The 487,853-nt window shown below is 53.5% G+C and overlaps 141 protein-coding genes and 1 non-coding gene across 142 annotated transcripts; 76 read left to right on the top strand and 66 right to left on the bottom strand.

Annotated features, from left to right (window-relative positions):
- Positions 1–2,579: 2,579 nt before the first annotated feature.
- On the bottom strand, positions 2,580–3,715 carry B0T26DRAFT_683991 (uncharacterized protein). Its single transcript, XM_060440825.1, has 2 exons — positions 3,313–3,715; positions 2,580–2,960 (listed from the first exon to the last, which is right to left on the bottom strand). Exons 1-2 carry the CDS (start codon positions 3,374–3,376, stop codon positions 2,788–2,790), a joined length of 237 nt encoding a protein of 78 aa, XP_060302263.1. The 5' UTR covers positions 3,377–3,715; the 3' UTR covers positions 2,580–2,787.
- A 2,861-nt stretch (positions 3,716–6,576) lies between these two features.
- B0T26DRAFT_633309 (uncharacterized protein) lies at positions 6,577–9,818 on the top strand (the record flags this gene model as incomplete). Its single annotated transcript, XM_060436534.1, has 3 exons — positions 6,577–7,917; positions 8,002–9,299; positions 9,353–9,818. 3 exons carry the CDS (start codon positions 6,577–6,579, stop codon positions 9,816–9,818), a joined length of 3,105 nt encoding a protein of 1,034 aa, XP_060302262.1.
- Positions 9,819–11,622: 1,804 nt separating this feature from the next.
- Positions 11,623–12,033, top strand: B0T26DRAFT_633159 (uncharacterized protein; the record flags this gene model as incomplete). Its single annotated transcript, XM_060436513.1, has 2 exons — positions 11,623–11,689; positions 11,816–12,033. 2 exons carry the CDS (start codon positions 11,623–11,625, stop codon positions 12,031–12,033), a joined length of 285 nt encoding a protein of 94 aa, XP_060302261.1.
- Positions 12,034–13,853: 1,820 nt separating this feature from the next.
- B0T26DRAFT_632011 (uncharacterized protein) lies at positions 13,854–16,091 on the top strand (the record flags this gene model as incomplete). Its single annotated transcript, XM_060436410.1, has 2 exons — positions 13,854–15,883; positions 15,944–16,091. 2 exons carry the CDS (start codon positions 13,854–13,856, stop codon positions 16,089–16,091), a joined length of 2,178 nt encoding a protein of 725 aa, XP_060302260.1.
- Positions 16,092–18,226: 2,135 nt separating this feature from the next.
- Positions 18,227–21,200, bottom strand: B0T26DRAFT_16155 (uncharacterized protein). Its single transcript, XM_060433504.1, has 3 exons — positions 20,556–21,200; positions 18,648–20,462; positions 18,227–18,575 (listed from the first exon to the last, which is right to left on the bottom strand). Exons 1-2 carry the CDS (start codon positions 20,872–20,874, stop codon positions 18,721–18,723), a joined length of 2,061 nt encoding a protein of 686 aa, XP_060302259.1. The 5' UTR covers positions 20,875–21,200; the 3' UTR covers positions 18,227–18,575; positions 18,648–18,720.
- Positions 21,199–23,830, top strand: B0T26DRAFT_16183 (uncharacterized protein). Its single transcript, XM_060433506.1, has 2 exons — positions 21,199–21,754; positions 21,887–23,830. Exons 1-2 carry the CDS (start codon positions 21,404–21,406, stop codon positions 23,396–23,398), a joined length of 1,863 nt encoding a protein of 620 aa, XP_060302258.1. The 5' UTR covers positions 21,199–21,403; the 3' UTR covers positions 23,399–23,830.
- A 5,239-nt stretch (positions 23,831–29,069) lies between these two features.
- Positions 29,070–29,999, top strand: B0T26DRAFT_634278 (uncharacterized protein; the record flags this gene model as incomplete). The annotated part of the gene is made up of 1 exon (XM_060436612.1): positions 29,070–29,999. The coding sequence occupies one exon, from the start codon at positions 29,070–29,072 to the stop codon at positions 29,997–29,999; it is 930 nt and encodes a 309-aa protein (XP_060302257.1).
- Positions 30,000–31,263: 1,264 nt separating this feature from the next.
- Positions 31,264–32,675, bottom strand: B0T26DRAFT_745420 (Acetokinase family-domain-containing protein; the record flags this gene model as incomplete). The annotated part of the gene is made up of 2 exons (XM_060444560.1): positions 31,264–31,747; positions 31,909–32,675. The coding sequence occupies 2 exons, from the start codon at positions 32,673–32,675 to the stop codon at positions 31,264–31,266; spliced, it is 1,251 nt and encodes a 416-aa protein (XP_060302256.1).
- Positions 32,676–33,610: 935 nt separating this feature from the next.
- B0T26DRAFT_631041 (uncharacterized protein) lies at positions 33,611–35,133 on the bottom strand (the record flags this gene model as incomplete). The annotated part of the gene is made up of 4 exons (XM_060436311.1): positions 33,611–33,816; positions 33,922–34,611; positions 34,710–34,840; positions 34,931–35,133. The coding sequence occupies 4 exons, from the start codon at positions 35,131–35,133 to the stop codon at positions 33,611–33,613; spliced, it is 1,230 nt and encodes a 409-aa protein (XP_060302255.1).
- A 1,641-nt stretch (positions 35,134–36,774) lies between these two features.
- B0T26DRAFT_669789 (uncharacterized protein) lies at positions 36,775–37,563 on the top strand (the record flags this gene model as incomplete). Its single annotated transcript, XM_060439106.1, has 2 exons — positions 36,775–36,987; positions 37,213–37,563. 2 exons carry the CDS (start codon positions 36,775–36,777, stop codon positions 37,561–37,563), a joined length of 564 nt encoding a protein of 187 aa, XP_060302254.1.
- Positions 37,564–38,685: 1,122 nt separating this feature from the next.
- Positions 38,686–41,557, top strand: B0T26DRAFT_15263 (phosphate transporter). The gene is made up of 5 exons (XM_060433470.1): positions 38,686–39,233; positions 39,311–39,470; positions 39,541–39,562; positions 39,639–40,664; positions 40,735–41,557. The coding sequence occupies exons 1-5, from the start codon at positions 39,094–39,096 to the stop codon at positions 41,160–41,162; spliced, it is 1,776 nt and encodes a 591-aa protein (XP_060302253.1). The 5' UTR covers positions 38,686–39,093; the 3' UTR covers positions 41,163–41,557.
- A 65-nt stretch (positions 41,558–41,622) lies between these two features.
- On the bottom strand, positions 41,623–45,186 carry B0T26DRAFT_15059 (fungal-specific transcription factor domain-containing protein). The gene is made up of 7 exons (XM_060433460.1): positions 44,761–45,186; positions 44,350–44,695; positions 44,193–44,270; positions 43,868–44,137; positions 43,130–43,793; positions 42,835–43,077; positions 41,623–42,762 (listed from the first exon to the last, which is right to left on the bottom strand). The coding sequence occupies exons 1-7, from the start codon at positions 45,068–45,070 to the stop codon at positions 41,953–41,955; spliced, it is 2,721 nt and encodes a 906-aa protein (XP_060302252.1). The 5' UTR covers positions 45,071–45,186; the 3' UTR covers positions 41,623–41,952.
- Positions 45,187–47,306: 2,120 nt separating this feature from the next.
- Positions 47,307–48,567, bottom strand: B0T26DRAFT_635109 (WD40-repeat-containing domain protein; the record flags this gene model as incomplete). Its single annotated transcript, XM_060436692.1, has 5 exons — positions 47,307–47,470; positions 47,525–47,569; positions 47,624–47,999; positions 48,067–48,379; positions 48,440–48,567. 5 exons carry the CDS (start codon positions 48,565–48,567, stop codon positions 47,307–47,309), a joined length of 1,026 nt encoding a protein of 341 aa, XP_060302251.1.
- A 771-nt stretch (positions 48,568–49,338) lies between these two features.
- Positions 49,339–53,193, top strand: B0T26DRAFT_14412 (RIC1-domain-containing protein). The gene is made up of 2 exons (XM_060433422.1): positions 49,339–52,011; positions 52,091–53,193. The coding sequence occupies exons 1-2, from the start codon at positions 49,453–49,455 to the stop codon at positions 52,832–52,834; spliced, it is 3,303 nt and encodes a 1,100-aa protein (XP_060302250.1). The 5' UTR covers positions 49,339–49,452; the 3' UTR covers positions 52,835–53,193.
- Positions 53,194–53,552: 359 nt separating this feature from the next.
- On the top strand, positions 53,553–56,093 carry B0T26DRAFT_745414 (uncharacterized protein; the record flags this gene model as incomplete). Its single annotated transcript, XM_060444559.1, has 8 exons — positions 53,553–53,762; positions 53,863–53,954; positions 54,217–54,300; positions 54,385–54,966; positions 55,244–55,445; positions 55,512–55,592; positions 55,751–55,786; positions 55,941–56,093. 8 exons carry the CDS (start codon positions 53,553–53,555, stop codon positions 56,091–56,093), a joined length of 1,440 nt encoding a protein of 479 aa, XP_060302249.1.
- Positions 56,094–56,897: 804 nt separating this feature from the next.
- B0T26DRAFT_631387 (casein kinase II, regulatory subunit) lies at positions 56,898–57,883 on the top strand (the record flags this gene model as incomplete). The annotated part of the gene is made up of 3 exons (XM_060436342.1): positions 56,898–56,954; positions 57,056–57,301; positions 57,377–57,883. The coding sequence occupies 3 exons, from the start codon at positions 56,898–56,900 to the stop codon at positions 57,881–57,883; spliced, it is 810 nt and encodes a 269-aa protein (XP_060302248.1).
- A 1,124-nt stretch (positions 57,884–59,007) lies between these two features.
- Positions 59,008–60,553, bottom strand: B0T26DRAFT_634202 (PAP2 superfamily-domain-containing protein; the record flags this gene model as incomplete). The annotated part of the gene is made up of 3 exons (XM_060436603.1): positions 59,008–59,711; positions 59,783–60,225; positions 60,303–60,553. 3 exons carry the CDS (start codon positions 60,551–60,553, stop codon positions 59,008–59,010), a joined length of 1,398 nt encoding a protein of 465 aa, XP_060302247.1.
- Positions 60,554–61,733: 1,180 nt separating this feature from the next.
- B0T26DRAFT_14695 (translation protein SH3-like domain-containing protein) lies at positions 61,734–63,234 on the bottom strand. Its single transcript, XM_060433444.1, has 2 exons — positions 62,143–63,234; positions 61,734–62,085 (listed from the first exon to the last, which is right to left on the bottom strand). Exons 1-2 carry the CDS (start codon positions 63,116–63,118, stop codon positions 61,952–61,954), a joined length of 1,110 nt encoding a protein of 369 aa, XP_060302246.1. The 5' UTR covers positions 63,119–63,234; the 3' UTR covers positions 61,734–61,951.
- Positions 63,235–64,489: 1,255 nt separating this feature from the next.
- On the top strand, positions 64,490–66,181 carry B0T26DRAFT_669780 (cyclin-like protein; the record flags this gene model as incomplete). The annotated part of the gene is made up of 4 exons (XM_060439105.1): positions 64,490–64,498; positions 64,590–65,828; positions 65,885–66,023; positions 66,093–66,181. The coding sequence occupies 4 exons, from the start codon at positions 64,490–64,492 to the stop codon at positions 66,179–66,181; spliced, it is 1,476 nt and encodes a 491-aa protein (XP_060302245.1).
- Positions 66,039–66,896, top strand: B0T26DRAFT_14397 (uncharacterized protein). Its single transcript, XM_060433421.1, has one exon. The coding sequence runs from the start codon at positions 66,221–66,223 to the stop codon at positions 66,659–66,661; it is 441 nt and encodes a 146-aa protein (XP_060302244.1). The 5' UTR covers positions 66,039–66,220; the 3' UTR covers positions 66,662–66,896.
- A 1,093-nt stretch (positions 66,897–67,989) lies between these two features.
- Positions 67,990–69,288, bottom strand: B0T26DRAFT_14360 (uncharacterized protein). Its single transcript, XM_060433416.1, has 2 exons — positions 68,548–69,288; positions 67,990–68,469 (listed from the first exon to the last, which is right to left on the bottom strand). Exons 1-2 carry the CDS (start codon positions 68,958–68,960, stop codon positions 68,199–68,201), a joined length of 684 nt encoding a protein of 227 aa, XP_060302243.1. The 5' UTR covers positions 68,961–69,288; the 3' UTR covers positions 67,990–68,198.
- Positions 69,289–70,882: 1,594 nt separating this feature from the next.
- B0T26DRAFT_14295 (uncharacterized protein) lies at positions 70,883–71,633 on the bottom strand. The gene is made up of 2 exons (XM_060433411.1): positions 71,569–71,633; positions 70,883–71,449 (listed from the first exon to the last, which is right to left on the bottom strand). Exon 2 carries the CDS (start codon positions 71,190–71,192, stop codon positions 70,929–70,931), a length of 264 nt encoding a protein of 87 aa, XP_060302242.1. The 5' UTR covers positions 71,193–71,449; positions 71,569–71,633; the 3' UTR covers positions 70,883–70,928.
- Positions 71,634–74,173: 2,540 nt separating this feature from the next.
- B0T26DRAFT_745408 (Ion transport protein-domain-containing protein) lies at positions 74,174–80,897 on the bottom strand (the record flags this gene model as incomplete). The annotated part of the gene is made up of 4 exons (XM_060444558.1): positions 74,174–74,825; positions 74,905–76,688; positions 76,756–79,140; positions 79,212–80,897. 4 exons carry the CDS (start codon positions 80,895–80,897, stop codon positions 74,174–74,176), a joined length of 6,507 nt encoding a protein of 2,168 aa, XP_060302241.1.
- A 1,616-nt stretch (positions 80,898–82,513) lies between these two features.
- On the top strand, positions 82,514–85,892 carry B0T26DRAFT_842495 (uncharacterized protein). Its single transcript, XM_060447563.1, has 5 exons — positions 82,514–82,942; positions 83,029–83,123; positions 83,175–83,292; positions 83,368–83,466; positions 83,530–85,892. The coding sequence occupies exons 1-5, from the start codon at positions 82,769–82,771 to the stop codon at positions 85,468–85,470; spliced, it is 2,427 nt and encodes an 808-aa protein (XP_060302240.1). The 5' UTR covers positions 82,514–82,768; the 3' UTR covers positions 85,471–85,892.
- Positions 85,893–86,925: 1,033 nt separating this feature from the next.
- B0T26DRAFT_14202 (uncharacterized protein) lies at positions 86,926–87,921 on the bottom strand. The gene is made up of 2 exons (XM_060433407.1): positions 87,028–87,921; positions 86,926–86,957 (listed from the first exon to the last, which is right to left on the bottom strand). The coding sequence occupies exon 1, from the start codon at positions 87,808–87,810 to the stop codon at positions 87,175–87,177; it is 636 nt and encodes a 211-aa protein (XP_060302239.1). The 5' UTR covers positions 87,811–87,921; the 3' UTR covers positions 86,926–86,957; positions 87,028–87,174.
- A 754-nt stretch (positions 87,922–88,675) lies between these two features.
- On the top strand, positions 88,676–90,507 carry B0T26DRAFT_736306 (uncharacterized protein; the record flags this gene model as incomplete). Its single annotated transcript, XM_060443316.1, has 2 exons — positions 88,676–88,852; positions 89,116–90,507. 2 exons carry the CDS (start codon positions 88,676–88,678, stop codon positions 90,505–90,507), a joined length of 1,569 nt encoding a protein of 522 aa, XP_060302238.1.
- A 758-nt stretch (positions 90,508–91,265) lies between these two features.
- Positions 91,266–91,957, top strand: B0T26DRAFT_683851 (magnesium transporter). Its single transcript, XM_060440824.1, has 2 exons — positions 91,266–91,429; positions 91,490–91,957. Exons 1-2 carry the CDS (start codon positions 91,374–91,376, stop codon positions 91,854–91,856), a joined length of 423 nt encoding a protein of 140 aa, XP_060302237.1. The 5' UTR covers positions 91,266–91,373; the 3' UTR covers positions 91,857–91,957.
- Positions 91,958–92,970: 1,013 nt separating this feature from the next.
- On the top strand, positions 92,971–95,751 carry B0T26DRAFT_808167 (muts domain V-domain-containing protein; the record flags this gene model as incomplete). The annotated part of the gene is made up of 9 exons (XM_060447243.1): positions 92,971–93,220; positions 93,275–93,676; positions 93,707–93,779; positions 93,827–94,146; positions 94,219–94,648; positions 94,700–94,737; positions 94,768–94,826; positions 94,901–95,488; positions 95,649–95,751. The coding sequence occupies exons 1-9, from the start codon at positions 93,092–93,094 to the stop codon at positions 95,749–95,751; spliced, it is 2,142 nt and encodes a 713-aa protein (XP_060302236.1). The 5' UTR covers positions 92,971–93,091.
- A 576-nt stretch (positions 95,752–96,327) lies between these two features.
- On the bottom strand, positions 96,328–97,113 carry B0T26DRAFT_669773 (uncharacterized protein; the record flags this gene model as incomplete). Its single annotated transcript, XM_060439104.1, has 2 exons — positions 96,328–96,660; positions 96,775–97,113. The coding sequence occupies 2 exons, from the start codon at positions 97,111–97,113 to the stop codon at positions 96,328–96,330; spliced, it is 672 nt and encodes a 223-aa protein (XP_060302235.1).
- A 791-nt stretch (positions 97,114–97,904) lies between these two features.
- On the top strand, positions 97,905–99,089 carry B0T26DRAFT_669772 (uncharacterized protein; the record flags this gene model as incomplete). The annotated part of the gene is made up of 1 exon (XM_060439103.1): positions 97,905–99,089. The coding sequence occupies one exon, from the start codon at positions 97,905–97,907 to the stop codon at positions 99,087–99,089; it is 1,185 nt and encodes a 394-aa protein (XP_060302234.1).
- A 200-nt stretch (positions 99,090–99,289) lies between these two features.
- On the bottom strand, positions 99,290–100,064 carry B0T26DRAFT_631536 (ubiquitin-conjugating enzyme/RWD-like protein; the record flags this gene model as incomplete). Its single annotated transcript, XM_060436358.1, has 2 exons — positions 99,290–99,906; positions 99,998–100,064. The coding sequence occupies 2 exons, from the start codon at positions 100,062–100,064 to the stop codon at positions 99,290–99,292; spliced, it is 684 nt and encodes a 227-aa protein (XP_060302233.1).
- A 322-nt stretch (positions 100,065–100,386) lies between these two features.
- Positions 100,387–102,526, top strand: B0T26DRAFT_669770 (armadillo-type protein; the record flags this gene model as incomplete). Its single annotated transcript, XM_060439102.1, has 2 exons — positions 100,387–100,648; positions 100,710–102,526. 2 exons carry the CDS (start codon positions 100,387–100,389, stop codon positions 102,524–102,526), a joined length of 2,079 nt encoding a protein of 692 aa, XP_060302232.1.
- Positions 102,527–103,401: 875 nt separating this feature from the next.
- Positions 103,402–104,437, top strand: B0T26DRAFT_14139 (uncharacterized protein). The gene is made up of 2 exons (XM_060433402.1): positions 103,402–104,020; positions 104,176–104,437. The coding sequence occupies exon 1, from the start codon at positions 103,488–103,490 to the stop codon at positions 104,004–104,006; it is 519 nt and encodes a 172-aa protein (XP_060302231.1). The 5' UTR covers positions 103,402–103,487; the 3' UTR covers positions 104,007–104,020; positions 104,176–104,437.
- Positions 104,438–105,150: 713 nt separating this feature from the next.
- Positions 105,151–106,110, bottom strand: B0T26DRAFT_683839 (HRDC-like protein). Its single transcript, XM_060440823.1, has one exon. The coding sequence runs from the start codon at positions 105,707–105,709 to the stop codon at positions 105,380–105,382; it is 330 nt and encodes a 109-aa protein (XP_060302230.1). The 5' UTR covers positions 105,710–106,110; the 3' UTR covers positions 105,151–105,379.
- A 1,183-nt stretch (positions 106,111–107,293) lies between these two features.
- Positions 107,294–109,207, bottom strand: B0T26DRAFT_669768 (WD40-repeat-containing domain protein; the record flags this gene model as incomplete). Its single annotated transcript, XM_060439101.1, has 6 exons — positions 107,294–107,317; positions 107,396–107,982; positions 108,053–108,704; positions 108,767–108,864; positions 108,970–109,010; positions 109,164–109,207. The coding sequence occupies 6 exons, from the start codon at positions 109,205–109,207 to the stop codon at positions 107,294–107,296; spliced, it is 1,446 nt and encodes a 481-aa protein (XP_060302229.1).
- Positions 109,208–110,708: 1,501 nt separating this feature from the next.
- On the top strand, positions 110,709–112,109 carry B0T26DRAFT_669767 (uncharacterized protein; the record flags this gene model as incomplete). Its single annotated transcript, XM_060439100.1, has 3 exons — positions 110,709–110,747; positions 110,855–110,870; positions 111,295–112,109. 3 exons carry the CDS (start codon positions 110,709–110,711, stop codon positions 112,107–112,109), a joined length of 870 nt encoding a protein of 289 aa, XP_060302228.1.
- An 806-nt stretch (positions 112,110–112,915) lies between these two features.
- Positions 112,916–113,994, top strand: B0T26DRAFT_669766 (uncharacterized protein; the record flags this gene model as incomplete). Its single annotated transcript, XM_060439099.1, has 4 exons — positions 112,916–113,187; positions 113,303–113,383; positions 113,423–113,730; positions 113,807–113,994. 4 exons carry the CDS (start codon positions 112,916–112,918, stop codon positions 113,992–113,994), a joined length of 849 nt encoding a protein of 282 aa, XP_060302227.1.
- Positions 113,995–115,073: 1,079 nt separating this feature from the next.
- B0T26DRAFT_630848 (uncharacterized protein) lies at positions 115,074–118,457 on the bottom strand (the record flags this gene model as incomplete). The annotated part of the gene is made up of 2 exons (XM_060436286.1): positions 115,074–117,810; positions 117,898–118,457. 2 exons carry the CDS (start codon positions 118,455–118,457, stop codon positions 115,074–115,076), a joined length of 3,297 nt encoding a protein of 1,098 aa, XP_060302226.1.
- A 1,231-nt stretch (positions 118,458–119,688) lies between these two features.
- B0T26DRAFT_683819 (uncharacterized protein) lies at positions 119,689–122,269 on the bottom strand. The gene is made up of 2 exons (XM_060440822.1): positions 121,401–122,269; positions 119,689–121,346 (listed from the first exon to the last, which is right to left on the bottom strand). Exons 1-2 carry the CDS (start codon positions 122,097–122,099, stop codon positions 120,081–120,083), a joined length of 1,965 nt encoding a protein of 654 aa, XP_060302225.1. The 5' UTR covers positions 122,100–122,269; the 3' UTR covers positions 119,689–120,080.
- Positions 122,270–123,290: 1,021 nt separating this feature from the next.
- Positions 123,291–124,430, top strand: B0T26DRAFT_683816 (6,7-dimethyl-8-ribityllumazine synthase). Its single transcript, XM_060440821.1, has 3 exons — positions 123,291–123,384; positions 123,507–123,746; positions 123,848–124,430. Exons 2-3 carry the CDS (start codon positions 123,544–123,546, stop codon positions 124,242–124,244), a joined length of 600 nt encoding a protein of 199 aa, XP_060302224.1. The 5' UTR covers positions 123,291–123,384; positions 123,507–123,543; the 3' UTR covers positions 124,245–124,430.
- Positions 124,431–124,705: 275 nt separating this feature from the next.
- Positions 124,706–127,651, bottom strand: B0T26DRAFT_736294 (uncharacterized protein; the record flags this gene model as incomplete). Its single annotated transcript, XM_060443315.1, has 2 exons — positions 124,706–127,271; positions 127,404–127,651. 2 exons carry the CDS (start codon positions 127,649–127,651, stop codon positions 124,706–124,708), a joined length of 2,814 nt encoding a protein of 937 aa, XP_060302223.1.
- Positions 127,652–130,201: 2,550 nt separating this feature from the next.
- Positions 130,202–130,895, bottom strand: B0T26DRAFT_683805 (uncharacterized protein). The gene is made up of 2 exons (XM_060440820.1): positions 130,393–130,895; positions 130,202–130,325 (listed from the first exon to the last, which is right to left on the bottom strand). Exon 1 carries the CDS (start codon positions 130,751–130,753, stop codon positions 130,400–130,402), a length of 354 nt encoding a protein of 117 aa, XP_060302222.1. The 5' UTR covers positions 130,754–130,895; the 3' UTR covers positions 130,202–130,325; positions 130,393–130,399.
- A 593-nt stretch (positions 130,896–131,488) lies between these two features.
- Positions 131,489–134,471, top strand: B0T26DRAFT_13267 (uncharacterized protein). Its single transcript, XM_060433362.1, has 8 exons — positions 131,489–132,162; positions 132,225–133,022; positions 133,171–133,269; positions 133,322–133,449; positions 133,522–133,668; positions 133,723–133,811; positions 133,867–133,919; positions 134,033–134,471. The coding sequence occupies exons 1-8, from the start codon at positions 131,795–131,797 to the stop codon at positions 134,142–134,144; spliced, it is 1,794 nt and encodes a 597-aa protein (XP_060302221.1). The 5' UTR covers positions 131,489–131,794; the 3' UTR covers positions 134,145–134,471.
- A 326-nt stretch (positions 134,472–134,797) lies between these two features.
- On the bottom strand, positions 134,798–140,947 carry B0T26DRAFT_633210 (uncharacterized protein; the record flags this gene model as incomplete). The annotated part of the gene is made up of 5 exons (XM_060436520.1): positions 134,798–135,991; positions 136,064–136,351; positions 136,420–136,626; positions 136,704–140,639; positions 140,735–140,947. The coding sequence occupies 5 exons, from the start codon at positions 140,945–140,947 to the stop codon at positions 134,798–134,800; spliced, it is 5,838 nt and encodes a 1,945-aa protein (XP_060302220.1).
- A 598-nt stretch (positions 140,948–141,545) lies between these two features.
- On the top strand, positions 141,546–142,414 carry B0T26DRAFT_632467 (nucleophile aminohydrolase; the record flags this gene model as incomplete). The annotated part of the gene is made up of 2 exons (XM_060436445.1): positions 141,546–141,652; positions 141,727–142,414. The coding sequence occupies 2 exons, from the start codon at positions 141,546–141,548 to the stop codon at positions 142,412–142,414; spliced, it is 795 nt and encodes a 264-aa protein (XP_060302219.1).
- A 4,717-nt stretch (positions 142,415–147,131) lies between these two features.
- Positions 147,132–149,357, top strand: B0T26DRAFT_745391 (YT521-B-like domain-containing protein; the record flags this gene model as incomplete). Its single annotated transcript, XM_060444557.1, has 4 exons — positions 147,132–147,834; positions 147,921–147,980; positions 148,055–148,599; positions 148,716–149,357. 4 exons carry the CDS (start codon positions 147,132–147,134, stop codon positions 149,355–149,357), a joined length of 1,950 nt encoding a protein of 649 aa, XP_060302218.1.
- A 237-nt stretch (positions 149,358–149,594) lies between these two features.
- On the bottom strand, positions 149,595–150,286 carry B0T26DRAFT_13130 (U6 snRNA-associated Sm-like protein LSm6). The gene is made up of 3 exons (XM_060433357.1): positions 150,039–150,286; positions 149,817–149,930; positions 149,595–149,725 (listed from the first exon to the last, which is right to left on the bottom strand). The coding sequence occupies exons 1-3, from the start codon at positions 150,148–150,150 to the stop codon at positions 149,700–149,702; spliced, it is 252 nt and encodes an 83-aa protein (XP_060302217.1). The 5' UTR covers positions 150,151–150,286; the 3' UTR covers positions 149,595–149,699.
- Positions 150,287–150,758: 472 nt separating this feature from the next.
- On the top strand, positions 150,759–152,808 carry B0T26DRAFT_683762 (uncharacterized protein). Its single transcript, XM_060440819.1, has 2 exons — positions 150,759–151,613; positions 151,710–152,808. Exons 1-2 carry the CDS (start codon positions 151,143–151,145, stop codon positions 152,607–152,609), a joined length of 1,371 nt encoding a protein of 456 aa, XP_060302216.1. The 5' UTR covers positions 150,759–151,142; the 3' UTR covers positions 152,610–152,808.
- Positions 152,809–156,699, bottom strand: B0T26DRAFT_683760 (uncharacterized protein). Its single transcript, XM_060440818.1, has one exon. It carries the CDS (start codon positions 156,324–156,326, stop codon positions 153,042–153,044), a length of 3,285 nt encoding a protein of 1,094 aa, XP_060302215.1. The 5' UTR covers positions 156,327–156,699; the 3' UTR covers positions 152,809–153,041.
- Positions 156,700–156,819: 120 nt separating this feature from the next.
- B0T26DRAFT_12971 (uncharacterized protein) lies at positions 156,820–157,623 on the top strand. The gene is made up of 2 exons (XM_060433353.1): positions 156,820–157,213; positions 157,285–157,623. The coding sequence occupies exons 1-2, from the start codon at positions 157,009–157,011 to the stop codon at positions 157,461–157,463; spliced, it is 384 nt and encodes a 127-aa protein (XP_060302214.1). The 5' UTR covers positions 156,820–157,008; the 3' UTR covers positions 157,464–157,623.
- A 1,093-nt stretch (positions 157,624–158,716) lies between these two features.
- B0T26DRAFT_736286 (autophagy-related protein 11-domain-containing protein) lies at positions 158,717–163,050 on the bottom strand (the record flags this gene model as incomplete). The annotated part of the gene is made up of 9 exons (XM_060443314.1): positions 158,717–159,594; positions 159,772–160,012; positions 160,049–160,662; positions 160,813–161,047; positions 161,078–161,161; positions 161,195–161,524; positions 161,564–162,747; positions 162,812–162,927; positions 162,983–163,050. The coding sequence occupies 9 exons, from the start codon at positions 163,048–163,050 to the stop codon at positions 158,717–158,719; spliced, it is 3,750 nt and encodes a 1,249-aa protein (XP_060302213.1).
- An 890-nt stretch (positions 163,051–163,940) lies between these two features.
- On the top strand, positions 163,941–164,737 carry B0T26DRAFT_635811 (centromere protein H (CENP-H)-domain-containing protein; the record flags this gene model as incomplete). The annotated part of the gene is made up of 3 exons (XM_060436761.1): positions 163,941–164,085; positions 164,159–164,297; positions 164,368–164,737. The coding sequence occupies 3 exons, from the start codon at positions 163,941–163,943 to the stop codon at positions 164,735–164,737; spliced, it is 654 nt and encodes a 217-aa protein (XP_060302212.1).
- Positions 164,738–166,711: 1,974 nt separating this feature from the next.
- On the top strand, positions 166,712–167,259 carry B0T26DRAFT_669753 (high mobility group box domain-containing protein; the record flags this gene model as incomplete). The annotated part of the gene is made up of 3 exons (XM_060439098.1): positions 166,712–166,769; positions 166,957–167,174; positions 167,230–167,259. 3 exons carry the CDS (start codon positions 166,712–166,714, stop codon positions 167,257–167,259), a joined length of 306 nt encoding a protein of 101 aa, XP_060302211.1.
- A 2,040-nt stretch (positions 167,260–169,299) lies between these two features.
- B0T26DRAFT_632503 (uncharacterized protein) lies at positions 169,300–171,536 on the top strand (the record flags this gene model as incomplete). The annotated part of the gene is made up of 10 exons (XM_060436449.1): positions 169,300–169,742; positions 169,800–169,876; positions 169,930–170,000; positions 170,056–170,126; positions 170,189–170,263; positions 170,409–170,635; positions 170,701–170,812; positions 170,940–171,067; positions 171,187–171,348; positions 171,445–171,536. The coding sequence occupies 10 exons, from the start codon at positions 169,300–169,302 to the stop codon at positions 171,534–171,536; spliced, it is 1,458 nt and encodes a 485-aa protein (XP_060302210.1).
- Positions 171,537–172,431: 895 nt separating this feature from the next.
- Positions 172,432–174,865, top strand: B0T26DRAFT_12341 (phosphoglucomutase 2). Its single transcript, XM_060433333.1, has 5 exons — positions 172,432–172,646; positions 172,765–172,862; positions 172,950–173,153; positions 173,217–174,233; positions 174,380–174,865. Exons 1-5 carry the CDS (start codon positions 172,594–172,596, stop codon positions 174,670–174,672), a joined length of 1,665 nt encoding a protein of 554 aa, XP_060302209.1. The 5' UTR covers positions 172,432–172,593; the 3' UTR covers positions 174,673–174,865.
- B0T26DRAFT_12421 (ribonuclease H-like domain-containing protein) lies at positions 174,588–175,838 on the bottom strand. The gene is made up of 4 exons (XM_060433338.1): positions 175,716–175,838; positions 175,533–175,545; positions 175,077–175,483; positions 174,588–174,946 (listed from the first exon to the last, which is right to left on the bottom strand). Exons 3-4 carry the CDS (start codon positions 175,475–175,477, stop codon positions 174,805–174,807), a joined length of 543 nt encoding a protein of 180 aa, XP_060302208.1. The 5' UTR covers positions 175,478–175,483; positions 175,533–175,545; positions 175,716–175,838; the 3' UTR covers positions 174,588–174,804.
- Positions 175,839–176,777: 939 nt separating this feature from the next.
- On the top strand, positions 176,778–178,525 carry B0T26DRAFT_632622 (uncharacterized protein; the record flags this gene model as incomplete). Its single annotated transcript, XM_060436459.1, has 2 exons — positions 176,778–177,419; positions 177,497–178,525. The coding sequence occupies 2 exons, from the start codon at positions 176,778–176,780 to the stop codon at positions 178,523–178,525; spliced, it is 1,671 nt and encodes a 556-aa protein (XP_060302207.1).
- Positions 178,526–179,064: 539 nt separating this feature from the next.
- On the top strand, positions 179,065–181,221 carry B0T26DRAFT_683661 (uncharacterized protein). Its single transcript, XM_060440816.1, has 4 exons — positions 179,065–179,571; positions 179,680–179,849; positions 179,957–180,106; positions 180,162–181,221. Exons 1-4 carry the CDS (start codon positions 179,503–179,505, stop codon positions 181,027–181,029), a joined length of 1,257 nt encoding a protein of 418 aa, XP_060302206.1. The 5' UTR covers positions 179,065–179,502; the 3' UTR covers positions 181,030–181,221.
- A 216-nt stretch (positions 181,222–181,437) lies between these two features.
- B0T26DRAFT_635387 (uncharacterized protein) lies at positions 181,438–183,429 on the bottom strand (the record flags this gene model as incomplete). The annotated part of the gene is made up of 2 exons (XM_060436715.1): positions 181,438–181,708; positions 181,832–183,429. 2 exons carry the CDS (start codon positions 183,427–183,429, stop codon positions 181,438–181,440), a joined length of 1,869 nt encoding a protein of 622 aa, XP_060302205.1.
- Positions 183,430–210,949: 27,520 nt separating this feature from the next.
- B0T26DRAFT_683603 (HotDog domain-containing protein) lies at positions 210,950–211,577 on the bottom strand. Its single transcript, XM_060440815.1, has 2 exons — positions 211,411–211,577; positions 210,950–211,343 (listed from the first exon to the last, which is right to left on the bottom strand). Exons 1-2 carry the CDS (start codon positions 211,482–211,484, stop codon positions 210,956–210,958), a joined length of 462 nt encoding a protein of 153 aa, XP_060302204.1. The 5' UTR covers positions 211,485–211,577; the 3' UTR covers positions 210,950–210,955.
- A 308-nt stretch (positions 211,578–211,885) lies between these two features.
- B0T26DRAFT_736274 (pseudouridine synthase) lies at positions 211,886–213,265 on the top strand (the record flags this gene model as incomplete). Its single annotated transcript, XM_060443313.1, has 1 exon — positions 211,886–213,265. One exon carries the CDS (start codon positions 211,886–211,888, stop codon positions 213,263–213,265), a length of 1,380 nt encoding a protein of 459 aa, XP_060302203.1.
- Positions 213,266–215,455: 2,190 nt separating this feature from the next.
- On the top strand, positions 215,456–216,397 carry B0T26DRAFT_669744 (uncharacterized protein; the record flags this gene model as incomplete). The annotated part of the gene is made up of 3 exons (XM_060439097.1): positions 215,456–215,507; positions 215,572–216,225; positions 216,288–216,397. 3 exons carry the CDS (start codon positions 215,456–215,458, stop codon positions 216,395–216,397), a joined length of 816 nt encoding a protein of 271 aa, XP_060302202.1.
- Positions 216,398–221,012: 4,615 nt separating this feature from the next.
- On the top strand, positions 221,013–224,107 carry B0T26DRAFT_683577 (major facilitator superfamily domain-containing protein). Its single transcript, XM_060440814.1, has 7 exons — positions 221,013–221,884; positions 221,964–222,043; positions 222,176–222,285; positions 222,337–222,442; positions 222,503–222,529; positions 222,586–222,805; positions 222,865–224,107. Exons 1-7 carry the CDS (start codon positions 221,501–221,503, stop codon positions 223,843–223,845), a joined length of 1,908 nt encoding a protein of 635 aa, XP_060302201.1. The 5' UTR covers positions 221,013–221,500; the 3' UTR covers positions 223,846–224,107.
- B0T26DRAFT_797387 (uncharacterized protein) lies at positions 224,094–224,869 on the bottom strand (the record flags this gene model as incomplete). Its single annotated transcript, XM_060446928.1, has 4 exons — positions 224,650–224,869; positions 224,438–224,560; positions 224,358–224,382; positions 224,094–224,289 (listed from the first exon to the last, which is right to left on the bottom strand). Exons 2-4 carry the CDS (start codon positions 224,475–224,477, stop codon positions 224,094–224,096), a joined length of 261 nt encoding a protein of 86 aa, XP_060302200.1. The 5' UTR covers positions 224,478–224,560; positions 224,650–224,869.
- On the bottom strand, positions 224,598–225,625 carry B0T26DRAFT_842399 (uncharacterized protein; the record flags this gene model as incomplete). Its single annotated transcript, XM_060447562.1, has 5 exons — positions 225,438–225,625; positions 225,246–225,354; positions 225,054–225,174; positions 224,938–224,986; positions 224,598–224,871 (listed from the first exon to the last, which is right to left on the bottom strand). Coding segments are annotated over exons 1-5 (714 nt in total), but the record flags the coding sequence as incomplete, so codon positions are not given.
- A 2,397-nt stretch (positions 225,626–228,022) lies between these two features.
- Positions 228,023–230,933, top strand: B0T26DRAFT_736271 (ureidoglycolate hydrolase; the record flags this gene model as incomplete). Its single annotated transcript, XM_060443312.1, has 4 exons — positions 228,023–228,796; positions 229,679–229,759; positions 230,008–230,248; positions 230,317–230,933. 4 exons carry the CDS (start codon positions 228,023–228,025, stop codon positions 230,931–230,933), a joined length of 1,713 nt encoding a protein of 570 aa, XP_060302198.1.
- A 1,503-nt stretch (positions 230,934–232,436) lies between these two features.
- On the top strand, positions 232,437–236,237 carry B0T26DRAFT_634317 (uncharacterized protein; the record flags this gene model as incomplete). Its single annotated transcript, XM_060436618.1, has 1 exon — positions 232,437–236,237. The coding sequence occupies one exon, from the start codon at positions 232,437–232,439 to the stop codon at positions 236,235–236,237; it is 3,801 nt and encodes a 1,266-aa protein (XP_060302197.1).
- Positions 236,238–236,642: 405 nt separating this feature from the next.
- Positions 236,643–238,058, bottom strand: B0T26DRAFT_11183 (cyclophilin-like domain-containing protein). The gene is made up of 2 exons (XM_060433283.1): positions 237,583–238,058; positions 236,643–237,466 (listed from the first exon to the last, which is right to left on the bottom strand). The coding sequence occupies exons 1-2, from the start codon at positions 237,947–237,949 to the stop codon at positions 236,700–236,702; spliced, it is 1,134 nt and encodes a 377-aa protein (XP_060302196.1). The 5' UTR covers positions 237,950–238,058; the 3' UTR covers positions 236,643–236,699.
- Positions 238,059–238,770: 712 nt separating this feature from the next.
- B0T26DRAFT_669738 (D-Tyr tRNAtyr deacylase-like domain-containing protein) lies at positions 238,771–239,415 on the bottom strand (the record flags this gene model as incomplete). Its single annotated transcript, XM_060439096.1, has 4 exons — positions 238,771–238,991; positions 239,048–239,090; positions 239,160–239,338; positions 239,409–239,415. The coding sequence occupies 4 exons, from the start codon at positions 239,413–239,415 to the stop codon at positions 238,771–238,773; spliced, it is 450 nt and encodes a 149-aa protein (XP_060302195.1).
- A 1,016-nt stretch (positions 239,416–240,431) lies between these two features.
- On the top strand, positions 240,432–242,549 carry B0T26DRAFT_631082 (Not1 N-terminal domain, CCR4-Not complex component-domain-containing protein; the record flags this gene model as incomplete). The annotated part of the gene is given in 4 exon segments (XM_060436316.1): positions 240,432–240,686; positions 240,772–241,861; positions 241,875–242,430; positions 242,489–242,549. 4 exon segments carry the CDS (start codon positions 240,432–240,434, stop codon positions 242,547–242,549), a joined length of 1,962 nt encoding a protein of 653 aa, XP_060302194.1.
- A 2,831-nt stretch (positions 242,550–245,380) lies between these two features.
- On the top strand, positions 245,381–246,860 carry B0T26DRAFT_11053 (uncharacterized protein). Its single transcript, XM_060433272.1, has 2 exons — positions 245,381–246,244; positions 246,299–246,860. The coding sequence occupies exons 1-2, from the start codon at positions 245,466–245,468 to the stop codon at positions 246,717–246,719; spliced, it is 1,200 nt and encodes a 399-aa protein (XP_060302193.1). The 5' UTR covers positions 245,381–245,465; the 3' UTR covers positions 246,720–246,860.
- A 1,198-nt stretch (positions 246,861–248,058) lies between these two features.
- Positions 248,059–249,827, top strand: B0T26DRAFT_634139 (uncharacterized protein; the record flags this gene model as incomplete). The annotated part of the gene is made up of 3 exons (XM_060436598.1): positions 248,059–248,470; positions 248,655–249,191; positions 249,403–249,827. The coding sequence occupies 3 exons, from the start codon at positions 248,059–248,061 to the stop codon at positions 249,825–249,827; spliced, it is 1,374 nt and encodes a 457-aa protein (XP_060302192.1).
- A 791-nt stretch (positions 249,828–250,618) lies between these two features.
- On the bottom strand, positions 250,619–251,896 carry B0T26DRAFT_736266 (IEC3 subunit of the Ino80 complex, chromatin re-modelling-domain-containing protein; the record flags this gene model as incomplete). The annotated part of the gene is made up of 2 exons (XM_060443311.1): positions 250,619–251,597; positions 251,676–251,896. 2 exons carry the CDS (start codon positions 251,894–251,896, stop codon positions 250,619–250,621), a joined length of 1,200 nt encoding a protein of 399 aa, XP_060302191.1.
- Positions 251,897–252,694: 798 nt separating this feature from the next.
- B0T26DRAFT_669733 (metal-dependent protein hydrolase) lies at positions 252,695–253,756 on the top strand (the record flags this gene model as incomplete). The annotated part of the gene is made up of 1 exon (XM_060439095.1): positions 252,695–253,756. One exon carries the CDS (start codon positions 252,695–252,697, stop codon positions 253,754–253,756), a length of 1,062 nt encoding a protein of 353 aa, XP_060302190.1.
- A 126-nt stretch (positions 253,757–253,882) lies between these two features.
- On the bottom strand, positions 253,883–255,184 carry B0T26DRAFT_736264 (camp-regulated phosphoprotein/endosulfine conserved region-domain-containing protein; the record flags this gene model as incomplete). Its single annotated transcript, XM_060443310.1, has 3 exons — positions 253,883–253,956; positions 254,652–254,988; positions 255,149–255,184. The coding sequence occupies 3 exons, from the start codon at positions 255,182–255,184 to the stop codon at positions 253,883–253,885; spliced, it is 447 nt and encodes a 148-aa protein (XP_060302189.1).
- A 1,335-nt stretch (positions 255,185–256,519) lies between these two features.
- On the bottom strand, positions 256,520–259,059 carry B0T26DRAFT_745366 (uncharacterized protein; the record flags this gene model as incomplete). Its single annotated transcript, XM_060444556.1, has 7 exons — positions 256,520–256,878; positions 256,967–257,160; positions 257,225–257,977; positions 258,052–258,158; positions 258,226–258,389; positions 258,495–258,790; positions 258,887–259,059. The coding sequence occupies 7 exons, from the start codon at positions 259,057–259,059 to the stop codon at positions 256,520–256,522; spliced, it is 2,046 nt and encodes a 681-aa protein (XP_060302188.1).
- Positions 259,060–262,608: 3,549 nt separating this feature from the next.
- B0T26DRAFT_736262 (Alpha/Beta hydrolase protein) lies at positions 262,609–263,809 on the bottom strand (the record flags this gene model as incomplete). The annotated part of the gene is made up of 4 exons (XM_060443309.1): positions 262,609–262,669; positions 262,765–263,509; positions 263,606–263,694; positions 263,787–263,809. 4 exons carry the CDS (start codon positions 263,807–263,809, stop codon positions 262,609–262,611), a joined length of 918 nt encoding a protein of 305 aa, XP_060302187.1.
- Positions 263,810–264,288: 479 nt separating this feature from the next.
- On the bottom strand, positions 264,289–265,334 carry B0T26DRAFT_10782 (uncharacterized protein). Its single transcript, XM_060433258.1, has one exon. The coding sequence runs from the start codon at positions 265,233–265,235 to the stop codon at positions 264,693–264,695; it is 543 nt and encodes a 180-aa protein (XP_060302186.1). The 5' UTR covers positions 265,236–265,334; the 3' UTR covers positions 264,289–264,692.
- Positions 265,335–265,684: 350 nt separating this feature from the next.
- On the bottom strand, positions 265,685–267,260 carry B0T26DRAFT_759116 (nucleotide-diphospho-sugar transferase; the record flags this gene model as incomplete). The annotated part of the gene is made up of 3 exons (XM_060446374.1): positions 266,674–267,260; positions 266,103–266,584; positions 265,685–266,032 (listed from the first exon to the last, which is right to left on the bottom strand). The coding sequence occupies exons 1-3, from the start codon at positions 267,077–267,079 to the stop codon at positions 265,685–265,687; spliced, it is 1,236 nt and encodes a 411-aa protein (XP_060302185.1). The 5' UTR covers positions 267,080–267,260.
- A 5,106-nt stretch (positions 267,261–272,366) lies between these two features.
- On the top strand, positions 272,367–274,146 carry B0T26DRAFT_10766 (RTA1 like protein-domain-containing protein). The gene is made up of 3 exons (XM_060433257.1): positions 272,367–272,986; positions 273,058–273,232; positions 273,305–274,146. The coding sequence occupies exons 1-3, from the start codon at positions 272,522–272,524 to the stop codon at positions 273,943–273,945; spliced, it is 1,281 nt and encodes a 426-aa protein (XP_060302184.1). The 5' UTR covers positions 272,367–272,521; the 3' UTR covers positions 273,946–274,146.
- Positions 274,147–276,704: 2,558 nt separating this feature from the next.
- Positions 276,705–278,113, top strand: B0T26DRAFT_10704 (uncharacterized protein). Its single transcript, XM_060433255.1, has 2 exons — positions 276,705–276,935; positions 277,022–278,113. The coding sequence occupies exons 1-2, from the start codon at positions 276,809–276,811 to the stop codon at positions 277,714–277,716; spliced, it is 822 nt and encodes a 273-aa protein (XP_060302183.1). The 5' UTR covers positions 276,705–276,808; the 3' UTR covers positions 277,717–278,113.
- Positions 278,114–281,212: 3,099 nt separating this feature from the next.
- Positions 281,213–281,708, top strand: B0T26DRAFT_683470 (uncharacterized protein). Its single transcript, XM_060440812.1, has one exon. It carries the CDS (start codon positions 281,257–281,259, stop codon positions 281,527–281,529), a length of 273 nt encoding a protein of 90 aa, XP_060302182.1. The 5' UTR covers positions 281,213–281,256; the 3' UTR covers positions 281,530–281,708.
- A 385-nt stretch (positions 281,709–282,093) lies between these two features.
- Positions 282,094–284,311, top strand: B0T26DRAFT_683468 (ferric reductase NAD binding domain-containing protein). Its single transcript, XM_060440811.1, has 3 exons — positions 282,094–282,246; positions 282,309–283,186; positions 283,264–284,311. Exons 1-3 carry the CDS (start codon positions 282,191–282,193, stop codon positions 283,827–283,829), a joined length of 1,500 nt encoding a protein of 499 aa, XP_060302181.1. The 5' UTR covers positions 282,094–282,190; the 3' UTR covers positions 283,830–284,311.
- Positions 284,312–285,568: 1,257 nt separating this feature from the next.
- On the top strand, positions 285,569–288,239 carry B0T26DRAFT_634364 (uncharacterized protein; the record flags this gene model as incomplete). Its single annotated transcript, XM_060436623.1, has 4 exons — positions 285,569–285,703; positions 286,446–286,778; positions 287,088–287,891; positions 287,994–288,239. Coding segments are annotated over 4 exons (1,518 nt in total), but the record flags the coding sequence as incomplete, so codon positions are not given.
- A 683-nt stretch (positions 288,240–288,922) lies between these two features.
- Positions 288,923–291,768, top strand: B0T26DRAFT_683459 (uncharacterized protein). Its single transcript, XM_060440810.1, has one exon. The coding sequence runs from the start codon at positions 289,417–289,419 to the stop codon at positions 291,409–291,411; it is 1,995 nt and encodes a 664-aa protein (XP_060302179.1). The 5' UTR covers positions 288,923–289,416; the 3' UTR covers positions 291,412–291,768.
- Positions 291,769–292,568: 800 nt separating this feature from the next.
- On the top strand, positions 292,569–292,766 carry B0T26DRAFT_614436 (uncharacterized protein; the record flags this gene model as incomplete). The annotated part of the gene is made up of 1 exon (XM_060435959.1): positions 292,569–292,766. A coding segment is annotated over one exon (198 nt), but the record flags the coding sequence as incomplete, so codon positions are not given.
- Positions 292,767–293,335: 569 nt separating this feature from the next.
- B0T26DRAFT_745360 (uncharacterized protein) lies at positions 293,336–294,050 on the bottom strand (the record flags this gene model as incomplete). Its single annotated transcript, XM_060444555.1, has 3 exons — positions 293,336–293,637; positions 293,719–293,753; positions 293,854–294,050. 3 exons carry the CDS (start codon positions 294,048–294,050, stop codon positions 293,336–293,338), a joined length of 534 nt encoding a protein of 177 aa, XP_060302177.1.
- Positions 294,051–295,493: 1,443 nt separating this feature from the next.
- B0T26DRAFT_633773 (ion transporter) lies at positions 295,494–296,198 on the bottom strand (the record flags this gene model as incomplete). The annotated part of the gene is made up of 2 exons (XM_060436568.1): positions 295,494–295,779; positions 295,861–296,198. The coding sequence occupies 2 exons, from the start codon at positions 296,196–296,198 to the stop codon at positions 295,494–295,496; spliced, it is 624 nt and encodes a 207-aa protein (XP_060302176.1).
- A 3,101-nt stretch (positions 296,199–299,299) lies between these two features.
- Positions 299,300–303,450, top strand: B0T26DRAFT_683449 (chromatin-remodeling complex ATPase-like protein). The gene is made up of 4 exons (XM_060440809.1): positions 299,300–299,621; positions 299,713–299,880; positions 299,951–302,926; positions 302,990–303,450. The coding sequence occupies exons 1-4, from the start codon at positions 299,532–299,534 to the stop codon at positions 303,125–303,127; spliced, it is 3,372 nt and encodes a 1,123-aa protein (XP_060302175.1). The 5' UTR covers positions 299,300–299,531; the 3' UTR covers positions 303,128–303,450.
- Positions 303,451–305,307, bottom strand: B0T26DRAFT_683444 (WD40-repeat-containing domain protein). Its single transcript, XM_060440808.1, has 3 exons — positions 305,021–305,307; positions 304,311–304,908; positions 303,451–304,199 (listed from the first exon to the last, which is right to left on the bottom strand). Exons 1-3 carry the CDS (start codon positions 305,068–305,070, stop codon positions 303,834–303,836), a joined length of 1,014 nt encoding a protein of 337 aa, XP_060302174.1. The 5' UTR covers positions 305,071–305,307; the 3' UTR covers positions 303,451–303,833.
- A 1,074-nt stretch (positions 305,308–306,381) lies between these two features.
- B0T26DRAFT_683440 (formate--tetrahydrofolate ligase-domain-containing protein) lies at positions 306,382–310,209 on the top strand. Its single transcript, XM_060440807.1, has 4 exons — positions 306,382–306,841; positions 306,937–306,957; positions 307,030–307,067; positions 307,157–310,209. The coding sequence occupies exons 1-4, from the start codon at positions 306,718–306,720 to the stop codon at positions 309,791–309,793; spliced, it is 2,820 nt and encodes a 939-aa protein (XP_060302173.1). The 5' UTR covers positions 306,382–306,717; the 3' UTR covers positions 309,794–310,209.
- An 11,542-nt stretch (positions 310,210–321,751) lies between these two features.
- Positions 321,752–326,682, top strand: B0T26DRAFT_759104 (uncharacterized protein; the record flags this gene model as incomplete). Its single annotated transcript, XM_060446373.1, has 5 exons — positions 321,752–322,426; positions 322,525–322,550; positions 322,666–322,770; positions 322,840–324,166; positions 324,283–326,682. 5 exons carry the CDS (start codon positions 321,752–321,754, stop codon positions 326,188–326,190), a joined length of 4,041 nt encoding a protein of 1,346 aa, XP_060302171.1. The 3' UTR covers positions 326,191–326,682.
- Positions 326,083–326,601, top strand: B0T26DRAFT_683416 (uncharacterized protein). Its single transcript, XM_060440806.1, has 2 exons — positions 326,083–326,394; positions 326,472–326,601. Exons 1-2 carry the CDS (start codon positions 326,204–326,206, stop codon positions 326,548–326,550), a joined length of 270 nt encoding a protein of 89 aa, XP_060302172.1. The 5' UTR covers positions 326,083–326,203; the 3' UTR covers positions 326,551–326,601.
- Positions 326,683–328,190: 1,508 nt separating the features above from the next.
- B0T26DRAFT_669715 (uncharacterized protein) lies at positions 328,191–329,906 on the bottom strand (the record flags this gene model as incomplete). The annotated part of the gene is made up of 4 exons (XM_060439094.1): positions 328,191–328,322; positions 328,402–328,816; positions 328,905–329,255; positions 329,314–329,906. The coding sequence occupies 4 exons, from the start codon at positions 329,904–329,906 to the stop codon at positions 328,191–328,193; spliced, it is 1,491 nt and encodes a 496-aa protein (XP_060302170.1).
- Positions 329,907–331,168: 1,262 nt separating this feature from the next.
- On the bottom strand, positions 331,169–332,029 carry B0T26DRAFT_745352 (uncharacterized protein; the record flags this gene model as incomplete). The annotated part of the gene is made up of 1 exon (XM_060444554.1): positions 331,169–332,029. One exon carries the CDS (start codon positions 332,027–332,029, stop codon positions 331,169–331,171), a length of 861 nt encoding a protein of 286 aa, XP_060302169.1.
- A 2,066-nt stretch (positions 332,030–334,095) lies between these two features.
- Positions 334,096–335,383, bottom strand: B0T26DRAFT_9995 (Tctex-1). Its single transcript, XM_060448197.1, has 4 exons — positions 335,234–335,383; positions 335,136–335,174; positions 334,931–335,005; positions 334,096–334,839 (listed from the first exon to the last, which is right to left on the bottom strand). The coding sequence occupies exons 1-4, from the start codon at positions 335,252–335,254 to the stop codon at positions 334,516–334,518; spliced, it is 459 nt and encodes a 152-aa protein (XP_060302168.1). The 5' UTR covers positions 335,255–335,383; the 3' UTR covers positions 334,096–334,515.
- Positions 335,384–336,183: 800 nt separating this feature from the next.
- Positions 336,184–336,625, top strand: B0T26DRAFT_745350 (uncharacterized protein; the record flags this gene model as incomplete). Its single annotated transcript, XM_060444553.1, has 2 exons — positions 336,184–336,217; positions 336,282–336,625. The coding sequence occupies 2 exons, from the start codon at positions 336,184–336,186 to the stop codon at positions 336,623–336,625; spliced, it is 378 nt and encodes a 125-aa protein (XP_060302167.1).
- A 662-nt stretch (positions 336,626–337,287) lies between these two features.
- On the bottom strand, positions 337,288–338,028 carry B0T26DRAFT_745349 (uncharacterized protein; the record flags this gene model as incomplete). Its single annotated transcript, XM_060444552.1, has 1 exon — positions 337,288–338,028. One exon carries the CDS (start codon positions 338,026–338,028, stop codon positions 337,288–337,290), a length of 741 nt encoding a protein of 246 aa, XP_060302166.1.
- A 2,784-nt stretch (positions 338,029–340,812) lies between these two features.
- Positions 340,813–342,699, top strand: B0T26DRAFT_745348 (uncharacterized protein; the record flags this gene model as incomplete). The annotated part of the gene is made up of 1 exon (XM_060444551.1): positions 340,813–342,699. One exon carries the CDS (start codon positions 340,813–340,815, stop codon positions 342,697–342,699), a length of 1,887 nt encoding a protein of 628 aa, XP_060302165.1.
- Positions 342,700–344,125: 1,426 nt separating this feature from the next.
- On the bottom strand, positions 344,126–346,409 carry B0T26DRAFT_736242 (uncharacterized protein; the record flags this gene model as incomplete). The annotated part of the gene is made up of 4 exons (XM_060443308.1): positions 344,126–344,869; positions 344,931–345,070; positions 345,123–345,859; positions 346,177–346,409. 4 exons carry the CDS (start codon positions 346,407–346,409, stop codon positions 344,126–344,128), a joined length of 1,854 nt encoding a protein of 617 aa, XP_060302164.1.
- A 717-nt stretch (positions 346,410–347,126) lies between these two features.
- On the top strand, positions 347,127–347,973 carry B0T26DRAFT_669708 (ubiquinone biosynthesis protein COQ7-domain-containing protein; the record flags this gene model as incomplete). Its single annotated transcript, XM_060439093.1, has 2 exons — positions 347,127–347,198; positions 347,326–347,973. The coding sequence occupies 2 exons, from the start codon at positions 347,127–347,129 to the stop codon at positions 347,971–347,973; spliced, it is 720 nt and encodes a 239-aa protein (XP_060302163.1).
- Positions 347,974–348,360: 387 nt separating this feature from the next.
- B0T26DRAFT_9902 (uncharacterized protein) lies at positions 348,361–354,169 on the bottom strand. The gene is made up of 2 exons (XM_060448190.1): positions 348,511–354,169; positions 348,361–348,449 (listed from the first exon to the last, which is right to left on the bottom strand). Exons 1-2 carry the CDS (start codon positions 353,982–353,984, stop codon positions 348,443–348,445), a joined length of 5,481 nt encoding a protein of 1,826 aa, XP_060302162.1. The 5' UTR covers positions 353,985–354,169; the 3' UTR covers positions 348,361–348,442.
- A 917-nt stretch (positions 354,170–355,086) lies between these two features.
- On the top strand, positions 355,087–357,399 carry B0T26DRAFT_683380 (Tubulin/FtsZ, GTPase domain-containing protein). Its single transcript, XM_060440805.1, has 6 exons — positions 355,087–355,346; positions 355,410–355,450; positions 355,599–355,765; positions 355,825–356,007; positions 356,057–356,815; positions 356,888–357,399. The coding sequence occupies exons 1-6, from the start codon at positions 355,162–355,164 to the stop codon at positions 357,116–357,118; spliced, it is 1,566 nt and encodes a 521-aa protein (XP_060302161.1). The 5' UTR covers positions 355,087–355,161; the 3' UTR covers positions 357,119–357,399.
- B0T26DRAFT_683377 (uncharacterized protein) lies at positions 357,400–358,806 on the bottom strand. The gene is made up of 3 exons (XM_060440804.1): positions 358,618–358,806; positions 358,336–358,513; positions 357,400–358,249 (listed from the first exon to the last, which is right to left on the bottom strand). Exons 1-3 carry the CDS (start codon positions 358,658–358,660, stop codon positions 357,799–357,801), a joined length of 672 nt encoding a protein of 223 aa, XP_060302160.1. The 5' UTR covers positions 358,661–358,806; the 3' UTR covers positions 357,400–357,798.
- Positions 358,807–359,425: 619 nt separating this feature from the next.
- On the bottom strand, positions 359,426–362,147 carry B0T26DRAFT_669704 (U3 small nucleolar ribonucleoprotein complex, subunit Mpp10; the record flags this gene model as incomplete). The annotated part of the gene is made up of 3 exons (XM_060439092.1): positions 359,426–361,471; positions 361,705–361,716; positions 362,130–362,147. 3 exons carry the CDS (start codon positions 362,145–362,147, stop codon positions 359,426–359,428), a joined length of 2,076 nt encoding a protein of 691 aa, XP_060302159.1.
- Positions 362,148–365,409: 3,262 nt separating this feature from the next.
- On the top strand, positions 365,410–367,061 carry B0T26DRAFT_669703 (uncharacterized protein; the record flags this gene model as incomplete). The annotated part of the gene is made up of 3 exons (XM_060439091.1): positions 365,410–365,461; positions 365,541–365,741; positions 365,824–367,061. 3 exons carry the CDS (start codon positions 365,410–365,412, stop codon positions 367,059–367,061), a joined length of 1,491 nt encoding a protein of 496 aa, XP_060302158.1.
- An 855-nt stretch (positions 367,062–367,916) lies between these two features.
- On the bottom strand, positions 367,917–368,575 carry B0T26DRAFT_635404 (uncharacterized protein; the record flags this gene model as incomplete). The annotated part of the gene is made up of 4 exons (XM_060436717.1): positions 367,917–368,041; positions 368,134–368,187; positions 368,247–368,402; positions 368,482–368,575. The coding sequence occupies 4 exons, from the start codon at positions 368,573–368,575 to the stop codon at positions 367,917–367,919; spliced, it is 429 nt and encodes a 142-aa protein (XP_060302157.1).
- A 691-nt stretch (positions 368,576–369,266) lies between these two features.
- B0T26DRAFT_683358 (FMN-dependent 2-nitropropane dioxygenase) lies at positions 369,267–371,128 on the top strand. Its single transcript, XM_060440803.1, has 7 exons — positions 369,267–369,327; positions 369,390–369,612; positions 369,796–370,332; positions 370,398–370,426; positions 370,504–370,589; positions 370,660–370,836; positions 370,922–371,128. Exons 2-7 carry the CDS (start codon positions 369,435–369,437, stop codon positions 371,037–371,039), a joined length of 1,125 nt encoding a protein of 374 aa, XP_060302156.1. The 5' UTR covers positions 369,267–369,327; positions 369,390–369,434; the 3' UTR covers positions 371,040–371,128.
- Positions 371,129–371,177: 49 nt separating this feature from the next.
- On the bottom strand, positions 371,178–373,233 carry B0T26DRAFT_632792 (amidohydrolase; the record flags this gene model as incomplete). The annotated part of the gene is made up of 4 exons (XM_060436476.1): positions 371,178–372,004; positions 372,074–372,535; positions 372,669–372,897; positions 372,952–373,233. The coding sequence occupies 4 exons, from the start codon at positions 373,231–373,233 to the stop codon at positions 371,178–371,180; spliced, it is 1,800 nt and encodes a 599-aa protein (XP_060302155.1).
- Positions 373,234–374,618: 1,385 nt separating this feature from the next.
- B0T26DRAFT_736232 (uncharacterized protein) lies at positions 374,619–377,477 on the bottom strand (the record flags this gene model as incomplete). Its single annotated transcript, XM_060443307.1, has 7 exons — positions 374,619–374,718; positions 374,777–376,790; positions 376,864–376,997; positions 377,053–377,158; positions 377,235–377,273; positions 377,335–377,363; positions 377,443–377,477. The coding sequence occupies 7 exons, from the start codon at positions 377,475–377,477 to the stop codon at positions 374,619–374,621; spliced, it is 2,457 nt and encodes an 818-aa protein (XP_060302154.1).
- A 3,700-nt stretch (positions 377,478–381,177) lies between these two features.
- On the bottom strand, positions 381,178–382,139 carry B0T26DRAFT_9408 (uncharacterized protein). The gene is made up of 2 exons (XM_060448159.1): positions 381,758–382,139; positions 381,178–381,652 (listed from the first exon to the last, which is right to left on the bottom strand). Exons 1-2 carry the CDS (start codon positions 381,997–381,999, stop codon positions 381,391–381,393), a joined length of 504 nt encoding a protein of 167 aa, XP_060302153.1. The 5' UTR covers positions 382,000–382,139; the 3' UTR covers positions 381,178–381,390.
- Positions 382,140–383,521: 1,382 nt separating this feature from the next.
- B0T26DRAFT_736230 (uncharacterized protein) lies at positions 383,522–384,940 on the top strand (the record flags this gene model as incomplete). The annotated part of the gene is made up of 2 exons (XM_060443306.1): positions 383,522–384,130; positions 384,242–384,940. 2 exons carry the CDS (start codon positions 383,522–383,524, stop codon positions 384,938–384,940), a joined length of 1,308 nt encoding a protein of 435 aa, XP_060302152.1.
- A 435-nt stretch (positions 384,941–385,375) lies between these two features.
- B0T26DRAFT_9143 (WD40-repeat-containing domain protein) lies at positions 385,376–387,948 on the top strand. Its single transcript, XM_060448151.1, has 2 exons — positions 385,376–385,736; positions 385,825–387,948. The coding sequence occupies exons 1-2, from the start codon at positions 385,632–385,634 to the stop codon at positions 387,544–387,546; spliced, it is 1,827 nt and encodes a 608-aa protein (XP_060302151.1). The 5' UTR covers positions 385,376–385,631; the 3' UTR covers positions 387,547–387,948.
- Positions 387,904–388,782, bottom strand: B0T26DRAFT_630964 (glycosyltransferase family 28 C-terminal domain-containing protein; the record flags this gene model as incomplete). Its single annotated transcript, XM_060436301.1, has 3 exons — positions 387,904–388,171; positions 388,282–388,420; positions 388,479–388,782. 3 exons carry the CDS (start codon positions 388,780–388,782, stop codon positions 387,904–387,906), a joined length of 711 nt encoding a protein of 236 aa, XP_060302150.1.
- A 321-nt stretch (positions 388,783–389,103) lies between these two features.
- B0T26DRAFT_683329 (mitochondrial ribosomal subunit protein-domain-containing protein) lies at positions 389,104–390,703 on the top strand. Its single transcript, XM_060440802.1, has 3 exons — positions 389,104–389,797; positions 389,863–390,152; positions 390,212–390,703. Exons 1-3 carry the CDS (start codon positions 389,230–389,232, stop codon positions 390,488–390,490), a joined length of 1,137 nt encoding a protein of 378 aa, XP_060302149.1. The 5' UTR covers positions 389,104–389,229; the 3' UTR covers positions 390,491–390,703.
- A 1,116-nt stretch (positions 390,704–391,819) lies between these two features.
- On the top strand, positions 391,820–393,518 carry B0T26DRAFT_631931 (Aldehyde/histidinol dehydrogenase; the record flags this gene model as incomplete). Its single annotated transcript, XM_060436399.1, has 2 exons — positions 391,820–393,008; positions 393,106–393,518. The coding sequence occupies 2 exons, from the start codon at positions 391,820–391,822 to the stop codon at positions 393,516–393,518; spliced, it is 1,602 nt and encodes a 533-aa protein (XP_060302148.1).
- Positions 393,519–394,276: 758 nt separating this feature from the next.
- On the bottom strand, positions 394,277–395,233 carry B0T26DRAFT_635851 (uncharacterized protein; the record flags this gene model as incomplete). Its single annotated transcript, XM_060436769.1, has 1 exon — positions 394,277–395,233. The coding sequence occupies one exon, from the start codon at positions 395,231–395,233 to the stop codon at positions 394,277–394,279; it is 957 nt and encodes a 318-aa protein (XP_060302147.1).
- A 405-nt stretch (positions 395,234–395,638) lies between these two features.
- B0T26DRAFT_683312 (malonyl CoA-acyl carrier protein transacylase) lies at positions 395,639–397,538 on the top strand. The gene has a single exon (XM_060440801.1). It carries the CDS (start codon positions 396,117–396,119, stop codon positions 397,326–397,328), a length of 1,212 nt encoding a protein of 403 aa, XP_060302146.1. The 5' UTR covers positions 395,639–396,116; the 3' UTR covers positions 397,329–397,538.
- A 257-nt stretch (positions 397,539–397,795) lies between these two features.
- On the top strand, positions 397,796–398,585 carry B0T26DRAFT_634925 (Longin-like domain-containing protein; the record flags this gene model as incomplete). The annotated part of the gene is made up of 3 exons (XM_060436674.1): positions 397,796–397,846; positions 397,946–398,308; positions 398,412–398,585. The coding sequence occupies 3 exons, from the start codon at positions 397,796–397,798 to the stop codon at positions 398,583–398,585; spliced, it is 588 nt and encodes a 195-aa protein (XP_060302145.1).
- A 24-nt stretch (positions 398,586–398,609) lies between these two features.
- On the bottom strand, positions 398,610–400,878 carry B0T26DRAFT_9086 (glycosyl transferase family 90-domain-containing protein). The gene is made up of 4 exons (XM_060448149.1): positions 400,785–400,878; positions 400,382–400,726; positions 400,203–400,256; positions 398,610–400,085 (listed from the first exon to the last, which is right to left on the bottom strand). The coding sequence occupies exons 2-4, from the start codon at positions 400,715–400,717 to the stop codon at positions 399,027–399,029; spliced, it is 1,449 nt and encodes a 482-aa protein (XP_060302144.1). The 5' UTR covers positions 400,718–400,726; positions 400,785–400,878; the 3' UTR covers positions 398,610–399,026.
- A 1,178-nt stretch (positions 400,879–402,056) lies between these two features.
- Positions 402,057–404,099, bottom strand: B0T26DRAFT_632055 (AFG1-like ATPase-domain-containing protein; the record flags this gene model as incomplete). The annotated part of the gene is made up of 2 exons (XM_060436413.1): positions 402,057–402,994; positions 403,031–404,099. The coding sequence occupies 2 exons, from the start codon at positions 404,097–404,099 to the stop codon at positions 402,057–402,059; spliced, it is 2,007 nt and encodes a 668-aa protein (XP_060302143.1).
- A 1,203-nt stretch (positions 404,100–405,302) lies between these two features.
- B0T26DRAFT_9036 (Non-repetitive/WGA-negative nucleoporin C-terminal-domain-containing protein) lies at positions 405,303–410,077 on the top strand. Its single transcript, XM_060448146.1, has 4 exons — positions 405,303–405,897; positions 405,969–406,038; positions 406,107–409,475; positions 409,544–410,077. The coding sequence occupies exons 1-4, from the start codon at positions 405,571–405,573 to the stop codon at positions 409,936–409,938; spliced, it is 4,161 nt and encodes a 1,386-aa protein (XP_060302142.1). The 5' UTR covers positions 405,303–405,570; the 3' UTR covers positions 409,939–410,077.
- Positions 410,078–410,881: 804 nt separating this feature from the next.
- Positions 410,882–411,853, top strand: B0T26DRAFT_669686 (Metallo-dependent phosphatase-like protein; the record flags this gene model as incomplete). Its single annotated transcript, XM_060439090.1, has 2 exons — positions 410,882–411,226; positions 411,323–411,853. 2 exons carry the CDS (start codon positions 410,882–410,884, stop codon positions 411,851–411,853), a joined length of 876 nt encoding a protein of 291 aa, XP_060302141.1.
- A 1,302-nt stretch (positions 411,854–413,155) lies between these two features.
- B0T26DRAFT_t32 lies at positions 413,156–413,282 on the top strand. The gene has a single exon. It is a non-coding gene; the product is annotated as a tRNA-Pro (tRNA).
- A 352-nt stretch (positions 413,283–413,634) lies between these two features.
- B0T26DRAFT_633208 (C3HC zinc finger-like-domain-containing protein) lies at positions 413,635–415,475 on the bottom strand (the record flags this gene model as incomplete). Its single annotated transcript, XM_060436519.1, has 2 exons — positions 413,635–414,647; positions 414,710–415,475. 2 exons carry the CDS (start codon positions 415,473–415,475, stop codon positions 413,635–413,637), a joined length of 1,779 nt encoding a protein of 592 aa, XP_060302140.1.
- A 752-nt stretch (positions 415,476–416,227) lies between these two features.
- On the bottom strand, positions 416,228–420,293 carry B0T26DRAFT_8944 (ATPase, P type cation/copper-transporter). Its single transcript, XM_060448140.1, has one exon. It carries the CDS (start codon positions 420,196–420,198, stop codon positions 416,413–416,415), a length of 3,786 nt encoding a protein of 1,261 aa, XP_060302139.1. The 5' UTR covers positions 420,199–420,293; the 3' UTR covers positions 416,228–416,412.
- Positions 420,294–423,033: 2,740 nt separating this feature from the next.
- B0T26DRAFT_736217 (sulfite reductase [NADPH] flavoprotein component-like protein) lies at positions 423,034–428,553 on the top strand (the record flags this gene model as incomplete). The annotated part of the gene is made up of 7 exons (XM_060443305.1): positions 423,034–423,090; positions 423,142–426,246; positions 426,670–426,804; positions 426,891–426,892; positions 427,015–427,305; positions 427,403–428,040; positions 428,126–428,553. The coding sequence occupies 7 exons, from the start codon at positions 423,034–423,036 to the stop codon at positions 428,551–428,553; spliced, it is 4,656 nt and encodes a 1,551-aa protein (XP_060302138.1).
- Positions 428,554–431,104: 2,551 nt separating this feature from the next.
- B0T26DRAFT_8897 (uncharacterized protein) lies at positions 431,105–431,647 on the bottom strand. Its single transcript, XM_060448135.1, has one exon. The coding sequence runs from the start codon at positions 431,559–431,561 to the stop codon at positions 431,250–431,252; it is 312 nt and encodes a 103-aa protein (XP_060302137.1). The 5' UTR covers positions 431,562–431,647; the 3' UTR covers positions 431,105–431,249.
- A 4,195-nt stretch (positions 431,648–435,842) lies between these two features.
- Positions 435,843–440,262, bottom strand: B0T26DRAFT_745319 (exocyst complex component Sec3-domain-containing protein; the record flags this gene model as incomplete). Its single annotated transcript, XM_060444550.1, has 4 exons — positions 435,843–436,821; positions 436,906–438,029; positions 438,085–440,054; positions 440,157–440,262. 4 exons carry the CDS (start codon positions 440,260–440,262, stop codon positions 435,843–435,845), a joined length of 4,179 nt encoding a protein of 1,392 aa, XP_060302136.1.
- A 697-nt stretch (positions 440,263–440,959) lies between these two features.
- Positions 440,960–441,650, top strand: B0T26DRAFT_669678 (uncharacterized protein; the record flags this gene model as incomplete). Its single annotated transcript, XM_060439089.1, has 3 exons — positions 440,960–441,222; positions 441,298–441,385; positions 441,447–441,650. 3 exons carry the CDS (start codon positions 440,960–440,962, stop codon positions 441,648–441,650), a joined length of 555 nt encoding a protein of 184 aa, XP_060302135.1.
- Positions 441,651–441,704: 54 nt separating this feature from the next.
- Positions 441,705–444,531, bottom strand: B0T26DRAFT_683280 (uncharacterized protein). Its single transcript, XM_060440800.1, has one exon. It carries the CDS (start codon positions 444,457–444,459, stop codon positions 441,832–441,834), a length of 2,628 nt encoding a protein of 875 aa, XP_060302134.1. The 5' UTR covers positions 444,460–444,531; the 3' UTR covers positions 441,705–441,831.
- Positions 444,532–445,245: 714 nt separating this feature from the next.
- On the bottom strand, positions 445,246–450,566 carry B0T26DRAFT_632923 (uncharacterized protein; the record flags this gene model as incomplete). The annotated part of the gene is made up of 3 exons (XM_060436488.1): positions 445,246–445,442; positions 445,504–445,653; positions 445,709–450,566. 3 exons carry the CDS (start codon positions 450,564–450,566, stop codon positions 445,246–445,248), a joined length of 5,205 nt encoding a protein of 1,734 aa, XP_060302133.1.
- A 2,696-nt stretch (positions 450,567–453,262) lies between these two features.
- Positions 453,263–455,193, top strand: B0T26DRAFT_817079 (thiamine diphosphate-binding protein). The gene is made up of 2 exons (XM_060447388.1): positions 453,263–454,160; positions 454,218–455,193. The coding sequence occupies exons 1-2, from the start codon at positions 453,534–453,536 to the stop codon at positions 454,989–454,991; spliced, it is 1,401 nt and encodes a 466-aa protein (XP_060302132.1). The 5' UTR covers positions 453,263–453,533; the 3' UTR covers positions 454,992–455,193.
- Positions 455,194–456,098: 905 nt separating this feature from the next.
- On the top strand, positions 456,099–457,259 carry B0T26DRAFT_736213 (ubiE/COQ5 methyltransferase family-domain-containing protein; the record flags this gene model as incomplete). The annotated part of the gene is made up of 2 exons (XM_060443304.1): positions 456,099–456,421; positions 456,497–457,259. The coding sequence occupies 2 exons, from the start codon at positions 456,099–456,101 to the stop codon at positions 457,257–457,259; spliced, it is 1,086 nt and encodes a 361-aa protein (XP_060302131.1).
- A 1,340-nt stretch (positions 457,260–458,599) lies between these two features.
- B0T26DRAFT_683269 (uncharacterized protein) lies at positions 458,600–461,389 on the bottom strand. Its single transcript, XM_060440799.1, has 4 exons — positions 461,074–461,389; positions 460,687–460,840; positions 460,510–460,621; positions 458,600–460,451 (listed from the first exon to the last, which is right to left on the bottom strand). The coding sequence occupies exons 1-4, from the start codon at positions 461,080–461,082 to the stop codon at positions 458,651–458,653; spliced, it is 2,076 nt and encodes a 691-aa protein (XP_060302130.1). The 5' UTR covers positions 461,083–461,389; the 3' UTR covers positions 458,600–458,650.
- A 1,363-nt stretch (positions 461,390–462,752) lies between these two features.
- Positions 462,753–466,558, bottom strand: B0T26DRAFT_8612 (uncharacterized protein). Its single transcript, XM_060447744.1, has 3 exons — positions 466,285–466,558; positions 463,512–466,088; positions 462,753–463,445 (listed from the first exon to the last, which is right to left on the bottom strand). Exons 1-3 carry the CDS (start codon positions 466,288–466,290, stop codon positions 463,152–463,154), a joined length of 2,877 nt encoding a protein of 958 aa, XP_060302129.1. The 5' UTR covers positions 466,291–466,558; the 3' UTR covers positions 462,753–463,151.
- A 2,296-nt stretch (positions 466,559–468,854) lies between these two features.
- On the bottom strand, positions 468,855–470,875 carry B0T26DRAFT_736210 (amidase signature domain-containing protein; the record flags this gene model as incomplete). Its single annotated transcript, XM_060443303.1, has 3 exons — positions 468,855–470,538; positions 470,628–470,705; positions 470,820–470,875. 3 exons carry the CDS (start codon positions 470,873–470,875, stop codon positions 468,855–468,857), a joined length of 1,818 nt encoding a protein of 605 aa, XP_060302128.1.
- An 861-nt stretch (positions 470,876–471,736) lies between these two features.
- Positions 471,737–473,974, top strand: B0T26DRAFT_683257 (uncharacterized protein). Its single transcript, XM_060440798.1, has 2 exons — positions 471,737–472,179; positions 472,374–473,974. The coding sequence occupies exons 1-2, from the start codon at positions 472,129–472,131 to the stop codon at positions 473,613–473,615; spliced, it is 1,293 nt and encodes a 430-aa protein (XP_060302127.1). The 5' UTR covers positions 471,737–472,128; the 3' UTR covers positions 473,616–473,974.
- Positions 473,975–474,302: 328 nt separating this feature from the next.
- Positions 474,303–478,945, top strand: B0T26DRAFT_683255 (patched family-domain-containing protein). The gene has a single exon (XM_060440797.1). The coding sequence runs from the start codon at positions 474,665–474,667 to the stop codon at positions 478,505–478,507; it is 3,843 nt and encodes a 1,280-aa protein (XP_060302126.1). The 5' UTR covers positions 474,303–474,664; the 3' UTR covers positions 478,508–478,945.
- Positions 478,946–481,724: 2,779 nt separating this feature from the next.
- On the top strand, positions 481,725–483,734 carry B0T26DRAFT_745310 (cytochrome P450-like protein; the record flags this gene model as incomplete). Its single annotated transcript, XM_060444549.1, has 4 exons — positions 481,725–482,030; positions 482,175–482,537; positions 482,668–483,477; positions 483,588–483,734. 4 exons carry the CDS (start codon positions 481,725–481,727, stop codon positions 483,732–483,734), a joined length of 1,626 nt encoding a protein of 541 aa, XP_060302125.1.
- Positions 483,455–484,515, top strand: B0T26DRAFT_683244 (uncharacterized protein; the record flags this gene model as incomplete). The annotated part of the gene is made up of 1 exon (XM_060440796.1): positions 483,455–484,515. A coding segment is annotated over exon 1 (283 nt), but the record flags the coding sequence as incomplete, so codon positions are not given.
- B0T26DRAFT_758992 (FAD binding domain protein) lies at positions 484,232–486,308 on the bottom strand. Its single transcript, XM_060446372.1, has 4 exons — positions 485,691–486,308; positions 485,615–485,619; positions 485,213–485,450; positions 484,232–485,106 (listed from the first exon to the last, which is right to left on the bottom strand). The coding sequence occupies exons 1-4, from the start codon at positions 486,165–486,167 to the stop codon at positions 484,348–484,350; spliced, it is 1,479 nt and encodes a 492-aa protein (XP_060302123.1). The 5' UTR covers positions 486,168–486,308; the 3' UTR covers positions 484,232–484,347.
- Positions 486,309–487,853: the final 1,545 nt, after the last annotated feature.

Here is a 487,853-nt window from a genome sequence, read left to right as displayed (position 1 = left end):
TCGTCCCCCTTTCGCTTTTTTTTTTCTCCTACCGCAGTGTTTGCGCTCCCGTCGTCACGGCTGAAAACGGGGGCCGCCCGGATGAGGTCGGTCCTCTTTGAGCCTTGTAAAGTTTGTAACCTTTCCCAATATTTAGCCGTTAAAGGCCCTTTTGTTGCAGCCCGTGCTGTTTCACTGGGGTTTGGAATCTGGAAATGTTCCAGAACGGCCGTGTTTGTTGGGAGTTAAGACAGAAAGAACAGCACCTGAAAGAGGCAGCACAACCAAGGCTCAGCAAATCTGCGCGACGCGATCAGGAGCAAGCATAGCCATGAACAAATGACGCGACGAGCCGCGAGCCGCACTCGCTGCGCCGCACATAGACCCAGCTCACGGCTGCTAGGTAGCGAGGCTGTAGCTATAAGACCTCTTACTTATTTAGCGGACACAATGGAGCCGTCCATTTGTTTGTTGGCTGTGGGGCAATCCTTTATTAACGCCAGTGGAGGTAGGTGGCGTTCCCTACCACGCTGAAAAAAAGCCCGACAGCGGCAGTCCGGCGGGAGCTGCGGTTGCTCCCGAGCCCCGTCACCCGCGAGGCTGACCATTCCGGCCCTTGCCCAACCAAGCCGTCTTTCTCGGGTGACTTTCGGGTTGTGAACAGCAGCAGTAAAACCAAGAGCGCGAAATACAGTTTGAGTCTAATATGTGGAAAGTACCGATGTATGTATGTATGTACGGATGCTCCGCACAGAGGCGTCCAATAGAAGTGAACAGTGGAGGCCACGGCATTCTCGCCAGACTGATGAACTTACCTCCCTTCGGTACCTAAGGTTGTACCTAGGTCCTACCTTAAGTAACAACCTAGAGACACGGCCCAGGACCGAGCAGAAACGCCAGTCGTGTGACGGGACGGTCCTGACGTTCTGTTTACATGGCAAGCCGCGCACAGGTCGCTATCTTGCGGGAACAATCAAGCGGGGTAGGGGACCGGCAGAGATGGGGAATCCCACGGGCATCACCTCGAAAAACCGTTGATGTTGATCCACTTTTAACGCGAAAGAGCTTGGGCACCTACATACCAACCTGCCTTACTAATATCCTGCAGCTGGACCAGCATGCTGCAGTTAGTTGCCCTTTGCGGACGGGTTGGCAGGAGGACATGGCCTGGATCTCGTTCTGTGGGACTTTTGGTGTTGAAGCGAGTACCGGGGCGGATATGCGAGTGCTTTTGGCCGAAGCGGGGTTGAGTTGATGTAGTCGCTGCGTATCCGTACACGCCAGGAAAATGCAAACAACCTACAGTGCGTCGTAGGGAACAATAGATAACGACACACACGACGGGCGGCAACCTCGTCCTTCTGGAAGCACGGCAAGTGCTTGACGGTTCGTTGCGGCCCAATATTTACCCTGCCCTCATTGGACAAAGGCTGCCGATAGGTAAATAAGGTGTGTATTGTACTAAAAGTGGAAAGTCAAGGTCCTCCTTCCCTCTGGGACGGAGTACTCTGCATGTACAGTACATACGTACCTTTTCTAGGTACCTATCCTGGTCATTGGAATAAGAGACGCCACAGGTCAAACTAGGTGTTCATCCAAACTGGCAGAATGGCAACAAAGCAGAGTGTACGCCTACCGCCCTTCAAAGTTGCCTGTAGGCAGGTGCCATGCCAAGGAAGGTAAGGCACCTAGTGGAACAAGGTGGCCCGCGGGAAGTTCGCTGAACTTCGGAAGTGTCAGCCGCCAGCCCCATCCATTGCTCTCCACTGTGTATGATCCAAGTCAAAGTCCAGGCAACAAGCGGCCCGCGGGGTGGGGAACCTCACACTAATTTAGATACGGTACTGTAGCTTGGTAGGTGCCTCGTCTAACCTGGGAAGCTGCCAGCAGCGACGGACGACAAGTTCTGGCTGGCCGCTCTGCAGTAGCGCAACTGGTATGTATGTACTTTGTGAAATACACAAGTTGGCGATGGTGAACTGGTGGGGCAGATAGAGATGGCTATACAGACGAAATCCGGGCTCGGAAACGGCATAGCGAACAAGCACGGCGAAGTTAGGAAACGCATCATTTCAATGAGTGTAAAGAAGGTACGGCGCAGTGGGTACGAATTATATTCCTTCTCGCATGTTTAACCCTAAGCCGGAACACTCTTGTTGGTTTACGAGAACCCAAAACATGATCTGCATTAAATAATTACTCTTCACCCTGAGCCCATCATATCTCATGTCATCGTGACCTTTGGCTTGTAGAGGGACTAGGTCATCCTCTTACTACGCTGATTGGCCGTCTCGACTACGGGTTTTAGCCGTGCGTAGATCCGCCTCCCAAGCATCAACATCTGAAAAGGCGCCTGTGTGTTGTTGGTGTAGATGAAGGAAATAGCAGAAGACTGATGTGTTATTTTGCCGAATACGAAGTTGTACTGCCCAAGCTGTCCAGTGCATATTTCTTCCGAAGAGTGTTCCCACTCAAGTCGGCATCGACGTACGGATTCTGCTTCCAGAAGAGACTCCAAACTTCCTCTGCATAGATACTCAACGCAGGCAGCACTGGGATGACGAGGGTTTGACGGGAACTTGCTTGTAAGGGCCACTTACCATTAAAGTGCTTTGTCGAAATTCCTAGAAGCTCTCAAAGACGGTCCAGTGGATCACGACTGTCCGAGCATAACCGGCTAGCAGGTCGGCACCGCTTCCATCGCCTGCCGCCTGGGTGCTATCCTCCACCACGTAACGTATTTTGGATCGGTGCGGAGACTGAAGCCTGGCTGGATGGTTTCACGCTGAACAAAACGTCGCACTCCAGTCAGCCCGGCGAGCGCGCCAGAGGACTCATTGCGGTGGGCAACGCCAAACTCGGCCATTCGCCATGGGAGATCGTTGCATGATACATCCTAGTGGGCTCGATGCGACAATGACCGGGGAAATGCACTGGCTCCAGCCCAGATTGCTCCTTCTCAGCCTCGAAGGTGAACATATCTATCATCGACGTAAGCAGTATGACACAATACCAAAATGGTACTTCTTTCAGAGTAGCGGTCCCAGTGAAAGTTTTTCCCGGATTACGCTTCGCGGCTTTGGCCAGAAAAGTCTGATATTCCTCAATCAGCGTCTTGTCGTGGAATGAGGTACCGGTAATACGTTGGGTCGCTCCCTTCTCCTTGTTTTCCCTCTAATAAACAGACACGAGCTGTGATAGTTCGAGTCAGTGTGAACGTAGAGAGACTGCAGCTGAAAAGAAGAATACTAATCTTGAAGAACTTTTCTTGCCCTCAGGAGTTTTAATTCACGACCTAAAAAGACAACAAGACAAAAATTTGAAAATACACACCCCAAGGATAGAAAATGCCCTGGCCGTTCCAGTATGCTGACATGTGGTCCTCGACGAAGGCCATGAGCGAGCCACATCGGTAAACGGTGGCCTTCCAACACCGTGAACGCGCTGGTGGATTAGATATAGCCTAAGCTAGCTACACTCAACATCCCGACCTGACGAAATCGGCCTTGGGACATGACGTGGTGCTCGAACGGCTACCCCTCCACGATGATGAGAGTTGGAGAGCTTGTCGAAGGCAGGCCTATCGGCCTCACAAATGGCGCTATACCGAAGGTCGGCGAATTCCAGTGCCCAAAGACCTCATTTGCTATTATGTATTAATCCGGATCTTCAATATTTGGGAGATTTTCTCAAAAGGGCTGATGAGAACAGACGAATTTCGAGGTGGTCGACTCCGAGAAGCTCTCAGCGGTACATCGGCATCCAAAGGATGTTCAGGGTCCCTACAGCCAAGGTAGCAGCAATGACAATGGTTTCAACCAACGACGGGACTTGGAATCGAGCCGGCGACTGCAGCTAGGGATGTTTCCAATTGTTTTCCACCTATGCCCGGCCATTGACTAGTGATGGAGACCTCGCTCTCCGGCTTTGATGCTATAGCTTCCCCATGCTCGGCGGAGACGCCGTCAAAGAGAGGCAGGCGGTGTTGAATATAGCCCCACTCTGGTTTCTTTTCGCGCCGGAGAGCAGGAATTTATATTAGAAACCGTAGCATTGGGAATACCGGATATGCGTTTTATTGATGGTTATTTCTACTCTGAGGGCCGGCCTCATGGCGCTTTCTTCCGGGCTTTCCCATTCCCCATTCCTAATTCCCAATTCCCAAGACAGGTAGGTGCCTGGTTTGGACCATGCGTGCGAGGGCGGGCCCGGTTTAGCTCCCGAGTCATGTCCCCGGAGCATGATTGTTACTGGTGGATTGGGGATCTATCGCTGGAAGAGAATGGAGGGGGGTAGGCTATAGTGGGGAAATAAGGCGAGTTTGGCTTTTGGGCTTCCCAAGTGACTCACATCAGTTTTCGTGGGCCGAGGGTCTGCAGCCCGTTCGCAGGTGGCGTGCCGTGAGATTCTGGCCGTCTTCGGCTGTGTCGTGTCGAACGGGTTTCGACTTTTATGCTCCGACACCTTGCCCCAAAGTGGGGTATGATCCCATCCTAATTAGTAATTACAGACAGACAGCTAAAATTTGCCGCGGACAACATCGTCAGTCTAACTCGTAACAAGCATTGAAAGTTGGATATAAAATGCGCAAAGAAGGGGAACATTTCCCGAAGATCGCTTAAAGCCAGAATATTTTCTAAATGCCGAGGCACGAATATTCTGTACGGACCAGGAGGCTTCAGCCCATGGGCGGATTCGCAGCACGTCACGTGCTTAACCTGATTAGTTGTATTTAATTTAGAGTGTGGCCCAAGCTCTCGGCTCTCTTACTAGTTTGCTAGTGTCTTAGCCCCATATCTGCTAACGTAAGCCCACCCACCCCGCGCCCACCATCTCTGCACGCCGCGATCCCCGCGGCAAACTTCCTTCTTCCCTTCTTCTACGAATATAGCCGGGTTTTAATTGATTCGCCTACCTTTCATGGGCTCGATTGGGAGCATAATGTTGTTCGCCGCGGATTCTTGTTGGCGCCGGCATTGTGGGCCCGAGTGGGACGTGGCTTGATACAGTCGATCTATCCGTCAATATCCGTATCCGTACTGTCGATATATCAGGGTGCGGTCAAGCTCGACTAGGTTCCCCTCCTCACAACCATCGCCAGAAATTTTTCAAGTGATGAGGGGCCTGGAATGCTGCCCAGGCGGAAATTGGCCAAGCGCTACTATAACATCTACCTTAGGTAATGTATGTATGCACATAAGGTAGATGTACCCACTACGTACCTGACCTCGGAAGGCCCATATCCTAAAGAGGTCCGGATACATGCTGTCTATCTCCCGGAGCGCAAGAACACTTAAAACTTAGCCTGCCTCGGTCTTGACGACGGCAACTGGAATGGTGTAGATAAGGCGGGCAGGCAGCGTGGCTGCTGAATTATAGACAACGCTGGGTTTTGCATGTGTATACGGAGTATGTACAAATCATCATGTGGTGTAGGTGCGATCCTCCTCGGGGAAAAAAAAGAATTTCGAGTCCAGTCACGCTGAAAATTGGTTACAGATGGTAATGGACTGTTACAAATTGGGGCATGAATTTTTCCTCCAACGTTCCCCTCTGCCCCTCCTCCCCAGCGATTCGGCCGGCTCTTTTCCAGGGAGGAAGTCGATTCATATTCGCGCAAACCCCACTGTATCGGGGGCCCTTCACCCCCCAAAACGTTCTTTAGCAGGCAAAAAAATCATAATCGTTTAGGTGTGCATGTACTGTACACGGCCTGGTCTATCTCCACCATTTCAGCAGAGTCTGAGAACCGAGGAAAATTTATTCCCACACACAAATCTCTTTCACCTTCGTTTTTGGCGAAGCACTTCTCTCTGCCTCCTTCGGCACATTTTTCCCTTCTTTCTTTTTTCAACCTTCATCCTCACAAACCGCTTCTAGCCTCGTGCAGCTTAAGGACTCTCACCAGAGGCTTGCCTGTCTTCTGGGCTTCGTCGTCGGCTGTCTGTGGATCCGAGGCCTTGCCACGTTGGGTTCTTCGGAAAATTTGGCTGCCATTGTCCGCCCGCAGTGGTTACATTGCTGTGCCTGTGCCGTCGTCTCTCTCGCTCTTTCCCAGCATTTTTTCTTGGCCACTTCGATAGGTGGCTTTCTCTTCCTCTCCCCCGGGATCATCGATCGAGACCTCGAGAATTTGAGACCTCGACCACCCTGCCCAACCTGCCGAGCGACCGGGAAACAGGCGCTGCAATCACGACTAGTGCGTGTTCGCAGAAGCTTTAATCGACACGAACAGGCGATCTTGCCTCCCTCCCCATTCCGGTATCACCCCAAGAACCTTGAAGAAACCATTCGCCAGTTTTGGAACGTTTAGCCTCACGGTCAACTTTTGCCTTACTCGACCACGACCCATTCTCCGGCGTCCCTTCGAGCAACGGCGTCGTTAACGACTTGTTAGTGCGGAGAGGTGGTTTTGGCCTCTCCGGACATCGCCTAACTGAGGCAGGTTTACCGTGCAGTCTGGGCAGAGGCGAGCCCAGTGCCGTGAACAGAGGTCGATAGTCGCGAGCTTTTTAGTCTCGCGAGGCCAGGTCAATTCCGTTGCCTTCAAGCTACGGACTTGCCAACACAGAGTCTACACCCACAGCTCGCATCAAGATGTCGAGCACAACTTTTTCTTATGCGCAAGCCGCAAAACGCCAGATTGTTTCTCAGCCGAGTCCGCAATTGACGTCGAGTACTGCCCCACCGTCGACCAGCTCGCAGGCCAAAGATGACATTCTGACCGCGAACACGTCCGTCACAGCTTCTTCAGTCACGTCAAACGATGCCGAGGCACCTGACGGGGACAAGACTACGCAACCCGACGTCGATGTGGCGTTATCGAGACAGAACTCGGAGCTAGGCTCTCTCAGAGGATCGGTCCCCCCTACGACAATGGCAGTTGCTGAGCGCTTGACCAAATCAGACATGGCGGTGGAGTCGCTGGACCATGCCGAGGACAAGAGCACCTCGTCAGCAAGCCGGACGTCCCGTACCAACGACAATGTTTACGACAAGAAGGGCCGAAAGACCAAGAAGGGTCGAGGCAGTGACAGAGATTCGCAGAGCGAGCAAGCTCTGGAGGACGAAAAGGAGAAGGAAATCCCCAAACCGGTTCTTTCTGAGGCGCCTTTGCCTGCCGTCAACGTGTGGGCAAGGCGGATAGAGGCCCAGCAAGCAGCAAAAGCCAAGCTCGCACCCGCAGCCGTACCTAGTGTTGGACCCGCCGTCGCTACGAACACTGATACAAAGAAGCGCGACACCGCCGAAGAGGCGGACACTCACAGCAGTGTTTTGAACGGAGCGGTCAATGGAGACAAGATGTCGAGAAAGACGCCCGAGCTGCCCCGGCCCACAGAGCAAGCACAGCGCAGAGCCGCTCCCCGCGGAAGTCGTGCCAACGACAAGGACGAGAGGAGCTCTGTTGCTTTGCCCCCTGTAGCCGATGCATCCTTGTGGCCGGACCCGAAGTCTGCCGCCGCGACGACGGATGAACTGTCTCGCAAGCCGCAAGATAAGCCTGAGACCACTGAGAACCATAGCCAGGATGATGCTGGCCAAGCAAAGAAGAAGACCTGGGTCAACCTCGAGATTATTCCGAATGTCATTTGGCAAACTCCGATGCCGCCGCGCGGGACAAAGCCTCGAGGTGGTGCCCGTGGAGGCCGTGAGCAAGTTTCGGCAAGGCCCAACCAGGGCAGTGTCACCAGTCCCACCAGTGCCTCTACGCCCGGTCCTGTGAACGACAAGTCCACGCCCGCGGGCGTGTCTGTGGTGACCAAAGCTGCAGTGCCCCGCCCAAGGGAGGGAAGCATTCCAGCGCGCGCGGCGTCCCAGGGTGCCCCCCCTCACGCCTCCAAGCGTGCATCGATCGATGGCGCTTCATCGAGAGATCAGCGAAAGATGTCTATTGCAGCGAACACAGAGCAGGCCCGTGAATATGGCACTGATTCTTCTGTTGTAAGTATTCTCTCTCCCCATGCGCCTACCCACTGTACTCCAGGGTCATTCACTGCGCTCAGAGTCTAACCTCCTTTTTAGTTTCCCGTCAAGAAGGGAACTGCATCGCGAGAGAACCGACACGATGTCGGACCCGTGAATTCCGAGCCTGGGCATGGTATATCACGGGCTCTGCATCAAGACCGACCTAATAACTTCCACCCGAGAGGTCTGGAATTTGCCAAAGAGGGACCACAGTCCGCCATTGGTGTTCAACAATACCCGGTGCGCGAGGCTCGCTCTGAACGTGGCGGCCGTGGCGGATACCGCGCCCGCGGTGGCCACAACGGCGCAACCGGACCTCACTCCGCATCCTCAACGTATGGCCCGAATGGCCAGTATTCTGCCCACTCTCCTTACCAGCCACGTCAAACCCCTGCTGCTCACAGCCCTCCGCCATACTCTGGCCAGTTCCCGGTGTCTTTTGTGCCACAAGGTAGAGGAAGGGGCAACAAGTGGGCCACCTCGGGCCAGTCGTCCGGCCGGAATGGCTCAACTGGAGGAGCATTCCCCCCCAAACCTCAAGTCAACGAGTTCCCGGTCACACAATACGCGCCGTACTCCTTTTACCACCCGTATGACCAGACTCTCCTAGTAGCCAAATCGCAGGTCGAGTACTACCTGTCCGTGGAAAATCTCTGCAAAGATTTCTACCTCCGAAAGCGCATGGACGGCCAAGGTTTTGTACCCCTTAGCGTCATCGCCGGATTCAAGAGAATGCAGTCACTGGCGAAGGACAGCTGGGCCGCTCTGGATCTTATCCGCGCCGCGTCCTCGTACTCGGAAGTTCTCGAATATGTCATCGGTGATGATAACATTGAGCGTCTCCGACTTCGCGAGAGATGGAATGCTTTTGTTCTGCCAGAGCATGAGCGAGCTCGGGAAGCTCAAAACAACGGGCCCGCGAATTTTGTGCCGGTCAATAGACAGCAAGCGACGCCCCTGTCGGCGACGTATTCAGGCCCTCTTATGCCTCAGGCATACCCTGCAACCCCGAGTTCTGTGCTGTATTCCGGATACCCCGATGAACAGATGTTCCAGACGCCCGACTACATGAACGGAGCTCAATTCGAGCCTGCCATGAACGGCGGTGACGTCAATGGACACCGATATGTTTCGGAGACTCAGTTGTCTGCAGGTGTCGCGGAATGGTCGCCGCCGACTCTTGAGAGTCTGAGCAATTTTACGGATGCTCAGGTCGAGAAATTGATAATGATCTTGGACTACAACGAGAAGGATGGTTCAGACTTCCCGGAAGCTGCTGGAGTGGCCGGCTATGTCTCGGATGGTCCTCATCACGGGCTGAACGGTGTCTCTGCCAGCACTACGGAAGCTCCAGTGTAGGTCTTCACTTATTTGGTCGCATATTTTGAAGCGAGCTAACGATTCTCAGCCTTAATGGAGGGACACCTAATGGAACTGCGAATGCGCAGTCTTCCGCTCAGTCGACACAGACCGCCTTCGGGGTCGTTTGGATAGATGGACAGCAGGCAGAGAACACCACCAAGAACACAGAGCGTCAACCCTACACACAAATTCGCCAAGCAGCTCTTGATCAGCGCCGCAATGCTGTACCCGGTGAGACGCCGAGGAAGATGCAGAAGCTCTACGAATTTTGGTCTCGGCTCCTACTCAAGGACTTCAATGCGAAGATTTATGAGGAGTTCAAGGACCTCGCTCTCGCCGACGCTTCTGCTCCAGTTCCGACCAAGTACGGTCTGAAGTATCTGATCAAATTTTACGACAACCTCCTCAATGACGATGCCCAAAAGCCTTGGCCTCAAGGCCAGGCTACCCCCGCCATCCTCAAGGTACACTACAACGAGGCCCTGGGACGGGCGCAGGGGATCTTGAATTGATAACCCCCTCTCAACTCTTGGCCATCTGCGATCTTTCAGAGATGGCTGCCACGGTCCCCGTGGATCAACAGATCATTCCTCATCTAGCCCGGTCTGATCATCTTGATATTGCGGCCATTTGACGACGGGTATCAGGCCTTGTTGCCTGCCTCCAGTCTCTGACTCGAATGGAGCTATCTCGTACACCAGACAGCCCTTGGAACAACCGACACCACAGTCAGCACTTGATGCCATTTCCCCAAGCGGAAGCTGGCGCTTAATTCTTCTATATTTGATCGGGTCTGGAGATTTAGCGGGCGGCATCTATACATCAACCACAATGCCGTTCTCGGCCATCCTTATTGGACCTACTTCTCGGAGCTCTCGGAGTAACACTCGATTGGCGAGGAAGTGTCGACGAGCGGAATTAGCCTTTCTCTCACGTGTCTACGCGATGCCGTTGCGACGCTCTCTTGCCGAGCTCAGACGGCCATGCGGGTTTTCATTTTTCGGCCTCTATGAGATTGGCCCGGCCGATACCCCGTCGCCGAGCCGGCAGCGTGGCCAGCCATTGTCTTTTTCTTTCTTTTTCACAATCGGATTTTATAATTAGAGCGAGTGTGGATTCTTGCGTGACCCGGATTGGAACTCTTCCTAAACGCCATTTTCGACCGTTTGGCAGTCATGCTCGAGGGGTCATAATTTTTCTTGGGCATCTGGAATCTGCACAAAATCTTGCGTAACATAAACACGGGAAGGGTACCTCCACTCTGTCATTTTCGGGCGCTTGTCAATTCTCTGGTTTGTTTATCTCGGCTCTTCGCCGCCGGCAAGTGTTTGGGAGGGTTGGCCTGGACCTCGACTATGTGTCGGATGGAACTACCGAGAGGCCAGGCCCAGGCGCCGGCCTAGACAAGTTATGTCGGGGATTGCGCGTTGATTTACGGCGAAAAAAAAGTTTCTTGGCTTTACTCTCTGAGCGGCGCCCGCCATCTTTATGCATTGTCGACTGGCGGGGAGAGGGGATCTTGCATTCAACGGGAAGTGAAAGATGGGGACAGGAAGTTTGGGACTCGACGAGCCATTAGACTCGTCACTGCTCTTCGGAATCTCTGCCAGCTGCACAGCGAACTCTCATTTTCTTTACGGAAGACAAAAGCGGCTGTTCTGGCTCGCACATTGTATGAATAGATAACATCACACCAGCCGCCAAAAAAATGATAAAAATGTAGTAAATACGTATCGTTGTCTGTTGGGGGTGTCGAGATCGGTCTTTGTGTCAGAGGACCGAGGTAAAGGTTTCAGGCAGGGTGCATTATACGTGTATACATTCTTTCGTGTACTTTAAGAGACAGATCTTCTTTCTTGTACATACGTTAGGGGCGACTTCCACAAGTTTCTCTAAATTTATCCCAAAGTGAAATAAATGGGTTATACCCATCACCACGCACACACTAAAATGAACACATTTAGGAGGTTCCTGTTTGGTAGATTTGGTATAGCAGAGGCTGGCTGGCAGCGGGGCTGGATAGATTCGGATTCATGAGAATCGGGTTGCGCAAACCCTTGGTTGGACATTTGACTTGCCGAATCACAGCGTCTTTGACTAAGGGCAGGTAGCTAAAAGGTCGAACAGCCCAGCGGGCAATTTCCAACACACCACGGGAATTTGGCTTAAGCTTTCAACTTGCCGACGAAAATCTACATCAAATCTTAGAACGGGCATGCATTGGTGGCATGTAGTAATGTCAGCACCGGGACTTTGCACGAGCATTTTTATTTTTCAACATACTCGTCTAGCCAGCAGTGGCGCGACGGACGACTCATGTCAGACCAGGACGACAAACCACGCCTTACCGAAGAGGAGAGGAAGGCCAATCACATTGCATCCGGTAAAGAAAACGCCACAGGGTTTTGCTTGAACACTCTTCAGATTCATCTTCATATTATTGTCATTCATATTAGTCTTACTCTGCTGACTGGGTATGCTGCTATCTTTGCCTTCGCTTCTCACTGAGCAGAGCAGAAGCGCCGACAAGCCATTCGCGATGGGTTCGACCGGCTATCGGTCATCGTGCCCGGCATGGTGGGCATGGCACGTTCCGAAGGCGTCGTGCTCCGACACACCATCGGCCTCATCCACGAGCAGCTGAAGGAGAGAGAGGCTCTTATCCGGGAACTCGAGGCGAAAGGCGAGACGGTGGATCCGGCCCTGAAGACGGGATACCAGGAGTAAGTTCAGGGGAATCCTCATCATAAAAAGCTGCTTCCAGAGACCTTGATGCTAACAACCCATACCACGCCCACCAGAGCACTGGCAGCTCTCGAGGAAAGGGCTACCAAGGCCGAACAAAACAGCTCCCAGGCTGAGGTCTAGACTACGGTCTACATTATTGCTTTCCAGTGATTTTTACCCAGCGTCCCGAGACTGCCATTGTTGAGCCTCGAGTTTTGGGATAATTTTACTCGATATACCTAGAGGAGGCAACTGCTCGGCTGCGCCACCCGGGCACTGCGTCATGTCTTCTGACGCTTCATATTCGCGTCGCCGGGCGGGTCCTGTACATACATACTATGTAGAGTAGTGTGAATATCGAGGGAGACAAGTCAGACTCAAGAAATAGGAGATGGCGGCCTCAAATTCTCAAGCAGCAATCGGTGGAGCAATGATGGCATTGTTTTTCTGTTTTCTCTAAGTGTACGGAGTATCCATGTGCAGTATGAATGCGCGGAAACGGGTTAGAGGAAGGGCTGTGGATACTTTCCTGAGAAGGACCTGTTTGGCACTGCTGGGCACTGTAATGCACTGTATGAACTTCCAACTTGACACACCTAAACACCGCCCCCCTCATCGTGGCCCCTGGCCGCCCAGGCTGCCTCCGAATTGTAAATTCACTTGGGTATTCCGTAGTCCTGCCATGGGTGTCATCACTATCCAGCACAATCCAAAATGGTTATTGAACTCATGAATGGATAAGCCTGCCTACCCCCATGTGCCGCTCACTGAAAAGTATTGATTCCATCCTTTTTGCCCGAGCTCATCATGTTTGGTGCCCAGTTCAGCCCAGCCCAGCGCCCAATTTTTTATTTTATTTTAATTATGCGATAGGGTTAGGCGGGAAACAAGGTCTCGGGTAGGCTAGAGGCAACCTTCGAGTTACTCGGGACCTACCCAGCCTGTCAGTTGTTGGTGAAGAGAAAACCGGTAACTCTGTCCGGCTGCCCGCCTCCCTGTGTGTAATGAAGACCCTACCGTGTCTCATCCTCTAGCGTGGTGCCGCCCGGCCTCCCATGCTTTCACACGGCACAGAGCCTTGCAAGCTGCGTGAAGGGTCGGGGAGGGATGCGGTGCGTCTCTGCCCAAGACGAACGGAAGTCTCTCTGGTCGGCGATGGCCAACCAGGAATCGGCCTGACCAAGCACGCACGACCAGGCTCTCCATCTCTCTCATCCTCATCCTCACGCCTCCCACCGCAGCGCATGTTTCCCTCTTTTCTACCTCCTTCTCTCCACCCCGCTCTCTTCCCCCCCGATAGCAATCTTTCATTCGCTCATCACCGGGTTTCGAGCATTCGGGGATCGCTGAGTGCAAATTTCGAGTCTAGGTGTCAATATTGCGATTCACTCGTACCTAACTGATATTCCTCTGGTCCCATCCAAAGCAAGCGGCTTATTAGCGCCCATCTTGTACCGTTCGTGGCGGGGCTCGGCTGGCCGCTGCACCCAAGGGTACCAACCTGGAAGGGCTCGCTCTCAATCACCCCGCTCCGTCACTGTCCTGGGCTACACAGTACGCAGTGGGTGACTCCTTAAAAATAGAGCACCCCGCCGCACCACCCCTCCTTCCACTCCCGGGCGCCTTCCATTCAGTCTCACCCGACCAACCTCGTCTCTGCGCCAGGTTGTATTTCCAACTCTTCTTCCCCCCCTCTTTTTCGACCAAGAGGGCGAAAAGGGGGTCTGCGACCACACCAACCACAACAACTATACCATCGCCTTCATCACCATTTTCCGCTATTTTTGGGCTGATTTCTCTAGTCGGGTGGCCGTCTCGAGATGGCTTCGTACGACCCCTACGAGGTCCCTGCACGCGAGCGCACCAAGCGCTACTATCGCGAGGAGCGGGACGCTCGGGGTACCGAAACCCGTGATACCTATCTAAATGTCACGCCGTCGCGCGACTTGGTCCCACGGCCGCGAGAGGATAGCGACCTCTCCGTCGAGGAAATCCGTCGCGATTTCCCGCCTCCAGGTTACTCTAGCCGAGACGTCCGCCGCGCCCGCTCAGCCGAGCCCGGGTACTACGATGAATACGATCGCTCGTCGCACTACAGCGGCCGCGACCGCGACCGCGACCGCGACTATGACCGAGACTCGGAACGTCGCTCCTCGCACAAGAAGTCCACTGCCTACTACGAGGAGGAGAAGAAGGCCCGCGTCCTCAGCAAGCAGGAGCAGATTATTGCCGCCATCACCGGCGCTGCCATCGCCATCGGCGGCAAGGAGCTCTACGACCGCCGTGAGGCAAACCAGCGTGGTGCCGACGTCCAGCGAAACGTCCTAGCCTCGGCCGCTCTGGGCGCTGCTGGAGCGTTTGCCGGCTACCAAGGAACCGAGCTGTACAACAAGCGCAAGGAAAAGGGCGAGAAGACAACCAAGACGACGACCCAGATCGCCCACCGCGGTCGTGACGGCAGGCTCGAGTACTATTCTGAGGAGGAAGAGACAGCTAAGGAGAAGAAGGGTCACAAGAACTTTTTGGAGAGCGCTCTTGCCGCAGCCGGCCTTGGCGGTGCTGTCAAGGCCCTGACTGGAGGCGGCAAGGACAAAGACGACAAGTCGGACACGAGGAGCCGGCGCGGCAGCAGCCGCTCAACCTCCCGCTCCCGCTCGCCCTCGTCCCGCTCAAAGGGTGGCGAGAAAGGAAGCGGGGCCAACAAGATACAGAAGGCCGCCATGGCGTCGCTGATCGCCGGCGCCACTGAAGCCTTCCGCATCTCTAAAGAGCCCGGCTCCTGGAAGGGCGAGAAGGCGAAGCGCGTTCTTACTGCGGCTGCTGGTGCCGCCACCATTGATGCGGCCCAGAATCCCGACAAGGCCGGTAGCAAGCTCGGCATAGCCGAGGCCGTCATTGGCGGCCTGGTCGGCAATCGCGTCCTCAACGGCTCCAAGAAGAATATCGAAGAGGACGAGAAGACGGGCCGGTCTCGGTCTCGATCTCGCGCCCGCTCCAAGAGTCGCGACGGCAGTAGCGGCGGCGGCGGCGTCAGCGGTCTTGCCGCCCTTGCAACCGCTGGTCTCGGCGCCTTCGGCGCTAAGAAGATTATGGACCACCGCGAGCGGTCGAGATCCCGGCGCCGAAGCGCAGACTCTGGTGACAGCCGGGATAGGTCACCCGATCGGCGCCACCGCAGCCGGAGCCGCAGCGTCGTTGACTCGGCCCGCCGAGGCCTGGCCAAGGTGGGCATCGGCAATGGACCCGACGACGATGATGACCGCCGTGACCGTGACCGCAGTCGTGACCGCAGACGCGATCAAGACGACTACGACTCGGTGCGGGGATCACGTAGACACGGTCGGCACCACAGCTCCGACGATGAAAGCGACCGCGACCACCGACGCGGTGGAGGAAAAGACGACGACGACCGTTCTGCGCGCGGGGGCGGCCGCGATCGCTCACGACAACGCGGTGACCGCTCAAGGCGAGCGTCACTGTCCGAGTCAGACCTGGGCGATTCGGACGAAGACAATAAGCGGCAAAAGAAGATGAGAGGTAAGCAACTTATAACCACAGGCCTGGCGGCCGTGGCAACCATCCATGCAGCCCATAGTGTCTACCAGAGCATGGAGAAACGGAATCTGAGGCGAAAGGCGGTCAGAGAGGGCCGACTGAGCCCCGAGGAGGCCAAGAAGCTCAAGAAGAAGGCGCTATTGCAAGATGCTGCTTCGGTTGGTATCGCTGCCCTCGGCATCAAGGGCGCCATCTCCGAGGTTAAGGAAGCCCGCGAGATGACGCACGAGATGCACGAGTGGAAGATGCGCAAGGCTGAAAGGCACGAGCGGCGTCTTGCAAGGCAGCTGCAGCTGTCTCAGGGACGTGGCGGTGGTGGTGATGGCGATGATGAAGGCGACGGTGGCAATGGCAGCCGCGGCTACAGTAGACGCAGGGCTGACAACTGGTCTCCGGCAGCTCCCCCCAGGGCGGACCGGTCTGACGGCGGACCCCGTTATTACGATGGGAATCCGTACGCCGCACTGCCCGCCCCTCCTGCCGGGCAATCCGACAGGAGGTGAAGCAGATGCCAGCCACCCTCGTCTTCATGTACGGCCTGCCATACATGTCACCGCACCCCACGTCCGTCCACCTTTCTTCCCCTTCCCCCATCCAGGCATAATGCATCCCTTTGCCCATTTACATCCTCTTCCCCCATTCCACTATACATTGGCGCTCCACCATTCTCTGCGCGGAAAGACGAGAGGGAATCCGGGGGAAGCCGAATAAAGCAAGCATCGCGCATCGTATAGAAGTCCTCAGCACTGCCGCTCTTACAACCACTTATTACGACTGTCATACGAAATATTCGTGTTGGAATATGGCCAGAGCGGCGTTTCGGGCTTGCTGGGATTCTCCTCTCTCTCTGTCTCAGTCTCTCCAGGCCATGGTGCCACTCAGACAGTAGACGCGTGGACTGTTCATTCTTGGATTCTAACACTTGCTCTGGTTGTTACATTGGATGGGCCACTTTTTTTCTCCTTCCGTTTTCTTCTTCTGTTTCACGCACACAATTCACTTTCTCGCTATTGACTATTCCTAACGCTGAGAATATGTCCTAATTAATCTTTGTGTGACAGACCGCCGCCACTAAAGCTCAATGCTTCTCCATCCGGCCTCTCCGCCCTCACTTGCCATGGGGAGTGATGGGACAGGGGCCTGATCTGCTATTTGGCGCACGGCCATATCTGCTCGGATATGCGGTGTATTTGTGCGTGTGCGTGTGTGCATGTGTGGAATGGTGACACACATCACCGCACATTTTCACAGTACGTATGCCAAAGATCGCCAGCGGGAAGATATGGCGTGCATTAAACAGAAGTTTGGGCCCTTGTTCCCCATCCCTCCGCCCCGCTCAGCCCCGAGAAGCGGACTGCTTACGACGGTGTGAGGGAAATGCGGGAGGGGGGCCGCGCATTGCTGCAACCCCAAAACAGCGGCGAGGAACGAACGGCACGTGCGGGATAAAACGACAAACGGCCGAAACAGGAACAGGCGACAATTTACACGTGTGCGAAGGAGGGTGAGATTGTGCACGGCACACCCAACTGGATTCCGATACGCCGGGCAGGCTACGTTTCCACCCCTCCCTCCTCCAGCCATCCCCCTTACCCTCCCCCCTCCCTCCCTTCTGCTATACCTTCCTCCGTTTTATTTCCTTATTTCCCTTCATCTACCTGCCATGTCCTTTTTTTTTTTTTCATTTTATTACTGTCTCGATGTCCTTTTATCGTCACATTCGGCCTATATCTTTTATTTTATTCTCATATGTATGGGCTTTAGAATGAGAGGGAGGCAAGACTTGTGAGCGAGCGCTTTTTTTCGGACCCATGTGTTTGCAGTCTGTATCGACGATGGGGTAACAAGAATAGCGGGGTGATGTTTGTTTGTAGGTGGTTCATGATGTTTGTCTCTACTTACGTCTCTCTTTTTTCTCTTCTTCTCTTGCCAACTATTTGTCTTGTTGTGGATTGTGGATGAAGGTGGATATTTTGGAATGAAGAATACGACTGTCATGATGAAAACGGGAGCGCTTGCGCCATATATTTTACGTACTTTGGGTAGCTTTCATTGAATATTGATTTTTTTGGCGATCCTACTGGCATCTTTCCCAAGCTTCGACCAGGCCCGTCCGTCTTCGCCCGCTCCGAACCCATATCCATTCTCTCGAGAACCGACGTGCTCCAGGCTGTGACATCACCTCCCCCGCACCTATCGCTCAACCAACCTATCATCGCCGCCTGCACTTTGAACACAGTTAGTTCATGGCTACCTAGTCACACATATCCGCCTCAATGGCTTCGTAGTGTCTCCTATGCTCGTCTATTTGGCTAGTATTGATTAAATCAACCTGACGAACTTGCCAGCTTAACACCTGCTCGCCACCAAGGACTTTGTAGCCTCACGTTATGAGAAAGGGAAAAAATAGAGAGCGTAACCCGTCGAATTACACAGAACCTGTCTCGCAGGACGTCCAAAGTGCCTTTTCAGCGACTGTTTCAGCGACCTCGTTGCGGCTGATGATCTCCCGTTGCCAAGCAGAAAGCGAAAAGCTTGGCCTGCGAGCCTGCGAGCCTGCGAGTGACACATGTATGTACGGGGGGGATTTTTGCGGCCTAGCCTAGCCAGCCAGCCAACCCAACCAGCCCAACCAGTACAGCCAAGCCAAGCGTCGACTGATTGCTTTTTTTCTCGGCAGTTATTATTATAAGCAGGTCTGGATTTCGGACGAAACGTGCCGTGGTGACAAGAGTAAAAGGGGCGGTGACAAAAGAGGGAATAAAACGGGGGGAGGCCAAGAGATGGGTCAAGACTCATATCATCAGTGGTTCCCTTCTTGACGCTATTTACAAGTGAAAGATTGATGCTTTGACACCGCAGTGCCTTTGGTACTACATACTTTAACACAGACATGCAAAGAGAACAAATGCAAAAGGGCGGCAGGCGAGGATAGCATATATCTAGCCCAAAGCAAGTAGCGCGTCGCATGCCGGAAGCAATGGAATCTCGTGCAGCATCGTTTAGAGGAAATGCCTCGCCGGTCCTTGTCTAAGCTAGCTGACTGCTGCTTACAAAACTCGTGCTGGCGACTGGATGGCATACATGCCCATCTTATTCGAACGCACGCCAACGGGGCTAGCGTGGCGGCCCTTAGTCGCCTCCTCTAGCAATGTTTCCTCCAGTTTGCTTCCACGCGTTAGCCATGGCCAGCAGGTTGGACAGGTTCTTGGTCTGCTGGTCGTCGGCTGGGAAGACATAGTCGATGTACTCCTCCCAGCTGTCGTCCTCCAGCTTGCGCTTCTTCTTTGTCTTGCGGGGCATCTGCTTCTGGATCTTTTCAATGTCCTCGGGAGATCCGTGTGTCTTCTCAAAGGCCAGCCACGCGTTGAGAAGCGACACGCGCTCGGCCTTGAGCTCACGGTCCTTCATGTTCTTGAGCGCCCGCTCAAAGACCTTGCGGGCCCGCGTCTTGGCCTCGTCGCTGACGGGCCGCTCGTCGGCCTCTTCTGCTTCTTCTCCCTCGGCGCCACCGTCCTCCTCGGGTATGTTGATCTCGAATTGCGCGTAGCTGATCCAGACCTTGGGGTGGTCTGCCTTCTCGAGCAGTCGCTCGTACAGGGCGCGCGTCTTCTCGTACTCGCCCTCCTCCTCCTCAAAGTCGATGTATGCCTTCCACACTACCTCGGGCATGTCCAGGACAGGCTGGCTAATGGCAAGCTCGAAGATGCCGCGGGTTCGGTCGAGGTCATCTAGACCCCGCTCCAGCTCTGCCCACTTGATCCACGTCTGGCAGTTGGCGAGGTTGTATAGCACATGTTTTTCGTATAGCGTCCGGCACCTCTCGAACTCGTACAGCTTCTGTTCTAGGTTGATGTACTCCCTGAAGATCTTGTCCTTTGGACACATGCCAATGGCGCGTCCGAGCGTCTTGCGGGCAGTTGCGGGCTCCCCTTGACGGATCTCAAAGTGTGCCTTGGCAACCCAGACTTTGGCAAAGGTAAACTTCTTGTGCGGTATAAGGCCCAGGCACGTTTCGTAGACCTGTCGTGCGCGCTCGATATCCCCAGCCTCTTTCTCTTCCCATATGGCGTAGAAGAGGAAGAGGAAGATGTACCTCCTCCAGTGGCGCTTTTCCTGGGTCGGCGGCACCTGGGCAATGGCCCGCTCATATGTCTCTCGGACACGGTCTGCGTCGCCTCCGCTCTCCTCCAACCGGGCGAAATCAAACCACACATCGTAGTTTTTGGGGTTCTCCTTTACCTGTTTCTCGTAGAGCCGTCTCCTTTTTGTGAGAACGACGTCTTCCACACCCTCTTGGTCGCCAAACTGTTTCTCGAACGTCGTGTATTGGGCGTGAAGGGCCATGGACTTGGAGCGCGGGAGATTGTCGAGGCCAAACTTGTAGATTGCGCGCGCGCGCGCGTACTCTCTTAAGCGCGCCTCATATCTCGCATAGGCGATAAACAACTTCTCGTCGACCGCGTCGTCACCCATCAGGTCGGCAATCGTCTGGATGGCAGTCTGAAACACTTCACGAACCGTGTCGGTGGTCCCATACTCCTCCTCGAACTTGGCCCATTTCAGCCATGTTCTCGGCTCGGGATGAACCACGGTGAATGCCCGGAAGATTTCCCTCGCGCGGTCGAACTCGCCATAACGCTTTTCGAGGCGAATATACGCGCTCCAGGCCTGCTCGTCCGGGTGCCACTTCATCCACCGATCAAACACCTGCCGAGTGCCGGGGATGTCGCCGAGCATCTCCATGACATAGAGATACTGGTACCATAGCGAAGACACACGCGGGAGCCGGGTGACGGCGCGGTCCAAAAGATTGCGGGCATGGTTGATGTTGCGATTCTTGATCTCGGCCTGAATGTACCTGATCCATAGCTCTGTCGCGAAGGCGAAGAGTCAGCGGGTTTCTGGCCTGGGAGGAGGAGCGACCGCAAGCGCAAGCGCATGCACAAGGAGAAAGAGAAACGTACGAGTGTTGTTGGGATGTACATCGAGCGCACGCTCGAAGACGGAGCGCGCCCGCGCAAACTCTTTCTGCTCGAGCTCCCAGGCGGCGTATTGAAGCCAGTTGAAAAGACGCACGCGATTGCGGCGGACATAATCCTCGAACTCGCGGCGCTTCCGGCCCTGGTATTCCTTGAGCTCCTCAAGATCGGCGAAGCGCTGTGTGGGAGTCTGGAGCGCGACTTCCTGGCGGTCGACGGCCTCGCGCAGCAGCTGCTCGGCCGAAATCTGCACTGACGCTGCCGCCTTGTTCTTGACCCTGGGAGGGCCGCGTGAGGACTCCATTGTCAAGGGCTGCCGTCGATGCTGGGCCAGCAAAAGACGCGCCGACAAGGACAGTGGCTGATCGCGCTTTTCGTAGGGTTGTGGCCGGCGTGCCTGGTTTTTGCGTGCGATGGGAGAGGAGAGGGAGCTATCGTTTGAGGCGCCAATACATGCTCGTGTCTACGTTTCCAACTAAGGTACGGATACTGTAGACTTAGACTCGATTCCAGCACCTATTCTAGCGGTGGTTAGATTTACGAATACAGATACTCCATTCGTTCCCAGATTACGCTGTAGGATGGTCCGTGCATGGCGCCCGGATAGAGTTTTTGCGCCACATCACTAAATTAAGCCACTGATCTGAACTCCAGCTCCAGTGTAAAGTCCCAGCAGCCGCTGTAGCCTTGGCAGCCTCATCGTCCAACACCAGTGCAGGCGCCCCAGCGGCCAGAACCCAAACTTTCTTCCTCACTTCTTTACCTTCAACGACCCCCAAATAAAAGTCGCGTCACAACTCGATACGCCGCGCTATTTGACGGCAACCTTCAGAATGTCGACGCTTGCGGACGAGCTACTCCAGGACTTCGAAGACTCCGGCTCTGATGCCGGAGGCGACGACCCCCAAGATGACTTCTTAGACGACGGCGCCCTTTCACTTGGTGCCGATGCAAATGGCGACTCAGCAATGAATGACGACGACGATGAGGCGGCCGATCTAGCAGGCGGGGACGGCGACAGCGATAGCAGCGGCGACATGATGAACGGGGTGGTCGACGACGTAGCTGGCCGCACCGACGACCCCGACGAGGCTAAGGCAAAGATTGAAAAGATGCAGCTGGGCGACGTTCGCGATGTCCGGGCCGTTGCTGGACTCATGAAGACCCTGACGCCAGTCCTCGAGGTTAGCGCAGCCTCTCCTACCTGGTCCCTCCAACCTGTCCCCTCCCCACCCCCATCCCCCACCTACTATGCAGTAAAGTGTTTACATCTTCATGCGAGCAATAGCCCTAACAGTCTGGATCGAACGTGACAGAAAATCGAACATTACCAATCAAAACCCGCCGAGTCGACCGACATAGGCAGTGTCGAGGACCATCCCGAATACCATCTTCTCACACAGTCGAACAGCTTGTCCACATCGATCGACAACGAGATAGTTCTCGTACACAAGTTTATCCGCGACCACTACTCAGTTCGGTTCCCTGAACTCGAAACCCTCATCACCAATCCTCTCGAGTATGCAAAGGTTGTCGCTATCCTGGGCAACGGCCCCATGGACTCAGAAAGCATCAAGGCGCTGCAAGTGTCGACGGACAACCCCCTTGGCGTGACGCTCAAGTCAGTGCTCGACGGACCGTCCTTGATGATTGTCACAGTTGAGGCTACCACGTCCAAGGGCCAGGCTATGCCACAAGACAAGCTCGAGCGCGTGGTACAAGCTTGCGAGATGGTGATAGCGCTCGACAAAGCCAAGAAGACCCTCACCGAATACGTACAGTCGCGTATGAACATATTTGCGCCTAACCTCACAGCACTTATCGGCTCCCTCACAGCGGCGCAGCTGCTCAACCAAGCCGGCGGTCTCACCGGCCTTTCCAAGGCGCCAGCATGCAACCTCCCCGCGTGGGGATCCAAGAAACAGGCTAGCGCAGCCCTTGCGACCAACGTTGGCATACGGCAGCAGGGCTTCATTTTCCAGTCGCCAATCCTCCGAGGTATTTCAAACGATCTCAAAAAGCAGGCCATGAAGATGTTTGCAAACAAGATTGTCATGTGCGCGCGTTGCGACTGCTTCCACCAGTTTCGTGATGGGTCCGAGGGCGAACGGCTAAAGGACGAGTGCCTGGACCGTCTCGACAAGTTACACCAAAAGCCTCTAAACAAAGGCGCCCGCGCCCTCCCAGCGCCGGACGACAAGCCCAGCAGGAAGCGTGGAGGCCGGCGTGCCCGCAAGGCGAAGGAGGCCACGGCGATGACAGACCTCCGCAAGGCGCAGAATCGCATGGCATTTGGCAAAGAGGAGAAGGAGGTGGGCTACGGAGTGGGCGACAGTACAAAGGGCCTCGGCATGATCGGAGCACGGGATGATGGACGTCTTCGTGTTGCGCAGATCGACCAGCGCACGCGCGCCAGGTTGAGTGCCAAGAGCAAGGGGTGGGGCGGCGCAACCTCTCTCGCCAGCGGCAGCGCGTCCTCGCTCAAGGGCTTTGGTGTCGGTGGCATGGGAAAAATCAGCCTGGCGAGCAGCAAGGGTCTGCGTGCCTCAGGTGTGGGTTCCACGGTGGGCTCAATTGCGGGCACGGTTTCCTCGCTCGCCTTTACGCCGATGCAAGGCTTGGAGCTTGTTGATCCCAAAGTCCAAGCAGAGCTCAGTCGCAAGCGCAAGGCAGACGAGGATCGATACTTCAAAGGCGGGACATTCACGCAGATCCAGGGTTCCAGCGCGGCGGGGAGCAACGACGGGTTCAAAAAGCCTGATTTACCTCCGAGAAAAAAGATTGACACTGGCGCGACCAAGTCCTCTGCGCCATCATTTGTACGCTAGATGATGGCATTCTGTCATGACATCGGCTTTTTCTTTTTTACGTACTATGGGGAGGGGCGAGTCAGGGGCGAGTGGGGTTACTCTGCGATCATCGTTTACTGGCGTCTTGGAAGAAGGCCGTCCGTTGCTTGTACTTTTAATTTTTTCCCCATGTCACATTTGGGACGCTATACCCGTGGAAGATCAACTGGGGTCGGAGGTAATCTAAGAGGTACCAACTCAAACGGTTTCTCGTCTACCTTTCAAGGTTAACTTTGCCTGCGGATACCTTAGGACGGTAGGCACATAGCTGGTAGACAGGAATGCTCGTTTTAAGTATCGCCCCTAGGACCTCGGGTGGTATGTCTTATTCGTGGACGCGCGGCTCGCCTTACCTTAGATTTGCGATAACACGTCAGACCCGTAGCTTGCCTGAACGTTGTTAACTTGAATTAGTCCATCGTCGCGCCAAAACAAAGACTGGCAGATGATTTTCCCCGAGCGCTGTGCCACAGCGTCAAGACCTACATCAACTGTCAGGTGTAGTCTAGGTACCAAAGCCCGCAAGGATGACCCGAGGGTCTAGAAGGGGACCCCTAAACCCCACCCCCACCTGTTAGGGCTAAGTTTGTTAAGATGGCATTCTTGGAAATGCCATGTTCCAGAGGAGAAATGCCATAGCGGCCAAAGGAAAGGGGGAAAACCTTGATGTCAGAGGCAATGGGGACACCACGTTCTAGGATTGTACCCTGCGAGTCCTTGATTTTCTCTTTCACCATTGCCCATCTTCCCTACTACTTTGCATCGCACACGCATTTTTACTTATTAAATCGGTCATGATGTGGTTGGGCCAATTGGCAGCCTTCTGATCAACGGGTCATTCTACTCTCCTTTGCCTATCTTGTCCCCTTCGAGGTTAATAACTCTAAGTACGTCCGCCACAATATCCGCACAGACTCAAGATTGGGCCGCGAGAGCCCGCCCCCGCGAGACCAACCATCACACCTCATCATTGCGAATTGGAGGGGGGTACCTACTGCATCCGCATTAGTCCCTTTGGACGTGCTGCGGGCGTTTGACGGCGTTTTCATGCCGCCTTCCTATCACAGGTAATCTCGCAAGACTAAACAGGGCCGTTAAACCTTGATATTGTTTATCGTGGTGGACTCCTGACCGAGCGAGCGAGCCGTGGTGGTGCATGGCAGGACGCCGTCTTAACCGATCACTTGGGTCGTTTCGCCGAGGATTGGGCGGGGGAAGGAGGGGTGGGAGGCACTCCGTAATGCAGTCTTGAGCACCTTATCACACAAAGTTTTGTGTGTGTGGTGTTGGCGTCGTCGGGAATGCGAGTGGGCGGGGGAATAGGGATGCAGCATGACCTTTGGTCGTGCGGGCAGGAGTCTATTCACCACATCTTCCGCCATGGCATCCATCAGAAAAATGCCGTGACCCCGCCTCTCAGAGCTTTGGCTCGGCGTGCGCATCCGATATGTCGGTCGGTCAGATGGGCAAGCTCGACGATTTAGAAGGCCACGACGCTCATCTGCACGACGTTGATGAGCATCGCCATCGTTGACACACCGCCATCGTAGGATATTTTGATCCCTTTCCGATCCCACTGCGGTATAGCTCCATTGCGCAATCATTTGCATTATTGATTCGGATCGTCATTCGATCAAGAACGGGGCTAGCCTGAAATTCTTTTTAATTGAAAAAAAATCACCCGAGGCTGTATCAAGTCCCGATGATGCCGACAGCGAGGCGGGAGTGTTGCCATCGCTTGTGTGACTCCATGTCAGACAAAAGCTCTTTACTGACAGCATCGTGTTACAGGCCTGATAACGCGGCGTACCTTGTCCGCAAGCAAGGAGTTCCAATGTATGGCCCATTGCGCGTTCATGTGGCTCAAGAGTGGATTGTTTCCTGTTTGCACAGGTTAATAATATGCGCAACATACTACTATACGTACATACCTCTTAGTATATACCTCAACTACCAACGAAAGGTGGCCTTGAGGAGTTTTTCTCCTTTTCCACACGCTGACCATGTTGTCCATCATTCTATCCGTTCACTCGGGTCCTCGCAGCGAAACCCCTCCTCACCTACTTGCTTCTAGAAACCTTCTTCAGTGTAACCACAAACAACGGCAATATAGGGTTAGTACGGAGCAAAAGACAAGCCATCTAGACTCCAGAATGCGCTGCAAAGAGTCATTAATACCTGAGTCCCTTAAATCAATGGAGGATGCTTTTGAGGTCAAGTTTTAAGAATCGTTAAGTAGCGGGGGAGTGGGGAATGGTAGGTAACATTGGAGGCACAAGCGAGCCGGAGGAACTTCTCCGGCGTCCCTCCCTTCTCGGGATTGTCAGGCCCATCAAAGCCCATGCCACCCTCAGGGATTGGTTTGAGTGGGGCCACAGACTAAGATTTTCGCAAGTGCAAAATGTCATCATTGTGGTTTTTGAAACTGTGACCTTGCAGCACCCTCAGTCGGACCCTGGACAAACCCTAGCAGGCTCGAAAAGCAGGGTTTTGTGGTACTTATCGGTACAACACTTGTGTCTCGCAGGGAAAAAAGGCCCTGTGGCTCTGTGGTCCCCTAATCGCCAGGCTCCGCGCTGTTGGAAGCGGACTGGGATCTCCACAGGTGGGTTGATAGGGCCGCTCGATCCCATCCCAAAAATCCGATCGGTCGCCAGAATGAACAAGGTCATGTTCGCTCCAAAGCTCGACTTTCCATGCTTCGTCATTTTATGCCGGGTGTCCTTGGCTGAAGGGCTCCATTCTTAGGAAGTCCAGCTCACCAACACGTTTTTGGGGGTTCTTGCCCAGGGAATAGCTGCAAGGCATGCCAGTTTTCCAGCCTGCAATGCACCAAGGCCGAGCGGGCCGGAAACGGGATCGAGGAAGCCGTCCTTGAAAAGCCCCGCCGTCTCTATTTAGCTCGAAGCCGGAGGGGTATGAAAGCGGCTTGGACTTGCTACCGGAGCAATTGACCCTAGATTTACTTGCATTCTCATACCCCACAAGGGTTTCGTTCCGCCCTGAGGCAGCGGTACTTGGAGAACTACGGAGTAAACGGTATTGAAATTTCCTTCTATAGCGGAGTACCGAGTACGTACATTAATTCTGTTGGGGTGAAGCCACCCCAGATATGCTACAACATAAGGCCTTATATATATGATTACCTATTTAAGTCTTCTAATATGATAACGAAGGTTCGGTCGCGCAAATACGTCAGGATAGAGTTTATTGAAGAGGGTTCGTTTCAGAACCAAGCTTGGTTAAGGTAGGGCACTGGTGGATTTGCACTGGCGGTTGTGCTCGCGTGAGTCTTTTGTTGAATATGCTTCTGGGAGTCAAACGGCGCAGGAAGGAACGATGTCGCGTGTTCCGTGCAGTAGGCATGTCCCATCCACGCCGTCCAGTAGAATAACACAGCCGCGAAGGTTTGCAAAGTGAAGCTTGTCACGACGGAATGTTGTCAAGACCCTGGACTACGAAAATTGGCCAGTCCCTAGAAACGGCCTTAGCGAATGCTGTGTGTACTATGCACTACGCGTGCATTACGTACATACCGCCCGCTCGAGTTCCAATGAGGCTCTCGTAGAGATTTTGTATAGAGGGGGCCGATACTCCTAACTCTACACTACATACCGCCCTCGTTCCCCACTTATCCAAGGTCCGCGAAACCCGATGATCATCAGGCCTCTCGATTATTGGTTCGTCCAGCTCGGCTTTTGGACCTGGATCGAGATCTCTTCGAATCGGGAACTCTTTCCCCTCGAATAGCTGTGCGACTTGAGCCGGCCATCCGATCCCCACGACGACGGCAAGTTCCTGTTGGCGGAAATCCCGACAACTTGCGTTGTTCCCTATCTCTAGCTCGAGATATACGAAGTCACACCTTGGTTGCCCTCTCTTGATCGGTTTTCGGTGCAAATGGCTGATTAGCGATCAGACTGCCTGACCTCTGGGTACTTGGGTCTGATCACCGATCACTGATCACAGCAGCGTCCCCCAGGTATCATACGGGAAGTAATTGCTAGGGCAATCGTTCATCGTTACACCTTCCCGAGAGCAAAACCCTGCATAAACTTAGCATAAAAAGACGCCGGAAATGACACTTTTTGAACCCTGAAACACTGACAGCTTGGGATCTGGATGAGCAATACCCCTGCCGCCACTGACGTCATTTTTCCATTTGCTATTTGTGTGTGCACGCGTTACTTTCCTTTTCGCGTTTATGCAGTAAGGGAAAGCGAAGGGAAAAGAGAGGGGTAGAGCGCCGCACAGCTTGGGATCTGAAAGCTACATTACCTACCTAGTGTTAGTGAAAATGCTCGAAACAGAGATTGCCGGATTGTCAAGTGAACTCAACTAGCAGATATGGGTGGAAAGCCAGTAAAACGTCGCCAACGTTGAGCACCAGTGTGAGTGAACGCAAGTGCACAGAGTGGATAATGGTTTATGGTTGGCGAAAGCTACCAAATCCCCGGCTGGAAGAGATTATAGAAAGACATATGTATGACCCAGTATGCCAGATAGCGCTGCGTCCCTGATTTGCTGTAGCTTTCCGAGCTCAATCAAGCTCGCGCCGGAGATCTCTCCACGGGAGCTGACCTGCCGCACCTCACCGTGCTACACGGCACTATAATTCCGCGTATATACACTACTGTGCTGGTTGATTTTGCGCGAAACAGTGTCTGGCCGTGTAAGTGAGGTTCCGGAACGGCGCAGCTGCCATTGACAGAAACGGCCGCGGCCGCAGCTTGCGGCTGTGGAACATTTCGTCATCAGGGTACCCTTTTGCTGTCATATCCTGACAGCCCTAGAGACTCCTCTTGGCGCGGGCCAACAAAAACTGCAGACAGGCCCTTACCCAAAGCTGGGCCAGCTCGGGCCCTTGGGGCCCTTAGCTGGGGTTTAAACTCGAGTATGATAAAAAAGAGGACACATCACTTTGGTGTAGTGTACTTGTGTACAACAGTACGGCCACTATCACAGCACCAGAGTGGAATGGATGGTGGCCGTCCACAACGAGCGGTACTTGGCCGATACTTGCCCTGCCAAGAACAAGGTTGGCACTAAGCAGCGTCTCCACCAACAGGGATGGTCGACTTTGTCGGAGTGAACCCGAGTCTGGCACCCCTAGGTCGTTGTTCTCCGCGATCCCTGTCGACACCCACGCTCGCGGCTGGCGCTGGACTGGACCTGAGCCTGAGTTGCAACCTTGAGCTGCACCGCACAGTTCGAGGGGAAAAAATGAGGATCCGTGGATGATGGGGTTTCATGCAGTCCCAGTCCACTTTCCCATGTCGGGCTGGGAAGCTCATCCTTATTCCCTTATTAACTCCCATCGGTCCCCTCCACGACCGCCCAGCCCAGGCCCCAATCCAATGCTCATATTCACACCCTTCCTGGACCCCTCCTCCCCGCCATCCCCCCTGAGGCTTCTTGATCACACCCCTTGATACATCACCGTCGCCATCGCCTTACCGTTGCCGTCCGCACCAAGAAAGCCCAGCTTTCATCGGATCGTCGACGCGGTTGGGCCTCTTCCTCCTCTCTGGGCCCCCCTTGATCTTTTCTCCCTTTCGCCTCTGGCCGGTTCCTTAGGCAGCTATTGTTGTGCCCTCACCCCCTTGTTTCGACGCTCGACGCCCCTAGTTCCCGGCTAACAACCGCTGTCATGCACGCTCGCGATGCCTCCGGACGTCAAGTTTCGCTCCTAAACGACGACCTAACTTCTCATAGCCGCCACCACCATTCCCAAAGGCAACAGCAACAGTACTCTTATGACAATGCTTATGACAATGCCGCCGCCGCCCCTCCCTCATACTATGTTCCTGCACCTCGGAGCGCCTCGTCGTCACCGAACACGCCAGAACTACTCCGTTCAGATTCGTATGACTCCCAAATGAGCAATGAACCCATGTCACCCCTGACGCCTGCTTTCGACTACAGCCGGGGTTATACGGCTTCCATCACCCTGGCCGACCCCCGGTCCCAGTACGAAGATTACATGGACCCTGCCCAGGCATACCAAGACTTGAAGCACCCCAGCGTATACAACAACAGCCGAGCCGCCTCGTATGACGACGAGGCCGGCGCCAGCCCGACCGCCGGTGACCGCTCGGGGAAGCGATACCCCTGTCGGTATCGTGATAGCCACGGTTGTGAGAAGACGTTTACAACCTCGGGCCACGCATCACGGCACTCCAAGATCCACACTGCTGAGAAAGCCGTCCCTTGCTCATTTCAAGGCTGCTCCAAGAAGTTCACGCGAGCCGACAACATGAAGCAGCACTTGGAAACACACTATAAGGACAAGTCTCGCACTTCGTCGTCCTCGTCCCGGCCGGCGCTGTCTTCGAGCGAGAGGAGATCCTCCTCGTCCGGAAAGTCATCAAGCCGCAGCAAAGCGGCCGCCCATGCTGCAGCAGCGGCCGCTGCCGCCGCCACTCCCGGTACTCCCGGCACCCCTTTACCGTCTTCGGGGGGCGTATGGGACTTGCGCGGACTTGACCTCCCTCTTCTCAGCCGGCCCACCGCCGGGCGTACTCCGAGCAGCGGACTCGATGCTCTTGCAATGGCTGTTGTCTGCCAGGAGGGTGCATAGGAGGCCTAAACCGATGGACAGATTGTAAAGCATCTGTCGACTAGAAACCGGTCCACCTCCTGATGCTTCAAGTGGATAATTTTTACCCTGGTCTTTTAGCCAGTCAAACATTTTTATGCCGACCCTCTCGAACCCCACTTGGAGAGGCAGTAATATTTGTTCATCCATGTTCATCTTCTCTTTTATTTATTCCCTTTTTGTGGGTTACCAACGATATTTCGGCGCATTCCATGTTACCAGGAGGTCGGGAGGCTTTTTGTCGGGTTTCTACTGTTTTTTTAAGACGAGGCGCGTATACACGATCGGGACGCCTTGTATAGGTTATATGGGCACATTTGGCAAACTAAGCGGCATATATGGACGGCGTTTTTGAAGGTAACGATTTACCTATTCCCATTTCATTTTAGTCTCTTTTGCGAAGGAGCTATTGCCGTCTCTCATATTTGACGACAGGACATGTGTGCATGTCCCCGCCCTTTTTTCCTCAGGTTCCTGCTCTTTTAGGTTCGGGGAGTCCCTCATATATACACGATGGTTGAGAGCATATCTCTGGCAAACTGGGCATTTCTTGGGGGGGTTGGGCAGGTATCAGCCTGCGCATGGTTATATGTACGGCCTCTTGAGCCGGTTGGCTTTTGTTTCATTCTTCTTTATAGTCTTTTTTTTGCGAGGGCACAGCGTCTCTTCCTCTCTTCAGACGGCCTTGGTTCTGGATATATTTACGGCGGCGGCCTCATCAAAGACTTGTCTGGCCCGACCAAGGATCAATGCTACTACTTACCGCACCAACGTCTGACACCAAATCCCAATGCGACTTGCTTGCTCATGTGCTGTGTGTCGAGGAAGCGCACGTTACAGAGAGAGAGAGTAGATATAGCAAGCACATAATAGACATGACCCCTTTCACGCAAATACCGTTGTAGGCCAGTGGTTATCGGATGGAGACATTTTCTTATCATTCGTACACAACATGAAACCACGGGCTTCGGGGTGCTAATTAATCAATAAATAAATTAAATTAAATTAGACAATAAATCGAACTTATAGAAGTCGCTCCCATGGTAGATAAAAGAAACATATTCTAATTTCTATTTGTTTGTTTATTCCAGGAGCGACTTCCAGTTTGACTAGACAGGTGAGGAGATAGTGTTGGTGGCTGAAGGTAGAATCAGAAATGGGGGTCTTCAACGGATGCCGCTCGGGACGCCTAAGAATCTACACGTCATTCCCCAGTCATTACTCGGGTATTCATAACATCCATCATTTACAACCAAAGCTCCCTATCCTCGGAGCAGCTCCTGGCCATTTCGAACTGCTCGTCGGTCGAGCACACGAGCACCCGCTGTCTCGCGCCGGCCTTACCAATATCCTGAACGACCTTTTCCATCTTGGCCCCATTTGCCGTCTCGTCAATGTCAAAGCCCAGGCACGCGACTTGGTCGACGACAGCGTGGCGAAGACAGTCACTTTTCTCGCCGATGCCGCCGGCGAAGACGAGGGCGTCGACCTGTCCGTGCAGGGAGACATAGTATGACCCGATGAAGCCGCAGATGCGGTCGACAAAAAGGTCAAAGGCGAGTTTCATTTCCGGCTCGTCCGAGTTGGCGATGATGCCAAAGTTGGTGGTCCCTGTCAGGGCCTTCCATCCAGACTCTTTGTTGAGTATCTCTTCAGCCCGGGAAATGTGCAATTCCTTGGTTGACGAGGGCGAGAGTTTCCCTACATCGCTGGCGTAGTGGAAGACAAGACTAACAAGGAAAATTAGACGCGCAAATGTCAGCGATAAATGGAGAGAATGGTCAAGCCAAAAGAAAGAAGACTCGAGCACAGTCAAATCATGGCGAGAGAAAACATGTCACGAGAAACGAGATGGCGATGACAGGAAATGGGGGGCTTGTCAGTCACTGACCTCGGGTCGACACTCCCGCTCCTGGTCGCTCCGGGCAGACCGGCGAGTGGCGTGAGGCCCATACTCGTGTCCCAGCTCTTGCCGGCCTTGATGGCGCATGCGCTTGCGCCAGATCCGAGGTGCAGGGCAATCAAGTTGACCTTGTCGGGGTCCTTGCCCAGAAACTCGGCTGTCGACCGGGTGATGAAGGCGTAGCTGATGCCGTGGAACCCATATTTGCGGAGGTGGTTTTTGCGGGCGATGTCGCGGTTAATGGGGTATGTCCTAATGTGCTCTGGAATCGAGGCGTGGAACTGGCTGTCGAAGCAGGCCACGTTGCGCGCGGTAGGCAGCTTGAGCAGACAAGCCTTGACGATGGCGAGACTGCTGGCGTTGTGCAGGGGCGCTAGGTCGTTGAGCTTCTCTAGGTGTTCATATGTCTCGTCCGAGATGAGCTGCGACTTGTCGTAGTCGCCGCCGTGGACGATTCGGTGGCAGACAAGATCAATTTCGTCGTCACTGCTGATCTGGGCCAGCTCGTGGTCGGCGACGAGCGTCGAGAGGAGCACGTCAAAGGCATCACGCTGGCTGTGTACCTTGGTGGAGAGCTCCTTGTCCTTCGAGACGGTTTTACCAGCCCGTACGTAGGTGAGAGTGGCAGGCGCAGCCGTCAGCCCGCTCACCGTGGCCTCGGCGACTTGGACTGGACGCTGGCCGACGTCTACGCTGTAGACGGATATCTTCACTGACGAGGACCCCGCATTGATGGAGAGGATGATCTTCTTCATTGTACGTGTTGGTATGTATGTATAGTGTACGCGCGCGAGGGGCGAAGGACGAGAATGGCTTGGAAGCGCAGAGGCTAGCAAATTGAAGCTAACTAGGTAGGTAGGCAGGCAGGAGGTATTAGCGATCGCAAGACTGGTCGTCTGCATGAAGCAACTGGGTATAATCAAGGGAGACTTGCAGAACGGCAGTCAACAACATAGGTCGCCATCCATACCTCGAGCTGGCTGGCTTCTACGACATGGATCCTGCGGAGGGGACGCCGGTCCAGGCCTCGGGAAGAGCCGCCAATGCTTTTAAATTGTCATGTGAGTTGTCTGGATGGCGCTGTATAAGTGTACATATGAGGGGCCGGGGCTTGTCCTTCTTCGAGGTAGCTGGCGGAGAAGAGAACCAGGCTTGGCTCGGCCAAACTTCATCGGCTAGCTCGAGGGTGGTCTGACTGTTTTAAAACGTGTCATAGCTGCATATGACGTCCGTCCCATCTGCGGGCTGCTGACGGTTGGATAGGTTTTAGTGGGGTGACGGGACCACCTGTTTGTGCCAAGCGCCCCACCCGTAGGTATCCGCCCTGTTCACGCCATCCCATCCCATCATGCCGGGAATCCTATCCAATTGCCGTGTTTTTGGGCACTTCGTCCGAACTGCCTGACCTGTCTGCCGCGCCTGCTTTGGCTACAGCTCGACTCCTGGGGAAAGGAGACAAACAAAGAAGGACAACATGTCCCGGGGTTACAGCGTAGCTCGAAAACAGCTGGCTCCAGAAAAAGTCATGTTCAGGCCGACTCATCATTGACAATCTTCAACCGTCTTGCCCAAATCGTTTTCTCTTGGACGCCGGCTGCATTTTTGCTTAAACGGACAAATCCGATGTTTTTGAAGCCCCCACAAGGCAGGCACTCTAAGTAAACCCCCGGGGCCATGCTCTTGTTTTGATTCACGGGGTATCTTCGTCTGGGCTCCTGGCATCGCTTGCGTCGGGTAGCGCAAAGTCTCCTACCCCGTTGACTTGGGCTGAGGCGAGTTCTGGTATCCCGTTTACCTGCGGCGATGGCAGCTCGACGAGGTTCATCGGGTATGGCACAGCAAATGCGCCATCAGAGTCATGGGCGATATTCCATTGGTCCATGAATCTTCGAAAGTCTACAATCCGTCAGCCCTTGTTCCCCTGAATAGCGCCGAAACCGAAGCGGCCCTCTCAACGACAGCAGCCTTCTTTCTATCTGACGCGGATGGTAGATAGCTTACCTTCGCTCCCTGGCTGCATTTGGTTGTTTCTTGAAAACTGAATTGACAAGTAGCGGATATCCAGCACGCTCTGGGATGCCGCTGCTGAAGATGAGCTGGCGCCCGTAAACGAACTAACGAGTCGTGGTCGGAAAATGGACGAGGCCGAAAAGCGTCGGTCACGATTCTGGCCCCCTTGGCTGCTGTTATCCGAGCCACTTCCTCTCCGGCCCCCGCGAGCATCAAGTTGAAGACGGCGGTGCCTGTCGTCACGGCTGCGCGGGTCCCTCTCGAAGTCATTGATTAGATACTCTCTCCAACGCCGCCGGTGGTTGGCATAGAATGTCAGGTAGTGGAAGGTCGAATGCCTGTCTCTCCATAGTTTCATCCTCTGGATCGTCCCCAGGCCCCTCACGCTTCCGTACGCGTCTGTTCTCCGATGGGCATCCGACCAGACCACATCGACGTCAAACCAGTCGACCAAGTCCCTTTGCCTGATGTCGCTCTGCAGCTGGATCGATCCCTCGACCGTGGTGAACTCGTACTTGACCTCGATGAACTCGTCATGCACCACGCCGTCTACTGTGGTGTATCGGATGCGATGGGGCTCTAGGAAGGTGAGATAGAGCTCCATTTCTCGGGGGTCCCCGAAGCGTCGGTGATTAGCATGCAGCGTATAAGGAAAGAGCTCGTCAGGGCTGTCAGACGGCACTAAGTTTGGACGTGGGCGTCAGCAACGGCAGCCAGGGCCAAGGGGAGGTGGCCTGCCGCACCGTCGGGACCGGGATACAAATCGGGGCGGAACATACAGAAATGTTCCAGTACCTCGCCAGCGTAGGAGCATTGCCAGACGACTCGTCGGGGTTCGGTGCCATTGCTGACAAGCTCCCAGGGGCCGAGATAGACGGTTGTTTCGTTCGGCGTGCGTTCATAGAGCTTTCTAGACAGCCGCAATGTCAGACCTGAGTTGTTGCGCGAGGGTCGGCAGTGAGACAAGGAATGGGCAGACGGGTGCCACTTTGGGTATTACATGGTGGCATGGAAACCGGGTGGACCAAGGTCGAGCGGCCCGAGGGGGGTTTGCGGGGCCGAGGACTCGACCGTCTGACCCGAGACGGCCGAGACTGGCGTGAAAGTTGAATTAACCGGGCTGCTGTGCTGCGTGTAGGACGGCGGTACACCTCGAGACGAGTTGAAAGACGACGAGGAGCCAGAGCGTCCTGATGACGCCATAATCTGCGGTCTGCGATAGGGGGGGGCCTGGGGACCACACGAATCTACTCCGCTTTCCGGGGAGTGGTGTCGAGGCTTACGTGCTGCAGTGGCATCGTCCCCAGGGGGGTGGGCAAAAACGGAGTGGCAGTTTCTCTTTGGGAGACGAAGAATCAGGAAAAGGGGCTCAAGCACGCACGACGTTGGAGAGGCTCGGTGCTGAAGATAGGAAAGGCGGCTGTATGCTTACACACTTAACAGTCCACCAGCATCAAGGTATACAAGTGGTGTGTGTAGTAGCCGGTCCTCGCTGCCCTGTAGGCAGGCAGGCTATCTCGCAGGGCGTCTCAACTACGGAATACCGTATCCAGTTATCACGATGGCGACAGCAACGATCCGTTCTTGGGATAATCGCGAAAAAAGAAGTCCAGGCTTGCAGACCCCACCTTTCATCGGGCTGAGAGCAAGCGGGCAGCGAGCAGGCAAATCTTGATGTCTCGGCAAGCGAGGCGGCCTTCTCGCGAGTTGTACTAAAGGAGCTGAATTCGGCAGCTCATCCGTCTAGCAGGCGGCCAGTCGTTGCAGTTCTGGCCCAATGAATCGAATCGGAACTGTACGGCTTACAGGCTGGCGAGCGAGCGAGCAAGCGAGGGGACGGAGACTGGGAGTCTGGTAACTCTTGAGCGCACAGGTAGCCGGCCAAGCCTTCTAATTTGGTGATCTGGTGGGGGACTTGGGGGGCGATGTGGGAGATGTCTAATGTCCTAATGCTCAAACGTGCAGCTCTGCACTCGAGCACATGCACATGCGATATCGTTGGCAGCTGCGGCCTCGGCGGCGCTGTTCTGTCTATGGAAGACTCCAGTCCATAGGAAAGCGGAGACGAGGACAGGGGAGAGAGCAACCGCGGGTGCGGCAGCAGGCATGCTGCCAACATGGAGGTGCATTTCATTTCACGCTGAGCACCATGGCCCAACGGACCGGGCCCGTGGCCTGCAACGGGCGCTGGGATTTGCACGATGAAGCATGCGGCTAAACTCGCGGGGTCTTTCTTGCCTTTCCGCCGCACCGTTACGCCCAATGGCGGTTCGTGTCGGGTGATGAGAAGACGCTGCCCGCCCAAGGGTCCTTACCTACCAAGGCAAGGTCACGATACGGAAGGTACTAGCTAACGTGGTTCAGGTAGCTGCTGCCTTGGCTACCTACCTGAGGTCGAATAAGGTAGGCATGGACGGGGACCCACCTGCCTTGGCTAGGTCCAAATGTCATGAGCCCGGGTTGGACAACTCCTAGGGGCGGTTCATGAAATGTTCAGTGTCGATTGTCTACATAATAGGGTTTCTGGAACTCTTCGGGATTACGTCGACGTCAGCCTTTCCAGGCTGGGAAGGAAACTGAACTTGGACAAGACTACGGGCCACTGAATGCTTTTAGAGACCCTAACCCTTCCGAGCAGCGGGTTCTCCCGCGTGCCCAGCAGTGGACAGCCTCACCCAATGGATAATCGAAGGACAGAGCTTTGGCCAACACCCGACAACGGTCCGGCCATACTTGCCTAGAAGATGCATGCTGGAGGTAACCGAGGAGGTTCAACTTTGGCCGAACAACGGTCTTTTGTTGCCTTGGTATCGGCCGCCAGCCAACTAGCCACCCGGTGCAGAAATGACAGGCAAACGGCTTTCCGACGACCGCCGGCAAATCCTAGCCAAGCTCCTGCAGATCGAGAAGCTCACGAACCACGACATTGCCTTTGTCCTCAACGTGGACGAGAGGACGATCCGGCGACGGAGATATGAGTTTGCAACGACTGGAAGCCTGGCAAAGGCTAGGGACGTTAGCAAAAACGCCGAGAAGCTGAGGGACGAGCATCTCAAGGTGTGTGGGACAGTGCCCCAATGAGGCCACCCGTTTTGCTATTATTTTTGTCGGGTTCCATACTCTGAGCCGTTGCCCATGATGGGTGGAGGCTGGTGGTCACTTGCTAGCAGTTAGCTGCCCCCCTTTTCCCACCCGACCATCTAGCTCGAGGTCTCCTGCACAGGTTAACTGCCTTGGTTGGCTAAATAAATCACAAGGGGCTCACCTATATGCGTATCTTAGAAGCTCCAGGCGTGGTTGAAAGGCCACGACGACGCACTGCTGGAAGATATGCAGCTGTTCTTGAGGGAGCAGTGCGGTCTCGAAGTGAGCATCCCGACCATCAGCAGAAAGCTTAAAAAGGCCTCTGGGGTCTATAGGACTCATGGCCGCCGGCACCGTATGAAGGTTCGGGACTTGCGTGAAGCAGAGGGACGCGCCCTCGACCTTGAACTCCCCGCTAAGGAAGGCGGGGTGGGCGATCAGCAGCCAGCAGCCAGGGCCCCAGACCCGCAGGAGGAGGCGGCTAGGTCGGCTAGGGAATTACCAGTGGCCCCTAAGCCTAGGCCTAGGCCCGAGCCCGCTGTGGAATGAAGTTACGGTCAATAATTCCATGTGTTGCAGCTTCCAACGGTGAAATGACGGGGGCTACTGATACCTACTATGATGGTACAGAGATGGCCAGGAGGTCGGTATTCGGAATCTACGTTGTAGAAGTAACCACAAGGATTAGATGGGGCAAAATGGCGACCTTTCTCAGTCACACCGAGAAGGTGGGTTTCTTTGCCATGTTGAGATTCCCACAGTGAGCTCACTGGCCTGTGCTCAACACTGATGATAGGCTCTACAAAGAGCTTGCCTCAAGTCGGTCACTGTCACTTCCAGGCCGGTCGGTCGAGGTTGCCTTGTTTGTACATGCAAAGCCATTCAATCCGAGTAGCGACGAGTTTGAGGTAGCCCAATCACTTTGGTTGCTTCAAGCTTCATCCTTCTCTCTCTCGCACAGCTCGAAACCCTCCCCAGACCCATGGGCACACCATGCTCGTCAATCCGGTTCTGCCGTCGAGGTCCGGGGACCATGGGATGGGTGTGGTACGTACTACGGAATATTGCCAACACCCCTGTCGACCACGCCCTCGAAACACGCGCTGCGACTGGACGGTGCAGCCCGGCCGTTCGTTCTCTTGGTGCGCCAAGGTGCGCCTCGGGTCTGGGGGACCGGGGAGGGCAGGATCTTGTGGGAGAGGCGAGGATCCCTGAGGTCGCAGACTCCAAGCCTTACAGCAGAAGCCCTGCCTGCTAGCCATGAGTTTTTGTCCATGATTTCCACTTCCGTACCTCTCCCGCTATCAAAAAGGTGCCATAAGCTTCCCGCTGCCACAGCATGTGGGGATTTGGGTATTGCTGCCCTGGTCCTTGATTTTCTTTTCTATTCCTCCGTCATCTGTCGCGGTCTCGCCAACGACAGCTGTCCTGTCGCTCGCATTTCTCCCAGAGAGGCGTGTCAGTCCGCATGCATGTAGAAGTTACAACAACCCCCACAAGCTGAGTTGTCTCATCGAGTCCGATGGCTGCTGCCCAGCAGCTGTACCCCAACCTCGAGCGGAGCAGGAACCGCGGGTTTACTGGCTTTGACAGTTCGGCCCTCTCGCCCCGAGACATCCAGGCAAGCTGCTGTTGCTTCTATTGTCTAATTATCATGTCATGTGCTGGCTGCCGCCGATCTTGGCCAGCTTCAGTCTCGCGTCTTCGTACGCTCTACGTATATTCTTTCAACGCCGACTGACATGCTCCGCCATCGTCTTTATTAGGACCGCCAGCAACTGCGTTACGAGCTAGATCTTAACTCCTGGAACCTGAGAATATGGGGTGTCGCCGCCTCTGGTTTCCTCACCGACTCGTGTGTACATCACTCCCCGCCCTTGATGCCCCCGGATCTGCCCCGGCTCCGGCCCCAGATCCGGCTCCGGCCCCACCATCCCTATCCGTCTCAGTCTTGCATTGTTCCGGTCCCCTGCCCCGCGTGCTACTGAATATGATCCGTCGGTCGTGTAATGGTTGCTAGCTTGTCTTGAATGCACATACGTGTGATGATCCGTACCTACATTATCTAAGTAGTACTGCATGTCCAATGCTGATATCAAAACACCGCCGTCTAGGTATAACCTGTTTGCCACCAATGTCATCCTTGCTACGCTGTCGTTTGTTTACTTTCCAAACGACCGGTGGTGCGGCTTGATCATCAATGTCTTCACGCTGCTCGGGTATGCCCCAACTATCTATCGCTCTGTCCTTTGTTGGTCGTTCAACAAGCCGACTGACCATTGTCGGGTCATACTAGCTCAGTCTGCGGCCAACTTCTCTTCGGATATCTGGCTGACAGGTATGGGAGGACTCGTCTGTATGGAATTGAGCTTGTGCTCGTCATCGTCTCGACTATTGGAGTTGCCACTTCCAGCACCGGCTATGGCGACATGTCATTCCTAGCCTTGTTTACTTGGGTGAGCCTCTTCTCTCGCTTGCTTTTCTTCGTCTTTCGAAACCCTGGCTTACCTGACTTGTCTGGCGAAGTGGCGGTTTGTGATGGGAGTTGGTAAGTTTGCCCCCCAAGGGGCCAGATGGGCCTTGAGTCTGTCTGCTTGTGGTTTCTGATTTCTGACATTCTCAAGGCATCGGAGCCGAATATCCTCTATCGGCAATAATAACGGCCGAATGGTCCAGCACACAGTCGCGGGCGAGCATGTTGTCGTCCGTGTTCTTGATGCAGCCCGTTGGTCAGGCGCTCGCACAGCTGGTCGGTCTCTGGGTTCTCGTTGGCGAAGACAATGCACACAAGCTTCACGAGATGCAATGCGGAATCAACTCCCTCCACGACGAAGAGTGCAAAAAGATTATAGACGGCATATGGCGTATCGTTATAGGCTCCGGTGCTATTCCCGCCCTCCTGGCCATCATATTCCGCTTCTTCCTCTACGACTGTGGCCTGTACACACTCGAGGTTAAGAATAAGCCGGGAATCGCCTTCAGGGACACACAACGCGTCTACGGCGCCCCCCCATCTGCAGATGGTATCGCCATGGGTGCCGGCGGTGGTCCTGGCGGCGGAGGCGGCGTCGTCCGCTCGGGATCTTTAGGGTTAGGGTTAGGAGCACCCATACAGTTCTCGCGCGACGACTTGTACAACTTCTTCGTCAAGGACAAGAACTGGCACTATCTCCTCGGCACTGCCATGACATGGTTCTTTCTCGACGTATCCTTTTACGGCTTTAGCTTGGATAACAGAGGGACTCTAGCCGACCTCTGGGCCACCACTTCCAAAGTGGATATCGATCCCAACCTTTGGTGTTGGAATTCAACCTTCGAGAATGGCACATCACTTGTCAGGGGCTGGGCCAACACTGGCCTGCCCACATGGCAGACAGATGGCACGCAGCCATGCAACACCATTTACGAGATTCTGCTCGAGCAGACGAAGCAGTACCTGCTGACCGTCTCCATCGCGTCCATCGCCGGAAGCATCTGCTTCATCTTCGCCGTCAACCGGATCCCCCGTCGCCAATGGTTGACCACGTCCTTTATGATCCTCACCGTCTTGTTTCTCGTCACGGGTGGCGTCTATTACGGCGTGGCCCAGAAGCAAGGTGCACCGGTGACGGTCGTGTTGGTTGCAATTTGTCACTTTGCCTTCAACTTTGGTATGTGAGCAATGACGTGCCAACTCCCCCATATTGAATGGCTTTTGACAACTCACAACCCAATTTCCAGGCGCAAACACCCTCACATTCATCATCCCGGCAGAGATTTTCCCAACCCCCTACCGATGCACATGCCACGGCATCTCGGCCGCCGCCGGCAAGATTGGCAGCATCGTGGCCGTTCTCGTCGTTTACGGCATCAACCAGGGATACAAGCCCTCGAACCGCCAGGGTCTCGTGTTCCTGTTGTTTGCGACCTTCATGGCTCTCGGCGCCGTCTTTTCGTGGGCATACTTGCCCGACATCCAGCGCGTCCGGGAAGAGAGCCACGCGGACGGCCGGCGCCACCGCTACCTCGAGACGCTAACCCTCGAGGAGCTTGGCAAGGGTCGTGAGAGGGCTCGCCAGGAGGGCGAGCTGATAACGATCCGCGATAAGTTCACTGATATTCGGCGAAGAAGCAAGAGAAGAACCAGTTCCACCACCAATGGGGCGTAAAAGTGCCGCGAGCTATTTGAGTGATGAACCCGCCCTATGATGGCGTCTACAGTTGTGGTCAGTGAGATATAAGTTCGTGTGGTTTTCTTGATCACCTGGAGGGTGGAGAGGTGCCACCAGCCGTCTGACATTATTATGTATAAGCCCGGGCCGTTGAGATGGCTGGAAGCTTCCGTCTTTTATACTTGCTTTCTTATAAAAAAGGGCGGGTCGTCAGAAGGATAATGAATAATAGACGGCGTTTGAATAAATGACCAATGTGCAAAAGCTACTGACAACCCAAATTCCATAGTTCATGCCGTGTATTCATGCTTAGGATGCTACTTGTTTCTGTATCGGGCGCCCTATTGCGCCCAGTCTCAATGTCATTTCGCCATTGTGCCATTCCGTCGTTTGCGTAGTAGAGAGTTGGGTTTTACCATTCCCACCAAAACTCCCCGTAAATTTACAATGTGTACCTTCATGGGCAGACAGACATGACTGCCCATGTGAAGACGATCCATGCTGCTTGGAGAAACAGCTGCCCCTTTCAGCCATAACCGAACGAGAAGAAAAGAAAAAGAAAACAGAATGACTCCAAACGCGGAGGAAACACTTGCGCCAATTTCCCGCCAGCCAGGTTCGTTTCCAAGGAATAAAGAGAAGAGGATACATCGTATGCAAACTTGCTGTCAACTAAATGAGAAGTTGTATCAAAGGAAAACAAAAGAAGAAACGGAAAGGAAATTGGTATCAAGATACAAAAGTCGAGCCAAAAAAAAGAAAAGCCAAAGATTTTGTCCCGAATGCCCTACGTATTTCCATCCCACGCAATATCCATCGACTCCAAAGGCCCCATGGCCAATAAGGACCGCAAGACGCCGTCGGTGCCAGGGGTCATGCCAGGCTGACTTGACATCTCGGGCCAACCAGCAGGCACCGAAAAATCAGGGCCTCCGGGTGTGTCCGGCATGCTATAGCGCTGGTCTGGCGTTAGGCCAGTAGAAACGCCCGGCGGCATGCTAAATGCTGACTGTGTGCTAAAAAAGGCGTCGACGCTGCGCTCAACTTCGCTCTGACTCGTGCCCGCCATGCTCAGGTTTTGGTGTGGCATGACAGGACTAGCCTCAAACGAGTTTCTGCCAGAGCCGTCCATGTGGCCGCCAGGTGCGAGCCCTTGTCGGTGCTCTGACACCGTGCTCGAGTTTGGCGTGAGTCGGTTTGAAAGCCCACCCCCTGGGGAGGTCCCGGACATGTCATTGGTACTTACTGTATCCATGTCCGAGGAGCCGTAGGGCGGGAGTGAGCTGCTCATGGGCATCAGGCCATGGATGGGCACATATGGTGCCCCGTTACTACGTTCACGCGAAGGAAGGCTGGCAGTCTGTTCAGTTGCTGTCCAACCCTGAGAGCCATGCCCGGTTGAACTAGGAGTCTGAGAAACAGGATTCTCGGGCTCCGGATCGACAAGATCGACCCTATTTGCGGCGTCGGCCGTGTCGTCGACAGTTTGCAAGAAGACACATTCGGGACGGTAGGGCTGCCCATTTTTACCCAACGGCTCGGATTCACCTGATGCCGTCATATGCAGATTATGGGGGACCTGTTGTCGAGGGCCGGGCTATAGCCAGTTAATACAACCGGATACGTCGGGAGGAGCGACAGACATGCACATAATGAATAATACACTTACACTGTCACTGCTTCGCGGGAATGCGGCTTTCAGCTTGGGTATGCGCAAGCCCAGCGCCTCCAGGTCCACGTCAAGCTGGACGAGAAAAGACTCGGTGAGAGGGTTTCGTCTCTTCAAAGCGTTCATGGCGGAGAGGATAAACCGAAGAGAATCAGCCGTCTGGCTATCGTCAGGCCGGCTCTTGAGATACTGCACAAACACTCGAGCGGCGACATAAAGACAGAATGATATGAATGGGTTCATCTGGACAACTGATTAGCGATGTCTTTGATATGGCGACGGAGCGCGTGCTTACCCCGGACAGGTCCTGATGGGAGATCATGCGCATGATGCTCGCAATTTCGTTGGCGGCCGTGATGCACCGCACCTTGCTCTCAGAGCTCACCGAGGCCGGCAGCCGATTCTTGTCTGCCTTGAAGATTGCCGCTTGGTGTAAGCAGATGGTGGAGGTATGGATACACATGTTTGTAAACACAATGTTGGGATTGCCCAACCCGATGGGCAGCTTCAAGTGCGACGGCAGGCAGAGAGACGTGTTGAGGAGGATGTTGTCCATATGGCGATGCCGTTTCCAGAACTCGCCATTGAGATCATGATCCCTGTCGTCAACATCTGGGCGGTGAAGGTGAACGAGATTCCGCCCAAAGAGACAGGCCATGAGAACGATTCCGCCATAAGCGGACAACTTGCCGGCGCCAGCAGGGCTCATCGCTTCTGTGAGGGGTTGTGTTTGTTCGGGACGGCTGAGATCGAATGCCTCGTCCGATGAAGGCAGATTAGTCAGGATGTCCTTCTCGTCGATGGTCATCGGCCACCCAGTTCCAATGCTAGCGTAACGGTCCTGACAAAAGGCCATCCAGAATGTCCTCCTCCTCTCTTCACGCTCTGTCCAGTCGCGAGGTGGGGGCAAGCACTGCTTTACGTCGAGACCATTGCCGTCAAGGCGGTGCAGCCCGGCCCTGTGCGGCGTCAGCAAGCCAAGACGGCAAGGGGCGGGTAGGTACCAGGTAGGTACTTCAATGCTCAAACTCACATCTGACACAAGCGCACAGCCGAGCCTGTGCTCATCCAGGCCCGTGGGAAATACATCCACTTGAATTCATAAGACGCAAGCAACACGTGAGTCTGTGCATGGGCCACGGAGATCATGTGCTCTCCGTAGCCTCTGATATAATCGGACTCGACGTATTTCCTAGCCCGCTGGTAGAAGAGGTCTTTCAGGTCCTGGAATTTCTCCGTCACCGAGCACGCCAACGTCCACATGGCGTATCTCAGACAGACCGGGGGTCTCTGGTTAGGGGCTCTATTGATGGTAAGTGGTCACGCCGGACATGCGGTTTCAAAATGGGCTTCCTTACAGATTCATGGCCGCCAGATACCGATATCTATGTATCATGGGCAAGGACGGATGGATCTTCTCGAAATATATCTGATGCCTAAACAGACGCATCGTCAGCACCCGTCTCCGTAATAGCGTAACAGCAACACGGTCTCTTCCATGGCTGAACGGCTTACATCTCATCGATGGTTGCCTGGGGTGGCAATGGCTCTTCCAGGCCCAGGCCTATCATCTCCCAGGTAAAGTTATTGGTGGGATTCGCCAAACCCATACCGCCGAAGTCGAAGCCTGTGTCTATTGCACCACCGGGCGAGTCGCCGGGAAAGTTCCAGCGATCCATATCCCTGCTGCTTGCGATTCCGATCGACGGATCCGTGACATTCATGCCTGCGGCTGCGGCCGCGGTTGCGCGTTGATTCGGCGGCTGCTTTCGCCCAGCGTCGGCCGAGACAGGCATGGCCTTGTTGGCGTCGGGACTCGTTGCCGATGGGTCCTGTGTCTTCAACATCGTCTCTACTTGCTCTACGCACAGCCGTGTTAGCAGGTTCCTGCCGGGAGTGGGGGACCTGGGACCTGGGACTTCGCACTTAGTCGTTCCTCCAATGCCTTAACGTAGCCTCTCTTGGGCCCGCTCTTCCTCCTGACTTCATCGTAGGCGCAAATATGGCCGAGTCGCGAGCAAGTGCTGCAACTAGGCTTGATGCCGTCGCATTTGAGTTTTCTCTTCCTGCAAATCATGCAAGCCAGACGCTTTGGCTTGGGCACGCTGGAGTTGCCGATCGCGGTCGAGTCCAGGGCGCCATGGGGGTCGCTGTCATGGCGTCCGTCAACACCTCCGTCAATTTCCGTGCCAGACACCATGATTGTGTCGGGAGGAGTCTCCGACGAAGACGACATATTTGCTGGCTGCCAGCTAGGCTTCAGAATCCCGGCTCCTTGAGTTCGAGCCTCCGCCAGGTCCAAAGCCCAACCCGATTTCGAGTCCCGATACCGTTCCGGTCCCTGCGTCTAAGCTTGCACGCTTACACGTCTGCGCACAGTACGCGGCCCTTGGGTGATGGCGAGTTCGTCGTAGTTGCCGCCACTGCCGCCGTGCGTGGTGCTGGCTGCTCGGCTAGCCGACGTGTTTCTAGTGCGTGAGCTTCGTAGGATGATGGCCTGCAGTGGTTGACGTCGCCGAGACAGGGGCTTGCTTGATAGAGTCCAGTGTTTTCGGCCTCAGCACCGTTAGCAAGTTACTCGGCAATACGAATAGGGCGCAGAAGCAAGGCGCGCGACAAGACCGAGAGTTTGCCTGGGTGGGCAGGCTTGCGGCCTTGCGACGGAAGCTTGCTGTTGTGCTAGGCGCGAGGCGAGTCCAGGAATGGATGGTTGCGATTTGGAGTGGTGAAGACGGCGACGAGTCAGCACAGCATCCTACAAGATGGACTGGGCACCTTTTCAGCCTCTCGGCCGTGGGCTTCAAGTAATTGGTACGTCGTAGTTTGCCAAACTCCACAGACACGGGGAATACGCTGTCAGATAGAGAGAGAGAGACAGGTTGAAATGCACAACGATGGCAACTGCAGGGAGTGCAGGTGGTCGGGAGTGTCCGCAGAATCACAGGGTGTCGCAGCAACAAAGGCAGTGATACTAAGGCAGTAATCCATCCCATTACCTACGAGGTATTACCACTCACGAGGTAGGTTGGGGCAAGTCCGTAATGCTGGAAGGTGGCCCGGACAGGGCGCCTTGAGGCTAGGCAAGTTACAGAGCAACCTATAAGCGTTAAGCAACGCGATTTGAAGATACACTATCCGTACCAGACGTACAGTACAGTACCCTCCCGTATTGTAGGGAGCACTTGATCTAAATGGCTACGGTATCGTGAATGCACCCGAGCCGTTGTACACTACCTACCTACTAGTCAATAAGGCTCCCTTGCCGACCCGCAAGTGAGAAATCGTTCTCCCACGACTCAAGGGACCAGGCACTCACGCAACGGATGGGCGAGTGGAGGTGCCACCGCTCCTTGCCGACCCCTCCATCGGCCTATTCCCCCCACCCACTCAGTAACTCTCGATTTGAGCCACGGTAGAGGTTAGATTAGGGTGGTGTGTGTACGACGAACCTTACAGTATATACATGCCACAGTCGCCTCAAGTTCAGCGAGTAGGTGATTGGGAAGGCAACGAAGAAAATCACGTTGCTACTGAAAATAACCATCCATTAACTCCACCCGAGGATAGCGGAACGGATTATCAGGAATTTCCAGCTCAATTAAAATGGCATCTACCTACGTGATAGTTACCAGGCTCTTACAAAGGGCACTTTTATGTATTCAGTATTCCGTATTGAATTCCATTTGCAGTACGGTAACATTATCAGTACTTAATCCGTCATCGTGGGAGCGGGACCTTGCCGAAGTTGCACATGCCTGCCACTCGACTGTATTATTAATAGCCCGCCCAGTTCCACACACTTCCATTCGGTTGGGCCGAGTGTGATACCCATCGGTACACAGATCCAACCGTCTCATGGCAGAGCGGGTAGCGGAACACCTTTGTGCGGCGGAGCGCGAAAAGATAAAATAAGGCTCCTTTGTGCTTCTAGGGGGGTATCAGGAAGCAAAACATAATGTAATCCGTATGATTAGGGCCTTCATGTTGTTTCTCTTGTCGACACCCCCGTCCCTCGAGACATGGATATGTTTTCGTTGTGTCGCCGTCCTATCTGGCCGAATTTGGCAATCGGCCGAACCTGCTCATTGGCCTGGTGGTGAGGTGCAGAGGGGCGCAGAAACAACCTCAGTCTGCCCCAGGTTCGGGAACAGCTACACAGCCACATGCATTGCACGTTGATTACCGGCCCGACCTACAAGCACGGCCAGCTTCGATGACACATCGGATCGATGTTGAGCCGTGCTGATGGTCAAAGTTCCTTCGTGCCACACCTACCACCCGAGCCGACATCGTCGGCCCCTTGACGTCGGCGTGCACCTCCCGGTCAAGCAACGGGCCGCCGCCATCCCAGCCGCTCCGAAGGTCAAGCCACTGCCGACCGAGGGGCTCGGCCAAGCAAAACTCTGCCGGGCGAAACGGATTGTGTCCAAAATGATAATAATAACACTCCCGGGTAACCCGCCATTTTAGGCTCATATCCTGTCCGCATCGATTCCAACGATGCGCAGGATACCAAGGTCACTGTAGGCCAGGCAGTATCTCGTAGGGGCCCACGCCACTACTTCACATGGCCCGGCCGTCTTGAATGTGTGGACGAGCTCTCCCGTCTCGGTATGCGTCACATCCAAGCCAGCGCCTAGAGAAGTCAGCATTTTGACACTATCCAATTTCGGAGCAGGAAACTTGGTACCTTCTTCGCAACCACCCACCACGTAGCATCCGTCAAAGGTAAAGCCTACAATCATGTCAGCTAATGACATCGTCGACTCGGGACAAGCTATCACCATACTTATGTTTTTGACTGGTCCTACCATGCTGCTGACGGTGCGCTGGCAGATCCAATCTTTGGTGTCAAAGAGAGCCATGACAGAGTCAGCTCCTCCCGTGGCCAGATATCTTCCCGTCGGTGACAGCTCTGCTGTCACGCACGGGGCTGTATGTCCCTTGAGGAAGAACTCGGTCGACTCCGTCGGGTCGACCTCAAAATTATGGTGGAGCACAGGTTCTAACTCGGGGTACGAGAGAATCCGCACATTTCCTTCTCTTGTTGGGAGGAAGATCTTTTGTCCACTCCAACAAAAAGCCATCTGGCTCGTCTCAACTGGCTGTTGGTGGGTTGAAACCACGCTAGGCTGTGTCGGTGAGATCTGAAAGAGCTCGCCATTCTGTCACCGGGAAAGTTAGCCCACTGCCGCTGGCCCCCTCTCGGCGCGTGGGTTTGGGCGAGCGTACCTTGTTTCCAGCGATTAGAGACATGCCATCAGGGGCCCAGGCTAGAGAGTTAGCGGGGCCTAGCCCCTTCACCTCGTTAACGCAGGCCTTTGTCCGTACATCCCAGAACTTGACGGCGCCGTCGTTACTCAGACTGCAGAGCTCGGCATCCTTGACCGGATTGAATGCCACCTTCTCTATCGGTGCCGAATGGCCTTTCAGCTCAGTCGAGTAGCGGACGGCTGGTTTCTCGGGATTCCAGACTCGGAGAGTCTTGTCGGCAGCTCCCGTCGCAACAAGGCTGCCAAGTGGGTTCCAAGCGATCGAGCGAAGGCTAGAATGGCAATGGCATGAGCAAAGATGTCTGCTCTGCGTGGGCGCAATAATACCATACCTGTGGTGACTACCGCCTCCCCTAGAGGCAGCGCTCGCATCACTATATGGCTGACTCTTCAATGGCACAAAATATGAAGAGAACTTCTCCTTCGCAAGAGTGTACCGGGGGCGGAGTAATGGCGCCATGGCGGTGTGGTGCGAGGAAAAGGTAGACTGAGGCAGGCAGCTGGAGGACGGCGGCGGTTGCCGATATTCAACAACGGCTTACCCAGACGCGCCAAATGGACATGCTCGGGTTTAGGTGGTGCTAGGTTAGTACCTTGGCGTTGTGTGTAATACTGAGACCTAAAGCCAAGCCTCCAGGACGGCCGCTTCCCCAACTCTGTTTCATTAATTGCCTTCTGGCAGCCTCTCCAACAAAGGAAAATGTTACAAACTTGATTGAGTAGTCGATTTTTCTAGGTAGCAAGAATTGTGTGTCTGCATGAAGTGAAACAAAGCAAGACAACGCTGGAGATCGTGTAAAATAACTTTGTCGTTGCTGTAGGTGTATTCTGAAAAGCATGGAATTAAAGAAGTTCCTGGGTATCCGTACCTACTTTCTACGGGGAGGTGGGACGGCCGTTCGGCAAATACCGGTGTGGAGCCTGCACTAACTACGCACTCTTTCAATATCCCTGGCGGGTGTCGACGGCCCCTGGACTACGCCCACCCGCCGATCCATTCCCACTCCAAGGTACCCGACGGATAGGTAAGGTAATAAGGAAGGTGAGAGGTACCTCGACGCCGAATCCCCTGCCTTACATGACAACCACAACACAACAGCTCGTCATCGACACTCATTACAACTTACTGTACTTTACGAACTCATACCCAACGTCGACAGCCCTCTCTCCGATCTCGCCCAACAACTCCCAAAATAGTTGCAGCCATTGCCATCGGACGACGCTGGCTAGAGCGGAGCGGAGTAGGAATTGGAGGCTCCGACATGAATTGATCTGGGGAATCGGGGGAAAACAATCTTGCCCATGCGCATGAGGCCGCCCTAACGGCCACGGGCTTCGAAGAGCCATGTACTGGCCCCTTGGCACCCCACGCATCTATGCGACAAGTGTTGGCCGCCCGTCCGCCTCGCGCCATGGCGTCTCTCGCGATGGCATCGCCTTTCGACGACATGCTGCAGCCTTAGCGCCGCTGGCGAACCGCGACGCATTGGGCCATTTGCCCATACCCATGCCCTCCACACCCCTGACACCCGTCACCCCTCTGACGCCCGACGTCAAGTCGGTCGAGTTTGACGAGCAGGAAGACCAAGAGAGTGAACGGGACGACAAGGGGCCAACCCCGTCGAGCCTTGGGCTCCGCGAGCCCATTCTAGCCCTCCGCGTCGCGCGCTCTGGTCACATATTTGCCGTCATTACCTCGACATCCATGGTAATCTGGCAGACCAAGCCTACCGTCATTCTGGCAGTCGTAGTGCGCTCTGATGACTCGCTCCAGTCCTACGGCACCAACATCGACCTGCTACTACGCCCCGACTCGGCCATATTTGTCGTGCACACGAGCTTGGGATACCTGATTACATACTCCCTCGCCACCGATGCCGACTCAAAGGTCTACAAACCGCACTTTGCTAGCCACACCAACATACAGAGGAGACGGCAAAGTCATGCGGGCGATCCGGGCCACGTTGCCCCCGAGCAGATACTCTGGGGCCCGGGCGAGGGCCCGGGCGTTCGGGATGTCAGTGTACGTTTCCGCATGGTGATTAAGGTCGACGCCGGGATCGAAAGTGTGCTGGCCCTTGACGACGAGCTAGTGGTGGCAACTCGGAAGCCCGCCGCGGTCCAGTGCATCCGCTGGGCCCCCGACAGCTCGGGGAGCCAGACAAGTACCGAGCTGTTGAGCCGCATGAGCTGGCTGGGCAAAAAGATCACCGTCAAGCAGATGACGCACGACAGGCCCATGAACTTGTCCACGTGGATCACGAGCGACGGGAGGGCGTATGCCGTTCAGCGAACGCCGGTGAGCCGGCCGGACGGCGATTCTGGCGAGCCCTCTGACCCAAAGAGGCTGTTCAAGGGTTATTGCTTTCACGTCCCGCAGACCGAATTCGAACATGCAACCCAGTGTGTCATCAACGCACGGTTTTCGCTTATTGCTGTGGGCTGTGCCGATGGCATTGTCCGCGTCTACTCAGCCAAAGATTATTCGGGAAACATCCCGCCGTCCCATGTTCACAGCCTTTCGACGTCTACCGGCGCGTCCGGAGACCTCACGACACTGAGTTACTCCCCCGACGGCTACTGTCTCTTTGCTGGCTTCGAAAAAGGCTGGGCAATATGGAGCGTCTATGGCAAGGCGCTAAGCAATAGCTTCGGCGCAGACCAGTCAATCGCATCCGCCAATGGAGAGGAGTGGCTGTCCGGTGTGATGGATGCTGCCTGGGTTGGAGGTGCCTGTGAAGTGCTGCTGGTTAGCAGAGCCCACGAGGCCATCTGGCTGCTCGAAATGGCGCGAAGCGCAGTAACGGGGTGTTACAGCTCCGCAAACCTCTTCCGCACAGTGCTGCAGAGCACATCTAGTGTCATGATATACAGGGGGTACGACCTCCCCGACTTGACGTCCATCTCGGCCGAACCCTCGCTCTGGCACACTGCTAGGATCCCGGCCATTTACTTATCCAATCAGTGGCCCATCAAGTGCACGACCATCTCCGCCGACGGCCGATATGTCGCCGTGGCCGGGCGCAGGGGACTAGCCCATTACAGTATCAACAGCGGCCGCTGGAAGACGTTTGCCAACGAGGCCGTGGAGAATGATTTTCAAGTCAGAGGCGGAATGTGCTGGTACCAAAACATTCTAGTGGCTGCCGTCGAGGCCAACAAGTCGTTTGAACTCCGGCTGTATTCCCGCGAGGCCGCACTCGACAGCACTACAGTCGTCCACACGCAGCAGATGTCAGCTCCCGTAGTACTAGTCACGCCGTCGGGCGAGGACTCGCTGCTGGTTTATACCTACGACAACCTTTTGCACCACTTTGTGTTCGCCCCCGCCGCAGGCTCAATCAAGCTCATCCAGGTGGGTCACATAGCCTTTCACGGAATCGTAAGGTCACCAGCCAGAGTGAGAGGTCTGAGTTGGATTTTACCAGAGAGCCAGTTGCTAGAAGGAGACCCGTCGCAGGACGTTGCTCACGCTTCCGTCCTGTTTCTCGTGGATGGCAAACTGGTGCTCCTCCGGCCCTCTGTCAGCGAGGGCCATTTGAAATACGACATGCGTGTCATAGTACACAACGTTGAGTACTATGTGAGCATGAGAGATCAGCCGTTCCCGGCTTATTCTTCTTCGGAGGCACGCAGCCTCGAGGCCAGCGGGCCGGCAGAGGAAACACTGAGAAACTCTCTCTGGATTTTTGACGGCAGTGAGCTAAAGGCGTGGGCGGATTTAGAGCCTGTCTTGAAGGCAATATCTGGGGAAGTGGCAAGAGAGCTGCCGCCCATGATTTCCGTCCCGGTCGACTTTTATCCGCTCTCGGCCCTTCTAGGCAAAGCCATCGTGCTCGGCGTCGAGTCAGACCTCGTTCAGCGCCGCGATGTTAACTTTTCCTTTTTCCGCTTTTCCATTAGGGTAAGAACCCCGCCTCTATCTCTCCCTTGGCGCATCGTTTTTTTTTACATTTGCGTGCCAAGCTAAAATATGCTTACAGACACACCTTTTCTTGCCTGACATATTACGCTCGTATTTGGTGGCCAATAAGCCTGTCGAAGCACTGCGTCTCGCCCAGAGATACGAGAATCTTGAGTATTTTGCACACGGTCTGGAGGTGTTACTGCACCATGTGCTGGATGAAGAAGTGGATGCGAATCCCCCCCCAGCCCCGGAGCACGCCATTCTCCCTCGCGTCCTTTCCCTCCTCTCCTCCTTCCGTCAGTATCTGGACATTGTAGTGCAGTGCACTCGCAAGACAGAGGTGCGTTCTTGGCGCACGCTCTTTGCCTATCTACCCCCGCCTCAAGAGCTGTTTGAAGAGAGCCTCCAGCGCGGCAGCCTCAAGACGGCGGGCGGATACCTCCTAATTCTTCATACCTTTGACGAGCTGGCGACGGCAAGCGAGCAAAGCGTGCGCTTGCTAACGCGGGCGATGCGCGAGGAGGACTGGGAACTCTGCAAGGAACTCGCGCGCTTTCTCGCGGCACTGGATGAGACAGGGGACACACTACGTGAAGCGATGGACATGGTAAAAATACGGTCGAAACTTGGGCGGCAGGGCGACGACGGGGGTGGAGTCTATGGGATCGCCGCAAGGCTCGAGATCCCGCCCAGGAGCATCAACGGCTCGCCGTCTGACAGCGGCACGCTGGGGCCAACAGGAAGAAGAAATGGAAGCAGCGACTCGGAGGCTGATGGACAATCACTTAGCGATGGAGGAAGTGTTACCAGCGGCAGTTGATCCGAGAGCAGAGACGACTAAAATGCCGTGGAAAGACGTCGAGGAAAATGCTGGAACAAAACTAGACGGCGACGAAACAGGACCGCAAGGGGTTTCTTGGATAACATGGCCTGTGTGGAGATTCAAGTACGTGTATCGAGACGTATAATAAACGGCAAAGGGGAAATTAGGTGCCTAGTCATGAAGGCAGCATCTCAGGTCGGTTGTTTCTTTCACTAGGTGTATTCGAGCGAGGAGTTAGCTACTGTGACGAAGCTTTTCATTCCGGGCGGACTTGACCTCGTCGAGACGTGCTGCGTACTATACTATTAGCACTTACTTACCTAAGGTACTTTAGTATTAAGGAACACTCTGCGATGTTTGGTGTTTGGCGTAGCCGCAGGAGTAGGGCTGGGAGGGCAGGTGCGGCTGAGTTGCGGGGGACTTTGCATCATTGAAATTCAATCCATCAACGTCTGAGGTTGCTGGACAGGCCTCGAAACCTCCCATGACACCTTGCGAAAGAGGTACCGTATAACAGGAGCTCGGCGCGGGTTGTCAACACGCTCGCTGAGAAATAGACATGAAATCCCCAAGGTAAGGTAGGTAGGTACCTTAGCGTTCAAGACCCGGAAGACGATGGGCGCCGTCTTTCAATCTTGACAACAACCTACTAGGCGCTGCCAAGCAACTGCGCTCCCCTTACACAGCTTCCAATCTATGCGAGTTTAGATGCAGAATGGCGCATTTTGGCATCCAGCAACAGTCCCACTTCCGTCGGAATAACCGCCCATCGGGTGTGCTTGCCGTCCCAGACGTCGCTGTTTTGGCCGGCGCCGGCGGCGGTGACAACAATGATGACGGCAACGAGGCCAGCCAGGACGACGGTGTTTTCCCGGCTGTCTTGCATGACTATCCGGCCCTCTTCAACGGCCCGCTGACCGAGAATGTCGTTCCCGTTGCGCATCGCGCCTTCAACCCCATCGAGCCGGGTTTCCACACTGAGCTGATGCCGGCAGGCTCATTAGCTGCGACGGCCAGGCAGCTAGACCAGCAACAGCTCCATCAAGGACACCAGCGAAAACAGCTCCCCCATCAGCGTCAAGCTCACCCTAAAATCCAACCTCCTGTTCAGCTTCATGTTATAGCCCTTAGCCGAGCTTTAGCTCTAGCGCAGGCTCAAACTCAGGCTCATCATGTCGAAGCCCAACCTCACATCCAGGCTCGGGCTCAGGTCACCCCCCAAGGGGCGGTATCAACAGCTGGCGCGGATTATCTCCCGCTTAGCCAGTACAGTATCTTGAGCCCGACAACTCCTTAGACTGTGAGAAGTTTGCCTCACGATTCCAGCACAGAGCTCACTGACGCAAATGCTGGGATGACTGGGATCCTGCCCAAATCAGATTCGTTGAGAATCCTCCAAACCTTGCCGAGTGGCGCCAGAAACTGTTCGACTTGGACGAGACCGTGTTTCTAAGCCAGCAGGAGTAAGTGACTACCTAACCACCCGTCTCAATGCTGTCTCCGTCGGTAGCTGTACATGCTCACCCAAGATCACTACAACTGTTTAGATATGACATGTACTTCCCTTGGATAGACAAAGTGTATTCGCATCAGTCAACACAGCGGTATAAGCGTAAGTCTTTTGTCTCCCACTACTTCGACTGTCGTATGAAGGGAAGAGCCCCTGGGACACCCAAGTCTGACGACCCGAACAAGAAGAAGCGGAAGCGGAATATACGAGAGTGCAATCTCTGCGATGTCAAGATCAAGATTTCAGAGTATCAGACGGAGACCTCCTCAGCCATGGCGGGCCTCCAGACGGCCGATGTAGCCGGGGTTGACAGCGAAGCGCTGGCAAAAGCCTTTTCTCGCTTCAAAGACCAATCATTTTGGTCCATCCAGCGTGTCAATGGAAACGGCACAAATGGGGTTGGCGACGGCAAACCCTCGAAACACAGACACACTTTGGGAAAGAGTGACGAGATCAAAAAGTGTAGCGTTCAGCGGTGGCTGGCCGCACGCCAGAAACATGCCACAAAGAATCAGAGACCAACGCAGTGGAAGCCAACAGGTAATGCGGCAGCAACGGCGAGGAAGCACACCAAAGACGGCAAGGATGATGAGATCAAGTTCTATGCCGCTTGCTTCTGGTAAGTACCTCAGCGACTTTCTCCGCTTCTATAATCCAAACCCCTATTTGTTTGTCTGTTAGCCGTGGTACCACTCAACGGCTACCTAGCGCTTTTCCCCTCTCCCTAAAACCTTTTTGTATCCCCAAAAGCGTTCTCAAATCAATCAATCCTATTGGATTGAATCATTGTCGCCGGCCCCATCTAAGCAGCGCGATAATAAACCAACAGGTGTTGGACTGTGATTTGTAGACGACCATCACCACAATGTCGCTTGTCGCTGACTGTTTACCCCTAGCCCCTTTTCTCAGCGCGTCTGGATTACACTAGAGGCCAAAGGTCTCGAGTACCAGTACTGTGAGACGGATCCTTTACGGAGGCCTGCCCATCTTCTAGAGGAAGACCCCGTGGGTCTTGTTCCCACAGTCGTCAAGGGTGCACCTAGTCCCAAGCCACCTGCCTTGCGGCCATGCGATGAGAGTTCCATAATCCTGGAATATGTAAGTCCCTCGCCCGGCTTGTTGGGTTTTACACCACGCCATTGTCGCTGAGCACAACTTTCTCAGCTAGAGGAGATTGATAGCACCGTGTTGCTACATCCTACAGACGCCAGGCTCAAGGCCAACTGCCGATTATGGATAGATTTTGTAAGACTTTCCTCAGTTCCCCGAATTGTCCTCGGACTCTTGATAGAGCGCTAACGATCCCGGTTGAGATCAACACCAAACCTGTTTCGTCTTTCTTCTCTCTCTTAGCCATAACAGAAGAGAAGTCGCGAAGCCAGGGAACTGAAAATCTACAACAGGATATCATGACGCTTGTCCACGCCGCAGACGAGAAGGTAAGAGGCCGCAAAAATAGTGAGATATCCTCGAGGACCCGCGAATAACCGCTACCGAGTAGGGACCATATTTTCTCGGGCACCAACTGTGTCTTGTCGACATCCACCTTGCGCCCTTTGCATTGCGGCTCTCGCGGATTCTGCAACGATTTAGGGGCTGGACCCCGTCAAGCCCCGACTCACGATGGCAGGATGGATAGATGCTATTGAGGACAATCCACATGTGCGCAACACGGTGAGCACTGGCAACGTGTATACTGGCACGGTCGATCTTGTTTCTCGGGGGTTTTCATTTCGGGTGGATTAAGCACGCGGAACACGCAGCGCATGGAAGACTTGTTCTGGTGGATACTGACCCGCCATGTGAAGGAGCTTGGCGTGGTATATCTCTGGACTTCTATATGCGTTACAGAGAAGTCTTGCAAATTACAATAGGCATGCACGAACGAACCCGCAACTCGTCAACTTATAGGGCTGGCTGTTGGAAACTCGGAGCTCCGACTTGACCAGTTGCGGGGTTGCCAGTTGCGACGCGGGAGAAAATTAGATGTTTTCCTCCCCTCCTACGTAAGGTAGTTTAAGCAGGTACGTAGTGTAGACGGGTAATAGTAAATTCTGCCGGTGCTTGTTTACACTCCCTTACACTCCCTTCCTTTGGCGGGGTGCTGTTTTGCCCATTTGTGCAGTACTAAAACGCGTAAATGGTGGACTTCGAAGAGCGGGAAACAAGGCGGTGAGGCACGCTCTTCAGCTGTCGCTCTGCGGCCAATGCCTACACTTTCGGTCCCCTCTGCATTCCCGCAGCGCAGCGCAGCAGCGGTCCACGTCCACGTCCACGCCCCCACCCCACTCTTGCTCAAGGCTGCACCAGCCAAAGGCGAAAGGCATCACTTGGGTTCGAGTTCACTTCCGCAGCCCTGCATGACAGCCTAGCTCCCAGCACCCAGCACCAAGCACGCACACCAGACAACCGTCGCCCGCTTCACTACAACTTAACTTACGACAACACCTCGTTGTCTAGCCGCACTTGGCCGTTTGGTCCTGCTGTGGAGCACATCACCCCTCCGTTGGGACCCCCCTATGCGGCCAAGATAAATATCGCTGCGCAACCATGGACGATTTCGTGAGCGAATCCGACAGTGACTATACCAGCTACTGGCGAGACTGGGTAGGCCGTTGCCGTCTCCTCATCTTCATCCTCGCCCTTCTTCTTCTTCTCTTTCCCTTCCTCTAACCTCCTTGCTAATTATAATCATGGCGCCTCCGTAGTTCATCTCGTCACGAGGCAACGAATATTTCTGCGAAATAGATGAGGACTATTTAACGGATCGGTTCAACCTGACGGGCCTGAACACTGAGGTTCAGTACTACCAATATGCCCTCGACCTCGTTACTGATGTCTTCGACCTCGACTGTGACGATGAGATGCGGGAGACGATAGAGAAGTCAGCCAGGCATCTCTACGGCCTTGTGCACGCTCGCTACATTGTCACCACTAGAGGTCTGGCGAAAATGGTTCGTTCTCTTTCCAAGACAATGGTCGACCCAGGCGCACGCCCTGACTGACCATGGTGCTCCCCCACCATCCAGCTTGAGAAGTACAAAAAGGGCGACTTTGGCAAATGCCCGCGCGTCATGTGCCACTCACACCCTCTGCTCCCCATGGGCCTCTCCGATGTCCCCCATCTGAAGCCTGTCAAGCTGTACTGCGGGCGGTGCGAGGATATCTATAATCCCAAGTCGTCCCGCCACGCCGCTATCGACGGCGCCTACTTTGGCACCTCGTTCCACAACATCCTCTTCCAGGTCTACCCGGCCCTCATTCCCGCCAAGAGCGCCGAGCGCTACATCCCTCGCGTCTACGGGTTCAAGGTGCATTCGGCTGCCGCGCTGATCCGGTGGCAAAACAACCAGCGCGACGACATGCGCCGTCGCCTGCGCAAGATGGAGGTGGAGAGCGGCTTTAAGGACGCTGATGACGAAATTGAGGCCGACGAGGACGAGGACGAGGACGAGGACGAAGAGCTAGGTGCAGAGCAGTTTCAGGCAGCCGAGGCCGGTGGCTTGGTCGAGGGGGAAATACGCACTGTCGCGTAGCGACAACAACCCCTTTTTACCGGACTAACGATATAACACACGCCCAAGATATCCCAAGGTATTCAGAGACACACAACCCGCTTATGGTCCCTCCTCCCCTCAGCGATTGATTATTTTAGGCTTGCCGAGACTTGGGGAGCTCGCTCTGAGGCTGGCGCATTTGCTCTTTCGGAGTTTTGAGAGGAAGGAAGGGGGCGGAAGGAAGGAAACGAAAGGAACGGAAAGGGAGGAGACTAATACTAGTACACTGGGCACTCACTGGCGCCGTGTCCTTTCCGGCTTCGAGGGGAGGAAAAGAAGAAATGTAGATACATTGTTTGTCTTCTAATTAGCGGAACATATCATAACAAGCGTGGGCTATTGATTTACACGTGGCTTTATGAAACACCAGAGGCAGGCCAGGCTGCTTTTGTTTGTATATGTTCTTTCTCACTTCTTGCCGTTTTCCTTCCATTTCACCCTCAGTTCACTCAATGTAAAATTCACTATAACCTTGACAAGGCTCATACGGATAATATACTACTGCACCACCTTGTGCGACTTGAATCAACCGCTGTGCCTCAGTGGATCGGCTCAAAGCCTCTCGTTAGGCATTCTCGATATATGAAAGTACGGTGCGTACGCGACTGTGTGGCGAAATATGAAAACATTTCAAAACTAGATGGGCATGCAAATGAAGTTAGTTCTCACTTGCTCTCTGCCTTACTATTCCGAGGTCGTGGACATCCAACCGCCCCCGTATGATCAACGAACGTCTAGACGTACAAGGGAAGCCACTGAAAGGCTACATGTATATGGCAGTTTAAATCGTCGAGATTAAGTCCTCAACTAAGTATGCGCCACTTGTATCCAGAATCTCTCTAGCCCTTTTTATGCTAAAGCAAGAAAGCGCCTACTTAGGATTATACAAAGAATATCCCCCAACGCCGGTAGAAAAAGAAAGTACTAAGCATGAACTTGTGACGGCACAAACTGACGGATCCGAGGCAGCCATCTACCTCCTATTTAAGGTGTGGGTTTTGTCATCCTTTCTCTTTACTCCATCGAAAATAAAACACGAACCTTTCCAGAACCACGCTTCAGACGCCCCCCACACCTAGAAATTATAGTTGTCTTCTCTCCAGTTATATCGCAACACCGCCCATATATGCGCTGTCCCTGTGCTGCTCTCCGAAGCCCTGCGGTTCTAGTTGAGGCTTCCTCGCAGAGGTAGAAGGCGCGCTACCAGCACTTAAGCCGGTGCCGCGGCCATTGCCGTGGCCGTACCGATCAGGGGCGACATGTAGCACCTCTTCTTCGTCACCCGCCCGATATTCAAGGTGCACGCGGTCTGTTGCATAGCTGGAACTGCCAACGCCAGCCCAGAAGGCCTTGTCATGGCTCCGCGGGCCCCACGCCCAACCGGCACCGCTGGAGATTGGTAGATGGTAGTAGTAGAATGCGAAAAAGGCAGTAATTGTGCCAATCATAAAGCCAAACAGGATGTCGAACCCGTGATGTCTAAAGTCAAACCATCGCGAACTGGCAATGAAGACGGCCGCAAAGAAGGGGACGATAGCAGCGATAAGAAGATACAGAGGCGGCGCTGCTGCTTGTCGGCGGGCCGCCGCAATTGACTGGTTGCGGTGTGCTAACTGTAACTTCTGTTCTCCCGAGGAGTTGCTTGCCCCACGGACAGGGAGCTCGTAAGACTCCGGGTGGGAATCGCTAACCCGCATCCTCGAAGGGAAGGCCGAAAACGCGGGTTCGGTGGCGTGGCCGCCCGGGGACAGGTACGGGATCGTGATGGCAAATTTGCTGCATATGAAAAGTGAGAGGTAGATTAGGCCTGCAGCCCGTCATAATCGTTAGCTCAAACTCCATCATGGCAACTTGGCTTCTGCCCAAGCCAGTACGTACCTGCGGCTGAGGAGCTCGAGTGGCCGCTTGGGTAGCTTCTAAATCCATCGTCCAGAGTCGACTTGTCCGGATTTTTGCAGATGTTGGCGTCCACGAGCTGTCCGTTGCTACTCGAATTGGCGATGCCCCCCACAATGTATTGGTTTAGATTCGCGAGGTCAGGTTGGCATCTAGAAAGGAGATCCGGGCGTGGCTTTCCGAACAGGTTCTTCATGCAGTTGGTGATAAGCCATGCCGCCACGATGGACAGAGCCAGCCCCAGTAAGCCCGCGTGAAGTTCCCATAGCTTGCGCCTCCATATCATCGCCTTCGGTGTGCCCTGAGGGACCGTCGATCCGGGAACAAAGACGAGAGAGATGATGGCGACCAGGATAATTGGAGCCAGCACGACGCAGATCAGCAGAAGCCATAGCGGGACCGTTTCGTGAACTGTAAAGGGAAATCTAGAAATAATTAAGCATCTAGACTTGAGCACATGGATAAAGGGGGCGTCGGGGAATTGCCCGAGGAATAGACGTACGAGATATCGGGATCTTCGAGCGAAAAGGGCCTCTTGTTCGGCGTAATGTCGCCCAATATGGCACCAACAGCAGCGGCGACGATCAGGACAGCCCAGTCGAAGACGTAAGATGCGATAACAACCCAACTCAATTTTCCTTTCTTCCCACGACTGCCACCGCCGAGATCCATTGTCGTCTGGCGGGTTGAAGTTCGGTCTTCTGGAAGTATCGAGTGAGGAGAGATTAGGGGTGCGACCGAGTCGTCAGGCATGGGGAACTCCCGAAAGACGGGGAACAATGTGGTGGGAGAGGACGACTGGGGAAGGCACCAGTAAGGCGTAGCTGTGGCGGCGGCGACGCGCAAGGCCCTTTTTGGTTTTGGATCAAAGACAACCGCTTATACCAGCCTGCCAAGCGCCTAGAAGGTTTTCTGTGCCACGGCCGCAATATTTCACTGCGTTGGGTTTGGGAACGACAAAGATTGGTGGGTAGGTTGCGCAAAGGCATGGGCACGCAGCCAGCCGCACTCTTTTCTTTGCTGACTTCCAAGCCTCTCGAGACGACGTGGACAAAATTGGGTCCCAGCGCGAGTAATAATCGGGAATCGCGGTACTGGGCTAATGAACCTAGCGCAGTGCGGACAGCGCCAACCAATCTGAAACGAATCCAGTTAATCTGAAAAGGGCAATAGCTTGTGGTAATCATTCTTGCCAGTAACCATATCGGGCGTTGTTCTGCAATGAATAGTACTCCGTACATATTCAGTACGAAGCACGAAATATCGCTCGCTCCTCGAGACCTTACGTCTAATAATGGTATTCGTATTGCTTCACGAATCACCACTTATTATCTACCCGCGCTACGGAAGGTCGTCTTGTTTCCCAGGGAGATGCCCAGTTATGGAGACGCCTGGTGTGCTGACATGGAAGACTTCTTCACCTGGATAGGGACCCGATGGAAGACCGAATTGTTCTGTGCCGGGTCGGGTGGCCAGGCCAGGCCAGGGCCTAATGAGGCGGAGTGCCAATCGCTCACGTTGTCTCAACCATGAAGGGCAGGGTGAGTTTAATGGCACAGCCCCTTCTTCAGTCTCGCAGCTGCTTCCTCCAACCCTACGAGGACAAAAGCCGTACCGGGCAAAGGTCCCCCAGATATTCGTCATCCCTTCAGCAGACAGCCAATCACCGTCGCCATCCCCACACCCATGCAATCCCCATCTAGCGAATTGAGCCATTTCGGGAAACAACTCACGAGATCCCTCATTTCATAGAATGCTGGCCCTTATTCCTGCCACTAAGTGACTAAAGCAACGTACGGTAAATATCAAGTGTACTTTTTGAACAGATACCTACCGAGTCTTCAGCTCAACTCAAAGGCCGGGGACAATCTATGATGACAGGTCCCTCCTGCTGCAAGTGCGCCTGAGAAATCGATCAGGCACAGGCCCAACTGTTACGGTCAAAGGAATCGGATCGCAACTTTAGTTATTCGTATTTATAATGCACACAATATCACAATACATCTTAATCGGATGCCTGACGCAAGCCCATGGTGAATTAATCACGCCGTCTTTTTCGCCTTGCGTTTGCCCATGTTCCGAATCCTAGGCGTAACCACCCACTTATTGACGTTCGCCTTGATACGTGTCTTGAAACCGCCCTTGGCCTAATTATGTGGTCAGAAAAGTCGGTTCCAAATACAGCGATGCTAGCGACAGGATAAAACGTACCGGTTTGCCCCAAGGACTGACGGGATTCCTGTTGCCCTTGGACTTACCACGGCCACCTCCGTGTGGATGCTCGACTATTCAGGTCAGTCAGCAAGCGGGGACGGAAAGCGTAGGCTGCCGGCGACACTCACAAGCATTCATGGCCAGGCCTCTCACGGTCGGCCGAATATTCAGCCAACGACTTCTTCCAGCCTTGCCCAGTTGCCTGTACTGGTACATGATGTTGCTGGCAACACCAATAGTCGCGCAGGCATCTCTGCTCACCCTTCTGATTTCACCACTCTGCAACCTGACGTTGACCCATTTTCCCGTCAGGACTTTGGTGCCGTCCTCGCGCGTTTCTTCCTCTTTGGAAATGATGGTTGCATACGTTCCGGCGCTGCGGCAAAAGACACCACGGCCCTTGGCGTGCGAGCCGACGTTAAACACGTCCGTCCCGATGGGAATCATGTGTAACGGCAAACAGTTTCCTCTCCAAGCCGTCCTCGCTGCCAGGATACCGGGATCAACAACGCCGCCCATGCTCTCAAGCAGCTCCCGTGGGATGCCAGCCCGGTAGCTCTCGACAACATCGCCGGCTCGCATGCCGTCTGCTGCCACAATGTAGCTTTTCACGCCCGTCGACTGCCGCACCACTAGGGCGATGTGGGCACTCCGACCCGGATCGTACTCAATGCGTTCGACAATATGAGGGCCGGGATCCATGCGCATGAAGTCGACAGTACGGATCCTCCGCTTGTGACCACCGCCGCGATGCCTAACGGTGATTTTCCCCGAGTTGTTCCGGCCACCTTTCGCTTGACCCTTTTTGGGGAACGTCAGCGGGAGGAACGGCCTGCCCTTCCACAGATGGTCATTGATGGGACGCTTGAGATGTCGGAGACCGGGCGTGCGCGGCTTGTACGTTCGCATGCCCGACTGGCTCTCGTACTTGTTGACGGCCGCAGTAGTGCCACCTTCGGGCGTTGTCACAGCCGGAGTTCGCGCCCGCGAAGCAAACCCCCTGGCCACGGTCACAGGTAGGGCACGCTGACAAGAGACAGCCCCTGCAAATGCCGAGACCAAAGGCCGAAGCGGCAGCTGGAGAGAGAGCCTGGGCTGCAACATGGTGACAGATGGATAGCTGATCGTTGGCGGAGATGCTGTTGTCGAGCTCACCAAGTCGAGGGCGGGGGAGCTATAAATCGGCAGTCAGGGCAGTGTCACGGCCGAGGCATCGAGGCCGGGCCGGCGTCTAAAACAGCTTGCAGCGGTACAGTGCAAGCTAATTGGGCCGGTGGGCTGGTTAGGCTCGAGGAAACAGAATGCGCGCCGCCGGGGCTCAACGTCGTGCGATGCGATGTGTGCCGAATTTGCGTTTTTCGGGAAAATTGCCTTGGCCCGAGTTGCTGTGGCTGGCCACCGACCATCCCATTGGAGCACTGCTATTGCAGGACCTGGAAAGATGCATGCTGTGGCTAGTCAACGGCCGTCCCCTCTGAGGCTGACGCACCGCGTGAGCCACAATTGGGCGCGCGAAAAACGCGGCACGTAGTGGTCCGGGCCCCCCAGGGCGTTGCCGACGATTGTGCCAATCAAGAAGGCGTTGCCCCGCCGTTGCCTCTGTTGATGGTGGGTTTTGGCAAGGGAGCGGGACTTGGCTGTGCGTTCCTCCATCGCGTTCCCCTGTTGGCCAGTGGTACCTTTTGCTTGCATCGCAACACTGTTCAACCTCCCGACCTGAACAACCAACACTGTTCTCGCAGCAGTTTTCACCTCCAGTTTGCCTGTTACCGACTCTAATAAATCGCTCTGATCAGTTCTACGGTCAATTGGCATTCTTCCGCAGCTTCTCAGGCGCAATTCCGTGACGTATTGAGCAACAGACGCGCCACTACCAAAGCGCCAACCAAAAACGCCCTTCCGCAACCGCGATCGCGCGCTAGTGGAAGGTACTTGTTCCCAGCCCAGCACATCCACCTCGATACCTGCTTGTCCCACACACGTCCATCGCTCCCATTCTGAGACCCATCACCTCCACCACCACGTCTTAAAAACAAGAAGCTCCCTCTGCACATCGACAACATCCTCTTCCCAGACCACGAAGCCCTCCGCCCTCTGCACCGCGTCGACCTCAGGTTCTCGCCATTTCCAGTGGCAGACCTCTTAATTGTGGTCAATCCGTCTTGATCCTGCTGTAGAGGACGCGTCGCTGATATCGGTTCCTCGACAACCCCAGCCATTATTAGCCGCCAGGACAGACTTCTTGAGGGACGAGCGTAATATTCGACACCATACAACATTCGCACGACATTTCGAGTGTCATTGTCCCTTGATACGGCAGCAGTATTCGGTAAGCAGCTATCATCAGTTTATCCTATCGCGCTCTCTCTCTACTCAACCTACTTGGGGTCTGCTCGTTCTGAGAAACGCGTGCAATCTAACAACCTAGTAGCTTTGACATTTACCTGTCTTTTTTTGAGTGCCTCTGTAACAAAGATGCCTGTTGTAAGTTCTCTCCAGTTTGGCGTGTGCTGTCCCTGGCATCGCGTCTTGGCTATCCAGTCTCGCCAATGTAGATGCTGACCATAACATGCAGAGGACCAGAAACCCGCGTTCAGTGGCGTTGTCGAACGAAAACGACGAGAACAGCACAAATGGCTCGAAACGCCTGACTCGCGCCAAAGCAGCAGCGACCCTCAATGCAGATGAGATTGCCGTGCCCACAAAGGCATTGCAGTCGAAGAAGACTGCTGTCAATGCTAACCCCGCACGGAGGCGCGCCGCCCTCGGCGATGTCAGCAACATGACCAAGGTCGAGGTTGCAGATGGGAAGAAGACGCTCGGCAAGACGGGCCTCGTCTCCAAGGCTTCCCAGCCGAGTGGTGTACAGAAGAAGCCGGCGGCCGGTGGCCGAACTGCCCTCACCAACAAGGTGCCAAACAAGAAGGCCGAGAAGCTTTCAGGCCCCGGCTCCATTGGCGCGAAACGCAAATTCCCTGCTTCGTCTGTTTCGTCTGTCGCTACCACCAGCGCCACAGCCAGGGATGATACTCCAGACGAAGGCGAGCCGGTTCATAAGAAGCCTCATACACTCGACGCCGGCAAGAAAGCAAAGATGCATATCGAGGTTGGAGAAGTTGTTCGCCAGCCAGTCGTGCAAGCACCTGTTATCACTGAGCCTGTCGAGCATGTGTACCCGGAAGGTGTCAAGGATCTTGACAGCGAGGACCTCGAAGATCCTCTAATGGTGGCCGAGTATGCCACCGAAATCTTTGAGTATCTTCGTGATCTCGAGTGCAACTCAGTACCCAACCCTCAGTACATGTCACATCAAGACGACCTCGAGTGGAAGACGCGTGGTATCCTCATTGACTGGCTCATCGAGGTTCACACCCGCTTCCACCTCCTTCCCGAGACTTTGTTCCTGGCGGTCAATATTATCGACCGCTTTCTCTCAGAGAAGGTAGTCCAACTCGACCGTCTCCAGCTAGTCGGCATCACGGCAATGTTCATTGCCTCCAAGTACGAGGAGGTTCTGTCACCTCATATCGCAAACTTCAGCCACGTTGCCGATGACGGCTTCACTGAGTCGGAGATTCTCAGCGCCGAGCGGTTCATTCTCTCCACTCTGAACTACGACCTCAGCTACCCCAACCCTATGAACTTCCTTCGCCGTATCTCAAAGGCAGACAACTACGATATCCAGTCGCGTACTATTGGAAAGTATTTCACCGAGATCAGCCTGCTTGATCATCGCTTTATGGCGTATCGCCCAAGTCACATTGCTGCTGCGGCTATGTACCTGGCACGCCTGATTCTGGATCGCGGTGATTGGGTATGTTATCGTGGCATCTTGGACATGTGTTATAAGTTGCTGACCATTTTGAATAGGATGAGACCATTGAGTACTATGCCGGCTACTCTGAGGAGGAAATTGAGCCCGTCTTCCTGTTAATGGTTGACTACATGGCACGGCCCGTTGTCCACGAGGCCTTTTTCAAGAAATACGCAAGCAAGAAGTTCTTGAAGGGTAAGCGCTTACATTGTTACTCCACCTGGGCCACGCCGTGTAGCAAGTCGTTTTTAACATTTGGTATAGCATCTATCCTGACGCGTCAGTGGGCTAAGAAGAACGCCGAGCACTACAACATCAACGATGCCCACCTCTCTCTGGACGAAATCTCATAGATACCCAGTCATTATCCTGACACATCGTCTCCACCATACATGTCTGAATCTCGTAGCGTCTCAGGATGCACCAGTGTGGTTGGATCAATAGCCTTGGCTCTTCACCCAACTCTGGATCTCACCCTTAGCTTCTTGGAGATATGGCATTGCCCTGTCCTAGCATGTTTATCTCTAATTCATCCATTGTGGGGGTTCGTGGGAAGCATGTTATCCAAGCCGGGTGAAGCCTCGCCTCGGTATCACATAGCCAGGGCGTCTTTTATGGGGCATTTTCGGTTTTCTTTTTCTTTGTTTGTCTGGTTTTTCTATCGTGGCGGCGCCCGGCGTCCCACGGCAGGTGGGAAGGCGTTGGGGCGTTTTTGTTGTCTATTCAGAGTGCTCTTTTTGCTTCGTGGTCTACCTTCGGGTTTTGCGCCGCTGTCGCTGTTGCTATCGCCGTTTTTGCCTCGTCCCTGTGGGACAAACTTTTGTGGCTCTTAGCTCTCTACGTTGCGTAATCTGGATTTGGGGATGGGGACAGAAGGAATTGCAATATGCATGAAAAAGAATGGCGGATCACGACTTGTGGGGGAAGGCTGTTCTTCAGGCATGGAGACAGAAGACCCCTACGAGAAAATATTGTACATACATTACTTTTGTTCGGTCTTGTTAGGTGATGACAGACTCTGGGGCTGGGAAATGAACGCAAATCATTATTAACGAGTATGTGCCAAAGTAAAGACCCCTAGTGAATCGCTTGTCGTGCTTGCTAGAATTGTGCTAAATACCTACCAGGCTTTGATCAATAGGCTGTTATGAAGTATTCAGCTATAAGCGAACTTTGAAAAATATACAGCCCCGGCAAAATCCCTCCAGGTGTCTGTTTTTCATAGGCATAGACTCTGTATTCAATAGTGAAAATCATGATCCGGGTTGCTTCCACTAGCCATAGGTGGCCATTCATTGCCTTCAGGGGATCAGCACTTGCATATACATCATTTTCATATGCCACCGCAGGGGACGATCAAGTTACCGGCACTACTTGGGAGACTCTTATTGTGGTTTATGTTATTATTTTTGACACCGTTGAGGTGCTTACTTCAATCAACGAATCATACATAGTTGGGGTTCAGCTTGTCCAGTAAACACATGGGTTTATTCTTATCTTTTCTTGTCAAAAAGGGAAAAATAACCCGCATTATCGCATTTGAGGTGAAGTTCTTGCTGTATGTTGTTATTTTTATCCTCTTAGGGAGACGTACTCTCAGAGGTAAGCCGTGTTTTGTAGACTCACAAAACTAGCTACTTACAGCGAAGAAAAGAGACCAAGATACCAAACGGGGACACTGTCATATGGCCGGCAAAATATTTACATCCTTCAGTATTTACACAGCCGGGAATTTATACACAATAGCTACGAGTGTGGCCTTCGTGAGCTCCGTATTTTGCAGACGTAAATGTACTTCCTCCTTTCCCTCCCGGGAGCCTATCTATGCGCGGTCTGGTCGTGATATCGCTTTATGTGTTCCCTCCTTCCTCCACTTATCCCTCTATCTCTCTATCTATGTATCTCTACATCCATGTATCCCCATCCAAGTAAGCTGGGGAAAAAAACATTAAGGCCTTGTCTCAGAGATCTTGTGTCGGTAATCCTGCGCTCTGCCATGCTCGCCCCGATACCCGCGTAAGGATGTCCGGCTCTCCGGTGTCGCAACAAACGGGTTTTATAGCGGGTATGCCAGGCCCCCCAATTGCCTTCGGTCAGGCTCGCCGTATTGTCTGGCGGGCCTTTGCTCTGTGTGATGTTGGGCATGGTTGTGCTTCGCTTTTCGTAATAGAGTCGAGGGGTGTTGTCAAGTTGGTAGTGGCATAGTTGATCCGGCATAAAGCAGAACAGAATGAAACTGAGCCGCCGAAAGAAGAAAACATGGGCCGGAAATATGGCGCTGGATATCTCTCGTGAGGTGTTATACAGTACAAATACATTATGTAGAAGGTATTATTCTCTATTTCCCATTTCGTGCATGAGAAAATCTTCTCAACAGACAACCCCGACGGCGATACACTTCGTCGGCCTTGAGCCGGGACCAAGAGCATTCCGCAGGGCGGTACGACATGTGCGTTGAATTTGTGACATTGTCCTCTTCCGGGTTGCCCTGACTCTGGCGGTTGCGACTTGGAGGAAGTGACGACGCTTCATGACGTCGCTGGGGGCGTAGGTTGGGAGTAGAGAGAGATCGCTGGTAATGACGAACCACGAGTTGTCGATGGGCAGGCTAGCTAGGTCTTTTCGACGGCGTCCCTCTTCGCTGCCTGCAGCCGGGTCAGTTGACAGTCTCTGCCGCTTGACTGGGTAGGAGAATGGCAAGGACATCGAGGACATGCACCTGCTAGATAGAGGCCGACGCTTCGCCGTGTTGCCGGACAGCTCCTGTGAGACGGCCACACCGACAGGTGGGAGTGATGCCCGGGCATCCGAGCTGGCGAGCATGAGTTGCTCTTCGTGGTCTGGCGCGAGCATGTCGACTGGGGCGGAGAAGAAGCTTCTAACGATCTGGTCTCGGCCACTAGCCTGGGGTTGACGTATGCGCAGGGATCGCTCAATAGTAACACACTCGCTATCGTCGAATTCCATGTCATTCTCGGGGCTGTCAGTGACGTCAAGAGTGATTTCGGGTTCAGAGTCGATCAGTCTTGTGCGGAATGAAGAAGGGCGATCTCGCCCTAGTGGCCACGCGTCGATGCTGTGCACAGCCGTCGAGTAGGGTGACACGGCTATCGCTGATTTAAATTCTGCCATCTTTTTCTCCTGCAAAATGATACGCTTGAGAATGGTGTTGCTGGTGGCGGCGGAATTTTGTGAATCTCGGAGTGGGAGCAGCCTCGGCAGCGATATGCTTCCTCGCCTCCAGAAAGGATCAAGGATATGAGTACCGGGGGCGGATAGTGGTGGCTTTGTCTCCGAGGCTTGTAACGACAGGATTTAGTGTCGCGAAGTCAAGTCTAGAGCGGAGAAGACGGAGAGGTGAAAGCGGTTCTGAGAATCGAGAACCCAGGCTTGTGAGGCAGGAGCCAGAAGTGAATAAGTCGACCGTTATTTATCGGTGTTCATCCACGCCGGAATGACTGCGTGTGCGACAGAAGCGGGACGACCGTGTGTGACAGCGAAGCAAGTAATGTTAGGTCAGCTTTGTGAGTCTCAAAGAGCCCCGTTTGAGGACGGACTGCGCGCTTGTGTGTGTGCAGCAGATCGAATGGGCTCGAAAGCTGGAGGTCAGGCGAGGCGAGGCGAGGCGAGGCAAGGTGAGGCGGGTTGAGTCAAGTCGACCTTGGTGGGAAGGGCTGCGAGATAGACAGGTTGGGCGGCGAGACTTGAATAGGCCTAGGCAAGGTAGGTAAGGTAGAAAGGTTTGGCTGTAAACAAATTGGTCGGGAGACTTCAAGTTGAGATGGAACATGACATCGTTCGTGGCCCGGGACTTAAATACGTATGAGTTAAGGCTGGTCCCCCACATCACCCCAGAGTTCGATTCCGGTCCTCATGGTTTTCAAGGTTTTCAAACAGCGGCTCCCTTAGGTTAGTTATACTTCACGCCTGGGTTCTCAAAAAAGCAGAAGACAGAGAGGTTGGCACTCAACGTCTTACCCCACCAGCCAGACTGTAAAAACGAGGCAAAGTATGCGCGTGTCCCTTGCTCCTTACATCGCTTATCTGGCATCTGGTGTTTGCAACGGACAGATTGGCCGCTGCTTGGTGCCCGACACGAGGCTTACTTATCCTGAGCCAGCTGTCGGGCGCTGATACGGCAGATGCTGGCCACGCCACACACCGACAACTTAACCTACCTTAGTCTTCGAGAACTAGGCATGCTAGGCTCAGAAGAAAGAAGTAAAGAAAGACACCCCTTCAAGCTTGGACAGACAGCGCATCACATCGCATGCTGTTCTGTGGCGCACTCGTGACGTTGTCCTCTGCGGCCTGTCTGGTCTAAGCCCTGTCGCTGCCGGCCGAACGCCTGAAGACGTTGCCTGCCGTGCCGTGCAGCCCATGCGGGGTCGGCACCTGCATCCCCAGCTACGGTGTATTTGTACCTTGCAGATCCGGTGCCGCTCGCACTTTACCCCCTTGCGACTCACTAGCCCAGACTCTATTTGCTCAGGTTGGGGACGATATTTATATTTTCTTTCGTCAACTCATGGAGTGACTCCCACAGTTACATCTATCACCCATTACCATGCACACACTAAATTGACAATTCAACGGCACTGCTCCGACGTCGGGAACGACATATGTAGGAAGCTTTCAGTTTGAAATGTGTAATTTTGTTTTTTTTTTTTTTTTTAGAAAAAAAAAACGGCAGCTATCCCAAGTATGTGCAGAACTATAACCATACCGACCCCCTTTAACGCCGTTTGCCCCAAATTACTAGTTCTAGTGCCAAACTAATAATACGTGACCCAGTCCTTGACCATCCCTCCCATGTTGTTGCTGATGTGTAGCGGTATTATTTCGTAAAATGTCTTCAGTTGTGTGTTCCAGCACTGGGTCATGTCCCGCCTCAAATCATTGTGTCTCCCCACCCTCCCAAAAAAAGAAACCCCGGCATTCCGCTAGGGACAATAGAAGAATAGAAGAAGAAGAAACGATCAAGAAGCCGTCGGGTGCAGAAGTGTAAACGAATCGCCACCCCAAAAATCCAAAACCTCCAAAAATTCCTGGTTACTTGGGTATACATCTCAATGCCCGGCGCCAGGAAGTGAGGCGCGACTAGAAGCTCGCCATCCGTTCCTCAAGGCTGCAGAAGTGAGCGACTGGTCTTGGCTCCAGGATGTTGAGCTCCTTCAGCTCCTCCTCGGCTGGCTCCATGAATTTATGTCGGAAAACGATGCTGTTGATGGTGCTGACTGGGGAGCTCGCCCGAGAGAGGATCGAGTTCCGGTCCGTACTGGCCTGTGAAGACACGGATGACGAACGACGGGACGACGGCCGGGAGAGGCGCGCCACCATGGCATGGAAACGTGAGTTGTGCATATTGAAGATGTGTTGATGAGTGGTGCTTGGGTCAGTCGAGTTGGACAAGAGGTTGGTTTGGTGTGTTAAACGATTGGTTGTGATGCGTTGGTCAATCAAAAAAAAAACAGGCCCGTGAAAGAAGAGGTCCAGCCCGATGTCGTAAGTGTGTGCAGGTAGAGTCTGTCTGCGGCAGAAGAGAATGATAGAAGCGAAGGCTGTTTTTTTTTGGTTTGGTGTGGTCTTAAAGACGGGACGATCTAGTCAAGGCCTGAGATCTTTAAAAGGGCGAGTATTCTCCGTGGTCGTCGTCGTCGTCAGCAACGCACCGCAAAACAGAGGTTGACGCCTGAGCTTGTGAGCCAAAAAGAAAAGATGACAGGAAGTTGCAGCTCACCCGATTTATAATAAAAGTCTTTGTATCAAGCGATTAGTAGTGTACAGAAAGCCTGGGAACCTGAGCTCTGCTTTCGCCAAGGGGTTCCCCGATATGGGTTCGCGTCCAAACGTGCAGACAAGGGGAGGTGGGGCGCCGCTCGGAAACTAGAAACTGGATCTGGAACTAGGGACGAATGAATGCAGCAAGAAAACAGCGCAGGGGCAGCACAGCCAGCCCGGGCAGGAGGAGAATTGGGAAACTGATAGTGGAAAAGACAGTACCATGTGTTATGTGCCGAGACGCAAGGGAAGGGGACCGTAGCCACTGCGCACGCCGTCCTTCATGCACCCTTTTAAGGTCTAGCGAAGCTCTCAAGGGGCAGCGGCTTTGCTGAGGGCGCATCGTTATGCGATCGCTAGTTTGCCTGACTCTTGCGACTCAGCTGCACATCACGTCGAGAGCCACAGTGGCTCTGCAGCACATCAACCAGCTTATGTGCATCCATCCTATCCCGCGGCTCGCCCGAGTGCTATATGACCCCCGAGCGTTCCTCAATCCAAGCCCGCGCGTGCTCTTGGAAGCACCCGTCATCCACCGGGGATCTAGGAATATCATTCACGGGCCACCATGACCGAAGGAGGCAGCTGTCGGCCGCAGAGACCGGATGCTCACTAGGTGGGTGCTGATTGACGTTTGGGACGCTGCTGCCGAGCGGGGCGTCCTAGATACGGACCCGTCTATGTCATCTGGCTGCAAGTCAGGGCAGTAGTGAAACGAAAAGTCGAGGGCCGAAACAAAGCACTAGTCCCATTATCCCGTTGCTGCTGCTGCTACCCAGGCACCTACCTTGAGCTTTCAGCTAGGAGATCCACCTGCTACTGGAAGGAGGTATCTACATACATACAATACGGAGTATGAGACGCCTTCCCTCCCTACGGGGTAAGGCAAGGAGGGCACTTTCCTTTAGTGTGAGTGTTCCAACCACTACTACTTGTCCCATGATACCTACAGTGGGTAGCAGCAGGAGTAGTAGGAAGGGCTGTCTGCTGCCTGTTCGTTTGATCTCAATCGCATCCACGGACTAATCCATGGGCTGGTGCAACTGCCCAAGCTGCTGGCTATTCTTTCCTTTTTACGGTTGCGGGTACGTAGGTAGTCAGGAAGTTGCGATGCCACCGTGGACCCTTGGGGGCCCGTCCCCACTTAACTGTGTGTATGATCGCCGTCCCGGAGGTGGCTGGCTGCCACTATCAGATTTGCTGCGCGCAGGCGCCTGTCCGTGTTAGTGGCCCGCTAGGACCCTGCGCATCAAGGGGCTTCGCCTGGCCGGGACACCGTTCATGGCTGTTTCATGCCCTTACCTGTACCATTGCCACGCCAATCTATTCTATCACAATACCGTCCTGTGACGAGTTGCAAAGAATTGGGAAAAAAGAATCGCCTGCGCGAACTTCTGGAAGAATCTCCGGGGCCCCTTGGCCGAGAGTCGGCCGCACCGGCTGCTATTATCTGAGAGACAAATACCAATTGGACGCCCGTTGGAGATCATTCGAGTTCCAATGTCCCCCCGGCCGTCATCTCCCTGCCTCCCTGCCTCCCCGCTTGCCTCTTCAATCGAATCCTTTGCATGACCACAACAGTGCCATGCCTTGCACTCGTCCGTGCTTCGCTCCATTGACCGAGTCACACACGATGGCACCACCTGAACCTGACTTCCTGGTCCGTATCCGTACCTTGGTTCGTATGCACCCCGTTGCTAGTGTTCTGCACAGTACTGTACCTGCATCCGCTGCAGGGGTGTCTGGGCTCTCCAACGCTCTCTACGACGGGGCGGTGCGGAGAAGGGACATCGCCATGGATGAGTGAAACACCGTCCTCGCAAATGCTCTCACTCGTCTGGGACAGCGAGTTAGCTAGCTGCCTTGCCCCAGGGAATACGCAGGGAGTAAGGTAGCCGTGCGATAGATTTTGCGCATGATTAGGATCGTCTGTCTGCACATTCCACAGCCTACTTCTTGATGGCCAGTTGGCCTCTTTTCTATTAATTATATCTTGTATTGACAAGGCTTCCAAGCCACGACTGCCCCGAGCGAGGGGGAATCCTCAACCCAGCTATGCAAGAATATTTCGTCTTGTGCTGTATTATAGCAAAAGACTCCATCTGTACGGAGGCCAGAGAGAAATTAATGCCTGCCATCTCTCCATCACGGAAGAATCTAATAGAAACAGAAAACCCAACTAGATACAAACGCCATATCTTGGTCCATCTCCTGCTCTGTTCTGTCAACAAAGGAATTCTTCAGGCCGCCAATACAAGTTCCCTATCAAGCCAAATTGGCCAACTCAGGCATGAACAGGGTGTAAACAATGCAAAATGAATCAAGAGCCTTTCCCCAAAGCGCCTTGTTTTGTACAGTAGACCCCACAAAATATTATCTAGAGCCTAGAGAGACAAGAAAGGGAACGAAAAAGATATAATAGGTTGGAAAGGAGGAAAAAATAAACACACTTCGAAAAAAAGGGGTATGCAGTGTGCTATGTGTCGTCGCTCATAACCATCCCAATCAAACCTGCCAAAAACGCCAGTTTTCATAATCACCTTGCACCCGATCTCCATCATAAATCAAAACTCGCCGGGCCCGCTACCCCCACCCCAGTTGTTGTTCCTCTTTGTTGTTGCGCTTCTCCTGATGCTTGCCATCCAGACGGAATCGTCCAGCATCTCTCTGACCTGGGCAGGGCTGACCGACCCACGACGCCCAGTCCGCGTAGCTGCGTCGCTGCTGTCTCCGCCATCTGGTGCCTCGTGCAGCTCAAAGCTGAAGGCACTAACCTGATTGCGGTGGCTAGGGGACGCCGGGCCAGACGCTCGGGGCCCAGCTAGGGGATGGCCATACGACGTGTCGTATGACGACAGGTCGGCACTGACGCCGGACCAACTGCGCTGATGATGCGTAGGTGAGCGCGCGTCGTCCGCTGAGAGAAACACCCCCCCGCTAGCAGCGTTGGGCCCCAACATGTTCGACTTCGACGTGTCGCCCTCGGTGCCCGCCCTGGCCGCTCCGCCGGCTGCCCGGTCCTCTTCATTGTCTACTAGGATTTCAGGAACATCCAATTGCGGAATTGCCGTCATGCGAGCCGAGTGCTTGAGTTCCATGTGGCGCTTGAACTGCCGCGAGTAGTATAGCATGTCAAAGAACCCCAGCACAATTCGTCGCCTTACTTCTTCTTCGACACGCTGCAGCCGGGCTCGGCGGCGTAAGAACTCTTCCAGTCTAAAACCGGTTGTTAGATATATTGCAAGCATAAACTGATGGCAAGATTCTGGGGTAGGGGAGAGAGAGGAGTGTGTACCGTAAGCTCTTGCTGTCGCTGATAATGTTGTAGTGTGCCAGAATCATCAAGACCGTCGTAAAAGATATGCCTCTCTCGGGGTCGGCCGATACCATGACCTCTTCAAAGAAGATGTTGAACCGGCGCCGCCGTTCTCTCACCTTCACAACGTCGATCTTGGCCAACCGCTGGTTCAACTTCTTCAGGTCGATTCCCGTCTGGGATCCGCCATTGCCGACGATGGAGGCGTGTCGTATACTGGCCGTGTCCCCCCCTTCGTTCCGGACATCCTCAAGAATCTGGCGCACCGAGTCGTCGGCGTCATATATGCGCATCTCAAACACTCCCGACAATTCCCCCAACAATCGGGGGAAGGCCTCCTTACTGATGTACCCAGTACCGGATGGGTCGATGCTGCGCCAGGCTTCCTTGAACCGCCGGATCTCATCGCGGTCAACCACGGCCAAGCCGCTGGTTCGCTGATACACGTAAGAGAAGCTCTCGTAGATGAGCGAAACAAACAAGCTGACAAAGAGATACATGCTGATGATGTTCCACGCAACAAACAAGAACCTGGCCCACCCAGTGCTGCCACAGTCGCTGTCAAAGAATGTGTCCCCTTCCACGCACAGAGGAGGCCTAATCTTGGCAAAGTCTTCCATGACCTCATTCCAGCCCTCTCCGCAGCTGAACCTGAATAAGAGAACTAACGCGTTGGGGACGGTGCGGAGGTTTATGTTGGCGTCTTCTTGGCTCCCGAACCGTGTCAGACTGAACGTCTGGGTCAGCGCTATGGCGAAAACCAAGAAGAACACCAGCCATGTGGCCAGCAAGCTGCCGATTGTCGTGAGACTAGCAGCAGCCGTCTTGAAGAGCTGATCGAGTGCGTCGTTCCGCGGGATGAGCAAAAGCACAAGTGCCACCAGGAAGAACTTATGTAGCTGGATGTACGTGTCTTGCACGGTGTTGGTCAGGAACAAGATAGAAGTGGCGAGAGCTCCAATGACCGCAACCAGGGAAAAGACGTCCCACGAGCTTTTTCGGAACCGACTCCAGCCGAGCCCGACTATTCGCACCACAATGTTGCTGATGTAGATCAGAGTGAAGACAAGAAACAAGCCGTCGCGAGTTCGCGTCCACCAGACCGGTTCCGAGTAGAACTCGGCAAGGAGAAGCACTAGATGGAGAACAAGAACGCTGGTAACAGCTAGATACCACTTGCCGCGCTTCTCGATCGCGCGCTTGTGGCACCACATGACCCACTTCCTTTTGCTCTCGTCGTAGGCGCTTTTGGACGGCGAAATCTGGCGGAGGAGTTTGCGCAACTCTAGCCAGGATCTTTGCTCCGCCGTTAGAAAAGCAACTCCTGTCTGTTCCGTGTAGTTCCTCATGAAGACGGAGATGAAGAGAGTGAGCACGAAGACTGTCGCCATGAGGTTGAAGATGACAAAGAACAAGGCATTTCCTTGGGCGCTGTATGGCGGGCCCCCTTGAGGCTGAAGGCCCTTACCAGTAATTGCCTGGACGGCAAAGGACACATCAACCCATCCTTCCTGGCTGACAATCTGGAAGAGGACAAAAAGGGCCGAGCCGAAGTCGTCAAAGTTGAAGTATGGATTGGACGCAACCCTTGGAGCCAAAAGAGGCCAATCGTTGTTGAAAGGGGTGCTGTTATACTCGCCATAGCAATCAATCAGACTGGTTACGGCGCCTGATCCGTCGTTGCAGGCAACAAGCTTCCCATTGAAGAGATTCACGCCATAAATGGCAAATGGGACCAACAAGGACATGGAGACAAAGGCAGCCTGCAACACGCGGTTAGCAATCGTCGCCACTCAGTGAGAGCGTGGGCGAATAGGGCGAAGGACTCACGCTTAGAATCTTGAATCCGCCGACAACCAAGAGGGAGTGGAAAGTCTCTCTGGCCCTGTCGCTGACGTTGAGCAGACGCAGAGCTCTTAATGCCTTGAAAGCGCCCACAGCCCGAGACACAGCCCCGTCGTTGGTGAAGAGGGTGATGACATTGATCCATAGGGTAATTAGTACGATGGCGTCAATGACACCCCACGTACTGCGGAAATACGCATTGGGTGTCCAGAGGAAGCCATCTGCGATGATTTTGATGATTGCTTCGACTAGGAACACAATCGCGAATGCCATATCAGTCCACACAAACCAGTTGAGGATGCTGAAAGAGTTCCTCATGAAGTACTCCTTTTGATAGAGGGGAGTCGTGAAGCATGCCAGAATCACCATGGCAACGATGGCGGCGTAAATCAGAGCAGAGAACGTATACCATGCGTATTTGTTCGGCATAACGCCGTCAATCCGTTCGGAGCCCCGCCCGGGCCCGACGAGCTGCTGGCAAAGGCGCCGGATAGGGTTCTTGGGCGTGAAGATGAACAAGGCATTGTTGTACTTTGGGTGCCGCATGAGATATTCCCTTTGCGCCTTGCGGCGACTGGCGGTAGCGCTCACAGCCTCGCGAGCCATCTGCCTAGGATCAAGCGTGTCACTGGCCCCGTTGAATCGAACGTTTGAGTAAAAGGGGTTGGGGTCGCTGCCGTTAAATATCGAAACAGCCTTTCCCCATAGAGAGGAAAGAGTCCCAGGTTTGATGCCATTGTTTGTCCCGAGCTGCGGGGGGGATTCGCTCTCGGTTGGCGTTTCTTGAAGAGGGTCGATACTGTCATCAAGAAATTCGCGCACGACAGCTTCCTTGAGCAGCATTTCCATCATGGCGGGGCCGTAATCGAGCGCCTCGTTGTGTTTCTTAGATCGTCCGAATGCGAAGACTTTCGACAGCGCAAGGTTGCTGGATGAGCTGGCTAGCTCTTTGCGTTGGAGGAAAGCTTTCACTTGCTCAAGTCGTTTCATGTCCTCCCCAACGTCGAAGTTCTCTTGAATGACAGCAATAAACATATTGATGAGAATGAAGTAGGAGAGGATAAACCATCCGATCAGGAACACGGCACCGACCCACGCAGTGTCTAGACGGGTGGTGAAGGCCGTGACATTGTACAGGATCTCAGTCCAGTTCTCGCTTGATAATACTTGGTACATGCCGAGAAAGGAGTTGTAGATGGTGTTGAACGGTATCCTAACATAATCCCCGTCTGCGTCTTGGGCGGGAATCTGGCCGCGAAAGAGCTGCGCAGCGAATATCGCCATGAGGAACGTGATCAAGAAGACAAACAGCATCAAGTTGCCGATACCGGCCACGTTGCCCAGTACAAGCTGAATCAGTTTCTTGGTCATCGGAATGACCAAGACCAGGCGATAGACCCGAAGAAGTTGGAACACGGTGAGCCAGTTATAGACTTGGCCTGCATTGCGGATAGGCGGGATAAGAATGACGGTCGTAATCACGGCGAGCACAAGATCAAAGAGATTGCTCATCCGGTGATGAAATCTCCGAAAGTCTGCAACAAGTCTGATGGCGATTTCAATGTCGAGAAAAATAGTCACGATGAGCTCCGAGGTGTTGACGAACGTCTCTCGGCTTGGCGTCATGTTCGCCGTCCGGAAAGCTTGGCACAGGAGTCCGTATGCGATGGTGACAACCCAAATCCAGTGGATTTTGTGGTATATATGCTGTAGTGTCGACCGTCGCCGTGGCGGTCCATCGTTGTGAGCCGAAGGGCCGAGGGCTGGTGGCCCGTCGGCAGCAAATGCACTCGCCTTTGACTCTTCTCTGATGACTTGGAAGGAGGAGGTGATGACCGCAATGAGCAAGTTGGTCATCCAGAGCATCATGATGATGATGCCAGCCCCGAAGAACAACGCTGCCGGGAGGAAGTCCGAACTTATCGTGTAGTACATCAGATCCGAAAACGTGTTGGCGCTCATAATGACGAAAACCAACTCGAGCGAATGCCCGATATCGTCAAAGTTGACCGTCCCATTATACGGGTTGCTCTGCTGCAGACAGATTGATCCTCTGGGGCAAAGAAAGCCCTTTGCATTCTGGGCGCCTCGGCGGAGGGATTCGGGAGCCAGGTCTCCGGTTGGAGAGAAAACCCAGGGTTCCGGGGCACCGGACGTGACGTTGAGGTGTCCTCCGCAGAAAGACATGGGCGGCGTGTATGCTACGCTGAAGTTTGAGGGATTCTCAGGGTTGAGCCAGGTGCATTGGCGGCTGAGGCTCGACTTGAAGCTTTGCACCCCGATAATGGCAAATAGAAGCCAAAAGAAGCCCATCAAGAATGAAACCCTTACGAGAAGTGGCGCTGCCTTCTTGAGACTCCGGAGGATGATCTGTATGCCCGCGGTTAGTTTGACCAAAGATAGCCCTAGCTGACCAGATGAAAGGGAAAAAGACGACTGACCAAGTTGCCCTTTGTAAGAGCTAGGAGACGAACGATACGCAAGCAACTAAGCATACGGAAGACGAAGATATGGCGATCGTGCTCCAGACCAGTAATGCCAAGCACAAAGGACACCCAGAACGAAACAACAGCGACAAAATCCAGTCTGTTGAAGCCGTGCCGTAGAAATGCCCTACGCGCCAGGTGTAGACGCTGCTGGTCTTCCAGCGAACCTATCGCTGCCTGTCCCTGAATCATGGTAAAAGACCTCGCAAAGGCCGTCGGCACAAATTGCTCTTGCCGTGGTTGCCGAACCGATTTGTGGCGTTGGGGTTGGAAGATAGCTCGGTACTGCTCGGCCACTCGCTCTCTCACACGGCGCTTGCTGCTGACTGGAGCGTAGTCGTCGGCGTTGACAACAAAACCGGACACGATGATCCTGGCTACGAGTTCGAGTGTGAAAACGACGAACAGGCCAAATATGGCCCAGTCAATCCTAGTGCTCCCCCAGCGAGGGGGCCGGGCATTCCCCTCGACGAATACGTCCGGAGCCGCCTCGACGGCCAGGAGAACCGCCTGAAGAATGATCAGAACTAGAATGAACGGCTCAGTCCAGGGGTTGACCAGGACATTGCAGAGCCATTTGCGCAGCGCATTTTCGGGCGGGAAGATGCCGAGAGAATTTCCCTTTAGAGGATTCGGCAGGGGAGCACGCGGCCGTGACATGAACGCCGGCTGCTCCTCTGGGTGGACACTTTCCGACCCAGCCCTCTTTTCCGAAGGCATGCGGAAGATCTGAGATGGGTACGAGGTGTCGACAAGCATAGGCGCCGACATATGACTCTGGCGAGGGCCGTCGACACCTGGCGAGCGCGACCTTTCCCGCCGAGGTTGCTGTTCTACAAGATCGCCCTCGCCACTGATCATGACCACGCGCTGGGACATTGCCCTCATAATGGAGCCCGCTCTCGACAGCGCTCCGCTCGTTGACGGAGAGCGTGACCGTCGCCTGTCTTCGGGAGCGAGATTCGCCCCATAGCTGTGGTGCCGATCCGAGGCAAACCCGGGCTCCAAGTCGTAGCCGAGCATCTGGGTATTCCGTGGCCGGGACGGGCTGTTGCCGAGATCAGACACAGTCTGAAAACTATTGCGAGGCGTGGCCTCTGCCTCTGGCCTGTCTAGGTGGGCCATTGGCTGTGCCGCAGGCTTTAGAGGGGCCCTATCCGACTCTAGAGAGTCTGTATCGGCTCGTTCCTCATAATAGGCGTGGGGGGTCTGGTATAGGTTATCGGAGCCGGAGATGTACGGCGGGGCCTCAGAGGGTGACGGCTGCTGTCGTATGTCGGGGGGGAGAGCAAACTGTAGAGCCATATGATCGATCGGCGAACTGCCGGCGCTGATGTCGTCGTGGGCGTACGCATAGGGATGCTCCCAGTAAGTCGAGAGTCCTGGTAAATTGGCCGACATGGCAATTGGCGAGTGATCTCTTCTCCCTCCCCCATGAACCGCTGCTGGCCCGTGTATTGTAGCCCCAACCCCGGCCCCAGGCCCAAGCCCAAGCCCGGACTGCTCGGTCCGAACGCGTCCTCCATGATCAGCGTCGTTGTCACCGGACGACTGGTTGAGATTTTGAAGCGGTATTGACTGGAACACGGGAGCCGCAGGGTTGGGAGGCCGGCGTGGAGAGGTAGGGTCGTTGTCGGCCATGTTGCAGGATCCGACGGGACACCACTGGCCCGATTCTGTTGTTGTTGCCGCTGAAAATCAATAAGTAGGTCTGCGCACGATGCGCTAGCGTTGTCGCAACATATGCTAGCAGGCTAGTGGCGCTGTCATCATATGAGAATAAAACACTTAAACACTGCTTCAAGGGCCGCTGTCATTGAGCAATGGTGAAATGTTTGGTGAGACACGCCTTGACTCGCTCGGTTCGCGACTCGTGTCGACGACGGCCAAGGGGAGTGGAGGGGTGGGCGGGAAACGACGGCTGTGCGGCCCAAACGTGTGCGCGAGCGCCGCAATCTATAAAGTAAGGTAGGTACTGTAGTAGTTTAGTAACGTCTAAACGGCGCAATGGACGGTAGGTAGTTGAGAAGTCGTGGAGAAATGCAGTCAGCAGGATTCGCATTCGACTCGGGCCCTGGGAATGGTCTGGTCCGTCGATTTGGCCAAAAGGATGGAGTCCTAACTGCGCCGCAACTACCTGGACCTTACCTCAGGCAGGCGGATGGGTGATGTTCCCGTATTCCGACTCCAACACCGAGGACAGGAGCTGAAAGTCCAAAGGAACGGCTTACAGTGTGTGGATGCACTGTAAGCACGGGGGCGGAGCTTAATTTAGTAAGCGCGGCGTAGCCTTGCCATGTACGAATACTATTGGCCGTTTGACAGCAAACAGGCAGTGCTGAGGTGGGCTGGAGCAACGGCCAACACTAATGCATTAGTTCCATCCCACGTCGGCCCAGGGGAAATGGAGATGGTGTAGCGTGTGCTCTGTATGTCTTTAAGGTATGTACAGGACGATTCTACGAAGAACATTTCGTAGTGCAGATTGGACTGGAATGGCTAGAGGGTACTGAAGAACAATGCCGTGGAACATCTCAACACTAGATGGCTATCTCGAAAACACGAGATGAACTGAAGGTGATTGGAGAGAAGGCCTTCCAAATCCGACCCGTACTATACCCAAGACAAACAGTGCCAATCCGAAAGGAGTGCACAGTACACAAAGAGGACTCGTACATTGGTCTAACACCTTTCTGAAACGTGTCGAGCTTTCATCATGCCAAGACTGTTGCATTGTCTGCCTGAGGTATCAACCTAGATTTCATCCGTTAGCTCTGTCTCTCTGTTCCTTCGTGATGGATGCATCTCAGCGAGCGTGTTTGGACATTTAATCTCACAATATTCTACAGACAAGACAGAGTAAGTAAGGTATCAACCAAATATTATCAGTCTGTGGGTAAAAACCTAGCAATACCCCTGACAATTAACTAAACCCAGTGTCTTTCCCCAATAGCTTCACAAAGCAAGATAAAGCAAGTACTCACGTCATCGATCAGCTTTAGATGATGTTACATCTTGTGCCGCGTATGTACGAGTACAATTGAAACTTATCACGGTATTCGGCGTCCTTTAACAATGAGACTTGCTTGGTGGCTTCTGACTGCTGAAGATAGTGGGGGAAGTGAGGCGGATTGATTGGCTGAAAGGCACCTAGCGCTGAAAACCCCCCTTTGACTGAAATGCATGACTAAGCCGCCTAAAATTCCAGATCAGGCCCGGTACGTACCCAGTCGCGTCTCCTCGACCGCTCGCCGCCGCGACCTTGCACTTTAGCTGCCAGTGATGCGCGCGAATCCCCAGAGCCACGTCAATTTCCTCTGAGCGACCGCCGCCAACAGAATCAAACCAAACATCGACAATCCCCTTGTTTAGATCAGCATTTTCACTACACTCAATGAGCGACTGCCTAAATATCTCATCAATCCGGACCCTCGGCCAGCTCTGAGCGCGTCGCACCCGCCGCCGCATCGACAGTCACACAAATCCGAACACGAGCACACAAAAACCCCACGATGCCGGCGACGCGAAAGCGAGCGTTGCCCGACGCCGACTCAGAGAATGTTCAACATCCAGAGCCACCGTCCATGCTGCAACGCATCAGGAACATGTGGCAGTTTGCCAATCTCTTCCAGTTTATCTTGCTCTTTGGCAAGGCGCTGAAGCTCGACGACAATCTTGACATCGAGGTGGGTCCCCGCCGAAGTCCTTACCTGCGTTACGATGCGCGCTGAGCCTAGGCCGAAGTAACCTGCTAACTTAGTGAGCCCAATAGGACCTGGAAGCAGAATGCCTCAAGCCGGGATCGATGGCCCTGCAAAACATTGGTCTCGGGTTTCTCAAGTTTCTCTCGTCTTACCGCGGTTTGACGTAGGCCCTTTCCTGTTCCTCTGGTATCATGTTCCAGCTAACATTTTAAAGCCACGAGCTTTTCGACGAGTATACGAGACGGCAGTACATTAGCAAGGCCCCTGAGAAAAACCCATTCGGCACTGAGGAGACGGCGGCTAGATTCGCCGATTTTGATGTTTTCACCAAGGTACGTGAGCGGACTCTCCGGGGGTCCCCCGGGAGCAACTCGATACCAAATTATTGCTGACAAGATGGCATATAGGTTCGGGTGCTGCAACAAATGACGCAGTTCATCATGATGAGCCCGGAACGACTGCGAGAGAAAACGGAGGAGCAAAAGGACATGGATCAGACAAACTGGGTGCGTTTTCTTACAAGCAAGGGAAATATGTTTGCGCATAATGTGATACTGACCTCAGTGTAGAGAATCGAGCCTTACGGGTGGGACCATGAAGACCGCACTTACTTCGTCCTAGATGACAACCGCATATATCGCCAGACAGAAGCGCCGCCGCCTCCTACACCCAAAAAGGGACAAAAAAAGGGCAAGGCGCACAGTCGAGCAAGCAAGAGGCGGCGTGTCTCGGCTGCGGCCGCTGCCGAAGACAACACTGACGAGGACGGCGATGAAACCCCCAAAATCGACACAGCGACCGTGACAGAAGACGACGGTCTCGGAGGCATGAAATGGGAGTGTGTGGCAGTAACCCTAGACGAAGTGCGCGGGTTTCTATCTACGGTTCAGACGACAAGAGACAGCAACGAGAAGGTGCTGCGAGACCAGATTCGTGACCATCTTGTACCGATTTTAGAAAAGCAGGAGGAGTCGCGGAAGAGAAAGCAGATTCAGCGGGAAAAGGAGCTGCTAAACCTGGAGAAGTTGGCACATGCCAAGCGGTCCAGCCGCATCGCTGGCAAAGCCGAGCAACAGAAGTTTGAGGAACAGAGCCGCGAAGAGGAACGGAAGAGACGCGAAGAAGAGGCAGCGAAGCGGAAGGAAGACCTGGCGCGGGCTAAGATGGAGCACGAGAGGGAGAGTCGTTTGATGTCAAGGGCGAAACGACTGAAGGAGCGAGAAGCCCGCCGTTTGCAACACGAAGAGGAGCTCGCCCAACTGTCCGAGGACAGCAGGTCAACGATCACCGGACCCGGGCGCATGTCAGAGCGGCGTCGGCTGGCCGAAATCGAGAAGAACAAGCAGGCACTCAAGGAGATTGAGGAGGAAGAGGACGACTGGATTTTCGACTGCGCTTGCGGTGTATACGGTCAGATCGACGACGGTTCGCATAGCGTTGCTTGCGAAAAGTGCAACGTCTGGCAGCATAGTAAGTGCCTTGGTATCGATGAAGCCGAGGCTGACCAGGATGACTTCCACTTCGTATGCGAATCCTGTCATTGTCGTGGGCAGGCCGAGAAAGAACAGCGACCGAGGATCATAAAGATTAAGGTCAATCGTCCGGGATCGTCGTCGTCGTCACCGCCCCGTTCGCCCGTGCAAGATTCGGTGGAAAAGAGCGCCTCTCCACAACCTGCCCGAGCAAAGCTCTTCGTCGAGCTCGAGCCCAAACCTCCGTCGGGCCAGCCTCGACCAAACGGGACTGAAACCTCTGGCGCTGTCGCCAGCGCTGTCACTCGGGACACTTCGACTGGCCTGGGACCTCAAGTTGGACCGCGCAACATGAACGGCTCTAGTGGGGGTGCTCTCGAGACTGCCCTAGCCAAGTTGCCACCAAACAGATATGATAGTAACGCCTTCTCGTTGCCACACCCGAATCTATCCCCCCCAACACAGTCGGATGATAAGACAAAGGCTTACGACACATTATTCAACCACTCGACCCCGGCTCCCGTCCTTGGGCACAGTAATCAAACTCACGTACGGGACAAGACTCCGCCTAGCCTTACCGGAAACGGCAACAATCCATCACCATCAAAGCAACCACAACACCGATCCGCTGTCGCAACAAAGGAATCTCCGTCTGCCCCCAGAGAGTTCGGGGCAAGATATGTCAATAGCACGCCCTCTGGGCCAATAGTTTTGCCACAACTGACGCCAGTCCAGTCCTTTTCCGAGTCCGAGCGCAGATTGGACGAGCGACCCTCGCCATTGCCACCCTCTCGGGGTGGCTTGTCTCCCACCAAGCAATCCCCAGCTATAGCGCCATCTCAGAGCAACAGCAATAGCAACAGTTTCAGTGCTGCTCGGGCAGCGCCCCATTCTTCGGCTGTTGTTTTCCCTCCTGCGGCGGCGCTATCGCCCTCTCCGCAGCAGCAAATCTTGACACCTCCAGTCAAGGCAGCCTCGCCACAGCAAGACGCGCGAGTCGCCCAACCACAAAATCTAGTTCAGTCTACATCCTCATAAGCGGCACGGCGTTGTCTCAGAGGAAACAGAGCAGGGAAAACACGAGTCTTTCCTAAAGGTATACCCTCTGTTGGTTACTAAGTTGCTCGGCTAGTCAACATTGGCATTGTGCTCCTCGCTTGTTTGTTGTCGGGGAGCTGGATTCAGTTGAGGCGGCCTTTTTCTCTCTGGTCATAGGGGTCCATTGGTAAGGCTAGAGGCGGAATAATGGCTTTATATTTTCCCACAAAGTCATTAAAGGCGTTAATAGGAAACATACACAAATATTATGGCAAACAGGGAGGCTAGATTCCGGTAGATTCATTTATGTATGGATAAGCAGGTTTCCAGGTAGAGAAAATACAGCGTAAGTAGGTATTTCAGCAGCACGCATGTATCCCTACCTACATATCTACACAGGCCAGCTTGATAGTCAATGCCCGCGCATTATGTGACAACTGGGGGACGTTGAGCCGTCATGGATGCAACTTGTATTCCTTTTGACCTTGAACCAGCCCCTTTTAGTTTCTACATACCTAATTAACCCCGAAGTATATGCTTAGTATATCTGTTATTTGGAGCGGCAACAAGAGTAACAGAGGGAGATTGTTTTCAATTCGCCGTCGGCACCTTTTCTAGATAAATGCTCGGCCCATCAAAGTTGCGGTGATTCTCAATCCAGAAACAACAGTGGTCATCTAGAGAATCTGACAAGTGAGGTGTCACAGCACCGGACCTGACAGCTGGTACGAACCGGTGGTCTACGCTTAAGACATGTTTGGCAAGGAAACATGCAGCATGAAGATCTACACGGAACATCGGAAAGGACTGAGATTGGACGTATCCAGCCACGTTATCTAATCCCGATGCCCAAGCAGTGAGTACGTCGTGGCAGTGCAGACCAGTTTCCAGATGCCCCAGCTTGCAACTTCTCGACACTTGGTGCCTTGCAGATTTGCAGCTTCCTAATATTTAGATATGCAATGACCATGGACTGTCGTCTGTGCCTGGCCTTGCTCAGCTGCACGGGCAGCAATAAACTAGTGTCTCCCCTTCAACCCAGGCGGTCCAAGGAGGGCCCCTTACCTCCCCAAGTAGGCAACGAAAGAGGTTCAAACAGTCGCAGGCTAATGCAGCTACCCGAAGCGACCTGCAGGGATACAACACCAACTAGATGTTGTCACGGCGGCCGCGTGCGTGATGCGGCTAAGCAATCTGCCAATGGGGGTGGGCTAGTTAGTGCCTTTCCCCCTTGGCTGCCTGACTACCCCCGACGCCGATGTCAACGACAGCGATAGAGAGAACTTACACACCACACACACACACGCCTAACGCCTGCCGCCCGGATAGCTCCCGCCAGTCTCTCCTACTCGCGTGCGCATCACCCAAAAGTCATGTGGTTAGCACAGGAAGACAAGAAGGGGTGAAGGGGTATGAGAGATACGGTGGTCCGGATTGGGTCCCCGGTCTCGCGGTCATCAAAGGAACGCAAGCCGTCTCCAAGTGAGCTAACCAAGGTAGGGAAGATACTTTTAATAGGCAAGGTGCCTGAGGTGTCCGAGGAAGGTATGTAGGTACCTTGGGTAGTCAGCCAGCACCGGCCGGATGCCAGCTCGCGAGACCGTTTCCGGGACTTGCCGGCCACATTCCAGCCAACACTCGGTGGTACCTTGAATCTGCGACACATTTGCACTTTGGATCCGCCTCTCAATCCAGCCTGTGCCATTATTCGAGAAGACGGGATAGCCGCACAGTTCGGATCTCTGCACGAACAGGTGGAGGAGCACAAGGGGGGGGGTTGGCGGTTGAGGCAGAAAGGTGATGGATGAGGGGATGGGATGGGGACAAGATTGCTCTGGGCTGCATCAGAGTCATGGATGATATATATGCACCATCCATGTCTTTCTCCTGCTGGAGCGCGCCAAAATTGACGCTGCCGCAGCAGCCTCGTTTTTCGTACTGTTCTGTCCCGACAGCTACTGGATGTGCACCCGAGCCAAGATAGGAGGAGCAGGGCGTATCATGGCCTGGGCAACGACCACGGCCCAGGGGCCATGTCGGTCCATGCTCCGGCCCCAGGTTTTTGGTGCTAGCTCCTCGTCCAAATGGCCTTCTGCCCTCAACCAGAGAGCCCATGTTCCATGCCTGCTGCCCAAGGCGTGTTCCCGCCGGACTGGATGTCCTGGGATGCTTCCGAATGCGGCAATCCTCTGGGTGGCAGACAACTTCACAACCACACCGCGGCAGGAGAAGCCGCCCATAAAGAGAGTACAAATACAGGGCCATGCCCCATCCTCTTTCTTTCCCATATCTTATGCCACCAAGAATCTCCACGAGACAAAGGCTGTCCAGCTCCTTCATTCAGGCCGCCAGAGAGCGCAACCTGTCAAGCCGCAGCCCACACTACTGACCCATGCCCTGTCCTGGACCACCCGGACAAAGAAAGGAGAGAGACCGCTATAGCATCGCCATAGGAATGCACGGTACTGTCCACGCGAAGAAAAAAAAGCCCCTGGCTTGAGGCACCCGAGCTAACCACCAGGGAGTCCCAGTGGGAGAGCGTGCCCGTGGACAGAGCCGGCATCAAGTGACTTTGATCCAACGGCCTTGTTGGGACCTCATCGAGACGCAGCGTCCCGCCCAGAACGCATAGAGTGGCATTCCCAAAGAGAGAAGCCCATCAGTCATCGCCCTCTGCACAACCACCGTCGAAGAGAGACAAGCACTTCCCAACACCGCTTTCCGCGCACAGCCCACAGCTTGGTCGGCCATTTGTTTGTGAATGCCGGGCGTTGCTGCTCGCGAAGTTGGCCTCACGGGCCCGTAAGACCAAGAAAGACTGAAGGTCCGCTTCCGCTTGGGAGCCTGCTCGGGTTTGGAAATCCTCAAATTGGGGCTGGGAGTCGCTTCTTTCGTGGCCAGCGCGCTAAATTACTCGCTCGAATGATCAAGGCCAGCAGAAGGACGTCGCTCCACATCATCATATTAGCAAGCCCCTTGGAGTGCTGAGTGGTTCAACACTTGCCCCAAAAGTGGTACGGACGAGGCAGCTTCTATTCAACTTGCCCCGGTAGGAAACACCTGGAAGGTGAACCTGGCGGCACGGTAGAGTCGTTTCAACCTTTGGCAGCTCACGGGCCGAAATAACATTCATCGACGAAGGGCACTGCCTCCAGTCAACGACGACCAGTCAACGACGAGCATACGACCTGCTGAGCATACCAGCATGGACCGCAACACGCCGCGGTCGCCGGCCTCGCCCAGATTAGAGCAGCTGCCGACTGGCTTCAACGAACTGGTAAGACACAATGCCGCCACATCATATCCCCGCGAGGTCCACGGCCTACAAATCAGGCAGAGCCAATCTCAGCCGACGTCGAGATACGGGACGCCAGTGCCTCAAGCGCATCGTCCCCAGGGATATGACGCGGCGATGCAGTATCAACAGCAGCGTGGAGGGGTTGACCAGCTTGTAGGGCACTCACTATCCGTGTTAGGCAAGTGTTGCATCAGCTAATCCGTCAACACAGCAGGGCTACCACCACGCCATGTATACTCATGACAGCAGCCCCTATGGTCCCATCCCGGAAGTGAGTTTTATTGCAAGAACAGCGGGTCACGGGGTGAGAGAAATCACTGACAGAGGCATTTTTGGAGGGCGCTCAGCCATATAGCACCCCGGCAACGTCGCCGCCAACCCCGTCTCGGGGGTCGGACATAATGACGACTCGGAGCAACGTCACAACCGGATCAAAGGTGCTGGCACCCAGGAGCGGTCGCATCGAGAAGTCCGCTCCCAAAAAGAAGGCCAAAAAGGAACGGGCCAAGACGCCCAAGAATGTCCCAAATCTCGACAGACCCATGAGCGAGCTGACCGAGGCATCGCAAATACCAGTCGCCGACATCGAGACGTATGTGCACCGGTCGTCCGAAGTGCGCCAGCAAGAAGTCGACACGGGAAAGAACCCGGGCAGGGTCAAGAGGCCCATGAACGCCTTTATGCTCTACCGCAAGGCATATCAACAGCGCGCCAAGGAATGGGCGTCGCAGCACAACCACCAGGTCGTCTCGCGCGTGTGCGGGCTCAGCTGGCCCCTGGAGCCCGAGAGCGTACGGCAACAGTTCAAGGCGTGGGCCGACCTGGAGCGCGACAACCACCAGAAGGCGCACCCCGACTACAAGTTCACGCCCTCCAAGCCGCAGAAGGCCAAGTATGACGACGGCCATAAAAGCGACAATTCGGACCTCGAAGACTTTGACTGGGTCAACCGGACAGGGCGCGGCCGATCGACAACGAAGACGCCCAACGAAGGCGTGGGTGGCGACTATCTCCGGCCCCAGTCGGGCTACGGCATGGGCCCGTACCACCCGATAGGCGACCACGGCGGCATGGGGCTCTCGCACCACCAAAACAGGTCGGCGTTTGACTTCTCCAACCCGGGCCGATCCATGCCGCCGCCGTACGGCCACCGCGACATGCCGGGGCAGTACTACGAGACGCAGGTCCGCAATCAGCAGCACCGCAGTGGCATACACCACCACGGCTTAGTCGAGGATGTCATGATGCACAAAACGCCATCCCCAAGCCTCGCATTCCAACAGCTGACCCACCCGTCGTCCCAGCTGCACCCGCCGCTGCACGGGCACTACGGCCTCGGCCAGTATCACGGGCACTCGCCGGCTTCGGAGCCGCTGCTGCTGCCGCTTTCGCCGTCGCAGCCGCTGCCGCTGCACCGCTTTGATCACCACCGCATCGACCCTTCCCTGCACGACCCGCCGCTGATGGACTCGCACGCCTTCAATAACCTCCTTTTCGACACCGATCTTGGCACCGTTCCACAGTCGTGGCAGACGGCCCACCTCCCGACGGGCCACGACGACGCCGAGGGGGGCCAGTATTCGGACCCGTTCATGAGCTATGACGAGACGCTGCCCATGGACCAGAACGCGTCGCTGTTGAAGGGCGACTGGGAGATCGAGCCTCTTTCGGACACGGCCCAGTTGGACACGAGCTGGGAAGACCCTCCGCCTCAGAAACGTGAGTCTTCGAATGATTGAAGAAGGAGCCTAACGCACACCGGGCGGGTGCGCGGGTTCCAGGGCGCGCATGTCTCTGGAAGAGCTTAGAGTGAGTGGGAGGGGGGGTAGGTAGTTAGGCCGAAGAGGATTGATATTCCAGAACCAGATATCATGTATTTATCTTACTTATCTATCACGGGCATATACGCAGATGCGCAAGCACATGCGGACACACCACATCTCTTTATTGGAAATCTGGAACATCCTATGAGCTGCCCGACATGACGAGTCTGCTGGCCTCCTTGTTGGATTTAAGAGAAAAACAATGGCGTCGGAGGATCTCTTCTTTCCTATTCATATCCCTTGTTTTGGAGTTTTGGATTTTTGGGGGGGGGGAGGGGAATAGACAAAGAAAGTGAACGAGGAAGCATGAAGACGGCCTAGGGGAAGCTGATGTATGTATATTCGATAGCACCTTCCAGAGAAAGAGTCGTGGCACTTCCCCTGTTGGCTCGCAAGACTCCGTCGCAACCAAGGTAATTACACCTACCTCCTTTACTTTAGATACTAGGTATCTAAAAAAAACATGTAAATAATTTTCTTTCTTGCCTCTTTTGACCCAAGATTGCCTATTGTAATTCCTAAGTCGCGTAGTAAACTCGCGCGGAAACGGTATGTATTTACCCAGTACCTTATTTAGTGTTTAATGACTTTTATATGCATACAATACTATATTAGCGCATAATAATGTCATCGCGGCTCGGCTTGCCCACTTATCCGATTTCCAGGCAACCCACCACCAGCTGTGAGCTCCCTCTAAGTACGACGACGTACCGTATTTCAGCCAACGCAAACCGACCCTCTGCCTATCACATCGCGCCGACCAGTCGCGCCCATTGTGCACCATGACGTGGATATCCAAAGCCATTACCCTGTTTGGCGCCGTTCTCCTTGGCCATGCGTAGGCAACCCAATTCATCGTCCCCTTCCATGGACGGCTCGAGCTAACACTCGATCGTAGCTGCTACTCGGCCCAGGAGCATTCGGCTCTGCAATCGTTCAAGGCTGCCACCGCGACCCTAACCTCGTCGTCGCTGGCTGTCGCATCCCTTCCCGTGGATATTGCAATCGAGACTGTCATCGCCATTACCGTCATTCTCTTCGGGCTGGTTCTCGGGACCCGGCCTTTGCGACCAATCCAGTGGCGTGTTTGGGCGGGCAAGATCGAGCGGGAGGGAGAAGAAGGCTTCATGGACAACGACGGAGAGGTGAACAAGGACTTTGTAGGCAACCCTTTTAAGTTCCTAGAGACAAGGCCTGGCTTTGTGGACATCCGAAAGCAGCGCAAGGAGTTTGCCAGCTGGGTCAAGACCAGCAGCACGCAATAACAGCTGCGGTAGCTCTGTCTGATTATATTATTCCCTAAAACTGGCGGCCACGGGACTTGGCCGTAATAAAACTTAAGAAAACCAGTATTGCTGTGCCAGAATCACGGAATGTTTCATCCGTATCTGTTTGTTTGTCCCTGCCAGGCTTCAGTAGGCGGGCCGTGGTCCCGTCCCGGAAGCTCCTTCCCACTACGAGTAAAAGCTTGAACATGAACCATCTGATCTGTGCCTTCCCAATGCGTTCAGGTCTCCTTGCAAGTCCGATACAGGCAGTACTACCAGTTATCCATAATTTGGCATCTTCTCTAAAGCAGGCTCGGGCAGAAATAGAGCCGCAGAAATAGAGCCTTGCTGAGTACGGCCATTGCAGTCGAGCGGCTGTGTCGATCAAGAGTAGCAGCCTTTGATGGTATCATCTAGTCGTTTACTTCACCTTTACAGATCATTGAACTAGCTTCCAGTATTCCCAGTAACCTAGGGATTCGTTCAACCGGTGCAGCTCGTCTCACGAGGGCCGCCAGCTTGGTCAAACGCCCCCGATGGTGGCCAACGGAAGTGCTCAGAGTGTGTATTCCACCACGTCGCGTCTCCTGTCTCCAACAAGCCTAAGTCCAGCTAAACCATTGTCGAGCTCCCAATACTCTTATGCATCATCATATCTCAACACGGGCTCGCCGTCGGCCTTGCGATCCGATCCGTTTGGAAGCTCCAGTCCCTCTCTGCTACATTCCGAGTACAGTGGCCAATCTGCGGTCTCTTCTCGACCTCAGAGTTCCTCCCACGAGTCCTACTCTGAATCAACTTCCACCTATTCAACTCTGAGCTCGCCCTCGCAAACCCGAAGAGCTCGGGTTCTTGATGAAGGGGCTAGAACCTCCCAGACTCGTTCGTCGTTTCACGCCTTTTCTCGGCCTTTGAATTCCCCTGAGCGCAAACAGATAGACGCTATCTCTTCTCGGCGCTCAAGCAGGTCTTCTAATTCTATTCAATCAACTAACTACTACCCTTGTTCCTCGTCTTCTATCGTTTCATCCACTACACGCGTCCGAACAAGACCAAGGACACTATATCGGACGGCGCCGCATTCAGTCACTCGCCGTTAGCCTTCGAACACGCTACCCTCGCCTACAAGTCTCCGACATGTCAGCCCAGGGCGCGATCATTAGTCAACGCTCATCCACACAGATACCACACAGTCCAGCAATGAAGATCATGATGTTTTCAGTGAGTTTAGTATGGGTATCGACATGAACAAGGACGGCAGAGTCGGCTGCTCTTACTACGTAGCCACCGAAGGAGCCTTGTTTATCGAGGAAGACATATCCATGGGCGGAATCGAGGCTGTCGAGACAATTCTACTTCGCGTCTAACCGACAACCATCCTCGTTCTAGCCTACGCTTCAGGTGTGCTGGTTGAGTTTCTTGAGCGAGGCGCACAGCGGCTTGAAAGTGACGAAGCGTCCGACAATAAGCAAGGGTTACACATTTTGCGACACCTTGGATCTGCGGAATTTGATTATGATGCAGGGAAGGTGATATTGGCAAAAGTAGATCTTGGCCCGAACCTTCCAGATTTCTTAGAGGTAGAATCAACAGCGGAGCACTCGGCAAACTATGTTAGCTCTCCCGATCACAGCAAACTCATGCGTCTAGCGAAGACCATCAACCTCGAGAGTCACCTCTCCATTGGGTGTGCCAGGGCAGTTGTGACCGATCTCAACCGTCGTATGTCCATAGAATCTCTGGATACCGACGCCGAGAGGCCCCTTGCGTTTCAGATAAGGTCGACGAAGATGAGCACGCCTGCAGATACGATGCTCGTGAGTGCGGATGCTTTGATATCGCTGCAGATTATACGATCCGAGCTCCATCCCAACCCACAGATACAATGCTCTAACCGCTCGCAACCAAAACTCAAGGAGTGTCTCTCAGTCTCGGGCCTACTCCAGGGTTTTGCTTGCACAGCACAGGGCAAAGCAAAGCGCGTCAGATGCTTTTTCGGCCGAGTACAGATGTCAAACTCATACATGAGCGGCAGAGGGCTATCGCGACTTTTCTGCGTGTCGAGAACCGTGAAGCTCTGCGGGGCATACGAAAGCATCTGAGAAAGATCGAGAACACCAAAACCCTCCTGCTTCACGTGAGAAAGGGTGTAGACCGAATGAGAGGCCAGTTATCCCTGCAAACAGGAGATTGGAAGATATTACTGCGCTTCGCAATGGCCTCCACTCAGCTCAGAGAATACGTGTCTTCGCTCCTGGGATCATCTGATATCGACTCGATTTCGAAGGTAGGTAACTTTGTATAACTTACACCAATGCGAACCGAGACAGTCTGGAACTGGAGCAGCTGATCGCAGTAGATAAGAAGCAGCATCGACCCTCGAATATTTCTATCCATTGGCGAAACGATTCTGAAAACAATCAATTTCAAGCTATCGATGGAGACAGGCCGCACTGAGATTCTCACAGGTGCAAGTGATAATTTGGACGAGCTGAGGCGAGAATTTGCCCACGTGTGCCAAATCCTTCCTAAAATAAAAGGCGAACTCCTGAGAGACGTTCCCGAGTGGGTAACTGAGCATATCCACCATTGCACCGTCATTCCACAGCTAGGATTTCTCGTCGCAGTAACGTTCAATCCTGAGATCGGGGAAGGCGTGTATAGTGGGCAAGACCTAGCCGGAGATGCCTGGCACATAAGCTTCATTAGTGAAGACCTTGTTTACTACAAGACTTCTACTATGGCCAATCTCGACCTCCAGCACGGAGATCTCTCTGCAAGAATTGCTGGTAAGAGTAACATAACATGTCCTGGGTTCTCTAATAACTGGCATTATATAGACGAAGAAATCCGTGTTGCCATAGAACTTGCGGCAGTAGTTCTGGAACACGAGAACGCCATAGTCTAGGCCTCAGAGCTCTTTGGGGATTTTGATAGTCTGCTCTCTCTTGCTTCCGCCGCGGAGAAGTACGGATGGGTGGCGCCTGAGATGACAACATCGAACATTATCGATATTCTGGATGGGCACCATCCGTTGCAAGAGCTTGTCTCCTCATCGTGCACCTGGCCCATATGGGAAGCTATGTACCTACTACACGAGCTACGATTGGGATAACGGATCGGATTTTGACTCGGATTGCTACCCGAGAGACCGTCGTGGATGATGAAAGTACCTCCTTGGTAGACTTGAAGCAGGCGGCTTTCTCAATGAAATTTGCTACTCGCCGGAGTCTGCTCCTGATTGACGAGTTTGGCAAAGGTACCACTATGGAAGCCGGCGCCGCCCTCTTTGCAGCTTATCTCATCCATTTCCTTGATCTCGACATGGAAAATCTAAAGGTGCTTGTCAGTACCTACTTCCACGAAATATTCGAGCACGGCTTTATAGGGCCCAGGGACGGTGTGGCATTTGCCCACATGGAGGTTCGGCTTAACCCCGAGGCTCAAGATGCAGAGGACCAACTCACGTTTCTGTTTAAGCTCCTCGAGGGTCGAGACGAGCGCAGCCTTGGGGTATTGTGTGCGGCTATTAATGATATTCCGAGCGACGTCATTGAAAGAGCCGATTACATCGTGAGCCTACAGGAGAGCAACGAGGACCTCGTGGAAGCATACGAGAATTCACGAGAGTTTGTGGAGGGAGGCTGGGGGAGTCAGAGCTGGTGGCGAGGCGCTTTTTAACGATCAAAACCCCCAGGACTGGTAGGGGTCGAGGAGATATCAGCCGCATCAGAGCAATGCTGGAAGAAGTTCTATCGATCCATGATAAAGACACCGACATGTATTCAGAGGACAGAGTGCCAACCTAGCTTTGCGAGCTGGTCAGGATGCCATGGGTGGCCTGCATTCGATGGCTAAGATAATCGAGGGAACAAAAGCAGGATGGTTGTGATGTACTATTTTTTTCCCTGCTCGATGAGTGACAAGCCTGCCATCCCTCGGTCTACGGGCCGGTGAAAAGGATAGGCCTACTTATATGATATTCAATAAAAACACTACTAAACCCAACGAACCTATCGGAATAATTGGCGTCACTTTTACTTCTGAAGCATAGTATTGGATATATAAACCGTCTTCATGATGGGTATTGTGAAAATGGACTACCAGGGATGTCCTATAAAGAGATAGAAAATGTAAACTACACAGACATCGCCTCGCCATACTCCGTACCCTAACACGTTTCCATCAAATAGTTCCTACAACGTACCCAGGCTTCATTATGTACTCATCCGCCCCAGGAATATCATTTCCTACACATTAGCAAATACATGATTATGCCAATACTTTAATCCTTCTCCGAAACATGGCTCGGCGTTTAGCTCCCGAGGGGCTCCGTCCTCGAGGCAATAACCAGAGCAGAAAGCGCTGGCAGCCCGTCATAAATCTCGTTTGTTAAGCCATCCGACTGCACCGCGCAACACCGGCCCCGGCTCCGCACAGGCTGTTACGTCCTCCTGTCGCGGCTGGGTCACCTCAGAGTAAAGGCGCCGGCTAATAATAAGGGCAGGCCCATCCCATAGAATAGCATGGCCCCGACTTGAGGCCCAGACGAGTTTGGAAGCGCAAAGGGGCTCGAGTCTGTGAGCACTGGGTTGGGCGCGTCTGCGGCGGAACTTGGAGACTCCGAGCTGGACGGTGTGACCACGACTGGGGGCGGCTGCGACGGAGGCGAAGGCGGCGAGGCGTCTGTTGCTGCCGCGGGCGCGGCTGACGTCTGTTGATCCTGCGCCGAAGCCAAAGTGCTGGAGGGAGCATCCTGGACGGCCGTTGACTGGGTTGATGGTGACTGTGTTGGCTTTGACTGTATTGACGTTGAATGTGTTGAAGTTGTTTTTGGAGTTGCTGCCGCCGGTTTTGGCGTGGTGGTTGGCGTGGCTTTTGTCGTCGTGGAGGGGAGTTTGGACAACACGCTCACGACGCTCTTGGCTGCCTTGAGCGAGGAGTCGGGGATGGGCTTCTTGATGCCCTTGCAGCCGGCAGTCATGATATTCAAGAATTCGCCGTCAACCTTGGGGAAGTCGTCCTTGCAGTTGTAGTATACGCATGTTACCACAGTCTCGAGAAAGTAAGACCTCGCTGTCGTACACATGCACTTTGAATCGTCCGTCTGGCAGCCAGAGTGCCCGGCGCACGTGTCGACGCAAGTTGGGAATTTGAACGACGGCGTCATCGTCGCCGACGCCGCCAGCTCAGCCTGTCCCAATAACGAAAGTAGGCATGGTAGGCCGATGAGGGCGAGGCGGGTAAACCCCATGGCGTCGAGAGTGCTGTCCTATCAAGACGGGCTGGAAATCCCCCTAACTCTATTCGAGGCTATATCGCCTGTAATAAGGCGCCCTTCTCGAGATTATTCAAGACGGCCAAGACAAGGAGACGGCAATGATGAGAGAGCAAAGCTTGTCTCAGGCCCAGGGCAAATGCCCCAGGTAAGCCCGAGGACTGCGTCTACTGCGATTGCGAGCCCTCGCACATTGTTCTGAAATGGGTGGGCAGCTGCCTGCCTTACGCACACCCAGCAAAGCGTCCTGCGGGCGCGCATCTGAAACAAGATCGATTAGGCATTCAGCCGGTTGAGCTTCTTTCCCCCCCAGTCTTCCAGCTCCTTTAATTACCGCCCCCCGTATAAGGTCTTGGCACAGAGTGGGAGTGTGGGGTAGCATGAAGTGAGTCTAAGAACAACTCAATCCAGTCTGGCGGGAGCGAATCTGTGCACTTGTTGTTTCGACACTGCGACTACTTTTGATCGTCAGTGACGGGACTTCCCAAGTCTGTTTGGAGAAGCTTTCAACACTACTTGGAGTAGGCTCTATTATGGGCAAGGCAACTGAGCTCCTTACTAGAGTTAGGTATCAAGCTGCTTATGTCCTCTGTCAGTGACTGAAGTGTAACGGTCAATGGCCCCTGCAATGTGCGGGGCAACTGCCTTATCGATAAGCCTCACGATACACCCAAAAATTCCGACAGCACAAAAAAGTTACAAGTGGATGCACCAGCGTAGCATCTCCTCAATCCTCTCACGACCGCAGCCCAACTGCTCCCGCCAAGATGGCACCCACGAAGCCCAATCCGAGGGCACAGAAAGCAAAGGCGAAAGAACGGGCCCGAGCCAAGAAGGCTGCCGTGAATACAAGAGAACTGCTCGCCAATGCGACGGCCATGCTCGAGGTGGGCGACGCTGAAGGGGCGGCAAAAGCTGCACGCGCCGCCTATGAGCACATTGGCGATGGGGGGCAGCAAGCTGGCGCGGCATTGACTCTCCTCGGCCAAATAAACATCGAGATGGGCGAGATCGACCGCGCTCGCAAGTACCTCATGTCTGCTGCTAAAGTTGACGAGGCCGGCACGCTCCCCGAGGAGCTCGGCGGCGGCCCCGACAAATTCCTGTGGCTGGCGCAGCTCAGCGAAGAGGGAGGCCAAGATAGCGTTTCATGGTATGAGCGGGGAGCCGCCGTTCTGCGCACTCAGATTCAGACGCTGGGCGACGCGCTCGACTCGCTGCCCCTGACACGCCACGAGCAGGAGGCGGTCATCGCCGAAAAGCGGCGCAAGCTTGCAGATACTCTCTGTGCAGTCACCGAGGTCTACATGACAGATCTCAGCTGGGAGGAAGATGCCGAGCAACGGTGCGAGGCCCTTATCACCGAAGCCACTATGCTCGCCCCTGAGCTAGCCGATACATGGCAGACTGTAGCCAATGTGCGCATCTCGCAGTCGCGAACCAAAGAGGCACAGGAAGCTCTAAAAAGGAGTCTTGACTTCTGGATTCACCTTCCGCCTGAGGACCCTGGCGTCCCTGCTTTCCCCACACGCGTTAGCTTGGTCAGGCTCTTGATCGAGGTTGGCATGGAGCAGAGGGCAATCGAAGTCGCCGAGCGTCTAATCAGCGAGGATGATCAAAGTGTAGAGGCTTGGTATCTTGGAGGCTACGGCAGGTATGTGCTGGGCGAGAAGCTGAAGAGCGGAAACCAGGCCTCAGACTCGGACGACTGGGAGGACATTTGGCAATCAGCGCGGAAGCGGCTTGCCCAGTGCCTGCGTATTTTCGACGCTGAAGAGTATGAAGATGAGAGGTTAAGAGAGCATTCGCAGGAGTTACTTGCATCGATCAATAATGAGCTAGGGGATGCCCCTGATCAAGGCGATGATCAAGCGGCGTGGGAAGATACGGAAGACGGAGGCGACGACGACGACGACGACGACGACGACGACGGAGATGCGGAGATGCAATAGAATACCTGCAATTACCCCATGCCTCGCGCGCTCAACATCTGACGTTGGCGGGTTCATATTTGATTCATGGCTGCATATAAAGGAGTCCAGGAAGGAAAAACGCGTTTTGTTGGGGGTTAAGGAGCATATAATTATCAGGAAGCGATTCATGATTAAGCCATGCCTCTTTCTGGCGGACTTGTCGCCATTAAGACTCTTGCTCAGGAATCTTGGACCGTGAGCTTCTGTACATCCTCGGTGGGAATTTCGTCCTCATCACCCTCATCTTGGTTGGTCGCGAGACCACGCTCCCAGAGTTGCCTCCCCGTGAGTTTGGCAGGCTCTTTTATCCTGGCCTTCTTCATCTCGGCGGCTTTCTCTTCTTCCTCCCTTAAACGTGCCTCTTCAATCTCCTGCAAAAATGACTCCCTCCACTTTAAGAATGTCTCGCGATTGACTGGTGTCCCGTCGAATTTTTTGTTCTCTTCGCGCTCGGCTGCTAGGACCTTCTCTTCGTGGGCCCTTATGGCAGCGTTCCTGCGCTCCAGCACCAACTGCTCCGCGGCGTCCTTCAGAGCTGAAACCAAGGTGAAGACCATGGCCATTCCGAGGTTTTCCTCGATAGTTGCTTGCAGGTCCTGAAGCAACTGCGCCTTGTCATCGGCAACATTCAGAAACTGGTGTGGGGATGCATTCTGGGACGCCGCAAGTTCGAGGAATGGGGCCTTGTCTGGGTACTCGTCCGGGTATCGCACCGTCAGAAGCATGACAGGCGGCTCATTTTCGTCATCCGGAATGTCTAGCGGAATTGATATTCTGTACTCGGTCTCGGATATGTCTATATGCAAAGTGTTGGATTAGGCCGGGTCCAACTGCGTGGTAGCCAACCATCTTGAGAAGCTTGAGCCAATCAATCGATGGGTGTGTACCTGTGATCTCGTCCGCAAAAATGGAATCTAGAACCTCGCGTTCTTCGACTTGGTCTTCGCGCCCCATATTGCACTCGTTGTAGGAGATTGTTAGCTAGATTGTACACTGGATCCTGTTGCGCCTTGGCTGGTGACCTTTGAGAGCAAGTTGAGGCCAGGGCGTAAGCGAGGAGGGGCATCTCCTGGCGCTGGCCGGGTTCGCAGCCGGGTTGTAAAGCTTTAATCTTCACCGCCCGGCAGATAACAAGGATGCTAAGACTTGCATCCTAAAAAAAATCAGTCGATACGGATAAACCACTGGAAATCTCATCTGGGCGAAATACTGCTAGCATCGCAACTAAAAAATAATCAAGACTATTTGACCAGCGTGCAACTCACAATACCGCACAATGGCACAAAAAACGACTGCGCCCGCCACAAACACGAAACGAAAAGTCGGTTCGAGCGAAAAGTACAACAGTGGCAGCCGAGCCAAGAAAGCGAGAACCGAACCTTTGAAGAAGAAGGCCAGCTCCGACGACAGCGACTCGTCAGACTCGGTAGACGACGGCGGCGCAGAGGTAGACTCACTGCCGCCGCGCGCCAGGGCGGTCCAGGAAGTAGAAAGGGCCAAGGCGGCTAGCAATGGCTCGGGAAAGACGGCCGAGACAGGTTCGTGTTTTCTTCTTGCATCATGTTCCATGACGGCCTCCTCTAATTCGCTACCCCCTAGGCTTGAGCGCTAAAGAGTCGCACGCAAAGCAGAAGCAACTAGCTCTGGAACGCAGGAATGCGAAGCCACTGGCCGACGAGCTACAGCGGACCAAGAAGCTGTGGGAACGCCTACGCCGGAAGTCCCATGTGCCCAAGGAGGAGCGCCAGCAGCTCGTTGACGAGCTGTACGGCATAATCACAGGGCGCGTCAAGGACTTTGTGTTAAAGCATGACGCCGTGCGTGCCGTACAGACAGCCATCAAGTACTCCACCCCGACCCAGCGGAAGCAGATTGCCAAGGAGCTCCAGGGAACCTATGCGCAGCTTGCTGAGAGCAGGTATGCCAAGTTCCTGATCGGGAAGCTTCTTGTACAGAATGACGCCGAGACCCGGGATATGATCATTCCCGAGTTCTACGGCAAGGTGCGGAAGCTCATCAACCATTCCGAGGCTTCTTGGATCCTCGACGATGTCTACCGCGGCGTCGCCACCAAAGAACAAAAGGCCCATCTGCTGCGCGAGTGGTACGGGCCGGAGTTCGCCCTGTTCAGACAGCCTGACAATACCAACGCCACTGCCGATCTTTCTGAGATTCTTGCCAAGGAGCCCAGCAAGAGGGCGATTGTGCTGAAGTACCTCTGCGACATGACAAACGGCCTGATACAGAAGAAGTTGACGGGCTTCACCATGCTCCACGATGCCATGTTGCAGTACTTCCTGAACCTGAAGCCCGAGAGTGAGGAGCTGAAAGAATTTAGCGAGGTCGTCCGGGGAGATGATAACGGCGACTTGCTCAAAAATATGGCCTTCACCAAGTCGGGTGCCAGGCTGGTGTGCTTGCTGCTGGCGCACGGAGGTGCAAAGGATCGCAAACAGATCCTCAAGACCTTCAAGGATGCGTTCCAATCCATGTGCGGCGATGCTTATGGCCACATGATCATTCTGGCCGCGTACGACCTCATTGACGATACCGTGCTCACGTCCAAGACTATCTTCCCCGAGATTCTGGGCAAGAGCGAGGAGAAGGATACGCACAACATTCCGTTTCTGGCCAATGATCTCAACGCGCGTATAACCATCTGCTACCTATTTGAGGGACAGTCCAAATCCCTGTTCCCATCCAGCCATGCCAGTGACCTGGAGATCCTGAATGAGATCCACGAGATCAGAAAGACGACAAGCAAAAAGGACCCCGAAATTCGGCACAAGGAGCTGGTGGCGGCATTGTCCGCACAATTACTGGCGGCCGTTGCTTCGTCGCCCTCTGACCTGGTGCAGACATCCTTTGGCTGCCAGTTCGTCACTGATGTCTTGTTGTCTGCACAAGGCGATAAGACAAGCGTCTTGGAAGCGATTGCCTCAACTGCGGCTAGTGACTTGACGCCGGTGGTCTCGGAGGATGCCTTAGTCCTACCATTGCCTCACATCTCCCTCACCCCTCATGGTGGCAAGATGTTTAGGACTCTTATTGCTGGCGGTAGATTTGACAAGGAAGCCGGCGCCGTCAAGCGTATTGATCCGCCGCTCAACTTTGCCGACATCCTGTATCCTGTCATCAAAGAACATGTTGTACAGTGGGCGGCTGGGCCTAGTTCGTTCACAGTGTTGGCGCTACTCGAGGCGCCTGACTTTACCTCGAAGCAGGAACTTTTGAAGACACTTCGCTCGGAAAGAAAGACTCTGGAGAAGGCGGCAGTTGAAGAGACGGCGAATCAAAAGGCAAAGGCCGAGGCCGACAAAACAAAGCCGAAGGGGGCTCGTCGTCCCAAACAAGGCCAGTCGAAATTGGGGGGTAACCAAGGGACAAGGTTGCTACTTGAGAAGCTGGGCAACTAAGTGTGGCCGTGCGGTTGGCGACAAGGATATCTCGCATACGCGGGCGCGCCTGCTTGATATGACGGTTCTGCCTGTAGCAATAATGAAGAAGAAAATAGCAAGTGCCAAAATAGCAAGCGCCAGACAGACCTTGGCGTTATACCCTCGGGACTTTTCGGAGTTTTCCCCTATTCAAAGTCTTACAACATTGAGTGGCGTACTTTTGCCTCAACGCCAGGCCATGGCTTCAGATTTTTGGATGGAATCCCGAGCAGGCTTTTGTGTCAAACAATCTAGTGAGGGTAGTTTGCCGTGAGAGATATCCGAACCGACAACTGCTCCTGGCAGACGTGGTCGAGGAACAGGGGCACGCAAGCCCAGCAGACCTTCCCACTACACAACACATGATCGGACGGCTGTTTTGGGTAGCTGCAATTGCCAAAGCCTGTGTAACAGACGTATATGGATGTGGTGGCCGTGGTGTGGTAGTGGCACGCGGATCAGGCAAACTTGGTGAGTGGAAGGGAACACGGCAATTTTATCGAATTCTCCTCGCGGAATTCTATTGAGCAAATGAAGGCGTTACCGAAACCCCCCTCTATCGGCTCTTTTATCTATTACATATGTGGTTTTTGGTCGTTTCGGTGTGCCTCGTATTTGGCTCAACATAGGCAGCTTTGGGCTGTCCTCGTCAAGAGTGCACCAGGCCAGGTGGACTTGGTAGCTTTGAAGCTATCGTCATCATCTTCATCATCAGACACAGGTTTCGCCAGACAAAGGGGCTGTCGAGACAGGCTTCTGGTCCCATGACCTTCTTCCACTGGACTTGGGATGCGTTTGGCTAACGGCCCTGACTTCGATACTCTTCTCGTCGCTCTCCTCCACGCCCGGAGGGAGGGGGCTGGCGGGGACGGCGCAGTACGACCATCTTCAGCAGGACCACTCCCGGGCAGTCGTCGAGGCCCCATCCTCAACGTCCGCCATGGCCTCGGAGCGAATCCCAGCCGTAAATGAGGATGGGCTATTCAGAGCTTGCCAGCCTGGCTACCTGTGGTGGAGCTGCACCTTCACCTCGCCCACCTACCAGGGATGCTTGCCAGCAAGTTCCTGTCGGGTGTCCCGTGTCTGCCCAGCAACCTATGAGCACGGCAAGCACCCCGACCAGCTTCCAGACCAGCTCCGAGGGGGTGCAACACTCACATCCCGTCACGACGACCAACAATGCACCACTGGGCTGGGCGTCGTCGTCGCCGTCGTCGTCCACTCTTCCCGAATCCTTAAGTCGCAGCACTCAAACAACACCAGCGTCGAGCACTATCCCAGCAGTGGTCCCAGCTTCTTCCGCTGCTGTCACCAACCGCAGCGACTCCACATTATCTGTGGGCGAAGTCGTGAGTGTTGCGGTGGGCTGCTGCTGTGGTTTCTTCATACTTCTTGCCACACTGGTCAGCACATAGGCACGGACGAGGCGGCGGCGGCGTGCCTCCAAGGGGCTGCATAGCTCAAGGGCCGCAGGTGAGGTGTTCTTCATTGCCGGTCTAGCCAGCCTTGCTGACTCAATATGTTCTCCTCTGGGAGGCGAGCAACTGCGGGATGGGGTAGAGCGGCCCCAAGACCAGGAACGAGGGATAACACACACGCTGACATGTATCCCGGAGACAACTATCTAGAGAACGACACGAAGGGACGACACGACAGCACCCGCGTGTCACCCGAAACTGCTTCACCGCTGCAACGCCATGGTTGCGTGATTCACTCATATCTCCGAGCTCGACTCTACCGCCGTTGCTCAGCTGGGGGAACTCGAGGGGACGGCGCTTGGTTTGGGCCGGGCAGTTGGTCCAGAGCAGAATATGACATGGTCAGTGGCTAGCTCCGGGGTAGAGCAAAAGCCAATTCCCGAATGGCCGCGGGCAACACTTGGCGTAACTAAGCAGGAAGACGACTCAGGGGCATACGTGAACAGCTGGACGCGCTACCAGGTGGTCCAGATCTAAGTGGAAAGCCGGCCATGTCCGACCATCTCGGACAGGAGAGCTTATGGCTGAAGATGGCGACCATATGAAAATATGCCCGTTGGGCGGTCTAACCGGAGAGCCTTGTTTGGTGTGTCTCTGTTAAAGCTGGAAAACAGGGTACCAGGTACCCACACATCAGCCCAAGGGTATTATGGTATTCCGAGTGCTCCCAAAAAAGATGATAGAGGATTTATACATCAAATCCCTCTGACCCCCCAGTACGCCATGCCATGCCATGCCATGCCTTTTCTTTTATAGTCCTCCTTCGTCTCCGCCTGCCGGGACGTATCCTGATGTGCGTCAAGATGTAGGCGCATCCGTCCATCTGCCGAGAAACCAGCCTCCTCGTGTACTGATGACGCAGGCGCCTACGATAGACACGATAGCGCGAGCAAATAAAGAAGCACCTCCCCCCCACCCTCTCCATGTAACTGTCCATGTCGATGGATTCGCTTAGCCGTAAACTCTAATAGCACCGCAGCTTCTTCCCCTCTACCTCTTGCGTATCGAGGGTCTTGACCCTGGCCTCATGAGGTCATGAGCTTGGCCATCTCGTCCAGTAGCTCCTGTAAGTCCTCATCGCTGATCTTTTCGGCAAGCGAGGGTATGAGGGTCTTGCACTCGTCCGCGCTGTCGCAACAGAGCGAGCCTGGGTTGGCAGGGCAAGAAAAGATTATTGTCAGCCAAAAGAAACCAAACCAAGCCAAAGCGCTTGCTTTTTCTTTGCTTTTTTTTTTTTTTTTTTTTAATAAAAATGAAAAATGAAATAAAATGAAATAAAAAGGGACCGGGCACCGAGACGCGCAAACTGCCGTCTCCCCCTCCCATTGGGTACCCGCGCGCGAGCCTTTGGCAGTCAGTACTCACCGATCTGGGCGCGTTCAAACTTGGTCAGCTCCTTGTGGGCGCTCAAGAGGCGCTCGACGGCCTCGACATTTTCCTTCTGCTTGAAACGGGCAAATGCATCGAGGTAGTCGAGCGTTTTGTTGAGAACGTCAGTCTCGTTGCGGTCTTTGCGATCCTTGCGGCGCTTCACCATGAGCGCGTTGATGACGAGCGACGCCTCGGACAGCGTCAGCGTGTCCACGTCCTGGAACTCGCCCAATTTCAGCGTCGCGGAAGCCTCCTCTTCGCCTGCTGGCGGCGGCTTAGGTCGTGAGGTCGGTGCGTGGGCCTGGTCGGACATGTTGGGTGGGATTGCACTTCCTCTTTTATCTTTTACCCTTGAATCGATTCTCTTCGCCCTAATGTTCTCTTCTCTAGATGTATTTCCACGTGCGACCCGGCCAGTGCAGCTTCTTGGTTTTCCTTGGCCGGGATTCCGCACCTCGTGTAGCTAGCCTGCGTCTCTATTGACCAAGAGTCGCGAAAGTACCGAGTACGGGCAGTGGCAGTCGATTCGCCCGTCACAAAGTCGCGTTTCCTTGCCCGATCGCTTTCTTTCCAGTTGCAAGTGTATGCTTTGATGAGTTATACACTATCCCTTTGCTGTTAAAGAAGACGCGCGTGCTGAAGCAAAGGTGTAATTGTCGTCGCCCTGTGTTGCGACGTTGAAATGGTGGTCGTTCGCTGGTCAGCTGAGGCTCTCTTCCCTCAATGGGCACAGCCACTTTGTCGTTCGTTGTAAGGCTGGGCCCCCCGTTAAGGTTGCATGCTAAGTGTGGTTTCAGCGGTAAGCACTGTGTGGATTTTAGGGCAAGACGGACAGTCTCCAGCAGCGGTACTGCGCTCCTCCTGTAATAGAGGGGCTAATACCTGGGGTATTTAGGCCGTCGGATTGACGTTGCGGTATATTCGTACAGTACGTTCAGCAGAGAACTCTGTACACAGTACTAAACTTGAACCTTCTCCGTACTCGTCGTATTATGTTTACTACGAGCGATAGAAAGAGGTACTTACAAAAGCAACCTAAATTCAAATTGCAAAGCTCGAATCTAAAGAGTGTCCATGATGGCTCAATGCCTAAGGTACTTGAGTAATCACCGTGTCTCTAAGTTTACATGTTCTTTCATGAGCTACTCGGAACAATGAAAACGGCTTTTAAGCCATACCAGACCACGCCCTTTCTTACTCTATCGCTGTTCTTCCCCCCCAAAAGACAGCCTCTTGACTTGAGTAAGGTCGCCTATTGTATAACTGCGATGCGCTCATTTCGACTCATGTACCTTTGGCGTCATTCTGAAATAGGTGACGATGGCGAGCCCAATAAGCCCATCATCGTGCGACTAGTAGGCAGTACTTTGAGGCTCTAAGTTAATGTATTCTGACATCATGAACATGACGCCCCCTGCCAAATTCTGCTGGCATTGTGAACTGCTGCTCCCTGTGGAATGCGTGCTATGGCTTGTCCCCTTAAATCACGTCATGCAAGCCGCATCCTGAAAGCCCCATTTCTACAGCTGCTCGGGAAGCACCCCACTCCAAAAGCAGGTCTCGCTTCCTTGTGAGAGAACGTCGCCCACACCACCAGCCCACCGTCTTCCAATGCATAGCATCAACCTTCAGCAGCCGGCCTTGGTAACCCGCCGGATACTCGTCTCGTCCGTCAACAAACATGCTCTATCGCTGCTCTGCAAGTTCCCTACCCACAAGATCCGGGACAAAGAGCCGCCCCGAGGCTCTACCGCGCCGGGAAACCTCACGTGCGGTATCGCGGCCGGCATCGGACTGTCGCCTTTATCTTCGACTTCGGAAGCCTCCCAGACCGAGAATTCCTTCCACTTCCCCTTCCCCGGCTCCCCTTGACTTTCTTGACGTCTAAATGGCCCCTCTACAGAGCAGAAAAGACGAAGAGCTGGCGGCAGGGTTAACATGTTGGAATTCCAGCAGCGTGACATGTGATTCTTCGCCATAGAGGGTGACCAAAACTTACATTATTGGTTGCAGCAATCGCAATGCTGTCTTCGAAGGGGTGCCAACTCATGTGCAGAATCTTCTTGTTGAAATCAATTTGGTCGGCATCAGTCTCCTTACGCATCCTCTGCCCTTGAGCCCCTGCAGCTGGGCTTCCCGCCCGGGAGCCACCCTTCTTGCCTCCGTTCGCTGTCGGACTTGTCGATGAGTTGATAGGAGTCGGCACCCCAACCTTTTTGGCCTTGAAAGCCGATTTGTCCGCCTGTAGTACAACTTCAACCTCCTTGTCCGGATCCGAGGGGTAAATCATGAAGTTGTTGTTGTAACTGCCCGTCATCACGTTCTTCGCGTCGCCAGAGAACACCACCTCAAACTTGTCGAAGATGCTGTCGTTTTCGTACGTATCGCATAGCCTCGGCCTAAGATGTTCGTGGATTGGAATAGTCTTGACCGGCTGCCTTTCCATGTTGACATCCCAGATCTTGACCGTCAGGTAGTCACGCGAGAGGATATATCTGCCGTCGTAAGAGAACCGAACGTCCGAAATGGACGATATGATCTCCGAGAAGAAAGATCGTGATGACGGGTCTTCTTCTTGCTCGAACACTGGACTGGTGTCAGTAGTTGGAAAAGGGGGCCGATGTGGAAAGCGTATGTATGTGAATGATACACTTACACTTGGTATGCTGGTCACAGAGGGCGCTTTGCCGCATGTCGGCAAGCTTGATGGTGCCCTTGGAGCTGGCGTACATGAACCAGTTGCAGCTCAGAGGATGGAACTCAGCCGCCGTGATAACCTCTGTTAGTTCCTCCATGTTGGCGGGCTTGATATCCACAATGTTGAAGCTTTGGTCCTGGATGTTCAGATTCCACAGGTTTATGCGCAGATCATCACTGCTGATAAAGGTCTCCCCGTCGCTGTTCACCGAAATGCTGTTGATGTGATAGGCATGGGCGTTGGCATAGGTCCGCCGGGGAACGGCGGCCACGACAGTATCGTGATGGGTAAGTCTGGGTAGCTTCAGGTCGCCAGCACTGCGGAATTGAGACTGGGGTGCAGCACGCGGCGCGCCGCCGCCGCCGGCCGTGTTGGCAGGAGTCAAGTCATGTGAAAGATTGTTCTCGGCCACAACTTTGAGCGACTTCTCAAACACCTTCCATAACTTGATAGTTTTGTCGTTGGTCGAGAGAAGATAGTGCGAGGCGTTTTGTCGCCGGCACCACTTGATCTTGTTGATCTTCTCCTCAATCTCAAGAGACTTCAGGTAGTCAAACTCGGGTTCGTGGGACTGGAACTCGGTGTGAAACTTGTACTCGCATGTTTTTTTCTGTAAGTGCCTGAATGTAAGCGGTGTCTTCACTGAAGGGCAGATGGACTGCCGCGACTGACCGTCTCGTTCCGCTCAAAGAGCACAACCCGCCCGCCCTTGTCGCCAGTCGCTAGATAGTTGCCAGTGTGATCGAACTCGACCGTCGAAATTATATCGGCTAGTTGCAGGCTCAAGTCAGCAAGTCCGAGATGGCAATACCGAACGCAAGAAAAATAGCCGGGGCAGCTTCTCGAGCCTGGTATGAGGGGTGCTCATGCCATACCTTCAGTAATATCCTCGACATCTCCCTTATCGCCAAAGCACCTAGCAGCCAGGGTTAGTATACGGTGACACTCGAAACATGCGCAGGGACAGGCAGCGGCGGCAAAGGAGGAAGGCAGCGGCAGCAGACGCGGGGTGGTGGTTGGAACACTAGCGGGGTGTTTAGGAGCGGACAAGAGCGACGAGATAACTCACTGCGTAAACTTCCACGTCGGCTGGTTCGCTTCTGCGTCCACCATCTTCAAAGATGCAGGTGCGTGGGCGAAGACCTCCCCCACTCTGCCAGATTTATTGTCAAGAGAGGGCGCTGGCGGTTGAGCCGGCAGCGGTGGCAACAGAGAAAGCCGAACAGGAGCAGTCTCGTTGCTTTTTCAGACACGGGCGGCCAAAGGAGGAGGCACGGTGCACAGGAAGCTTGGAGGCTGGACGAAACGGATACACAACGCGAGCGCAGGCGACTTTGCTGCTGGGCCGAGCTCGGGAGGGTTTGGCAGCGTTGGGACGGCTTGTTGCGAGTCGGCGGCGTGAGCGAGGCAGAGAGATTGGTACTAGAGGTGCTGTATCGCCCGGATGCAAGGCTGCGGCAGCCGATAAACAAGATAGAAAATAATTAAGGCCGTCGTTGACAAGTCTTCTTTCGGGGCGTGAGCGAGCGCGGGGTAGGAGTCAGGGTCGCACGCAGCTGTGGTCAAGGGCTGGAAAGCTTGGAGATCTTGGGGATCAGGTTAAGCTTGAAATGATGGGAATCGGTGGTGTTGGCGGCGATGATTTGGCGGTGGTGCGCCCAAATGGAGCCCCAAAGCAAAGCAGTGATGGGGCTTCTCCCACAGTGCGTCAAAGTCACCGGCAGGCGACCACCTTATTCACCTTACTAATGAATCGATACCTTGGTACATACATTACATACATGTACTGTATACTTCCTTTGCATACGATGTAAGGTAATCCATACACATGCGGGGCCTTGACTCTAATGTTGTGTTGAGTATGCAGCATGTATGGTTAGGTACTGTACATAATAAGGTCGGCACCTTATATTTTGCTATCCACATGTGTAAGTTAAGTTGCCATTTTGATGAAGTTATCCGTAAGGCAGTGACCAAATAAATGCCCCAGCCAAATGCCCCCGGTCGCCTCAGTGAGTGAGCGACCTACCCCTCCTCGCGTCTTTTGCAGCCTTGCCTTGCCAATCACGCCAGTCCAATCCCTGAATGTTTGTCTTAGCGGGAGACTTTTCTAAAGAGATGAAAGGCATCAGGACAGGACCTTGCGGCTCGCCAAAAGGGGTTTTATTTTATTTTACTTTACTTTACTTCCGATGGGAAGCGGCACCTCCTGGTGGATTTTGTCGATGCCTATCTCTTATTTGAAATGCCTGGCACCTCAGTTGCTTGTTCACCCCAAATAAACGTGAAGCTAGCGAATTATCTTCCGTACTCAATTCCTTTCATATAATCATTGGTACCTTGGCTGTTTCTGCACGAGATGGCCAGATAGCTCAGGCAGAATCGGGTTTGGGGTTTTCGTACCTAAGGAAGGTACCTTGGGTTTATATCAAAGCCTGGGCTCGATAAGCGCCTTTCCTTCCTGCCTTACCTTACTTAGTTCCTTGCCTTTTTGCATACCCGGACGTGAAGACCTAAAGCTACCTGAGTTTAAGATCTGGGGACCTAAGCCGCTGCAGGTTAGGCTGTGCTGCTGTCCTAGGTATCCGTTCCCGAACAATCAAATGCTGCAAAAATGCCTCCCGCCACGCTCATTCATTCCTCGTATTCGGTGGTCTGTTTTCAATCCACACACACACTATTGGATGACTTGGCACTCTGCTGGGCATTACAAATCCGCAAACTCTTGCGCATACTGCGTACCTTGCCGACAGCACGCAGTTAACTAACGGTATAAGTAAGCCTCGCAGGATCAAGCAACACAGGGTTCTCCTTTCTTTACTCGTTTCCATGCCTTGCCGAACTCTACCGACTCATGCAATCTACTAGTACGCAACCACGGCCCAGACCCTAGGAAGGAGGCTCGATTGGATAATTAACAACAGGGCCTGTCCGCGCCACAAACCCTTCGACAGTCTGCAACAAGCACATCATTCCGGCTCGTCCGTCTCCGTGACCTGCTTGATTGACGGCGAGTATGGAAGGAGGCACGCCTGGGAAATTTGTGGGGAACACAGCAAAGGGGAAAGAGAAAGCTACGAGTGAGCAGGGAGAGACACCACTTCCCGAGATAGGGTCCCCCACCTCGAGCTTGGGGGTACTGTCGTCCATTTCTCGTGTCGCAAGGTCAGCCGCGTTGCTGTCTTCGGCTCTGCTACCAGGTCCGGGACCAGCAGGAGCAGGGCCTGTTCCAACTGTTGGAGGAGGCGAAAAGGGGGAGACATCACGCACTGGGGAGGCTGTGTCTCGGGTGGGCGAAAGCTCGGTGCAAGTGCGGTCTAGCGGTGGCGGCGATTCCATCAGAACTGGCCAGACCCAGGAGCACATTGCCCGGGAAGATGCATCGTTTGCCGTCTTCTTGGACACGACAGTCGTGAGTCTGTCGCCAGAGGCAGGCAAAGCAGAAGCGGTGATGAAGGTCAGCGGCCCTGACAGAGAGCCACGGCAGACAAATTGGGGGCATAGATACCCGGCACTATCAGCCGCGGAGCAGGAAACCGTTGACGGCGCCAACGTGGTAGCCCTCCTCTCGGCCGCCGGCAGCCTCGAACCGGACTTGTTCGAGCCCGCAGACGAAACCATGTCCCGGAGCGACCTGTCGAGCCTGCGCCGCGCTTTGTTTGGCGAGGCCATAGTGGGCGACAAAACTTCGTCCGTCGCGTGGGATAGTGTGCTCAATTTCATACCGGACTACTTGCGCGTAGGGGAAAGCAGTAGGCCGGCGGCGGCCGACGATCTAGCCACGCATCTAGGGACGACAGACAGCGGGGCGGCCTGGCAAGCGTGGATTGGGCAGTGGTCACAGATCCTGACCGGATATCAAGACGAGATTTGGGGTGACTTGGGATCCCTGGCCGAGGAAGCGCGGCTGGAAGTCCAGAAACTCTCCAAGGCTCCCCCAAACCAGAAGCCGCCCAACGAGCCCACGGCGCTCCTGCGGTTACGGGCAATTCTTGGGCACCTGCGAAGCTTGTAGAGAGGGCGTCGAATGGGAATCATGAACAGGCCGTGTGTGCCGAGTTGAGGCCGGGCTCATGCGAGCGCTTCTCGAATGCTTTTCGTGCCTCTTATTCTCCAGCCCCTTTAACAACTGTATTATCCCAAATTCAGTGTCCGCCTGCCTATTATTACATGGTATGCAGAATATGTATATACTACCTTGCGTACTTCCCGTACTCATTACCCCGCCGAAGGCTTGGGGTGGGGGGTTACGGAATACGACCTCTCCCTGACGAATTAGGAATACCGCCAGATCTGATATGCGGTTGCTCGGCCACCGATAAGCAGACGGCCCCAGAAGAAGAAATGACATCACAAACGGGCCCGCGATTAGGTGACAACTAGCGCACTGCAACACCAGAGGGACACTGGCCCACCGCCTCTTCAGCCTGCAAAATCAACAGACAAGTGATAAACTGGGCTGGCACAGCGACCCTCTGGCGGCAGCAACCTCCACAACCATACCTTACATACACCTAGTACATACACCTAGCACACACACCACGTCGCAATACCAATAGTACCTAATGAGGTGTTTGCTTAATACAAAATCCGAACAATAAAACCTCGAACCCTCCCGCGCATTCAGACGGTAAACACGCCCGCCCCGCCAGCGCCGTATCAGCCAGCGCCTGTCTGTCAGTCCCTTGACAACTACCTTAAGGTTACCGGCCTGACCGTCCATCCCATCTCAGTCGCATCCTCAATTGGATCTCAGTTTAGGCATCACAAGCCCCAAGTTCAGAGCCCTGGGAGCTAGTTAGATACTATTTATTATCGAGGATGGGAAGCTGGCACAGGAGCTGCTACGTCCTGCTTGCGGCCGTTGCGCTGGCCTCGTCTGTCTTTGCGGCACATCAGCAACAGCAACCCTTCCAGCCGGTTGAGACCGGAACACCCGCCCTCGGTTTCGCCTTTGCAAAACGCCAACAGGGGTGCATCGCCAACTTTTACAGCTGCGCCAACCAAGGGCCAGCCTTTGCGAGCGTGTGCTGTCAAAACGGCCAAAGTTGCCAGTTGGATGCAAGCAATAACCCAGCCTGCTGCCCCGGGGGGTGAGTCAAAGCTTCCAAGCTTCCAAGCTACCAAGCTACCTACCTTACCTGCCTTATTAGCCCGCCTACCGTTCCGTCGGGTGTTCCGTAGTCTACGTACTACATAAGGTTACAGCTACGTCCTCATGTACGAGCTTGTAAGACCTGCAAGTGCACGCCCGCTGGGGGAGGTGAATGCGAAGGCGCCCGTCAGTATGTAGGTACACACCTGGATGCTGACCGCTGTTCTCACTAGGGCTGTCTGCACCGGCACCGCTCCGGCAAGCTTCGTAACACCAAACCCGGCACAAACCACCCCTGTATCCTTCGTACCCAACCCCTATTTCTCCTTTCCCTACATTGCCACCTCTTTCGCCGGTCCTACCGACTGCTCGGCGGCAGTGAGCGAGTGCAGTGTCAACTGGGCGGTTTGTACCGCACAGCTCGAGGGACAAGCAGGCTCCGCCCCTTTCGGCGTGACCATCGTCGTCCCCGGCGGTGGTGGGGTTACTGTTGGCGGAGGTGCCGGCGTCACTTACCCGACCCCGACCGCTACTAGCATATGTAAGCAACCCCTTGTCTCTGTTCTCCTCGTTTGGTATGCACATGTTGTTTACTAACACGGTTGCCCCTTTTGAAGGTAACAGCTTGGTGCAAGTAGCTTGCAGCAATCTGCAGTACAGCATGTGCACCATGACGGGGACCACGGCGAGTGGCTTTTATTTTGGCACGGCCAATGCGGCAGCTGCGAGGCCGACGGGACTCGGGTGCGCCGGACTCGTTGCTGCGGCGGGGCTCGCGGGACTGGGCATCGCTCAGGTGCTCTGATACCTACCTGCCTTTGAACGAGAGTGCCTGACTCGCGGATTTTCGTTTCGATGTGCGAAATATGTGGGCTGTACATATATATTATATATTCAACGGCTAGCCTTTTTACGAAAATGAATGACGAGATGCCCACTGGGATGCTCTTCTCCTTTTACGCTAGCTGTGCGATACGGCCTGTGGAGCTGCCGTTATGGGCCTCCCATTTTATCACCGTTCTAGGTAAATAAGCCAGAAGCCTACAGCGGGTAGTGGTGTAGGTTAGGCTGCTTTGGTGTTACTCCATAATGCTATCGTGTACGTGCAACCATAATTATATTGGCATAGCCGGATATACCCATGATAGTATGTGAATGGATCAACGCTCAAGACCCATAAACATAAAACGACTCCCCTGGGGCTGTTAGTCGTTTGAAGCATTTCAAATACGCCATAAAAAGAGAAGCTCACAGGGGAATAGAGAAGTCATCCGATTCGGTTAATACATACTGTGTGTATGAGAAATGCTCATGTCCTATGTAAATAAAACGGAAGGCAAGGTGAGATTGTATTACCAGTTTCGCTCCCAGGGTGTTGGCGGCGGGCCATAGTCTACCTAGCTAACCCAAGTATAACACCGGACAAACGCCGGCCACTTCGGATACATGTTAGTAAAGTCATGATATTCATTCTACCTTGTATACGACTCTCCCGTATATATGTATCTACATATATATAATGGCGAGTCAACCCAGGTCGATGTTCCTCATTATATCCGCCCGAGTCCGTCTATTTACCACAGATACAAAGTAACAAAACATTCGACAACACGAGCCGAGTTTGCAGAGCAGTCTAACATAAGAACATTATCTTTTAATACAGACTTTTGTACGCCACCGCTCAAGTTCAGGTCATGCTGGCATACCTGGTAAGTCAACAAAATGGCCGCACTAAACCGCTTCCCGCCTAAATCCTATAATACTAAAAGCCACCGAATTGACATACGCCGTATTCCCGTATCCGAAAGCTTATCAATAGCAACCCCGGGGCCGAAGTCGTATTGATAGGAAACAAACGCAGTAGTGTTGTTAGCACATTTGGTTTCACCGCGTCTCATCGACAACCTCGGCGGAGCTGCCCAAGAGGTCTGCATCATGATGAACCCTATCGATGCTGCCGTGCTGGACAAAGCCGTAACTGGTTGTCTGTTCATTTGGGCTCTTGTTGGTCGGCTCTTGCGGGTAAATGTGAGTGAAATCCTCGGTTGCCCCCGTAGACGAGCCCGAAAGTCTCTCCTGTGAATGGGTGCGCTCAAAGGGGAGCTTAGATATTGTTGTAGCGGAGGGGGCTAGCTGAGGCCCAGGCGTTACTAGACTGACGGATGGAGGTCGCTTTGAACTCTTTCGCGGAACCGCTGGTTGGCTGCCAACCGACAGCCAGGGTGTGGCTTGTCGAGTCTCCGAAGATCCCACGTCATCTAGCCCCCTCACGTTCACCTCCTCAGCCGCTTCCGATTCTGTCGGACGAGATCTTTGGACGTGTTGCCCTTCGTCTTCATCATCCGACTCAATCGGCCCGTTGCGGAGCACGCCCATAGCTACCGGAATTCCCTCTGGTACCTCATGCACGAAGTCGCTATCCTTGGAGCGCATAGTAGGCGGCATCCGAGCACTTCTGACAACCTCGAAACCCTTCGCCTTCTCTTTTCCCTTCCCCCCTAAAACATTCCTGAACCAGCCTGCAGCCGAGGCCATAGGTCCAGTAGGATCAGCTGGACCTGTGCCCAGTTTGCGATTTGGCCCAACCGAATTCAGTCTTTGGCCTCTTACGCCGTAATAAAAATCAACTTCTCGCGTTGAGTAATCTGTTCTCGGTGCAAAGGGTACCGCGGGCTGCACATGGGGTGTAGGTGTAGCGTCTCTTGCCGCCTGACCATCATCGTCAGAAACCTCGCCCCCGATCAGACCTCCTCCAGCCTGGCTGAGTCGTTTCTGCGACCAGTCACCAGTAATCCAAGACCCGCCAGTCTTGGAAGCTGTTGAAGAGGACTGTTCCAGAGTCGGGCGTCGCTGTCTAGGCGGCCGATAGTACGGGTCGGCAGGCTGCATGCCTAGCGCACCTTGCTGTCGAGACTGTTGCCTGGGAGACGGCAGGAAGGAAAACATGCTAGCCTCCCCCGGAGTAGTAGGCGTGAGAGAACTTGCGCCGCTATCGAAGTTTCGGGCGGGGGCTTCGAGGCTAACACTGTCCAAGGCCGAAGAGCTTCTTTGTTGACGATTCATCAATACGCCCATGCTTCCCGCTGACTCGCTCCTGATGCGGCCTCCTGCCATAATATAGCCAGCCTTTGACGCATCCTCGGCATCCAGCATAGCAGAACTAGACAGTTGGCTCTGCCTTGAAGGGCCGGCCTCGCGTCGGGACATGCGCCGAGACAGCTGCCGCATTCCGAAAATCTTTGAAAGACCTCCCCTCGACTGACCACGGACGTCATCGCCTCCAGCACCAAGCATTCGGGCAGCCACTTCGACAATGGTCTGGATAGCGTTAAGGAAGAAACCGAGCACGAGAACGCCGCCGTGGATGAGTAGGATAGCGTAACCAATCCAGCCCTTTGGGCCTTCGGTGACCCCGAGCGAGGGTACAAATGCGACCATGAGCAGAACGGTGACTAGACGAAGGGCCGAGAAAAGGGTGTGGTAGGCATTCATAGAAGTGGGCGAGTGAAAGGGTCGGAAGCCGTGCAAGGTCAATATCTGGACGACTTCGCAGACCGCGAGGATGATGACCTGGGCAACGCCGGCAGGCTGAACCGCCCCAATCGTGATACCGCGAATGAAAGTTAGAAATATTGGGACCAGGGTAAAGGCAACCGCTTCGTCCGAGTAGGTATTGTACAAGGGGCCGTAGAGAAGGACCGTCGGAAGATCATCAAATAAGACGGCCCTCGGTTTTGTTGACAAGGTAAGGTAAAGAAGCCACGCGGCGAAGCCGATAATCAAAACAAGCGTCATGACGGCCAGGGCAACGCTGTAAGCCGGTGACTCGTTGGAAACCACCAGCTGAAAGGCGGAGAGGACGACAATTGGCAGCAGGAAGTAGTTCAGAACGATCCTCACCACATTTCCCAATGTGAACGGTATGTTTTTGGCGCGGAGGTCTTCCTCAGGAATCCTGTTGACGAATCGGTGAACCCACTGGACGAGAAAGCCGGACTGGACGAGGACGAACATGCTGGCGATGATGACGAGTAGCCAAACCATCATGCCAGCCCAGATATCCTCTAAATTGCCCATGCCCACCAGCTGTGCGAGGTTCTGCAGGCCATAGGTGCCATTCGTGACGTAGATGCCGTCCCTCAGGCTGAGCCACCCCGTCGACTTACTGACAAAACTTTGGTTGAACATGAGCGTTGACCATGAAGCCTGACTGACAATTGGCTGATAAAACCCGGGGTAGTTGAGGGTTAGGCCACCGGTCAGCACGATGAACTGTATGTACTGGAGACAATCGCCGAAGCCCGGAGTAACGAGACGAAGAAGATCGGGGTCACGGCCGTAATTGGAAGTCCAATGGAAAATATCAACAGTCCCCCATGGGCTAAAGATGCCAGCAAAGACCGTGGCACCGGCCACGAAGAGAAGGACAAGCAGGGGCAGGAACTTGAGCATCCATGTCAAATTGCCCAGGTCAGGCGTGATGGCTGCAGAGACGCAACCAATGTTGGTGACCTTGGCGTCACCGTATATGATTAGGAAGGTGGCCGAGAAGGACGTAAATGCATACGACGAATAAAAATCGTTGCTGATAGTCAAGTACGGAAGACCGATGGGAAGCAAGCTAGCCGAGGGGGGAGGGTTTGTTCCAAGCCAAATCAGCACCACCTTGACAGAAAAGGGAGCGTAACCTGACACAACCACTACATACCTAGAATTCGCGTTGAAGACGGGCGCTAGGGGACACGATGCGTTGCTTAGCATCTTGCAAAAATTCGTGCTCTCGTTCCAGGGCTCGTAGGTGAGCACATCGATTTTGCTATGGAGCGTCGTGAGCTTGGGGTTGACGGCGTCAGGCTCTGGCTCGTCGAGAATCTTGCCATCGAGCTTGGTGGCGTCTGTCCAGTCGGGACTGCTCGGTGGTGGCAGAGTGATGTTGGTGGAGGAGCCAGTCACGTTCCCCCACATAGTAATTCGGAGCGTATGCTTGGTATCCGTCGTGTCGAACGAGGCGTCTACGGATACGGCCCTCCACTGCAATGGTGTCGGTTCATAATTCTTATAGGAATCGGGCAGGCAGTTTTCGAAGGCCACTTGAGCGGCGACGGCGGGTCGAAAGAGGGCGCCCAGTAGGAGAAGAATTAGAAGAATCCGCAGACAAGAAAAGGGCCATAGACGTGCATTTGGCCAGGCAGACCTTGAGAGACCTGCCGCCAACCTGACCGGCGACACCCATTCGTGAACATGGAGGCGAGACTGCGCCGGTGTCATCGTCACCGTCATCGGCTGTTGAGTATCGCTGCTGTTGCCGTCCGCAGCGCCTAAGGGCCGCACCAGACGTGCCTTCTTGCTCACATGTGCATGCGCCTGGGCACCACAGTGTTGCGTCCCATTATAACCGCCGTCGGCACAGCGGACACCTCTCAGGTGGTCGTCGTCGTCGTCGGAATTAAGCGGGAAATAAAGGCGGCCGTGATCACCATGCGCGGCTCGCATGATTGAGGTTTGGGCAAGCGCTGGGAAGTCGGCGTCAGCAATTGGAAACCCGAAAAGACAGAAAGCGACAACAGCACGGCGGGCACCCGGGCTACATGGCCCTGCGCATCTTCCAGCGCCTCTTTCCCTGGGGGCTGTGGGAGTTTGGGCTGATAAGAACTTGGATGCAGGACAAGTCGGCAAGCCAAGGAACTAACAAGGCAATGGAAAATGAATAGACAGCGGCCCAGGGATCAAGAAACGCTTTTGAACGGGACCGCGGCGTTAAATGTGGGGGCGTGTGCTATCAAAACGGGCGTCTGTCTGCTCCAGCCAAGCCGGCCGCAGCCTGGAAAGTGCCCACCGATACTCCGGTACTCTGTAATTTATATTATATTTGTTTAGGACGATGTACTTGTATGCATGTGTTGATTACACCCTTCTTACCCCCCACTTGTCTCCTCTGTAATTGGCTAACATTACCGACAGGTAACCCAACCATCATCCCTGTCTGCTTCGTTTTATGCTGCCTGCCTGTGGCTCTCTGATTGCGATGACGTGGGCTAGGTGGAACAGCTTGACCTTTACTCACTCGACACCAGCAACGAAAGTCATAAGTCGACACAATCGAGCAACTGCCTACTAAGTACAAGGGACTCGGATAGTTAGGTGTACTCGGGAGATAGGCTGTATTTGCCTTTGCTTCTCTGTTATACACTAGAAATCAGAAATTGGCAAGCTCACAGGCGCAGACATTGGATCTTCTCTGGACGCCGCAGGGGCCGCAGAGGGGCTGTGCTTTTTACCTTCGCGCAGGCGATGCGAGAGTCTCGTATTCATCCCTACTGCAATTTTTATCGGTTTATAACGAAGTGCGAGAGCCACGGTTATGGTCGCTATCTCAGTAAAAGAAAATCCGTATTTCGCCGTCCATAGTCTGAGTTTGGTAGCCAACGTTTCTCTTAACGAACCCCTTTTCATTTCACGCTCTTCAGTGACATACCAACACTCAAGCATCCCGTCATATTAGTAACATAAAATATCTTTTAAAAACGGGAATCTATCTAGAGCATAGGACTTTGACCCGTGAAGACCCTTCTAACAGACCGTCGCCCTAATAGATAATGTAGTAAATGCATTCGGTCGATGAGAATGGCAAGTCTATAGAGTTGTTCTTGTTATCCGATAACTATGGTATGTAAGCTAAGGAAGGTACCTCATGTGTTTTCATAGCTGAGCGATTTAGCTTGCCAACTCTCGCTGCCCTCCAGACGTCAACAGCTCGGCAAGATCTTGTGCAAATCTGTTGATCCTCATGACTTATTATAGCCGCTTTCTTTCCATATCTTCTGTTGCAGAAATTAGAACAGAAGCAACACGGCCGAGGTCGTGAGGAGACGAGGATGCTTGAAGACCACTTCAGGCCTCGTTCCGAAGAGCCAGAAGATTCAGCAGCCGGGACTCCATCATTTTTATATCAAACACACTTCCTCCGATTTTGAAGCCATGTTCTGACGTCCCATGCCTCACGTAATTGTCAAATTGTGATGCACTCACGAGCCACCTCCCCAGATTACACGAAACGATATTTATCGTCAGGGCCAGGGTTTGCGTCTGGTGACTATTTGGTGTTGTTTCGAGCGGTAGTGAATCTGTCATCACACGTCCCGACCTCTTCTCAGGGTCATTTTCCATGGACTTTTGCTTCCTAATCAAGTACGCCCTCGAATCACGGGTGGGGAGATCCGGTTGGCGAGGAACTTCGGAATCAATTCTCGGTAGGCTAGTCTGTGTTGCCATGACACACACACCTGGGACTATATTTTCCGATCTGTCACACGAGTGAAGTCCCTGGCGAGACGGCGCCTGCGTAGATTCCCGTCCGAATTCGAAATTTGTGCGTGGAATCTTGTCCGGAAAGTTTCTAAGTCGTTCGATATCGTGACGACGTATTGCTACTGAATCTTCGATGGAGGCATTAAATCTCAGAGCCTCCGATGTTTGGGGGTGATGGTCCCAGAGTGCCTCATCATGCCTTCTTCGCGCATTGCCACCACTGAACGAGGTCCGAGTCTCGGCGAGCTCACCAGAGGTCTTTTCGCAGATAGGGTATATATTTACGCTGTCCTGGTGTGTTCGGGCCTGTCGTGCTTTGCCGGAAGATGATTGTAGAGGGTTTCGAAATTTTGGGTTGATGCGTTCTCGATCTCGGGAACTGCCCCCATTTGAGACGGTTGTCAAACCTCTGGCCGCCTTCTGGTATGTGCTTCGGCCAACCACACATATTGAGTTGCTCGATGTCGGTGAAGCTGCGGGATGCTGCTGTCGCCATGGGAGACCGAGACTGAGACGTGCTGGTCTTGCTGAAGTGTATGCATTGTTAGCGTCATCGGGACATAGAGTTTCGGAATCTGGCACTCGAGGCACAATTCGAGTCTGTCTGAGATATTCGCTGCTATTTGGCCCATCACGTCGGCGAGGCGCGGCTAACTTGGCAATCGACCAGGGATTCAACCCTTCCATCAGATGGTCAGAAATGTTAACTTCGGAGACACTTGAAGTAATGTCTGCTGTAGGTTGGCTAGTTAATGTGGGGGGGGGATGATGATTTTCTTTTTCGCTCTTGTCGTCACTTGGCCGATCGAAGCTTGGGGACATATCGACGATCCACGTGTCCATCGATGGCTGTAACACGTTTAGCACCCCCTGATTAATCTCGACGATGGAAAGGTGCTCTACCTGAAGGGGTGGACTATTATTGGGGCCATGGGGAGGTTCGGCCCCAATAACGTTAGTAATTAGTTGCCTCGAATGTTTAGGAGGCTGAGTGTTAGGGGCAGCCCTAGGAGCCATATATATCAACGTGAGAAAGTGTTCAAATCGGTCGATGATACGCTGCTCATCGTTGAACAACACATCATCCTTTGAGGGTTCAACGTTGACATCATAGCTGCCTGGTGCGCACACTATGTTCAAGCGAATAAATGGGTCTCGTAATGTCGTGTTGTTGTCTGGAAATCGGATGGAGCGGCCGAGATACGAACGAAAAATTGATAGGAGTTTTTTAGCCGTCCCTCGAGTAGAGGAGAGGGGGCGCGAGTCTACCGAAAAGAACGCTCCCTTCGAAATTTTCAGAGGGTCGGCCCAAGGTTTAGGTAGAACCGCCTCGAATATTGGGTCATTGATATCTCGGGACGTGGGACAGTGACCACGGCTGGTATTGGCGAGCTGAGCATCCTGCCCAGTTTGGATAGAGACCTGGGATACACACTGAGATGCTAGATCTATTCCGAAAAGTTGGAGGACGGACCCTCTGGCGTCGGAGTTGGGTATAGGAGCGTAAGACCATATCGGAATAGAGCTCTGTAATACCTTGAGCTGTAGCTTAATCTGGTACCTTGCAAGAGCGTAGGACTGAAGAAGCCTCTTTATATTCATCAGATTCTTTACAGAATCCCTTGCAGCGGCTCTTGACCGCACGGGAGATCGGGAAAATAGGTTAGTGACACAGACAGTGGTACCGACTGGGGCGGGCGTGAGCTCCTGTCTCTGGACCCCTTTGCGACCGCCGAGGCGGAGGGTTGTTGCAACTTTCTCAGCTGATGTCCTCGTGGTCACCGAGACTTCTGCCATAGCACTAGCACTTGCTAATGCTGCTCCGCGGAATCCAAGGCTTGTGCCACCGAGTTGTTCGAGTTGATCAAATGACAGGAGCTTGCTGGTATGCCCCGGACGGCCGAGAGCATCAAAGTCGTCCGGATGGATGCCATGGCCGTTATCTCTGACCTCAAGCCTGTCAATAGCGTTTGAGGACATAAGCACCTGAATAAAGGTTGCTCCAGAGTCTATAGCATTGTCTAATAGCTCCTTGACAAGGTGCACAGGGGTTGAAATGACGAGAGATGAACCCAACAGGCGGGTCGTGGCCTCCGGAAGAGGTGAGATGGGCATGCTAGTAACCTCAAGCCCGCAGAATGACTGTGTAGGCGTCCGGTACCCGACAGCTCCTAGATTGAAGATGACAGATCAAAGATTGAAGATGTAGGACATATATCTCGATAAATGTGTCTGATGGGAGAATACCCAATACTGAATACCTTATGGATGACGACGAGACAAGATGAACGGCCTAACTCACAAAGCTAGGACACCAGTGGAGAAACCATGGAGTTGCAGGCATGATGTGGGAAGAGTCGTGGTTTTCTGCCTATCTCACTAGGATAGGGAGGTGCACAGGACGTAAATGGGGTCTTGCTATCTGAAGCAAATGCAGGGTGGAAGTCACGATGGGGTGATGAGGCGAGTCTGGAGAATTAAGGGCAAGTGCGACAAGGAAGTCGACAACTCACTCAAGCTCGACGTGTCATGTAATTACCACACACCTTACCAAAGTAACTTACCGTACCTTCGGTATATCCTTACTTGTATGGGTAATACACATGATACATATGGTACTCCGTATGTCATCGAATACAAGTAGACCCCTGCGTATCTGCGGGTTCTGCTTTCTTGCCGGATTATTACTCTAAACCCCTAGAACGGGAGGGTCCTGGTAAACTCCGAATATCGGGTTGTCTAAGGTGCAGTATCCGTCAGTGCGTAATAAGTAAAGTATCCGTAAACTGGAAACATTTCGCAGCGCTAAGACCCCAGATGATCAAGCTGGGCGGCAGATCAAAGCTGCCCCTCGATAATATCACAGTTTACTACTGGACTATAACTAGTAAGATCTCCAACCCTTCCCTGGATGCCTTCCGAGAACCTACCTGGATCCTTCCCCCCCCCATTAAACTAATAGAAGGTACGGATATTCCGAAAGCTTCTAACCCACTTTACTCGCTACAGAACGGCTTTGGAGTGACGCCCCCATACCTACCTAGCTATGCACAATAAAGGCCCCATTCCGCAGCAGCACGATGGCAGCGGCCTGCGAATTGGTATTGTCCATGCGCGCTGGAACGAGACCATCATTGAACCTCTTCTAGCGGGTACCAAGGCCAAGCTGCTCGAGTCCGGAGTTTCAGAAGCAAATATCGTGGTGCAGACGGTTCCCGGTTCCTGGGAACTGCCAATCGCGGTCCAACGGTGCGCCTGTCTGCCCCCTTTGGACCCCTCCTCCCCCGTTGCTACTGGTGCGACGACGGAGCTCCTGAGCGCCAAACGCTGACCCATGGGCCGACAAACAGTCTCTATTCGGCCTCGCAGGTGCAGTCCTCGTCGGCCGGTAGTGGCAGCACAGCGGGCGACCTGTTGGGCAGCTCAACTACAGACCTGACGCCCCTCCCCGCTGCGGGGGCTTCAACGGGCCCTTTCGATGCCTTAATTGCTATTGGTGTGCTGATCAAGGGGGAAACGATGCACTTCGAATATATCTCCGAAAGCGTATCCCAGGGTCTGATGCGTGTGTCTTTGGACACGGGCGTACCCGTCATTTTTGGCGTTCTTACTGTGCTGAACGACGATCAGGCAAGGGCCAGAGCTGGCATTCTCGATGGAAGCCACAACCACGGCGAAGACTGGGGTCTCGCAGCCGTCGAAATGGCAGTGAAGCGGAAGAGTTGGGCTGCTGGTAGAATCGATTAGGAGAGAAATCACACACCATCTAGCATCTAGGCTAGATCCGCTTCGAGCCTCTTTACGAAGTACTCATTCTATACAGAAATAATCGCCTTCGCCTTTCTTGGTCGCTCCTGTCTCGACCTAGAGCCTCACTAACGGCTCTCTAGGAAGTCCCCCACGAGAGGGAACAGTCTGCCCCTAAACAAATGAATAAATAAATATCTTACTATTATTAAATTACTGCGTCGGCGGTGCCATATCTATCGTAAATCGTTCCTACACACCAATCCAGGCCATCTTACCCCTCTTTAGCACTCTCGACTCCAGTCCCCGAACAAACATAAATATACAGTATTCTGGTAGTTCGCTGTTCTATCCAATGAGTAGACCCCTAGGAGAGGCAGGAGTTCCCATCCAAATAAATCGGTCGATTATCCAGCCATCGATCCCATAAACAATGACCTCTTATGGCAGCCAACGCCACGCTAACTAATGAGTGCGCTTATCTCGCTACCGATGTTTTTCTTCGTCCTCCACATTGACTTTTTCTTTTCACGTTTGGCCTTCATGGCCTCCCATCCTTCTTCGTCATCGTCGTCTGAGGTGTTGCCAGATTTGGAAACCGAAATTCCGGGTTGCAAGGCGCCAGACATGGTTGAGACCTTACGCAAATGCGCAAAACCGACAGGTTGCGGCGGAGGGGCCTGAGACACTGGTCGGTAACGACCCGGGAGGCCCACATTGCTACGTTCAGATGGAGCAATTGATGGCGCGTAGCCGGCGCCATGGATGCGAATCGACGGAGCGAAGCCGGAATTCTGCATAGGTTGGATCCACGAGGCTGAGCTCGGCTGAACCATGCTCATGGTGCGCATTTGTGCATCGCCCCGAGCTGAAGGCAAATCAAGCATCGAATCATGGCCCATGAAAGAGTGTCGCATTTCAGGCCCTCCCATCCCAGGAATTTCCGGTATTCCCAACGTTGGCGGCATGCCCCCCATGCCAGGAAAGCCGCCAGGTGAGCCCATATTCGACATTGGCTGTGCGGCCATCTGAAAATTTTGGGCATTTCCGTTCTGGTTCGCCATCATTTGCATGAACTGCATCTGCATCTGCATAAATTGCTGCATCTGTTGCATCTGCTGTGTCATTTGCATCTGAGCCTGGTCGCCAGAAGTGGCCATCATAGGACCAGGATTGCCCTGATACAACATATGAGGGGGGATGCCAGCAATCGGATCAAAACCGGGCGTTGCTGCTGATACTGGGTTCTGGGTATCGATATGCGGGCTGCCTCGCCTCATCGCCCGAGAACGTTCCTCACTAGCGATAACGCCGACTAAGCCGCCTGGAGGGACAGGTGTGCCGGGTTGGCCGGAAGTTGTCGATCCACCGCCAAGAGCAAAGCTTTCTCGTACAGTGTTCCGGACAAGACCAGCGCCAAGGAAAGGATCCTGGGGCAGGTTCCGAGCAAAGGCAGGAAGGCGCAGGTTCGTTTGCCCCGAGGCTTCACCAACTGCCGACCCTGGCCGTTGATAGCTAGGTTGCTGACTGGCACGAAGGTTCGGATTGGACATCATGGTGCTCAGGCGGGTTGGTGGGCGGTTTTTGCCAGGGAACCCATGTGCAGCGAGAATAGCCAAAGGTACCTCCTCATCTTCGTCAGAGACATCGGATGGGTTGGCCACAGGACTGATCCCCGGGTTCAAGTTGGGTAGATTAGGAGTGCTAAACGATATCTGGAGACTTGGGCGAGACTGTGATGGATTCGCAGACTCCCCAGTCACCTTCATCATCTGCTGCCTGTACACAGACATGTGGGCTTCTTGCTTTCGCCTTTGCTTTGCCTGTTGCTTGGCTTTCTCCAAATCGTCCTCGTCGTCTTCGTAATTGTCATCCTCGTCTTCCTCGTTTCCCCTAGTATTGCTTGCAGTGTCAAATTGACGCTCTTTGTCTTGACGCTCCCTATCTTCCCTATACCTCTCAAACTGGGCTGGCGTCATCACCTTGGTATTCTGTGGAGAGGCCGACTTCCGAAGCGTATAGCGGCTTGCAGACTTGAGGGAATATATTTGGCTCGAGTCAAATAAGCCTTCGTCTTCGTCTTTTGAGACATCTGTGGTGGTTGCAGTCGTGAAATCCCCATTCCTTCGATATCTAGAGGTGGATGAAGTTGCCGCTACACCAGCCGAGCTCGCCCCACTCATAAATCGTGTCACAGTGGACAAAGAATCTCTGAGTAGTTTCGCTTCCTCGTCGTTTCCCCCCCCATGCTCAATGTTGGGAGACTGACGTCCCGGGAATGGCTTATTGAGAAACCCTTCTGGCGATGCACTTGGCCCGAGCAGCTTCCCAGCCAAAGGTGAAGAATGGCGAGGAACAGGCGGAGGTATGCCCTCATGCGTTGGTGGCGAATCCGAAGGGCTTGCCGGGACAAGTAGTTGCTCGTTGGAATGATGACTACTCCAGGAATATGGCGAGGGCTCGACCTTTGTCGTCTTGTCAATCTGAATAGGAGAAGGTTGACTCAACCGTGTGGTGGTCAAGTTCCGGGCGCCTACGGCTTGCCTTCCATTTTGATCATTCTTTAGGGTCAAAACACTGGCCCTTTTGTCGTTTCCGAGAAGCATCTTGCCAAAATCACCACCTAAATCGAGATCGAAGTCACCATCTACCCTGGGTGGTGTGACAGTCGTTGCTGTTGACGAGGTCGTGGCTCTCGAACGCCCAGGAGCAGGTGTTTGTTGAGCCTCTGGAGCAATAGGGCTTGATGGTCGCGAATCTTCCGCTACAGGTACGGGCGGTAAATTTTTCTTTTGCCCCCCAAACGAGAACGTTCGACCAGCGGCCCTCAAAAATCCGTTCGAAGATGATTTTGGAATTGGAGGAATCGGCGGAAGGGGCATTTCCGTTGGTCCCCCCCTTTTTTGTATGTTTCGCCACTCCTCCTGCCCACCCAAGTCAGCCGAAGACGGGGTTGTCGAAGTGTTGCTGTGACGCGATGAGTTGTCGGTTAATGTGGTTTTGGTCGTATTTGAAGATCCGCTTCCGCTTTAAGCAGCAATTAGCGAACTGGTTCCCCAACAGCAACCACCCGTCGCGCGCGTGACCGATGCACCGAGATACCACTGGTCAGGGATACTTGTAGGGCAGACATCATCCAAAAAGAGTCCATTTACATACCGGTTTGATTTGAGATCCGCAAAGATGTTGTCCTTGATATTGAGGGCTGGCCTATTGGTTCTTGGCGGGACATTCGTCTTCGGGAAGGTATGTGTCTTTGTCGTAAGTCTCACAGCCCCATCAAAAGATTTCCCTCCCGCCACGTCGGGACGTTCCAGTACGCGAAAGGACGGTTCATTCGCTTGGGCATTATCAAGATTGTCGGCGGTTGACTTCCGCCTGGAGAATGCGGCTGGAAATCTAGGCATATGAAAGTCTAGATCGGATCGTCCGAACTGCGAAGATGCCCCGTCAAACGCGTCGGCCGTCCGTCAGAAAAAGGTGCGGCTCCTTTGTTTTCGTGCTAGAGTTGGGAAATAAGAGGGCGACGTGGGGCCCTGCCCTATTGCCGCTGCTACCTTCAAGTGCGAATATTCCTTGAATGAGACACGACGGCCAGCTGCATATCTGGGCGGTCAAAGTTAGAAGACAGGTCCCACAGCGACGTCAGGCGACTGGGGAAAAGAGGCACAGGAAATCTCAAGCGGAAGAGAAAAGGGTAGGTAGCAACAGCATCGCAAGAGTTTCTGGTGCCCGTGAATTCGCCCACCCCAAGTGACACGAGACAGCCCGTCAAAACAGAAAAGGGGATGTCTCGTGAGGCCTCGCACCAAGTAATAAGAGAACTGAAAAAAGGCACCCCCACACCCAATTGGCGAAAGATGGTAAAAAAAAAGAAGGGGGGGCCTGTTGCAAGGCGGCCCGTTCATGAACCAAAAAAGGCTTGTCGCACTTACGAGGCGGAGAAAATCGGCTCGACAAAGCTACAAAGCACGGAGGAGCCTTGTTTGGACACACGAGGTTTGTGTGAATGGAGTAAACAATATCTGCCGGGACGGGTTGTGATGGCCGGGCGAGAATGAGTGATTCTGAAGATTTGAAACCTGAATGGGTCCGGATCTGGGGAATTTGGCGCAAGGGCTCGTCGGAGTTCCCAAGGACGGGAGTTGTGACAAGACAAAAAAAAAAGGAGGAAAAAGAATGCAATGGCTTCTAAACAATAGAGAAATTATCAAGAAGAAAGGTCAAACTACCGGCAACAGATGCGTCAAATGATTGGCGACGAGAGGGGCAAGTTTCGAGACTGGGACGCAAAATGGAGGCGTGACGGAGGAACAACACGTAACGAGACTGGATTTCAGGAAGGGGGGAAAGAGGCGGGTTGGCAGAGAATTATTTTTATTTCCAGGCTCGGCTTGGCCAGCATTACGAAAGTGAAGTGGGGAGACTCGAGGCGCTACTGACAATGGCGAGGATGATGGCGGGAATAGCGCCTTCCTGTTGGCGAGCGCCCCAGCGCCCCTGCTCATCATCCCCTGTTGCTGCAGACCTGATTCTGCTAACAGAGGGCGCTGGGCAAGCCGCGAAGCCGCATAATTTCGAGCTACCTATGTGTACAGCGTGTGCAGGATGAAATGTGTTCAATCAGCATGCAGGACTGACGCACGATGACCTGAAAGGCCTGAAGCCTAGGTCCGTGTTGTCTTCGCATTGCGGACAGCGTCCCGGGTGAAGGACCTGAGCGCGACCAGCCCCGATAGATCGCCGGGATCGCCGGGAAACAGATTTACCCCAATGAATTTGTTTGTTGGACCCGGAACTCAGAAACGGAGGACACCTCTAAACCTAGTACGTATCCTAGTAGGCCTTTCCTGATATCTCCCCGAGACTCATCGGCCTGTCTGTCATAGTATCTGTCAAATCTGTCCAAGCTTTGTGTCATAGCTAAGATACAGGAAGCCTAAATTGGCAATAATAGGAACCTGAGATAGTCCGCCCGCCTGGCTTCTTTATGATCCGTACTCCGTACTCCATCACAGGTCTCAGATTCGGGTCCAATACAGTCAGGGCAGTATCCATAGCTGGCAAACCCCCAAAAGGCCGAATGCAAAGATGTTTGTTAGCTTGGCGGGTAGCTTCCATGCGCCTCCTCCTGGGTGGCATATTCGGTGCCAATCAAATACAAACCCGAACTTGGCGCAGGATCTGGGCGGGCTGCTCCTTCAAGGCAAGGCAATGCGAGGACAACTCCCGTCTCTTGGTGGCAGTGCATGGCAATGGAACCTACCTATTCATGTGTAAAACGGCGCTTTAGACAGCATGCTACCAACGTGACCCTCGTGCAACCTAAAAATTCGTGCATCCATCTCTGCCCAGAGCAACCTAAATCGGGCTGACTCGACGATATCCACGACATCGACTGACCGTGACCCGCCTGAGGTGCGCCGGTGGCATGTGATGTTTTAAACTTGGGTGGAGAACATCAATACCGTTTTCCGAAGGCGCATGCTGCCCTATGTCATGTCGCCTCTGGTTACCAAGCACTGGCGCGCAAGCCCCGAGCCTTCTTTCTGCTCACTAGGTACTCGAGGCACCTCAGTTACTGTGGCGAACGGATTAGTGTTTCATGCTCTGGTGAAAACATAAATACCTTCAAGGCACCATGGAAGCAGGTAAGGTAGGTAGGTAACAAATGGATGCGATACCTCAAAGTCCACCTGCCTGGAACACTGAAGGCCTCTGCGGGCTAACTAGACAACAGTTGCAGTGGCCAAGGCAACCCTGCGCCCCAAAAGCTTCAACTGAATCGGTCGGCCCTATTGGAATAGTAGAGCTTGGGATGATGGCCCCGTCACATCACATGTCGCGGCAACCAGGTCGAACATGTATGCAATATGTAATAACTTGCCTGCTTAGCTGTTCATTGGCACGAGCTAGGACGTTCAGGAAAAGATCAAAGGAGAATGTAAACATCTAGATTATCTGTACTAACGGAATATATATAAGGTACCAGTTACATTGAAAAGACACCACCTCGGATTACAATGGTTGCATCCAATCAATGTATGTGTATACACAGTCCGTGTTGTCCAACCCTCTCGGCTTGAGGCTCTTGGTGTCAGCGTAAAACCCGCCGTTGCAAAGTCCAGGAATATTCACGAATACATACCTTATAATTAGCATGTATATACTGCATCTATAGCAGTTCCCTCTGCAGCATTTGAACCGACTATGGGTGTGATGCCGGCAGCGAGGTGGAAGTTCTGGATGCAATACTGAGGTGGTATGTATGCTGTATGCAATGAACCCCTCCACAAGCAACCAACAACAATGCTCAATGGCGTCAGCGGCTTCACCTTCGCTGCACGAAATACGACCCACCTAGAAAGGGGAGGTGGGATGCTGAGGCAGATTTCCGTGGGACATCCTTCTCCCCCCCGGCGGGGTTCGGTGCCAACAAAACCCGGTGCCTGAAACTTTAACATGGATAACTGGAGGTGGGAGGAAAAAGATGCTGCGGATACATCCATGGGCGTCTTGGTTGGCAGTTGGCTAGTTCGAGATTCCAGGGGGTTTTGGGGTTGGAACGGTTGAAGGCAGCCCGCCGCCACCCGCCGCCGCCGCCGCCGCCGCCTCCGCCGTCACCGCCGTCACCGCCGCCACAACCACCCCAGCCCCTCCTCGTCAGCATTCTGGAACACGGAGACTCGGGTATGCCCGTCACTCGTTACCCACTGCAACGCCAGTTAGAAGCATGGATGTGGATAAGGCCTGAGGAGGTGCCGGCAGCGCTAGGTACCTTAACCAAGAGAGCGAAGACACAGGAACGGATGAAGCTTGTACGCCAAGGCAGGTATAAATGGGGTAGACGAAGGGGAAACTTGCTATTCACGTCAACTAAGCACATAGGGGTAATTACTAGGTATCTAAACGGGACATCAGAGGTACAGATAATGTAGGGTACCTCGGGTAGGTAAGGTAGCTGTAGTTGGTTGACCTGCTGGGCTGAATCGCGCCGTGTCAGCTCTGACTCGTCCATCACCCGAAGCCGAAGGCACGACGGTTTTATTTCAACGGCGCACTTCACCTAATTGACCTTAATTAGGTAGTTTACTTTTGGTTGGGTGTGTATCGTTGGTTTGCTGTACCTACCAATCAATAGCTCGTGGACTTCTAGGTAAGGTGAAAAACAGTCGAGAAGTGGGGAGAGAAAGAAGAAGCGAACGAAACCCAACTAAACCGAACCGAACCGAACCGAACCGAACCAAACCAAATCAAACCAAACCAAACCAAACCAAACCAAACCAAACCAAACCAAACCAAACTGAACGAAGCCAAACAGACAGGCAGACGGACGGACTGACAGGCAGACGGACGGACGGACGGACGGACGGACGGACGGATAGGTAGACAGACGGGCAGACAGACGGACAGACAAACGGTCGGCCGGCCGGCATCGAAACAACAACGAGACTACGAGACTACGAGACTGCGAGATTGCGAGACAGTAGTTAGAGTCGTGGGTTGTTGGCTCGGAACCGCGTACAAGCGAACGAGCGAGCGGACGCGCAATGAGTTCGCCGTCGTCCTTTTCGCGCTCGCCGGGGCCCTTCCGGCGCAGCTCGTTTCTCCTGCTACAGGATGAGCCTCCGCTTCTGCCAAAGCCCGGCGCACTGGCGTCGCTCATCGGGAGCCGCTCCGTCGCCGCGCCGCACAACTCGCTGTCGCTCTCGCTCACACGCGACGACGAAGAGACGGGCCTCGGCGGCGACCGCTGCAGCTTGGATGACCATCCCCGCCCCAGCGAGCGCCGCCTCAGCGCCATCCTCAACGGCCCTCACATGCGCAGCATGCGCCTAATCGGGAACAGCAATCCCAGGTATCGGTGGGAGCGCTACTGGAAAACCGAGGACCAGCTGGCTTCCATGAAGCCCCCCATGTATGTTTGTCTCCCTTCTCCAGCCCTCTGCCATGCTCTGCTCACCTCGCATGCGATGCTAGCCGCAAGTATCACGAGCGTGTCAACTACCTCATTCAGCAGTACCTCTATATTGACAAGCTGCTCGACTCATCTCTGCCTCATGACCTGCTCAACGAGTACAACAACATGCCAGCCTCGGCATTCCGCGGTGTCGAGGTCCCTTCCACCATCCTTGAAGAGGCATCGCCGCCGCCTCCCAAGTCTAAGCCGCCTTTTTCGTCCTTGGAAGCTACCGCCCTACTGCCCCTCGAGGATGCCACCACTACTTCGCCGGCAGTTGTGAACAACCCACGGAAGATCAGACGGACTCCCAAGGATATCTACCGGCCTACCGAGACCACTCCGTTATTTAGCCGGACACATTACGGCGACGTTGATGACGACGACAACAACGGCGGCGACGACTACGGGCGTGACGGCGAACCCGGCACAGAAAACACCCCCAAGCCCGAAATCCCCTGGCTCGAGGATGACCAAGTCGACAGTGACGCCCCCATAGTCACGCTCGCTATTAATGTTAACTTTGCTGCCAATGCCATCCTCCTGGCCGGGAAACTCGCCGTCGTCGTCTCCGTCCCTTCCGTGTCGGTGCTAGCCAGTCTGGTCGACGCTCTTCTGGACTTCCTCTCCACCGCCATTGTCTGGATCACCACTTGGCTGATCAGCCGACAGGACCAATACCGCTATCCCATTGGCCGCCGCAGACTAGAGCCGCTGGGTGTGCTCGTATTCTCCGTCATCATGATAACCTCCTTTGTTCAGGTAGCTCTCCAAGCAATCCAGCGCCTTGCCTCACCAGATCGTGAGATAATTGAACTGTGAGTTTATATTACCGTCTGTCTCTGCCTTTGCCGAGAAGCATTTTCCCCTCCCCCCTTTTATTTTCCCCTGAGTTTTCTTCTTCTTTTTCTTCTTGTTTTCTTGAGCGGAACGTGTTATGAAGTTGTGCTGATATACAAGTAATAGCGGCGCACCAGCCATCGCCATTATGCTTGGCACCATTTTCATCAAAGGACTGTGCTGGCTTTGGTGCCGCCTGGTTAAGAATTCAAGTGTCCAGGCTCTGTAAGTGAACTCCTTGCCCTTCTGTGAAACAGCGCTAACCGCATCACCTCAGAGCTTCCGATGCAAGCACCGGTATGCACTACCCGTCCGAATCGCCAGGGAACATTCCATGCCATCCATCCTCTGACTCTTTTGCTGCAGACGTCATCTTCAATGCTGGCTCCATCGCCTTTCCCTTAGGTTTGTCTTACCATCTGCTCCCGCCTCATGTATTGGCGGTATAATGCTTATACTTGCCATATCATATTCTAGTCGGGTTTTACGCCAGAATCTGGTGGCTGGATGCCTTGGGAGGACTGCTGCTCTCCCTCGTCGTCATATTTAACTGGTCCCAGACATCTTCGGAGCACATCCGACACCTTTCTGGCTTCTCTGCCACCGCAGATCAAAGGAACATACGTGAGTTGCTTCCACATCCACCCGCTTGACGTGACGCCCAGCTAATCCTTGAAGTGCTCTACTTGACCATGCGGTTTGCTAAAACCATTAAAAAAATTCAAGGATTACAGGCCTACCATGCAGGCGATAAGCTGAATGTCGAGGTACGTGAGGCCATGTAGTTTGAAAAGACATGCAATCGCTGACCGCCAGGCGCAGGTCGATATTGTTCTCGACGCTAGTACTTCACTTAAAGACAGCCACGACCTGAGGTAAGATATGCGCCTTTCTCAAGCCTCCTGCCTCTGACCCCGTGCCATTTTCGCCTAGGTTCTGTGACTTTCGGCCGACTGTGCTGCCGCTGACAAGGATGGGGGAAAACTAGCGAGAGTCTCCAATATGTTCTTGAATCGGTCCCTATTGTTGATAGGGCATTTGTCCACGTTGACTACGCAAGTTATAACTTGCCAACACACATGCAACAACAATCGGGCTAGGGTACCGATCATGCTTGTCTACCTACCCAAGCCCAAGTCGCACGCTCATGACGCCTCCAGCGCCGTCAGGCTGGCTTGGTTCCATTGACTGGGCATCCCATAACTTTATAGCCTGGAGTCAGAGACAGAACCCTCCATTCCAGCAAATTTCACGCTATCAAAGCGTGCTTTTCAAAATTTCCTGCCCGTCAACCCATCTCTCGAATCGGGGCGTCTGCGGGTGGGTTGGGGTACCATAAAAATATTTATATGCCTATGCCATCTTGAGCCCATATAGTGGTACAAAGTTGAATGATAGCTACCTGGTACTTTTCCCAAGGATTGAATAAGCCGAGATAAATAACCGAGTACCGAGGAGTAACCATAAAAAAATGAAAGGATTCTAAAAACATAAGGTTAACTAAAAGGGACGGGTGTGATTTTTGGCAGCTGTAGGCTAAAAATTACTTTCGCTAGGCAAGAGTGGCTGCTGATGTGTACTATAACTCCTCTTCAGCGAATTGGGTACTCGGCTCGTAGTTATTCTATAGTGAATTAAAGTGGGCGAGCAATGCAAGAAGGTTAAAGTTATCTATGTGTCACCACCCATGTCTCGCAATTCCAACGTGCCCCGGCCCCGGCTGGCCATCCCAATTGACCATGACATGTTCGAATCAATACGGTATGCCATTTGTCAGGAGCTGGAATTGGTCGTACAGGCCTGTAGAATAACTTGCGTGGCTCTTTTTTATCAGGTCTTTCATGAAATCAGCAGCCTCACGTTCATTCTTCTCCAGGACGAATCTCTCCTTGAAGTGCTTCACGCTCTCCGGCTTAAAGCAGGGTAGCCCACTGTCCATCATGAGAAGAACAATCTGCGACAGCTTCTCCGTGTGCTGTCGAGAGGCAAGGAAAGCTTTAACACATAGCTCCTCAAACCACTTGAAGGACTGGTGGTCTGTACTGCCACCCATGACGGCAAGCATTTCGGACGTGAGCTTGAATGGGGCACGCTCAAATTTGATACCACCTGGGGCAATATCGAAACAGAAACCAAAATCGATATGGAGAATGTGCCCGGCGTCGTCGATCATGATGTTTCCATTGTGTCGGTCCTTGAACTGGAGTAGGAAGGAGATGACAGAATAAGCCGCCATGCTCTTGACAAAATTGTTCCGGGCCTGCTGGAAGCGGAGGGAGTCCTCGTTGCCGTATCTGGAGACAAAGTAGTCATAAAGACCATTGACAGCTTCCCGGCCGAGCATGTCTCGAGAAACCGAGTTAGGCAGGACATCAATCACACCGCAGCCGGGAGCTGTGGCCGTCACACGGTAAGGGAAAACGAAGACGTCCAGGCCGACATTGTGGAAAATCCCGCGGAAGGCTGCTATCATCTGAAGGGCGAGCACATCCTGACGGCAATCATCTCCCACCTTGAAGATGGCCGACTGCCAAACCTCAATGGTACTTTCTTGGACGATATCGTTCCTCTTTGGTTCTTCTAGAATTCCGTCCTCCTCCTCTGGAAGGCTAGCTTTATTCTTCTTGATTCGGAAGGTCGCCATGAAAGGGGCCTTGGCATGGCTTTGCAGCGGCTTGCCGGACTTGCGATCAATGCCAATAACTACGCCATCTGGGTTGCTCGGCAAATAAACGCCAATTTCAACCTTGATTTTACGGAGCTCCTCTTCAATCTTTTGCTTCTTCTCGGGCTTAGACTTCTTTATCAGGGGTTTGAGCTTCCCGGATATGTCTGTAACCTCATCGAAGAAGGAGAATTCTCGTTCGTAGAAGCCACGATCGACATCTGAGAAACTTTCAATCATGTGGCCCATGACCTTGTCGAGAGTCGGCTTGATAGCATCAGGCTATGACGTGTTAGCGTCTGAAAAGGATCCCGTCACGAAGTGCTGGAAGACGGATAAAGGAAGATGCCTTACAATTTGAGAGTCATCGTCCTTGTAGGCATTTGCCTTCATGTTCCAAATGATCTGATGGGCGAATAGTTGAGATAGTTGGGCAGTCTCTAGAATATAGCGCTCCACGTAGCCAAGAGCATCATATCGAAGAGTCTGCACGATTTGCGGCACATAAAAAAATGTCACATCAACCGAGTGGCTCTCTAGCGCCCTCATCGCATACTGAATCAGGTAAGGGTGGTTCCGGTAGGCTGGCAGGAAGAATGTTACTGCAGTGATGGGATTTACCGGTGCCCAGAAAAGCAGGTACTATTATGGCGATAAAGTTAGCACGGACGACGAAACAGGGCAGTATGGCTCGGGCTTGGTTAGCTCACTTTGAGCTGGAATCCGACATCTTCGGGCAGCACGCCATCGATGAGTACCGACAGAGCTTCAGGCTCAGCAGCAGCCTTTGCGGGAAAGTTCAGCAGCAGCCAGCGAACCTCCTTATGGATTCGTGGATACTGAAACCTGCCTATCAAATGCACAGCCAGCGATGGGCTTTCAGCCCAAGCTGTCCGAACAAGCGGAAAAACGGATGCCTATCAAACAGTCAGTCAGAGTAACTAGGGTGTGGAACCGAGGGAAGTAGGGAGGACGAAAAGTGACTGGGGCGTACTTCAATTGCATTTTTATTCGACTGATGGAACGTCAGTTGCGACCTCTGATGTTCATTCACAGGGTGAACCCAGACTGCCAGCCTCGCTTGCTCGTTTTCTAGTAGAATTTGAATGAGCTTCTCCTTGGAAGCAAGAGACTTGATGTTCCCCACAGGTTGCGCACCGATGAGGGCTGTTGCCTTCAAGGCTGCCATTACGTCCGAAATCAGGCGAATCTCTGTCTTGAGCTGAATCATATTGCTGCCGAATGACCAGCGCGGTGCTGTGTTGAACCAGCCAAGTGCTGAAGACAGTATCAAGTCCTTCAGCCGCCACTGTGCGATAGCACCGATAGTCGTACTAGTCTTGAGGATCCTGAGGCCGAGGAGCACCACCTGGAAGCGGATTTCTCTGGCCATGGGGTGTAACGTTGACTGCTTAACGGCGTTCAAGGTAACATCAAGAAGACGGAGAAAGACGTGATGAGTATTAGGGTTTCCGAGTCGGGTAGCGTTGTAGTGACTGCTCAGAAACTGCAAGAGACGTGTATGGGGCGCCAGGAGGTTGTTGATTAGATGCTTGCGCTTTGCAAGTGCAGCGCTATCACTCGGTGCAAATTCCTCCCTCAGAAAGAAAGGGTCAGGGCTGGTGATTATAGGGTTGAAGAGCCCAAGTCTCTTCTGAACGCTGAATTCCCACTGCTGTGCAATCTCTACCAAGATTCGCGGCTGCATCCTCGGATTCTCATTCATCACCCCAAGCCAAAGAGAAACGCCGAGCTTGATCGACTGCTTCGTAAACATAGCAAATGGGATGCTGACAAGATAGTGGGCGATGGAACATTCGTCTTGCTCAGTCCGGCAGAGAAGGGCGGCAGCGCGTCGGAGTATATCTCTAACGTCAGCTAGCGTCGTCACCTTTCGACTAAGTATACGCCTTTCAATGTGTGAGAGAGCAGTGATAGCATCGTCGCTCTCGTTATCAGACAACGGCAAAATCGAGGCTCTGCGATCGAGACGCATGAAACTAAGCCATTCCAGGCTATGATCCGGCAGCGCCTCGGAATATCGATATTCTTGACGTGTCGTGTACTGCGCCATGAAATCAGAGGCGGTATTGATGCGGCAGTCGCCGAGAACGTCAAGCGAGGACAGTCTCTGGTCCGTCGACGGGATGATGGAGCCTATCTCAATAGCAAAGGATCGACCGAGTGATACATGGCCATAAGTACCCTCGTCGTCAAACTCGGAAAGATAAGTTTGCAGGAGCCCCTTCACATCGGCGGGGGCAATCTCAATTGCACTTGTCAACCAAGTCTTCGCCTTCCCATGTAAGCTTTCGAGCGTCAGGTGCCTAAGCTGATAATCGTCTGAGAGTTCAACCGTGACTCCACCCCGAGCGGACGTGAACGTAGTCCGCGGCTCGTACCGGTCCGTTTCTGCTTCTAGGCAGCTCGACCACATCAACGAGAGGAGCTCTAGAAGCGCAAACAGCGAGGACCGCTGGCAAAGGGCTGATGGTATGTCGAGCAATATGCGGTCAGCACAACCGAACGCGGCCTGCTGCACCCTCTCGATACGGTGGCAACAGCTGCAAAATATCTTGACGAGTTGACTCGCTGCATACTGCGCCGAGAAGGTGGGACTGGAGGCACTGAGCGTCTTCTTCAAGTACCTGTCCATGGCAGCGTTCATGATTCCATCCATGGTGCGGCTGACGTCGCCTCGCCGCATGCTGGGTTCGAGAAAGTATGACAATGCCTTGGTGCAGTCACCCGCATCCGCCCGCAAAGTCTCGACTAGATGCGCTGCATGAAGGAATATGACTTTCCGATAACTGAGACCCTTGATCTCGCTGCTTCTCGTCGGAATCAGCTCTGCAAGATGTTTCTTCTGCAGGGTTTCTCGATCCGAGCCCTCACCCCTGCGAAGAATAGGGTTGAGCTCAATGTCACTTTCGTTCTGCTCCCCACGGTTCTCCAACACCAGAGGCGGCGAGTGGATAGCCATAATCCTCAGATCATTCATGTGAAGTTTCCCGCGTTCCGTTGCGGGAGTGAAACCGTGGACAACAATGTTGAACCACGCATCACGGAGCATGGAATGGGTGTCGTCATCAGTGATGCCGTCAAATGCAAGATCGTTGACAGACATGAAAACAGCAAGAGGCTGGATCAACTGCGCGATCTCTCGGGCAGCTAGCTCAACGTCGGATTCCTTGGCATGGTGAGAGTGATGGCTATGCGCATCTCCTTGGGAAATAATGCCGTCAAGTAAATGCTCTAAGTATGCATCGTACAGTGGAGAATCTCGTCGAAGATTGGCCGAGATGTTGTTTCGAGCTTTCATGACAGCGTTAAGGGCCCCATCCTTGTTCTCCAACACAGCGTCATGGGCAACGGCAGCAAACCTCTTGAGGAGATAACGAAATTCGGACTGGCCACCACTTAGAGCTAACGTGGCAGCCCCGGTAATGATGCGAGCATCGACGAGGCTGCTGAGCTTGGCAATCTTTTGCGCGAGCATTGACTGGGCGAGCCCCGTAATCTTTTCGTCCCTGCAGGTACTCGCTATTTCGCAGATAGCCTGAACAACGTTCCCTTGGACAATCGACGAGTCTTCCTCCCCAGATATTTGCAGAGAAATCGAGCTGCCAGTAGACTGTCTCGCCGCGTAGACGGGAGAAATATCGCGAGCATCGTGCCGAGTGTCACCGTTCAAGCCATTGGTAAGGGGCCGGTCATTTCCGGGACTCAAGACATTGCCTAGGGTGTAAAGCGTCGTGATAATAGCGTCCTTTGAGAGTAGCTTTAGGACGAAGGCGAGGCATTTTGATGCTACGGTCACGGTGTGGCTCTTTGCTCCGCTCTGGACAATGAACCGGGGGAGAAGACGGCTGACATTAGTTGCATATGCAGGGGACACCCTACAGAGCAATGCCGTCGACTTGAGAACTACCGACGCCAAGCCCTCATCTGCCATGCTTGCGGGATCGCCAAGGGTGTCTTCAAGCCAGTCCATCAGAACGTCGCCAGCCGCGGCATCTTCGTTCAAGGTGGACGCATTGAGATAGCTGATCAAGGCGCAAGCCTTGACAGCAAAGGCAAGTTTCTGCTTAGCCGGTGACAGACTGTCAAAATCGGCACTCGATTCCAGGTAATTCATCTGGTCGATGGCAACCGTGGCGTAAAACTCCACGGAGCGGAAATCGGCCTCGCCGCTTTTGGCAGTCAAAGGACGGCGCAAGCCGTTCCCAGACATGAGTATGTCAAGAACATGGGAGCTCCGCAGGGCGTCTTCCTCGGCGACCAGGAGAGACGTTGCGGCCACAAGCAGCCACATGAAGCTCCGCTGCAATAACATGGCACCCAGGGGGCGACCAATATCGTCGTAGTGACGGAGCCATCTTTTCCACTCCTTAACATCGCGGTCGTGGGAGTGTGAATTTCGAATGGTGGAGAAAGCAGCCTCAACAGCAACTAGAAAGGGCTGCGAAAGAAGGTTACGGAGCCGGGTTATCAGGCCCAGGCGACCTCCGGACCTCCAGAAATCCGCCTGCGCGCACGCAGCGTCAAGAAAGCCCAAGAGAGCAATTGTGATAGTCGCCGTCCGTATGGCCTCTTCGAGGGCTCCCGGGTCGTCATCATCGGCACAGGACACGCTCTCGGTGGCAAACGCACAGGCATCGAGGAATGCCGTGACGTTGTCCGAGACCAGCTGTTGGACGTCTGCGTGTTGTACCCCTAGAGACAGCAGGGCGGCCGTGACATGGTAGCTCAGCGACTCGGTCGGGGACGGCTCGATTTTCCGGAAGAAGGGAGATGAAGCAAATGCCTGGACGTGGGCATCCATGAGGTAAGGTACCAAGTGTCGGGCGAGCTTCAGCGCGCTCTGGGCGGCCTGTAGACCAGGCGCAGCCTTGCAGAGAGCCAAGAGGACCTCATACTCTCGGATGCTCTGCCACGCACGGTCAGCAACTATTGGGACAAGCACAGCCCGCTCGGGGAAGAAGGTGGGTGATGGGGATTTGGATATGTTTAAAGTTGGCGTACCATGGGGACGCGGCCAACATTGAGCTTCGCCAGCTTGTCGGACTTGGAAGGCGCCGATGCGTTGTGGCCGTTGATGGCAAGGGATCGGCTGCCATGACTTGGAGCAGCTCTACACAACCGATCGAGATCCGATTTGTCGAATGAGATGGATGGTGTTGTGGCAGAGAGAAAGGCAATGCGTTGCAATGCCTTTTGGCGAATATCGCGAGCCATGTCGCATCGACAAGAACGACGTCAGACAGCCCCGAGATGTAGGGCACAAACAACTAGCTTGGGTGCTTTCCTGTAATAAAACGGCGTCGTGGCTGTTTGCGATTGTGTCTCCAGGGGGGGGACACGTTGCTGTCGAGCAAAAAAAGGAAAAGAAAAAAACACCACAAAACTCGCCTTGTAGGTATCTATTCCGTAGTATGGGAGCTTCAGAATTATCAAACAGTTGTCATCTAGGTATTGCATGTCTGGACTTCTCCTTGTCGCGACTGGCCCAACCTACGGCGCGGTCACCAGGTACAGGGCTCTCTCCGTGGCGTTTGCTGACTCATCAATTTCAGGTCTAACGCCCAGAAGCAGCCGACACCACCCAAGCTCAAGGCTGCAGGGCTGACGCGCGCCAGAGCTTCGTTCAGCTCCATTCAACCCAGTAACAACACCACTGCTGCCTCAATCTCACCACGGATTCCCTTGGACCACGAAACCATTCATCGCATTGACGAACCGCTCTGCTCTACATCTCTATCGATTCCCGACGATATCTCCCGTAAGCAACATAGTATAAGCCTGGGCTTGCCGTTGGCGTGTTATCGTCGAGACCATGGCCATGTTCAGCCAGAACCCGCTCATGAATGGGCCAAATTACTCATTCAGCGACGCACCCAAGACTAGCGCGCCTGAGGGTTCCCGGGAGCATCGATTCGACCCGTACGTTCCCCGTGCGCACCTTATAGTTCCTCTAGATGCAAGTGCGAGCGCAGACTGCTGAAACCTTGATGCAGGTATACCGACAACGGCGGCTCAACGCTCGCCATCGCTGGCGCCGACTTCGCAATCATGGCGGGTGACACGCGCCTGACGTCGGGCTATAGCATCAATTCCCGACACCATCCCAAAGTATTCAAGATCGGCGGTACAACAGCAGACCAGCACGATGCGACCATCGTACTCTCGGTAGTGGGCTTCGCAGCCGACGGTGAAGCTCTCAAGGAACGACTCGACTCCATCTGCAAGATGTACCGTTATCGCCATGGAAAACCCATGAGTGTTAAAGCGTGCGCGCAGCGGCTGTCGACGATTCTATACCAGAAGCGTTTCTTTCCATATTACGCTTATGCCATCCTGGGCGGTCTGGACGAGGCAGGCAAGGGCGCCGTTTATTCTTACGACCCCGTGGGCAGCTACGAGCGGGAGCAGTGCCGGGCTGGTGGCGCAGCGGCCAGCTTGATAATGCCCTTCTTGGACAACCAGGTCAATTTCAAGAACCAGTATGTGCCGGGAAGCGGTGAGGGTCACGCACTTCAGGAGCGGGAACGGCGTCCTCTGTCGCGAAATGAGGTTGAGATCCTGGTCAAAGACGCCTTTGACGGAGCAGTCGAACGTCATATTGAAGTTGGTGACGGTTTGCAGATGATGGTTATTACCAGTAACGGGGTCGAGGAGATTTTGCTGCCGCTGAAGAAGGACTAGATGGGGGGGGAGCAGGCAGAAGTCCATGTACACTAGCACCACAACGATACTCGGGCACAACCCTTGAATCGATTCGTTTTGCCCAGTTTTGTCTGTAGTCTCGACAAAGCAGCTGGGGAAACCCTATTATCGCTCTCAAACTTATCTGATGAGCAGCAGATTACGAGCCTCATGACATACGACTTTGTCGGGACGCCGGTCCTGATGAGCCAGTTCAGAACGACACCATATCATCTCATGTCCAAGACAATGGTATGCAATAGCTTTTAGGGGTAGGATTCTTATGCTTGTAGACGCTGGCGGTACTGTCCGTCGTCCTTGCTCGTTGATTCCGAGGTCTTCTACGGGGTATGTACACGTGTAAGTAGAATAGATTGTCACCTACCTAGTTGATACGGACACTTGTATATCTAATTTTTCTAGTATGCGTTTGTTTTCCTCTTTTCTTTCTGCGGTTCAGAATATAGGCAATTTCAAGCTATTAATCGCGGACGGTACAGCTAGGCCATCTTGGAATAACACATTAATTAGGGGGGTGCGGCTGAGGGGCGGAATGTTGGAAGGTGTTAATTGGAGGTCGAGGCTCGGGAATAGAGAGTAATGATAATAAAATAGGCGTTAATTCTGGAAGAGACCAGCCAGCGGTGATGGGCTTGTCTCTGCCCGGAAGAAAATGTCCGGTCCAGCAGTCGAATGGGGTCTCGGTCGATGTGGGTCAAGTGGAGTCAGAGAAGGCGAATTCCCGTCATTACGTATCAAACCGTCCAAGAACATTTTCAGCGTCTAAATACGGAACGATCACGCCTCAAAGCGATCAAGTTCGTCAAACATCACTGGGCGTAACTTCTAGGTACCTATCACCAATCTTTTTCAACTACAGTGCTTACCTAGCTGGTCCTCGGGCAGGGCGCGAATGTGTACTCCGACTGCGTATGGAGTCCGCTGCGGATATCTACCTACCTATTTCACTACTAGGTACCTCTACTAGGTACTACCTAACCTCAACTACCAGTACCTCTGTACTGTGTGTGCCTTACTATGTAGTTGTTTGCGCGGCAGCTAACTCAATCGGCTCAGGAGCCGGAACCCAAACAAATCCACACGTTGGGTGTTACGTAGAGCATCATGATAGTGAAGTCTCTTTATTCGCCTCAGCATGGAAACCCGCTCTACTACGGAAAGCACGCACCATGACGACAAAGTGGGGCGATGACGGCTCGCCCCTGTCTACCTTGCGGAGTACGAAGAACCTACACCAATCCAACCTGCCTTGGCAGCTTTCTTTGCCAGTTCGTCACCCGACAATTCCAAACATTAGTACCCAACCCACTTGGAGGTCAAACGGCTCCCGTCAACCGCGAATCTTGCAAGACCTTTTCCATCTTCTATCTAGGGAGAGGAGTTCGCGTGGCCCCCGTCGTGTTCTCCAAAGTCCAATTCACCGCACGGTGTTCGGTTTCGCGAGCGGACTCAATTGGCGACAGAGTCGAAGAGTGCATTTTACCTACTAATACCTTCCCAACCGTACATACCTAGCTTAAGGTATACAACGTGCATGCAAACTCCGTGCATACATGCTGCTTAGGCTTAGTTTAGAGGCTTCGCATGCCCTTCGTCTCCAGCACCCAGGAATAACGACACGCAATTTCATCACATCTATGTCATCTGGCCTTGGGGGCATGTGTCTTCTGGGCAAGGGGTTGGCTCTGGACAAGGAAAGGGATACATACCGTACCTATTGTTGAGTGCGGATCATTTAATACTGACTACCTAACCTACCTTACCTACCATACACAACAATAGATCATCAAGCAGCCGGCCAAGTGAGGGGGCCGAAAGAGAGAGAAAAGAAGAAGAAACACAGGCTAGGCATAAATACCTTACCTGCTGCCTAACCAACCTGGGAAATCAGACCTTGACAGGCGGCGTGGGTGTCTGGGGTGCTTCAGTCTCGGGGTTCCCGCAGACGTGCTTCGAATAGAGTCTCGATCGATCAGTCTGTCTCGTTCGCAAAGGCCCTTCAAAGGGCAGACAAGCAACAACCAAGGATGGAAGGTAGGCCCATCTAGTATATTACCTATCCAACACGCACGTACGGAGTACTGTACCAAGAACCAGCCAGCCAGCTAGGCTTTGAGATACAGTACCTACATGCCTCGACAAGCCAGTTCGGATTCGGGTGTGGCCACTTCCATCTCCTGCTTCTCGCCGCCGGCCTATAGCCTGGTTGAAGCTTTGTTTGGAGGAAGAAGGGGGGGTGGGAGGGGCTCGATATCACGGCGCATTGCACTGCACTGCATTGCACAGCACTCTGTGTGGTGGCCCTCTCCTTTGGGGGAACTCATACCATAAGGTAAGTCACGCTTGGAATAGCGCAAACCCTAGGCGGTGGCGAGGAGAGGTGAAGAATTGGGTATCCGTACCCAAGGCCGCAAAACAAGAAATGATGGAAAAAATGGAAGGCCGAAAACATGGCGTGGCGAAAACAGCTGCCGACAAATAACTGCGAACGCGCATCCTTTCCCCATCCATCCAGCAACCCATCGGCTGCTTGCTTGGGATCCTGCCGGGCACAGTCGATAATGGTCCTCGTTCGTTCGAAGGGCCCTCCCCTTCCATCCACCTCTCGCCCCCTGGGCATTGGGCACTGGGGTGTCCGCGTGGGAAATTCCCATCCGGACAGCATGGAATTCAGCTCGGTGTCAGATCCAATTCCTTGAACTCGCCCCTGGCCGCCGCCCAGAAAGACAAGACGCATGCAACTGCACACCGGCAGTTACCTAGTCTACCTAAACATTACCTTGCCAGTCTGCGTAACTTACATACCTACCTACCTACCTTAGGTACCTTACCTGCGCCCCCCGGCTTTGTGTGCCGTGCCCTTTACCAAAACCTTGCCTCCATCTCCTGCAGCAGCGTCCTGCTGGTGGTCCCAGGGGTCTTCGGCTGGCGTGTCGTTCTGCGTCTTGGCCTAACCCCCATTGAAAGGAGCCAATCCCGCATGGGGACGGCCATTTCCCTCGGGCTGGGGCAACCTCCACACCAGGGTGTTTGACCTGCCTGACCGAGGCTTGGTCTAGATGTATCAAACTGCCCCCGCTATCCAAGGTAGTAGTCAATGTGTGCTATACCTTACAGGTTTTCCTACCCAAAGCTGTCTAGACTAGACATCTGTCCGCCTGCCTACCAGCGTGGCCTACCTACCGCCTACCTACCTACATAGGTACAGTACAGTACATACATATATACACACCTGCTACGCTACGCTACTTACTGCCAGTTCCTGGAGCCGCGCGAGGGGGCAAGAGTGCCGAGCCCCGGGAACGAACTTGGCCACCAACTTTGAATGCAGATCCGTGTCTCGTCTGTCAGCTTTTTTCTCTTATCGTCCATACAGTTCCTGGCTACTTGCCCGTCCTAGAGAGGAATACCTAGGATAAGCAGACGGGACAGGGCCATAATTGATGCAGAAAGGAAAAGAGAGAGAGAAAGAAGGAAAGGATTTACCTTCCGCGCCCTACGGACACACTACGCCACCCTTCTGGCTGCCAAGCTCGCCTCAGTTCGCCATCAAGTTATATTTACCTAGGTACCACTCTGTCTGGCTGGGCAAGCTTACACTAGCGTGAAGCAGCGTGTGGTGAGGAAACGGAGGCTCGTCCCTAGGCTTCGGCTACCACGTCCCTTCCTAATCCATCGTCGTCTGGTCTCTTGATATATACTCTCTCGCGTGGCTCAAGTCTTCACCCCTACCCCTATGCCACTGTTGACGAGTCTCGGACCGCCCCCCGCCACCAAGCCAGAGAAGGAGAAATACAATACATACACTTCACAATACCGCGACTACCTGGCTCGCTTACACCGCGCCTGTCTCTGCCACTCGCTATCACTATTCATTGGACTGCACCTCCTCGGGCTAAGGAACCATCTCCAAGTGCGAGCCTCACATTTTTCCTAGTCGAGGATTCACGGGGTTATTCTAATTTTCTTTCACCACCTCCTCCGCCTGCTCTCGGTAGAAAGCTGCTCTGTTATGGTCTCGTACAGGACATCCATGAGCTCCGGTTGAGGTCTACTCAGGACGGTACGGTACATCAAGGGCTAAGCCAGTGCGATACCCCTGCATTCCGGGTTTCCAGGTTCTCCCCAGCGCTGAGATTGGACGCTCAGGTACGTCGATCGCCCAGAACGCGAGCTCTCAGGGGGGCCATACCACTTATACTGCGCCGCCCTTTGCACCCCTTCTTTACGGTACCCATCGAACCGTCTCGCCGTCCATTGTGCCCTCGGCGCCCAGGGAGGGGTTTGTGGCCTTTGGGAGGCTGGATTTTGATTTTTTGCCCTATTTAGTAGTATCTACCTAGCGACACTCTATTCGAGGCGTTTTCTATCCCGGCCACGGCCGACCAGAGTTGTGCATCACAGCTGGCCTACACTAGGAACGGCAAAGTGGACAGGCACGCGAGGCAAATAGTTGAAACATCTCTCTACATCCTAGGCTCGACGGCCTTGTCCCGTTACAGACTTGGCACTCCCAGCCAGGCAGCAAAACAACCAGACAGCCAGACAGCCAGACAGCCAGACAGCCAGCCAGACAGGCAGATAGGCAGACAGGCAGCAAGACGGACAGACGGACAGATAGACATACACAGCAGCATCCTGTGCCTGAAGCCCTGTACCAGAGCGCGACCGCCGGGAAGGTCGAACAAGAATTCAAATGGGAGATACGCCAGCACAACCCGGCGCTCCACCAGAGTTTCCGCGACAGGACGCTGCTGCTAGCTCGTTCCAGGCATCGTCGCTCGCCCTGCACCAGCACCAGCACCAGCACAGCAGCCCCCAGCACCAGCACGCTTTTGCGTCACAGCTTGACATGACCCAGCCGCACGGCCCGTCCCGGCTAGGGGCCGTGGGACCGTTCGACTTGAGCGCCATGTCTAGTGCTCTGCCCCAGCCCACATACCGGCCCGGCCCTCCGTACGGCCAGGCGCAGCAAAGATACAACCTGGTCGGCGCCGCAAACCCCGGCATACCGTCCCAGGCCCCATTAACAGTCCCCCAGTATGGGACTCACAACGTCTTAGGTTCGGCTCCCAACCCCCAGTACTTCATGCCGCAGCACACCCATATGCCACAGTTCTACGCAACTCCCCTGCCTCCGCAGGCAGCACAGCCAAACATGGCTCTAAGGCCCGAGCTAGGCTACTACCCCAACGCCGTCGTCGTCGGCCAGCAGCAGTCTCACCCGGTTGCTCATTACTACTACTCACCCGCATCTCATTTCGCCGGACAGGCCCCCCAAGTCCAGACCCAGCTGATGCTTGGGCAGCATACCGCGCTGAACCCATACCCAGCCGAGTCCGCGCAGCAATCTAGTCGCCTGAGGGTCAGCTCAACGCCCCCGGTAGACCAAGGTCACAGTTAGTCATTCTGAAGTCGCCGCGAGAAGCAGGCGAGCCATTTCCCTGGATGGGTAAGTGTGTTACTAACTCGTCGTATCGCATAGTTTCGAGTGATACCTATCCCAACGCTGTCCGGGGCCCCCCGAGGAAACCGCGACAAAGCGGTAAGCTCCCTTCATTTCTCATGTTGCTCGCCCAAATGGCTCGAACTCTTTTTGCTAAGAGTGTGTGTCCTCAGGTCATGCCATCTGGATAGGGAACCTCCCTCCGCAGACTGATTTAATGAGCCTCGTCCACCATGTGTGCAGCGAAACAGGCGGGCTGGAGTCACTGTTTTTGATTTCCAAAAGTAACTGCGCCTTTGCCAACTTCAAAGGCGACCAAGCCTGCGTTACCGCTCAGCGGAAGCTACATGACTCAAAGTTCTTGACAGTCAGGCTAGTTAGCCGACTTCGAAAGAGCACGGTCGAGGGCCCGGCTGGCGTCACGGCGCCGACAGGGCCTGCCGCAACATCGACGCCGCAATCAGGGGCTTCGCAAGAGTCAAGCGAAGCCGGCATATCTGAGGCTAGCGAGAATAACGCAGGCCGTGCCTCTCCTACCCCGGCCGCCGAAGAGTCCGAGCTAGCAAGTCCACCAGCAGATGCCACGTCTTTACAGCAGCAAAAGGACAGATTCTTTATCCTCAAGAGCCTCACCGTAGAGGATTTGGAGTTGAGCGTAAAAACCAGCATCTGGGCGACGCAGTCTCACAACGAGACGACACTGAACAGCGCTTTTCAGGTTCGTCGTTTGAGCCTTCCCCCGTTTTCGCCTCGTTTATCCTCCTTCCTTCCTTATTTTCCCCTGTCACAATGCATACCTATTTGATCCAAGCTAATATCAACCTTTACGACCAGGAGGCGGACAATGTTTACCTCGTCTTCTCCGCAAACAAGTCGGGCGAATATTTCGGCTATGCGCGAATGGCATCCCCGATAAACGACGACCCTGCGGAGGCTATCGAGTTCGCGCCAAAGGCGCAGCCGTCTGACGATGTTGAATTGCCAAAGGCTATCCCAACGGAAGCGACAGGTCGTGTTCCCAAGGGCCGTATCATCGACGATTCAGCCCGCGGTACCATATTTTGGGAAGCAGAGAGCGACGAAGCAGCTCCCGAGGGCCAGGACGATGACGGCTCCGGGGGCGGATCGGTTGGCGGAGACACGGGCAGCGTGAGGAGCGGCCATGAAGGAGGCGGCGGGGGAGGGTCGAAGGCTTGGGGCAAACCGTTCCGGCTCGAGTGGCTTTCGACAGCAAGGCTTCCGTTTTATCGGACGAGGGGGCTCAGGAACCCGTGGAACTCGAACAGAGAGGTCAAAATCGCAAGAGACGGCACAGAACTCGAGCCCTCGGTTGGCAGAAGGCTGGTTGGGCTATTCAACCGAGCACAGAGCCCGAATCTCGGTCTCTCCCCGAGTGTCGTCGTGCCAGGCGGTGCCTTTGTGGGGGGGTTTCACAGCTCGGTCCCAACTGGGTTTTCACCGCTCCGGCCGGTCTAGTAAGGGGTATCAATATACGAGTGGTGAGGGCGCGGAACTTGTACCGTGCGTGGCATTAGCGTGAACTACACTACTTCCGTGTGAGGTGGCATCTGCTCATCGGAGTTTCTCATGGGCAAGTTGGGCTTCGAAGACTGGAGCTGTCCTTGACATGGTACAATTAGTGGTTTAGAAGCAGGCAGTTTAACAAACAACATTGAAGTGCGAGGTTACGTTGTGGCTGACAGGACTTGATTGCACTGCCTGTTAAAAAAAAGTGCCAACTCGACGAGTTTCTGACCCCCGAGGGAGGGCTCTCTTCTCCATCTACTACAGTCTAGACCCGGAAGCCATCATTTTTTCCTAAGAATCGGCTGAGATGTACATGACTATACGTTAAAGGTCAGAGGCGAGAAAGATAAAGAGAATAACCCCGAAGGGGCCGGGGGGGGGGGGGGGGGGGGGGGGGGGGGCGCAAACCGTTGTTGCCTCTGACGAATGCGTCGCCGTAGTTTCGGCGCTTGACGCCATTGACATACTCGTCGGTCTTTTCGAGAGCAATGTTCATGTATCCGTCGACAGACTGCAGCTCGCCTGGCCGATGGAGAGAGTTGGGCACATTGGTTAGTTAGTTAGCCTGGTTTGGTACGCACGCGCGGAAGAAGAAGAAAAAACGGGCGGCGGTTTGCGAGACCTTCATACCCTTGTAGACTACGCCCGAGTTGAGCTTGACCGTGACGGGATTCCCAATAATCTCGCTCAAAAATCCAGCAGGGTCCTTGCCCTCGCCCTGGGTTGGTGTGCCGTTCTCCATGGTTATGAGGGTTGGCTCTCGTCTAGGCGCGAAGGACGACGGAGGTGGTAATATGCTGTTTTTGGGGTTTGCATTGGGGAGTAATGGCGCTTTGTTGCGGCACCCGAGGATGTACCCAAGGTGTGTACGAAGTAAGGTGCGAATACGTATGTACAGTGTGTACATAATTACATGTTTCTTACTTACAGTACGGAGTAGGGGCTTTCTGTATGAAAGGTATGTATATATTGGATGTACCATACCCCGTACCTTGCTTGCTGCTTGGTATATGCATATTACTGCCCGCGCCCCGATATTTGCAGATAATACGGAGCAGTTAGCTGTAGTTTAAACTTCTTGAATTACCTTAGTTGTTTGAGCGAATTTAATAATATAGTAACCGTAACCCAACGTCTAATTTCTAATTTCTTCTAAACTCGTTGCGGAGTACGGCTAAGGCCTTGAATAGTTCAGTGCTATAAATAGAAAGTGTGAATGATCCCTCTCTAATATAATAAATATATTCGTTATGTACATACCTTAACTAGAATTATGCTATACGATAACTATTCCTGCCTTATTATATGCCGGGGTTTCTTACTTACCTTACCCAAGAACGTAACTTGCCGCCCAGTTTGTTACCAAGCAGCATCTAAATACAAAATCCTATTTGCCATCATCATCCAATCGGCTATGCAACGGAATATAAAGCAGACACCCACACTCTCCCTCAGCTGAATGGGGCTTGGGTTGGGCACTTGCATAGGTAGTCAATAATAACTCGCCAATAGTAGCCGCCGCCGCCACTGCCTCCTCGTCCTCGTCCTCACTCGCTCATCGACGACGGCGTGGCTAAGGTGTCTAATAACACATTTCCATGTCATATTCCATTTGGCCTCTCAGGGATTCGAATCATCAACGTTCTTGTGTTTGTTCGAGAGAGAAAAAGAAAGAGGCTGAACTTGCAAGCAGTCCATCGTCCGTGAAAGACGCGAGCCGACTCAGAATTCACCATGGGTGGCTCGGCCTTTTCTTCCAAGGGCATCGCTCTGCACGTTCCGCGCATGCCTCCCATCGTCTACAGCCAAGTGAAAGCTGCCTGTCATGCCCGCCTGCGAGACCTGTTCGTCTATGTTGCCACGCCCATTGAGGGGCCCGAAAAGAAGGATCACGGCGATATCGATGTTCTTGTGGCCCTAGAGAGGCCTGTGGTTTTTCCGTCAACGACAGATGGCGCAAGAATCCAGAGGCCCCCGCGTGACATGATGGCTGTCGTCGAGAAGAGCTTGGGCGCCGAGCATTCCATTATTGATCCTGCTGGTGGGTCTGCAAACCTCGCTATTCCCTGGCCTTCCAAACCAGACAGTGGCACGGAAAACATACATTCCGGCCAAGAGAAGGACGAAGACGAGGACGAGGACACGAAGGCAGCATATGTGCAAATCGACATTCGCATCTGCAGGGACGTAGACCACTTATGCTGGGTATGTCAACCGGGGGCGGCGGGTATAGCAACGGGAGGGAGCCGGGATACGTTACCAGGTGTGGCTGACAACACGAGATCTTTCTAAACTTTCCAGTGCCTCTTCAAACATGCCCACGGAGATATTTGGAATCTGCTCGGAAGCACCATCCGGTCGTTTGGCCTTACCGTCGACGAAGATGCTTTATGGCTCCGAATTCCCGAGATCGAGAAAATCGACCGCAAACAGGCCAAGGTCCAGCTGAGCAGAGACCCCGCCGAGATACTCCACTTTCTCGGCATGAAGGTCGAAGGTTTTTGGGCGGAGCCGTTTGACTCTGTCGAGGCCTTGTTCGCGTATGTTACCACGTGCCGCCTATTCTCGGTTCGTGACGAATCAGATGCCAATGGGGAGCCGGGCGATGAGACAACCAGCGCTGGGGTTATTGGCGGGGACGAGGGCCGAAAGAAACTCAAAGCCAATGACCGCCGCCGCCGGCGAATGAATGGCCGTCCGATCTACCGGCGGTGGATTAATGAATTCATCCCCCAGCTGAGCGCCGAGGGGCGTTTTGCTCCCGAGGGCCTGGCCAGGAACTTGCAGGAGGCGCGGTCGACGGTTCGGGATGAAGCTTTTGCGAGCTTTTTTGTCCGTGGAGAATACACTAGGCGACTGAGAGACTGGGAAGTGAAGAAGTCGGCCGACGAAGTAAAGAAACTGATCAAGACCTTGATTCCGGACGACCTGGACCATCAGTACAGGTCATGCCTGGTCAGCGCCATGCGCAAGATCGTTATGGCAGATAGTTACGACTTCGGCGACATTGCCCCCTCTGTTCCATTCCAAGACAGCGAGAGGATTTACAACTTGGCGGCCGTGCGCCTGTTTGTTGAGCATCGCTGGAAAGAGCTCGGCCGAATGGCGTGGTCCAGACAGATGGAAAAGGCACACCAGAACATGCTACTGAAAAAACAAGGGAGACTGGCCGCGCAAAACCACAGAAGTCTTGGAGATTAGAGTGTAGAACGGAGACGTGAGGCTAGAAGGAAGAGGGAAGAAAAAAACCTTAGCATCAGTGATACCTTATCTAGGTATCACTTCTAGGTACTACAGGCGAGGGCTCGCTCGAGAGAGCATAGGCCCTATACATAACATATGTACCCGGTAGTATTCATAACCTTTGACGGAATAAACTCGGCTATGGTTGTCATCTAGTATCACCTACAACCGAACTCCATTTGGCATCAAAAGTAGACCTTGACACCCTTGTTAGATGCTATGGTACTATAGTGGTCGAGACTCGCCGGCCGACGAAGTATGGTGATAACCAAGACCAAAAACGCCCTACTAACAACACCCATGATCCCAATGCCTATAAAACCCGATTCGTCAGGTACTCTCGATAACAGATACAGAGATTTGCCCGCCCTTATTCATACACGCGGGTTATCATGACCCGAGAACCCGCTCATCTCCAGCTATACTTTCATCTTCCTCCACTCTATAGCCCATTTCCCTCGCCGAATCAACTCTCTCCATAAGGAGCCGTGCGGCTCTCCAGGCTCCGAACTTGGCCTTGTCCTCCGGTCGCTCAGCAAATGGCCTGACAAGGCCCTTCTTTAACAGCCGTCTCCGATGCTGGCGTTTCTGATCCCACGTGTAGTACGATGTATCGACCTGGGTTATATCGGCACCGATAGCAACATCCCATAAGTCAGCGAGCCAATCAGCCACGTCGGGACCCACTCGGTTGGCAAATTCTCTGGCCCGTCCACCGGTGACCCACTGATCCAGCTTCACGGGAATCGAATAGCCCCAGAGAGGATCATCCGGAGACCAGTCGCAAGGCTTGCCTGGGTAGCAGTACAGGGGCTTGCAGTACAAAAAGCACACTGAGGATTCGGCAATATACCACAGCGACAGCAGAAAGACAAGTAGACCAGGCAACGTGAATCGGAATCTTGGGTCTCGTGACCACAGGCGAGGAAGGGGCAGGCGTATGTAAGAACCCGAAACCTCAGTTGCCAGGTGGCCATGGCAAACAGAACACATGATGCTGCTGTTGCCGTGAGCGCCATGGACAATGTCTTTGGTGTCAGCGTGTGAAACCTTGTCCTCAAGCCGCTCGATCCCCTTCTTTGCTGTCCTGATGCCTAGAATGCCGGTCTTCAGCGTCTTGTTCATCCTGTCGTACGCTGCAAGCTCCTTCTCCATGCCTAAGAACTCCCGGGCGGCACTATCATATCTGGACCTCCTTGATTCTAGGGCCTCAAGTTTGATTGGCCGCTGGTCAAGGAACTCTGTGAGATTAGCAATGTCGTCTAAGGTGGAGTCCTCAAACTGGTTGGCTTTTTGTATCTCAAGCAAGTCTTCCTTGACCGTTGGTGGTCTGGCTGAGTTGACGAGAGTAGAACGCGTTCGCGGCACCGACTTGGCGCGGCGATGAACGTTAAGTGCCGATGATTGGCGGCCGAGCATCCTATCATCCGTGGCAGAAAACGCGTGTTTTGGTTGTCGGGGTGAGACATTGACTCTTCGACCTCGGAGTTGGACATCTAAGCCGCCATCACCAGTAGAAGCACTCTGTCCGGCACCCTCTCGATCGACTCTAGAACTGCTCGCCCCAGTATTAGAGGATCCGGCTGCGGGGCTCTCTTCAAACCTTTCAATCTTGATCGACGTCGGTGTCTCAATAAATGCGCCAGTGACACGGGGGGTTGGCTGTGTTAAGGGATCGGGCTTGATTGGCCTGGGTGTGTCGTCTGTAGTTTCTTCTTGTTCCGGTGCTGGAGATGGAGCACGTAATGAGCCTCGTTCTGAATGGTTCTCTAGTGGCGCAAAGAGTTTCATCTCCCCTTCAATCCGCTCAGTAGGGTCGGAGTCTGAATGCGCAAAGTTTGACCGCTTGTCCGAACTCGAATCAACGGATGAGTCTCTTTTGAAACCGGCAAAGCCAACAGTAGGCTTAACGTCGCCCTTAGCGCAGTCGGCTTTCTTCTGTTTGGTGATTACCAGTCCCTCTCGATCACGCGCCATGAAGTTAGTGTCCAGTTTGGGTATTCGCAACTCAGGAGCTGGACTGGTGCTGGTCGCGAGCGCCAGGCGGCGTAGGATGTCACGCGAGTCATCCCTTGAGTGGGAGCTGCCCCTGGTTGGATTTGAACCGTCGCTACTCTCCTGATGTTTCCCCGCCTCAACGTTAAGGACTGGGCGACCTCCATCGTCGCCAGTGACAGCCTTTACAGCTTCCCCAACATCATGGCCGATCTCTTTTGCGACATGTTCTCCACCAGGCCCTGGTCTCCCCCTGCCACTTGCTGGGGAGAAACTACGGAGCGGCTCCTTGCTTGATTTTCGTACAATATCTGGCGAAGATGATCGTGACGTGGAGTCCGTATTTCGTTCACGGATCTCGTCAAGCCTAGCGGTAGCGAGAGCTCTCTTAGTTAAACTCTCAATCTCCCGAGCTCTGATATCGTCAATCTTTGCATTTGCGCGCCCGACATGTCGAGTGCGGAGAAGCTTATCCTCGCTATCGCCACCATTCTTCGCTCGAATGCCATCCCTATCCTCGTCCGTTCCCAACGGTTCGTCTGGGAATTTCGAAGCTGCCTCAACCTCTAGAGCGCGAATCTCGTCAATCCGAGTGTTTCGTGCCCGGGGATCGGCGTCTTCGGAAAGTTCACCGTTGGCTTCAGCCTCCAAGACCCTTATTTCGTCAATCCTGGTGTTGCTACGCCCAGCAACTACGGGTGGGCTATTGGAGACCTGGAGATCGCTAGCAGTGAAGTCTGCTTCTGCCTGCCAGGCAAAGCTCTTTTCTGGAGATCGGAAACCAGGCGAGTTGGGGTTGGAATTAGGTAGCAAAACGGGGCCAGTGCTCAACAAGAGAGGTTCACTAACTGCACCCTTGGTTATTTCTGCTTGTTCATGGGACGGGAGTTTCTCGTTTGACCCGTGTTCTTTCTGGTCCGATACCCGACGGGAAAGCCAGCCACTTTTGGCCGCGGCCTTCGAGGTCAAAGGAAGTTTGTTGTTGGTGCCAATAGCACCACGGCCCGACTTCGGCACAGATTCCTTGCCTGTCTCGACTATCCTGGCCTCTGTCTTCGAGCTGGTATTCCCGCGTTGGACTGGTTCCTCTGAGCTTGTCCGGCTCAATGCGTGCTGGCGAAGTTTTTCGTCAAAGCCGTTCTCTGAAACATCGCCTCGCCGTAATCGTGAGCCATGGCCGTTCGCCGAACCTGTGGTGTCTCCAGGCCCGGCTTCCACCGAGTCCCCAGCCCGTCGTCTCGGATGCTGGGAATCGGATGCTGATTGGTCCAATGCTCTTGGGAGCTCGACCGATTCGCGCCGGGAACGCCATGATCTAGGCGCCGGGCTGGGCGATCCTTGGGTGGCTTCCTCTTCTTCCGCCATTCTATATGCATCCGAGAGGGTAAACGGGCGCCGGGGTGGGGGTGGGGGTGGACGTGTTTGCGGGGGGCGGGGGATTCTCGTAACCTGCGGCGAGGACTGCTTGAGGTCAGGGGCGGTATTGGAAGTGACAGGTAGAAAGTGAAGCAAGTCCTGAGTATCGCTGGGCATATTATTCTGGACTGGCGGCGGTCGCGAGAATAGGGGCTTTCTCTGAGATGCGCTGTTGACAACTAGTGGCGAGGTGAAACGGCTGTTGCGCTGTGCAGCTAGAGCAACCGGGTCAAGGCCGCCTCCCTCTTGGCTATCGCGATCCATGATTTAACACTCTGGCTGTTACTCCCAAGCATGCCACCAACACGACGATGCGGTTAACGGGCGCGGGGGTCATTAGGAGGGGCTGGAAGTCTTGAGCTCGTTGGTCGGGAGGTGCAAGTACGAAGTGAAGGCGCAGATGCGGCAGTTGCGGCAGTTGCGGCAGGTGCGGCAGGTGCGGCAGGTGCGAGTCCAGGGTCCGGCTGGAGCGCGAAGACCGGCGCAACGTGGTTATAGCAGAAAGGCCATGCCTGAGCGGGTTGCCAACAGGGCTTTAGGCGTTCTGAACCACGATGCGCTGTTCGAGTGTGGCAACAACAAAAGCAGTGGAGGATTATCTAAGGAGAACAATAGGCTACGCCTATGAATGGATGCGATGCGCCCAAATCGCGGACCGGGAATAGGACTCCACTCTGTACGTACACAAACAACGGACTTGGCTTGCGCTTGGGCCTTTTATGCAGGCAAACCTTAAGGTACGAAGTACCATGACCTTATCAAGTTCCAGGTTCGACTTAACTTACCTAATGCAGGACAGCCTCGTCAATTAGGTAAGGTAGAGCTCCCTGATATTATCCGATGATTACCCGTCAACTTTAGCATTCCCATGTAGCCAGAAGAAGCTCTTCTCGATATGTTCGGAATTTTGGCATGCCAGTAACTGCACTCGGCATTTACAGATACAATGGCGGGACCCGCGTTGAGCAGATGGTCAAAATGCCTCGCATGCTTGCGTAGAACTGTCTTTGGTGGCAATAATAGCGGGTCTTCAGTCGTCGGCGCTGTCTCGACAGCGGTGCAAATCCGTGCTAAGTCGACGAAAAGACGACCGCAGGGTCAAGATGTCGCTGTTCGCCTTCTCAGTGACATTCGCACATATGGCCGCAAAAGTAAGTTCCAACCCCCCCTCAAGGTCTTAGCGGTGTTGGACGCGATGCTAATTTGCATTTCTTTTGGGCAGATGCCATCATGCGCGTGTCACCAGGCCGCATGCGATACCAATGGTCTGTATTCGTACTTTTCTGCATATATACCTACACTTCAATCCTACTGCTGCTTGACCAATTCTCCTATCCGTTCCTAGCCGTGTCTAATTGTTGCCCACCCGTCCAGTCGTTGAATAACCAGACAATCGCGTAACATGGCTGACATAGATTCAAAGGTACCGCGAGAATGCTGCAGAGTACATGACAGCCGCGCGATTCCGGGAACTGGGCCTCACACGCGATGATATTGGCGAACGCGATCGTACCTTTGGGGTGGATGAAGAAGAATTCGAGTCTTCGACGACGGAGTCCGAGTCTCCCGAGAGGACTGGGCCGCTTGAGGGGCTCTCGCCCTGGACTGTAAATTGCTTCCGCTTCTTGCCTTGCTTCTCGCACACACAACTGACGCAAGAACGCAACTTTAGGACCACCTGAACATGAACGAGTGGCCACGTTATATATCCCCGCAGTCGCTGCAGCCGCCTGTCTCCGAGATTTCGCCTCAGTTGGAACCACCGTTGGATGCCGCGAAGCCGCCACTACTCGCCTAAAGACGAGCGAGAGCCTGTGTGTGATAGTGATTGGGTCTTGCCTATTTCAGGCTTCGAGGATTTATCGCCGATACTATAAACGAGCAGAAAGCCTCCATAGAGACGACTAGAAGGCCATGCTACCCCTTTGCTTCGAGTGTACGAAAGAGGCTGCGGCAGAGTCGGGATGCCGGAATATATGGACGCGTCCATGTATATAAATCGCTCCAGTGGGTGCTCATGTGCAAGATGGCTTGCATCTACGCCCTGCGAAGCAAAGCACCCTTCGACAATAGCCCCGTCTGTTATTGCCCCTCCTAACAAAGGCTTTTAAGTTGTCGCCGGCTTGTTTTCTTGCCAACATGCTGGAGTCTGGCCATGAATATTTGTATATAAATACACGACGTGAAATATGTGTATTTTTACGGTTAATATTTTCTTCAACTAGTGGAAACTGGCCGCAACGTTCGATTTCCTCTTGTGCTTTTGGTTTGCGAATGGTTGCCAATGGACAGCCGGACAACTCCCGTTAGTAATACAGGGAGTGAGTTACATTAGTTAGTAGCTGTGTATGACCATGCATGTTGTTTCTCGTGGTCTATTAACACTAGCGGGGCACGAGTATGGTGTTCTTTCCTTCTGAGAAGATCGCTCTCGGCTGGGCGCCGAGGGGTATTCTGAACAACATTTATTCCAACTTGGTATCCTACCTAGGTACCTAACTGCCCGTTTCCGTAGTTAATATCCAAATTCCAGAGCGAATCCCAAACAACGCTCTTCGTTAACGGGCTTTGAGAGACGGTACTGCGCTCTCGCTGCCCAAGTCTGCGGATGTGAGCCTGCGGATACAGGCGGTTAGCAAACTAATGCTACCGGGCTAAAGCCCGTCGAGAGCGTCTGTTGCGTGGCGAACCTCGGATTGAAGCTGGTTCGGTGAATTGCTAGCATCGCCGCCTTGAGGTGGCTCCGCCCTCTGAGCACCGGCAGTCTGGTGGGGAGGTTGTGTTGGGCTCACCGACGCCGGCATATCGGTCGTGGCAGCGGCGCGGAGTGAGTTCGTTTCGCTCGCAAGCGCGCTATCACGCCCCTTGGAGCCACCGATCGTGAATGGCAGAGCCTTCCTAGAGCCTGTACTTGACCGGCGGCTCTCTAGACTTTTTGACAGCGTCTTGCTCACGCCCTCGATGCCCGAAGATAACCCTCCACGAGCGACCAGCCCTCCACCTTTGGAACCCAAGCGCCCATGAGTGTGCATGTCGGCCATGGCTTCAACGTTATTGGCTGCCACTGTGCTCTTTGCCAGCCCCGGAGTGGATGGCGCACCAGGTTTGTCCTCAACTGCGTCTATCAGATACCACCGTAGGCCGTCAGAAAGGTCGAATGGATTATCATTATCGTCGTCGTTCAGTGATTCGGTCTCGGCGCCGGCAGGCTTTCTGGGCAGCCCTGGTTGATGTTGGAGAGACCTGCTCAGGTCCACAACCCGCTCCTGAATGCGCGTAATTCTGGCCACGAGCCACTCCCGACTCCCCAGTCGATGCGCCTCTTGCTCACGAAGGAAGTAATGGGGAAAGCCAACATTGAATGCGGCCCAGGCTCCCGTCGTCTGGTTCCGCGTAGGAAGAAACAGCGCAAGGTCTCCATCCCTGAAGTGTTTGAAGGCAATCTTGTCATGTGCCTCCTTCTGAAGCATGTGCGCCTTCTCGCGGTACGCGCGGGTTTCGCGCTGCAGTTTACGCGCCATATGCTCGACCTCTTTTACGCGCCGATGCACCGTATCGGAAAATGCGTCAATATCAAACGAGCCCAACGAAGCCATGTAAGCTTCATACTTGATAGATTCCTCCTCAGCATCCGTGTTGTTCATCCAGTATAGCGGCTCCAGGTCAGCGCTGTCGGCCATGGCACGAGTGTTTAGAGTGCTCGATCGACGGATGGATGAATTCGGGTCTGAGTCGTTTGCGCTCTGTGCCGGGCGCTCCGACCGGGGTATCTTATGAATTGCCATGTTGCTGCCCTGGCGTGAAACGGAATACCCGAGCCTTTCAAGCAGGCGAGTAAGGCGCTCGTTCTGCGAATATAAGTGCTGCGTCAAGTCTTTAGCACGCTTCGTGCGGGAATCCAGCCGCATGGTCAGCTCTGACAGCTGCGCCTGTGATTCCCCCAGCCTATCCTTATAGTGTTGGGCCTCATTTTCTAGGCTGCCGACCTGGGACTGCCGAGAAGCGAGCTCCTCAGCTATCAAGGTTATCCTTTCTTCCTCCTCCTCGAGCCTCTTCCTAAGTGATTCAGAGCCGGTCTCCCCGTCCGTAAGCCTCACACGTAGTTGGCTCAGTTGCCCCCGTCCATCCGCTAACTCACCTTCGAGGGCTGCCACCTTGGCCTGCTCCTCCGAGAGTGTCTCGCGGAGATGAAGGGATGTTAGTTCTTCGCGTGACAGCTTGTCCTTCGTCATTGCCACCTCTGAGCGTAAAGTCTTGGCGCCGCTATGGGCCCCTTCGAGGTCCAGACGAAGAAGAACCAAGTCCCCCTCAAAGCATCGCAGGTCTGCCAATTTATCGGAGACTTTCCCGGAAATTCCATCAATAAGATCCGACAAATCCTCAGACGCAATATCTCCAGGCGACAGTTGCTCCCACAGGTCCCGGAGCGCTCCGAGTTGCGTACCGGTTACCTCGCTGAGCGATTCCAGTTTCTTGCTCAAGCACTTGCACTCATCCTGCGCAGCCTGGAGTAGGCGATCCTGGGCCTCCATCCGCTCGCGTTGAAGTCGAGCCTCATTGCGTAAGTATTCAACCTGCCCTTCTGACTTGAGGGCCTCATCTCGATTTTCGACAGTTAGTCGCTCGACCTCACGTTCGAGAGTGTCGACCTTGTTGTCGTAGGAAGCTTTCTCGTTCTCTCGGGATTCTCCAAAATGCTCCATTTCGTCCTCGGTATCATCAAGCCGCGACTGCAACCGCTTTACCTCACCCTCGAGAGATTTCCTCTCTTCCAAAAACTCGCGCTTGAGGGCCTCCATGTTCTCCAAGAGATCCCTCTTAGTGGAGTTGGCTTCTTCTATTTGGCCTTTCATATTGTCATGCAGCGCTGTCCGCGCGTTGAGGTCTTCTTCAAGCATGACCGAGCGCTCTTTTTCGGCCCTGAGTTCCGATTCCAGCTGTTGAATCCGATGAGTATGGCCATCCGTCCCCTCTGTCGACCTCCTCTGGTCTTCAAGATTCCTAGGTGACTTGACCGAGATAGTCGAATCATTGCGATCTGAGAGTTGTTGGGTTGGCATCTGAAACAGATTGCCCAGGCTGGGTCGCGAAGCCTGGGTCTGGCGATGGAGGAGATCCTCTAGCCGGCGCACACGGCTCTCGGCAGTCTTCAGCTTGTTCTCCAGCTTTAATTTGTCGTCCTGCAAGGACCGCAGGAGATCATCATCTCCTCGGATTAACAATCCACTCCGCCCCAGAGCAGCCTCGTGAATACTGCCGTTTTTAAATGCCTTCATACGCTTCGCCTGCTGTCTTGTTGGGTTGTTAATATCTGCAATTAGCCTGCTAATGTCGTTGATGATATCAGGTTCGGCCTTTTGTGCTTGCGCGAGACTATAGAAATCCTCCAAGTCTTTTCTTGTCATGGCTGGCCACTGGACGTCCTCGCCGAGAAGGTTCACCTCAAGGCCAGGAACGTTGCCCTCCGCCGTTGGGAATGCAGGTTCATAAGTAGCTCCTACCGACTTGTGCCACCTTCTGCGTCTTTTGGTTTCCTCCTCTTGAAACAAGGCCATTTCGTTGGCAAGAGTGGACGAGTCCAGCTTGACCTTGTCAAACCATTCACGACGCTTCACCGCCTCAGCCACGAACGACGCGTATACGTAAGGAAGCTGCTGAATGAGTCGCAAATAGTCAAAGGTTTTCAGGTCTTCCTCATGACTCATTGAATTAACCAGCGACTTGACGCTGTGACTGAGTGCAGTGATATCAGCGATATTGCGCATGAATTCAACAAACTCCGCAGCAAGGTTGTTTCTGGCCTGCGCAGCATAGCGGAGCATCCCGTCCATTTCAAGAGCACAGTTGCGGATGCTAGGCAGCAGACGCTCGGTGTGGTTCGCAGCAATTTTGGAAGCCTGGAGGACGTCTCGGGTCGAACCTGTGTACTCCAGAACTGTTTGGAAGTCGGTGTCGATCTTCTTGGCTACAGCCTGAATATCCTGCAGGAGCTGCAGTGACTCGCCGTTGTGTGATAGTGCCGAGCGGGCTACTATCTTGTCAAATCCACGGAGAAGATCATCGGAATCCTGGAACAGACGAGTCGCCCCCCTTTCCAAGTCCGTTATCTGGTCACTGACCCTGCGCAGCGCTGCTGGAACAAGACGCCCTGCTCTCCGAGCCGTTTCCAGATCGACAAGATCCTCAAGGGTTGATTGCCGTTGAGGCCGTCCCCTGGCATTGCTAACGTCGCGGCCAGTCATGAAATGCACCATAGCTGGAGAGATGGGGATGCTCCGCGCGAGTGACAGACGTTGCTCCCACCCCGTCGCCAGTGCACTGTATTCCGCCTGCGCCACAGGCGCCCATTTCTTGAGCTCCGTGTACTTTGTTTCAAGAGCCCTGACAACCGACTCGAGATTTGCAATGGCCGCGTCCAGACACCGTAGCATGACGTCCATTTCACTGAAGCGGTCGTCTGTGGCCGTCGCCATTTGGCTACAGCCCTCAACAACCTTGAGCGCCCATTCTCGACGCGTACTAAAGAGCTTCCGCCACGATTGAATCGACCTTGTGTCATCGATAGAGTTAGGGGGATCTGAGACTTCGAATCGCTTAGGGAGTGGCAGCTCTGACTTGAGAGGCACAGAGGCTCCGGGCGAAGGCAGAGAGGGTTGCGTAAGCCGGTTGTCATAAACATATATTTCTTTCTGCTTCGTGTTAGCCAGGCCACGGTCTTCCCGTATCCCTTAGCTCTCGTCAGAACAAACCAACCTCTGTGTGGACAGTCTGCCACTTCAACGATCGCCCCTGGGCGGTTAAAGTAATGATGCACTGGACGGGGATTGAACTCTGGCGGGCTACGGAAGCCTTGAAATCATCAAACCTGGGAGCAGTCAGTGCCAGACGGGGATTGGTGTTAGCGGAGGGAGAGCGCTGACGATGAAAACTGAGACGCATCAATTTGCAGGCGCTGGCCCGTGTGGGCAATCAACACCTGGGTTGCCATTTCCTTGCATGTCCTCGCGGTCGCTGGCGATGCGATGGCGTCTAGGCCGTTAGAATTCGAAGAGGAGCCTTGGAGAGAGTGAGAGAGAAACGAGTCAGTAGCGTAGGGGTCTCTTTGGTTGTTGTATTAAAATCTGTACTGCAAGTTCCAAGATAGGTGGAAGATCATTATTAGGTTGAGCCTGACTAGGTAGTATGTAGACAAGAAGGTTACATAGATAGGCGCGTGGCGCAAAAGTCTAAGGAGCTTGATGTCTCTTGCTGCTGCCTGACTCTGTAGGTGCCTAGGCAATAGTGTAGGTAGGTAGGTAGATAGATGGCATGCGCCTACTGTGTGCATCATGAGGTCGGAAATATATGCCGCGCTTGAGCACCGGACCATTCGGAACCGTATCGGAGCTTGGCTGTCGTGCTCTGTTCGGTGCTCGCTATGCCCATCAGCCTTGAGGCTGCGAAATGAGGGCTCTCGAAACCTTAGGGAGAAGGTAGGGAGCTCAAAGCTGGTGGGACGTGCGCCGCGACACGTGCTTGAACAGCAAGTCCCCTGTGTGCCTGTGCTCCGCGCCTCCGCAGCCTTTTTGTGGGGCAACGCCCCACCAGTCACAAAGTGTCATCGTAGTCACACGCTTACTGTGGGCGCGACCGTAGTCATGTAATAACTACACAGTAAGGGAATCAGGTTGGGTTTGTCCTAGACACGGCGCACAGCAACAAACCAGACAAACACAGCCAAGTGCGTTTCCCTTCCTGATTGAGCTTCAGCTGGATAGCAATAACCGGCACTCTATATATAAACCCGTATACGCACAGTGGTCTTGAAGTCCATCTTTTCCAAGCTGACTTGTCAAACATTCTAGTTTTTAACTCCGACGTGGTCTTTTTGTGACAGCAATGGCCTCCAGTGGACTCACGTCGCAACCCCTTTCCGAGGCAGAGGAAACTGTTTTAGAGCTTTATGACAAGCTTCAGCAACTCGAGCTTGAGCTGGCACTTTTCCGATTCCACCAAAACGGAGATCCAGGTTGTGTTACCCCAAGTCTCCATCATTTCACCACGTTTAAGTCCGCTCTAACCACTACCAGACCAATCTTCGCAGCTGGCAGAAATAGACGTGGAGGAGGCCCAGCTTCATCTCCTAGAATCGAAAGCAGCACTAGCTCTGCGGAACGATGTTCTTAAGAGTGTTGTGACGATCCAGCCAACCTTGAGGGCCATACACAACGCAGCCCATACCTCTCCCATTGAGCGGTACATGCATTGCGGCCAGCATCCAACCTCGACAAGCTGGCACTGGGCACGACTGCTGACAATATCTCAGGAGCCTTTCATTTCGCCTCCAACAGCGCGACCGAACATCAGCCATATTGGCCAGCCAGTGTTTAGATCTTCAAGAAGCCACGGATCGTCTCGCAGACCTCGAGTCTCTAGGTTTTAAGGCCAGTCAGCGGAATGTGTTGATGGCGGCAGAGATTCTACGCCTCCAGAACAACGCCCGTGATCAAGGGCCAGCAATGAACGATAGTGTTCATATCTCCTTCGGAACTAGGCGTCTGGAAAATGAAATGAGAGCCAGCCGCCAGAAGTGGAGAGTGGTTAAGGGAACTACAAGCGCCATTGTGACTGAAAGTGGGATCGACTGGGCTAGGGACAAGCAGCTCAGGAACATGGTGCTTGATCTTGGAAACTAATCACGAGAATCGAAAAGAAGTCCGTATCTAAGAGTTGATTGCCTGGGTTAACACCATCTCATCGTAGAAGTCATTTTACGGTTGCTTTACCTCTCCTTCAATTTGGACCAACGCTGCTGTGGGGTTTTGACAGAGTACTTAAGGTACGTACTGGCTTATTTTCTTCGAAGTGGGGCCATTCCAAGCACCCCTGTGTGGACCTGAATTCCTTATACATGCCTCTCTTTGACTTGGCTCACCAATTCCGGAGGTAGTGGTCACACTGGATGGCACTTACGTTGGATTTCATTGCAAATTCATTTCTGTGAACCTGTCTTTAATTCATGAAAGATGAGCTTGAGAGGAGTTGTTGATAGTCGTATGTCAGTCGTAATAGGTATAGAGAATCAAGCTGTACGCGCGAAGTCAAAGGACCAGGGCATCATCCGCCGCCGCGAATGTGTTTAAAAGTAATACCTAGGTAGCCTATCAATCTCATAGCGTTTTAAGCATGTCGTCGGATTCCCAAGTGACCAAGGACTGTTCTCATGCAACAATGGAGGGAAAGCTCACTCGTTAGCAGCGAATGCGATAACGCCAAACGTAATATTTCCACATTTTATAAGAGAACCAGGTAGTGGAAATGGCAAGACCGATGTCGAGGAAGTCACGGACACGGGGCGACAAACTGGAATGGACTTTACCCCTTTGACCTACCTTACCTATGCGTGGAACGCATGCACTTTACCGAATGACCTACCTACCTTACCTATGCGGGCCATGCTATACCGAAGGTGCCTGCCTTGTCTAGGTAGTGAAGTAGGTAATTAATGTATCTTGGGTTTGTGGGTTTCGGATATGATCAGGGACATAACTTTCTAGCTTTATATAAGAGCTTGACCGCAGCCCTGTGGCCGTACTAGGTAGGTTGGGATTGTTTAGCAGTCAGTGCATGTTGAATGTGGCATCTCCTAGTATCAATTGGCCGACTCGAGCTGTGGCGGTGGACTGCAAACGACGGGGAGCAAGCCCGGGAAGGGTCGGCCAGACGAGGTACACAGTACAAATAAATTGTCTGTTGTGCACGCGACACCTGGGGGTACTGTACACAAAGCTGAGCTTACCTTGGCGGGGGAAGGTGCTTCGCCCCCTCCCTCCTCCCCAAAAATCACAAAAAATCAGCCCGCCTGCAGCCCATTTTTTGTTATGGGCAAGCAGGGAGTCCCCGCCCCCTTCATTCAATCAGCCGCCCATAGTAAAATACGGGCGAAGGCTGCCCCCCTCCCCTCTCTCAAATCTCCCTCCTCTTCTCCCATACAAACTGCACCTCTCACCCAAATTTTGCACCAGAATACCTCCACAATCCACGGGCGCGACGTGAGTACTTTCATTCCCATGCAAACACAAGCAAAATCCAAAGTACTTGCCTGGGCTTCAGAGTTGGCCTTTCTCTCTTGATTCCTCATTGGGTCGCCTTTCCCCTGTCGCTCTTTTCTTTCGCAGCAGACCCGCCCGGCTCTGGACTTTTGCATCTCCACCAGGCGTATCGCTTTGCACTGCTCTCGTCTTCCTGCTCCGCCAGCCGCATTTTCAATCTCACATTCAAGCTCAATTATCACGATCGCTGACGAATTGCAAGATCTGATCAGAACAAACGCAACATACTGCCAAATACCCCCAGTCTTAATCTAGGTATGTTCCATCATAATCCTCTCAACAGGAAATGCCACTTTCTTTTTCATGTGCATTTTATCGTCGCTCTCACCATTGCTGCAGCAGTAGCTCGGCACTTGTTCTATTTTTGTTTCTTCCTTTGCGAGGCGCGATTGATACAATTTGCTATCATTTCGAGGGCTGTAACCTTTTTTTCGAGAGTCGTGGTCGCGCCTCGCATCCAGCGAGTGCTGCTTTGTCGCGTCGCAAGATTTCCGAATCCCTCGGCCAATTATGTTTGTTCCCCGAACCCGCTAACCTTCCTATTTTAGATCCGCCAACATGCCGAAGGCCGCTGGTAGAAAAGGCGGCAAGGTTGAGAAGCGCCGCACCAAGAAGGGTGAGTTATATGTTCCCTTTTGCTTCAAATTGGGTTATAGTCATTTCTTCCACGTTGGTTGGGTCGTTTTGGTGTCATGGCTGTTGCTCGCCCGACTTTTGTGTGTGGCAACAGGATCCCATTTTCGTTGTCCTACTTGCCTCGCACATATTGCACCAGTGAAACAGAAACTTACATATGCCCGCAGACCCCAACGCCCCGAAGCGCGGCCTCTCTGCGTACATGTTCTTTGCCAATGAACAACGCGACAACGTTCGCGAAGAGAACCCGGGTGTCTCATTTGGCCAGGTTGGCAAAATCCTTGGCGAGCGATGGAAGGCTCTTAGCGATAAGCAAAGAACCCCTTACGAGGCCAAGGCAGCTGCCGACAAGAAGCGATACGAGGACGAGAAACAGGCGTACAACGTAAGTGAAACAATGATCTTGGCATTCGGTGAATTACTGCTAACTATGTGTGCAGAATGACCCAGAAGAGGAGGAGTCTCCCTAAGCATTTTCTTTTTGACATGTAGCCGCGTCGTCGTGCTCGCGGTAGAAATGTCTTGGTGAGATGAAACTCAGACAAAGACACTGCAGACAGCGCCTGGTTTTCTTTCACCCCTTGTATCTTTGGGACGGACGGTGTTGCTCTGGGGCACGGCAATGGGATTAAGTGCTTCTCTTTTTATTGCCATGGTTTGCACGAGGTTTGCTATGAACTATGGAAGCTGGAGGACAGATATCCCTTCAGTACGGATGACGAGAAGTCTATATTGGCGGACGGGGTGCAAGCGGCTGGACCCCTAAAGCCAATGACATGTATAACAAGACTATTTTATTCAGGACATCCAAGCGGCACCTAAGGCTGCACTCTAAAGTGCCTTGGAAAACGGATTGCTAGACTGTCTTGCAATGAATGACATGTCCATACTTACAAAGAAATCCGGCCGCTTTAGGTGTGTCTACTCATTCGTTGTGCCCAGGCATTGGGGTCTCGATTCTTGTCGGTTACACTCGGTGTCTAAAGTTTCGACAGTTTCGCGTCGGGACGGGCAGGAAGGAGTATAGGTACCTCACCTGCTCCATCAACTTGAACTCGTCACAGCCAAACCCCGCGGGGGAGGGGCTAGTTGTTGAGAGGATGTGAGTGATGACGGCCATGGCTACTAATTGTATCAGTTCCTACCCGAGTTGACCTCAAGCCATCATTTATGCAAGTGCTGGACGCCTGAGCAATATTGCATTAGGTGTAGGCATGTTGTGGTGGACATGTCGTGGACTGTCCAGATTCTCGCCCAACTCTGGCGGACAAGCAACAAGCTCGTCTCTTTCCCCCAAGTGGCAAGTGCGACTCTGTGGATACCCGACTGTCTGTGGGATCATGAATGGTCGCCCACCTTTGGCAAGCAGCCGTCTCTCCAGCTGCACCGTCCATATATGCATGCATGCATGTCTTCTTGCGCCATTGGCTTTTGAATTTCAGACTCCCACGTCAAGTCTCGCTCGAGCTCAAGCGCGTGTTCCACTCCGCCCACACACTTTTCTCTAGCCTATGCCGAAAGGTGTCGTTCTAATGCACGCTGTTGGCTCGCTGCAGCCGGGGGGTGACCGGCTGGCTTCGTGTCAGTCGCTGACTCCTTGGGCTAGTTTCTCGTGCCTCGTGCTGCTGCTGCATTGCAGGATTCCAGACTTGTTTTGTCTTCTAATTCGTGATTTCTTTCGGCCAATTCATCAACATCCCATGCGTCAATTACCTTGGAGGAAGTACATACCTTTACCCATCTACCTATGGTAGGTAAGGTGTACATATACTTATTGCTAGTATCTGCTCTCGGGTTGCCCGATACCAATAATACTTTACCCTTGCCCATGCTTCGATGCCCATGCTTGAGTGCCCAACCGCCGGCTCTTTCGTCAGTCCGGAAAGTCTCTGGTATCGCGGCCACCGCAATCCCTGTTACAAGATAACCGAGCACCGGCTACTCGCTTTCTCGGTCCAGTTGTGTTTTGCGACGTTAATTACTTCGGCGATGCTCTTACAACATTGCCGAACACCCACAGGTTCGCCCCTTCATCTGGAAGTAAGTCGTGTGGACGTGCTTGGATGGGGCCCGGCTTGAGGTCTGAGGACTGTCTGTCATACAGAAGCGGGACTTGGGGAATGAGGCTCTTGGCCTAGACGTATGACCCGGACTCTCCGGCTTCCCGAGACCGCGGGCACCCCTCCGATCACTGCTTAGGTCGCCAGGCTCATGCCCAACCCTCCCCCTACTTATCCCTCCCGTGACGCTGCTTGTCATATTTGTGGCTGCGGACGAGAAAGAGCCTGTTCGGCTCGCGAAGAGACTGCCAGTGCGGAGGGGGAGTCAACAACGAAACAGTACCACCTCTGGTGACAAGGGGTCCATCCAGCATCGGTAGACCATGGTATTCGAGGACCGCCATGGGCGCACGCGCTTTCTCTAAGCAGACACCAGTTTCGTCTCTGCCGACTAACACAGCAGGCTGTCGCTGATTATTAGCAAGAGAAAGGAATACGAAGGCTTCGAACATGGACTACGCCAGAACTCCCGTCACACTCGTTGAGCCCCATCTCCTCCAGGGTTGTTGCCGTGAAGCTGAGCGGGCGGACCTTGTTGCTCTCGGCCTAGACCAGTTGCGGGCGGCACTCCAAGAATCCTTCCACGGGCATATGATCGCGCTGGCCGAGGAGATACGACGATCGAGCAGGTTGCTGCGCGATCTCGCCGACCGCTCTCAGGTCCATATCTCGCGGGTGCCCGTTGTTCTAGACCACCTGAACGTCGTGCTCCCCTGTCTATGTCGGACCCTGCGAGACATTACCAGTTATTTCGAGGACAAGACAGTGTCCAGAGAGACAAGGTGGCGCAAGATGTATAACAAGATGACGGAAGAAGCTGGGGGTCTCCCGCTCCCCCAGCGCTTCATTCTTTACAATCATTTCTTGTCTTTACTAAGGCTGCTTCTCACAAGGTATTCCGACCCCCGTGACCTCCATACCGCGTCGGCTCCATTCTTATGCTTGCCTAGGTCTCCAAGCTTCGATTTAAACACCCTCGAGACGTTGCGTACGCGTCTTCTTGCGTTGCGGGAGAAGAGGGGAATACGTCGGTTTCCCCCGAGTCTGTTTCTAATGACATGGCTGACGCTCCTCCACTAGCTCCCCCCCCACTGCAGGTTGGCCCTCTAGTCCGCCACGATCTGATGTCTCTCGCAGTGGTACATGAGCCCGTTCGTGCCCTCGTCAATCCTCCAGACTGCTCCGTGTTTAATCAGCCTTCCACAGAACGGGCACTGGGCAGAGCAAATATTCTCCCTCCCTCTGCCATCACGGACTGCGCTGAAACACCTGAGACCGTAAGAGGCCCTCGATATATTTTAGATCAATGTCCGAGTCTGCTAAATTCCAGTCTTCCCAGTTCCAAGTCGTATGGCCCTTACTACCCGTGGGGCCGTCTGGATATCCCTGCGGAGTCGAAGATACTATTTCGGCGGTGAGTCTAGGAACGTTTATCAAAACCCTCAATTACCGGTCAACTTCGGTTGCGTCGGGTCTGCATCATTGTTCATTCCCCCTTAGCTGCCCATGTCTCCGTGGACTAGGACGCCTCGGTGTCTAATCTCACTTTCTGCAACTAGGCCTTTTGACAACGACAGAATCTCCGTCGTTGTGTTCTTGAACTCGGTTGACCAATCACCCTACATCCTTATGCGCACTATCCAGGGAGGGGAGCCATGGTTCTCAATGTATGGTGTTCATGAACTCTGTATTGGGCGCGAAGGCAGCACATTGCAGCTGAAGCGATGGAGCCGGTCAGAGCATACTAGCAAGCTTTGGGCGGCATTGTATTTTCTTACTTGGGAAGGTAGCATGACCCATCCGGCAACCCCGTTCTTCTGAGGTGAGCTGAACTCGACTAACTGCACACAGAAATGGTTCTGTTTTACTGCACTTTTGTCGCCCTCAAAGCCAGGAACATGTTGACGGTCCAAATCCACCCCAACGAATTCAAGCTTCAAAGGGAGAAACGGCTCTTTCAGGCGTATGTATCTCACCGCGGCCTTTTTTCTTTCTTCTGTTTATTAGACCGCCATAGCTCCGGCCGTATTAACCCCCGTGCTCCCAGGGGTTGTACTGAGAATTCCCAGGCTGATGGATGATTGGTCTAGGCAAATCATCGACGACGGTTACAAGCACTCGTTGATTGTCTACGAAGACCTACAAACCCGGGGCATTCGCCTCCACGCTGCGGTATGGGAAGGCGAGCTCAGGCAATGTCCCGTTTGGACCGCTTTTGGTGGGTCTTGGATTCCTTGTCTCTTGCCATGTTCCCTCGAACACTAGTAGCGATGTCTTTCGGACGCCCTTCCTTTTTTTACACTTGTGTTTATTGACTAGCTAACGAGAAGTCACCAGTGACACACCAGTCCCAGTCGCCAACTTGGCTAAGCCGGCGCTCGAGACATCGCATCTGGTTGAAGGATGTCCAGCTCTATGTGTTTTGCAAGAAATACCGACAGGAAAGCATGCGCCAGAACAAGGCAGGCGCCTTTGAAATATACTTCGTTAGCGAAGAGGGTGAGTTTTGTTGCTGTCTCTGGCAATGGAGGTCAAAAATAAGTAGGCTGGGTATCTTGGTTACGAAGCTAGCTAATATACCCGTCTCGCAACTAGGTGCCAAGAGATTCCGAGAAGTCTTCCCCATGGCAACAACGTCCCCTGGAGCATCCGGTGTTAGTGAGCCAGCTGTCGCTTCCTCAAAGTAAACACGTCATGTCTGATGTCGGAAGTGGCGAAGACCATGGTGTGACAGCTCAAGATGCATCCTCCGAGCATATTTCAGGTGCCTAGACGACAGTGGGAATTGTTTCTTTTTCGTTCCCAGATTGCTATGTACAGTACTACTTTAAACGTTCCGGGCGGGATAGCCTGCTGCTGCTGTTCGCTCTACACATCCACAGCACCAAGGTACATACAGTACCTACATACATGGGTCAGACTACGTAACGGGAGTGCGGGCCGCTGGTGAGAGATTGAGTACACCTATAGGTACTTGGTATCATGGAAGGTTTAGTTGCGCTTTGTTGAGAATATCGCCGCGGCCTGGCAGTGGGGTGGGGCCCTACAGCTGCCCCGATGATGCACGCCCTTGAATCCGTCTCTTCCAGTGGCTGCAAGTTTGCAAGGATGCCAGTGTCTCGAAGCGGTGACGACCTGACGTTTGTTCATTAGATAACCAAACGGCCCGGAGGCTGTGTGGACAGGGACTTATGGCACCAATTACGTCCGTATCTTGCCCGCCCACGCCTGCCTTGTCCTGTCTTGTCCCTGTTCATTTGGTGAATATCGAATGTCGATGGGATGTAAGGTACGAATACCAAGCGGGTATCCACGTTGGGTATATACCATACGGTATCTTAGATACTTACCTCCTTATACACACATACCTTACCTTACCTAGAGACGGGAGCTACCTACTAGGTACCTTAGATAGATGATACGTACTAAGTACTAGGTAGGTACCTAGGTAGGCGGTAGAAATCTGGTCATCTCACTTACCATTTACCTTACCAAAGTATGAGGTGCAAGACAGACAAGACAGACTTGACAAGTCCAAACGCCCAACGTCTTCCCCCACCATCAAATAAAATGAGCTGACTGTTTTTTAACCCCCGCTACCCTCCTCCCCCCTTCCAAAAACACGCACCGAGGCGCCACCCATTCATTACCTACCCTTCCTCCTTTTCCAAGTACCATTTATTCTTGCGTAGCATTCAGCTCGCCACAATCACAATTGAGACACGTAAAGCACACAGCGACGAGATGGATATCAAGATGATCGAGTTCAAGCCGTTTGCTGATCAGAAGCCTGGCACGTACGTCACTGGTGCCCCGCCCCCGCTTCACCCCACCACAGAACTCGTTTGCTCAAAGTTGAGAGGCGAGGTTGCAAAGAAAAAGGCCGCACCACTGACATGCTGTACCCTGCTCTAGGTCTGGGCTTCGGAAGAAGGTTACCGTCTTCCAGCAGCCTCACTATAGCGAGGCCTTTGTCGCCAGCATCTTGCTCTCCATTCCTGAGGGCGCCGAAGGTGAGCCTCCAGACCTGCGCTTATTCTTGTGGTCGAGGCGTGACTGCTAACCGATCCACCGCGGCTTCTCCCCCCCCCCTGGAATAGGAGCTTTCCTCGTCATCGGCGGCGATGGACGGTATTGGAACCCCGAGGTGATCCAGCTGATTGCAAAAATTGGCCCGGCGTACGGTGTCAAGAAGCTCCTAGTCGGCCAGAATGGCATACTGTCAACGCCAGCCGCCAGTCACGTCATCCGCAAGCGCAATGCCACTGGAGGCATTCTCCTGACGGCTAGCCACAACCCGGGCGGTATGTGTCCACGACATCCTGGGTATCCTAGGGGATTTTTATGAGCCTGACCCGCGTATTTAGGCCCAAAGAACGACTTTGGCATTAAGTATAACCTCGCCAACGGCGGCCCCGCGCCCGAAGCGGTCACAAACAAGATTTTTGAGACCTCCAAAACTCTCACGTCGTACAAGATTGCCAGCATCCCCGATATCGACATATCGACTGTTGGCACCAGTACATATGGAAGCCTCGAGGTGGAGATCATCGACAGTACCACCGATTATATCGAAATGCTAAAAGACATTTTTGACTTCGAGTTGATCAAAAAGTTTTTCATCGCCCACCCCAACTTCAAGGTCCTGTTCGATGGTCTCTCGGGGGTGACCGGCCCCTACGGAAAGGCGATATTCGAACGAGAGCTCGGGTTGGGCCCCGATTCGACACAGAATTGCGAGCCATCTCCGGACTTCAACGGTGGACACCCTGACCCCAATCTCACTTATGCACACAGCCTGGTCGAGGTCGTCGAGAACAAGAACATTCCTTTTGGCGCTGCTTCTGATGGGGATGGCGATCGCAATATGATCTATGGTGCCGGTGCCTTCGTGTCGCCCGGCGACAGTCTGGCCATTATCGCCCACCACGCTCAGCTGATCCCATACTTCCAGAGGAACGGGGTTTTTGGACTAGCTCGCAGCATGCCCACCTCTGGTGCAGTGGACTTGGTTGCCAAAAAACAGGGCTTGAATTGCTACGAGGTCCCAACTGGGTGGAAGTTCTTCTGTGCGCTGTTTGATGCCGACAAGCTGTCGATCTGTGGCGAAGAATCATTTGGCACGGGGAGTAACCACATCAGAGAGAAGGACGGGCTCTGGGCCATCGTGGCTTGGTTGAACATCATTGCGGGCCTGGGTGCTTCTAAGCCAGGCGTAGCACCGAGTATCAAGCAGATACAGAATGACTTCTGGACCGAGTATGGACGGACATTCTTCACGCGCTACGATTACGAGGATGTTGATTCGGACGGAGCCAACAGAGTTGTTGGAGTCCTGAACGACTTGGTTTCTGATCCCACTTTTGTCGGCAGCAAGGTTGGAGGTAGGTCTAGACATGCAATCTGCACCATCATCCTCTTCCTCGGGCCCGTTTTCGATCTACTATTCTACTGCGGAAACCTACTCTTCCTGGAGTTTCGAGAGACGCTTCGAGTTAAGTCGTCTTTTGCTAACTTTTAACTTTGCTAGACCGGACCGTCACCGCCGCTGGAAACTTTTCCTACACGGATCTGGATGGCTCTGTTTCGGCTGGCCAAGGTCTTTACGCTTGTTTCTCGTCCGGCAGCCGGATCATCATTCGTTTGTCCGGCACGGGATCGTCTGGGGCAACAATTCGCCTCTATGTTGAGCAACACAGCACTGACCCGGCCTCATACGACCTAGATGCGCAGGACTTCCTCAGACCTGAAATCAAGATGGCAACAGAACTGCTGAAGTTCAAGGAGTTTGTGGGCCGGGATGAGCCTGACGTTAAGACCTGAACTTCCATAAACGGAACATACACCAGGAGGGTGGGTGGCGTCCCCATTAACAAAGATGACATTCAAAATTATCATCCCTAGTCCGTATACGTGCTCGAAACTTTGACAGCGGCTGGATTGTGGTTGACGGTATTAAGGACGAGCACTTTTAACCACCCGGTGTGGCTGAAATAGTGTCGACCTGTAGTACCTAGCTTCTTCTATGCTTTCAATTATATCTTGTTTCGCCTGATGGAGTCCCTTCTTGGCTGGAACCCCTAAGGCAATTTCGGGGCTGCCATGCTTGTCAGTATGTTGTTTCATTTTATCGGCCATACTGGTACTTGGAGTATTTTGGCTCGGTACGAGTGGGTGGTACAGATGCGGTCTTCTGGCCAGGGGGCATTTAGCTCTGCAAAACATACCACCATCTGCGAGCAGCCTCCTTTAGGCTGCTTACATCCAAGATACGGTAGTGTAGGTGCTCAAGGACTTTATTGTAAGGGGCCTTTCGAAGAAAAGCGCGGTCTGCGTGCACGCTGTTTCCGGCCAGAAGCGCGACGCCCTTGTCCGGGACAAGTCGCTGAATGTAGGACAATAACTCGTCGGCTGCTTGCTCGGGCGTCACAGTCGACTCGATCGCGGCGGTGGTGAGCCCACTTGTTCCGTGTACAGAAATACACCAGTCGTCCATGGAATCCATGCGCTCCTTGGGTTGGTAAACAACGGTGCCCCAACCAGATTTGTCGAGAAAATCTAGCTGGCCGTTGGTGACGAGACAGAATATCTCTATAATGGAGTCTTTATCCGGGTCAAGCCCCGTCATCTAGCCCTACTTATTAGCAGTCGCGGCCAGCAGCGCTCACATGCGAATACGGTACCTCGCAATCGATCCTATTTATCTGGTTAGTACTTTTCTTTTCTTTCTTTTTTTCTTTTTTTCGGGTTCACTAGTTTCCCATGCAAGCAGATTTCAATGAGCAGCGACTTTGCCCAAGGAAGGTGTCGAATCTGAGAAGAAGCATGTTCGCCTGGAAGGCCTAACAAGGGGGTGAAATACATACCAAACGAGCGCCATCCGCATAGAAGTTTTCGCCGCCTAGGGTGCACAAGGTCGGACGTTGAATAGGTTGGGACGGTATGCTCGGTGTCTCGCTTTGAATTACTTGTTTCCCGATTCCAAGGACTCGGGAGCCCCCGCTTGGCATGTTGTTCGTTTCACTACCCGAGTTCTTTGTTGACATGGACCATATCTACACCTGTTCCGGGTAATAAATCCCATGTCAGGTGCCTTTCTGTTTGTGGTCAGGGCAAAGCATCTAGAAATTTCTAATAGTGGGCCCCTAGTCGGCTGGGATTTATTACCCCAGGGAAGGCGTACAGCCAAGTGCGGAGAACTGTGGTTTTGATAAGAGCACTAAGTGGGGCCGAAGAAAGGCATTTGTAACACCCAGATAGACAGGCGTTTTACTACGTAAACATTTTTAGATCTAATTTATAAATTTATTAAATTACCTTAGACTTTCTTGGGTACTTCATTGTAAGCTCAAAATTCGAGATTAAAAAAACAATTAAAAGTTTAATTCCTTCAACTACCATAATTTCGTCGGGAACACTGTGAGTCGTAATTTGTCATTGCCGACTACCATAGTCGGGCAGTCTCTCAAAGTTCGAAGATTACCTTACTGTACAGTAGTACTGTACTCCACACTGCGAAGAGATACGGTACAGGACCTTCCCTTCCCTTCCCGGTTGTTTCGGCAAAGAAAACTCACTTACCCCACCGCCTAGCGTTGTTAGTCTCAAGCAGGGCCAACCGTCACTGTGCCACCCTCACCAGAAGAAAGACAATGCCGCCAGCTCGCTCCTTGGTACGATCCTAGATCCTACCAGTTCGTTAACCGAGAAGCCTGATCGCTATTTTAACTGAAATCCATCTCCAATTTTGGCCACGACCATCCGTGCCAAAGGCGTCTTTCGTTTCGAAGGAAAACGGATCGTTGATTCCGATACACACATCTAGGTACCCACCTCTAACTTGGTTGTTGGCAACCCTGACGACTGAGTAATTACCTTGCCTTGGTCACGACTATCTAAGGTAGTCTCCCAGGTCAATAACACGGGCTATGTCGTCCCTTCAAGACAAGGACTGTACGGTGGGCAGCGGAAGACGAGATGAGAGCCAGTCGCCCAGCCTTCCTAGGATATTGATCATCGGCGCCGGCTCTCGCGGCCTCACGTATGCCCGGGCGGTAAGATCTTCGAACAACGGCGTCGTCACGGCAGTGGCCGAGCCCAACGAATACAAGAGAACCCGGCTCGGCCAGGCCACAATATGGGGTACCCAGGATCCGCCTGCTGAGGGAGCCGTGTTTGGCGACTGGGTTGAATTCGTTGCTTATGAAGAGCGCCGTCGAGCCCGTGTCTTGGCAGGCGACAAAGATGTGCCCCCGGGCGTGGACGCCGTGTTCGTGTGCGTCCTAGACGATATGCATCGGGAAGTTGTTATTGCACTCACCAGGCTCGGTGGGCTGCACATAATGTGTGAGAAACCACTGGCTACGACTCTCAAGGACTGCATAGATCTGTATCTAGCCCTGGGATCCAACACGACCGCCAAGGGCGAGCAGGCCGTCTTCTCCATCGGTCACGTCCTTCGCTACAGCCCGCACAACAAGATGCTAAGAAGACTGATCCATGAGCATCATGCCATTGGTGACGTTTTGTCGGTCGTACACACGGAGCCCGTAGGCTGGTGGCATTTCACTGTGAGTTCCCCCACCATGGCAATGTCCCAGTTGTCAATTGCGTCTTCGCCTTGACTTCCGTCTTTACAATTTCCAAGCATAGCTACGTTCGCGGGAACTGGCGGCGGGAGAGCACTGCGGCCCCGAGTCTCCTCACGAAGAGCTGTCACGACATTGATGTGTTGTTGTGGCTACTTTGCTCACCCCCGGACTATTCCGCACGCGACTGTCCCCCTCCCCATCTCCCCTCGACAGTCTCGAGCATGGGCTCTTTGCAGTATTTCAAGAAGAGTCGAAAACCGCAGGCAGCAGGCGCGGCAACAAACTGTCTATCGTGCCCCATCGAGGAGACGTGTAAGTACTCCGCGAAGCGCATATATCTCGGCAAGGAGCTGGTCGGTTTGAGCTCCGGCAACAAGAACTGGCCGGTGAGTATTGTCGTGCCCGATATTGAGTCATATGGAGACGAGAAAGGGGCGAGCGATGCCTTGCTTCTGGAGCTAGGAAAGGACTACAATGCGAGTCTGCCAGACTCGCAGGTTGCTCGGAGAAACTGGTTTGGCCGCTGCGTATACGAGAGCGACAATGATGTGTGCGATGAACAGGTAGTTACGATCACCTGGGAAGAGGATCAGATCCAGCCGGCGCCCTCGTCCCACGAGACTCCGGAGGATGAAGGTGGAACATCCGATCCCATACATGGGCGCGGAGCAAAGATGGCTATCTTTCACATGGTGGCCCAAACCAAAGCGATCTGCGAACGATACACACATCTGTACGGTACCGATGGCGAGATATACGCCGACTCGACAACTATCACAGTCCAGGACTTTCGCACCGGGAAATCAACTACCCATAGACCCCGCCTTGAGAGTGCCGGTCACGGAGATGGCGATGTTGGACTGACTAGGCAATTCGTTCTCGCTGTCGACAAGGTCAAGAATCACGGTTGGTCTACGGATAGGGCGCAGAAAGAAATAATCGGCTGCACTCTCGAAGAAGTGATCCGCAGCCATGCGATGGTATTCTGTGCAGAAAAGGCTCGAAAGAACAGGACGGTGGTCGACTGGCAGCAGTGGTGGGCGGCTGAAGTCGAGAGCAGGCTGAGCCAAAACCCAAATCCGTGAAGAGTAAGGAACCCCAACGCCGGCATCAGCGGCAATTACGTATTTATGCGCGGGGAGTAACGACGACCTATTTTCTACCTACTAGTTCACCCTCTTTTAAAAAAAAAATCGTCTCCTCAAGGAGGAACGTCCGCAGTTAGCTATATCATCACGCATGCACACTAAAATGAACGCAGTTAAGTATTTGCTACAGTAAACCAAAAAGTCAAACAATTGAACGGCACTGCACTGCCAATTTAATAATTATCTGAATATAGATCATACGAGAAACTTCAACAAATAACAAACCCCGTCTCACGAACTATTTCATTTCTAAATCTAAACTCTTACTTCCCTAGGCTTTTGGATACGTAATAACGAAGTTTTTAAAACAAGAGTTGGTTCCTAAGGGGGTCCCTGAACCTGTATGCACAGTATTGGCTCTTCTCACCCCGAAGGAGAATGACGTGGGGTCCTGTGTGCTGACGTCAAATACCCGCCTTGGCTGCCTTTAGGCTCAGGGTTACTTGACTTGGGGTTTTGCTGGCTGGCGCTACCCAACCTAGTTCGCATATGTACCCAGGGATAGCTTCAGACAAAAGAGGGGTCCTCGGGACACGGCACGGGCAGCTTTACAACTTGCTCATGCAGTTTCGCAGTACAGTATCCAGGTTCCTGCACGTTTACAGTGCCTACAACCAACTGTACAGATACTTAGGTATCCCTGTTTCCGCTACTCATAATCCGAAGAGACTTACGGCGTCTCGAATCCTCATACTTCCTCGAAGAGAGCGACATCCGAGCCCGACAGCCCACGACCTCTTTAAGACACCCCAGGAACGCCCCTTAAAGACCTATTGGATTGAAACGTGACCCCCCGAGCGCAAATATCGAGCCAGCCTCTATACCAAGTCGAACGAGACGAGACGCCTACCTTAGTCTCGGCTTCTAAATTCAGCGGAACGGTCGTCTCTTCATTTATCTAACGACGCGAAGCCATGGAATCCGGAGCACCTTCGCAACAGCAACAGTCCAATGGAGGAGGTAGCTGGGGTGCTTTCCTCAAGGTCAGCAGCGACTACTACCCTATCACGTCTTTTTATGAAGTTTTCGAGATCGGGCACTTCCCAACTTTCCTGGACGTAGAGTGCTAATTGAACATTTCTTGACTCTAGTCTATCGCGTCCTTCAACGGTGATCTTGCCAGTCTTACGGCTCCACCGTTTATTCTATCATCGACAAGTTTGACCGAGTTCAGCTCGTACTGGGCAGAACACCCCTCCATCTTCGCGAATCCCGCCCAAGAACCTGATGCCGCCAAAAGGGCCCTCTCTGTACTCAAGTGGTACGTGCTTTCTAGAGTCGAGCCCTCCTCCTCACAGCGACACCATAAAATACATGAATATTCTCGTAACGTTTCAACTGGAAGTTTGAGGCTGACACGGTTCTTAGGTTTCTCACAACGCTGAAGCAGCAGTATGCCAGCCGAAGTGAGCAGTATGGCAATGAAAAGAAGCCACTCAATCCCTTTCTCGGGGAGCTGTTTCTTGGGAAATGGGAGGACGAAGCCGGGACGACAGAACTGATCAGCGAACAAGTCAGGTTTGCATTGTGTCCTAGATTTAGACCGACGGTTAATATGCTAACCGGCAGTCAGCCACCATCCACCAGCAACCGCGTATTGCATCACCAATTTACCCAGCGGTGTTCGTCTTGAGGGATATAATGCTCAAAAGGCATCCTTCTCGAAAACGATCAATATCAAACAGATAGGCCATGCCGTTCTGACAGCTCCATCGCCATTTTCAACAGAGCCGGATACCTACTTGATTACTTTGCCATCACTCCACATTGAGGGTCTCATCTTCGGCTCGCCGTTCATCGAACTAGACGGTGCATCTTACATCACGTCATCTACTGGTTTCACAGCCAAGATTGACTATAGTGGAAAGGGCTGGCTCTCTGGGAAAAAGAATTCTTTCACCGCAACACTGTACCCGTCAGGCAAGGAGAAGGACGTGCTCTTCAACGTCTCTGGTCAATGGACCAAGACCTTCGAAATTCACTCGGGTGTGGCCAAACACAACAGCAAGGACAATGTAGTGGGGTATTGGGATCCCTCGCAGGTCTCTACTACAAAACTGATTGTCTCGCCTGTTGAGAAACAACACCCTCTAGAGTCGAGGCGGGCGTGGGCGAAGGTGGCGGCAGCCATAGCCAAGGGAGATCTAGACGCGGTAGGACAGGAGAAGAGCAAGATCGAGAATGCGCAGCGAGAAATGCGTGCCAAAGAGAAAGCAGAAGGCCGCAACTGGGAAAGACAATACTTCAACGCACGGTCAGATGCCCCAGACCTTGTGCTCAGCAAGCTCGGACCTATTGTCGGACTAGCAGAGCATGGCGATGCTGAGAAAACTGGTGGCGTTTGGCGATTTGACCCCACCAAGACGGAGAAGGCAAACGAGCAACTCTCTCTCACCGATGATGACGCAAAGAAGATTGCCAAGGAACTGCTGGGCCAGTGAGTCTCTATCTAATACACGAATGGTTACTATTTGGCGGCGAAGTCGTTGCCGAATGTTTGATAGTTAGAGCATGTGTTAGCCGTATTCGACCAATTTTGAAGATAATGGCCTAGTATAAAGTCTCATTCGCTCACGCGGATGGATGTATTCATTGTTGGTGTGCTTTTCGTCTTGTGTCATCATAAATGGACATTTATATATAAATATATGTGTGTGTGTGTACTTTGTTTCTACAAAAACTGATAGAGTCTATCTTATACTGTATATAAAACGCATAAACACCACCAGCCCGTAAAATTTCAAGAGAGGATACAGTATCCGAGTCTTTGCATGTCCATGCTCGTTATTCCATAGCTTTCCGCCAGTAAATTACTACCAAAGCCAAGATCAATTGTAGTTATGGAACACCTACTTCTCCAGTTCGTAGAAGAGCAAGTAGACCTCACGCTGCATACTCAGCACATCACGAGTGCTCGCTACTCTGACCTTCTCATCGCTGATTCGCCACCAACGGCCAGGTGGCTTCCGCTGCCTCTGTTTAGAAGCAGGGGGTAGCGGTGCTTCTGGTGAGTCCACCCTAGTTGACGCTTGACCACCGGCACGCAACGAGGGTTTAGGTGCGATTTTGGATATCGGGGAACGGGTTGGCAACGAAACTAACTGCGCGCCGTTCGCATCGCTACCGCCACTCTCGGGGAAAATGGCCACCGCCGGAGTCACATAACTAAGCCCATCCTGTGCTGTCGTAACACTTCCCTCACACTCTGCAGCCGTCGTAGCCGTGGTGAACGACACCACCGACAGGTCGGTTTCTGGTCGGGGGGACAGGAGGTCAGGAGTCGACGTCAGTGGGCTGCTTCCCTCTGACTCCTGCTGGATAAGTTTGGAATGAGGTGTCAATGTTGGACTGGCTGCCTTGCTATAGACCCCAGAGACCTGGAATGTGTTTGGGTTGGAAAATGGCGGATATGTATTCTGTCGACGAAAGGATTCGTAGTGTCCGCTATGGTGACTTCCCTTGTGTGTCACCAGTCCTAGTAGCTTGTACTTTCTCTGTTGGAGCAGCCCGCCAAGAGGTAACAGCTCAGGGAACGACACCTTTGCCGAGTTCTTGTGCGACAGGCTACTGGCGTCGAATATTGATCGTGACAGGTGAATAGCCAAGACCTTTGGGAATTCAGTCAGCCGAATGTGCCGCGCTATCCTCCGCTTCGGCGCAAAGCGGAGGTCTGGCAGCGTTATGTCTGGCGGGGGATGTTCGGGGTCCGTGTCGATGGCGAGCTGAAGCCTGGTTATACTCATCCAAGTCTTTTTTCGCAGGGTTTCCGTGTGGGACTTTTGCGCCTCTTCCTTGAGCACAGAAATGGCATGGAGTAAACGGCATTTTTCGCACTTGAAGTCGTCGATGTATTCTGTCTTGAACATGCCGTCAAAACATGCGTTCAACGTGGTGGCTGACGATTGAGGAACGTTGAGGGTCAAGGAACAGAATGTTGATTCATTCGGCCGTGGTTTAAACCCGCAGGTTAGGCACTCGATCTGTGATTCGAATTTCCCTTCGAGCGGGAACCCATCCTCCTTCTCCCCCTCGTCCTCCTCCTGAGTGCTTACCACAGCCTTGGTTAATGCGGCAGGGTCAGCATCTTCCGAGGAACTCGCCCGGTCTCGATGAGAGGGATCATCCGCAGAAGCAAAGCCAAGGCCGGCGAGCCGTTCCTTCACCAATCCACTATCAAGCGGAGGAGGGTGTGTTGGGCGCCCAGGGCTGGAGTATGTTGCTTTCTGTCTCGCGAATCTCCTTGCCCTACGTCCCGCGTGATACTCGTCGCATAGCCTTTCGGCCACGACTTGCAAAAATTCCTGCGCGTCCTGCTGTTGGCGACTTATCCGTTGTCGAAAGGCTTGTTCAAGAGTCTTGACGAAAGGCCCAGCAGATATCGTTTTTCTATAAATTGGGCGCTCATTCAGCGCATCTAGTATATCCTTTAAAGCCTTTGTGACAAGGCCTTTTTGCAGGCCCTCGGCTTTCCAGTCCGGCATGTTCTTCATAGACTCCACAGCAGCTTTCTTCTGTCCGACGCTTCTAGGCCATGCAGAGGTCGAAACCGTCTGAGTATGCACCCAGCCATCGTCCAAGCCGCGACGGTGTGTCTCCCGAATCAGGTAAAGCCGAAGGTCACCTAGCCCGGCAAGAGCCTGGAGCACCGAGTTGATGAAGCAATCGTTAGCGGTATTCGAGAGCCCGATGATACCGTTCTTCCGCGACGAAAAGACGCCGTATGAAGTAGAGGAGGGATCGCTATCGAGAAAATAAGTAGGGCCGAAAACATAAATTAAGGTAATAGCAGCAAGAGACGCCCCGGCGGCATACGTAGCTACAGTGAGCGACCTGTCGGGCATCCTTAAGGGTAGAGTGCTGACGAGAAGGAGCGTCGTGAGAGTAGTCTCAGATTTTGGACCATTGGTGGACTATGTACATACAGGATCACGTGACCCGACAAGACACTGCTAGTTCTAGGTTTGGACCGTGATCCATTGAGGTAGAAGATATACATCGCATTTCCACCAACGCGCCCATATGCCAACAATGGCGCCCAGGTAACAGGCTGATCTGTTACATACCTATACCCAGATCAGTTCTTCCGCCATTAGATCGTCGATTAACGTTGGGGAGAATTGCATCCACGCAGACCGGACCTATATGATAATACTATCGTGCGAAACCGAAGTCGCGTACTAACACTTATATACTGCATTCTATGGATTAGCAGGCGCTTAAGGAATTGAGATAGCTCTCTGACTTTATCAAATAGAACCTAGTAGTTCGTTAGGTATCTAAAGAACTAAAAGCTGCAATACGGGCGCTATAGGATTAATTAATAGCAGTATTACTAGACGAAGGATTTTGGAAGTATCAACGTAATTGCATAGCGAGTGGCCATATATAGCGAGTGGCCACTCTCCCCACCCCAATTGAGCTTTCGCACAACACACTAATACCACAAAAAAATGATCAATTAAAACTACTTAGAATCCAATCCCGTATCCATTTTCGCATCCTCCTGGCAGGTACGAGAGTTGTTTCCTGCTTTGCCGCAATTGCTACAGTGCCGTGAACCTGCTATACTGCTCCTCGTACGGCCACCTGTTACGATCCCGGTTCAAAGGTGCAGAGGGTGTTGCCCGCCCGCTACAGATTGGCTGGAGCGGCATTTAGGGTGGGGCTTTCGGCAAGGGAAGATGCACCCAATCAGGGAGTGCTCAGTGGGGCTAGTGCCAAGGCGCGCTAAGCACGACTGAGCACAACTGAGCTGAGTGCTCAGTGGGGTTGGGTTAGTGCCAAGACGCACGGAGCGCGACTGAGCACGACTGAGCACGACTGAGCACAGCTGAGCGTGTAAGGCAGGGACTCTGATTAGTTGTTCATCGTTCTATATAGGAGCTGGCAAGACGCTCTCTGGGAGAGACGGTTCTGCAGCTATCAATGCATCTGGTTAAGCATACATTGGTTGTGTGTTGAAAGTCTGTCTTTCGCAATCTGTGCACGATACTCCTTGCCTTCTAGCAATCTCCTACCTGCCGTCCAGACCCCCTCACAATCCCAGGCCGGGCCTAGCTCTGTGGACTCTGTTGTCCAGGTTGTAACACCACCTCCCGACCGCTTTTCCTCCTCTAGTAGGGCGTATATATATCCCTTTCAGCCAGAATATCGCTTACATCCTGTACAGTCAATGATCCTCCTGCTTAGATACAACTTTTTTTTTTTTTTTTTTTTTTTTTAGCTCCCTGGCGTTTACTTACGGCTGTATTTGCCTCCTCAAGCTCTCACATACGAGCCTTCACCAATACTACCTCGTGAATAACCTTCGTTATACCCTTTACAATTTGGTCAAAGTGTCACAAACTCCCCTGGCACTGGCGTAGCGCGCCCTAGTGGGGCACCGGCATCGGGAGCGGGGTAGTGGGGCCTCAGGCCACTACACGCTAGCGGGCCCGAGGTATTACAAACCACTCGACTGTTAGGGTCGTCTGTCTGTAAGGGAGCACGGGCTCCACAGAATGCTGGGGTTGGTAATTATGAAGATAGAACAAAGGGCAAGCTCCTATCGCACGGGTAATACAGTCAAATCGGAATGCCACTCAAAGTGTATGAGTGCAGCGAATGTGTATTGCTTGCTTGAAGAACCAAGCAAGAACTATCTAAGACCGTGGACACGATTGTCGTATATATCTATCTACGTAACCAATAACAGTGGTTCCGTTGTCCCGTGGTCCCGCGTCCGGGTCACCGCCCGGCCGGACCTGTCCCGCGCCCCCGAGCTCCAGAGCTCGGAATCCTGGAACGCTCCTGATTGGCTCGCGCCAAAAGTGCATGCCCCACCTTTGTGCATAACCACAGGAAATCCACAGGGATTCGTGACACGAGGGCATACGGGGAGCAGTTCGGGCCTGCCCCCATTGGCCAGCCATATATAGATATATACGACGACCGTGGCACCGGTCTTAGATAGTTCTTGCTTGGTTCTTCAAGCAAGCAATAAACATTCACTGCACTAATATACTTTGAGTGGCATTCCGATTTCACTGTATTACCCGTGCGATAGGAGCTTGCCCTTTGTTCTATCTTCATAATTACCAACCCCAGCATCCTGTGGAGCCCGTGCTCTCTTACAGACAGACGACCCTATCAGTCAAGTGGTTTGTAATAAGAGGCCGACTCCACAAAGGCTACAAAAGCCACTATACTACTAGGCTGGCTACAGATACAGAAGGCGAATATCCTAGTAGACCCTAGAGTAATGAAGGAAAAGGGAGGTACATACCACAGGTCTAACCTCACAACAGAAGATGGGAAAAGTGGAAAGTAGCGAGTACCCCGGTTGTCAAAAAGACCAAACACCTACACAGCTACTACTACAGTGCGGGAAGAACACTGTAGAGCAGAAAGCTATGACAAAAAACCCTGAAAAACTACCCTCTCACACTCCAAATACTTTTCTACACCACTGAGGGAAAAAAGGCCCTAGGGGATTTCATTAGTAGTACAAGGATTTGTACAATGAAATGGCTAGAATAAGTCAGCAAAGATTGATCTATTTTCTTTAACGTGGTTGATAAGCGAGTGGCAGTGACAAGCGAGTGGCAGTTCTCACTACCTCATTACAACTACCGAACGAGATACTAATACTACAAAGGAAATAATTAACTAAAACTACTCAGAATCTGATTCCTCATCCATTTTCGTATCTTCCTGGCACGTACGAGAGTTGTGTCCTATTTTACCGCAATTACTGCAGTGCCTTAAACCTGTTGCGTTGCTCCTCGCACGACCACCCCTCGATCGCTTTTCCTCCTCTACCAATGCGTGCGCATCCCTTTCGGCCAAAATATCGCTCGCATCCTGCATAGTTAATGGTCCTCCTACCCGGATACGACTTTTTTTTAGCTCTCCGGCGTTTGCTTGAAGCTGTATTTGCTTCCTCAAGCTCTCGTACCCGCGCTTTCATCAACACCATCTCGTGCATAACCTTTGTCGTACCCTTTACAATCTGATCAAGTGCCTCAAGAATTGGAGTTGGTGAGCTACCTTGATGTCTGGTAATACGATCCTTGATGTGTGTTGATTGTAGAGAGGCCTCGGTAGCATTTCGTGGCGTTTGAGAGACCCAGCTGTCGTACGAGACCTCGGGGGGGCTAGTCGGTGTCGGCGTACGAAGCTTGATATCCAGCTGGGAAATCACCTTTTCTGGGTCGAACGGAACAAGGCCTGCCCCTCGAAAACCTCCTTTTACGTTTTCAGGTTCAAATGTTGCTTAGAATGCGTTGAAGAAGGCGAGGAAGAAGTCGGGCTTGGTGATATGGTGAATATGGTTGCGCATTAACTTCTCAATTTCCTTGCCGTAGAACCACTTTAATATACGAAAACACCCAATATCAAGGGGCTGAAGTAGATGAGATGAGTGCGGAGGCATGCAAAGTGTAATAATGTTATTTTCTTTGCAGTAATCCTCAAATTCGGCCGAGTGGTGGCTCTCATGCCCATCCAGAATTAGGAGTCGCTTTCCACCTATCGTACGATGGCGAGAATGTTGGTCAAAGTGTTTGATCCAGTCAAGACCAATCTGGTTATTCGTCCATCCAGTTTCTGAGAGATCAATTGTCCACTCGGGTGGGAAAGGGCTGTTGCGATACCAACTTTCGAGGTGGACTTTACCCGCAACCACCACGTACGGAGGGATAGTATCACCACCCGACCGTACGGCCTGAATCACGGTAGCCCATTCCCGATTACCAGGCTGGATCTTCTTCACCCTCGCACGGCCTTCGGACGAGGTAACAACAAGGGTTGGTGAGATCTGGCCCATCATGAACCCAGTCTCGTCAAAGTTCCGGATATCCGACTCGAGGATCCCATATTTCGCGATTGTATTGCGAACAAGGTCAAACCACGCGCTAATTATCTTCGGATCTTCGCATTTGGCTCTCTGGTAGTCGTACGGACGCGTCCAACGCGTCCGGAGCTCTGGCTATCGTCGTACAAAGTTTAAAGCCCAACGCTTTCCGACGCGTGAGGCGTCACGCGACGCGCGTAGCAAGTTGGCCATATCTTCCACCATATCGTATCCAGGCGAAAATCCTTGCTCGTATAGGTTGAGAACCCTTCGTACGATAACCTCCTCTTCAAGAGGGTCTAGTTTCCGAGAGTTGGCGACGGTATCTGCTCGAGAGGAGATTCCCTTATATCGCCGCTTGAGTGTGTTGTAGGGTACCGAATAAGCCTTTGCAGCCGTCCAGAGATTAAGTTCCTCATCGCGCTCCATAGCTTGGAGGGCAAGGATGATTTGCGCTTCATTTCGTACGATAGGCATATTGTGTTGTGAAATTAAATCGTGATGTTGCGCAAGAGGTGAAATTGGTGAGGTGGAGCTGCCACTCGCTTGTCACTGCCACTCGCTTATCAAACACGTTATCCTTTATTCTTATCCATATATTTCCTTACTCGGTTGGTCCTATTAGGATAACACTATACTTTCCTTATTATCCAGGCCCGAGGGTGGTACAGTATATATCTGGCCAAAGGAACCCCATTACTATGAAAGTATTACGTTAATGAGGCCACGCGCAAAGCCTGGGAAACTGACTGGCTAAGCCAAGAAGACAGAGAAGCAATAGGACAAAAATCCCAAGGCTTAGGCACCCACTATAGAAGGGTAGCCCGGGACTTAATCACTTACAACTTCAAGCCCACAATATCACTACTACCTCGACCAAACCAGTCAGCTTATATCCAGTTGAAGGCCGGGATTGGCTTCTTAGCTAGTCATCTAGCGAAGATTGGAAAAGCGGAAAGTAGCGAATGCCCCAGTTGTCTAGAGGACCAAACACCTACACACCTACTACTACGGTGAAAAAATACACTATAGAACGGAAGGCCTTGACAAAAGCCCCGAAAAACTACCCTCTCACACTCCAAATACTTTTCTACACCACCGAGGGAAAAAAGGCCCTAGGGGACTTCCTTAGTAGTACGAGGATTTGTACAATGAAATGGCTAGAAGAAGTCAGGAAATATTGATCTATTTCCTTTATCCTTTATTCTCATCCCTATATTTCCTGAATCAGTTAGCTGGCCCTGTTGGAACAACAGTACACTTTCTTTATTATTCAGGCCCGAGGGTGGTACAGTATAAGTCTGGCCAAAGGAACTCCATTACTATGAAACTATTACATTAATAAGGCCACGTGCCTAAAGATGTACTTAGCTCTTGCTTTATCTATTTCCTACTAGTATACTAGGTAGATAGACCGCCAGTCTTTGACTGGCCGCGCCATAGCCCCAGAGGCTGCATGCGTGTAATGAAGAAAAAAAAGAAACAAAAAAGTCCCGGGCTACCCTTCCATAGGGTGTGCCTAAGCCTTTGAACTTTTGTCTTATTGCTTCCCTATCTTCTTGGCTTAGCCAGTCGGTTTTCCAGGCTTTTTTCAATAAGGTCTTGGCTTGTCTTCGTAGGCAGGCTAGTGATACATATGCTTCTTTTGTTGTTTTTTCTAAGCCGGCGTTAGCTAGTTGGTCTACTATCTCGTTACCAACGATTCCAACGTGGCTAGGGCAGCAGTGAACTTCAACTTTGTGGCCTTTTTGGACTAGTAACCTGGCTAGCCTTTGGGCCCTTTTAGCATGGTATGTGTAGCCGTCTAACTGTAAGAGAAGGCAGGTACGCCTGATCAAGGTGGTCACAATAGGAGCAACAAGCAGGGCGAGCAATGACTGGTATTGGCGTAAGACTTCAACCTGGCCTGAGCTAAAGAGGTGTGCGAGGGCCATGGTCTATATACACGTGAAAGGGGTTACGAGTCATCCTTGCGTAGCCAGGGTGGTAGTGGCGATAGTGCGTGGCCCTGTTAGCGGTGGCGATAGTGGCGACGGTGGCGAGGGTGGCCCTGGTGGCGGTGGCCATGGTGGTTACGAGGGTGGTTTCCTTACACTAACCTCTGGATTGCCGCTTGGCTACCCACGAAGATATAGAAGGTGGTAGACGTAGTGGTAGACGTAGTGGACGTAGTATTGGTAATTCTTTGAGCTTCTTCCGGGGCTTTAATATTATTGAAAAAAGCCTGGAAAACCGACTGGCCAAGCCAAGAAGATAGAGAAGCAATAGGACAAAAGTCCAAAGGCTTAGGCACACACTATAGGAGGGTAGCCCGGGACTTAATCACTTACGGCTTCAAGCACACAATACCACTATTACCTCGACCAAATCAGTCAGCTTATATCCAGTTGAAGACCGAGATTGGCTTCTTAGCTAGTTATCTAGCGTAGATTGAGAAAGTGGAGAGTAGCAAATGCCCTGGGTGTCTGGAGAACCAAACACCTACACATATACTACTATGGTGCAAAAAATACACTGTAGAGCAGAAGGCCTTGATAAAAGCCCCGAAAAGCTACCCGCTCACACTCCAAATACTTTTCCACACCACCGAGGGAAAAAAGGCCCTAGGGGACTTCCTTAGTAGTACGAGGATTTGTACAATGAAATGGCTAGAAGCCAGCAAAGACCTTTATTCTTATCCATATATTTCCTTATTCAGGTAGTTGGTCCTATTGGTATAACACTACACTTTCCTTATTAATCAGACGCGAAGGTGGTACAGTAGAAGTCTGGCCAAAGGAACCCCGTTGCTATGAAACTATTACGATAATAAGGCCACGTGCCTAACGATGTACTTAGGTCTTGCTTTCTTCATTTTCTACTAGTAAACTAGGTAAATAGACCGCCAGTTTTTGACTGGCCACGTCATAGCCCTAGAGGCTGCATGCGTGTAATAAAAAATAAAATAAAACTACTATAGAGCCAATAGGTATTGAGTCCGTTATAGGTTTTCTCTTGTTATGGAAGTGTATAAGCTCTGTTTTTTTTTCTTCATTACACGCATGCAGCCTCTTGGGCTATGGCATGGCCAGTCAAAGACTGGCAGTCTATCTATCTAGTGTACTAGTAGCAAATAGAGAAAGCAAGAGCTAAGTACATCGTTAGGCACGTGGCCTTATTAACGTAATAGTTTCATAGTAATGGGGTTCCTTTGGCCAGACTTGTACTTGTACCACCCTGAGGTCTGAGTAATAGGGAAAGTATAGTTTTATACTAATAGGACCACCCAACTGACAAAAATGGGGGTTATGAAGGAGTGTAAAGAAGGAAAATGAGATAAAGAAAGAAAAGCACTAGTATTACAAACCACTCGACTGTTAGGGTCGTCTGTTTGTAAGGGAGCACGGGCTCCACAGGATGCTGGGGTTGGTAATTATGAAGATAGAAGAGCACGGGTAATACAGTCAAATTGGAATGCCACTCAAAGTGTATGAGTGCAGTGAATGTGTATTGCTTGCTTGAGGAACCAAGCAAGAACTATCTAAGACCGTGGACACGGTCATTGTATTTATTTAATTATGGCGGGCCAGTAAGAGCTGCGCTCTTACTTGCCCGACAGGAAGGAGCTGCCTGGCGCCGGGCACTGCTAGCGTGCCGGGCCTTTTGCCTGGTGCCAAGACCCTTCCTGGCACCGGGCCACCCCTGATTGGCCGTCCTTCCGTTTGCCTGGTGCCAAGAGCCCTCTTGGCACCGGGCACCGTTTGATTGGCTCTCGACAAGCGGGGCCCCCACTCTTGCCTGAGGCGCCCGCCTTCTGCAGCTGGTCCAGTACGAACCAGGTTCGTCACACTAGGTCAATGACTGAGGTTGTTATAAGGTTGAACCTGTGATATGTACCACCCTTTTCCTTTATTACTCCAGGATCTACTAGAATATCCGCCTCCTGTATCTGTAGCCTGTCTACTAGTATAGTGGCTTTTGTAGCCTTTGTAGTGTTGGTCTCTCCGTTCCACCATGGGTGGTGTAGGTTGAAGTCCCCTACTATTAAGCAGGGTTTTCTTAGCTCGTAGTGCTGTAGCACCCTTTCTACCGTTGTAGGCCGTAAGGCTTCCGCTTGTGGTTGGTTGGGTAGTAGGTCTAGCCGTTGTCTTTTGTTATAGACGTTGAAGATATAGAAGCTTTCCAACCCAAATACCTCGATCACTTGTATATCGAGGTCGTTGGCTACATCGTATCTTGGTGTGAATTCTAGCTCATTATTTTTTCTCAAGTAGGCTATTATTCTAGGCCTGTGGCCTTTTTCCAACGTTTGTTGTGGTAGAATAGTATGGAAAGCTGGGTTGTTTATTGCGTAGTAGCCATTTTCCTTCTTTCTAGGGTAGTGCGGTTCTTGTAATGGCACTATAGTGGTATTCCTTTCGAATGCTTCTTGTAAGACGGTATGGTGAGCTCCGCTTTGTCTATTGACGTTGTGTTGTAGTACTGATATAGGTTCTATCATATATACTTAGTTTTCACTGCTCTCATTACCTCGCAGTCTAGGCTTGTAGATTCGAGGCTTTTACCGCAGTTTTGCACTTTCTTTCAAGGTGTTGGCATGGTCCTTATTTTTCACAACTCTTGCAGTAGTTTGTGTTACTGTAGTGGCCTTTGGCACACCACTTACAGGGTACTGGCTGTTTACAGGTGTCTGGGTTATGTCCAAATCCTTGGCATCGCCGGCACTGCGTTGTAGTGCTAAAGGTCTTGTATTTTACTACCTTGAGGCCGGTACCTTCAATATTCACGCCCTGGAGACAGGCTTTTTCATCCCCTGAGCTTTCTACTGCGAATACTATAGAGCCTGTAGCTTGTCTTTCTTTTGGTTGGACTAGCCACCTTGGTTGGCCCTGAATGTCTATGTCGTTAGACTCTCAGCATTCGTGTTTAAACTGATTGAATTCGCTGTCTTGTAGGTAGGTTGGGACGTTATGGGCTACTAGTTTCTTCTAATTAGTGGGTTTTTTCTGGTCTGCTATGGGCCAGTGTTTCACAACTTCGATCCACTGGTCTTCAGCATCCAAGAAGGCCTCTGGGGTGTTGTTTTTGGTGGTTGTTACCACCACGTTACCCTTTTCTGTTAAATGTACTCGGGCAACTGCGTTATATTGTAGTGCCTCGTTGAACTGGTCCCTTATAGCGTTTGGGCCTGGTTTGTTTTCTTCCTTGAAGTGATTATCAGCTAGCTCAAAGACTACTTTATTGGCGTTTAGCTGTTTTGTCTTCGCCTTCACCTTTGTCTTTGTCTTGGTACTTGTAGTGGTTTTGGCTTTGGTCGTAGTTATATGGCTAGGTTTTGAGCTAGATACTAGTGCGTGTGCAAAGGTACCGAGATTTTTGGCCCTGGTTTTGGCCTTGGCTTTGGGTATAGTTGTTCACAGCGTTTTGGAGGTTCTGTACTTCTCTATCAAAAATGTCCTCCAGTGTGTTGGCCTGTTTCACCAAGGCTAGTGCAGCTTTTAGGAGGCTTACTACTGCTCCCTGGGTCTCTGGCTGTACTAGTTGTACAGATTCAATAGACTTGGCTGGTTTGCCCTCTGGCTTCAAGGGCACCCTACTAGTTACAGTAGTGGTTTTTGTGTATATTGGGCTGGGGGAGGGGGGGGGGGTAGGGGTGTGGCCAGGGGTTACCTCCCTGAGGCTGTTTCCAACGCTTGTTAGCCCCCCAGGGTTAGAGCCTGTACTACCACCTTTTACAATCACGAAGTTTTCAGAAGAGGTAGTATGTTGAATACTTGGACGGTTGCTACCTCCTTTCGGATTGAGCTCACTAGCCTTATAGTGACCATTGTTTAGGCTAGAACCCCCGGGGCTAGCACTTCCTCCTATAGTGCCCGGAAATGATCTGGACAGGCCGCCCGTCTTCTGAATTACTGTGTGTTGTAGGTTGTTCACTGGTTCTGCAATAGACACGGTCTTACTACTACTACATCACATACAACAACAGAAACGAAGGAAAAAAATAAACTATAACTACTACGATTTTCCTGGATGTGAAGGAAGCGTTTGACCACGTATCCAAACCACACCTGATAACTGTACTAAAAAAAACCATGGCCTACCAGAAAGCTAGGTTAATCGGGTAGACTCGTTTTGCAGTGGCCAGAAAATCCAACTTACTTTTGAAGACCACGTACAACCAAGTACGGCAGTCGACACCGGAATCCCACAAGGCTCACCAATATCACCCATACTATTCCTAATATACGTGGGGCCATCGTGGCTCAACAGGGCTACAACTATCGTATATCGACGACTTCAGTATATTGGTATCGTCAACGTCAGCAGGCAAGAACTGTAGACAATTAGAAGGGATCGTACAACAACTATTCCAACTAGCTGAAGAAAAGGCTTTCGTATTTGACGAAGCCAAAACAGAGCTTATACACTTCCACAAGAAAAATGTAAGAGAAGGCAGGTACGCCTGATCAAGGTGGTCACAATAGGAGCAACAAGCAGGGCGAGCAATGACTGGTATTGGCGTAAGACTTCAACCTGGCCTGAGCTAAAGAGGTGTGCGAAGGCCATGGTCTATATACACGTGAAAGGGGTTACGAGTCATCCTTGCGTGGCCAGGGTGGTAGTCGCAATAGTGCGTGGCCCTGTTAGCGGTGGCGATAGTGGCGATGGTGGCGAGGGTGGCCCTGGTGGCGGTTGCCATGGTGGTTACGAGGGTGGTATCCTTACAAAAAAACCTATAACGGACTCAATAACTATTGGCTCTATGGTGGTTGAACTAGTAGAAGTAGTCCGCTGGCTAGGGGTATTTCTAGACAGAAAACTAAACTTCAAAACCCACGTGGAAGAGAAGATGGAGGGGGCTACGGCCGTCTACTATGGCCTACAAAGACTCGGTACAACACAAAGAGACTATTGTTCAAAGCACTAAGACCACTATTCGTAGCCTGTATTGCGTCAGTAGCCGACTACGGCGTCCAACCATGGTGGAAAGGCTATAAAAACAGCCAAGGCCACTACCACCAACAGCAGCTAGTCCAAAAATACCAACAGCTGCAGAACCTAGCAGTAAAACATATGCTGGGAGTATTACAAACCACTCGACTGTTAGGGTCGTCTGTCTGTAAGGGAGCACGGGCTCCACGGAATGCTGGGGTTGGTAATTATGAAGATAGAACAAAGGGCAAGCTCCTATCGCACGGGTAATACAGTCAAATGGGAATGCCACTCAAAGTGTATGAGTACAGTGAATGTGTATTGCTTGCTTGAAGAACCAAGCAAGAACTATCTAAGACCGTGGTTACGGTCATCGTATTTATCTAATTGCGCAACCAATCAGGGTTCTCCCTTACAGTGCTCAGTGCCTCCGGGGCGCTCAGTCTTCAAGGACGACTGAGCTCTCAATGGTAACTGAGTACTTTCCTAATTGGCTGTTCTTCCTGCTCAGTGGGTCTTCCCAATCTTGGTAGCCGAACGCACTGAGCGCCGCCTGATTGGCCGCACCGAGCTCATGTGAGGCCCGTCCTGCCTGCCAGTGCTGCCCAATCAGCAGTCGGCTTCCAGCGCCTCCTGCAGACTTGAGCCAGGATCGTAACAGGGAGCGTTCAAAAACTCTCCTTACAAGGCCTTAGAAGTGGAAGGAGCTATCTTTTTTCTCCTTTTTTCTTCATTACATGCATGCAGCCTCTAGTGCTATGGCATGGCTAGTCAAAGACTGGCAGTCTATCCACCTAGTGTACTAGTAGGAAATAAAAAAAGCGAGAGCTAAGTACATCGTTAGGCGCGACGCCTTATTAACGTAGTTTCATAGTAATGGGGTTCCTTTGACCAGACTTATACTATACCACCACCCTCGGCCCTGGATAATAAGGAAAGTCTAGTGTTATTCCAATAGGACCAATGTTACAATCTGGACAACAGGTCCACGGAGCTAGGCCCTGCCTAGAATTGTGAGGGTCTGGGCGGCAGGTAGGAGATGACAGGAGACAAGGAGTATCGTGCACAGATTGCGAAAGACAGGCTTTCAACACACAACCAATGCTATGAGCAACCAATCAGAGTTCCTGCCTTACATGCTCAGTTGTGCTAAGTCCTAGACACACTGATCCCCACTGAGCTCCCTGCTCAGTGCGCTCAGTGGGTCTCGGCACTGATCCTACTGAGCTCAGCCATGCTCAGTGCACCTTGGCACTGGCCCCACTGAGCACTCCCTAATTGGATGCACCTTCTCTTAGCGAGAGCCCCACCGTAAGTGCCGTTCCAGCCAATCCGCAGCGGGCGGGCAACGCCCTCTGCACCTTTGTACCAGGATCGTAACAACCAACCGACTAAGGAAATATATGGATAAGAATAAAGGATAAAGGAAATAGAGAAGCAGCTATCCTACCGCAGCGAATTCGATTCAAAAAGGCTTGTAACAACTATAGCCTACGAATACTACTATTTCAAGAAGGTCACCCCATAAAACAAGCTCTCTACAAAGAAGTAAGGGATGAGCTACAAGAAGGGGATGACTATGCCAATTCCCAAGCATACAACCCACCACACAGCTATTCAGACTCGTCACAAGGCTGAGTGAACTAGATGCAATAAGCTGGAATAGTGAGAAACCCTTAGCGCACTGGGTAAAGCCGTGGGAGCAGACGATCCAAGCAAAAATCACTTTTAACGAGGGTGGCAAAAAAACAAGCCAAAAAAACCACTGACAACTACTACAGAGCCTCAAACCATCTATGGCGCCTACTGCAAAGGCTACTACGGTAGTATTCTACACAGACGGGTCAAAGGGTTTCATAAAGGGCGGAATCACTAACTCAGCCGGCCTATGCCGACTGAGCGCGAACTTAGCACCTATAGTGGCCAGATCGTGGAACCTGGGCTCAACCATTGAAGTCGCAGACGAAGAGATCATCGGGATTATCAAAGCCCTAGAAAAAGCCCAATGAATTACCACTACTATGTCAACTGTCAGAAACACTGCACACTGGATCTTGTGGAATTGATGGGGTTGTAATTGCTTGATTGTATTGCCCTCTCTCTAGGCTCTCTGGCTCTGCCAGAGAGCATTTCTTATAGCCATGGCCAGGTGGCGAGGTTATTGCGCGTCTGTGGCTAATAGTGACAAATTCATGATTCTAGCACCTTCTAGAATCTCCCTTCTTTCTGATAGTGACAAATCCATGATTCCAGCACCTTCTAGAACCCCCCCTTTTTTCTGACATCAACCACGTCTACCACTACGTCTACTGTCAGAACACTGCACACTGGATCTTGTGGAATTGATGGGGTTGTAATTGCTTGATTGTATTGCCCTGTTTCTAGGCTCTCTGGCTCTGCCAGAGAGCATTTCTTATAGCCATGGCCAGGTGGCGAGGTTATTGCGCGTCTGTGGCTAATAGTGACAAATTAATGATTCTAGCACCTTCTAGAATCTCCCTTCTTTCTGATAGTGACAAATCCATGATTCCAGCACCTTCTAGAACCCTCCCTTTTTTCTGATATCTACTACCTTCTATATCTTCGTGGATAGCCAAGCGGCAATCCAGAGGTTAGAAGGCTACACATACCATGCAAAAAGGGCCCAAAGACTAGTTAGGTTACTACTCTAAAAGGCCACAAAAGTCGAAGTCCAGTGCTCTAGCCACGTTGGAATTGTTGGTAACGAGATAGTAGACCAATTAGCTAAGGCCGTCTTAGAAAAAACAACAAAAGAAGCATATGTATCACTAGCCTACCTACGAAGGCAAGCCAAAACCTTATTGAAAAAAGCCTGGAAACCCGACTGGCTGAGCCAAGAAGATAGGGAAGCAATAGAACAAAAATTCAAAGGCTTAGGCACACACTATAGAAGGGTAGCCCGGGACTTAATCACTTACAACTTCAAGCCCTCAATATCACTACTACGTCGACCAAACCAGTCAGCTTATATCCAGTTCAAGACCGGGATTGGCTTCTCTAGCGAAGATGGGAAAGGTGGAAAGTAGCGAATGCCCCAGTGCAAAAAATACACTATAGAGCGGAAGGCCTTGACAAAAGCCCTGAAAAACTACCCTGTCACACTCCAAATACTATTCTACACCACCGAGGGAAAAAAGGCCCTAGGGGACTTCTTTAGTAGTACGAGGGTTTGTACAATGAAATGGCTAAAAGAAGTCAGGAAAGATTGATCTATTTCCTTTATCCTTTATTCTTATCTCTATATTTCCTTACTAAGTTAGTTGGTCCTGTTGGGATAACACGATACTTTCCTTATTATTCAGGCCTGAGGGTGGTACAGTATAAGTCCGGCCAAAGGAACCCCATTACTATGAAACTATTACGTTAATAAGGCCACGTGCCTAACGATGTACTTAGCTCTTGCTTTCTCTATTTTCTACTAGTATACTAGGTAGATAGATTGCCAGTCTTTGACTGGCTACGCCATAGTGTCACGAATCCCTGTGGATTTCCTGTGGTTATGCACAAAGGTGGGGCATGCACTTTTGGCGCGAGCCAATCAGGAGCGTTCCAGGATTCCGAGCTCTGGAGCTCGGGGACGCGGGACAGGTCCGGCCGGGCGGTGACCCGGACGCGGGACCACGGGACAACGGAACCACTGTTATTGGTTACGTCGATAGATATATACGACGATTGTGTCCACGGTCTTAGATGGTTCTTGCTTGGTTCTTCAAGCAAGCAATACACATTCACTGCACTCATACACTTTGAGTGGCATTCCGATTTGGCTGTATTACCCGTGCGATAGGAGCTTGCCCTTTGTTCTATCTTCATAATTACCAACCCCAGCATTCTGTGGAGCCCGTGCTCCCCACTAATCGCCCTGCTCCGTGCGCTCTCCCAGGTATTGGCAACTAACCGCACAGAGCACTACCTGATTGAGGGCCCTGCCCTGAATGTCGCTCCAGCCAATCTGCTGCGGGTGGGATAACGCCTTCTGCGCCTTTGAACCGGGATCGTAACAAATACCTCTTCGGCTACTATTTTGTAGTTAGTTTTAAAACTACTTCAACCACTTAGGTACATGATATCTTGTACGCTTCGACTTGAAACAAGCACACGGAACCATATTTATACTTTGCCTAGGATTTGCTATTTCTAATATGCCCTATCAGATTAGTGTTACAATCCTGGCTCAAGTTTGTAGGAGGCGCCGGAAGCCAATTGCTAATTGGGCAGCACAAGTGGGCGGGCCGGGCCCCGCGGGAGCTCGGTGCAGCCAATCAGGTAGTGCTCTGTGCGATTAGTTGCCAAGACCTGGGAGAGCGCACGGAGCAGGGCGATTAGTGGGGTCCATGGCGATCTGTTGGCAGGTCGCCCCGGGGCCCACGGAGCGCAAAGAAAGAACTCTGATTGGTTACATGAATTAGATATATACGATGACTGTAGCCACGGTCTTAGATAAGTTCTTGCTTGGTTCTTGAAGCAAGCAATACACATTCACTGCACTCATACACCTTGAGTGGCATTCCGATTTGACTGTATTACCCGTGCGATAGGAGCTTGCCCTTTGTTCTAGAAATCTTCATAATTACGAACCTCAGCATCTTGTGGAGCCCATGCTCCCTTACAGACAGACGACCCTAACAGTCGAGTGGTTTGTAATAATTAGTCCTTCTTTTTAACAGCTTAATAGCCGTCTATAGCTTAAATAGGCCGCGTCAAAGCTCTACGTATTACAAACCACTCGACTGTCAGGGTCGTGTCTGTAAGGGAGCACGGGCTCCACGGAATGCTGGGGTTGGTAATTATGAAGATAGAACAAAGGGCAAGCTCCTATCGCACGGGTAATACAGTCAAATCGGAATGCCACCCAAAGTGTATGAGTGCAGCGAATGTGTATTGCTTGCTTGAAGAACCAAGCAAGAACTGTCTAAGACCGTGGCTACGGTCATCGTATATATCTAATTCAGGTAACCAATCAGGACTTTTCCTTTGCGTGCTCAGTGCTCCTCCTAACGCTTGGTACACCGAGCGTCTCAGAGACTACCGAGCGCCTCCTGATTGGCTGTGTCGAACACTTGCGGGGCCCGACCCCGCCCACTTGTGCGGCCCAATCAGCAATTGGTTTCCAGCGCCTCCTGCAGTCTTGAACCAGGATCGTAACACTACGGGCTGCATACGCGTAATGAGAAAAACGAATCTTGCAAAAGAACAATATAGTAGTTACAACCGCAAAAGACTACTCGGCAAAACAGCTCTTAGAAGTAGAAGAAAAGTGGCGAAATTGCCTTAGCGGTTGGCCTATTCGAAATATTGAAAAACCAACTACCTGGCTTAAGCTGGTAGCCTATAACGTACCTATATATGAAGTCAGAGAGGGCCTCAGCTCGTTCAAGGCCGAATGTAAGGAGTATAACACGCTATAGCCCTAGAGGCTGCATGCGTGCAAGGAAGAAAAAAAAAGAATATAACGACCTCGAAGTGTGGCCAGAAAATCAAACTTACCTTTAAGGCCATGCATGTACAACCAAGCACGGCAATCAAGACTGGAATCCCACAATGCTCACCAATATCACCAATACTATTCCTACTATACGTCGAGGCTATCGTGGCTCAACAGGGCCTACAACTATCGTATATCGACAACTTTAATATATCGGTATCGTCAACGTCAGCAGCCAAGAACTGTAGACAACTAGAAGGGATCGTACAACAACTATTCCAACTAGCTAAAGAAAAGGCTATCGCATTTGACGAAGCCAAAACAGAGCTTATACACTTCCATAACAAGAGAAAACCCATAATGGACCCAATAATTATGAGTGCGTCTCTAGAAACTGTTAAATCGTCCCCAAATACTGTAGGTACATTGGCGCCAAGGCTTTACAGCTCACCGCCCAGAAAAATACCACTTTTTACAGCCAAAAGGACCGCATTCGCTGGCTGCCCCGCTCCAAGCGCTGGCAACGCAGTTGTACCGCAATTGCACCTTGCTGCCGTCTCCAATGTCAACACACTTCCGAATACGGTAATTCGAGCTCAGGGCCGTTCAAATCTACAATAAAAAGCGAAGCTGATTTCGTTATATTTGCTTACATAACAGGGCCAAAAATGCAATAAAAAATTGCAGGCCTGCTTACAACTGCATGCAACTGGCAGCCTTACTGATCTATGCCTTCCGATGCCCGAGCAGTTAACTGCGGGACACTTCCACTTCGTGTAGGCCGTACAATACGACCTTCGGCTACTGCAGAGGCTGCAGGGCCACGTGAAGCTCGTGATGTTGTGCCGCCCCGGCTAACACGCTGTGTGCCTTAGTGTTGAGTACTGCTTGTTGCCCTGCCAGCCCGAGTCCCTGTGCCCCGAGTGCTTGTTGCCCGGCCGCCCCGGCTCCCTGAGCCCCGGTTACCACGGCGAGCCGGGTCAGGGTTGTTAACGGCACGGCGGGCAGACTGCGCGGGCGCCTGACTAAGTTCATCCTCATTATCAACGTCGTCGTCAACGTCAAGAGTGGCGCCCTCCCACTGTGAGGGATCCCGTCGAATAAAAGGCATAAGCCCGGACTGCCTGCCGGCCTGAGTAGTCGGGACCCGCAGAGCGCGCCGCTTAGCTGCAAAGGCAGTAGTGTTGCGCGGCCTACCCCGAAGATGTTAAACTCTGTCAAAATCCCGGTACTGCAGGTACTCGTCTTCATCAAGTAATGACCTTTCCAGGTACTAATATGGATGAAAATCAACCTTCTGAAGCTTCAGAGTACCTGCATTATGACGTTGAAGAAGCTCGTGAGAGCAAGGTATGCCATAATGCGCCCGAAAGCTACCGGTGCAAGGCTCGAGGGGTCTCGGGCGGTCTTCCAGTGCCGGCTGTATCTTTATGTGTTGTTGAACAATATGATCTAGGGCTTCATAACACACGTTGTAGAGAGCCTCACCTCCTTTCCTAGGTAATTGTAACGAATGCGGTTCTGTTGCTTGCGAGTCTCCACATCGTAGGCTTCTTTCATGCCCTCCACCATATTCAAGCTCTGTTGTACGGTCTAATCAACTGAACTAGAGCCGGTAATGACGTATGACTTGAAGAGCTTATTGACTGACTCAACTGGTGATGTGGTTCGTTAGGCGAAGTTTTGTACCTTATTAGTGTAGCAAGTTGCCCACCGACTTCGAAGTGGCATGTATGTTTCTTCAAGATACTTTAGTATAGCTATTTGGGCGGAAAATACGGCTTTCATCATCTCCCAAGCTAGGTTGAAGCCATCGAGGGTGGCCGAGTACATAATATGCTCTCAAAGGACATACATTCCTACCTTTGTGTAGGGGACCTTCGTGGTAGGGGGCCTAGGCGCGGCTGCTGGCCATCATGCACTCTTCTTGTACGGTAAACAACCTGGTTAGGAATTACCACTACTACGTCCACTACGTCTACCATTACGTCTGCTACCTTCTATATCTTTGTGGATAGCCAAGCGGCAATCCAGAGGTTAGAAGGCTACACATACCATGCAAAAAGGGCCCAAAGGCTAGTCAGGTTACTAGTCCAAAAAGGCCATAAAGTCGAAGTCCACTGGTGCCCTAGCCACATTGGAATCGTTGGTAACGAGATAGTAGACCAACTAGCCAAGGCCGGCTTAGAAAAAACAACAAAAGAAGCATATGCTACACCACCGAGGGAAAAAAGGCCCTAGGGGACTTCCTTAGTAGTACGAGGGTTTGTACAATGAAATGGCTAGAAGAAGTCAGGAAATATTGATATATTTCCTTTATCCTTTATTCTCATCCCTATATTTCCTGAATCAGTTAGTTGGCCCTGTTGGGACAACAGTACACTTTCTTTATTATTCAGGCCCGAGGGTGGTACAGTATAAGTCTGGCCAAAGGAACCCCATTACTATGAAACTATTACGTTAATAAGGCCACGTGCCTAACGATGTACTTAGCTCTTGCTTTCTCTATTTCCTACTAGTATACTAGGTGGATAGACCGCCAGTCTTTGACTAGCCACGCCATAGCCCTAGAGGCTGCATTCGTGTAATGAAGAAGAAAAAAAAAACCTGGTTTTCTTCCTCATCTTCATCGTCGTCATCCTCGTTGCCTTCCTCTCCCGGTTGCCCGCCTTGTCCCTGTGCCTGTGCCTGCGTTTGGGCAACCTCCTTTGCAGCGGCTGTATCCCATTTCTTCTTGAATTGAAGGACCACATTCTTGTTGATGTGGAAGATGCAGAGTTGAGGCTTAGCTTCAGGGTAGACCCGGGCAACTACAGTCCGCATCGCGGCCTCAAAGTCGGTAACTATGACCTTCGGGGGTTGCGCGCCAATTGTTTGGCGATGCTCATTGACCCGGTCCATCACCCAATTAAAGCCGTCTTCACGTTCGTTGTCGATCAAACCGAAGGCACAACTGACTCACTTGTCCAGGTTGTTTTTAACAACTACCTGGAAGAGAGCTAGGCCCTTATTTTTCGTTTTGTACGTATTATCGTATAACTGGACCCAAGTGAAGCGTTTCCACTGCTCTTCACACCACTTGGGACACAAAAAAGCCCGCGTGGTTTATTAGGGTTGTTGGTAGACCAGCGAACTTTGTAGTGTATGCCGGTATCGTTAAGCAACTTCATCGTGGTTTGGAATGGCGTGTATCCTTTGTTGGCAAGCTTTCGAAGACGAAAACGGCATTTTCGTAGCTGATCGCTTGTAAAAATCAGGTCATGGAAGGCCCTGCGCAAGTCTTTGGCAATCTCTCTGTTGAGGACAGCTGGGCGGTCAATGTATGCGGCGATGAATGCTTTATGCTTGGGACCGAAGATGACTTTGGGCCTCAAAATGTCGAAGTCCAGGTTGTCCGGGGATGACCTGAATGCTCTGTATGCTCGGGATGAAGCTCAAAGGTCCATTTTCTCTCGTTGGAAACGAGGGCTTTGGCTACGCTCTGCCAACCGCAGCCTCTATGATCAGTGGTAGTTTTGTTCGTAGTTGCCTTGGAATGCTGGATTCTTCAATGTTGGCAACCAAAATCCACCCTAATCGCGCCGAAGCCCTTCACGTAATTCGAGGGTCGGGTTTTCACTACATTGAAGCGCATAGAAGCGGACCATTCATTCAAATCGTCGACAAGGTCGTCGAGGCCATCATATTTAGTGTTGAGAAGCTTGTGGCCGGCAGGCGAGTTCGAGAGTGGTGGCAATGCCGGGGGCGCATCTTCATCGGGCGCATCGCTGAAATCGCCAAAGTCGCTCAGGTCGCTTAAATCTTCAATAGAGGCCATTTCCATTGCTAGTTGGTACTGCGCGACAATATAAATGACGAAGAAATGAAGCTATGCCGGTGCATCGAGTGAATGTGTCGCCGACGATGTTTTTTGGTGGTTGTAGAAAGTCAGTTGCAGTGGAAAGATAAGGGCCGGTTACGTTGTGGTAAAAAGTGGTAAATTACTGCGCGACAGAATATTGGATGTACTCGTGGGGGAAAGATTTGGCCAGGGTTAGGGGTATGTATGAGGAATTACAGTATTTGGAGACTATTTAGCAGTTTCTAGAGACGCAATCATAATTATTGGCTCTATAGTGATTGAACCAGTAGAAGTAGTCCGCTGGCTAGTGGTATTTCTGGACAGGTAACTAGACTTCAAAACCCACGTGGAAAAAAAAAGGCGCCTACAGCCGTCTACTATGGCCTACAAAGACTCGGTACAACACAAAAGGGACTGTTGTTCGGGGCATCAAGGCAACTATATGTAGCCTGTATTACGTCAGTAGCCAACTACGGCGTCCAACTATGGTGGAAAGGCTATAAAAACAGCCAAGGCCACTACCACCAACAGCAGCTAGTCCAAAAATACCAACGGCTACAAAACCTAGCTGTAAAACAGATACTGGGAGCGTTCAGAAACTCTCCTTACAAGGTCTTAGAAATGGAAGCAGCTATCCTACCACCACAAATTCGATTCGAAAAGGCTTGTAACAACTATAGCCTACGAATACTACTATTTCAAGAAGGTTACCCTATGAAACAAGCCCTCTACAGAGAAGTAAGGGATAAGCTACAAGAAGGGGATGACTACGGCCTACTCCCAAGCATACAACCCACCACACAGCCATTTAGACTCGTAACAAGGCTGAATAGACTAGTTATAACAAGCTGGAATAATGAGAAACCCTTAGCGTACTGGTTAAAGCCGTGGGAGCAGAAGATCCAAGCAAAAATCACTATTAAAGAGGGTGGGAAAAAACAAGCTAAAAAGACCACCTACAACTACTACAGAGCTGTCACAAATCCCTGTGGATTCCCTGTGGTTATGCACAAAGGTGGGGCATGCACTTTGGCGCGAGCCAATTAGGAGCCTTCCAGGATTCCGAGCTCTGGAGCTCGGAGGCGCGGGACAGGTCCGGCCGGGCGGTGACCCGGACGCGGGACCACGGGACAACGGAACCACTGTTATTGGTTACGTAGATAGATATATACGACGATCGTATCCACGGTCTTAGATAGTTCTTGCTTGGTTCTTCAAGCAAGCAATACACATTCGCTGCACTCATACACTTTGAGTGGCATTCCGATTTGACTGTATTACCCGTGCGATAGGAGCTTGCCCTTTGTTTTATGTTCATAATTACCAACCCCAGCATTCTGTGGAGCCCGTGCTCCCTTACAGACAGACGACCCTAACAGTCGAGTGGTTTGTAATAAGAGCCTCAAACCAACTATGGCGCCTACTGCAAAGGCTAATACGGTAGTATTCTACACAGACGGGTCACAAGGCTTCATAAAGGGCGGAATCACTAACTCAGCCGGCCTATGCCGACTGAGCGCGAACTTAGCACCTATAGTGGCCAGATCGTGGAACCTGGGCTCAACCATCGAGGTGGCAGACGCAGAGGTCATCGGGATTATTAAAGCCCTTTTTTTTCTTCTTTTTTTTCTTCATTACACGCATGCAGCCTCTAGGGCTATGGCGTGGCCATTCAAAGACTAGCGGTCTATCTACCTAGTATACTAGTAGGAAATAGAGAAAGCAAGAGCTAAGTACATCGTGTGACGGCCCGCCTTACGCAGTAGGGATGTCAATGGTTGAAGGCAGCAACGAATGTGGATTTAAAGCTAAGGAAGAGAAAAGAATCTATCGCCGGGTCCGCGCAGGGCGAGGAGAAATAGGTAGTGGTGCTCAGTGCGCACAGGCCACACCCTAAGCACAATGCAGCCAATAGAATCAATCCTGTCACATGAGCCCTGTGGCGACCGTGACACATCGTTAGGCGCGTGGCCTTATTATCGTAATAGTTTCACAGTAATAGGGTTCCTTTGGCCAGACTTGTACTGTACCACCCTCGCGTCTGATTAATAATGAAAGTGTAGTCTTATACCAATAGGACCAACCAACTGACTAAGAAAATATATGGATAAGAATAAAGGAAATGGATCAATCTTTGCTGGCTTCTAGCCATTTCATTGTACAAATCCTCGTACTGCTAAGGAAGTCTCCTAGGGCCTTTTTCCCTTGGTGGTGTGGAATAGTATTTGGAGTGTGAGAGGGTAGTTTTTCATGGCTTTTATCAAGGCTTTCTGCTCTACAGTGTATTTTTTTGCACCGTAGTAGTAGATGTGTGGGTGTTTGGTCCTCCAGACACCCAGTGTTACGATCCTGGTTGAAAGGTGCAGAGGGCGTTGCCCGCCCGCTGCAGATTGGCTGGAACGGCACTTAGGGTGGGGGCTCTCGCTAAGAGAAGGTGCATCTAATTAGGAAGTGCTCAGTGCCGAGACCCACTGAGCGCACTGAGCAGGCAGCTCAGTGGGGATCAGTGTGTCTAGGACTGAGCACGACTGAGCATGTAAGGCAGGAACTCTGATTGGTTGCTCATAGTTCTATATAGGAGCTGGCAGCTCGCTCCCTCTGGGAGAACGGTTCTGCAGCTATCAATGCATCTGGTTAAGCATACATTGGTTGTGTGTTGAAAGCCTGTCTTTCGCAATCTGTGCACGATACTCCTTGTCTCTTGTCATCTCCTACCTGCCGTCCAGACCACCACAATCCTAGGCCGGGCCTAGCTCCGTGGACCTGTTGTTCAGATTGAAACACCTAGGGCATTCGCTACTCTCCACTTCCCAATCTTCGCTAGATAACTAGCTAAGAAGCCAATCCCGGTCTTCAACTGGATATAGGCTGCCTGATTTAGTCGAAGTAATAGTGGTATTGTGGGCTTGAAGCTGTAAGTGATTAAGTCCCGGGCTACCCTTCTATAGTGTGTGCCTAAGCCTTTGGATTTTTGTCCTGTTGCTTCCCTATCTTCTTGGCTTAGCCAGTCGGTTTTCCAGGCTTTTTTCAATAAGGTCTTGGCTTGTCTTCGTAGGTAAGCTAGTGATACATATACTTCTTTTGTTAGTTTTCTAGGCCGGCCTTAGCTAATTGGTCCACTATCTCGTTACCAACAATTCCAACGTGGCTAGGGCACCAGTGGACTTCGACTTTATGGCCCTTTTGGACTAGTAGCCTAACTAGCCTTTGGGCCCTTTTTGCATGGTATGTGTAGCCTTCTAACCTCTGGATTGCCGCTTGGCTATCCACGAAGATATAGAAGGTGGTAGACGTAGTGGTAGACGTAGTAGACGTAGTAGTTGTAATTTTTTGGGCCTCTTCTAGGGCTCTCTATAGTGGTTAAATCAGTAGAAGTAGTCCGCTGGCTAGGGGTATTTCTGGACAGAAAACTAGACTTCAAAACCCACGTGGAAAAGAAGATAGAGGCGGCTACGGCCGTCTACTACGGCCTACAAAGACTCGGTACAACAGAAAAGGGAATGTCGTTCAGGGCATCAAGGCAACTATACGTAGACTGTATTACGTCAGTAGCCGACTACGGCGTCCAACTATGGTGGAAAGGCTATAAAGACTGCCAAGGCCACTATGTAAGGAAACCACCCTCGTAACCACCATGGCAACCGCCACCAGGGCCACCCTCGCCACCATCGCCACTATCGCCACCGCTAACAGGGCCACGCACTATCGCGACTACCACCCTGGCCACGGAAGGATGACTCGTAACCCCTTTCACGTGTATATAGACCATGGCCCTCGCACACCTCTTTAGCTCAGGCCAGGTTGAAGTCTTACGCCAATACCAGTCATTGCTCGCCCTGCTTGTTGCTCCTATTGTGACCACCTTGATTAGGCGTACCTGCCTTCTCTTACACACTACCACTAATAGCAGCTAGTCTAAAAATACCAACGGCTACAGAACTTAGCTGTAGAACAGATGCTGGGAGCGTTCAGAAACTCTCCTTACAAGGCCTTAGAAGTGGAAATAACGCTTCTTAGCTAGTCATCTAGCGAAGATTGGGAAAGTGGAAAGTAGCGAATGCTCCGGTTGTCTGGAGGACCAAACACCTACAAACATACTACTACGGTGCAAAAAATACACTATAGAGCGGAAGGCCCTGACAAAAGCCCTGAAAAGCTACCCTCTCACACTCCAAATATTATTCTACACCATCGAGGGAAAAAAGGCCCTAGGGGACTTCCTTAGTAGTACGAGGATTTGTACAATGAAATGGCTAGAAGAAGTCAGGAAATATTGATCTATTTCCTTTATCCTTTATTCTCATCCCTATATTTCCTGAGTCAGTTAGTTGGCCCTGTTGGGACAACAGCACACTTTCCTTATTATTCAGGCCCGAGGGTGGTACAGTATAAGTCTGGCCAAAGGAACCCCATTACTATGAAACTATTACGTTAATAAAGCTACGTGCCTAACGATGTACTTAGTGTGACGAACCTGGTTCGTACTGGACCAGCTGCAGAAGGCGGGCGCCTCAGGCAAGACTGGGGGCCCCGCTCGTCGATAGCCAATCAGATGGTGCCCGGTGCCAAGAGGGCTCTTGGCACCAGGCAAACGGAAGGACGGCCAATCAGAGGTGGCCCGGTGCCAAGAAGGGTCTTGGCACCAGGCAAATGGCCCGGCACGCTAGCAGTGCCCGGCGCCAGGCAGCTCCTTCCTGCTGGGCAAGTAAGAGCTGCGCTCTTACTGGCCCGCCATAATTAAATAAATACGATGACCGTGTCCACGGTCTTAGATAGTTCTTGCTTGGTTCTTCAAGCAAGCAGTACACATTCGCTGTAGTCATACACTTTGAGTGGCATTCCGATTTGACTGTATTACCCGTGCGATAGGAGCTTGCCCTTTGTTCTATCTTCATAATTACCAACCCCAGCATTCTGTGGAGCCCGTGGTCCCTTACAGACAGACGACCCTAACAGTCGAGTGGTTTGTAATACTTAGCTCTTGCTTTCTCTATTTTCTACTAGTACACTAGGTAGATAGACCGCCAGTCTTTGACGGGCCACGCCATAGCTCTAGAGGCTGCATGTGTGCAATGAAGAAAAAAAAAACAATTAATTACACAACAGGGAGAAAACCGTGGTGGGGTTGTGCGCGAGGTCAGTTGTGTGGCCCTCGAAACCCACTTGTGCACGTGCCACCCCACCTAGCCCATCCACACTGTATGCCACCAATCATTCAAATGCTTGCATCTTGGCCAAAACCAATCGCATCCAGGATTTGACTTCAGATCTGGAATCGCCTTGCCGTTATGCACGCAATGGTACCGCGTGCATTAATTTTAGAGCAAGTGTGCCAGTTTTGTAGGCTGTGGTTGGTCGCGCCAGTCATCCAGCCAATTACGGGATCGCATTGCGGATCCCCAATTTCCTTATCAGTTTCCTTATCAATTTTGAAAGTTTGAGCGTAATATTGTCCTTCGGACAGAATAATGTAACACAGAACGTGATTGTATAGCGAGCGCGCACTTTTCCTACCCCAATTGAACTATTATACGAAATACCAACACCACAAAGGAAAAAAATTAATAGAAACTACTCAGAATCTAATTACTCATCCATTTTCGCGTCCTCCTTGCATGTACGAGAGTTGTGTCCTATTTTGCCGCAATTACTACAGTGTCGTAAACCTGTTGCGTTGCTCCTCGTACGACCACCCCTCGATCGCTTTTCCTTCTCTACCAATGCATGCGCATCCCTTTGGGCCAAAATATCACTCGCTTCTTCCCTAGCCAATGGTCCTCCTGCCCGGATACGACTTTTTTTTAGCTCTCCGGCGTTTGCTCAATGCTGCATTTGCTTCCTCAAGCTCTCGCACGCCCGCCTTCATCAACACTATCTCGTGCATAACCTTTGTCGTACCCTTTACAATCTGATCAAGGGCCTCAATAATCGGGGTGGGTGAACTGCCTTGATGTCTAGCAATACGATCCTTGATGTGTATTGACTGTAGAGAGGCTTCGGTAGCATTTTGTGGCGTTTGAGAGACCCAACTATTGTACGAGGCCTCGGGGGGCCCAGTAGGTGTTGGCGTACGAAGCTTGATATCTAGCCCGGAAATGACCTTCTCTGGGTCGAATGGAATAAGGCCTGCCCCTCGAAAACCTCCTTGTACGTTTTCGGGTTCAAATGTCGCGTGGAATGCGTTGAAGAAGGCGAGAAAGAAGTCGGGCTTAGTGATGTGGTGAATATGGTTGCGCATCAACTTCTCAATTTACTTGCCGTACGACCGCTTCAATACACTAAAACACCCGATATCAGGAGGCTGAAGTAGATGTGATGAGTGCGGAGGCATACAAAGCGTAATGATGTTATTTTCTTTGCAATAGTCCTCAAATTCGGCCGAATGGTGGCTCTCATGCCCGTCAAGGATTAGGAGTCGCTTTCCACCTATCGTACGGCGGCAAGAGTGTTGGTCAAAGTGTTTAATCTAATTAAGACCAATCTGGTTATTCGTCCAACCAGTTTCTGAGAGATCCACTACCCAGTCGGATGGGAAAGGGCTATCGCAATACCAACTCTCGAGGTGGACTTTGCCCGCAACCACTATATACGGAGGGATAGTATCACCACCCGACCGTACGGCCTGAATCACGGTAGCCCATTCCCGATTACCAGGCTGGATCTTCTTCACCTTCGCACGGCCGTCGGACGAGGTAACAACAAGTGTTGACGAGATCTGGCCCATCGTAAACCCAGTCTCGTCAAAGTTCCAGATATCCGACTCGAGAATCCCATATTTCGCAATTGTATTACGAACACGGTCAAACCACGCGCCAATTATCTTTGGATCTTCGCATTTAGCTCTTTGGTAGTCGTACGGACGCGTCCAACGCATCTTGAGCTCTGGTTGTCGTCGTACGAAGTTTGCAGCCCAGCGTGGTCCGACGCGTGACGCGTTACGCGTCGCGCGTAGCAAATTGGCCATATCTTCTATTATACCGTATCCTGGCGAAAATCCTTGCTCGTATAGGTCGAGAGCCCTTCGTATGATAACCTGCTCTTCAAGGGGGTCAAGATTCCGCGAATTGGCAATAATTTCTGCTCGAGGGAGGATTCCGTTCGAACGCCGCTCAAGTGTTCTTCGGGGTACGGAATATCGGGCTGCAGCAGTTGCAAGGCGAAGATTCTTATCGCGTTGCATAGCTTGAAGGGCAAGCTGTATTTGTGCTTCATTTCGTACGGCGGGCATGTTTTATCGTGGAGAAATTTACGATGTTTTGCGATAGTTCAATTGGGGTGGGAAAAGTGCGCGCTCGCTATACATGCGCGCTCGCTATGCAATTACGTTACTCTTTATTAAAGATGAGATTTTATAAGAATAGAACGTAAACCTTCTCGTAATGACGTACTCATCCCATTGGGATTTGGCCGTTTCGTCGTTCGGTCAACAAAGACCTGGATAAACTCCCCAACTGCCTTAACAGAGTTGACTCCTCTCTCAAATAAAGCAATCTCGTAGGTAACACTAGAATTTCCTATTCGGTTGACACGAAGTGCAAGCTCGGCGCATGCCGGGAAAGCGATCGAGGCAAAGTAGTTATTATGAGAATGAACTACCATACCATATTGCTGTGAGGTTGGCGGATGCAGGCCACAGTGCTCGATGAGATAGGTGTTAATTACCGAGTCGTAGAGAAAGTTGTAGATAGAGTTGTTCATATGATCATACATGTCGTTGTCGCTCCTTTAGCCACGTTAGTCGGGACAACGTCAATTATACAAGAGGAGATTTCCATACAGGCATCATTTACCATCGTGTTCTGTATTCTAGAATGAAGGGGTAGTCCGCCCTTATCCTGCTCTTTAGTTTCGTATGATGTGACATCGAGATAGTGAGGCAAGCTGAGCAGATGTATAGAATAGTGAATAGGACTGCACGTCTATGTCTCTCATGTTATATTTCGGCGTTGCAACGCTACGGACCTGTGGCTCTAAAATAGGGGAAGTAACCCCGCATGGACCGAGCTGAGTGATCGTTGGTCGGGATCTGCCGTTCCCCACCGCCTTTTTTCTTCGCTAACTAAACCTCGGGCGGACTACTTCTTGGATATTTCAAGCTTTCCAGTCCGGATAAGCACCGCCTGCCAGTGTTGAAATCTCCACATGCCGCCGGCGCAGGTGCGGGCTTCGATACTGGGCGCTTTCAATCGACTACTTTCCCTATTAATTCCGGTTAGGAATATGGGGATCTCGGCTACGACGACGACTGCGGCGGCGGCCGCCGCCATGGCCCACAGCGACACCATCGGCGCATCCCCACCCCCTCTGACCCGCCAACCCAAGATCCATTCTCTTACGGCGACGCTCAGCGACCTAAGACTCGAGAGATACTACATAGAAGGTGGTCTTCGACGTGTTGCTCCATACCACTATACGTATAACACGTGGTGCAAGGGGCGGTGGTGGGATAGGAAGCTCATTGACGTTTTCTCGAGCGAGTTCAGAGATCGGCCTTTGGAATACTATAAAGCCTGTATGGAGAGTGGCCAAGTTGCCGTCAACGGTGCCACCGTAGGTCCGGATTACATACTCAAAAATGGCGACCTTGTCTCTCATACCACTCATCGCCACGAGCCACCCATAACCGCCGAGCCCATTGGTATCATCCACGAGGATGAAGACATGATTGTCATAAACAAACCACCGGGCGTACCCGTGCACCCCGCCGGCCGCTATCATTTCAACTCCGTTGTGGAAATTATGAAGGCGGAGAGAGGTCCGGACTTTCTACCCCGACCTTGCAATAGGCTCGACAGGCTGACCAGCGGAATCATGTTCATGGCAAAGAACACGAGGGCAGCCGAGCGCCTGACCCTCCAAATCTCACAACGGAGTGTCCGAAAGGAATATGTCGCTCGCGTCGTCGGCAAGTTTCCTGATGGAGATATTGCTTGTGACCAGCCCATCCTCTTAATATCCCCTAAGCTTGGGTTGAACCGAGTACGTGCAGACGGAAAACCCGCAAGGACAGTATTCAAGCGCCTGGCTTACTACCCTCCGACGGGCAAGTCAGTTGAAGCACAAAATGCGGATGAGCCTGATCTATCAGAACACTCAGGGGCTGCAACTGGCGAGAAAATGCGCGCAAGGCCAGACGAGGGTTATTCCATCGTGCGATGCTTGCCTGTAACTGGCAGGACCCACCAACTGAGAGTCCACCTCCAGTTTCTTGGGCATCCCATCCAAAATGATCCCATCTACGCCAACCAGAGAGTGTGGGGTATTGATCTTGGATGCAACGACGCCGATGCTGTTGAAAACACCGACGAGGATATCATTACGCGCCTCTCGCGGATGGGAAAGGACGAGGTCGCTGACGCCGTCGCGTACCATGACGAGATGGTGGACGAATACAATAAGAAAAAGGCGGAGAGAATGTCGGGGGAAGTTTGCGACGTCTGCGATACGCCCTTGTATACCGACCCCGGCGACCAAGAGCTTCTGCTATGGCTGCATAGTCGTCGCTATGAAGATTCACAGGGCGCTTGGAGCTACACCAGTCCGTTGCCCACCTGGGCCTTGCCACCTAGTGGAATGACTGGACCTACACAAGTTGGCGGAATGGAGGATCTGTTAAATGCCGCAAGAAACGCCAATTATGAATAACACTACGTGGATGAGATACAAACGCACCAATGGTTCTGGCCCCGTGACCGTTGATGTGGCCTATCTCGAATGTGGCTATTGAGGCAATCATCAACAAGGAGCGCCCAGACCTGGTTGAAGATAGCCCCGAATGGAACAACGCTCTGTGAGACCAAGTTGGATGCCGTGTTAACATTGCCACAGGTTCGAGGTGATGACAGCCCAAGTCTCGCAACCCTCATCCTCGAGCCTGCTGCCGGAACATCAACAACATCAATAAGTTAGCCACGGACTTTTTTATGCTTTCATGTTTGGGGGTTTTGTTAATATTCAATGTGACAGTCTCGGCAGATTGCCCATCGGGGCTTCAAAAGAGTCTTGCCGACGCCTTCGGCTCCGATAATTAACGTGCCAAGAAGTGATGTCCAGCGGATACCAGTGTCTCTGAACTTCATCGGGCAGTCTACGAATAGAAATTTATTTTCACTTCATGTCATTTAGGCCTTTGAAGCTGTCAACATAGTCGGCTCATGAGGCAAAGAACGAACACGCATGAGGATAACTATGTGATTCTTCTCTCCTCTCCAATCCTTCAAGACCCCGTCAATAAGGTTACGGAGGTAGGAGAACCAATAGATACCGATATTATGCCAACAGCTCGGCTCTTCTAGCCGACAAAGCCGCAACTTGTCTAATATCTATGGTCTTGGTGCCTGGTATTAGCCGTTTCCAGATATTTGAGTCTATATTCCTAATTCGGGGGGTAAGGGGTCGACGAGAAAACATGCCGGGCCTTTGGCGACAAGAATATTACCACTAGCAGTCTGGATCACAACAAAGCTGTGGCAGCTGAAAGCCCTTTCCGGGGCATTCAGCGAGAATAACGTGATGACGCGATGCAGTTGCCTTGAGGCCGTAACGCAAGATTTACGAGCCCAGCAGTCAGGTATACCTTACCTTGCCACAGGACAGACCCGACATGCGTGTATGTCCTTGTCGGCCGGGACTGTTTCCTGTCAATGCCACCCTGCCACGGGATACGGATAGATAATGCCCCACACAGCTGCGGCGTATAATCTACGGCCTCGGGAATAGGCGATACGTAGTTTTTGCTTGGCTTCGATGTGTTAGTTGAAGGGGTGGTAGCTCACATTAGGGGCACAGCAACTATCCCGTCTAGTCTACATGTCGTCGCATGGCAAGGTAGTACTAGTTTGGTAGCCAGGTGGTATACAGGGTTCACGGGACAGTTGTGGTTTAGCATCGATCTAGAACGGAATGTGTAGGGAAGCAGCAAGGAAAGCTGGCTCAACCTATCCCGCCCTGAGCATGCACCCTTTCGAGAACTGTCGGGACCCTCTACAGAAAACAAGGATTCAACACAACATGCCTTCACGTTTCACTCATCGGGAAGTACCCTGAGGGGCCCAGGTGCCCGCAGCGACAACTCGGCCTAGGAAAATTATACCTACCGACGAGACTCGTATACGTACGCCCCCTGTGCGCTAGGGGTTTTGCAGGTAGCGTGAACTTTAATTCATGGGCCCAGTACACTAGGTCGTACCCTTGCCCACCGGGGATTCTAGAAGAGGTCGGTTCAGGATTTTAGTTTTCATGGGTGAATCTTTCGTCATTGGCGTCGCTTTGGCCCGAGCAGAGGAGCGAGAGTGTGGGGGCGAGCCTCGCCGGAACAGGCCGAGAAGAAACCGGGCGGCCGAGAGAAGGCCGCCGCCCTTGCCCCTTAGGTTCTCCTCTGTTCCTTCCCTTCCCCCTGTCCGCCGCCGCCGCCGCGAATGGGACTGGGACTGGGACTGGCAATGGGAAGTCCAGTCAGCATGGGCTAAGCAAGGTAGTCCTTACTTCTCTTGCCGTGGCCACACTAGGGTCTAGATCTAGTCCTGCTACCTAGTGGCTAGACGCCGCACACTGAACAATGCTCCACCGTGTGGGTGGACAGGCTTGGTTGATCTCTCCATGGCCCCTGAGCGGGGCCATCTTGGCTGGATTAGGGCTGTTGGGGGCTACCTGATGCGTTCTTTATAAGTGGTTAAACCCTGGCAGCGTCTGGTTAGCCATGGTTCTCGTCTGGTTGCTTGAGATTTCGTCTATTCCTACTTTCGTGGAACTTATATATATATATGTAAAACGACGAGCCGCCTTGACCAGAGATAGCGCGGGCATCCGCAAGCAACAAGTACATAACACAACACCATGACACGATCACCATCTGCAGAGGCAGCCAGGCCCTCCTCCAAGAGAAAAGGTGGGTGACTACACGGGGTTCCGTGTCCCGGAAAAAGGCAAAAACCCATCTGACTTTGCTACAGGTACCAGGAGTGTATCGACCCTCACGCCTTCGCAGCTGGCTAGGAAACGGGCGAACGATCGGGAAGCCCAACGCGCCATTCGGGCTCGTACCAAGGAGCATATCGAGCGACTGGAGAGGGAGGTGGAGGAGCTCAAGGGAAGACAGAGCCGAGACGAAACTGTTAGGGGTCTGACCAAGCGAAACAAGGCCCTTGAGCGGGAGCTGATGGCACTGAGAGAACGTCTTGGCACTCAAGGCCGCCCATATCCAGCACCAGGTATGCTTATGGGGAACATGTGCGAGCCTCCGTTGCAGGGTTTGACAGTCTCGGGTTCAGGCTACGACTTAGACGGGCTGCCGGCGGCCGCTAGATCCGGGGTGTCTAGTCGGGCCTCGGCCGAATACAACACGGTCCCTGCCTTCCGGGGTTCCTACCTGCCCACGCCTGAGCCTTGCGACTCGTGGTCCTCGGTAGTCCCCGTTTCTTCAGTTTCGGTACCTTCAGTGGTCTCCAGCCCCTGTTCGTCTACCGGCTATCCCGACGACTACGTGCCAGGCTATATTCCCACTAGTGTGCCCTCGACAATGATGGAAAACAACGTCATTAACCCTTCCACGATTTCCTGTCTGGATGGCAGCAAGGTAGAATACGAAGAACTCGACGCCGGCGCCGGTAAGGCCACCATCCCTTGGGCCCCGAGGTGCGGTTTACTGACCGGTATTCATCCACGACAGATCAAGGGTATTCTCACACCAGCGTGCGACAAACTTCAAACTACCTTCAGCAGCAATCCTGGAACATGTACCCGACAGCTGCGTACTATTCGCAGTCACCGAGTCTTTGATCGGACTTTTTTGCAATCTACACTGATGCCGGTCGTTGGGATGCAGGCTGTTTGTTGTTCGGTGGCGTTCAGTCGACCCCTGGGTTCCGGCGGTTCTATCGAACCCAATGAATGGCGCTCTTTCTTTTATTCTTGCGAGACAACTCTCACGACATTCACCAACTCTGAACCAGCGATCGGTTGACCCGACGAATGAAGGCATGGCTCGGTCTAAACTCTTTTTTTTTTTATTACCTCAGGTGGGGATACGGATAGAGTGGCGCGGTCAACATGGCACAAGGAGTTTATTGTGGGTTATATTTACGCATGGGACAGGTTTGTGGACCAGGAGCGATTGGGGAAAAACTCCACTGGGCGCATAAGCCAAGCACGGTTGGAAAGGGTCGTTCATTTTGGGCATATACCCCATAAGGATTATAGTACTTCTTTTTCCATTCATTTTGCTGCATCGAGGAAATAAATGTCAATAGGCCTGTATGGCTTCTACGGAAATAGATCGCCGCCAAGCTCGCGGTAAGCTTGCGGTGTCCTATATAGGGACGACAAGAGAACCAATGAACTCGACTTCCTATTCACAAATGTTACATTTGAGGGAAACAAAAAGGGGCCCAGTCTTTCAAGATCATGGACCTCGATATTTCGGGGAGATACTCCCGGCATCACAGACGCGTGTTTTTACAAAGAGCTGCTCGGGCAGTACATCCGGCCAACCAGTTGACTCGACAATGGAACGATAATCTTGGCATCATGACGGACGGGAATTTACAAATCGACGGAACCAGAGTGAAGTTCCCTTTATTTATTTCTACCCCCCTGCTCGTTCTGCAGCTATTCCGGTAGGTACGTACTTGTGGCCAGGCCCAGGAAGGCACCAACACTCGACTTTTGGGAAACGCCACCCTTTCTAAATTACCCACACTCTTGCCCCATTTTAAGGCGTGCAATGTACCCAGAATGCCCAGGCTGTGAGTTCATGAGGAAGCTGTCGGGAATCACTTCCTACGAACCTGTCACCCGAGGGCGTCTCACCTGGCACACAAAACGCCAAAAAAACACCCACAGGACGGAATGTCCGGGACCATCGAGGTGTCAAAGACCTTACTAAATTGGAGGGAAATGGGGGTGTCTACCTAGGTACGTAGTAGGGGGTGGAGGGTGTGCTCCATAATAACGTTGAGGCCAAAACTCCATGGGGCCCGCATGGAAGAGACGGCAGAAAAACCTTCTCAGCAGTTTGCAGGGCTGCTCTAGAGAAACAGCATATCCTTGCACATGACACGAAGCAGGTAAGCGCAGCGGAAAAAAAGGTAATCGGGAAAATAAAACGAAATCCATTCAAACCCTACTGGCATGTGCATGCACGGGCTGGAAAGGAGAGGACGGGGAGGCGGAAAGGAAAGCATCTCAATTAAGATAAGTGGAACGTAAAAAAAAAACCGGTTCCTACGAGTCTCGTCGCTCTCCATATTGCCAGCAAGGTAGTCAGTCTGCAACGCCTGGGCTCGTGGGAAATACCTAGGTATCTTTTGTCTCGGTGAGGGTATACCTGTGTAGAATGACCCAGGGGCAGCCATGCTCACTTCTCACTAGCCACACACACGCCGCTCGCTGCCTATGCGGTGGTTGGGTGACGGCCATTCAAAGAAGAGGAGATTTATTGATGATCCCGGCCAAAGTGACTGGAAGCGAGAGAGGTGTTGTCACTAAACCGCCTGGTAGTCTTTGTCCCATGTCCCAGCTAGTCTGGGTAGACGAAGACAGACAGCCCCCAGACCGTGCCAGACCGGCTTGTCCGGGCTCCCGTGTGTTTACACCTGGGTTAGCTTTGTAGGGGATGCACGGCGGTAGCGTACTAGGATCACAGGATAAAGGGCCCAGCAACACTTTATTTTCGCATCGTCAACCTACCTACATAGCCCACAAAGCGTTATCCTTCGAGCGGCGGCAATACCTAAGTAGGCTCCACCATGTCAACATATTCGCGCACAACCTGGAAACTGCCTAACGAGTACCGTACACACCTCAGTCGATACCGAAATGTTTCCCTTTTATGCCCGAGATGGTGTTCCACATACTTAAGGATCCCTGGTAGCACTGGCACGAGGCATAGTTGAGTCGTCTTGCCCAGCAACATCCCTGCCCGTATACGCGCCACAAGGAGACGACGCCACTACACATGGCTAATGGGGCTAACGTTGAACGGCTTCTGATAGCTTTAGGCGCTGTAAGTTTCCTAGAAATCACGCTAGCACTTGAGCCTAGCTCACTAAAGGAGACACTAAGGCGATACAAGCTTCCCCCGCAGCTACCTTACCTAGGTAGGTACCTTAGTTTCACTCGTCTATCCGTAGTTCTCGGATGAAAGGTGCCTCAGTTTCTCCACGCGGCTCCAGTATAGATGACAATTGCCAGGCTCACTGTAGAGTAGTTCACGAGCCAAGAAACAGGGAAGAGCCTCCGGTACGGGGTTCCTCGAGTTTCTTGCCAGGCGTGGCAGGGCACGTGAGAGAATGTCCGGGGATGACGGCGGGAACGGCCTCCATGAAACGAGACTTGGCGCATCCATGTCCTTGTTATTTGCCACGGCATGGCTTCATCGTGTGGTCTAGACACTTATTTGTTCTAATCCCCTACAACTTGCTCAAATGATGCCATGCCTGGCCGACTTCCAACACTCGACTGTCTCGGCTGTCCAGTCTTTGCGAGCCCGAGGAGGAGAGAATTGAACCACAGCCGAAACCTTCGACCAAGGTCGTGACAACCAAGGGCGTGGATGGACTTGGATGAAGATACACATAAGATCAACGGGCTAAGAATGTTTGAACATTGTGTATGAACGGTGAGACATAAAAGGAAGGCGATTCCAGGCGAATACATAAATACATCATTATTTACTCCCTTGGATATATAATCAAGAACGAAGGCAGTTTGGGGGGCGCCTCGCCGCAAGCCAGAATATTGGCGTGTGGTTTTCACTGAGCACGGTGTGCTTCTCGAAGTCCTGCCGGCAGCCGTGTGGAAGTGTAAATATGCATACCTAATAGACTCGGCGCCAAGCCCGTTGGCGGGAGATCTGCCGACGCTTGTGGGCAGATACCGTGGGTGGTGGGAGGAAACTTGAAGTTTGAGACTCCTGGAAAGAATACTTGGTCCTTGCCTTGTCGCGGGAGCTGGTCTCCGGTGGGTAGACTAGACAAGCACTGCCTACCTACACGTGAAATCTTAAAATAAGGAAAATGTGGGGTTTAGAGGAAAGAAAGATGCCTGCAGTTAGCCGCTTGATGATCTCTGGATGTTATGATGATGGCGAAGCTCGGCTTCCCCTTCACCCGCAAGGAGATATGACCACACCGTGGCAACTAGGAGCAAACTGTGATAGCACGGAGAAAATACAGAATCAGGTAGAACTTTGACGGTTAGGTGTCCCCATCAAATACCCCTCGTCGTGCGCTCTTTCGGATGTCCCAAGCATGGCCACCCGGCACAACTTGTGTTCACCGTTTATGTCCCCCACAACAATATCATCGTTGCCGGTCATCAAAGGTTCGCGTGTGCAGTCCGACATGCGTCGATCATAGCAAATGCCAGGCTCTGGAGAAAAGGTACCAACACTGACGACGAGGCATGGCAAATATGCGCCGTGAACTCGATATCGAGATCTAGATAGGTGTGTACGAAGTATCTTGGCTAGTTCGTCCAGGAATGAGAGTTCAACTCAAGCCAACAACCGCGGTTGGTCTTGAGATCCTAGGCGACAGGCAGATAAAAAGTCCGAGAAGTGATGGGCCAAGAAGGAGCCGCTTCATGATAGCCTCGATCCCATCCCTCGCTCTTGTCGGCTTGGCCTTCGAGAGGGATAACACCGTCCGGTGCTCTTTACCAAAGTTTAAGCACAAGTGGGGCGGCGACTCCGAGGAGGTACATGTACCTAGGTACCTACCTGGTAGTCTTGAGATAGTCCAGTTGCTCGAAGTTTGCAAAAGCAGCGTTCGTGTATTCTTCGAACTTTGGATTATCTAAACGAATTGTCGCTGAATGGATTTGTTCGGGTTGACGACGTATGTGGGCGGCATATGGTGCGACTCGAATTGAAGGGCGCGAAGCTCCCTATGACGGGAGTTTGCCTTTCCAGCCCAGTGAATGGTAGAGCACAGTCAGATGGCAATGATACATACCAGGTCCAGCAAAAAAAGCATACACGAATCTCCTCATGTGCCTTGCCCATATTAACTCTCAAAGACATGGAACTGCGGCCTCTTCGAGGTTCATACCGCAGAACACAGATGTCCAAGCTGGCACTAATAAATGGATTCGCATGGCGGTGTTGCATGTGTGCCGACCGCATTTAAGCAGGCCGAGGAGTCCGGGGTACTCCGTATGAAGGCAAGGTACACATATCCTTTACCCGGTTAACTACTCCCTAGCTACTAGGTTTATAAACAACTCAGCATCGGTTAAAGGGCGCCGACCAGGTTTGTGGTAGGGTGTATGCCTTACATGAAGGCCGTGATGCACCTTGGGTCAGGCAGTAACTACAAACTAGTGCTGTTGCGGTACTGAAGTGGGGCGGGGCGGAGACAGGTTGACCAGGACAGTTCCCAAATACAGAATAAACAGCAGCCGACAACCGGCGCGTCCATGCATACGTATTGTCAGCATCGCTAAGGCACCAGACCTACCAAAGGCAAGCACACCGGCCAGCTGGGCTAGGCAGTTCTTAGGTTGGTAGGCATATTTAATTCGCATCCTCTCAAATCTTTCGTCCCTACATTCAGTTGGTGGGGCACGAAACCAGCCTCTATTACTCCTCACCCAGCACTGTAGTCGACTTCAGACGTTACCAAGTAAGTACTAGTAGTATTAAATGTACGTACGCGTTTTGTTTGCTAAGTTGCCGAATTTCTGTATCTCATTCCCCTCCCTGCCCGTTAAGAAAAAGACCGGCGGTCCAGTTCGAGTCCAATTGTGGGGAATAGAAATCGTGACGTGCTCGTCTAGTTCGGCACAGGTTTGCCGCTCCTGCTGCCTTTGAAGACGTAAAGGCTTGTTTCCGAATTTTTGCCCGCTTCGGATTGGTTGCCACCGAGTGCGCCTTCCGCATCAATGAGCTCTCGGGGCAGGGAAGGCGGAGGGGGGGTATCCAAAGTCGCCGCCGAGCTCGACCTAGACCAAGACTCAGACCTTCCACTTGACCCAGAGCGCCTTTCTCTGCTCCTGGGATCTGGATCTACTAGTAGCGAACCTTCCCAGCAGCGTCACGGGCGTGTCCTAACGGCTCACCTTGAACGACAAACCTTCAAACCCAGCATATCCACCACTGCTTCCGCCGTTATGGGTACAGAAGACGCCATTGACGGCCCCCGTCCCCGCCAGCGCAGCCGCCATAGTGCGAAGAATGTGTCGTGGAGAGACCTCCCAAGAAAGAGCCAGCTCGTCGTTATTACCCTGGCAAGGCTGAGTGAACCACTCGTCCAGACGTCTCTCCAGGTCAGTATCCTCGAGAGGGGCAGAGGCCATGTATACTTAGACCCGAGTTTATGAGCCTCTGGTATTAATACTTGCTTAGTCGTACATGTTCTACCAACTCAAATGGTTTAATCCGAGCATCTCCGATTCTGTCATTGCCAGTCAGGCTGGTGTCTTGCAGTTCGTATTCCAAACACCCAGCGCCCTGTCTCCCCCTGAAGCCCGGTTTACGAGTCGGGGGACATTTGATCAAACACGGTGCTTCACCAAGCTGCCAGTTTAGACTGGACGTTGATTCGCGACGTCACCTAGTGCCAGCTTCACCGCTGCTCAATTTATGACTGCCATGGTATGGGGACGCGTTGCGGATTCAGAACACTTTGGTCGCAAGACCGTCTTGCTGATTGGTCTTGGAGGCACGAGTAAGAACAAGCAGAAAACCCACCATATCAGTTCAAGCTAACTAGACCAAGTGCTCTCATGTATTGGCTTTGGCTTTTCTACCACCTTCTGGCAGGCCCTGGTCTTCAGATCCCTGGGCGGCATTACGAACGGTAATGTTGGCGTGCTCCGAACAATGTAGGTCGACAAAATGGGAGCCCTTGCCTAGTAGTCGTTTCATTGCTAACACTCTCCAAGGATTAGCGAGATTGTCAGAGAGAAAAGGTTCGCATCACAAGTCGCCCTTTTCGCTCTTTTTCCTCCTTTAATACGGTTGACAGATTCCAGTCCAGAGCTTTCCTGCTGCTTCCCATGACATTCAATATCGGCATCATCCTCGGTCCCTTGCTCGGAGGTATCCTCTCAGACCCAGCCGGAACATACCCCGGCTTGTTTGGCCATGTAAAGTTTTTCGAGCGGTTTCCCTATGCTGCCCCAAACTTAGTCTCGGCATTTTTCCTCCTCTGTGCCATGCTTGGTGTCTGGCTAAACTTGGAAGAGGTGCGTTTACCGATGTATTGGGACAACAAACCCACGATCACGTTACTAATGACTTATAGACGCTGGACTTACGCTCAGGGAAGAGTGACAGAGGCCTTGAGCTTGGACGCAAGCTGAGGCTCTGCTTCTCAAGCAGCCATTTCGGAGTGGCCTACAAGCCCTTGGGTTCTCAAGACCCTAGCGCCATCATCGAAGCGTCTGCGTCGGAAGACATTCTACCCGAGCCGTTGGTACCTGGCAACATTGTCAAATCAAGACAGCCTCGTCGCCGATATAGCCAAAGACTTGCTTTTCGGCGAATCTTTACCCGCAATGTTATCTTGACATTCATAGCGAGTTTCATCGTTTCATTCCATTTGGGGAGCTTCAATTCCCTTTGGTTTGTCTTTTTGTCGACCCCCGTCTACGACCCGGACAAACCCCTATCGTCACTCAATACCCTCCCCCGATCTTTACCATTCGTCTTTACGGGTGGCTTAGGCCTCCAGCCGCGAGAAGTTGGCATGGCCATGGCTGTCCTGGGGTTTGTTGGTATCTGCCTGCAGCTGGGAGTGTACCCATGGCTCTCGGCGAGGATGGGCACAGTCCGGAGCTGGCGCCTGTTTCTGCTGTTCTTTCCTCTTACCTACTTCCTATTGCCCTACTTAAGTCTTGTGCCGAGTTCGGCAGCCAGTCCACCACCAAACCCCAAGAACGGCATTGCTGTGTGGTTGGCCCTCACTGGAGTAGTCACTATCCAGGTTATAGGCCGGACATTTGCGCTTCCTGCCCAGACTATCCTGGTGAACAATTGCACACCTCACCCCAGCGTCCTAGGAACCGTACACGGCATCGGCCAGAGCGTCAGTAGCTTTGCCAGGACATTGGGGCCCGTCCTGTGCGGCTTCCTCTACGGTTTGAGTTTGGAAAGGGGTATAATCGGTGCAGTGTGGTGGGGGCTTAGCGGAGTTGCAATATGTGGCGTCCTTGCTAGCTTGTTTGTTTGGGAGGGCGACGGCCATGAGATATGTCTCGAAGGTGACGAAGAGGACGACTGGTAGTTGGAAAATACACGGTCATTGAATATTGGCCGATTTCTAGCTGCTATGCTAGCCAACTGCCCTGATTATAGCCCACTTCGAGGGGCCCATGAAATAGAATATAAACAGCAGCAGTATCGACCATCCACTTGCCGCAAAATAAAGATTCTGCCAATCTAGGCTCCAAACCAGCCACCCGCTCTCCAACAGGCCGTTGCGCTGGCCTGGTTTGTGAATGTTGTATACTGGGTTTGGCTGTGACAGTACGATTAGCTGAAGTCCATAAAGTAGCCTGGCACGGGTTTGGTGAAAATGCCAGCGTACCCTATATATAAGGTCCCAGACAGGTGAGTTGTCTGATAGACGAGGCTTGTCTCGGTGGCTAGTGTCGGGGTGCCACGGTTCACTGTGACGGTGACGCCGGGCTGACCCCCGTTGGCGCAGATAGTCGAAGCGGCAGGTGTTCTAGAGGATCACTCTTAGTAACAGGCTAGATACTATTACAGGGGAGAGAGGTAGTTCTAGTAACTTACATGGTGGCCGTTACTGTCTTGAGAACTAAAATTTTGTCAGTTTAGGTGAGCCTGACATGCTGCTTTATAATCACACTCACTGAGTTCCGTACTCGTCCTCCCCGGGATAGTCGTAATCATTGTGCTGGTAACCGTACGAGTGGTCTGCGTGTATGTCGATGTAATTGCGGCGACAACGGCAGTGGCAGCAACTTCTCGCTTAACTAAAGTCACAATTAGCACCTGACTATGGCCCTGCACCATAGGCTGAGACAGTCGGTCGGCCAGTTGGGCGGGGGAGAGAAGTTATTACCATTTCCTGATGGATAATGACAGACCGCTGTTGCGGCCACGGTCGTTGTCCAGTAGCTTGTTTCCTGCCCGTCGGTTGCCGTCCTGACCACGGTAGACCAGACGGTCGTCGTGGGCCCCTGGGGGTAGGACGTGACTGTTCTTGTTCCGCCAGTGCATGGAGCCGTCACGGTTGGGGGGACTAGAATAAGTGTCTGGGTCTGGGAGAGCGTGCTAATAACGGCTGAGAGTGAAAAAAGTAAGCTCACGGCAACTAAGTAAGTAAGATGGGGGATTGGGTTTCAAATACTCTGGGCCCTCGCCGTGACGGTATATCCAATCACGACAGTAGGGGTCGCCTTTTAACTGTTAGCCTGCCTACTCCAATTTCGCAGCCAAGCAACATGGAACAGAACTTCTACACACCGTGATCCATGTTGTCTGGGGGAGACCAACGACGAGCTTGACAGTGCGTTGGGTGGCTATCTGGTCCCCAGAGACGATAATACGCCAGGTCCCAGACTGCATGGCCGAGTACGGAATGCCGCTGTATAACATGGTGAGCCACTGTCCAAGATAGTGGGTAATACCTAGATTGCGGTCTGGACAGTTCCATACCAAGTCGATGTCACCTGGGTACCGGCAGGCTGCGTCCTGATGGCGGAACAGGCATATTCGTTCTGGTCGGGTCCAACTAGGACGGGATTTATAGATTCCTGGTTGCATCCTGAGCTAGTGTGAGCAGTTCATAACCCTCTGTTACTGGTGGCAGTCGAGTAACGACAAGTATCGAGAAAACGGAGAACGTACCCTGGAATACCGTGACGAAACTGAAGTACTGGTTCGAGGACCCGTCGATATTATAAGTGCCCCCATTGGAGTAGTCCACCCCGTAACTCGTGCAGGCCGCATGGGTGCGTAGCACGAGTACTGCGAGCAGCACCCAGAAACATCTAAATCTCGGTCCCTCCATCTGTCTGCGTGGAAGTTGAGATGTGAATGGCGAGGAGTTGTCGACGAAGCTTTGGATTTTCATGGGACAAAAGAGGAATTGCCGCAGTGGTTATGTACTAGCGCCCAAGCGGGCCTTGGAGCGAGGTGTTCTACCTAGCAGCTTGACTGACCACAGTGTCCGGGAAAAAGGGGGCCCAAGACTGCAAGGAAAACACAATATCCCAGTATCCATCTATCCACGCACGGGAAGGGCTGTATCGAGCTCGAAGACGGGATGGCATATTTACAAAGGGTGCAATGACGGCAACAGTTGGCGGCCGTGCCAGATACCTGGAGAGAACATGGTCGAGGGAAGAAAAGCCAAATTACAAGCCCCTGCTCTCCCATATTACAACCATTCAGCCTGTACGCAAAGCAGTTCCAACAACCAGAATGTCCCTCGACACGCTAGCTGTAGGGCCAAGAAAAAACAGCGGGAGGGGAAGAGGTCTTTTCTTTCGATGCCCCCATAGGTCCACAGGAGCCCCTGGGCTATATAGCATCGGATGTCTAGGTGGGGGGAAAGCTTTGGGCGGCAGAGAATATGAGATGAGATAGTGTCCGGCAGGGGTAAACAGTCGAAGCGTAGTAAAGATGGTGACGGGGAATAAAACCCGATTAGTCAACCTCTATCAGTGCAGAGCCGAGGAGCATTTGCGGCTGCAGCGCTGCCGCGAGGGAAGGGGGAGGGTAGTTTGTTTGTTTCCATTGGACATCCAGATACCTACGGCATGCCTTGGGGTGGTCAGTCCCTCCCGGTGGAGCTGAGCTACAAAGGGATAGTTAGGTAACTGCCTTACACCAAGAAAGCTGCTCCTTTCCCGTCAGCTTTATCTAGCGCGCCATGTAGCTAATTGCAGAAAAAGTAAATAAAAAAGACACACAAAAAGGAGGGCAAATAAAATAAAATAAAATAACTATGCCGTGTATAACAAACAGAACAGCAGATAGAAGGGCGTGTAACTAGGCGAAGAGAGTGAGAGAGCTCGGCGGGAGGACGAGGGCCGTACGGTCATCTCTCTCTCTCTCTCTCTCTCTCCCTTCCTCCCTCTGCTTTCTCGATTCCTTGGGGGCGGGGACCACTCGTGGGACGTATTCTGCCTATTCAACTCTAGACTAATATCACCCACTCCCGCATCACCTTTGTGCATGTTTCTAGGACTCGGAGTGCGGCCAAGATAAGAAGACTAGATCACCGGCTTCCCATGGGGTCAACGCCAAGTCCGAGACAAGAGATTGTCCGCCTGGTGGATGGATGTCCATAGGCGTAGCTAATATCTGCGATATCTACACTCTCTCGTTTATATTTAGAATACAGACGCAAATTTAGGTGCCCTAGCCAACCTATATTTACACGGGCAACCTTCCGACTTTCGGGGCAACACAGTAGTAGAACAACAAAAGCCCGACTAGGAGAGCAACTTGGCCTGCAAAGTTTGAACTCGTGAACAGAAGACGTGCACGGAGGAACCAGCGGTTAACGTGTTCCGTGGACTGGGCAGCGGGACACCGGTCGGGGGTATACCTACTCAAATATAATAGATCCGGGTTATTATGACACCTAGAATTTACCACCCGTGATTGTCCCTGGGCGGCGAATACACCCACCTGGAGCTGTTACGAACCCATTAAAGTCACCCAGTACGTCTGACTAAAAATAGACAAGCACTGTGTTACGGAGGGGCCATAGTATATGAAGTCAATATACTACGAGATGTTGATGGATTGGTCATACACAAGTGTTCTTGTTCGTCGGGGTGACGGGACGGCAGGCGCTGTATGACGCTGATCATAGATGATATTCTCCTATCCTTGGTGGTAACTGTTGCGAGCATGCCTTTAGATAGATATTTGGACTGCGGGAATCCGACGGCGTACCTTACCTACCATTCGCCGATTTGAATGTGGGAATGCCTTCTTCACGCTAAGTAGACTGAGGGTTATGTAGTAGTAGGTGGACGTTCCAGAGCCTCGGGAGAAATGCAAATCGAAATTCTGCAAACCAGAGTATGGAACAAATAAACTAGAGCTACAGTCGATTCCGCAACGTTCCAATACGCAAAACCCAATCTTGTTGTCGGGTTCCTACTCATTAAGGTTTCATGAGCGGTGGCTGATACCGTGACGAGAAGCGCGCGTCTCTGTGATGGGAGCACGTGTACTGTATGTATGCATGTACTGTACGTATTGGGTATGGACCCGAATCAATCCAATACCAAGGATTTGTACGGATACCGATGACCGATATTCCGTAATCGACGCTTGGTGTGGGGGCCGGTATTCCGTAGAATCGAAACCCATGGGACCAAACCCTGAGCTTGACCCGCGACTCCGATCTCCGCAGCTCTAGTAATTATTGTGCTCTCTATCCGTATAAACGACTAATTTCAGCCGCCTGTGGGATGGCACCCAGCCTGACCCTAAAGCCTGACGGCCCGGATTTCATCATCAGCGCCGTTCCTCTTGATAGTCGAGCATTCTCGCCGTTCGGTGACGTCGTCGAGAACCCGCGACCAGACCTGCACCCTTCTGTCGCCAGTCGCAACCATGCCTCTTCGTCGCTTCCTTTGGACGGCATTGTCGCCAATCAAGGCACAGCCATAAAATACCAGCACCTGTCGCGCATGGCCAACCACTACCACCAGGCTCCGAGCGGCAACCCTGGTGTTGCCGTCATGAACATGTTCGTTTGCTCTGCGCGGCTTGACATCCGCTCTTCTGAACCTGGTCTCGACGAGTTCGCTTCTGTCCACGTACCCCAACTTTTCCCTGTGTCGGTCCTCGAGCGCCACCCCTTCACCACCCAGACCTTCATCCCGCTCACTACCGACGACCGCAAGCGATATCTGGTAATTGTCGCGCCGAGCCTGCCCCCTGCCATTGCCGACCAGGCATTGCCTGTCCCTGTCCCGGGGCCGGCAGACGCTGCCGCCTCACGCCGTCTTCCCGGCCGCGGGTTGCCAGATGTCCGTCGCCTACGCGCATTCATTGCCAGAACGAACCAGGCCGTTACGTATGGGCCTGGCACGTGGCATGCGCCCATGGTCGCGCTTGGCCCTGCCGACACTGCCATCGATTTTGTCGTTGTCCAGTTTTCAAATGGCGTAGGCATTGAGGATTGCCAGGAAGTTGCTCTTGCCTCTGCCTCACCGGCTGAAAGCGGTGGCAGAATTGCGGTGAGATTGCCGCCAGTTGGACCGAGGTTGGCCAAGCTGTGACTCCCTTGAATTGTTGAATTCGTACATACACGCAACCCCCTTTCTAGCTTAATTGTTATTCTATGATACTTATGACGAGAAAGAACGAACTGTCGTACCCCGTTTTGCCTTGGCCACGCACGGGTGTTGTTAACCGTGGACGGACTTGAGATCGATCGACATTGACTGGAACCAGATACGGACAGAATACGCCCATCGAGAACTCATGATCCGGGCTATACAAACGCCGCAGGACTAACTCGCGTCGTAAGCTCACACAGGACAGAGGATTGAAACTTAAGATGGCTGCTCCGACTTCAGTCTCTTTAATGAATTCCTCTCGTGCCCATTGGCAAGTTAGTGCAATCCGTACTGTTATTGGGCATGTACAAGTACACACCCAACGCCTCACTTTGAGGACCTTTGGTCCATAATAGCAGGCGGCAGTTGATGATTTCTGAACAACCCTAACCCGGACTGACCGCTGTACGTGAAGGTAAGGTCGTATGCGTACGGATGCCCAGTCCAAGTTACATATAGGTCAGGTAGCCTTGTGGAAATAATATCGGCCTCATAAGGTTAGATACCTTGGGTACGTATTCTAGGTGGGTTTTTTGCTAGCACCGATACAAAACAACCACCTAGTTCTTTGGCCTGCACAATTTGAGCGCAGCCGCCTTTGCACATATAGCTAGCATCCTTTTGCCTGCGTGTTATTTTCGCCTCGACCGCTGCTGCCGTCTTGACGGTCATAAACACCTAGACGAGGGCCGGCCTCGCTGGTTTATGCGGATCTCGCTTACTTCTCGAGGTTCGCCGCTTGATGACAATATGCTCCAAACCGTGGTTAACGGAAACGAGTTTCTTGATCTCTCCGGCGTGGAGAGCAAGCAAGGCGAAAACCCGTATAATGCCCTCATCAATGCTTGTCATGCCCGACCCGTAAGTCTTGCTCTCATTCCGTGGGGATATTGGGCAAAAGCACACAATCATGAAGGCAGGGGCTTGATGTCGGGAGAGTTCAGCGCCTCGTGGCAGGCGCGAAACCTAAGAATCTCAAAAACGCACAAGAGAGGCTGGAATTGGAGAAATTCAGAGCTGCAAACGCAGAAGAGAAGGAGACCTGGGTATAGGAGAACTAAAAGAGAAACGAGAGGCAAAGTTCGAACCGGGCTAACTGTAGCTGCCAGGCTGAGATTCAATCGCGATATACCGCGCACCGAACGGCCAGGAACTTGCAGCAGCGCGAGAAGTTCCTGTCGTCCGAGTTCAAGGGGTTGAATCTTGACCCTGTCTTGCTGCGGATCGAGGACCCAGAGGAGCCTGGCTTCCAGGACCCTCGCAACTGCCTGGTATTTTGGGCTAGGCCGCCAGACCATGTACTGACGCTGGCTTCCCATGTCCAGGCGCTCTTGAAGAATGCTGCTCCAAGTATGTACTGCGATTAGCGAAGTTCTTCGAATCTGGACAACAGCTGGCTGACTTGCTTACTACCCTAGGCTTGTGGTTGATGCCTCTGCACCGTATGCATTTGACTACTCTCGAGGTCACACACTCGCGGAAGATTGAAGAAATCTCGAGCTTGGTGGCATCTTTGCGGCCCGTCATCTCCGCGTTAACGAACTTCACCTTCACGCACCGATCTCGACTAGTGAAGCCTCTGATCTCGTACGACCTCTCAGCCATTGCCCTATCCTTTTTGCCGGCGGCTGGCGAGGAGGTGCTTTCGCCGAAGCAGACGGTCCACTCGGACGTTCTTGGTGATAACGTGGCAGAAAAGGATGGCTGCTACACATACCATCACCTCCGACGCGATGTCTTTGAGCTGGCGCAGAGTACAGGTGTGAAGATTGAGTCACGTTACGTGGTGCCAAGCGCGCACATTACTCTTGCTCGTTATGTCAGCCAAGGGGACCATGACAGCTTCGCATCGCGGATACAATGGATTGAGGCTATCGAGGAGATTAACAAGTGGCTCGAAGACGAGGTCTGGGACGTAGCTGGCAAAGACTTTCTTGGCGAATGGATTGTTGGACAAGAACGGGGACTTGACGCTCGCACCGGCACCCTCTGGTACGGAGGTGGCCGCACCATTATGGTGGGAGAGGGGTTTTGAGTGATCATAAATGGCCGCGACCAGGAAGTTCGTTGCTCGTAGGTCCGGAGAAGCTAGCACCGTTTCTCATAGGCCATCATTGGAAGTTAGAGTTCTTTACCTGCCCCCCTCTCCATGGTACCTAGGTAGCTCCTTGATTCTGAGTAGATCCGTGTGCCTGCCAAGCCACCTTCTAGTTGCTCGCTGGATATCTTAAGTTAAATGCGGCGGAGGTGGAATGCTACTGCCAAATGCTAATCCATGAGGTACCTGTAGATCATTGCTACACACCGATCATGGCACGCCTTCACTCATTCCCTCCCCCTGACCCATGGCTTATCCCAAAACCGGCCGCGACCCTCTAGTGAAAGCCACGAGAGAAACAAAGGACACCGTTCTGGTCAAATAAATTCCCACTAAGCGAACAAGATGCGGGTATCCCATTCCATTACTTATTACCGCTAATAGGCACCTTACCCTAGGATACCTTACTTATCTTAGGTACTTCCATAACTTAAATGGGCAAGTAAAGTAAAGTTCGTGCCTTAAAAGGTTTGCATTGAAGAATATCTAGGTTGGTAAGGTAACTAACATTACTACACATACACGTACAGTTCTCGTTACACGGTAAACTAGAGCCTGAGTTACCAGGCTTTAATACGTGAGTAAGGTATTAGTACGTACATTTGGTACAGTGCATTAGGGTAGTCGCGGGGCCCCGACCCCCGCCAAATCCCCCAGATTATCTAAGGTAGGTAGGTAGGTAGGCACTCCAAAGACTTCTCCACTGACTTGGAATTACTACCAACTACCTTCCTTAGGTATCCGTACCTAACCCAACTACTTTTTACCCTGCCCGCCTTGTTCAGCAGGCATCCCCGCGACCTGTCCCGACTGGGACGGCGTTCTCTCTTCCACATCCCCATCAAGAGGCATTGTCGCCAAATGCGAGCATCCTGCCGCGCCCACCGCCTTATAGGATGCAGAGATCCAATGCCTTTCTGTCTTGTCGAATCTGCGAGGACGTTCGCTGACATCCACCGAGCCCCGACCCAAACTGACCTTGAACTTCGAATCGAGAATTCGGGCCTCGTCTAGACGACCGCTCGCCGACGGCGTGCCTGTCCTCTAATAGCTTCTTTCTAGTTGACTACATATTTTTTGGTTGCTCGCGCCTCGCTCAACGGAATTGAATCCTACGCGCCGACGGCTCCTCGACCCCCTCTTGCTATGGTGGAACAGCGGTCGGCGTTTTTGGGAGTCTGGATCATCGACAAGCCCGCTGCTCAGGTTCGGCTTGAGGCGTGTTATCTGCAGCTGTGAAGCTGCAACGGAGGAGACTGAGTGAGGTGAGCCAGGTAATGAAAGGAAGCGAAAGACGAGAAGAAAAAAATACTGGTATCCTGTTAGCTCTGCTCGCGAGCCGCCTTACATCCGTCGCTCTTTTCGAGCCTTAGCTTCTGTGGTTCCATGATTGCGCCGCTTTGGATGACCCCTGGTCAACCATTGGCCACCACCGGCGAAATGGACGGGAGGAAGCCCCAGCTTGGAGGGCCTTTCTTACCCGAGCGCTCGGCACAGAGCACGGCTCTCCCGCCAGTCGCCGAGATACCCTCGCCGCGCGGCATGGAGAACTTGCCAGCAAGTAGCCTACGAGACGCCTTCCGACTCATGCCCAACGTGACGAGCACTGTGAGAGCCGTTACACCTGAGCCGTCGGTCGACGCTGTTCCAGATAGTATGGGGAGCGGTGTGGCGCAGATATCTCGTGGTGCAACTTCTGCGTCGCCGCAGACCTCTCCGCGGTTGATTCCAGGCGCAGGCGTTACAATGGGGTCCTTGGGTGGCCGGCGTCAAGGTGCGGTGTTCCACGAGGCGTTTGCCGGGTCCCTCGACAGTGCCTCGTCAAGTCCTCCGCCACGCCCCCCGCCGTCATTCAGGCCTAGAACCCACACTATGGACGGTGCTTTTCGCCAGCAACTTGCCTCTGCTGCCGAGGCACGTCACCGGATGGGCTCCTTCTCATCTTCCGGCTCTCTGCCAATTTCAGAGGACCTGAGGCTTCCAATGCTTCAGCCGGCCTTTGACCCGTATCGATTGCCGGATCTCCGGATTCCGATAGCCCCCTCTGCCCCAAAGGATAGGAAGACGTCCACAGCGAGGAGTCGCTTGACAAAACGACCTTCATCCCGTCCAACGTCGCCGTTGTCATCCGCCCCTCCGTCCGTCGACTCGTTGCCCTTACCTATCCCTACTAGCGACGCAAATAAAGTGTTGCTGTTGATGAAGAATTTATGCGGGAGAATGCGTGGCGAGGTTGAGTATCAAAGGGAAGCCAGGGGCTCTTGGCAAGCTGGAATGTGTTATATTGAGGAGGAAAAGGGGAGCTTGATGTTCGACTCGGGTGAGAGTGGCCCCTTTCACACTCCTCTCATATCAGACCTACGAGCTTGCCGGGTGGTTCCGGTAGAACTACCGGACAAAGACGGCCAATGTCTCGAAATAGCCAGCCCGCACCTCAACCTGGCCCTGCTCTTGCGGCCGCTAATTCCCGAAGAGTTGGATTTGTGGCTCGCGGCTTTGCTTTGCTGGCAGCAATTAAGGCCCTCTGGGCTAAAAGCTGCCGGGGCGAGGTCATTTAGCGCAGCCACACCCACAACGCGGTCCGGGATAAAACACCGCGCGTCTTCCTCCGGCTTAAGGGAGGCCGCCATCATCAAGATAGGGAAGGTCATGTTGTGGGACAAAGGCTTCGCCACTTCGCCCCAGGCAATTGTCAAACGGCCATCTACCCGCGACTTGCGGTCGTCGCAAACGTCGTGGAGAAAAGTGTCTTGTATTCTCCAAGACAACGGGGAGTTCAAACTAATGACAGACAACGACGTCTCAGTTCTATCCGTCATTGAGCTTTCGCAACTGGCTAGATCGGCCATCCAGCAGCTTGATAGATCCGTGTTGGACGAGGACTATTGTATTGCAATTTTCCCAATCTACTCGTCAACATCAACCCAGCTGTCGATATTCCGGCCCGTCTATATTTCGCTCGAGTCTAGAGTGCTGTTTGAAGTATGGTTCGTTCTCCTCAGGGCCTTTACAATCCCCGACGTCTATCGTCTTGATCCTGCGAACGGAGGCCAAGTCTATGAGGTGATAGACATCAATGCGGAGCCCGCGGGAGAGACGTTTAGAGTGGAGAAGACAATATCCATCAGGATCACCGAGGCCAAGATTCGCGGCCGAAGCATGACGTCGGACGGGCCATTGCCGGATCGATATGGCAAAGGCGTTGAGCAAAATCCGCTCATTGGTAACTATTTAGCTGAAGTGATACTGGATGGCGAGGTGCGCGCTAGGACAACCACCAAGATGGACACAAAGAACCCCTTTTGGCGAGAGGACTGCGAGTTCCATGATCTACCGGCCTCACTGCCCTACCTTTCGGTGCTACTAAAAAGGGTTGAGGGCAATCTTGAAACCTTCAGTCATCAACTACAGGCAACCCTAGGGCTGGTGAAAACCGGCGGTCTCACTGAAGTTCTGTGCGGGTCTGTTGACATACCCCTGCACCAACTGGATCGCGGCAAGGATCACGAACAGTGGCTTCAAATATATGACGAGCGACAGCAGTCGATCGGCTCCATGCTAGTCAAAGTTCATCACGAGGAGCTTGTTGTGCTGCTCTCCAAGAAATATCAGCCACTGTCCGAACTCCTCCACCGATTCAGCTCCGGCCTGACCGCCCAAATAACCGAAGCGCTGCCCGGACTCTTGCGTAGGGTCGCCGAGATCTTCCTCAACATCTTTCAGGTATCTGGCCACGCAACCGAGTGGCTGATGAATATGGTCGAAGATGAAATTGATGGCATCGGGAGCCAGGCGGCGATGAGGAAGCCGCGATTCAACCAGCGACTCAAGTCTGATGACTCGATTGATTCTACCAGTGATCGAGAGCAAATCGTCCGCGACATGGGCAAATCACTCCAGGGGGAGGCGAACCTGCTATTTCGGGGCAATTCCTTATTGACCCAGGCCCTGGAGTTCCAGTTGCGACGCCAAGGCAGAGAGTATCTCCAGGAAACACTGGCCGATAAGATACTGGAAATCAACGAGGCAAATCCCAACTGTGAGGTTGATCCCGGCAAGCTACAGCCTGGCGATGACATACAGCAGCATTGGACCCAGCTCATTAACTTAACCACCGAGGTTTGGGAATGCATCGCGACTTCTTCTGACCGGCTTCCTCCTGAGCTAAGACATGTCCTCAAGTATATACGGGCCGTCGCTGAGGACCGCTACGGCGACTTCCTGCGCACCGTCACGTATACATCTGTCTCAGGCTTCCTTTTCCTCCGTTTCATATGCCCAGCCATCTTGAATCCCAAGCTATTTGGCTTGTTACGCGACCATCCGCGTCCGCGCGCCCAGCGCACCTTAACACTCATTGCCAAGGGACTGCAGGCCCTCGCTAACCTTTCGACGATTGGCAAGAAGGAGATGTGGATGGAGGCCATGAACCGATTCCTCAGTGCGCAGCGGCAGTCAATCAAGGATTTCCTCGACGGGGTCTGTGCTATTCCAGTCGAGCGCACAAAGCTGACGCTGCCTGCGTCCTACTCGACGCCCATCACTATACTAGGCCGCCTGTCGCCCGTTGCCCGTGAGGGATTCCCTTCGCTGCCTTACCTCGTCGACCACGCCCGGAACTTTGCCGCCCTCGTTAAATTATGGATGGATGCACATCCCGTCTCTGCGAACAGTTCTAGAGTCTACGAAGGCGACATACTCGAATTCCATAATTTATGCACTCAGCTCCACCGACGTGCGATGGAGTGCTTTGCCCACATTGAAAACCTTCGCGCGGCTGATAATGCCAGTCAACCGGGAGATGATCCGCTCGGCGTAGCCGATGCAATGGACCGTTTACATTTTGCAAATCTGCTCAACACGTCACCGTACGGAAACTCTGCTGCCTGGATGGAGAATGAAACACGTCCACCCGGGTCTTCGGGCAGCGAGGTGGACGAGTCCGGAACCGGAGGCAAGGAGGCCCGGTCTGGCCGTGAAACGAGCTCCTTGCGTCAGGTATCTAGGACCAGTGACATATCGAGCCAGGGTGGGACAGTTCGGAGCCTACGTGCGCGGAAATTTCTTAGTGGATTCATTCGCAGGACCCGGATGGCGTCGCCGGACCCTGTGGCGGCGTCTTTCCAGGCTACAGGTAAGGGCCGCGACCATAGCCGGGACCAGGAAAGAGAAAAGGGCTGGGAGAAGGCGAGGGACCGCAATGGGGGGCTCGGCTTGCTGGAGCCAAAGCCTCAGCAATAATATGATTTTATGTAGTAGCCGCCAGGATATTCATCCGATGGAGAGATACCAAGCAGTTGTCTGCCAAAGAAAGTTATAGTACGGGCTTCATCAATTGTGGCAAAAACTGGCCTGCTGGTTATGTTCAAACCTTTTACACATATGTTACGAGCCAGTGATAATGCAGTGGGTATCTAGTGCAGCCTGCCTGGCTAAGAAGGACTTGTTTTGGCCATTGGTATATTGGTTACTTTGCGCTTTATTCTTCCGAAGGAACGGGAAACATCGAGATTTCGCCTTTAGCCTCAGTGAAACCCCTTTCACCACGAGCTTTTTCACCAAATCCCCCAACCACTCAAAAGCTTTTTGACTACGAGGAGCCTCCCTACTAGGTAGCTAAACCCCATAACGAGTACCTTTTTTAGGTCCTGATGAGCACCTGAGAGACAAGGCACATCAAAGTAGTTTTCAGCCTGCCACAGGTCAAGTGAAGAATTTCTTGTAGGCGGCCTTCTCCTTGGCGATTCTCGCACTTGCCGCCTTTTTGACAATGGCTAGCTCGTTGGTAATGGCGGCATCTTCTGGTGATAGCTTTTTCGCCTCCTCGAGACTCTTAAGAGCGGCATCCTCATCCTTCATGCGCACTTGTGCATAACCCCTCCGGTACAGCGCCTTTGCCTTGTCCTTGTCCGAAATGCCCGGGACGGCAAGTGCATTGTCGGCAGCGCGCACGCACTCATCCCATGCCCCCAACTTAAGATTCATAAGCGCTGCATTGCTATTGAGAGTGACGCGCAGAGCATCCAGTTTCTCCTTGGTGCCCGACGGTTCATTGTCGAGTTCTGGGTCCTCGTTGAGATATCGTAGTCCCTTTTGGTATTTGTCAAGTGCCACGCTAAAATCACCGCTCTTGAACGCCTTGTTGCCAAATTCCTTGCAGCCACTGGCAATTTCGAGAATTTTGTCTGCCACTGGGGGCTTGCCGTCAGTATTCTGGTCTTCAGGGAAGTCCTCGTAGTTATCGCCAAATGCATCGGGAACCCTGGACTCGGCTGCAATGGCGTCGGAGTCCGGAAGCTCGCCACAGTCTGCAATAATTACATCCCGTGTTGGCTTGTCGTTTTGAGTCGTCAGATTCTCGATTTGGCGCACGACAGACTTGCCGCTGAGCACTTGACCAAACACAACGTGCTTGTCATTTAAATGTGGCGTCTCGACAGTCGTGACGAAGAACTGAGAGCCGTTGGTACCTACAGTGTGCCAAGGAGTGTGTTAGAAGTCATTTATTTGCCATAAAACGAGATTCAAATTCCTTTGGAGAATGCGCGAGTATTGCAATAATTGCGGGCGAAGTACTGTCACTTACCGGGACCAGCGTTGGCCATGGACAGCAAAAAGGGACGGTCGTGCTTCATTTCGAAGTTCTCGTCTTCAAATTTGGTGCCGTAGATTGACTCGCCGCCAGTGCCGTTGCCGGCAGTGAAGTCGCCGCCTTGGATCATGAACTGCTTGATGACCCGGTGGAATATGGAACCCTTGTAATGAAGTGGCTTGCCCGTCTTGCCCACCCCCTTCTCACCGGTGCACAAAGCACGGAAGTTCTCCGCGGTCTTCGGCACGACATCGTTGAACAGCTCGAAGGTGATGCGACCAGCTGGCTTGCCGCCAATGGTGACGTCGAAGAAGACTCGGCTGCGAGCCTGAGCCTGCTTAATTTCCTCGGAAGAAGACATGTTGACTACTTCTCGAATTAAGAGGACGCTGGATCGAGGCACGTGGAAAGAGAATCAGGAAGCTGAATTAAGACGTTGGAGGACAGCTAACGTCCCAGGAGGAAGGTGGGGAGAAGGAGGGGGACTTGGCTCCTTGTCCAGGCAAGCTTTTGGTCTCAGAAGTCTGAAATAGAACTGGTAGAGCTGCCGCTCAAGTATGAAACGGGGAGGAAAGTTGAATGGCACGCTTGACAAGACGAGGGCGATTGATTGAAAGTGTAGGATTATACCCGAGTCTGAAGAACCGCGGCTTGACGGTCCAACAAGGCTGTTTATACGCCCAGTGCGAGGTGGGGAGGTTTCTTGAATCTTCGACGGGAAGGTGGGGCAACCCATTTAAGTCCCAACATACGCCCAGTGCGAGGTGGGGAGGTTTCTTGAATCTTCGACGGGAAGGTGGGGCAGCCCATTGACGCTAATGTTTGAATGGGGCACCGTCGGCAGATACTGGGTACATGAAATTAATGGGCAAAACAACAGCAGGTAAAGTTTCCAGCACCAATCATCATTTGCAGCATTTTGTTCAGCACATCGGAACTGGACCTCTCCAAAAGGCCTTTGGGGCCAACAAACATCGGAATTTGCCCATCTAGCGGTGAGTAGGTAAGCATTTGACGCCTAATACCTGAGGGTGGAAGCTGAGCTTATAATTTGACCACGCTACGGAGAGTCCTTAGATTTGATATTTGGCTGAGGTTGTCCTCCCTTCTTGCTGGCTTGACCTTGATTTGTCGATATTTCCAAGGTGACCTTACTCCGTATTCCCGTTAGCAAGCTGGGTTCTAGATGACTGATGTGGGGGTTCTAACCGGTCCGTCGTTGACTAAAGCAACCTCCATCATGGCTTGGAAGACGCCGTCCTTCACCTTCTTTGCATCGTAGCCTTCCTGCACCTTGCTGAAGAAATACTGGTACAAGTCTCTGGCCTCTTCTGGTCCTAAGGCCCCGTGGAAGTCGGGCTTGGTTCCTTTCTTTGTCGAAGCGAGAAGTGTGAACTGGGACACTGTGGACCGCCATCAGATCCGCTAGCGCGGTAGCAAACTAGTACCACATTCTTACCGCAAAGGACCTCGCCATTAATGTCTTGGACACTTCTTTTCCACTGACCCAGGCTGGTTAGGGGAGCGAGCAGCAAGGTGGCATGTTGAGGGATAAAAAAAAGCTATCATACCCGGCCTCTTTCGTCATCATCCCATAACCTCATCTTCAAGACCTTAGCTGCCATAAATTCAGCGTCTTTCTGGGTATCTCCAGGAGCCACAGCTGCAAAGACTAAGATGCCTTTGCCGATGGATGACACTAGCTCTTTCTCTACCGTGACTGAGGCTGAGAGCACTCGCTGGAGGATAGCTGCAACTAAAAGTGAGAACACGGAAAAGCAATGACCTTGCAGACTTCAAAGGCCCACGCAAATACGCACCCTTCATTTTGGGGGAGGGGGTACGATGCCCGTAGATTACTCTTCAGAGTTGAGAATGAGCGCTTTCGTTATGATGGGAAGTTTGAAGAGAGGTCGGATTACACGAAGTAGGAATAATTCCGTAACTCACTAGGTAATTACCTACGCTACTAGTAATTACCTTACCTACCTGCCTGTACTATTTACACCATCCCCACCCAGGCTGCGTCTCTCAGCTGGAATTCCCGTGCCGCGGTCGGGGCTACCGCTACGACACAGACAATCCTCAAAGCTAAGATAAAAAGAGACGTGCACGATAACCCCTGCAGCCAAAGACTGAAGCCGCCGTGGAAATTTCTCCTCAGTAAGTCCTCCCCATGTTGGTATAACATGTACTCCGTAGATACCACGTAAAGAGGAGAATGTAGTAATACCGATTTCTGAGTATTTTATCGTGGACTGCAAGAGTTCATTCGTGTCGCTCTTGGGTGTTGTGGCCTGAAGAATGACAGGGCTACAGTGCGGGCTAGGGAAATAGAAGAGTCGATTGGGAGGGGTTGTCTCGCCCCATTTAAGGTACAGGAGGTGCTAGGAACAACGCGTCTTACTGCCTTACGTACTGTCCATACATGTATACCGTACCTAGACGGCAGGAAGCCACACGCGGCGAGCCGCAGCCGCGAGCTGGGCTTTCTTTGATTTGGCTTGGCATTCCGATTCAGCAAACAGCCTGGCTCTTTCAACGACAGCCGTGCTTCTGCCATCCGCTACCGTAACCGCCAAAGACTCAAAACAGCGCCTGCACCTCAATCTTGTGGCGACCGCTCTCAGGTAATTATGTGCGGCGCCTTGCGACGTGCCACAATTTTGTCATTTCTGCGTTTCGAGCTAACGTTGCGAGCTTCGTCAGCGCTCGACCACACAGCCCACTACTTTCACGGGCTTCACCCTAGCCCTTGGTGTCGCAGCGCCACCGGAAGCATATCAGGTCGACCTTCCCGGAATTAATTTCTCTCCCAAAGGCGGCGGGAGACCACGTACAAGATGGCGGCGCGCAAACTTGCACAAGAAGTGGACAAGTGCTTCAAGAAGGTGGCCGAAGGTGTCGCAGAGTTCGAGGGCATATACGAGAAGATCGAGCAATCCAACAACCCAGCCCAGAAAGAAAAACTCGAGGACCAGCTCAAGCGCGAAATAAAGAAGCTGCAGAGACTACGAGATCAGATCAAGACATGGGCGGCGAGCAACGACATCAAGGACAAGGCTCCTTTATTGGACCACAGGAGGCTGATAGAGACGGTTTGTAATCCTGCTTCCCATGACATTTCAGCAGGCGGCCTCTGCCGCCGATCTGGACATTTTGCGCTTATCATTCGTGTTTTAGCAAATGGAGAAGTTCAAGGCGGTCGAGAAGGCGATGAAAACAAAGGCGTACTCGAAGGAGGGTCTGTCGGCAGCCGCGAAGCTGGACCCCAAGGAACAGGCCAAGATGGAGGCGTGCGAATTTCTGAGCAATACGGTTGATGAACTCGAACAACAGATCGAGGCACTTGAGGCCGAAGGCGAAGCAATACAGGCGACAATGAAGAAAGGGAAAGGCCACAGCGCCAAGGCAGACCGCATGGCCGAGATCGAGCGCATCATCGAACGGCATAAGTGGCACCAAGGGAAACTAGAGCTGATACGACGGTCTCTGGAGAACGGGGGTGTCGAAACCGAACAAGTGACTGATCTAGAGGAGAGCATCAAGTACTATGTGTCAGACGGCATGAATGATGACTTCATGGAGGACGACGGCATGTACGATGACCTGAATCTAGAAGAGGAGGAGGACGTGTACGGCATGAACCAGGAGGGCGACAAAGGTTCATCGCAGGATACTCAGTCGGTACAAGATGACATTGGTGAGCCGGAGACAAGGGCTCCAAGTGTGCCGGCTGCCAAACAACGTGCGACGGTCGATGCAGCGGCGGCGTCGTCTGGACGGCGCCCCTCAACGCAGCTCAAATCACCCCTTCCAACCCTTGCAACAGTCCATAGCAACCCACTGCCGACCATTGGCAACGGGTCGTCGAGTGCTGTTGCCATGAAACCAGCGTCTGTCCCGACTAGACCTGCTGGCGAGGGCCTAAAATACGCCAGCGCGGCCGCAGCCGCTGCGGCAAGCGATAAGAACAATGTAGGAATTGCACCTCTACCGCCGCCGCCATCAGCAACACCAAGCGCTATCATCTCGCCATTACCAGCCTCACAACCAAAGACGAGCACGGCAAACTCTCCCAGTTCAACATCGATACAGCCGGTACAACAGGACAAGCCGACACACGCCGTCCCCGCGCCGACAAGTATGCCGCCAACGGTTGCCCCGGCGCCGGGGTTACCAGCCAAGCCAGAGGCAACAAGAGCCACGTCCTCGCGGGGCAAAGCGCCAGCTCAGACGGCCGCATCGGAGCCTATAGGATCCTCTTTGAAAGGTCAGGAGAGAAGATAGTCACCAAGGGTGTCGTTATCGTGCTAACATTCTATTAGTGGGGCAAACAAACGGCACGACCAATGGGATTAGGCCCATCGAAGAGGAAGAAGAGGAAGAAGAGTCCATTTACCACCTTCCCGCATCCTTGCAAGACCTGGTAGAGTCATTTGAAATAACCAAAAAGCGTCCCGCACCCCCGGGCTCGCCAACAACACAGAGGATGCAGGCTTCATCAGAGGCGAGCAAGCCTGAGGCGGTTGATGCAGAAGCACCACGGAGCTACCAGCCCGAAGTAAAATACCACACGCACACGCAGTTCCCACAGGAGCCGTTGTCGATATTCGACGACCCTAGACTGTATTCGCGTATTGACCCAGACACACTGTTCTATGTATTCTATTATAAGCAGGGTACATACCAGCAATATCTGGCCGCCAAGGCGTTGAAAGACCAGAGTTGGAGGTTCCACAAGCAATACCAGACATGGTTTCAACGCCACGAAGAGCCGAAATCTATCACGGAAGAATTTGAGCAGGGAACATATCGGTTTTTTGACTATGAGAGCACATGGTGTGTCAAATCTTCTTGCCCACTCAAATGACAAACACGTTGCTTACCTTTTTTCCAGGATGAATCGTCGCAAGGCAGATTTCAAGTTCGCCTACAAGTTCCTTGAGGACGACGTATAATCTCGGCTCGACTAGGATCTGCGCGCGGATGGTTGGCCTGTGGGCTGTGTGTATAAGTTTGCGGATATTTGTCAAGATAGTGCACGAGGCTGGAGGTGAGAGGAGAGGATAGGCTTATTCTCATGGACGTGGCTGGTGCTTTTTTATCCTATATCTTGATGAAATGGTAAAGCAACTCACCCGGTATGGGCGCCTCGCCACCCTATCAGGCAAACTCGCAAACCTTTGTGGTAACGCAATTTGTAAGTGGTGCCCGTCCCGCGCTCATGCCCGCGCAGCCGCCTGCAATGTCCATTTTCCAAGAGTCAGTCCAAGACCCAGGCCGCTATACAATTTTATATATGAGCAAAACCTCCCACCAACGGCGAACAATATGACTTCTCACAGGCAAAAAGTATAGACCAGACAGTCGTTGTAGACGCCACGAGGTAAATCGTATGGCGGCATCAGGACGAGACTCTGGGCCTGTTTGTCACAAGTATCGACGGCCTTGGTTTATTATGTAGTTGTCACATCTTAATAAACTCTATCCTTCTGCAACTTAGGATTTTTGGCGGTCCTGTTTCGTTCACATGAGCGCAGGGCATAAACATCCCTTCCCTCGTCATACAATGCCTGCTTGGTCTCTAGATGCCGGAACCGGCACCCTGGTCGGAGCGGGACGGATGTTTTAGCTACAAAACAGCCTCGAGCCTTGCTCTACTTTCGGGTTCGTTATCCGTAACGACGGTGGCTTTCTGACTACCTGGCTTGGGTCCGGCAGTTCTATCTTGGGTATTTGCTCAGAGAGCCTAGCGTTCTGCCTCGACGACAAACTGGTATCTGCAAATCAACGTGGGGCATGGCCCCTAAAATGAATGGTGTCGGTGCCGAACAGGGAATGTAGGGGTGCGTAGTCTTCGTCATATTGGAAATGGCACACCTTGAGGCAGCCCTGCTTTTAGTTATCAGGCACAATGACACAACGGAATACGGAGTAGTTGGTAAGTACATCTCACATTGTTCCGGGCACAAGGCGGCAGCGGCACCAAACTTATGAAGCAGGTTTCTTATTCTTCCTTTAATTTTTTTGTTTTGTTCTTTTGAGTAAATTTTATTAATTTTCTTTTAGGAAAAAATGGGGGAGGCACGTCGGTAGATTTAGCACGCTGCAACACTAGAGTGCCGAAATGTGGGACTCTGTAGACGAAGCAGAATGGCATTAGGTATTTCTCACCGACAGCGGCAAACCTGACGAGGCTGTCGTTCTCGGCCGCTTCCTTGTTCTGTACACCGAACTTTGTCAAAGGGCGGGAGCTCGGAAGAAGGGTGGGGGAAGTTGCGGGGCTTTGTGATGGGGAACAGTTCTTGTTGTGGGATTGGTGGCGGAGGGAGACTAAGTTCCTAAGCTTGCATTTATTGCTCAGCCGCACTGAGAACGACGACAACTGCACTGTCTGGACCAAACAGGCTCTTCTATTCCATTATATTTTCGCACTTTGATCCGCCTTTTTGCTTCTTCTCACTCTGCCCGAGGCTAGCCTCACTGATTTGAGATGGCCCAGGTACCGGTAAGATTGGTCGAAGATAAGAGGAGTATCTCAAGTGACGCCATGCTATTGGAACAAGGACGTTTTCTTTACAGGCGGACCTGGATTAACAGTCAACCTCTCGTCTCGGTGCTCTGCAAGCTGCCCACCATGGTTCCTCGCTTCCCACCTCAGTCTCCCTTATAAAGATGCTGTGCCTGCGCCTTGTGTGGGGTGGGGTGTTTCGTGGCCCCGACATGATTGTATAGGCCCCCCCTCCTCCCCCCCACCCTTGCTTGTTGTGTCTGCGAGGCTCTGAGGATTCTCTCTTATTCTTCCAAGTCGCAGCTGATCCACTAGATTCGACTCAGTAGTCATATACCCTGCTTCTCGCCCTGCATTTTGTCGTCAGCCCTGATGAGGCGACTGGCAAAGGACTGGCGAGAAGGAGCGGGCGGGCCAACTTATCCCCCCTCACCCTTCCCATGGGTTAGTTTCAACAGGTTGAGGCTATCTTCTTCGCCTTTCACGACTGAGCCCTCTTGCTTGTACTACCCCCCTTCCCTTTTTTTTTTCTTCCTTTTTTACTCTTCACGACACCTTTTGCGACTTCCTCACCGAAGCCGACATCTGCGCAGGAATACAAGTATGACTTAGAGTACAGCTTTTGTGCACTTCCTCAAGCGAGGTGTATTTTTCTCACTGTCCCCTCCATAGCTTCGGTTTCGAGCTGTGATTGATTGGTGTGGCCGTAGCGAAGGTGTCTCGCCGAGCCCACCCAAGCAGCGGACCGAACTGAGCCTCCTCAGAGTCGCTCGATCTTCTCTTCTGTTCCGTGCATGACCCCGATGGCAGGGCTTGTTTGGCTGTTCCTCCCCATCACTGTGCAGCAAGGACCCCCTCTTGAGGGGGCTCGAAAACCCATTCTAGAAGCTCGATGTGCAGATGCCTTTGCAGATGTCCCTCTCTACACACCCCATCCTGGCCAATTGCCAGCCTCACACCTACGGTGTGCAAGTTGCTTCGCTTCACTTCTTCCAAGCCCGTGGCAGCCGTATTTTGAGCTGGGTATATTTTCCGTTCACCATCCTCGTTGTCCGGGGAGGTATGCGTCAACCATCTTCACTGATTGCTTCTCTCACTTAAGCGCCGTATCGTTTCCTCTTCCCCAGTGCTCTCTGTCATCATTATTTTTTTCACCCTTGGCCATAGTCAGACCTGTGAGTTCATCCGGGTTCTATCTTTGCCCCCCCCGCGGTGTCCGGAAAACTGTCCAAGAGGGGTCGATTGCTGATAATATCGGATTACAAGATCGCCTTCCAACTACGCTCTTCAAGACTAGCGGATCACAGTACGGTAAAACACTCGGGCATTACGGACATCAAGTCACGGAGCGGGACCAGTTTCCATGGATAACCATAGTCACTATGATTTCTACCGGGCAGCCTCGAACCCAGACGATTCCCCGCCCGGCCCTTTCCCCATGCAAAAAACCTTGTCCGAGGCCACAAGCTACACAGTTGACAGCAGCATGTCGGCTAGCACATGTTCGTCGGGAGGCTACCTAATGGATTACCCTCTGAGCTCCCCTACGTTTGAGAATGCCACCAAATACGACAAGTCGTCGTCCTATTATTCGACGATGCACGATGACGCTCAGAACACAGACTACTTTGTTTCATCCACCGGAGCCCAATATGCACATGTCGACATGCAAGTCCTCGAAGATGTTCCACTTGTCACAGCTCGGTCCTCGGAAAGGTTTACCACCGCCGTTGGCGATATCGAAAACGCCGCCAGCCTAGCTATGCAGCGAGCCCAGTCACGGCTCGACTTGGGTGGGGAACAGCCTTCAATTATTAGCTCGGATGCCGTCGGAAACCTGGCCCAGCGACTACTACTTCGAAAGCGAGACCGGTGCACTGCAGACCGGAAAGCAGTGCAAAACGTCCTCTACCACCATCTCTATCAGCTCTTCAAGGAAGAGGGGACATTTCCTGAAGACCTGAGGGTGAGCGAGGCACTCGAGGAGGCGGCCTACCAGCTTCAACTCAGGCTACAAGGACAGGAAGCATCTAGTATATCCTACCTTGCAATTGTAGCAGTTCTTGCCGAGCTTCGGAAACAGCTGGCAAATGAAGATTCTGGGGCTCTGGGCCAAGAGGTGCCTGCCTCGCCGTTTCTAGAGTAAGTCAATAAGCACATCTGGCAAGAAGATGCATGTAACTAACCAACCACCAGGTCCCCCATACCAGAGAAAGAGAGATTTACGTGTCTTGTTTCCGGGTGCAAGCAAAAAGGGTTTGGCCGGTCAGCAGACTTGGACCGTCATTACAAAAACGTGCACCTAGAGGAGGTGCACAAGAAGAAATTCTCTTGCGACTACCGGAAGTGTCACCGCCGTGAAATCCCCTTTTTCCGTCAAGATCACTTCCGTGACCACCTCCGAGAATTCCACAAGGAAGATCTTCCTCGCCGTGGTAGCAAGGGTGATGCTGAATGGTGGAAGACTCGGTCTCCCCTCGCCATGTTTAGCGGGTGGTGGCGTTGTAATCGGTGTCTAACCACACGAGTGCAATACGCAACTCACGGCTTCGAGTGCCCAACATGTGGGAGTAACTGCGAGCCCGACCGACAGAAACACCGAGTGTCTCCTTGCTAAGGCAGCAAAAGCAGGAGATGTATTTCTCGTTCCCTGTTTGTCTTACTCTGCTTTCGCCCTAGAAGCTTTCTGGCTTGCTTTTTTGTCGGATGTGTCGAATACTGAGGAATATGGGCATCAGATGTTCGCCCTCTAGGTTGAAGTGTTGAGTGAAGGAGGCCAACTGGTTCGGTGATAAGGAGTTGGATGGATGGCCACAGGATTCAATGAATACTACCTACTTACGTAGGATTTTGGAAGGAGTATCGTGCGAAGCGAAAGTGAAATACCTGTATACTGCTAATGTCTGAGCGAGTCAAGGCCGTGATCCCATCCAATAGGTTTGAGAAACTCGTTCACTTCCACCGCCACCGAGGAAAAGATAGGCACCTGCCTTACCTTGGTCACCGTATCGTAGTTCTTGACTGTCTATGGAGTACGTCCGTTGGGATACTACCTCAGTACCTACCTTAGGTACTCTGCTACTATTTACCTTGTCCTCTCGCCCGTCCGGACCGGGCAATTGTATCTGCTGCGGCAAAACCAACACCCGAGTTACCTACATACCTTAGGCGATTTTGGCTAACTGTGCAACATTCTAAGCCTTTTCTGGTATGAGAACAACCCTGTGAAATGGGATAAGGAGGGGTTTGTCCAAACCAACCCCCCCCTCCCCCCTCCCCCCTCCCCCCTCCTCCCGCCCCTCTTCTTACCCGGTCGTACCCCACTTTTTGACCCGATCTTCGAAGAGTTTTACCATCATCGGAGATTCATTCAACGAGAGAGCAAGACGCGGGAGAATTACTTGTATGAGGTTGCTTCATCATACATCGGCTGTGGAGGAATCCTTATATACTTACTACAGAACCTAACAAGCCAAATCTCACGTCGGATTCGCACTACCGGCTGCTTCCCCCCCCTCTCTCTTCAGGTTGTGTCACGTCACGACGCTGTTAGACAGACCACTGAGCATCGCCACCCTTCCCCAGCTCGCCCCAGTCAAGCCCACCACCGATCTACCGGTTCGCCCTGTGTTGTATCCCTAGCGGCCCCAAACGAAACGGTTTCCGGTATCTTGCATTTGAACGCTGCATGAGTGAGTGTAGAGCCGCAATCGGACCCCGAGAGAGCGTCCGCCTGCCCGATCGAGCTCCCTGACTTGCCGGCGCTATCTACAGCTCAAAAGCACCAATCAACACCATCGAGACTACATCCTCGGCTCTCGTCGCCGGCTTCATCTTGTAGCCCCGATTCTTGTCACGGCGGCCCGGTCCGGTGCGGCTGCCCAGCCCAGCCTAGGTTCATCTACCTCTCCCTCCCTCACTGCCCTTCCTATTACTTCCATTTCCCCCTTCCCACCATGACGCCCGTCAACGCAGCCACCATCCGTGCCTCCCTCCGCCAAACCACCCGGTCTTGTACTTCCCCTGCTGTCTCCGTGTCTCGACTTTCCCCAGCCCTCTTATTCCAGAACCGCCGACGTACCATGGCTTCCGCCGTCCCCGCCAAGATCAAGGTCAAGAACCCCGTCGTCGAGCTCGATGGCGACGAGATGACCCGCGTCATCTGGAAGGACATCAAGGAAAAGTTCATCTTCCCCTACCTGGATGTTGACCTCAAGTACTACGACTTGGGTCTCGAGTACCGTGACGAGACCAACGACCAGGTCACGATCGATGCTGCTGAGGCCATCAAAAAGTATTCTGTTGGTGTCAAGTGCGCTACCATCACCCCTGACGAGGCACGCGTTAAGGAGTTCAACCTGAAGCAAAGTAAGTCAAAACCGGCCGCCCAATAGCTTGCTTCTATGTTAATCCTTGGCTCCTTACTCGTACCGCCTTTTCCCGGCCCGGTCGCAATTAGACTTTTGGACATTTGCTTAACCACTAGTTTCCCTCCACTGCACCTCTAGAAAAATAGTAAACGAAATGCTAACCAGCCTTCTCCACGTGCTAGTGTGGCTCTCGCCTAATGGAACTATCCGTAACGCTCTGGGCGGCACTGTATTCCGCGAGCCTATTGTCATCCCGCGGATCCCCCGTCTGGTTCCTGGGTGGAAGAAGCCCATCATCATCGGCCGCCATGCCTTTGGCGACCAGTACCGCGCCAAGGACTTGGTGATCCTGGGGCCAGGCAAGCTGAGCATGGTCTACACCCCAGAGGGTGGCAAGCCCCAGGAAATCAAAGTGTTCCAGTTCAAGAATGGCGGTGGCGTTGCCCAGACGCAGTATAACACCGATGATAGCATCACCGGATTCGCCCACGCGAGTTTTAAGCTGGCCCTGGACAAAGAACTGCCCCTTTATATGAGCACCAAGAACACCATTCTAAAGAAATACGACGGCCGCTTCAAGGACATCTTCCAGGAGATATTTGACGCCGAATACAAGGCCCAGTTTGAGGCCAAGAAGATCTGGTATGAACACCGCCTCATCGACGATATGGTTGCCCAGATGATCAAGAGCTCCGGCGGCTACATTATGGCCCTAAAGAGTCAGTGCATCTCTCTCTCTCTCTCTCTCTCTCTCTCTCTCTCTCTCTTCGTTCTTTTCTCCATTTTCAGCCTTGACCCACTCGCTCTCATATGCTGCCCCCCTTTGCAGTTTTCCCTCACCTTTTTCTTTTTTCCTTTAGGGAAGGAAACTCTAGCCTCTATCTTTTACCCCTCTTGTTTAGTAAATCTAACTAAAAGGCCCCTGGCTAGACTATGATGGCGATGTACAGTCCGACATTGTCGCCCAAGGCTTTGGGTCACTAGGACTGATGACGTCGGTTCTCATCACTCCCGACGGCAAGACGTTCGAATCCGAGGCTGCCCACGGCACCGTCACTCGTCACTACCGGGAGCACCAGAAAGGCCGCGAGACGTCAACAAACCCCATTGCTTCCATTTTTGCATGGACCCGCGGCTTGATCCAGCGTGGTAAGCTGGACGAGACACCTGACGTAGTTGCCTTCGCCGAGAGCCTTGAAAAGGCGTGCATCGACGCCGTCGAAATTGACGGCATCATGACCAAGGACCTGGCGCTGGCTTGCGGCAAGACCTCTCGCGAGGATTATGTCACCACAACTGAGTATCTCAATGCAGTTGAGAGACGGATGAAGCAGACCCTCAAGGAAAAGCTGTAGGCGATTGACGTTGAATCAAAAGTGCTTCTCTGAACGTTGTGGATAGCTTGAAGCTAGGTCATGGCAAGCACTGTCGGTATGGAAGTCCTACGTATAGCCAGGATGAGGACCTCGCCCCAGTGCCGCGGAATAGAACGGACTGGGTTTCTTGATTCGCATTACATTGTGGCAGCATACAACCATCTCTTGCCTTTCTTTGTGCATTGTTTTGGTCAGCAAAGTCAGGCTGCATTTATTATCATTAACCGGCCTTTTTTTATTCAAATTCTCAAAAATCGTTGGTCAAGAACCAGTACAGCCCTTTGTAAATAGACTGCTGCTGGGTATCGCCGAGAACATATTGGAAATAGATACCTGTGACATATACAACCCAATTATCTACCGCAGCTGAGTTGAAGGAGTTGGAAAAAGAAAGAAAAACTAGCCGTCCTGCTGCTTGCTAATTGCGTCTTCATCTATGAGAGTAATCAACCCCCTAAAATATCCCATGTTCCAAACCCAATCTAGTCGAGTGTCAAACGTGGCTACCCGCGATTGACAATGCATTCTTTTTTTTCCCGCTCTGGAATTTCTCAGAGGACCAGAACTAGCCCATAGTACATACATGTTCATTTAATAGCAACAAAAGGTGTTGCAGAGGCTTATCTGAGTGATAGAATCCCCGTAGTGTAGTGGAGCGTTTCTCGGCTGTTTTATCGTAATCTTAATAGATCCAACGCAATACAAGTCTACTTGTCAGAGCCCATCTGAAAAGCCAAAGCTACAGCCAGCCTGGTAAAACAGGCGGCAAATTAGTCCTCGGCGGCAGCGGCGCTTTTTCGAGACCTTTTCGGTCCTGTCGTTGGTGTACTTTCAGGCCCACCGCCCTCACTCTTTCGCTTCTTCTTCGTGGGTCTACTAGAGCCCCCTTTTGGTCGATAGCCCGGGTCATCGTCGATGACGCGTTTCCGTTTACCCTTGCTACCAGCCGTAGTGGGCGTCACGGCGTCGTATACGGCATCGTCATCCGGAAACTCGACGGTCTCCAACGTCAATCCGCCCTTCTCACGGCTATGAGCAATGCTCGCTCTCTTGTTGCGCGGCCCCCCGGTTCCACGGCCGCTACCGGTACCACGCTCGCCCTTCACCCGCCCATTCCCACGCGCCGATGACGGGTGTTCGTCTCCATTCTCCTTGTCGGCAGCTGCGTGTGTCTCGGCATCTTGTAAGAAAGTTTTAGGCGCGTGCTTACGAAGCCAGTTGTACACGGACGTTGGATTTCGGAGCGCAAAGTCACGGTTCGTTGACACAGGCACTAAGCCAACGTCTTTAGCACCATTTATGGCACTGTTGGGAACCGTGTCATTGCTCTGAGCCAGCGGCGCAAGAGTTGGTAGGGGGGGCGGCATGACGCCAGTGATTTTGTATTCATTGCTGGCCAAGCGCGTATCAATCTCCCATATATAGTTATCGATATCGTCGGCTGTCAGGAAAGAAGGGGGGTGAGGCTGCCCCTGCGAGGAGTCGGCTGGAGAATCACGGCCGGCTTCAAGGTCAGCCATCAATTCGGGGAAACGCTCCGCCGCCGAAGCAAAAGTTGAGTGAGGGACGTCTTGTAGAAGACGCCAGTAGGATCTGGAGGGTTGTGGTGTTGAAGGAGGCGTCGATGGCCTGTCAATCTCGAGGAAGAGAGCATCGCTATCTGATGGTGCATCGATATGGAGATCGAAACGCTTCGAAGGGGGTATTTGTGCTGAATTATTCACATCTAGAAGAAGGTCAAGTAGACGGCTGAAGCATGAAGAGTTAGCAATGATAGCTGGTAGTGCGGTAGTGATGTATTGCAGACGAGGAAGAGAGCCAACTTACTCTTTTTGGACAGCAAGCCTGCGCGCGGTAGCCAGCGCTCTTTGCTCTAGTTTGTGGAGTTCTTCGCCATCATGCATCTTTTGATCAAAGACGATGCGCATTTTGCGATATTTTTTCTTCCACGAGCGATACGTGGGCTTGTCGTCGGCCATCCTTGTGTCACCGGAATCGTCTTCCGCTTTGACCTCGACATCAGTTCGCCGGCGCGTGTCGAAATCCATTTCAATGCTCGATTATGTACGATGATCCGGGAGGAATAAGGAGAAACTGGAAGTAGGAGGGCCAGTATATGGAAGCTGGGATGGCGAGGAAGAAGACGGGGTCGCGTTGCTGAATTATTGATGCCAGTTTCCGAATAACAGTGAGAGGTTGAGATGTTGGATCCGCGACGATCAGCACCAGGGCAGAACGTTGCACGTGCACAGTCAAAGCAGGCACAGTACACTGTGTTAACGATTTCCTGCGGGTTCTCGAAAAGCGTATCCGTATTCGTACGGAGGTATTCCGTATTCCGTACGGGATAGCTCTAAGTGGGTAAGGCAGGTACCTACCAAGGTACATTCATTTCTAGCCTACTCGATCCTATTGCACAGGTATCGTTGACTAACATGATCTTAGTTCCCGAAAAACTGCCTCACTAGGTATTCGATGGTCAATTGATTTGCATTCATGACACGTTTGAGAGAGAACCGAGGGTTGTTTTTACATTCTCCGTACTTCTAAAAGTCAGCCGCCTACGGGTCTTAGAAAATAGAAGGTATCCTTGATAGGTTAGACCAGAGTACACTAGTACGTAAGCTCCTGTTTTGCCGTACGGTACAGAGCAAGTCGAATTCGATTGACATCGACCGAAGGTGCCCATTCAGACTCCCCATTGCATTTTCCTATAAAGCAACACACTTGTCGACAGGGAATTCAAATCAAAACCAACCTCTTCTTTTCTGCCGACTTCCCTATACTCCTGACCCAAGCAAATTCTTATTGCAATCACAACTTGCATGCTGCGCTCGTTCTTCAAAATGGCCGAAAATGCAGCGAAGAGGCTCAAGACCGAGAGCGGACTTGTCACCATTGGCACCCACAATGGTCATTTCCACGCCGACGAGGCACTAGCCGTCTACATGCTACGCCAACACATTCCTACATACTCCGGTGCGCGTTTGGTGCGCACACGCGACCCTAAACTGCTTGACGAGTGCCACACCGTTGTCGACGTCGGCGGCGAGTACGAGCCGGCCCGCTACCGTTACGACCACCACCAGCGCTCGTTCGCCACCACCTTCCCTGACCGGCCTACCAAGCTTAGCAGCGCCGGTCTGGTCTACCTGCACTTTGGGCGGGAAATTGTGGCGCGTCGTCTTGCCGCCCCCGAGGACAGCGAGCAGGTTGGATTGATATGGCGCAAGATCTACGAGGGTTTCGTTGAGGCGTTGGACGCACACGACAATGGAATTAGCACCTATGACCCTGCTGCCCTGGCCGCCGCAGGCATCGAGAAGAGATTTTCGGACGGAGCCTTCACTCTCGGCTCCGTAGTGGGCCGGTTAAACCCTAACTGGAACGACCCTGTGCCCGACGACCCTGTCGCTGCGCAGGCGGCTGAGGACAAGCGCTTTGAGCTAGCCAGCCAGAGAATAGGCGAGGAGTTTGACCGCGACCTCGACTATTACACTCAGGCTTGGCTCCCGGCGCGGGAAATCGTTGCTGGCGCGTTTGCTGCCCGGCCAGAGTTTGACGGCGAGGGTCGCATCATGGTGCTGCAAGGACAGTCGGCACCATGGAAGGACCATCTGTACAGTTTGGAGGAGCAAATCCAAGTGGCTGGGAAAGTCCTCTATGTGCTGTATCCCGAGAAGCCCACCCTGGATGCAAAGTGGAGAATACAGTGTGTTCCGAACTCGAAGGACTCATTCCAGAGCCGGAAGCCTTTGCCTGAGGTGTGGAGAGGTTTCCGGGACGACAAGCTGGACGAGATATCCGGAATCAACGGTTGCGTTTTCGTGCACGCCGCAGGGTTCATTGGAGGGAACAAGTCTTTTGATGGTGCGCTCGCCATGGCAAAGAAGGCTCTCGAAATATAGACGTCCATAATTACCTAAGGGGATCGGACGCTATCGTCCGTGGTCGGGCTTCCGGGGTAGAACTATATCATAGCAAAATTACAGCGGAAGATATCACAATCTCGGTCGCCGCCTAAGTGACAAACTCTACCTGTAGAGCTGGCTGATATTTGTGGTTACGCTTGTCTCTATTCTAGGCAAGACGGCGTCTACATTGTCTACTCTTGCCTTTCTTGTTCCTTTATCTTAAAGACTAGCTGACGCGCCACGACCGGGTTAATTGCAGTATCATCTCCAGAGTATTGCTTAATTTCCTATCAACACGAAAAGAAAAAAAATTACATGAAAAATAGACAAGAACGATGCGCCCTCCCGAGGCCATGTCATGATCTCAATCTCGTTGTCCTTCGTAATATGTCAAATATAATTCCCCGAATAATCTTGGAGCAATCTCTACACCAGCCCTCGGAACGCGGGGCCCACGACGAGCAAAGAGTAGATAGACATAGACTTAATGAAGCAATAAAGAATCACCTCGAAAAATCCCCACTGAAAAAGTGGTCGAGAAGGAAACGGAACGTTCCCAGCTAACCCAATTTGTTATAATCATGGGGAGATAATATCAACCCAACGCCGTAATAGACTTCATGGTCTCGTGAGCATCAAACAAGCGGCACAGCTTGCAAATTTGGGGCACCAAAGAAACGTCAGGTCACTAAACCTCTAGAAAGGAGTGTTCAAAAATGCGGCCGCTTTAATGGGACCAAACCGAGTGCGTCCTCCCTTTACTCGGCCCGGAAGACGCCCTGGCCGTCTTTGCCAGCAGGCTGTGACTCTCCTTCGACGGGAGAGATGCCTTGAGAGATGACCGGAGAGACGACTGGAGAAACTCCAGGAGATCCTCCCTGCGGATTACCCTCTATTTCCTCGGCGTTTGTCTCTTGGTTGAGAAAACTGCTCTCCTTGACTGGACTGCCAGCTTGCAGGCTGCTGTGATGCTGGTGCGCGTGAAGCATGTTGCTGATGCCGCTGGGGCTGTTTATGGGGCTCGAGAGGTGGGGGATGTCCTCGGGTACGGGGTGCTGGCTGCCCACCGAGCCGGTGTCGACGCTATCGCCTTTGCCCGCCTTGCTCATGGCATAGTCGCCGCTGTCAAAGTACTTGCGGTCCTTCAGATGCTTGGCAAAGTGGTCGCTGCGGCTAGGTAGTTTGCCGTACAGCCGGAAGAGCCGCTGCTCCTCTGGGGATAGAGTCTGTGCAATCAATACGCTCATTAGTGATCGGATTCTGGCATATCTTGCCCTGCGAGGGCGGTTGCGGGAGGCCCCCCCCCGATTGAAGAGCTGCCCCTCGGAGTCCTTGGATATGCGGTACATCGTAGGGAGATGAGCAGGAAGAGAGAAAGCGGCTCACCTTGATGTCAACCTTTTTAGCCTTCAGGGGATTCATGGTCGCGAGTTGGTCTTGGATAGGTGTGCTGTTATTTGGGATGTTGTCTGCGATTAAGAAAGAACGTGGAACGAGCTGCCTGTGCAGAACGCCTCGGGTTTTGACCGTTTCTTTCTCGGGCGCTGTCGGGCAAGTAGCGATATATCTGCTTGCCGTTTGTTCACTTGCGTTGGAGGGGTGAAGACGGAGAGCGAAAGTGGGATGGTGCAGGCTGGCGCCCTGTGGAGTGAGGTCTGCGAAATGGCAGGTACGTGCCCAGGAACCCCGCAGCCGCTAGCGCACAGTCACCCGTTAACGTCACGCCTTTTTTCGCTTCAAAGGAGCCCCAGCGCAAATAAAGCCGACATCTATCCAGCTCACGTCAAGAATGGCTATCGCGAAGTTGAGAAATATGGTTAATTAGATCGTAGAGCTGGCTAGCTGTATATAAAACCAGCTACTAGGCTGGATTCTATCATTTTCTCGTCTTTATCAAGAAGCACGGGCCAGTGTTGATGGTCGTATCGAGACTCGTTGTGCCTGACAACCAGATTCATGCGGTTGTCCCCGACAATATCCCTGCTAGTTTGTTACTGCGGTACTGGGTACGGATGGCATCACTCCTTCCGTTCCCAGGTACCCTAGCTACGTAATATGTGCGCTCGGGATGATGGTCACTTGGGCAAATGGATTATGGATCTGAACAAGGGGTTATTAGTTTCGGCTATAGCGTCTGGGCATTGAAACTCTCGTCTTGGAACTCAGTAAAAACTCTGTGCTCATTCTGTTTACTATCTATGTATCATGTCTTGTTATTGACCCATCTAGGCGGTTGCTTAGGGGACCTCCATTATCGTAACGACATTCGCCTAGTGAGGAAGGTCGGCTGGAATAAATTAAGTCCAATAGGACCAGCTACTTTACCTATAGTATGGAACTCAGAACAAAAAAGAAAAAAAGCCGAGACCAGTCCCAACAATTGTGACTGTCGCAACAGGTCTTGAGGTGGACGCCAAGAGAACACGATCTCAGCAGATGTAAAGGCAAACGGGGTATAAGCCAAAAATGCAGTGTATTGATGATATTAATGCCTAGATTTTTGCTTCTGTCCAGATCTGCATTTTGGAGGCTCCTTTTTCCAAACCAAGTAAAATGGATAGGTAATAGGCACACAGCAATATTGAGACCCAAGGTCCTCCTCAGCCAGTGTTGCTGCTCCCTCCGAGTGATGCCAAGACTCCTAAGCGATGCAGTGCCATGGGCACGCAGTGGCTTCAAAATTTCGGCACATATTCAATAAATGCACATAGATAACGAAAATGTCACTTGGTGGGCATTATGCCCGGCATTGGTGCACTAATTGGGCAATGCCAGTAAAGCAAACATGCCGCCCATGACTGGCCGCGCCACAAAGGTCGGGCCATCTTGCGGAAATCCACCAGTTGCTGCGTCGAAGAGATCAGTCATGGCTCTGTCTGATGACGTTTCCCCGACCCAGTTCGCGAGCTTCGAGATGAACATGTCTCGTGTTTCTGTACTGGCAACGGCAGCCGCAAACATCTCCCAATCCGACTTTGCCCACGTGTGGCGCGTGTCTAGCGGTACAGCATACTTGAGAGCGACTGTTGGGTAAAACTTGCTCTGCATGTCGTAGATAGACTGGTCGATGAAGTTGAGGCCGAGAAGCTTATCCGCGTAGATGTTGTAAAGCAGACCTGTCATAGATTAGTATATTTGTCCGTGTATGCCTGGAGTATGTGGACTGGCAGGTGAGTGCAGAAGACGAGAGGGGGATAGAGATACCATGACTGTTGTTATCACCGTAACTCAATGTCGTGTGAGGTGGATTTGCATTATTGTTGATGGCATATTGCTTCCAGTTGGCCAAGTACATATCCGCCACAGTACCGAACGTATCTTTGTTATTTGTCAGGCTGGCAATCTTCGACATGGCCTTGAGGCCAATTATGCCCTTTATAGCCAAGTTTGTCTGATTGCTACGTAGGGTCAGTTAACTTGGACCATACAGTCGTGTTAGCGACTTCAACGGGGTATACGTACGCCAGTGTTCCTGCAAAGTCGTCCGTACTAAGTTGGTTTGAGGGGATAAGAGAGTCGTTAACCAGGAATTGTGCCCACTGGGACAATTTAGGATAATGGGCCGACAAGTAGCCGATGTCGCCCGTCCGTTGAGCGTAAGCCAGTGTCATAATGATCATGTTACCGCATTCCTCTAGGGGCATGGCTTCGTCGTCACCGGCCGGATACCCTTTGGCCATCGGAAAGGTGCCGAGATCGTGTTCTGCGTATGCATTCGGGTATGATCCGCTCTCCTGGTTCTCAAAGAGCGGGTCTAGCAGATACTTGCCGAGTGTCGCATTTAGGTATATGAAGATCGGGTATGCGGGGAAAATGACATCGACCGTCTGGATGTCGCTGTTGGAGCTTATCTCCTTCAAGAAGATATAGGGTTTTGGTGCGGTGCCAGCATACTGGAGCGCACCAAATGTTTGGCGAACGGCAAGCGTCGTGACGATGGCGTAGTTATTCCCGGCCGCCTTAACAGAGTCGGTTTGAATGTAGCTGTCGAGACTTGAGGACACGGAGCTTGCGTGTTGATAGTCGTCGAAAAAAGCAGTGACGGCAGAGATGTCGTCGTTATAGTATGCCAACCACAGGCCCGGCACAGGCGCCAAGGACTGGATATGTCCAGCAAAGTTGATGACTTGATCTTGAGTCACACCCAGAGTGAACAGTCTCTCAACATCGCTCCCCTGGACATTGCCCAAATCATGTGAGAATGCAAAGACCGGCCTGCCAAAATCAGTCCAGATCCCGCCAAAATCAACACCAAGAGGTCAAGCGGTGTTACCATCATGAGAACTTACCAATTTGAGCTCACCGAACGAAAATTGCTGTCTTTTGTGTTTGCTAGCGTTCTCTTGTCCGCGAACTGGCCTCGGACCAGCGTGTCTTGGCCAATCTGCCAAGTCATCTGTTCGTCTCGCGTTAGTGTCATTGGATACACATGGACGAAACAAGACACATAAACACAAACTTACACCTTTTTCAGAGCTGGTTGATAGATACCAGTTTCCCCAGCTGGCGATTTCCCCTGATTCCGCAAACTCGGCTTGGTTGGCACGGAAAAACTTGTGATAGGTAATATCCCCAGCCGTGCCGGAATCCCAGTTCACGACCTGAGAGAGATCGCCACTGGCCCATTCTGTCGCGTGTTAGACCGAACGGGGACGGGTTTTTCGGTAGTAACGGAATAAGGAGATAATGAGTACGGAAACCTAAAGGAAGTCAGACAGAGCACTTGGCTTACCTCCGGAAACATCCATATAAACCTGGACACTGTGTGATGCCCCATCCGAGGACTTTACTTTGGCAGAGATGTAAGAAAACTGTAAAGACTGCCTTCCGAGATCGTCAGGATAGACTGGGGATAAGAATGTAACGGTCAAGTTGACTTTTCCTGCTACGTTGAAGGTAAAGATGCTCCGTGTTGAGGTATACTCAAGAGATATCTGGTCAACAAGCGCCGGACCAGGAGCTGCGCCCATCCAGTTGTAGACAGTCCCGTCAACAGCGACCAGACCTTGCCAGCCCTGTATTTGACCTCTGAAAAGTGTAGTTAGTACTGTAGCCATACTAGCAGCTCAAAGCCAGTGAAAAGGGGGCAAAAGCAGGCCGTGTGAGTGGGGGGAGGCTACTCACGTCCAGAACCGGGGCCAGGAACCAGGAAGAATACAGCCCGAGTCGCCCTGCAACCAAGCATTCAGATACGGTGATCTTACGGCCAATGGCACGGCTGGGGGTTTTGTAGGAATAAAGGCCGAGGCAGCAACAACGACCGCGCGGCCCGAGGTTGCCAACGCAACGGCCGCCATTTTGACGAAACGCATTGGTCAAGCGCGAGGACCGCAAAGATGGCGGCAGAGAAGACTGGTACGGGGCGCAAGCACCTTTGGAAGAGAGAACCAGAGAGAGCGAGAGAGTTGTAGGCAGATCTGGTTGATCTGGGAAAGCCACACGGAACAAGGGTCTTGCGTGTACCACTGAGCAAAGCAGGGACCTTGGGCGTTTGTGTGCAGTAGTTGAAAGTGGGAAAACGGGGCTGGGTGCACACTCGGACAGTTTGCCGCCTTAGGTTGATGTGAGAGCGGATGAAGAGAGGTCAGCCCAAGTTACTTTTCGATAGACCAAAGTAACGGGAACGCTGTATGCGGCCGTTGGGTTTCTTAGCTTCGTTTGGGGGGGAAGTCATAGGCAGAGTGACGGGACGAAGGAGGATTATATAGCAATAACACAGAACAATCGGAGAAAGGGTGCTTGATGTGATTTAGAACTCCTGAGGCGTGGATCCATGTGGCTGTGTGAGCCGGAAGGATGATGAGAGCAGGTGGACGTGGGTCCCCTCCTGCCAGAGCCTGGATGGAGAGACTGGCACTTGCCAGAGACTTGATTCAGCTGAACGGAGCCACCGTAGGCGAGCTTGCGAGCCGGGGGTGGCGTAGAGAGGCTGTCTCTTCTACTTTAATTTGCGTATTTGCTTGCCGTGGACTAGGTTGCACCTACCTAAGGAACTTTAGGTAACTCGCGCTAAAGCATCCATACCTTACACGACTGGGGCCCATACATAGACAGTCTGGGGTGTCCTCTGTCTTGCATCGGAACTGGGGAGAATGTAACTCGCCTTTAGGAGTTGTTGCATCAGACGATCCTGCCGACTTGTCCAGCGCAAGGTCTCCGCACCGCAGTGCCGGGCAGACAAGCCACCATTGTTGTCGGCCGTCGAAAGCTCACGCTGTTTGAGATGGCCCAGCCGTGGTGCATAAGGTATTTCCAGGTTGCCTTAGTCTCATTACCCAGCCAGGTAGTAAAATAAGGTATCTGCGACGCCAAGGAAGCTCAAAAACCTTAAGCACCTCTGTGGCAGGAAAGACTGAGGTGACACGAAGTAAACTGCCAACTCTATTTTGCGGCGTATTGTACCAGAATCTTGTTTTCGGGGGCTTCGGGTTCGTCTGTTAGGCAGACGTGATTTGAACCTATCCAACAAAAGCCCACACGGTTCCTGAGAGCGGCTTAGAAAGGATCAAATCACTGAAGGCTTATCCGCACGTAACTACCCCCATGGTTAGCCTGGGGGTGCGTATCTCCATGGCCACTCACAGTGTCTACATGACATTTGAAGGCATGTCAAACCATGTCATGTATGGGCGGACAGTACGGCCGACGAGCGGCTGCTGATGCGTAGTAGGTGCAGTTGACTGCCCCTGAAACGGATTTCGCAAGGGAGAAGATCCCCGACAAAGGGAGCGACAAGACTCGAGCTGTTGGTTGTATATTTCGCGGTTACATTCGAAGTGGTGAGCTTGTGTTCAAGACGGCATAAGGCCTAGAGAAAATTGAGGCTAAGCCGGAAGAGGTTTGAGATCAACCATCCCCTGCCGCGGGCTGCGATGAAGCGTATGCACGCTGTATTCCAGCGTATGGCTGCCGTAGGAATCCACGTGCCACCTCAACTTACTTACACATTCGACACGGGGCCCAAAAATGGAATATAAATTCCTTAGGTAATGTATTTTCCATGAAAGCAGCCTCTTCAGTCGAGCCTGGGCTCCATCACAAAACAAGACTACAACGTATGACGACACCCACGGAGTCATGGCTGGGTACGATCTTAGGGACACGGCCAAGACAAGGAGAACAACGACGAGAACTACGGAGACCATCTGCGCGAAAAGCTTTCGGACCGTTTCCCCAACCAAGAAAGACCACCCGATCGACCAAACGTAACAAAAGAACACAAAACCGAACGTCACGTCTTCTGATATTGCTGCAAATGCGCACCAGAATTCCTGTTTAGCAAAGGGTGTTAACATCGTTACTACCTAAGGTATGGAAATTCATAGTGAATTGCTAGCGTGGCTTCAAAAGTCGGCCGCGGTTGGGTCACAATACTTGGGTCTCGGACTTACCTTACCTGTGATGCTGAGTTGCATGTGGGGGAGCGGAAGGGGCGTCACCAAAGCCGCATAAAGCAGTTCAGACTGGTAAGGTATTTACTGGACAGTGCACTTTTCCAGAGCTCAGATCATCCTCGTACCTTACACCAGATCTGCGGCGGGTGGGCGGGCCATCTCCGTCCCAGGCAGTCATGGGGCCCGCCTGCTCAGGCGGGCATGCGATGGATTCTGTGGTGCTGCTATTGTGCCCGAATTGTCCCGCCTTGGTATGTCTCGAAGATCTTGGCCAAATCCGGGACCGTGAACCGGCCACCATATATTTGTGCATGCGCTTCCGGTACTGGATGCACGTAGGTACCTACCTCTTCGCTCACATACCTCAAGTACTACAGGTAGCACCCCGTACTCCTTTACCCGTCGTGCTCCACGGCACCGCAACATTTGCCGCCGACAGCCACCACGTGTCGATGCCGAGAACCTGTGGGACATTGGTGTATGCCGGACAAGATGAATTCGGGTTTCTAGTGCCCTAGCCAGACCCAGCTACCAAAAATGGCAACGTTCACATCGAGTATTTATTCAGGGGCAGTGCGGTGACGGGAATGGCATAGCAATCCACCAGTATCGACACTGTTATCCAAGACTTGAGCATCTTGCAAACATTCTCCCAGATTTGGGTAATACCGGAGCCTCTGGTCAACCACGTAGAAGATTTCTTTTCCAGTCCAGAACGAGGCAGCTGCTGCAGCTAGTCGGACGTTGCGCTCAAAGAGAAAGCTGTAGCACGCCAGCCATTCACCTTCATCCGCCACTATTTTCGACCTTGTTACATCGTAGGAGCTTTGCCAAATTCGCTGGATGGCCATTCATGTTTTTGCGGCACCCGACTCCCCATAGGTGCTGCTCGTGCCGAGGCGGGGCATCTTTATTATACCGGCCAGGGAGACAATCCTGAGAGCCGGTCATATTCCACCCCAAGCAGTGGAGTCCGAACCTAGACTGGTTGGTTGCTGGCGATAGTTCGGCCCAAGACAATGGCCGAGAAATGTGACGTTTAAGGCCTATCTGGCCAGTTTGGGAATGTGGTACGGAACTCCAACCACAACGGCCTCTGCAGATATGCAACCCCACCCTAGTCCTGCCCAAGTCACGAGTTATACCTCGAAAGAGATGAGGGGAAGGCAGGTGACGTTTTGTTCCAGTCCCTAGATGTAGTTGGGAGAAGGTTTCATTTGGCTAGCTACCCACGAACAACGGATGCGGTGTCTCCAGCCCCATCCGCCGACGAGCCAACAAAACGCAGCTCCGACGTGGACTGCCAACTTTGATGCCCTCTAGTGTACAAAGGAAGAAAGAAAATATACTTGACCAAATCGCTGACATGCTCACAGAATACTATTTCAATCTAATAGCCTTCTAAGAGGTCATAAGTCTCGCTCAACTACTCGATGTCGGACCAAATCGTTCCTAGAGCTCTTCTTTCGCCAGCATATCGGCGATGTCGAGATAGAAAGCGATTGCGTTGAACCTGCCAAGATAGAGAAGCCGAGTCAGACATGGCCGGCACTAAAAAGTACGACTGCGTCTTGGGAAGACCGCTGGGAGATATCTCCCGTTACTTACGACTGATGGTGGCCCATCCATCTCTGCCACGTGGAGCGCATTCGGTTGCTCCAGTTTATCAGGTCAAGATGGTTGACGCCTATAAGGGACCCCTTGTATGTCCCCCACTGGCTACTCTTGACACTCACGAGGCCGTCATTGGGGCCTTCGAGCCGCTCAATGACTCGGTGAGACAGGCGGAAGGGGCTCAGGAGAGGCGGCTTGGCCCGGAGCATTGCGCCGTATGAGAAGTAACGCACATTTGGATCATCGGGCGTCTGGGGGTTGAAATCCTGGGTCATGTACCGTGTCGTCAGCTGTGTGAAGGCATTGCTTTCCCAACCCGTGGCCCGTTCCCAGCTGCGGTATAGGCGAGGCAGGTATTGGGGCCCTATCTCGTCGATGAGGAAGTCGGCAAAGGCACTGCCGTGGTGCGGAGTGCCGACGGTGACTAGCGATTTGACGTCTACGGCGGGGCGCAGGCGCGAGACCATGAAACGAGCATCAAGCCCGCCCATGCTGTGGGCTATTATGTTGACGCTCCTGCCACGGGCTTGGGCTTCAATGTCCTGGGCGAGCTTGGCGGCGCGATGTTCGATGGAGCCGCTGGGCGGGACCGATGCCGTCATGACCTCGACATTCCGAGAGCTGAAAGCCTCTTTGATACCACGCCAGTAGTGGACAGAAGGCAAGTAGCTCCCGGCCAGCTTGAGTTCAACAAAGCCCAGCAAGCCATGTGCAAGTACAATAGGGTGCTTTGGGACGGCTTTTGTTTTGTAGGGGTTTTTTTTTACAGTGAGCAGTGAGAACGTCAAAGGGTCTCATGGTGCATGATCCACGACGCAGGCCGGTAGGTGCTCACCATAGCGGTCTCTTATGAGGGCGTAGTCATCGTCTATCTCCCTGCCCAAGCCCTTGATCCTGGTGTCTTTGAAGCGATGGTCCTTAGTACTTCGGCCACGACAGAGAGATACCGAGATGCAAAAGCCACGGGCCGACGGCGGGGATCGGTAGCGGCCGCTCCCTTGTGCTGCGTGTGTCACGAGGCGTGTCGCCGTCGCCGCATTGCTCTGGCGGACGACCAAAACGCTCATCTGAGCGTAGAGGTCTCGTGCCCCTTTTCACCCCGTGAAACCCAACCTTGGCACGTGGTAACAAAGTAATTTGGTAGGTACCTTAGGTAGCTGAGACCAGCGCTCGAGCCCCAGTGCGAACGAGCACGGAAATTTTATGGATAGGCGTCGAATGGAATGTGGCCTTGACGCTTAAAAAGGGGGGTTTATTTTGGGGGGGGGGGGGGGGGGGGGGGAGCTGTTTGTTTGTCTGGGCGTTTGCCGGTTCCAAGGATTCCCACACGTTCTTCATAGTCAATTCCCTGTGCAGGCGCCACCTCAGTTAGAACTCTTGGGGGACATCTCAACTGTGTCGTCATTGCACATGGGCCGGCTTGGCGCCAAGGAGGTCCCGGATTAGGTAAACATGTTTGATTAGTAACTTGAAGAGCGCCGCCTTTGACGCCAAATACCGATGGTACGATGCGAACGAAGCTACCTGACCTTGCTAGTATTGCGGGCTCCACCGCCGTCTCTGATCTATTTCTGTACCAAATAACGCTAGGCGGGGAATGTTCTTTCACTACTTACCTTACCTATCGTAAGAAACCGTTGATTTCTTGCAAACTATCAAAACATGGAGTACTTCGCCCTGATATGCGTGACCGCAAAAAGGGGGTTCAGGAGCCTCGAAGCTCACGAGCTTTAAGGTATTTCACAGCACGGCAAACCACCAATCGAAACACTCAGGGTATATACATCTATGAAAAGGACGCCATTCGTCCATCTATCTTCCTTCTCCTTTCTTTGCACAATTCCAGCGCTCGCCTTCCGAACCCATTCCGGCGGCCCAAAGGCAGCCCGAGTCTCCTAGACGGCTCATTAATTAATTACAGCTTAAATCCAACGGCTCGCGTAGAGCAAGGCTGCGTTGTAGAACACATAGGCAAAGTAGAGGACATGAAAGATGGACGAGGTGACCCTTGGTGTCGACTTCATCTTGGCCCTCTCCTCGGTGGACTTCGGATACCGCGCGCCGTTCTCTTCCCTCTTACCCATCAGACGATCCCTTTGCGGCACATCCGGCGGGAAGAAGGCGTACGCCAGGGGCGTGAGGTTGGCGCCCAAGGTGAGGAACCAGGAGTTGGAAGGCCAGCCAACGGCTCGCAGCACCTGGAGTAAGGTGTCATGCGCGGCCCGGCTGGCACCGGGAGCGCCGTACACTTCGTAGAGGATCCGGCCCGTGACGCCACCCACCAGCGACAAGATGACGAGAACCGGAATCCAAGCTCCGCACTCCACCACGATGTGGTACAGGCGCTGCCGCCGCGAGATGCGCCGAGATGCGTCTCGCTCAAACGTCGGGTTCACGATACTTCCCGTCGCCGTGAACCTAGTGGCCTTCCCTCCGAGCCGCTCGGGCAAGACATAGGCGCGCATCCACGCGATCGTGTAATCTGGCGGCAGAGCGTTAGTTTTATTCGCACAGAGAGATGAATGAGGCCTGGGGGGGTAGGTACTCACATGGAGACATCCAATCCGCGCCGTTGCTAATTATCGAGACCCAGTATCCAGTCATGGTGGCTTTGTGCATGTCGCTGAGCGCGCGAGCGAGCACCATGGCGCAACTGACGCGCAGCAAACGCCGCATCTCGTCAATGTCCCGGTAGTATACCAGACACGTCCCCGTCATGATTGCAAGCGGCGTCAGGACCATGCCGAGAGTCCCCATTTGGGTCTTGATGTGAACGCTCAGGCCGTTGCTGAAGCCCATCAAGCGGACAAGGAATGGCATCTGCTTCGTCGTCGACTTAGAGATATAGCCGCCAAACTTTACAAACATCTGGCAGCCGCCCATATACCAGCGCGTGAACTCCAAGGGCAAAGAGTTAGCCTCGACTTTTCATCGATCTCAAGGTCAGGGGGAAGGGGGCAAGTGAAGTGCTTACCTGCTTGACGTGACCGAGATAAGTCTCGGGCACCAGTCCATACTGGAGGCCTTCGGGAATGTAAGCCGTCTTCCAGCCCTCGGCCATTGTGAGCATGGAGCTGCAAATGTCCTCGACCAGGCAGTCAGTAGGGAAACCGTTGATGTCGTCAATAGCCAGGCGCCGAACAATCCAACCAGACCCCAGGTTCCACCCGCAACCGACGTGGTCGCGAAAGATGTCAGCACATTTCCAGTTTATCAAGCTCGATTGACAAAGAGGGTCGCCGTTTGGCATATTGTAGAAGAGCTATGGCACGCAAGTCAGCTGTCTGTAGGTAGGGCCCCAAGTATATCTTGCTGCAGGTAGCCATACTTACCTGAGTCGGACAGACCATGCCCATCTTGGAATCCCGCACGATGTGGGCGGCTACTGCTCGCAACCATCTCCGCTCAGGAATCATGTCGGCATCAAGACCAGCCACGAATTCGGCCGCCCCTCCAGGCAGGGTTTCGGCGAACCGCATGGCATGGTTCAGGTTGCCGGCCTTGTAGTCTGGCTTCCCGCCGTTCTTGACACGCGCGGTATAATGAAGGTTGGGCGTGTCAACGGCAAGCTGCAGAATCCACGCCTCGAGCTTTTGCGACCTGCCGTCGTCGGCAACGATGACGCGGAAGCGGTTCGTGGGATAGTCGACGTTGAGGGCCGCCCGCACAGTGTCCTGCACAATGTCGATGCGCTCGTTGCACACGGCAACGATAACGTCTACGGACGGAACATTGTCTCCCAGAAGACGGAGCTTTGGGCGCCACTTCCCTATCGAGTTGTACACCATTACTATTGCGAGTATCATAGAATCGACTGTGGCACGAAGCAGGACATGTTAGCTAAGGTGAGGTCCATGGGGAAGCCAAACAGAGAAAGACAGCAAAGTTAAGGTAGATACTCACGCGAATCGATAAAGCCGACATAGGTCATGAGAGTTGCTAACAGTATTCTTAGAGGCATTACTGTCTCCCGCAATACTGGATCTCTCAGTGCCCCAAGCTGGATGACGCTTGCCCATATCCCCAAGAAGGCAGGGATGGCGCCTGTCACAAAGAGCAAGCGGCCAGAGAGGCGCTGCCAGGACTTGAAGTGCATGGCATCGCCTTCGTCATTCCCATGAACGGTTCTGACTACCAAATAGTCTTCGTCGATGATAGCAGGGTTGAAGGACGATTTATCGGCCGATGATACGGGACTCTTGCTGTGTGACGGCGGAGGGCTCGACCGCGGCGATGCAGAGGTAGAAGAGCTGGCATATAAGGGTAAGAGACTGCGCCCCGTCCGGGATTCCTCGAGAATGGACCGCATATCGACGCTAGTAGCGGATAAGGGAAGGCAAGTAAGGGGGTAAACAGGAAGTGGACTTTGGAAGTTTCTCTATTGTCTCTTGTTCTATTATGTACGGAAACAATACATCTAGATGCTCAATTTCAGGAGACACACGCGAGCCTTATATAGGCTGGCCAGGCATTCAAGCACATCACTCCCCAGGGTCTTATCGTAGACCTAGAGTTTTGCATTCCATTCCCTTAATGTTTAAAGCCGACCCCCTGATCTCGGTGTAACAAGACCCTGTCAGGCGGTTGCCATTGCCGGTATATACAAGATGGCTTGTGGTGTGGCTTGGTAACCGGCTCCCGTCGATCCGTCCGCCCTCTGTCCGCGGACTTCGGCTCAATGCTGGGTCGCGGCAGTGACAACAGGCTGCGCGTTCCGACTCGAGACGGACCTTGGGCTGCTTTCAGGCCTCGCCTTCAAAGAAAGCCTCGGTCTTCTCTGCTTTTAGCATCCGCTAAATCTTAAATACAATATCTACTAGCATGTTGTCGACCGGGAAGGCCGTGTTAGGCTCTTCACTGCCTCCTACCTTCAGCTAGACGGGTATCGCACCCACGACTGACAACCGGTTTTGGATCGACTACCTACCTATTCCGTATCTGGGTGTGTCTGTAGGGCGGCAGACAACTAAAACACGCCGCCAAGTAGGTAAGTGGCAAGTTCCGAGCAGGCTAGATTCATGCCTACTAGAGAGAGCCCCAGAGGCCTGTCGGAGGCCCGTGTTGTCTGTGATTCCAAAGTCTGTTTTGGGAACTCTCGAGGCCCCCCTGTGGCAATCCTAGAGGCTCAGTTCAAGCTTGAAAATCCTGCACGTCTTCGTCTTCTGTGATAACTTGGAGTATTGCTTGTTTCGTCTCAGGTCTGTGAAGCCGCAAGCCGTCGCATACAGGAAGCCGCCTACATAGTACGAGGGCAGAGTCCATGGAAAGAAGGACTGGAAATTCGGCAGGCAGATTTAGGGAGCTGTACGGATATCCGTACGTGTACAGCAGGTTTACGGTCAAAACTCTGAAGGAGCACAAGGCAGGCAACCGACTGGTCCAACGGCTCGTGTGGGTAGGGGATAATTCCATGTAAGGGCAATGCAGCACTAGTACTGTATGTACATACAGTACATACATACAATACTGTTTCCAGCCCAAATACAGGACAAGGCGGTGCTGTGGCGTGGCTGCTTGGCCCATTTGCAGCGCCCCTACTACCCCTACGGAGTTTTCTGTGGCCGAGAAGCAAATCCAGGTTGTCAATCCGATTCCGCGGGTGTGACCCCCCACGCCTCCATAATATCCCCCCTCCTGATTTCCCCGTGAAACCCCAAAGAGACTCGTGCCATTCATCCTTCGTGTGACGGGACTCCACATTCTCTCCCGGAATCTTCCTATACGCGTATTGTAGAACCACCCTACACCCCAGCCCCTGGAAGATCGTTACCTTGAAGCTAGATCCTTCCGGGCTTGGTAGTACCTACTAAGTAGGTAAGGACTGTTTCTTGCTACCCTTCGGCTGATGTTAGAGCTAACTGACTTTAGACTTGTCTTTCTGTATGTAGGGCCAGCGAAGTGGCACACGGCCCCCATCCATGGTTCCTACCTTATTTCAGAGGGTAAACCAAGCTTTAAGCAGGTTTAGTTAAGACACGAAAGGGCCGAGTAGAAGCGGCAGTTCTAATCCTTGTTCCTCGAAGAACCAACAAACTGACAATCTCTCAGGGGCTGGGGGGGAAATTGATGGTACCTTATGATACCCAACAACGCTTCAAGTCGAAGTCGCTTTGTCACTTCAATTTCAGGGAGCAACCTAAAGGGGATTTCCGGACAAAAGTTCTCATCGCTGATTCAATTATAAGCCCATAAATACATAGTATGTATGTCGCTGGCACCATTAAGCCACATTAAACAAAACAAGCCAATGGAAAGAAAAAGAAAAACGCTTGACCTTGGTCGTGATCGGTGCTAGCAAGGGCTCGGCCATACACTATATCGCGGCAGGACTCTTTCCCGCTATGCACGATACAGCCCTGGTTTGTCTGGTAAGAAATGTATCAGTATCAACGCCTGCATGCATGAGGCGGGCCAGGTCGTGAGTATCGGACATGGACAAGACACCTTCTCAAGACGGAGAATCTTTTACCATTAGCAGCTCGTAGAGAGGGAGTACGGACGGATTAGGGGACTCTTAACCGCATAGCTCCGTCACCGAGGCCGGCCTTAACGGCCATAATCTGTTAGTGACAGGGCATGCAGTTCGGCCCGTCATCGCTAACAGAGTGAGTAGTTAATTACCACGTTTGTGGTAAATCGATATCCCTTGCACTTTCCATCTCAATCAGTTACGAGGTTAGTCGTCTTAGTCATCTCAGTCATGAGATTTGAAATGTATTTAACAAGAGAGCGTAACCCTCCACTGTTAAACCGTCATCATGCACTGTAATCCCCCGCATACAACCCTAACCCTAGCCACTCGCCCCACCCTCCAGTACATCCAAGATTCTGCCGCGTAGTAATTTACCACTTTTTACTATACGTTACCCGGCTTTTACCTTTCCACTGCAACCGACCTTCCACAGCCGCTAAAAACCATCGTCGGCGCCGTCAATCAATTAGCGCATCGGTAAGGCTTCATTTTCCATTGATTTCATCATCGCTGCAGTACTAACTAGCGATAGGAATGGTCTCACTTGAGGATCTAAACGATCTGAGCGATGTGAGTGGCTAAAGATCGTGTTATAAAGCCTACACGAAGTGGAAGGGTCCCGCGACCTACTGCCCGGGCATTGGAAGGCTTGGACGAGGAGGGCTATCAGTTGTATGCAGTTATGAGCAGTTATAAGCAGGCCTGCAATTTTTAATTGCATTTTTGGCTCTGTTATGTAAGCGAATTCAACGAAGTCAGCTTCGCTTTTTGTTGTGGATTTGAACGATTTGAGCGAATCTACGGCCCTGAGCCGGAATTACCGCATTCGGAAGTGTGTTGACGTTGGCGACGGCGGCAAGGTGCAATTGCGGTACAACTGAGTTGCCAGCGCTTGGAGCGGGGCAGCCAGCGAATGCGGTAATTTGGGCTGTAAAATGTAGTCTTTTCCTGGGCGGTGAGCCGTAACGCTTAGGCGCCTTTGTACTTACAGTGCATGGCGACGATTTAACATACGCTCTCTTTAACAATCAGAACGCCGAGTCATCTGCGCCGGAGTTTCCATGTCTCTATCCTTCGGGCATACCCTCGGAGAAAACTCGAAGAATGGCCAATAGGTGGGGTTTAATTCGTTGACGACTTGCTCTGGATTGAAGTTATCCTCGCCATCTGCAATGTAATTAAATAGTTAACTAATTAGTGAGATCAACTCAACTGATCTTCCTGCCCTTCACCCCTCTTTCAATTAAGCGCCGCTAGGAGGCTTGTATCTCACCTTATTTCACGGCACCGCGATCAAATATATTTCTGATGACTGAAGAAGGAAATGCTTCGACACATTTATTAGATTATAATATAAAAACATTTCACGCGCTCTCATAATCATGAATGACTGTTACCCCGTCGGTAAATAACATGGCACCAGGAGGTGAGGTCATTAGCACTCTCGAGAGTCTTGCTCGAATTTGTACAGCTCCAATACGAATACGAATCATTTTTTCAAATGGCGGTGAACATAGAGTCTGAAATTTCGGTTGCGCTTAAAAGCGAGTCCGGCGCTGCTGTCATTCTTTTTGAAGCACACCTTCAGAGTCAAGCCATGAGCCAATTACTATTATAGGTAGAATGATTAGAACAAAGAGCGCGATCATAATACCTATTTAGAATAAGAAGTTAGAAGAGTGGGAAGTTCCAATCTCTAGGAATCTGTCCTCTTCATGGGCCAACTCTTGATGATCGAGGTCATTGCTGATATACAGCAAAGCTCAATCAACAGATGGGATACTTACTTAATTCGCTCAGCACCTGCTGGAACGTTATCTCTGTCCTAATAGACTACCGAAATTCGAGGTGAACAAGTGAATAATGCCTCAAGACTTCTAGTTACGACTGTTTACTTTTGTTCTCTCCTCCTCTCGCTTGAGTTAACTATGCTGATGGCCGTGTGCGATGGGAAGTGATTCATTTGTACCAACGTCAAAGGTGAGCTCCAGACGAACAAACCGCCGATATTGAACACTGCTTCACGCTCGCTGATGCTCATTCATTGGAGCTAGCAGGGATTCCCACCGCGTTCTAGCCAAGGTTTTAGTGCCCGCGTATCACAAAATCAGCAGTTCTGCATTCTCAAGCATGCGGGCTGCTAGACCAGTCAAGAGGGGGCCCCGGAGACCCTTGCCCGCTCCAATTGAGATTAGAGCCACGGGCAGTTTTCAGCATTTTCAATGGGATCAACTGGCATGGATGGACCAACAGTTTAACAAGGTAGGTAATCTGGTCGATGCTCAATCAGGTCTCGAGAGTTCGTCGACACTGCCGGGCAGGGTTTTCGGATGACGTCGGGCTTGGCCCATCGTGTTCTTTGGTTCCCGCGACGATAATATTCCCTTTTCTCTTTAGTTTACATTCGATCTCGACGAGCCAACGCCTATTGGTCTGTTGGGCCGTTTGTTGGCAGAGAAGCAAAAGCCTCGCCCCCCTCGCGTTGGGCTAGAGGCCTGTTTGCGCGCACCAACACGAGCCGAGTTCAGAACCAACAGCCGATGCAAAACGCAAAATGCAAAATGCAAGGACTGTTTGGCGCATGTGGCTCCGCGGTGAAAACATTTTCCTTCTGCGCCGCTCGGGAGGCTTGATTGATTGGCTGCCGCGAGCCCACGGTCTCGTGCTGGCTGCTCCGTATTTGAGTTGAAATGCAGACAGACGTAGAGTGCCAGAGACAGGCAGGCGGGCGTGTTGGTTGGGGGCGGCTAGGGAGGAAGGGACGTTGGTGACTGAACAAGGGCAAATGGGACGCTCATCGCTGGCTGCAAATGCGCGTATCGATAGCTTCCCCGCCCACGTCCCATGGGGGTCATTTGCACGACTGCTCATCTTCATTAGCTGGCTGTGAAAAAAACCGGCCCCCCCTTTGCAGGACGGCAGCATTTTGGGGTTGGCCCCCGTTCTGCTGGCCAGTGTGCTTTGCTCTTTTGGTCCCGTATGCATGTTAGGCGCTGGTCCCGAACTGCCGGGTCCCTCGACAACACCCTACCTCATGGGTAGGTTCCAGGGAACTTGAAAGCAAACACGCCGGGCTGAGCCACCCCCCCCCCCCCCGAATCGATATTATATCTCCAACCCGCTGGTGCTTCCTTCCCGCCGCCGCCGTTTCCCTTTCTTTCCTTCTCTCCTTTTTTTGCCTACCTGCCCCCTCAGGTTGCCCTTTCCGCCTCTGATGTCGGCCCTCGACCCTCGCCCATCGTCAGCCGCGAGGGAGACGCCTCGCCAGCGAGCAAGCATATGGCCCGAGATTGCACCGCCGAGACTTGCCCAACTCCGGGTGGCTTTGTGTCGTGGCCGCCGTCGACTGCCGGCAATGCCTTCATGCTGGCTGCCTTCGCCTCCCTGATTCCTGTCAACGTCTATACCGGCATCCGCTACAAGACCCTCCTCTACGCATCCCTAATCATCGCCGGCCTGCTACTCGAGATTGTCGGACATGTCGGCAAGATCCTGCTCCAGAACGATGCCGCCAGCGTCCCTAGTTTCGCCCTCTACATAACGGGCATGCTCTGGGGACCGAGTTTTATCAGCGCCGCTATTTTCTTCTTTTTACCCCATGTCCTAGTCATCTACGGTCAAGAATTTCGCCTCATATCCCGCCCCGTCTACCTAGGAGTCTTCTTTATCATCCTCGACGTCTTCACTCTGGCCTTTCAGTTGGTTGGGGCCGTCTACGGGGCCAGTGCCGGCACTGTTGTTGAGGTATTGACTAACTACTCTGCCGTCCAGCTCAATCTGGGTCCGTGATTACGTGCTTGCTGACACCGATAAAGATGGGGCAGGGGTCATATATCCTCCTCGCCGGCCTCGGTCTCAATGTTGCCGGTCTTGCCACTTTCCTCGTCGGTTACCGGTACTTTGTCTATCGACTCGACCGCCGCCGCTACGTCTTTAACCCGACTTTTTCGGCTGTCTTTTTGTCATTGCGATTCAACAGATTACTTCTTTGTACAGTCCCCCCTCCCCAACAGGGCACCAACATCGCAATTGAAATCAAGAAGTGTACTAAGACTTGATCAGGCATGCAGCTGGCTACCTTGCTGCTTCTTGTGCGGGGAGCTGTACGAATTGCGGCATTTTCCGGCGGCCTGGGCAGCGTTCTCGCCCAATCCCAAGTGGCGATATTTCTTCTCGACGACACGCTTGTGTTGATTGCAGCCATCATTCTGTCCGCTGCGCCGCCGGGGAGAGCGTTCGGACCGGCTTGGGCAGAAACTTCTCCGTACCCTGCGTGTGCAACCCGACGGAAGCCCACATCAAACCCTCAGATAAAAAGGGTTATATCGCAACCATATCCCTTCACGCCGGGATCCCTCCCGCCACCGCCGCCGCTGCCGCAACCGCTGCCGCAACCGCTAGCACACCGCTCTCCCCACGGGATAGCCGAGGCCCCAGGGGCTCTGCTGGCATCGCCGCTTCAATATCCCGTTCACCACTGGATTACCTATAACCTGCCCAAGCCACAAACAGTGCCTTACCTGTCTCCAACCGGTTCAGCACCGTATCTGTCTCCGGCCGGCAGAGGTCCCATATCGCCGTCCGCCAGAGCACCCTATAGCCCGGCATTGTCCTCCTCGACCTCGTCATCTAGGGGAAAAAAGAACAGAGCAAGGCAGATTTCGAACCCGCGACTTGTAGATTCAAACTCGATTTGGACCTGAAGTTTTCGGCCTCGGCTTCTCTTCGAAAACTCTATTATCGCTACGATTGTTACGACGGTTTTGTTTCAATAGGCTGGCTCCGACTTTGGAACCGGCTAGGTGTATGGGCCAGCGTCAGTCTTTGTCTCTTGTGACTTGTTTTGCTATTCGGGCTAGCTGCCTTTGGCTATCGGGATGATGTTTTTGGGACTGACTAACGTTTGACGGACTCACTCCACAAGTGGTTGGGCGACGGGCACTGGAAATATAATTACCCACCACTGCTTTCTGAGAGATATTTGTTTCCTCCTTTTTCTTTTTCGTGTAACGTTGGTATCTGATACGAGCCTGGACTTTCCAATCCGGGGGCAATGTCCGGATAGGCCGGCATATGCGTGGCCAATGATATTGCCAGGTGATGGCTACCTTGTTTCAAAGCAAGACTCTACCAAGGACTCAGAGTTGGTTTGGTAGTTATTTAGATAATCTTCCAGCGCTTGGACAAAATCCAAATCCTCCCGCATTTTGATGGCTAGAAGAAGCTGTCGGTCCGAACATTATAGGATTATCCGTATTTTCGGCGGGCTTGTCGCCGCGCGAGGTTGGAATTGCTGTGGACAAAGGTATCGCCCTAGCCAATTGACACTCTTTATTTCACGGCAAAACAAACACTACTACCATTCTTCCTCCGTCATCCTGTTCACCCCGATAAAAGAAGCAAAGAATGTGTTCGAGAAATTTGCCTTTATATAGTATTATATGAACAGCCAAGTTCCGCGTCGAAGCATGCACCAAAGGGAAACCAGCATCTCATCTCAACCACTTCTCCAAGCTCTACAGTTACAAGCTTATGTTGGAAAAGAGGCAAAATCATACCTACTATCCGCCACTAATTCTTCGCCTGAAGCATCAAGAAAACCCCCCCTAAAAATGGCTGAAGAACTAGTTAGATGGTTTAGCTCACAATTGGAGGCTTTTGTCCCGTCCGGCACATCATCGAGAGACGAGGGGTCTAGACCATCTACCCTAGGAAGTGATGGTGTTGAGGAATCTAGCAATGAGGAATCTGGCAATGAGGAATCTACCAATGAGGGACCTAGCAATGAGGAACCTGACAATGAGAAGCCCACGGATGATGGTATCAAGGCCGAGTCTAGTATTGACGATCACTACTCTGCAGGTGGCGAATCTAGCCAAGACGACTCTTACCACGACAGCTCTTCCCAGGCTGATGAGGTAGACCCCATCCATGAGGACTCGATTCACAATGAAGCAGGGGCAAATTCCAACCAAAAAAGCACAGGCAGCGAGGGCTCCAATGGGAGGAAGGATGGTATACATGAAGATCCTGGTAAAGAGTCAATTGACCAGAATTTGGATACCGAGAGTCCCGGTGAGAGGAATACTGACAGCAAGAATCATGAAGATAGCGATTCTAACAGCAGTAACTCTAGAAATACGCTAGTTGATGAAGATGGACCTCGAGTCGAGGGCGTTGTCAATGATGGATCTACTGACGGGAATGTTAAGGATAATAATCCCGAAGGCATAGATCCCGGTAATGATACTTCTAGCGATGAGATAGCCGGCGAACCTGACGTCGAGGGTACTATCAAGGAAGGATCTACTGACAAAGAGTTTGACAACGAGAAGCCCGATGAGGCCAGCGATAAGGAGGCAACCCACCAGGAGCTTTGGGCGAGGGAATTTGGAGATGAGGGGGCCAGTAGCGAAGTTGAAGTGCCAAGCACCAGCCCTCCTGTAGATTCGAATGATAAGGACCTTTCCCCCGGTCGCGATGTCTCTGCTGGGGAACATTCCCCGCCTCTCACCTCCCCTTTATCAACAACTGATCAAACGTCAGATTCCGAGATTCAGAAGCTAAGGGCTCTTGATGACCCAGACTTATCCGAAGAGGGAATGAGGTTGAAAGAAAACGACTCAGAGCTAGAGGAAAATAAACTAGGGCCTGAGAGAGATGAAATTACCGAGCTAGAACTCGAAGTGAGGGATTTTAAGAAAACTAAAATCCCAGATAACGAGCAACCTGTTCACGAAGACGGAATTATCTCGGGGTTAGAGCAAGGCGATCCGAACAGAAGCGCCGAGCCAAATGCCCCCGAGCTAAGTACCCCCGAGCCAAGTGCCCCCGAGCCGAATGCGACCGAGCCGAATGCGACCGAGCCGAATGCGACCGAGCCAGTCTTCGAAAAGAACAAGGTCGACACAGAAAATAACAGTTTAGAAGACGACAAGGCCAGATCCGGAGAGGACCCGAATGAGAATTCAGCATCCGAGGGCAGCGAGGCCGGGAATAAAATAAATGACTCACCAGAAGAGAAAGTCGAGTTCAGGGGGAGGCTTAAATCTAACTCGGAGTTCGAAGAAGATACCTCGGGGTTAGACGGGGATAAGAACGGTAACTTGGGTTCTCCCAAACCAAGTACAACCGAGACATCACTCGAGAAGAACGAGAGCGACAAAAAAAGTAATAGCCCGAAAGACAAAGATGCCAAATCTGAAACAGCCTCCAAAAGGGATTCGGGATTCGAGAGCAGCCCGGGCCTACAGCGGAATAAAACTAGTAAGTCAACTACCTCCGAGCCAAGTATTGACGGGCCAAGTATACCCAAGCCAAGTACACCAGAGCCAAGCGTCTCTCAGTATCCTTCTAGCGAGATAGTGCTCCCCGAGGAACATGATCCCGAGCCAAGCCCTCCCCGTCAAGCTTCCCAAACGCAGAGTTCCCCAGAGGGAAGCACCTCCGAGCCAAGTAACCCCGAGCAAAGCTCGCTAGAGCCAACCCTCCCCGAAAGGAGTTCCACAGATCAAGGTCCTTCTGAACAAAGTTCCGCCGAAACAAGTGCCTCAGAGGCAATCAGCGATGAGGCAAGGATCGCCGGACCCAGGGTCAACGAACCAGCACCCGAAGAGAAGGGCCTTGAAGAGGAATCCGAGAATCCAGAGCTCGAGGAAGAACAGCCGAGCCTCGAGCTGTTTCCAAGTAATGGGTTAGTTGACATCGTCCAAAGAGCAGTCGAAGATGGACTCATTGGAGATCCCGAGATTGTTGCTGAGGCGCCGGACAACGAGACAGAAGGCCCAACAAGCCCGCACCAAGAAACGACGCCGGCCCCTGATGACGGAGAAACATCGCCAGAGCCTGCCGATGGAGAGACTGCGGCAGTGCCTAGCTATGGAAATACGACCAACCTGCCATCAAATGGTGTGCCAGACAACTGGTGGGCCGACTTGCCCCCGATCAACTACTCTAGGTGGCAGAGAAGCGCTCTCGACGAGGAGGAGGCACGGAACAGGAAGCTCGAAAAGGCCATCAGGACTGTCGCGCGAAACAGGGCTCCTCACAGTGTGGCTAGCGAAGCCAGCTCCGCTGTGGTGAGTGAAGCAAGCTCCGTGTCGGTCGAGCCGGACGGCTTGGAGGCCAAAGTGGACAGATTGCGCAAAGACTTCAAAAAGCTAGGCGGGCAAGTCAAGAAGGCCCTCGATTCCCGAGCCCCGGTCGCCAGTAACACCTCACGGGACCCGCCAGGTCAGTTGTCGGACCGTCCGCGGAGGTTTGTCGACGTTTTGGCCGTAATCGCCTTTTTCGTTGCGTCATATTGCCTTCTGTCGGGCTGGTCGCATAGCCAGGCGTTGGTCATCGGCTACGGCCCTTACTTCAACAGCGAGCTCAACGGACTCGGCGGCGTCATCAGCTTCCACTCCTGGGAGGAATTCGCGCTTTTCCTTGTTGCGCTATTGTTTCTTTTTGCACGGCTGGTGATTTTCTGAGTATTTATGGGCCCACAAGGATCGTGGTATCTTCTCATGGTGCTGACAACGATAGGAAATGGGACCTGGGAGTACTTTGCCTGAGAGTATGCCCGATAATTGAGTCTAGGAAAGTGCCTAGTGTAGCTATTATCAGTTCAAAGCAGGTTATAATTCGCGTAAGGTGAGTACCTATTACTACCTTACCTTCTATCTTACATATACCCAATAATACGTTTGAGTTTATACTATTTCCCCCCCACCCATCTATCAGTGATGTTCTGGTGGTAGGTAACTACCTAGGTAGCAAAGAAGCAAAGCTCGCGAACCGAGTTGAACTAGACACGTACACCATTCTTCGCTTGTCCGCATCCAGCTAGATTTGACTCTGAGGGTGCTGTAGTTGGAAGTGATAGCAGTTAGACAGAGGAGACTTCAGATAGCAAGGTAACACTGCGGCAACAGGTTGGCTGCCAAATGTCAGTTAGTCGTATCTGACAAATATACCTTCACGGCCAGGTGAGGCACCTCAAAATCGGTTTACTTACACGATTACAACATAATACGATAATACCTCATCTAATACTGAGTGTGTATGTGCGGATTTGGTCTGCGGTACGGATAGCTATGTGTTCTTTAGCTCCTCGTTGATACCCTGGTAGGTAAGGTAGTTATTTCAGGAGTACTCCGTAGAACCAGACAAACCCACAAGCTCCAGATTAGTACATCGAGTCTGAACTGGAAAACCACATCAAAACGGACTGCGATCACCGGTGAACCAACTTCACGACGGCGGATGCTGGTGTGACCCGCAGTTAAACTCGATCCCTTTCATCTGAGCCCAAAGCCCGTAACGAACATCTGACCCCAAAGTATCCGCATGCGTATGCATTATACCAGGCAGCCAAAGGGCTGGCCATGGCCAGGTGGTGGTGGATATTGCCCACGTCTGTGGGCAGCAGCACAGTTCGGCATATGCAGTGACGGCGGGTAGGTGTTTGGGGCATGTCCGACTTGTAGATGAAAGATAACAACCTCCAAGACAGACAGAAAGAGAAAAAAAGATGGTCGCTACACTTGACCAATGAGCCTGCCCGTTCTTGGAAGGTCCAAATAAGCTTCTCGGCGGGTGCGTTCCACAGCAGCTTCCTTTTCTGCAAGCGACCGAGTCGGCCGCTTCAACGGCGTGGAGACCTAGTAGCGAAGTGACATCCGCGCCCGCGGGATGTCGTGAAGAAACGGTGGCGGGCTGAAGGCACGTGCGCGGGCTGCACGAGAGAGGCACATTAACGGCGTCACTGCCCCCGAACCGAAGCCCTCGATCTTGAGCGTTGAAGCGACGAGTCGAATCTGTCAGAGCGCTCCTCGTCGTGGAATAAGTAGAAGTCAGCTTGCTATGATCCTCCCTCTTTTTCTCCGATGGATCTCCCTTTCTGTGTCCCTCTCTGGCAACCTTCAATTGCCGATGGTGACAGCAACTTCGACGGTAAGCTGGTGTTAATGCCTAAGAGTCTGGGGTAGAGGCAGACCAATAGGGGCGCCAATTAGGGCTCGGCGAACATCACTGCGAAACTGCCTGATTGAGAAAGGCGTATAAGCCCCACGCCATGAAGAGTCGTGCAGTAGCTACGTTCGTCATTGTCCCTGCCCTGTGCACGGCCGTTGATGCACGGCCATTGGTGTAGAATCACTTTGTTGCCCCACCGCTGTTTCCCTCTTCAATTTATCCTTCAACTGGAAAATCTCGAGTTCCTCCTAATAGGCCGCTTCTCCGCTGCAGAAGTCCAACAACACAGTACGCAGACCTTGGCCGATTGCAGCGTGTTGTTGGCCTGCTCAAGAGCCGACCATTTGGCCCACCTTGGTTGGCATCACTAGTACTCGTAGAGTGCCTACGGTACTACCTGCTTCTTCGGAGGCGGTCCGCGCTTTAGGTTCGGAGCAGCTCTCAAGGCACAGGCACAGGCACCTGGGCACCTTACCTAGGGAGGTACCGGCTGAGGAAGGCAACACAAGACAAGCAGGAACCGTCGATCCCACGGATGGCTCGTCCGATCGCTCTCGGGAAAGTTTTCCAGGCCAGCGACTTTATGCGCACCCTACAAGGAGATCGCCAGCGCCGCCCATCTCTATTCCCGTTGCCTGTATGTACGTGTACGGATAGTCGACGTCGGGTCTGGCTCCAGGACCGCTCTGCCACTGCAAGGTGCCGCAGCCGAGATACATGGATGATGGGTATGTGCAGGCGAGGCACGGGAGCTGGGATGGGGTGGATGGATACGCCCACCGCAAAATATTCGCGTCCTGCCGCGAACCAAGCCTTTGGTTGACGACGTTGCTGCCCGTCGCTCTGCATATGCCCCTTTCAGTTTGCGCTTGCAACCTATACTTGGCTACGAAGTACATACATTGCACACTCGCCACTATCTCCACCTCCGCCTTCACCATCCTTTCCCGGCCTGTTGCCGGCCTAGGTTACATATCTAGGTACCTCCAGGCGCGCCCAGTATCAATCTGCCGTGCCCAGTCCATTATGCCGTGTTAAGATTTTCGCTATTGATCAAACCAGCTTCGCGCTAGGTAATAAATGCTTGTTTCCATCTCTAACTTTATGGACTATTCTATCAGTGGCTCAGATAAAGCGCTGCTCCAGCCTTTGTTTTAGCCACCCACTACCTGACCAAGGTGGGCTACTTCTATAGACATAGCATTCTAGGGCATGGCATGGCATGGCATGGCTCGCTTCACGTCCCTAGGGTATCTCGCTGCCGTTTCGGTCAATATAAGTGACTCTATCTCTTGCCCTTCTGGCGCGCGAAGCCGCCTCTGGTTCTCGCCTCATGCGGGTCTCGGCGGCCTTGCCGCCTCGATGCCATGCACCTGGCTCACATGGTGGAGGCCATGCGATCACCGCTTCTGCAAGTCAAGTCGCTAACGAGTTGCAGCTGTCTGGTATGCTGCCGCGCCTTGGTGCTGCCGATAGCTTTACATGTGGGTATCGGAGTACCACTGACCGAACCTGGACAAGGACCCTCAGCTAAAACTTGCTATATAAAGTTGTTCTCGATATTGCGGATATTGCGTGCGTTTGTGGGGTAGAAATTAAGCCAACAGGGATGAATTCCTGGGATACTGGCATCCTTGGTCAGGCGGGATTGCTCTCGTCGGTGTCTTATTATCCACGTTTTATCCATATTGCTGAAACTACCGCTCTACTTATGGCCAAGGCCGACCATCTACTGTCAAGGTCCACATTGGTCACGCCTCTGAGAGGTCCTGTCTATCCTGGCAGGCCCTTGACTTGGTGCTTTGTCAAGCTGACCAAGTCCCAGTCGGGAAGTCGACCAATATCCCAACTCCCCGAAGAGGCTGTCTCCCCTATACGCGCTCGCCAGCTCTGCTAGCAAGCCCTGAGCTTGTGTAAGCTGCCTGCCGCAGAATGTCCCCGCTACACGGCCGTCCAAACACCGAGAGCCCTTCCTCATGCCTGGCTGTGCATCAGGTGTTGGATCTCGTCTTGGGTCGGCCGGAACTTCCCATACGGTCCTTCTCTGGGGGGGGATGCAACGAAGCACCGAAGTGCCGCAACAACCCATGGTCGTCGATGCTAGCCGCCCTCCATGTGACGGTATGGGCAATCAACTTTTCATTCTGGAAGCTAGATGCGCAGATACGCACCACTCTAGCCTCATTTATTTGGTGGATGTATTCGCATACCCCACCTTGATTACTTTGTTTCAGAGGCTTGGTGTTGGAGTGCCGGTCGCCATGGCTTGCGGGAGCTATCTTATACCAGGTAGTGATATGTTTCGGTATGTTCATGGGAAGGTCTAGACCACGACAGTCTTCTCCCCCGATCTCTTGCCCCCTCCTGCAATCGCTCTTGCCATAGCAGGAAGAAAATCTAGACCCCGTATAAAGGCGACCTTGCCCACTCTTCCCAGTCCCTGTGTCATCCGTCCCTCATACGCCCGCACTACAACACAAGACCCTCTGAGCAGCGGCTTTGCTCGTCCCCCCTTGTTCATTGCCCGACATGCAAGAGCCGTCTCATTCACCTTCCAGCACTGGGAGCCCAGGTGGAGGTCATGGCGGAGGCAATGGCGGAGAAGCTGGATCTAGCCACGGCGGTGCCGGGATCTCTGGTGCTGCCTTGGCGGCTATCTTCGCCCAGCGGCAGCTGGTGACAGAGCGTGTGATGAAGTACTACGCGGCGGGACTCTGCGGCTTGATTGCCTTGTTCGTCGTCTTCCATTGGACACGCTGGCTCTTCGTCAAGGTTGGACGGTCTTGGAAACCAGCTGCTGCTTTGCAACGGCCATTCGTCTTAACCACAAGGTACTTGAGCCCGATTCACTCGGCCCTGAGGCGTAGAAACGGTGCTAACCCTCTACCTAGGCTTGTGAGGAATGTTCTTGTTCGAAAAGTCCCCGGCTTCAAGTCCGCCGGCCACGCATTGCTCGTCACCGCATACCTCGCCACGAACCTTGCGGTCATGTTCACTAACATTGATGCTAAAACAATGGCCACTTACGGGGCCAGATTTGGATGGTAAGTCGTCCCGTTATCATGTGCTCAAAACCTGGATAAATTCTCACGGCATCTTTGCTTAGGATGGGACTTGCAAATCTATCTCTGGTCATATTCCTGGCCCTGAAGAATACACCGCTGGCATTTCTAACAGCATACTCGTACGAGCGACTGAACTGCCTCCACCACATTGCCGGCTACACAATGTTTGTCCAGATTGTCCTTCACGCCTCGTTGTACACATCTTTCTTCAACGCTCAGAACAGGCTCTTGAGCATATTTGCCGAAAGGGAGCAGATTGCCGCCATCGTGACGGGTTTCTCGTTGCTGAGTGTCATCTTCTCGGCCGTGTTTCTACGACGCGTCTGGTATGAGCTCTTCTACGTCGTCCACATTTCCTCTTGGATCATGGCCGTTGTGTCGCTCGGATTCCATCAGCCATATATCGCTAAGAAGAGTCTCATTATCGTTCTCTTCGGCGCCTCCATGTGGGTCATCGACCGCACCATCAGAGCCAGCCGCATTCTGTACTACAGCTTCAACAACGAGGCAACGCTCTACCCACTCCCAAATGGAGGGACCAAGATTATCTTAAAGAAGGTGCCCGCTAGGGCTGAAGCGGGAAAACATTGCTTCATTTGGATACCGGCCATTCGCAAGTTTGAAACACATCCTTTCACTATTCACAGGACAGGGCCTGTCGAGTTCACGGTCAAGGCTCACAACGGGTTCACGCGCGATTTACGAAAGTATGCGGTCGCTCATCCAGGCGCTTCTGTGAAGGCCTCTATTGATGGGCCGTATGGCACCTTTCCCGACCCGATGGAGTTCGACAAGATTGTGCTCATTGCCGGAGGTGGAGGAGCCACCTTCACTTTTGGCCTTGCTGTGAATGTCCTCGAGAGGATGAATGAGGATTCTCACAAAAACGTTGTATTCATATGGTCGGTGAAGGAGCATGGTGAGTTTGACAGCTTGCATCCATTCATCCCCAGAATGTCGTGACATCCTCGGTCAGTGCTGACTGTTATGCTCTAGACAATCTATCTTGGTTTAGGGAGCACCTCGAAGTCTTGAAGACTCACGCACACTCGCCAAAGGTTGACGTTTCTCTCTACGTAACACGGTCACCGGCGTCGCCCTCCGACACGCCGAATCAACATGGAAGCACCGCCCGCTCTAGGTCGTCGCATTCTTCCGACGGGGTGGTGACGCCATCACTGTCACCTATTGGCGGGGAAGCCGGGAAGAGCGCGCCCCAGATACCTCCGCCGACACACCAACCGGCCCTGACAGAGAAAGACCTTGAAAAGGAGTTCGAAAAGGCGATCGAAACAAGAATCGAGAATAAAGAGGGGCCAGGACAACATCGCACCACAACGACCACGGCTTCTCATGGCTACGAACATGCCATCAAGGCTGGTCGTCCAGATGTGGCATCTCTCGTCCGCGATGCGGTCACCACCACGCCCCCCAACCAGCGTGTTCTGGTCGCAGCATGCGGCCCAGACGGGTTGATGCGTGTTGTGCGTGACACAACGGCCAAGCTGATTCGAGGCGATGGGCCGGGTGTTGAGCTGCATTGCGAGCAATTTGGCTGGTAAAACCACGCTTTCTCTCCGTCTCGTCTTGTGAAACCATTCATCCAGAGAATGGGCGACTGCAAGCTGTTTAGATTTGTGACATGTTTGTTCAACATGACGACTTTCCATTGGTCAGGCGCGCGTTATACGGAGTCTCGAGACTTTTTAAGGGGGACAATGATTTTTTTGGGTGGCTTCACTTTCTTATATATTACTCGCGCTTTTGTTACGTTGGATTACCGGGAATATTCCCCGTACCGTTTTAGTCACCTTGGGCATGGAAATGGCGTTTACTAGGTGGTACCTACCAGCTATCTGACCGATGCCTGGGCAAGACTTCAGGGGGAAAACGATGATGGCAGTTTTTGTTTACTAAGCCAGTTTAGGGGAATTTCAGTTGTTGCGGCGTAGACCAACTGATCCGAGACCGTCTTGGAAAACGTGCGCCTGGGCTTCCAACAGAACACGGGATTGAGGAAACGAGGGCGAGGCCTTGATGAGATTTCTATAAATACTCGTGTATGCGTACGAAGCACAGTCCGTATATCCACGGAAACACGATGGTGGTGTGCTCTGTCCCTGGCGTGAAGATCGAAACTTCCCCGCATTTCTGTTCTCGAGAGCCCCCTGCACTGTTGAACGGCAAGATCTATAACATCAAGGGGTATGCCGTATACATTATGTACCGTATCTGGAAAGTCGAAGATTGCGTTGTTAAATATCGGGCTGAGCAGCTACACGTAGGAGTAATGGTGAGAAACCAAGCCACATCCTCGCGTGCTCTCGGTGGCCCAGAATCTGTGACATCCTCGGTTCCTTTCAGTATTAAATAGGTGCTCTATAACTACAGCTGCCCCAATCTTGGGCTTTCGTAAGATAACAAATGCGGTACTGTAATAACCCCACCCCAAAGAAAACAACTCAAAAGGAGTCGCTAGCTTTTTGTGGTGACAAACATGGTTACTGAAGCAGTTAAGGCGCTCATTGGTTTGAGCTACCCCTGCTCTTACGGTGCGGTTTCCTGACGAAGCGGAGAAGGCCGAAGAACCAATCCATGGTGGGGCTTGCAGTGAATGTTGGTCTTGGCTTGCGCAATGCGGGAAGTTCTTTGCGGCGCATTGAGCTTTTGCCGCCGCTGGTTCTCGCCCGCCAACCCACCCAGCCTCTCATTTGGCCATCGCAGCTCTCGTCGCCTAATTCTGCCAATCTTCCCCTCACACCTAATCGCAGCAAATCCCGATAGCCCTTCTCCGCTCAAGAGATATTTTCTAACTATATTCTCGCCATATATCTTTGCTTGTCTTTGTAGCTGAATACTAGTGCATCCGAAAGCTTCGCGCCATCTATCCGCACAGCTCCTATCCGTCGCAGCTTCCGTTTCCCGACAGCTCCGTCAACGATCCGATCTCAAGCGCCTTGTCTCTGCGCATCGCGAAACAAGCCCGCTGTTCCACGAGCCAACGTCGACCTAAAGGCGCAAAAAAAAGAGAAAAAAAGAAAGAAAAAAGAAATCCCACAATTGGCGAGCCAGCGATGGGCACTTTCGTTTTCAAGTGGTCAGTCGCATTTCCTCACAATCCCGCACGCTATATCCCCATAGTTGCTTGTCGCATCGCGCCGCAAAGCTTCTCTCTGTATCTAAGGGGGGGGATGACTCTGACTCGCATTGCGATTAAACTTCGGTCTCGTTGCATCACCATGCCGAGTGGCCAACTAGTGTTAAAAACGTCAGTCGCTAACCTCTGTCTGATCATTCCAGGCCCCATCCCGCCGAAGAAGTCTACGTGACTGGCACTTTTGATGGTTGGTCCAAGAGTGAACAACTGGTCAAGGTCAGGGATGGCTTTGAGAAGAAAGTGACGCTCTCTGACTCGTCTCAGAAGATTTACTACAAGGTGGGTCAATCATTTCTTGATCTGCACAATCCTACTTCCCAGGTTGTTCCTACTTCGCCCACAGCCGTTTCACCAAACGTGGTCGGGTGTCCGGGATCCGAAGCCCGTCCTTTCAGCCTTGCCATTGACGAGAATTGGGAGGGGGTGAAGTAGCCCAGAACTAAACCCCAATTGCACCGATGATGCCATCTGCCACTATTGCCTCGTTTTCAAGACTTGCGACGCCGCTGCCCGCAGCACGCTTGCCACTTGATAAGCCGCGAGAGGCCACCGCGGCCAACCGCCCAAGATTGCAAGTGCACCTTGGGCGGTCGTGGGACTTGATCATTTTGGCACCGGTGTTAGCTGTCGCATTCAAGGCTCTGCTCTTTGTGTCACTCCCCCTATGTCAGGAGCCGAGCCACAGGATCGTATGACGGTAGGCATTGAATGCCACGACCCGAGAGAACAAGAGGATCGGAGTATTGTGGAGTGAGGATGAAGTATGGAAGTCCAATTTCTTCTCAGGTCGCCCTGAGGTGGTTGTTTTCCCCGCAGCAGTCATCGGAGAGCCTCGGCCAGTGCTTGCTTCACTACCCGCCAGTTCGTGCGTCCATGCTTTTTAAAGTTGGAAGTGGAGCTCCCAACCGCTGCCTGGTGACGTCCGAGCGCGCCCCCTCGTCTAATTCCCTTTTCCAACACACTGAACTGTCCACAACACGAAAGCAAACCGTATTTATTTATTGACACGTTACTCCTACAGTTTGTTGTCGACCACGAGTGGATTACAGATCACGAAGCGCCTCGAGAAAAAGACCACGAAGGAAACGAGAACAACTTTTTGCTTCCTTCCCAAATAATGGCTACCAAACAAGAAGCCGGCCCCGGCGCCGCTGCTATCAGCTCAGCTGCTCCCGAGTCCACCACCGCTCAATTGGCTGGCGCCATTCCTCTCGAGGAGACCAAGGACAATCTCACAGCTCCTGGCGGTTATCCCGAGACGCCCGCCGCCGATGCCAACAAGGAGTTCAAGATCAGCCCGCTCCCTGCAACGGAAGGCGCCCTGAACCCAATCAAGCTCGAACCTGGCCAAGAAGTGCCCGAGGGAATCACGACCGGGAACATGAATAGCAATGTGACGTTGGACAAGGAGTCGTACGAGAAAAGCGGTGCCGAGAAGGAGTTCAAGGTCAGCCCGCTCCCGGCTACTGAAGGAGCTCTCAACCCGATCAAGCTCGAGCCTGGCCAGAAGGTTCCCGAAGGAATCACGACCGGGAATATCAACAGCAATGTGACGCTGGATAAGGAGTCGTATGAGAATAGCGGTGCCGAGAAGGAGTTCAAGGTCAGCCCGCTCCCAGCTACGGAAGGCGCTCTCAACCCGATCAAGCTTGAGCCCGGTCAGAAGATTCCCGAGGGAATCGCTGCTGGAAACACCAACAGCAACGTGACGCTAGACAAGGAGTCGTACGAGAAGAGCGATCGCATCCCGGGCCTTGATACGGAGCTGCCTCCCATTTCCAACACCATGATTCCGGAGTCGAGCCTGCCGATTCTTGGCGGCGATGTCGTCGCGTTTAGCAGTGCTGCACCCAACTCAACCACTGCCGCGCTGGCTGGCGCGGTCCCTCTAGAGGAGCCCAAGGTGCCCGAAATTGTCAAAGAAAGCCAAGAGAAGGCCCAGGTGGACCCTGAGGCCAGCGGTATCAGCGAAGAAGTCAAAGAGAAGGCTGCCGTTGAGGATGAGCTCCTTCAGAAGGTTTCCGAAGCCCCTTCAACATCAGAGGGCACTTCTGGTAAAGGTACCGAGAAGAGCGAAACGGACAAGACCATCGCCGAGACAGTCGCTACGGCGGCGGCCACGGCCGGCGCGGCAGTATTAGGCGCGGCTCTCGCTGCCAAGCAAACAGCGACTGATACCGCCACAGACGTCGCAGCATCGCTACCCGGACTGCAGGAGTCAGTGAAGCAGGCTCTGCCAGTCTCTATTCAGGATGCTATCGGTGCGACCAAGAAAGAAACCGCGCCCGAGACCATATCCTCCGAAGTCCCAGCCGAAGTGAAAGAGTCCATTGAGAAGTCAGGGGAGAGCCCCGAGGCTGCCGCAAGCACAGCCGCAGTCGAGGAGAAGAAGGAAGTTGAAGCCGAGCTTTTGAAGCAAGTTGAGGTGGCTCCGGTAACATCCGAGTCATCAACTCAGCCCGCCGAGGTCAAGCTTGCGGACACAAAGCCCGAGGCATCCAAGATAGGCGAGCTCAAGCCGGAGGACGCAAAGCCCGTCGAGATTCAGCCTGCCGAAGTCAAACCCGAGGCGCCCAAGGAGGAGCCTGTCCAAGTCGACGCCGTTAAGCCGACAACAAACGGTGCCGGCACCACCACAACGAAGACATCAGAGACAACCCCGCAACCGGCCGTATCTGCACCCGCTGAAGGCGTGGCTGCCAGCAGCAGCAAACCTACGGACGTCGCAGCCTCGTCAGAGAAGAAGAAGAAGAACAGACTGAGCGCCATCTTCAGCAAGCTGAGACACAAGGTTTCAAGCAAGGATAAGGCGTAATAGACGTCATTATCCTTGTCCGGCGCGAAGAAGGCGATGCACATTGGCATACTAATACTCGTATTTGCAATTACTGTCATTCTGTTTTTTTTACATTTCGCTCACAATTCCCCCTAGTTGCAAGGTGGATCCCGTGCTTTCTTTAGCAGGGCATCTGTGTATCATATCGCACCCCCAATCACTAAAGACGCAGACATTCGTTCGGATGGAGGATACTATGTTTTCCGCCATGCTGCAATAGGGTCGTCTATAATATCTAGGTAACTAGCGGGGGAGAGGATGCATCTGGAGAGGTCTTATGGGAGGATGGATGGGTGGTTTGATGTATCTGGCCTTGTCATATCTAGCCCTTGTTGAAGGCGCGTCATACTGTTAATGTTTTGTTATCTGGTCCCACTTAACGACTGTTTGAATGTCACAATGGTTGCTTTACGTCTGAAGGCCCTAAGATTGGATACCATTCCTATCCTACCTAACCTTGATCCAGGACACACACTGCTAGTCCGGGATTCGCAGAGCTGATGGGTGCCTGAGAGAGCGAGTCTGCTATGTCTGACCCGCATTTCTCCGATCACCAAAAATGTACTTGTAAAGAAGAAGGTCCAAATAGCTAGTAGAAATAAACTAACGACTTGGATGATATCTAATGCTATTAATTAGTTAGCTAACTCGAAACGTGATGCGGAAAAAGACCCAGTTTTGTTCCGGCGTCAGCACGTATTCTTCAACAAGTCCTTTCACATTCGCCCGTCGTTTTACCCCGCGAATGAGTGACTCCTCTGCCCCCCCACCTAGCTTCATAAGGTCCGAATCTGGGCCCCTCCTCGAATGTTGCCTCTTCCACCCGGACGGAGCAAGTGAACCTGTGGTACTGAAACATGAGAGCTTTTTTCTTCGGTCGCCGATCGTTGAACTCGACGACTACCTATTTGCCGCAACTCCGACCCCTCGCAATTCATTAGTTCCCGCCCCTCCCGACGCGATCCTAACTCAACGCATCGAGGCGAGGTACGCGCAAAATGCCCAGTCGATTGCGTTTCTGTCACAGCTGCTGCTGTTGTTGCACCCAGTAGAAAAGAGAGCTGATAAACTATGTCCAGAGTGGGCAGCTAGCTTCTTGTCTCACAAAGAGAGAGGGGCTAAAACTGGCGGCCGCCTGTAGCATGCGCTGCCGACCATGAGCTCGACGTCATCCGTTTCGAACAAGGCCCTCCCGGGTCCTCCAACATTTAATCACTTGCCAGGACCCTCCCAACCCATCGCAACTGGAAGCTTCGACCCCAGTCGCCGCCAGAATTCGAGCCAGAGCCCTTCACAACCGTTGGGTAACCCACGAAAAGGGCAGGCGTCGAGGAGGCAACATCGAAACCAGAAACGAGCAGGTCCAATGGGGGGCAGGGACACCGGCAATGCCGACCAAGACGATGCCATGGCCGAGATTAGAGCTGTGCGGAACGCTTCGAGTCGTCGTGGGCAGACCTCAATCACGCACTTGCTAAACTATTCATTGCCGCCACGTCACATCTACGACAGCCACCACACGCTCTCTTCGCGCTCGTATCGTCGAAACCCTAGCTGGGGCCTGGGCTCTGGATACCATGCCATTGACAAGGCTCGCTATGTCCATGCGAACTACCGCTTCGTCGTGTCTCCGGTTGGGAACTACGCCGCTCAGGCCGTAGATGCCGACGAACATCTTGACTGGCCGGATGTTCTCCAAATTATCGCCTCGGCCGAGTCCCAGCAGACTTCGTGCCCCATCTGCCTCTCGGAGCCTGTCGCACCGCGCATGGCAAAGTGCGGGCATATATTCTGCCTGCCCTGTCTGATACGCTTTATGAATACCAGTCCCCAAGGTGACGGCCAAGCTGCAGAGAAAAGGCTACGATGGCGGAAATGCCCGATTTGCGAAGATGCCGTGTACATATCCGATGTGCGACCGGTGAAATTCTACGCTAGCCAGGAAAGCCCGCTACCTAGACCAGGTGACGATGTTGTCCTTCGGCTTATGTCGCGGAATTCTAAGAGCACTATGGCGCTCCCAGAAGAGAGTGCTTCAGATATTCTGCATTCATCGCATGACGGAATCCCCTGGCATTTTGCCGCCAATGTATTGGATTATGCGAGAATCATGAGGGGCACGGGCGATTACATGGCGGAGGAGTTCGATCGAGAGGTTGAGGACTTATTGAGGCAGGAGAAAGAGGACGAGCTCCTATTTCACGAAGATAACGAATGGACGCAGAAGGCCATCAGGACTGTTACCGCAGCCAAAGAGAAGATGGCGGGTCTGGGCGATGCAGAGATGGCGGCCTTTGCGCGAACTGCTGGATCTAGTGAGATTAAGCAGGGGTCGGGCGAGTTCTTTTTCTACTCCTCTCCACCTCACCTGTACCTCTCGCCACTCGACATTCGCATCTTAAAAACCAGATACGGGTCGTTTTCCGCATTTCCCTCGACCCTCCTTCCTAGAGTGGAACACATCTCGACCGGCCACGTAGTGGATGACGATCTCCGGAAGCGTGCTAAATATCTGGGGCATATACCTTTCGGATGTCTGATCAGCTTCCTCGAATGCGACTGGACCGACATTGTACCTGCCGAGATTCTTGTACCGTTTGCAGAGGAGATCGAGCGTCGACGCAGACGCAACAAGGACAAGGCAGCTCAAGAAGAGCGAGAACGATTACAAGCGGAGAAACTTGAGGCTGCCGCGATTCGCGGGCATCGGCGCATTCCCACTTTAGAGGAGGAAGTCACGGTGCGCTCCGGCAGCTCAGCACCGGGCGATCACCCTGTGGATATGAATGACTTTCTGCCCCTCGGGGCTGAAGGCTCAACGCCACCCAACCAACGGGCGGGATTCGGTTCCCTTTCTGAAGTCAGTACCAGTCCTTCGGGCCCCAGGACCGTCTGGGGAACGCCCGCGATCCATACGTCTCCAGGGAGTCAGCCTAGCCAAGCTCCTGCCGCAACCGATGATGGGTGGCTCAAGGACAACGATGTTCTCGACACCCTTGACTCGACAGAAATCGCCATACAGATGGAGGCGATGAATGTCGAACCCGGTCCCAGTGGCGGAAGTGCAGCTGGTGGGCTTGGCGGAGGGAGCAAGAAGAAGAAGCAGAAGAAGATCACACTGATGAGCACTGGGGGTCGCCGAGGTATCTGAAAGAGAGATTCTCGTTGCAGACAGAGACTTGATGAGAATAGGCCTAGATATTGCCGCTGTCGTAGCTTGCGCCGAGACTTTGAAGTCTGGCTGCTAAAGGTTAACTCGATTCTAGTGGTTTCAAAGACGAAAACATGCTTCGGGTATAAATATACAGTCATGAATCCAAGTGATGGATTCGGAGGCACGATTCGTGTGCGCCTAAGCATGAATGAAAATCAACAAGAATCATGACCGTCTTTCGGATATTCTGTGACTATCTATACCATTTCATATTTTATGCCAGTCGGGCCCCCTTTATTTACTTTGATAGAGAGCCTGAGCTAATCAGGTGCTATGGTATTTTCCTACCCAGTGAAGGCCGTATAGCGTAAGGGTTTCCCTTGATAAGTTAGTTAACCGTAATATCCCATTCTCCAATGTGTACATTTACTTCAGCTTGCTTGAGGCGGGAAAGTCACAAAACACTTCCTAGGTGCCTAATACTAATATAATAAATACTGTTTGTTCGCCGAGCTGTAATATGCCCAAAGCGAAATGTGGAAAGGTTCAAAACAGCCTCCGCAAGCGTGTCATGACATCACCACCAATGACATCATCGTAATCTGTGTAACACGGTGGCCCCCTCTACCAAAGACAAAACGCAACGCCCAGAAGTACTTATTACCACATATAATACTGATTCAGGAAACTCTCTCTATTTGTCGTATTTCACCGTCTCTTCAGAGTTCTGCAGAATATCAACGTACTTAGTTCAGCGAATACAAATAACCAGGAACACTAAGGAACCTATTTGCCAACCCGCCTTGACTTCGCACACCCCTACAGTCATGTCTGCAAACAAAGGCCCAAGCGCAGGCCAAAAGGTTAAGCTCAATCCGGGTCTCTTCAGGCCAGCAGAGGTTTCCAGAACTCTCGCGCCAGTCGGCTGCTGACCGGGGGGTTTCCCTATTGCATCAGGTCCGCCCAGGTGACGGCGCACCCATCATCCAGGAAAGCGCAGGTTCCGTAGCGGACAACTCCCTAGCAGCCGAGTCAATCCGCTCGGGCGGCGGCTTCGCGGCGAACCAGGGCGCCGAGCCCTGCAGCGAGCCGGCGCAGAACCCGCGGGCCGCGAAGCCCGGGGCAGCGGGAAACCCGGCGTGTCGAACCCCAATAGCCTCGAGAACATGGACTCGTACGCGGGCGCGGCGCCTAGCTACGTCAACCGCGGCGCCACGCAGGCGGACACGGCCGGCCCGCATGTCAGAAACCTGACCGAGGGCAGCTTCCAGGGCAGCGGTACCGCCGGCGGCCCGCTGCCAGAGCCCGGCAGCAAAAAAGACCAGGCGCGCTTGGCTATCGGCAACTCGCGGCAGACTCGGTCGCGGGACACGGAATCGCAGACGACAGAGCAGGGTTTCGAGGCCCTGCGGAGGGATGAGTCTGCATAAATCAGGCTCTGGCATACCGCTCGCTGCTTGGTCTCTCATTTTCTTGATTTCCTTTCCCGTTTATGTTAGTTTGTCGATATCTACCTACCGCATAGAGCGGCAAGAATAGCGAAGTCTTTTCTCGTGGATACTACCATCCCCTCACCAGAGATGCTCAACGAGGGCCTCTACGCATGCCTACTTGCCACCATAAGTAGAGTTTGAACTGGCTTCATTATCAATAATTACAACCCCCACACTTGTTCTGCCAAATAATTTTTTTTAAAAAAAATATTACAGAGGAGACCTAGCCTCAGTCGTGGCAGGATATGCCGTCGTTTTTTTGTTATGGCTCCCTGTTACAAAACAAAGGAGGGAAAAAAGAATGCTAGAATTAATGCGTCTCCGCCGCTCTTGCATTCATGCCCAAAGCCGATTTAAAACCAAGACTCCCTAGACTAGAAACAATCTAACCCTAAACCCATTACGCGTTGCTGTATGAGCGACGCTGTCTACAACACCGCAGCCACAACACCAGCGACAGCCGCTAGGATGCTGCCCGTGTTGAGGACGAGGTCGCCGGCGCTGCTCGACTTGGTGGTAGAAGCCGCAGTGCCTGTCGAGGTGGCAGTGTTGGTGCCCGTGGTGGTGGCGGTGGCGGCCGCGTCCTCAGCCTGGCTCTGGGCGGCGGCACCGCTTGTCGTGGCGGCGGGGGTCGGGACTGTCGTCTTGGCCGCCGCCGCTTTGGTCGGGGTGGCGGACGGGAACTGGCTGGCGTAGCCGCAGAAGATCTGCTCCTGGCCTTTGGCGGTGGCTGGAATGTTGTGTCAGTACGCGTGAAATACGTGGCAAGGGGTGCCGTCCCTCGTAGACGATTTCGCGGGCAACGACTTACACACTCGTTGATCGTTGGGGCAGTTGTTGTAGCATCTGAATGAAAGGCGCGTGTCAGTACATAGATAGGCAACGCCTCTCTCTGGCCTCCCCTCTTGGATATCCGCAAAACATCCCGGCGGCCCTGGGGACGTACGTTACGATGTTTTGCCACTGCGAGCACATGCAGTTCCAGTCGCCAGTCACGCAGGCATCGAGCTTATCGTTCTCCGTCTCAAGACACCTGCTGACGATGTAGTCGGCAGCGCAATCCGAAGACGAGTCCGCCGCAGCGGTGGTCTGGGCGGCCACGGCCGACGCGAAGACGGCAAGGGACAGGAGAGAGAACTTCATGTTTGCTGCTAGGTTGGGTTGCTACCGTGTAGTAATAAGGGAAGAATCTCAACGGCGGAAAAGAGAGCGGGGAGCTAAAGAAAGCTGCTCGGCAGGACAAGGGGGGGCTCTTTAGGTTCGAGAATAGGATACGTGAATAATCATACTTTGAGAACCGTGGAAAAAACAACGAGTGACTAGGATAACGAGGAGAGCTCTGAACGAAGTAACGAGTGAGGGTTGCTGCCGAATTGTTGACTGGAATGGAAAAGAAGTACTGCACGGCAACGATCCACGGCAACAATGAGACGCGCCCGGTGGTGTATCGTGCCTTTGACAGGAAGTCGACGAACGGAAGACAAGTTTGAGAATGGGGGAATGCGAGAGCGCCAGGGTATTTAATTACCGTGCACATTTACAGCTAGTCTGAACATTTCGCACGACGCCCCCTTCCCACCCCTCCCTGGGTGGTGGTGGTTGTCCAGCCTTCGCGTCTCTTGGCCAGCCCGCCTCCGCCTCCGCCGTTAAGCTCCGGCCTATCAATTGTTGACTCTCGGTCGCTCTGCTCTGGCCACAGACTCGCTTCCTTGCTCCTGCAGAAATGCTTCGTGTTGGCGAGGCATCGGGTCTCTTGATAGCCGAGCATGATGGACTACAGACACCAACAAAGCGCCCACCTCGTTAGGTTGGCCGGTTGATGATGAGATGGATAGCTTGATCGGCCGTGAACTGAACTTGGGCGGACTCTCGATTTATTGACAGGGAGGCACGCATGGTTGAGCTTGTCATTTTTCGGGCCGCGGCCTACCCTGGGTTGGTGCTTGCAAGTCCTCTCTGATTCGCCAATTACTTTGGTCGAAGCTTAAAAGCAGATGAGCTCTCGACGCCATCCTACGCCATGTCCCAGAGCGCCAAGCCCTTGTCAAGTTGGCGACTTTTTGGTGGAAATGGAGATGTCCAGACTGTTGAAGCACACCCTTCTTCCAAGTACTATATCGAAGATGCCCGCTTGGAACGCCGCCTCCTATAAATGCACGTTGCAGGAATAGCAAAGACGTCGGCGCGGCTCTGCGCTAGCAGTGCGCTCATCAGATCGGCCAAGCTACGGTAGCATGGGGAAGTGCGCGGGTCCGTCCGTTTTTACAATGGCTCGCACACACGTCAGACATGCTGAGATTGACCATGTCAATCAACATCGGAACTCGGATACGGAGAGACACCAAACAGATATTACAAACTGCGAACTACGTAATACAGCTTTAGGTTATAAGACCTCTACCAGAAAAATTTGGGGGAATTCCGAGCTAAGTATCCGAGACAGTGCGAGAGGCTCGGGCGGCCGCTGTCGGCGAGCTTGCGAGCGCGAAAGCATTGACAACATGAGTGGCATAGCTAGGAAGACGGCGTCGAGGGAAACGAGAAAGTAGATGTACGAAAGTCCATACACCGCAAGCCCGGAGTTGCCTACCCGCTGCCATTGTTGCCCCGCCAGTGTTCGTTTCTCATGACCTCAATCTGTGTCTTGAGATCCGAGTTCTCCTGGTCAAGTTCAACTACCTTGGCTTCAATCTCTTCCATCCTCTCCGATGCCGCAACACTGAGCTCCTCAATGATCTTGACGAGGCGCCAGAGCCGAAGGATAATCACGAGCGATGCAATTTCTTCTACAATTCCATGGGTAAGTGCGTCGACGACAAAGCTCGTGACAATGATGACGGCATCAAAGCAGTGGAACCAGTCATGGAAGAATCTATAACAATGTTCAGCAAGCGGCCCGCGAAGGACATCTCATTGCCAGAGCCAAGCTAAATGAATGAGTGGTCGTACTTACCGGTGGCCAAACGCCCAGACGGAAACCAGCAGCTCCAGCACGAAGAGACAGCTGAATACGAGCCCGACGATATGTAGAGCGTCGCGGGACTGTTCTACCCACTCCTCTTCCTTCTGGCCCAAGTCGCACGACACCAGAGCAATGAAGATGTCGGCTAGGATAGCACCCACGTCCAGTGCGACGAGACCCAAGATGGCAAAATGCTTGGCTCTAGACGACAGAAAGCTCTTGGTCTGTCTTTGCCAGCGGGCATATCCCGACGTAAAGGTGTTGTCCGAGGCCGAGCCGTGTAAGTCGTCATCCGCGAGAAGCGGCTGGTAGCTATTAGTGCCCGCCATGGTAAACAGCAATGCTTGAACAAATAGCGCAACAAGCTTGCTTCTCAACGCCCAAGCAAGTCGCAGCGGTATCAGCAGATCGGCGTGAGGGGGCTCTGGCGCATTTGGGGTGACAAGCCAAACACGTTCGTGTCTCGTCTCTTGGTGTTATTTCCGATAAAACCCCATCAGCAGCCCAATGATACTGTAATTTGGAGTCAAGTATTGAGAAGGCTGCTTTTTTTTATCTTTGAATTGAATTACAGGAGACAGGCGAAAGGTCGAACAACAAGGGATCGCTGAGCACGAGATTGAAAACAGAGAAACAGAGAAATCGTGGACGTTTCAAGAGCAGGAGGGCAGAATGTCGCTGCGGCCTGGGGCATGAGGTTGGTCGCTGCGGCGTTGCTGCGTTTCCCGGTTGGTTGGGGGGCTTGGCAGGCACGACACAGTAGGGTTGACTGACAGCAACTGCGCACCTTAAATACCGTACCAAAGGTAAGCAGCGTGGTCTTGCTATGCCTCTCCGAACCATAGTAGCCCTGCTGGTATCCGTTCTAATTAAAAAATACTGCCACCCCCGTTGTAGCGCGGCATATGGGATATCCAACGTGAATACACCAGGCAAGATTTTGAGAAACTTTATACCAAGCAACTCCTAGCATCTCAATTCAAGTCTAGAGAAGACGATTTAGATCAACTTTGGTGCAGTCATTAGGTTCTAGGAAACTCCCCTTGGAACTAAAACCTAAAAGAGACAATAGCCGTTCGACTGAGTTACCCGCTGTCTTCTCTGGTAGTCGGAGAGATCAAAGGCTGACCCCTATACACAAAAAAGATCATATCTGTGGTATAAAATAACGCCCCGTATGCTCCGTCTAGTTCGGTCCTTTCTCCAAAGAGCTTGCCTCCACAGATCCGATCCGTTTCCATGCGATTCTAGACAATGCAATGCTAGCCGATGGTGTCAGAGTCCTCCATATCAAAAATAAAATAAAAACAACCCACCCGCGATGCACCGCGGCCCGCCCTGATAATGCTATGTAACCGCCCCGGTAATGATATGTACGTTTGTGCATGGGGCTCCAAAGACTTATCAGTTGTGTCTGGTCCGTTTCCCTCCACCAAAAACATCCTTCCCAAACCCATATCCTAAGCTACCGACATCAAATATCTCGGCAAGGTTCACTTTCCGTTTTTGGCCGGAACCTCGTCCCAATACCCTGGAGCCCGTGCGTGCGATGCGACCCCTCGTGTTCCGCTGCGCTGAAGAGGTGGACGCTGATCTAGTTGAAGAGTTGTGCGTTTGAGAGTCGGAAAGATCCAGGTTGGCAAGGCCCATATACGCGTCTTGAGGGTAGGCGATTGACGATTGAAAGGTAAACATTTCCTGCGACGGTACCACGACGTCGACGTCCTCGACCAAAGGGCTAGACTGCCTCTGATCCAGCTCCTGATGTTGCCGTTGCTGTTGCTGTTGCTGCTGATTCACCGCTGCCGTCATCATTGTCGCCGCCGTCGCCGCCGCCGGCGGAACAGCCGGTGAAACCGAGTCTCTCATTGGTAACTCGTTCCGCACATCCACCGGAGCCTGTGCTGTGACACTGCTGCCAGAGCTAGCGTGTGGTGGTGATGCGGCATCGGGTTTCTCTGTCTCGTCCTCGCTTTCTATTGTTGTGGGCACAGAGTCGCGTCCATCAAGCTGCCTCGTCACCCATGTCCGGATCTTCAATCCTTCGCCACCTCCAAGGCCCAGCCTCTCCTTATCAAGAAAGCCGAGAAGATCTTCTAGACAGTCTTGGTATCCGTCTGCGCGAGACTTGATCTGGCCCGCAAATGACGTCTTGTAGAGTTTGGTCACTGATAAAGCGGCTGCCTTGAAGGCGTCGAGGAGCTCTGTTGATTCGCTGCTCATTGTTGTGTGCGGTGGGCGGACTATGCACAGATTATCCCGAGGGCGGTTGCGTTTGGGGTGAGTGCGATCTCAAAAAGTCCCTTGATCCGTGTCTTGACAAAGGCAACCTCGCTGCTGTTGTAGAAATTGGTGGAATCCCAAGCTGTGGGTGCGGCGACCGGGTGAGGGGTTTTCGGAAAAGCGAGTCACAATGTGGGTCAAAGCAGTTTCTTTATGGAGCAGTGCTAGAACTCTAGACCCAGTTGGTGAATGATTTATTTGCCCGCGATGCGGGTGCAAGATCAGTTGGGCTCGCCCTAGGAGTTTTGCTTGGGTTCCTTGGTTGCTGTGTTGTCAACCTGTCAAGACGCCAGGCAGAGTTGGTCATGTGCACGAGGTTGGCCGATGCTGAGGTAAGAGATTGGTCTAGCCTAGCGGGGTGTTTACTACACAGTACGGAATAATCTTTCCCTGCCAACCTGCCCAGGCGCAAACCTTAAACCTTAGGCCCCAAAACGACTTCACCTCCACGTGCACGTTGCCTGTAAATAGAAAATACACTAAACTTAGCCGTGAATCCCGGGCAAACTTCTTGGCCCTTGTAATGGATTTCACGGTGGAAAATCCGATATATGCGGTTTAGCACGATCAACAGAAGAATGCACCTTCATAAACCTTGAGCCTACCTCAGTGAGTGCTGAGAACAAAATTTTGTGGATTCTTAGTGCACAGGTAAGATGCTTTCTTACACAGTGTGTGTGGCGGACGATTTCTCCTTGCAGTACCCTGAAGTGAAGGAAACCGCCGATCAAGTCCGATCTGCAGAAGCAGAGAATGGGTAGAACTTTAAAGGTAGAGCAAAAAGAACGAGTATTGTGCATCCTGACTTTCTAACAAATACATCCGGTCAGCTTGTTGGACCACGTGAATTACAACGAGGTCACTATGGAATAAAATTTAAGTGGATGTATGAGGTGGTCTGTGATCTGGGCACTTGTAGTCTCCCGCGAACTTCCCTTCTAGCTAGTCTATGTTATGTTAAAAAAATCGCGGGGCTACCGAATCAAATACTGTTCTCCGTATTGTACCATACTTCCGCATGCTAGCCCTGCCATTGCTTTGAGGCCCGGGCGTTGCAGCATCAACTTTGATCCCCCTCCGCTGGCCGGGCTCTCTAATTGGTCAGCTAGAACGCGCTTTCGACCGTTTTGGGGCACCTCGACTTTAAGAAAATCCCACCCGCACGGCACCTCTCCTTCACCATACACAACACCTTGAACGCCGAGCCTACCTCTCTAATTGACTGGCAGCTCAGGCTCTCTCAGCCATCGGCAAACCACATCGCGACACTTGACCTGCCTCTATCAACGCCCACAACGGTCTGGTTTTCTTGCGCAAGCGCGTCTAAGTCGCGTGTTAGTGGCGTGCAGCCCACTACTCGATAGTAATTGTAGTCAGCCATGGCTCCCCGTCCGCGGCCCAGCGACAACGAGACGGACGCGTCAATGCCGGACGCGCCCGAATTAGGCAATCACACCGGCATCGTTATGGTATGTCATCTTGTGTATTCTCCCCGCTGGTAGAATTGTAGGATCATGGAGGGCTACCTGTATCCCGAAATCTTAAACTGAAATTCGCCAGGACGTCGACGAGACCCCCGACTACACCGATTCGGACACGAACCCTAACACTACGGCTAGTAGCGTGATTGGTGAACCTGTGGGTGATGGCCGTAAGAGGCGCACCGAGGTCAACCAGCTGCGACGGAGCATCTTTGGAAAGAAGCATGACAGACTAGGGGAGTCAAAGGTAAGCAACACTGCGCGAGTGTCAACTTCTTACCATATCAACCTCCGGATTGATACTCATGATCCTCTAGGAGGATGATACTATTCGACGTTTTCGATATCTTCTCGGCCTGACAGATTTATTCCGCCACTTCATCGAGACGAACCCCGACCCCAAGATTCGCGAAATCATGAATGAGATTGATCGGCAAAACGAGGAAGCCGCTCGAGCGAAGAAAGGCGCCGGTCGCCAGGGCGGTGCTACTAGCGAGCGACGTCGCCGGACCGAAGCCGAGGAAGATGCCGAGCTACTAAAAGACGAGAAGCGTGGTGGTGCAGCGGAAACAGCTTTCCGCGAGTCTCCTGTCTTTATCCAGGGCACCATGCGAGACTACCAAGTGGCCGGATTGAACTGGCTAATATCGCTGCACGAGAACGGCATCTCCGGAATTCTTGCCGATGAAATGGGTCTTGGCAAGACACTGCAGACGATATCCTTTCTAGGATACTTGCGACACATTATGGGAATTACTGGTCCCCATCTGGTCATAGTACCCAAGTCCACACTCGACAACTGGAATCGCGAGTTCACAAGATGGACTCCAGAAGTGAATGTCTTGGTGTTGCAGGGTGCCAAGGAGGAGCGTCACCAGCTCATCAACGACCGCCTTGTAGACGAAAACTTCGATGTCTGTGTCACCAGCTACGAGATGGTCCTTCGAGAGAAATCTCATCTCCGAAAGTTTGCGTGGGAATACATCATTATTGACGAAGCCCACCGAATCAAGAACGAGGAGTCGTCCTTAGCGCAAGTGATCCGGATGTTCAACTCGAGAAATCGTCTCCTCATCACCGGAACGCCGTTACAGAACAACCTGCACGAGCTCTGGGCCCTTCTCAATTTCCTTTTGCCAGACGTCTTTGGCGACTCGGACGCATTCGACCAATGGTTCTCAGGTCAAGACAGGAACCAGGACGAGGTTGTCCAGCAGCTTCACCGAGTCCTACGGCCATTCCTACTTCGCCGCGTGAAGAGCGACGTGGAGAAAAGCTTGCTGCCCAAAAAGGAAGTCAATGTCTATATTGGAATGTCCGAGATGCAGGTTAAGTGGTACCAAAAAATCTTGGAGAAGGACATTGACGCCGTCAACGGAGCGGGCGGGAAACGCGAGTCCAAAACGCGCCTCTTGAACATTGTCATGCAGCTTCGGAAATGCTGCAATCATCCATACCTCTTTGAGGGCGCCGAACCTGGCCCGCCATATACCACGGACGAACATCTTGTCTACAATGCCGGCAAAATGATGGTTCTGGATAAGCTCTTGAAGAGAATGCAGAGACAGGGAAGCCGAGTACTTATTTTCTCTCAGATGAGCCGCCTGCTGGATATTCTTGAGGATTATTGTGTGTTTCGGCAATACAAGTACTGCCGTATCGATGGCGGCACCGCTCACGAAGATCGTATTGCGGCTATTGACGAATACAACAAACCGGGCTCCGAGAAGTTTGTCTTCTTGTTGACAACAAGAGCTGGAGGCCTCGGCATCAACTTAACAAGCGCTGATATTGTTGTCTTATATGATAGCGACTGGAACCCGCAGGCCGATCTACAAGCTATGGATCGCGCGCATCGTATTGGTCAAACCAAACAGGTGGTCGTATATCGATTCGTCACAGACAATGCCATTGAAGAGAAAGTCCTAGAGCGAGCAGCACAAAAGCTGCGTCTTGATCAGCTAGTTATCCAGCAAGGCCGCGCGCAAGTCGCTGCGAAGGCCGCTGCTAACAAGGACGAACTTCTGTCCATGATTCAACATGGCGCTGAGAAAGTCTTCCAGACCAAAGGGGCGTTCGGCAAACTAGCAGAGAATGGGGGTGAGCTGCATGACGATGATATTGACGCGATTCTCGAAGCCGGCGCGAGTCGGACCAAGGAACTGAATGCGAAATATGAGAAGCTTGGCATTGAGGACCTGCAAAAGTTCACGTCCGAGTCAGCATACGAATGGAACGGGGAGGACTTTGCAGCTCGCAAAAAAGACATCGGCATCAGCTGGATCAATCCAGCAAAGCGGGAGCGAAAGGAGCAGATTTACTCGATCGACAAGTACTACAAGCAGGCATTACAGACTGGTGGACGGACGGCCGACACGAAACCCAAGGCTCCTCGAGCTCCAAAGCAGGTGCCTGTGCACGACTACCAGTTTTACCCACCGAGGCTCCGCGAGCTCCAAGACCGGGAAACCGCCTTTTACCGAAAGGAGATTGGCTACAAAGTTCCTCCTCCCGACAAAGACGACGAGAACCTGTCAGAACGCGAAGCTGAGAGGGCCCTCGACCAACAGGAGATTGACGACGCAACCCCGTTGACTGAGGAAGAGCAGGAAGAGAAACAGAGGCTGGCCCTGCAAGGCTTTGGCGAATGGAACCGGCGAGACTTCCAGCAGTTCGTCAACGGCTCAGGACGCTATGGCCGGACAGATTACGAGGGCATCTCCCTCGAAGTCGACAGCAAGACTCCAGCAGAGATTAAAGCTTATGCGAAGGTATTCTGGCAACGATTCGCTGAGATTGCGGATTACCCAAAATATATAAAGGTCATCGAAGACGGCGAAGAGCGCATGCGCAAAATCGAGCATCAGCGCAAGATGCTGCGCAAGAAAATGAGCCAGTATCGTGTCCCGTTGCAGCAACTCAAGATCAACTATTCAGTTTCGACCACCAACAAGAAGGTTTACACAGAAGAGGAAGACCGGTTTCTGTTGGTATTGCTCGATAAGTATGGTGTCGACTCTGAGGGTATCTACGAGAAGATCCGGGACGAGATTCGAGAGAGTCCACTTTTCCGCTTCGACTGGTTCTTTTTGAGCCGCACGCCCACAGAAATTAGTCGCCGCTGCAGCACCCTCCTTACCACCATTGTCAAGGAGTTTGAGGATGTTAACACTACTAAAACAAACGGCGTTAATGGAAAGCTTAAGAGGGAACCTGAGGACGACGAGAATGATGAAGATAGTATACTCGGTATGGCTCCAGCCAAGAAGAAGACCAAGGCGAATGGTGTCAAGGTATGCCCTACCGACTACAACTAGCATAACCCAGGGGGATTGGAATGCTGATATGATACACAGAACAAGAATCTTGATAACGTCAAGTCGGCGACCGGCAGCAAGGCGAACTCTACTTCTCCATCTAGAGCCTCAAGTGTCTTGTCTACGAACTCGAACGCTGCAGCCTCCAAGGGGAAGGGAAAGGGCAAGAAGAAGTGAGAGTGCGAAGATCTGTGCTAAAGAACGAGAATCGGGAGGTCCGGGAAGGGAGGTCTAGTGATGTGAGGCGTGCATGATGGAGTGACGTTTTCTACTTGGCTGGCTGTTTTGTGGTTGGGAATTAAACGTCGGTTGCGTAAAGGGGGGAGGGATTCGGGTTTCCACTTAAGCCTAGAGAGGACGGGCGTTGGGCTGTTTGCTTTGTCAATCTTCCTACAAGAGTCTCAGTTATAGGCCAACAAGTCTTGCTTTGTTAGTATACCGTTGGGTGCGGTGGGTATCGAGTCTTTTAACAGAAATATCTCATTGTTTGGTACTCAGAGTCTTAAGATTCGATTTCACCAGTGTACCATTCTTGGCCATGTCTGCTGACAGATGTGTAGTTTGACTCAGTTTAGCTAAAGGAGAGGCCGAAGAGGAGATTCCCGAACCGGCACCATATTCTCCTCAAGATAATGCCAGGCTGAATGAACACTTCGCGAAAACACATGTGTAACAGCTGAAGAAGATATAGTCATTGAAAGACTAGATGACGTGAAAGGTATCCGCATTAGTACGAGGTTGTAGAAGCACCAAACCTGGCTAACAACTAATGAATACCTGGGCTGAAATCCGTGTTTTCTAGGCCCCCATTTCACCCTAACCACCTGGCCCAGCTGTGCCTATGTAACGCCGTAAAAATGCCCCAAACCTGCGCATTTTCATCTCAAGCTAATCTGTTTTGCCGTTCCCGCTCCACCTCGTACATGAAGTCAAAGTAACCCTTGTCGAACTGATGGACGCGAACGTATCCGTCCTCACCACCACTCGCGTAGCCCTTGCCGGTGGGATCGGCTGCCACCGTGTTCAGGGGGCCGAAGTGACCGCGGACACGGCCAATCTCGTCCTCGAAGATCTTGTGATAGAAGCGGGCCTCGAATTTGCCCTGTCTCGCCGATGTGCGTGTCACGTCCATGGCGGCTTGGCCACCGCCTAGAACGACGAAGTCCTTCTTGGTTGTGATGGTGGCGCTATTGAGAGGGGTATCGGCAACGTAAGTCTTGAGAACTTCCAGTTCACTTGCTGTGATAAGCTATTCAAGGGGAAAAAAGTTAGCGACCGTCGTTTAGCTAGCGTCCTCACTCTCCCGCCTCAGAAGGTCGTGTAGCCAGGTTCACTCCGCCTCGGTAGGGACAGCCATTACCTTTGAAGTCTTGTCCTTTGATGCGGTAATGAAGTATGTCCGGTCGGGCGACCATTGGAGATCGGTGATGGCCATATTGAGCTCGTGGATGGGAATGTTGTAGATGAGGTCGCCCGTCTTGCCGTCGTATTGCGATACGGAGCCGTCCTCGTGGCCAGCGATGATGTACTTACTAAGGTAGCTCCACCCGGCTACAGTGGCCTTACTCTCGTCGCACACGATGGTAAGCTCCTTCTCGTCGGTTTGCTCGGCATCGACGTCGACCTTGATATCCAGCACGACAATGGTGCCCAGGTGCCCCATACGCTTCTCCGTAACGCCAAGCAGCTTAGTGCCATCCTCGTTGAACTCGACGCGCTTGACGGCTGTCGGGAACTCCCATGTCTTTAGGCATTTGCCCGACTTGATGTCCCAGAGTCGAATGGTGTTGTCGGCTGAGCCGGAGGCGATGATGGTCGACGTAGGATCAACATCGACGGTCCAGATAGCGCCCACATGGCCGTGGTATGTGCCTAGCCGCTCGCCGTTGTGGGCAAACCAAACGCAGATTTGCTGATCCTTGGATACCGAGAAGATCAAGTCGCCGTCGCGGTTATATCTGAAAGCAGGGCAAAAAAGCACTATTAGACGGAGGTGGTCCCATTTTAAAGATTCAAATGCTGCAGAAGGACGTTCCAGGCTAAGCACGAATACAAAGAGAGAAAACTGACTTGATTTGTGTAAGGGCTCTCTCGTGGCCCGACAGCAGAATGGGCCTCATATTAGGCAACTATTTAGATCGCAGATGCCGTCGACGCAGTTCCGGGATGGGGGGGGTTCGAGGTTGCGAGGGGTGCGGACGTGCTGGGTTTTTCAGTAGTCGTGTCTGCGACGTGATGGAGATGGATTTGCCCGCCAGGGAATTTTCCCGCAGATTGTGCGCTCGGCGCCGATAGGCCCAAAAGCCAAGGTCAAGCGCGGGGCAAATGGCCTAGCAGGCTTAGATGAGCCCCTCCCTACTTTTCCAGGAAGGCTACTTGAAAGCAATGGGAGGGCCCCACATGTCTTTATGACTCTTCAATCATTAGCTGACTCATTCAACCTCTTCTTGAGGCTTTCTAACTGCTTTCCCAGGTTTAACAGCCAGGACAACCGAAAGCGCAGGACGGAGCCGACCAGGTTAGTTCGAGTCACCCTTTTATGTGTAAATTACCTTGGTCTCCCTTTTGCTTCCTATCGTGATATGTGCCTAGCAGATCGTAAACGAGGCGTTCAGTGCCTTTTGAACAAGCCTTCACTACCTACCTACATCTTGATCCTTTGGTGTAGACCGCGGACGGGAAGGGAACGACTCTATCCCCAAAATTATGCTCCTGTGGACTGTGGTCAAAGTCTCTAGTGCGCACTATGGGCAACTTCTAACTCGCAGAGCAAACCATGCTACGCGAATATAAAAGATAGACGCGCGGTAGGACTCTAGCCAGTGGGATAGACGCCTTTTAACTTGTTTTGTCCGGTCATTTCTGCGTCGTGTTGGGGCCAATTGTGTCCTCACAGGGTTGGTTGACTTGGACTTGTCTTCTCTGGTCTCTCTTTTACTCACTTTTTCCAACCCCGACTAGACAGAGACAGCAATCAGTCGCTACCGTCTGTACTCGTCGCTCGCATTCTTTACCTGTCAATCGCCCAAAACAGCCTGACTGGCTAATAGCATTCTTTGACTTGTGTCCTTTTTGTCCATTCTTTTTGCATGCCATCGACGAGAAAATAGGACAGGGCAGCAAGCATAGGTGCAAACAGGGGCGTAAACAGGGGCGCAAAACACAGGACGGCAGCACACATGTCGCTCTCACATCTGGTCCGAAAGGCATCGAGGAGAGCACAAAATCTTGCGCCTAGTTCCCAGCTGCAACGGCAGCTGCAAATACAGCAGGCCAGCAGCAGACTCGGCCCTTACTATTCGGGATGCAGAACCCTGTCGGGCCATTGCCATTGCCTCTACCATCTTCGTCGCGGCGCGACATGGTTGGCTAGACACGAGTCACGACCAGACTTTGAGTCAACGTGGAGCACGCAATCTAGACTTGGACTTGAAGCAAAAGCAGAAGCAGAAGCAGAAGCAGAGCCTGGAGCTCCTCAGTGTTCTACCTCGGCTAGCACACTGCATTCCTCGTGCTCCTTGCGGCCGTCGGCCCCGCGATCCACCAATCACGCCGGCAACCACCACCGCTGCACCAAAACTGCTTCGTTATTTTTGCGCCCAGCAACGTCAAAGTCCTCGGCCTCTGCTGGCTCCCACGTCCTCGGTTTCCGTTGTCGCTCTCTCTCTTGCCCTGCCCGCGCGACCAGGAATTTTAGCAGCAGCAGCATCAACATCAGTCATTGCCCAGGAACTGCAGAAGTCCCACACCCCCTAGGAGTAGGAGCCATGGCGGCCATCAAGATTGACGGAACGGCCATTGCCAAAAGGATTCGCGAGCGCCTGCGCAACGAAATCGCACAAAAGAAGGAGGCCAACCCCCGCTACCAGCCCTCTCTCAAGATCATCCAAGGTGCGTACGTCTTTTGCCAATTGCAGATATGGAGGGAGAGACAGGAGACAGACAGACAAACAGGTTTAACTGACCAATTTTTCTTTCACTGCCAGTTGGTGATCGATCAGATTCATGTAAGCCGTTGAGCCAGCAACCCCGCGCTACTCTTCCAAGAGCAGCCTTTGGCTGACAACAATGCCCCGTAGCCACCTATGTGCGCATGAAGCTCAAGGCCGCCGAGGAGGTAAGTCCCTCTGAACCCCGGGCTCCTGCCTAGTCCACCGTCGGCGTCGGAGCTCGCTCGTACTAACTCCGATTCTTTCCGGCGCCTAGTGCGGAATTCACTGCGAGCTTGTCAGCTACCCCGAGACTGCCACCGAGGCGGAGCTGGTTGCTCGCGTGCACCAGCTAAACAACGACCCCGCAGTCCACGGAATCCTGGTCCAGCTGCCACTCCCTAGCCACGTCTCCGAGTATGCCGTCACTTCGGTCGTAGCTAATGAGAAGGATGTCGACGGTTTCGGCACAGCCAACATTGGCGAGCTCGCCAAGCGCGGCGGCCGCCCCTTCTTTATCCCATGCACCCCCAAAGGCGTCATGGTCCTCCTTGCCGAAGCCGGTGTCGACCTCGCCGGCAAGAACGCCGTGGTTGTCGGCCGCAGCGATATCGTTGGCAGCCCTGTCAGCTACCTCCTGAAGAACGCCGACGCCACAGTGACGGTCTGTCACTCCAAGACCGTGGATCTCGAACACCACCTCAAAAATGCCGACGTGCTCGTCGTTGCCATTGGCCGGCCTGAGTTCATCCGTGGCGAGTCGCTCAAGAAGGGCGTCGTCATCATAGACGTGGGCACAAACTATCTGCCCGACGCTACTAAGAAGTCGGGCCAGCGCCTGGTTGGAGACGTGGATTTTGAGTCAGCTTCGCAGGTTGCCTCCTTCATCACCCCTGTCCCGGGTGGCGTAGGCCCTATGACGGTTGCCATGCTTCTGCAGAACGTGTTTGATGCTGCCACGCGATCGTTTGAGGCCGAGAGGCACCGACACATAGCCCCCCTGTCTCTGACCCTATTAGATCCCGTTCCCTCCGATATTGCTATCTCCAGGGCCCAGGTCCCCAAGCACATCTCTCAAGTCGCCGCTGAGATCGGCATCACACCCTCGGAACTGGAGCCCTATGGCGCATACAAAGCCAAAGTTGACTTGAGCATCCTCAAACGCCTAGGCCACCGCCGTGACGGCCGCTATGTCGTCGTGACTGGCATCACCCCGACCCCCTTGGGTGAGGGCAAGTCGACTACCACGATGGGCCTCGCCCAGGCATTGGGGGCTCATCTTGACCGCCTCACATTTGCCAACGTCCGGCAGCCCAGTCAAGGGCCCACTTTCGGCATCAAAGGTGGCGCTGCCGGTGGTGGCTACAGCCAGGTCATCCCTATGGATGAGTTTAACCTCCATCTAACAGGAGACATCCATGCTATAACGGCTGCTAATAACCTGCTCGCTGCTGCTATTGATACCCGCATGTTCCACGAGAACACCCAGAGGGATGCCGCCCTCTACAGACGCCTGGTCCCGGTCAAGAACGGGAAGAAGGTATTCATGCCCGCTATGTTGCGCCGGCTGAAGAAGCTTGGGATTGATAAGACAAACCCCAATGAGCTCACCGAGGACGAGATCAGCCGCTTCGCGCGGCTTGATATAGACCCTGAAACCATTACATGGAAACGTGTGCTGGACGTGAACGATCGGCATTTGCGTGGCATCGTTGTCGGTAACGCCACTACGGAGAAGGGACACAGCCGCGAGACCGGTTTTGATATTTCGGTAGCCAGCGAGTGCATGGCTATCCTGGCGCTCAGTACGAGCTTGGCAGACATGCGGGACCGCCTTGGGAGGATGGTAGTTGCCAGCTCCAAGGCTGGCGACCCCATAACCTGCGACGACATTGGTGCTGGTGGCGCCTTGACCGCTCTGATGAGAGATGCCAGCAAACCCAATCTGATGCAGAGCTTGGAGGGCACTCCCGTCTTTGTCCATGCGGGGCCGTTTGCAAACATCAGCATCGGGAACAGCGCCATCCTTGCCGATAAGATGGCGCTCAAGCTTGCCGGGACTGAGTCGGATGAGGACTACGCAACCAAGGCTGGCTTCGTCGTGACCGAGGCTGGCTTCGATTTTACCATGGGCGGCGAGCGGTTCTTCAACATCAAGTGCCGAACATCAGGCCTCGTCCCTGACGTCGTTGTGGTTGTGGCGACGGTTCGCGCTCTAAAGGTTCACGGCGGCGGCCCGCCCATCTCGCCCGGTGCGGCTCTTGATCCAGTCTACAAGCAGGAAAATGTCGAGATATTGCGCAAAGGCTGTGTCAACCTAGCCAAGCACGTTGCCAACGCACGATCATATGGCGTCCCCGTCGTTGTTGCCATCAATAAATTCTCGACAGACACGCCTGCTGAAATCGAGGTTATCCGCAAGGAGGCCATCAAGGCCGGCGCCGAAGATGCCATCTTGGCCAACCACTGGGCCGAGGGCGGCAGGGGTGCCGTTGACTTGGCCAAGGGTGTCGTGGCGGCGGCTGATAAGCCTAAGGATTTCAAGTTTCTCTACAGCCTCGATGGTACGGTGCAGGAGCGCATCGAGAAGATCGCTCGCGACATGTACGGTGCTGCCGAGGTCGAGTTCAGCAAACTCGCGCAGAAAAAGGTCGATACATACACGCGCCAGGGCTTTGGGAATCTGCCAATCTGCATCGCCAAGACGCAGTACTCGCTAAGCCACGACCCAAACCTCAAGGGCGCCCCTACTGGCTTTACTGTTCCTATCAGAGACGTGCGGATGGCAGCAGGCGCAGGCTATCTCTATGCCCTGGCGGCAGATATTCAGACGATTCCAGGTCTTCCCACTGCCCCTGGTTACATGAACGTAGATGTCGATGTTGAGACGGGAGAAATAGAGGGCTTATTTTAGACACTGAATTGGTTTAGGGAGTGTCCTTCTGCTAGTCTCTCTTCCCACCGCTCTCTCTCGCATGGCATATTCCTCCTTAGCCCGGAGGAAAACTTTGTTTTTATACGTACTTCTTTCGTCATCTTAGCATTGTTATCAGGAGCGGGAGCGGCATTGCATTTATGATCAACTCAAAAGTGCGGAAAGGGCAAAGAAGGGGCAGGTTTCGGGATTCCATGCTTTAACACATGGCGCTAGCATACAGGATAGAAATCACCTCAGTTATTAGATCACGGAAATAGGTTCCAGCCATGAGCCATGAGCCATGTATGTGGCAGGAAGCTAAATAGATATTGAAAGCAACCAATGGTCCATTCACATTAGTATCTCGACCGTCATCATATAGTTTTGTTTCTATGCTCTAAGGCATTCGATTGCCCCTTGACTCGTAATAGTAGCGGCAATTATTCTTCTACGATGTCTTCTATTAGTGAGACAAGACAAAAAGCAATAAAGGCCAATTTATTAACTAGCTTTAATAGATGCTGCGGCATGCCGGGAGGTAAGAAAACTCATATAAATCTCAGGTTACCAGCAACCTCCTATTAGCACCCAAAAGACGGATTTACGGCAAACTCATATGGCACCCATGTGTACGCGTTGACTTGGTTTAGACCACCATGTTAGGTCCGAGTGGAATTAGATAACAGTTTGATCGATATTCCTCTATGTGGTAGTCTCGTGGGTCAATCCGAACAGGCGACTTTCCCCTTGCCGTTTTTGTTTTGTTTTCCCCTGAGGGGATCTCATCGAAGACCAAATAATTGAGCATAGTATCTACACACTGTCTTGTAGATTATCGTGCTGTACCTGTACCTAGGTTGACTTCGCTTCTCTTGAAACTGCTGGGCTCCTCACGCCTCGTCCCATTGTCATCGGATATTTGTAATGCATTCGTTCTCTTGAGCCTTTCCGCAACTTGGTCGGGCTCTGAAAGAGGGTTCAGAAAAGAAATTACAAATTGAAGGCAACGAGACAGGTAAATTCCAGGTTATGGCCGCGAATGTCTCCCTCAAATCATTCGGCTGGGGCTTGGGGGCACCTTTGGTGATCGCCCTCGTTTCTTTTTCCTCTCTCCTCTTTAATTTTCGTCGCCCCGTTGTCTTTCAATTAGTTTCACTTAAATAATCCTCAGCTAAGCCATGCTGAGAAGGAGGGCAGGCAGTCCCAACGAGACGAGAAATGAAACCATCATGACACAGAGGTCGTATTATTGCCGTGTGGCGTCGAGTAAAACGCTGTCGGTCATCCTTCTCGACGACAATTGAGTGAGTGGGCCCATTTTCTTTCCAGTCTCGGTTTGGTTGCTTGTATGTATGTATGTATGTATGTATGTGAAGAGGTGTTTGTGTAGGCATGTGTAGGCGGTGTATGTATGCGTGCGGTGTCTGTTCGATATACGGCACGGGGCAGGCTTTGCCAAAAGGCAGACTTTGCCACAGGGTTGCACATACCACACCCCAGCATTGCCAACGGTCGTGTCAAACCACCGGCGTCCAGACCGGGTAACTAACCACCGGATTGAGCACACTTTCAGGCGCGTCCCGGTCCATGCCTAGAGTATATCAAATACCTATATTTGACACATTCAGAAGCTATCAAAGCTGCCCAGCGCTTAGTTCCACGGGAGCTAGCCACTCAACGGCCGTTGTCGGCTCCTAACAGGTTTGTTATTCTCCCACGAGGTCTAATCAGATGGTGAGGCACACACCCCCGGACGAGACTCAAGCGCGGCCCAGTGACTTTGCCACAAGGCCACTTATTTTGTGCCGTTGATAAGGCCAGCCGACCTGCAGACCATGCAACGCCATTATTCGTTGCAGTATCAAAAGTGAACTCCCGTGGGCCTCGCTCATTTCGCCACAACCCCCAATGCCGAGCTCGGTCAAGGGGGGAGCTGGCTGAGAGAACGGAGAATGTGTATTGAAGGGGGGGCGGAATCAGCCGACAAGACATCGAGGGAGCCCTCGCTAGGAATTCTGGGGTCAATGAAGGAGGGCATGGAAAAGGAGGAGTAACATGAAAGGGGATGGTGGGCACCGCATTCTCATCGGGAATAGCTACAGCGGACCGAGGGTCTAGGAGGGGAGAGCCGCCCAGAGCTCAAGTTGGGGGTCGGTCGGGAAGGTCACAGCTTCAAAATCTCCAACCCAATCTCATAAACAAGGTGTATTAATGTTCCGATGGTTCGGTTTCAAGATATGCCGGATAGATTCTACCGCGGGGAGGGGTGACGTGGTCTTCTGGATCGCAATCATGGTGACTGGTTAACTCAGAGGAATCGGAAATGATTGTACCCAAGAGATATGCCATACCAGTACCACTCCCTCCGCATTCATCAACACGGAAGCTCTGCCGCGACGGTTTTCTCCACTGCCGTCTCACGCTTCCCGACCAGGTTGAGCTGGAGCTACCTGTCCTCCCCCTTACCTACAAGATATTCTTTACTTAGTAACCCTCCAGCCAGGGAGAAAGCTGAGCTACGAGGCAGAAGGGGACATATGGGGAAAATTCTACGGCCCCCCGGTCTCCGGCCCCGCGGCAGCCATCCCTGGGCAATGGTCAAGTCGAGAAAGGGTTCGGGAGACGGAAACCCGTCGGCCTTGGCCCCCGCGACTTCTGCAGAGCAACCTAGGGTCTGTTTCGGAATATCAGGGGCAAAAAGTCTGGAGTAGAGAGGTAAAGGTAATTAAAAGAGGGGCGGAGAGCATCCAACTTCGTGGGGAGAAGAGAAGCCTGTCTGGGGCGGCTTCACCAGGGGCGTTGATGTGCCTGCATAGGCCGAGTTTGCGCAACGGCAACAACAACCGAGAGAGAGAAAAAACGGGGGAGCTGAGCTATGGGGCGGGCCAGCTAGCGATCATGCTTCATGTAAGGTACCGTCAGCCACCGGAATGCCACCGGAGTGATGGCGATAAAGGGGAAGCTAGACTCATGGACCTGTCTACTATTCACCATCCGCTCTTTTCCAACTCTCTTTATTGCGTCTTTTTTTTAGACATTCTCTGTGGGGGTTGACGCTCAATCCAAGCTAGCTGAAGACCGTAGCCGTGCTAAGAGTGAATGCAAAACGGCTGGAGGGCGGGCAAAGAGAGTGAGGCTGAAGGTAGCAGCCCAGCCCAGCCCAGCCCAGCCCAGGATCACCAAAACACGCCGCTTGGCGTCAGGCCGGTGAATCCGTCCAGCAGATTCTGACATGCAGGTTTGAGGAACCCCCTTTCTCGCTTTGCTCGCTCATGTCCGAGCTGGCTCTCTGCAGATCATGTCAAACACGGCAGCAAGATGACGACCAGAGCAAAAATTAACGACGGGGAACGGAACAGAAGATTACGGGGAAAATAGAAAAGAATTTACGTCACACATGTCAGCCCACTCGGGCTGAAGTGTATGGGATGAGTAAGGCCACCAACTAGGAGTGCCATGAGAGCGAGGTGTGCGTTGGCCCCCTTTGGGCCTCAGCCCTGAGATGTAGGAAGGCCGGGTACATTTGCCCTGGCAGAACCATCGTCGGCTCCGATGCTCTTATTGTGATCGACTTGATGAACAGAGTGGAATCTTTACCAACAATGGAGTCGTGGCTCGAGGTATGTGACGATACTCTCTGCTTGTATGTGTTGCATAATGCATGTATGTGGGCACGGTTATAAAGGGAAGGTACTTGTACTTTAGTTGGCAGTGTGGCCTCTTCTATCGGTAGGTAGCGAAAGAAAATCAGAGTAAAGCGTCATGGTTTTTGAGTTCCTGGGAGACTGAGCGCGTGCCTTACAGCTCGGACTCGGAGACGCTGCCTTGGGCAGGGACGAAAAAGAAAGCAGATGTGTGGACGGAAAGGGGATAATTGTCTATTGTGTGGTACGTACAGTGTGTGTAGTGTGTACAGGTTGGCTGATAGCTATGGGTCATGGATTTCAATCGAGATTGTAGCGATGGGAGGCCGAAGAGAAGGGCAGCTATTCGTCACCGCCCACAAGGACATACATGGTGGCGCTGAGCTGAGGCGGCATGAGTTCGAAAATGTCTGGCTCTGGCTCCGATGGTGGTGGATGTGGATTGTGGAGGAAATGGTCGAAGAGGGGGACACTATGGTGGGAGTGTAGCACTCCGCAACGATTTTCCATGCTGCCCACTCGACTAACTGCTCTTGGCGCTCAAGCGCCAACTACACTACACTGCAGCACCACCGGACACTTACCGCACTCACCTGTCGGGCTCACTCTATCTATTCTTAAGAGACTGGGCAACGAACCTGAATGTTAGATAGAAGGTTGGGCAGTGGCTGTGCAGACGGCTTTCTAGTCTAATGGCGCCCGCCCTCTGCTCTATGCCCTTTGCACCAACAGCATGGAAGCTGATGCTGCACGCTCAACTCTTCGGACCGTTTCGGCATGAAAAAGGCCCATACACTGGCTGACTGCTTATGTGCTGCCCGTCGGTTAATAGCAATAGTAATAAGCTAAGGCATGGAGAACTCGGTAGTATTTTGTGTGTGATGGGGTTGTCCGCGTTAGGACCTTCCTAGAGAGACTAGAATGAGCAGAATGGATGGACTGCGCGGCTCGTCTCTCGGTTTCCAAATGCTTAGGGGAGGACAAACCTCCATACGACATAAAGAGGAGGCTGGCTGTGCTACCGTCCGCGCCCCAGCTGGCGAGCGGGAGAATTCTTCCACAACCTAAGCAGTCCTTCTAGTCGGGAACAGGTGGCTGCGCCAGTGGTGACCAGTAACACCACAAGCAACTGCACGTCCTGCACGGGACGTCCCGCAGCCCCAGGACACATGGGCGACAAGCCGCATCCGACAATCGACTGCCGCCAGAATTCGGCTGCCTAGCGCTGAAGCCCAGAATACATGCTGTACCTATTTATCCAGGTTGCACAAGCTGACTGACATCCGTGGAGCTAGAGAGCCGGTCACCCAAAAAAGAAAAAAATCACGGAGGAAAGCAACCGCGGCTATAGAGACATTATAACTCTCACGGCAATAATGACGATGGCTGTGATAGAACGACAAAAAATAGGAACGAGAGAGGAAAAATGACACGGCGTCAGCTCCGCCAGCGTCAGAGGCTGGTTGGTGTCATTGTTTCTCCCAAAAACGAAAAAGAACAACAAGAATGCCCACCTACCTTCAAAGTCGTATCATGGGTATTATACACTGCTACTGTGTAAACCAAGCGCTACGAGACTTGGGATAAGGCGATGGCACCCTACACATTCCATAGATAGTACGGATCCGGAAAATGTGTCACCTATTTCCAGGCCGGCCCTAAATCGGTGGTGAAAGCGCGAGAGCGCCAAAACAGGGAAGACTTCACTTGCTGCGCCGACGACGACGGCAGTAAATATCAGTGAAAAAAAGTGAAGAAAAAAAGGGCACATGAAATAGAGTTGGGGAAAATGCCTGTTAAGTGGTGCTAAGGGGGAGACGCAAGGTGGCTAAGATGTGAGCTACAGCGAAAAGAAGCAAGGGGCAAATGCTATCGCAGGAGGCGACGGGATCGTCGTGTATCTCTCAGACCCCGAGTGGGCACAAGAGAGAAGATGTCCATCAAATTTGTCTTCGTGGCGTGTTGCGCTTCGATGCCAAGATTAGCATGGCGGACATGGCCGGCCTAAGCACGGAGAAGCAAGGTATGAGGGTGATGAAGAAGAGATAGACTGAGCAGCCGGCTGGCTGGCTGGTGAGTGAGTTGCTTGCTTGCAGCTTTCTAGGGGTGCGTGTGACGGGACCGACGGGACTGGTCGGGAGAAAAGAATTGGAGAAAGCTCGACGGGCTGGTTGTACGGAATGTTCAACTGCCCCAGCTACCCGCCAATTGCCCGTTCGGAGCCGTCCACACCGCACCCGACTATACTCAAACGTAACGTTATTTCTAAAAGTTCTTCATCGATCTATGCGTGGAAGTAGAACACCGGCATTAATTCATCTATGTATCAAATATCTGACCTGCTACATCCGTACCTGGTTGGACAATTAGCAAAATCACAGCGCAAGTGTTAGTTATCGTCCAAGCCTGAGCCCGCGACCAGGCAGCGATGGGCGATGGGCGATGGGCACGTTTGATGTGAACAACGAACGGTTTTATCCGAATCTGGAGATAAAGACGTGGGTGCAGTGGGGTTTATCGTTCCCAACCCCATTGTGTGCACTATAAATAAACTTAAGCGCCGGGGTGGACGCGTGGAATTTGCTGGCCACCAGGTTCACTGCACAATATTGTAGTGTGCATTAGTGCAGATTCAAGGACCGCAAGCTGGCCTGTGCGGGGGGAAAGAACGACCGTCCTTGTCCTGTCTCCAAGCCCGTGCCAGGTGCCAGGACCCATGGATCGGAACCTAGTAGCTTTCTGTTGGTGACAAAGGCTGCACGATAATATAACAGACGTCACGACACTGGACGTGTGCTAAAGCACTTGCCTCATGATCCCAAAGCGTTTCAGCCCTGCTCCGCAGAGTTTTTGAGACAACTAAGGTAAGTTCTGCTGTGCCCGTTACCTAAATCAAACGCCAATTGAGCAAGTCAGATCCAGGTGGCAAAGCGCCAGGGTTGATGAAGAAATAAACGGGTCGTGCTTTCCCACTCTTTTGCCCAGGTACGTACGGATAACGCTAAGCCAACAGGGCCAAGTGCGTGGCTTCTCCAGGGTGCGGTTCCCGTAGTGGTCCCTGCTAGCAAAGTACTGTACATTGTACTGACCCAGAAGCCAAATGCCAAGCATCCGCCATCGAATTTCTTGACCCAACAACGATCGCGCTTATGTGCGCGTATAATGACGACTCTCTGCGATAACGGGATGCTACCGCTAAAAGCCAGTGTGCAGAAACATATCACTCGTTCTGGTCGCCGGTGCTGTCATTGGGGAACTCCTCCCATCTGCGTCTCTGGCGTCTATGTGGTTGCGCTTCGTCCTGCCGCGTGTGGGGGAACTTGGAAGGGTGTGCATCACTGCATCGGACGGCACATGGCTTCGTCGCTCCATCTCGTCGAATTTCATCCCCTAATTGATCCATCCCAACAAGCAAGCCATCTCAATCTTGGTCATCTCACCATCTCAGGGCAGCTTGTAACCACGCACCGTACCTGCTCGGAACAGGACTTCGGCACTTCGAGCCGCGGGGTGAGACAACAGGGAACTGGCGTCTGACAAGCGCGCTCAAGCAGGGGTTGGTGACACGGCCGTAAGGCCCAAAGCTTAAGAATTGCGTGATGGAGGGTGGATGGTCGTCCCAAGTGGGTGGGTAGGAAACAGGCGCAGGCGCTGGCGCCATCGCGCGAATCGGCAGCTGCTAATTAAGCGCTCTTCCCGCGAACCAACTGCGGGTTGCAGTTGAGAACTAAACCGCATCGAGCTGAATCAGGTCCAATCGCACGCGCGCTGGCGTTTAGAAACTTGGCATCGCCATTTTCTAACTAAATGTCCGCGATACCACCGCGTGGTGTTACCCTCGTTTTCTTCATCCGGCATGGCTGGGTTGCACTCGCGCATGTTCTGGTGTTGACTGCGCTGTATGTGTGTGCTCTCTCTACTTTGCAATATCATCAAAATCGCTCTCTATTGATCACCGTGCGCTTGAGTCGTTTGGCGCTTGCTGGGCTGCCGATATATTGTTACAGACTCACAGCTACCCTTCCGCGGCCTCGGCACCTTAGCGTAACAGACTGGATGGACGTCTCTGTACGCGTATAGACCAAGCATCCAGGGTATTGCTCATGCAGTGTTCATGTACGTTGTATGTAGGTACATTACACGTGTAAACTTTCTGGTAGCAACACAAAGCAAAGTCGGTCGCACCAACAGCCCCTTGGCATGCTGTCCCGCAAGGCTGAACCAGAGCTGAGCATACTGGAAAGGCACGGAGACGGGATGGACTGGCGGATTTGAGGCGCAGAGTCAAGCAGACTACGGCAAAAATTTTCCCGTCCGCACAGCCAACCGTTAACGGGCCGGCAAGTTTGAGCAAGCCTGTTGACCATGGCTATCTGCGAGGGACATGTTCCCCAGAAGGCTCAAAGGGGTGCCACAGTTTCGATCTCTAATCAGTCAGTCTCTCGCACCTCCCCAGAAAATCGAGCCGTCAAAAGCCATTGTGCCTGGCCTTGGCCGCCCCCAAGGTCGGGGCTGCAAGGTGTGTGCTGTCGGTGGCGATCTGGGTGTAGATCTGCGGGTGTTGGCGAAGCGGAGGGAGAGAGATCTCGGTAGTTTGCGATCGGGCGCTTGCTTGCGATGACGGACGTCGAGCACGCGCTGCACGTCGCTTCATCCTCCACCACGCTTTGGGTCGTAGCCTTGATGAGGGTCAGATCGCGCGCTCTCGGGACCGTCCATGCTGGCCGTTGCAAGAAATCTCACAACCCCTGCCGGGACACACAAACACACACACACACACCACGGATACACTAGCGACACTACCGCCTTGCCTCACCTATGTGGGTATCTTGGCTACAGCGTAGGTCAGGTACACGTGTAGGTATATGGAAGTGTGTGTCCATAGATATGCAGCACGCATCCACCAGTGCATATCAGAAAACCCCTTGCGCTATGCTTTTCCGAGCTCCAGCAAAGGAGACGACCAAACAAAAATAGCCCAGGTATTTTGGACGAGTCGCCGGCAGGCGGCGCGGTCGACTTTCCCGCCAATCAGAGCGCCCAAGATCTAAGCCCTTGTCTGCACCTCAAGCCGCCCGCTCCACCAAGCGGCCACAGCTCGCATGAGGGTGTGGGTTTCTCCCGGGCCCCGCCAACCAAGTTGGCACGCAGGTCTCCCTGGGCCCGCACCGCTAGTTTGCGTGATTGTGTGTCCTAATTCTGCATCTTCTGGGCGCAAACCTGGCGGGCACCATCAACTGCTCTGGGCTGGCTTGCAACACCCGACCTCACGCGGCAAACTTTCCATGTTCGCCTGCCAAGTCACAGGGCAAGCCACGTACGGGACTAGAGGTCCCGGGAAAGGCTAGATCGCCCGGGTCTTAGCCCAGTCGCCTCGACACCCAAGAACCTACGACAAGGATGACCACGCAACCGGATCCTGGTACTGTATGTACTGCACTGTACTGTATGTACAAACCCAGTTAGACCTCACCTCCTCACACCAAACTGCCCTGGTTTGTGAATGCCGCATTACGTGCTTCATCGAACGGCGCGCTTAAGGAAGACGAGACAAGCGCCGCTCGGCAAGCCACAGACGCTAGTTGTATTTCTCTTGTCCTCTCTCCTCTCTCCTCTCTCCTCCTCTCTCTCGGGCCACCATGTCTCCTTCTCCTCCCCTCCTTCTGTTAGTGCCCCTCTGAGGGGAAGCTGTGGCGGGGAGGGGAAAAAAGACTTTGGGTCCAGAATTACGGAAACCCGGCAAAGGATCGTGGTTCACGGCTTTCAATCCGTCCTTCGTCCCAAAACCGCGAAGGCGTCATGCGGGACACATCTACACTGCATCTGCATAACACACAGAAAGAAGAGAGATAGAGACACCTCCAGTCCTTGACGGTCATCTCACTTGCCTGCCACCATTCACCGCCAAGAGCGTGGCTTTCCTGTCAGGTTCGCTGATCGTCAGAATCGGTATTCCACGGGGTTTCTAGAAGGTTGGATCCGAAGCCTCCTTGCTCGTGGCCCGACGACGGCTCTAGTGCTCAAGAGCGATTGGCGACGTTAGGTTGCAATTGTTCTACCATTTATTCCCTATTAGGCCCTCTTGCCATGCAGCTTCGAGGTTGAGCGACAGGTCTTGAGCGTTGTGTAACACTGCTCGCATGAAAAAAAGCGCTCCTTCGTTGACGAAATGGGTCCTGCTGCTTATGTGCTGCAGCTGCGATAGGCTGCAGGAGTGACAGAATGATGGCCTGCGCCCCTCGCCTGTCAGATTAGTGGCCGGAGTGCACACGCCATCAGAAGACTTTGAGAGGAAAGGACCAAAAACCATATGGCTTTCAACAATTGTTACGCAGTGAGCCCCCGGCCGGTGTGTTTTGGGGGAGAATTCTACCTACTTAGGGCAATGATTTGTTTTCTTCTCTCTTTTCTTGTAGCCCCCTCCCCCTTTTTCGGGGCTGAGAGATGGGGCAAGAGCCGGTTGTCTAGTGAGGTTCCAGGAGACGACTATGCTCGGCTGTTTTACTGGGACGACAGCCCTACGGGGGAGGGTGTGCGCGTGGGCGACGGGAGGTGTGGCCTTCGGGTTTGGCCTGACGGGCCATGTCGAGCACCATGGCGGCACGCGGCCTCGGATGTCGGCCTTTGCGTTCTAAGACGAGTAACGGGTTACAAATTACCCGCAGGTATTGTGATACCCAGCCACTACCCAAATACCTTATCCCCCCAATGATACATTACCTTTATTTACAGTAGCCATTCGCGGACAAAACAGAGTCTTTCTTTAGTCTTTCAGACTTTCACAGCCCCTATTCGACGCCACTCCCTTCGGGACGACCTCACCCATCTTCCGCGAGCTTGGCCCAGCTGGGAAGGAGGGACAGACGCCATTGTCGCGCGGTTGTCGGGGTTGCGACCAACAGCCGTATCGATCAACCAGGCTAGTTTGGCGGATACCACGATACGAGAAGACTACGATCTGTTGGCATGATTGCGAGGCACGGACGTACCGTTGGTAGAGTACTATACAGTATGTGCGCTCGTACAACCGCGGCAAAGACGGGGAAGGGAAAATAAGAATTAAGAATCACGAACGAGAGAAAAGAGAATGCAAAAAAAAACCGAGCTAGAGAGCCCAAGCGAGCGGTATCACCTCAGTCGGGGATACCAAAGACAGATCCCGCCTACCGCTCTCGCAACACTTGGCTTCGTCGCCCGATGCCCAAAGACCTGGGCTAAACAACCCGGAAACGTCCTAGGGTAGCCTGGTTACAACCTCCAGTGTTCCGGGGGGGTGGGAAAGTACCCTGCGTCTATTTTTCCAATCTGTTCGACTTTGGCTCGTCGCCTTTTCCCCTCTCCCGGTCTAGTGTTCTGCATTGGACAAACTAAGTTTGAATGAATGTACAGTACAATGCCCCCCCCTCTTCTTCCGTCCCCACCCCTCTTTCCCTCCCCGGCCCCGACCCCTGCCCATCCCCTGGCCCTTGTCATTGTCCCCAGCTGACAGGGGCCGGGACCCTGGAAGGCAACAGCCTCCCAGACTGCACCAAGCCTCTGCGGGAAGGCCAAGACAGTTCCCTCGATCTCCCCCCCATCCATCCCATCTTTTCCCGCTAGTTAGCATACTTGCAGTCTCGCACCCACCTACCTTAGCATTTCGGGCCCTTAAGGTCATCTCAATATAGCAGCGCCGCTGATGTGCCGCGGTCTCGTAACCCCAGAATGTCTCCGCTCCCGTGGTCGTCGACCTTTTCGGAGACCCGCGGTCTCTTAGTCTGGTCTGGGCATGGCATCCACGGTAGTCGCTGTGACCCTCTCTCCACTTACCTACCTCACCAGGCTGAGGCTCGCTCGCTTCCTTGCTCGCCTTGGTTGTCTCGTCTGTCACTCTGTCACTCTGTCACTCTGTCTGTTCTGCTCTCTCATCCATCCACCCACCCATCCATACCCTATCCCATACCCATAGCTAGGGCATACCATACCTTACATTGGGCGAGTCGAGTGGACCGACAGTACAGTACAGCGCGGTACTGTACTTGCCTTTGTGAAGCCTCTCTCTCTCTCCCTCTCCCTCACTCTCACGCACGCACGCACGTACACACACACATCTCTCTGTCTTTGCAAACCCTTGTGCCCTTGCGCGCGCGTGCAGTAGCAGCCGCGCGTGTGTACGTACTCCCGTACCTGGCCGGCCTCGCTACCCTGACCATACTGCTCGCGTGTTTGTTTCCATATCGACTGCTACATCTTTATTTGTCGCGGCAGGCCAACCGGGCTGTGTATACTAACTTGGTATCTCACTTATTTTGAGGGAGTGCCGCCGCCTATCATGGCTAGCCTTAAGTTCATAATGGATATCAACGACGACCACCAGACGGACGCTCGACAACCCAATAAAAAGGATAAGGACTCTGGCCTGCCGGTCACCTCCCTCGCCCTCACCACTGGCCAGCAGCTCTATGAGGCTTCCCCTACTGGCACCTCGACCTCGACCTCGACCAACAAGAACACCAAGAGCACTGGCATCCATAACAACCACCCCCACCCCCCGCCACACCCAAGACATGTTAGTAGCAGCTCTGGTCTCGCCATCGGACAGAATATCAACCAGCCTGCCCCCGCTACCCAGAACAAAAGGCGCGGTGCCTCCGCCCGAGGTCCCAAGCTCGCCGCCTCCTCTGCTGCTACCGCTTCCCCATCGTCGTCGTCGTCCCTGTCGTTGCCGTTGTCGTTGCCAGCAGCCACCCCTAGTACCCGACCTCCTGCCCGCCGCCCGAGCACGGCCAGCAACGACTCGATGGATCCGACAGGATACGGCTCTGCCGCCTCGTCGTCGTCCATGGGCGCCGGCGGCATGCATCCATCCAACACCTCCATGAGACCAATGCCTTCTCACACCCAGTCCTCCGATGTCCCCATGAGGCTCACCCCAATCACTGGTCGAGTCAGTAGGGCGAAGAAGGGCGTCCCCGTTCACATCTGCGACATCTGCAAGCCAACCAAGGTACGCCTGGATATGATCGCGCCCTTCCATCCGTCCGAGCTCCCAATCCCCGTCGTCGCTCTCGTCCCATACCCCGTGTGAGCTAACCTCGCCTATAGACCTTCACAAGGGCCGAACATCTCCGGTAAGTGATCCCCCGCCCGCGCGGGCTCCAAGATCGGATGGAAGCTCTCCGACCCCACCGGACGTAGCGCGCGCTGTGTCCTGACCGTCCCCGTTGTGCTGATTCCCTTCTGCAGGCGCCACCAACTTAGCCATCAACGTCCGGGATACCCGTGTACATACCCTGGCTGCGAACGAGCCTTCCACCGGCCCGACCTCCTCGCGCGGCATCAGCAGAGACAGTGAGCACGCCTTTCCCCAGACTTATCTCTGCCATGGCATGGTGGCCGGTCCGCTGACAACAGTACTAGTGAGCAGGAAGGCGACAAGGTCTCGTCTAGGGGTGGAGGCGATAACGAGAGCAGACGCGCTTCGTCGGCGCCTTTATCAATTAACGACCCGAGTTCCGGGCCAGGAGCGCAGTCGTCCTCGACCGCGGCGCCCAGTGTCCCGCCAACACCCAACCCGCCGGCGAGCCAGTCCGGTTTCCCGGTGCGCCCCGTCCGCGGGAGCAGCCCGCTACCTTCTCACCATGGCGCCAGCTCCTACCCACAAGCCGGGGACGCCTCGAACGATTACAGGGGCTTTCCTTCCCCCACAATGTCCATCCAACAGACATCGTTACCGGCCGCCGTCTATAATATGCCGTACCAGCAATCCCCCAGAACAATGCCGCCATCCATATGTGTTGTGACGCAGGGGTTGCAAAATTCAGAGCCTCCCGAACTTTACCACCAGTCGCCGTGGGCCGCTTCGTCGACAGACAGCACGTACTCGACACCCTCAGATAGCAGATATCCGCGGTATTGGCCCAGCGGCGCCCCAACGCAGCTGCTCTCGTCGTATCCCAACCCGAGGCCGCAGGCCGACCTGCCCAGTCCCAGCACTGGCATTGAGATCACGCCCAGACCTGTCTTTACCGACCCCTTTTCCTCGCCTGGTCAGCATTTCAACCCCAGCTTTTCCATGGTGGACACAGCCATATCGAACATGGGCGGGTCTAACCACCACCCGATGCTCGGTGGCTCCTCGGGGAGCCATTTATTTCTTGGTCACCACCAGCATGGCAACCCAATTTCTCCTGTTCGTAGTCCGACCCCGCCTCCGAACACGTCTTCTCACTCTGAAACTCTAGTTATACCTTCCCCTGCTCTTCCGAGTCGCCTAGACGCGCCGGGCCGCCACAAGGGGGGATTGACGGAGGTACATCAGGACGTATTGGGCACACAGGGAGGCATGGGCGGCATTGGTATGTTTACAGGCCATAGTGTGGGATTCGGCAGTGCTGATGCGAGCCCAGGTGGCGGGAATGGTGGTAATCACCATGGCATGGGCATTCTCACAGACCTAAACCTGCCCGTAGGTGGAGGGGGAGGAGAGTGCGGAGTAGTGCCCGGGCTGTCCATGGCGAGCTTGCTGCCGAGGCAGGTGCTCGCCGCTATCCCTGGCTATTTGGACACTTACTGGGCGCGCGTTCATCCCTTGTTTCCTCTGGTGCACCGCGCCTCGTTTGAGGCCGTGCCCGAGGACTTTTTGAGATGTGCCATGGCGGCCGTGGCAACTCAATATCTTCCCGGCAAAGAAGACCGCATTCGGGGGAGTCAACTGCATGAGTATGCCGTGCAGGAGGTTAAGCGGGTGAGCTTCCATCCCCCACCCCTCAGCCAACCTCTGGTTTCCTTCCAACCTTGCCCAGCGCAGATGTGATGGATGGCGAATATATGCTGACAGTTGCAACCCTCAAAAATATATAGATTCCCCAGTGGAGCTCAAACGTCCAAGCCATGCAGGCGATTCTCCTGTGCGAGTACTTTTCTCGATTCCGCGGCCGAAAGGCAATCACGAGACCCTCGAAACTCTTCGTGTGTCTCTATTGGAGGGTGAGTTCTTCGCAGTCTCCTCCTTCGGATAACGAGGCTTGTTGGCTTGTCGACGCTACTGCCTGGTCTCCCAACTCCTCTCCTACTACTTCCGATTGTTCTTCCTTTTCCTCCCTCACGCCGACCACTACCGCCATGTCTTTTTCTCAGCAAAACTTCTCCGTCATGCCTAGCACTCCTTGGAGCAGCTTCCCTTCCTCTTATGCCTCTTCGGCGTCTTCTCCTTTTGGAAATTCTTCTCTCTCGCCCGCCTCGTCTTCATCTTTGACCGCAGAGTTTCTATCTACTTTGAACCAAAACAATATCTCCTTTTCATATGATGGGCGTTTGCGGGCGCGGCAGCTTTGGTCCTCTCTTTTTGCCCCTAGCCGCTACAGCCCATCAACGGGACCCTCTCTTTCTTCTCAGACCCAGTCTCATATCCAGACACAGTCTCAGGTAGCCGAGCAAGCATACTCACAATGTCTTTCGAATCCACAGATTCTGTACCATCCAGCCATGTTTGACGAGGCTGGACTCGATTCGGACTCGGTCCAAGATCGCTGGCACCGCTGGGTAGAAGCCGATGCCTACCGCCGACTCCTAGCGGCTTGCTTCTTTGTCGACGGCCACGCTGCCATCTTCCAGCAGCAGCGGCGCGCCCATGAGTGCGATATTAGCGGCATGGCGCCCCTTCCTCAGATGCCGCTCTTTGGCCGTAGCTCCAAGCTCTGGGAAGCTTTCTCTGCGCGCAAGTGGGCCGAGTTGCTGTCAGCTGACCCTGAAGCTGGGATTCCAACCTATGTCCCTCCGCCCGACCAGCTTACCCCTGAATACGTCCTAGGACTCGACCATTTCGACTGCAAGGTTGCCCTCAGCATCGAGGTCCTGCGGTTGCCGAGCCGCCAGATGACGCCCACAGCGTCCGCGTCTGGGCACAGCTCCCCCATTTCCGACGCGGATCCCCACATGCAACACGTTGGAAGCCAGTTCAATCCAGACCAGCAACCACACTTTCAGCACGCCCACCAACTCGACCCTCAAGACCTTTCTATAGACGCCGAGCAGCGCATCAGCGCCCTTTTCCGGACCTGCCCTACTGCCAATGTTTATCTTGCTCTCCACCACACTCCCTTGCAAGACCTTCTGGCCGTCGGGGGCGACTCGTGGATCTTTTCCAAGAAGGTGTTGCCAGCCACGTCGTTTGCAGTGCACCAGAAGCGTCTCAAGGCCTGGACCGAGCAGCACCAACGCCTGGCCAGCAACAACAACTATGCCGACGCAGTCGCCGGCCTGAGTGCTGCCAAAGCGACAATGTATGCCGCGCGCGCCATTGTGGGGTACATCCAACGCGCCCAGCCTGGAACTGGTCTTTCGTGGACCAATGATCTGTCCGACTACTGGGGCCTGTACGTATGTGCGCTGATATGCTGGGCCTTTGCTGGTCATCGCATGCGTGGCACGTCAACAGCGTCTCTTCTCGATCCCCGGCCGGCACGCCAGCGGCGCGGCAGCAATGGCGGCGGCAGCGGCGGGAGCAGCCCCACTTCAAGAGCGTCGGGCAATTCAGGCAATGCGGCAGCGGCAGCCGACGAGGAGGCCATGGGCTGGCTGCAAATGGCTGCCGCGGACGGTATGCGCCCTGAGGACGTGGTGTGGGCGCGCGGGCGCTCCGAGGCCCTTGGTGTCGTGGGTCTCGTGCGTCGCCGGCTTGAGAACGACTGCGTCGGTAGCAGAAGCAGGCTCTACGTAGACGCCGTCGTCGTGCTGAGGAAGCTGGAAGAGGGAGCCAACTGGAATTAGTTCTAAGCGCAATATGGCTACTGCTATTTTACAGCCCATACACCTGCACGCTCGGAACTACAACACTCCAAACTACTCATGCGTCGCGAACACAAACAACACCTCGAGAAACCTCTATCATCACTCGCCCATTTCAGTCTATCAATGCAGGCATGACCTTCCACAAGAAGAGAAGAACGTCGAATTCAAATCAACCACCCGCGGGTATATAATACACCAAAAAACACCATCCATCATATTAATTTTCTTTTAGAAAAAAGCAAAGCATTGGTTATGGGCAGATTGATATACACTCCTTTTTACTATCCGTCTTGTCCTTTTCTTTTCTTTTCCATCTCAGAGGAGGCAGCATCCATCTAGCGAAGATTCGAACGAAGCATCTTAATTCTCATCATCATCATCATCATCATCATCATCATCAACCATAACGAGGACGAAGACGAGACCAGACGAGACCAGACGAAACCAGACGAGATAAGAAGAAACGACACGGCATATGATATGACGGCCTTTCCTTTATTGAGCGAAAAGGTGGTATGCCACTGCTGTTATTACTTTTGTTTCTTTCATTCTGTTTCGTCGCTTTCTATCCTCGATTGTTTTAGTATCGCAAACACTTTTTATTCTTCCATCTTGTACTTTTTATACAATTTTGGTTTTTTCTTCTTTACAACCCATGTTACAATTACCACTGTATTCTAAATGATCTGAGACGAGAGTGAGGACGAGGATGAAGCCGGCCCCGGGCAGAGAAGAGGGGGAGGCTATAATAATGCTAGGCCGGGCGGATGTAATAACGACCAATGAGACGAAGATGGTGAACAAAGACCAGATGTTTCCTGTACAATGTATAACTAGGTACTACTACTACTACTACTACTACTACTACTACTACCACTACTACTACTACTACTACTACTACTTATTACAAACCGCTCGACTGTCAGGGTCGTCTTTCTGTAAGGGAGCACGGGCTCCACAGAATGCTGGGGTTGGTAATTATGAAGATAGAACAAAGGGCAAGCTCCTATCGCGCGGGTAATACAGTCAAATCGGAATGCCACTCAAAGTGTATGAGTGCAGTGAATGTGTATTGCTTGAAGAATCAAGCAAGAACTATCTAAGACCGTGGACACGATCGTCGTATATATCTATCTACGTAACCAATGACAGTGGTTCCGTTGTCCCGCGGTCCCGCGTCCGGGTCACCGCCCGGCCGGACCTGTCCCGCGCCCCCGAGCTCCAGAGCTCGGAATCCTGGAACGCTCCTGATTGGCTCGCGCCAAAAGTGCATGCCCACCTTTGTGCATAACCACAGGGAATCCACAGGGATTCGTGACACTACTACTACTACTACTTCTACTACTACTACTATTATTATTATTATTATTATTATTATTATTATTATTATTATTATTATTATTATTATTATTATTGTTATTACTGTAATATAGTTGGCTGAGCGTCTCTGATATATATTGTTTTCCTATTACGTGAATATGAGTTTAACCTGTGACTATAAGCTCAAACTAGCAAGGCCCTTGAAATTTGAAGGTGCCGTTAACTACTCGTGCAAGGAAAATAAAAAGGATTTGCACCACCGAATACATAATGGTAGCAATGACATGACCCAAGTAGTTGTAGGTACGGTAAACCACGTGTCTCAACGACTGCTGGCTAAGCTAGGTAGACAGCTAGCCTTCTACATACAGTATCTGTTCCGCCAACATTAGAGGTGCCCTTTTCCTATTATTTTATTCTTCAAGCAAAGTGAAAGCTCTCGCTTTAACGCGGACAAAAACATCTATGTTAACTCTACCTTTGGCATCGAACGAAAAGAAGTGTTGTGGTTGGTGAATTGGAATAGCTAATACAGTCCCGGAAGATGGTGTGAAAAGAGCCAGAAGAAAGGGAGCGTGTGGAAACAAAAGTATCATTCTCAAGAGATGAAAACAGGGCTCGAAGACTACAACGAGAGAAGCCCAGTCCCATACAGCAAATCACAGGTTGGCCCCAGCAGGGGCGGATCGCCGGCGCGGCTCCTCGCTGCTGGCCTTGTCGTCGCCTTCCGAGTCGTCGTCGCTGACGGGCCGGCTGCTGTCTTCCTGGGTTGCTCTGCGGGTCTTGGTCATCTAATTCGACGCAACCCGTGGTTAGCGATCCATAACGGTACACGAGGTCGGGTTTTGGGGAGACTAGAGGCTGACTTACCCACGACCGCACGCCTCCGATAAGCCCCAAGGTATAGCCGGTAATGAAATCGTTTCCATTGCTGGCGATTCGCTCCGCCTGCGTTGTCGGACTCCTTGGCACGTTGTTGCCGCCGCTGTTGATTGAAGAACCGGCGGGCCCAAACGGACTGCCCGAGGGCGGGTACTCGCCGCTCGGAGACAGGAACGCAGACCGCGCGGGGCTCTGCGGCCGGCTTGTAGGCCAAAACTGGCGCAGCTCGCGGCTGAGTTCCTGTCCCGTCGTCGTCCAGTTGCTCCGGATATTGTCACGGAGGTCTTGGACGTGTCGCTTCAGGTCAAGCTCGTTCTTCTTTAGCCAGCTGACGTTGAGCTCCTGCCGTGACGTACCGCGCTTGAACTGGCGCGCGATGTACTTCTCGTAGTCTCGCACGATCCTGCAGTTAAGAGTCAGTCGACCGGCCACTTGTTTCCCTTTTTCGTTTTTCGTTTGAAGGTGAAAAGGGGGAAGGGGGGGGAACCTACTTGGTGATGATGCCAGTCGTGCTTACGCCTTCTGTCCGCTGGGTTACCAGGAACTTCCCTTCGGCCTTTATCGGGGCGTAGATGTCGTCGCCCTCGTCGGCGCCGTATGGGATGTCATCGTGGGCCACGTAATCGATTTGGTGCTGTTCGAGAAACTCCGGCGTCACGATCCAGGGGCAGTCTTCAATGACCTCGTCAACCCATTTGCAGTGGCGGACAGTCTCGGCCCGCTCCTTGCCCGAGAGGACGGTGAGGCCCTTGCGCTTGTGCGTCTCCTCGTCTCCGGTGACACCGACTATGAGATGGACATCGGGGAATGCCTTCTTGGCTTGCTCGAGCTGGCGCATGTGGCTATTGCATCGCGAATTAGCAAGGGAGAACCGAGGTCCTGGCAACAGAGCAGACATACCCAAGGTGGAATAAGTCGAACACGCCATCGGCGTAAACCCTCACGGCTCGGCCGGCAGGAGGGTCGTTTGTTTGGTATCCGACGGGGTGGGTGAGCCTTCCGATGGGAGGCGGGGCCATTGAGTCGGGCTTGCCCGCCGAGGCAGCCGTGGAACCACTGTCTCTCGCCGCCACCGCCTTACGATGTCCTTTGCGCCCGACTCGCTCGGCTATGTCGACGCTAGCTTCGGTGGTATCGCTAGGCTCGCCAGGATCAAGGGCTTGGGTTTGGTCCGCGGTGGCCGTCGAGGTGGGCGTCTGGTTCGAGTTGGCGCGTTGGCGCTTGCTAGGCGGGTGGCCGTTCGTAGACGCGTCTGACTTCTTGTGGCCGGCGGGACGTACGGACTCGGGAGCTGTGGTGTCGCCCTCCTCGGCCGACGCGTCTCGAGACTCGGCCTGTGGGGTCTGATCCTGATCCATGTCAACGTCGACGTCGATTGGGTCGTTTGCTGCTGCCGATGTTGACGATGCTGCTACACCAGTGTTTGAGGTGGATGCGACAGAGTTGCGCTTGCGTTTCCCGGCGGGTTGCGACGACGATCTCGACGATGACATGGTGGAGGACTGAGACGTCAGTAAATGGAGCTTGTGCAGGTCGTACTGGACAGGCCGCGCCCGGTGGGAGAAGGGGCAGCTAAGGTAGGGAATTATGGACCAAGTTCTGGACCGTCGAAGGCTAAAGGTACGAGTATCCGTACATTTGGGGAATGATAATGTAAGTACCTGGTATTTACGGAGTGCGCTGCAGCAATTGGCGCAGTGTTGTTGGCCTCTTGCGGTAGGCGCTTCTACTGGACTGGGTGCTACTTTCTGCTACTGCACGTAAGGGTTCTGGCGGTTGGGATGGTGTCGAGATGGAGGGCAGGCCCGCATGGAAGCTCTGGCTTCCCGAATCCTTGCTTTTGGTGGGTTCCTTACTTCCCTTCCTCTGAAGGTTGGCAGCCTCACAAGTCACAACCGACGTCAGATCGGGCGTGGGCTGGCATAAAAAAACATCAAAGCAGCCACCTTCAAACAAACAGCAGGTTCTATGAAGATAGGAGCTGTCTACTTTAGGTGAAACGAGTAAAAAGCATCCTAGAACGGTTAACTATTTGATGCAATCCACAGTCAATATTTGGGAGTTATTTTACTCGATATGTTAGGCTGCTATTGAGCTTTTGCCTTGCACCTGCATCTGTACGGCTGGGCTTTGGAGAAAAGGGGGCGCGTCTTATTGAGATGAACTGATCATTTGCGATTTTTTTTTGGCCATGCCATCGTTTCATTCTTTTTTTTCTGGGCAGAGCTGGCTTGCATCCTGTGCAATCCGACCTAACCGTTTTTGTACGAGAGTCACGTCATCGCTTGGCTTGGCGATATGGCTTGGCAAGGTCATGATCCGTGACCCGTTCTTTAGTATGTGGCTTTTGAAGACTCAAACGGGTTTAACGCCTTCCCAACCGTAATGGCGTCTGATTTGAGAACATTTCATCATTATCTACTGTGTAGAACAAGGTACGGATCTAAGGGTATAACACAGAGGAGATATTCTAATATATGTGAATACCCTTTATTCATGGCCGCTTGCTTGTCCTATCACCGCCGCAATCGCAATGCTTTATTCCAACATCGTCAAGTCGTAAAACCCAGTTTAACCCAATCTCATAACAAAACCCGCCTGGGCACCCAAGAAGCACACGCGGCCAACAACTCCATCAAACCTCCCAACCAAGAAAAAGAAATAGACAATGTGAGTTCTAGGTCTGTGGTATGAGAGGAGAAATACCTAGGTCCCGATTGCAACAAGTCATCTTCCACTTCTGATTACCTTTGTTTCACTGCAGTACAACCTTTGACTTTTGCACTCGATGTCTTCCGCACCGGCTCTTGTTTCCTGGCTTGCTCATGTAGCAGTAGGGTTTGGCGCCTTCAGGGGCTGCCTGGCCAAACTTCTGCTTAATCGAGCAGTACTCAGCACCCTCGCCCATCCAGGACTCGATATGCTTGTGCAGCTCACAGCGCGTGACGCCGCATTTCCGGCAGTATGCTTGACCGCGGACGCGCAGTTTCGACAAGGCGTTCATCTCCCTGTCTCCAATCGTCGGCTCGATTCCGGGTGGGGTTCGAATGATGTTGCCGGCGAGGTGCCACGCCCACTCAAGTTCGTTTGGCCCGTCACGGCGAGCAGAAAGCGGCACTATGCCATGTAGCCGGCGGTGGATAGTGTAGAAATGACTGTTCGTAAGACCAAGACAGGTGCTGTCTATGGGATCCAGGAAGTCAAAGATGGCATAGTGCAGTTCGGCTGGCAATAGCAGAAGTGTCACGTTTGCCGATGGCCTGTGATGATGGGGAATTGGCTCGTGATCTGTGACCGAGTATGACCGGCGAGGGGGGCCGAGCGGGGGTCTGCGTCTCGCTGTCTCGGCCCGATTTCCTTCTTGTTCCTCCTGCTCGCCTGCGGTGACTGATAAGCCCTTGGACTGGACGCTCGGGGTCTGTGGCCGTCGATAGACGGCGTAGGTGGTCACGGCTGGGGGCTGAGGAAGCTGATAGTCGTAATGAGTCCGGGAGCGGCGTGGAGCATGCTTGGCCCCGCGCGCAAAGACCATCTCATTCATTGCGTGCTCTTCTCCATTCAATGGAGAGCCCAAGCCCTCGGGCGTGGACGGGCCACTGTAGAAAACCTCGATCATGGTTAGGAATTCAATTGTGTAAAGTATGAAATGGAGGGGGGAGACAGTGTCAGGGAAGAGCAAAGATAGTCGTTCTCTAATAAAGTCCTGGGAGGTGGTGGGAGGTGGCAAGTGTGGGAGTGCAGGTGATGATGTCTCCTCGATCGCGGGCGTAGCGCGAGTGTCGATCTTGTACGACAAGGCGGACGAAAAGATGCGAGTGGTTGAGATGTCAGGCCGGCTTGAGCCGTCTCGTACCGCGCCTTTTCAGGAACCGGTGCTGAAGAATGGTCTCGGGAGAGAGTTGGCGGGGCTCCCTCAATAGCACGTTCATTGGAAGAGGGGACAGGAGGGGCTGATAAGGTATTCACATCTCAGGATAAAGCCAAGACCGGCTTGCGGAGAATATGCTGGAGATACACGGCCGACGACCCGGCCAGAGATAGACAACAAGAGGCCCTGAATGGGCTGGTCGCGTGCCTTGACCTAAGGTATCTTGCACTGAGGCAGAGCGTTGAGACGGCAGTTGAGCCGAGAAGACGGTTTGCGACGAGGTTGGGGGCTTGGGTGGGTGGCAGGCAGCCTGACCTAGGGCTTGCACGAGAGCTGTCAAGATAGAAAATTTCCAGGCCAGGCTCTACAGTATGAAATAGCGTAGGCAAGGGGTGGGAAAAGATGGCCGCCGTCTGATTAGCCGTCTATGGCTGTCCTTCCTGGCCGGGATTCCGGCGTGGTCTTGCAGCCCGGCCTAGGCTTGGTGGAGGCTACCGTGCAGGAGGAATGTGGGTGTCCTGGATGGTGTTAATGGAAATCAAGTTGGGGCGGCCATGTCTGAGCGGGAACGGCGAGCCCGTCTACAAGTCAGCGCCCTAGCCACTAGCTCAGCCGAAAAAACGACCATTGCCTCTGTTCGCTCTAAACTGCCCCTCATATTAACACAGAGCCCTTTGTGAGAAGCCAGGGGCCGGACGAGCAAAAGCAGTGATGATACCCTCGTCTGTCTGGCCTTCGGTCCGCAGCAGTGTGCCATAGGGAAACCTTCCTACATACCCGACCTACCTTAGGTTGGTAGTCTAGTGAACGAATTAGAGGTATAATTCATGTCGGGATCACGCGGCTCCAGTCGCCACTTGCGTCAGCCAGGCACTGTATGTTGAATACTGTGCAGGTTGTCGCAACAGTCGCCAACCCCACCGTTCCCCGCAGTGACCCCTCCGCTAACGGCGCTGGCGCTCGTCATTCCTGCACATCAGTGTGGCTTCCCTCCACTGAAGCAACGAAGGCAGCTATCTATCGTTACCCCCTAAATATTCTTGGAATATTTGACAGATGCTCCCGAATTAACAACCATGCCGGGCGGTAGGTGATAATCGACCAGCTTCTTGTATGAGGACCAGCCTCGGGAAGGCATGGCGCAATCAACGAAAGGCATAACGGCTCGGGCCAGTGCCTTGAACTGGGCATCATACGATGCAACACTTACAACCAATCTAAGACTCAGGAGGCATTTGAAGGCTGCAAAGAGAGCGTTCTCGTCCGTGCTTCCACACTTATTTCCGAAGTTGTCTTGTTTTACCCGTTCCCAAGGAGTTGGTACGACGATCTCAAGGGTTATCTCTTCGTATACGAGTTGCTCAACTATGACGGCTTGGTTGGATTTTGCTTAGTGGTGGGGAGGTGGGTAGTGCGTTTGTCACCTGCTCTACACGTGTACTTCCCAAGATCGACAAATTGTCGCTCAATCTCTAAGTTGTGTTTGACGAATAACGCAAACCGGTGGCAAAGAGGATGCAGTGATTGTAACTTGCTACGATGGAGGATCGACAGGCTGCATTCGGCTGCTGAGCGATAAGCCTTGGCCGCGATCGACAGCGCCGCGGCCCCTCCGCTCATGAATACAATCACCCACTCATCCAGGAAGACCCGAACGGAGGGGATGATTTCCAGCGGCGTGAGCCCTAACACGTATGTAGTTTACCATGGAATTACCTTGTTGTGGGCTTAGTCGGCCATGATCAAGTATGACCTTCTGTTTGATGAACCTGCGTCACTTATCCCAAAAACTCATCTTACCTAAGCCCCACCCGCTGTCGGCCAATATGAACCCTTTTCCATAACCCCATTTCACCACCGAAGCTGCACTGAATATGCGGGCAAATGCGGTGCTGTAACGGAACACCGGCGGCAAAAGCTTGAGATTTCCCCGGTCTTCTGGACTTGGGCTAGATGTGCAGGCTGGCACAAACTTCCTCTTCGGACTGCGGAGAAGAGAAACGACTAGCTGTTCCCGGGACCGTGTCCTACCCACACAGAATGATGTCGTTACTACCCGTCCACCTAGCCGCACAGTACCTGACGTAGATAATAAATGCCTACCTAAGCTCTAGTGTCAAGTTTGTGGAGGCCTTGGTCGTAAAAAGCGTTAGATACGTATGAAGCAGCACTGTCAATACCATCAGTAGACCCTGCCGCAGATAATAAACAATGCCAGAAAGAATCACATCTCTCTAGACGGCGATCCAGATGAGCATTATGACAACATCGAGACCCTTTGCCTCGCCGTCAAACTTGAAGCTCCACATGCCATCCGTCTTCTCGTTCCAGTATCCGCCCGTCGCGCTATGCATACCGCGCCGGCCCGCCGCGCCCTTCTTTGCCGACGCAGCCTTCGCTTCCTCGTCGTCGGTCGACATACTTGTGCCCGTAGACTTGTTCAGCTGTGCTGTTGGGACCACATGCTGCACGATGGTGCTGTTGATGGCGAACTTGTAGGTCGATGCAGAGGCTCCTTGTGGTGTGGCTTCGGACAACACCGCCTTGAGCATTTTTTGCTGCATCGCCATGTCAGCTTCCCGTAGCTAATAAATCTGCTATCATTCCTGTCGGGGCTGAAAGGCACGGGCCCGAGGGAATCTAGCATACAATGATGGTCTCATTCCATTCTGCCGTCTTGGGGTGTTCGTAGTACTCGGCGTTGGCCAGAGCGCTGTTGCAAGCCTAAACCACGGACTGCCGTTAACTCTCGATATTCTCGATGGATAAACCTTTGGGGCCATTTCAAATCCGGGGATAGCCTATAGATGGGACCACGAGAGCCCGGACAAAAGATTACAAAAGGTTGACTTGCATCTGTCGCAATCTGCTCGAGACGCTTCAAAGGAATTGGCTAGTGAAACTAAGTCAGCTAACTCCCCGATTGATGTCTGTGATAACAGAGCTGCACACCGAATTGGTTTGGGTAGCCATGGTGATTGATTGCGATTGTTGTCGTGTTGTGCTGCTCGTGTGTCCAGATCTGTGGTTGTGTTTGTTTGCATAGAAGTGGGCTTTGAAAGAGCCGCAGCTTTGGCGCGGTCTTGTTGACTTTGGCGCGCCACGTTCCCAAGGTTGCCTTCCGCTAACAATAACAAGTGAAGGAAAAGGTCCCGAACTTGGCTCCCACAACGCGAGCAGTCTTCACGCGTAGTGGCTCCGGTCGAGATCCAACGTCCAACCGAATCGAGATTTAAGCAGCAGCCTGGAGATAAAAGCTGACGAATGAAGATGTCTATTACACCTTAAGCATGTGCTCACATGAAATCCGCAAATCTCAGCCACACTTACGCCACTGTAAGTAATGTGCCATAATTTGGAGGCTGCTGGTGCCACACATGCTGAAGCCTGGCTCGCCAGGAAACCAGAGACCCAGTGAAGAGTTCCTTTACGACGCTAAAACGGATGCGGGGCAACGATGATGTATGTACCCCCCGACAATCGATCCGATGTGTGTAAGCTTATCGTGCCCACTGTCCGTCCAGTTAAACTTGAGAATGGACCCACGTGCCAGCTAGCGGGGCCGATTTGGAGCTTCTCATTGCTCAATTGGAGCTCAAAGCTTCAATGGGGCCAACTAGCGGCTTCGATGGCAAAGTTGTTTTAAACCTTTTGAAACCACGCCGCCGATGAAGGACACAACCTGAAAAGACCACGCCAAGTTCTCTGGGGATCTTGTATACGAACTGTGTATTGCCTCTGCTTTGCGCAACTATTTTTGCGTTCCGGATTCTCAGCACTCGACTTTTGCGTCATCGTCACCCGAAAACGCGTCGAACGAACGAACGACCACCCGCGGTCTCCAGCATAACCCCCCTTTTCGCTCTTGACCTCAACGCAATTGGGCCGTTGAACCCCTTGACATGTCGAGCCAGCCGCTTCTCCAGACCGCGCCAGGTTCGTAACCCTTCTACACACCTCACACGTTGTTGTGTCGTTTATCCTAACTTTCGAACTCTAGGCAAGCGCATCGCGCTTCCAACGCGCGTCGAGCCCAAAGTCTTCTTCGCCAACGAGCGGACATTTCTTTCATGGCTCAACTTCACTGTCATTCTCGGGGCGCTGGCGATCGGAATGCTAAACTTTGGCGACCGGCCCGCCTTCATTTCAGCCTTTCTCTTCACCGGCGTCGCGATGGCCGCCATGGTGTATGCGTTAATAACGTATCACTGGAGGGCCAAGTCAATACGAATGCGCGGGCAGGCGGGTTTCGATGACCGATTCGGCCCCACGTTCCTGGCCATCATCCTGCTCCTCGCAGTGGTGGTCAATTTCGTACTCCGAATTACCTACAACAGAGATTAAAAACCCCTGGACGCAAACGGATGTTGAATTGTAAAGGGTTCTTGGGGTGTGCTAACAAGGACTTGGTGTATATAGATGGCATGGAGGAATTAATCTACACATGACGTGGTCTAATTGCAGTCCGAGAAGATCAGACCTAGGTATTCACGGGGACGGTATTGCATATGAATTTGGAGATAAAATGCCACAAAGGCGGCTTCGCAGCGGTGACAGTTGGTATAGCATTGGTGCTGGAGTTCTGGTCAGGAGTTACCCATTTCCAAAAGCGAAAAGAACTATACATAATGAAAGAAATGCAGGGATAGTGACCATGGCCACTGCACAAAACATCGCGAGCAGAATATAATGGGTTATTGAATACTATCCGTGTTCTTGGCTCGTCCATCATACCTGTGATCCCGATGGGGACCATAAACAAAACACCATTGCCTTGGCAAGTGGTATAGCGCCTTCCACGCTAGAGATATCTCGCTTATCGGTCACGAAATACAAGTCTCCCCGCCTTTCATTGCTGATAATGCAAAGAAAATAATTCGGGCAGTCAGTCTGCCTGGGGTATTATAATGTGCTTAACGCCTTGCTACTTATGCAGTTTTCCACCACCCGTTCCTCAAAGTTTAGAACTCGTCTAACCGCCACTGTAGAATGCTACAGTCCTGCGGCTAGCCGACTAGGCCTGCCTTCTTCTTTCTAACGTATTCGATTTGCTTCTCGTTTGTCTGGAGTATGATGTTCGGCAGGGAATTGAGTTCGCCGAGCGGGACTCTAGAGAGGAAAATGCTCATGAATGCAACGTGCCTGGTTTTGGCAGGCTGGGTGGCCCTTTCGTGGATGCTGCCGGGGTTCACCGTCGTTTCGAAGTAATCCTCCGAATCGCTCGCATTCCCGGGCTCGTGCTCGGGATCAACCTCCATGAATGTGTCCTCTACGACCTCTCTGGGCTGCTCGGCTGCTGTTGGCTCGCACAGCGATTCATTCAGCACGTTGTACTGATACCATTTTTGCTCACTCTCTCCGATGCGCCGCCGAACCAGCTCTGAAACGGTGATGAGCTTGCTCGACGCGCTCGCCTTTGCCGACAAAAGCACCACGCCCGGGAGGACGGACCGATCCCACATGCTGAAGCGGCCGAGGTGGTTGAGGGCTTTGTCGACGTGCTTGTTGATGCTAGTCGAAGACATGACTGACATGGTTTTGACCTCGTATCGTGGCCGTAGTATGGAGACGAGAGATTCGTGGAGCTGTGTGAATGGGCTAGCAGCTGGGGATGCCGTCGTGTCTAGTGCTATAGCCAGTTCGCCCGCAACGCGCACTTTCTTCGGATTCGGATCATTATTGTCACTGAGATACTTCCGTTTGGACAATATTTGTGTCTGGGGCCGTATAGTCTCTGCTGTAGGCATGGTGGCTTCTGCGCTGGCGCCGCTGTTCTGCTCAAATTGCGATGCTGCGTCTTTGGAGGGACGCGAGAGGGAATTTGGCGCGTCAAACAATGTGGGGTCGGGGACCCAGGCCACTGCTTATCGATAAAACTCCAAGGTGGCTTTCGGTGGGCGCAAGTTGGAAACGTCGGACCAATTCTGGAGGAGGCCACCATGAATCAACTTGTAACAGACTGTACGACTTCGTAGATTTAGAATAGAACTTGGTACCGAAGAATCTAGTCTTATAACATTCATTAGCTCTACTTTACTTTTTGGAATAGCGACCTTTCGTCTAGGGTTTCAGTATTACTTTCAGTATCGTGCTACTTGTCGTCCACCTCGTGCAATATGAACCAACACAGCCCCAGGCACCTTTAACTTCTTTACCTCGAATGTCTGTTTGTAAAATATAGTAATAGGTAAAGTACTAGTGATTACCTGTACTCGAGGTACTTGTCTCGTTCACTATACATTCCGTCCCAGCTATACGAACTTACTTCAAAGATTATTTTGACGGCATTCGCGATCATAAAGGAAGCTCGAGCCTGCCGATGATAGCGACAACTTCAGACCAATACGCTGCACAGCGTAAAATACATGGGGCATGATACGAATGTTGGAATGCTAGAGGATTGAAATTTTGAAAAGAGAATTTCGAGACCAAGTGTTTTCAGTTGAAAGTTTACGTAATTCGTAAGCGAATTGCTTACATTCATTCCAGGTTACAGCTCGTGGTGCACCTCACTCTCAGTACATGAGTGATGTCAGGTCACAAAAGTAGCCCGGCCCTCGTTTGTTTGATGAGAAACACCCGGGGACTTATCTAAGTTTAGTTCTAATAACAGGAACACGGGCTATCTAGCTTTAGTTACTCCACGATATTCTAGCTACAAGACGGACGTTAATTATAAAAGTAGAAGCAGTGTATGGTTGTGAGGTCTTGAACAAGTTTCCACAAATGCCTGTTATTTTAGTATTACCACGTATAAGTTCGGTATTTCGTAAAGACTGAAAGGTAGAACGAAACATATGGCCGTTGTGGACGCTGTGCTCTATTTCTCCCTGCCTATGCTCTTTGGAGCAACTTGTCTCGGTCACCTGTGGGGGGGTGTTATATATCTGGGTCGCCGCGACATTTCGTCGATGTTTTCTAAATGCCACCATAACAGTAATCCGTAAATTAGGTTAGGACAAATGTATAAGGGGCCTGTATCGCGCTGGTAAGATTAGGCCCGGATTGAGGTGGGCCCATCCGAATACGGAAAACTTGGTTCGATAACAAAATGGAACATTCCTTGGGCTCTGAAACGAGCACACCACTACGGAATGTCGTTCCTAGTGAACATCCTGAGGCGCTTTGACCAGGAGGGGCACAAACATAGTACTACATCGTGTCGACACCTCGCTTTTGGCTCGGTCGGTTGAGATCTAAAGAGAGTAGTGTGCAGCCAACCAAGGAAGCTCTGCCTCGAGGGTGCATCCAGCACACCAACACCTAACAATGAATGGCTGCACAGCCTGCTGGTGACGCTGACCTCTACACACTGTCAAGTCCCACGCAAGTTCTCCAGCTTGCTCGGTAGGTGGTTGTTTCGCTGATAGATATATGATTTGTTATACCCCTATTTCACCTAGATTCGTCATCAGTTGCACCAGGCATAAAAAGTCGTTTTGGTAAAATATTAGCTTCGGGGTGGTGCTTATTTCGCCGTTGTGATGTGCTTTTTCTTCCTATTCACAGTGGTCGTATTGACTTGCGACTGAATACGGATACTACTCATTTCGTTGGATTTTGCGCTTCAGCCACCCATCGTCGTGCAGTCAAAAGGTTGGTATTGGAGCTGGAGCCTTCGGGCTGCTTCCTGGCACACTAAATGCTGATGGGTAAGACAAGCCGCCGACCTTTGCCCCGCTTGTGGCCAATCAATGGGCCAGACCAAGTACGGGACCCCCCTCCCTCGATCTCTCCCTTCATCGCTGGGTTAGTCACCGTCCCCCTGTTCCCATGTCATTTTGCCCCCAGGCGCCTTCCCAAATAATTTCCTGTCTGCCCATCTGTTGCATCTCCCCTTACAACCGCGTGACAGCGGCCATCCCCCCCAACTTTCAATCAACTTGCAACCAACACCAGCGGAACTGACCAAAACCACGCAAAAGCGCAACGCGACCGATTGTTCTTTGCTCACTCTCCTTTCTCTTCGCGCGCTCATTTCGCCCTGCCCTTTGGCACTGCTTACATTTTTGACGTCGCCGAGGCTTTAGCTAGCTCTCGCGCGCTTTTGAGGCCGATATCCACCAGGCGCCTCCCGGATCGCATTCGCGACAGACCTGCTGTTTGCGCTGCGCTGCGTTTCGTTGCGCAAAAATAGTGGCGCCAGCTTTTGCCTCTGGTCTGACCCCGTTTTCTTTGGGTCTGGGGCGGCCACATCAGCACAGCTCGGCCGCAGGAGCCTGCGGGCCTCGCAAGTCTAGTTCCAGGCCACACCCGACTTAGCCGACAATCGCGCTAGCCCGACCGAGACCCACCCCACTTTGCACCCGAAGCACCCAGTTACGTCAGCCTTGCCCGCGCAGCCAATCCTCGGGCGTCCCCCATTTCCCGTTTCCGCTAGCTCGTCCAAATCCCGGTCCTTGATTGCTGCCTTGCTACCCGCGACTAGCTCCCCGACGACCACCCCTGATAAGGGTGAACAAGCCACTCCCTCGCCAGACGCCTGTGTCCCTGCGAGTGCGCTTCATACACAACTTGTCTCAGGGTTGCTCATGTTTCGTTTCTGGGCTTCTGAGTCGAGGGGAAGCGACAAGACGGTAGACGCAAGCCATCCCCTGCCGTCGCCGGACTGCGCGGATTCCGTTCAGCGTGCGCCGGTTCTTCCCCAGAAGAGGAGGCCGAGTTCCGTCGACACCACTGCATATCTCGGCGACTATCTGTCGGCCAAGCGTGCAAAGACAGAGCAGAATGGTGGTCTGCCGTCCCCGACCTCTGCGTTGGCCGACGACGACGAGTCTGCCATGTTACACAAGTTGAGCATAGCTCCCGACCTGGAACGTGCCAAAGATGTAATCCAGTACCAGTTTGGTCTTGAGATTCTCTTGAAGCATGACGAACTTCGCCTCATAAACCAGGAATTGGCCAAGTGCCAAGTTGCTCTCGAGCAGCTCCGCCGCTGCCATCTCATTCCTTACCCTGTGCAGTGTCCGACCCCGAGTCAGATGCTGGAGATTCACACCGGCAAGGGTCCTGCTCTGCAGTCGAAGCCTGGTCATGCCGTGCCGAAATGGGCTCCGCCTTTTGGTGTCGTTGACGGCCCTTACGCACGACATTATGCTAAGTGGCTAATCCCCGACCCCGTATTTGATGGCTTTCAACCGGAGCCTCAAGGTTTTGCAGAAGCCGGCAGGACCAAGAGCCTCACGGCCGAGGGCAGGACGACGCGGAACAGCATGTCTGACGGGGGCGCAAACTTTGGCAAGCCGCGACCTGCCCGCGGTCTAACAGGGCACAGGCTGCAAGCACTATCCAGTGGATACCCGCAGCCAAAGGACAAGCAAGCTCCCTGCGTTCTGAAGAGGTCGGATGGGGTTACAGTCAAGCTCATTTGTATCGACTGCAACCGGTGGGATTTTTCAAGCACTCAAGGCTTCATCAATCACTGTCGCATTGCGCACAGGAGAGATTTCAAGAGTCACGAGGAAGCTGCTGTTCATTGCGGACACCCTATCGACCTTGACGATGGCGGTTCTGTTGCGCTTGACGAAAGCAAGACTCCTGTTCCTGTGACCTCTACTGTCGTCCACCCTCTTGCCCGCAATGAGTCGATTTCCGACCAACAGGGCTACAAGGCTCTTCTCTCTCGCATCAACGCCTCGCTTGACCTTTATCACGCAGGCAAGCTACCGAACGTGAGGTGCATACCAAGGGCCCTTGCTCCTACAGAAACTTCCGGTTTTGTTGGCTCTTCGGATACGCCCTATCTATCGCGGCTGATACAGAAGAAGAAGCTGGGAGGCAACTTGAAAGACCAAGTGAACGATGCTAAGATCAAAGTGGATTGGGATCTGCTCTCGCCTGGAGAGGACTCCGATGACACAGATCAGACAAACCCGTTAGATGGCGTGGAAATTCCGAAGGTCTTTTCAGCGCCTGCTGCACGTACACCCGCCGTTATGCGGATTCCGGCACGCTCAGCCGTACCCCCCCCGCCTTCAGCTTCAATTCCTTTGCCTCAAAGCAGCAAAGGCCGTGTTCCAACCCAACTAGGGCTGGCCAACCTTCCCGACACTGTTTCCTCCGAACAGCCAGAGACTCCACCGTATGATGACGATATGGATGTGGATTTGAGTCCCAACACTGCAGCTAGCAACAATGCACCATCCCTTGTTAGTGACGACGGGGAGTACGATGATTCCGACGGATCTGCCTCGGACACAAGCGACGATGTGGAGACAGAGTCTGTTTCGGATGTCGCCGAAATAAATATTGAAGAAGATCATGATACTCGAGAGGTCACACCGCGGCCCATTCACCGCTGCCGGCCGCCCAGCAGTTCCGAAGTCAAGCTCAGAAAGGACGATAACAGACACGTCACGTTCGTGGCTGCGCCTATTGCGAACGGCAATGCCAAGGCCAGGCGAAAGCAGAAAGCCTAAATTGGAATCTTTTGCTGTATTCAACCCGGATGTTCCTCTTAACTGGAATCCATCCCGACCTATTTACAAATATTGCATTTTAATGCGTCGCGTGATTTCGATCATCCGGATTCCAGATTCTTGGATTCTATCACCTCGCTTCGACAACAGAAGGTCTTGAAGACGAATGTCCTTTTTCAACTTAAATATTCTTTTCTTGCCTAGCCTGTTCTAGTCCAGCTGGGCGCTATGGAGAGGTTGCCTACACATTATAGGGCAATGGACAACCTTTGCGTTTTTTTTCTACTCCGAGGCAAACAGATCTCTCCGTCCCGACGACAAATGGAAGAAAAGGGCCGGGGTGGGCAAGTGTGGTTGGGCAAAAACTGTTTATTGCCCATGTCATTCAAAGTAACATATCCTCTGTATCATAATACCATTAACCTGTGCTTGTACTTAGACGTGATGAATGATATGAAAGCGGTGGTTGTCGTGCGTACTGTTATTATATTCCATGTTTAATTTACTGTATTTGCAACCTGTCTTCACCATGAGGAAACCCCTTTCTTAGCCGAAGGTTTACGTGGACGTGGGAGCTCGAAACTGAACCCAAAAGAGAAGGTTCAAGAGAACGAGATGGAGAAATGTCACTGGAGAATTCATTTTTATTGGTTTAACTAAATATATCTTCTCGAGGTATTCGATGATGCTTGCACGCTGGGCTGTCTATGGTTTTGTTTGCTTGCTTGCTAACTACGTGAGTAATTTCAACGTCAAAATTTACTTTTCTCGCCAAGGATCCCCCGATGAGCCAAGGTCCTCAGGTACTAAGCTTGTTGCAGTGCACAAACCTGTCGCCTCGCCTCTTTTCACTGCCTCGGTGTCTCGCAAGTTCTATCATCTCCCCGCCAGTTTTAGATACCCTCCTCGGTTCGTTGCGAGGAGATGTACACTATGATGGCAAGGGGATGGCACCGTGGCAGGGGCGGTGGGTAAATATGAATATGGGTGTCTTCATCCGTATGAGCTAGTGCCTCTATGTTCGCAGACGCAGACGCAGACGCAGACGCAGTTCTGGGGAATGGGTCGAGATATATGAGGTGGGGGGAATGGGGTGACGATTAAAAGAAATGAGACGGATATCTTCCCACTTCTAAACCAGCCCAGCACTCTGTCGACATAATACAGATGCGAGTTGGATGAGGCGGAAGAACTGGTCGACATAGCGCGAGAGCATCTCGATGGATATCCAGAAGACGGACACATCGTTTAACCCGAGCTGGGAAAAGCAATGCAGACCCGGCATCTCTTCAATGGGCTAATGTATCCATGATGCTGAGAAGTACGGAGAGGCCCAGGAGTGCTGGTCTTGCCCAATAAGAGTGATGTAGATGGAATCCATCGAAGAGAACAAAGGAGCTTGGCTGCTGTTTTTATAGCCATCGCACTAGTCAATTTCGATATCGATATCCAGATCCAGAGCACCAATAATGTCGTCGTCCATCAAAGGCTTGTGGATCGTGGGGATACCGGTTTTAGTTTGGTTACGCTGTAGCTCCTGGAGCTTGGCCATATGCGGTGGTAGGCCAGATTTCTGCGCACCAAGACTCGGAGTGCCCTGTCCGTTCGCTGGGGTGGTTGCTCCACTGCCACCAGATGTGGTTTTTGCCCCTGCTGGCGTTGCTGGGCTGCTCCCATTCTTCTTACCATTGGCACGGGCTTCCTCAGCAACTTCTTCTCTCTCTAACTCACGGGCGCGGGCCCGCTCCTTCAGCTGGGCTTTCCGCACACTTTCGGCATTGCGGCGGCGATTCTCAGCATTGAGCATTGCGAGCCTCTCTTGCTGGTTTGGGCCTGCATTCTCGGCCTTCTTTTTCTGTGGAGTGAGTGACGTCTTGAAGGCCAGTCGTGGGACCTCCAGACTGTCAAGCTTTTCCTGAATCTTATTGGCGCCTTTCTCGTCGCCTCGTGCGTAAGCAAGATCGAGCTGCTTGGTAAGCCTGTCGCGTTCGGCGCCGCTGAACTTTGCTTGGAGGGTATTCTGGCGCCGGAGCTTCTCAGACAGCTCTTTCTCAGTCCAAGTGCGTTGGACGAGCTTGTTGATATCACCAATCTTGCTGGACAGGGCAGGCTGAGTGGGGATAGGCAGACCCTCAGAAATGCAAACCTGCTTGTATCGGTTCCATTCAGCCTAGATAGACAAAAGTTAGTGTGCTAGCATCGAACGAGGTAAGCATAGTAGGGACACATGCCTCTGTGAATTTCGAATCCGAGCAGGCGATAGCCGGCCACTCCCGCTGCGCCTTGCCGTGAGCCGCCAAGACGTACAGATCGGCCACCATCTGGTGACCCGACTGGTCCATCAGCGCAAACGGACGACTCCGATTAAATCCTGCATCAACGTTAGCTCAGGACGCAGATTGGCATATGTAGAGAAAACAAACCCTTAATGACGGCCATGCGGTAGACATCGTGGCGCGTAGAAGGATCGGGCCCAATATTGATGCGGACAAAGCAGCCCGCGAGAGTCTCCTCGAGGCCTGGGTAAAAGCAGACCTCGGCAAACCGGCTCCGGCCAACCCGAAGGCGTTCAACATCTCTCAGTTCTGCTGGGGCCGCCTCCCTGTGTTCGGGTGTACGAGATTTCGGTTTAGATCTAGCCGGGCCAGCCCACTCTACATCGCTATCCCGGTCGTCGAGACCAGCACTGCGTCGGTATGACGGGGAGCGCTGCTTGCGGCGGTCGATATCGCGCTCTCTTTGCTCTTTGCGACTGCTCCGTTCTTCTCTCGCACGGCGGAGTGTGTCCATCTTCTCGCTCGTCTCTCCGACCTTGGTTCGGACCCGAGCGGTTTTGCGCTGCGAATCCTCGAGCTCGGCGGCGCTCGCTTTGCGCTTCTTGCTATCATTGTCCTGGTTGACCTTGAGCTGGCGAAGCATGCGGTTTTGGCGGATCCGTTCGTTCTCTTCTCTGCGCTCTGCGAGAATCTGCTCTCGCTCAATTTCGCGCATGCCCATGATGTGCTCCTTCTCATCGAGGTTCTTAAACATGCCCTCGACTGGGTACTGGATTGTTTCGTCATCACCACCACGACCCTTGGCCTGCGGGGCATCCGACTCGGAGTCGGATTCATCCATTGGTGCCGACTGCTGGGAGCTGGGTGAGGCGGGCGCCGAAGATCTGCGGTGACGCATGTGGATTAATTGAAGGGTTCGGAATGGGATAGGGCTCTCTTAGGCGCGAGCAAAGACTCGCACGATTAAGAAGTATGGAGGACGCAGGTAGGAGGGAGGAGGGGAAGGGCAAAGGGAAAGTGGAAGGTGGTGGAGGGGCGATCGTGAGTTGAATAGCTTAGGGGAGGGTAGAAGGGCAAGAGCGGCGACCTCTGCGCTCAAAAAGCGGCCTTAGGACAGGGGACGGGGGGGAGCAGGAGGGCAGGTCATGGGGATCTATCTATCTTGCAAGGTGAGTTGAAAGTGAAAATGGTGTAGACTTACGCCTCTCCCTCCTCGTCTGATTCGTCATCGCTCCTCGTACGCTTCTTTGCCTGTTTGGCAGGCGTCTTTACAATAGCAGAGCCTCTAGCTGGCGTGTCTGCTCTCCCGGTGGGTTGGGAGGGCGGCGAGGGCGACCGCGACTCGTCCCTGCTGCGATCGATTTGCTCCTCTTCCTCGTCCGAAGACACATCACCACCGGCGAGGGCCAGCAGCTCGTCGTCGATGTCAGACATTTCTACAGCTTGGGAAGTAACACCTGAATCGGGGAAGTCGTGGTGGGAAGTGGGGTTGGCGATAGGATGCGACAGACTTTCGAAGCGACGCAAGGCTGCCTGCCGACGGCGAGGATGCGGTTCAAGCTGCGTTAAGCAGGAAATTGAAAATGAAAAGCAATGGTAGATGAACAGACAGACGCCTTTGTCTCGGTGCGTGATTGGAGGGGGTATGCGTGAAGGGATGCGCAGAATTAAGGAGACAAAAGTGACTCGAAGCAACAATGAAATTCTTGCTGCAGTTTGCGAGAGGTCGTTGTGCAAAGTAACTGGCGTTGGCCTAACGTCGCCAATGGCTAGGTGCCCGTGCTCGCGATTGGTTTACCATTGGCTAGACTGGCTGGTAAGGCAGGTACGTACCTTTTTTTTTTGGCAATTGGGCCTGTATCAACTATCAACGGGCTGTTACGGAGCAAAATTACCGGCCCCGGACGCTAGATTGATCCGGGCGGGCTGCACTGCACATCCCCTACCAGAGCACCACCACCCTTGCAAACGGAGATTGACCCCACTGGTATACTTACTAGGTTTAAGCGTCACCCTTCAGCGTCGTATGGGCATGCCTTCCATTCCGTGTTCGACTTGAAGGTCAAAACGGAACAAGGCCTCAACGCACTCCCATCTAGACGCCGTCACCGCCTCAATGGCTTTACACCACGTAGTTCTGCGCTCGACACGATGCATGCCAACATCTCCACATCACCAGCAGCAGCTAGGGGTTTTCTGCAGTGGGCTGCTTGCAACAAGACCGTCAACATCCTGCTCCCGAACCGCGAGAACAAGCTGCTCACCCAACACCCGAAGACCGCTCTCGACGACACCAGTCGCCGCCGCCTCACCAGCAACTCCCACCAATAATAGACAAACCAGTGACCAGACCGGTAGCGGCAGCGGCAGCGGAAGCGGCAGCAGCACTTACAATGAGGGGCGCACGCAGAGCAAGAAGAGGATACCGCTGACGGTAGCGCAACGCGAATTTCTGTCTTCGGCGCTGCGCGTGAACCAGGCGGGCGAGCTCGCGGCGACGCTGATCTACACGGCGCAGACGCCGCCCGTCGTGTCGCGGGAGCCGCACCTGCGGCCGCTGATGCGGCACATGTACGAGCAGGAGGCGGCACACTTCTCGACGTTCAACGCGCTGATTGCGAAGCACCGTGTGCGGCCCACGGCGCTGTACCCGGTGTGGTCGCTGTTGGCGTCGGGGCTAGGGTGGACAACGGGGGTGATGGGGCGAGAGGCGGCTATGGCGTGCACCGAGGCCGTCGAGACCGAGATAGGTGACCATTACAATGCGCAGATTCGCCGCCTGCTTGAGATGGTGACTGAGTGGGAGACCCAAGGTTACGACGTTGGTGGCGAGTTCAAGGACCTTGTCGTCACCTTGAGGAGGATACGAGATGAGGAGCTCGAGCATCTCGACCATGCCGTCGAGCATGACGCCAAAAAGGCCGAGCCGTATTGGCTCTTGACAGGTGTCATTCGTGCTGGCTGCCGCGGCGCTATATGGGTCAGCGAGAGGGTATAGAAATTTCCCTCATGGCCTAGGGATCTACGGATGAATCAGTCGGGGTATCTTATTGCCGACGTTACCGGTAACGTGTTGTTATTTGGTGATATTCTGTATAGTTTTTGTAAAAACAGACTAGAATTAATTGATTGTAACCGGGAAACAGCAGAAACCCTGCTTGTATAAAAAGAAAACACCCCAAGAAATGCACAGCAGATTATTGCGTGGAAGTAAAAGATGCCAGTGCTGAAAAGACAGGAAATAGGAAACCGCGAGCAAGTAAAGAAAAGAAAAACAAAGACCATATAAGTATGCCAGAACATTTATGCAACGGAACCAACAGCCCGCCAACACCGACGCAATGATGCACGCTGCTTTATATCTTGAACGGCCGGTTGGGATAAATGCTGTCGTGCCAGCCATCTTTCTCCTTTTAACCACCTACATGCTTAATAGTAGAAACCGCAATCCCTTTTCAGTGAGAAACCTAGTTGCTGCTTCTGTGTTAGTCTCCAATAAACCGTGCCAGACAGAAATGTACAGCCCCAAACTTACTATATTTGCAGCGGCGCAACTTGGTCTACCTGGAACAGCCAGTTTCCATTCGTCTCTTCGACGGCAAGCCAGTCGTAAGGAAACTGGACGAGTGCGCCTTGCGTCATATTGAGCAACTCTTCAGCCTCGGCACGAGGGAGCAAGTCATCAGAGGCACTGAATCCCCGCCGACTGCTCCTCGTAGGCGCACGTCGGCGTCGCTTTTGCGATCCAAACGCTTTACTGCCATGGTTAGCCTCGTTACTGATGCCTAAAGGGGCTCCGTTGCCGTAACTGCCGTTGGACAGGTCAGGCGCCTTCTCCTGCGTCGAAAAGGTAGTGCGGCGCTCTTTGCGGCCGTCGGTTCCGCTCTCTCCTGTGGTTAGGAAGGCAGTTGGGCTTATGTTTCGCGACGAACGGTTGTCCGCTTCTGCTACTTTCTCCAGATCGGCCGGCAGATTATTAACAATCGAATCATCTCCTATTTCGCCTTCAGCGAGGGCCTTCTTCTCATCCATGTGTGATTCGCCTGAGGCTCTAGCAGCTTTATGGGGACCGCTGTGGTGAGGTTTCATCAACTTCTCACCCATCCCTTTAGCGACAGCGGCTGGGCCTGGCGCACCAATCCCGGCGCCGGCAGTGGACTGCATCGCTGGAATAGCCGCCTCTTCCTTGTCGCCGTCTTCGCTTGATCTGTGCCCGTCCATGCTCTCCTTGAAACGTTGATTATAGGCCTGGAACTCCTTGTACTCGGCCCAGTTTGTCGCCAGGGAATCAGGCATGCACCGGAAGACGCGCCGATAGATTCGTGTGTTGTTTTCTGCAGCTCTACACCAGACATCGTCGTAGAAGGCCGGGTTGAGGGGGTCGCGCATGCAATCCTTGTCAATGCTAGCCAGCTTAACATCGATGGCGGCTTGGCTCGCAGGACCAGGGTTGGCCTGGTCCGCTTGGGCTGGTGGCCCCCCAATATCCGTATCGTCCACTTGGGGCAGTGATGGTAGCTGGTTCACTCGTGGAAGCCCCAGCTGCTCTGTTGTTCGTCTGTCAAAGGCAGGCATGGGCGGAATAACGTCGTGGTTGACGCCGCCGTCGGGAGCAAGGACTCCAGATTGACGGCGTCGCTGGTGTGCATGCTTAGGATTGTTAACGGTCCCTCTCCCCTCCGGCGACGCACCGTGGATGAGGATCTCCCTGCCGTTAAGGATGACGGAATCCCTGCCAGTATCAGTACCTTCCTCCTGTGCCATTTTCCGACGGTCAGGGCCAGGACCCTCAGCTTCTTTCTTGTGCTTCTCGTTCTCAACCCCGCCTGTTTGCTGTGAGACAACTGACTTCCCCTTGGAGGATGAGCTACCAAGACCACGAGGCTCTTGATCATCGACGTCATTACTTAAGCTTGCGGATCTCTGGAGATGTGGGGGAGTACTAGGCGGGTCACGCTCAGATATTCGCCTTTTTGAGCTCTCGGCCACAGGTGTAATATCAGACTCGTCGTAGAAGATACGATCCATCTCCGCCCTAAACTCTTCCGCGCGGTCCAAATCTGCTTGTCGCTCCTCCTCCAAAATCTCGTCAACGTCCAGCCCCAGATGCTCGCGCATCAGCCGCAGGCGTAGAGTATGGGCGAATCGACCAACACGATAGGGACGGCCGCCCATTGTCGACCATATCATATCTGTGTCACGAACGATGGAAGCGCATTCAGAATCGCGGTTGCCAAGCATGGACCGCTCGTTGATGTTAGCCGACCCGATCAAGGCGACGCGATCGTCCACAATGATGCACTTGGCATGGATGTACAACTGTTCTGTCGTGAGCAGGTTGTTTCCGAGCTTGCCCCACTGGCGAAGACTAAAGAACTGGATATAGTCCTCTGGGTCGATGCCGGCAGCCCGAAGCCGCCCAAATATTGAGTGTTCTCCTCGACAGATGCTGCGGTACTGGCACTGTAGAATCAAACGAACGCTGGTTCCGTCCTGGTCGTTTACTTCGTTTTGGAAGCCAGGCATTAGCGGGATGAGTATGACGGCACGCCAGTCCTCGTCCTTCTCGTGGGCTCGCAAGATGCGACTGACGAGCGCATCACCAATGCGGTTGATCATCTTGTTATTTAAAGACTCCGTGCTGGTGATGAAGAACTGGTTCTCGATGTAAACAAAATGCTCGGAGTCTTCAATCATCTTGATGTAGGCCGACTGAATACTTTGCTCTGTGTCCTCAACGCCGAGCGACCAAGTTGATGCCGAACGGAGGATTTGCACTTCGCAGGTGCCATCTAGACCTATGGCCTCAAGCTCCTCTCTCTTCGAGTCGGGGGGTGGCAGCAAGAAAGGGGTCGGTCGGGTTGGTTTACGCCCCCGCCGGACGTAGTTCCATCTCTGGACAAAATGGCGCGTTAGATCTCTGGCAGGCTGGCCTACGACCTGCATTGAGATGTCATGCCAAGGCATACGCGGGATCCTGCCTCTATCGTACATTTCCTCGTACGGCTCGGTAAGCCTGAAAAAGTCACGTTCCCGCGGGTTTGAATAGTCCTTGCCTGGGAAAAGCTGGCAATGTTCTGCGTCCTTGGGGCCATCCTGAGGCTCGAATCCCGTGGGCTTGTCATCTGCTACAGGATGTTGCGGGCAGTCCCACCGCCCAAAACAGAGGTCGATCCCGCCGACGAAAGCAATGTCATGGTCGACAATGACAATCTTTTCATGATGAGCGAAGAAGAACTGGTTTTTCTTGAACTGATTTGGCGACCGTTGGACAAATATGTTAGGGTGCAGGTTCAACAGCGAGAACTTGGTGTACTCGGAGTCAATCGGAATCGCGGCCTCCACGTTTCGGTAGACTATGACGAATATCTTCACGCCTTCAGCCGCTTTCCTCTGGAGCAAGCGATCAAGACGCCACTTCTGGCTGATGCAAGCGGGCCGTCTCATGTATAGCTCTGGGCTCAACCACCAATCGTGGATGTACACAACATCTTTTGCCATGCTGATAGCTCGCGACACATTCCACATGTAGTCTCGCCCGTCGACAAGCCACTGTGCATATACTCCAGTCCGTACCGGCGCAAAGCTGCCGAAGCGGTTCGTCAGATGCCACGGAGTGCTCTTCAGCATCTCAATGATTGATTCCTCAAACTGTTGGATGAGATGCTGGTTAGGGGAGAAGAGTTTCACCTTCCTTTCGGATGTGACTATTTTGAGAGTGTGATGCATCTCAGGCTGAATGTTGGTCGTTAAGTCGAGATGCTCAATATCTTCGTCGTCATTGCCCATCTTTTCTAGAAGTAGTTTGCCCTTATTCTTCTTAGGAACAATCCTGAACTTGGAATCGACAAGGTAAACGTCGTAGATGTTCATGTTCTCGGGCGACTCGACGCACACGATGTAGCTCTGGCGTACCAAAAACCACTTTCGACTGTGCCTTGCAATCACCTTCCCCGGCGTCAACACGCGTCGGAAATCAAGACCCTTTGATGATTGGATGTGAAGATAACACTCCTTTCCGTGGTAGCTACCCTCCGCGGCGAGGCGGACTCCGAGTGCGGATAGCTCGAGGAAGCGGCAAAGCCGATTGCTATCGGCTCGAAACATGAGCCAGCGAATCATCTCTTGGAGATACTTCTCCAACATCCTCTGCTGACGTTCGACATATCTCCTTCGTGCAGCAGCAGCGTCGGCCACGGTTTGAGCAAGATCGGCTTGAGAACCCAAAGCCGACGTTTTTCGACGGCCGCCAAGTACGGGCATGCGGGACCTCCTTTTCCTCATTTGTGGCCTCTCGTCAGCGTCAGTGCCTTCAGCAACAGTTGCCTCCCCGGCCGTACCCTCTCCTGCCGTACCCTCTCCGGCCGTACCCTCCGCGGCCGTACCTTCGCCTACATTTTCCTCGCCGGCTCGTCCTTCAAGAAGGTCCTCTTCGTCGTTGTCATCTAGGCCCCGGACGCCACGAAGATAAGGAAAGGCTGATAGCGGAAACCGCGGTTGCTTGGGTTTGGCACCTATATCGCGGGTTGTTGGAAATTTTTCATTGCGCAAGGTCAACTTGTATTTCCAATGTAGGTTCAGAATGTCTCTGATGGTCCGCTTGATCGTCCATTTCATTTGACTGGGGCCGCTCCCGTATTCCATGTCAATGGTGAACTGCCAATGTCTTTCGCTGTCCTTATCTTGCACCGGAGCACTTTCCCGGATCCGAAGCCTCAGCTGCTCGAGAAGAACGGGTATCCGTTTGTTTCCATGCTCGTCGCGCTGAATCATGCTTGCCAGCATCAAAACGGCAGGGGCAACAGCGCGAAGCTCGGCCATCAGCTCAGCAGACTTGTAGTAGTCGAACTGATCTTCCTTCTTTTGTCTTAACAGTTTCAACGTGTTCTTGACCTGACGCCACTTTTGCGCACCAAATGTCGATGCCCGCTCGGCGCCAAAAAAGGGCCGCCTGGGAGTCATTGCATCACCGTCGGATACTCCGCCACCGAGTGCAGACAGGCGCCGGAAATGATGGCCCACACGATAGCTCGAAGGACTTTCGACTTCCTCCCCGTCATCGCCTCGATTAGCAACCCAAGGGTTGCCCCTCTTCACACCCCGTTCTCTCGCGAGCTGGTCACGGCCTTCTCCCTCTGAGAGGCCACCACGATCAGCAGTATCCGACATGGTGGCACGGCGCAAGAAACCCAGACGACCATGGCCGCCAGGGGTTTCTGGCCCTGTCAAGGGGAGATGCGGAGTGTTTGGCGTCGACGACTCCACTCGTGGTCTTCGTACCCGCCTTTTTTTCTTCTGCTTGCCCTTAGCAAGTCCTGCGACATTTGTCTCATCTGCGGTTTCCTCAGCATCTGCGTCATCGTCGCTCCCTTCGGCCCCCGCCCGGGGAGCCCTCGTGCTTTGCCGTGTCATAGTAGGCGAGCTCGCTGTCGAGCCGGGATCGGTGATTGGAGCTGGCATCCGAAAGCCCTGAGAGACGCTGGGCCCAGCAAGCTCCTTCAATCTTGCCATAAAACTCGACCCTCGAAGCTTTCCCATGGCGTCCCTAGTATCCCATGAGTTTTGTCTCAAGTGTGTTGATGCGGCTGGCTGGTCAAAGATGACATCGTCCCGAGCGAACTGCACACTCCTCCTTCCAGTGATCGGTGATGGCATCTCGAGGGTGTCTGCCAATGGGGTGGGTGGACTTGGTGATGCCGTCGTGATCTGGGGCGTATCGACGCTCAATGCTGCTGGGCGTGGGTTTGGGCTGGCCTGGGGGATAGGTGAAACTCTGTCGTGAGGAAGCCCCCCGTTAAGATAATCGGCGGGTTCATTTTCGGGCACTGTTTGACCCCTCAGCGAGCTGGGCCTCGCCGCGAAGTCGAATTCGTCCGAGGCACCTGTCAGGGGTCCGCCGAACACGCGTGCTTGGAGAATTGTAGGCAGCTCGGACAGCCGGTCCGGAGACAGCGGGCCTTCATCCGGTGCTACGGCAGTGGCACCGTCGGTGTTGGACGGCCCAGCCATGTTATGACAACTACGCCGAAGTCGACGGTGACGACGCGGTTCGCGGGTTGGCTAGGTGGTCGGCTAGGTGGTTGGCTAGTGCGTCGTGGAAGGAAGTGGGTGCTAGGGTCCTCGATAACGAGACATTCCGTACTTGTTCAGAGCTGGAAATCTATGATGGTTCGGCGCAAAAATCCGGCAAAAAGTTTCGCAATGCCTCCTCCTAAGCCGCTATTTGACAGCCGAGGCGTAGTTGGCAGTTTCAGAGGTGATGATGCCGCCGGGCACAAGCGGCGGGTGTTGGTTGGGAACTTGGCACGTTGGAAAGCAAGCACGTGGCCACGATGACGACAAACAAGCTCCCGCTCAGGATTTCCGGAGGACAGTAAATTCAGCGAATACCTACTGAGATGCCGGACCACAATGTGGTACAGAAGAAACAGACGATGAAGCCCCAATGGCACTTTTGTTTTGTTGGTCGTTTGCCGTCGTCGTTACCATATGGGGCAAGTTGCCAAGTGCAGATTAAATTGAAGCGGGTCCGCAATCAAGGTTCCTGACAGACGGGAGCTTTGCTAGTGAGTGTGTGACATGATGTAACTTGCAGCGGGCTGTGCTGTAAGTGGAAATCCCCAGCCGGCAGGTCCCAGCCTACCGGCTGTTGTGTAAATCTTGTAGGGATGGGGTTGGACGTTGCATGCTCTCTGTATCGCTAAAAACTAACCAAATGTTTCAGTAGGTTCAACGTAGCAGGTCACTCTTACACCGTAACAGCACTGTATCCGTGTTTTACCCCCATTATCTACCTACTTATTTTCAAATTAATGGTTTCCTTATCTCTGCGGGTAGGGTTATCTATTGTTCGCGGTCAGGTACCCTGTAAGGCATCTTGAGCCCTTTATTCTTTATTGTATTTAGTTTGTCTCTGTGGCGAGCGCATTGGCCGAGGACTTTGTCGTTCGTGGAGACGTCGACTCAGTTACCTTACTCAGGAAGATCCCTCTTGGATGTCTTGCGGCAACAAGACAAGAGATGCCAATCTTGGAAGTTAGTTGGTGTAATAGTTAGTACCCAACTTACCTTTCCTACTACCAGTACGGATTACTTTCTCCGTAATCGGCGCGCTTTGAGCAGATTGCTTCAAGTATCCTTCTATTATAATTTATTCGTACCTTCCTATAAGTACTGTGTAATTTACATGAACTTACGTAACATTACCCTACCGACGTCAATTAAGTGCCCCTCCATTTTTGCGGGGTCCGAAATTCGCGTCAAGAACAACCGCGGAGACGCGTCGGGCTTCCAAAGTTCACTTTATTCTCTGCAGTCATCTAACTACCATTCTGTTATCGCCACAAATGACACCATCACCACAATGCCCAGGTAGGGATCGTAACATTTGTATTCTATCGCATCAGTGTGCACTGTGTACTGACTCGCTATTAGGGAAATAATCACAATTCAGGCTGGCCAATGCGGCAACAGCAGTTAGTCCAGCCCCCTCCGCCATCGAATATACCGCATCCGTGTCTTCACATGGGCTCTACCACATGAATTCAAGCTTCTCTCACGTCTCTTTGCTGCTATGCAAGTCTAACTGTAAGACGTACGAAAATTTCTAACTTCATTGTGAAGTTGGCAGCCAATTTTGGCAGCAGCTTTGCCAGGAGCATGGGATCAGCCAAGATGGAAACCTAGAGGATTTTGCGACCGAGGGCGGTGACCGCAAGGATGTGTTTTACTACCAGAGCGACGATACGCGCTACATCCCGCGGGCAATTCTTGTCGATCTCGAGCCTCGAGTGCGTCGTCTCTTCTCCCCCTTTATCCTTTCGTTGCTGGCATGCTAAGTTTTGGTTAGGTCATAAACGGAATCCAGACAGGGCCGTACAAAAATATCTATAATCCCGAGAACTTCTACATAGGAAAGAATGGCGTGGGAGCCGGCAACAACTGGGGTGACGGTTATCAGACTGGAGAGTTGGTACACGAAGAGATTATGGAGATGATTGACCGCGAAGCGGATGGCAGCGATTCACTGGAGGTTAGAAGTCCAACTCCCCTGTCCAAACCACTGCTGACTGGTGTTATAGGGGTTCATGATGCTTCACTCAATCGCCGGCGGCACAGGGTCTGGTTTGGGGTCTTTTCTCCTCGAAAGACTAAATGACCGCTTCCCCAAGAAGATCATCCAGACATACTCTGTCTTTCCGGACACGACCAACTCCGGCGACGTCGTTGTCCACCCTTACAACAGCATGTTAGCAATGAAGAGGCTAACGCAAAATGCGGACTCGGTTGTCGTTCTTGACAATGGAGCTCTGTCTCACATCGCCGCCGATAGGCTCCATCTGCAAGAGCCTTCATTCCAACAAACAAATCAGTTGGTGTCTACCGTCATGTCGGCCAGCACCACCACCTTGAGATACCCCGGCTATATGCATAACGATCTTGTCAGCATTTTAGCATCACTGATCCCAACCCCGCGTTGCCACTTCCTGATGACGTCCTATACCCCCTTTACCGGTGACCAGGTCGAGCAGGCCAAGACCGTCCGGAAGACTACGGTTTTAGACGTAATGCGACGGCTTTTGCAGCCTAAAAACCGCATGGTATCGACGGTTCCGGGAAAGAAAAGCTGCTACATTTCTATCCTAAACGTGATCCAAGGAGAAGTTGACCCCACTGATGTCCACAAGAGCCTCCTCCGCATCCGGGAGCGACGGCTAGCGACGTTTATTCCCTGGGGTCCAGCAAGCATTCAGGTGGCCTTGACCAAGAGAAGCCCGTACATCCCAATGGCCCACCGTGTGAGCGGACTGATGCTAGCGAATCACACAAGCATTGCCACTGTAAGATTGTTGTTCCCTTTTTGCTCTTCAACCTTGCTAGAAACGTACGGTTGCTGATCTTGCCACCTACAGCTCTTCAAGAGAATATTCCGGCAGTACGATGGCATGCGGAAACGAAACGCCTTCCTGGAGGGCTACAAGAAAACAGCCCCATTTGCAGATAACCTTAGCGAGTTTGATGAGGCCAAGGAAGTCGTTACAGATCTCATCGCTGAGTACGAGGCTGCTGAGAATCCCGACTATCTCAACCCCGATCTAGGAGAAGGGGGGTTGTCGACTGAGACGGACCGGCGAGACAGATGAATGAACGGAGCGTGCACAGGTAGAAACCGCGGTGTTCGGGAGCTAAGCATTTTTTTTCTTTTGCTTTCTTTCTTTCAGCTCAGTGGTTTAGGTGGATTTTGTTTTTCTACTGTATTCCACGCATGGGCAAGAGCCTGCAACGAACAGTGCCAGGAATGGAGTTTAAGGCCTCGGGAGTTCAGCGGCAGTAAATTGATGTCTTATGATGCTGCCATTCGTGGCGCAAAAGATGAATAGCTCTAAATCATGATAATAAACCAAGTACGTTCAAGATCACAAGAAATTGCATTCAGTCAATGAACTAGACATATACCCGAGTCTCCCAAATATTCTTTGAATAAGCAACCTTTCGTACAAGCAAAAGAGCCAGAATGCCCATCAGAACTAGGCCAAGAAAACTGTACAACCCGCTAGTTGAATTCCTGCGACTGCGCAGATGTATTCTAGGAAATATGTACATGAGTCGTCAGAATACAACGAAGCGGTTCCTTTCTTCTTTGCTAGCGTTGTATCTCAGTCTGTATCCACGCCCCATCTCACTGTCTCTAACACCACCACCTAGCAAGAGCCCACAGACAATACCGAATGGACTAGTAACGGCTCGATGCAAGATATATGCAAACATATCTCTTACGCCTCTCAGGTCCACGTTTATCCCACCCCATTCTCTTCGAATTCGATCATTTGCGATACCACATTCTCGTGATCTTTGTATTCCGCATCTTGCGCTGCAGCTGGAAGATACCGTACATGAGGGCCTCGCTGGTGGGGGGGCAGCCGGGGACGTAGACGTCGACGGGCACGATGCGGTCGCAACCGCGCACCACGCTGTAGCTGTAGTGGTAGTAGCCGCCGCCATTGGCGCAGGACCCCATGCTGATGACCCACCGCGGCTCGGGCATCTGGTCGTACACCTGTCGCAGCGCCGGCGCCATCTTGTTAGTCAGAGTACCCGCCACAATCATGACGTCCGACTGGCGCGGCGACGCGCGGAAGATGATCCCGAGGCGATCTTGATCGTACCGCGGCGTCGACAGGTGCATCATCTCGACGGCGCAGCACGCCAGCCCGAACGTCATGGGCCACAGCGACGACTGCCGCGCCCAGTTGGTGATCTGATCCAGGGTCGTGCTGGCAGCGGAACAAGTTTCGTTAGCGACAGCCCTCCTTATAGTAGACATGCGGGTCCTTGGGGGCAGCAGCAGTAGCTGACATACAGCGCATATTGAACCACTCCCTTGGTGCCTTCCTGGCTGGGAAGGGGAACCTCCTTGCGCTCGCGCTTGGCGATGCCGTATCCTCCATGTGATTGCACGGCGCTCGAGGCGTCATTGCGTGACGAGGACGATATGGCGGCGACGGCACGGTAGGTTACGAGATGCGACGTCGGCTTGGCTGTTCAATTGGTTCGAGCTCGTCAGCGTCTCCGATCAATGGGGGAAGGGAGATGGGGGGGAGGCACGCCAGAGGACGGGATTGTCCGCGGCTGCTTCACTCACCTCGGAGCGCCAGCGAGACCCCTGTCCTCGCAGATGATAGCATGGCTGATCGTATTCAGGGCAGGCGATCAGGAGAGAGTGGAGATGTCCGAATTGGCCGGGGCACAGCGAGAAATGTGGTCGCGAACAAAAGGGCCCTCCCCCACGAAAGGATGGTTGACGTTCAATTGATATCCGAGTGCTTTTCACCTCCCAGAAAGTGCACTCAGCAGCAAAAGGAAGCCCCGTGATTGGCCACTTCAAGGAGCGTCCAGTCCCCACAGCCTTGGCATGGCTTTCCTCCGGTACCCGCCTCAGATCCAGCACGTCACATCAAATCCTCGCTTTGGCCACCGCCAGCAAAACTGCCTTTGTCTTATTTCGATCGGAGCCCGATTTTATCTTTTGGTACAGCGACTATCCTAGTTAAATTCCAACTCAGCTGAGACTGAGCCAGCTTTGGGCCCCTTGACTACCTTGGGTTACCTCTTACTCTCTATGGGCCTCGAAATCTAATACACTCGCAGAGGTCGACTAACACGATGAACAAAGTACTGGAAATAGACAAAACATGGTGATTGGGCACATAGTTTCATTCCGGGTAATGCGCAGTGCGCTAGAACGATACCTACAACATGAATAATGCAAGTACCTTAGGGTAGGTATAGAGACGAATGCTCACATTAGACTAAGATGTGTTATAACAAGTCCCAATTCTTTCTTTCAAATACAACAATCTTGTACCCGTAAACCTCATCAGCGACCTCGTAATGACCGGGAATATCCGTCCTCAATAGTAGAACGATACACGGTACTATTTTCTACCAAATCACAACTTAAAGCTCCCACTCGTGGTCGCCACTACCTTATCCGCTGTCTTCTTTCCATCGAGTCCTGTGATCTCACCCTTGCGATTGATGACCCTGACACCGCCCTTCTTGAGGTCGCTCATCGCCTCACGCTGGGCATGGGCCTTCTTGCTGACCGGGTTGCTTGCATCGGTCCCTCTAGACTTGCGGATCCGCTCCTTCTCCCGCCTGCGTCTCCGCAACTTGTCCTCGCGGCTCATTTCCTGCCGAGCCACGGGCAAGCCGCTCTTGGCGACGACCTCACCGCGGTCAGCTGTGTCTTTTCCAGGCGCGTACACCTCCTGTGGCGCAATCATGCTCTCTCCGCCAGCCACGCCCTGGGCTGTAGTCGGCTGGGCGTCTTCCATGGCAACAGTGGCAACATCAGCGACTATACTGAGAGTTGGCGCTACGGGCTTCGGCTTGTAGTGCCAACTGCTCAGGGCGTCGAGTCTGGCGCTAATGTCTCGCCACATCTGCTTAATCTCGTCCTCGTCGCGGCTAAGCTTTTCGTCCGCCTGGCTAACATAGGCGTCGGGGTTTGCCTTCTTCACGTGCTCTTCTTCGTAGATCTCGGCCAGACTTTGCTTTCCCTTGACATCCTCCACTTCGACGAGCCCGCGCCGAGAACCGGATCCGAGAGTGTCGGGACGGCGACGAAGCACTTCGTCAAACTCCTTGGCGAGAATACGGCGTTTGATTAGCGCCTCGATGGACTCGGACACCTCCTCGGTGACGATAGGAACCGGCTTGCCGGCGTGCTCAAAGTCGAGATCTTCTTCGAGCAGGGAGTTAACTGGTCGATCTACTGCTGCCGCCTCGCCAGCGAGAGTCCAGGCACGTTTGGCTACCAGTTCGGATTCGAGTCGTCGGATTTCCTCGGCTACCTTCGCTTGCCGCCGCGCAAGTGCCGAGCGACGCGACTTGGGGTTGCCAGCTGAGGCGTCTGACAAGGCATCTTCGGAGTCGGATTCCTCTGAGAAATCCTCAAAAAGATCGCGCCGAACATTATTCTCAGCCCGCTCAATATCGGCCTCGGTAAGTATCTGGGGTTTCGAGCTTTCTGGGCGTTTTCTCTTGCTCCCGGGCTTGTTCTTCTTCGGAGGTGGGGCAAAGAAATCTTTGTAGAAGATATCGTTTGCGGTCAGGTCAAGGTCAAGGTCAAGGCCGTCTCCCACACCATTGTCGAGCGCGTCATCGCTTTCATCACCAAATGCGTCGACATCCATCTTGCCTCCGTTAAAGCCTTTGACGGACTCGTCGTCGTCATCCTCCTCGTCCTCGAGACCTAGTGGCAGTTTCTTCCCGGTAGATTCTGACATGGGATCTGCATGCCAGTCTACAGATTCGTCGTCGCTGAAATTATCTGTGTTGGGGTCTGCACGTGCGTCCTGCGCCTCAAACAATTGTGTCTGCTTGTTGAAGTCGGCTAGAGAGAAAAACTCGTCGTTGAGACCGTGAGGATCTTTCGTGACATCGCCTCCCAGCTCGCCATTTTCTTCCTCGTCTTCTTCCTCGTCCTCTCCCTCGCCCCCTCCTTCCTCTACGTCCTCTTCATCTTCGTCTGCGCCATCATCTTCTCCTTGCTCGGGATATTCGCTGAGCATTTCCGCGTCGTCCTCGTTACTGATACTTGCGTCATCATCGTCCGACTCTTCGCTGTCCGCCTCGTCATCCAACTGGGAAGAGGCGCTGGCCAAATCATCTTCATCAGACCCGACCTCAAAGCCGTCTTGCCCAAACTCGACGAGTTTACCACCCTCGTCGGTGTCCTGATTAACCTCGTTGGATTCCTCGAGTTCTTCGAGGACCCGACTAGATTCTTCCAGAGCACTTTCGATTATCTTCTTAGCCTGCTGCCAGACCTGGCCTGTTTCAAAGCCGTCGATGTGAAGTTTCCGGATTTTGAGGACGGCGGCTGTGTCTTTGCCGGCTTCCCTTTTGCGCTTTTTTCCCGCCTCGCGGAGCCTCGATTGTTGCTGATCACTGATCGACCCAGCTAGGGCATCAAGTGTTTCCTTGGCCAACTGCAGGGAGCCATCCGGTATCAAGGGGGAAGGCTGGAGAAAAAAATGGCGGTTTGAAGGGTCGATGGAGTTAAGGAAACTGGCGATGGCTGAACCGTCTTGAGCTCCTGTCGGGGCAGCCGCTGGCGCCATGGTTGGAGGCAGTGTAAGTGTATGGGATGTGGAAGTAAGAGAAGACGTTGTACTGCTTGCTCCAGCCATGTTTGGCGCGGAGCGAGTCAAAACACGCTTACTATCTCTTTTAACTGGCAAATTTAGGCCGTGTGAAGAGGCTTAGACACTTTGAGGCTGTTCGGCCAGAATTTTTTGGGGGGACGCTGCGATGCCCCGCTCTCTGGTAGACCTGGGCAAGATTGGCCAATGGGTATCCGTTGTCGAGCCAGCCTTCTGCCCCGGCTCCAGCACGAGGCGCAGAAGGCGGTGGAGTTTTCGGCGGGGTAAAAGTTCGGCCCCCTTATCCGTAAATCAAAGTATAGCGTAGTGGCACGGACTCGGAAGAGAGCACAGGCAAAAGAAACACGCCTGGAAGACTTCTAACTCACTTGAGCCGCTTGCTCCAAACGACGGAAGTGTTGGCCGATCAACCAACCCGTTTAGAATTTTCCGCTTTCTTCTGGCACAAATTCACAAATACAAAGTTCTCGTTCCCTTTCCTTACCTTGGCGATATTGGCCATACTAGCAAAGATACTTGTTCCTCGCGCAGGGTCGAATAGTTATTTATTTGTTTGCCTTACATTGTAAGAGAAGTGAACCAGTCTTTTTCGTGGGTGCGGATAAAGGCTGTTGTGATAGTCTCACTGTCTCAGAGACTTCAATGAGCCAAGCCGGGTATCAACCAACTAGCAGCGCTCTATCTGCAGCTATTGTGTTAAAGCCCTCTTTAATGAGATAAGCATTTTTGAGGCCCTGGCGATACGTACGTAAGGTACCTAACACGGATAGCAGGTAGCAAAAAAAAAAAGGTTCGCTGCTCAGCTTGAGAAACCCGATTGATCCTTTGCCTGCGCCCATGTGCATCTTTATTTATACGATACGACTCAAGGTCAACGTCTTCAGGCGGTTTCAACGGGCTGGGCTACCTTATCTTACCAACAAAAACCGAAAGTTACCTACCCCAGTTTCTGCTAATTAACACACCTAACAGGTCCAGGGGTTCAAGCCAATGGTGTGACTCCTCATGTGGTCGCCAATCGCCATGCCCATCCTTCCCGTTCTCTTCATTTATACCAATGCAAGTGCGGCGACGGGCTATCGGTGCTGCAGTTGCTCTCCAGCGCTATGTTCTCAGTCAATTTAGTATGGAGGCTGGGCGGGAAGCACATCACCGACCTCGGCTGCAGCGGCTCAACCTGAGGACTGGCTCGTGAGAGTCTGTTATCGGCTAGGCATTGTCAGTCCTAAGATGATCGCCCCAACCCCTCACAACGCTCCCTTTATCAGAGACTTATTAGGTGACGAGCAAAAATTTTCCGGGTACCGAAAAGCCCCCCCGGTGCCACGATTTGAAAATTACAGCGCCCTTTCAATCGCAATACAGCGCTAGCAGGGACTTAGCAAGGACTGCACTGGCCAACATATACTTATACAAGGGGGAAAACATACCCATCATTCCATAGTGGGCTCAGACTGACTCTACGACTTGGGTGTACAAGATCTCCGGAGGTTATCCAAGAAAGCCTACCGCAGAAAGCAAATATATCCCCGTGCTTGAGGCGGTAGCATAGTATTGTGTCGCGTGATAGCATAACTGCTCGAGGTGGCTCTCGAAGCGATACGCGCAACTCGATCTGCAGCCGATATGCAAACCCGTATCCATACCATGGATACACGGACTAACCGCCTCTATGCGTCAACTTGCAAGCTGCTAGTCCAGTCTAGCATTCGCCGCACCTTTGGAGGTCCGAAAACGGATCCAAAGTGGTCTGTGGGGCGATATCGCCATGTCGAGGTCTAGGTTCTTCCACCGCGAGTAGGAGGGTACCACCCATTACGGCATATCAATGTCGACTGTTGAGAATAGGTAGGTAGTTGATCCCGTCTGGGGTTTGGACACCGAGCCGGCTCCCCGTGAGAAGCGGCTCGAGGGGGGAGGTCACAGTGCACGACATCTAATAAGGTTGGTGGGCTGCCCGCGCATGCAGCCTGAAAGCACGTTTGAAATGCTGTGCAATAATGTGTGCCCCGCTCGTATCTTCTGCAGAGGGTCTTACGATTACGGCACGAAATATCCGCAATTTTCTGATGAAAGTAAAGATCGGGACTCTCCCAGCGCGAATCAAAGCCCAACTCAATTGTGAATAGGTTTCTATAAGCGTGGAAGCTAAGGTAGTATCTTACAGCGGTCTTGGTCTAACCAACTTGCCTTAGACACTCCGAGGCCTGTACTCTACAGTCGGCAATGAACTTTAGGTACTGCCGACATGCCAAGACATAAAATGTACTACCTTATCTACTAGGGAACCCATTCATAAGGTACAGTGTATCTAGACCCTTCTTGCGCAAGCGTGTTCGGAGTACGTATGTGGCGGGTCTGAAAATCTCAACGCTCAAAGCCGCCCCTGTCTGGCCGCCGTTTCGCCGATTGGGAGTGGGCACAGGTCACAAACCGTGTTTCAACGCCACCAACTAGCAATCTCACGCCAACTTGACGAAGCAACACCAAGGACCGCACTCCTACTTTCTCTCCCTTGGTGCGCCGAAACATTGAAGCAGGTCGACTGCATGATGGAGCTGCAGGTAATATGTGGGAATAACTGCCCACCACTAACATGATGGCTGTCTCTCCCGGGGTTGTAGGTCTGAGGGGATTGGCAGGCTCTGATGGTCATGAGGGGTGGTTCAGATTTCTGGCGGCAAGGCCCGTTTCCAACACCAATCCAACTTATTGAGGTGGGATGAGCGGGACGGGAATAGACAAACGCCGTCTCGAGCTAGACCCCGTCAGAGCTTCTCTGTACGGGAGCCGCTTCCAAGAGATCAGTGCCCCTTTTTTCCTTGGGAGGATGAAAAAACTGCCTAGGTCCAAGGATTTATCAGGATTTTGATAAGGCGTTCGGCATCTCGACGAGGTAATAGGCCTCGTATATCGTGATGTTCCAAGGTTTGATACCTAGAGGAGGCACCTTGACCACGTCGAATCTAGTGTTTCATATCGACCTAGTATACCAGGTCGGTATGGGATGCTTCTGGACAAGTTTTCCGAGCGGAACACTGGGCCCAGGCCCAGAGGACTTGCCCGCCGTTCGCCGTTGAGAGGGGAAGGAAAAAGACTGTTCGGACTTGGAGTCCAAGATGCATTGCATGTGCACGCCAACCTCCCTCCCACGCAATCTACTACCTTACCTTGTTGGGTAGGATGTAAGGACATGTCCATAGTGGTGGGGGGACGAATGGGTCCCGTCTTTGGGCTTCGCCCTGCTCGGTTGGTTTGAGAACAGGGTTGCGTTGAGGGCGATGGCCCGCTCGGTGGGTGTTGTGTGTAAGTAGGTGGGGACTAAATTGGCGACTAGTCTGGACCTGACTTTCCCGACCTTCCAAGAACCCCACTCTGTCTGGGACGTATAATTCCACTTGCATGACATGGGCTTTGTTCGCCTCTGTTCCTTGGTAACTAGCTTTCTCTTTGTTCTCAGAAAACACCCAATTGCTTACGTCCTGTCTCTCAATGCGCCCTATAGTTGAGTTGCAGCCTTTCTCAGAAGAAGCGCACTTCTTAGAACTTGCGAAACCCTGAATAAAGCCCGCCTACTCGCCCATTGACGCCAGCCCAGCCCATCCGGCCCGTTGCTATCCGCTCCCACCAAAGCCGAAAGACATCGCGGCGGATTTGCCCCCACCAAAGCCAGGTACAAACTCGACTACGCGACGTAACCGGCGGGGTTTCGAGGTTTATATCTCCCTGTGTAGCTGACAGGAGAAAGAAATAACTAAAAAGTAATGAAATACGGAGAAAAATTAGAAAAGGAGTCTGTACCACAATGGAGCCTCCGTAAGTTTCTGCGCCTGGATAGTGCGCCACCAGATCTCCCCCGATCCGCCCGCTGATCTTCATGCGCTCCCCAATCCAGATAATATCGACTACAATTCGTTAAAACACCACATAAAGGTGCACACGACCAAGGACCAGGCGACGGCGATCACAATCCCAGGTCGCCAGGACACGGAGCTCACTAGGTTCGAGGATGAGCTCTACACGGAGCTTTGCCGGCAACATGACCGGATTGACCTTTTCGTCACGAGCAAAGCCGACGAAATCGCGCGGCGGCTATGTAGGTTATTCCTAAACTCACCTTTCTTACCAGACCAGAATCTCTTTCCGGGGCTGCTGATTGACTCGTGCCGTGCCCATAGTATATCTTTCAGAACAAATACATCGCCTTATTGTCCGCTGCGCCGTTTCTCGCCGGGAGCGCATGTCGATGAAGCGGCAGCGTTTGTTCGCCAAGTACGAGCAAAACAGTTCACAGTGCGGAGAAGAGATTCAGGCATTGCGGCGCTTCGCGGATGCGCAGGCCATCGCGTTCCGCAAGATTCTCAAAAAATACCGAAAGTGGACAGGGTCGTCAGCTCTTGGAGCTCGATTCAACGATACTGTTCTCACGCACCCCAAGAGCTTTACAAGGCGTAACTTTTCCGATCTGCAGTCCCAACTCGACGACTTACTCTCGGTACTACGGACGGCATCACCCCCAGACCTCAGCGGCATCGTGTCCCCCGCCCCTGAACCTGAGACACTCAACTCCACCGCATCCGACAGCATCTCGCCGAGCGAAACAATAGTGGTCTCGGGGCCACAACAAGTCCAAGGCTACTGGAACGAGTACGACTATGGCAGCGAGGCAGGTGACGCCGACCAGGGGTCCAACAGTAACTACGCCATCTACGTAGACCCCAACGACGACCTGAAATTCCCGGGAGTGGCCGCTTTGGCCGCATTTTTCGCAGTCCCGATTCAGAAGGTGAACACTTGGATGGGCCGCCCGGACCATCATGGGCGAGAAACAGACACCGAACAAGGCCGTCTGCTAGGACCGCTAGCCGAAAGTCTCCCGAGTACTTATGGCGGGACAGACCGCGCGACTTATTTTGCTTTTCCCCCTGGGAGCGGTGCCGATCCGGTCGGCACCCACTCGACATCTACGGGCGGTGGCGACAACGAACAAACTACGTTCTTCGGGGACCGGCGAAGCTCGCAAGGCTATGCGTCGTCAGAAGAGTTCCCAACAGCCGGGTACATGGCGCACTACGCGGCGTTGCCAAGCATCAGCGAACAGAACTTGGCTCGGTACCGCGAGCGCGTGCTCTTCTGGGGCGCCTGGGGCTGCTTCGCCATTTCATTTGTGCTCATGGGCATCGCGGCTATCCTCATCCTAGCCGGCCGCCACAAGTTACGCCTCGAGGTCGATGCCGGAGCCACACTCGGAATAGTCACATCGCTCGGTGCCGCCTCCGCAGCTCTCGGCATGACGTGGTCCCGCCAGGACCGGTTGGCGTGGCCCGCCAAGCTTGCCGTGTGGGTTACGTTTTCCGTCGTCTGCGCCCTAAACGGTGTGTTGCTCGTCCTAGTGGCAGGCAATGCCCCTTTATGACGTACGATCGACTCGTCCATCAAGGGGGACAATTTTGGGTATAATGATAGCGCAGTAAGGAGCCTGCTTTCTTTGATATCTTTAAACGAGTCATTCCCTTTTTCTTGTCTTTTTTTTCCCTTTGTACCTGGCGGGCAACGACGGCCATGAGACTTAGTATTCTCTTTCTTTTATAAAGGTGGGGGCATCAGAGCAAGAATATTATTCGGTTGTACACCAACTGTACGAGATGTTCATGATGCCTTTTTGCTTTAATTTCTTTTCGGGTTTTGGTGCTCTCTACCTCGGCGTTGGTGGCCTAGGTCGGTAAAAAATAGCTAGGCAAGTGAAGAGGGATCCCTGAGAGGGCGTATTTTTATTTGTCTTTGCGTCTCTCTAATAGCCTCCTTTTGGGGGTGAAGATATGTGGTTCAGAAAATACCTACTTAATCACATCAACCTTGGAAAAGCAAGTCCTGTCGGCCTTTGAGAGCTGCTCTCGCTTGTAGGCAGTCTCACTCTCTTTAATGGGGTGTGCGGGCAGTTGTGGCTTATTGTTGAAGGCTTATTCTCCTGGATGTCATCACCTCAAGGTCCGTGCTACATGTTCTATGCATAATACCTATGTGAAGTCATGGGGAAGGGTTTTGGCGCTCTCTCTCTGGCTTGAAGGCCCAGGATGGGACTTAGCGTGCGGTCTCATCTTGCAAGCCTACGACGACGCTGAACAAGCCCGAGTGAGAATACCAGTCACATAACATTTCACACGCCTTGTGGCATCTCCATTGAAAACTTTTGAAACCAGATCGTGGAATCGCCCGTACAATTGCGTAGCTTGATTCCATCCCTCCTTATTCAACTTTTTCCCTCGACCGTTCAGCAAAGGCACGGCAGATGCAGGCTCTGGTAGTTGTTACAAGTGCCGCTGGGGACTGCGCTCCCTGTCTGGAAGTACACCTGCCAATACTGACCATCCAGTTTGCAAACGACGAAATTGAGCTCTTTGGGATCCCCCAGCACGGCAGCCAAACCTGTTAGCTGCTCCGCCTTACATTGCGTTGGAGTGTAGGCGGGGGATAGAGATATGGCTTACGTCTGCCAAAGGTGCTGGCCTTGGTGGTGATGATGGTGTCGCCCTCCAGCCCCCCTAAAGGATTACTTGAGCTTGTTGTATCATGGAAGGCAATTAAAAGCATCAAAACTAACAGGCAGTTGTCGAGGCTGTCTTGGAAAACATCACCGTCTTGTACGACGTGGTCTCGGAGCCAATGTTGATGTACAGGCTGGTGTTGGTCGATTGGATCGTGCCGTCAATGTTGAAGTACTCACCCGAGGCGGCAGGGCCGAGGGCCACGATGGACGCTTTTCGTCGGGCATAGCATGTCAGTGTCTGGGCAAGCACACTAACGTTATGATACTTTTTCCACGGGGATGGACACACCATTCTTTGGGTAGGCCTGCAGGTAGTAGTGAAAGGTCGGCGACTGGTCGGAGCGGATCTGCTCGGGTTTCGCGAACACGAAGCCCGCGCCCATCATCACAGGCACGGCCAGGAGCCGGACAACAAGCCCCAACATTTTTTTAATTTTTTTTTGGATCAGGGAGTCTGCTGCACTGGAGAACCACAGAGTAACTGGGGTCCGCTTGTGCCAGACCCGACCCGAGGCCATTGGGGACCTTTATAAACGGCAGCACAGCATGTCCTCATCAGTGGCGGATAAATAGCACGGGAGGGGCAGAACCGGGGATGGAAGCAAGTTCCAGTACCCTTTTAGATGGCTTCACTATTATAAAGCGGATATGAACGACCATTTGCCTTCTAGCCAAGCATCTTCTTATTCAATGTCGGTGTTGATGCCTTTGGTGACGATGGAATGCGATGTTGGTTGGGTTTTGGCAGGCGGGCAGCGATGACGGTCCCTTCCGAAGGTGAATAGATACTCATACAAAATAAGGAAGGCACTTCCGGTATTTATCCCCCCAATCGGTCCCCAGCTTAAAAAGCCTTGAATTCGGTTTCTGCCTCATGCGACTGAATATGGGTGAAGTTTTAGTTTCAGTCGTACTCAATTGTCGACGTCTCCTCGGAGATGTCTAAGAAAGCCAAGTAACGAAACCTTTGCTACTTAGCTAGCAGATGGCCTGGGATCTCCTCAAAGAACACTTGGTTCTTGTGCATCTACGAATTCGTAGTGTGGGATGTGGGGGAGAAGAGGGGGGTGGGGATGTAAGATTTACTGCTCCTCCGCACTCTCTTCTTCGCGACTCCAAGGACGAACGATCATAGGTATTTGGCGGTACTAAGTACATTATACCATCCGGGCCGAGACAGCTTACAGTGCATCGCAGCAGACAGAAAAAGACGGCAGTGTCGGACTACCGATACGAAAAAGCATGATGGCACAAGTCGGCAAACCGAAGGAGATACAAGCTCGAGGCAAGAATGGACCCGTCAAAAACATGCTGAAAGAATGGTTTCCAAAAGCCCAGAGTCCTTTCATCATAAGCGCGCCGATGCTGGGCGTGGCCAACGGCTCTCTCGCCGCTGAGGTGTCCAAGGCCGGTGGAATAGGTCAGCTGAATACCTATTTTCCGGTTGCCTCGCTGTAACCTCGAATGCGAGTTCGAGTGTGGGAGACGTTGTTGCTACTGTTACCATTGTTTACCCCCCTTGTGTAGCCAACCCCCTTTTCAAGAATGGAGCAGCCATGGAACTCCCAAACTTTACTGACCCTTGCCCCACGCCCGCCGATAGGAATGGTGCCCGGAGGACTTGACTTCAACCCAGGTAGCGCCCAGCTGGTGGCACTGGGCGCCGAGCTAACGAAGGCGAGAGAGATCCTGGGGCTTGTAGACCAGCCGCGGGAGCCCCTTCCCGTGGGCGTCGGCTTCATCCTGTGCCACGAGAGCCTCACCCAGTTCGAGGAGACTGCCCTGCCTATATTGAAGGAGCACTTGCCGCGGGCCGTCTGGCTCTTTGCACCACCCGCCGATGCTGAGGACGGGCTTGTGCGCGGCATCATCGCTGCCCTGCACGCGTCCGGCTTCGTTGTCATTTTCCAAGTCGGCAACGTCGCGGCTGCGCGCCAGGCGGCCCTCGATGGCGCCGACGTCATTGTGGCCCAGGGCATTGATGCCGGTGGCCATCAGTTTGTCCGCGGATCCGGCGTCGTGACGCTCGTGCCCGAGGTGATGAGCATGCTCGAGGACGAATTTTCGGACCGCGAGATCGTCCTTGTGGCGGCCGGGGGTATCGTCGATGGGAGGAGCGTTGCCGCAGCTTTGGCGCTGGGTAAGTGTCACCGTTCTGTAATACCCTCTTATTATACCCACAACCAAGCTGACACTCTAGGCCAGGTGCCGAAGCCGCGGTGATGGGCACCAAGGTAGGCCACACTGGGACATGACCCCAATGCTCACCATGGAAAGGTGCTGCCGTCTCTAACTCTCTCCGTGACCGTAGTTCATCGTCGCCCCTGAAGCCTGGACCCCTGACGCCCGCCGCAAGCTCATACTCGAGACCAAAGACGGCGGCGTGAGCACTGCAAAGTACGTCGCAATAAACCCTTGCATAGCCCACCGCCGCACGGTCAAGCTAACTTAGCTGTACTACATCCAGGTCTTCATTCTACGACCAGTTTCAGAACAGCACAGTCTGGGGGGAGCTGTACGACGGCCGAGCCATCATCGGCGACCCCTATCTGGACCACGTTGCGGGCCTCCCGCTAGAAGAGAGCCAGAGGCGATTCCTAGAGGCAAGAGACACGGGCGACGTGTCCCAGCTGATCACATGGGTGTGCGTACTCCCCACTCGTGCCTGGCATGCCTTTCTTTTCCCCTCACGTCTATTGCACTGAAATTTTGCTGACGATACTGAGCAGAGGCGCCGGCGTTGGTCTCGTCAAGGATGCGAAGCCAGCAGCCGACATTGTCAACGAGGTTCGGGAGGAGGCGAAGCAGAGGGTTAGATACCTGGCCCGGGCCAGCTCGGATTTTTAAATTCTCATGATGAACTTCATTTGGCTACGATAGAATTCTCGCTAGACGAACGAATACACGCATGCACTATTCGAGCCCCATCTTGAAATACCACCGTTATGTCGCGGAACAAAAGGCAAGGCTCCCAGATGCTTCCCACTACAAGTCGTTGTGATCGGCGTCGTCATTGCGCCTCGCGTACACCAGCTTGCCGGCAACCCACGTCTCCCTCACCTTGACATACCTCAGCTGCTCGGGGCTCATGCTCTCAAGGGGTTCGTCCAGCACGATCCAGTCGGCAAACGCGCCCTCGCGTATGACGCCCGCCTTTCCCTCCAGAAAGGCCCCTCGCGCGGCGCCTTTCGTGAAGCCAGCCAGCGCCTGCCCAACGCTGAGGGCTTCTTCACGGTGCCACCCGTCCTCGGCGCCGGGCGGGCCGACGCCCGTGTGTGGGTTCTTGCGCGTCACGGCGGCATACAGGCCCTCGAACGGGTTCGGCGGCTCAACGGGGAAGTCGCTGCCGAGCACGGGATGCAGGGGCAGGAGGGAGCGCATGCGGTAGGCCTCGGTAGCGGTGCGCTCGGCGCCCAGCCGGCGCTCGGCGTACGCCATGTCCGAAGTGGCGTGCGTGGGCTGGACCGACGGGATGATGCCCAGCGCATGCATGCGCAGCTGGTCGTCGGGGTGGATGATTTGCGCGTGCTCGATGCGGAACCGGTGGTGGTGCGCCTGGCAGTCGGCGAGGTCGTCGACATCGGCGCCCGCGGCCGGCGCGCACAGCGCCACCAGCGCCGCCTCCATGGCGTCGACGGCGTACCGGTTCGCTAGGTCGCCGATGGCGTGGATGTTGACCTGGAACCCCGCCGCCGACCACGCCTTGGTCAGCGCCGTCAGCGTCGACGCGTTGACCAGCAGAGACCCCGTCACGTCGGGCCGGTCGCTGTACGGTTCGATCATGGCGCTGCCCCAGCTGCCCAGCGCGCCGTCTGCAGGAAATGCCCATCAACATATGTACACAAAAGAAAAGGGGCTATGATGATGGGCTGGGCAAAAACACTTGCCGGCGAATAACTTCACGCTTCGGACCGTCAAAAAGCCGTCGTCGCGGGAGACCTTGGCGGCGTCGTCGGGACAGAGCGTGTTGCGCTCCTTGCACTCGACCATGGCGTAGACCCTGAGCGTCCAGTCGTCGGTGCGGCTCATGGCGTCGTACATGGCGATGTCGTCGGGGAAGACGCCGGCGTCGTGCATGCCGACGAGGCCGACGGCGTGCAGGGCCTTCATGGCCGAGGCGACAAACGTCTTCTTCCTGGCGACGCCGGGCTTCGGCCAGAGGGCCACGACCAGGTCCATGGCGTTGTCGCAGAAGACGCCCATGCCGGGGGTCCGAACGATCTCGCCGCCGGGGACGTCGGGCAGGTGCGCGGGCAGCAGGTCCAGGATCGCCTGCGACACCCACGTGCAGTGCACGTCGACGCGGTCAAGCATGAAGAAGCGGCCCCTGAGCCGCTCGTCGGCTTCCAGCATGGCCTAGGAAAGACATACTGTCAGAAATGGGTTTGAAACGGGCACGCCCAACCCACACATGGAGCCTTGCAACCAAAAAGGAAACGAAAGAAAAAAAGAAGGAAGAGAAAATAAAAAGGTCACCTGCAGCAGTCGGCATAGCGCCCAGAGCCATCTGGTCCCATCCGATGCCCCTCGCCCACTCATCAGCCGAGCCCGCAGCCGGGTTAGCATCGAGGTAGCGACTTAGCCTGGAGCGGATGTCGTCAAACGACACCGACCCAAATAGGTCGGCCGAGTGCAGGAACTCGCCGAACTGGAGGAGGTGACCGTGGCCGTCCCACAGGCCGGGGAGGGCGTAGCCGGGGCGGACCTCGAGGGTTCCGGGGTCCAAGTCCGAGACCGAGTCCGAGACCGAGTCCGAGACCGAGTCCGAGTCCGAGTCGGAGAAGACGCGGGCGAACTTGGCGTCGCCCGACAGGGCGAAGCAGTTCACGGCTGCCGAGCCGTCATCGTCCCCGGGACCGGGATCGACATTTGTCAAGACGCCCTGGTAGCAAAACGTCGCCTGTCGCTGTCTGCTGCTGCTGCCGCCGTTTTTGGTTCCGGCCCCGTCTAGGCCGTGTTGTAGCCGAAGGGCTACCACGGCGATGCAGCCGGCCAGCAGCGAGAGGCGCACGCCCCACCAAATCACGGCCGAGGATGCCATTGATACCTACTTGTTGGTCTTGGCCAGGGGGTCGGACACTTTCCTCCTGTCAGCAGACTGCTTGTTGACTGGTACTCTACCTAGTTCCCGGTATCTGGCAGGTAGTGCCGTCTGGCAGTTCCACAAATGCTTCCGAACCTAGACGCACCTTATTAAGACAAGATCTCTCTCTAAATAAAGACGCAACCTCGCAGCTTCACGGTTGACGTTCATTCACCTCGTATGTATACCTGCATACGGCGTTGTAACTAATGTAAGGAGAGCCCATAGCGTAATGTATAGTATGTACATATGGAACCTCAGGCACTATCCTCTATCTAATCTAATATCTAATCTACGGGTGGGCATCAAATGCCTTACAGGTGACGTAGCGGTGGGCTTATACCCAACTCGCAAACCTTTTATGACTGATACTCGTGTCACTCTTGAAAAGCACGAAAATACCTACCAGTTTAGGAGCGAGGAAAATATTTTATGAAATTGGCCGATACTGTAACCTAAGGTAATTACGCCTGTAGCATGGAAGCAAACCCGCACCCTTCTATCACCCGTTTTCCCCTCTCCCCTCACACATGATACAATAAATGTCTTTCTCACCCCTTCTGTTGTGATCAAAGCCAAGCAAGCACCAGAACAACAAAACGCACAACGGCAATGTTGTAGGCCAATGTTTATCTTAGCAAATCATCTTTATCTACAAGAATGTCTATTATGAGAGACATGTGACCGATCAACCTCGCCATAGGAGATACGGTACGAATACTCCTCTCCCCCTTCCTCCCTATCCTGTCTTGTATTTAGAGCATAGCAAAACAAAGAACAATCGACGTTTGTGCCTAGTCGTTAGCACAATTAAATAACAATTGGGATAAATAAATCGTCGAGACGGAAATAAACCAGGCATTAAACCGATTCACACCTGAGAAGGCTATCTCATAGTACCATGGTTGGCCGATGATGAATACCTACCCTACCAAGCGGATGTTTTGCGACGGCGGTGAAAGGGGGATATATCTTGGCTGCCATGCTTGATTTCAAGACTCTCAAAATACGCAAACAATAACGAATAAAGAGAATTCCGCACGCTCCGATCGTAGTGTCCTTCACACACTACCTACCTACGCGCCCCGCGACTGGGGAAACACAGAAACCCGCCAGCCCGGGTCCCTAGGCACCTACTCGGGTTCCGAGACATTCTAGGCCTGCTTTCCCCCAAGAGTAAACGAGAATTAAACAACCGAAAAAGAGACTCGCGCATGCTGACTGACACTTGCATGGGAAGGAGACACATAGTTCCCCCGCCACGTCTTGTTTTTGCTCATCGCGTCTCTCATATATACACACGATGCGCAACCTAAAGCAACAAGGACACCCTCCGCGGCAGCTTACTCCTGTCCGAAACCCATAGTCTCTTCCACGGCTATAGTAAGCTTGCCCTGTAGCATCTCCAGGTTCTTGTACGGAGGGAGATCCAGGCGGTTGAAGCTATAAAGCATGTCAGTAACCAGCAGGCAAACGGGGGGCTTTCGTAGTCAGTTTTTACCAGGTGTGTGCTTTCGGCAAGTTACCAATCTCCCCAGCCTTCTCAATCGTGAAGCGACGCGGGCCATCGCTTCCCTGCAGGTCCTTGAAGCCGTTGACTGGAATACGAGAAGTACCCGTCGTGAACTGAAGCAGCCGCGACTTCTGCTCGCCATCCCAGGACCGAACCGTTTGCCAAAAGTATTGGATCACCTCGTCCGATTCCGTGTAGCCACGGTAGTCGGTGTGTTTCTTCCAGTCGTCGACATCAATCTCTGCGATACCTCCAATCAGCAACTCCAACTCGCGCTCGTCGAACACGTTGATCAAATCGTGGGGGATAAGCTCGTGGAAGCCCTCCTTGAACGCCTGGAACTGTTCTGCGATGCGCTTCTCGATTCGCCACTTGACCATGAGGTCCACATACTCCTTCTTGTTGTCGTTGGTCACGTCGACGTTCCGGCCGTTAGGAATCAGATCTTCGACAGTGATGACACCGAACCTCTCGTCTTCAGTCGAGAACGTCTGCTCCAAAATACCGCCCGAAATATCGTTGTCCAGCATCCACTGAAGAGAACGGTGGAAGTCGGCATCCACGCCCTCCATGTCTGCGAGCACCACCGACTTGCCAAGCACCATCTTGTACAGAGCTCCGATGAAGAAGGCGTCCAAGAAGCGTCGGTGGAAAATGGCGAGACCAACCACGCGCCCGATAAACTTGAAGTAGTTAAGATGCTCGGGGTTGATCCCAGAGTGCGGGTTGATTTGGAGGGTATAGTTGTCGTGGGCCGAATACTCGAACAAGCAGTAAAAGGGGTTGAACATCTCGTGGGACAGAAGGAAGAAGAACTCTCGGGAAAGACCGCCATAATCCAAACCATCTTCGCCGTCGAACTTGATCATGAGCCGCTTCTTTAAATCCGTGGCAGATTGCCGCGAAATTTCCGCAAACGAGTCCTCGAAGATATGAGACCGCCGGACCTTGATATGGCATTGCCCCGAAAGAATGCGCATAGCAGGCTGCGACCGGAAATAGATCAGCTTCCTCCTGAAATCTCGCTTGTACTGAGGCACGTTTTGGTCTAGCGACGACGGCAACCGCGGATCATCCCAGGTGGTGGTCTTGGTGTTGTGGTCGACGAAGTAGACGCGAGCTGTGTTTGTCAGTCTCATCTCCCAGCCACTGGGCAGCGGGCCAAGTTGAGAAACGGGCTGCTGCTGAATAGTGCCGTTAGCATTATTCTGGCCCCCGTACATCCTAATGTATTGCTGGCGCCGTGGGTCCACCCAGGTCGTGGTGCGCGTGTTGTGATCAACAAAGTATGGTCTCCCCTCAGGGGTCCATCTTTGCTCCCAGCCAGGGGGAAGCTCGCCAGTTCCCGGGCTCGTGGTTCCTGTGTGCATCATGGTGGCAGCAGCCGCATTCTGTGTCGCGGCCGTCTGCTGCGCTTGCAGTGTCGGCGAGTTTGCGCCAGTGCGGTCCTCGGGGAGTGTTCTGTTCTGATGTCTCTGGCGCTCGACTTGTGTGGCAGCCTCTGCAACACGCGTGTCGACAGCCCCAGTGCCCGTTGGTCGGTTCCAGCTCGTAGTTCTGGTATTATGATCAACGTAATAGGTCCGGCCCAGATTGTCCTCGCGACGCTCCCAGCCGGCTGGCAAACGGCCTTGCGAGTCTTCGAAGGGGCTCAAATTGCTCGTGGTCTGCCGATGTGCCGAACCATTTGCGCCGGCCGAGGGGGCGGGAGGCGACGCTGTTAAACTTGCTGGGCGAAGAGGGATAGTCAACTGCGATCCCGCGTTGATGCTGCCGTTGGGTCCCGACATGGCCGAAGAGGGTCTGTCAGATACTCGGTCGCCGTTTGTCACCGTGGAGCCTTGAGGACTGAGAAGAGACGGTCTGCTCGAGGACGGAGGTGACTGCATCAGCTGGGCTGCACGAGGTGGTGCCGATAAATTGGTTGATAGGTTGATGATGAGCTTTCCGTGCACTACAAGATTGTCTGTCGACTTCTTGAGATCGCGCGTGAGCATCTGGTCTGGGGAGGGGGTAAAGAGTCAGCACGGGACGAAAGAGTTTAGATATGGTATCTAAGATAGGACATGTCCTACCATCGGCATCAGGAGCCAGCTCAATGACATCGCCAATTCGGATATTGATGACTCCGAGGAAGCCCTGGTCCTTTTTCTTGAATTTCTTCTGGTCAAACACCTGGATAGCCAGGATACTATCCTCGTTTGCCTTACTGCTAGCTATTAGCAATCGGTCTCACGTCAGGTATGGGAGAGGGCACTGCGCACAAATCGAAGCTCTCATTCCAGTATGGGTTGAGGGTTCTCTTCGAAACCTGGGTCGTCTTCGTCTGCTCGCTGTTAATGGTCGCTACAGCGAAAGGGTCGGGAAATCCTACAAGGAAGGCAGCGAGTGGTTAGAGGGGTCGCTGAAACCAGAAAGGGGATTTGGAGAGTAGATTCCAACGTACTGAAGACATCTCGCTTGTAGAGGCCGTCGGCGGCGATGACTAGATGTGTAGGTTAGCAATACTGTCGGCGGTCGAGGCTAGAAACGGTGAAGGTGCCTACTTGTCACCCGAAGGTTCGGCTGTTGGGAGCTAAACGGGTCTGTCAGTCGATGGTGTTGCGGATCGCTGCTTCAGGCAGGTCCTGGGGACTGGGCATGGTAGTACTTACGCAGGCTGCGCCAAATCGATCCGACTGCTGCTCATTGTTGCGGGAGGAGGTCGAACCTCGCACGTGCGGGGATGTGCTTTCGCCTACCAAATCGGCGGCGGCGGTTGGTGCGAGTTGGTGTCGGAGGGAAATGGCGATGCCGAAAGCTGACGAGGCCAAGGCTGTCTCACTGTCGATGAACTCGGCCGAGGGGGGAAAAGGCAGAGATAGATACTGTGTAGATGACAAACGGACGCGATGCACGGTGGATCGAAACGCAGTACGTGCTAGGCCGTCGAGATTCGAGAATGAGCCCGGCGATGAGGCTGTGCAGCTGCTGGTCGGCCCCTCCCCGCTTTGCACTCTCGTTAATGGCTGGTCTTGGATGACGGCGGCTGCGGCTAGTGGCGATAAGTCAGGGGGACACAGCGAACGTCCTGAGAGCGAAGCTCGTTGTTGGATGCAGTGCTAATAAACCTCGGGGAACCAGCCGGGAGACGGGGAACGGGATACCGGCGGGTTGTCGCTTCGCGGGCAACAGTCATTAGCAGGATCGGTGAGGCGATTGTGTCGAAAGTAAGGTATCCGTGGGCCGGCCTTGCAGGGCGTGTTCCATACTTAGCACGAGTTCTCTATAGGTTTTAGAGGGGCGAGTGACCGTAAGAGCGAGGCACTTTCTTCGCACAGTGTACAAATGCGCTGAAATTCCATGCCCGGGTGTACCAAGCCAGGGATGGAAGGTGGAAGGCGCGGGGGGTGCAAGCCGCAATCGAGCATTGGATCAGTTGGTCCAAGAATCCCTCGAAACAGTGTCAAGCGACTGGGCCACCGACGAGCAGGCAAACACAACCTTACTCCTTTCCTGTACCCGAGACAATCTTACGTGTAGCTAAGGTAGGCATGCAATACGATTTAATACGCATACGTAGCGGCAAATCCCATTTCAATTGCCAATCTTCTCGATTTCCAGAATCAGAGAGGCAGAGCCGCTCGAACTCTCAAGAACATTTGCCCACCATTGTGGCGTTCACTCCGTGCCGAATACATGGTGGCTGATGAGGGGTCGTGGAGCCTGCCGACAGTAGGATTACGTACGCCTCCGCACTGTAAGTGGGAACTCGGTTTCTGCCGAGTGGGTCTCACAAGCTCATCACGTCGTCTGCTAAACCACCTCACTCCTAGGCCCCTATTAATAGAGATTCTTCTTAACCAATTTAGGAAACCGCTAAGACTCCAGTCTACACTCCAATTCCTGAATGTTTGTTGGCGTGGAACGAATACTTGGGCAGAATAAATATTACAGTCTAGCAAACAGAAGAGATTGGCCTCTAGGATTCCAAAATAGGGATTCCAATAGCTTTTACCTCCCTCAGCGAAAAACCTTCAGGGCGAGCCGTAAAAAATGAGGTCTTTCAAATCTTGGAAAGTCCCCCCTAACAAACATTCGGGGATTGGACTGTACACACGATCCCCTTTAATACCAAGGAGAGACAAGAACCCGAATCGATTATTTCCCAGCTTATAAACAACCTACCCGCGGAACCCCTTTAAATGACATCCACGGTATTGCTCTGGCATTGAGTGACAAAGTGGTATCGTTCGGTCTCGAAGAGCAAGAGCCACTGGCGAACAACATTGAACTGTAGTCGAGCCAGGTTTGAAGGCTTTTCGGCACGGAAGCATCTAATTTTTGTAATACGATCTATGTTCTTCGCAGCCTCCTCAGGAAATACTACGGGGTTGCATGCAACGGAGCCCCCAAGCTCGGCTCGAAGCAAAGAAATAGAACGCATTCTCGGTGGACACCAATAAGAGCTTTTGGCCACACCGACATAAGCATTGGTCGTCGCCGCCAGCTGTCTATTAGACCTCCTCGCATCTAGATGTATTGGGTGGGGATACTAGATGGGCTAAGAAGGTAGACTATATTCCGGCTCTCGCGCGTCCTTTCCAGTAGACAGGTTGGTCTCGGGATATGGCTAGCGAAAGTGGACGCCTTGGAGATTTGGCCTAAGGTGTAGCAGCTTAGAGAGATCGGCCAAACTTCTCGGCTCGCCCAAGCCGTCGAATTCGCCATCTTGACTTTCTTCGGCCGGTGGGGTAATAACTTCATCCGTGATGAGACTTTAGAGCGAGCACGGTTGGGGGCGTATTGGGTCGAACACTTTGTTGGTGTGGGCAACGCCTATCTCAGACACATCCAATTTCAGCTCGCTTGAAGTATGTTTAGTGGTAAAAAAAATGTGTGTGCTATTGTTTACAGCGCTAGGTATATTTGAGTGAGGCTTAAAAGAGTCGACTAGGTAATCTCGTTCCATTGTTCAGATCGCGCCATCTTGCGGGATCGAATATGTTCTTTCTCGGATCAATCTAAATGGTAAAGGAGGTTGTGGAATACGATAATTGGTACTTTCTGAGCCCTGGCGAGGAGTATATAAGGTTCAGATTCGAGCACGGTGGAAAAGCGGGTTTCACTGAGCCTCCAAGCAGGCAGAGCTTGACCCCTGTCGCTTTCATGCCTTGGCGCTAATGTCACCCCAGGCCCATGCCAAGCAATTTCAAGTTCCCTCGCTTCCAGAAATAGGTGCCTTTGGGGCCAACGACCCGACTCACTCAACAGCGTCTGACGCATTCGATTCGACTGGATGTCTTAACCTTGTGACATGTACGCTGGCGACTTCAAGTTGAAAGCTGCACATAAGACTAGTTACACGGCGCGACTTGCTTCTACTTTTGTTGGAATATTTCCCTTTCATTGGTCTCACTTTCACATCCCACGCGTGTTGTCATATTGTATTATCCCAACCGGCCAGTCAACACCCCTTATGAAAACTAAGCGAGACAAGATCTAGCACTCATCTATTATTTTTATGCCTACGGGAAATCATCGTCTTCGTCGACGCTGCTCTCTATGCTATAGGTACATCAGCTTGCGACTCCTATTCTGGCCACGAGTTTGGGGACGACTGAGCTCGTCTAAAGAAATTCCGATTCCCTCCTTGAGGATGTGGAATTAGACAGAAGCGCAGAACTAAGCCGGCTGCGCAGCCGGTTTATCGATTCTTCAATGCCCCTTGGCAAGTTGACACCAGGCGCTTCATGTGTCAATACCACTGAGCTCGGGCAGGAAATCCACTCTTCAAGCGCCAACACCTCCATGTTACAATCCAACCCCTGAATGTTAAAAGGCCTTAATCCTTATGGCTCGCCCTATAGGTTTTTCGCCGAGGGAGGTAATAACTATTAGAACCCTTATTCTGGAATTTAAGAGGCCTATATCTTCTCCAAAGTACCTGTAAAGGCCTTTTCTGCTGGCTTATTTGCGATAATCTTCTCCTCGTTCCCAGGTACCAGGCCAACAAACATTCAGGGATTGGATTGTATATGGGGCCCATGGAGGAACGGAGCCATGGAGCATCGTCAGGGTAAGAGGATCACTACCGGTTACCGTCCTGGGTGGCTGGAGCAGGACAAGAACAGTTTTTGCAGATGTTGGCCAGGTGCGTGGAGGGGCCAGACGCAGCTGAGAGGCAAAGCACGGCATCTCACGGCATCTCCAACAACAGCGGTGTGGCACCGAGCTATCGCTGAGACAGAGAGGTACATTCGCTATCCTTAGTCCTCTCGCCTAATAAGAACGCTTCCGCATGTGTGAAGCCATGCGACACCGGATGTTGTTCAGGCCAAAACCCGGCCGAACTTGACAGTCTGCTAGCGTCATACATATTCCGTACATGGGCAGCTCTTTGGAGTACTATAATACATCCGTAGCGGCCCGAGGAAAAAGAAATATGCACAATGGTTGACCTATCCGTCTTTTTCCCATACCCTGACGCCTTGCAGAGGCAAAATAGCAACCTTCTCCTTTGTTTAAAAACCGTCCTGGCTCTTTATTATACACCTTCGACAGGACGCGATCCGCTTGATAGATCTTGCGCCACACGGAACCTCCTCGCCCCGGAGCTATACTCAGTACGGCGTAAACCCCCGGCCTCGGCCGCGATAGCCGCCACGGTAGCCTCTTGTTGGGAAGCCTCCGCCTCCGCCTCGGCCGCCGAAGAAACCGCCGCGTCCTCCGCCGCGGAACCCTCCGCGACCGCGCCCACGCGACATGCCGGGAACATTGGTCCGCTTAGGCACTACCTTGATATTCCGGCCCTTGAACACGCTCTCATTAAGAACAAGTGCCTGTGCGACTAGGCTGGGCTCGGTAAACTCGACGTATGCATACCTTTGCGCAAACATGTTAGACGAGATTCATGTGTAGCAGTGTAGCGACTTGGCTTGAGAGGTAGAGGGAGTGGGCGATGGGCAGGGGACTTGTCATCGAACATACCCTTTGGGCTGGCCTGTGAACTTGTCGAGCAAGATGGTAACGCGGTTGATTGACCCGCAGCTCTGGAAGTGTGCTTGAATCTCCTCTGGGGAAGCTGAGTAGTCGACGTTGCCGACAAAGATGCTTCGGCTGTCGATATCCTCCTTGTTCTCGGAGAGATCCTGGTGCGCCTGGTCTAGCGAAGCCTGCATCTCTCGCAGCTTAGCTGCCTCGGCCTCCATTTCAGCGACGCGGCGCTTCATGGCTGAGATTTCCTCCTGCGTCGCCGTTAGCGATCTTTCTCGGGACCAAAGCCTGCAGGGCGCTGTAAGGATTTGCGCACCTCATCATTCCCGTCGTCGCCTTCGCCATGGTCCCGCAGGTCCTCGTGCGGCTTTTCCTCTTCCTTCGGCGAAGACATGGTTGCTGTTGTAGCTCTCGGAAACTTTGAGGATGATGGGTTCGGAAGTACGCGCTTCTATAGTAAGATTGCGTGGTTAGCAGCGCCCAACCCAACAGCAACGTTAGTGTGGCGCGGCGCGGAATGATGGGAGCGCTGTCGAGGACAGGCAGCAGGGTCCTGTTGCTGAGCAAGGAGGGTTGGAAAGTGGGGAGAGGCAAAGCGAAAAAGATGACAATGGGTCATACCTTGTTTTTGGGGGTTTGCCGCGTTCTAAAGCTTTTTCCGAATTGCAGCAGCGCGTACCATGATGTTGCGAACCTTAGATAAATATTCTGATGAGGCTGGCGACGGGACGCGAAGAAAGTAGCCTTTGGAGCTGGAGGGCGACAAATCGTCCAGGGGTGTGGGTCTAGTAATTCGGGTAAATCCCGGGAATCTTGCTTCTCACTCGTCCCGAGTGAGCTGGGCTCTGCTTTCTCTCAAGGCCACAGTCGATATCTTCCACATCAACCTTAAGGTCTATGATGATATAATAGCTTGATTACAATTATAAAATCTAGGCAACAACTGCCAGACAGAAACGAGAATTATTAGTTCTAATTGGAAAGTTAGTTCTAACTGGAAAGGCCCCTATTGGCACCCACGCTCTCGCTGCCAAACTAACTAGGTTTTAGAAAACAAAAGCTTCATATCATATACCCAAGCCCGCACGAATTGCTGCGACGGGTAGTGGTACTCCTGACAGGATAAAATGACCTAACTTGACGTGCCTTGTCGATTTGCAAACAGACGGTTGAGCCTTATGGCTTATTTACTCTTGCGACATCGCGAGTAAGTAGAGGCCGTGAAGAGTGTGTGGGTTTTGGGCAATTTCATCTTAAATAACTCCTGTCCATATATAGAAAGATTATGCCAGTATGACTTTGTCAGTGCCGTTCAGTTTGCTGTAATGCCACAAATGCTCGCAAATGATAAATTGTGTTCATTTTAGTGTGTGCATGGTGTTGGTATAAGCTATTTCGCTTTGATGATAAATCTGACTGTCTTGGCACTCTACTTGTTCCCATGATCGGGGAATGATGCCAAGAAGATGCCGACTCTCCCACGTGCTCACGCACACCTACAGGGGCCCTCTGCGCTACTTAATGCCCTTCAACCCCGCCTCCCAGAGCACGATCGCCGCACGGTTCGTCCTTGGACATTTTAATCGATATTGCTCCGCTCTTCAATTACTTCAGTACGATCTAGGTTTGTTTAATACCTACCCTGGTCTCCACCGTCCCTGTTAATCTCAGAGGTCTAGCAGTAGAACAGGGCCCTCAGCAGAGCGATTGCCAAATTTGGGATCTTGAGAAGTTGAGATCACCTTTCGTGTCGCAACCATGGCGGCTGTACCCCCCGTTGCACAGGACGTCTGGTCCTACGGCGGTGGCTACGATTTCCACGTCGAAGCTAGTGGGAATAATCGACACAGGAGAGCGACTGTTCCAGAATTGAAAGCCATATATGACGGCTCCGATGCCTCCAAAGACCGCACCGCTCATTGGTACGAGGCGCAGCTTCTGCATTATGGACTGCCGCCGTCCAAGACAAAGGGAACTGCCAAGATGAGACTATTCGAAGCCGTCAATAAGGGCAATCTCGCTGTGCCTCCTCATATTCTGAAGATCGAGTCTGACCTGAAGAAGGAGTGGGCGAAGCGCGAGCGAGAGGCAAAACAGGCTCTCAAGAAGGCCCTAGAACCCGTCGCAGTCATTCCTCCCAAGCGAAAGGCTACTAGGAAGCGGAAAGCCGATGAAACTCAGACCAGCCTTGGAAACAATGGAGTGAACCTGTCCTTCTCTACCGATCAGCAGGGCAATATTCAGATTGGTCTAGCTGTTGCCGCTGGCCCGCCCCAAAAGAAAGCCAAACCCACCAGGAAGGCCCCTGGTGAGGAGTCGCAGAAGCCAGCGCCAAAGGCAAAGGAGACCAAGCCGAAACCAACTCCCGTGTTAAGCACAAAGACCTCAGTCAAGAAGCCTGCAACCGCAACTAAAGCTGCACCAAAATCAACGAAGGCCAAGAAATCCGTGAAACCCTTAGAACCCTCGCCTGTTAAGGCGCCCCGGACTAAGCAGACAGCTCGTCGAGGAGGTGCCTGGGCTCTATCATCACGCCAGGAGTCAGTTGCATCCCCCCCACCACTTTCTCGCACGAATGTGGCGCGACGGGGACGGCCTTTCTCGGGCCGCGGAGGGGTGCAAGCTATGCCCGGAGGGTCTGATCATGGATACCCTTTCCTGAATGACTCGTATGATGACCCTCTCCCGCCCTATCCAGGATCCCCGATGAGCATCGATAGCCCCAAATCTAATAGCAACGGCGATGTAAACGACTCGAATCTACTCCCCCCTTTGGGTCTCCTCAACGGGCGATACGCAATCAACTGCCTAGACTCTTCTTATGATGACATGTCGGAGAATTCGGGCCTGATCCTGACGCTTGACGGGAACGCTCTCTGGGGCTCCTTCGAGATCGGACCTGTTTTTGGCATCCTACGTTTGGATGAGCGGCCATGGAAATCATCCTTTGACCGCTTGACTTTTGACTGGCGAGGCGAAGACAGCCAGGGAGGTGATCACTTTGGCACTAATGACGGCAGTAGTCTCAAGTTCCTTGGCAACGGTCAAATCCAAGGACAGCTTGCATTTTATGGCGACATGCTTGATTTTGATGGAGAACGTGTTAGTGGGCAGGGAACACGCAGCGAGATCAGCGCGGTCTCGATGAGACAGCAGTGGGAGCAGCGTGGACGTTGATAAAGCTTCGATCATGCCCGATCTTCGCGGGTTTCCAGGGGTAAAGCCTTTGGCCAGGGTACATATATGTGTGGGCAACAACTTCCGGGTATGGTGAGGTATAAGACGGGTATACGATACAGGCAAGAGACTGGTACCTGTATTGGTTTCTTGAAGGAGTTATGGGATAGCTTGCTCATGTCAGGACGATACCCACATGTAAATAGTACCCGGTGACCTAGGAAATCTTTCTAATATCGTGTAAATCTGGATACATACTCTACACAGGGCACCTTAGCCTACCAAACTAAACAATGTTACTGGGGTAACAGTAAGGATTACTGCTACATTCCGTGCCTGCTAAAATAAGGCCAACCAACTTCGTGCTAACCTGTGAGGCAATGTCCGCGAGTGACAATAAGCCCCCCGAAGCATTCAGCCACACCGAGTTTCAGCTGTTGGTTTCAGCCACGATTTAGGCGTTAGCTTAGGTACCTAGAATTAGGGGGCTGCCCCGCAACGCCGCGCATGCTTCCCCACTATCTGACCTCTCCATGCAGGCATTCCCAGGCCCCTCGAAGCTCGCCTGAAGGGACAACACAACACAACTTCTAGCAAGCTGAGATCTCTTTCTTTATTGAATACATACGTGACGAAATCTCCCCATATCTGCTTAGCTCTCTCGCCAATATATACAGCTATTTAACTCACCATGCCGATCGAGATTGAGCAAATCCTGGCTGCTTCGCCCGCCACAACGCGGGGTCAGCCAACCCAGCTCTCCTGCGATGCCAAAGGAGAGCGGATCACCTACGCAGTAAGATTTCGCCCGTTTTTCTCTCTATGCACTAGTGATCAAGTTAAGTTGTTATGCAAACCTCTCTGACGCTCGGACAATGGAGTAGTCGGGAAAATCCATATATGTGCGCAACATCGACAACCCTGCGCTGTCAAAGCAGTACACTGGCCATACGGCCGCGACGTCGGTGGCGCGCTTCTCGCCGTCGGGCTACTATATCGCGTCGGGCGATGTGTCGGGGAGGGTGAGGGTGTGGGACGCGGTCGAGGCGGTCAACACCAAGGGCGAGTATGCCATCATCTCGGGGCGCATCAACGACATTGCGTGGGACGGCGACAGCCAGCGCGTCATCGCCGTGGGTGACGGCCGCGAGCGCTACGGCCACTGCTTCACGGCCGACAGCGGCAACAGCGTGGGCGAGATCACCGGCCACAGCAAGGTGGTCAACGCCGTGGCGATTCGCCAGCAGCGGCCTCTGCGCGCCGCCACCGTCTCGGACGACTCCAGCATGTGCTTCCTGCACGGGGCGCCCTTCAAGTTCGCCACCAAGGTCTCCCAGCACAAGAGCTTTGTGATGGGCACCGCCTTCAGCCCCGACGGGAGCACGCTTGTGACTGTCGGCGCGGACAGGAGGATTCAGCTTTACGACGGCAAGACGGGCGAGCCGACGAAGCAGATTGGCGAGGGCGTGCATTCCGGGAGCATCTTCGCCGTGAGCTGGGCCAAGGACTCGAAACGCTTTGCGACATCGAGCGCGGACCAGACAGTGCGTGTGTGGGACATTGAGGGGGGCGAATGTGTACAAACATGGCGTCTTGGCGAGGAAGGGAGCATCAGTGTCCCGCACCAGCAAGTCGGTGTGGTGTGGCCCCATGGCAGGAGTGACGGTCTTATTATCAGTCTGAGCCTGAACGGAGACCTGAACTACCTGGCCGAGGACAGCGCAGTTCCCATCAAGGTAGTACAGGGGCACAATGGAAGCATTACGGCACTTGGTGTAGAGTCAGAGGGGAAGGCGGATAGCGTCATAACGGGCAGTTTTGACGGCCAGGTATGCAGCTGGGACCTCTCTACAGGAATCGGTCGCGCTGTGGACGGGCAGGCCCATTCCAACCAGGTGACACAGTTCGCAGCCGCGCCAGGGCGGACATATAGTGTGGGCTGGGATGACACGCTGCGCATAGTCGATGAGTCGGCCAACACGTTTGCGGGCGAGTCGCTCAAGCTGAGCGCGCAGCCCAAAGGCGTTGCGACGGCTAGCGGCCATGTCATTGTTGCGCTTGACAGCAAGCTCGTCGTCTACTCGGGAGACAAGCAGGTCAGCGAGCTGGACACGGGCTTCACGCCATCAGCCATCGCAGGATCTGGCTCGCTTGTCGCTGTGGGCGCGAATCAAAACGCCGTCCAGATATACAAACTCGATAGCAAGGGCGTGCTTTCCGCGACCGAGTCCTTGACGAATTCGAACGCACAGGTTTCAGCTCTGTCGTTTTCTCCCGATAGCAAGCACTTGGCAGCGGCGAATTCAATAGGGAAGATCGTCGTGTATAAGACAGATTCCTGGGCCGTAGCCACAGATCGATGGTCGGCGCACACGGCCAAGGTGCTTTGCGTTGCCTGGAACCAAGCGGGAACTCATGCGGCCAGCGGCGGCTTGGATACGAATGTGTGTGTGTGGAGCTTGGCGAAACCCGGCAGCCGGGTCAAGGCCGTCAACGCCCACAAAGATGGCGTGTATGGTGTGGGATGGGTTGGCGGTGATCAGAAGCTCGCGAGCACCGGTGGCGATGCTGCTGTCAAGATATGGGCGCTCAAGGGTCTGCAGTAAATCAAGACTCGGGAGCTCCTGAATACTCAGTTCAGAGGCTAGCAAACACAAGACAACGACTTAACGCCGAGATGGATGTACTGAACCAGCCTGGCCTTTCCATTTTCCATTACCGTGCCATGCAATAAAGGGGTATCCCGTCCTAACGCCTTGACCCGCCAGTTTCCTCCTTAATTATTTGGGCTCTTTGTTGGAGTCCAATAACAGCCGTCCAAGGCCGACCTGGCTCCATTCCGAATCCCATAGGCGCTCGACACTAACACCCGAGCCTCCAATATCGTCGCCACTCGCTTGGCCGCCATAGTTGGTACAAAACTCGTGGTTATGTTCGTTCCGAACACTGAGTCGGCGCTTCTCCTAGTCGACCGCAAGCCGAGTCAGGTCCTCCAAATTTTCACCCCTCCCCTCATTTTTCTGCTCATAATGGGTCATGACCTCATCGAGGTCATGTAGATGTTGCTGCTGTCTCAGCACCTCTGGATAGCACGTTAGCACCATCCAATCGAATAGGGTCACGCGCTCCGACTCGGGCACCAGGAAGCTCCGGGCCGAGTACGGCGGTAGGTCGTTGAGCCGACCTTGGGCAACGAGCTCTTGAGAGCGCGCCAGGGCGTTGGTTAATTGTCTGTAAGGTCTAGATTAGCGGGGATCAGCTCTTGAGTAGACTCTTCTCGCAAGCACCGATCGCATTCTACGTCAAGAACGTGATAAATTAAAGAGGAGAGGGGTAAATACCCAAGGTTTCCCCAGATTCCCCAACCCTGAGGTTCTATCACATCGGCCAGCTCATCTTGGTGGTTGTCCATGAGAGTAGGGTTGGGCACCGCAATGAGCGGTGCCTGGGTCCGTTTGACCTCGAGAATCGTGCCCGAGCCTGCCGAGTTTCGCGTCAATACAGAAAGTGAGATAGTCCTGTGTTCAAGTCTCCTCACCCGCGTGGGTAATGACGCAGCCGGCCAGTCGGACACCAGCTTCACCACGGCACCGAACGTAGCAGAGGCTCATATTCTTGGTATACGTGAAGCAGCGAATGTCGATGCCGTAGTTGTCGGACAACGCCTCAACCTGCGCGGCAAACCAATCGTAATCGGGGCCGCACTGGACCTCAAGTCTTTTGAATCTGTAGCTCGCGAGGCACTGCAGAAACTCGGGCTTGATGACTTCGGCGAGCAGCTGGGGAAATCCTGCGGTTGCACCAACCGTCACCAAGCACATTCGGCCCTCGTGTCGACTCATGCTGCTCATGCTGCTCATGCTGCCGATGTCGACTTCATGGCCTTCAGCAGGATTCTTTCGCGATTTGGGGGGTTTATCGTCGTCGTCGTCCATCATGCTCATTCGTTGAGTTAACTGAATTTGGCGGGGCAGCTCCGTTCTTTCCTCGTCACTCCGAAGCACCTTGATAAAATAACACTGTAGCTCGAACCCTTGCAAGGGAAGGTCTGCTTATCGTAATTGGCAGAAACTGTCACAGCTCGATAACGAAAGGCGGTGAAGCGACTAAGCACCAGGGCGCCGCTAATTGAAGCAAGGATTGGCTTGGTGTGTGGCTTGCCCCAGTGGCATGCCCTTCCAGGCTTTGGCAAGCTTGGATTGTGGCTTGGCGCAATTCGCAGGGCCCGAAATTTTTGGGGACGGGAATCTCATGCCGTCACATTAACTAGACAGACTCGACCGCCCGGGATGACCTCCGCCGCTAATTCCCTTCGGCTGTGTCTTCGGACCAGCAATCAAATAACATCACGTCTTCGGACTGTCCAGCGGCGGCAGGTTCCTCTCGCGCGCCGCGCCCTGTCAACCTCGCAGGCGCGATGGGTTGCCAAGGAGAAGGGGAAGGACGACGAGGACAGCGAACCCCCCGAGCTGAAATACTACTCATCATTCAATGACCCGGGCGAGGCTCTTAGAAATCGGCTGAAAGACGAGACGCTTTCCGAGGATGACCGTGCAACTATTACTGGGATGCTCGAAGAGTGGCAACTGCTCCCGCAACAAAAGAAGGGTGACGCCGAAAGGCTCAAGCGAGACATCAACAACGAAATGTCAGACCTCAGAAGGATTATCAACCCTAAAAGAGACGCTTTCTGGAACGACAGTGACGAGAAAGACACCGACTTGATCACGGATGAGTTTGGCGAGGATGACTTCGAGGAGGACGACATGCTCAGTATGAGTCACGGCAAGCTAGAGGAGCACCGAGAGGCCAGAGAGTACGCGCGCATTACCGTGTGGGAGATGCCCCTTCTTTCACGTAAGATAACCCCTCGTCAGTCCAAATTTGTCGGTGACGCGCTGTGAACTGACAGACGCGGCTAGAGTTTGCCAAATCGTTCCAGCCGCCGGCCAAGGAGGACTGCCTGCGCTTCAGATACACGACCTACATGGGAGAGCTTCACCCTGCCGACAGAAAGGTCGTCGTCGAGTTCTGCCCTAAGGACGTGCCAGGTCTATCAGAGGCCCAGCAACTGAAGCTGAAGAAGCTCGCCGGTCCCCGGTACAACCCGGAGAAGGACATCGTCAAAATGAGCTGCGAGAGGTTCGAGCACCAGGCCCAGAATAAGAGATACCTGGGAGACACAGTGTCCAAGATGATTGAGACGGCAAAGGTATGGGGCCGACATCTGCTTTACGATCTGACAGTTTCCCTCCATGCTAACCAGACCAGGACCCTACCGATATGTTCGAGGACATTCCCCTCGATACCCGCCATCACACATTCAAGGTCAAGCTTAAGTACCCCAAGGAGTGGTACATAAATACGAAGCGGCGAGAGGAATTGGAAGCTCTCCGCAAACAGTCTTTGTTGTTGGATGAGCAAAGGAGGGCAACTGGCGGCCTCATTGATGGTGTCTCTATAATCAAGAAAAACTTGTTGGCGGCTGTTGAGCCCGAGCCTGTCATGGAGCTGAGGGGTGGGCCACGGTCTGGCAAGATGCGGCGATGAGGCCTGGACAGTCACACCTCCGCTGAAGGTCCGGGTATCGTCATGATGTCTGGCAATGACCCAAACCCTGGTCGACCACGCAGCATTCCACATTTGCCAATCTAGTACTGATGTCTATTGGGGTCATCAGAAAGCAAGGTTCGCTGTTGTATTGAACGCTATAGTGCACATTAATCTGTATAAAAATCGGAAGAAGTTATATCTTCCATCCCCATTAGAGGACATTGACTTGTCCAATCACAAAGTACTAGCTTCCGAAAGTATCAGGGCTATAAGCCATTGTGCCCTTTACTCCTCACCATACCCAGTCGGCAACAGCGGGAATGCCGAATAATCTCGAGTTGGGCTCAGATGGATGCTCAGTAGTTACAGTGAACATGAACAAAAAAGCAATTTGAAGTCTTTCTTTCTATAAGATAGAGACTCCTAGTGACTCCCTCACATGAGGATGATAACATGGAAGAAAAGTATTATAGAGGCGAAGACTGACCCTAGGTAAAGAAGGGCGTATTTTCTTCTTTTGTAACCTAATCGGTTGGCCTGTGTAACAGTAGTTCAAAGTCGACCGCCTACGGATATGTACTGCTGGTAATTCGATCTCTGCATGTCACTCTCGAGTTTGTCATCAGTGAACCCGTTCCATCGGCCGTTTGCTCCGAATGCCCAGGGATGAAAAAGGGCACTAGTTTACCAGGCTTCTTAATTACGTCGTGTGGGGAAGAAGATGCACTGACACGGGGCTGCGCGCCAAGCCTTTTTTTATTATTTTAATTCCGAACCAAGGGTACTGGTACGTGGGTTCACATGTGTTTCGAATCAAGAGAGTGCAGCTGTCTGCGGGTCTTCTATTGCCAAAAGAGTCGATGCTTGATAAAACCTGCCAAAAATTATAAGCAAGTGAGTGCAGTGCAGGAAATCGTCCAACGTTATCCTAGTCCTAACAAGGCATTCGCACCGCGCCCCTCGGATTACAGAACGACCCAGCACCAATTCTTCTTGGCCACCTTCCCCTCATTGCCATCGACACCTTAGTCCCGTGGTACCCGTGCCTCGGTTCAGCTTGTGTTTTCTTGAACGTGGGTATAGTTTTACGTAGAATTGCACGTTGATCCTGCCAGCAGCTTACAAGGGTAAGTGGGTACCTCCTTATACTTGAGAGAGCCGTCTAAAGATTTCACTTTTGTTGTATGTTTGCGCCATTGCTAATCACCCACTTGCGCCAAATAGAGTCTTTAGTCGAGTATTCCAGTCTCCTGGTTCAACCTTAATCGCGCACCAACAGGAGCGCTTCGACAGCTCAAACAACGCGCGCTCAGCCAAAAAGGCATCATGGCAACCAAGGACGCGACGCTTCCCCAGTTCGAGGCCACGGCCCTGGACCTCATTCCCAAGGTCGCCAGCGCCGCGCGAGGTACCTTCCGCACGCACAAGACCAAGAAGGTCCAATGGCGCATCGTGCAGCTGCGCAAGCTCTACTGGGCCATCGAAGATTTCAGGCCTAGGCTTATCGCTGCCCTGATGCATGATCTGCACAAATCCGTATTCGAGGCCGTCCTCACCGAGATCGACTGGCTCCTCAAGGACTGCATGTTCATGATCAAGCACCTGAACGATTTCACCAAAGACGAAAAGCTTGGCTCTCCCGCCGTCCCCATCACCTACTCCATGATGAACTTCCGCACCCGCAAGGAGCCGCTAGGCGCCGTCCTCATCATCGGGCCTTACAACTATCCCCTCCAGCTCCTGTTGGCCCCTCTGATCGGGGCCATTGGTGCCGGCTGTACCGCCGTGCTCAAGCCCTCCGAGCTGACCACGGCCTGCGCCATGGTTGTAAAGGAGATGGTTGAGACTCGCCTGGATCGCAGCGCCTTCGCCGTCGTCAACGGTGCTATCCCCGAGACCAACGCTCTTCTGGCCGAGAAGTGGGACAAGATCTTCTTCACCGGCAGTGATGTTGTCGGCAAGATTGTCGCCAAGAAGGCGGCCGAGACCCTCACTCCCGTCTGCCTTGAGCTCGGCGGAAAGAACCCGGCCTTCGTCACCAAAAACGCCAACCTGGCGCTGGCCGCCCGGCGGCTGCTATGGGGCAAGACCCACAACTCGGGCCAGGTCTGCATGTCGCAGAACTACGTGTTGATCGACAAGCAGGTCGTTCCGGCATTTACTAAGTTTCTCAAGGTCGCCTATAAGGACATGTTCCCAGACGGCGCAAAGGCGAGTCCTGACCTTGGGCGCATTGTCAACGCCCGTCACTTCCACCGCATCAAGAAGATGCTCGACGATACCAAAGGCAAGATCGTTATGGGCGGCGAGGTGGACGAGGCTGAGCTTTACATCGAGCCTACTGCTGTTCTGGTCAACTCGACCGACGATTCTATGATCAAGGAAGAATCGTTTGGTCCCATCTTCGCCCTCTATCCCGTAAACTCGCTCGACGAGGCTCTCAATGTTGCTGCCTCCGTCCACCGGACGCCGCTGTCGCTGTATACGTTTGGGTCCAAGTCCGAGAATGAGAGAGGTAAGATTGAACCCCTAATTCAATCTCTGCCGACCGTTATTCTGGTCTCTGCCTGCCTGCCTGTCTGCCTGCCTGCTAATATTTGCGTCTCATCCAGTCCTTAATGAAATGACGTCGGGCGGCGCCACGCTCAACGACTCCTTCTTTCACGGCTCCGTCAATACTGTGCCATTCGGTGGCGTTGGCGACAGCGGCTGGGGCTCTTATCGTGGCAAGGCCAGCTTCGACTGCTTCACGCACTTCCGCACCATTGCCGAGACGCCCTCGTGGGCCGATAAGATCCTCCGCGTCCGTTACATGCCCTACGACATGAGCAAGATGCGTCTTCTTGCCCGCCTGACGGCCCCCAAGCCCAACTTTGACCGCAGCGGTTCAATCGTCCGCGGCTTCAGCTACTGGGTAAAGCTCATCTTTGGGCTCGGTGCCAGCAGCGCCAAAGGTGCGTTGTTCAGGTGGCTGCTTTTGCTGGCAGTCAACTACGTGTTGAAAGCCTCTCTCGCTGCGAGATAAGCTTGGGTTTTCTTCTTCCTTTTTTCTGCTTCTTCTGGCCGTGCCCCTCTTTGCGCGCACATCTTCTTATCTGCGAGCCATCTGTCATTTTGTCCCGTCTATTCTGTGTCCGCATTATCTCTAATGCTTCTCTCAAATAGACGATGACGCCAATGTGTGAGGGAACTGTAATATGATACCAAGCGAGCGTTTCCGCAACCAAATCAAACAAAGTGATGTAGGGACGCTGTCAATCTTTAGCTGTCTATTTTGTTTTTTAATTGATGATTTCTAAGCGAGAAGACATCAGACCTGTGAGGTGAAGTAATCGTAATGTGAGGATTATCATCGAGCTACTTTGCAAACACTTGGTTGGGTGTTCGAATTAGCTTTTGTGGTCTGGCAAAGACAGTGCTCACGTCAGATCTCTGCTTCCTACGGTGTCTCCTTTGGCGTGGAGCCGTTGCCGTTTCTAAATGTACTTGGGTAGTTATTATTAACATGTAACTCTGACATGATCTCCGACACAAAATGTGTGGGGCGTGGATTTTTGGAAGTGTGAGTGATTCGATTCGACAAAACTCCGAATTCAAGGACATAAGGATACGGCCCGGAGTTGACCTATGATGATTTCATATTCGAGAGTTACCCATACGACAACGGGCTAAATGACTCGTAGTCTTTGATTCACAACTTTGTTCGCCAGGTAAGGCATAAACACATGACGAGGACATTGGAAGTGGACTGGGAGGATGTTAACTGGTTGATGAATATGGACATTAAACCGCTGTGAGCGCAGCAGCGAGATGCTCGCCCCTCTCTCCGCCTAGGTAGATATCTTCCGGCCCCTCGCCCGATGCCATTGCCATCTCTACAGCCTCATGGTAGCCCCTCATGACCATGTCCTCATCGACGCGGAGCCCGTTGTCCACCAGTGCCGTTACCACGCCGCGTATCCTCCCAATCTCGCGCATGGTCTCAGGGCCGATGCGGTCGTTCTGGCTCGAGTACATGGTGGCGCTGACACTCTCCTCGATGTTCGTGATACCGCTGGTCTTGTCGACAAGGCCCTCGGGCGTCTCAACGTGCTTGCTGATCCACACGTAGCCGTTGACGCCGAGCACAATGTCGACGGGCCCACCGCCGTTGGCCGACTCCAGCGTCCAGACCTGGCGCCGACTGCGTACAACGCCGCCGCCACCGCCCATGCCTGACACGGCGACGAAGACGCCATTGCGCAGCTTGCCGTACTTGAGCGAGCGCGTGTGCAGCACGGCGCCGCCGTCGGCAAACAGCTGCTGCACCTCTGCCACCAGCAGGTCGCCCTCGGCGAAGAAGGTACGGATCTGCAGCTCGTCCGTCTCGGTGCGCTTGCGCAGGATGCCGCCGGGCAGGTTGATGGCGCTGAGCGGAAGCGACGCTAGCTGTGTCGACCCCACGTCGACCCGCCACCGCTTAGCCTGCACCTCGACAATGCGGCCGACCACCAGGTCGCCGACCTCGGGCGTATACCGCGCCCGCAGCGGCCGCACCGAGAGAAGCTTATTGGTCCGCGTCACGGTGCCGGCCACCGACGAGATGATGGACGTCGTTGCCGGCGCCACGTACGTGCCGTGTCCGCGCATCCACTGCGGGTCGTCTGTTATGACCTCGCCTGGTGTGACGATTTCGTACTTGCTGCTGTTGCCGCCGCTCGCAGCCGCTTTCCTCCCCGCCACCGCCCGTTTGAGGCCCATGGATATGTCTCCTTCCGGGTCGGAACCGGAGTCCTCTGAATCGGAATGATCCGGGTTTGCCCCATACCCGACCCGCACCGCTTTAGGTGCTAGAATCGTGACGGGCATGTTTGTGTGTGCCTTTTTGGTTTCTCTCTCTCAATTCTTGAGCCTGCTTTGGCGCAGGCGGACAAATGTGAGACTGAGAAATGAAAATTCAGAACTTGGGCTTCCTGCTTCTGATTCAGTTTGTAGCTGTGGGCGTATCAAGAAGTTCTAAATATCTTGAGATATAGGTAACCTGTTGAGCGAGAAGATTTCACCAAGTTACACACGATATCCAGGTCGTACGGAGGTCGGGATCGGGATCTTTGAGAGACGGACGCGCTAGGTATTCCACCTTCAGACCCGGCTTCCGATTTCTCAGGTTCAAAATCGGGGTCTGACGGAGAAATTGGGCATCCAATTGGCGGGGTGCTGCGCTCCACAGGCACCCTAGCGATTCCCCACAGACCGATCTGCTCCCCCCCTGGTTGCCGCTGTCCACCCGACGCCTTCCTAGCGACTTTCCAAGGTACCTTACCTACCTGTCCTTCCCTGCCGATGGGATCCCGTCATTCCACATTTGTCGTTCGCGCTCGCCCTCCGTCCCCTCTCGTCCCAATGCCCGCACGACCCTCGCATAGATAACTGATGAGGCGGCCCTCTTGACACTGGGCTGCCCGCTGGCGAGCACGCGTGTTCAAAATGCCTTCGCCACGCGCATCTTGCCGAGCGCTCGCCTTGCACGCAACAAGCCGCTTCAGCGCCGCAGCTGTTTCCGGAGCGTCGTCGGGACGGCCCTCACTGGTGGCACACTACGTACGGCAGCAGATACCGCAGCTGCGGCTTGCATCGACGAGAAATGCGCGACCAAAAACAGCCATTTTCTTCCCAGGTTCGCATTCCTAGTCCCTTGACAGCCCATCCCCCGCGGATACCTCTGTCGGTTGAGACCTTCTGGCTAATCTCGAGGCCCCTCGCAACAGGACAAGGCGTGCAGAAAGTCGGCATGCTCACTCCCTGGCTCGAAGCCTTCCCCGCCACAGCCACCGCTATCTTCCAGGAAATTGATGAGATTGTCGGGCACAACCTCTCGGATGTTATCCAGGGCGGTCCCGGCAAGGTGCTCAACCTGACGCCCAACGCCCAGCCCGCCATCATGGCCACGTCTATCATGATCCTTCGGATCCTCGAGAAAGAGTTTGGCTTCAGGGCGTCGGACCGTGCTGACTTCACGCTGGGCCACTCGCTCGGTGAGTTTGCGGCCCTGGTCGCTGGCGGCTACATCGAGTTCGAGGACAGCCTGTACATGGTGCAGAAGCGGGCCGAGTCCATGGCAGCGGCCACGAGACGGGCTGCCGAGGACTACGGCGGCGAGTACGGCATGGTGGCGATTGTGACAGAGCCCGAGTACCTACAGCCGCTAATCAACGCCATCCACGACTTTGTCGGCCACAGCAGCGCGGGATCCAAGTCAGAGAGCGCTGAAGACCGCTCGCCAATTGAGCAGGTGCTCATTGCTAACATCAACAGCAAAAATCAAATTGTGCTGAGCGGCAACATTGAGCGGATAAAGACCCTCGTGGAGCACGTGCGACAGTTTCTCGGGCACGACCCCCGGGCGGTGCGGCTGAAGAGCGACAGCCCCTTCCACAGCCCCATAATGAAACCGGCCGTCGCTGTGATGCATAACATACTCGCAAGGAAGAGCCGCGTCAAGGGGAGGGAGGATGAAGACATTGTTACTTTCCCGGGGACACTACCGTGCATCAGTAATGTCAGCGCGCGACCATTTGAGAGCAAGGAGGATCTGAAAGATCTTTTGGCTCGGGGTTGCCTAGAAACAGTCCAATGGTGGGACAGCATCAAATATCTCGACCAAGAGGAAAAGGTGAGGAGATGGATAGGCATAGGACCCGGAAAGGTGGGCCGCAACCTAGTCGGAAAGGAGGTCGGCATGAGAGGCAAGGACACGGTCAAAGGCGGCGGTGTCTGGGCAATTACCGATCCAAGCGAGATCGAGGAGGTTCTTAGAGGTCTAGAAGAGACTGAGTCTTTGGTCGATGAAGAGTAAAAGATATCGAAGGGGGTCTGTTTAAGGGAGCTTAGCGACGTTCAGCGTTGCTTTATCAGCTATGTTGTATATGTCTTACATAGTCGGGAGCTTTCAGTATACAATAGCTAGAAGTGTTGCGCTTGGCGCTGTGGTGCGAGTTGCAGAGGGAAGCATGCACATTTTTAATTAACAAGTTTTTGTAATCAACTACAAACATATATTCCATCATAATTTGAAGCCATTGCTGTACTGGTAACTAACTGTAGAGCAAGTGTAGGAAAATTCCATGTTGTATCTGTGTAAAGCGGAGTGAAGTCAGCCCCTTGGCTTCAGCCTGACGGTCCCTTTACCGGGGTGGTGCTGACAGCTGCACCACCACTCAACCCACACATCTCCACCAAACACGTCAGGGCTGTTGAGAGGCTGAAGCTCCAGGGCTCAACACCACCGTAAACCGCTTTGGCTCTCAGGATATCAAGTCGCCAATGGCGACCGCAATTCCCTCGATAGCCTGCCTGGGGGTGATTGGCCGAAATGTACTTTTGCTCCCTCTTTTCCTCTCAAGCTTTGTTGTGCCTGTATCGCGATACGTATTGTGCATTGGCTGCTGTGCGTGCTGACGCCCAAGACTGTAGAACAACCCGCTCCACGTCGCCATCTTCCCCTCGTACGATCCCGTCACCAATAACTTTGCCCCCGTGCGCACGCCGCTGCAGTTCTCGCTGCTCCTGTCTAGCACGCTCGACGTCTTTGAGCTGCGCGCCCGGCACAATGCCGCCACCGGCGTCGGCCTGAGTGGCGACTTTGGCCTCCTCCACGCCGTCGACGAGCGCCTCGCCGCCTACGGCTTCGAGACAAACACGGGCACCAAGTTTGTCGTCCTCGTCGATATGCGCGGCCGCCGCATCGACGGTGCCATCGCCGCCGGCCTCGTGGACATTAAGGAGAAGCGGCTCGGCGCTGTCGCCGTGGGGCTGCGCGAGGGCGAGATGAAGCCAGTATGTCACAGCTACTCGAAGCCGGGATGGAACGCCGCCTTTACGGCCTGTACATATGGGATTTTCTTCTCCTTTGCTAATGTGGTATTTGGTTTTGTAACAGGTGTTCAAGGCTATGCAAACGGCCTACGTCAAGCTGCTGCAGAACCCATTCTTCGACCCGGACGAGCACGCACCGCCGGCCGGCCACGGCGGGAAGAAGATCACGAGCAGGAAGTTTGCCGACGACATGCGGAGAATTGGGGAGACTTGGACCCCTGGCGTTACGAACCTCTGACTTTCATGGAGGCAAACGCCTTGAATATCTTGTTAAAGCTGTCGTGCCCAGCTTTTTGGTGGGGAGGGAACAGAGAAAAGAAAAGCGCATTCTAATAGGCAACAGTATACCCATTCATTCAGACCGGACAACTACCAACATATCAGGACTTTTCCCGAATCTAGTCATCACATGGCTCAAGCTGAAGTTACACCATTTCTCGAGATTTACTCAGAGGATAACTAGAACCTGGTGCCGCATTGCGCATTGCGCACTGGACATGGGCAGAGCTTGTGGTATGAATCCAGCGGAAAGCGCCCGCCTCGCTGCCTCGCGGCCATTCCAGAATACACCGATACTGCTCTAGCCGGACAGAAATATTCTCGGCTCTTTCATGTGGTCGTGGATATTAAAACATGCAAAACAACCCCTAAATGCGGAGGGTTTTCTGTCATTCTATCATCAGTCCCCGTTGGTTAGAGTGAACGCCTCGAACGACGTGTCCTCGGTGTCTTCCCAGCCCTCGCCGTCTATTCTGGCCATCTTGGCCCAGCCTCGCACGAGGGCTCGCCAGTAGCAGGCCTCGGCCGCCTGACTGAAGTAGCCTCCGCCGACGAAAAGATCACGCTGGCGCCTGCCGATGCCCTCGGCAATGCGGGGGTTCGCCTCGAGCCAGGCGATCGTGTCCCCAAGGTCAGACCAGTCCGGTGCCACAAATACGATGTTGGCCTCTTCCGGGCTGTATTGCACGGGCCAGGCCTTACGGATCCGCTCCGAAGGCTCCCAGGAAGAAGCAGCAGGGGCAGCGGGTCCACCGCGAGCCGTCTTGGCATGGGACTTGCTCTTCCTCGCATCCCAACGGCCGCTCCCCTTGGCCTTCTTGGACCTACCGCTCGTGGAAAGGTCCAGGCTGCTCGAGAAGAGGGGCCGGACGAGGTGCGTCGTGTGCTGCATCCAATGCATGGGCGGCGTGATGACGACGCTCGCGCACATCTGGACGAACTGAAATCGCCCGCTGTACGACACACCCTCGGTATGCAGGACGTACTTGTACCTGCAGAACTCCTCGATGGGCAGCGCGTTGCTCGCGTTGTCCCCTTTCCACTGGAGAGGCTGCACGTCGGCCCACGCTTGGCCCTTGGCCGCCGCCACCAGATGTTGCCGCAGCCGTGGACTGTGTATGCTGTTGAACCACGTCGTCCCGCGCCATATGGCCTTGGGGATCTTGTGATTCCACCGCCCGGCCCCTTCGTACTCGCGTTCCAGGGCCGTGATTGCTTTCGCCCCTCGTCCCATGGACCCGACAAACGGCAGCTTCCACGCCCAAAACGAAAAGTGCGGCATCAGGAACGTCCGCGAGTTGGGGTCCGTTGGTGCGTGCGGCAACAACGCTGGCCGGCTGTACGTCCACGCCGTGCCGAACGGTTGGTCCTGGAAGTTGAGCGTGAAGACGGTGTCGGGCAGGGGCGTCGGCGACGTGACCAAGGCGCGGTGCAGTTGGTGCAGCGCAGCACTTCGGGACTAGATTTGCGGTGTGAGAGAGGCTCTAGTCTTGTTTTCTTGTGCATGCAAATATATCTGACGGGATATTTGGTCTCCGGGAGAGGGCAGTGGAAAAGGGGTAGGAGCTGCACTTACGTTAACCATCTCCTTGGAGAGATCTGCCTTCCGTTGTGCGTGGATTATATATATCTGTGTTTATTGCGTGCGTTTATTAGCGTGTTTTCTTTTTCAAATGCGGCTGCTACTGAAATGAACGAAGCGACAGGACCTGTGGCCGAGTACGGACTTGGAGTTGGCTTTCCGGAAAGACACACCTTTCCGTCTTTTATCCGACCTTGCAGCGGCCCTAGGTCACCCGTCTGCTTCACTTTGAACGGGCCCTGGGCAACGGCATCGTCAATCTCCTTGGTGAGCCCGGGGAACGTGGCCTCGCATTCCCCCTCGCCTAGCGACAGGTTCTCAAGCGCTTCCGAAGGGAGCGCGGGTCTCGGGGCGTAGGGCGAGATTCGCATTGACGGCGGCCTGTTGATATCGCCGTAGTCGTCGTCCGACGGCGTCCTCCACACAAATACTAGGCAGAACAGCGCCAGGCACGATCCGAGCAAGAGCGTCAGCTGCCGAATCTGCCGGCGCTGGCGCGCTTTCAGCATAAGTCGTCTCTCGCCCATGACGGCGGCGGCGGTGTCGTCGTCGTCGTCGTCGTCGTCGTCGTCGTCTTCTTCCAGGGCAGACCCGAAGGAGGGCGGGGATGCATTTACAAGTGCATCCACGTCGACTTTGGGCGGTCAAGAAGGATGGAAAGTAGGATACCGCGAGATAGAGTAGAACTGGTGATGAGTACGTTGGTAGGTAGGTATGTATGTACAAGTACACAGTAAAAAGGCCAACTATCTAGAAGGCAAGGTCTCTATGCCATGGAAACCTATGCTACATACCTTGCCTACTTACCCAGCCTGGCGTCACTTGCCTGCCAAAGAGCCAAGTATATCTGCATGTACAGTACCTACCTGCCCACCAGACATACCCTCACTTCCTCATATTACTGCGCAATTGGGGCTGCTTGGGGAGGGCGTGTAAGCGAAGGTGAGCGAGGGGTCTGTCAGGTTGCGTCGAGTTTCCCGGCGGGAGTGGCTCCGGAGGCAGGTGTGTGTACATTCTAGGTAGTATAAGCGTGTGAAGCACCATTTTTTGCTGGCATGTACACTGGACATGGAGAGGACGTGGTTAAAAGAGGGGCCGGCCGGGGGAGAAAAGGAAGGGAGTACGTCTTTTGGAGATCCCGGCAAAACCGGCAATTGTATATCTCTTCTGTCTACTGCTGGCCAGCGACGATTCGAGGTGCTGATGAAACCCGCTGCTTGTCTTGCATTTCGTTTATGTGCTCTCTTGGAACAAAAATGTCATGCACGACGACTATGGACCTTATGTTCGAAGTGCTTGGTTCCATCTTGAGATTCTAGCATTGGGTCGCCTCCATAATCTCTCGGTCGGCAGCAGGTCTTGCCTAGCGGCGCCCGCCCGCTGTGCTCGTTGCTTGCCCGTCTGGTCGGAGCCGAGTGGTGGAGTGAACGAGTAGGGAAATGAGGAGATGCAGAGGCCGTCCGTCTTGGAGTCAGTCCATTGTATTGTGGGGGAGGAACAAGGGCCGTCTTCCCCACAGTTAGGCCACCAATCGTCTTACATCCACCAAACGGCCCCCCTCTCTTCTCCGATCTCATGCAGGCACAAAAGGGACGAATGAGGGCGATCCGTTGTCTGTTCCCTCGGTAGCACATGGTACGTAGCCAAGGTTGTATTGCTAGATGAGGTGGGCATGAGTAGGTAGGTAGGTAGGTAAATCGCCCGGCACATCTCACAAGCGATCCGACTGCCCGCCTGCTCCGTATGTACGCCTTCCCCTGCTACCGTCCCATTCACCACAACCCTGCCTAATAGCCAACTCCCCTCACCTAGCCTCTTCTTGGCCATCTTCTTCAGGGTATCTATCTCTCAGTTGAAAGTTTTTTTTTCGCCTTTTTTGTAATGAGCAATCCCGAACCTCTCCAAACCCGCCGGCTCTGTGAGCTCCGTCGACGGCCCCAAAACGATTTCACTTTGGGAAGCCCTTGATGGGCTTGGAGACACCGGCCTGGACGCCTCGGAGCCTTCCCAGTGCCTAGCATCGCCTGGGAGAGGCTTCCACCAGTCGCCCTCTCTCGAATGCCATTGCCAGCTGCAAAGCTGCCACAGCCGGCTCGTCGCTCGTTTATACGCGAACCGCTCGTCCTCTCCCGTGAATGCCCCAGTCTGGCCGAAGTCGACCTTCCGCTCCGTCTCCAGCCCGAAATCAGAGTCCTGGTCGGGGTCGTACTTGGCCTTGGAAGAGTCGGCATACGTGGATATGTTGGGGCGGAAAGGTGAAACCTGGTCCTGAAAGACCTCGGCGATTGTTTCCGCATACATCGCGTCACCGCCATCGTCCCCTCGCGCGGCTGCCGTCTGGCTCCCGCTGGACGACAGAGGCTTCTTTCTCATTTCTGGAAAGAATAGATCGTCAGGGCCCGCGCCCGCCCTAATGACCAGTTTGCATCGCGACTCGTAGAGAGCGTCCAGCAGGGTGATGAATCTCCGCGCTTCGTTCTTCATGGACAGAGTCAGGATCGGAACCTGGTCAATAATAAACGTATGGTAGTTCGAAGCTAGCGTGATGTAGTCAGCTGGCCCGAAGGAGCTCACGAGTTCCGTGAAATTCCAATATGCGAAGCCGTCGTGCTGTCGCGGGACAATAACCTGGCGGCCATAAACGACCAGGTTAGACGGCTCCCAGACGGCAGATAAAGGATTCAGGGATTCATCTCCGTATCGTAAGGCTGACGTCCACCGCTCGTCGCCCTCGGATGGGACGAAAAACATGGCTGGCGTTCGGTGACTGGTGGCCTGTGTGTGGCCTGGCTCGTCACGGCACTCTGGTGTCACTCCAGGACCTACCATTCCTTGTGACAATTGCCCGTAGGTCGGTTGAGAGAAGGTCTCTGAATCCATCAAGCCGCTATCCATTGGAATTCCCAAGTCTCCTGACCCGCGCAGCTGGCTATCCGACACCTCCCTCCGTCTCCAGTCTTTCGTGCCCTCGATGTGCCAGAAATCACACCGGGCTTTCAGGACATCCAAGAAGGCGGCAAAGTCGCTCGACTGGCCAAATAATTCACCGCCAAACCGGCGCTTTCCAAGGCCTAGGACCTTCTCGACCAACCCCCCCGTAGCGGGTGGAGAGTAAGAGGAGCCAGTTGCCTTTTCGAGCTCTTCGGGCATCCTGTTGGACGACACAATGAGAACGCCGCCAAGCTGGAAGAATGTAATGAACAGATTGCTCATGATCTTGCTCGCAGCTCGGTCAGGGAGTTGAAACTCGTCGAGAAAGAGTATGGGAGACTGCTCGACCATCTCTTTCGCCATCCACAGTATCGAGTACTGCTGGTCGCCCGGGGCGAGCTGGGGACGGGACTTTCTGAACTGCTCCAGCCGGGAGAAGGCGTGGAGCATAAACGTATTGAAATGCCATCTCTTCTTGCGGCGCGTAGGCAGTCCCTCGGCGAGGAGGTCTAAGAGCATCGACTTCCCCGTCCCAACCTCCCCGGAGAGGAAAAGCCCCTTGGGGCTGTCAATGTGCAGAGCGGCCTGCTGGCTCGTCAAGATCCTCGTCAGCGCGAGGCTGTCGCTCGCTTCAGACCCGGCCTTCTCAAAGAAGCGCGCGAAGAGAGGGTTTCGCCGGATGGGGTGCTTCTTCGTGGCAAGCTCATCCCGACCACCGCCACCGCTACCGCCACCATCATCTGCAGCGTCGACGGCGCGGGCAATCTGCTGAAGCCGTGCTCGGTGCTCCTGGGCCGGAATGTAGTCCTTCAGGCGTAGATAGAGCTTCTGCAGGTGGTGTGCCAGGCGGTATTGGGACGTGTCCGGGCTACACACGCCCGTCGCGATGAGCGCGTTATACTTGACCAGGGGGTCGGTGATGGTGACCGAGGTGACCGAGGGCACGACATGGCGCCGCATGACCACGCACGCCGCTCGCGCGCTCGCAGCCTCAATTTACCTGACGGCGACTTGCGCCTCCCTGTGCCGCGAGAAAGAGCTCGAAATACGGAAATAAGCATATACTGAGCTGTCGCGCCCCCTGTTGTGCAGAAAGATGAGAGGAAAGTATGAGGGCCCGCCCCCAAGCTCAAAACATGCTGTGACTCTGGCCTCTCCAGTGTCGAAAACAGGTTTATGTGGGATTTTAACCAACAGATCTGAATAGCGAACCAAAATTGACTGAGAACGCCTATCCAAACCTAAACCGAAAACCTTGAAATGGGATCGCTCAGGTTGATGGAAGTTTTACGGATATATTCGTCTTTTTCCAGGCTCACAAGTGCGTGTGTATGGGCGGCTCCAGGGGCCGCGCTGATGTCACCACTGCCCGCCATTCTGGCTGGCCAAGCGTTGTGGCTGCCCGTGCCCCATACCGGGTAGGTAAGGCACTTAGGTGAGAACCAAGGTGAGCAGAAAGGTCTCGAGCCTACCGATCTCCGGGCGGACCTTATGGAGGTGGCAAATAGCTTAGTCGCGTTCAAGAGAACACTCGCGTCTTGTGATAAATTTAGAGAGCATTTATTTACCTGCTGGCTAGGCTCTTCCTTCTGAGGCATGGAACTGACAGACAGGTTGCTTTGGACGCTCGGATTGGCTTACTTACAACGAATTGCGGTAGGTTGGGCGGTGAGTGCCCAATGATTTCCAGGGCGCAGGGTGGCACCACGGTGCGGAAAACAAGCTGCGGTGAAAGCTCAGGGTTCACCTGAGAGGCGGCGAAAAGGCATCGTGTCTAAACCCTATTAGGCATTGTTTGTTCAATGCGAGGCCCGGATTATCACTCCCAGTATCAGTATTCAAGGAAGAGGCAATTAATAGAAACACCCCCTAATACATTCGGTCCAGAATGCACCTCCAAAGCGCCTTTTATTGAACGTTGAGCTTCAATGCAACTTCCATAGGCGGCTTTCTATCTGCTTTTGGGGTCGCTTTGAGCGTCAGAATTGAGGTGTTAGTATTTAGCGTTCAGCAGTGTTGTCTTGGCCCTGCCTCGTGGCCGTGCGGGGCTACCCAGTCGGGAGCTAGCGTGGAGACAAATTGAATGCGTGGTCCCGGTCATCGTAGCAAAGCTGCGGGCACTGGCCAGTAGCGCCCTTAGACTTTTTGCCCAAAAGTCAACAAGACCAATCGTTGAATGCTTCGTCGCTCTGCTTCCGCCCACTTTGAGAAGGCCTGTTGAGCAGACCCGCCGCGCTCAATTCGACGCCGCCCTCGCATCTCGACCGAACCCCCTTTCGACCACCATTTCATCGATTTCGATCGTGCGATGATTTGAGACTCGATCACCGCATCGTCGCTCGTCATCGCGCTCTCAAACCCGACCGGCGAGACGTTCCTGCCTCGCATCGCCTGCTAGAGCAGCAGAGGCCGCAATTAACAACGCAGAAAAATGTTCTCGCCCGCGCTTCAGGAAGGCGGCCCTGCCAAGGGCACAAGGAGCAATCGCCGACGACAACGCCCTCTCAGTTCCGATGCTTCTGTCCAGCAACCCAAGGCCAAGCGCCAGCGAGTCCCTCTAAGCGAGACAACCTTTGTCAACCCTGATGCGCCGCCCGAAATGTTCGAGGTTAAATCCGACAAGATAGACGTCCTTGGGATAAAGCGCGATGGAATCGAAAACGTGGCCGCCATTGTCCCGCGCAAGGAGCTCAGCGTTCGGTCGAAAAAGCCGAAGCCCAGCGAGAGAACTAGCAAGGGAGACGGAAGCGTTGTGCTGGTTAGTTTGTCCCTGTTCCGCCATCCACCCCAATGACGAGAGACAATTCCATCGCTAACCGTGCATCGCAGACGACGAATAATGCTTTCACCGTGAGCAAACTGCCAGCGCTGCCTGATAGGCTCCGTGCAGACGCGCAAAGTAAGTCTGGTCCCTGGTGGCTCTCGACTAAACTATCCCCGAGATCATGGTTGCTAACGCCTGTACAGATCGACAACACGGCACTGTCTATTCGTCGAGTGGCTATGCCTTGAGTCTTACCCACACCCACGCCTTCGTTTGGCCATATACCTCGATAGCTCCTTCGCCCGAAACTTTCACATTCACCCTACCGTACCCTTCAAAATATGCCTCCGATCCACTTCCCCTTGCATCGCTTGTTGCGCCCTCGGCTTCTTCAGAAGAACCAGGCCTCGTTGTCATAATGCCTGTCAGCGGCAAGATCGCGTACTGGGAATCCATATCTAGTGCCGCCACTCTAGACTTTATCCGCCAACAACGGACCGGAGTCGAGGACTCGATATCGGGCATGTTCTCTGGAGAGCACGTCACTCAGATCGTCAATGCCGAATCGGCAGGATTCATTCTCGTCTTCAGCAGTGGACGGTTAGCGTACATGAATGTTAGAGATAGCCACGGAAGGCCTGGAATATCGGTTCAGTTCCTGCGCAACGGCCTGAGTAGCGGTGGCGGAGGGTTCTTCGGCAGCATCCGCCACGCCCTGAGCTCTTCTGCCATTCGAGGAGAAATCGCCGCCGTTCGAGCAAGCTACGGCAAAACTATCGGCGAGCGGGTCATAGTTGCAGCTACAGTCAAGGGAAAATTACACTCTTGGAAAATTCACCGCGGAGGCCACCACGAACCCCTGATCGATATCGACATTCGGGATCAACTGGTTGAGGCAGTCCAGGAAGCAGACCCTGCAACTGCCGACTTGCTTGAGGACTCCTTAGAGGTGGTTGACTTCACATTCGTGCCCCGTGGCTTGGAAAAGAAGTACGTGCAAATAAGCCGTCTCAGCGAGGCCCTATCAAATGATGAGGATTCCTTGCAACACCTGCTACTTCTCGTCTCGTTTCCGGGCAAGCGCAAGTCTAGATACTCGCTGGTTGAGGTTGTTATATCCCCTGAGGGTATCAGGATCGGGATGGTGAGGCCATTCACGTCATACACAAGTCCCTTGAGATCATTAGCCCCAGCAAAACCTCGCATATACCTCCCGCGGCCGGCACTTGTTGCTTTTGTCGTATTCGATCGAGCTGTGGTTGTTGCCTCCATGGCCTCACCACCGGACTCTCCCGACTCGCAACTGCAGGAAGACAGCCACATAATACCTGCAACATATGAGGATGTGGTCGATTTCCGCGACGACGACACGCTACAAATTGTCGGGTCTGGTACCGAGGAGCCTATTGGTAACGGCCAAGCGCACGACGAGCTACGAGTACAACGGTTCAAGACGAAGAACCCAGCCGCTGTCCTCTTGTTGCAAGGCATTGGCACTCTCCGGGTTGCGGTCGCGGACATTGATCGGTTTGCTAGCGACTTGCCCCCACAAGTCACTGCGAAGAGCAAACTAGAGCAAGCCGTCTTCTTTGGGATCAAAGAGGATAACCCGTTGGTTTTCCAGGGCAAGAGGGAACTGGCTTTCTCAAGCCAGGAGATTGGAAATGCAGCGATTGAGTTGAGCCACGAAATTGTGAGCTCCAAGACGTCTCTCATTGCAAACCTGCCAGCTTCTCTCGAGATCAACATGAAGACGAGGAGCGCCTATCTCGATGCTCTGATAACGTACCTCAACATGTCCAAGGTCGATTTGGACACGCGTACGAGGTGGTTGCTTCTTTACAATGCGGAAAAGATGGCCGTGGGCACCTGGATCTGGCAGAAACACGAGCAATTCCTTGCGGAGCGGGCAAAGGGAGACAAGAAAAATCTAATCTCGGAGACGGCCGTCTACATCAACGAACACCAAAAAACGGAGCCTAACCCGGCCATTGGCGAGGTGGACGCTGTTAGGCACTGGTTTATCAACGACGTGTGGAGGCTCGACATTTTTGTTGCCTGGGGATATCAGATTATCAAGTACGCTTGGACGGAGCGTCTCGCAGACGAAGCGGGCATCAACCGGCTACTGTGGGAGGCTGTCACGGTAAACAACGGCGGTCTCCTAGAGGCACATCAATACCGCACCCGAAACGGGCCGCTCTACGGCGTCAATGCCAAGGAGGCCGCGGGAGGCAACGCCATCCCAGAACCCTGGACAGCAACCCACTTTATAACTAACAACCTCAAGCGTCTTGTGGAATTCTGCTACCAGTGGCTCGACACATACTCGGCCCAAAATCCTGACCAGCCCGTTGTGGACCAGGGTCTCCTGGATAACATTCAGCAGACGCTACCCTCCCTTACGAGCCAATATTTCACGGCGCTGATAGAGTTCTCTTCCTGGGCTTCCAAGAGTGACGACCCGCAGGCCCAGGAGCTGGCCAAGACGTACGAGCAAAATTATGTGACCGACGTTTACGACAAGATATTGAGGCTCAAGGATTATGGCCTATGGGAGGAAGCAATCCAGCTCGCCATTGAGTATACGGCATTCGACTCATTGGCAGAAGTTGTAGTGCAGCAAATCTTGTCGCTTGAGCAGGACGTCTTGGCTGTCGAAATAGCAGTTAGCAAGGACAAGGATGCTCTGGTTGCGCTTTTAGAGAGGAAGAAGAAGCGGATGGGCGAACTCTTTGACAAGTATCAGGAGAAGTTCGCTTTCCGTGCCTACACAGTTTTGCTCGAACACAGCGGCATCCAGGCTGTGTTGGACTTCCCTTACGACCACAACGGCTACGCTACGAAGTTCCTCCGAACCAAACCGGAGCTGGCCAAGATCTCTTGGATCAATGACGTTCAGAGGGAAAATGACATTGATCACGCCGCGTCGACCTTGCTTGAGCTCGGGCTCTCCCGCGAGCAACAAGTTTGGAGCAAGAAGATCGAGCTGAGCCTCGGGAAGCTTGCACTACTAGCCGAAGAGGGGGAGCAGTCTGCGAATAGAAGCGGCAGTTCGGACAACGAAGCCAAGACTAGCGCCAGCCTGTCGAAAATCGACAAAGAATTGGACCTCATCAAGATCCAAGACGCCCTTTACAGCCAGATACTGCCATCAATCGAAGAGGCCGTTGACGAGTCGGCCGAGCTAGAGCTAGCCATGAAAGAACACGCCGGTCTAATCCCTAAGAAGCAGAAGGCGCTCCTTCAAATCTTTGAAGACGGCATGTCGCGGCTCCTTAAGCATGAGGCGCTACAGCCGCCTACTCTGATTGACCTGCTCACCTTGGCGTACTTGCATCCCGACCACTGGAAACTTATTGGCGACCAGTTTTTCCTGGCTCTGAAGGTTGCCCAGCACGGGCTGAAGGGCAAGGACCGCAGCAACGCGGAGCGCCTGATTTGGCGGAGATGTTACCTCCGTGATGACTGGAAGCAAGTCAACGAGACCAACCAGAAGGGCGACCACATGCAGCTTAAGATTGTTGGCGAGACGGCTGCATATCACACAATGTTCAAGGTTGAGGAAGAGAGTAAGTCTTGTTCTGAGAATATGAGTCGCGACTTTGAGAAGCATGCTAATTTCTTTTGTGTCGGGCAGTGCATTCGGATGTGACTTTCGACCCGTACGTCAAGCCGTCGGAGGCGCTCGGCGTGTTTACCGAGTCGCTCGACGGCCGCTTCAAGAAGATGGACGAAAGCTTCCGCAACAAGCTGCTCGAGTCGATGAAGTGGGAAGACAGCAGACTAGGCAGCTTCTTAGAAAAGTCACAGCTCGAGAACTGGTACCGAAGCACGCGCGACTGTGCCGAGAAGACGGTGGCCTCTGAAATCGACAGGCTGACAACCGAAGCCAACAAGGCTGCGCCGCCTGGTGCCGAGAACCGCCTCTCAGGGTTTTCTGCTTTGAATCGGCGGGCGCTGGCTAGGACTCGGGGGATTTTTGAACCGTCTACGGAGCTTTTTCCAGGGGCTTCGGAGCTTTTTGGAGCTTGAGGCGGCATTGGTTCCAGTCGGGGTGAAGTGAGGTGGCAAAGGTTAACGAGAGGACCAAGCAATGCTGCATGAGAAACAAAGGGCATGCAAAGCGGGCAAGGTAGCTTGTTAAGGTGGCTTGTTTCTTGTCATGTTTCTACTTCTGGGACGGTAGTTTTTTTCTCTTTTGTTTTTCTATCGGTTTAGATCAGGCGCGTGTGCATGGCATGGCATTACACTGGTGTATAAGTAATTTGCGCGTCGTCGTTTTGGCTGGCTGCCAAGCAGACAAAGGTAGTTATGGGGCGAACACATCTGAAAGCACACCCATAGGCAGGCAGTGTGTGTACGTGGGCTTTGAGGAACTGACCTCGGCAGGCCAAGCGCCGTGACGCCAAAAGCAAACAGGACACATTTTTCGTTCTTTTTCTTTTGTTGAGACTATTTTGCCTTTTCTCTTTCCCTTTCTGCGGTCAAGTGGTGCAACATGTCCCCGAGGGCGGCCGACTGTCTTCGCTTTTTTCCCCCTTGATTTGACCTTGTTTTCCTTGATGGACATGGAGGGAAAAGGAAACATGAAGGAAATTTGGCTGGGATGGTTTTGCTCATTGTACGCTGTTGATAGCCGTATCTCCCCTTAACGAGGGATATAACGCATCTCAAAACGCACAATTGCCCTTTTCATGATTACCAACAACTGCCGTAGGCACCATACGCGGAGAGGATCAAGCGGGTGCGGCGGTGAAGAGTCAGATGGGCTGTGGTAGCCAGATCCAGCTGGCTTCGTTTTTGCCTAGCCCAACCCTCTAGGCTCTGATTTCGTACTTAACAACGCCCGTTTATTAACTTTGAGGTCTTGAAATCCGATGGCTATACCACAAACCTACACCTGATGATTGTCTACAAGTAGAGTCGTGTAAACGCGGCAGCTGCTAGGTACATCCCCATCGCAGGAGGCGCCGTCATGGCCCGAGGACGGGGAGGAGCCCTGGACGCGCTCCCCCACCGGCGGCCGCCCGGCGCCTGGGAGCAGTTCGTCCTGGAGCCGTGCGTGTTCCTCGCGCGCAAGCTGTACACGTGGCAGAAGACAACACTGATTTCCGGCCCGCCGCCGCCGCCGGCCGACCCCGTGTCGGTGGTCTGCATCTCGGACACGCACAACACGCAGCCCGCGCTGCCCGCCGGTGACATCCTCGTGCACGCCGGCGACCTCACGCAGTCGGGCTCGTTCGCCGAGCTGCAGGCTGCGCTGCGCTGGCTCGCCGCCCAGCCGCACCCCGTCAAGATCGTCGTCGGAGGCAACCACGACGTCCTCCTCGACGACACCTACCGCCGCCACGCCGATAAGGCAGAAGCAGCCCGCCAGCGCCGCGCCCTCGACTGGGCCGACATCGTCTACCTCTAGGACGCCGCCGCTACCGTCGTGTGCGCCCGCAACGGCCGCCGCCTGCGCGTCCACGGCAGCCCGGGCTCGCCGCGTAATGGCGATAGCTGGGCGTTCCAGCACGCGCGCACCGACGGCGAAGAAGTGTGGACGGGCATCGATACTGATACTGACATCGACATTCTCGTAACGCACGCCCCGCCGCGCGCACACCTCGACCTCGTGCACCTCGGCTGCGCGCACCTGCTGGCCCTGCTCTGGCGCGTGCGGTCGCGCCTGCACGTCTTCGGCCACGTCCATGCCGGCGCCGGCACGGAGGCGCTGTGCTTTGATGCGCTGCAGGCTGCTTACGAGCGTACTGTGCTCGCGCGTGGCGGGGTTGGGAATCTTGTGTGTACTGTTGTTGCGGCTGTTGCCGCGTGGTGGGTGTTTTGCGGTTTTGGTTTTGGACGGAGGCAAGCGCGCGAGGCAACGACTCTGCTGGTTAACGCGGCCATGGTCGGCGGGCTGAGGGATGATGAGCTGAGGAGCGCTGTGAGGGTGGTGGTTTGATCCCCTGGATGGAGGGTGTGGTGCGAGGAGAGGTTACTTTCTTCCATGGGATGGGGTCTGCTGGTTTGAAGGTGTTCCTGAGACTTTACCTATCTACTTGGCGAGGGACGGTAAGGTAAGGCCGTAAGCGTCTGTGTATTTGACTATCGCAAGGTCGGCTGACGATTCGAGATCCATTGCGGCCCCGGTATGGTTGACGTCGTTACATGATTGCTGAGGAGTTCGGATATGTGAGGGCTCGGTTGAGCCGGTTGGTGATGAGTGAGGTAACTGCCTAGGTACCCTGTTTAACATTGTAACATCAGCTACTTGAATCTAATATGGAATTCATCTTTAAAGCTCAAGTTATTTTTGTTTTATATAACGATAACCATCGTCATCAGTCGTGAACAGAAGATACTAGACATTTCACCCGAGAGGTGCAAGCGCATGCTTTGCGACTATTCCCCCTGAGCCTGGAAGACGTCGGCCACAACGTTTGTCAGAGTCTGTGGCGTAACAAGATGTATCTTTCCATTACTAATAGCCCATCTCTGAACCTCTCAGTACTGGGCCATATATTTCTCCTTCGTTAAACCGCAGCGGGAAGATGTCACGATGGATCTCGCGTCTCAAGGTATCGCATTTGTTTATTTTAAGACAGGTCAATTGCTGGAAACACGCAGTCATAGCAAAATCCGCCTGACCGCTATTCTATATATGCATTAAAGTGTAAATGGCAATGACATGGTCTTATCAATAGCCAACTATAGGAGGGTGAATCGTGATTTACAGTCGGAGAGCCCAGCAGCCATGGCTCGTCAGGGGCGAGTCCTAAAATATCCATTGAGGGTCTCGCCGCGAGGCGGTAGGGAGGCGAAAGGCGTACGAGGTAAACTCAAAGGGTAACACGAGAAGACAGATAGAAACTGGAGGGTCCTAGGAATGTGCAGGGTATCAAGTAAGGCCTTGGTAAAACAACAGAGGATGTCGTCCGTCTGACTTCTTACCCTTACTGAATTCTGAAGCCGTGAACAAAGAGAAGATAACTGGAGATGGAAATCCAGCCAGCTCAGGGGCAGAGCGATCAAGTAAAGTAAAGTAACAAGCGGTGGACTGGCCACACCACATCCACACCGAAATCCACCACAGCATGGAGGCCCCCCAAAGGGGCTTCTCTTTCTTGGCACAACCTTGAACACGCCTACTGTATTCCACACCCGCCGAGTGAAGTTACTTAATAGACATGCTTACCTTGCACACTCAACATCCACCAAGCTGAAGAATATCCTTTCCCAGGATAAATTCAGAGGACAAGTGTAAATGCTGTTAGTCTAGCGGTATGATTCTCGCTTTGGGTTTCTGTTTCTGAGCGTGTGTTATCATGTTTTAGACACACAAACATAAACACTCATGCGAGAGGTCCCGGGTTCAATCCCCGGACAGCCCCCATCGTCATTCTTTTTGCTCTTTGCTTGCTTTTTGTTATCTTTTGTTGTTGATGTTTCGGTGAAATAAATGCCCGATAAGATTCCTAGTTTCAGACCAGCAGCCAATTGCAAATCTGTCAACCAAACAGAGTACGGCTACACATACAGCGAACAAGATAAGGCGGACAAAATAAGCAAAAGAGAAGAAAAAAACCACATGGCCCAAACGCTACAGTCCTATATATGAATCAAGCCAAAGCAGCGCTACTCCGGTTTTCTCGGACCAAGCCGACATAACTCGTATGCAATGTTGATCTAATTGTTTCCATACTCTTCCCGCCGTTTCCAAGGGAGCAGAAGACATCTCCCTACCTACCCTCCGCCACCCACTGTCGAATGTGACGTGCCCGGCCGGCTGCTACCGCCACCCAAGCGCTTCAGCTTGCCGGCCTTGGTATTAAAGAGGCTCTTGACGCGGCGCAGGCGCGACATCATGGCTTGGTCCTTCTTCTTGCGAGATTCCTCGTCATCATCGTCCTCGCCGTCCTCGTCGTCCTCATGCAGCTCCGCTCCGGGAGTAGCCGCCGCACCCTGCGGAGTGTGGATAGTCTGGCCGGGACGGCGACGGCCATCCGCCGTGGTGGGCCGCCGCTCGGGCGTCTTCATGGCCGCGGCAATCGCCGACGCCGTGCTCCGGGGGATGATGGGCGTGGTCTGCGGGGGCACCGAGCTCTTGCTCCTGCTGTGGGCCACGCTCGTGCGCTGGCGGATAAACGCCTCGTTGCGCAGCATCTGCACCAGCACCTCCCAGGCCGCCTTGTCCTCCTCGCCGGGGCCCAGCGGCTTGGCGCCCGGGTTGCGCTGCGCTCCGCCCGTCTTCCACGGGCAGAAGAAGCGATGCTCCCGCAGCGGGTCCAGGTGGTCCATCGGCGCCGGCACCAGGATCTGCTGCGTCTCCGGCTCCACCTCCTTGCTCTTGAACATCCACATCCCTAGCCGTCGGAGGCACGTGTGGCATGACGCGCTGTTCGGGACCGGCCCGATGCGCGGGTTCGAGAGCCCCTGCCATCCTAAGACGGCGAGCGCCACCGCCGCGCGGTTGATAGGCGCCCGCGGTAGCGTCAGCGTCGGTGTCGTTGGGCTGCTGTTGCTATCCGCTGCTGTTGGAGGCGAGTCTAACGGCGTGTTGCCGTCCGGCGGCGGTGGTTCGGTGAAGAAGTGAGGCGGGAGGTACGAGAGGATGGTGTCGACGTCGAGGTCCTTTGGCAACCGGAGGTTGAATTCATAGGGGAGGAAGGCCTTGCGCGCGCAGAGCTCGTCGTACCGCAGGCGCAGGTCTTTGAGGGCCACCTTTGCGTTTGGCAAAGGGATCCGGAGAAGAGAGTCTGCGAGTATTATGTTAGCCACCATGCTACAAAAAGGCCGGCGAGCAAAGAAACAAGCTTACCGTCGCATCCCTTCCTACGCCACAGGCAGTCCTCCTCGTGGGCCTCGACAATGAGCTCGGCGTACTTGTCGACAACCGACTCGGCGATCTCGGAGGCGATCAGCACCGGTATTTGCTTGCCGTCTACCTCCTTGCGGTTCAGCTTAACGACGAGGTCCCGGCTGCAGAGCGTGCACTGGACGCGCTCCTTGCCTTGGCAGGCCCAGCCGCGCTTGGCCCACTCGACCTCATTGACTCGGTCGGGCTTGGGCGTCCAGTCGGTCAGCTCTTGGAAGGTTGCCAGCCGGCGCAAGAGCTGCTCACGGTCGCCAGGGCAGTATTTTAGTGGCGCCGCCTTATCTTTTCCCCCCGGGCTTGCTGCTGCTCCTGCAGACACAGGGCTGCTGCCGCTCCCGGCCGACGCCGGCATCCATTTCCTCAGGGTGATGTTCGAGATGGTGGTGGTGGCGCCCCGACCGGGCAGCCCTGCTCCTGTGATTGCTCCTATACTTGCTCCTGCTGCTTGCCCGTCGTATTTCGCAAAAGGCGATGTCGAGCCGGGCCCGGCGCCGATGCGGCGTTTCTTGGAGAGAAACTCGAGGGCGTCGTGGCTGGCCATTCTCGAAGGCGACGTGGAGGACGAGGCGAGAGACGATTCTAGCATGCCATCTACGGGCGTCGCAGATGCAGTGGTGTCTAGCGCTGCGGTGTTGGACGACGAGGAGGGTGGCCGGTTGCCGATCCCTTGAAGCAGGGCATTGAACTTGCGCTTGACTGTGGCATTCATTATTGCGGCTCGAGATGGGTGTGGGTAGGCGCCTTCTTTTCCCAGGTGCCGCAGCTGCACTTTAGCAAATTACAGACAGTGTGGGTGCCGCGTCGCGCCCGACAACCATGAAACCCACCACCCCAGTCGCCTGCCTGGTTCCGAGCTGTTAATCGTCTCTTTGTCTAAGGGATTGTCGAGGCGACAAACGCGTTCCCGAGGATCGGCATGTATTCTGTGGCCGCAGGTGTTTTGTATTGCATGTATTCGCTAATTTTAATGCTAGCCTGGAACTTAAGACCGCTCTGGAGACTTCTGAAGGTTCTCGTTCCTGCAGCAGTGAACAGACGCTGGAGCTCTCTCCCAGGCAGGGATGCAGCTACTAGCTGTATTGGACTTAGCCTAGCGGGAAATGTGGGGTCTGATCGGCGCCAACTGATGTGCCAACAGAGAAAGAATGCCCTACTCAAATCCCATCAAGAGATGGCGATGGCTTCAAATAAAATCGGACGAGAAACAAATGACAACAAAACCCCGGGGACAATCTCGGGGCAAGAACCCTGGATTTTATGCCATGTTGGGGGGTAAAGGAAGTAACCTGATGCTCATTTCTTTTCTCCACGGCTTACACCCGCCGTTTCACTGTTAAGAAATAATGGTGTGATTGAACACTTGACAGCAGTGGCTTAACAAATCTCCCTCTCACTTGGGTCAGGATACTGGTCATTTTGATCACTCGAGGTAGTAGGTACCTATCTAACTTCAAATGTGTGACTAGCTACAGATTTCTAGACCTAGTTAATTTGATTGCTACCTGACAGCTAAAACGAAAGAGCCCGAGATTATAGAATAGGGGTATCTACACGAAACGACAGCAACCATTATAGACTCCAAAATTTCCTGCAAAGAATAGTCTGTGAGCCTCCACAACATCTCAGTCCATTCTCGCTCAGTTAGCCTAAGATTTGACAACAACCGTCTCGGCTGTCGCTACGGGTCCCGACACATTGCTGCCGGGAACCGCGATGCGCCTCTCCCGGAACCCCAGCAGACGGGTCCGCAGCGCTAGCGAGCTCAGCACGACGCTGATGCTGCTGAGGGCCATGGCGAGACTGGCCCACACGGGGTCGAGCCGCACGTGGTTGCCGTTGCTGGTGATGGGATAGAACGCACCGGCGGCCACGGGGACGGCGAGGCAGTTGTAGACGAGCGCCCAGCCAAAGTTGAACTTGATGCGGCGGAACACGGTGGCAGAGAGGTCGAGCAGCGTGACCACGGCGCGTAGGTCGCTCTTGACAAGAACAAAATCGGCGCTGCTGATGGCCACGTCGGAGCCGGAGCCGATCGCCACGCCTACGTCGGCCGTCGCTAGCGCCGGGCTGTCGTTGATGCCGTCGCCGACCATGGCCACGAAGGCGCGGCGCGTGCTCGACTCGGTCTTGGCGCCGGTGCGCGCCTTGAGCGTCGACTGCAGGTACTTGATCTTGGCCGCCTTCTCCGTCGGCAACACGCCGGCGATGACTTGGTCCGACGAGATGCCGAGCTGCTTTGCTACGGCGGCCGCCGTGACGGGGTTGTCGCCCGAAAGCATCCACACCCGGGTGCCTCTGGCCTGGAGCGCTTGGATGATCGGCGGCGCCTCTGGCCTGATGGGGTCGGAGATCGCGAGTGCAGCAACAACTCCCCAGTCAGCGGAGCGAGGGCCGTGAACAGGCCGAGTCGCCACGAGTGCCACAGACTTTGCCTCGTGCTTCCACGTTCCGATGCTTGACTGTGGCGGAATAGCGGCCGAGACGTCGTCCATAAACGCTTCATTGCCGACGGCGAGCTCAAAAGATTCCTCTGGAGTGGCTCCTTTGTAGGTCCCTTTGAGCCCTTTGCCTGGGATTTCCTGTACGTTCTCGATCTGAACTCTTGAAGACATTTCCCTTGTGCAAAATGCCACGATCGCCTTGGCAACTGGGTGGCTGCTGTTTTCCTCTACTGCCCTGAGCACCGCTAGGACGGTTTCCCACACTGTCCCAGCATCTTTCTCTTGGCCGTCGTCGCTTCGGTACGTCTCCGAATTTGTGATGCTGGGCTCCCCTCCCACTGTCAGCGTCCCGGTCTTGTCGAAGACAACGCAGTCGATCCGGCTCGCCTTTTCGAAGGCCTCGCCTCCGCCCTTGGCTAGAATGCCATGTTTCGCTGCAATTCCGCCACCCACGAAGATGGCCGTGGGTGCCGCGAGAGCAAGGCCACAAGGACACGCCACGACGAAGACGGCAATCGCAAACTGCAGGGAAAAGGCTACCCAGCCGCCAGAGGTAGTGAACAGGAAATGGCCTGGGATCCGCCCGCTCAAGCCCATGGATAGCCAGATGATCCATGTTAAAATCGCGATGAGCGTAACGACGGGAACAAAATACGTTGTCAAGAGGTCAGCAACGTGCTCCATGGGCGCTCGCTTGGTCTGGCCCTCGCGGACGACGCTCACGATTTTGTCCAGCAGCGACTGGCCAGCCGTGCCGGTGATGCGCACCAAGAGAGAGGCGTCCTTGTTGACCGTTCCCGAGAACACCTCGTCGCCAGGCGCCTTCTTCACCAGGCGAGACTCGCCCGTCAGGCTGGATTCGTCAAAGTTACTCTCGCCCTGGACGACCGTGCCATCTGACGGCGGCGAGGCGCCATGCTGGACGCGCACGACGTCGCCGAAATCGAGCAAGTCGGCCTGGACTACGACGTCCTCCTCCTTCCCGGACCCGTACCCGTCTACGAGAATCGCCGTAGTGGGGCGGAGTTTGCCGAGCATCTCTACGGCGTCGCCGGTCCTCGACTTGCTGTAGCTCTCAATCAACCTTCCTAGCAGCAGGAAGAAGGTCAAAAACACGACAGAGTCGAAGTAGAAGTTCGTGTCGCTGATCGTCGAGGGCTGCTCCACCGCCGCTGCGATCAGCTGGCTCACCGACGAGATGTAGGCAACAGTGGTGCCGAGCGACATGAGCGTGTTCATGCTGCCGAAGCGGTAGAACCGCTGGAAGAACGGTACCCTACTGCCGCGCCTCCACAGGGTCCTGATCTCCTTGAACGCGCGCACGTGGAAGAGGTCGGCGGCGAAGAAGTAGACGGGCGTGGCCATGATGAACAGTGCCATCTGCGCCCGGCTGATGCCCGACGTCCACGGCATCATCATGTACATCTTGGATTCGCTGTCGGGGAGCAGGCTCATGAACAGAATCCCAATGACAAAGCTCGGGATGCAGACGAGCCCGGTGAAGACGGTGCGCCAGAGGACCTGCTTCTGATGCTTGCGCTGGATGAGCTTGGACCGCTGCTCGAGCGTTGGCGGGTAGAATATGGACGCCTTGAACTCCGGGTCGCTCGCCTCGATGGCGGCCAGTATCTGGCGGATGGTGAAAGCGGGAGCCTCTGGTACGTACGAGACCTTGACAATAGGACGCTGACGAGTGGGCTCCGTGATGACGGCCAGCTGCTGCCGGAACCCGGCGAGGCTGTTTGCTACGCGTGACGGGCAGTGCTCGCAGTAGAGCCCGTCCACCCTGATCTCCACCGTCCGCTCATGCACCTCCTGCGCCTCCTGCGCCTCCTGGGTGATGCTGACGACGGTGTCGATCGCCCCGTCATACCCCAAGTCCTCAATGGCCTCGACCAGCTTTTCCGCGTTAGTCTCGCCCTGAAACTCTATTGTGGCACTGTTGGAGAGGAGGTTGACCGTGATGTCTCTGACCCAGTCCCTCTTCTTCATCTCCTTGGTGATGTTGTTTGCGCAGGCTGCACACGTCATACCCCCAATGGCCAATGTCGCTCGCCACGTGTCGGAGTTTTCTTGCGGTTTGGGTTTGCGCTGGTTGAGGTCGACCACGGTGTCGAGGGTCGCCTCATACCCGAGATTTTCGATCGCCTCGACCAGGTCGTCGGCCTTTTGCTTGTTCGTCAAGTTGACGGCCGCGCTGTTGTTGACTAGGTTGACGACGACGTTGGAGATGAAGTCGCGTTTGCTGAGTTCGCTGGTGATGATGTTCACACACGCGGCACACGTCATCCCTCCGATGGCTAGCGTGGCCCTCCATAGAGGTTGCTGTTCCGAGAGGCTCGGCTCATCATTCCCGATGATGACGAAGGACTTGGATGACAATGTGGTCGGCGGCTCCGACTTGGTGGACTTGTCCAACGTTAGACCAGATAAGTGTGACGTGATTTCGTGGAGCTGCTTCTCGTCCAGCTCGGGGCCACGTGTGCTGCTGCGACACTGCTGGCAGTTTAGGAGATGAAGCTGAGCTTTCTGGGACTTTGAGGGCTGGGACTTGGGACCCCGTTTCGGAGACGCCATCCACCTTGCGAAAGCCGACGGCGAGCGACCGGCAGTATGGCCGGTACCGCTGCCGCTGCCGCTGCCCTCGGCGGGGCTCTGGCTCGCAGGTATATCGGCGTCCTCGAGCTCAAGACCTGACATGTCGGCGGCGGATGTCGTAGTCACACCACATACTTCAAACCCGCTTTCTTCTAGGGCCTTGTGCATCTCCTTGAGCGAGGCGGCGGGGTCGTGTTCTACAGTCACCACGGAAGTGACAACGTTTGGCGAAACCCATCTGATATGGCCTCGACATGACGAGTGCAGGGCCTCCTTTATAGTAGAAACGCAGGTGGGACAATGCAAATTGGCAAGGAGGAACGAGGTAGTGGCCGTCTCGGGCGGTGCAGAAGACGGCGGAAGGGCGCTGGAGGGCGCCATGGTGTGTAGCATAGATTGCGCTCCCGTCCTGTCCTGGCAAGCAGGCAAGCAGGCAAGCCCCCTTTCCAGCCCCGGTTAGGACGGCGTGCAGAGACGCTGCTGTGTGCTCAACGCAGTTTTCGTGATTCCGAGCTCGACCAACGGCTGCTCGCAGCCAGCCAGCCAGCCGACTTGATTCGGCGAAGACACGACACGACCACCGCTAACACACTGCTTGATTTGCTATATTAAACAGCAGCCGGTAGAGGGAAGTGCGAGCTGCGGGGCGGGGAAGCGAAGCGAAAGCGATGTTGATATAGGCTGAATCCCGGTATCGCGGACACGGAGACAAGACAAAACAGTGAGTGGCGTGGCTGTGTGTAGAGAGGCCCAAACAAGATGTTTTTCCTAGTCTAGCCGTTCCGCGTCTCGAAACTAGTCGGTCTGTTTGTAGGTGCGTATTTGGGATTGAAGGCATCGACTAAACCGTCGTGAATGAACATGAACGGGGAACAGTTAATAGGCAGTTGCAGAGTTGAAGAAAAGGAAATGGGAGATTGTTTGTCATGTAAGAGTTGGTCGGAAGAAGAACAGCCTCGACGTCAACCATGGAAGAATTCAACTTGTTCTGTTCTCGATTAATCATCTGGCTCTGATTCACGCACAATTCACTCACCGCGCAGGGCCCTTCCATTTAGTCACAAGGCCCGGACAAAGCCCTGCTCGCCCTGCTCTTGCCCGCCTGCAGCCCGCCTGCGCAGGGCATAAGGTAGACCACCCATTACCGCTTTCCTATGAGTGGGTAGGTAGGTAGTCATGCCCAGCTCGAGCGCTTGCCGATGTTCGCACTCGTAGGATACACTAATAAAAGACGGACTGTAGCTGGTGATGCGTGGCCTGCCTGCCGAAGCCGACGCTCGAGCCAAGGAGGAACCGCGAGGGACCAAAATCTACTTTGTATGCATTCCTTGCACCGGGAATCAAGACTCGGGACACATACCAGAGCCATATCCCTTCGCCAAACTTGTAATACTTTCCTGCAGCGAGGTTGCCAAAGCCTGAGCTGCAGAGAATCTCGATTCTTGGGGTTCTGAAATTTGCCAAGACCGTTGTCGCCTGATGACGTCTATAGCGGGAGCAGGGGTTCTAGGGACGCCGCAGACCTGCAGCATCACGTAAACTTTCAACGGGCTAAATAATGCATGCGCTACCAACCAGCGGCTGGCGATATCGGGGTCTAGTACGAGCGGTCAATAGAGGTCATGAACGGCGGCGTAGACGTCAAGTGCCTATTGAGCATCGTGTAGTGGCTCCCAAGAGTATAATTATCTGTTTACCGCTCCTTCTCAGATAGATCAAGGGCCTTGATGTCCCTCTCGTCAGTGAGAGGGGGCGTCGAGAGTAAAAATCTACAGCCGCCTTATTTCCATTGCTAGGTGAGTTCTGCTACCTAACGGCGAGGCAAAGGAGGTTCAAATGAATTGGAGGGTTGCGAGGTATGGGGAATGCCGTCGGGTCCATGTCCCGAGAAGGTCGTGGAACAGTTGTAGAAAAATAAGAGTAACAATATAACACACACGCTTGACCCATCAGGTATCTACCTAGTCAATCAAGCCCAGGCAGATAACACCGCCTCGCATCATGCCTCCTTTGCGCAGCGTATGGAGACGTTTGGTTGTGTGTTGAGACAATTGCGCCTCCGGACAAGGCGTTCTTCCGTTTTAAACAGCCAGCCACCCCTAAAATTACCTTGCCCCCCTTCCGCTTTGGTTCCGCCCCTCCCCCGGTCTGGGGGACCTGCCAAGGATCGCATTGCCGAGAACCGTAGCCACCAAGCGAGCCACGCACCAGGAAGTCGTGACTAACATCTTTCAATTGCCCTACCTTCATCCATTGCCCAGACTGTCACCGCGGGGGTGCGCACATCAAATCTATCGGCGATATCTTGCACGGAGAGACAGAGGCGGAGAACGCTTTAGAGCAAGACTTTATGAGTGACACGGCGTACTCGGTGCTCTGTAAGGAGTATCTCATTCGCTATTGTACCTGACTTGTCTGCTGCTTGGGCAAGGTACGGTGTCCATGCTTCGTAGTAATAGGCTCTGTCTTACCTTATCCGAATCCCAATTGATGTCGTGTCGCGCTTTGTCACACTGGCGGTTGTCCATTCCCATTCAGCTGGGAGCTTGCTTACCAAATGTGAACAAAGACAGTCCCAAGCCCGGGTCATCTCCGAGGTGCAATGGTGGAGCCGGCGGAAGGGGCTGTTCAAGCCGATTTCCCGAGGAAGCTAACGTAGCAGTAACAAAAAGAAACTGAAGACTTTTCACGCTATTGTCGCCTCCCCCGTAGTTCTGCCCGTGATGCCACGGTTGGGGGTTCTGGATCTTCAAAGTTCCCCCACATTTGTAGATGGATCGGGCTAGCGTAGATCACGCCATCGACAACCATCAACTCGACTTCGAATTGGCAGCAAGGGTCCAACGCCCCGAGTAAGTTCTGGCAGAAAGCTGCGGCAATTCTACGTTTGGGGACAAGCTTCTCCGTGGCAGGAGGGGGGGGGGGGGGGTAGGGAAAAAAAAAACTAAAAAAAAAAAACTGTAGGTCTAACCTCTCCTCCTCAGACTCTACTTTTCTTGTCGTCGTCTTGCTCCCCAGCTCTTTCCGCTGGCGCGATCTCTCCTCTCTGTCTTGTCGGTCTCAGAGCGATTCGAGAAAGTCTCTGGGCCGCTCTTTCGCTTCTTGCCAGTGCCTCGCCAACCCACGAGGCAATCCCCTTTGGCTCTTGCAGAAGTGCCCGAGACAACCTCGTTTCTTGCCATTGAGGAAGACTGCGACAAGTCGCGCAGCCCGGCAAGTGTCGCCATCATGCAACTTAAACATCAAGACGGGACAGGCGGCGTCGCCACGCCCGCCGCGCCCAAAGTATCCCCCGCCGACTACGTCAAGTCCTCGGCGAGCCTGCCCAAGGAACAGCCCGTCTCTCTTGGTTCCATCTCTGGACTTAGCTACGTCAACAGCCAGCTGCTCGTCCAACAGACTGCCTACAAGCTCTCCGACAAGATATTCTCCCTCTCCCCCGAGACTTTTGACTTGGACCTGGCTGTCAAAGACTGGTCCCTCACTGGAGAGAAGAACATCCACGGCGAAGCCACAGCTGTTGTATCGCTCCAGACGAGGGCCGGCGCCGGCGCCTTTGCCCTGGGCTACATCTTCTCCAAGGATTTTGACCTTAGCAAGCGGCATATCCCCCAGTCTCTTCTGGCCCCGTCGTTGAGCCTGCGGCATTTGCGCTCCTCCCTTGACCAGCTTTCTCTTCTCTACGGAGTGGCCAGCCCCTTTGTTGCTCACATCGCTGCTGCCGACTACTCTGCCAACGATGGCCTGGTCACGGACTACGAGAGCGCGCTTCAGATTGCCGAGGACCTCGGGCTTGGTCTGGTTTCCAGCTCGTCTGCCTACGAAATTCAGCACATGTCCATCTTCGCGACCCTACTGGCCACACTGCTGCCTACGATCCACATCTATGACGGTCTCCGAACTGCAAGGGAGACGTTGAGAGTGGTGGACGCGCTCGGCGAGGAGTCTATTGCTGGCCTATACGAGAAGATTGCCAAAGTGGCTGGGTTGCTGAACAAGAGATTGGATACCGCTGGGAAGGTTGTTGAGCTTCTGCGCGCTTTCAACGACGAGCTAGGCACTCAATATGCTCCTTTTGAGTATTCTGGCCACGAGGCGCCAGATACGGTGGTCGTGGTGTTTGGCAGCGCCGAGTCACAGCTTGCAAAGCAGGTTGTGGACACGCTTGCGGCTGAGGGCAAGAAGGCTGGCTCGCTCAACGTCCGGGTCTACCGACCATTCATTGAGGAGGCCTTCCTCGAGGCCCTGCCTGAGTCGGTCCAGCAGATTGCGGTTCTGGGTCAGGTCCGCGACGCTGTTTCCGTCGGCGATGCCTCTGTTCAGTCTGCTCTGTATTCGGACGTCCTCGCGGCCGTCTCTTTCTCCGACAGATGGTCGCAGGAGCCAGTGGTTGTCGACGTTAAATACCCGGCCTCAGCCCTTCACACCCCCAGCTCCATTGCCTCGATCCTTCACGGGCTCGGTGCTAAGCATGTCCAGAACGAGGTTTCCTTTGGCTTGAATTCGCTGGATCAAGTGCAGCAATACAGCTTCTGGGACGTGGACAACTCCACCGCAGTTGAGTCTCCTTCGATTCTTGGAAAACTCCTCGGTCACGTGTCTACGAACAATGTCTACGTGCACAAGGTCTACGACAATCTCCTCCAGGGGGGTATCGTTCGCACTGATATCAGGAGTTCGAAGAAGCCGATTCAGGCTCCTTTTGCCGTTGAAGACGCGGATGTAGTCTTCATCGGAGAAGAGAGGCTGCTCAAGGAGATTGCCATCGTCAAGGGGGCCAAGCCAGGGGGTAAGCTCGTACTTAACCTGCCAAACTTCAAGGAGGAGGACCTGGAAAAGCGGATCCCCGCCGCAGCGAGAAAAGAGATGCTCGAGAAGGGATTGCGCCTCTTTGTGCTGGATTCGGCTTATTCCCCTGCTGTGGAGAAGGAGGCTCAGCTTCTCGTCGAGCTTGCGTTCCTTCAAGTCGCAGCCCCGGAGATCACCGTGGATCAGCTAGCCAAGCTGCCTTGGGTCTCGCGGGATCAGGTGACGCTCGTCGAGTGCGCTGATGCGCTTGCGCAGTCGTTCCGCAGCGTTGAGGCGCCTGCAGCGTGGGCCGATGTTTCCGCCGACGATACCGCGACCGCTGCTGTTCAGGGAGCCGTATGCAACAGCTTTGTTCCGTTCCAAAAGGAAGAGCCGGAACAGGTTTTGAAGCTCAATGACTGGCAATCGGCTGCCAAGGGCCTCGTTTTCAAGGAGGCTTATGGCACTCAGGACGACCTCCGGCCCGACCTCACCGTCAAGACGTTCACCATTCGCGTCAAGGAGAACCGCAGACTGACCCCCGACGCGTACGACCGCAACATTTTCCACATCGAATTCGATCTTGGGGATTCAGGCCTGACGTACAACATTGGTGAAGCGCTTGGAATTCACGCCGACAATGATCCGAAGCAGGTGCTGGAGTTCATCCAGTTGTACGGCCTCAATGCCGACGATCTCGTGCAGGTGCCTTCGCGCGAAGATCCCGCCGTGTTGGAGACTAGGACTGTCTATCAGTCATTGATCCAAAACATTGACATCCTCGGCAAGCCGCCCAAGCGCTTCTTCGAGTCCCTCGCCGAGTTTGCTACGGATGAGAAGGAGAAGGCTAAGCTGGAGTTCTTGGGAGGCAAGGACGGGGCTGAAGAATTCAAGCGTCTGTCGGAGGTCGAAACCATCACATATGTGGATGTGCTTGAGCTGTTCCAGTCGGCTCGTCCCGATTTCCACGACCTTGCTCGGATCGTGTCTCCGCTGAAGCGTCGCGAGTACAGCATTGCCTCAGCGCAGGCAGTGACTCCGACGTCGGTTGCACTCATGATTGTTGTTGTCAACTGGGTCGACACCAAGGGCCGCACCCGCTACGGCCAGGCAACTCGCTACCTCTCGGGGATTGCTCCAGGCACGACGGTGACAGCTTCGGTCAAGCCTTCGGTCATGAAGCTCCCGACCAAGGACACGGCGCCGCTGATCATGGCAGGTCTCGGAACTGGTCTCGCCCCCTTCCGCGCCTTTGTACAGTACAGAGCCATGCAGAAGGCACAGGGCAAGGAGATTGGGTCCATCCTACTGTACATGGGCAGTCGTCACAAGCGTGAGGAGTACCTGTACGGTGAAGAGTGGGAAGCATACGTGGATGCGGGAGTCATTACGCTCTTGGGGGCCGCCTTCTCGCGCGACCAGCCGCAGAAGATTTACATCCAGGACCGCATGCGCCAGACAATCCAGGACGTGGTGAAGGCGTACATCCAGGACGAGGGCTCTTTCTACCTGTGTGGACCTACGTGGCCAGTACCCGATGTCACGGCGGTGCTGGAGGAAGCCATTGCGGCCGAGGCCAAGCTCAGCAGCCGCAAGGTTGATCCCAGCAAGGAGATTGAGCGGCTCAAGGAGGACGGGAGATATGTCCTCGAGGTGTATTAGATCATCCCCCTAAATAACAGCCCCTTTTCGTCATATCAAGCTTTGCAACAGCGCTTCAGTTACAAGATTGCCTTTAATGAGAAAATAATTGAGCAAGATCGTTGCTCGTCCACTTATTACCCCTACCCTTTGTGGAGGAGAAGTGCGGGGGCGGATGTAGATCTACGGCGGGGCCCCACAGCAACCAACCTTTGTTTGCTCATGACTGCTTGTTTGACGGAGCGGCCTTCCCCAAGTTGAGGAGGTCCCCAAGTTGAGGAGGAGAGGTCATGCGCACCAGCGTATTCTCAACCCGCCCGGGTATTTCCAGCCGGCAGTTTATGAGGGGTTGAGTTGGAGAAAGCATGTAGCTCCGCATTCCCGTCCTTTTGTAAGGCAAGGTACGAGGTCAAATGCAACTTGAAGTTGGTCAAGTGGACGGCCGTTCCTTCCGCGAGGCATTCACCCAGGGGTAGAGCTCGTAGCTTCCAAGGAAAGACCACAGGGCTTAATATAAACAACTTGAACTTTGAACTCAAAATGGGAGGAGTGATCCGAGTTGTGCCCAGTGTAAGTCAGGCCACACCCCAACGTCCCGTCCCGCTCTTGGTCAGAAGCCAGCCAGACCAGAACAGGTTCCAATAACGTGAAGAAAGCCGTGCGGGCGGTCAATCTGCTGCGGACGGTGCAGTACACACACCCGCCATCATGCCCGTGCCACGCGAACCCGGGACATCACCACAACCATGGTAGGACGTCGGCGGCGCCGGCCGTTTCCAGGTTCGCCGACCGCACCATGTCGCGGCGCAGCTACGCGACGCCCCAGCAAGACCCGGCCCAGCTCAAAGAATATGCCTTTGAGATGGCCGCCTCGTCGGTCCGCTTCGGTCCCGGGGCCACCCAGGAGGTGGGAATGGACCTGACCAACATGCGTGCCAAGCGTGTCTGCGTCGTCACGGACGAGACGGTCGACAAGCTGGACGCCATGGCTCAGGTGCGCGACGCCCTCATCCGCGAAGGCCTCGACTTCAGGGTCTTCAACAAGACCAAGGTCGAGCCCAAGGACTACTCGTTAGTGTTGCCCCATGCCGACCGAGCCGTTCGCGCTGCCAGATCAGGCTCTAGGCAGGCGGACGGACGTTTTTGCTGATAGCCATTGCGGCGACAGCATCAAGGAGGCCATCGCGTGGGCCAAGCCTTACGACCCAGACGTTTTTCTCGCCGTGGGCGGCGGGTCCGTCATTGACACGGCAAAGCTCATGAACCTGTATACATGCTACCCCGAGGCAGACTTCATGGACTTTGTCAATGCGCCCCTGGGCAAGGGTCTGCCTATTGACCGCAAGATGCGGCCCTTGATCGCCATCCCGACTACGGCAGGCACGGGCAGCGAGACGACGGGCACGGCCATATTCGACCTCGCGTCGAGGCGGACCAAGACGGGCATCGCCCACCGCAACCTCAAGCCCACGCTGGGAATCTGCGACCCGCTCAACACGCGCACTATGCCGTCGGCCGTCAAGGCGAGCTCGGGCTTGGATGTCCTGTGCCACTCGCTCGAGTCGTGGACAGCCATCCCCTTCAACGAGCGTGTACCGCGGCCCGCGAACCCGCTCCTGCGTCCAGCGTACCAGGGTGCCAACCCCATCAGCGACATATTCTCCCTCAGCGCCCTGCGGGCTACCGTCAAGTATCTCCCGCGCTCTGTTAGGGACCCGGACGACATGGAGGCGCAGAGCGAGATGCTGCTCGCGGCGACCCTCGCCGGGGTGGGTTTCGGCAATGCCGGTGTCCATCTCTGCCACGGTGCGTTGTTATTCCCCCACATTTGGGTCTTATACGTGTCTAGATACCTCCGGGGCAATGGACTGACTCGCTGGTGACCTTACAGGTATGTCGTATCCTATATCGGGTCAGAATCCGGGATATAAGCATGTCGGGTACGAGGTATCGTCGCCCATCATCCCGCACGGAGTCTCGGTGGCGGTGACTGCGCCTGCTGTGTTTCGTTTTACGGGGCCGTCGAACCCAGAGCGCCACCTCGCGGCTGCTGAGGCGTTCGGGGTTGACATTTCAAACGTGAAGAGAGAGAGCGCCGGTGAGGTTCTTGCTGAGGCCCTCGAAAGGTTCCTCTCCGATCTCGGCGATCAGCCGGCAGGTCTGAAGGCGCTCGGGTTCGGGAGTCAGCATATTGAGGAGCTGGTCGAAGGAACGATTCCCCAGGCCAGGGTATTGATGCTAGCGCCCGGCCTGGCCAAGGAGCTCGAACAGGAAAGAGACCAGCTCCGGAAGCTGTTTGAGGACTCGATGGAGTACTAAGGGTGGCGGATTGTGGCGCATTGTGTAGGTTGTTGTTGAGATGCCAGGCAATGCGGCCTAGTTGAAAATATCAGGCGGCGTGGGATTGCCCATTACCCTGTCGACCTTTGTGCAGACTGCAGAGAAATTAGTGGCTGCGTGAACGCTGTAGTATTGTGGGATGCGTGGTCATGAGACGAAATGGCCGTCACCAGGTGACATCTCTTCTGGCGGACAATCAAAAGAAGTAGCACCTATTGTCATGGATAGCGATGATAGCACGCCACACCCCCTAATGTTTCAAGCTATCAATGTAGAAAACACGCCCCTATTGTTGGCAAGTTCTTGGCCGTTGGCCTGATCTTGGCAGGTTCTCCATTCATTTTTTCTTTCCTTGAGAGAGAGAGGTAAGTGCTGCTCTAGCGCTGGCCGGATCTTCTTTCCTTCCCCTTCACAACTTTTCTTGCAGCTCTTCGGTTCTTTGGCTTTACTTGCCCTCTCTGCTTTGTCATTTTCACTTGCACTCGTTTTGCTTCATCCTTTGCTTACCGTTACTACGACTTACCGACAAGACAAACATGGCACCCTATTCGGACAGCAGCCTCTTGGGTCAGTTGCTCGATCAGGACAAATTCTATCAGCTCCCCTCTTATCCCGCCGTCCACGATCCTCAATTTATCACGCCCCCTGATTTCAATACGGCCGCCGCCGCCGAATTCGGAGAGCAGCTGGACATGCGCAACTTGAGTATCATCGACCTCGACAGTTCTATTACTGCCGGTCTGCCTCTCGCGCTTGGAGATCCTGCCGATGATGCTTTTGCCGGCGTCTACACTCCAGCTACTCCTGCTGGCGGTAGATTCGCTGTCCAGTCGCTGTCTGCTTCTTTTTTTCCTATGTCTGCGTCTACTTCTGCGTCTGCTTTTACTCCAGCAAGTGCTTCCAATAGCTCGCTTTCTGCCGTGTTTACTCCGGCCCCTTTAGAGGATGATAGCGCCTGTGGCGACGGCGATGAAGGCGGCTGTGGCGGTGGCGGTTTCGATGACGACGTTGCCAGCGATGCCGGCAGCAATGTCTCGGTGCATGTCACATGGAGCGACCTCTTTGGCGTCGACGTTGCTATTGCTCGTACGGTTACGCCGCCTTCGTCGGCGTCGGCTGTTTCTGATGATGAGGATGACGACAACGACGAGGATGATGATGATGACGATGATGACGATGACGATTATGAGGATGACGAGGATGAGAATGATGGCGATGGCTGGGCAGCCGTCTACAACCTCGCGGCCAACGCGCTCCCCTTTACCGCCGAGCTCGACAGCCTCTTTGATTTCAGGCCGTCTGTTTACGACGACGACTACGAGGACGACAATGAGGACGACGACGACGATGACGAATACGCAGTTCAGGAGACGGCCAACCCAATCATCGCAGGAGGAGGAGGCGCACGACAAACCCTGACCGCGGCCGAGCTCTCGCAGCTCAGGGCCTAGTTCGACATTCCATCTGACGACAACGACGACGACTACAGCGACTGGGACGACTATGACTGTCGAGTCGGAGACAATTACGAGGATCGGCACGGCGAGAGAGAGGGGGAAGATGGCGACGAGGGCCCCGAGAGCGGCTCGGAGGGCGATGGAGTGGGGGAAGTTGCCGGCCGTGGCGCAGCCTCGCTACCTCGTGGTGGGTTTGACATGGGGCTTGATATTGGAGAGGATGATGAGGAGAAAACAGGCTACGATGACGACGGCGACGATGATGACAGCTCGCCCGCGGCCAATGCCTCGTTCCAAACCGGCCGGTACAGCGTGTTATGTCTTTAGTTATAGAGGTATATCTATGTATGATAGCTTCAGCCCTTATTCCTTTGTTGAAATCCAAGCGAAGGTGGTTTAGCTGAGCGTATCCACTAATTACGGCGAGGTCCATTCTTGACTTCTAGCTGGACTGGACTGTCTGGCTTCTTGTATTTTCCTCGATTGACAGACCTATTTTGCTTCAAAATTCTTTCGATTTTGGCATTGAACTTCGACGACATAATCCGGCATATTCGTACCATTCAAAATCATTTCCTCATCTGAGATAATAATCACAATCCCTCATGTCGGTCGGGAATCTAGATTCATTCGGCCGCCGGCTTTCAGCCTTGTCTCCCTGCTTTCTCTCCTTTCGTCTCTATGTTATGTTTCTGAAAGGGAGGGCGGTTTGGAAAAATGAATCGAACTATTCTAACGTGTCACTTCCCGAGGTTGATTATCGATGGCGGGGGTCACAAATACGTCTAACAAACATAATGAGGAGAATTGCCATGAGGAGCAACAAAAATTAATAGGGACAAGATATGAGCAAGATTCGGTGAGCTGTCTCCCCAGCTCCCGTCCGTCTCCCTGGCGTGAAGGAGGCTCACCCGGGTGTCTTGGCCTGGAGCGATATACAGAAGCGGCAGCAAGACGCTTCGGTTGAGCCAGTGCCACTGGACCACGTATCCGGCTGACGTCTTGCGCAGAGGGATGTATGGGAAAGAGGAAGGCTTGGTTAGGAAAAGAGCGATGCTGGAGATGGGTAGGCCCTTACACAAAATGGGATCGCCAATGAAAATAAAATTCGCGCCATGTTACATTATGTCAGGGGGTAAATAGCCCCCTTTGTTGACCCGAGCCCCTGAACCCATGAATCCCCGATCAATGTGAAGAGGGGGATTACAAACAGTAGAGTCAAAATCCTGTGCCTCGTGATTGATTGACATGAATTAACCGTTGACCCAAACAAAAAAAACAAAAAATGATAGTAGCTATTGTGCCATGCCACCTGGCGATGAAAATCAACCTCGGGCAGGGACGCCACCAAACGTGATAGAAACAGAGACGACGAAAGAAAAGAGGACGAGGAGCAGTAACGTATAGGTAAGTAGTAAGGCACTGTACGATCTGCCAAAGTATATCACCGCCGAGCAAATTTGTATGCCCCTTGGGTATAGTTGTTATGGTGGAAAAAGCCACAAAATGTTGAGGAGATGGCAATCGCATCAACCGCGGGAGAAATAAAAAGAGGGATAACAGTCCGCAAGCCGTGGAGGAGCCGCCGCCTAGCTTACTACCTATTCATGTTGAGCTCCTAACGGGCAAAGAAAAAAACACCAGTCTGATTTGAGATTTTGTTTCTGCTCTCGGCTGGCCGAGACACATGCAATGCCAATGCTTAATTACTCGGGCCCCCGACGCGATTGGCTACCAACTGCGAGTGCCCGGGGCTGCCCTGCGCCGCGCCGCTGGTGAGCAGCAGCAGCAGCTAGTGTTGGCTGAACTTTTCTTTCTCGAATCTTGGCACAGGATCGGCGCGGCGCGGGACCCCGTAGGGCTGAGCCGTTGCGTTGTTCACGACCCAAGCTAAATGGCCGCGCCGTAGGACCATGAGACGATGAGGCGATGAGGTTAAGTAGGTGCCTAGGTACCTAGGTACCACCCCGGTATGAATTTATCCCCATCTATCTCATCTCTGGGATTGCACTAGTTACCTAGGTAGGTAGGTACCTAGGGTTAGATATCAATCCGGTGAGTCGGTATAAAATTAACCACGGCAACAACTCACTTGCCTTGTATGTGGAAAACTGCAAAAACCCCGCGCTGTCTCGCCGTGGCTTTGCTTGCTTTACTTACCGTGTTTTTCCTGCTTCCCTTTTAAACCTCGACTTCACATCAACGCCTCCGTCCCTGTTCCGAATCTCTCTTTCTCCGCCCAATATCTCGCTCACTTTCACTTTTATCCTCTTTAACCAACCAAAACAACAACAGAACTCGTCCACCACCACACCTATCTCCAAAAACGCACACAATGGTGTTGACCCTTGTAGAAGTCAGGGCAAAGCAGGCCTACATTGCCGCTAAAGGCAATGCCACTAAGACGAACAAGGAGAAGGCTGCCCTATTTAAGGAGTGGGCACCGCTGGAAGAGCTTACGTGGGCCCTGAAATCGGACGCGAGCTCGGCCGGCACCGCCGGTAACCCCGCCGCCACCGCCGGTAACCCCGCCGGCGCCGCCACCGGCGCTGCCACTGGAACGGCTACTGGCACGACCACTACCACTCACCGTTAGAAACGGTTGGTTTTGGTTTTTTATTGTTGATGTATGCTGCTATGCTGATCTTGTTCGTTGTGTTGGGCGAAAGGGGGGGGAAGCATGCTGGGCGTGCTGGTTCTGGCTCTGAGTCTGAGGTGGTCTTTTGTGGGGGGAGAGAAGGGGGGCGGGTGGTTATGTAGTAGTCGTCCTGCCAATGCATTAGTTCGTTGTATACGTTAGTATTATTCGGCGAAGGGTTGACAAATCAAAACAAGCATTGTGGCCATGCTAATTACCTAGCCTTTTTGATCCATTACGTGCACTGTCTGTTGGGTCAAGGGTATCACCGGAAGGATTTTGCGTTTTTTCTGAAGATAGCAATAACAAGGAGCCCTTGCTTGGCCTTGCTCGGCATGACAGTCCACGGCCCGGCCTCACACATGGCCAGCGCCCCAGTTGGTTACCTAAGGTTCTTTATCTACGCAGCCCGTTGATTTGTTGGTCTGTTTATTTGTTGACATGGTGATGTATGTGGCAGTGTATTGCCTGCCGCCTGTTAGAACGTGCGAGAGTTAGTAGTATTCCTTCCCGAACAGCAATTTCGGCACCAAACCGACAAAGGGTCCCGGCTTGTTAGTTTCTGTTTCTGGTGCGTGCCGAGCCACCAGCCGACACAGGGCAACTTGAAGAGAAAGTAAGTAACTTTTGAGTGTGCCTACCTCACTTTCTTCGCAACCCCAACACACAACCCATCTCAGTTAGGTTCCCCTTTGTCCTCCAGTCCGCCAACCATGCCGTTAACAACCTCGACAGAGACAATCCAAGAGCTCCACGCGCAACCGGCTCACGCCAAGGCCGTGGGTGCCGCTTCGACTTCGAACGCTGTCACACAGGAGTCGTTGAAAAAGTCCCGCAAACTCGTCAAGAGAATCGCCGCATTCGAGGTTGCTGCTGCCGAGCCTGCATTCCAGAAATAATTGGCTCTAGCCGCTGGCTAGTGAAGGAAAGCAGGAGTAGGCCTAGAGGGCTGCGGGTGGATGCGCGCCGGCCGTGCTGGTTTTCTTTTTGTAAGGGGTGTGGTGTAAGCTTGCTGGACATGCTGGCTATTGCGCTTAAGGTGTCGCTAGGTTGAGGGTGACGGAATGTGGAATTAGGTGGCCTAGAATAGAAATCTAAGAGAGAATTCTTTGCTTCTTGCCATTAACCACTACGCCCGCGTTTCTCTGTGACATGATAAGTAAGTGCCAGACACTAGGCCGAGTTGGTCTTGAGTCTGAAAGGCGCCTTTTATTACAAGACTGAATACCGGTGTGTCAATGTCCGGTGACGGTGTGACGACCTAAGATAGTCACTGGGTAGCTGTGATTACTTCCATAGCTCGCTAAGGGCATTCGATCAATCCAAAGCACCGCATCGGTGTTCAGGACGTGACCACACAGTTGGCGATGCTCAGTCGCGACTTGGCCAGGTATCGTGCTGGACCGTGGTTCCAAAACAAGGCCAACTCAGTCCAAGCTAACTACAATAGCTAGCCCTAAAACATTGGTGCCAGACACCCTGAAACCAGTATATGGTGCAGTCTCGCGTGTCTGCAGTGTAGCGAGTTTCGCCTGTTTGGTCATGATGAAGAGTAGGTCCAGCTGAGTGGGCCGTCTTGTCTAAGCCATGGAGCCCAACCTAGATACTAGACTTAATTACCGTCGGCATCTTTGTCTGTCTTGCTGTGGCCGCGGACAGCCACTATTCGGCACAGAACACACATCAAACATGAGTGCTGGGCCTCTCTCACAGAAAACCAGGCAACCAAGGTAAAGTATAGGTACCAAAAATAGGGTCAAAAGAAAAAGGCCAGTTGGTGAAGCGAGTGGCTGTCGTGTTGACGGGGAGCCAGCCATATAAAGCCATCACCACACCACCACGAAGGGCAACAACGAATCATCCAGCACCCGACACACTCACACTCACAACATCAAGTACCAACCAACCACTCTTCCTTATAAGTTCCCACAACCCCCTCCCACCCCCCAAAACCGCACAACCATCGCCATGCTCAAAAGCTCGAGCTCTAGCAGCGACGCCTCGTCCAAGTCGAGCGGCCAGCCCGAAGCGATGCACTGGCTCTGCGGCGCCTGTAGGATGTCTAACACCATTGTGTAGGACGTCAACGACAACGTGTCGACTACGCGGTGCCGCGGGCAGCACCAGGCCAACGGCAGCGGCGCCTGGGTCCAGTGCCCCCACCTGTACTGCGCTGTGGATGCCCATTGCGAGATCCAGTGGAGTTGGGTATTTAACACCTAGTAGAAAAGGAGAAAGTGAGCTCTATGCTGTGTTGTTTTTGCGTTGATTATTGCGAGCGCTCTTGCTCCGCTAGGACGGAAAGGCCATAACATGATATGAACTGCTGGCGTGCAATGGATTGGAACGTACTGATTGTACTAGTTGGGCCGCGTTAAGTACATGGTTGTGGTTGATTAGATGGATTTGGTTAATCTGGTAGATTTGGGTGAGGACTGGAAGGTGTGTGCAAGGAAGCCCTTTCGTCAATTGTAGAATTTTTGTTCTGTTTGTACTCGTGCCGGCCGATTGAGTTTGACACTACGGCACGGCGTGAGTCTTCTCGGTGTACGTATCATCGGCAAATCCATGGTTGTGCCGAACCTTGACGGCTTCGGGCCGTTCAAAGTCTGGGTGTGTGTGGAGCGAAGCGGCCGGCATGTGATGCGCCAATTGTAGTTAGCCGGATTCGAGAGCCTTTCGTGTTGGACTTGTGCTTCGTGCTTCCGCCGGGTATTGGCTTCCTTTTCGTGACCAACTTTAATCTATATATCGCATAGTTTATCCACCGTGAACCACATTGAATTCTCTACCATGTTTCAACACCAAAAGTCCCAAAGTGTGAAAAAAGGTTGATATATAATGCAAATTAGATTGTTCTCGTCGTAGTAGTAGCAGATAAAAAAAAGGACACATGAAATAGAAATGAAGATAAAGAAAACCCCTACACCCACTGACTCGCCCTCTGCCCCCACGTTTCCCCCTTCATCCTCAGAAGCCGGGATCGCCACATCGCACCGCATCAAGCCAGTATGGACCACGTTTTGCCGTCTCTACCAAGTCCGTTCCAGCTTTTCATTGTTGTTGTTTTTTATACACACGCGCTCGGTCGGTCGGGCCACAGCTTACGTCCCGCTCCTTCTACTTTCTCCCTCTCCTTAAACCAAAACTGGATGGACCGGATATCTCAGTGCTCACCTCCCAGAAACCGAGAATGCACTTTTGACCTCTGTGCGGGGCCATTCAAAGAGCACATCGCCGCCATACACGTTCGTCGTGATGGCGCCGATGCGCAGCTCCACGTCCGAGTAGAAGCGCTCGCATTCGCGGAGCACGCGGTTGACGAGGTTCTTTGAACTGCTGCTCAGGGTCCCCACCCCACCGCCAGGCAGTGACGAGTCGTCGGCGTCGCCAAAGTGCTTTTCAACACGCTTGCGGAGCGTCTCGATGCCCTTGCGTACTTCGCGCGCGTCGTAGCCGCCGAGGATCTTGTTGAACGTTGCCTTAGAGTTGCTGGGCTGAGCGGCAACGGCGGCGGGCGACTTGGCACCGCTGGCGAGCTGGGCCTCGATATTCTCGAGGTACTCGAGCAACTTGCCGAGAGGTCTCCGCATGACGGCGTTGAGGTAGAGGCCCATGTGCTCGGCAAGCTCCTGCTGGGCCGCCTCCTTCCAGTCATCGAGCACCTCGAGCCCACGCGGGTTGTCCACCTCCTCGAGGTAGTGGTTCATGTTTTCAATGAGCAGAATGTGGAAGTTGAGCGTCTCCTTGTCTTCGGGGTCGGCCGAGTTGACACCAGCGGCGCCGGCTGCACCCACAGCTGGGTTCTCGCGCGCAATCACCTTCAGCGAGTCGAACATGGACTTGAGGATTCGGTCGTACTCGCGGTCCACCATGCGGCGGACGCTCAGACTCGAGTCCACACCCGAGAGCATGTTCTCCACCGCGGTTGAGAATTGTGGGAAGATGCGCACGAAATGGATGACACCTTTACGCTTCTTGATCTTGACCTTCGTCTCCTCGATGGCCCGGATTTGGTCGTCGACAAACTTCCTGAACTTAGCTTCGAGGTTGCCGTGAAGCTTCTGCAGCATGCTGTTGAGGAAGTCCTGGTTGGACTGCCCCATGTCGGCCATCTTGCGCTCTAGCGTCCCAAGAATGCCAACCCCTTGTCTGAGATAAAGTTAGCAAAACAAGAACCAACCGAAAGGATAGACCAAAGGATAGACCGCCGACACAGCGAGCACCTCAACTTACAGTGGATCCATGTTCAACACCCAGTCCATGAGCTGCTGCAAGTTCGGCTCCAAGAACAGGAAAACCGCCTCCATGGCGCGTGTCACCCTGCGGGCAAGCTCACGGTCCGGCTCCATTAGCCGGTGCCGCTTTAGGTCGCCACCTCGGCGGTCGCGGGGCCTCGATGTCGCCACAAGATCCGGGAAGTCTGCCTGCTCCAGCGTCGTGGCATGGAAGAAGTCGACGATGAAATTTTGTTCCATTTCCACCAAAGGCAGTAGATCGTCCAGGACGCCAGCAAACACCTCGTACGGAATAGCTCTGCCGTCTGGTGTCTTGTCTAGATTCGTCCTGCTGCTCCCGTCGCCGAGTGGCGACCGGAGACTTCTGGCCAGCGTTTGGCTTCGCTTCACCGTGAGCTTCCTGGCCGTTGTCGCTAGGCCCTCCTCCTTCTTCTCCTGCTGCGACGTGAACAACAGCTCGCTCTCTTCGCCCGTCATTTTCCTCGCGTTCTTCTTCCAGGCGTCCATGGCTTCCCTGAACTCGGCCTTGTATATGGGGTGGCATCTGTCCTGGTATATCTGGACGATGCGGTTCCAGTTGTCTAGGTCAACATCCCGGGCGTAGAGAACCAAGGGGCTATATATCCAGAGCATTTCCCTCCCGGTTTCGTGGTTACGAGGGTCGACTTTCTTGGATAGGGCACCGTCTAGCGCAGATCTGGTCGCGCGGAAGGAGTCGTCAAACTGCCTTGCCATGAACTCCACCAGCCGCCGCATGAAGAGAGAGCTCTCAGCTGTGTACATCTCCTTCTTCTCCTGAACAATACGCATATTGCCATAGTCAGTGTTGAGCCCGAGCGACTGGTCTCCACTTTCATCCTCGCTCTTACGCGAGTCATTGTTGCCTATGGCCGGATCAATCTTCGTCATGGCCTTGTACAGCGTGACAAGGGCGGACTCGATCTCCTCGATGCCGCCAGAGCTGTCTAGAGGTGCCACTTTGAGAGCCTCAAGGTCGGACTCGCTGATGGCGCAGGTTTCTAGCAACGACTCTAGCTCCTTCATTAAGAGCTTCTGGTTGGCAGCCTGGACTTGGAGGCCCTGGCCTTGCGCCTCGATGTAGGCTATGTCATCGGAGAGAGTCTGCTAGTGGTCAGACGGCAGCTTCTACAACGTCAGAGATAAGGAATTGACTTACGGATAGCTCGACGCTATATAGCGTGAGTAGGTTGTCAAGCTCGTCGCATTCGTTAATTGCAAGATCAATCCCCCTTTTGATGCCATCGACCCTCTCGTCTTCCTCCTGAAAACGGGCGAGCCAGCCCCCAGCCTGGGATTTATTGAGTTCTCGATCGATGTCAGCTCGCATTTCGTCAAAGTTACGAGCCCGCATTTGCTCGCCCGGAACCCAGCCGAAATAGTCCAGCCACTTAGTAAACTCGGCAGTCTGGCTGTCTAGGATAGCAGGATCTATGCCGAGAGTGGCTAGGTACTTGACGTCGTTTCCGCTGATGATGGACTTGCGGGAGTCCTCCAGCGCCGATGTCTCTTCTATCTTCTTCTCCTTAAGTGAGGATTGAAGACTAGCCGGCCTACTGTTAGAGCTCGACGTGACCTTCACCTCGGGTATACCCGATGCGGCCGAGACTCTATCAGCAGCCTTTGGTGGTGGTTCTGGGGTAGGAGCGGGCTCTGGTGCTCTTTGAGAAGGGGCCGGCTTCGGAGCTGGGGGTGGAGGAGGCACTACAGCCGTGATACCGTCGGGGCCATCGGTGCTCTTGTTCTGGTTCTGCCGAATGCGATCTGCTGCACCCCCTGGCCTCGGCTTGAAAGCCGACACTGCCGTCGCCGCCTTCCAAAATGCTCCTGCAATTTCTCCCTTGGACTTTTTAGATTTGATCATTGGCCCAAGGCCGGGCCTGCTATCATCTGATACCTCGTCCGTGGTCGTTGGTGAAGGGACGGGGAGAGGAAGCGGCGAAACAGAGGCTTTGATGGAAGGCGCCGTCGTTTCGGAGGGTATGGGAAGAGTCCCCTGGGCCTCCCTTGCGGTGTCAGCACCGTTAACAGCCAAGCTCTGGCTATCTGATGGCTGTGGCTGATTGCGTCTGCTTGTCGAGTTCTGACGGGGTGACACCCTCTCCACGCTGCGGGGAGGGACCGCTAGTGGATCTCGACGTATTCCGGGACTCATCAGAGGCGCCGGAACCAGGTCTCTATCAGCTTGTTGCGGGCGCAGGGGATCCATAGGAGGCCGTTTTCGCGCGGGCGGCTTTTCCTCCGATACCTGGAGTTGAGGAGGTTGAGGCTCTGGACTGGGAGTAAGATAGTTTGAGCCGGCCCCGTTGACCCCGTTCCCGTTCCCGTTCCTCGACCTCGGGCGGATGCTGCTCGTATCCTCACTTCTTGCGGCAAGAGACGTGGTCACGGAGTCCTGGCTCTGGTTATTTGATGCCAGCCGCCGCAGGGATGGCTGCTCCAAGGATTTCCGTCCCGACTCCACACTTTGGGCAGGAGAAGATCTTCCATTGGGTCCATTGGGCGGCAGTGGGCTGCGAGAGGGTATTCTCTCGGAAAAGGCAGGGGGCGCGTTAAGTTGAGCGCTCAGGGTCCCCGCGCCGTTGTAGCCTGACGAGGCCGAGCCATTTCCGCTGCTAGGGGCCGTCTCGAGAGGGGCGGGCCGTGGAGGCGGGGGGCGGTCCTGTCTCCTCGGGGCTTGGGCGCCGCCCAAGACCTGCTCAAGCTCGCGCTGATCGAAGCCAGCTAGGTTGGGCATGCGGCCGCCCGTGTATTTGGCGTAGATCTTGATTATGCTGGCAATGAAGAACTTCTTCTCCTTGTCAGTCTGCGCCTGCCAGTAGTATGGCTTTCCGAGGGTAACCACAAATCCAACATCGCGAGCCGAGTCTTGGAAGGTCGGGTTGGCTGTGGGGCTCGTGAAGGACTCGATGGCCGAAAGATCGTCGAGGAACCATGTCTTGCCAATGGAGAATGTGCCGTTGGGATTCTCCTTGGACTTGTGCAGCCGCACTCGGCCAGACTTGCGCACAGCGACGATTATGACGCGGTCCTTTTCGGACTGGGATGTCCTTGCCTGGGGCGGTGGCGGAGCTGTGGGCGACGACGAGTACTCTGTGATGCGCAGGTGGGTGATATATGTCTCGAGCACTGCAGCGAGAGGAGAGAAAAGTTGTCAGCAGGATAAAAGAGCGCTGGCAAGGCGCCATTCAGGGGATAGATGGATATTATTGTGTCGGCAGGGTGCCTTACTGGAACCATCGTCATCCCTTCTCTCGAAGCAGCTGTCGATGATCCTCTTCTTCTCATCCTCGAATATGTCGGCCCTGCTCAGCTCGCGACCGTTGGTCGTGGCCATGGTAGCGGCCGGGATGTCGCTCTCCCGTCAACCCGAGGCCCTTGGTGATGCGCGGTTCATGAGCGGTAGGTAGACGGGTGCGTCGGCGGGGACTGTGACGACTGCTGAGGCTAGCGATAGCGAGGGCGCATCTTTCGGCAGGACGCCCATCTAACGATGATGCTACGCTACGGTCCTACGAATTGGTGTAGTCGTCGTTGGTTGAATCGGTTATGGTCGTGTGTCGTGTTCTTGCAAGTGATGATTGCGTATGAATTCGAATGCGGCGTGTGTTCGTCGTGGGACGCCAGCGCAAGCGATGGTTCGCCTGTCCAAAATCACTGCTTGTCAAGCGGAGCGAGCTGGGGTCTGGTCTGGTCTGGCTAGCAAGGGAGGTGATGCTAACAAATGTGGAGTGCGTGAGGCTTGCGCTTTCGTACCCCTGCTGCTGCTGTGTTTGGGGTGCCGTTCTTGGCAGCTTGGGCCCGCTAATCTCAGCACCCCGAAACACTACATTTTTGGCGGGGTCCGTCGTCAATAAGCAATCGCCTTACAACACCTGTTCCTTCCTTCGTTAACAAGTAAGCGAACTACTTGTCGCAATCACCCTACAACACTTATTCCTTCCGTCGTCAACAAGCAAGCGAGCCCTACTCCTTGCAGTCGCCCTAGATACACGCACATTCTATCTTCATCATCATCAAAGCCATCCGCCCACATGGCTGACAAGAGAACAATCGCCGAGCTCGATCGGCTATCTCTCTACCCGGCAACGCCCCCAGAGACAGAATCTCTCGCCTCTGCTGCACCGTCTGTGGGCTTGCCGGTCTCGGGCGTCAATAAGATTATCGCCGAAATTCGCAATCGCATCTGTGGCCGAGTCGAGGTCGAAGAGGAGTGGTGGTGCATCAGTCTCAGACGTGACGAGTTCAAGGCTTTCGAGGCGCGTTTGGAAGCTGAAGGGGATTACCGCTGGCCAAAGTAGTCAGCCTGTCCCTCTGTCCCTTTTACCCAGTTGTCCCTTGTTCAGCGTTGCAGTGGCTAGCCTCTAATTAGGTACGACTACTTCCCTCAGCTCGCTAAGTTCGTCCTACGTATGGCGAGCACTGTCCACGAAGCCGTTATCGGCAGATTCGAAGGCCTAGTCATAGAGCAGTTGATCGATATGAAAGGCCAAAGGGGTAATTACCATCTCCCTTACTCAGTTATATGAGTTGGTACAGAAGAGTGAGGCTTTTGATCAGACACTGAAGCGGAGGCGGGGGTCGGATGAGGTTCCCGAAGGTAGAAGCAGGCAGAACATGGTCAAGCAGAAGATGGTCCGCCCGTCGCCAGAGAAACTCCCATCCTCGGACGAGGGACGATTCAAGGCAACTGAGGAAGAAGTTGAGAAGCAGCTTAGCGACTAGGACGGAGATTATACCCTAGAGTAGGATTATATCTTGGGGCAGGTGGCAAAGATAGAGCCTGTAGAATATTTAGATCCGTGGATCCCGGGTTCTGGGCGCCACCCCCATATAGTAAGAAGCCAGGGATAGCGCGGCCCATATCGGCCCCGGAACCTCAGCCAAATCATCATCGCATTACTTTTCACCACTCAATCTCATCGTCGTCTATGTCTTCTTCCGAGCCCCAAATGACCGGCGGTTGCCTGACGTCGTCTACCAATAAACTGTCTGGCATTATTACTTGCGACGACAGGTTGATGCCCCTGGCTCCGGAAGGGAGTCTGACTAAACTTCCGCCGTCCTCGTCTGCCTCATTGTTGATCAGAAGTAGAGATGATCCACTTGAACCGGGCATCGGCCTTGTCGGGGCAGACAATGTATCTTCCCTGCCTTCCTCCTCCCCTCCCGTCTCGGAGACTGCAGGGCTAGGGCTTGACGGTCCGCTTGCGGTCGTTGCCTGAGACGGCCGGAAAGGAGAAATCACGGCCGCCTTGCGAGATGGCGTTGTCCTCTGCTGTTGGTGCTGCTCCTGGCTCCGGATACGGCTGCTTGATCTTGTCCTAGCAGTTAGTAACGCTGGTCGTGCGAAAACTCCTCCAGGTGTCGCAGTCGCCGCATTAACAGCAGTAGTAACTATTGCCGATGGAAACTTTTTGGCCACCGTCTGAATCGGTTCTTGGCTTGCTGGGATCACATGCTCGCGCCCCAGGCCCGTTTGCGAGGATGACGGCACCATCTGTGTCGATTGAATTATATCGCTGCGAATCTGTTCTTCGAGTTCCTGTGAGATGCTCACACCGCCCAGTCCGTCTTCGTCCCATTCTTCTAGACCTGCCTCGTCGTCTTCGTCCCCACCGGCGAAGAGAGCACAACGCAGGTTCGCCAGAAGTTGACCCACAATGGCCGGCGGTACGTATCTGTATTTCTGGGGCGGGTTATCTCCGAGCCCATTGTCCTTCATAGATGCCAGGGGAACCGGGTTGTTGAGCTCGTACACCTGCACCAACTTGTGCGCGAAGTTGAAGCCTAATGTGCCCTCGTTGAACTCTGCGTTGCCGATACCACTTTCACTGTCGATCTGTCCCGGTTCTTCTGCGGGCCCTAGAACGGCCATATACCTGACTTCGGCCACTGGGCGTGTAACATAAATCCAGCAGCGGCAAACCTGCAACGGGAACTTGTAGTTACGGAACTCGTGGTCTTTCGTGCCCTCGACAATCGCATCCGCGGGTTCTGGGTGAATTGAGATGAGAATATCCGAGCGGTCCGTCTGCGGGCCCAAGGAGCGAATGACCTCTAGAGGAACTCTTTGGCTCTCCAAGCCTTGGCTGTAGAACTGAGATCGTGCCTGAGACCTGCTCTGAGATTTGCCTTGAAGCTTGCCTTGGGTGTGCCGCGGAAGAGATGGGGACGCCATTTTCCGGAGCGGCCGTGGCGTCTCTTCAAACACCTCGCCGGGAGTCGATTGACGCAGTTCTATCTGCACTCGGCGAGGGGGCAGAGTCGGCGTACTAGGACCCGCAACAACTCTGGAACTTGAAGATGGCAGCTGCAGTTGGACTCGCCGAATGGCTGTGGTTGGTGAAGCAGGTTCGCCGCCGGCCTCCCTGGCACTGGAAGATACGGGTTGCATCTGAACTCGCGGGGCCGGGGTCAGTGTGGTAGGGGCACCGACGTTGCTTGTAGACGTATCTATGGACTCGCCGGCGGTTAGAATTCGGCTGAGGGCTGACACATGGCGGGAATTCTGGGTTGCGTTTAGAGGTAGCTGAGATGTTTGATGGACGGAACTGGCTTTAAGTGGTGAGGGACTGAAAGCGTCGAGTTCATCGTCTGAATCGGGTATTTCCCCAAAGACAGCCTCCATATCCCCTGTGTGAGGTCTTGTGAATGTATTTGCTCTGGGCAAGACAGAATTGTCGCCGAGATCAAAACTTGGCATTGGAATTTCTGCAAGTGGCTGGCGATACGGTCTCCTGGAGGGGGTCTCCTTAACTGGCGATGATGCGGGTAGAGATGACGAGAGACGGCTACCGGGACTATATGAGTCTTGAATCACCGAGTTCCGGGGTCTCTTGGACATGGACTCCAGTATGGGCGACGGAGCATTGATGTTGGTCGATTTCTCTTCAAGGGGCGACCTGCCTGGCATTGGACTGTATCTGTCCAACATTGGGGTAAAAGGGGTTGGCTGAGAGGAGGGAATCTCATCCAGGTTGACTTTGATCCTCTTGTGAGACGGTGTCTGTGGCGCCGACGAGGGCCGTCCAGCGCGTGGTTCCTCTCCTGCGTTCCGCTTGCCCAAGGTAGCGCCAGACGAAAATGTTAGTAGACCGCCCTCGGCCTCACCATCGCTGCCGCCATCGTCACCCCCGCCTGCGGATTCGTCTTCTTCGTCTTCCGAGTCCTTAATCAGCAACATGTCGTCATCGTCCCTAGCGCCGGCGCCTCCCCCGGAGAGAAACTGTGTAAGAGTCTGGGTGTGAAATGACGAGTTGGGCGTGTCGCCCATCGTCTTTCTGCGCTTCTGGGAACGTTTTTTGTCGACAAGCAAGGCATCGGCGTCGTCTCCTGACCCGGGCGGCCTCACATAGTCGATTTGGGTCAAGGTCTGCTGTCGCAGTGCGCGGGCCGAGGATGTTTTGCTTTTGCGGCCGTACGTCTTGACTACGCGGCGTCGGGCGGGAAACTGTGCTTGCTGTGGAGCTGGCGATGAGCCGTATATTCGCCCAGCCGGAGCCTGGATCCGTGATCTCGTGTTTGACGCCATCTGGGAGCTTTTATGATGCTATTCCCGAGTGGAAGCAGCCTCGGTGCTATCACTATGTTGCAGTCAGTGATGGGTCGGAATGCGTGGACGCGGGGGACGCGTCGACGCGCCTGAGATTGACCTGAAAGCTAAATTGAGTGGGGCAACTTGCTCTTAGCGTGTTAACCCTACCGCCTACTATGTAAGGAAGTCGAACCAAGTTCCCACTCTACCTTACACCACAAACCTTCACCCTTTCACGACCAAGGTTATCCGTAGGGGTGCTTCGTAGACACTGGACCTAACGGCCGCATTTGTTCGCCACTTGTCTTGTCCGCAATCATCAGAGTAGCTCTACCTAAGACTACACTCGAAACGCTATTGACGGTGGCTTTGGCTCTGCCACTGCCTGCTCTCCCTCGTGAAGCCCTACCTCTCCCTCGCTGAAAATAATTGCCAGTCTAGTACTCTGTAGTCATCCCACGGCAATCGTGAGGGTGGCATGATGAAACAGTAAAAGAAAACAAAATTACCAAAACACAAATGGACCTATGCCGTCCATCGCCATCCACCTTCCCATGAACGTCAATTAAGCCTGAATAAAAATAATGCGGATGCTCCCCCAATTTTCCGTATGAAATCCATTCCCCGAATGCTTCCGTACCGTCTATGCTGTTACTACTGTAATGTAGCACGAGTGGGAGTGGTGGAGTCGTGCAGAGACCGAGCAAATAAACGTTTCCCGTCAAGACCGCATTGTTAGGCCCGTAAACCGGTCCTAGTTCCATTATCTTGTTGTCGCTTGCTTTACGACAAGTGGAAAGCTCCTTGACCTTCCTTGATGGCGGTAAAGAGCTGCTTACGCAACACGTCGATGTTTGAGTAGTCGGGCAATTTGAGGTAATTGACACACGTCATGACGCTCGGGAGATAGTCGTCCGAAGCATATGGCGCTTCGCTCGGCTTGCATACCACTGTAAACATTGGCGTCAAGCTCCTGAAGCCTATATACATTTCTGTCAGCTAAAGCTTGAGGTAGGTCTATCCACTGTTGGAGATGCATACCGCCAATGGGAAGCTTTGGGCTTCCTGTGGTAAATTGTAAAAAGTCGCGACGCTGTACCGGAGTAAGCTCGCTCATCGTCTGCAGTAGGTTTTTGACGCTCTTGCTGTCCATGTTGAACCCGTGGTCTGCCTTGATTGAGTCCATAAGTGCTGAATCAAACTGTTAGCAAAATGATTGAAGTAGAATTCTTGGCTCGAGACTCACTTTCGAGAGACCAGTCTTCATCCACGCGGCCGAAGAGATTGCACAACTCATCAGGAGTGAAGGCACTGAGGGCCGAATATGGGAAGACTTGAGAAAATCCTGCCCGAAACGCCTCAACCTGGCGGCGAACACCACTTCCGAGCGTCATGTCAATGACCTTCTCAAGGAACAGGTCCACATTCTCCATCGTTAGTCTGGTCTGAGATCCATTGGGGATCAGCTCGATATCCGGGTACCCTGGGAGGGTAAAATCGATATACAAGTCGTCAAGCTTAATCTTATCAACCACGATACTCTCCACATCTGCTACTTTCTGGGCCGCCGTGCGAGTTGGATCCTCGTCGATTTCCCTCTTAGCTAGGGCAAACTTCTTGATTGTCATCAAAGACCTTGCGATGACTGGATCAACAGACCTAATCGCTCCCAGGGACGGGCGCACAGCGTTGGACTCGTTGTCGATTCGGAAGAAAATCGGGTTCAAGTTGATGTCGATGATGCGAGAGTCAATCATGGAGCGCGCGACAAATTTGCCCAGGACTTTGAAGAGCTGCAGGATCTTCTCGCCTTCTTCTGTGGTCACGAATTCGTCACTAACTGGCCGGGGAAACAATCCGTTCTGTCCAGAGACAAATTCATCATCTCTATTGGGGTCATTGTCGCGCCAAAGCTTCAACTTCTTCTTTGAGAACTCCTTCGAGACCGTGGAGTAGAACTCAAGTGTAGGGCCAAGACCCGTACCGACTTCCTCGAAATACTCGACCTCGAGGATGCTTTGGGAGGCGCCGTACAATTCCATGACCTTGACAGCCGATTCAAGAATCTTAGACCGAGAGATCCGAACCTTCTGGCGTTGCAGGCGTCCAAGGAATGGCCGCTCGTCCCGACGGTCCCTCCGAGTTTCTTCCTGAGACTGAGCATTCTGCCAGCGACTCATAGATCTGGCATAGCCAAAAGAAGTAGACTGCAGGAAAAGGTGACGTGTTTCAAATGGGAATAAGAATGGATAGAGTCTCGCCAGATCCTCACTCCAACTTGGAAGACAGTTGCTCGCCACGATCAGGGGCTCCTCTAATTGGCGGTTCAGCTTGGCCGTGAGCTTTGTATTGACAAACTGGGACAGTGGCTCGACGTTAACCTTTAGCGTCTCCTTGTTCTCGACGAGCACGTCGTCGATATTGGCATTCAGATCGTGCAGCTTCTTCAACAACCGAAGAATGGATGCCGTGGTTGGGTACTTTGCAAGAGATCCCGGTGTGCCACCATCTTCTGTTTCCAATCCTGCGTCGAAAGATGACGAAAATGGGATGGACTCGGCAGGAGGAGGACCACGCACTCGCTTGAACTTGATTGGATGTACAGCCGACCACACATTTCGGCTCAGATGATCATCGGATAACGAAGCAGAGCCGTGGACTGCGCGGTAGATAGTCGTCTCATTCGGAATAACCTTTCCGTCCAGACTGAACTCAATATGCCAGTCTTGGGGCACGGCCTGGATCGCGGCGGCGTACGACATTGGTCGTGAAGATGCAGAAGGCGTGGGGGTGCTTTGCAACGCGGCGGTCCAGGCACTCGCTCGACTTGGCAACGATGTTGCAGACCGCGTCTGAGACGGCGTGGGGACTCGAGTTCCGTCTTCCTTCCGGGCAGTGATCTTACCACCAGCTGCCACTTCCAAGGAGACAGCCGATGGATCATCAGGCGTTGGGGCATCCTCCATTCCTTCGTCAAGGTCACGAACCACGCTAAGGGCGCTTCCCTCGCCCATGTCCTCATCATCCGATAGCTGCTTTTCATCAGCGCACTCTAGTGCATTCTGGAGGTCGTCGCCGTCATCCGGAGGAGGACGTGGAGGCGCAGCTTCTGACGCCGTCTGTCGACGCGAGGACCTGCGCAAGACAGCCTTCTCTCTAGAAGCAGGAGGATCCGGCGTCGAAGGTGGCTCGGGGCCGGGCGTGGATTTCGACTTTGACTTTCGCGACGATCGCGAGCTTGGCTGTTGGGAAGGCGCTGTCGGAAGAGGTGGTCCTGGCGTCAACTGGCCGGGAGGTGGCATGGCACGTTCTACTAGTCGGGCAGCTGCCGCGCTCAAGGGATGACTAGAGCCGGCCATGGCAGCCAAGGCTCTTGACACTGCATCCCTCCGCGCCCCGGTGCGAGATCGGTCAACGCTGATTCTAGGCCGCAGATAGTCATCCAAGGATTTGAAAGTTGTAATGGCGTGGATCGAAACCATAATGTTCCGATAAGGAACAGGAACGTTCGATTCATCATCTGCTACCAGTTTGAGACGGATTTGCTTGGCAAGCATTGATGCTGCGCTGCTCCGATTTCCCTCAAATGAGTTGTTGTGGACTGTGAGAACCTCAAAATGTTCCGACCTGCTCAATAAGTCCTGAAGCTTGTGGATCATGACGCTCAGAGGGGTCGCGGGGGAATCTGCAGTGGCAGTCTTTGGTTTCGACTTGACGGTGTATCCCATAAAAACCTGGAGAAATGCGGACTGGGCGGCGACGGCAAGCTGCTCATCCGGGTTGCTGAAAACCAGTTCCAGAACGCGGACAACTCCAGATGCGAGCAGTTCCGCACTTGTAACGCTCTCCAGCACGTCAGAGTCAAAATAAGATGCCAGCTTCTTGAAGAGCTCAGTGCCGCTGCCAATAGGGAGGTTCCCTGAGGTACGGTGTAGGTAGAAAGCCTCAATATCGACAGCCAAGGCTGAGAGGCTTGCTAGAATTTTAGCAGCCTTCTTCTTCATGCTCTTACCCTGCTTCTCCGTTTCGTGCGTTTCGAGAAATTTCCTCGCAACTTCCGCAATTCTTGATTTTGTGGACTGGATATCCGATACAATATGTCGCGGAGGCCCATCAATCGACATGGTGGAGCCTTCCGAGCTCACTGGTGAGCCTGACATATCATCTCGGTGACGCTCATGATCGTTTTCGTTTTCCTGTTCATCGTCTTCGTCGTCATCGTCAGACGAGTGATGCGAAGGCTCTTCCTCGGCCTCATCATCATCCCCGTCGTCATCTTCGGCCTCAGAGTCGGCGTGCTCGGAAGGCACATCAGCAGGCTCTGCAGAGGAACGGCTTTCAGCCTCTGGCTCAATTGCAACCTCCGATTCATGTGAGGGCTCCGGAGTCTCAGCAGAGTCATTGGCTGCAATAGATTTTGTCTCGGGCTCGGGCTCTTCTGTTGCAAGCTTGGTGATTTCCGATATTACGCCCTCGCGGTGAAGTTGATAACGGTACACAGAATCCAGACGGGTCATCAACAGCTCGGTGGCTTGCAGCGCAAGCATGACCAACGAAGGATGATCTTGCTGAGACAAAATGGAAGCTAGGAAAGATGCATAAGGCACAGGCTTGAGAGCCTCCACTAGAATCTTCTCATCCAGATTGGAAAGCATCTTTAGTTGGGCAGTGAGAACCTTCTGTCGGACGGTGAGGTTAACTGTACTTGAAAAAGCATCGGTGAGGGTCGGAAAGAGAATGAGGGTAAACCGCCGAACTTCATCTTTGCAGCCGTCGAGGAGCTCGACCCGTTTCTCGTTTGAAGTCTTCTTACGAGGTCCGACAGAGGACGGTGTAATGGGTTCCGCCGGCGAGCCAATGTCGATGAGGTCGCCTGCTGTAGGGTCTACAGACTTGGGCAAGTTTGGCAAGAGCTCGCAAATAACGTTGAGCGTCTCAATGATTTGCTCTCGTGGGCGATGAATCAAAGCCTGCATAATGAGCACACTGTCAAGCTTGGAGGCAACATCGTCGGTGCCGCTAGGAGGGGAGACGCCAGTGAGAATCTGGTAAAGGGTCTCAACCACATTCAACTTGAAAAGATCGGCCGAGAGACGTGGGCTTGCACGGGCGGTAAAGGCGAGAACGCGAAGGAACTGTGTGTGAATATTGGGCCCAATAAGGTTGGTAGTTCCTGGAAGCAGCAGGCGAAGAATTGCCCGAAGTAAGTCAACGCTCACAAGCTCCTCCAACTTAGACGAGTGATACTTGAAGCTCTCGACAATGCGTGATACGCATATTGAGGCCTGCTCGACGACCCGCTGATCATTGCTCCCTAGAACATTCAGAAGCGTGGGCATGACGTCGCGTATGACAGGGAAAGACTCCTCAGGGATATTACGACAACAGTTGGCAGCCGTGGTGACTGCGACTCGCTGGGTGCTGGTGGCGAAGAACTCCAGGTACGATAGGCATGCAGTCAGCCCTCCTTCCCGAACAATGGCAGAAGGGTACTCAATCGAAATCTTCTCCAGCGTGCTGAGGGCTTGCTCGGCAAGGTCAATGAAGGAGATTTCGAGCAGCTTCTGGCAAAGGAGGGGAACTGCTCCGCCGTAGACAACGTTGGCCGTGCTGGCCGGCAGAGCCTCCATCAAGTTGGCCAAACACCGGCAAGCCAACAGCATAACCTCTGGGTTTTCCTCTCCCGTGATCTCATTAGGTTGCATCAAAGCCACCAGCTCTTTCACAAATGCATCAGGCGAGAAATGACCCGACAGGTTGTCCTCGTTGGAAACCAGAAGAATCTCCGAGAGCTCTTGCAACGCAATCAACTGTATGGTGAGGTCCTCTTTTTGCCGGATGTTGTTCAGAACTTCGCGTAATCGAGAAGAAAGGCCCGAGACCATGCCAGTCAAAGCCCGGAGCGTGTTAGAAAGACCGTGCACGGCACCTCCAGGGCCACCAAACCCGCCAAATGGATCGTCATCGTCCTCGCCATCATACCGGTGATGATCCTCTTCGTCATTGTCGTCGCTATCTTCTTGGTGGTTGTCTTCGGGAGGCGGTGGTGGGGGGGGTGGCGCGGGCGCTGTGGACTCTTTCTCATGTTCTTCAGTACCACTCATTACCACGTCCTGGTCTTGTGCATCGGTGGAGAGTCGCTTTGATCGCCGGTTTGAGGAAGGTGTCGTCGAGTCTTGTTTAGGGGATAGAGTGAGATTCGGAGCAGGAGGGGAGGATGACTGCAGGAGTTGGGACAAACCTTGACCATCCGGAGAAGCCTTCTTGTTACGACTGGACCGCCGGCTCGGGGATGCCGAGAGCGGATTCTCGGGAGGATTGGCTGGACCAGCTGGTGTCCTATGTAGATAAACACAAAAGGTTAACAGGCGTCCCAGGAAGATGCATATGACACTAGATACCAAACGCACTCAGAGCTTGACATAGTCGCTGGAGCCTTGCCCTTCCTGCGGCGTGATGCTGTCGAGGCGACTGGGGGAGGAGCAGGAGCTGGCGGTGGCTGCGGTGGTGCTTGTACCACCCGTTGTCTCTTGGACCGACGGCTTAGGTTTCCCGAGTCCGTCACACCCGCGGCAGGACTGGTGTCGGAGGCGTTCTTGCGTTTCCTGTTGCTCGGCGCAGGGGCTGGTGTCTGGACGGCAGGTGGAGGGGGTGGTCGTCGGGAAGGTGTAGCGCTAGCAGCGGGAGAAACGACGGCACCGGCACCGGCAGCAGCAGTGGCGGCGGCCGAGCTTGCGGAGGCGGCTGCTTGGCTCGCTGCTTGACGGGCGGACGAGCGGGTAACTCTAGGCGACATGAGTAAATACGTGACTGAGGTGAGTCATGAAGTTTAAAGGAAATGACAGTGGGTAGTAATAAACAAGAGGCAGGAATGGGAGGAGGGCGCGCTGCAGGCTGGCCCAGCTGCGTTGAGTTCGGGTTGTTGCTGGAAGGAAGAGTATAACGTTTTGGTGCTGGAGCACCAAGGGAAGTTTGACAGAGGAGGGGCCGTGCCGTGGGGCAAAAGCAGTAGGTAGGTTGACTCGAATGACGGCGTCCAGGTAATCCTATCAGCCGACCGTAAAGAGCTCGACAGTAGCGTCCGTGTCAAATAATTTTGTACCCAGGTGCAAATTATGGCACTTTTCAGGTTGTTGCGGGGTGCAGCATATTCTTTTTTATCCTTTCTTCTTTCCTTGTTGCGTGGTCGCAGTGGTGCAGCGGCGGGACTATTGTTCCTGAATCGGAGACGGGGACAAGCGGCGGGTAGGCAGGCGGCCAGAGCTCAACTTTGACAACGGGGCAAATGCGCAACGAGAAGGAGGAAAATAAAAACGAAGTCAAATGGAAGGCAGGAGGAGGGGTAAGTACCTAGCAGAGGGAGACGCGTGCAAAGACACAGGCGCAACGGACCTAGAGGCGGAAGAAGGGGTGGACGGTACAGTTGTTGAGCTGGAGGTTGGCGACGAGGCCGAGGGCAGGCGCACTGGGTGATCGTTATCGAGAGCCGATCTGGAGCGCTGGTTTACGGAGCTTCGTTCTGCCATGGATTACGCCATGAGGCAGGCCGGGGGCGGTTCGAATGAAATGCGTCGGGGATGGAAGGGAGCGTCACTCATGAATCCGATGCGGGCTGCACGGCGATGGGTCGGCGGCGGCTTGACAAGGAGATGGAAGATCGATTACGGGCGAGTTAAGGTAGATATGTGGCCAGCGGAGATGCTGCACGGCGTTGCGGGCGATTGTGTGCTGGACCCCATAGTTTGATGTCAGTGGGCCCCTGGCGGCTCTCTAGCCCATTAAGATCCCTGCCGCAACTGAGGCCAAGGAATCCGTGGCCTAGCGGAGCCTGGCCGCGGCGCACGGAGAGCCCACAGGTCCGTCATTGGAGACAACGCAGCAATACGGTGGCCCGATATGGCGACGTCCCGAGCGTTCCAGCTAATTTATACAGCCCCGTTTCCGTCTATGATGGCACCCTGACGGACAAGGTTTCGCAGCACGAGGCGGCTACAAAGCAACAACCACAATACATGCGTCACAGTTTCGCACTGCATTGCGTTTTTAGTTCGAGAGTGTTATCGACTTTGTCGGATTGTTTTCGACACAAATTGATTACCTCGGGAAAAATATTAACCTAAATGGGTAGTTGAGTTAGGTAAGATAGAAGCTTGCGGTTCGTTCCATTTGTGAGCTAAAAAATGAAATCCACCTCGGAATGTAACGTAATCGAGACTGAATACCAAGGCAGGCCCTCTTTCTCATCATAACTGCAACCACTTTGTTGGCCCGCCGTGTGGAGTTGTTTCAACCGGGAATTCAGACCTAATAAAGAGGCACGGACGATGAGTCCGCGTTTCCCACGCACGGTTTAGGAAACAACGATAAACACGATACTTAATTCAGGCCGAAGAGTTATACAGGAGCAATCCAGCTCGATTGTCTTGTGACTAGGTTGCATCTAAATTAACCAAGTAGTGCACTACGTGAGAGACAAGAACTCATATTATCAATGTTCCCGTATCCCAATCTCGACATCTTTGGGGAGCAAACCCGAAGTTACGGTGCTGTGCAGAGAAAATAACAGAGACCTCCAATACGCTGTCTATGGCCAATATCCGTGCAATGGAACGTGATAGACAAGGTACGGACGGCTGTTTGGTGTCACTGTTTGTTTCCGCGGATCAAAAGATTGGCCGGTGAGCGAAGTGACACCTGAGATCCCCAAGGTGTGTGTAGTTTGCCTTTGCTCCATGCAAACCTGGGGTTAGCTGGAGTTTTATGGAGTCCTACATACTCCGTGCCTCCAGATACGTACAACCTGGAAGTTATTGTGGGCCGCCAAGACCCTGGGACCAGTGCCGATCCAAACACCCTGGAGTAACCGCTTTCCGTCGGCACAGTTGAACGTCATCCCAATCCCAATGGCATCCCCGCGGCTCGTCTCGAACTCGTTGCCCTACCTACCTCCTCGCCCTGGCGATGCCAACGGCTTCGGTGCTTTTCCCACTTGATTTCGATTGATATATGTTCCTAACCTGCCGCCCCCAAATCTTTTCAATTATTTGCTGAGCCGTCTTGCCGTGGTCATCATGAAGTGGGTTCGACCGAGTGGAGGCCAACAGCTCTTGGCCTCGCGCCGCGCCGCGCTCCCTTTGCTCTCCGAAAGAACGGCAGCGCTTGCAATCGTATGGTCACAGACGAACCTCCACCTCCGCAGGCGATGTGCAGGCTCGATATCGCAGCGCCCAGATGCCAAGCATGTTTCGTTCCCAGGGGCCGTCAAGTCGGCCTTCAGCAACACCATGGGCTTCGAGCAGCCGTCGACGTACCCGGCGTTATCAACATATCGCGTCGTGGACCAGCACGGAGAGGTCGTCGACCCGTCCTTTGTGCCAGATCTCGACAACGATGCTGTTGTCAAACTGTATCGCGACATGCTCGCCGTGTCAATAATGGACCTGGTTATGTTTGACGCCCAGCGCCAGGGCCGTCTCAGCTTTTATATAGTGTCGGCGGGCGAAGAAGCGGTATCGGTAGCAACCGCCTCGGCTTTGGAAAAAGAGGACGTGGTATTCTGTCAATATCGCGAGCAGGGCGTGTTCAAGCAGCGCGGGTTTACGCTGGCCGATTTCATGAACCAGCTATTTGCAAACCAAAAGGACCCGGGCAAGGGGAGAAACATGCCAGTGCACTACGGCAGCAAGGAGCTAAATATTGTATAGCTTCCGTCAAAAAGACAGACACCACAAAATATTTGCTGACATTGTCTGCAGCACAGCATATCCTCTCCTCTTGCGACGCAACTCCCCCAAGCTGCGGGAGCTGCGTATGCACTCAAGATCCAGAGAATGCAAGATCCGACAAATCCTCCACGAGTAGTCGCAGCTTACTTTGGAGAGGGAGCGGCGAGTGAAGGTGACTTCCACGCAGCTCTCAACATATCAGCAACTAGGTCTTGTCCGGTTGTGTTCATTTGCCGCAACAATGGTTATGCCATTTCAACACCGACACTGGAACAATACCGCGGCGACGGCATCGCGAGCCGGGGCATAGGCTACGGAATTGACACCATTCGCGTCGACGGCAACGACTTCTGGGCGGTTAGAGAGGCCACCAAGAAAGCACGTGAGCTGGCGTTAGAGGACGGCGGCAAGCCGGTGCTGATTGAGGCTATGACGTATCGCGTGAGCCACCACAGCACATCCGATGACTCATTCGCATACAGAGCAAGAGTGGAGGTGGAAGACTGGAAGAGAAGAGACAACCCGATTGCGAGGCTACGCAAGTGGATGGAGACCAAGGGCTTCTGGGACGAGAACAAAGAGAAGGACGCTCGCGACAGCATCAGACGGGACGTGCTGAAGGCGTTTGCCGATGCCGAGCGGGAGAAAAAGCCCCCAATTCGGGCTATGTTCGAGGACGTGTACGAGGAGTTAACGCCCGAGCTCAGGCAGCAGATGTATGAGCTTAAGAGCTATATCGAGAGATACCCAGACGAATACGATGTTGGGGAGTTTGAGAGCGGGAAGGACAGTTTGGATAGATAACTTGGCTACTATGGCTAGGTACCTACCTGGGCAGGAACGTGTATGTTTACTTTGGATACCATTAATCTCTTTGTGTTTTTTTCCCCTTTTGGCTTGGAAATGATAATATGTTGCGAGCTGGGCAAGCCAAGGTGCAGTATCTACTTTCCCACTGTGCACTTGGAGGAATTCCAGGTAACCAAAAAAAAAAAAAAAAAAAAAAAATTCCAGGCGCTGAATGCCAGCACCAAGGTCTCGTCTAGTCTTCAAATATTTAGGTTCACAACGACCTAGGTACTCTAGAGTACAAAGTACCACCAATGATTTTCACCACATGCTGCGCGCCCTACTTTCTAATTTGTGACACATTCCCAAACCAAAACAATACCACAACACCACTCACCGTCAGCAAACAGAAACACCCAGAGCAAAACGAGACAACCTGCCACAAACTTCACGCAATCAATAATATGGGGGCTGCCGCTGCATTCGCCATCGTCATCTTCTGCGTTCTGGGCATTGCGGCCGGGATTTATGTTTTGGCGTACAAGCACCTCATCAACCTGTTCGAATGGCATTCGGGAGAGAATGCGCCCTCGCCAGCCTAACCGTCAGACAGGTCAGTTTCAGTTTCGGAATACCGAGTTCCCAATGCCCGAGATGCTAGCTTGCGGCATGGATTGCGGCTGCGGCTACGAGCTGTCTGTTTTTGGCAATGGCAGGTGAGGCCAAGCAAGGGTCTGGGATGCTACCAACGCTCTCCAGGGCCGCAACACACAGTGTGGTTTGCGGATGCGACACGCACAAAACGGAGCATGGCCCACCGTCATAAACCTAGGGTGCTGCCAGGTTCCGTTTCTTATCCGCTTCCACCCCACGGATAGCGTTTCCCCCACTCAAGGACAAGGCTGAGCCATACCTGAGCGCTGCCTCCAATCAATCTTGGGCTATGCAGCCACTGGCACGGAAGCTTGGGCCCAAGTCTAGATTTTCTCAGCCTTCCCAACCCGTCCATTCAGGTGTTGGCATCGGCACAACGAGCATGAACTGATTCTCCACCAGACCAAGCCGGAGCAGTCACGCGCGCGTCCGACACCCGTTTGCCGGCCATCACCACCCGTCCTCACAATGGCGACCGCTGCCGCCCGACCCGCGGTTCTCCTCCGAAGAGCAGCAGCGCTAAAGAGAGGCGTCGCTGCCGCTTGCCCAGAACACGTCCAATTATCACGATCTTTCTCAGCGGCTCACCAGGCCCAGTCCCAGTCCCAGCGCGCCTCTGCAACAAATCCCGACTATGCGATCCCCAACCCCTCAAGGCCGACGCACTTTGGCTTTGAGACGGTGACTGAGGCCGAGAAGAGAGAGCGCGTTGCCGGCGTCTTCACCAATGTCGCCGAGTCGTACGACCGCATGAACGATATGATGTCGTTTGGGTGGCATCGGGTGTGGAAGTAAGCCAGTTTTTCTTGCCAATATCGAGCGAACAACCAGCTTCCCGAGGGAAAGGTTCTAACGACGCCATGCAGGGACTATTTCGTCTCTTCACTGAACCCGGGCTTCAGCCCCCTGACCAGCGGGCCGGACCCTCGCGTGCCGCAGCACATCCTCGACATTGCTGGCGGCACCGGCGACATCGCCTTCCGGATGCTGCACACGGCGCACGCCGTCAACGGCAACCCCGACGTGCGCGTCACTATCAGCGACATCAACCCGGCTATGCTCTCCGTGGGCAAGCAGCGGTCGCGGACGCTGCCCGCGAGCCAGCAGGCGGCGCTGAGCTTTGTCGAGGCCAACGCCGAGGACCTGACCAAGACCAAGCCGCTGGGCATGTCCCTCTCTCCCACCACACCCACATCACCCCCGGTCAACAACTCGACCACGGCCACGTCCAGCATCCCAGACAACAGCATCGACCTGTACACAGTCGCTTTTGGCATCCGCAACTTCAGCAACATACCCGCGGCGCTGCGCGAGGCGTACCGCGTGCTCAAGCCCGGCGGCGTCTTTGCCTGCCTCGAGTTCAGCAAGGCGGACAAGTACCCCATCTTGAACGCCCTCTACAAGGAGTGGTCATTCCGCGCCATCCCCCTCATCGGCCAGCTCGTCGCCGGCGACCGCGACAGCTACCAGTACCTAGTCGAGAGCATCGAGCGGTTCCCGAGCCAGGAGGAGTTCCGCGACATGATTGCCGACGCCGGCTTTGTTGTTAGTGGTGCCAACGGCGGCTACGAAGATCTGACCGGCGGCGTGGCGGCCATCCACAAGGGCATGAAGCCGAGAGATGCTTGAGAGGAACACTTCATTGATTCTCTGATGTGTAAGCTTTTAGAGAGTAGACAGACAGACAGACAGAACCATGTCTTTCCGACCCTTTCAGGGGGGGGGAGGAAATTCCCCCCAGGTAGAGCGGGCCTTGTAATGTGTATAGCTACATTCATGTAAAATAGATACCTACCCAGACACGCACAAACCCACGCGGGCCTGCTGTATTCCATTTCATTTGTTAGAAACGCAAAGAGAGCATGCTCTAACCCACGTCCCGGTCCAGAGCATGTATGAAACCACCCTCTGCCTTCCTTACTCGAAGGAAATGGGAAGGTGCTATATAACGTTATATCCCACGAGGTATCCAGGTCAATGACTGGCTGGACTTTGGGATCCGTATTTTCCTGGTGGGCGCCTCTGAAACTGTGTATTCTCACGAAAGTCGAGAATAAGACCCCCAAAATAGGAGAAACCTGTCCGAGTTACCAACGATAATTAAGCAAATGAGCCCCAACCTAAGGTCCTCCTGGTGGCCTCTTGAGCTCTGAAACAACCCGCGATATGTCTATCTCCTGTTGGGCCTTGCTAGGCCTATCCATTTTTAGCCAGTTTCGTCCGATGTTTTCGATTTTCGATAAAAGATATGCATACGGATAGTTACCTGGTCAGCCAAGCCACCTCCTTATCTCAAATAGATCACAAAAAACACAAAGTCCACACTCGCCCTGCTCCACGAATATGATCCCTCGCATGCCAGCCATCACACTTTACTTTCCAAAGAGCAAGTCGATTTCCTTTTCGGTATAGTACAGTACAGCACGTAGGAGTGCTGAATAATGAATTGGGTTATATAATCTGTCATTATCGCACAAAGCTTCCATCGACCACCCCCGAGATATGGCAGAGAGATTGATAAAGTTTCAACCTCGGAATACAAGCTACACTGGAGGGAGACAATAATATGACATTTGACACTGAAAAGTGACAAGCTAGTGTAGTTAAAGAAGTAGTAAACGAAGACAGAAGCGATCTCTGAAACTCCCATCCCCCACCTTCAACGAGCTGTCTTTCTCAAGATGCCCGCTTCTTCTTTTACCGACAGCCGTATGATTACCTAAAAAGCAAAAGAAGAAGTCAAGCCGAAGCCGGGTTTCCGTCCACCGTAGAAAAACCGCAAAGGAAAAGAGCAAGAACAAGCCACAAATCAAATATGTTAACAGGCGAAGGTAAGACGAGAGTGCCCGCTTCCCACGAGAAAAGGTCTTGAGTTGTCGGGCCATGGGTTTCCGCTGATGAGCTCCCGCTAATTCAAGTAAGGAGCCCATTTATACAGCATGTTAGCATAGTGGTACTGGCGGCACCGAGAGGGTATCGGTGTCGTCTCTCTTTTGGGACCCCCTTCCTCATTTACTTTCTCAAGAATCGACCGGCGCAGCTGCTGATGGTGCAGGGCTCCCGCTGCCTCCCTCGCCCTTGATTCCACCTCGGGGTCCTCTAGGACCTCGTCCACGTTCACCACCCCGACCGCCCCGGGGGCCCCCACGAGTAGCCCGTCGTCCAGCACCCTCACTGTCACTGGCAGTTCCGCCGCCGGCACTGCGATAACCGCTCGGTGGGTTTGCGCTGTCTCTGGCGCCGCCCCGGCTACTTCCCCAGTTGCCCGCACCGCCACGTGAACTAAACTGGCGGGGCGGCGGAGGCAAGAAGATTTTGACCAGGGGCTTGGAGCGATCCTCTTGGCCAGGGGCGCGGCTCTTCACATCATCAGGAAGTCGCTCCATGGCGGCATCCCGCTCCCTCTCCGTCTTGAACAGTGCGACCTTGTTGTTTGCGCCCCACTTGTCAATTTTGATGATGTTTTCTTTGTCCTCGTCTTGGAAAAGGTCCCGAACTTGCTCATCAGTTTGCGCGTTCATAACGAACAGGCCGATAATGTTGTCTGCCGCAGTCTTCAAGACAGGAGATGGCGCGGACTCGGGGGCGATAACACTTCCATTAGCAGCAGCCGCGGCTTGCTTATCGGCTTCCTTTGGCGAGGGTAAAGCAGGCTGGGACGTCTCTGGCGCAGCAGGGATCGAGGGGCTGGGAGCTGATACGATCGGCTTTGTAACCTGGGGGCCCTGGCGCTGCGCAATTGCCGGCGCAGGTGCAGTCTGCGTGTTAGGAGGAGCAGACGGGGGTAGGGGGCTTGCTCCGGAAGAGGTAGATTGGACTGCGGCAGACTGGGTAGTTCCCGCCTGTTGCTTAGTTCCACGGTGAGAAAAGTTGAATCCCTGAGCCTTCATTTCTGTACCGATCCGGCCGTCTTGGACCTCCAAGACAAGCCAACCAAACGCCGCATCCGCGAGATTGAAGTTCCACATGTTTTTGAACGCACTTTCGTCCACTTGGCCGAGTGCCTGGGCTGACTGGCCAGCAACCGCGCCGCCAAACGGATTACCACCAGCAGCAGTGGTAGGCATCTTCTCAACGATACCGAGTGCGTTCTTAAGAAGGTTCTGTTGGGCTTCGTTCTGCTGGATAGCAGGCTCGACCTCCCCCTTGACGGTCTCCCAAACATCATTGAATGAGGCCTTCGACGCTGCCAGCTTGCCGCGATAATGATCCAAGGTGGGGTTTACGCTGAATTCGTTGTAAGAGCTCCCATATCGGAAATGAAGGCCGGCAGAGATGGAGAAATCCGCCTTGAGCGTGACCGAGAGCTGGTTCAGGATGCCCTCACGCGCCGGAGAAGCATGCGTAATGAAAATCCGGGTCTCAGTGGGGTCGTAGACGCGGTTTGCGGTATCGACAAGCTCGCCCATCTGCAGGAGTGTCGTCCACATGGTCCCCTGTCCACCAGCAATCGTCGTCCGTCCCTCGCCGTTATCGAAAAGCTTGTGCATTACCACGGCACCACCCAATCCGAGAAGACGAAGCTTGACCCCGGCAATCTCGAGAAGCATGGACTGGGCCTCGTCGATAATGAAGAGGTTCGGCACCTTATACTCCTTAGACCGGAACTTCTCGAGCACCCGCACATCTTCGCAAGCGCCCCACACAGTGTAGACGGGGATTTCGAGCTTCAATTCGCCGGTGATCAGAAGGGGCAGTTCGGAAAGCGGCAGTTCGCTAGGCTGGAAACGCGCCTTCACCGGACCAGCACCGCCTTGAGCAATGGCTTTCTTGGTAGGCTCGGAGATGAGGGGCGAGTACTGGGCGACGTGTTTGAGGGTCCTAGATGGAATCTAGTTTTAGCAAGTCGACGGAGATGCAAAAAGAACAGGATTCTTACTTCTCGGCAATTCGCTCCAGCGACGACTCATCGTAGAAACCGAAGTCACCTGTGTGAATAATGTAATCGGCGTGGGCCGACTTGGCCAGGTCGTTCAAAGACCTGAGGTTTCCTGTAGCGCGGCCACCATTAGAAACATGTTACGCGCAGATAGCAACCTAATCTAGGAATGCCTACCTCGGACGTCCGCGATGCACAGAACTCTAATGGGCCCGGTCTGGATGATGCGACCCTGGTTCGGCAGCAGAGGCGTGGCCCCTGGGAGCGGACCCGGGTGAGTTGCGGCGCCATTGGGCAGGTAGCCTTGGTTGTTGTATAGATTGCGCGGTTGCTGGTCAGGTTTTCTGGTTAGTATCGATTTTAGTTGCGTGCTGTGGGCACCTTTGCGGGGGCGGCCCGAGCCGTGAGGCGCGCGAGACATGGCGATACTTCAGCGTAATCGAGAAGTAATACTGTTGATTTCAAGGGAGAAGAAGGGATACGGAGGTGGAATCTGGGGGTTGCTGCGGGGGATAGAAGGGGGCCGGCTAGGGAGAGATATGAAATCTGTAGAGGGAAGCTCACAGATGCCATCCCGGGAAGGAACCTCAGGTCAGAAGGAAGACGGGTGAGAGGAGGAGGGCGATAGTGGCTTCTGGTTCAGCGGCAGAAAGGCTGAAGAGGAAGGAAAAATCCAATGCGCGACGAGCGTTCTCCAAAGTCAAACAAAGAGGGCGTGACCGAGGGTGGGGTATCAAAAACTAAAAGTGATGGGTGAGGTGAAGGTAACTATTACAAAGATGGGAGAGGGCAGTAGGCCACGGGAGGGATGTGCGTAGTGACCTTCTTGTCGGGGATGAAGTTTTCAAAAGTTCGCCAGGCTCACTTTGCGGAGGGACGTGAATGGAAGCGCGAGTGTGTGAAACAGCATGCTCAAGTGCCCCATCCACTCTTTGGCGTTTTAGGCTTAGCGCCCTTTGCGCACTGGACAGGGCGCACCAATGAGGCACCGTTTAGGGAATTTTGGAGCTGGGGGCATCGTATCTTCAAAAATCACTTACACCTCCTGGATTCACCATCACCCAGTGCTGAGGTCGATGGGGTTGGTAGTTTGCGGAACGCATGTCAATGATGCGTGCCGAGAGGTCTTCTTCTTATTCGGAAGGTTTCTAAATATGCCTAAGTTAGCTACGGCGCCGAAATGCTACTCGATTGGGGTGAAGAAATTACCTACCTAGGTAGAATCTTTGCTGTAGCGACTAGGAAGGTGTCTGCGTAAAAGGGCGGGGGGTGACTGGGGGCTTTCTTGTGGCAAGCAGGTAAGGTAGGTGTTGTTTATCTCGTTGGGGAAGTAAGTGAGGTGGCTGGTTTGAGTCTGCTCTCGAAGTGCTACAAAGGAGACCCGACGTCAAGATGTCTGTTTCGGCATCCTCGAGTCACAGGAAGTAGTTAAAGAAAGCCACCTTAGCTATTTTGTACCTGCTGGCGGAGGAAAGAGCACCTTTTTATTTATCGAGGGAAGGTGCGGGTCTGGTATAAGACCCGACTCCTGACCGCTATCAATACTATCGCCTTAATTTTCGTCCGACTCGCCCTTCCTTCACCGGCTTAGAAAGCGTCCCCCATATGGTGTACCACTGCTTGTAATAATCCATAGTTAAACAGATCCAAGCTAGAAGCCAATAACGCCTCGATGACCTTCCATTGTCTGGGCCGAGCTCATGCCATGCATGTTCCCGATACCTGCAAGTATTTCCCAGACTGCACCTGATTTCGACAAGAATACCGCAGGTTCCGGGCAGACAAAGGGAACTCACGCAGGTGGCGGACAAACGGATGGAAGCCCCGTCATGCCTTGGAGTCATTTCCTTATAAACGACACACGTTGCAGCTATGGTCACGGCAGACGGAGCGGACGGACATTCCGAGTGTTGGATTTCTCGTCATTCTTCTGAACAGTCTCGGAACCGATCTCATGGTATCCCACGCCACCCACTACCACCTGCCTTGATCTTCCCCCCAGGCTCATGCAAAAATGAATATCTGATCTTTGTGCCTATATATGCCTTCTCCCGTTAGATATGAAGCGCCGCGCGGACGTTGGTAAAGGCATGCACAAGATGACTGGCAAGGGCGCAATCATTAGACTCCCAGAATCCCGAATTCGCGGAAAGGAAAGAGTAAGGTAACATCAAAGTCCGCTGCTGAAGGCGAGCCACGCAAGTGGGTGGAAGAATATTGGTGCGTGTAATGCTATAGCAATGATGTGCGTCAAGCGATAAAAAATAGTTATAACTAATCTGCTAAGGGAAAGGGGGGCTCAGACGACGCGCCACCAAAACAATGATGAGCCAGACTCCCTTTCGAACCGCCCTTCCCGTTTGGTTTCCTCAATGTGTGTGAAAATGTTGTGTGTGCATGTGTATGCGTGTGTGCCTGGAACGCCGTATTATGCGCATGGGAAGGACTCTTGCCTGACACTTTCCGTCTCCGGCTTGCGCTGTCCCCGGCCGCCATGCAATCACCCAGCCAACTTTCAGCCCCTCAGAAACTCTCACCACCTGGCGGTGTGTACTACTTTCACAAGAACAGAGGATTGGCAAGATTTAGACAACCCGAGGCAAACGGAGAAGAAGTTGCCGGACAATGGGCTCTTGGTGGGCCTACCACATGTCGTTGTTCTCGTCGTCGTCGTCGTCGTCGTAATGGTTGTCGCGACCGTAGTAGTAGTTCTGCCCTGCGCCGTTACCGTGTTGCTGGCCATGCCCTCCTCCCTGTTGTCCCGGGCCACCGTAGCCATCGTGGCCTCGATGATTGCCATTCTGCTGAGTAGCAGATCCATAATCGTTCTGGCGCTGATCAACACCATGCTCGTATTCGTAGATTTGAGCATCGTCCACATATTGGACGCTCCCATCATGCTGGTTTCCGGTGTCCCCATATTGCTGGCCCCCGGACTAAGGAAGTGTTAGCGAAAGACTACCATATATCGACAACGCATAAAACAAGCGCTAGTCACTCACGCGATGGTAGTCAAAATCGAATTTCCCATCCTGCCCACCCTGTTGCTGAGCCATCTGTTGTTCTCTCTGCTGTTGCTGTTGCTGTTCTAGCTGTGCTTGCTCGGCCTCTCGCCGCTTGCGTTCCTCCTCCTGTCGCTTTTGCTGGGGCGAAATGGGGACTTGGAGTTGTGGATGCATCGCTTGAACTTTGGCGAGGTATGAATACATGAAGTTGCTGAGAAGCACCTGACTTTGCAGTGGCCGGCGGGGATTGGCGAGCTTGATATGGGCCATGCGGTAGATGGCACGCTCCTCGATAATGGGAAATCGGGTCCAAGGGTAGTCCACGTCTGCGCGAAGCTGCCGCGGTGGAGGATCTGGGGTAAGGGGCCGATGCTCCTTCTTTTTGTGGCCAGGCTCCTTGTCGCCCTTCTTTTTGGATCCCCCAAAGAGGCCACCAAAGAAGCCATCTTTCTCCTTTTTGCTTTCGCTTACTTTGCGATTGCTCTCCTTCTTCCGCTCTTCATAGAGTTTGTTGTCGATGCTGTCGCGGTCAATCAGCAGACTCTCGCGACCCTTGGCGACAACGTTATCAATCGAGCTCTGAAGAACATCAAGGCGCGCATTATCGTGGCTCTTATCCCCAGTCTTTCCCTTGGCCTTTCTGGCTTGTTCTTCCTTCTCCCGCTTCTTTCTCTCTTTATCATCACTCTTGAACCACTTCCATCCAGAGGATGACTTGCTGGACATGATACTCTCCGTATCGTCCTTGTCTTTGGGCTTCCTTTCAGAAGACCTCCTCTCCTCAGCCGTATTAAGGGTTGGTATGAACGTCAGGTTGGCAGTGGTCGTCCCGCCGCTACCTGGGAGTAAGGTTGGGTGGCTGGCCATATCACCGATGTTGGAATTATCATTAGAAACAGGCTTCTCCTTAACGGGCTGTTCTCTAAAGCTGGGCTGCTCTCCGAAGCTGGCCTGTGTTGGAGAAGTCGGAGACGGGATAGGCTTTCCGGGAGAGGGACGCTTGCTTGAGCGAGCTGGAGGCCCGTCAATGGGCGGCTGTGGTTGTTCATCATACAAGGACTGTGATGACTTCTGGGACGAAGATCTTTCGGGGAAAGTGACTGGAGGCTGCGAGGTTGTGTCCGGGACAGGTGGTGTTTCGACTATCAAGGGGATGGAGGGGACAGGGGGGACAGGAATGTTACGTGCAGCGGCCGAGGAGGTTCTGACAGGTAACACAGGTAATGATGGGGGAGATGAGGGCGTTACTGGGCTCTCGATGTCGTCCTGTGCTTGTCCGTCTAGTAGGGCTGCTTCGGCACCGGTAGGAGAAATAGCAGGAGTCTCTCTAGAGAAATTCTGCTGCCTCCGAACCGAGCGTGTGGGCCGAGAATAGTTCTCGGCCACCGGCTCAGACTGTACTTTGGCTAGCGAACTTCCGTACGCGGGGTCGATAGGTGGAAGCGGTGGGGCATCTTCTGTGTCCTTGTTGTCTGTTTGCCTTCCGGTTGCCCTTTTAGAAAACGGCACCCGTTCTCCACGTATGCTGCCACCTTTCCTATACGTTGTTCTCCTTGAGCGCTGCAGGCCCATGCCGGGAGCGACCGGTAGGATGGGCAAGTCTCCCTCGCCACCCTCCGCCCGGACATCATCTGCCAACTTTTGGACGGCTTTCTTCGGGTCGTTGACAAGATCGTTGAGGCTGAGTTCTGGTGTGGCGTACTCGTTAAGAGGGTAATTCCGTTCCAGCCTTTCAGCTCCGTCCACATACCCGTCCCCACCGCTGTGGGTGTTAATTTGTCGAGAGAGCATAGACTTCTTCCTCCTCAGACCGCCCGCGTCACCACCCCGTTGAGACCCAGAGGCGGAGAGCAACGAATCTCCAGACCGCCGCTTCATCGTCTGTACTCGGTTCTCGAGAAAGTCCTTGAATGCCGTTGGCTCCAGTTCTGGGTGCACTCTGGCCGGTACCCATAACAGGCGGGAGGGGTCTGCCTCGTCATCGTCTCCCGACGGCGCGATTGCGGGAATCGCTACCAACGACATGCCCGAGAAAGGCACTAGATCAGGGTCGTGGTTTATCACGTCCATCGACATGCGCCGCAGCGCTTGCAGGTTACTGAGCTCCTGGGCAATGTCGTTCGCATTATCAATATTGGTCATGGGGAATTGCGAGCTTTCTCGCAACGACGGGGTTGGCGAAAGTGGCTGGAGGGGAGAATTTGGTCCTTCGAAGGAGCTGCTCCGTTGGCTGCTGATTCGCGCAGGAAATGTATGTGTCTTCTTGATGCCAGTGCCGTTAGGCGGGCCCGCCTGCGCCGAAGAGCTTTGGTCCGAGATTGTGCGCACCAGCCGCAGCCGGTCTCCCGATGGCTCGGCGGGTGCCTGGGATTTGGCCAACTGCTCGCTCCCATACTTGGGCGTGACAAAGCTCATAGGCCGGTTGTCCTCGGCGCCGGAATCGTCTTCATCACCATACATGGTCCCTATGGCCTCGGTGACGTGGTGGCTAGGGTCGGAAATGGACAGCTGGTTGGCGTGGCCGCGTCGGTTTGCAAAGCTGCCGCCAACATTGCCACGGGGCCGGGATGATGTCTGTACAGAAAAGGCAAGAAAGTTAGCCGATGAGGCGATCCCTGGCCCACAAGGGGGGGTGGCCCATATTTTTCTTCTTTATTTCCATGTAGTGCGCGATGAGACCCCGTATTTTGTAACCTGCTTGACGCGCAGGTGCTGCCGAACACCGAGCGCGGGGATCACGGAGAACATGGAGAGGGGAGTATTTACGCACCATCATCGGGACTGGGAGAGAGCCTCGCGGGAGGCCAGAGTCCAAGCCTCCTCCCCTTGGTTATTTGCTTGGTTGGCCGACCGAAAGCGGACAGTCGCGTGTCGCTTGTCTCTCATGAGCGGAAGAAGAGACGCCCAAGGAGGGGTCCGAGAAGGGCTCGAGGCGGTGATTTCTATGTGCAACGTCGTGCGGGGATGCGCTTCGAGAATCCGCTCGCGGGCCTTCTGGGAGAAGTGTCTATCGAGACTCAGGGGCGGGAAACCCGGAGACCTGAGGTGGGCGGCAACGTGCGTCGGCGGGGAACGTGGTGCCAAGGTACTCTGTTCTGTGCTGTACTGGACGCGACTCGGGTCAACTCGCCATGGACAAGAGCGTCTGGACAGCAGCGAAGGCGGATAAGTGAGCGTGGTAGCCTTTTCGTGTTTGGCTGCGTCGAGCAATGTCGATCGATGGCGTAGCGGCGCGATCGTGCTAAAGTTGGGAGAGGCGTCGGGAGTTGGATGGCGTAGCGAGGCACAGGAAGCCAGGATGGTGTCTCCTTCTCTAGGCCCTGTTGAATGCAAATCCAACGGTAAATTTGAGCGCTGCTTTTAGGGGGGGCCAACCGGTCGGGGGTCGGACGGTCGAGGAGCCCAGATCAGGCGCATGGGCTAGGTTGCCTGCCCGCCCGGTCTTGTTGCATTAGCGCATCAAACCACAGCGACTGTCCTTGTCACGTGGAAATGCGCTGAATTGGGATGCTGGGGCCGCTTCCAGTGCCCTTGCCCCCTGGGGTGTCGACAATTAGGCGGCTAAGCACTGCTCGCCTAGGCTTCCTGCCTTAGGCTATCCGTACCCTGGGATCCTCTCATTCTCCCAGTTCGGAAAGGAAGCGACGAGCAGGGAAATGCTACTTCCGGTTGCACTAATTATCTCCGACCTTTTCTCTGTTGCCGTCCCGGAGTTCATGAATGTTTCAGTTGCTTCTAATAGTGCGGCATCTGTAGATCTCAGGTCTACCAGCTTGCTTAGGCCATTGTGTGTATTCTGCAAGTGCTTCTAACCCGAAGGCTGGGGGTAGGGTGCCTTACCTTGAGCGCCTGCGGAAAGTCGCGAATAGAAAATTTGGTGAACACACCTTCCAAATCCTTCCAGGATAGACGTCATGGACATGTCAGGGGCAGAACTTAGGGGTGGTTTCTATCCTCCCGGGCTGTTTACACTTCTTGCTGGGAATTTTCTAAATCATTTTAGGAAGTGTCTATTTTGTTCACTGACTTCCTCAGTTTCAAGACTAAGAACACTGTATTATGGAAACAGATGATATTGAGAGAGTTGTTGTGCCGTCAATTGGTAATGCTGAGCGAAGAATTTGTATTAATACCGGTAATAAGTCTTCGGAAACACCCTGGTAGTTCGGTGTCGACGATGTCATCGTCTGTTTCCTAATAGAAGTTCCTGGGCCCCCGCGCATGTTTCTTATGCCTTCTTACTTAACCCGGGCAGCGGGCTGTGTTCCTTTCGGGATTATCTTGATTCACACTGATGCGCGCAAGCTCTTATTCATCCACTCGCGCAAACCCGGCTCACGGTCCAACGTTCAGCAAGTCCTCTTCAATAATGCCTCACCCCCGTCCATCTGGCCCGGAAAGCTAGGAAATGTTCACTTTGCCCAACAGACTCGGAGACAAGGAGGCAGAAACGACATACATAGGACAACGGACCTATCGGAGGTTACGGACCGTTGGTAAGAGCCAGCAAGCCGCCGAAGCCGAGAATCCAGAAAGCAAGCGGGACGGGACCCCATTGCATGAGGCAAGCAATCTCATTTTAAATTTTTGGCAGCGGCTGTTGCAACCTCCAAAAAAAAGGCTCTGTCACGCTTTGAGGCGCCACTCGAAGGCCTTTGTGTGGGGATAGCGAAATCTGGCTGGCCAACCAGCAGCCGCCTTATCACCTCCTGTCCCCTTATCCTGCAGCTAGCAGCCGCCCAGTATTGTGTGCCTCAAACCCACAGGCAGCCTTCAACTTTAAGGTTGATTCCTCCTAGTTCTACAACTGTAACTCACCTCTTGGTGCCAACTACTGGCCGAGCCGCAGTTCATGTTAGTATCTCAACTTTGGAAAATACCCCCTCTCCTTTTGGCTCATCCTAAAGCGATAAGTGGGCATTGTGTTTAGCCTCGTCACTCGGCACTGTAAAGGATCCGTTATCTTCTTGCTTCCTATGTAGCACCTAACAGGACAAGAATTGGAAGTTACCTAGTGTATTTCTTGTCAGTTTCTTGTCCCAATTTCTAATTTGAATGGGATGGACTTTGCCAGAGGTAAAGACAACTCATCTAAAACCAACCCAACTGCAAGACCGCTATGACACTTGCACTTATTAATCCATTAGAAATAAATGGCAACTCGCAGCTTTGTTCGCTAAAAAGGGGGGCCGTTCCCAATACAATTTCGCCGTGCGAAATCATTTTAGGGGGTATCTATGCCACGGCAGGTTTTACAAAAAAAACGCTCTCGAGCTACCCATAACATACAAACAGGTCTATCCTGTATTTTGTACAGATAAAACAAAACGGTCGAATCAATCAGGCACGGCGCGCCCCCCTCGCGAGCTGCACAACATCAACCCAGTTCGGCGGACGGCGCCTGTGCTCAGCACCGAGCTGTTCCGCGAGCAGGCCGAAACGTAGCAGCTGCTCCTCGGCACACCACTCGCCCGTGGCCATGAGGCCGATGGGGATGGGCGCGCCCCCGAGCTCGGCCGGGACGAAGCCTGCGGGCACCGAGATGCTCGGCAGGCCGCAAAAGTTTGCAAGCCACACGTACTCCATGCTCTGCATCGTGCGGTGGCCGTCGTTGACGCCGTGCTTGAGCTCTGCGCTGCCGCCGCGGATCGGCCAGCCCTCGCACGCCGTCGTGGGCGTGACGATCAGCATCCCCGGGTGCTGTTCCCACAGCCAGGCCAGGTGCTGCATCAAGACGCGCCGCAGCTTCTGCGCCAACATATAGTCCGTCGCGGGCGTGACCCGGCCGAGCGCCAGCAGGATCCGGTTGGCCGCCGTCAGTCCCCGCGTGTCCGGCAGCAGCGTTGCCGCGTCGTTCAGCACCGTCAGGGCGTGCGCCGTCTGGCCTTCGGGCAGGAGCGGAATGTCGATCTTGACCGTGATGTAGCCGTGGTCCTGTACCAGCTGCCGCACCATGCCATAGCAGAGCGTCTGAATCGTGGGCGTCGCCTGCGAGATCCAGTCCGTGGGAATGCCGAGGATCTTTGGCTCACCCGTCGAGGGGGCCGTCAGCCGTAGCCGTCCGAGATCAGGGAATGGAGAGGTTGGGTGCGGTTCCGCGACGACTTGGAACATGGCTGCGAGCGATGCGACATCGGCAGCGATGGGACCGAGGCAAGCGCATGTCAGGCAATGGTTCTGGCCGGGCTTGAACGAGAGCCGACCGTGTGTAGGCTTGAGGCCGAAAACGCCGCACAAGCTTGATGGGATGCGGATGCTCCCGCCGCCGTCGCTGCCAAGGCCTACAGGAATGAGGCCGGCGCTAACTGCGTAGCCCGTGCCCGACGAGCTGCCGCCCGTGTAGTAGTTCGGATTGTACGGGTTTAGCGGGGTGCCATAGATGGGGTTGTTGCCCGTCGTGTCGAGCCCGAACTCGTGCATTGAGAGCTTGCCAAGTATAATGGCGCCAGCGGCCTCGAGCTTCCGCACACACCAGGTTGTACCGGCTCCCTCGTCGGGGGAAGTGTACGTGTTTTTGGATCCGAGGCAAGTGCGGTAGCCTTCCATGTCATATTCGTCCTTGACACCCGTAGGGACACCATCGAGCGGGCCGAGGGAGCGGTTTTCCTTGTATCGCTGAGTTGATTCACTGGCTGCTCTCAGGACCCTGCCGATATTGGTCTCAAACCAGGCCTTGGAGTGCTCGTTTGGCTGGGGCAAATCGCGCCTAATCAAGGGCAGCAAGGCTTCTACGACCTCAAGCGGAGTCAAAGCCCCTGAGAGATATAGCTTGTGGTACTCTGCCACCGAGTAGTATTTCGCCTGGGGAAAGATGCCATGCGGACTTGGCTTTAGTTCCTCCACAGGGTGCGGTTGTGAAGACTCATCCGCTGCTTTGTCCTCATCGCCAGTTGCCTCTGGCAGGCGAACGACTTGAGGCTCAAACCACGGTTCATAGTCTTCAATGTGCTCAATAATCTTGCGCAGAGAGCCGAATCCAGCGTTGCGCCATACCGCCTCCCTCAAGAAGCTGAGCCATTCCATGCTATGGAATGACACGGGCTGTTAGAGCCTGCAGTGCTAATGCATAAACGGCAAGCAAACAAATGGCGGCCATATTGCACGGAGACTTACAGAAACGCAGCCGCCACGAGGACGATGCCCCTGACCCCGGGGACGGGCTTCCTCTCATTTCGATAGGGCACATCAGGACTAAACGCAACAACATTAGTCAAACGGTCAGGTAGACATTGAAATGGCTTTCTTCTGGAGGCGGCGCTCCGACGACCCTGTCGGGTTCCTGCTCCGATTGCCCGAGGTACTCACCCTTTCAGTGGCTCTGGATAATTCAGGAACTTGCGAGACCGGAGTTCCGAGCTCATTTTCGTCACTGGCGTGGGATTTAACCACACATGTACCTTGTCCGTGATTGGAGATACTTGGGTTACATAGATGATGCTGGACTAGACAAAGGAAACACAAAGGTCGAGGAGCCGACGCGATTCTTACGGGACTCTAAATACGGAGAATGGGCAGGGAACTGAGGAAGGCGTGGCTCGCGGCTTGCTGACCCATCGTTAGTGCCGAGGCGCCATCGCCCGTTTGTGCCTGTCGCGTGTTATTGGCGGGTTCCTTGTCATGCAAGGAACAAGCCTGAACGGCACGTGGTGCTGCTGCTACGAATACCTGTAAAAAGCTTCCCTGCGAACCGCATTGTCCAGATCTGGGGTGTCCCATTGCGGCCTGCCTAGAATAATCTAGCCCCGATGGTGCGTATCCAAGTCCATTTCATTTCCAGTTTTCCCATTCTCACCACTCGGGCATTAGACGAATCGGCTTCCCGCGGAGGCCGAGAATGCATTCGATTGGCGCGCGACTTCAGTGGGCAGGGATGGATGTGGACTTGACGCTATTCTCGTGTCGCTGATGACTAAGAACCTACCATGGGTTGTTGCGCGCCCTATGCCTTCTGCGGATGCTTCTAGAGGTTGAATTGCGGCGACGCCGGAAGTTGATAGTCGAGGCTCCATAACTCTATGTCCGTATAATATAGTGAATATCTCTTTCATTTGAAGGCAAAGCTCTCTTTTAGACAGCTCTAGGCGCTTCTGTGTATCGGTACGAATCTTGGTAGGATTTCTTATCTTGGCAAGACTGGATAACACCATCCGCTATATTCTAGTGTATTACGGGTATGTTGCGCTAGGATACTTTAATACCCGCCCGAGATGTAGAATGCACAAACATTGTAAAACTTGACAACTTCCTGCTCTATAAACCCCGCGACCCGGCCTGACATGTCCAAAGACACGGGCATGATCCACTGCGAGGAAGGCTACCTACCTATACCTTTTTTTTTTCATTTGCTAGAACATCCACACCGAGCACGCATCAAGCCGTGAGTCAAGCACCGTTTGCTTGTGACTCGTGCGTTCCGAGTCAAGTCTGCAGTCTTGTGTCTAGAATTAATACCTCATCCGTACCCAACTCATCTCAACAGCAGCGGCCTCATCAAGAGACGAGAATATGAAGAAGCCCGCAATCTCCATTCACATACATATTTACTGCATTCCACCACTACGCCATGTCATGCGGCCCATTTATTAAAATCGTTAAAGCATAACCACGGCTTGGGATGGGGAACACAACCCCGTCGCCCGAGCAAAATCTTAGCAGGAAGCTGGTGGTACGTCGACGTCGCCCCTGTATCCCCTCACTCGCCACAAGTCCCCCCCTTCACAGAAAAGTCACACGGGAATGGCGTGTTTACATGCCGAAAAAGGCCGTGCTTCCAACTCGATATCACGGACAGCCTTCCTCAATCCCTGTTTCCCCTACAGCAGCACGAGTCATGGGCAACATTTCTAACGCTTCATCCAGGAGGAGTTCACAGCGGATCTAGAGGAATCGCTCATTCTCGCGATAGCGGGTGAGCGCGACCTCGAGAACGACTTTGATGAGATAAGAGAAATCCTGTCGTCGCTGGCCGGCAGTGCACGGTCAGAGGCAGCAACGGGCTTTGAACCGTTGGGCTTGGGCTGCTTCGCTGAGCTCGAGGGTCTCGCATCTGACGACATCACAAACAGCGGCAATGGCATGTCGGGCGTCGAGTCTCTGAAGATAACCGAGAATGCCACCACGGTCTCGGATCCCTTAGAGTCGTTAGAGGTCCTAGCCTTTACCAGCCAGACAAACTTGGGCGAGTCGGACAAGATCGAGAGCCTCCGATTGATCTTTCCAGACTTTGCAGACCATACCATCAGATTCATCCTCAAACAAACCAAAGGTGATCTGGAGCTCGCATTTGACCAGCTTCTCGATCGCCAGTTTCTGGAAGAGAACAATGATCTCCCAAAGGGCGTGAATATCTTTTACAACTCTGATGACGATCAAAGGCCCAAGAAGGGCGAAGGACACCCAAGTCGTGCCAAGTCGAGCGGCGGGAAGAAGAAAGTGGCTCTGGACTATACTGTGGTTTCGCCGGCCAGCAACGACGAGGAACTCGAGGGTGCCAAGGGCCCCGTTCAGTTGCCTTCGTCGCGTAAACTCGGCCCATCAAGATTGGCCATCCCCCCAGCAACTTCGTCTTATGTCAACAATGATTCGGGCTGGCAAGTGGTATCCAAGAAACCATCGCCAATCCGGGCATCTCCTTCTCCAATATCGGCAAGATCAGCCGCTGCATCGCCGGTCGTGGGAGCTCGGAGCTCACACCTACGCGCCGCTGCTGAGCTCAGTCGAAAGGGTCCCTTGGCAAGGCAAGCTGCCAGCGTGTATCTCGAGCGAGCCAGAGACGAGACGCGCCTGTCAATGGGATCTGTTTCGGCCATGGCCGAGCGCCATGTCGATGGGCAGAGTACGGCCGACAAAATAGACTTGCACGGCGTCACTGTGCTCGACGGCGTGAGGATCGCGAAGCACCGTGTCTGGCGGTGGTGGGAGCTGCTTGGGGAGAACCGCGAGGCCAAGGCCAAATACGGCTTTACCGTCGTGACGGGCGTCGGCCACCACAGCGCCAATGGCGTTTCGCGTCTGCGCCAGGCCGTCGGGGCTGCTCTAAAGAATGACGGATGGAAGGTGCATGTTGGGATGGGCGAGTTCCACATCGTCGGTAGGAGCTGACGCGCCGCTTCTCCCTATTATGCACGGAAGCGAGCCTGGCGGCATTCCTCCAGAGCCCCAGATCTTCGGATCCTCTCTCGCATCAGAGTTGTGGGGTCTGGACCACTGGGGTTGCCTCTTTGAGCTGAGAATATTGTGGTACACGTGTATAAGGAAGGTGTAATGATGTGACGACGGACGGGTTTGGGTTGTTACGGCGCAAGTTCCACTGCCGTGTCTCGGCAGTTGGAAATAGTGTTAGATTTACGGCCACAGATATGATGATACCTGGTGTGTAGATAGCACCGGGCTTACGTAGGTACCTAATTAGAGGACCTTCGAGGGCTTCTGTATAAATACTTAATGAGGTAAATCGCCGATTTGTTTTCAAGACTGCTCTATTCTGAAGTGCAGACGATGCCTACGAGTAGACGTCTTTGAGTTTGGATGCATCAAACGGGCTGCGAGAGCTTCCTAGGCGTTCGAAAAGAAAGACGCCAGTTTGTGAAACTTGGTTTGAGAAGCGGGGCTTTCCGTTGTGGTTTTTGCCTAGTAGAACCTTTTGAGTTTTGTTTTGTGATTAAATTCTTCCTATTCCATGCGGCTTTGCCTGTTGCCTCCAAACCGTGTTCCGAACTCCGGGGAACTTAAACTGTGTGCAGCTGCCGAGGGGAGCTTAGCAGGGGGCGCAGCACTTTCCGCCAGGCACCATCGTTACCCTGCGAAACTCCCCAGACACTTTGGCCAATCAAGCGGCCCCTCGCCTCAGTTTGTAGCGGAGAGAGGTTAGCCAGATGACGCATGATGACAACGCAGAGACGCCGCAACACTGGACCGCTTTGCCAAGTCAGCCGCTCGCCTCAACGCCTGACTGCCTGCCCGCCTGGGCTCGATATTCCCCATCCCATTCAACCCCCCCAACGCTCCAACTGCGCAACCATCACAACTTCCATCGCGACCTCTCCTTTGCTATTAATATCAACCAAAAATACAGGGGCGCTCTGCACGTTCTCTAGACTAAGTTTGCCCTTGCTTTGGCCGCCGTGCCGCCGCGCGGCGTGTTGTCCGCCATGCTGAAGCTGTCGCAGCTCGTCGCAAGCAGCGGACTCATCCTTCTCGGGCTGGGAAGCGCTGTCGCCAACGACCTGTACACACCGTTACACGAAGCTGGCCGCTGCGCAATTCGAGGCCATTGCGGGTCCAAGAGCTTGTTTGGCAGCCAGCTGCCCTGCGTCGATAATGGCCTTGCCGAGGAACCCGACGACAAGCTGCGCCAGCAGCTCGTTGATCTCTGTGGCCCGAAATGGAGCTCGGGCCCGGTATGCTGCCAGACCAAGCAGGTCGAGTCGCTCAAGTCGTCGCTATCCACGGCGAACCAGATCATATCGTCCTGCCCGGCCTGCAAAGACAACTTCTACAATCTTTTCTGCACCTTTACCTGCTCCCCCGACCAGTCGCTATTCATCAACGTGACCCAGATGGTGGAGAAGAACGGTAAGAATCTGACGACCGAATTGGACCAGCTGGTATCTAAAGAGTATGGAACTGGCTTCTACGACAGCTGCAAGGATGTGAAGTTTGGCCCGACAAACTCGAAGGCGATGGATTTGATTGGAGGAGGCGCGAAAAACTACACGGACTTGTTGAAATTCTTGGGCACGGAGCGCTTTGGCGGCTCGCCTTTCCAGATCAACTTCCCCGTCGATTACGCAGAACCGAAGATGGAGCCGCGGCCCATGGTGCCCAAGAAGTGCAACGACGAGGACCCGAACTTCCGTTGTGCCTGCATCGACTGCCCCTCCGTATGCCCCGAACTCCCTGATGTTGTGCAAGCAGGGTCTTGCCATGTCGGTGTCTTGCCATGCCTGTCGTTTGCATCCATTTTCACCTACAGCGTGCTGCTGTTCTCTTTTTTGGTTGCCGTGGGTGGTCATGTTGCGTGGCGGAGGCATGCTAAGCGCAGGAGCGAGAGACTTCGGCTGCTTACAGACGCTACCCCTAGCGACGACGAGGACGAAGGGGATCTTACACAAAACGGAGCCATGTTCGACCGTCCACAAAAGACATACGTGATCAACACGTGGTGCGATGCTGCTTTCAGCCGACTGGGGCATGTCGCCGCAAGATTTCCAGCCGTCACCATTGTCAGCTGCCTTCTCTCCGTGCTTCTGCTGAGCGTGGGCTGGTACCACTTTGAGATTGAACAAGATCCCGCACGCTTGTGGGTGAGCCCGACGTCGGCAGCGGCGGAGGAGAAGGCCTTCTTTGACGACAAATTTGGGCCTTTTTACCGGGCAGAGAAAATCTTCCTCGTGAACGACCTTAACCTATCAGGACCGGCACCTGTCTTGAGTTATGACACGCTTATCTGGTGGATGGGAGTTGAAGAGGCCGTCCGGGATCTCAGGGGTCCAAAGACCAACAGCTCTTTCGACGATCTCTGCCTGAAACCTACCGGCAGCGCTTGTGTCGTCCAGTCCGTTGCTGCATATTTCCAGGATGACCCAGAAGCTGTCGACCCGGACGGCTGGGAGCAGACGCTACGGGAATGTGCCGCGTCTCCAGTAGAATGCCGTCCCGAATACGGACAACCACTCCAGCCTAACATGATTCTTGGGGGTTTCCCCGAAGGGAGCAGCGACCCTACCGAAGCAGCTGCCATGACCGTCACTTGGGTCTTGAACAACAACAAGGAAGGCTCTGATGAAGTTAAACGCGCCATGGATTGGGAACAAGTGCTCAAGAATTACCTCCTGGAGACTGTCCAGGAGCAAGCGAAGGATCGAAACCTCAGACTGTCATTCTCTACTGAGATCAGCCTTGAACAGGAACTCAACAAGTCGACGAACACGGACGCCAAGATCATTGTCATCAGCTACATCATTATGTTCCTCTATGCGTCGCTTGCCCTCGGCTCTACTACGCTGTCTTTCAAAGATTTCATCCGAAACCCGGCCATATCCCTGGTAGAGTCCAAGTTTACTCTGGGCGTGGTGGGCATCCTGATCGTGTTGATGTCCATCACCGCATCCATCGGCCTCTTTTCCTGGTTTGGTCTCAAGGCCACGCTCATTATTATCGACGTCATACCATTCATTGTCCTTGCCGTTGGTGTCGACAACATCTTCTTGATCGTTCACGAATTTGAGCGCGTGAACATCAGCCACCCGGATGAGGTGGTCGAGGTTCGCATCTCCAGAGCGCTTGGACGTATGGGGCCCTCGATTCTCTTCTCGGCCGTGACCGAGACAATATCCTTTGCGCTGGGCGCATTCGTGGGAATGCCCGCTGTCAGGAACTTCGCAGTCTACGCCGCGGGAGCAGTATTCATCAACGCAATCCTCCAGGTGACCATGTTCATCTCGGTCTTGACGCTGAACCAGATCAGAGTTGAGGATTCCAGAGCCGACTGCTTCCCGTGTGTTCAAGTCAAGTCGGCTCGGATTCATCTCAGTGGCAGCAACGGTAATCAGGGAGCCCGATACTACGAGGCGCCAGAGGAAAGCCTTTTACAGCAGTTCATCCGCAAGAGCTATGCTCCTAGACTTTTGGGCAAGAAGGTCAAGGCTGCTGTGATTATCATCTTCCTAGGGATATTTGCAGCCGCTGCCGCACTCCTCCCCGAAGTCGAGCTTGGCCTGGACCAGCGCGTGGCCATTCCCGATGACTCGTATCTGATTCCGTACTTCAACGATCTGTACGACTACTTCGAGGCCGGTCCGCCTGTTTACTTTGTTACCCAGGAATTTAACGGGACTCGGAGGGAAGACCAGCAGAAGATTTGTGCGCGCTACACAACATGTCAACAAATGTCTCTCACCAATATCCTCGAACAAGAGAGGAAACGGCCCGATGTATCGTATATTTCATCGACAACGGCCAGCTGGATTGACGACTTTTTCCAGTGGCTTAACCCGGACAACGAGGCCTGCTGCGTGGTGAACCGGAAGCCCTGCTTTGCCAAACGAGATCCGGCTTGGAACATTACCATGTCTGGCATGCCCGAGGGGACCGAATTTGTCGAGTATCTGAACAAGTTCCTCAAGTCTCCGACTGATGAGGACTGCCCACTGGGAGGACAAGCCTCGTACGGGACTGCCGTCGTTGTCGATGCCGAAAGGGACACAATCCCAGCCAGTCACTTCCGAACCAGTCACCGGCCTCTCCGCAGCCAGGACGACTTCATTAAAGCCTACGCCTCTGCTCGCCGCATCGCCAACGATGTTAGCGCGCAGACGGGATTGGACGTGTTCCCATACAGCATTTTTTACATCTTTTTCGACCAGTATTCGACCATTGTTTCTCTCACCGCTACTCTTCTGGGATCGGCCATCGGAATCATCCTCATCGTGTCGGCACTTTTGCTCGGCTCTGTGCTTACGGCGGCGGTAGTGACGCTGACCGTTTTCATGGCCATTGTCGACATCATTGGTGCCATGGCAGTTATGGGTGTTTCTCTGAACGCCGTCTCACTGGTCAACCTGATCATCTGCGTCGGTATTGCGGTCGAGTTCTGCGCCCACATTGCGCGGGCCTTCATGTTCCCGTCGCGGACCTTTATGGAGCGAGCCAAGAACCGGTTCCGTGGCCGCGACGCGCGTGCGTGGACAGCACTCGCCAATGTCGGCGGCAGCGTCTTTTCGGGCATCACCGTGACCAAGATTCTGGGTGTCACGGTTCTAGCCTTTACCAAGAGCAAGATCTTCGAGATCTACTACTTCCGCGTGTGGCTGGCGCTCGTCACGTTTGCCGCGACCCACGCGCTTATCTTCTTGCCGGTGGCTCTCTCGCTACTTGGCGGCGAGGGCTATGTCGACCCGGAAAGCGACGGCGGCCTTGAGGAGGACCTAGCCAGTCGCCGCTACAGGGCGCTTCTGCCAGACGGCGATTCAGACTCGGAGGACGAATATTAGAGACCGCATTGGTCTGCGGATAAGGAGGTCCATGCGCCCCATAAAACACAATGCGGGAAAATGACGCTCGGAGAGTTGTAATGCGCGCAGACGGGAAGATCCGCAATCAAGATCAAGCAGCCACCTGGGTGTGGGAGGGCGAAAATAGCTCCTGCATTGAATACATGTGGTTGGCAGAGTATTGGGATTGACGCATGGTACTCCGTACACGACGACGAACGAGCCCAGTGCTATGTTCGGAAAGGGACTGTCGATCTTCCGTTACACAATAGTGTTTATTTCTTTGCGTCGTTGTAATTACGTGTAATCAGTACGGTAACTGCGAAATGTACACCACACCGCCGGGGGCAGCTTGGTGGAATCTGGCTGACGAATTTCTTCAAAAGTTGTTTAGACTATTTCAGATAATTCTTTCTATACAAGTAAGTCTATGATGTATCTTTCAGGTGAAAGGTTGCTATGTACTTTCTCACCTATGCTTTGCAGAATGCTATTCCGTATTCCGATACTGTAAAGGTTACTAGAAGCAGGGAGATGTTACATAAGCTCTCCGCGGTGCAGGCCTTCCCCGACGCTAAATTTACAATCCAAGTTTACTCCAGCACTGTGAGGATGCAAAACCCATCTGCCGAAACGCTGAGGAAAATGGACGCGACTTGACCACCGCGGCAGTGCCCAAGTAGCCAATTGTCACTCAGCCATGCCCTGTGCCCACTGCCATGCCATGCCGCCCTGCCATCAGTGCGCGATTGCTCGGCAGCGTATGTACCTACCTAAGGTAGCGTAGCCTGCCTGTCGATTTGTCGTCTCGTCTCGTCTCGTCGGGGCACGATTTCGGCACATGATGTCGGCAACCAGCGCGCTGCACCAGACTCGACCCTCCCAAGGTTCAGCTTCAGAGGTTCAGATGGCAGGTCAGATTCTTGGGCTTTTTTCCAGAAAGTTCGCCAGCAGGCCCGTGGTTACTCCCTACCTGCCTACGTCTGTGTGTTTTCCCTTGATCTTCTCCCATCTTGCATGCAGCACTGCCGGGGCTGTGGCGGCGCGTTGGATGGGATGACAGCACAGCGTCAATACCTCCTACCTACCTACCTACCTACCTACCTACCTACCTACCTACCTACCTACCTACCTACCTACCTACCTACCTGCCTGCCTGCCTCTACCTAAGCTGCTCGGCTTACTCGAGTAGGTGGTAGGTAGGTGTGTGGTCCTGGCTCTGGGCTGAATGAGCCGTAAAGAGGTGTATATGCCTAAGATGGCTAAGATGGCCCACGTTTAGCGGCAGGGTGTTATAGGCGAGCCGACCTTAGGTGAGGTAGGTGCTAAAGCGGTGGTCGATCGCAAACGCCCAAGGGATTCCCCAATACTGACTGGCCGGCCGGCCGGAGCGGACTCGAAACCTACCTCCACTATTACCTACCAGCCATGGCACTCGGGAATATCGCCCAGAAACAGGACATACGACCTACTGTTGCTTACGGTATTATTGCGCTCTTGGCCATTCGTATAGTATGTTGTTTTTTTTGCCCCGGAAGCGGAATGTCTGCCGCTTCTGCTGGCTGCTTGCTGCGCTGCTGGGTTGGCACTGCACGAGGCAATGGCGGGCAGACAGCAATCTGCCAGGTCAGACCGGCGAATAGCACACGTCCCGAGAAGCTGACTGTCGTCGCTTTTGTCCTGCCTTGCATGGCATGGCTCTGCAGTCAGTCGCAGCGCCCTCCCTCGCTCGTCAGCCTCTCGGAATACCGTTCACGGAGGAGGGGTGACTGACGGCAGGCCATATCCAAGATTTTATTGCAGCTGTTCCGGAACTCTCGAATGATCTGCTGACATGGGCCCAGGTCCTGGGCCGGCCGAGCTGGGCAAAGTATAGCACTTGCTTCCAAGCCGACAACCCTACAGCCCGTTGACGGTAGGAGTCGAGTCGAGGCCAAGCGAGAAAGACACATGTCGGCCGTCCGCCATCTGGGGGTCAGGTCAATTGGCGTCGTCGATTGGACCTGACATCTGCCGACGGATATTGTGGCCCCCCTCCCCCTCCCTTGGGCATGCCTGTCTCGTCCGCCCCACCCCCGTGGGCCACGGCAATACTGTTCGTCGACACTAAGAATAAAGGATCCGACTCCAACGCACGCACGTTGGCCGACCCCTCGGCTCTGCCGTCTGCTTTCCGCCGCGGATGACGTGGGGCCATTCTCGACTTCTGGGAACACTCGGCGCCTCCAGCGCGCTTCACCTTGCGGCCACCGCCGCCCTATCTGCCTGCCTGCCTACCTGCCTGCCTGCCTGCCTGCCTGCCTGCCTGGCTACATTTGCCATGTCGCAGCGGGGAGGGCGGCACTTGTCATTAGAACTACCTGGTGCGCCTATCTACACGTGGCCCTGCCCATGTGTGTCGATCGCTGCCGTGTGGCAAGCCTGGACAAAGCGGGAGGTATTTTTCTTTTCACGGCACGCCGTTGTACTGGGCACAAGGCATTGTATGCATGTACCAAACTATGTACATACCTACGGTACGTATGTACAAGGGAAATCGGAGATGGGGCCGTCTACTTGTCCACAGCCTAGCAAGGATCACATCCTGCCTCCATCCGCACAAGAGTCTGGATACAGCATCTCGGGATACGTCTTCCTCGCAATACCGCATCTGCCCCTCACCCTCCCCTCTATGTCGCGATCCCGGGAACGAAAAAGGTCAGCCCAGCTTAGTGGCTCGCTGCCCGGGTTGCGCTAGCTGCTCGATGCAATATCTTCCCGCGGCGTGCGGAAAGCCCCCGGCACCGCTTGATGCAGGACCGCTAGCCAGGGACTTGGTCGCCCTCGCGCTGGCCGTTGGAGAATGGAGACAGAGGCTGTAGAACCGAAGTAGATTGAACCCCCAGCGAGTTGCTGCATCTTGGCCGGCTGGTTACCCGCGCCCTTTACCCCCATCTCGTTGCTCCATACGCCTACCCATCTCGGCATTGACGGCATGCGGTGTGCAAGTGCACATTGCTGGGCATTACGCTCCCTCTCGAGTGATATCGTTAGCTATATCACCTATATACCCTCGCTCCCTGGCGTTTTCCGCCCTGTGGAAACGCCACATCGCTCCCCCTTCTTACTTGTATTCGAAATCTCGGGCCTAGAAGCGCAGCCGCCGGCCTTCTCAAAGAGGAAAAGGCGTGCTGGGAACACAGAGTCCGGAGCGAAGCTGGTTGCTGTCGTCGTCAATATGATCACAGACCGTATAATACAACTCCTGGCCGAGAACTGGCTCCCGGCCGTCTTCGCCATCGTGTTGGCGTTTCTGGCCAAGAACAGATACCACAATGGCCTGAACAAGTATCCCGGACCGTTCCTGGCGTCCCTGACGGACTGGTGGAGGTTCGTCGACGTCTATAAGCGGCGGCCAGACCGGACACATATCGCCCTGCACAAGAAGCACGGCAGCGTGGTCCGTCTAGGGCCCAATGTTTTGTCATTTTCGGACCCTGACGCCCTCAAGACCATTTATGGCCTCAACAAGGGCTTCGTGAAGGTATGTTGGTCGTAGCAGCAGCGGCGGCAGCAGCAGCAGCAGCAGCAGCAGCAGAAGCAGAAGCAGCAGGAGGAGGAGGACAGACACTCCGTGGGGAAGGGGAAGGAAAGATGGAGGGCGCAGACTGACTCGCATCACAAATAGTCGGAGTTCTACGTGGTCCAGCAGTCGGTGGTCAAGGGCCACAGCCTGCAGTCGCTGTTCAGCACTGTCGACAACGACTTCCACATGCAGTTCCGCCGCTGCGTGAACTCGGCGTTTGCCATGTCGGCGCTGGTCCAGTACGAGCCGTTTGTGGACAACACCACCAAGCTGTTCCTGAAGCAGACGGAGCGCCTCTACATCGACAAGCCCGAGCCTTGCGACTTCACCCGCTGGCTGCAGTTCTATGCCTTTGACGTGATTGGCGAGATCACGTACAGCAAGCGGCACGGCTTCATCGAGAAGAACGAGGATATTGACGGCATTGTGGCGTACCTGACAAAGCTGTTTCTCTATGTGGCGCCGGTATGTTTGTTCTCTCTCGTGGTCGTGTCCCTCGCCGGCTCGCTCGCGCCGCTCTACCTGAAGCCGGGCTGCTGGATTATCTGCGCGCCAGTGTTTCATTGCTTTGCTTACATTTCCCTTTCTGGTGCAGATCGGCCAGATCCCCCTCCTCGACCGCCTCTTGCTCAAAAACCCCATCTACCTGAAGCTGTCGCAGTGGGGGCTCGTCGACTCGACAATGCCCGTAGCCCGATTCGCGCGGGCGCGCATGGCCGAGCGCCTCCCCGAGCTCGAGAGCGGCAAGCCGTCTCTGCTGCCGACGTCGGAAAAGACGCCGCTCGTCAAGTCGCCCGACCTCCTGTCCAAGTTCCTCGCCGCGCGCGAGGCGCGCCCCGACTTCATGACGGACAATCTAGTGCAGACCATGGCCGTGTCGATGGCGTTTGCCGGCTCCGAAACCACGGCCATCTCGCTGTCGGCCGTCTTTTATTTCCTGCTCAAGAACCCGCCGGCCCTCGCCAGCCTGCTCGCCGAGATCGACGGCGCCGCGCGCCAGGGCCGCTTCAGCGACTACGAGAGCGGCCTCGTCACGTGGCACGAGAGCCAGACGCTGCCGTACCTCGACGCGTGCGTCAAGGAGGCCTTCCGGCTGCATCCGGCGCCCGGCCTGCCCATGGAGCGCATCGTGCCCGAGGGCGGCCTCGAGATCGCCGGCCACCGCGTCAGGGGCGGCACCATCGTCGGCTGCTCGGCCTGGGTCATCCACCGCAACAAGGACGTGTTTGGTACCGACGTTGAGGCGTTCCAACCCGAGCGCTGGCTCGTCGACGACGAGCAGCGCGTCAAGGTCATGAACGGCACCATGCTCCAGTTCGGCATGGGCAGCCGCACGTGCATCGGCAAGAACATTAGTCTGCTGGAGATTTACAAGCTGGTGCCGAGCATGCTGCGGAGGTTTGAGGTTTGTGCTCCACTGTTCTTGTTTTTCGTACGGTTACACGAACAGGGGAAAAGGCGAAGTGCACTGCGCTGTTGAGACAGCATTTTTACTGATAATGAATCCGGATATAGATCGAGTTCGACGACCCGTCCCAGGAATGGGAGATTGTCAACGCCTGGTTCGTTAAGCAGAGCAACTTCACCACGCGGTTCAAGCTCCGCAACATTGTCATGCCCGACGAGGGCGTCAGCGCCGCCGCAGCACATGTCGCGGCGTGAGATTATTGAGAACCTAGGTAGATACCTAGGTAGGTGAGGGACTAAATAAACTGAAATAAGAGACGAAACACGGCTTGGGCGGTGAGTGTAGGTATGGTAGCTGCTGTACTTATTCGAGCGTTTGTATTTTTTAGGCAATGCATTTACGTTTATACAATATCATGCTGTGTAGCCTGTGTTGTTTTAGGGCTTGTGTTGCCACCTGTATGTGAACTTGATAGCTTTCACTTTAATTTGCTGTCCTCGGGGGTGTTGAAGGGAAAGGTGATGTGTTTTATCTACTTATGTATATCCCGGGTAACGTCCAGGTTTGGCTGTAGTTTGGTTCTAGTTAACTCCGAGTTAACTTATAAATCAAAAGAGTTTTCATCTCTAAAATAGGGCGCGTTATGTTCCGCTTTGGTCCGGGTTATACCCGCGTTCGCTCGGGGATCTGGCATCGTTACTTTTTACTTACTCGGAGTGTAAGTCCCTTGTTTTATGAAGTCCCTTGTTTTATCCTTGTTGAGCCATGTCTGTGTCGACTTGCTAAACCAAACTAATCAAGTCTCGTTTCTATCCACCTGTCAACAAACAGACAGACAGACAGATGACAATCCCCGTGCCGTCCATCTCAAAGCCACTCAAACTCATTCCTTAACCCGTCCACGCCGCTCGCGTCGCCCACATCAAGAAATCCACAGATGCGCCCCGCGGGATCCCACGCCCGCCGCACGGCACGCACCCTTTGTCCCGCGCCCTCGCTCCAGAACCTCGTCCGCCGTACCTGGAAGTCCGCGTCCCCGAGATACGACCCGACGCTGTGCCGCTCGATCCCCGCCATGGCGTTTGCTACCCATGCCGCGCACCTCTCGCCGTCTTCATCTTTATCAGCGCTGGGACCAGACCCGGCGGCTAGGTCTGCACCCCCTTCCCACACCGCGTACAGCGCCACGTAGTGCTCGCTGTGCAGCGACAGCGCCATGTCGGGCAGTGCGCGCTGCGCTGTGGGCGCCATGCTGAACCACAGCGCGCACGCCTTGCGCGTCGGTAGCGCGGTGAACGGGCCCGCCAGCAGCTCTGCAATGTCAATGTTAGCCGTGCCGTCGGCCGCCACGTACGCGTTGTCCGAGATGTAGTGGTGGCCTTCCGGGTTGGCTGCGCGCTGCTTGCCGTACTCGGCCGCGAGGGTTGTGTGCTGGCAAAAGACGGTTGCAGAGGGAGAGAGGCTGCTGGGTAGGGAGTCGTGGATGGGCTGTAGGGCTGCTTGCGCGGCGGCGAGCGACGGCTTGAAGGTTGTTAGGTTGGCGAGGACGGTTGGTGTTTCGTCGGACGGAGACAGGTAGCTCGTTACGACGACGATCTCGGTGTCGGCGTCGGCCGTGGGGGAGAGCTTGGGGGGAGGGGGAGGGTGTGAGTTGTGATGGATGATAAGGGGGTGAGGTTTGAAACACTTGAACAACAACACACTGAAAGGAATGAAGGAGAGATTAACATACGTCCACGACCCACTGCAGCGCGGATTTAAATTCGGCGATGGGGAACATGTACAGGCTCTGGTACAGCTGCGTCGCCGGCCGCGTCGCGAGGTGGAAGCGCGTGACGATGGCCGGGAACCCGGGCCCCGCGCCGCGCGCCGCCCAGAACAGGTCCGCGTGCTCGGCCGTGCTGCACCGCAGCGGGCGCGCGTCGGCCGTGACTACGTCGACGGCGAGGATGGACTCGCATGCCCAGCCCCTGAGTTGGTTTCATTGGTAAGTTTGAGCTAGTTGTGTGTTTGCATGCAGAAGAGAAAAGGGGGGGGGGGACAAAGGTGTTGTTTGTTTACGGGGCTGCTTGGGGCTTTGTTTGTTGTAGTCCGAGTGTGAACTGGTTTGAGTGTGGGAGAAGGGAGAACAGACCAATTCTGACAAGAGACATGGTATGTTAGCATAATTCCTCTTTGTTCCTTTCCATGACACACACATACACACACACCTTGCAGTTCCATCCCATGCCGCCCTGCAGCAGGAAGCCACCGAGACCGACTTCGGGACAGTGACCGCCGGCAAACATGCGGCCCTTGCCGCCATCAACAGCGCTCAGAAACGTGTTGAGCGTCTCGCCCGTGGTGCTCGGCGAGCACGACACGACCTGCGTGTCCTCGTCATAACTAACCCGGCTGCCGTCGGCGTCGACGAGGTTGGCCAGGTCGACGAGCACGGCGCCGTGCCGCACGCTCCACGCGGCCCAGGCATGGCCGCCGCTGCGCACCGACACGCGGCAGTTGCGCTCGCGGCCGAGCTCGACCGCCGCGACCACGTCGGCCACGGTGCGTGCCCGGCACACGGCCAGCGGCTCCCGCGACCTGTCGCGCTGGTGGTTGAACACACGGCCCCACACGGCGTCGTCAAAGGTTGCCTTGTCGGTCGAGTCTCGGAAGAGGAAGGGCGTCTGATCTTCTAGGGCAGCCATGTCCGAGTTGAAGTGTTAATATCTAATGATTTATTCAGAGCAGGCACATAGTATGGCTAATTGATGCATTGGTTGTGGCTGTCGAGGCCTCGCTGGTTCCTGACTGAGAAGCCATCGTTAGCTGGTCTTGCTCTCTTGCAGTTGAAATTTGAAGAAGCGGACTAGTCTATTGGCCCAAGTGGGAATTTCATGCAGATGCTACCGCAATGTTACGCTCCTCCCCCGGCCCCCGCACCTCGACGATAACTTCAGTCTAACTCCCGACCCGAGGTGCCGTACCTGTTTTGCAGTACGCTTCTTTGTGGGGACTCACATGAAACGCTAGACCCTAGGCCACTAACTCCAGAGTCGACTGCCCGCATGAATGGCCAGGTTGTCAAAGAACTAGAATGCGGCAGTCACCATTAGGACAACTCTTTGTTTGTCAAACGGCTCTACGATATCTCCTCCTGTTCTCCCGGATTACTCCGAGTTTCTTTCAATTGCTGAGATTATTTCCAACTCGTCTTCTTTTAGGCTGAGTGAATTCCAACTCGTCTTCTTTTAGGCTGAGTGAATTCCAACACCAGCTTCCCTTAATCTTTCACTATCGCCTGCTGACCCTGTATAACCCTCCATCCATGTGGCCAACCACAGAAGAATATGATGCTAGGTTGCCAGATGACGAAGCAAAGCTGTAAGTACTGACCTGCAGGAGCCACGGTAGACAATGGAGCAGTTCCGTAACAGCGCGCTTTCCGATATTAGTTGAGAATAGGAAGCCATCTTCAACCGAATTCTATATAAATCACGCTCCAGTCTGCCTTCTGGACCTTTTATTTTCTCCATCATCTTCCAAACATCTTCACGCCCTTCTCCCTTCAGCCCTCAAAACGTTTTCCACTCCAGACTTTGGTCACCAAACCGAACTTTCACAACATGGCTCACACACAGATGGTCCGTGATATTCCGGGTGCACCCCAGTGCCCTGATTACAACTGGCACAACTGGCCAGCTCTGAATGGCATTTTATGGCTGGTAGTGCTCGGAGTTGCGCTCCTTCTGTCTATTACTTACTCTTGGTTTATATACAGGAGACTGGAGAAAAAGTACTCAATTGTGGCTCTCAAGAACCGTGATATGGAGCTGGGACATATCCCTCCACCATCCGGCAATGCGGCTCCCCTCAACACCCCGTTCGTGGCTGTTAGTGCTCCTCCCCCTTCTGCTCTGAAGAAGGACGGAGAGGCCGCTCAAACTGATCACGTTGATGTTGCCTATGCTCCGCCTCAAAACTCACAGGGCCAGTCCAGCAACAACGGTCATCCCATTGTTCATTTGGAGACTGAGTACCACAAGCTCTAGGCTCACAATATATGACTAGCATTTAACGTGGAGAGAAAAGACCAAAAAGGGAGTAAAAGGGGAGAAGAACAAAAAAAGAAGAGTGGAAGGTGAGATGAAAAAATTGTTTTTGAAAACTAAAGTCCGCATAATTGAACCGCCCTAAATCTGTTTGTTGCTGTGACCTCATCGTAAATATCCTTCTTTTAAGTCTGTGCTCGATTATGAATGATTCGTGCATCCTGTTTAATCTGAGTACATGCATTGCACTCTACCCCATATAACCACTTTACCTCTCCAGTATGTAACCAACACCTGCTAGATTATGTTCGACCGAAGATTGCCTATCCAACGTGCAGAGTT

The sequence above is a fragment of the Lasiosphaeria miniovina genome (genome assembly GCF_030549165.1).
Source record: "Lasiosphaeria miniovina strain SMH2392-1A chromosome Unknown B0T26scaffold_1, whole genome shotgun sequence".
In the NCBI taxonomy this organism is placed as follows: Eukaryota; Fungi; Ascomycota; class Sordariomycetes; order Sordariales; family Lasiosphaeriaceae; genus Lasiosphaeria; species Lasiosphaeria miniovina.
Note: the sequence above shows the minus strand (reverse complement) of the source record. Positions and strands in the feature narration are given on the sequence as shown.

Bases quoted from the DNA above. Each gene is read 5' to 3' on its own strand.
- B0T26DRAFT_13267 (XM_060433362.1), top strand. From the start codon at position 131,795: ATGAGTTCGCCGTCGTCCTTTTCGCGCTCGCCGGGGCCCTTCCGGCGC. The intron at 133,669-133,722 runs GTGAGTTGCTTC...TAATCCTTGAAG, and splicing joins CGCAGATCAAAGGAACATAC to TGCTCTACTTGACCATGCGG. The intron at 133,920-134,032 runs GTAAGATATGCG...GGGGAAAACTAG, and splicing joins AAAGACAGCCACGACCTGAG to CGAGAGTCTCCAATATGTTC.
- B0T26DRAFT_683577 (XM_060440814.1), top strand. From the start codon at position 221,501: ATGAGCTCTCGGGGCAGGGAAGGCGGAGGGGGGGTATCCAAAGTCGCC. The intron at 222,286-222,336 runs GTAAGAACAAGC...AACTAGACCAAG, and splicing joins GATTGGTCTTGGAGGCACGA to TGCTCTCATGTATTGGCTTT. The intron at 222,530-222,585 runs GTTCGCATCACA...TACGGTTGACAG, and splicing joins GAGATTGTCAGAGAGAAAAG to ATTCCAGTCCAGAGCTTTCC.
- B0T26DRAFT_683377 (XM_060440804.1), bottom strand. From the start codon at position 358,660: ATGCTATCATCTGCGAGGACAGGGGTCTCGCTGGCGCTCCGAG. The intron at 358,514-358,617 runs GTGAGTGAAGCA...CCAATTGAACAG, and splicing joins GGTCTCGCTGGCGCTCCGAG to CCAAGCCGACGTCGCATCTC. The intron at 358,250-358,335 runs GTATGTCAGCTA...TTCCGCTGCCAG, and splicing joins GGAGTGGTTCAATATGCGCT to CACGACCCTGGATCAGATCA.
- B0T26DRAFT_683269 (XM_060440799.1), bottom strand. The intron at 460,622-460,686 runs GTAGGCATTCCT...GCCGCGCTACAG, and splicing joins GTGCATCGCGGACGTCCGAG to GAAACCTCAGGTCTTTGAAC. The intron at 460,452-460,509 runs GTAAGAATCCTG...GATTCCATCTAG, and splicing joins CTGGAGCGAATTGCCGAGAA to GACCCTCAAACACGTCGCCC.
- B0T26DRAFT_758992 (XM_060446372.1), bottom strand. From the start codon at position 486,167: ATGGCTGCCCTAGAAGATCAGACGCCCTTCCTCTTCCGAGACTCGACC. The intron at 485,107-485,212 runs GTATGTTAATCT...CCTCCCCCCAAG, and splicing joins CGCTGCAGTGGGTCGTGGAC to CTCTCCCCCACGGCCGACGC.
- B0T26DRAFT_683805 (XM_060440820.1), bottom strand. From the start codon at position 130,753: ATGGATGTATCCGCAGCATCTTTTTCCTCCCACCTCCAGTTATCCATG.
- B0T26DRAFT_9036 (XM_060448146.1), top strand. From the start codon at position 405,571: ATGTTCTCGCCCGCGCTTCAGGAAGGCGGCCCTGCCAAGGGCACAAGG. The intron at 406,039-406,106 runs GTAAGTCTGGTC...ACGCCTGTACAG, and splicing joins GCTCCGTGCAGACGCGCAAA to ATCGACAACACGGCACTGTC. The intron at 409,476-409,543 runs GTAAGTCTTGTT...TGTGTCGGGCAG, and splicing joins GTTCAAGGTTGAGGAAGAGA to TGCATTCGGATGTGACTTTC.
- B0T26DRAFT_683280 (XM_060440800.1), bottom strand. From the start codon at position 444,459: ATGGCGTCAAACACGAGATCACGGATCCAGGCTCCGGCTGGGCGAATA.
- B0T26DRAFT_683459 (XM_060440810.1), top strand. From the start codon at position 289,417: ATGAGCTCGACGTCATCCGTTTCGAACAAGGCCCTCCCGGGTCCTCCA.
- B0T26DRAFT_15059 (XM_060433460.1), bottom strand. From the start codon at position 45,070: ATGTCGTCTTCGTCGGAGACTCCTCCCGACACAATCATGGTGTCTGGC. The intron at 43,078-43,129 runs GTAAGCACGCGC...TCAGTTGTCCAG, and splicing joins CCCATCAGGACCTGTCCGGG to ATGAACCCATTCATATCATT. The intron at 42,763-42,834 runs GTAAGTGTATTA...AACTGGCTATAG, and splicing joins TCCCGCGAAGCAGTGACAGT to CCCGGCCCTCGACAACAGGT.
- B0T26DRAFT_683762 (XM_060440819.1), top strand. From the start codon at position 151,143: ATGGGTGGCTCGGCCTTTTCTTCCAAGGGCATCGCTCTGCACGTTCCG. The intron at 151,614-151,709 runs GTATGTCAACCG...TAAACTTTCCAG, and splicing joins ACGTAGACCACTTATGCTGG to TGCCTCTTCAAACATGCCCA.
- B0T26DRAFT_683816 (XM_060440821.1), top strand. From the start codon at position 123,544: ATGCACAATAAAGGCCCCATTCCGCAGCAGCACGATGGCAGCGGCCTG. The intron at 123,747-123,847 runs GTGCGCCTGTCT...GCCGACAAACAG, and splicing joins CTGCCAATCGCGGTCCAACG to TCTCTATTCGGCCTCGCAGG.
- B0T26DRAFT_11183 (XM_060433283.1), bottom strand. From the start codon at position 237,949: ATGTCTTCTTCCGAGGAAATTAAGCAGGCTCAGGCTCGCAGCCGAGTC. The intron at 237,467-237,582 runs GTAAGTGACAGT...GGCACACTGTAG, and splicing joins CATGGCCAACGCTGGTCCCG to GTACCAACGGCTCTCAGTTC.
- B0T26DRAFT_11053 (XM_060433272.1), top strand. From the start codon at position 245,466: ATGGATAACCATAGTCACTATGATTTCTACCGGGCAGCCTCGAACCCA. The intron at 246,245-246,298 runs GTAAGTCAATAA...ACCAACCACCAG, and splicing joins CCTGCCTCGCCGTTTCTAGA to GTCCCCCATACCAGAGAAAG.
- B0T26DRAFT_683851 (XM_060440824.1), top strand. From the start codon at position 91,374: ATGACGTGGATATCCAAAGCCATTACCCTGTTTGGCGCCGTTCTCCTT. The intron at 91,430-91,489 runs GTAGGCAACCCA...ACTCGATCGTAG, and splicing joins GCCGTTCTCCTTGGCCATGC to CTGCTACTCGGCCCAGGAGC.
- B0T26DRAFT_683449 (XM_060440809.1), top strand. From the start codon at position 299,532: ATGGCTCCCCGTCCGCGGCCCAGCGACAACGAGACGGACGCGTCAATG. The intron at 299,622-299,712 runs GTATGTCATCTT...GAAATTCGCCAG, and splicing joins ATCACACCGGCATCGTTATG to GACGTCGACGAGACCCCCGA. The intron at 302,927-302,989 runs GTATGCCCTACC...TATGATACACAG, and splicing joins CCAAGGCGAATGGTGTCAAG to AACAAGAATCTTGATAACGT.
- B0T26DRAFT_16183 (XM_060433506.1), top strand. From the start codon at position 21,404: ATGTCGACGCTTGCGGACGAGCTACTCCAGGACTTCGAAGACTCCGGC. The intron at 21,755-21,886 runs GTTAGCGCAGCC...CGAACGTGACAG, and splicing joins CCCTGACGCCAGTCCTCGAG to AAAATCGAACATTACCAATC.
- B0T26DRAFT_683440 (XM_060440807.1), top strand. From the start codon at position 306,718: ATGGCGGCCATCAAGATTGACGGAACGGCCATTGCCAAAAGGATTCGC. The intron at 306,958-307,029 runs GTAAGCCGTTGA...AATGCCCCGTAG, and splicing joins TGGTGATCGATCAGATTCAT to CCACCTATGTGCGCATGAAG. The intron at 307,068-307,156 runs GTAAGTCCCTCT...TCCGGCGCCTAG, and splicing joins AGCTCAAGGCCGCCGAGGAG to TGCGGAATTCACTGCGAGCT.
- B0T26DRAFT_10766 (XM_060433257.1), top strand. From the start codon at position 272,522: ATGGCCCGAGATTGCACCGCCGAGACTTGCCCAACTCCGGGTGGCTTT. The intron at 272,987-273,057 runs GTATTGACTAAC...ACACCGATAAAG, and splicing joins GTGCCGGCACTGTTGTTGAG to ATGGGGCAGGGGTCATATAT. The intron at 273,233-273,304 runs GTACAGTCCCCC...AGACTTGATCAG, and splicing joins ATTCAACAGATTACTTCTTT to GCATGCAGCTGGCTACCTTG.
- B0T26DRAFT_9995 (XM_060448197.1), bottom strand. From the start codon at position 335,254: ATGGCTACCCAAACCAATTCG. The intron at 335,175-335,233 runs GTGTGCAGCTCT...TAGTTTCACTAG, and splicing joins TGGCTACCCAAACCAATTCG to CCAATTCCTTTGAAGCGTCT. The intron at 334,840-334,930 runs GTATGCTAGATT...ATGGCGATGCAG, and splicing joins AATGGAATGAGACCATCATT to CAAAAAATGCTCAAGGCGGT.
- B0T26DRAFT_683444 (XM_060440808.1), bottom strand. From the start codon at position 305,070: ATGAGGCCCATTCTGCTGTCGGGCCACGAGAGAGCCCTTACACAAATC. The intron at 304,909-305,020 runs GTCAGTTTTCTC...CCCTGCTTTCAG, and splicing joins AGAGCCCTTACACAAATCAA to ATATAACCGCGACGGCGACT. The intron at 304,200-304,310 runs GTAATGGCTGTC...CCCCTTGAATAG, and splicing joins CAAAGGACAAGACTTCAAAG to CTTATCACAGCAAGTGAACT.
- B0T26DRAFT_8944 (XM_060448140.1), bottom strand. From the start codon at position 420,198: ATGCTACACACCATGGCGCCCTCCAGCGCCCTTCCGCCGTCTTCTGCA.
- B0T26DRAFT_12971 (XM_060433353.1), top strand. From the start codon at position 157,009: ATGGCGGGACCCGCGTTGAGCAGATGGTCAAAATGCCTCGCATGCTTG. The intron at 157,214-157,284 runs GTAAGTTCCAAC...TCTTTTGGGCAG, and splicing joins TCGCACATATGGCCGCAAAA to ATGCCATCATGCGCGTGTCA.
- B0T26DRAFT_10704 (XM_060433255.1), top strand. From the start codon at position 276,809: ATGAGGCAAGGATCGCCGGACCCAGGGTCAACGAACCAGCACCCGAAG. The intron at 276,936-277,021 runs GTTAGTTGACAT...ACAACGAGACAG, and splicing joins GAGCTGTTTCCAAGTAATGG to AAGGCCCAACAAGCCCGCAC.
- B0T26DRAFT_683416 (XM_060440806.1), top strand. From the start codon at position 326,204: ATGGCTACTGCTATTTTACAGCCCATACACCTGCACGCTCGGAACTAC. The intron at 326,395-326,471 runs GTATATAATACA...GGTTATGGGCAG, and splicing joins TTCAAATCAACCACCCGCGG to ATTGATATACACTCCTTTTT.
- B0T26DRAFT_683661 (XM_060440816.1), top strand. From the start codon at position 179,503: ATGGAATCCGGAGCACCTTCGCAACAGCAACAGTCCAATGGAGGAGGT. The intron at 179,572-179,679 runs GTCAGCAGCGAC...TCTTGACTCTAG, and splicing joins GCTGGGGTGCTTTCCTCAAG to TCTATCGCGTCCTTCAACGG. The intron at 180,107-180,161 runs GTTTGCATTGTG...ACCGGCAGTCAG, and splicing joins CTGATCAGCGAACAAGTCAG to CCACCATCCACCAGCAACCG.
- B0T26DRAFT_9408 (XM_060448159.1), bottom strand. From the start codon at position 381,999: ATGAAGCGCCGCGTCGCTGAAATGGAGGCCGAGGCAGCTAAGCTGCGA. The intron at 381,653-381,757 runs GTATGTTCGATG...GTTTGCGCAAAG, and splicing joins TTCACAGGCCAGCCCAAAGG to GTATGCATACGTCGAGTTTA.
- B0T26DRAFT_12341 (XM_060433333.1), top strand. From the start codon at position 172,594: ATGGATATCAAGATGATCGAGTTCAAGCCGTTTGCTGATCAGAAGCCT. The intron at 172,647-172,764 runs GTACGTCACTGG...ACCCTGCTCTAG, and splicing joins GCTGATCAGAAGCCTGGCAC to GTCTGGGCTTCGGAAGAAGG. The intron at 174,234-174,379 runs GTAGGTCTAGAC...TAACTTTGCTAG, and splicing joins TGTCGGCAGCAAGGTTGGAG to ACCGGACCGTCACCGCCGCT.
- B0T26DRAFT_14397 (XM_060433421.1), top strand. From the start codon at position 66,221: ATGTCTGAATCTCGTAGCGTCTCAGGATGCACCAGTGTGGTTGGATCA.
- B0T26DRAFT_14139 (XM_060433402.1), top strand. From the start codon at position 103,488: ATGGCCTCGGAGCGAATCCCAGCCGTAAATGAGGATGGGCTATTCAGA.
- B0T26DRAFT_12421 (XM_060433338.1), bottom strand. From the start codon at position 175,477: ATGACGGGGCTTGACCCGGATAAAGACTCCATTATAGAGATATTCTGT. The intron at 174,947-175,076 runs GTATGTTTTGCA...CAAGCATGGCAG, and splicing joins GAGGCTGCTCGCAGATGGTG to CCCCGAAATTGCCTTAGGGG.
- B0T26DRAFT_683470 (XM_060440812.1), top strand. From the start codon at position 281,257: ATGCAACGAAGCACCGAAGTGCCGCAACAACCCATGGTCGTCGATGCT.
- B0T26DRAFT_14360 (XM_060433416.1), bottom strand. From the start codon at position 68,960: ATGGCAGAATTTAAATCAGCGATAGCCGTGTCACCCTACTCGACGGCT. The intron at 68,470-68,547 runs GTGCATGTCCTC...GGCTGCAGGCAG, and splicing joins CGTCGGCCTCTATCTAGCAG to CGAAGAGGGACGCCGTCGAA.
- B0T26DRAFT_683603 (XM_060440815.1), bottom strand. From the start codon at position 211,484: ATGTCACATCATACGAAACTAAAGAGCAGGATAAGGGCGGACTACCCC. The intron at 211,344-211,410 runs GTAAATGATGCC...ACGTGGCTAAAG, and splicing joins CTAGAATACAGAACACGATG to GAGCGACAACGACATGTATG.
- B0T26DRAFT_683468 (XM_060440811.1), top strand. From the start codon at position 282,191: ATGTTCACTAACATTGATGCTAAAACAATGGCCACTTACGGGGCCAGA. The intron at 282,247-282,308 runs GTAAGTCGTCCC...ATCTTTGCTTAG, and splicing joins TACGGGGCCAGATTTGGATG to GATGGGACTTGCAAATCTAT. The intron at 283,187-283,263 runs GTGAGTTTGACA...GTTATGCTCTAG, and splicing joins ATGGTCGGTGAAGGAGCATG to ACAATCTATCTTGGTTTAGG.
- B0T26DRAFT_15263 (XM_060433470.1), top strand. From the start codon at position 39,094: ATGTCCAATGCTGATATCAAAACACCGCCGTCTAGGTATAACCTGTTT. The intron at 39,471-39,540 runs GTGAGCCTCTTC...TGTCTGGCGAAG, and splicing joins TCCTAGCCTTGTTTACTTGG to TGGCGGTTTGTGATGGGAGT. The intron at 40,665-40,734 runs GTATGTGAGCAA...CCCAATTTCCAG, and splicing joins TCACTTTGCCTTCAACTTTG to GCGCAAACACCCTCACATTC.
- B0T26DRAFT_9143 (XM_060448151.1), top strand. From the start codon at position 385,632: ATGCCGATCGAGATTGAGCAAATCCTGGCTGCTTCGCCCGCCACAACG. The intron at 385,737-385,824 runs GTAAGATTTCGC...ACAATGGAGTAG, and splicing joins GAGAGCGGATCACCTACGCA to TCGGGAAAATCCATATATGT.
- B0T26DRAFT_16155 (XM_060433504.1), bottom strand. From the start codon at position 20,874: ATGGAGTCCTCACGCGGCCCTCCCAGGGTCAAGAACAAGGCGGCAGCG. The intron at 20,463-20,555 runs GTACGTTTCTCT...CCTTCGCGACAG, and splicing joins TGTACATCCCAACAACACTC to AGCTATGGATCAGGTACATT.
- B0T26DRAFT_817079 (XM_060447388.1), top strand. From the start codon at position 453,534: ATGAAGTGGGTTCGACCGAGTGGAGGCCAACAGCTCTTGGCCTCGCGC. The intron at 454,161-454,217 runs GTATAGCTTCCG...CATTGTCTGCAG, and splicing joins GCAGCAAGGAGCTAAATATT to CACAGCATATCCTCTCCTCT.
- B0T26DRAFT_14695 (XM_060433444.1), bottom strand. From the start codon at position 63,118: ATGTTGCAGCCCAGGCTCTCTCTCCAGCTGCCGCTTCGGCCTTTGGTC. The intron at 62,086-62,142 runs GTGAGTGTCGCC...TGACCTGAATAG, and splicing joins AGGCCTGGCCATGAATGCTT to TCGAGCATCCACACGGAGGT.
- B0T26DRAFT_14295 (XM_060433411.1), bottom strand. From the start codon at position 71,192: ATGCACAACTCACGTTTCCATGCCATGGTGGCGCGCCTCTCCCGGCCG.
- B0T26DRAFT_683257 (XM_060440798.1), top strand. From the start codon at position 472,129: ATGGGGAACACAACCCCGTCGCCCGAGCAAAATCTTAGCAGGAAGCTG. The intron at 472,180-472,373 runs GTACGTCGACGT...CGCTTCATCCAG, and splicing joins ATCTTAGCAGGAAGCTGGTG to GAGGAGTTCACAGCGGATCT.
- B0T26DRAFT_683839 (XM_060440823.1), bottom strand. From the start codon at position 105,709: ATGTCCGACCAGGCCCACGCACCGACCTCACGACCTAAGCCGCCGCCA.
- B0T26DRAFT_8897 (XM_060448135.1), bottom strand. From the start codon at position 431,561: ATGCGATTGCCATCTCCTCAACATTTTGTGGCTTTTTCCACCATAACA.
- B0T26DRAFT_14202 (XM_060433407.1), bottom strand. From the start codon at position 87,810: ATGAAGGAGCTGGACAGCCTTTGTCTCGTGGAGATTCTTGGTGGCATA.
- B0T26DRAFT_8612 (XM_060447744.1), bottom strand. The intron at 463,446-463,511 runs GTGAGTGACTAG...ACACTTCCTTAG, and splicing joins TCGATTTTGACTACCATCGC to TCCGGGGGCCAGCAATATGG.
- B0T26DRAFT_10782 (XM_060433258.1), bottom strand. From the start codon at position 265,235: ATGCGCGCCTATGTCTTGCCCGAGCGGCTCGGAGGGAAGGCCACTAGG.
- B0T26DRAFT_14412 (XM_060433422.1), top strand. From the start codon at position 49,453: ATGTACTGGCCCCTTGGCACCCCACGCATCTATGCGACAAGTGTTGGC. The intron at 52,012-52,090 runs GTAAGAACCCCG...ATATGCTTACAG, and splicing joins TTTTCCGCTTTTCCATTAGG to ACACACCTTTTCTTGCCTGA.
- B0T26DRAFT_683312 (XM_060440801.1), top strand. From the start codon at position 396,117: ATGCGCGACCAAAAACAGCCATTTTCTTCCCAGGTTCGCATTCCTAGT.
- B0T26DRAFT_9902 (XM_060448190.1), bottom strand. From the start codon at position 353,984: ATGGCTGGGCCGTCCAACACCGACGGTGCCACTGCCGTAGCACCGGAT.
- B0T26DRAFT_683380 (XM_060440805.1), top strand. From the start codon at position 355,162: ATGAACTTACGTAACATTACCCTACCGACGTCAATTAAGTGCCCCTCC. The intron at 356,008-356,056 runs GTTAGAAGTCCA...CTGGTGTTATAG, and splicing joins ATGGCAGCGATTCACTGGAG to GGGTTCATGATGCTTCACTC. The intron at 356,816-356,887 runs GTAAGATTGTTG...TGCCACCTACAG, and splicing joins ATCACACAAGCATTGCCACT to CTCTTCAAGAGAATATTCCG.
- B0T26DRAFT_683358 (XM_060440803.1), top strand. From the start codon at position 369,435: ATGATGGCACAAGTCGGCAAACCGAAGGAGATACAAGCTCGAGGCAAG. The intron at 370,333-370,397 runs GTAAGTGTCACC...ACTCTAGGCCAG, and splicing joins TGCCGCAGCTTTGGCGCTGG to GTGCCGAAGCCGCGGTGATG. The intron at 370,427-370,503 runs GTAGGCCACACT...CCGTGACCGTAG, and splicing joins CCGCGGTGATGGGCACCAAG to TTCATCGTCGCCCCTGAAGC.
- B0T26DRAFT_9086 (XM_060448149.1), bottom strand. From the start codon at position 400,717: ATGCTGAAAGCGCGCCAGCGCCGGCAGATTCGGCAGCTGACGCTCTTG. The intron at 400,257-400,381 runs GTGTGTCTTTCC...CAATAAACACAG, and splicing joins GTCGGATAAAAGACGGAAAG to ATATATATAATCCACGCACA. The intron at 400,086-400,202 runs GTAAGTGCAGCT...CCGCAAATCTAG, and splicing joins TCTCCAAGGAGATGGTTAAC to TCCCGAAGTGCTGCGCTGCA.
- B0T26DRAFT_683329 (XM_060440802.1), top strand. From the start codon at position 389,230: ATGACCTCCGCCGCTAATTCCCTTCGGCTGTGTCTTCGGACCAGCAAT. The intron at 389,798-389,862 runs GTAAGATAACCC...AGACGCGGCTAG, and splicing joins GGAGATGCCCCTTCTTTCAC to AGTTTGCCAAATCGTTCCAG. The intron at 390,153-390,211 runs GTATGGGGCCGA...TAACCAGACCAG, and splicing joins AGATGATTGAGACGGCAAAG to GACCCTACCGATATGTTCGA.
- B0T26DRAFT_683819 (XM_060440822.1), bottom strand. From the start codon at position 122,099: ATGAATATAAAGAGGCTTCTTCAGTCCTACGCTCTTGCAAGGTACCAG. The intron at 121,347-121,400 runs GTAGAGCACCTT...AACGTGTTACAG, and splicing joins ATAATAGTCCACCCCTTCAG to CCATCGATGGACACGTGGAT.
- B0T26DRAFT_683255 (XM_060440797.1), top strand. From the start codon at position 474,665: ATGCTGAAGCTGTCGCAGCTCGTCGCAAGCAGCGGACTCATCCTTCTC.
- B0T26DRAFT_842495 (XM_060447563.1), top strand. From the start codon at position 82,769: ATGCCGGCGACGCGAAAGCGAGCGTTGCCCGACGCCGACTCAGAGAAT. The intron at 83,293-83,367 runs GTACGTGAGCGG...GATGGCATATAG, and splicing joins ATTTTGATGTTTTCACCAAG to GTTCGGGTGCTGCAACAAAT. The intron at 83,467-83,529 runs GTGCGTTTTCTT...ACCTCAGTGTAG, and splicing joins ACATGGATCAGACAAACTGG to AGAATCGAGCCTTACGGGTG.
- B0T26DRAFT_13130 (XM_060433357.1), bottom strand. From the start codon at position 150,150: ATGGAGAACGGCACACCAACCCAGGGCGAGGGCAAGGACCCTGCTGGA. The intron at 149,931-150,038 runs GTATGAAGGTCT...TCCATCGGCCAG, and splicing joins CTCGGGCGTAGTCTACAAGG to GCGAGCTGCAGTCTGTCGAC. The intron at 149,726-149,816 runs GTTTGCGCCCCC...TTTAACGTATAG, and splicing joins ATTCGTCAGAGGCAACAACG to TCATGTACATCTCAGCCGAT.
- B0T26DRAFT_683991 (XM_060440825.1), bottom strand. From the start codon at position 3,376: ATGGCCTTCGTCGAGGACCACATGTCAGCATACTGGAACGGCCAGGGC. The intron at 2,961-3,312 runs GTGTGTATTTTC...CGTCGATGATAG, and splicing joins GGGCATTTTCTATCCTTGGG to ATATGTTCACCTTCGAGGCT.
- B0T26DRAFT_683760 (XM_060440818.1), bottom strand. From the start codon at position 156,326: ATGGATCGCGATAGCCAAGAGGGAGGCGGCCTTGACCCGGTTGCTCTA.